The sequence below is a fragment of the Anas acuta genome, chromosome 6 (assembly GCF_963932015.1).
Source record: "Anas acuta chromosome 6, bAnaAcu1.1, whole genome shotgun sequence".
Classification (NCBI taxonomy): domain Eukaryota; kingdom Metazoa; phylum Chordata; class Aves; order Anseriformes; family Anatidae; genus Anas; species Anas acuta.
In genome coordinates this window covers 13,092,383-13,590,700 of record NC_088984.1, presented here as the reverse complement: position 1 = coordinate 13,590,700, position 498,318 = coordinate 13,092,383, and the positions used below count along the sequence as shown (strand labels likewise).

The window sequence follows — 498,318 nt, the reverse complement described above, 5'->3', positions numbered from 1 at the left end:
TGTTTCTACTTATATATAAATTACAATTGCTCAGATCACATGCATAAGGGTTGGCAGGAGAGAAGCCCGAGTCTGCAATAAGTGATAGGAGATATGGAGATAATTAGTTAGCTTCCTTGTGAAAGAACAACTTGGTTCCTCCAGCTTGCTTGAGTGAACAAGGTTTGCTCTCCTTGAGATATCTGCCTTTTTTCAATTGATTCTAATTTGAAGACAAGGTACCACAATTTATTTATTTTACTGTTTGTTTTAATTATGGGAATATTTTAATAAAGGATACAGGGAAAATACAGGGATACAAAGAAGAGGATACAAGCTGATAAAGATGATTAAATCATAGAACGACTGCAGAGTGGGTCATGAAGTGTTATAATCCCCAACTCCCCTCTGCTTTCTGCCTCAATGTGTTAATGCATCACACTTTAGTACAGTGACACTTTCAGCCCTAGGTGGAAATTCACACATGATGAAGAGGTGGAGGAGGATTTCCAGATGGTCAGACCTCAGGGAGTGCGAAAAGGTGGGGGGAGGAAGGGAGAAACTGCTGAAGGAAATCGGACTTTGGTCACATCAGTAATTTCCAGCTGAAAAAGGAATATTAAAAAAAAATCCCATACCAAAGCCAGGTGCATTCAGGTTTGGGTGTTGTGAATGGTAATTCCTCCCCACTGCTGGTCATGAAAGATGCCTTGGAACTATTGGCTTATCTGTGTGTAACAGTAGAAGGGGCGAGCTTCGTTTCCTTGGCCAAATTTCAACATGGGTACTAAAGCATCCCAACATAGATCCGATTAGTTGCTCTATTCTCCACAGCTCCTCTTTACTAGAGGCTATTACAGAGTAGTACTTGCTCCGAACTACGCACAAACTTTCCCTGCAGCAGAGATTGCATTTGACTGCTGCGTGTCCTCTGGGGCCCTCTTCTGCAGGGCCACCTCCAAGTGCAGTGAAGGGCACTGAGAAAGAAAAAATGCAAGGCCTGCAGCTAGTGGGTCCCCATCACACCCCAAAATAGGCCCCGCTTCCCCTTTGGGAGAGTACAAGGCAGCAGCTGCTATCACACAGCTGGACTTCTCTAAGGCTGCCTCATTTACTGTGGCCTTTTGGGGGGAACAGGAAAGTAGTCATGGTCCAGAGTTCAAGGGGTCTGGTCCTTCAGGATGAGAGGTGCTAGGACTGCATATGGAATTTGCAATGGATTGTACTTTGCACAGCCACAGCTCTTTCCAGCTGTCAGTGTCAGGGGACCTTTAGGGTAATCACTTATTTAGGCAATAGAGTACCCCTACACTGGGGAGAGAAAAAAAATAAATCTTCTCCTTAAAATAATATAAAAGGTGATCATTGGATATGACGACTCTGACCACAGTTCTAAAGGCTCTGCTTCACTTCTTAGGTGTTCCTTGGATCAGAGCATTTCCCCTACCGCAAAATAGACACTAAGGATGCCAGTGGTGTGCAGTCATGATGGAAAGTAATGTTTTGTTGAGTATCGCCAGTATGATTGTACACTGTTTACCTGTATTTCCTGGATGGCAACAAAGTAAGTTGACCAGAGGATGATGAACTACTTGGACGAATGTCATGAGAAATGAGGCTGTCGCACACTGTTTACACTTTGGGGAAATGTTTGTTGAACGTCCACTCCCTGACACTCCCAGTACAAACCACATTGTGCACACAGGGTCAGGAAAAAGCTCAAGGAGACAGATGAAACTGCTTTGCTTTGTTCTGCTCCTGCTAGTGCAACTTTAAATCTGTGCTTTTAGCTGATACTGAATACTTCCAGCCATTAAATGACTTAAAATGTTAAAATCACTAATGTCATAGCAAAAGGTGAAGGAACATCAGGCACCTGTTGTGTCAGTGAGTCCCATAAGACGCCTAGGTGCCTGGACCCAGCTTTAGTGGCAGGCCCTCGGCTTCTGGACCTGTAAAGCCTGAAGCATCCATCTTGGGCTTAAGCCCCTTACCATGACTGAATGAACATCTCTGACTTTCTTCCCTAAAGGGCTCAGCGCAGCAGGTGTTTTCAGTCTGCCCACCTTCCAGATCAGGTGTCCAAAACTGCGGCAGTAAATATCATTCTTTTCTTCCCTTTTCCTAAAAGAGCTCAAGGTGGGTGGAGAGGATGGCAGCAAGCTATTTTTATTCATACCTTCATTTAGTCAGTAGTCCAACAGTTCACAATAGAAGAGCTGGGCTCAGTCCCCTTCTCTGCCTTACAGGAGTCCTGGGAAGCACGAAAACAAGTCAGGTTTCCTCAGGAAGATATAGGGTGATGCTGGGAGGGGGGCACCGGGGTGCTCTCCAAGCCTCCAGTTGCACCCGTACAGGCCTAAGGGCACATGCTGCCACTAGGTATGCTGTTCTGAGAGTCATGAGACCAGACCCCCGCTGCAGCCTGCAGCCAAAACATCCCCAAGTACCTCATCCCCATTAGAACAGCTTCCAGAGGACTGAGGCAGTCCCCTCCCTGGCACAGAGCACAACCCGGTGAGCACACTTCTGGGAGAGGAGACGTGCAGACTCCCTGGGGCAGAAGGGAATTGAGCCATGTGAAATTCCCTGTGCTTGGCCCTAGCCTTTTGAGCACAGAGCAGTGTGTATACAAAACATGGCAGCGCTGCCAACCACCCTGCCTTTCCCTGACAAGAACGGACCCACGCTCTGTTCCTGGAGGAAAGCCAGGAGGGAGTCAAAATTGTGATGCCCAAGGGATGCTCAGCCCCTGAGCAAGGTAGACTTCAGAGGCAGCGCTCCCCATCACCTACTTGGGCAGCAAAGCAGCCTTTCGGATTTGGTGGCTGCCATTTTGAGGGTGTGCACAGCCCAGGGAGCTTCGCTACAGAATGCAAAGATATGGGGTTTCCAGTGGCTGCCAAGAATTGAAATCGCAACACTCTCCATGGTGGCACCCGAGCCTTTTTGTAAGGATGCTTTCTTAACAGGGGAAGCATATTCCCTCAAACCATAACATCAGAGCAGTCCACAAAGCAAGAGTAGATGGAGCTCCCCCACAGTTACCATGCAACAGAAACCATGCCATTTTTTCTGCCCTAAGAGCGGGCATTACAGGAGAGCACAGTTCACCAGTTCAAGGACCACACATTGCCAGGTGATGCTCTTCCTCTCTCCAAGGGGCAGGGCACAAACAGACTTGCAGGACTCAATCTGTAGCAGAATTGATCCCACTGTTACCTAGACAAGATAAGTTACAGGGCTCAATTTGTTCACCAGTAGCTGTTAAAGAAAAAAAAGAACACAGATATAAGGCTGGATTTAGACAAGGCAAACACTCAGCTACATATTAAGGACTGAAAGTAAAAAAAAAAAAAAAAAAAGTGATTGATGGCAGCTGATGGAAACCATTCATACAGCAGAAGTGGGAGAGCCAAAGAAAAGTGAGGTAAATGGGTAGAAGCAGAGTATTTGCCTGTAGCAGGACTGGTGCTGTTAACCATTACAGGCATGCAACAAGGAAAGAGTAAGCAGGTGTTTATCCTTTCTGCTCCTTGAAAAGGCAGGAAAGGTTCCCAACACCAGCCATGAACCCAGAGCAAGGCTACCGCCTCCTGCGGACCTCCAGCTCAGGCCTCTGTGGCACCCAAAATAGCTCTGAATTGCCCTAGTGCCGCCAGGCTATTCCATGTGACAGAGGAACAGTGCCTAAGCTTTTTGGGAAAATAACATCACTCAGAAGCTTTAATCCCCATGATCAGCCCAGAAACATGGAGCAGAGGCCTGGTGACCGACTGCTAATCTCATGTCCTGGTTTCTCTACCAGACTCGCGCAGCCCACAGAGATGGCAGGAGGAACAGGCCAGCCTGGAGCACAGCAAAAACAACTTCTTCATCTCACTATGGACTCCTAAACTCAACAGGTTATATTCTGGTTTGGGGCTTCTGACATAAAAGCACAGGGAAAAGGCCTTCTAGCAGGAAACGCCTAGCACCTTTAAACGGGAAGCCAAAACTAAGTCTTGCAGAGATACCCTTCCTGCCCCCAACCCCTCAGGTTAGCTCCCAGAACAAGAAGGACCCCACAGAGGAGGCTGCGACCACCAGAAGACCCTGCTGGCAGCAGCGCTTGCTGCATGCACCCCGCTTGCTGCAGGGGTGATCATGCTGGCTGGCAGGAAAGGGTTACCAGAAGAGGTGGGGCCCTTTGGAAACAGGCCTGGATGCTGCAGAGCTTTTCACCTTTAGCTTCCTTCGCTTTTCCGCAGCTAGGTGCGGGCTGCCAGCCCATTCTAATTTCTGTGCTCAGGATGGATCCTCACTCCTCTGTTTAACAGAGTTCTGCCAGACTTTAAAAAACAGAAAAGTTAGAAATGGACAAAAAGTAAAGCACACATCCCTTTGTCACAAGCCTGCATTTCAAATGCTCCAAACCTATTTAATACCTTGGACTTTGCTAGATTTTTGTCTCATGATGAAGACTACTCCCTGGAACCTCTATCCCCTTTTCTTTCCAAAAAAGAACAAAAGATAAGTTTTAACTTGGTGTTGATGCAATATTCACCCCACCCAGAACAGTGTAACCAACTTTGAAAGCTCATGTAAAAAACATGAAGAGTAATTTTTACTTAGCTCTTGTTATGAACAATTCAGAGATAAGAAACAAGGCAAGACACGTCTCAGCTGCAAGTGTGAACATGATCTCAACACTGCAACATTTTCCTTGCCTGGCTAGAGATGGGTTGGCAGCATGAGGTAAATGAAGGTAGGTTACAGGTGACAAGAATGTAAAAAGCCTGTTATTAAGCTAGGTGTAAGCAGTCTTGAAACTTCATTAGGGCCAGGGAATTCAGCCCTGGACATTGCACCTGCTTGATTGTTCACTGAAAATTAATGTTAAACAAATGCTGTAAAGTTGAAATCAAGTTGGAGAGGATTCAGATGCACCTCTTCCTACCCTCTGACTGGGCAGTGGATGGAAAGAGGATGGTCTCATGGGCACATGTCATGCTGCTTTCCTTCTTTCAGGAGGGAAGCAAAGTCCTTTTCATCACAGCATTCCCAAGGTGTGCAGGGCAGGTTATTTGCTGTCCTCCAACTGTAGCTGTAAGCAGGAAGGAACTGCAGAACTGCAGCACAGTAAAGGTGCATTTGAGCGCTGACCTATTTTTGTTCATCTGCCATGGGAGAGACATGTGGAAACATTGTGGTTTGATGCGTTTGATTAAAAATATGCTAATGAATAAAGAAAATTAAGTGCATCCCTTGGGCTTCTGGCAAGCTGCCAAGACAGACACTGGGACCACCAACAGGGGGTCCTTATGGTTCAGCTTTTGCAAGCCTTCAGCTTCCAACGGCAGAAGACGGTGACCCAGCGGAAACAGGGCTTAAAGTTGAGTGTTTTGTGTGTCCTGCCTCCACTCCTCTCCAAATGCCACAATATTTGAAAATTTATGCCCCAGGTGCTGGAATCAACAAGCATAAGAACATCTTTGTTTGCATTAAAAAAATACTTCTACCATCATTGTTGCAGAAAGCAAGCTTGCAAACATGAAGCAAGTGCACTCAAAAGGCTTGGAAACAAAAAGACTGAAAGAGAACTCCAAGTTCATTTTCTAAAGCATCTCATTATTTCTAAACCAAGCGTAGTTTTGGAGGCCTAACTTATGGTTTTCAAGCTCCTGAGGCAAAGCTGCAAATGTGGCCTTTATTCCCACGCAGGAGCAGCTCTGCCTGCCCTCCTCCCTCCATACTGTTCAGGGAGGGGAAAGGGAAAAAAAAAGCAAATCAAAACAACTCAACCAGGCACGGCGTTACCCTCCGTTCCACAAGTGTTTGCTGCACTGCTGTCATCACTCGAATGGATTTACTCAAGGTACCACATTAGAAAGCTCTAACCTTGCTATGGGAATAGGCAAATCACCTGCTCTGCTACTGCTCCACAGGTAGGAAGCAGCTCTCATGAGCAAAGTCTGAGGTGTCCAGCTCTCCCAGCACTAATAATCCTTCTGCGGGTAGTGGTTCTTCCCATAATCTGATTCACTCTCCATTGTCCTGCAGTCTTCAGAGCTGGATCTGGGCAGCCGACTGTGCCTGAGGAAGCAAGTGCCTGTCAGCTGGTGGCACTGCTCAGCACCTAGTTAGAGAGGAGACGCCAGGAGGGAGAGGAGAGAAGGGCTCATGACTAGTTGAAGCTATCTGAACCTAAGTAGAACCATGAAGATTTGAAACCCTAGAAGCTGGGCTTACACAGACTTTCTATTAAAAAAAATGAAATTTGAGGCCCTAGAGTGGAAGAGGTTCTCCCTCAGCCCTGCCCAGGGTGCTAACTAGAAGAGCTGCTGTATGTAAAACCAAACACCTAATCTACCCCGCAGGCATCTGTTCAGCAACCTAGTAGGTCTTGGTTTTCATAGCTCCACCTCCCAAGCAGGAAACAGTTTTTAACTTCTGAATCCTGCAATTTTGGCCAAGGATCCTTTCGTCAGGGAGATTTGCATCTGGGTTGGACTGTTTCTCTCAGGTTTTCTTCAGCCTTTCTAAAACTGAAGAGCCAGACAAACTTTTCTGAGTAAAACCGTAGGCTATCTTGGGCAACGTTACCATGGTCGTTTTCATTTAGAAGCAAGAATTTGGCTATTTTTAAGATAATTGCTCCTTCCCCCAGTCCACAGTTGTTTTCCTTGTTTACATGTACAGCAGCATAATGCCGTCATTTTGCGGGGAGGGTAATCATGTTACAGAGCACTCTTACAGACCACAGGGTGAGAAACACTCATCTAAACAGCAAGTTCAGTTTGTTGTATGTGTTTTCCTTTTAAATAAAACCCAGTACTATTAAGCAGTAACTTTCCTCGTCTCTTAGTGCTACATGTATGTACAAGTTTGTCCTTGAATTCTGGTATTTGGCCTATGAAGCCAACACGCATAAAGCCTCCGATAGCCTGAACACTAGACTTTAAAAACAAACTCTATAAACTCTGATTATATCGAAAACATGATTCTGCCTCAAAGCCAAGTAAAGCCCATTGGAAGGAACTTACTGTAAACACTGGAAATTAATCAACCTTATCAGGACAGTAACTGCAGAGCATAGGGTCCCAGTCATACCTCTGCATTTCACCTCTAACCCTGCTGGAGTTGCAAGGCTTAGGGGGGAGCTGGCATTTCCCTAGCAGATTCCATTCCCACAGCAGACACTAAGCAGTTTTAGTTGTGGGGGAAACAGACTGGGGAGCAGGAAAAAAAAAAAAAAAAAAAAAGGTTTTTAACAGGATATACCCACCCCCAAACTGAGGCTTTATGCTGCAAAATAAAACCAGCATCTTTAGTTACCCCTAGAAACAAAATGTTTTGTGAAGTAATGCATAGTCCCCCGGAACAATAACTATTCTTTCTGGCATGCAAATCAGTGCTCAGTGAGCAGAACAAACTTACACTTGCAATGCAAACTGGTTTAATGCTATAGAAATTGTAAAGCCACCATCCTCGTGAGAAACTGCTGGTTCTGCTGCACACTAGAATGTTTAGGCAAGAGTTAATTTTGTGTTTGCATGCAAAAGGAAAACTTTAACTTAGAACAAGGTTTCCTACTGCACAAGAAAATCACATGGCAGAGCAAGAACAGAAGAATCTAGTTAGCAGGGATTTCTACATGTAATTCAGGTAGCAGATTAATAGCAGCTACTTGTAATCTCATCTGAGCATGCTGAATAGCCCCTCTCCATGGTAGAGCTTCTAACTTCTGAAGCCACAAGATGGAGCCAAGTTCTCAGGAAGAGGTGCCTGTGCCATCCCAGGAACTGGTAGAGCATTTAGCACACAAAAGAAACCACACTAGTTTCTGGTTCAGGCAGAGCACAAACAAGCACCAAGGCAGAAGTATGGGCAATCACTGCCTGGTTTGATGCTGCTGTAACTTAAGGGAGGCCTACTCCTCACAGCCATCCAGCAGCATCTGAATAGAAGGGCCTCATTCTGGGCTTCAGGTACAGCCATATAGTACTGTCCAGAAGCCTCTCCTACCTCCTGAGTAACTTTTCACACTCATCATGCTGAGTATTTTAAAATAGACTTCACTGGAAAAAAGAGCTACGTAAGCCACCATGTCAATCCAAAAGAGAGGGCAAACATCAGGCAAGCACCACATAAAGGAGATTATTTAAACAGCTGTAATCCTTGGCCAGGAGTCACCAGCAAAGGCACGTGCCACTTCCAACTTGTATGGCAATGACAGTAGAAACTGCACCCAACAGCGAGTTTACTGTGAACCCCATTTCTGTGCCATTCAGAATTCAGTGACATGAACAGTGCAGTGAGTCTGTCTCGAACCAGAGGCATCTCTGCAGAAGTTTGTTCATCACAAACCAACACAGAGTAGTCTCACATTCAAGACTAGGGATCAGTACTTCCACACAACATTGTTTGTTCAGTTATTTGCCCATCAAGATTGACCAAAAAGAGAGGAGAGGAACTCTGTTTACACTGTCAGTGCAAGCTGTCTGTTCTAGTTATGTAGCAGAAAGTCAGCCATGAAGATGAACAATTCAAGGCACTTCAGTGGTGTAATTCTGAAATACACGTAGACAGTTTCACCAGCACTGATTAGAGGATCCTCACTCACTTCTTCCTCCCCTCCTTCCTCACAGCCTGGAATATAATCATATTATAACTTTGATACAAGCAAAAGGTGAGTTCCATAAACTGCAAGTCAATGGCTGCTTGGTTTAAGAATTTAGGAATTATACTTGCTCATAAAATACTGTGAAAATCAATAACAAACAAATATGGTGCCTATTTTTTTTTATTATCAATAGTAATACAAATCAGTTGTATTAGCATGATAATGAAAAGTAACTTTTTATAGACATTAGAAATGTTTGTGCAAGTAAGAGACAAAGCTCTGAAGCTATGTAAGAAAAAAATAAGTTTACATTGTGTAGTATAACATACATGGTTTAGAGGCAATCTTATTAAATCTTGCAGTCACAATCACTTCCTCTATGCTAAACCTCTTTCTTGGTGTTAAGAGATAACACCTTCCCCTCCCAAGAGGAACACCTGCCATTTCCATGAAGTGTGGAGATCATGGTGAAAATCATAGCTTTTTTTGTTCCTCTTCCTTCTCCCAACTACAAAGTCAACAGGAGGTGAACATAGCAACATATGCTTATAGCAATTAAAGAAAGCTTCTGTCTACACACGCTCTGAGTTGAATTGATAAACAGTATCCTCTTTTTGACCAAAAATTGATAGGCCTGTCAGCCCCAAACCCTGGGTTAGCACTTCGGAAAGTTTTAAAAGGAAAAAAATATGACAGTATTTACTCAGATGCATCCACCCTTCCCCCTACATTCCAGATTGCAACTTTGTGCCTTAGACCCAAAGTATTCTTAAGCACTGTATTAGCCAGACAGGATTCTACTGCAACTTCAGATAGGTAATGTAGTGAAGTCTTACTGAAGTTTAACGCCCACATCTTTCTTCATCAAACCTAGGGTTTACCTAGAAATTGCAGTAAAAGGTCATCAGCCTGTACAGAACGCATAGAACAAGTCACTGAAGATGCTCTTCATGCTGCATCTGTACTCTCATCTATAGACACCCTTCTCTAGCCAGGAAAAGTCAGCTCTCACACTCCTGGAATTTAGCCTGCTTTTTAAAATGGAACTTTATATAGTGACTTACGCCCTGTTACAATGGGAATTTGTCTCCTGCATACTTGTTTGCTCAGATCCAAAGGAAGAATACAACACTTGAATACCCACAACCTGGCCAGATACAGAAGATTACATACTGCAGTAAACAGCTCCCTGACTTTACATCAAACTCTTATGCAAGAATAACATCTGACAGTACACTTGCACTTAAGCATTCAAGTCTCGCATGACCTCCAGTCTCAAATATCCAGTTACTTGCCTACAGCCATGCTCTAAGAAGGTCATGAAAAGACTACTAGAATATATCAGCTTCAACACAGCCTTCAACTGCCTCAGCTACACAGCATGGCAATCAGGCAGCCACACACACCCCTTGCCAAAGTCCTCCCAGCTTGATGTACCGGAGCTGTAAGCACTCATTTGGGTAAAAGCCAAAGCTCCCTTTATTCTGCTTACAGGAAAACCCAAATCTAAATGCAGCATTTCTCCACACGACTTTTTATTCATTCCAGTCAACCCACCTGAAACCAATGTGTACTGATGTCCAGTGAAGCACATCTGGAAGTCATTCAAGAACCCTCAAATTGCATTGCCCCCATTTAGGAGAACATACATTCGGACACTTCCACCATATGAGGTGGAAGCAGCAGGATTCCAGTCCAGGAGAGCTGTTTTACTGCCTTTCTGGTGCAAGTCAAAGCTTGTTACCCACTGTTACCAAGTAGTCAAGGTAGCTGCCTTGTTTATCATGTTCTCCGCTGCAACTGGAAAGTTAAATCAGAGTTTATCAGAAGTACAGAAGAGGATACCATAGAGCTGCTGTATTTAGGCTATGCCTAGCATTTCTGGTAAAGGTTACAAGCACAGAAAGCTGAAGAGATGCAGTATCAAGTCATGAAACAGCAAGCACCATTTTCAACCAAGTCCACCTTAGTGGTGGAGCTTTATCTGTTGAAAAAAGTAACCCAAGTGAAAAGAGCACGCAAACCGTATAGACAGCCATGGGAGACAGACTGTTCTGAATAGAAATTCATCTTCCCTATCAAATACTGTCATGTATTTTATGATTAAAGAGATCAAAGGTCAAGGCATGCGAGTCACTTGAGTTACCACAGCTTAGCTGGTTATTGTGAGCTTTGCCAAGTTCATTATTCATATAGCAAGGAAAACTTACTCAGTTTTGTTAGATACTTTTTACAATCCACCTCAGAGGGGCTTGACCTAGTTAAGCTTGCAGCGCAAACTCAACTGTTGTTTATCCTTTAGGTTAATTAACGACTTAACCCTTAGGCCTCAACTAAAACCAAACCTGAGTGGTCTGCTTCCAAAGCAGACGTTGATATGTTGTAGGCACACTGTGCATTCAGAAATGGACTTGATCCATGGAAGTTCAAGAGGAAACTTCATTCCAAGCATTACAGCTCCAAGTGTCCCATTAGGTGTTTAGATTTCAGACAGATACTGGTCAAGTGGTTCTGTAAGCCACCAGGCTCCTACAGGCTCTGCCTCACAATTCTATTGTAAGTTGGCTTTGTGATACCAACCATGGCATTACAAGAAATATTTCCAGAACTGGTAACCATTCTTTCTGTGCACAGAAGGTAACGTTAACAGACAAGGAATTAAACGTGACATGAACGAAGATTACAGCACCTTTTATTTAGTACATTTTCCCCAATCCAATGAGTTGCCTGACATGTTAGACTAATTATGGAAGACGATGAGTTTGTGATAAGTCCCTGTAAAACCTCAGACCAGAAGTTCTGATATCTAACAGTTTTCCTCCACAGTTCAGACACTGAATGCACAAGAGCAATCTAGTACATGTTAAAAATGTTTTCCATCTTCAAATTACAGTATGAAGTACAGAACAGTATTTACCACTCTTTTACCTCAAGAAAAAAATATTTGTTAATTTAGTGCTGCAGTGTGCTTCATTGAACAACCACATAGCATTATCCTTTCACCAAGGGTGTTTTAAGCATCTAGTTAAAAAGCAAGGTACAGTCACTACTTTTCAAGTCTGTCTACTCCTTCAAAATGGAAGATATCCATAATTCATTGAGAGACTCTACAAACAGAAGAGACAGTTACTTTCTACAACAGTGACAGAAGTATTTTTTTTGGCAACTGCACTTGATTTAAACTGCATCAGAAAACACAGTTCAGTCAGCTGACAAGAGAACCTGCTAAGAAATGACTTCTCTTCCATTTTTAGGCCGTTTTTTGTTGACTAAAACATGACCACCATTGCATAACTGACAGCAAAACTCAACATGCATCTCCATGTGCTAGGTTGCTGTGCATCAGAAACAGTACATATAAAATTAAGTGAGTAACAGATGTGGCAACTGCTTAACTCCATTTGCTTTCTGCAACCGTGCAAATAATCACTGAGAGGTAGCATGTATGCCTCACCTACTCCAACTCATGACTGTGTTGTGACCCACCCTTACTCGAGGTCTGTTTTCAATAAGACATGGAATGGATGCAGATGTTCCCACTTTTCCATCATGATCGTGGATTTAATATAAACAAAACACGTGAACACTGATTTTCACTGTTCCAGTACTAAGGGGAATGATGACCAATGTAGAATGAGTGCAATCGTGTCTAGCCACAAAACATGGAAGAAACCCAGGACATTTCTAGGAGACTGTGACAACACTATTCCTTTTGAAGAAAGGCTTGAGTCATTTTCTCACCCCATACCACTAATTTAAGGATGAGAAGACGGACCAGCGGGGAATGCATCTGACCAGTATTTAAATATCATAGTTTTTATTACCTAAATAAGTCTGAAGTGAGTCCATAGGCTTGATTCATGAATGCTGTATTGACTAAACAGAATATGGAAGAAACTTTGTTTTGAGTTGACTCAAGTGTCAGTTGCTATTTAAGTGGAGTGTAGGAAGGAAACAAGCAGATTTCAGCATAAGAAATCAGTGACCACTGACAGAAGATGGAGACTCAAACTCTTACCAGTTGTCATCTGGCTTTTCTGCCGTTTGCAACATCAAGTAGGGCAACAGTGAAAAATTGTTTGAACCTGAACAGCTGCGTTTCTTAAGGCCAGTAGAGGTTCAAGAGAAACATTCTGAGAGACATTAAAGTAAACCAGGAAGTTAATACGAAAAGAACTTTGTATAACCACACAGAATGATTGTAGTTCTGAAATTCAGCATGTTTCTAGTTCTGAAAGACACTAGGAAGACAGAGCCCATTTCAGTCTACATAGGCATAGGTTTTGTTGGATACCAGAAATGGTTTCAAAGTTCTGTTTTCACATTTTGAAGGTATGATATGCAAAGCAAGAGATAAGGGAGTCAATACAGACTTCCTTTCATGAATCCAGCCCTATATCCTTAGTGGTATCTTATCCATGCCACCTGTAGATAGATATTTACAGTTCCCAAGCATCACAGTAAGCAGCATCTTTCTTTAAAGCTTTTCTTGTTCTTGCCACTTTTCTTGCCATTCTTGTCTTTGTTTTCAGACATTTTCTTTGCTCTGATTTCTCGCATTAAATCAAAGAATACCTAAGGGGGGAAAATAAAGAAAGATTAATCAAGTTCTGTCACCTGAAGGCAGAGAGTTGCTACCCAATACAGTAGCCCATAAAAGATGTAGTACAACACAGTATCTAACAGCAGAATTGAATCTAGACATATACCCCAGTGACAGACTCAACAGCAAAATTGTACTATCTGAAGCAGCAGCAAAGAAGCAAGACTGTTCTATAATTCTATCTTAACTGGCTCCCAAATCATTCAGCAGCCCTGTTTTAAGAGCTTTTTATTGAATGTTGTTCTTGCACAAAAGTAGCATTCAGAGCTCATGATATTTGTGTGTGCCCTACAAACATTTCCAGACAAATCACTTGCATTAGCCAAAGTATTTAGTTCAGTTCTTTCCATGTAGTTATACAAGCACATACACCGCTGCATAATATACATAATATAACCTGTGTATCACGTAAGCTACCCAGGAGCTAGGAGAGGTCTGTAACACCATGCTAGTGTGATCTAGACATACAACTATATTTCTGTTAATATCCAGTAGTCTGACTTTCTAGTAACAGCACATGTTAAAGAATGCTTTTTGACCAAGTTTAAGTTATGGTATGTCCTTTATAAGGAAGACATCTGAAGAGTTGTCTCAATCCCTTTGTCTCTTAAAGAGTCTGTCTCTAAATACACCATTTTAATAAACAATGAGATAATAGAAGCTTTTTATTTATGTAAGTTGTGGACCAACAATATTTCTATTAGCAAGCTAACAAACTGTCAACAACACCTTCACCCTTGGAGTTTAGCTAGCTGCCAACATCCTTTGGCCAAGCAGAAAGCTGCTTACAAGTTGTAATCTTGAAACAAACACAGAATACCAAACTATCATCAGAGTCCTTAGGGGCCCAACAGTAAATTTCCAGTTATCTTCTGTGGACTAGTAAAGTCCACAGTGAAGAAAAAGGACACCATCTTCAAGAACCCCCCTAACTACATATCATGAAGAGGTTTGAAACTATTTTTCCTACTAGGTGAACACTCAATAGTCTTAACTCATCTCTCATCCAGAATACCCCAACAATGCTTAATTAAGAAACAAGCTGCAGACACATGTCATGATTATCCTAGACCAGGGTGTACAAGTCAAAAAAGGTCAGGGACGCTGCAGGAAGAGTTCCTGTCAATTCAGAGCAGTCTTGGCAAAACACGAGAATCAAGCTTTACCATTAGCCACACCGCACAGCTTTGTAAGGAAGCGGGGGGGAAGAGTTTATAAGCACCTATAGCTAATAGACCTGGTTGGAAAGCTGGTTCAAGTACCAACACTTAAAACAAGGCAGTAGTATTACCTTGTACTGGCCTCTAGCTAGTCTGAGCTATGTATTTACTTCTACGTACATATTCTAGTAAATTAGTTCATTTCTAATAACCTATGCTTTCAGAGATTCAGCTGTGGATTTGCTTTTGTTCCAGCCAGAATTAAGAATTCATCACTCAGCTATTAAACAACCCATATCAATCTAACTCTAGCAGAAGCAAGTAATTTGTCTTACCTTATCTACATTTGCTCTAGTTTTGGCAGAAGTCTCCACGTACTGCACACCCCATTCCTCTGCCTTACTTCTAGCCTCTTCTACAGGCACTTGTCTGCGCTCTTCCAAATCAGATTTGTTTCCTACTACCAGTAAAGGGATTTTATCCTCTTCGGCCTTCACACGCAGGATCTGTTCCCTAATGCACCAGGTATTCAAAAATAAAAACGTGTTAGTGGCAGCAACAAAAACACCTACCCTTTACACAGTGGATCATGTGGCCTGCACATTATTTGGTGTTTACAACAGTACTTAAGTCATTCCCAACAGTTGAACATGCACTTTATATTATTCCAAGTTTAATATACTAACGCCACAGGCTTTACACTAAACAAATCCTCACATTTTCAGGAAGGCTGTTATTCCTTTTTGCTGGAAATTTTGCTACCCAGGGTCTAAAAGAGAAGTTGTGTGGTAGAAAACAACTCACAACAGGAGTTCACAACCGAACGAGGAAAAAAGTGCAAGTACAATATTTGCCAAATTTCAGTAAGCATTCAGCCACTGCCCTCAGGTTCCAATCTGCATCCCACCTCAATACAGGTCCAGGTAACATCAAAGCTTTGCCAAAACAGTAGGTTGAGAACATCATGAGTAGCTGGCAAGGATATTATTCTTAATGGCTACTTAAGCCTTGCACAAAGGAGAAAGTTGATTAATAATACCGAACTAAAGGGCTAGCATATCTTTCAAACAAAGCCATCTAGAAAAAAGTGAACCATCAGAATTAACCTTGCTATCCTGTTTCATCCAAAAAGGACCTATCAGCATCTGGGAAAGGACACAGAGCAATGCTGCATGTCCATCTCAAAGCCTGTGCTGTTACTGGAATAAAACACACTGAGACCAGACTGATGTGTTGCTGTCCATCTAGGATTCTGGAAGAACTGTACCAGTGTGTACTTATTTTTAGACTATTTTTAGTTTTTAGTTATTTTCTTCCTGAAGAATAGTTTTTCAAGCAGCCAATTCTTACATATCAGCTTAATAAATAATGAAATTAGTTAAATGGAGTATTTAGTTTTCTTCTAAACCATTGAAAAGTAGAGGATTCTCCAGCTCAGACCTTCCAGGTCCTTCTTGTTCACCTTGAGGGCCAGCACTGCCTTTTTATTGTTTTGACATTCTGGAATCTTGAACCAACACATGGTTAACCTAGTTAAAGAAGTCTTACAAAAAACAGACTGCCAAGATAAGCACTCCTTCTCATCCAAAGCCTTAAGCCTTGGGTTTACCCTTACATTTCAGTTAAGCACACAAGCCAAGAGGCAGGCTAGGTACTTCCAGGAAGTTTCTAATTTTCTGTTTTTGAATGGTATCTGACTTTTTCTCTGTCTGTCACTAAGACGAGTCTAGCCTGAACACTCAGTTTCAAATCCTACAACACTTTAACTGCTTTGCGCCTTTAAGTAATCCTAACAGAGTATATCAAGCAGAACAGCTCTAGCGTGTTCCCTATGACCATCACCTTTGTAAAGCCTAGCAAAAGTCAAAGTATGTGATGTATGAACAACATTTTTGTACCTTTTAGGAGATTATGCAGTCCACTATTACTGTTGGAACTGTATAATACATTAAGAACCTGGACTAAAAATCCTAGAGTGCAAGGAGAATTTGCTATAGCTTTAAAAAAAATGTCTACCTTGCTTAGCACCAGCACTTACATTTCCAATTATCTGTTAATCTTGCATCACTAAAACAAAATTAACATAAACCAGACTGATAAAGAGCTTTTCATCTGGCAAAGAATTCCTAACATGTTCCCTGTGTTGTGGCAAGTTTTACTTCAAGTTGCACAGATGTCTTAGGGAATCTCTGGATTATCTCTTGCTAATAGCTGTTGCCTCAATGTAGAAGAGCCAGAACGCTTGCCCTGAAGAACCTAGATACATGAGCTCTGAGACCAGAACACTGGATTAAAACCTGTTTTTCTTTTACACTACACAAGTGGTTTCTGTGCTCAGTCTGGTGCTGATTTTTGCATTAGAACTACTAATCCTGAGAACAAAAATGGAAGCATTTACTACCACTGTGCGTCTTTCTAGGAATACGTCTGCCTACAATAGTTCTGCTTGGCTGCCAACCCTTGTTTGGCATCAATCCATACCTGAGAGTGGAGTCTAATCCTTCCTTTCCTTAGAGCACCTGCTTCTAGCAGTAAGCAACAGAGTCTGAAACCTGGCCAAAAGGCAGACTTAATTCCAGAAGTACTGCTCTAAGATAATTAAACTCCACATCCACAAAGACTGAAAATTGGCTTGAATACATACATTTTTAGGAGTCCAAGAATCTGTTATTTGTCTGAAGTTGCTGCTGGCATAATGTACTCACAAGTTGAAGGTATGAAGACAACTATAGCCAGAGGCTAGGTACAGTGGTTTTAGTTACCAGTTACTGAGAGCACAACGATTGTATTGCCACTTTTATTGACCAAATGATAAAGGGTAAAGGACAAAGGACTGTAGGTTTTAAAAGCAGTTGTCAGAGGAGTATCCCCCCCACCTGGAAGAGGAATTGCTTACCGAAACTCTGCTGTTGCTGTGAAGGATTCATGTTCTGTTATTGAGAAGACAAGAAGAAATCCTTCCCCACTGCGAAAATAGTTGTCTCTGATGGCTGCATAATCCTCCTGTCCTGCTGTATCCAGAATGTCTATCTGAACTTCTTCACCATCCAGAACTACTTTCTTTCTGTAGCTGTCAGCCTTGGTAGGTTCATAGTCTTCTACAAACTGAAGGAGATGAGAAGGATTAGTGTTTAGTATTACTGTCACATGGTCTCAATATTTGTTCGTGACTACTCTGTCATTTTGGTGACACCTGAAGTCCTGAAAGCCTTTTCATAATTCAGTCAGATACAAAGTTCCACTGTCTTTTTTTTTTCTAGTTTTACTATAAAAAGCAATTGATTTAAGTACTTAATACATCTAAGAGCCGGCCCACCTAGTCAAGAGAAATGATCTTGATAAATAAAATTATTGAATTTCAGCACAATTTAAGGGTCAATGATGCAGAATAAGCTATCAGCTTATAAACTGGTTGCATTATCTAGATCTCCTACTTCAAGAATAAAATATTTCTGAGTGCATTTCACTTGACTGTATAGCTAACCAAAGCTTCAGTAGGTGTAGATGACAGCATCCAACTGTTGAACATGAAAAGCTGCTCTATAATTATACAGTCATGTAGTTTAGAATATAATACTGATTGGACCCACAAAGCCACTGAGTTAAATTTGTGGTTCTGTGCTAACAGCACAGGTTCACCATAGGTTCCTTACGTTTCCAATTCCTTTTTCTCAACCTTGAAGCACAACAAAAGGCTGCACCATGACCCTGAGATCAGGCTGACTGGGTTTCTCTAATGACCATGCTAGAAGAGGTACAAGCAGGAAGTTCACACCCTTGAGCTGGCATCACCACAGACTTCTTTATGCCAAACTCAAGCCAGAGACCAGTCTCCAGCAAGCCAGCTGATGCCCTGGGTTATCTCAGTGTAGGTACCACAACAGTGCCTATACCATCTCTCCCCATAGATTAAGCCTGTTCAGATACTCACATTGCTACAGTATGATTGGACAGCCTGCAAATAAATTCTAACTCCTGAATTACAGGGTCAGGCACTCATTCACATACGAATCTGGACTATCTGATCTAGCTTCCTGTATATCACTACTGAAGAACTCATTCTCTAAGCACGCTTACTTCTCCATCTGGCTCAGAGTAAGCCAGAATGCTTATTTTTGACTTCAACCTTAACTGGCCTAAAAGAAACAGCAACAAAATTAGTTTCAAAGGCAATTGCTAGCTACCTCTGCAAACACTCAGACAAGCCAGTTCACATTCTGCATGTCTTCAAAAGACTTTTTTCCCCTCCTTGAAAAGCATCAATTTTGTCACCCTTGGTCCCCAGAGGTTATCCTTTGTCTATTCCTATGTTCTACTTTGGCCACTCAAGTCACTAGGCCTTTTGCTACTTACATTTAGTCTCCCTGACCAACTACAAAAGTTTAGTGAGATGTATTCATTTGTGCTTTAAAGAAGGTGAACTGAAACTACTTACCTCATCATACATGAACTGGAGAGTGAGTGCAGATTTGCCCACACCTCCACTGCCAACCATAATTACTTTATGGAGTGCCAAGGAACTCTGGTTCTTGCTCTTGCTGGCAGCCATTGTCTTGTTTGCCACAGAAGTGCCAGGCAACTAATTAGATCTGCTGACAGAAAAAAGCAACAGTGACCATCCATGACATCAGTGGCACCACAGCAGCACACAGGGGAGGCATCGCATTACTGTGGAAAGACCAGATTAAAACCTTGCCCAGCAAGCCTGAAGAATAGGCTATCAATGCACTGGGAAGCAAGTCAAGTCACTGGTATCTTAACGACAAATAGAAACGCAGTACCAGAACAGTGTCTTCTCTGCAACAAGAAGACCATTAATAGAAGTGCCGAAGGTTTCTCACAGCAGCTACTAGCTGAACAAGCTGCTCTCATTTGTAAACCCATCCTATGCAATTGCCACCTACAGATGTTTCCAAAGAAGGAGACCACGCTTCCACTGACAGGAAATTAAATGTTTTTGTAGTTCTTGTTACAAGGCTTTACACCTTTCCAAAGTATTTCTTTAATGTTGATGCAGCTTAGTTTCAGCCTACTAACAGAGCTATACCTTAGATCTGCTTATGAGAAGAAAAAACTTTTGATCTCTTCTCTACGTAGGCTAATAAAAAAAGCAGAGATTCACAGTAAGTTCTGGCAGGAACAAATTGCAAGAGCTTCCAAAAGAAAGTCTTATGAGATGGCATTAGCATTTATTTCATGCAATTCCTACCTTTTGATGCTGCCGTTTGCTTTTGAGAAAATTCTACTTTCCTGCAAGAAATTCTCCTGTACCTATTCCTCTCAAGATGTTGCAAAACCATAAAGAGTAAGCTTCAATAAATAAGTACTTGTTAAAAAGCCTTTGTTTGTTATGTGCCATGCAAACTAAGTGCTTAGGAGCAGTAATATTTTTTTTTTAAGAGGTCTCTAGCACTTAAGAGTAGCTGGACACAGCAGTTGGGATGGAGAAACACAAGCATCAGCTGCCACACTGATTAGCACAGAGCTGCAGCTCTGTAAGAACAGCCCACTGGGAACAAAAGCAGAAGTAATTGATATTAAAAAATGATGTGTCACCAGTCACGATCCCCACACTGAGGGGAAAAAAAGGGATGTGTACTTCAGACACATGACTGCTATAATGGAAGTGTGAGGATAGCAACACTCGTGTCCTCACAGCAGGACAGCTCAGGGACCCAAATATTCACATAATGGCTGAGTGCTGTAGAAAGAACAGCAAAGCCATTCAGGGAACATTACTATGGAAAGTGACTACACCAGCCTTGATTTGTATGTGTCCATTATTCCAGAAACACAAGACTTACCTATGAACAGGCATACCAGGGGTCTCAAGTTAGTCTAGACTAATAATTCTAGAAGACGCTGCAACCACCGTGCCATGCCGTCAAGTTCTACCGGATGGAAACACGAGGCCTACAGCATCAGTCACATGAAGCACTATATTGCAAAAACCCTCAGGATAACTAGCTGTCCTAAACAAAACCAGCTAGGGACTGAAGGGTTGTTAACCTACAAGCACTGTAGGATTACAGAGGCTGGGAAGGACCTCTGGGCATTGCCAGTTCCCAACAGTTCCCTCAGAACAGCTGGCTCCATTCACACGTGCTGCGTTTGGGGACTGGCAATTCTACCACCCTCCTGGCAACCCATCCTGGTATACACCAATTGTCAAGGCCTCCCCCCCTTGTCACGACTTTGTTCTGAAAAGCAACACCTCAAACCAAGTTTTCATTGTCTAGTGCAGGCCGTGCCAGAGCAAACAACCCAACAATGGAGGAGCACCCTCAGGACAGCACTTTCAAGCAATCGAGTTCCTGCATTTCTCCATGCAGAGTATTTTACTCTATGCGTTTGTCACAGATGACTAACTTGCAGTGCAACAAGCGTTTATTTCAGGGTGAACACCAGCAAGTGAAAACATGCATTTTCCTGCAGTAAACTTTTGTTATACAGCAGCCCCCTCACCCAGGACATTCCTTAATACACAAGCCAAGGGTACAGCAATGGGATCCGACAACTTTTCACAGATTCTTCTTGTTCAGCACACACAGTTTGCATTTAGGACAGCGAATTCAGACATTATCCCAGAGGTTCCAAGCCAAGAGAAGGCTGCATATGTGATTTTAGCTCTTATATCTGAGAGAAAGCAGATGAGGATACAGCTCCCTGGCAGGCAAGCATGGAAAACCCCAAGAAAGCCCAGCATACAGCATCTGACCTCCAGAAGTTACAGCAGTAAAGCTTTTTTCTTCACTTATAGTCCACTTATGCTGTACAGACAATAAAGTCGGATTCAACTTGCCTCAACATAGACACCCAAGGCATAAAAGCTACAGACTGATCACACAGTGAGATTATTTAGGGTAACAGCACAGCATGCTCTTAGAGGAATTTTGTCCCATTTCAAGTGTAGTCTGGCTTTGACAGTGGTGGACAGGCTGCTTTCTGGAAAAGCCAAAAGATCCCCAGCCACTTACCAGTGCAATTGGGACTTTTTAAACCTCTGAGAAGCACACTAAGGTTGCTGCATTAGCTAGTGAGGTTTTCAAGTTCACATTTTTTCTGTTGACACAAACTTAATGGCGCTGCATATGAAGTTGCCACACCAAGCAGTAGAAAGCCACAAGACAATGGGATTCCTAATCTTGCACTGTGATACACAACTATAATAGAAAGATTTACTACCAGCCCAAAGAGAAGAGAGCAAGTTTCCCAATATGCCAATTGGGATACCACATCTTTACCTGGCCACATCACGGGAACAGCTCCCTTCCACCATCCAGTTTCTCTCTCTGCCCAGTTTGCATTTCACACATTCAGAGACTCACTAGAAAGAACATTTTAGATCCTTCCTTTCCCATCCCAACTCAATGGGCATTGGAGAATGCAGGGTCAGCCTTCATTTACAGCATTACCCAACTACTAAGCAAAGTTAGAGCTACAGGCTGGGAGATGAGTGGTTGGAGAGCTGCCAGGCAGAGAAGAACCTGGGAGTGATGGTGGACAGTCGGCTGAATATGAGCCAGCAGTGTGCTCAGGTGGCGAAGAAGGCCAACGGCATCCTGGCTTGTATCAGAAATAGTGTGACCAGCAGGGCTAGGGAGGTGATCGTCCCCCTGTACTCGGCTCTGGTGAGGCCGCACCTCTAGTACTGTGTTCAGTTTTGGGCCCCTCGCTACAAGAAGGACATCGAGGTGCTTGAGCGGGTCCAAAGAAGGGCGACGAAGCTGGTGAGGGGCCTGGAGAACAAGTCCTACGAGGAGCGGCTGAGGGAGCTGGGCTTGTTCAGCCTGGAGAAGAGGAGGCTCAGGGGTGACCTTATTGCTCTGTATAAGTACATTAAAGGAGGCTGTAGAGAGGTGGGGGTTGGCCTGTTCTCCCATGTGCCTGGTGACAGGACGAGGGGGAATGGGATAAAGTTGCGCCAGGGGAGTTTTAGGTTAGATGTTAGGAAGAACTTCTTTACTGAAAGGGTTGTTAGGCACTGGAACGGGCTGCCCAGGGAGGTGGTGGAGTCACCATCCCTGGAAGTCTTCAAAAGACGTTTAGATGTAGAGCTTAGGGATATGGTTTAGTGGGGACTGTTAGTGTTAGGTTAGAGGTTGGACTCAATGATCTTGAGGTCTCTTCCAACCTAGAAATTCTGTGAAATAATATGTATAATACATAAAAGCCAAGCAGCAGCACACAATTTGACTGTTTTTAAATCTATCCCAGCTCTTGGCAGCCAAGGTATTTAACCCTCCCTGCAGAGCTACTACAAGTGCCACTCGAAACTTTCTGAGTGTCAATACTACATGAACCCTCTGACACAGGGGTCGTGAAACATGGGAGTCTACTCAGGACCATCCCTACATCGCATCACCTCAGTGAACTCCCTGAAAGCGCTGGGCAAGCAGCCTGGACCCAGCTGGGCAGGGGAAGCAGAACCGAGCAAAGCGAGGCTGATGGTGCAACATCTAGAAGAATTTGTAATGAATGTAGTTGCCATTAAAACACTGCTTGATTTCCTTCAGCCCTTCACTCCAATCTGTCATTCCACCCTCAGGTGGAACACCATGCTCCACTTGGTGTGGTAAACATCACGAGCTGTAAAAATAAACCTGCTGAAAGGCTTTGGGTTTCTTCAGGATACCATTCATCCTGCTTTGAAATACAGTTCTAGAGTCTAGGCCAGAGCATGAACTTTTCAGGAAGCCTTTCATCTTTAAGAAACTAGAAGTAATTACCTGATTGATTTGCTTTAAAGGAAAAGGACTAAGAAAAGGAGTTGATAACGGGACTTGATAGTAGTTTACACAAAGCCATATACAGAGTAGAAGCTTTGTGGTACTACTGGAAGATGCTCTTTAGACCATAAAAACAAAGCCTTTATCAGACAGACTGGCCACATGAAACAACAAGAGCTACAAGTCAAGCCACAGTGGTTCCTGAAAGATTTTATTTAGACTTCTGAAGATATTACTGGCAGAATGAGGCCTGTGGCCCAGCACATTTTTGCATTCAAACTGTACCACCCCCAAAATCTAGCCTTAAGCTCATCAACCATTTCAGCCCCCTCTCATCTGACTCATAGATTGTGACTTCTCCAGGTTAACTAAGGCCTCCTACCACTGAGTAACCTGCACAATGTTGTGTCTTTCCTGGCTGGCCCCTGGGAACTGAGTACTTTAAGTGTACAAACAGCTTCATGAAGTCCAAGTTTAAACAAATTTGCTTATCTCTCTACCCTCTTCTCAGCCTAAACAGTTAAGCTCTTCCAGAACACTGCCAACACACAGGACTGGCTCACCTCATGCTGAGATTCAGAGATGACTCCTAAATAACCACCTACATTTTGAATCAGACAACACTTTCACATCCCTTATTTCATTGGCATTAAGGCTCCATGGTTGTACAGTCACTTAAAGAAAGGATACGGCACTTGTTGCTTCACAAGAAAGGAAGCACTTTTGCTAGTGCCCACCCAAACATGGAAGAAAAAAACATGAGAAACTTGCAAGTCTACTTGCTTTCCAGCAGACACTCTGCTACTACAGTAAAAAAAATTCTAGACACCTCCAAAGGCTTTAATTGGAATCGCTTCTGGTTTTTCCCATTCAGTTTGAGATATAAAAACTGAAATAGAGCTCTAAGCTCAAAATTACTGAGATCGGCCCTTGTTCTCTTACTGTGCAGCTGATATTCTTGGACATTTCTTTTCATCACTACCCCGCCACTGAAAGCAGCCATTCTTTGGATTTCAAAGTGGGATTCTAGAAACCCTTAGCCCAATAGCTTTGACAGAGCAGCTTTGTTAAACCTTTCAGATACCTACTTTTATAGGAAAATCTGGGTATTCAACCTATTAAAGACTTAAATATGATGTCATCAAAAGCAAGCACAGAAAGGACAAAGTTTTGCAACACTATTTTAGTGATCCTCATTTATCGGAATATGAATTAGGGGCTTTGGGGTGTTTGGTTCTGTGATACGCCTGCAAGAATGCAGTCACAGAAATTCCCTGGATCACAAAACTAATTAGCAATCTCACTGAGCTATGAACTGTAAGAGCTCCTCAGCTGTTCTGAGGCTATCCAGAAAATATTTAAGCACTGAAATTCTATTAGCTTTCAATGGACTGTAAACGCTCCAACTGGTAGTTCAACTATAAAAACAAGTTCACTGGAGATTAACTGGCATATTTAATGCTACTAAGAATTTTGGGATATGCATGCTAAAAATAAAGAATGCTACTCTACCTTTTTTCACAGAGCTAATATTTTCTCTTGGCACATCTCCAGTTATTGGTTCTCACACTAACCATTATGAAGTGCTCAGCACAAATTCTTCCTGTTAGGATATCTCTGTATCCTTCCCCATTTACTGCTGGGCATTTCTACCTTCTTGATCATGGCTATTGATTTTCCTGGGCCATGCTTAACCAGATCAAGGACCTCATTTGGCTTGAGATGTCTTCCAGAGCAGGTAGAGGCAGCAGTTTAACCTGCTGCAGAAAGGGGGAAGTTCCTGCCCCTGTTCACAGCGTGCTCCTTCACCATGTGCTGGTACAGCCAACACCCTGCTGCAGAGCATGGGCTGAGCCTGAGAGCAAAACCTAAGCCTGAGATTTTCTTCTGGTAATTAAGCTTTTTTTTAAACCTGTGCAAACCTATTAAGTCTTGAAGTTGCACAAGTAATAACAGACAAGAAGGTAGCAATGGATTTGGGACACTCAGTACTTTATAACAAAAGGGAAAATAAGAGTTTCTAGGGCACAGAACTAACTTTCTCCATAAACACAAGGAATATACACTGTATAGGCTGGATCCTTGGTGGAAGGAGTGGAAACTACACCTAAATGTTACAGAAAAACTACAGAATGGATACATTTACTTGGTGCACTGAAACCTACAGTTTCAATCAAAATTAAGTTACTAGTTACACCCAACAGACAGAATCTATACACATAGAAAGACATTTGTAATGGCAGCATCACCTTACATGACTCCACACATTTGCATGCAGGAAGAATGACCTTGCTATGCAGAGACTTCCAGTGTTTTTGTGAAATATGCACACCTGAAGTTATGTAGAACTTGAAGAATAGAGACACCCAGCTACGTTGCTGCTTTAATCAATCATGACATTAGCAACCTATGCAGTCTAGCTCCCTATTCTTTGCAAGAAGTTATAGCCAGGCTGAGGCAACCCCTCAGTGAGGACACTGAGGCTGTCCTCTGATCTGGGTGACCAGGTGTTCTGTAATTCAATGAGATCACTTCTTTGTGTATACAAAAAAGCGTGGTTTTGTGTATTTTGTGTATACTTAGCACATTGACCTCACCACCCTTGCAAGCCCAGCCCAGCATTGACTGAGTTTTCTGAAAAACATATTACAGCTTCAACAGCAAATCTGACAGCAGCATTTACTTGCTGATAAAATGATTGAATATGCCCTCTCATATCATTCAGTAGGTGACAATTCTAGATCATTCATTAAGAAGAATGAGTGTCTTGCATGCCAGCAGTAATCTCAAGATAATCTTGCTTACAACAATACTGTTGGCCAAGGAAACCTGGAATTAGATAATCCAAATCCTACCCAATGGTTCTAGTCTGCAGCAATGCTATCTGTTGGAACAACCCAGGCAGTCTGACTGTCAAAGGGGCAGCTGTTTAGAATAACCCTTAATGTCAGATCTATGCTGAAGCAGAACACAAACACACATATACTCCTATATCTAAGGTAATTCAGTGTCACCTTTTTAGAATTCCCCTCAAATGGAAGTAAAATGGCAACAGACTAGAAACAAGTTCTGCAGCTAACTGAAGAAAAAGGAAGGACTGCCCTTAGATAGCACTTACAAGGTGCTACACACCCCAAAACTGCTTATATCTGCATTTGACTAAAGGTTGCAAAGGTCAAAGTTAATGCTCTCATCAGGCTGATAGCAACAGATCAGGAGACCATCAGTGCATGCAGTCATCGCAACAGGACCGTTTTCAATACTGCAGTCACATGCTCACACAGCACTGCAACTCGTTTTATTTGGAGCCTGAATACAGACACTAGAATGCAAGCCTTATTTCTGCTGCTTCATTTTGGTCTTGGATCTCTTTATACAGATCTGTATAAAATCTACTACAATTATTCTATTTTTGTCTCAGACTGTTTAGGTAAGCATCTCCATTTCCCAGCTTAATAAAGCAGTGCCTGTCTTGCCCTTAGTCTTTATAAATACAAAGAGCATTCAGCCAACAAAGGGAGGAATCACAGAAGGCGGCATTAAAAGACGCTATTAGAATAAGAGGACAGTTATACGGAGCCTTTCCAATTTGCTGCCAAGCTTGGACTACGCAATGATACCAAGTTCATTCCTGCTCAAACAAAACATACAGCTCATCCCAAAATCAAGCTCATTAAGCAGAATTACAGCTACTTAGTTGTGCATAGAACTGCCTAGGTGACCAGCAGCTCGCAGCGGTACAAGTGCCACTACACCAAACGTGGTTTTGCTATTTAATTCTTGCACACTGAACGCACACCAAACAGTGGAAGCATCTGCAGGAACAGAAGCTAACGGCTGTCTCCACTGCTGTTCCACTTCATCTACCAAACCACACCATCTGAAGGTGAACTCTTCTGGGATATGATATATGAAAACAGCCTGAGCACGCTGTGGCCCTACAGTCATTAGGTGAGTCATCTCCATCCAGACTTCCTCAGAGGAAGGAGATGAACTGACAGCTTCCCCTACAGGCTTCCCTATAGATCCTGATGGAGGCCAGAAAACAGAGACAATGCAAGGGAGGGAAGACTGCCAGAACTCCAGCATGCACCAACTTCCCAGGGAAAGCACCATAAAAATCTGTTAACGAGTCAACTGTAACGCTGCTCAGTTCCTCTTCAGGCTGCTGCAGAGTCAAAGTGCAACTCATCACCCTACCAAGACACAGAGACCCACATGGCCCTGTGCCTTCAGCAAATCATCGCTATCTGGAAGCTTGAATTTCTGTCCTGATTGCAGCGTGAGTTGCAGTGGCACAAACACAGGAGGAGGAAGCAGACGGCAGAATTGCAGTTTTAGTGTCATACCTGTCCTTTTAGATTCTAGCAGCAGCCTTGTATCTTTCCTGCTTCACACGGTGCAACCTACCAGCTCTGCCACGTTACTGCACCACGCTGTCACACAGGTATGGGCCCAGGTCAGCGATGAAGTAGACAAGCACAAAGCACACCGCTCCCCTTCCCTCACTAGCAGGAGGGGAGACTCTTCTGTCTCCCAGAAGAGACAGAGGCCCACAGGTGTAACCCCCCCCCCCCGTGGGGCACGCAACGCCACCCCACAGTGGCACTCCAGGGGAAGGGTCCCTCTCCATCACAATCCCCCCAGCCTCTCACAAAGCACTCACTATTTAGACAGCTACAGTCAGTTACTAATACTCTGATTGCCTCACTGTTTCACAGATGGCACCACAGAAGCAGTTATTTTTTTTTCCAGAAAACTCTAAGACCAGCATCCCATTTTCTATGTTACTGTGCTAAGTAACCAGCAAATTGTACGTGACACCACGTGAAGTACGCTCTTTGTTCCAAAAAGACAAAGCATTACCTGAAATGGAAATCTTAAGACACCAACACCACTACAGCTAAAAAGTAGTTGTAGGGATGTACCTGGCCAGACTGCTCCTGGTACTTGCAGGAAGCTGGCAGGTCTGGTATTAATGCCTGGAAGACATCTCAGACATGCTACAGACAAGACTGACCTACCACCTACTGCTCTTAGCCTAGCAATAATTTGCTAGGAAACCTGGTAAGTCTTCTACAAGCATGAAGACTGAATTAATAGCATTAATTGGTATTGCTGTGGTAGATTTGTCACTGTGGTGGCAACTGCCTAGTGGCCTAACTACTTGCAGTGAGTTAAGGACAGCATTTCTCACCTTAGTCAATGAGGCTCATTCATACCAGATAAGTGACACTACAGGAGAGTTGTACAACAGCTTCAACTCCTGTAATTGACTTGCAAAACGTATTCCAACCTTGCTTCCTTTGAAAGCTCCTCTGTGCAGGAGCATGCTCTTCTTCAATACACAGCACACACCAGGTCTGCCAAAGCACTGCTGAGAGATAATGACATGTTTCAGATGTTAATCTAATACTGATTTTTAATCAGACCTCTAGGAACGTAACAGATACCTCAGACAAGTCAAATTCTCAACTTATGCAATGCCTTTAGTAGGTTCACTTTGAATTCCAGTGTGCTAACTTCAAATGCTCTATCAGTATGAGGTTACAAAATGGTTTCAGTCATTACTTCAGTGGATTACCTGCAGCTGTACTATCCACAAGGAAGTTGCCGCTACTATTGATCCAATAAATTCCTGCCAACACTAATTCAGCCTTGAGCTTGCACAGAGTTGCAGGGTTTAATTCTTCTGCTCTCGGCAGCATTACTAAGCCAGGTTTCCTTCCCCACCCTGATCCTTAGCTGTTGGAGCTAACCCCCCTGTTCTTGCAAATGCAGCACACGGCAGCAGACAGGCTACCACCGAGGCTGTTACCACCGCTCAGAGGATGGATCTGGCCAGAGCATACCAACTGTCTTCAGATACCCCAGTGAAACAAGCACCCAGGATAAGCCAGAAGCCCAACCACCATTTAGCCTGCCTTCAGTACCACCAGCAGTAGCAACTGTTCCTACCCACACAATTGCCTGTCAAACATTCCTTGCTCCGAAGCTGAAACTGGAGTCCCGTGCTCACAACTCTGTGCCACCACGAGCCGCTCAAATACCTGCTGACATTTGATGGAGGTAGTGAACAATAAGCCCCTAGTCCCCAAGTTTACTATTAACCACAGAGGCACACCTCCCCAAGAGGGCTGGGGAATCATCTCCCTGTAGCCTCTGAAAATACTTGCACTATTTTAAGCACCAAACTGAAGGGCTCGCAGATGCATGCTGTGAGTCATTAAGCTCCCTCAATCAGGCACACTGCACTGGAGTGCCAAGCACCGAACCTTTTCGCCATCTTTCGATCGATACACTTGCTTCACACAAAGCAACAACAGTGACATTCAGTATTTCAGATAATGAGGAATTCTCTCATTCCGCTGCGTTAAGCCTCCTTTAAACAGAATTCTTCCCTCAAGTTGCCCCAGCCAGAACAGCGGCAGTATTTCTATCTTTAAATGCAGTGCTCTGACAGCCCAGTTTCCAACGGCCACATGCAGTCTCAAACCTAAAAACTTACAACAAGTCCTCCATGACAAACACTTAATTAGGAACTTTGATTTTTATTTTCAAGAGTAACTATCTGACAAGTACACCCTCTGTTACACCATTAGACAACAGTGTGAATGCTTATGGAAAGCAGCTGAACAAAATCACTGCTTGATCCCTGTTTTACGAGCTGAATGAGTGAAGTTGGACATAGGAAAAGGCTGGCACTGATACTGTACAATAATATTTTCAATTAAGAGTCTCCTTCCTTGACAGCTTCAGAACAAGATTCAGCCGATAAAGCTGAGTTTGATCTCAGTTTCACTTAAGGACAACCCTAAGCAAATTCTCATTGAGCATGCAGAATTGTTTAAAAATTAAACTGCTTCTTAAATTGTATTTTTAGAATAGAAACAGAATGAGAAGTAGCACCAAATCCAAGCACACATTCCATTTTTTTGAAAGGCCATTTCTTTAAATTGCTTGGCTAGTCTGTTTTATTATATGGTGGATAAAAGCGGAAAGCTGCCATAAAAGTCACTCGGTGAGACTTTGTGGTGACTGCCCTGATGAGAATTCCTTACCTACCCAAAATGGGATCTCAGTAAGCCAAAAACAATAAATAGCTGAGGATTACCATCACGGGGAAGAGTTTCTTATAGCAGCAGCAGTTTAGAGGAAAGGCTGCATCAGAGATTACTACACACTCTAGAATTAGTTTTTTCTAAGCAGGGAGTGGCTTCCTCAGTTACCAAAAGCACCTCTTCTCTGGACAGCTGAGGAAACCAGCATGCAACCTGATCTATAAAAACACTCCACTTGTTAAGCTTCTGCTCAGGATAGTGCTCTCCTGGGTAGAAGAGTGCTAACCTTAAGAAAAACACTATATTTAGCTAATGCTCTGCAACATGGAGTCCGGAGCTCAGGTAACTCCTACAGTTCAGCTTTTTAAAGTGCCCTGACATGTTGTGAGCGTCATCCCATAATGATGACACTACAATAATCTCATCAACGTGTTTCCCCCCCCCCCCCCTTAACCTACCATAAGCCACTAGTTTGCAAAAACTAGTCATCAATTTGTCATCAATTAGGCAAATTTACCATTCCTTCACATGGCCATCTAAATGAACAAAACTTTGCCTAATGTTCGGGCTAAGTCTGGGTCTCCAGCACTCCCCTCAAAGATGCCCTTTTAGTTCAGGTGAAGACATGCACAGAAAAAGCTAGAAATGGAAAGAAGTCACAGCACCTATAGAACTGCATGTTTTCAGCTTTTCACCCTATGCTTTGACTTCAGATTAGTTCTGTCACATTCCAAATTTAAGGATATTAAAAACTCTAGCTTCAATACACTTTGTTGCCTGAAATATTTTTTTTTTTAATCACATCAACTGACAGCACCACTAATTCATGAAGTAACAGCTGACAGGCTTTTTAAGACTGATAATTCCAGAACAGATTTTTTTAGTCTTTGACATACGATCCCGCAAAGCTTTCTAGTGAAGACTGTTCCCATTAAGTCTCACATTCCCACAATCAACCATTATTTGCACCTTTCTGTACCACGTCTGTATCCATGAGAAAAGCCACGGGCTCAAGGTCCATACAAACCAGTTCTGAGTGACTGCTCTAAGTGAGCACCCTGCCACCCTAAGTAGATTCAAGTATCTGCTTGCACAGCAACCTCCGTAACATTCCCGCATGACTTCATGGCTTTCATTTTGACAGGTCTTAAAAATATATTTGCACATCTCAAGCGCAAGAGACAAAACAGATCCTCTAATATCACTATTAAAGCAGCATTCAGAAGAACACGAAGAAACAAAGCACGAGTTATGTAGACTTAACTTGCTTAACTGACAAGACAACTTGATATTTCTGGGGCAGGCGTTGATGAAATTCTCTTAGTCCTGTTTAATGGGCTAAAAGGAGCTACCCACAAAGCAATCACACCCTGGCAGCTATTAACAAGAACTTTTTAACCATCCACTCCACAGCCTCTTGTGAAGAGCCACAATTATATCACCAAACAAAAGGCACTGTTTTATCATTACCACTAGGAACAGCCAAGATTGTTTGCTGACATTCCTGCTCCATCCAACAGCAGATAACAAGCACTGGAACCTTATCACCACCACTTGGTGGTGGCGCAGAAGTTTGCAAAGACAGGGCAGGGGGAGGGAAGGGATATAAAAGAAAGCCTAAAGAACAAGGCTTTTATCAGCAGGACAGTGTTTTCAAGTCGAGATAGAGTTTGAGAATGCAACTGCCACCTAACCTGGCTGACAACTGGGATCAGCACCTCTCGTAAATCAGGCATGCAAGAGCTACTGGAAGCCATGCACACAGGGTGTGGGAGGCAGCAAACGCCAGACCTGTGTTCATCACTTCTATGGCACCCCCGCAGCCACTGGATTTTGCTCAAACTCCCAGAGATAACTGCTTCCATCCTGAAGTTGTTTGCTTTGGGCACAAGACACCTGCTGGCCTTGGGTGCTGCTTTTGTCTTGATACCCACCATGCACTCCCATTGCCTCAACACTCACTGCCTGCACAGCTGCCATGAGAAACTGGCTCCTTTAGTACATCTACTGTGAGAGGCCATTAATTAAGATGAATTCATGGTGTAATAGAAAGCAATTCACTTAATCAGCAGTCAGTCACATGGAGTTTGAATCTAATTACTCTAGTTAATAAGAAGTTATCAATTCAAAGTACAAGTATCCACTGCATAGGAAGGGAACAGAACTTACAGAGCAAGAGGACAAGATCAAACTACAAACCAGTCTCCTGAAACATGATGTTAGGGCTTGTTTTGCTATGCTGCCTGGACCCCAGTGCTTCCCAGAGAAGTAAGCCACTTCCCACAGCATTCAGTCAAATCACAGTCGGTGCTAAATCAGAAAAGTTGCAGCTGAAAGAAACTTAAAACCTCTACGGGGCATTAGATTGCAGAATCTATCATCCAGGATTTCAGCACACATAGGGTAGTCCAGGCAGCATCTCAAAGCGCCTCAACTGCTCTCCTTTCTGTCCAGATATCCAGCACCACTGCGCTGACAATTAGGGACAAGTTTGAGAGTTTTAAAGGGCATTGTCTGGTCAAATTAAGCTTTCAGTTAACAGTTTCTGAAAAGCATTCCAACTACGCCTTTGAACTAGACATTTCTCCGCAGCACATACATAACGCCAGTGAAAGCAGGTCAGCTTCACTCTTCTCCACGCACACCAAGCAGGGGCAAGCCGGCCCCCTCCAAAAGGGGCATACACTCTAACACGAGAAACTTACTCAAAGAACAGAGAAGTCTGCAGACTATTCCCATAAATAAAAACTATTTCATCCAGGAAGTGACTGCACTTTACTGCGGTAAGTCGATACCATCTGATTATAAGCAGAAAAATAAACCTAAGTTCAGCGAGCAGAGGCCAGAAGCATGATGAAAGCGGCAGATATGGCTATTTCGACAAGCCTGCGGCAAGCGAAAGAGCCATAAAGACACTACTGCCAAGCGAAATCGAGCTGTCGCTATTCAGCTTTGTATAATTAATAGTTATTTTTGGCTATCAAGCAAGAGCTGCCACAAGCCCTGTCCCCGGGTGCCTGCCCCCTCACCCGGCTGGGCTCGCTGCTGGACAGGGCAGCACAAAGTTTCTCCGCGCAGAGCCCGCTCCCGGGGAGCCGCAGCTCCGAGGCTGCTCCCGCCCAGACCCCCCGGCAGGCAGGGCAGCCCCGGGGCCGCCCCAGGAGCGCAGAGCCCGGCCCTGCCGAGCCGCGGCCGCCCCGCTGAGGCGCTCCCCCAACGGTCACCGGGCCCCAGGCCCTGCCGCAGGGCCGGGAGGCGCAGCCGGCCCCAGGTGCGGCCGCCTCCTTCCCCCCCCCGTCCCCCAGAGACCCTCAGAGACCCCCGGTGCCCCCACCCGGGCTCAGCCCAGTCCCCGCCGCCTCACCTGGGGGCCCGCTCCCGGCCCGGCCGCAGCGCTGCCCCCCGCCGCGCTCTCATGGGGGCGCCGCCGCCCGCGCGCCCCCGCCGCGCACTTCCGCCCTCGTCGCCGGGGCCGCCCGGCCGCGGGAGCGCGCCCGCCCCGGAGTCACGTGGCGAGCGCGGGCCAATGGGCGGGGAGAGGCCGGAGGGGGGGGGGCGGCCGTTAGGGCGGCCGTTGGGGCTGAGGCGGCGGTTGGCGGGGTGGGGGGGAGGTGGATGGGGGGATGCTGCCGCTGCTGCGCCTTGTCCTGGTGGAAAGGGGCTGCAGGGAGGTGCCGCCTCCCTTAAATGCACTTCCACGGTTTTAGTGCGAGCTCAGCTGACGGCTGGTGCCTGAAAGCAAAGGGAAGCTTCCCCCGTTTGTCCTCATAAATGTTGAGGATCTCTGTCCTGTTAGATGCTCGTCCTGCAACGCTGCCGTGTGTGTGTGAGGACACAGCGCTTAACTCCTCAGGAAAAAAATAATAATAATTAAAAAGCTACTGCTGTATTTACTGCAACCCTTCCTTCAGGTGTGTATCAGTCCACAAATCCAAGTTCTGTCCGTCCGGTTCTAATGTTACCAACCCGTCACGCAACCAGAACAGCAGTCTCGCCAGTCACAAAGAAATGCATGCATTTTCTCTCTGCTTTTCCGTCTTTAATTTGCTTAATTTTTCTAGATTTAAAAGGTAGGAGAGTTTGACCTATTCCACACACTGAAGTTAGAGTGAATATCTCGGGTAAAGTTTTTCCTTCACATAAAACAGCAGTTTTCATGAAAAGGCCCATTTCGGAAATGATAAAAGTCATTATTTCCACCTATCTCTTTGGTTTGAGATCCTCTGGGTCAAATGCAGAAGAACAGGAGACGTGAGGGTTTGAGCAGTCAGCTCCTGCTCTCACACAGGGCTTCCATGGAGCCTCCTATGGCAGGGAAGGAATTGCCTTCCACCTATGTCTATTTTCACCTCTGTGAGTGAAATTGTATTTTGAGATTGGAGAGAATAAAAAAGAGCTCTCACTTATGGCAAATGCCAAAAAAAAAAAAAAAAAAAAAGAAAAAGAAAAAAGAAAGAGCAATAGAAATGCAGCTTTATAAAAGTGATAGGTGAAACAATGGCCTATTTCCAAAATGAAGGAGGAGGAATTGAAAAGAGATTTACTATAATCTGTAATTTCACGGTTGGCAAAAAAATACCAGAAACTGGGAAAAAAAGACTTACAGAGGAAGGGGGGAGGGGGAAAAAAAAAAAAAGAAAAAAAAAAGTAGGTGTATGGCTCTGAGAATCAGCTGAGTATTTCAGCACTGAAAGGAAAAAAAAAAAAAAAAAGTATCTTCTGATTTTCTCATTTCTTGAAGGAAACCAAGTTTTCTACATTGCTCGTAAATAAACAGGATTGACATCATCCTTGCATCATCACTAGCTTCTCCTCTTGACTTAAACAACTGAACAAAGCACCAGATTTTAGTTAATACCTTAGATGGGAATGCGGCTTTTCTCCTTTCAGGTTTGTGCATTGGGAAAGGTCCCAATTCCAGTATTTTTTTCCCTCTGCATTATAGGATGTACTAAATTAAGAACTGCGTCAATATTCATCCTGCATGGGAGCTGGCAGACCAAGAGCCATTTACTGTTTGATGCCATCCATGCAGAGAAAGAATAAGCAAAGAAAGAAATATTTAACAATGTGAAAGAATGCTTTTTTATAGCTACCACTTAAATTTCCCAAATATTGGTATTTCTAGGACTATGCATTGTTTTTTGATACATTTTGTGCATTTGTATGGAGCCCTAAAAATACCCAAGTTTCCATGGCCATCTTTCATGTCACGCTGGCGATAATGGTGGGACCAGTCGCTCTGATGTGACTATTCAAAAGAGAGAAATATTTTCAGCAAATCTTATCTTTGAGTTGGAACTACCAAGAACCAAAGAAGCTGGATCTTTCCAAGCAGACTTGGTATTAGTCTGCTGCCCATATCGCAGAGCTGACACTTCCCCTTACCCTGTTGCAAAAAACAGGGTTGAGAAATAAACCTCCTCTATTCTGCTTCTGCAAATTGTTTAGGGGAAATCTGCTTCTTTATAGTAAGAGAGTCATGACAAAGAACGTTTGTCTGAGGCCACATTTTAAATCATTATGCATGTTGCCTGGTATAATCTCCATGGTTACCATAGGTGTTACAGATATATTTTTGCTTCAGTACTTTAAGAAAATTTCTATAGAACAATTTAGGAGAGAAAATTCCTTTTATCATTTATATTGCATTTATTTTATTCTAAGTGCTTTACAGGCAATAAATGTTCACTTTCTAAGCGAGTAAGATTTCAGTAGAGATGGAGAAAATTATCTCCAGCTGTCACTTCATCATGCCATAATACATGTATGCTTCAGACTGCAAACTCTTTGAGATAGGCACAGTATTTTTGATGCATGTATTTAGTTTCCAGCCCACTAAGGGTGTAACAGGGCAGTCTGTGCCACTGCTAGGGCCACTGTGAACAACGTGAAGAGTGGTGGGATAACTGAGCAGCAAATTATTATTTTTTTTCTTTGCAAAGATTAAGACTCCTACTTCCTTTCTGGGCAATTCTATTTTGTAAGTAGAAATGTATTTTAGAAAGATGGCTATCTGAAGCAAGAATTAGCTGAAATTAGTTCTAGAAACTAGTCAAGAGAAAGATATAAAACCCAGGTAGATAGCTCTATTTTATTTATTCATTTATTGTGGAAATAATTTGCAAACAAAATCAAGAAGTAAAGAAAAAATTAAATGGAAAGGACAGATAGTAGACCCTAAACCTACCCTGTGAGAGGCAGGGATGAGTAGATCTGTGTGATTATAGGATCTAGGGTGAGTTACCATACCCACCACTAATGAGAGAGAGAAGCTAAATGGATAAATTCATGCTGGATGAGGCTGGCAGTTCTCTTGTCTTGGCCCCCATGTTTGTCATTTACACCTGTACAGAGTACGTGTAAAACCACCATCTGCATTCCCATCTCTCCTTTGGCAGTGTTTTATAGAATCTCTGCCCTATTATTTGGTGTTGTTTTTTGTTTGTTTGTTTGTTTTGTTTTGTTTTTTTGCACAAGTGACTATGGGAGGAACAAGATATGGAATCCAGTTCAGGCAAAAATGTATTTGAGGAACTAAAAGACCTAACAGGTTGCAAATGATGAACAGAAGCAGTTCCCTGTTTCTGCTGGGATCGTGTAGGAAAGGTGTTTAAACTGATTTTAAAAGACTTTAAAGGTTAAAGAACTTGAGGAGGATCCTGGAACTGCAAGGGAGTCAGTGCTGCATGGAAAGGCAGTCTTGCAGAATTACTTGTAGTAAGTGATTTGCAGTCCCTGTCAAAAACAGAAGAGGCAGCTTTTCTTCTCTTCTTACATCTGAATGTTGGAGATGGACAGCTGCAGGATAAGTACCTGATTCACAACTTTTGCCACAGCACCAGGCAGGGGACTGTTGTTTAAAACAACAGGACCTGTTGTTTACCTCTACTGCCAGCAATGACCACAAAGTCAGGAATCAGTGGAGAAAGAAGTGGTCCTGCCACGACTCCAGCACTGAGGCTGAGCCAGTAACATAAGAACGGGATAAAGCAGTCCCTCTCTGGTGGAATTCTTCGTTGTATATGGTCAGTGCCCTGTAGCACCTGTGCAGCATGAAACAAAGGCTCACTGAGGGCAACCAGACCTGTAAGGCTTTATTAATTTGTTCAATCCAAAGCCACTGTGTTATTTGTATCCTACTTACTGAACCATTCTGCAATCAAAATGAATGCTAGCATAAAGCTGGGGAGAACAGAAGAAAGCAAACTGGAGAGAATAGGAAAAAATAAAATAAAATAAAAAAAGTACTATTGCATTAGCTAGAATGTTATGATATCCTTTTTGTTCTCGAAATATAACATTTTTTGTATGTGCAGAGTTCAGCTGCCAGAGTTAATCTAGGCTTAGATAGCTTGCCAGAAGAGGTGCATGTACATAGTGTGCATTCAGAGCTTGTTCTAAAAGAAAAATAATATAGTCAAAGATCATTTTCTCTTCAGGGATGGATAGTCCAACAAGAACTACATTATACAGATTATTTGTATACTGACTGAGAATGAAGCTGACCTTGCATTGATTTATGAATTTCAACATTAAAAAACAAAACAAAAAAAAAAACATAAAGCAGTAAAACAAACTGTATCAGAAACAAATTATAGTAAATGAAAGATGATTGTGGTTTTGGCCCTGTAGGAGTTTATGGTGTTTTGATTGTATCGTGCCCTTCATTTTTGTTACAAGTACCAGGAAATCAACTCACTAAAGTTCACTACGGAATCACGTTGCAATTTCAGGTGCAGCTGGAATTCTGTCAGGATCAAACTACAAGGTCATTTTAAGGAGATTCTTACTGAAACGTTGTGAGGTAAGGAACTTCACATACCCGTGTTACAAGTGTTAAGCTTCTTATCATCATGATTATCAACAGCGTGACAGATTTAGGGCCTGATCTTGGAGACTTTACAGAAGGAGATAACTTTATTTTAACTATTTTGATAGCTTAGAATCAAAAGAGAATAAAAGGACTGGAGAGAGTCATAGCAGGTGAGGTGGCCCAAAGGCAAGCTCAGTTATACATGATCTTGGCGTGTATACATTTTTGGCATGTATTTGTTTAATGCAATTAAAATTGTATTAAATGATACATATATCATTTTGGGCATGTATTTGTTTAATGCAATGAAAGTTGCAACATCATCATAACCATTTATTTAAAATATTGGATTACTTTATCATAAGAAAAAAATTAACAGTATTTACTTTAGATTACTTTAAATGTCACTTGCTACAGTTTTAGCCTATTAACTAGTTGCAAAGTGGGCATAGCAATCAGATTTTTCTCTTCCTTTTGCTTCAACCTGTTAAATATGAAAAAAAAGTCATTATTTTTTCACTCTTTTGAATCGCTTTTTTCTTCAAAATAACACCTTTTTTTTTTTTTTTTTTTTTTTTTCTTCTTCAGTTGTTCCCTATAGGCCATGTTTCCTAATTGCCAGTCACTCTCTTTCTTCTTTGGCCTCTCTCCAGCTGGCCCACATTTCCTCAAGTGCACTGCTGAAGCAGATACATTAACTAAGGCTTTACCAGTTATATGGAGGGTAGAAAATGTACATTAGTGTCTTACAGATAAACTTGGATGTATTATCATACTGAAACCAATTATGTGAAAACTAGAATTACTGTGGAACAAGATAAGGCAGGGATTTTTTTTTTTGCCAGAAAAATAAAGCAGATAGCTAACATTATTGAGAATTTTGCTCACTGAGATGAACATTGCTACCTGACTGAATAACTGCTGCTGGGGAGTGATTTGAGCATTCATGAAAAAAAAAAAAAAAAAAAAAAAAAAGAAGAAAATCGTGTTATCAGATCTTTTGTCACTTCTTCTTTAATCATATTTTTTCCAGACGAAATTACTGGCAAATATATTAAATTAATTGTGAAAATTACTGGCTTTGAAAGCAACCAGCATTCTAGCAGGGTGGGATCAGTATTTTAGAAAGATTTGTCAATGAAAAAAATATACAATTTTAAGTATCTGCTTCTGCCTGCAGACTATAATTTACCTACCTTAGAGCAAGCCTAAAATGTCCTTCTGCAAATTAAAGCAGAGCATATATTTATGCAATGACAGCTCTTCATATTTAGACTGCTCTCTTCGTTGTTATTAATGCATTTTTCTCTTTTCAATGTTTAATTGGAACATCTATTGCAAATATTTGGAAGTCTCAATGTCCCCTTACCACTTAAGTGGCAGTAAAATTTTTATTTCCCAAACACCTTACAATTTATGAGAGGGATTTGGGGACTTGAATTTTGTAATAGAATTATTTATCATTATAGTATTTTACCCATGCTTCAGTGGTATACTTTATGGAATTAACTCTGGTACTCTGTGGCTAAAAATCAGACTTTTATTGCACCTTTGTGTTATTATGCTGGCAAATGTCAAATTGAAGAAGGTCTGAATACGAACTTGAATGGGCAAATCTTGTTTGGAAATCCAAGTGCTGTGTGAAGTGGATTTGATGGTAAAACAAATGGCTACAAAGTTTGTCTACCAAAATTGCTCTTTGCTGCACTTGGCTAGAGATTCTTTACTCCCTACACTTACACAATACAACATGGCACTGTTCTCTAAATGCTGTATTTCAGCCCAGATGTAACAGCCTCAAAAATAGTGGGTTAAGTGGTTATTGTAGGAAACCTGCAGGAATTTGTTCAATCAGCAAAGGTTATAAGGAAGTTTGTCTGTCTACAAATATGCTAACGTAAGCATCATATTTTTATACCACCACTCTTAGTTACAGAGCCTGCTTAGAACATAATCTGGTAATGTGATAATACTGCTACACTGAAGAAAATTTTCACTGTTGAGCTGAATGTTGATGTGTTAGTTTACATAGCATTCTTCTCTTCTAGAAAAGCCATGTTCTTGCGGTTGATAACCTAATACAGTCTACAAACAGCCTCTCCTTTTTTTTTCTCATGTTAATTTGATAAGAGTACAATATGCTTTACATTAGGGGATTAAGGAGAGTAATTTCAAAATAAGCATCCGTTGTATCTCATCTAGATAACATCCTGGCTTCTGTATTGTCTTTTAACTTTACAAGCTGTGTTACAGGCTTGTCAGAGCAATAATGGCCAAAGAATGGCTTTTTCGACCATTTTTTGATCATTTACAGTTTATTGAAGAGTGTTGTATTTTAGCTTTCTCAAATCTTGTTTACTTGATTTGACATAATCATAGATGACAGCAGAACCCACATATATCATATATTGCAAATCTGCATCTGTACTTCTGCTGTATGGATCATGAGAATCTGTAATGTAAATCTTGAACAAATTCTTTTAAGATGTTCCATCTACTCAGACTGAAAAAATGAAATTTACAGTAAATAAGGAACAAGCCCCAACAGTGTCTATATTTTCTAAGAAGCTTTGAGAATTATGCTTGCCCTTAATCATACAAAACACCTTTGTATAACTTTGAGATCTTCAACAAAAAGCTTTACACAACCTTTCAGAGAACAATAAATCAAACTTCTGACTTTTCAAAATTGCTTCTCTGCATTCAGGCATGAATTTCATCCTCAAGCTGGATTTCTTGAAGGGCAACAACAGACCTTTAGTTGCATTTTTTTCTGATCACACTTTCAGCAACGGAAAATGAATTACTTTGATCTGAGTCACCTAACTATATTTATTCCCCTTATAACCTTTGTCTCTTTATAAGGCTTTCCTTTTTCTATACAATGGTTCTCTAACATTTAAAATGGAATTACAACCAGGTCATAAGACATACAAGGCCTGCTTTTCTCCTACCTTTTCTTCTTCTGTAGCAATCAATGTCTGTAAAAACATCTGTAAAATGCCAAATGGCAGATGATACAGATATAAATCACTACAGAAATGGTCAGATTGTTGGTCTTAGGACAGTTTCTATTCTGTAAAAAAGAATTTCATATTGGATCATTGTGATCATCATTGTTTGAGTTGAACAGAAAAAGGAAGTTATGTCCCTTCAAGAACTGGTCTCTGCAGATAACAAATGATAGTGTACATACATATTATGGGGGGGGGGGAAATCATGTTTTTTTCTTTTCTGCAGATCAATAGACTTCAATCTGCAAGCCCCAAGCTTAAACTCTCATATGAGTCACTGTAAGTTAACTGGTAAAGTTAAAAACTGGCGTTGTTCATTTACACTGTCCCAGAAGCATATCTGGTTCATGGAAATAGATGCACGATGCCAAGCAGATACTATAATCCTTCCCATGGAAACTAGAACTGTGAAGGCACAGATGCCAGCAGTGCAGGCAGTATAAACTGCGATGTCTTTATGAGAGCAGGGACTGTTCAATGTGTGGTTTAATCATTAGGTAAGATTAAATCACTCTTGCTTGTGCCCTCCCTGGTTTAGTGAGTTTTACAGCATGCAAACTGGATCAGCTTCAACAAGGACTAAATACATCCTTTGCCTTGCACAAGATAGTCTTTGGCTTTCACTGTTTGGAGTATTCTCCCCACAGATAAGGGCTCCAATCACCTCAGTGGAGGAGGCAAGTGGTCTCTGGTTTCCTACATGCTATATAGATCCTGTATTCCCTGAGACATCGGATAAAAGAATGCATCTTCTTTCTGTTAGTTGAAAGAAATGACTGCTATTCTCTACTCCCATCACGCTTTCAATTTATGGAGAAGGGGACAATTTACAAGATACCCCGTTCCTAAATTGTTCCCTTTCAGCTTCCCACTGAACCTGTTGGCTTGCATAGATTACGTTCAGAGAAGGGATCTGAGAATTTTACCAAATCTGGTTGTGAGGGCTTAATGTGCTACTTGCCCCAAAGTCTGTGCAGCTCTTTTGGTAAAGGTTTTTTCTATCAAGAGAGCTGTAGTTGCTAACATTTGTGGTCTTAGTGTTTCCATTTAACAGTTATAAGGCTGGAAACAGGCAAACTAAATGGAAGATCCAAAATGTTTAATGATTTGTCTTTTCTTGACAAATGTTTTAACCAAACTAGTTATTTTCTTGTAAATTTAGAAAAGATCTTTATATAGAGCAAGCCTGAGATATTATAGTGTTGAGGCAGCTGCCACTTCCGTCCAAGAAAGGGCAGCCCTTCATGCTATTTGGAAGGCAAAAATGCTATGGATTTGGCCATTGTGGCTGAAGATATCCATTATGTCAAATGCAAAATGCAATAGTCATGTCACGTCCATGGTAGATTCAGCTTGATGTAGTTCTGCCTTTTCAGTTTCTTTTCACAGAGCTTAAGCAATGTGGCCACCTGCTGAATCCCTCTTTTGATTAGCATGTAAAGAATCCTTTGTTTGGATCAGCTGGACTCCTTTGACTTCTCAGCACTGGAGGCTCAGCAACAGTTTTCTTGAGGCTTTTCTTAAATCTCTCTAAGGGTTTTCTGGGGATAATTTGGGAAGCTTTCAATTTGGGGAGAAAAGGAATGGAATTTTACCATCTCTACTTAGCTGATTTGTATTTTCTTAGTTTTTTATATGACGTTAATGGAGATAGAGCTGCACTTTAGCACCGCAGTCTAAGCTATCATTTCTAAATACAGTCTGGATCATGGCAGAAAGAACTGCAGTGTTAACATATAGGTGCTGCCTGCAGAGTTCAAATTTCCTTAAACTTCAGAGCTCATATTTTAAATTGGTTAGAAATGAGTGTGCCTTTACAATACTTTCTACGATTCTTAGCTCAGAGAGAGCTGTGATTCTTACAAAACTTTCAGTGCTCTAAACCATCGTTGGTTTCTCTGCTATTGAAGTTCTGTGCATCTTCATGGAAGCTTTGGCTCTTAGTTCTTGTCAAGCAAATGTGACAGTTAGAAACTAGAATCTGTAAAGACTTGTGTGAAAGACATTTTTAAAAAATCAAAACCTGTAATGAGGGACTATTCTGGAAATGGAATAAGGTTCAGGTAGGACTCTTACTTCTACTTGAAGAATTGCTTATCTGCCTTAAAATATAGAAGTCATTCTAACATGATTAGGTCCTGCCCACCTATCACTGAGATTTCACTCAGTGAAAAGCTGTAATTAACAGGAACACCAACACGTAAAGATAATCAGCAAAATGGCTGACAGCTTTTTTTCCTACACAGACTCCTAGCTCATGTAGCAAATTTCCAACAATCAAGCTCACTCTCATGCAGGTTTGGATCACGGGGAGGGTCTTGAGCTGCTACTGCTAGAAGAGGTATGAAAATATCTTAGTCCAGATCTAGGAAATGTTGATCAGCTCCAAGAGCCACTATACTTTAGATGGTACCACACTGGTTGCTACTCCCGGTCTTACTTTAGATCCACACCACAGAGCTATTTCCTGGTTATATTTTGATCCATGTGCACTTTTAGTTCCCTGAGAAGCATGTTTTGTGTTCCAGTGAGAACTGGAGTCAATTTTTACTCTTATTGACCAATATTCATTCTAGCTTCATTTTTGTTTGATTCCAAATTTTGGCCATTGATTTGTCAGTACAGTTTGTTGCTCCAGGATATAACTCATTTGTACTCTGAATTCACTGAAGCAATCTTTTTCAGCATGCCAGAGACATGGCTGTAGTTTGTTAGGCAGCTAGAGCCTTTATTCAAACTCCAGCTTTTGAGCTTAAGCTTTTTCTCAAAAGCTACTGATGATTTCCAAATCTAACAAACTAGTTTGCTGGCAACCTTATTTTAATTATATATAAAGCATTTTAGTTCCAGTTCGTATTCTGTTCCATGTACAAACATTTCATTCTAATTCTGCCAAACCTTTGCCACTCTTTTTCTAGTTCCTGTTAATAAAATGCATAGCTTCCTGGTCTGCATCCTGTTAGTGCTGACACAGGCTCCTAATATCAAGTACAGATTCATCCCTCCAAGGACAGGAAATGTTCTGCTTTGCTGATTCAAATCTGAGCAGAAATAACACAGCCTGTGAAAGTCTTAAGAGAGAAAATTTTAGCAAAGAATATGAGAGTTATGAATGTAACAGTCGGAGTTATAAATGAAAAGGAGAGGAAAATCTGACTTGAAACTGGTCTGGAAGTCCTTGATAAATGGTAACAGTGATAGTAATGAAACAGCCCAAGAATTCAGCCTTACATCAGCAAACTTTTTTGTATGTTTTTCCTTCCTATAGTTTTGTTATTTTTGTTTGGTTGGGTTTTTTAAATTTATTCTATGCTGTATGACTTAATATAAATTGGTGTGAGGAAATTTCAATTCAATATTATTTAACAAAGATTTTGCAAGCATTTTTGTAATTTAGTGTTGCTGATAGTAGCTTGTGTGTGAAGTTGCCGCACGAGGATGACAACTTTAAATCTGTTTGCCTTGTTGCTTGTGTCAATTTGTTGAAATGCTGTAAGACAACTGAATCCATTAATAAGCAGTTAAACCAATAGACTGTGGCTAACAATGGTTGGATCTTGAAAATACTGATATTACAGAAACTGCCTGTGGAACTGGCAACTTCTAGACAAGATGCTAAGGACTGAACTCTGATGTTCCTTTCCAGGTCATTGGATTGCTTTGGCTTAGAGGATGTGGTGATTCTGTATGTAAAGACAAGCTATTCTTTAAACTGTGCTATATAGGGTGATCGCCATACTAAATGTAGTTGAATTTCACAAATTAACAAATGGACCATAGCAGTCATTCAGCTGAAAAGAAAAATGATTTCAGATGGGGGGATTTTACTGGGACATAAGTAGAGGCATTGCATAAGGAGATACAAACTGAACAAGTGTGCTTGATAAAGGGAGACAAAACAAAGACAGATAAGTCCTCAGGTTCTTAACTTTACAGTTTCTTTGAGTAGCTTAGCAAATCACAATACAGATGAATGAAATTCAGGGGGTGCTTTGCACACCTATGTACGAAGTCATTGCTTCTCTTTCCTAGACAAAACTGAATATGCTTCTGCTTAAACATGGTAGTGCAATGGATTTACTGTTTTCTTAGGGACTCTAGCCGATTTAGCATGAGTGGGCAGGATGCTTTCCTTCCTCCAAGCTTGCTAATGGGCAACAGGAAGTGTTGCCTTCCTTCCCTGCTCCCAGCCTGCTGCCTCTGCAACATCCCCTGCCTTCAGTGACAGGGCTTCCTTGCCAGATTCCTGCACACATATGCACACACTGCTTAAAAAAAATATTAAAAAAAAAAAAAAGGAGGGGATAGTCCAGATACTTCTGATGGACGTTATAGTCTTATTTCTTTCTTCTAATCTGTTATATATCGTGCATAAATAGCTGTCATATTTTACCTAGTGGTGAGTGCATTTTGGTTGTGGTGGACTGTTCTATAAATAACTTTGTTATGACAATTATTATAGCAACATACTATTTGGGGCATGTAGACTAATTAGAATTTTGAAGTTGCAATTGAAATCTGTGAGAGTGAAGGAGCACTGGAAGAGGTTGCCCAGAAAGGCTGTGGAGTCTCCCTTCCTGGAGATTCTTAAAACCTGCCTGGATGTGATCCTGTGCAACGTGCTCAAGGTGACCCTGCTTGAGCAAGGAGGTTGGGCTAGGCGATTTCACAGAGGTCCCTTCCAACCTCAAGCACTCTGTGATTCTGTGAAAAGCAACAGTGTTGACACCTTTGGGCTTGAAAAATATCAACAGATTTGGTGCAGTCCCAGTTGTGGGGACTTTTTGAGTTCTAGCTGTCATGTTCACATGTTTCACCCCTGTAGTAATGGACTTCTCCCTCTGATGACTCAGAGGAAATAGTCTCCACCCATTCTTTCACAGAATAAAACACAGTAGTCCCCTAATTTTTTCCACAGCAGAAAATCACAGTGACTGTAGAGCAAGAATTTAATGTAGCCCCAGATACTAGCATAAATATGTGATTAGATTGGATCTCATTTAGCTTGTGACCTCATTTGAAACTATTGTGACCTCACTAGTTATAACAGTCTTCTTTGGGAACTACTGCTTTATGTACTTCTAAATAGCAGATCTGCATTTCTGAATTATATTGCCACCCTATAGCACAAAGCAGCATAGATTCAGCATGTCCTGAATCGAAGACTCGGGTTATTTAATGTTTGCATAGCCTAAGATAAGGGAAATGGATCTATTAGAGGCAGCATTACCAACCTCCTCTCACCTTTACTGTCTTCTTTGTATCAAGAGCTATGATTATATTTCATTCCAGTGACTTCACACCAAATCTGGATTTACACTGGGATGACAGCAGAATTTGACTGCTATTCAAAGCAATGCTAATTTGTATTGTAAAATTAGCTTGTTTCCTTCTTGATTTTCACTAATTTACATAAAGTTACAGACATATATGATGCCTTAAAGGTGCATAAAACAAACGCCCCTTTCCTGTAGAGATTACAATCAACAATAAGAAATAAAAACACAGTATAAAGAACTACTGCCAGGAGGAAATGGATTTTTTTTCCATGGATTGTGCTTTTCTATGGGACATGCACTCAGTAATTTTTAATCTACAATCAGTCCAGGTTAAGTACTTTGTTTCTTTTAAAGATGTAAATAGCAACGCCTAGTGGATTAGCATAGAAACACTTTATAGAAGAAATGCCTCTTACAAAGGATTTGAATGAAGATAGCATTGTGATTTCTTCCAAAAATCTTATCAGAAAAGAATTCACAGCAGAGAAGAATAGCTCCTGCCTTTTCATCACAGTTATTTTCAGAAAAACAAGTACTGAAGACAGATAAGGAAACTTTCTGGTAGATTATTCCTATTATCAAATAGCAACTTCACTCCACCCTTCCCTTGTATTTGGCTTCATACAGAGTGCCTGAAGCTACAGTTTTGTTGCAAGACTACCCTCAGAAAAATCCCCTGCCATTGTCAGACATGCTAACAAAAGAAAGAAATGTATACTTCTTACGAAGAGGAAGACTGTAATTAACTGCTATCCATCAAAATTAGGAGAGGTACCTGTTTAGCCTGAATAAAAGCAAATGTACCTTTCCACTGTACCTTAACTGGCTGCATATGCTGAAACCGAGCCATGGGCACATCCAGGAGCACTTTTCCTCAAGCAGAAGTTTCAGCTGAGATCTACATCCCTGTCCAATACTTACAGAATTTCCCTGAAGACAAAGTAATGGTTTCAACTTGTTTTTAAGTCAGAGCTTTCCATTTTTGTAATTCATACGTAGGTCGTGTTAAAATTAAACGGATGTTTTATAATTCTTCCCACTGGCTTTTAGTCTTTGGATTCACTCAGAAAGGGGCCTGTTCCCACTAGTAGGAGAGCTTTGCTATCAACTCCAAGGACGGCAATTTCTCTTCTGTCCCCATCACCACTATGCTTCCTCTGCTGAAGGAAAATAAGACTCAGAATCTGCTGGATAGATTCACTTGAATAAAAAGTCTGCAGGAAAAAAAAACACATGATCTACAATATCTACAGATCCTGTAGCTTGTATGCATACAGAATCCAAAGTTAATGTAATTATTTCCTTAATTACTAGAAACTCATAATTCCTGCAGTTATGCAAGGAAACTTTGAGTACATGCATCACACGTAGATGGCCAAAGAAAAGAAAGACAAATAAAATACAAAGAATACAAATACAAAGAAATGTGTTGTCATATGTACCATCTCAGTGAGTGATACCTACAGCAACATGACGTGTATTAATGGTGTAGTCGAGCCCCAGAGGCTACATATGAGTCAGATCCCAGTGTAAGGATAGGCCACTGAGAAGACAATCAATAGCAGCTCAAGACTGTGATTTCTTACCTCCTATGATCCTATGACACATTTACACTGGCTTCCTCTTGCTATTCCTTTCTTTGGGACAAGGCAGCAGCTTGCTCCTTGTAGTTTCCACAGAAAAGGTGGTTCAGGCCAGACAGCAGATCCCGCAGACCAGATTTGGCCAGTGGGCTGCATGTTGAGCCATGCTGGCGCAGAATTTTTAAAAGCGATCAGTGTTAGCCTGACAGCATCCACTGTCAGTGCTGTGAGTTTGGCTGGTTGTAAGAGCTTTTGGAAACTACTGTCCTTATCTGGCCATGAAGACTCTTGCTCTACCCTTGATCTTTGTGCACACCTTCTCTCTGCAGTAGTACACTCTGCTCACAGCAGGCCTACACAATCCTATCTCTACAATCACAGACACCGGGCAGCATTATAAAGGAAACTGTCATCACCCAAGAATTTAACATGCAGCTTATGGCTTTTGGAGTCATCAATCCTTACTGGAAATGAACAAAGACCAGCATGAGAAAGCTTAAGAATTACATTGAACTCCTGTTTCTGACAATGGTAGCCAGTTTCATTTATCCTCTGTTACCTCATTTGTAGTTATGACTCCTCTCCTTTCTGGAACAGAAACCTAGAGGTCAAAGCACAGGATTAGGAGTTGGGTAACTTAATTGCAGCCTTAATGCTAGTTCCTGTGTACTGTGGCACTGTGGAGGTGGTTGCACAGCATTAGGAAGGAAAGAATTCTGCATTACAGTGCTGAGGTGGGAAAAGTACCGCTCAATTGAAATTCGTGCTATGGTTCAGGTTTAATGAGAAAAATATTATATTCTAAATGTTCCTGTCAATTGGGAATGCACCTTGTTTGTAAGGCTACAAGAGTAGAGGGAATGTCCATCATTCAACTTTAAAGGGCAGTTTTTGAGTAAAAACAGCCAAGGTTTTGACTGGCTGACACTGAAACAACCAGGACTGAAAGAAGCTGGAAATTAGATCACAGTAGCAGCAAAAATAGATGACAGAGCAGAGCTTTGAAAAGTCCCTCAGAGGGAAAGCTTTGGGACAGAAAGGAAGTGTGAGGAATGGAGGGTGCTGCTCATTAAGGGGAGGAGATAGGAAACAATGATGCTATTGTGGCAGTGGAGCTGATGAAGGTCAGAGAAGATAAACTCTGCTTTGCCTGGTTGCAAAACACTCATGCAACGTTGGGAATTTTTAGTGAAACAAAGAGTTAGGCCAAGGGACATTGTGGCCAGGGAGTGTGGTGTATTTGTGTGAATTGTAATCTACAGTGATTTCATTTTTCAAGTGAAAAGCAGTGCCTTCAGCAACTTTATGCAGAGCATATCTGGTTTATATCTACATCATATCTGAAGAATTAGCTATAAACCTGAAGATCTGGAAAAAAAAATCTGTCCTAGCTCTAGTAGCTGGAGAAATCACCGCTGGACATGGAACAGGCAGCAAGGCTATCAGGGCTAGCTCTCAGGAAGAGATACAAAGCTGAATACTTCCACCCTTGAATACAGGCTTCTGTGAGCCCCCAGTTGAAGAACCATGCCCAGTTTTTAACTGGACATTAGAGACAAAAGACTGAAGGGCACAGGACCATAGCTGGGTCTTGTGGAAGTAATGGGGACAAGTCCTAACGGGGCCACCATATTAACTTGCTTATGCAGAAGTTGCTTATAGGAACCTATCTCCTAGGAAACAGTAAGTATTTGTCTGAATTAACATTCTTTACCTAGCACTAGATGTATAGAATGTGCCTGGGTTCGCTGCTGTTTAGACTTCCCTCCTTTAGCATTCCTACAGCTTGCCAGAAAGTCTGCTTCTGCAGAAGCATAGGTTAATTAAACACATCCGCCCATTAGAGCAAGGAGAGAACATTACAGTCTGGCCCAGAGCTACCTTCTTCAGCTGTCAGCACTGAAAGACACTTGGAACCACAAGTTAGTCCTCAAGCAAAACTAGTTTCAGCAGAAACTGCTTGTTTTAATGAACACAGCAGTCCTTCCCCATATGTACAGTTTGAGCTTGTACTTGCCTCGCTGCACCGAGTTCCAGCAAGAAACGTACCAGTGGTATTTTGCAAGTTGCACGATCCAAGATATTTGGATCTTTACAGTGCCATGATTAACACATAATGAGGAATGTTGGAAAAAAAAAAATGTACCTTTTCTGCATTGCTAACTCCACCTTTTCTAATTAATACAATTTAAGGTAACTGATACAGGATTTTTTCCGTCATTTGTGACATTCCTTAGCTTTGTACCTCTCACTGTGCTTGCACAATAGAATTAAACTGGTCGACACCCTCATCCTGCATTTCTTTTCACTTTCAGTACCATTTGCTGGTTGTAATGTGTAAGCAACATACTACCACAAATACTTTCTCAGTTCTCCAAATCACATGTACATAATAATATAATTATTGTATTAACCCTTCAGAGTACCTGTCTGTCTGTACCTCAGTTTCCTTCCTGCTGTCTTATAGGGAATGAAGGAAGACAACACGTACCTTTCACAAACATTTACTGTTGCCATGTGTACAATCCCCACCACTGCAAAGAACTGACATTCCTAAAATGTTTCCTTTCTGTGCTGAATCAACGGCAGAAAGCTGTGATAGGCCTATTAACGAGCAATAACTAGTAATGAGATTACTGAAGTAGGCAGGACACATGGAGGTTTTCACTGAGAGGAGATTCTTAAATAAATGTAACAGTTAAAATATGATGTCCATTTAATCATTTAGACTGACTGCTCTCTTCAACAGTAGAGGAAGCAAGCCCAAAATTCAAGGCCCATCTTTGACAGAGCTCTTCTCAAATGAGATAATATATTATACATCGTCCATTCTCATTCAGATTATCTACAAGCTGATCCATCCTTCACTCCTACTAACTGAACAGTTGCTGCAGAAAATGATTCTCTGCCCATGAACTGTATGTGTATTCATTTAATTTCAACTGTTTTATTTCATTTTGATGAGACACACAGACCACAAAACTTATTTCTATTCCCACCCTGGAAGAAAACACCTAAGCACACTGTAATTTCAAACCTTATTTTTACCAAATATTAACCTACTCTTGATTAAAATTTGCAGCTTCTTGAGCATTATTACCATCACATTTAGCTGGTTAGTCATAATCATAGGAACTGTCAATAAAAGGGGACATGAGCGAATAGCCACGGGAATGTTTTCAATTGTTTGCATTGCTTTCTCGGGTTTGGTTTCAAAGTCTGTGAAGTCTCATCTCCTGTCCAACTTGTCCAATTTGACAATTCAGACAATTGTCCAACTTGACAATTCAGACAATTCATGCCTGGCTTTCAACAACCCCTTGGAAAGGCAGCACCTCTAAGACCTGATAGATAGGTGCTGACACAGTGCTCCTGCAAACTGCTGCTCGCATGGCATCAGGCTGTTTTCTGAAGTCTGTGAGGAAAACACCTTTTTCTCTAACAGAAACTGAAAGCAAAGCCGGAGCAACACTAACGACACCAATGACAGCTGGCCACTGATGACAGAGCCATAGTGACAAGAAAAAAATATGCTTTTTAAAGAGAAGATAAACCCAAAATGAAAACAACATGACCCTGGAGAGGAGATGGGATGGCCTTTTGGAACATGTCCCCAGGACTCGCTACCTGGAACCGTCTGCGTAACCCCCAGTTCAGCAGGCAAGATGTGACTCTCATTTCTTTGCAAGTACAACATGTTACATTACTTTGGGTTGTTTCTATAAATACAGCATGCCAAAGCTTATTTAATGATTTTACCACCTAGGAGTGTTATTTGCAGTCAGTAATGAAGCAGTTGAAATTTTAAGGTATTTTGTTGTTAAATTGCAATGAAGTTGGAAAGGCTGCTTGCCCAGATTCCCCTTTCATTACATATGGTAGAAGTCCTTACAGAAATCTAGGAGCTGGCTACAGCCTTGTGCTGCTTGTCTCACATGTAGCAAAAATATTATATGACACAAAGCATTATATAAGCCTGTGTAACAGACAGCTATGTTAAATCCAGGTTTAATAGGGAACAATGTATGGTAATGCTACTGCTCTGTTTCCTCTCCTGAGCCTCTCTCTATCTTCTGCCTATGTACATATTTTCTGGGCCGTTTATTCTTCCCTGTAATGAATAATATTATTTAACAGGTAAGATAATGAGTACTGGAAAAAAATATTTATGTCCCATGAACCCAAACAAAAACATGGAGTGCACTCAAAAAACTATAAAGCTGTTGGAGCATGACATTAGCCTGAACACAGGAACTATTTGTTTAAACAAGTTTTCAAGGTTTGTACATCTTTATGTACCAGTTTATCCTGAGATGATACAGCATATCGTTCAGAATTGCATGTCTAAGCAGATATTTCTTAAGATGCAATTTCTTTGTGCTTCAGGCTACATTTTCATTTAGTCATGACAGCGTAACAAGCAGTTTACCTCTTGCATTCTGTGGGGCAATAACTTTACTGTGCTCCATTTAGTAAAGCTATGGATATTAAGTGCAACTGCTGTTGACAGTATGAAAAAAGAGTATTGCTACATTGATGTGAAAGAGATTGTCGTGAGTTTTAAATGTGTTCCTTATCCTTATCCTTTTTTTCTTTTTTTTTTCTTTTTCTTCCGGAGATCTGTTTGAGTATATTTTTCAAGTTCAAGATTACTGTAAGCAAAATGTATGCAGATGCTACCTGAAGCTATATCTGAAAAGGAAAAACTAAAAAAAGTCCTAAGCATGAAAAAATTTTGCAAATATTTCAGCTGCTTATGTGAAATAAAACATGATAATCTAACACAGAATTGAGAAGAAGTATTTTAATAATTTAAGGAGTTTTCTCAACTTTAGAGTTGTCTGGTTTGATGATTAAAATACAGAGCAAGGAACCAGAAGACATAACCTCTATTTTCAGTGTTAGCACTGACTCACTGTGTGATATTAAGTCACTTAATTTAACTGTCTCACTCTCCATCTCACCTGCAAAATGAGGGAACCTACCTCACAAGTTCTAAGTGAGATTAATTAATTAAACGTTTGCTGCACGCCTAAAAGTTCTTGGATGTAAGGTGGTGGAAAATTTATTATTAAACATATATAAACAGGATACAAGTGCAGAGCTGGGTGGTTTCTATAAAGGAAGCCCATTTCTCTTTCATCTCTGAATTTTTTACGCATGACAACAAAATAATTAACTACAGGAAAAACTGTGGGTGAAGCCCTTGAAAAGAGTTTATAAATTGAATATAAAAAAACATAGCCACAAACTAGACACTGACTAAACTATAACTAAGAAAAAAAAAATACATGATTCCATCTTCAATAGGGCTCAAAATTAAAGACAAAGGTGACTTCTATGATCCAGAAGTAAATTTACATCTAATGACAGTGAAAGGCAGCAGATTTAAATGTGGAGAAAGGAAATAATGTTTCTTAAAGAAAAGACATTGTTATTAAACTCACTGCCATACGTTGTTGGAATGAAGATCACAGTGAATTCAAGAAACAAACATTTATATGGAAATATGAATATTCATTGTGATATTTTACAAAATGAAAGAGTTAAAAAACACCTGTGTTGTAGAGCACAAGTTAATTGTTGGCTGATAAGCATTAAGAGAATCTGCTGGGAAGCTCTTTGAACAGCTGAACACCCCGGGTTTACCTGCAGCTGTGCCAGAGCACCTAGAACAGGTCACTGGGGAGGTAAACCTCTGGAGCCAGTGGGCCAGTGGCCACATCTCATTCAGCCACAACAGCGCTCTGTCAGCTGGGCCACACAGTTCACCTTCTACTCAACATTGCTACGTTGAGAAAAAGGCAGGTTTGTTCTGTCGCAAAATTAACTATGTCAGCAACAGAAGAGGGTCCAGCAACTTTTAACTAAAGAGGATTTTCTGCCTTCCGTGCTCTCAGTGGCAAGCTCACAATGCAGTTGAGATAACACAAAGCAACAATTTTTACTGACATTGTTCTGTGGCCTTATAAGCTGATCAAAACCACAGGAGGCAAAGGAGAAATGGATAAAGTAGTGGGATCAATGACACATTCAAAGGTTACCTGCTTCCTGGACGATTACTTGCACCCAAGATTGTTTGAGGAAAGGATGCAACTCATCTGCACTTTTCTGAAGCCTGTTATTGTTATCTTGTATATTCATAAGCATCACTGCTGCTTTCTGCTGGTCCCACTCAAACAGAGCTAGGCCTTTACACGAACCATGACTGTGAACTTTTTACAAAGTTTTGGCATGCTGCTGGTGTGTGTTACTCTGGCAGGGGCACATGCACAGGAAAAATCATGTGCTCTGTCCCCTTAAAAGCAGTCTTCTAGGTTAAGAAACAATTTAAATTATACCATTTAGTAAATATAAATGCAAGTGGATTGTTAACCTTCATTGTAACATTTTTTACGCTGTGAATTCCAGAACATGCTAAGCTATTCATCTACTATAAATGTAATTCTAAATATATATTTGATACAGCTGATACATTTCTACCCAGTTAGCATTGCAGAGACATCCGGACAAAACCTTAGGCCCTCCACCAAGAATGGCAAGACCTTTCCATTCAGCCCTTCTTTCCCTTTTCATTAGAGAGCTAAAAGACCAAGATGGAGAAGTACAGAAGTAACAACAGCAAGGGTTATGTAGTTATATTAAAAGGAAACAATGACTCACTGTTAATATGTTTACTTGGCCTGTATGCTTCAGGATGAGTGAATATTAGTATAGAAATCTAGTTCTTTTATTCTCTTTTTATTTAGCTTATTACTAGCTCGTACTACTGCCTTGGTTAAGTCAAACAAGACTAAGAATAAACAAGAGGTGCTTGTCACCCAGCATTACCACAATGCCACGTGCTCACTCCGAGCTGCTTGTGTATACATTTTAGCAGCTGTTTTTTCCTGTCTGTCCACAGCAAATGGGTAGGTTGCCTCACAGAGTACGTGCGCCTTGTCCTTTTCCTGCACCCAGCCCATATCTGTAACCCTCTCTCTGCAGCCTGAGAGCCTTCCCCATTGCTGCTATCCCTCTCCTCACCCCAGCTGGGCCAGGGAGCTCCTTTTTCTTCTCACCTCAGTGACAGAAAATGAAAGCAAGTTCTCCTTTCACATGTATTTCTGTCACTGGCTGCGCACACGTATAAATACATAGGCGATCTTTCTTCAGTGCCACATTACAAGCTAGAGAGATCATCTGGTTTCTTAGCTGATACTCACTGTGCTTAAGGAGGGTGTTCGTCCTAGAGCAGCAGTTTCTCAGGAGCGCGAATCAGGCAGGCAGGCACGGGATGGCAGGGGCAGCTCCACTCCCGTTTCCAGACCAATTCACCCGGTGACTGTGGCTGGACTCCTCCTAGTGCCTCACAGAGCTGCAAGAAAAGGGAAGGGCTCAGGATATGATATCATGCGCTCGTTCTGAAAACAAGGAAACTGTTGTAGATGATTGAAAAAGTAACAGCTTCAAAATTCCTCAATGGCCAATAACAGAGAATTCCTTTCCTGCTTCGCCTTCCCAACCCTCTTCAAAGACCTTTTCACTAAATAAAAGTGACAAATTTAGGAAACAATATTTACCTCATGACTAGGAACAGCTGAAGAGCTGTATTAGAGCTGAGCCATCTCAGAGCATTGTTGTGTTCCCTGTCGCGGCCCGTTTGTCTGTGCGTACACCGTATCTCAAGCTCTGACCTTGCTGCCCAGAAAGATACACTCAGGCAAACACACATTGCCAGCTCCCTGCAGCCACAGCTGGGTTTGCATAAGCAGCAAGGACTCCCAATCATCCACTCCTTGGCAGTACCCAGACCTGTTTATTGCCCTTTCCAGTGAAAGTAATATCGTCTAAAGAACCTAAGTGACTTAGGAATCCAATTAATATTTTCTAAAGCAATGTAAGCAAACAGGCTTGTAAATCTCCTGGAAAGTCAATGTGATTTTGTGCAGATTTGTTAGGTTAAGTTTTACTCCCTAGATTTCTTTCTACTTGCAAGCCTACTTTAGAAATAATAATCCATTTGCAGGCCTATATTATTATAAATTTATTCCACAGACCATCATTTATGGTCTTTAAAAAAGACATTAGTAAACACTTGAAGCAAAGCAGATGTCTGAACTCAACACAATTGTTCCTAACCTGAATTTATCTTTGCAGTATGCTGTTTCTCTTTCAGATGTGAAGAAGCACCTGTGTGCCTAAAAGCTTATCTGTTGTTTTTTTTTTGTTTGTTTGTTTGTTTTGGTTTTGTTTTGATTTTGTTTTGTTTTTGTTTTTTCCAACTTTATCAATTGGACTATTAGAGGAGACACATTTTTCTCTCAAGTAGCCAGGATATTTTTATTTCTGTTGTAATTTCATAAAACACTATCAGAAGAAAATTTGCTACAGCCTTCAAGCACAAAACATTTTTATGTAGTTGGGAATTGCTAAGTACTCTGCAACGGCACTGTGCTTGCCTTTCAGATTTCTTTTTTGTGTTAAGAAGTTCCCATGATTTTTTTCATGTAATTCATCCCAGATTCAGCATTAAGACCACCCATGAGTGATATATTGTAGTTTACTGTCATTTTCAAGCTCCTGTATTGGCCTTTGGCTTAATGGCTTGGGTTTGGGGGAACCTTACCATATTAAAGCAGTTTAATGATTTGGCATTTTGTATTTCAGTATTTGTCAGACAAATCCTTCTACCGTGCTGTGCAACAGGGTGTTGCTCTTTCAGCTCTATTGTTTGAACAGAAATATTTTGCTGCCGGATTTCTTGTTCCATTTGTGTGCTTTGTTAGTGGACTTTCAATTTCAGGAATTTGTTCTGTCTAGGAGCATAGTGGAAGAAGAATACTTTGTAATATTCATAATATTTATTAAACAGATGATAGTATTATCAATGCTTGTTTATCCAGTGGTGATGTGTTGCCTAAATAAACCTTTTAAAAGCAGTAGCAGTGAAATAAACAGGAACACAGAACCATTATCTTCATAAAGACTCCAGGGGCTTTTCTAATTGCTGGTATTTCTGATTAATCGCCTTTAGTCATTCTGTGTAGTGAAGGACATTGGAAATTGCACAGACATAAGAAATTGTGTGGTTGCGGGGTGTGATTTAAAATCACTAATACATTTAATTTTGTAGAGTTTAAGAAGTCCCCTCTCAAAAGCTGGGATACAGTTTACATTACATTTCTACAGGAAACATAACAGGTGGTAGCTTGGAATGTTCCAGCCGAGGATATTCACAAGACAACACACATTAGTAACAAAGCCTTGAGTCCAGGCAGATGAAGCAAGCCTGAAGTAACCACAGGCATGTTGATGCTGATTCTCTTCTTGGTTCTCCACTGATTTTAACATTTATCTGACTTCATCCTGAATTACTTCAGTGCAAGCGAGATGAAAAGCAGACCAGTTCTGCATGGCTCTGGTTTGTTTTGTGGTATTCCTTTTTTTCTCTTGCCAGAAGACCATCTTTCTTAGATTCTTGCTTCCTCTCCCTATTTTCCTTCAATTTAGAATTACTGAATCATTAAATAATTTTGATTAGAAGGAACCTCTGGAGATCATCTGGTCCTTTCCCTACATGAAACAAGGCTAACTTCAAAGTTAGGTCAGGCAGCATAGGACTTTGTCCAGTCTGGGTAGAAATTCCAGTTTCACAGAGCGTTCCCTTTGAGGGTTCAGCCACCCTCACAGTGAAGTCCATATGGAGGGTAGCTCATGTTACTCTGTGCATTTATAAGACTGTGTATGCTCCCCCACATTAGCATAAAGGTACCTGATAGAGAACCTGGATAGAGACGTAGCTTGGGAAGGAGGTGGGGGGAAACTACAATATGTGGAAATGAGGGAGGGGGAAAAAAAAATAAAAAATTAGTTTTACAGAAAGCAGGAGGAGATCAAGTGTTGAGTAGAATGAAAAGGGATCATGGCAGGAAGAAAACAATGGCATGTTTTACAGGGCAGGGAAGGTTGTGTGTGGGAGGATAACTTAGGTGATCAGAAGGCAGCAGGACCATAACTGAACTGGTCACCACCTCCAGATTTGGGTACCTGTCACATCCCTAAATACATTTCCAAAAGTGTTTCATAGCTAAAAATACCTTGACAGTTCTGGCATGAAGTTGATTACAGGTGCTTGCAGATCATTTTGCTTACTTAGGTTGCCTGTGCAATTTCAGTGGGATAGGACGCTTCATGTTTAAGATATTGCGGACATTTTGGTCGTCTACTGAGTTCTGTTCCAGAGAAGTTGCCTTTTGGTAGCAAGTGGTACAGGTCCTGCAGCATACAAGCACAGACACACCTGATATTTGTACTTTGGGTTATGTCTATAGACAACTCCAGTTTAGATCACAATTAATCCTCTGAGAGGTCTCTTGACTGAAAGGTGCTTTACAAACATATGCTAAGATTATTCCTCATGACATACATTGAGATTGTTTCTCATGACAACGCCAAGGAGTCGGAGCAGTCATGAGAAATTTTAGTTGAGTACTATGATGTATAAATCATTTTCCAACACTAATAAAAAGGAAAAACAGAAATTGAAGAAGAATTACTTTTCCTTTGCCGATTACTTCATTGCTCAGGAAAAAATCAGTATGACTGTTAAAATTGCTTTCACGTGTCCAAAAGCAACGCTAGCTGCAACTGCCTTTTGCAGCAGCATTAAGCAAAGAGGAATATGGATACATGAAAAGAGGGAAAAGATCTTTAAGATGGGTGGGATGAGTTTGTCTTCCTAAGAACTAAAGTCTAGGTGATTAAGAATGCAAAATCATTTTTAGTGATGTAAACATGTTAACTGATGAATCCTCACAATACTGTTTTGAAGCAGGGAAGGCTTATGCCTTGTTTTGACAGACAGAGAAACACGGACAGAAAAGGCTAAGTTCTTACCAGGATCCTTGCCAGCATCTTTCAAAGTAATTTCCAAGGAAGATCTTCCCCTGCAGAAATCTGGTAGCTACAGACATCTCTCCAACTTTGCCTCTGGTGCTATGGGAGAACAGAGAGGGTCATAGTTATTAATGCTATTGGCTTGGCCTTTTTTGGAGCTTGGACTGGATTATAACCTGAACAGAGAACAAGCAGAAACAACCTTTTCTATATGATGACTCAACTTGCTAGGGGAGGATTAGTCAAAGGAAATTTGTGTCTGTCTGTACTAGTTAGAAATATGTACCCATCAATGCGTAAGTCAAAGCAACGCAAACTCAAAGCTGTGTAGGGCAACAGGAGTGGAAACCTGAGTTGAACAGTCATAGCTTTTTTGCTGTTGGCACTCCACCATCAACAGAAGTAAAAGGAGAGGAATCCCAGGCTGATTTCCAGCACTGTAAGAGACCCTAGGCCTGAAGGATGTCAGGTATTGAATCTCACCTCTCCCATTTGCCATTTTCACTCAGTCTGTGCAAGGCATACTCCAAACTGTCCCCAACATACACTCTCTTTTTCCTTAATCTTGGGTCAGTACAGGGTTGCTGATTTTTCCTAGAACTTTTCACAAAAGAAATCCAGGCTAAACCTTATGTAACTTTAGATTCATTTTTTACTGCCCTGTTAATTAGTGAAGTGGTCGGGTGGTAACCAGAACCTCACAGTAGCAAAAGTGAGCAAAGATTTAAGAAGTAGTTACCTTCCCATTCAATAAATATTCATTAAAATGCCAGCTGACTTCTTTTTTTTTTCACTCTGGTAATTGACCCCACTTGTGTCAGGTACTTCACATGGTCAGGCCTACTTCAGCTTTGCCATTGCTTCTTAGAAGTGTCTGGAATAGAAAGACTTGATTATTTGTCGGCTAAAATAAATTCAGTTAATTTTTCCCTAATACTGATAAATGTAGCCTGAATGTTGTCAGCAATAGGGTTTGGCTATATCTGTGTTCACACAGCATTTGGAAGAGGCCCAAACAACAAAATCTTTCTGGAAGCTCTCTTCATTGGAACTTCTCTGTACAACAAAGTATTGTTGGGAAAAAAAGTGGAGATAAGTGGGACCTCAGCAGTGTAACTGTTCATTCTGGTGTGCCTAGAACTTCAGGAGTTTAAAACTATGAATTCTATCATGATAATAAAGGTTGCTAACAACTCTGTCTGGAGAAGTGCCTTCATTAATCTTTATAATGCAGGGACTATCATATACTCTGTATGTTCGCAACTTGTTAATCCTAGGTTTATAAAGTCCCTGCTTCCAGTGTGCCTTGATGAACCCATAAACTTTGCAAATTCAACCCCACACAACATCAGCCTAAACCACTGGACCCAATCTCTGGGTACCAAGCTCCTAACACAATCTTAACAGTGTTTAGATAACTATTCCTATATAACTGTAAAGACACATAGGTGGGCTGAGAATCCATCAGCATAGGATGTGGGCCTGGAACTGGTGAATCAGAATGGGAGAACCCCCTGCTTGCTTATTCGTGGTTTTCTCAGTTTTACCAAGGCCTACAAGTTTCTACTTTGGCCCATTCAGAGTGAAAAGGGAAGAAAAAAGCCAATACCAAAACCACTTGTGTAGCAAAGGATTTTCTTTATCACCAACCTTAAAAAAAAACCTCTCAAGTTACACATCTTTGCAAAATAGCAAGTCATTTGTCTTTTCTCAGTCTGATCACACTCCTATGGCTTCCAAGTTTTATCAGTATCTCAGGTGAGATAGAATGCCTCCTGTTGCTCTCTCCAGATTACTTAATATTTGACAATGATTTGCTCTCATTTATGGAGAAGACTCCCTTTTTATATGTAGACTGCTTCCTTTTGTCATCTACTCCAGCCAAAATCCTCCAACTCCTTCTGTGTAAATTAAATTAGTCATTTTGTGGGGCTGGGGTAGGAGTGAGAGATATTTGGAGATAATAGCCTTTGACTGCTAGGTGTTGAAAACGTTAGTTGGTCCAGGAAAGGTCAAGAACTGTCCCTGGACTGTGCCGTATAATAGTTGACATATAGCATAGTATAATAATATAATAGTTGACTGACATGGTTGGGGTCAATCTGGACTTTCAGTACGCAATACAAAATACAGAATGGCAAACCTAATATAAACAGGCTCACAATACAAAAAGAGCTTACAATTTGATGTCGATACTCTTGCTTCTATGATATGTATCTCATCTTTTGCAACAATAGCTATATTTTATACCAAATAGTTATTGGTTAGGATAAGAAGAAAGGACGGAGAGAAAAACATGATTCAGACTGGGTTACTTGCTAAAGAAAATAATTATTTAAATATTAAAATATGGAAAGCATTGTACAGAAGGGGAAGTGCTCCATTTAACTGCTCTTTGCAGTTATTTTTAGTCATTGTAAGTTATCAGGTATCACTTGGTCTAATTAATTGCATCCTGAATTACCATGCATAAAATAAATGTGTTCACTTGGGGAAAAAAGAACAAAGAAGAAAAAATGCATAAAGGCTGTGTTCTGTGATTTGCCTCTGTTTATTATCCATCCCTCCTGTACCCCAGCTTCTCCTAATGAATGAAAATATTCAGTCTTCCTGAAAATAGGTAGTAAATACTTTTTAACCTATGTAAGCTTCAGTCTGATCACTTTTTCACAAGTGGACGGAAACACAAGACTAAAATTCATTACAGATTATCCTAGTCTAAGTTGAAGTAATTTCATATATTCAAACTTCACTTCAACCCCTTGGAAAGCCTTCAATATTCACTGAATTGTCTGCTTTGCACAACAATGCAGCTTTTTGAGTTTATCATCTTCATTTGCTATATTCCATTGAGCCACTAGATGTCCCTCGTTCCTACATAAAGCTGGAGAAATGAGAAAATCATAATTAATCAGAAAGACTAAGTTGGAACTCAAGCTGAGTAGAAGCATTAACAGTAGGTAGGATTTTGCTGTAATTAACACTGGTTCTTAATAAACTCGGAGTGTGCCTGGGAATTCCAAACACTGATGTGCCAAGCACACAACCCTATTCGTGTTTGGACAAAGTGCATGTAGGCTAAATACAAAAATGGGGTGAGGCTGAAGAGAACAGATGAAGATGACTTTGAACAAAATAGGCTACAACCCCCTGGATCACAAATTACACAGGGTCATTCCATTCCCGACTATTCATTGACAACAGCATTTTCCATATCCATGTGTTATTACAGCCTTTTCTTGCTATTTGTAAAATAAAATGACACAGTCTTGGCAGTTAGACTAGATCTTACTTAATCAAAGAATGCATTTGACTGTAGCCTAGTTGGGGTATGGGTGGGCCACACCACTGTGTCCTTGTAGATAATAACAGAGCAGCTGGGGAATGGCCACTTCAGTATCAGACCATGAGCGTTGGGCAGTGCATAATGGACACAATAATGATAATGACATTTGCCACTAGTGTTGTATCAAAGCAAAGTCAATCTCTGCTCTGAAGGAGACAAAATGTTTCACCAAGTAAATAGTATCAGGAAGCTGCCTGTAACTGCCCACAGGCTGTACAACTCCCTTTCCCCTTCCTGCACTCTATCAGCCTTAAGCAAGTTTCCTCTGTGCACACAGGCATGACCCCATGAGTTAATTTGTACCATCAGCACTATGGGAGACCCCGCCACAGAAAGTGCTGCATCTCTAAATCCATTCTGAATACTCTTCCTCCGATTAGGACTCACTTCCTTAGTAGTTTAATTTCATGGACTAGAAGAGAAACATCACACAGACAAAACCTGAAAAAACCCTACCTCCCAACTAGTTTTGCTTTTCAGTCATGTGAGTGGTGGCAAATCACATCTGTAGAAGAAATAGGGCTCTTGTGGCCAAAAGCACTGCCATTTTGCCTCACCAAAATGCTTGTGGCAGAAGGTCACAGCATTTCTTGTCCCAGTTCTCTTTGAGATTGCACCTGAAAAATAAGGCTGCTGCCATTTTTCAGTCAGGATACAGAGGGGCCTGCCATCTCGTGCTACCAGTTTCCTAATGACTGGGTGATACAGATTGTCCCTGGCAATTAAATATCAGATCATGGCACATGCCTTCAGCATTAGTTATGCTTTTAATGTCTGAGGATTTCAGGGTGAGCCTAATCATCTAAGTGCCTTTACAAGTCTTGGTTCAGTTCTTAAAGATGAAGGGGGAAATTGTACAGTTCTCAATGACATGTTTGTCCAAGGCATTGTCAAAGCCCAAAGAGCTGAAAATGTAATAACTAATTCCTACACAAAATACTTATGGCCTTCTCTACTTCAGGTCTTTGAACTTACCTTGTACTTCCCTCAGCTATCCTCAGCCTGACTCCACTGGAGCGAGCAGTTGTTGAAGGCCCAGTGTGTACAACGCACCAGCCACTTCTGACTCTGCAACCACTGCATTGCCTGCAGCTGCTCGGATGAGAGTTCCGACAATCTAGCGATTAATATACTGCATATTGGTGACCAGCTTGCCCTACGCCATCTACCAGTGATATTAGAGCCAAATTCAAAGCCCAGTGACCATCAGTGTGAGATTTTAACACAGTTTTGAATGGGATTTGTATCAGATTGTTATTCCCAATGATAAACCATTACCAGACTGATAATCTTACAGTCCCAAACAATCCTTGATGCTCTTTCTAGTGCTTAATAGCTCTGCTCTTACCAGTTATTTAACTTAGTCTGAAGCTAAATGTTGGTTTTTTTGTTTGTTTGTTTTGGTAGACTGATATGTACATTAACAGAGAATTTTTGCCCCTCTTTACTCTCATTGCTAGCCATCTTTTTAATAAGAAACTGAGAACTCAGAAATTGAGAGAACACACTGACCTATTGAGCTGATTTCACTCTTCGGCATAGCTGACAGGAAAACGGCTGCCTGAGCTCAGGCTTTCAGGAAGGGAAAAACAGATGTTTCTTGGCTGCATTTAACAGATGTTATTCCAGTTTGCAACAACATTTTAAGATGCAGATCCCAAGAGTATATGCATTTCCAAGGTATTGGAAGAATGAAAACGTGGAAATTTCTTGCAAGTCCTAAAAAGTAGTGCCAAGCACCCTTTTTTTTTTTTCCCTCCCAAATGAATTTTTCCAGCTTTAGCATTCCTGTGGTTGATACATACACCAGAACATGCAGTGGTGCTTACATGCATTAAATAACCAAATTGGGTAGATTAGCACTGCCACATACTTAGCATGTTACCTTGGGAAAATCACTTGATCTCTCTGGATCTCAGTCCTTCATTTGTTCTACCTGGAGCTTGTAAGCTCTCTATGTCTCTCTCAACTACCAGAATCTACAATATCTAGTGCAAAGAGACCATAATAAAAACCTAGCCCTGGATTATTACCATAAAACAATTAAAAAAAAAAAAAAAAGTTATCTACCAGCTACTCAATAGATGGAAACAGCATATAAAAGAAAGTGGGTGAGGCATGAGTTCTTTATGGGGGAAATTGCAGATCATCCCATCAACTGTGGATGCTGCAAGTCCCAGAATAAAGTTGAGGGATGGAAGGGCAGAAGTGTGGGAAGACAAGAGTTTCCAGCCTGTTCTCTGAACAGATTCAGGTTGAGTTGTTCAACCAAAAAAGCCAATCTTAATTTAGAGCATCTTCCCAGAGTAACCAGATTATGCTAGGGCCATGATGACCTCTGGAATAAGACAAAACTAGGGAGGATAGGAAAGGTGTCCTTCAACACGCCTGCCCTGAACCTGCCAGGTTTGCCTCTGAGTACATTTAGCACAGGTACAGGAGCTCTCCTACCAAGCACCACAGAATTAGTGTGGTATTATTCCCATGCTACAAATAGAGATTTAAATTGACAGCATATGTGTGATAACCAAAAATATAAGTTAAAGATCCCAAGTCTGTGGAACTGTGCATTTCCCAAGAATAAACCTTAGCCCCTATTTACATGATTGCCTTCTTCCAGTTATGTGAAGTAAATCACAAGAGCTCGCTGTGATAAAACACTCTGAGCACTTCCTTCCCTGGCTGAAACCAGATATATACTTACCAACCCCAAAATAGAAAATGGTTCAACTTATGTTAAACCCTAGCTTTTTCATTGGTTTTAGAGTAGGCGAAGATGGAGAAGGCAACCTCGCTGAAAGAGTTCTTGACTTACCAGATATTGCTGATATTCAGAGTACTGTACAGATTCAGTTTTGGGAGAAGCGAGGCTCATTACAGGACCAACAGAAAAGAAGCAGAACAGATTTCATGAAGATATTTCCCTGATGTTCAAATGTATTTACAGAAATTTCCTGGTATTCTCCCATACCCTTCATTGATACATAACACATGTACAGGAAAAGTTAAGCCAAATATGTTATCTTTATCAAAGAGTTCTTGTGGACATGATTCAATTTCACCAGAGATCTGAGATAATCATGACTTGTAAATTTAGTCCAAAATTGATTTATTTTCAGAAAACTAGATTTTTTTGGGGGGGAAAAAAAAAAACACTTTCATAGAATTATGTAAAAATAATTGAGTCATTTTCCAACTATTTCAAAATAAAAGTCTAATATTTAGCATTCAGACCATTCTTCAAACACTTTGAACATAGAGACTAGGCATTTTAAAACTAAAACTTCAAATGTTGACTTTTGAAATGAAGATAGCTTATTGTTTTGCAACCAGTCATAAAATAATTGTCTTGTATCTTTATAGACTGGTGTGTATGAAATAGCAGGTTTAAGAGTAAAAAACACTGGCAGGTAAAAGCATAAGGGTTGATTATTAGATTTTAGTGTAGTCTGTTAGTCTGTAACAGAAGAACTGAAGCTGGGTGCCCTTGGTCTTTCATGACCACAGCCTCTATGCCTGCTCCTTGCATTTAAGTTTCATAAATTGTTCAAAACTTTATTGATAGAATTAATAGCCAAAATACTGCTTCACAACATCTGTTTCGTATTCTTCTCCCAGTTACACTGGTGCAACTCTAAATTAAACTGAATGCCTTATGTGAAGTCACTCCAAATTTATGATGGCATACAGGAGAGTGAACTCAGTTCTTTGACTTTAAAAGATGTCTGTATTTGCAGCCAAATAAAATCACAAATGCTTATATACTGTATGGCACAAGAGTGCCATCCAGCGGATGTTCCTAAATGTGAATTCTTGGGAGAAATCCCCATAGAGTTGACTAGTAAGTGGCGTGGGTTATATGTACTAATGTGGTAGCTGCACATCCAAACTACCAGCTAGCTATTGCTGGACTGAGGTAAGCACTTCTATTAAAAATTAGTAATTTGAAGTAGATCGTTGCTTGCCTGAATTTAGGAACGTGCTGAAGACAGAGGTTCCTGGACTGGCTACCATCATCTCTACACACACTGCATTGCAGCTAAAAAACTGCCACTTTTCAACCCTTTCTGACAGCATGGCATTACCCAATTCTGATCAGTGCTAATCTGAGTATCCCGGTACTGAGCTTCATCACCGCCTGTAGTATGTCCTGTGCAGGGTCACAATGAGAGTGATCAAGCTTTGCATCTGGGTTCAGGTGAATACTTTTGTACGCAGACATCAATGTGACTGCTGATACCTCTGATCTGCAAATAATGGGCCCTGAACTCAGACCTTCCACCTCCTGGATAAATGCTTCACCCACTGCAGTATAACACAAAAATGTCTTTTTAGAAGGAATGGGCTCAGTTGCATTTGTTAAGACTCAGTCCCACTGGCATACATTAGAGGGGTTTGAAGTTTACCTCTTGAACTGAGCCACTCTGGGGACACGCATGGAGCAACACATAGGTTTTAGCTCCTGTTTGAGATATGAGCGCATGCCAAGCTGCTCAGTCCTGTTGAACTGATCCAGATCTGGGTACTTGCAGAGAGGCTCTCTATAGCCAAGTAGCTTACCTAAAAAAATGTAAGGTGGCTTAGGAATTTAGGCATGATGCAAGGTCATACACAGCTCACTGGGGTTTTTCACCATCTCTGTTTTAGATTTAGGAGCTCAAATTCTGACCTGAGCCCTTGGGTTTTGGACTTGGCCTGTAGCCAATAAAATAAATTCTGGTTAAAAAAAAATAAGAATGTATTTCATGCCAATTTTACTGATCTGCCTTATTCCCTGTCTCACCCACCCCCCATCCATAATGTTTCCCTTTGTAGTTAACTGTATCTCTTGCAATGCAGATGCATATGAAAGATTATGAATGATTCATGGATTTGTTTGGCCTGATTGCCCACAGATTAAATCATTTTGTACAATGCTCCTGTTAGTGCTCTGTATTCATCTAAACAGAAATTAAATTATCTGGGGATCTGAGGTAACCATTGCAGATAATACTTGCAAGACAGAGAGCTCATCCCAACAAGTAGCCATGTCTGCAATGGTCTCCTCAAGAGATGTAGAAATAGAAGGAAAAATACTTTCATTTCTGGGTATAATTCCCCTTTGATGCATCTCTGGCACTAATATTTGAGATCAGATACCAAAGATTCAACTTGCTCCCTTAGGCAATACAGCAATTGAATGTCTCCCTTTAAACTCTGCAAGAGACCAGTGGGCAGCTTATAAAGAACTTGATCATTTACCATGATTTCCATGGTTTTCCACTTGAGGACGTTTTACTCTGTTTAAGAATGATCAGGTATACACTAAAATAGTTAAAAATGAATGATTTTACCTAGAACTGGCTTAGATCAAGTAGTCACATTCAAAATTATCTGAAATATTAAGGAGTGTGCAAAAGAAATTCTGCACAAATATTTTACATAGAAGAACAAACACTTGAATGCTGACAATGAGATTCACTCTTTAGGACTAAAATTAATGTAATTTTACCTGTGATTTTAGCATGGTACAATTGCTTTGAGACTGTGAGATACCAGTAAACCAGCTCTCTGTATGCTTTGTAGTGATCCTCATATTATAGATATGTAGAAAAATGAAACAAACTGCCATTTATGTTTCTTAGTTCCACAATAGTTGGAAGAAGAAGAAGAAAGAAAAAAGAAAAAAAAAAAGCCCACCCACACAACTCAGACATTTTCAAATACATCTCATCCCTTTCTGCTAATTAAACCCATGCCCACAATTCAAACTTTAAGAAAAACATGTCAAGTCCCCCGTTTCAAAACAAAGCAGAACTTAAAGGCTTATGAGCAGAAACAGATACTATTTGGTGTCACTGGGACTATGACCAGTTTCCTTGCATTTGTCCTGTAACAAATGCCCAATTTTCAGGTGAGCTGCCCTCTCCCAGATAAGATTTTATTGCTGGCTCCTTTCCGCTTTATCTGTTCGGAATGCAAGTGCCCTGACATTGCAACAGGCTGCAGTGGGCAGCTGCAGTGACAGGATTAACGCTGACCTGTTTTTCAAATAAAGCACTGGAGCAAAGGTGGAACACACAGAAAATTAGTTTCCATTTTCTGAAGATTTTTTTTAAGGCTTACCATTTAGGAAATAACAACACTGATGGGGGGGAATACTAAATTTAAGGGTGAGGCCAAGCAGAGCCCCGATACTTTCCAGGTCAATCAGACTACTGTAGAAAGAAAAAGGGCAGCTGGCACAACACATCCGGCCAGGGCACTCACAGACCTCAAAGGATGAGCTGAAGCAAAGTAACAGAGCTGCTCGCGTTCTGCAGCAACTGAGCAGACACATAAGGATCTGCCACCTTCTGTTGCTAGTGAGGACGATATAATGACGGAAATAATTAGTTAATCTTTCGTTTAAATAAAGCATTGGGGGAAAATGCTAAAAATAAACACTGATTCATTCCTTGTCAAGGAAGTTTCTCCTGTCAATTATCACATTGTTACTGCTGTTTTTAATCTAGTCAGATGGTGAGATTGGCAAATCCCTTCTGCAGGGGCTTCTGGGTGTTATTTTGTAGAGAATCTTGCTTGAAGGACTGATTACTGCTTTTATGGGAGCCAGTGGGAGTTTGGCCACAGTCCTTCACGCATGTTAATTTGAGGGACTTCCAAATGTTAGCTAATGATCTCAGACTTCTTTTTATGAAAGATGTGTGGGTTTGTTTTGGGGTTTGTTTTTTTGTTTTGTTTTGTTTTTAATCCCTAGCAGGAGGCAATTAAGAGGCTCTGGGGAAAGTTCTGCACTGAAGCTCTGGTCCGGCCTCTCCACAACTCCAGAAGAACTAGCATAAAAAAAAAATAAAAATAAAAATCAGCAGCATACATTACCACCATACTGGCACATACTGTAAATTTTAATTGAAGATGCTCATATTATTCATCTAGCCCAGGCCACGTGCTTTGCATTGCTCTGGGCTGGGTGTATTTATTGGCCTCCACTTATAACTTGAAAAAACAATTACACGTGTAATATTTTTTTTCCAGGCACAATACTAATGAAGAAGCAGTAGCCTCGCCCCAAAGCAGGAAAACACGTCAATGTAGAAAATAGAGGCACATGTGGGCGGGGGAGTTTCAATCCCGATTGTTTTGCGAAGCCTCACGTAGCTGTAAAGGAGAAACAGAGAGCAAAATAAATAAAGGGAAAGAAGAAACCATGGAGGCTGCAGCAGCCACGCAGGACGCCAAGGCCACAAGCCCAAGCAAGCAGCGGGACCGCGGCTCCGCGGCAAGCTCGCAGAGAGGATCTGGGGCTAAAGGCTGACTTAAAAGGGCTTGGAAGCGCATACAAAAACAAACAAAGAACAAAAATAATACAACATAAACCCCAAAACTCCGTCCCCAGCTGTGCTGGGAACAGCCACCAAGTGCCGTGCCCCCCTGCTGACGGGGCCCGGCCCAGCCCTCACCGCCCCCCCTGAGATGGCGGCCGCCGGCCCCCGGCCCGCACCCCCGGGCCGCGCAGGCCTGAGCTGGGCCGCGCCTCCCGCCCGCCCCCCGGCTGCGGCTCCCGGCCCGGCCGGAGGCGAGGGAGAGCCCCGGGGGCTGCGGGCAGAGCCGGGGGCAGGCGGCGGGGAGCCCCTTCCCCTGCCCCTTCCTCGCTGCGCCGAGGCCGCGGTGAGTAGCGCTGCCCCCGGGCCGCGGGCGGTGCGGGAAGGGCGAGGGAAGCAGCGGCGGGGCTGCGGGCAGGCTCCCCCCACAGCCCTTTTCCAAAAAAAAATAAAACCCTAAAGCGGCAAAAACGCCAAGCGCAAGACAAAGAAATGCAAGCATCCGAAGGCCGAGCCAGAGCGGGTCTGGCTTGGGATGAATGCTGGACCACGGTAGCTGGGAGTGAGGGGTTCTCAGAAAGGCAGGCTCCGGTCAAAAATGGGCCCTGTCATTCTGCGGCTGAATATGAAAACAGCTTGCAAAACATTTTTTTCAGGCTTCTAACAAAAGAGTTGGGTCCTTCTTTTACCCTGGTATCTAGGCTACATTGTGCAGGCTCATGCGTATCACTGGTTTTGTTCACATGAGTAATTCCATTTGAATTTGGGCTGTCAACGTGCGTGTGTAAAGTTACTCATATGCTTTCTGTCTTCTTTATATATTGAAATTATGTGGGTTTGTATTTTTTCCATTTGCTGGTGCAGCCCAGTAGCTGTTGGCATCAAGGTTATTGTGAGGCAGCACAGTCATTACCCTTTGCCTGCCTGACACCATTTATTTTTCACTGACAGGCTGAAATCTAACTATTCCTCTGAACGCAACCTATTCCAGCTATGCAATCGTATCATCTGTCTTCATGCAGCCATCTCTCACCTGAGTGTTTAATTTATTTTCCCTATAAAGGATCCTTTTTGCACTGACAGGCTCTCCAGTTGTGCCATCTGATTCTTTTTCACGAAGAAGTCATGAAGTCTTTCATGACTTTTCCCATACTGTATCATCTAAATTCGTTCCGATTCAGACATGATATCTGGATGTTTTAAGATTTGCCAGCTGGAACATTTTATTATTCTCATTGCCAAATGCCCTCTCTTTTCTCTTTTTTTCAGGTTACAGCTTCTGCCATTCTCACAACCTTGTGCATCTTCTCTACCCCTTTCTCCATGCTTGTCTAAGGGCCAAATGTCTTTGGAACAGGAAAAGCACATTGTCTGCCTTCCACGAAGTATGTTATTTAGTTGAGAATGTTGCTGAGTGTTACATTAGGCTTTCTTTTCCTCAGTTAGGGAATATAAACAATAAGCAAATACAATTCAGTGCAGGTATTTTAGTAATAAAGTTGATTGCTTTTCATTGATACAGTCAGCTGTAACATATCTACCACAACACACTAATTCATGCCTGAGGAGTGAAGGCACACTGGGCAGCCACTGTCAACCACATTCTCCCTAACTTCGAAAATTTTGTGTTTTAGTGCAAAGTAGAGTCTCCTGTAGGAAATGCAGTACTTAGAAGCTGCTTCAGTGGCAGTCCGTGAGCTGTCAAAAAGATGCATTTAGTCACACCTAAGTGCATACAGATGTATTACCTGGAATCTCCTGGTCATCTACCTGCTCTGTCTTGAAGAAATCCAACCAGTAAGTTTCATAAAGCTCTTGTGAAATCCCACAATTCCAGCAACATCGAAAACTGCTCTTTCTGAGGGATGGGGGTGATGACCCATGTACTGGAATGACCTATTTCCAGTGGTAAGATTACAGATTGCTTCCAAGGAAAGGGCAGAAGGCCAAACACATATTAGACTGCCCTGTGAACACGGTGGGAGTTTCTCATTTCTGTCAGCTTAAAGTGTGAGAAGCAGGAACTGTATTTTCTCCCTCTGCCATATTTAGAATGAGAAAAATTACCTGTTTTTATCAGCTGACATCCAAAGGACCATCTTGCTGTCATGACATCTATCCCAGTTACCTGGTGAGACCAAGAGAGAACGAGTTCTTGCCATGCCTATGCTTGGATTTGACAACACAACCTTAAATAACATCTGAAAAGCAGATAAGATTTCTGAAATAAATATTCCCTTAAGGTCCAAAACCAAATAAAACCCATATGTAATCACATTCATTATCAGCATAAGCTTTTGATCAGGTGTGACAGGTGCACTGGATTTATCTTTGCTTAATGTGTTGTATTTGTGCTATCTACAGATGCCTATTTCAGGAAGCTCTTTCCCAGAAACTTAACTCAAAATTGTGTTGTGGTTAAATTGTTATTTGCAGTTTTGGGAAATCAGAATAAACAGATTACCTGGGGAGATATACTATATAGTCAAAACTATACATTCTATTTTTTATTTATATAAAAATCAGATTTTAATTTATTTCACAAAATAAACCATGAAAGTGGGGTAGTATAGATGTACTTATTTTTTTGTCTGCACCATAAGATTTATTTCAATAGAGTGAAAAAGGTGATTTCCTGGTTCATATACTATAGGTGTTTAGAAAGATGTAGCAATCCCAGAAACATTTTAGTGTACTGAATTTATTTTTTTCCAGAAACCACCCCCTCATCTATTTCCCAAATATCGTAGAAATATTTACAGTATTACACCAAACCAAGTTGTATTTGTTTACTTAAAAATACAAAATATATCTAGCACATAGAAAATACAGCTGGATATATTTATACTTCTCTATTAATACATTGTTAGATTAATTACGATTTAAGAACTTAGTTCATAATAGGGAGTAGTGCTACACACTAATGAGCATAACAGATTTCTTCTGGAAAAATACAGAAAGATCAATAATGTCAATTTGCAAAAGAAAACAAAATCTGCACTTCTGAAATCAGAGCTTGAACATTAATGTGATCTGAATAAGAAGCATGATACCTTACCTGCAGCGTTCCGGGAGCGGGCAGGCAGCTGTTAACGAGGACAGATGATCAACACCCTCATCTGCTGTACAGTAAAGGTGCCAATGCAGGACTCTACATTCCAGAAGTGGCGGTTACATACATTAAGTTTGCAGTATATAGAAACTGTAATTACACATGACTATTTCAGAATAGTTGCCTCCTTTCAAATACATCTTCACTACAGAAAGCATTCAGAAGCACTGAAAAATAACAATGATAATGCTTAGCTTGTAAACTTAATTGCAAAAATTCAAGTAACAGCTATTTAACATAAAAGTCCTTCAGATTTTTAACATAAAAACCTTTCAGATTTTCTCTAAATTTTCGGTAGGTTCACCTTCAGCTTTATAAAGACAACAGGGGTGTTAGTGCTTTACCTGACAGTACCTGGCACTTCTCTGAACCCTTAGATCAGAGGGGAGCCGTGCATCCTGCTACGATTTTTGTGCTGCTTTCCAAATCCTTTCTGTTTGTCATCTTCCCCCTGTAAGAAGAAACAACAGTTTCCATCTCCTTCCCTTTGTCTTGGCTACTTCAGTCATAAGCTCAGTCATGCAGTAACCGTCTTTACAACATGTAGCAAAGCAAGACCCTTATTTCAATTCTGAATGTAATTAATATGGAAATATTACTGGTATTCTACATTCCCAGAGCCATCCTGGACCTGTGGAAGTTCTGAAACTGGGCAGCTTTGAAAATTAGTTTCTGTATTAATAAACAAATAAGTAATGGAGACAACATGACTTGAAATTAAAGTAACAAAATAGCAAACCTTGAGATATTGAAATTCATCACACCTGTTAAGGCAATAGAATTAAATCTGATATACAGAAAAAAAAAAAAGGCTGCCATCCAAGCTATACAAAACAAAGAAAAGTGTTTCTGTTTTTAAAAGTAGAGTCTCACAACTGCCTTGCAAATTTTTGGTCAAAGATTTCTCCTTATTCATGCTGTCCTGCTGGAACAACTGTTAAATAAAACCACGACAAAAGCAAGGGTTTAGATGATCAGTAGAACCAGGAAATCCTGTAATTATTTTTGAAGAGCGCTAAAATATCAAATTGCCTAAGAAGAAAATAAAAATACTCTCCTCACATAAAGGTTCAGAGAACTGGGTCATTAACAACATCAAAAAAAAATATATTCCCCAAATGAGTGATTTCTTATCTCATTGTATTTCAGAAGTCTTGATCCTCTTAAATCTGAAACTTTTCAGAGTATATTGAAAACAGATGGAAAGGAATCAGGGGACCCAGATAGAAAAAATGCTTTAATGAGCATGTATTTAAGTAATACTTAAAATAAATAAATCATTTGTCTGAGAAACCACATCTAATAGAAATATAAATAATTATATAATGAACATATAAACTACATTTCCTGAAGTAATTTCTGTCTTTCTACATTTCCTGAATTATTTTTATTATGAAACAGTAATGTGGCGCCATTAATTGATAAGTACTCTGTGCTATAGTTACCACGCTAATTGCAGCTCTTTAGGGCCTCGTCTCCCAGCTCCCTAAACTGTTGAACAATTGGGATTGATTGCAGGGGGGTTATTTTTAGTATGAACCAGCAGAAGAGTTTGGAGAGCCGCAGCCATTTCTTGTGCGTTACAGCTGGTTTGGAGAAAGTTTGATAAAAATGTTCTGAGTTGACTTTTGGGTGTTTTTTTTGTTTTGTTTTGTTTTGTTTTAATTCTTCTGAAGTTAGAGAGCTTCCTATTGGATAATTAATTTACCAAATTGAAGCTGAGGACACTGATGCTTTACACAGAGAACATTTTTCAGTGGTATTAAAAGAGCAGCGGTTTTCTTTGGAAACAGGACTGGTAAGGTAGACAGTAAGTGAACAAAGGCAGTGTAGGAGTTGAGTTTATAATTTGAAATACCAGCGATGAAAGGCAAGATTTGGGATTGCTAACTTCTAAGTGCATCATCCAAACTCTGAATTGAAGCAATTTGTTAACTGATCTGTTTTAGTGATTGTAGGTCTGCCTCCAGGAGTGCCTGATGCACAAGGGTCAGCAGATGCTTGGAGGTGTGACCAGGAGACCCCCATTCATTTAACTCCAGCTGAGCTTTCTTTTACCCTGCCTGCCTTATGCAGAGTTCAGCTGGGGTAGACAAACTAGTGGATGGGATTTTGTTGCTAAACTACTGTATGAAATCAGGACTTATCTCCTTCTGTGAATGCTTATATAATAGGAGACAAGGTTTGTGTAGGAAGAATAACAACCAGAAATATGTAGGAAGAGGAATAACTAGTTTCATAGCTGGGAAAAACAAAACCCAAGGGTACAAGCCCATTTTACCATTGTTAAGTAATAATAGAAGAGACCTATAATCTTTTTTCACATTAAATTATATCAATAGCAGTGGTAATACCTTAAAGCTCTTGCACAGCACTGCATCAGCAAATCTGAAGTGTTCTGCTAATGGGATGTCTTTGTCCCTGTATTTCTTTGTAGATGTAGCTGAAAAATAGGTGAATTGGCTAAGGTTACACAGGCAGAGTTAAAGAGAAAATCTGTATTTCATGACTTCAGCCTTTTCCCTTTTCAATGGCATGCTATAAAGTATTGCAAACTTAGACATGTAGAATGCGTCATTGCTTCATAGCTGCTAATTCTCTTGGGGGAAAAAAAAAAAAAAAAGAGAGACATACACCTTTGTAAATGCTGCCAATCTTGTATTCTTTAAGACAAAATATTAAAAAAAACACCCTTCAGTTTTGTACGCTAATTCCTTTCAATGGCAGTTTGCATAAAGTGGATGAATACAATTTGAATAGCTAGTCTTAACAGAACATGCCAGAAGAGATTCTCTCACACGTTTTTGTCACTGAATCTATTCTAGTCTTACAAGTGATAAATCTTAGAGATAAATTGTATGATAAACTAAATGACATTAGATACGTGCATTCCATAATAATATGCTCTAGTTATTTTCAGTAGTTTTTTTTTTTTACTGTAATATTTTTTTCCTGTAATTATGTGCATCTCTGCCTGGACTTCCACGTAAACACCTGAAACTACGAGATGCAGCAGGGATCTGTGCTGTAAACAGCTCCTGGGCTCATGTCCTTTCATTACTGACCATGGGAATAAATAGCAATAAGTACAAATTTCAGATACAGTGAAAATACAGGCATAGCTTTTGCAAGTAGGTATTTACTATCAGAAGCTTCTTACTGTAGCATGCAATCTCATTGTGGCCATTGTGATTTCAGGAATCAAAGCAACAGTTAAGCTGTTCATATTTTATAAAGACTGTGACCTAAACTTCCTGCACCTTCATCTGGGAGAGGTCAGTAATATCAGAGGGGTACTGGGCTGCAGTTCACGTGGTTATTTTAGGACAGTAGCAGTGGTGATATCCCATAAAATGGAAGGACCCTGGATAACAGGCATGCTCCAAAATGCACTTCATACTGCCTGTGGTACTACCTGCAGCCAGCTGGGCTTTCTGTCCAGCTCAGCACAAGCCTGATGGAGTCAATCCTATTTTAAAGAGGGAGCTCAGTAGGTGTCTGCATTTTTCCACCAGCATAGTAGGCTACTGGTGTAAGGGGACCACCTGCAGCCTCCTTATTCACCATGGTAGAGGGAGGGAATAAAAACTGATGAAGGCTCATGAATTTGCCCAGAAGAATTTTCAAAAACATCAAAACAAGCTTTCAAAAGCAAAAATGTTGCTTGAAATGCATTGATGAGACAAGATGTAGGATTTTGTGAGGAAAACAATAATAAAGGCTTATTATAGAAATGCACAGAAAAATGATTATAAGAAGGGCTATGTTGTTGGCCAGTATTACTCAGTATGCTTCTGGACATCTATAACTGATTATAGAAGCCTCTCTTATGATCCCATGTTCAGTTAACTAACATCTTCCACATCTTTGAAACCAAGTGAACGTCAGCCTTTCATAAGATGTCAATTTCTGACAGAGATCTAGGTCCCTTCCAACCCCTACAGTTCTGTGATACTTTGTAGAATCATAGAATCATAGAATATCCTGAGTTGGAAGGGACCCTTAAGGATCATCAAGTCCAACTCTTGACACCGCACAGGTCTACCCAAAAGTTCAGACCATGTGACTAAGTGCACAGTCCAATCTCTTCTTAAATTCAGTCAGGCTCGGTGCAGTGACCACTTCCCTGGGGAGCCTGTTCCAGTGTGCAACCACCCTCTCTGTGAAGAACCCCCTCCTGAGGTCAAGCCTAAACTTCCCCTGCCTCAGCTTAACCCCGTTCCCGCGGGTCCTGTCGCTGGTGTTAATGGAGAAAAGGTCTCCTGCCTCTCGACACCCCCTTACGAGGAAGTTGTAGACTGCGATGAGGTCTCCCCTCAGCCTCCTCTTCTCCAGGCTGAACAGGCCCAGTGCCCTCAGCCGTTCCTCATACGTCTTCCCCTCCAGGCCTTTCACCATCTTCGTAGCCCTCCTCTGGACACTCTCCAACAGTTTCATGTCCTTTTTATACTGTGGTGCCCAGAACTGCACACAGTACTTGAGGTGAGGCCGCACCAGCGCAGAGTAGAGCGGGACAATCACCTCCCTCGACCTACTAGCGATGCTGTGCTTGATGCACCCCAGGACACGGTTGGCCCTCCTGGCTGCCAGGGCACACTGCCGGCTCATATTCAACTTGTTGTCTACCACGACCCCCAGATCCCTCTCTTCTAGGCTGCTCTCCAGCGTCTCATCGCCCAGTCTGTACGTGCAGCCAGGGTTTCCCCGTCCCAGGTGCAGGACCCGGCACTTGCTCTTATTGAACTTCATGCGGTTGGCGATCGCCCAGCTCTCCAACCTATCCAGATCCCTCTGCAAGGCCTTTCCACCCTCAACAGAGTCCACAACTCCTCCAAGTTTGGTGTCATCAGCAAACTTGCTCAAAATACCTTCTATTCCTACATCCAGATCGTTTATAAAAATATTGAAAAGTACCGGCCCTAAAATGGAGCCTTGAGGGACCCCACTGGTGACCGCCCGCCAGCCTGACGCAGCCCCATTCACCATAACCCTTTGGGCCCTGCCCGTTAGCCAATTGCTCACCCATCGTATGATGTTTTTATTTAGCTGTATGGTGGACATTTTGTCCAGTAGTTTCTCATTTTGTAGTTTCTCCCTGTCCCCTTATCCTATAGTCAGACACGTCCAGGGTGAGCAGCGCTAATGTTGACCTCCACTGGCACACAGATGGCCAAGTGCAGCATCACACAAGGAAGGCAGAGTTACACTGACCGAAGTCACACTGTGGCAAGGCACATGGTTAATGTACCCACACACACACAGATATGAGGAAGAGGCCTTCCTGTATCCTAACGTGCCATTGCTGTACTTTCTAAGTAACTTCTGGCTTTAAGAAGTTCAAATGGCCATTTGCAGGAAACAAACCTTAGCTGGGTGTGGTTTCTGATCAGACAAGTGTTGCTGCTTTTATGCACTTTCCTTGTGAATTAACCTGGGAAACTGAAACTGTTAATACACTCTTGGCACTCACACAAGCTGAAGACCCCAATGCACTGAGCTGGACAAATCACCCTGGTGCCTACCTGCACTGCTGCTTGTGACGTGAAATTACCAGGCTTTGTAAAAGCTTTGCTCCTCTCCTCACATTTCTGAAGAGATGGAGGGAAAATTTCCCTTGACGCTTCCTTGTTGAGGAAGACTGTGGGCAGCAGAGGTAATGAAATTTCTCTGTGGATGAAAAACGATCTATTGCAGTATATCTCGGGCAAATTTGGTATTTCTGTCTTTTGTTAACTAGAAATAATCGGGCTAAGCAGTTACAGGTTTATTGCGTTTACCTCTCAAACCAAAAGAATGGATTTGCTAGGCATTCATTACTTTGACCTTAGAATTGATCCAAAGGGATGCTGTGTGCAGGGTGTGCCCATACCGACAGACTGGGATCCATCAATTTCCAATCCTAGATCCTAAACTGGAATTCAGGGTTTCACTGAAATATTCCTAGAATTAGGAGTCCTCGTCACCTCATGTGGTGATGTTTGTCACCTCAGACATATTACCAAAGCAAATCTCGTGATTTGGTTTAACACTGAACATAATCTATTTTAAAACACTGGCCATGATACATGTTGGAGAGGACGAGAGATGAATGTTGTTCCTGGTGCTTGTGTCTTCACAGAACACAGTGACATCTTGTGGCAAACGAAGGGATAGTGTCTCTTTTTTCCAGATGCATCCTACTTTCAGCTGATTCAGGGATGAAAGTCTAAATAAATTCCGGACAAGTGCTAATGAATTACTTTTGTTTATATATTTGGCTTTCCCAATTTTGTTTCAAGCACAGCTTACCTGAAATTCACAGTGAAAAAAAGAGCGAGCCTTGCTTTCTGCCATATTGTAGATGTAGCGTGCCGCACTTCATCCCTTCAACTCGCCAACATTCTTTGGAAAACTTTCAGCTCCAGGAACGTGCCTGTCCCAGTCTTGCTGATACGTGGCTCTGTGAGGCGGTGTTGCAAATGTTTTACTCTGGTTATCACAGGTGGCAAAAAACGTCAGGTTGCTTTTGATGGAAATTAAAGAAAACACTAGAATTTTGTATCGTAAGACATAGACATTTTTTTTTTCTCCATCACCATTTTTTTTCAACACAGTTTTAAATTTTTGTTTGTTTTTGACTTTTTACAGACCAGGCAGGGTTTAAACCCTGTCCCTGATGTTGTGGGACCCTCCCCTGACATGGTCATCCTTTCCAGTTGATGCTCTTAGCTGTCAGCATGAAAGGAAAAACAGCACACTGCGATTGGAAATCTGCACCGCAAGAGAAGCCCTCTCCCTGCGATCGATATAAACATGCTTGCGTTATTTGCAGAGGATTTGTTTATCTTTATGGAGGGAGGAACACCACCAGTCTGAGAGATTTTTGGAGATACAATCTAGGTAAGTTTGTCCCTTCACTTATATGTCAGTATTAAAGAGAGAACGCATCCAGTCAGTGTGAAACTGGGGACGCTCTACAGCTAACAGATTCTCCCAGTTTAGTGTTTCTCCGTCAAAATTATCTTGTATCTCAAGCAACTACCTAAGCTGTATAAATGCTGTTGAAGATCAAAGGGTAAGTGAACTGCGTTGTGTCCGCTGGGCAAATGGTGTGTGTTTTGTTCCTGTTGCAGGTGTCCCAGAAAGCTTAGATTTGAGTTCTCTCTTTTTTTTTCTTTGACCAAAAATACTGATTCATTTACGATAGGGATATAACAGACATGGATTTACTGAATCTTTAACATGGAAATAATTCATTCACGGAAGAACGCAAAAATGGAGCACATGAATATGATACCTTGTAAGACTGAATTAGTGATGCACCATCAAATATGACACTTATTTTCTGAGGCTTAATGTACAGTGTTCCCCGTTCAAATGTTGTTCCTGGATAAAACTCAGAGCTGTTGGGTTTTCGCATAGGTAACAGTATAACAATAAAATACAAAACAAGATAAATTTCCATTCTGTTTAAGGTTGCTAAATAAAAAAAATGCCCATAATTTAATTCTGGGGGAAGTGCCTTAATATTCTGAACTAACAGGGGAAAGATGACAAGAGGCTTTTTTTTCTTTTTTTTTTAAGATTGCCTTCCTCAGAGCAGCAACTCTTCAGTCTTCTTGATAGCAAACAAGGAAAACGAGGGAGCATTTGTTAACCTTCATCCCTCATTGACTCTAAGAGTGCAGCAAAATTCAAAGCTGATCTTTTCCCCTTTTTCTTACTGTCTATATATTGAGTTTACCACTGTCTTAACTTGAGCTGTGGTTTTTAGCGAGGAATGAATGGGAGATGCTGGATTGCTCAAGAGATGGTCCAGAAGAACTGGAAGAACATTCAATGGTGGCTTATAAGGTAGGAAGGCAAAATTTACATTGTCTGTATTTTAACATTTATTTTCCTATTGTACAGTGAAATAAAATGCCATATATTATGTACTGAAATACTATACCCAGAAAGGACTTCTGTGTCAGTGCAGTTCTGGATGTAGCTATGCAGTGTTTTGGAACGTTTCTGAATAAAGTCACGGTATTTCGGCTTTGCAGCAGCGTGCAGCTCCCTGATTTCCTCAGTCGATGCTCAGTACATAATAGTAATACAAAATAAAGACCTTGGCAGCACATTCTTTGACTTAGTTGTACAGTTGTAACAGTTGCTCTGAATTCATTTGCATGATAAGCACCAGCATAAAAACATTCACTTAAGAACTTGCATAGAAAAGAAACGGGGGAGTGAAGACAAATAAGAATTACAGCTTTGCTTGTGAGGGGGAAACAGAATTTAGGATATCAGGAGCTGCAGCACAATGAAACCCTTCTACAAGTAAGAGTAAACCTAGTATTACCTGAGTAATGTCTCTGAGAGCTCTGGATCTGCATCCCTCAAGCTGTCCCAGATGAGGAAGAAGTAAGTGCTTCTGGGATGCTGTCCCTGTCAAAATAGCACAACCTTCTACAGGGTTTCCTACTGGGAGAGGATAAAAATAAGATGAGAAGATGGTGGTGGCTTGTGATTACCTCATGAATTGTTAATAGGTTGCCATTATTGTTAATTATATTTTGATGATATCAGTCTTTTCAGAATTATTTTAAAAATTACTTTATGCTACATGCCTACCTGTACATGACAAACAGTTTTTTTCCATTTTGCAGGGCACCCTGTGTATTTTTGGTGGAATGGTGGATTCTGCTTTCACACAAGCAAAAACCCCCCTCTGGATATATGATACCGGTATGATACACAATAGCCAGTCTCTTCCATGGGACATTCCAAGTCCATAGGTACTAAAAAATAGTAAGACCCAAAATGTTTTCTGCTGCCTGTAACAAGCTGTCCCTAGCTTTACAAGAAGAAATAAGTGTGAAACTGTGGGCATATTTTTCCCTAAAATTGGTCTGTTAAGCTATCAAAAAGTCAGGTCTTCCTTTAATTGGAAGGTATTCTTTAGGATTTTTTAGATATTCTGTCTCTGGGATGATGGTATCCGGTACCTTCAGTCATTCAGATCAGTGATTTTTGACTGTTATCTGAGGACTGTTTTGAGAGATCTGTGAAAAGGAACAAGAAAAATAAGGCTATTGTTACATGGTTTAAATAATAAATAAAAGGAGCCACGCTTCCGCTGGAAAGTTTGGGTGTTTTGCCAGTCCAGCAAATGCTGCAAATCACAGATTATTTTCGTGTAGTGAAATTTAGCCTTAGGAAACAGGAAATTCAGTATGGCATCTCAGTGATTTGATAGCAGATAAGGATAAAGGAAAACTGTGAAACTATGTCTCTGTCAGCTCCCTGGTACTGCTGTATGAAAGGAAGCAGATTTCTTTAGCCTTCTCAGTGGAAAACACCAGGCTGGGATTTACTAGAAAATTAGACTTGTGATTTGAAAAATTGATGTTGGAGGAGTGTCCTCTTGTGGTCTGGGATATAAACTGCGCTTTATTAAAACAATTCCCTAGATTCTGCAAGATGGACAGAGTGCCGTAACGTACCAGCAGAGAATGAGGTAAGGAGCCAGGAAGTGGTGAATGTGTGAATCAAATGCCTGTTGCTTTGTTGATTAAACAGATTGCTTTGAAATATGTTCCCCCAAACAGTTCCAAACTAATCTCTTCAGAGACATGTGGCTGGCTGTACTTTATTTCTTTGCACTTTCAATAACTAAGGCTTTTTCATTCTTTAAAACAGCATTTAAGAATACTGCTCTTAAATTTTAAGTCCTATGTAGAAAAATTAAGTCTTCTCTACTATGTTTTCTGTTGGTTTTTTTTTGTTTGTTTTTTTAATACTTATCAACAAAAAAAATCCTAAATGATGCACTGCAACCATCAAAAAAAAAAAAAGCCTGCTTTTAAAAGTAGGTTTGTAGAAACAGATTGGCAGTCACACTAATAGATTTTGAAATGTGAAGTGCAGCATTTCCCATTTCTTTAGTCTGAACAACTCACCAAGAAACGTCCACTTTTAAATGAAACCTCAGCTTAAGTGTTTAGGTCATGGTCTGACAGCATTGGTTTTATATCACTATGTGTAAAGATTCACTTAATAGTTGCTATTGGAAGTTCATCCTCACACTATGAAGTTTCACAAAAAATGTTAATATTTGACACAGTTGCTAACATGGTTACTTGTGTTTGGCAGAGGAGTTCAGTTTGGTTCTGCAGGTTATTTGTGAGAAAGAAAGGTGTTTGGACCTGTCACCCATATAATTCCGTCCCTTGTAGAGCACAGGGCTGTGCATCCACTTTCAATGGCATTGCTCCTACTTCTAAAAAGGAGCTGATAGATAAAGGGTTTATTGCAATTATCTTAAATGATACGGAGATACTTAGGGAGAGATGGGCATGGCTCCTCCACCTCCCCACAACTGGGCTGTAAATGAACAAAAGCAAACACTTACCTTGTATTTTGTTTCAGCTCCACCTGGGCCTCCTTGGGCTTGGGTCCATGAGTCTCAGCAGCACTGAGGACTGCTGCAGACGCAGTGAGCACCGCCTGGAGTCCTGCTGAGGGCCTGGCCGTGGCATAGGACTTGTGGCAGGGCAAATCCACAGCAAGCAAAATGATGGGAAGGTTGTCCTTGATGGTGGAAAGGGCTGTGTCTCCCTATTACATTCCCAAGAGTTGCCTGGAATATTTGCAATGTGTCCTAAAACTAAACTGTTCCTGTGTGTAGCAGTAGCTGTGAAAGCAGTACTACTGGTGCAGATGCAGAGAGAGGGAGGCTGTAGGCACTTAAAAGGGGTGGACAAAAGGGGAGGCTGCTCCAGTCATTGGTTTACCCTGTATTTTTGAATTAAGAAGTTTAACACAACTCAGAGCAATGGTTTCAATTGCTTGGGAATATTCCTGAGGTGGACACTGCCACTGATAGGACTGTTAACAATTTTGTTTACTTTATTCCTAAACTGTTTCAGAGCTTGGCACCAACGAACAGAAAAGGTCACAGCGCAGTAGTGTACAACTCCAGCATGTATATCTACGGGGGATACCTTGGTATCAGAGGCATTTCACAAGAATTTTGGTCTTTCCATTTTGGTAAGTTTAAAAGTTCAATAATTTTTTGATCCAGTACAGTCACCGTGAAGTGATGACTGTTGTAGGATAACACGGCTTGCTCTGTGAAGAAAATTCCTACCAGCAATAATGTTGTAAGTTAGTTTTGGCTTCTGTGTGGCAGCATTTAATTATGAATTCTGTCAGTTAAACTAATCCCCATCTGAAATTAATTGGACTGTATTATACTGGAAGAAGTTCTGCAGTATTTGCCAGTTCTAGAGCTGAGAATCAGGGAGTGGGCTTTGCTTTCTACTCACTACATTCTTCAAGGATTACTGAAAACTTCCAGTTGCAGTAGAGATTTTCCATGACTTTGGCCTATTAATGCCATCTTTTGAATCTCAAATCTTGAATGGACCCTGGGGAGCTGAACCTGACAGGAGATGGTGTCATATTCATCATGAATCAATATGGTTACAAAACCTTATCGATTCCCAGAGACTTCCTAAATGGGTAGCTTTCGTTATCTGGTGGTCATTCAGTAGCTACTTTGAAATGGATGATGGGTTTATCTCATCCTTCATTCCCTCGCAGGCAGAATGAGCACAAGCATTAATGAAGGAATGGTTTTGCTGGCTGATTTTCCCTCTTATACCTAGGAAATTACCTTTCTGTGACAGAGGTAATGAATTAACTAAGCAGTAGGAAAAAATGTTTTGTAAATAAAATTTCCATGGCATCTGTCATACAGCATCTGACATTTTCATTAAATGTTTATGCACTTCTGCAGTGTCAGAAATTAAGCTGTTAACTTATGCGATAATACATTTAGAGTAGAACCCTAATTTGTTCTTGAAATAAATCCATTTTTATATATTATGGTAAATTTGGTAAAATTATGAATTAATATCTTGTTTTCAGATACAAGAAAATGGTTGTGTGTTTCCACCCCACCTCACAACAGTGGTCCTGGACCTCGTCACGGGCATTCAGCAGTGGTTTATCAAACAGGCATGTATCTCTTTGGAGGACTGATGGGGCTGAGTGAACAGAAGGACTTTTGGAAGTGGGACTTCATAAACAGCAGCTGGTACAACATCAGAACAAGGTGAAGCATACTGTTTGTTAAACTAAATTGACACAGAAAGAGAGAATTAGCCTTACCATATGATACTGCATGCAAGCAGAGGGGGAGGTACTGATTTTTCATCAAAGGTAGGAGTTGTTCAGTTTAAGACAGTACTGCTGCCATCCCTGAGGCTCCAGTTGGCTTTGCTTGGATGAGGTGTTGGCAACACATTGATGCAGCTGTCAGTGACACAATTTTGATGTTCCAGTGCAGCTGTTTAGTTTTAGTGGTCATTCTCTTGAGTGAAAAGAAAACTAGGGGCTAAAATCAGTGTTAGTTTCTTGTTCACCTCCCCATAACTGCTGGTTTCTCTTGTATTTAGCCAAGGACCTCCTCCAGCGGTAGGACACGCTTCAGTGGTCTTCAAAGACTCAATGCTAGTTTTTGGTGGAGGGATTTCAAACTCCAGTCCTAACAACGACCTCTGGAAGTACCATTTCCACACACAGGCATGGAAGAAGCTAAGTGGTATTATAAAGGCAAACTTTTTTCCTAAAATGTATCACTGCATCCTAGGAATTGGTGTTGCTTTTCAAACTACCTCAGGTTCCCCTAATACATCCCCCAGTCACTGGAAGGGCAAGCAGAAGGACCGCCACCCACTGGTGACCATCCCGAAGCACAGCCGCTTGTGCAACTACTTCCATCGTCAGCCTCTCTGCCCAGCGCTCAGCAGGGAGCAAAGCGAAGCGATTGAAATGAAAACCTTCAGCTTGCCTCTGGAGCCAGCGGGCTTCCGTGCATTTCAAACCACTTCGGGGGCAGAGCTAGACCCAAACAGAGCAACCAGCACTTTGTCAAAGGAAAAACCCACCCATCTGTTTGTCTCTGCAGAAAAAGAGACTTTTGCTGCTGCTGTGCTTGTGGAAGAAGAGGAGAGAACTGACTGTCGGGACGCGACTGCAGTGGATGAAGTCAGCAGTGACTCCAACGTGCTGCTGGTCATTGGGGGTAAACCTTTGTCTAGCTTCTCTGAAATCTCGTTCTGGCAAATTGGGTTTGATAGCTTGTCACCACTTTGATTGCAAAGCAGAAGGATGAAATCCCACCAACCTGCTAGGAGGTGTTAAACCAACCACTTGTAACTGTTTTTTTTCCTAGTGGCACACTGGGAAAAAAAACGAAGCCTTCTTGTACTTGCTAGGAACAGACTTTTTACAATGTGAACAAAAACCTCTACATATGTAAGTCACAACTTACATACAAGTTACAGGTTTTGAGAGGAGCCTGTGGGAACACTGCTGCTTTTGTTACTTCTTCTTCTGGTCAGTGAATGTCAAGTTGCAGTGGCCAATGCTGCCTTGACAATCACAGCTCCAATAACCCTACCTCCATACCTGCCATTTGAGGTGCAAAGCTTATTTTGTGCTGGGATAAGTAAAAGAAACACCCATAAAAACACATTGAAATCAAGTTTGTGTATGTTACAGTCATGCCTGGCTATGAGAGATTTGTTGAATTTTAATAGCACCATTTTCTAAGACACTTAGGATTGCATGTACTTCAAAGATTTCTGCTTTTTCAACTCCATCGTTGTTTTGTAAGCATACATATTGAGTATATGTTACATAATTCCCCTCTATATCAAGTAAACGTAAATCCTGAGCTTTTGTATGGTTTTTTTGTTTGTTTAAAAATTTGCTAGCATTTCAATTCACTGAGAAAGGTGTTTTTGTGAAACCCAGTGTTTCAAGTGTTTATTTTTGTATTAGTTACTAAGATACTGGCCTTCTGATTTATTTAGCCTCATGTAAGCAGAAATGATGATGAATGAAATTACTGGAAAGTGTTATTTAATGCTTCTCAATATGAGAACAAGTTTGTTCTCAAACATTTCATAGGAATAATGTATCTTCAGTGGGAATATTTACAGGTTACTTCCTTAATCTCTCAAGTTGCTGTAACATGAAATCAATAGGAAAATTACACGTGTTTGCAAAAACCTAATTAAAAGTTATTTGGACCTTCAGTGACCTTTTTTTAGGACCACAATTGTATGCTGCCATATAAATAAAGCCTGCTGCATTTCATATTAGTGCGTGTGTGTTCTCTGGGTTTTCATAAGTTTAAAATATGTACTTACATTTTCAAAATGAACAAGGAACTTACCTTTCTGAACAAAGACCGTGCTTCCACAAGCACGCATCATCTCATGGCAATCCAGTAGGCCTGAAGAGCTGCCCAGGATTTGAATTTCTCCTTCAAGAACAGTGATTTGCCTTGTTGGCGGAGGTATGTTTGAGAACTTCATACAGCAACTAGGCTGAGCACGTGCAGAGCACCCCAACCTTTAATCAGTAGCAAATTTTTCTTCTGCTGACTGACACATCTGTTCTGGCATTATCCAGAGAGCTGCTGTAACATTCAGACTTTTATCTAGGATTGATGAGGGAATGAAATTTATCTGGAAAGGGTAACAATAAAACAGTGATTTTCCGAGTAATGAGAATGGTTTCTGGCACGTCCACGTATCCTGGGGATGTGCAACAGCCCCAGGAAAATGCCATCCAGCCTCTGCCATTCCTTTCGTCCTCCCCCCGACTCCCTTCTCTTTGGCAGCCCCACAAAAGGTTTAACATTTACTTGGATCCGATGCAGGCAGGACACGAGCCAGCCCTAAGGCGAAGGCTTGGCACAGGGCACAAAAAGCAGCTTGCAGAACATGCCCATCTCCCCCGCATCCTCCCCTTGCCGCTGCTGGCGAGCCAAGTCAGGTGGCTACACCAGCACCTTCGGCTCAGCTCCAGTTTCTTCCAAGAATGGCTGAACCTCTCAAACCACCCCACTGCCTGGCCTGCCAGCCCCCAGCCCCTGTAGGCACACAGGAGCTCAGGGAGGGGCTGAAGCCACTGGAGGCTCTTTTGTCCCCATGGGGGCCCATTCCCAGGGCTTTACCAACAAGGGTGAGCTCTGCCCAGAGAGGAAAGGGTCTGAGACGGAGAGCAATTGCATCCCATAGCCACCCAGCAGCAGGAGCACACACAACCTGTACTTCAGGTCCTGTCCCAAAAACCTGCAAACAGCATCGGAGACCAACACAAGCAATCCTTGCTCATAGCACTGTTATTCCCTGGGATGTCTTGTTTCAGAACTCAGTGCTGGCAGCTACACCCCGTGTCCGCCCAGCACCTCAAGCGGTTTCACTCCCCGTTTGCTGGTGCCCAGTTCCACTTAGGTCTGGCACCGTCACCTTTTTGCAGCGGAGTCTTTGTGGATGTGCCCGTGCCATTTCTCCACGGCTGCAGCAGTTCAGGAGAATTCATCCCAGACCCGAGCCACTGACTAAACACTGCTGCCAACTGAAAGCCCTGTGGTGGCTTGCAGGGAGTAATGAATGGAATCAGTCCAGCTGACAGCACCTACTGAGAAAGGAAACAGCACACATCACTTTTGGCTGGACACAGAGCGGGCTGAAGCTTGCTGTTTTAAAATCTCTCTGAAAAAAGAGAAGCTTGAGTGTGTTTGTTATGGCCACGGCCTAATTTGATCCACAGAATAAAAACAAAAGGATGCAGGCTTATTGTAACCTCATCGAATCATACAAAAATTAAGGTTGGAAAAGACCTTCACCCACTAAATCATGACCCTAAGCACCACGTCCAACCTTTCCTTGAACACCCCCAGGGACGGTGACTCGACCATTTCCCTGGGCAACCTGTTCCAATGCCTGACCACTCTTTCTGAGAAGAAATGTCTCCTAATTGCTTTAATAGTTGAAGAGTAGTGCTTCTGTTTGTGTGCTTGGAGAGCAGAGAGCAGAGACATGCTGCGGGAGTCCCAGGTCTGTTCAGGTGGAGGTGGTCCTGTACCACTGTCGGGTTCATTTTCATGCATGGGCCTGATGCTGCCTTCTGTTTTATGGCCCTGGCTGGGTCCCGCACTGTGCTCCCTGTGATCAGCACGCCTGTGCTCCCCGTGGCTCTCTGGCTGATGTTCCTGCCCTTGCCCCATGCCACCGTTGTGGCTATGGGAGGGCCCAGGCCCCCTGTTGCTGCGTGTTTGAGGGGCCAGCCTGTTCCCCGCATCGCTGCGGTGCCAATGGTACCGCCTGTAGGTGTCTGGGCTTGCTCGATAGGCTCGCCTCTGCTCCGTGCCGCTGCCTGGCCGATGTTCCTGCCTTCGCCCCATGCAATCGGCGTGGCAGTCAGAAGGCCCGTGCCCCAAGTTGCTGTTTGGTTTCAGGGAACGACAACGCACGGCTTGGAGCTGCTGAGGGGTGAGCCCGTCCTTGCTGCGGCCGGGCCGCATGCGATACCTTTAATCAGGAGACCTGTCCCGCCGGGGTGCCGAACCACAACATCGTTCGCTTCCACACACAGGCCCTGTGCCACTCTGTGCTTTGTTTCCATTCGTGGGTCCAACGCTGCCACCTGCTCGATGGCCATGTCTGGGTCCCACACCGCGTTGGGCGCAATGGTCACGCCTGTGCTCCTTGCGGCTGGCTGGCTGATGGCCCTGCCTTTGCCTTGCGCCACCGTTGTGACTAGGAGAAGGCCCAGCTCCCCTCTCGCTGTGTGCTTGAGGGGCCGGCCTGTTTCCCGTGTCACTGCGGTGCCGATCGTACCGCTTATGGGTGTCTGCGGGCTGTGAGCGGGAGCTGCTGTGGGCACTGCTGTCTGCTGTGCCGCCGGCGCTCTGCCTTCACCCATGACGCTTCTTCACATCATCTGTCTTCCTTCTTGGTGCCTCCTGGGACGGCATCGCTGTCCTCTCGCACCGGACAGGAAAATGTCTTAAATGAATTTCAAACATTTTACTGTTATTATATAGGATACATGAACAGAAGGCAGGTATCATCAGTCTTAAAGACTTATTTTGAAGCATTAATTTACGAAGTCTTAAAGAATTTGATCTCCAGAAGTACAAAATATTCTCACCTCCAAAAATGTTAAGAAGGCTAGCTAATTCCTTGCTAGGTAATGCTAGGGCTAGCTTTGTGACTCAAGGTCACACAGAATATGTACGTTCGGAAGCCCTGTGGCATAATAGGAATGTATCTACAGAGCGAAAAAGTTCATTCAGATGATCCACTGTTCACACTACGTGCGTTCTGGAGGACTTTCCTTCAGACGAGGTCAAGTCCCACAGATCCCATGCCCACTAGTGGCTGGAGAAAAACTGATGTAATCTTAAAACGCATCTTTCAGTTCAGATTCATCTCATATGAGATGCGAGAGGTACTGTTTTATCATAAATCATGTATCACATGAAATCAAATCTATCAGCTCCAAATATTTCAAACTCATCGTCTTTAATTAGTATTTGGTTGCTGAACATCAAAATGCATGAACAGCAGAAGGATTTTCTTTTAACATACAGACATTCATACAGACATTCAATAAAGAGTGTGGGTATTGGTTTTTTTAATTTTAAATTAATTTAAAAAAATAGGCCAATTTTTTTTTTCTGCGTTATAAATGGGTTTGAAGTACAATTCAGTCACATATTGGTGGGATTGTAGTTTGACCTACAGAAAAAATGATGCCATGGGGAAATAACTTTCTATGAGCTCAGCTATTGAGGTGGATTTATTTTACTTTCTTGTGATACTTCCCTAAGTGTCTTCATCACTGAGAAATGATGATAACCAGATGGCTTGATTGCCCTTTGCTGCCTTCTTCAGCTTTCCATCAAAGTCAGGCTTTGGAAACAGTTTTCCTTAAACAATCATTAGCACCACTGTACTTCAAAGCATAAAATTTTCCCCTGAACGCTGAAAATAAAAGCAAAGCAAGGTCCCTCAGCTAACTGGCACCCATTTCTGTCCACATGGAGGACACACCTGGTATCATTTTCAAAAATGCTGACCACCTGACAGCCTTCCTGGAAGATCTCAGTTCACCTGAGAATACAGCATGCAAGTCTTTAATGTCTCTAAGCGTAGATGGTGTTTATGTTACCAGTTGACAGCAGGTTAATTTCATGTGGCCTGCAGTTCTGACATCCCAAGTAAGCTGCCAAGTCTCTCTCCAGCCCAGGTGCCCGTCTCTTCCATCAGAAGCCGCCGACTGACCGCAGGGTGCAGACCAACAAACACATTCCTGCAGAGAGCCGCACGCTGCCCCAGCACCCCGTGTGCCCCTGGCTTTGACTTCCCACTGGCCCCCAATGTCCAGCTCCTGTCCCAGGTCTCATGTCCCCAATGCCCCGGGTCTCACATCCCACCTGTCCACCACCAGCATAGCACGGAGCTGCTAAAAGATGACTCTGCAAGACTTTTGCACTGATGTAGTGTATTTCAGACACAACTACAGCATAAACATTTCAAGATTGGGTTCGAGTGGACTACAGATCACAGCTTCTTGTTCCCATGTACAGTTTCAATACAGATCTCAGTGCGGTGCCTAAAGCAGTTCATACATCACTATCCTTGTGACACAGAAGCGAGAGGGTGCACTTTGTTTTATAAAAAAAAATAAATTATACATTGTGACCTACCACCGAGCTTTACATATAAAAAGGTAAAAATACAGTAGTTAGTGTGGCTTTAACAAAAAAATCTAGCTAAAAAAATACTCTTACAGACTTTAAAAATAGGTTTGTCCAGTTATAGGTAAGGGCGTGTGTGTGTTTAGGAAGCAAAGTGCTCAGGCCAAGCAGGACAAAGGAGGAGAATCTGGAAGATCCCTGCTCCCCACAGGCTGTGCCAACTGCCCAGACCTCCCTCCTCAGTGCCATACGACAGCAGACTTCACGAAATCACACAAACTCTACATCCACTGGAGTGCAGCGGAGGGGCTCTGGACTCATTTCTGTGGTGCTAAACTCCGACCAAACACAAGCAGATTAGACCTACACCACTGAAAGGCCATTAGCAAGGATTTTTATTATTTTTTGGTATAAAAGTTATGATTGTCCAGCTGCATTTGAAAGCTGTGACACTACCACGTCTAACAGCTACACAATTTTACTACCGCTTTCTAACTAACAAACTCTCTGTGCCCAGACAGCAGAGCTTTAAATGCTAGCTGGCTGTGAGATAGAGCTGCTAACACTTCACCTGTACAAGACTTGGGCTGTACCAGAACATGTTCACAACATGAAAAACAAATCCAGTGCTGTCTGTGGCAGACCTTAACAGTACAGCTGTGCTTCAAGAAACAAAGTGGCAAAGACAGGGTGCAAAGGGACAACAAGCAAGGGCTGGAAACAGCTTGTGGAAAGAGACCCAAATGTAACTGGACTGGTCACCTGAGCTCCTCATCCAGTGCAGCACATTTTCTTGCCAAGTTGTGGCCAAAAAGCCCAAGACACACCATTTATATGGCTGTCTTTGACAAAGCATACCTGGAAATTCAGTTTAAAATTGAATTCGTTCAAGCTAACCCATTAACCATGGCTGAGTACCAGGTAAAGCATTATTTTATACCATGAGACTTCCCTACCACTGAACTAAAGAAAACTAAAGAAGACATCCCCTTAGTTCCAGTGCTAAGAGGGCCTGAAGTCCCACACCTTAATTCCTGTTTCAAAAGCTTGTAGTTACAGAACCATTACTCACACATGCAGGTCCTCTGGTTGCTTCCTGTTAGACTAGATGGGTGACATTGAAATGCGGTTCTGCTGTCCACATTTCCTTAAGATTAATCACTTTGAAATACAGTGTTGTGTGTTTTTTCCCCTCTTTTTTTTTTTTCTTTTGTTATTTTTAAAATGTTAAAATTTCTGCAAAATCTTTTATGGTGTACAATCACTTTTCAGTTTTTCATGTAAGTTTTCACTCTTTGACTACAGAGTGAAAAAGCATCCATCCCTGATCAGCACTGCATGCACACAGCAAAAGGGTACAAAGACAGTAAGCAGAGGCTGGAATACGCATTAGTAAGTCAGTGGGTGATAACTTTCTTCAGTTAAAAACAAACAAACAAAAAAAAAAACACTTTTTTGTTAAATATATTGTATAAAAAAATCAAGGAGCTGGCTTTTTCTAAATGGCTGCACCACACATGTGGCTGTATCCCTTCATTCTTTTCAACTCTCAAAGCCTCTAAGTGGTTGGCAGACCCGCCAACAGCCAAACGTCAGATTAACACAGAAGTTTTGTTTATAAAACTCTTTAAATAAATACCAAAAAATAACCTTTTAGAGTGCGGCTGGACTTATAGCTAATCAATAGAGTAGCAACGTTCAGATATCTGTTTTTCTCAATAGCATGCTGGCATTAATCAATACTTTATAACATCAGCTGCAGGTACTACTGTATCTATTTGTGTTTGATAATATCTAAGTGATGAGTAAGGCTGCATTACCTGGTAGCCAGTCATGGTACCACACAACACCTACAGTTTTAAAGCAAAACAGTGATGCAAAACTACAGGATGCTCAGACTCCAAACTACGTGCCTATTTAGATCACATTACTGTGGTGCCTAAGTCTCCTCGGGCTCCCTGTATAAACAATTGGAATAGCTAAATAAGCTACGTTGAGTTAAATGGAGTATTTTCCCAGATGTCACTGGGAAGAATTGGGTTTGCAGTCTCAAATCTACTAGAAATTGCAAATCCCCAATGTAACAGTAGATATTATTGAATTTTTAAGTATTAGGCCATTGGAAATTGACGGAAGCCTTGCCTCTTTGAAATTTTCCTGTGTGTGTTTAAATACAACATCCCCCCTCGACCACCACCACCCCAGCCATGCTGACAGTAAACAGTTGGCTACTTGGAACCACTTAGATTTTAGGGGGACGCATTCACCACATGTGTTATTTACTTGTTATTTGCTGTATGTGATTGCTTGGGAGGAATCTAAGGATGGTATTTAGCACACAACGCTGTGAAACTGTAAACTTCTGTTATTTTACTTTTGGGAGAAATTCAAGCTAACAGTTCACAGAGCTCCTGAACCCAATGGGAAGAGTCAAATATCAAACATGCCTTAAAGAGAATGCTACTGCATTCTGTCTATTTACAAAACCAACACATGTAGCTGGCGAATGCCAGCTCAGCTGCTGAGCAAACAGATCAATAGCAAGTGCCAAGTTTCCCCACACAGTCCTGGCTTTGTGCAGGAAGCAGACTGTTGCAGCCATAGCTTCCCTTTTCCTGCAGGAACTTTTCTGGCAACTCTATTAATCCACACTCAGACATTTGATATTTGAATCGGGAATCTTCTACGTTTTAATACACAATAAGGCTCAGACTTAAAATATAAAAGCTAACGCTCAACTGGAAGCAACAATGACAGGTGGACACCGGGGATCAGAAACATGCTGCCCGGTCCCAAACAGTAGCTCTGCTCTGGCTGGCAGCACTGAGTGCAGAGCATGCCTGGAGCACCTGCCATCAATTTCAGCTCAGGGTTCTCCAGGAAGTGGCTGCAAATCATTGTCTGCAGAGTGTCACTCTGCCATGTCAGTCCGAATTGCTCCCAATGGTTTCTGTGTTTCTTTATTAAGGCCTCTGGGGCTTTGAGGAGTGGCAGTTGGCCATGTAAATGCTAAGTGGTTTCTTCCTTAAAACGCTCAGTCAGCATCTTACAAACAAGTACAAAAACAGCAGTAAGAACTTCCAGGACATACCTTAGTCTGAAAGAAGCAGCCTAGTAGGACACCAGCTTACCTGCACAACCCACAGTGGTTTGGTCCAAATCTTTGTCCACACTGAGAGACGTGCACGCAGCAGGTGCGCAGAAAGGAAGTTGTACGTACAAGTTTCAAACTAACTTTCACATTTAAAATTGTTTCTAAGAACCACATGTATATAAATATTTATAAACAGCAGCACTACGCAGAAAACAACCTCCAACCCCAGTCATACGTACAAACCTCTTCCTGAGAAGGAAGGATCCCAGTAGTTTCACCTGTGCTTCCCTGTTTGGAGGTATGGAATTCGTCATTAGGCTTCTACACTTCTCCTTCCTCTAACTCTGCATTGACATTTTCACAGGATACATTTCCAGTGTCCATGTGCTCTCACCTCTACACCTTCATGTGGGGATCCTGCTGCCTGGGACTCAAATGATCTCTTCAAACTGTAAATATTGTATCCTGTACTTCACCTGAGCACTGAAAGGTCTTCACCAGCACTGTGGAGCATGCTCTTGCAAGAACCCTGCTTTCCTTCTAGAGGAAGCAGGTGAACTACTTTTGGGAATGTTTTGACTTTTTCTCCTACTTTCACCGTACTCTTTCTATTCTTTGCTCAAAATATACAACTGGAACAGGACTCAAGGTGGTAAGAACTGACCTGGTTGCGCTGTCATGCCATAACATGCCTGGTAAGCATCTCACAGCATCTGGAAACAACATCTAGGAACAATATGAATACAAATAAGAAAAGTCTTTTCCTTCCTAGTCCTGAATGGCAACAGAACTAACCTCAAAGCAATTCCTGAAGTAAGCTGTACTCATACCTTCACTGCTTCAGCATTTAAAACAACCCCCCATATCTATAGCCTAAATGCATGTACTTGGGTCACACAGAAAATAAAGTAACCAGTGTCAAAAAAATGTGGGACCTCTGCTGTAATCTGCTAATGCTAAAAGTTGTTTGGCAGGTTAATTTTCCTTCTCCTGATTGCAATGAGCAGCTCAAATCCAGTCAAAAGTAGTTGGTCACAGATGGACTAGATTTTCATTCCTTCCAAGTACTGTAACAAGAGGTGCAAAGATTATTAAGGTCTTTAAGGCCAAAAAGGAGCATATGCGTTGTTAAAACAAAGGAAAACCAGTGGGATTAATCACACAGAAGAAAATTACCTTGGCTGTATCAAATAGTCATCACTACCGTGAACTACCATATAAAGTATGGCCACAAGATGGCCCTACAAGTTCTTCTAATCTTCCCAATAATACTCTAAAAAGGTCAGGGATGTGGTGTTCAAACACTATATAGCTAACATCACAGTGATCACTTGCCATTAACACTTCAGAGGCAGCACAGGGTAAGAAAGACTAAATCTAGTGTGAGTGGAACACAAGTAGATTTTGTTCCGCATGTTCAGAACTAGCTCCAGTGTGGTATTCACTTCTCCTAAGGAGAACATCAGATTTTCATGTGGTTTTATATTCCGGTTCAAATTATAATTCCAGTTAGATTTCAATAAATGTGGAAGTCTCTTCCTGGATCCTAGCAAACCAGCTGGCTGCTTCTGTCTCATTCAGCAAGAGTTTGATCCCAAGCAAGTTTTTCAAAACAGCTGCTTGTAGAAGACTGGAGTTTTTACAAGATGGGAAGTGCAGAAACTCCTTCTTCTAGAGTTCAGTGGTGAGTAAACATTTCGTCCTTATTGTAGAATCCTCAGTGACAGGGCTAAAAGAGAAAAATGAGGCTCTGTGGATACATTCCTACAAAAAGATCTTCCATAAGGGATTTAAAAAGCAAAAGATATTGCTGGGAGCAAAACTAAGAGATGAGTATCATTCATAGAGTATTAATACCTGTTCTTTCATAATCTAACAAAACCAATGTGTAAACCTTTCCAATGGACAACCAGAAGGGCAGACCAAACCAAGTTCCAGTAGTGCAGTAAGTAGGATCATTGCCATCCACATCCTGCCCACTGAAGCTTTCCCTTTGTTCAGGGATTCACTGAAAGACCTGGTTGTCACTGCTAACTTTAAGTATTGAAATGGAAGTAGCAAGAGCACACAGTTCCTCTCCACATGCATACTTCTGATGTGAAGGCTGGGAACTTACCTTGCAAGGACTTCAGATGTCTGCTGGGATGGTGGTAGTCCAGCTGATGGCAACAGAGCCTCTGTGCTGCCTTCCATTGCTTTCAGAGCTAAGGCAACATCATTTCCCAAAGGCCCATTGGAAATCAGTCCAGTCTGAATTGGGAAGAAAAACAGGGAACTAAAATAAAAACCTGCTAGCACAAGACATAATACAACAGAAAACTAAGATTCATTAAGTTCTAGGGTGGGCATCACTAAATGCAAGTGCTTCAAGAAACTTCATGACATTTACCTGTAGTAAACAAAGTAAAAGCGGAGTTTAAGTATTAACAGGATATCTGAGTATCAACCTGGATTGGTTTGCTTCAGCTTTGGGCTGCTGCATTACTGCATGGGCTTTCAAATTAACACAAATTACTGTATTTTATTCAAGGTCCCATTTTTTAATCATGACAAAAACTTTCTCTCTCTCTCTTTTTAAATTTGCCTCTTAAATGCTTCATATCAAATTGTTAAGGAATGGTTCAATAACTCACTGGCACTATCCACCTCGGTGTTATCGTGGGCTGGGGAGACACCTACAGAAAACAAACGAAAGCTCATTAGAAAAGGATAGAAGTAACAGAGAACATTCCTGAAATAATAATGCCCACCTAAAACAATATCAGATATTTGTAAATCACCAGTCAGAATCGGCTACCCTATAGAAGAGATCTTTGAACCATGCTAGTGATTAGCTATAGGTGAAGTGACTTCATACAAAAAGGTAATTCACATCCACACAGCATATGGCTAACACCTGCTCACTCACAGAAACTCACTGAAAACAGTTTCAGCATAGAGCTCCCTTCAAAAAGGCAACTGAACCCATTATTATTTTCTGCTTTGAGGACATGGTTAACTGAAAGTACACTTCTGTGAACAGTTTATGGTCCTACTCCTTCCCTTTTGCTTCAGTGCCCACAGTATAGCTCATTTTTCCCCAGTGCATTTTTTAAAATTTATTTCAATATAAAAGCATTTATTTGTATTAAAAACTTTGCATTAAAAAGTTATTTGCATTAAAATATTTTTCAATTTTTTATATATATGCACATCTAAATATATTGTGTGTGTATGTATATAACGTGTGCATATATAGCTGCACAGCCATATACATATAAGGTACTCTATATATCTAGAAGTCTGATAAAGCAGGCTGGCACTTGCATCATACTAAAATAAGACTAAAGGCTGTTGTAACACAGATACAAGGTAATTCTTGAAAACAATTCAGGTTGCTTCACTTCCCTTACAAATTTATACAGCCTTATACCATCCACCCTAAAAGGCAGGTGACACGTGCAGTGACCCAGGTGAACCACCACTTCACTCCACTGCAGCAGGTCCAAGCCTGGTGGACAGATACTAAAGCCAGAACAGAGTTTATGAGTAAAAACCATTGTACGTGGGAGGGAAGAAGTTTGGTTTTGAAATACATTTACCCGAGGTGTGGCTTCTGTAAAGTCAATTAGATTCTCTGTCAGTGATGTTAAGGAAACGTCCTGGTCATCTGGAGTGCTCTATGGAATAAATCAGTTTTGAATTGAATTCCCCATAGTAAATAGATAGGTTTGCTGAATACTCTAGTGGCTTCCTGCATTATGCACCGGTGTCCTTAATGAACACTGCCATTCACCAGGCCTGTTTTCTACAATCTTGTCATGTGATTTTTTATTTTTTTTAAATGATATTTTATTTCACTTTTCCTCCATAATATGCTGAAAGTAATGTCATTGCCATGTAAGCTGTTAAACTGCCCTTTTTTCCTGTGCAAAGATGAAGTATTGCACCATTTGACAAAAAGGTCAGTGAGGTCTGCAAGGTGAGTATCTGAACTCAGAAGATGAAGGTGATTAATTGTTCAGTGGAATAAATTACATAATACTTGTTTAGAGAGATGACAGATAAAGGGTGTGTTGCTTTAGAGTTTTCCAGATTAACCCCTCCGCCTGCTGAACTAATAATAGGCAAGTCCAATTTGGGCTCACCTTTTGTTTTGGAAAGAGACAAATAAAAGTTGATCCCTGAGTGCTGCACAGATTGTTACGTGTGTTTCACAGAGTCCATTTATAGAAAAAAAAAAAAAAAAAAGACTACCTTACCCTTAAGGCAACCAAAATACAGCAACTGAACATTTCAATTTAAACCTTTCCCTCCGTGTTTTTTTTGACAGAAACTGCGTAAGTCAGAATTTCAACCCTGCGCTCTCTTCCCCAGAGCACCAAATTATTGGGATATAAATGGCTCCCCGAAAGAAAAAATGAAAAGTGAGAAACACGTCCAACCAGCTTAGAAAAACAAGTGCCAGGCAAAGAATCTGACAGGAGTCATACATCCTTCAGAGCAATGTATACAGTTTCTGTCTCTGCTCCAGAAAGCAGTCTTTGGTATTCACCAGTGACTGGTATTCACTGTGTTATGACAGGCATGCAGTAAGGTCTGTTGTGGCTGCCTGAGGGCATCAGTAGCTCAGAATGCAACACACAGAAACCTTCCAGGCTGACAGGTGGTGGTGATACCTTTGAAACAGCAGCCTCCTCTTCTGGAGCCAGACTAGTTGGAATCAACAACTCTTCATGGCTAGAGGCAGCACTATCCTCATTTGATGCATTACTGGAAGGAGAAAACAATTCTCATCAGTAGATGTAGCCAGTGTCCTATAGACTGGACAGTATCAGTACCTTCAATCTTCAGCAGCTTTTTCAGTGCTTATTTCTAATTTGTCTACACAGGACTGAAGTCTTCCCTGCTATCCTCTTATCTCCCCACTTGGAGCCAGGGGATGTCAGGTATTTCAGTCATTTCAAAAGATGAGAGACAAGCTTACTGCTTGATAGCATGCTCACCCTGAGGCCTGGCCTACACTGATTGACTGTTGCAACACTACTTAAAGATGCATCTATAAACCTGTTTAGTTAGATATACCCTAACTGCTCAGCGCTTTTCCTCATCTTTTCAAGCCTGTTTCATAATAAATTCTACATGGTTCTCATCCCAGCAAGATTTTTCTCATGAATCACTTACAGAATGAAGGTGTTTGAGGCAGGGGTTATTTTCAGGAGCTCTTTTGGTTCTTGAAATATTGGACTGGTTGCTGGGGAGCTACTTGGTGTTTTGCCTGAGGGGATAATGTTCCTGGTGCAATAAAAAACAAAACCAAACAGAAAGGTACAAACTTTCACTGAAAGCTCTTCACTTGCTACAGCACAGTTTTGAAATTGCTAGATGCACATTTTACTCAATATATTGCCTTGTGTTCTTTGAAGTCTGATACATGCTTATCTTCACAAAAGGTCAAGATATTACATAGTTATGACATGCAACACTTAGTTTTTCATTGCCTGAAATTCAGCTAAAACTAATGATCATATGAGATTCAGTAATTCACAGGAATCAGCTGCGACACATTTCTGTACACAGATTTTTATCTCCATTGAAAAACAGCTACTGTAAACAGATACTTCCCCACTCCTCACACTGAAGTTGTTTATGTCAGAAATAACTGCAGTGGTCAAGGCTGCCAGTGGAACAATGTTTATCAAACTGAAGTATGGGAGAAAAAAGTAAGATTATTTGGTTTACCTTGTACATGTCAAAGCTTTGCAAATATAGTTTTTGCTGGCTTTCATTTTAAAAACACTTCATGCTTACCAGGTTAAACTACACTATGACAAGGTAAAATGCAATGATCACTGAGTTACTGCAAAATCACATTGAACACTGAGACTCCATAACTCCATGTTCTCAGTGCTGTACTTGGATAACTAGATTGCACTTTTCTTCCAAATCTATACAGTACCTGGCAGCAGCATCCTGAATAATGGAATTCTTGGTACCTGCCAGGTTGTCTTCTCTCACAGCCTAAGAGAAAAAAACAACAAAAATACGCATTTCTGATATCTGTTCCCATTTCTGATACCAGTTCAGAGATTCAGAAAAAAGCCAAGAGTCTCCCTCCCAGCATGAAACTGTGATGTTTACTTACTGCTCAAAGACTTAAAACATCAATTCAGTGTGAAAACTTCAGTGTAAATAATTCATTAATGTAGCCAAAAAAAAAAAAAAAGCCATTATTTGCTACGAAATTTACTAGAACATGCTAGAAGCATAGCCTTATTCACTGAACTGTAGAATATTTTTTGATTAGAAGGGATCCTTTGGATGTTATCTGGTTCAAATTAAGGCCAAATGTAAAGGTCGATTAGTTTGTTCAAGGCCTTACCCATCTACATTTTAAGTGTTAACAGGGACTGCAATTCCTCCCTGGGCAAGCCATTCCAACACTGGACTACTGTGAAGAAAGGCTCTCTTACTCTGCCACTCTTTGGTCCTCAGCTCCTGGAGCACCCTTATTTGCAAAGCACCTTCTTCAATACCAGGCAATTGCAGAGTCAAACAGTGAAAAAGGGCATCTTCTGAACATTATTAATGGTACTCCCCTCACAACCAGTTCTAAAAAGAAAAAATATTTGAGAACATTGTAGTCCTTATCTCTAGAGTATTTACCTTGTGACCTGCTTCTGCCTGGGCCTTCAGGATATTGCTTTTCATATCTGCTGGAAGCCATGCTGCTGCTGCTACTGGGCTCTCAATTGCATTGTTAAGACATTTATCTGTCAGCTTTACCACTTCATCCTGGACATAAAAAAACCTTTGTTAGAAGCAGTTCCCACATGAAGATCCTGGACTGGAATTTATTAATAACAACAAGGCTCCAAGTGAGAGGAAAAGCAATGGTTATACCGAAATGAAAAACAATCTCCTCATTTCAAAACTTAGTTGGAAATTCAGAGCAAAACAAAGCAGGAAAAAGCACAATGCTTAAAAGTAGAGATGCCAAAAGCTGTGCTAAAAATACAGTGTGGAAGAACTGAGCAGCAGTGGACCCTCAAAACGTAGCAGCTTACTGATCTGAGATCAATACAGCAGCCATTGTATTATATTGTTATAGCCTAACTGTAAATTGATAATTCATTTTCAAAACCAAGTTGGGAAGATTTTTACCTTAAAATCTGCTTATAAATTAGGACAACGCTTTAATGTGCTATTAGCTCCCTCTCCCATCACTAATTATATCAGAATAAATTGGCAGGCAGATACTTTAGGAGGACAATTAAAAACGAGATACCTTTTCAATAGAGAATATTGCATTATGTGAATTGCATTTCTTAATTATAAAATGTTAATTAAGCATTCAATCTACTAATTGCTATTTGATTAGTGACAGAAGTTAATTAACTGAGTGGAAACTAAACCTTGTGACCTTTCTTCTCAGGGTATGACTCAGCAGGGGGAGACAGAGCCCTGCTCTCCTCACCATATGCCACTCGCTGGCTGAGGCTGCTCCACCAGCAGCTCCTGCAGCATGCACTGCAGCAGGCACCAGCCTGCTACTTGCATGAAATGTAATGTGCCCAGCAGGAATGAGTCCCATTGCATAGAGTGCAGGGCAGAAGTTAAAAATAGAAGGTGAAGGATACCTGTTCCTCACACAGATCTCTATCCACTTTTCACTTTTTTTTTTTTTTCTGATTAAGTGGAAATAGAAAATAGAACGTCTAGATTCCAGTATTTAGGGAGGAGAAAAACATTTCCCCTTCTTGTCTCCCTCTAAACTACCTTTTGGGGCATCCAAATAGGAACTTAGGAGACTTACCTAAAGGAGAACACACTTAAAAACATTGGCTGCACTCAGCAGTGAATACAGAACTTTGCAAAATCTTGAAGAATCACTGTCAATGTAAAAAGGCACAAGGAACAACCACCTGTCTTACTGATGGCTACTGCTTGCAAATATTAAAAGATACACATTCGCATAATTCATGAGGACTAACAAAATTATTTATTGAGCATTTAAAGTGTTGTTCATTTTACAGAAACTGCTGGAATTGCCAGAAGCCTGGAATAATTAAAACTGAATTATTAGGATCCGTACGGTCAAGGTACCCAACTGTGATAAATCCTTACACTGGAAAGAATTTCTAAGGCACTGTTCCAGTACCAATGAAATAGTAAATTTGATTGTTTTAACTGAGAACATCAGCATACGCATGCTTTAAGCACCATTTTGTGGTTCCTCTCACTTTCCTCCATCTGAACAACCAATTTAATTGCGCCATGCTAGTCTATTAGCAATTACATTCCCAACTTTTGAAAAGGTTAGTATTATTAAGAGCTATTTTAATGTACTCAAAAATGTAAGTTCCACATCACCACAGCAATATCTCCATCAATACTAAAGATACATTTTTTTCAGTCATTTCAGTTTTGTGCTTAAAAAAGGCAATGGTGTTTTGCCATTTCACAGAAAGAGCTTGAAGCTAGAAGGAAAAGCATTTGACACATGATAAGATGGCCTCAAGAGGTCTGATTTACAAGACATTGAGTTATCCACATAGAACAGTAAAGCTGCTAGAGCTTGTCAATATCCTAGCTCATTATGAATTTCTATTGTTTCCATGTACTAGGCAAACTATATTTGTACTTTAGCTTCATGTTTTGACTGCAGGATAAGTCCACTTCAGAAACTGATGAAAGCAGAGAGCTCAGTGTATTTAAGGACTTTTTGTTCCCTTTTGTCAGATCTGGTCACTGTACTAGGGAAAGCTTGGAAACAACAAAGTTGTATTCTTCCATCCAGCAGATTTTGGCAGAGAGCAGCTGTGAAGAATGAAGCCATTCATTCCACACTTCCCAGTTCTCATTCTAGAAAGATTTCTCCCTCTCTAAAAGGGCACGGATACAGTATAAATATTTCCTTATCAAATAAATCAGTCAGGAGTGTCTGCAAGTATAGAATTATGTAAAGATGATGCTGGCAAGCCATCTTTGACCCCTGACAAAAAGTTCAAGATTTTTAATGAACAGAGCTGGAGTGAGCAGTTCATTGGCATTTGATTGCGTCACGAAATTCAAGACGCAGCTCTGCTTTCAGAAGCAGAGAACTAACGCTTTCCCTTCGATGCACTTCACCAACCCTTTTGTGCACTGCAACTGTTTCTACATAGGTCGGTATCTTATGCACTAGTAAAACTTAAGGGAGATGAACAATGCTGAAATTTGTAATTATGCACTGCCAGACAGAACACTTAACACTGCATTCATCTGAAGTAACAGCAAACTCCAGGATCTAAGCACACTGCAAGGTTTTAGTTGGCGCATTCCAGCCAACTGTGATGCATTGTCCCATTTTTTCCAGGCAGAAGATGCCATAAACACCTCTTTTTATGAGTAGGTTAACAGTGGAACTAGGTGCAGGACAGCCAATATACACATTATGTAAAAAAAAAAAAAAGAAAGAATAACAATAAAAACACAACAAACAAAACCCATGTATGGAAATTAAAAAATACATGTATAAATTAAGCAGACTTCAAAGTCAGGGAAATAAGGCATTTTCAGTAGTTGTTCTTAGGTCACTCTTTCAGGACACACTTCCAAACCATTAGCCTTTATCTCTAGTCGCAGCTGGGAGATGCTCATTTGGCACTACAATAACCTACTTGCCTTTGCAGTTTGAAGCACACAGAGACAGTCTCTAATCTGCCTACCTTTTTAAACAAACGCTCTCAAGTCACCTCTTGATAAATTACATCATAGGCTGAAAAGCTGTTAAATCTTTTCTACCTGAAGAAAATCACTTATATGCCCTTTTAAATTTTCATAAAACAATTTAAACTTCCTTCCTGAAAGCTGCTAAGTCTTTGTTCTCCAAAGAAAGAATCAAATTGCATACTGTTCATCCATACACCTCCTATTTCTCACAGTTAAGCAGATGTTCTTGCTCTCTCATCAGGGTCTTATCACCCCAGCATCTGTAACCTTTATTATCCAAAGTTATTCGGCACCTCACATGGCAGCTGGATAACTGTGAATGTGCTGGATTGGCATCTGCTTGTTAGATTAGCTTGTTACAGGAATCTTATCTCGCTTACTATATTGCAGCTATGATTTAAAAAGCACTAATACAATTCTGCTCCATTCTCTCCGTTTAACCTCCTAGATGTTTTTGTTTTTTTTTTCTCTCAGTTTGAACTCAAATGGAGCTCAACAGGAGAAAATATTCTGCAATAAGCGGTATTTTCTGCTGTAGTTTATGCAGTGTTTTGGCATAACAGGACCTACGGGCTACTGACTAATCTTCTTAGAGACTCTGTAATCTTTGTAATGCAGTCACCAAGCAGAAAGGTACACAAGGCACCCCTGACATCACTCCTTAAAGGGGACTTGAGCACAACAGCCTGCAGCAAAAAGTACACCAAAACACTAGCCTTTTCTTACATAAGGGGGGCAAGCAAGTGCCTAGGAACAGGCTTACCCCAGCACACACTGCTAGAAAACCCTCTCAGAACCTGTTTTATTTTATCATTGCTGGAATAAGTCATACCAACTTCACCAAAAGGCAGATGAATCCTCAGGCCTCCCCCAAACAGTAGGGTAGTGCAAACAGACTTAGTATTGCAGATTGCTTTACTCTCTCTGCTTGTTCAAAATGCAATAAAGCATCTAAAGTTTTAATGTAGGAGAAGCAGATTAAGTTGTCTTTTTTTTTTTTTCTTCTTTTTAACACATGATTTATTCACAGTCAAGCCTGGAGGGAAAACTAAATCCCAGTTTTTTTAAATCCAGAATCTGATCTGTTCAATTTAAGTACTTTTCAATATGCTAGAGTTTTAGAAACCATAGTTGCATGCCCTGGCTTTACTGCAAAGCATGTCCTGTGTGGGTCCAGTTGTTTGACAACCAGTGAATTTATCAAAATTCTCTGCTGCTGTAAGGGAGGACCCTGTGTTCTCTGACCTTTCTGGTTAACATTACTCATTTTCATTACAGCTCTTGCATTTCTTTGACACCCCCTCCTTCATGAGTCTATTTCATTCACAACTTTAGAAGAAAAAGTGAGGAGAAGGAAAATATTTCAAAAACAAAAAAGGTTAAAAAATAGTTTATACATTGTCACTTCATAGATTACATTGGTTCATTAAAACATCCAACAATTACTGTAGGCGACAGAGGAACGAGGGTAGCCAGGGAAGGAAAATCAAAGAGAAGTAAGGTTAGAAGCCCCTCTCCCTGAGCACTGAACCACTGACGTGGTTCAGATGGTTCAGGGCACTGAACCATCACTCCTCTCTGTGTAAACACACATCACAACCTCCACTAACACCTCCTGAGAGCTGGTAAGAACCAGTTACTTAACAGAAAGGACTGACCAGCAGCAAACTTGCCTCAAAACAAAACATCAAAACAAAGTTCTGGAAAGGTTATGGAATGCAACTGAAAAACATTACAAAAAACGCTCACCCCTTTAAAACAAGATGAATGATACAACATTGTACAGTTAGCAACCTACAAGAAAAGAAAAAAAAAAAAAACAACACAAAACAACAGAGAAACATTTCAAGTGTTCATACTTTTTGCTCACACAGATTTTAAAAAATTCCACCAGGCTGCAGTCTGCATGTGTGTGTTCACTTCTGCCTCATCATCTTTATCTCACTGCCCTATCATGCAGAGGTTTATATACAACAAAACATTTGTATTTGCTTTATTCCCCAATATTACTCATGTTCTTAAAAACCTTGCAAAAAGACCAATTTAAGCACAAGACTTTTCAGAATTATCTGGAAAAAAATAAGTGACTCTGCCAGGAAGGGTGCCCAAGTACCTGCAAGTTTATGTTTATGTTGGGACGGTCAGCTGGCACAGGGCTGCTGCACTCTGCCTCCAGTTGCTTCAGTTTTAGCAATGCATCTTCAAATGCTGAAAAAGACAGAAATGTCAACAACTTACTAATAAGATATCACTGTGTAGTTAACTTGCTTCTTGCGTTATTCCTGAATGCTAATCCTAAAGTTTCTGAAGTTGTAGTGAAAAAAATAATTAAAAAAAAAAAAGCAAACTGCTTGCTCAATCTTCAATTTAATTTTCATTTCTACGGTCTATACGTATTCAACTAGAACACTACCCTCCTGCATGTTCATTTATCCAGCCATCTTTACAGTGAATGAGCAAGCAGCAAGAGGTAATTGCTCAGATGGCAGCACATTACTGTATTTGTGGCTACTCAGACCCCACAGAGAACTGTGACTTTTCCCTTGTACCTCTGTTCTTGGAAATAAGATGCTTCCAATTGAAACGGGCCACAGCTGACCAACTTTGTCATCCCAACCTACGTAACCTAACCTTATGTCTTAAAGATGTCTTACGCAATTCTTGAAAAGTTTGTGGCAAAAAACCTGTAATTTACTAAAATCAAAACAAGGCAGCTCTTGAAAGCAGTGTTAAGGACAGTTCAGCAGATACAATGGCAGCAACATTAGAAAGCTCAGAGGGAAGTCTGATTCTGAAACAGGCTCTCCTTGCAAACAAGTCATTAGCATTTTGTTACAGAACTCCTGCATGCACTGCTTCATACACTAGAGAAGCTGCATTCCACTGGCAAGCAAATTTGTCCCTGTGCATGTATCTAAGGGACCTCTCTAAAACAGTTTTGGATTTTTGTATGGAAACAGCCTCATAACCATATAATCAGGTAACTTTGACCCCACGCACCACAGTAACAGGAAAAAAATCTGTAAGGTTGCTTACGGTCAGAGTCTGTTTTTTCATTAGAAGTTTCCTTTGTCCCAGGATGAGGGCAACTAACAAATTCTTCTGACTCTCTTGTTGCCAAGCCAACAATGGGATGGCCTACAGCATCATCAACACAAGTTTCTGGCAGCTCCGTGCTGTCTAGTAAATCAACAAGAGGTACACTGCAAAGGCAGAAAGATGGGCAGAGATAGGCAGAATTCTGTTACCATTCTTTCTGTAACATGAAAAAGCATTAACCACATGCAATCTCTTTTTTCAAGTTGTTTTCTGATAACCAGAAACATTCTGGAAAAACTCTTCCAGGAAACTGTTCCAAGCTTTTGGTGAGCTTACAAGGAAAAAAAAAAAAGCGAACACTTTACATCTCTAGAAGAATTGACCTCACAGCAGAACAGGTGTACTTTGTCTATTGCTCACATAGCAACGGAAGAAGTGAAGAAAAAGGGAGGGGAGTTTCTGTGGAAACCTTTCCGGGATTTATAAACAGAGCAATTAGATTGTGAGAAAGGGAATCTTCAGGCAGTCTTGGTGAGATCTACCCAGTGTATACTCGAGCTCTTTCTGAAGGCAAAGATGCACTGTGGCACGTTATTGCTAATTCTCATACTGCAAGCTGACTCCAATTGTTTTAAGAAACAGGCAAGTTATCAGCTAGTAAATGTGCTTTTTGGAACAAATACTTTAGGTGTTGTTGTTTTTTGTTTTGTTTTGTTTTTTAGCAGACTCAAGGTACATTTCTGCATTTTTACTTGAGAAAAAAAGGCATGGAGGAGGGAAGTTGATACTCTTCACGAAAAGTTATTAATTTGTGCAGCACTTCATGCAACAGTTGGACAAAGGATAGAAAGGTCCATGGCAGAGGGCTGCATCAATGCCATGTTATGGTTACACATATCTATAACTAGTTTCAGTTTTGCTAACTTGGGCAAAGATGTGAACGAAAACTTAGCAGTCACAGTATTTTGGGTGAACCAAAGCATGTACTCCATACTCTGTTAGGATCACTTGCCTTCACCTCCTTTGCTTTCTAATGGGAATGTCTCCTTTTGTCTTACCATCTGTATTTACAATAAAAATAGCACACCCAAACCAAACCAAAAAAAAAAAGTAAAGAAACAAAAGTTGCATTATGATGCTTTTGTTGTGCAAACAGCCAGGAATCTCATCCATCTCTTGGAAGCTGAGGAAAGCTATGTTAACAGCAAACTATCAAATACAGACACAACAGCTGCAGCAGAATATAATGGTTAACCAGACAACCTGTGTATACAACCACAGTTTGATTGCCACCCCTTTCGACCAAGGATCACGTTTACATACAACGTGGTTGAAATACTGACTTAAGAAGAAAATTGCTCTTGTATTGCTTTTGACAGTTCTGTCCCAGAGATGGGAACAATGAAACCAAGCAAGTACCCACCCCAGCAGAACTTACCCTTATGCACGGACAGAGACACCTCCTACTTTAGTGTTTAGACCAGCTTCTCACTAATGGGTTAATGCCCCTTTTCTCCCTCCAGCCCCTGGAATTTGGAAGCAGTCCAATGTTGTCACTAGAGGCTCCAGGAAGAAAACCTCCCTTCAGCTCAAGCACCCAAAAGAATCCCAGTTAAATCTAACTTTAAATATATACCCCTGCAACAGATCACGCGATGCCACTGTTTAAATGCTAATAATGTGCGAATCGTCTTAAGACAATTAATTGTTTTGAGGTAAACTGAGGTCACTTGCTCAATTCTCTAAGCATTGGAATGAGAAGCTGCTAGCAAAGCAAATAATAGGAGAATTTCAATCTCCTGTATAGCCTCTGTGTGCACTACTAATGGGAAGTAGCAAGCAGCAGCCTTGCAAGGGATACAGGGAATTTCAATTATCAGAATTGAGTAATGGGCAGGAATAGACGCTCTTCCAATTAAGGCAGCAAAGGGAGACTGAATCCTGCATCTTCATATCAGAGAGGGTAACTACTATCCATGGAAGGGAAAATGTTTTCTAACCTTCACAAGGCTAACATTTTTCTTCCCGTTTTCTGACAGATTTCTGTAAATAGTCACCCAAATGTTCAATATGACAACCATCATCACCAGATGTTCCGAGTTTGCCTGCAGCACACTTGCAGGTGCTGAGGCCATGACGTGCTGAAAGAACTATGTACATATAAGCCCCTATAAACTCCATCTAAGGGAGCTGATGTAGCATCAGTATCACTTCTTCATGATGTAATCTTCTCATCCTTTTCTGAGTATTGCAGCACAATGGAGAGAAATTGAGTAAAAAAAATAAATGAATCTTCATTGGAAAATAGCTGGAATAATTACACTATCTTTTTTCCACCATAATGACAACTGCAGTAAAATTTACTAGACAGATGTAAGAACTGATTCAAAAACTTGCCTACTAGAGATACAGGCAGTCTTGAAAACAGATGACATATTCAAATGGAAAGCTCAGTAAGTTCAGAGCTGCTCCAAAAGTAGAATATTTGTATTAAGGCAACAGAAGTTTGTAGAGAAACTTACTGCTATTTGTGCTGTGGGATGGAGGACTGGCTGAGGTAGCAAGGGCAGGACATGGGGGAGCCACTGCAGCTTCATCACTGCATCACAGTGAGGCCTCATGGAAACTGAATGAACTTTAGGCAGACTAGAGAGAAGCCTTCCAAAGCCAAGATTCAAAAAGGAGCCGGTCCTGTTTTACCTGCTGAAATAGCTACTCGGCCACCCTGAGATAGGCAATCACAAAAGGCAAGTCATACTATGGACACCCTCAGCCACTGGAATTTGCAGACACAAAGGATGAGTTCAAAGAGCAATAAACTGTTTGAGGCCCCCCAGATTCTTCATCCTCTTCAGAGGATCAGCAGGAAATGGCCAGACTATGTAAGTAAGCACAAGATACTATTTTTATCACTTCACAGAATTTCTGACTTGTCTTACGGAATACTAATAAAACAGTCATGCCAGTTATGAGGGAAATAGTAAAAGGCTTACCACATAAAGTACAACTTCTACAGTAGTAAGTATGCAGTACTCAAGAGTGAAATATAGCTTTCAACATATCCCTATTTGCTCACACACTAAAGGGTATTTGAACTTTGCATAGTAACAAGTGCCAGGCATGATTGTCTTCAGAATCGATGTCTACCAGGTATTTCAGGAAACATTCAATGAGAAAAACTGATAAAAGATACCAGCAGTTTAAGCCATACAAACAGTTATGAACATAGGAATTTTCTTTCCCTTATCAAAAATGCAGAATATTCAGGGGAAAAAAATAATTTACCTTTTGTAGTGAGGAAAACAGAAGGAAAAATCCTAGGGATGTGTGATTCAGATGTCAGTCAAACAGGGTTATAAAATCTAAGATTTTTATGTTCTCCCATTTGTTTGAAGAATGACAAGATCAGGAATCCTCTTAAATAATAGAAGAAGAGTCCTACCTGTTCGTGTATCATTCTGTGGGATTTTGGAATATATAGATATCATAATATACGTGAGCCAATAACTACAGGAAATAGGAAAAAACACCCTTATAAAAAGTTGCTGGCTGCAGAAGCCTTATAGGTACTAAGCAGAGATCTGTCATCACTACACTGTTTAGAAATACGCCTGTACACTTCCTGAATGCTATTCCTAGTGCACATGACCTGTCCTTTTAAAAAGGCAGCTAAATATTGTAGGCATCAGTATGTGCTAGTTTGGTACAACTTCTCATTTTGCTGCTGAGAGCTGTCACTGTAGTAGAAACCAGGATAGTTCTTCCAAAGGCAATGATGTTACCCTGAAACAAGTCCAGTAAAGAGCAAAATTGATTCTCGTAGTGTATGGAAGATTCAAAGGCAGATGGGAAAAGCATGCAACTTATATCAATAATAAGTTGGATATGAAGGATATATGCCATCTGTGGTAGCTATGCTCTAATTCACCAATTCTTCTCTGATAGCTGAGGAGTCATCCAGGACCTGCAGTGGCCTCACCATTATGTTCACATTAAGAACACCTGAACACAGAACTCTGCAGTAGAACAGCAACCTGATTTTTTGCACATTTGATTACTGCAAATTAAAAGTAGCTAATTTCAGAAGACATATGAAAACACAGTGTTCAATGGTAAAGACAGTCCTTCATGTTATTAAAGGCCTACAAGTGTACTGATGAGCCACCAAGCTGGAGTCTTCACCTTTGACTTAACAATTAACCTCATGAATCATATGGCAGGACTGGTGTGTGTCATGAAATAGATCTGTTTCATTTTGTCTGGAGCACAGCAGCAAGAATAAAAGAAAAATTTCTAGAGAGCAAATAAGACGTTCCCTAGGAGGGGGACCCTCCTCCAAAATATCACTCTTTGTCTTTTCAGGAGTTCTGATAATTTTATTCTTAAAAAAAATTAAAATATTCTATCCCATTCCATTACTAAACAATATTTTTTAGATAAGGACTTGTTTAAAAAATTATTTTTCAGATCAACCACCTACCTTAGATATTTTTAAATAATCATGGTACAAAAGGAGGGGCAGTTACATCCTCTATTCTTTTAAGATTTTTGAAACCACATTAAGATCCACTGGTTGCACATGCAGTTTTGTTACCAACGTGACTTCCTGCATGGCTCCCAGAGATAAAAGCAGCTAAAAACCTTACAATCATTCAGAAAAATCTTAGCACAATTAAAAAGTAATATATACTCTACTTAAAGTAATTGTGACGGGTAACTTGTCTACATGTTATTTTGTCTTTAAAGACTAAATACCAACAGCATAATATGCAGAGCCTTTGTAACACAAGCTTTTTTCCCCCCTAGTCATCTCCGGGTCCGTTGTCCTTATCTTTTGAGACAGCTCAAAATGCAATTTTCCAGCCTCTGCTACAAAGCAGCCTCAAGCTCCCGAGAGGCCCGCGCATCTCACAGGCTGGTCATGGTGGTTTGGACAGCATAGGTGACAGCACCGCTACGAACTCCTGCATTCTTCACATTGCGCTCATGAACAAAAGCAGAGTACTGTCCGTCTGCAGCGGGGGTCCTCGGCGGGGCCCGTGCCTTCCACAGGCTTCCACCACGTTGGCAGAGGTCGGCAGCATCAAGGGGCCTGGATTATTGGGGAGCGGGAGGGGGCACAATTAGTAATTAGGTGGGGATGAGAGGGTGGGGGAACAGCAAAGCAAAAGTAAAGACAGCATGAGCGATGGGAGAAGACAAGGAAAAATGACATTGCTGGCAGGTAAATAACTGAGGACAGAGGCGTGCAAATATATGTGTACAGTAAGGCAGTGTCAAATAAACCCCTTTACTGCTCTGTATCATGCATATTCTTCTGAAATTAGAAGTTAAGCTGTCTCACACTTACACTGTCTACACTTACAGAAATGAAAAGCATTCCGTATTGCAAAGCACTTTGCAAAACTGAGCAAGACCCATGCATTGCAGATGGAAGAAAACAGCGAGGTGGAGGAACAGACCTCCCAGGCATACAGTGCACTGCAGTTTCAGGATGCTGAAAGGGCTTTTAAGCAGCAGCTCTACCTGCATGATTGGAACAAGCATCTATAAGCAACGCTAATTTTTCAAAGTCATTGGAAAACATAGATTTTAATGCGAGTTGTTTTTTGTTTTTTGTTTTTCTAAAGAATGAAATAGAAATTGAGAGAAATGAGTGTTACTGTGCAGGAGCAAACAGTGCAGCGTACATAAGTCATTCACCATTTAGTTTGCTAAGGGACTAACTCTTAGGCACTTAGTTAGGGACTAACTAAGGGACTAAACAAAGTAGTTGACTGCAGTTATGCTTAACTAACAAACTTAGTTGGAAGACCACCATTTTAGAAAAGGTTACAACACAAAGACCTTGCTTTCTAATTTTGCATGTGGTTTGCAAATGCTACATTTCAAATTCATAAAATCAAAATCCTGTGCTATGCACAGGTACGGTTAAATTCTTCAACAGTTGGAACAAAGCTCTTCAAAAGCTAGAAAAAGGAGCAGGAGAGAACACTCATCACTTTAAATAGTGTTTTGAAAAATATTTATAGCTTCCTATTTAATGGTTCCTTGCACAAAAGACATTAGGCACAAGTATCTCCAAAGCAGCAGGGATAAACATTTTACTAAAACTGTTGAATTTTAGAAGGCTTAAAAAAAAAAAGCACAAATATTGGCTAAGTGTTGATTGTGTTATCCTAGGATTCTTCACTGTAATGCTTTGAGACAGGCTGCTGCAAGTTACAGTCAGGTATCAAAAAAGTGCTTGAAAAAAAGGGTGCTCTCAACCTACTCAGAAATTCCTAAAACAAACGTTTTCCTTCAGTTTAATGTAAAATTCTCTATTCAGTGACCCAAATCTAAATAAAGTGGAAACTTTATTGTTGTTCAGAGGGCATCCTGAATAGTCCCCGAGTTCAAATTCCATCTTCCTGTGCTCCAAAAAGCCCAGTTTACCAGTCCCAGCCCTGCCAGCCCAGCCAAGCAGGCAGCGCATAAATTGGAAGATCACATGTGCAGAGGCAGGGAAGCAGAAAAGCATGCAGGATTCACAACAGTGTTAAATGATTAATGTTCTGCGATAGTCCTCCTTTAGAAAAGAGAGGGGATTTATATAAAGCTCACCCATGGGGAAACTCAGAGTTTTGGGTTTTGTGAAACCCTCTGCGGAAATGACCCGTGAATGCTGAAGGCTCCAATCCTCAACTGTTTGTTAAATTATTTTCCAGTTTCTCTAGCTTAAACAGTTAAATGAAAACTATAACCACTACGAAGCAAAACCAATCCCTTCTGTATTTGCAATAAGCAAACAACTATCAATCATTTGTCTCCTGCCGTATCTTAGCACAGACAGCTTCTCGAGAAAAGGCAATTCTAGAAAGACGCCAATTGGGTTTTAGGCTTTCCAGCCTTGCAGTTAATATTCCAGACCATCCAGAGCAGCATCATTTTCCTGTACTAACATTTTATAGGAATGGAGCAAAGAAAGGAAATAAAAACACTAGAACCATTCCTGTCTGGCAAAGTGCTTTCTATGACTTGGCACTGATGCTGTTGGCAGCTGCAGCATTCACATCTTAAATTAAAGGAAACATTGACATTAGGAAGGGATCTGATCTGCAACACAGCCAGTACAGGCATCTGCCAAGAAAAGTACAGAAACGCACAAGGTCGGGACCTTACTTCTAAACCCCTTCAATCTAACCATCAACAAAATCCCCAGTCCAAATATTCTGGTGTTCTTAGCAATCCTTGGCAAGCTCTCTCTAAAAGAAGACTATTTTTCTGACAGGAAGCAAAGATAAATCATGCAGAAACAGGCCAATTAAAGACAGCAGCAGCTGAAAAGAGATCTTGTTAGCAGCACCGAGACCCCAAGGCTTGAAGGCGCAACAGCCCAGCTGCAGCCCCCGCGCTAAGTAGGCATGTTCAGGCCCTGCATTAACCTAACCCCTCTCCCCAGCTATGCAACCAGCATGTGGCTCCTCTGCCGACTCAGCTCCAAACTGCTGCCTTCTTCCTGCAGCTGGATTTGTCCATTATCACAGGCAGGACAACTTCTAGAGAACACATTAAAACCATACTGAAGACAACTGTCTTCGGTAATACTTATATGGCTCTAAGAGACATAGCATTTACACAGTACCACCATTGCTCTTTTGATTAAAACACATTAATTACAAGCAAATACATTTTCTTTATGGCATGCTGGTTTGGGTTACACACAGGTATAAGTTATATTTTTTCCCACTCTTTGATAGAAAGGCTACCAACTGCAGCAGCTGGGACCTAAGCTCAGATCCCCTGACAATGTTAAGAAGGACAGGCTCAGGTTCTAAATCCTAAAAAACAAATACCAAGACCAATATTGAAAGAGATTGGCTACAGAGTCCTCTCTGCTTCTGAACAAAAGCAGTGTGATCTCAAGGAGCAACAGAACCCTTGGGAATACCAGAACAAATGCCCACCTGAATCAGATACCAAGGAAGAGCTGTTTGGAGCAGGAGTCAAACATTTTGACCAAAAGAAATAATGGCTTTAGCACGCATCTTGCAGTTAGACAAAAAAAATCAACCCAACATTTCATGAAGGCTGAAGAATAAAGAAACCACCACCTTTCACCCACCACCATGGAAGGAATCGAGCGATCAACAGGATCTCACCACAGACAACCACAGATTTCAGATACTAGACAAATCAAGGGCAAAAGAAAGAAAAAGAGCATTGATCATGTATTCTGATTGAAACTTCAATATAATGCAACAGATAAAGCAGAATTATTCTCCCTCTTACAATTCAAAATCCATAGTATCAAAAGTTTTTATAATCAATATGATTTACAGAATTTAAGCACATTCGTCATTATACTGTCAGAAGCAGAGATCATGTATTTTTAAGAGATACTGAAGCAAATTAGGTTCATATGCCAGACAATGGGAGAAGGATCTTTTCTCTTGAGGGCTGAAATGGCTTATGATAAGAGCTTTACTGTCCCTCCATTCCACCACGACTGCTCCTCTACAGTCTCATGGAAATCAGAATTGCCCTTCTAGGATTAGCCATACTGCCACTAAGCGAACAAGAAGCTGAAAAAATGTCAGTAGTGTACACAAGCACTGGGCTGATATATGTCAATTTTGGTTCTGAAATATGTTTGCAATATAAAATTACTTTTAAAAAGATGAATGAGATATAAGTTCATCTTCAGATCAGCCTGATTTTGAGATGCATACAATCCATATAAAACAAATCTTCTCTATTACATAAAAGCAAAGCTCTTATCTTCAGCTTGTGTTATTTCCCTCAAGCTACCATTCTCTCCAAGACAACAGAAAGATCAGCTTGCCAATTTCAAAAGATTTTTCACAAGGATACTGATTTACAAGGTTGTGCATTTTGTTAGGGTTTGAGGTAAGTCCTTGGGCTCCACAATACCAAAGGGCCACAAGGAATATTATGGCAAAACAGAAGGACCCAGCTCTCTCCAAGACCTGAAAATGCTGCTATGAATCTAATGTTGGCATCAGTGGAGAAATTTTCTTTTGGTTGACAGTGACTACGCATGTTGTTCTCACCTCCCCAGACTGTATTCACAGCAACAAATCAGCTGCATCACCACTAACTTGTCTTTCAATTTACACTGAAGGTGCGAAGTAGGAAGTTCATTAAAGCATAGGTAAAGAAACAGTCACTTGGATCATGCAAAAGCAAGCAGAATTCATTTCCCAGCAAAGCAGAACATACCACTTCTTGTCTTGCTGGCTGGCTCCTGGGCTCCTTGGGAGGTTTTCTATTTCCACCAGGACCGGGGCAGAAGGAACTGCTGCTGTTAGGACAGGTACATTTGGCTTTGCATTCCAGCTCTTTGGAGACAGAAGAGAAACAAGTAAGTTACTATAAACTCTTCAGTTAAGCAATGACACCTTATACATAAAATATACCACCACTTTTTCTTACACTCAGTGATAAAGCAAGGCTGTTTTCTTCCATTACTTCCACAGCACTGGATACCTATGACCATTTTTTTCCAGTACTATGCACAACACCAGGATTGCAATGAATCCAAACCAGCTCAAACAACTCATTTTGCAGAGAACACAAAAGGCTGAGCAGAGCATCCATGTCTGTTTGCTTCCAGCTGAGATTGAGTGTTTAATGTTAAAATATAATGTTAAAATAAACTGGATTTCCCATTTCCACCAATCTGTGACCCTTTCTGCAGCTGCAATACTACAGAAAGCAAGACAGGGTCTTTCCAAACACCAAGTCCTATTTTTTGATGCTCAGAATGGTATCAAGCCATTACCTTACTGTTTTCAGTGAAACGTGGCATTTTGTGCACAAGTACTGAGAAGACTGGTGTCTCAGATTTCCCTCAAGCTCAGAAAACAATGAATTTTTGCTAACATTTTCTCTAATTTGCAGATGCACACCCCTCTTTCAGAGTACTAGAGAAAAGTACTAGTACTAAAAAGTCTAGAGTACTTTTTTCTCTAGTACTCTTTTAGAGTATGCCCTTTGGTGTTAATTAGCACATACAATTAACGTACTTTGGATACTACTAACTTGCACACAAAGGTACTTTCTGTACCTATGAAAACCTGCATCTATAAATAGTATATTTTTTATTGCATAGAGGTATGGTGTATCTTCCTCGCTCCAGGTAGTCACTCCTTCCCATGCAATTAGGTTAACTGTGCGTAACTTTTCAATATAACTGGCCAGTATGAAGAAAATAATAAAATCCTCAAATCTGTTGAAACATCAAAATTGTCTTTAAAAAGAATGAAAGAGATAGGCCTTACTTGTTGTGATCCATTAGTTTGGGTAATAACAGCGTTGTTTGGAAAACTGAAAGGTAAGAAGAATTTATATCAGAATCAGATCAACAAAATATTTCTGAAGGCTGGCAGAATTAAGGATTTAAGTAAGGATTTTTCAGAAAGAAACAGAAATCTAATAAAGATGTTTTCAAATTATGTAAACATTCTCAAAAGAAAATTTGAAAACATGTTTTAGGTCAGCTGCCTCATTTTAGGTATGTAAGGGTATCCGGTTATTTTTTATTTTCACACTGTAGTTTATCTATCATTCCTGTGTTGTTTTTTTCCTTTCCTAAACTAGTTAAAGTTTAGAAAGACTTTCTGATTCAGCTGTAAGGCAGGTTGTTTTACGAGCAAAAACTGTATGACTTTTTAGTTAAATACTCAACAAAATGTGACGTTGTCAAAACTTTACTTACATAATATAAATAGTTTGCTCTGTAACTTGAACTCTTCAGATTTGAAGTTTCACATCATGAAATCGTGAGTTTCTTCTGTGTAGAAGCTCTAATGGACTGAATTACCGCTTCAGTAATTTCAGTCTTAAAAGCAGCCACTTAAATTTATGTGCACAGCAGTTCAGCATAGCATTAATAATTTTATGAAGATTTTTTATTCTACAAGACACACTTCAAATTTGCTTGTTTTTGAGAGATTTAAAAGTATTAACATCTTGTGCAATACTTATGTATTATAAATCTTACACAAAGTTAGGTATTCAAGAAAAGATTCAAAACAAACATTTTTTCCCCAGACTTCTAATCTTTTTAAAAACAGTTCCAGGATCCTACCATTAATTATTCTTTTGATTTATGGCCTCTGCAATAGCTAACCAACCTGGCAAGCTGACAATTTAAATAGATTTCTGTATCTACTTCAGTCATTCTTTAGAATTATTTTACTTAGATACCATACTACCAAGACCAAACAACTTGTTCTTTGTCTGCTTTCTAACATCACACCTTCTGCATTAAGAGCACGTGGAGGTTACCACAGAACAGCACACATTTAACAGAAACGTTAAAGAATGACTTCTTGGCAGCACATAACCTTGTGCTGAGTTCATACGAAAGAGCAGAACAACATACATCTTTCATGATGCATTTCAATTAGCAATGCTCGAGTGTAGAGTTTCAGAAATGGCATTGATTGCTCTGGAGACTAACAAAACAATGCCACACCTATGTGGAAATCAGAAGACCATCGTCTTATCAGAAGGCAAAACTGCACCTGAAGTTTCTCTTCCCACTCTCAGAATGACCTAAGCAGCATGAAACTCAAACAAGGTCATAACAACACAGCATGACGAGAGTACTAATTAAACAGGCAGTCACAGTTTGCATGCAGAGGATCTTCAAGCACTTTAATGACACCCAGTGTTGAAGACAACTTTCTCATTTTATAAAAAGAAAAGCTAGCACTGAAGATACTTGCCCCTAAGGTTGCAAAGACAAAGAGACCTCCTCCACTAACACGTTGAATTGCTGCATTAGCCTCACCTTTCCTAGACTTATACCCTCCCTTATGCAATTATCAGCCTTGCTTGCTAGTAACAAGATGTATGTCTCTAATAAGCCTGCCGTTTTTAAATGTTATTCTGACGTTCCTTACACAACTCCTGACTGCCAGGATGCTTAGTATCTAACAGTACCTACAGTTTCTTAAACAAACAAACAAAAAAAACACAGCTCAAAACAAAACAGAAAGGAAAAAAAACTGGACTGAAAGCAAAACTGAGTGACTTTGTTCCTCTGCTAATAGATACATTCTTTCTAGACTGCTTCCCTCTGCTTCAGGAACAGTGTGAATATAGTATGATACAGTTTCACAGAAGCATTTTACACTACAATTGTAAGAGTGAATCACCACATCCAGGAAGACTCTATGTACAGAAATCAAAAAGCTTCTCTCTCAATGTCAGTCATGACTAATTCATAATTATTAATATATAAAAACAAATACTTTTAATAAAAATAAATGTAAGTATAATACAGAATACAAAAACATCAAAATATTTAAAATGTTTTACAGTATTTTCCCCTCCTCTGAACTTCACTTAATTATGTATTTCACTTGCATAGCCCAAGTAGGCAGATCTCAGCAACAACCTCATGCTTTTACTTGATCTCCTTACATGGCAGCGTAGGGAACTACAGCTCATAATCAGCAAGAATCATAACTAGTCATAAACAAACATCATTGCTTTCCAGTAAGCTACTCTGGCAAAATCTTCAATGTGACAGCAACACAGCAGCTTTACCTCAAACAGTAGGGTTTATTTAAAGCAAAGAAACACAACAACCACATCAAAACCACAGTTAAGAGGTTAACACTATCTGCATTTAACCAATATTATAACCTCCTGCAGACATGTGCTCAAACATAACTTACAAACATCAAAAGGAAAGGAAGTATTAGAATGCATCTTACCTTGTTTCTTCAAGTTTAGCAACATGTGCTGCAAAAGTATACATAAAGTTTTAATTAAATTTTAATTTTTAATTAGGTTGTCAGTCAAATATTAAAGCATATTAAATAAAAGTAGTAAAGCACTACCTAAAAGTATGCAACTAAAAGACCAAGTGTTGCATGTAACCCCTGTATAATGTGTATAAAATTTAAATTGGAAAAAAAAAATTCTCAAGAACAAACCAAGGAGTTTAATCAAGGATCTGAAAGCATGCCTGGAGGTCACTTTTGACCTATGCAAGAAGGGAAATAAGAGACAAGGTATCACATGCTGTCAGGCTGTGACAACGGACAGAATGCAGCTTCTAAGAACAAGAAAATATCCTTGACAAAAATTTCAAACCTGATTCAGAAATTTCAAATATTACCATTATCACGTTTCTGTTTTTTGTACACAAGTTTTACATCTTCATACAGAAACATACTGCACAATATTCGTAGGTGTTTTTGCTGCCAGGAAATCTAGAATTACATGCTTTGGACACAAGCTTTTTCTGACAAATATAGATTACCCCCCAAGCTAAGTCAAAGGAAACCTAATTTTCAAAATTCAAAAGAAAAGAAAGCAGATATAGGAAAAACTCCTATAAAGAAACTTTAAAGGATGTGATTAATAGATTGTCACAGTGGATTGTACATCTCAAAATGGAAGGTCAATAGCTTACCTTTTGATTGTAGTGTTCGTCTAGAATATCTTTTGCTGGGCCTCCTTTCAAAGGATGCTGATCTCCTGGCTTTGTTGGTCTTGGTGGTTTGATATTCTGTTTTCCCACTAAGGATGTCAAGTACAAAACCGTAAGATTAATTACTTGCTTTTTATGACAGCACAGACTCTGCTCAGGAAAACATCACATTTCTATTATAAATTCATAGATTAATAATCTGATCTCGTTTCTAGTAAAAACATTTGCCTTTTGCATATTTCTTTGTCAAAATACATACAGATTGAGATCACAAATCCTAGGAGAGAATAAAGCTAGTCTGAGAGAAGGGTGAAAAACTTTCCCCAAAGCAGCATCAAAGTTTTCAGTGACAGGAAACATGATGAAATGTTCCCATTTGTCTAGAACTTCCTTCTTTCTGACACTCCTCTTTTTTCCTCATCTTTACTACTTCTTCCAGCTCCTTCAACTCAACCAATGAAGAGGATAATAATAACTTGCAAGTTGCCTGCTGGGCCTAACCAACAAATGATGGTTCTGAAAATACAGCACATCTCCTTTTGGGTGGAGTCTGGCTGGGCTCTGCCTCCAAAGCCACAGCAGACCCATATTCTACCACTGGTACTTCTGGTCTGTCTCCTTGGTACCACTGGTCCTTGGTTCTGACACACATACACACACACACACACATACACGATAGATTGCTAAAGTAACTGGAAATGGAAGCAAGGGCTATATACACTGTATGGGGTCACCCTTCCACCACCTTGTGTATGTTCTTACCAACCCTAGTGGGGCTTTTAACAGCATCTAGTAGACCAGTCTGGGACTAGAGGCTACTGGGAAGTCATACTGGGAAGAACATACATAGGTACTGCCTGATGTGATGATTGGCATTATCTTAGGCTGCTGAAGCACTACTATGATTCAAAACCAGGAGTCAAAAGTCACACACTGTCCCCAGCTGTGCAAATCAACCATACTTCCTCAGCAGTTCATTTAAAAAGGAGTGGCTTTTCAAGATGAAGGGGTCTATAAAGTCAATGTACTACATATGCTATGTAATGAACGTGAACCTCAAAACACCTTTGATTTCCTTGCATGTTTTACGCACTGATGACAATCAACTAAACATAAATCAGACAGTGTATGTGTTCAGAAAACATGATTCAACAAAAACAATAATTCAACTCACTCATCTTGCAAGTTTCGATCACTCTAGCTGAATGAATAGTAAGTTCTCTCCTATTTGCACTCATAATCCAAGAAAAGTAAGAAATGAAAGAGGATATGTGCCAAATAATAGATGACACTGACCTGTATCGAAACCTGGAACCTAGCCGAATGAAGCCTGATCTACTTGAGCTTTTTTGGACAGGACCTCGGAGCCGGAAGAAGGCGTGATGCTCCACTGCACATTTCCATAAATGTTTGCAGGCTTTGGGATGATCCAGTCTAAAGACAAAAGTGTGCTCCTGCTCCTTTCCCTTAAAGCACACAAAGTGCAATAAAGATTTATAAGAGGCATGAACAAGTCAAAGATACAATTAAGTGCAAGCCAAATAAAATGTTTTTATGGATACCTAAATGTATCATAAAAGAGAAATATTTATGGCAGAAAAATGAATCTTTTCAGAAGCTTTAATGGTTTAGTACTCGAATGTCTGAAATTAGAAAGGGCTAGCACCTATATATTTAACAAGTCAATTATTGGAATAACTAGAAATGAGAGACATTATTATTATAGAAAGGTACTTCTCAATGAGGCTAACTTGGTTTCACTTCCTAATCTGATCTCTTCAAATTTCCAACGCTCACATTTTCATCTCAGCTCTGAGCAATTTCTTCCCACGGGAATAACTCTGGCATCTGTGTAAGGAATTCATTCCACTAAATGTGCTACCTGGTCTTTTTTAAAACTGTCTTGCACAATGCACCGAAACAAGCACGTGGTTTCCAAATTATCTAGCCTACATTAGTTTAATGAGGTATTCCCTTTTTAAAAACAGGGTAGGAAAAAAAGCAATTGAACCTATTTATTTTATATTTAACTCCCTTTATTCCCCACTAGAAGTCACAACCAAAAGTCTTGGAAGGCAGCCACATCAATTCTCAAAACTTAAAAAAAGATCAGGAGCATGTAAACTAGCACTGTATAATCAAGACTGAGATGTAACTAAACTGATTGTTATCTACCTGTTCATCATCTTCAACAACAACAAGAGTGAGTTTATTCTTCTTGAAGTCAAGTCTTGTTATCTTTGGCCTGCAAGATGAACAGAAAAAGCAGGTTAGGCTTAGCTCTCTCAGGAACACACTGAGAGCTAGGTTAGACGTGCTGGCTCAAGCCTTTCTTTTTTTCCCCCTATTTTGTGTGTGTTTTTAATTCACGCAGTAGGGCTTGATGATAATGGGGATACCAATGTATCACTTCCGATTTCAACACTTCATTAGAAACTTAAAAGTAAGAAGTCAGCAACTTCCAAACAGCTGAATATATTAGAACTTAGAATAACAATTACTTGAGCAGAAATCAAAGTTCCCCTAAATACCTTTGCTTGCCTAGTCTTCACAAGTACAGAAGACTGAATTCATAAGGGCATAAAGGCAGGCCAAAATAATTCTGTTTTATTAAAGAAGTGCAAAACCCCTGTACAATGTATCACAGATCAAGTCCTATGATGGCTCTGTTTCAGAAAATTCCAGCCACAGAAAATATTAACATGGCGTGACACAGAAATACAGCCACTTTCCTTCCCACCCATCAAAAAAACCCACAACAATTCAGAGTTTACAATGGAGGGACTCCCTATATTCTCGACTTTATAAGACACAAAAAACATTTCTGCCACTACACAAATGTTTCTCTGTGTATTTTATAAAATTGGACCGGACTAAGCCAAAGTAACTACTTATGTCTTCTTATGATGAAAGATTTTTTTGGACACCATGAAGATACTCACAGGCCAAAGAATACTTTTGCAGGTACCTAGTGCTCCCAGTGCTCTCATATTTTAAAAATTAAAAAATGGGGTAGTGCAAAAGAAATGGAGGAGTAAAAATATAAATTGTATCTTAACATACAGAGATCTTACCAGAAAAACAAACCAATCTTTGTGTCTCCTTCAAAGACAAGAACTCCGGTAGGGGTTAATCCCAGGCTGTAATCATTGCCATCTCTTGCCTAAGTGCAGCAAAATAAAGATTATGCTTTTTTTTTTTCAGTGTTTGACCCTCTGTCCAAATTATTCTAGTGATTAATATAGCTTATTTGTCCAGTGTTACAATTCAACACATATATGCTTATTCAGTGCAACAAAGGTGTCCTAAGTGTTTCTGCGTTCAACGACTTATGCAATGGAGTTTCCAGTTTGCAATCCTTCAATAAGACTAAGTGGAAAAATTAAAGTTTCCTCATTTGCCTATGTAATAAGCACCTTGTGCAGTTCACTACACTTCCTTTGCCACAGGAGATCTATTTTTACCTGCAGTTTTTCGTATGATAACTGACTGAACCCCTGCCAATTTTAATTTAATTACTGTAATTTTCACATAGCTCTCAGTCTAAATACAAACAGTAGTGCATACTGTTGTGCACCAATCACACATTTAATATGGAGTGGATATGTTTGGACTTGTACCTTATAGAAACATATAAAATAGAGTGGAATGTTGATGTAAAGTCACATCACTTGTTACATAGTTTAGATGAGCACAATATTCCTATTTTTTCCCCCCTCAAAGCTAAATCTCCGTTGAAATGCTAGACAAAGCTAACATTACCATTTCCAAACGTCACCATGCTGTGTTTTAAACATACCTTGACTATGTGCATGTCTACACCATACATTTCCAGCCACTTAGCTTTGTTTAAGTAGTTAGTTTCAGCCTGTGCTGGTGTTTGCCCCCTGAAATAAATTTTTTGCCATTAGGAAGATGCCTGGAAAAGCACAGAAAGGAAAAACTGGCACATGAGAAAGAAGAAAAGAAATGCCTAAAAGGATGTGAAAAACCTAAATGCTGTTGACTCTCGTTCGCTTTAGTGAACATCAATGTCACTTTTGTAGGTTTTAATCTGAAACCAATGCAGCAAAAAATTGCTGCATTTTGAGATTTTGCAACCTCATTATTTTACTCAGACTTCTGGAAAGCTTCATTTTCACATTATATCCTCTAACAAAATATGACAGAACCATATTAGAATTATGCTCTTCTAGAAGACCACGGGAGAAGCATCAGCAGTATTTTTTTAATACATTCTCTTTATAGAAAAATCAGCACAACACTTGGTTAGCATGCACTGGAAGATCTAATACCTGCACTCCTTCCACTTCTCAAAAATGGCTAGTTCCATCTCCTCTGTCTGAGTAGGCACAAACCTGAACTCAGACACCAGCTCAGGGACATGTTCAGCGGGATCATAGTCTCCAAGTTCCGCTATAAAAGAACAGCATTGTCAAGCAAATTTCACCATGAAGACAGAAAATATTAACAGGAACTTCTGTGTACTTTTCTAGTTAATCTAAAATACTAAATTTCTTTTTTGTTCCCCCCCCCCCTCCTCCCGTTAATTGCAGCATTACCTTTTTTGACAAAGACACCAAAAAAATAATCCTATAGTATACGTAAAACTTTTGCATTAATTTTTTTTACAACATGCTGTTGATAAATCAGTTTAAAAACATCTTATCAACATCAATGAAATTCATTATTTTTCTTGTACAGCTTTCAATATTTTTGTCACTGAAGTCTCTACTGAAACAACAGGTGACTAAAGCTGTAATGGAATTTCACCTTATTAAAATATCTTGAAATTTGTAAAAAAGCAAAACCAGTTCTGATAGTTTTATATAAAGTAACTGTCCACTCAAACAATCAATTTTTGGTTTTATAACCATACAACCCTCCTGCTAAATTTACTCGTGTGAGGATATGATCACACAGCTGTTAGTTTTTTCGTTCCTTTTCATCTAGGAACATAATAAATGCCCTACTGGGTCAGTCAAATGGTTCATCTAGTCCACAGCTGCACGCTCAACAAGGGCAACAAGAGATGCTATTTAGAGAGCATACTGGAACATACTAGTCAATAGGTGTGCCACATCAAAAGCACAATCTTCTTTTTTCCACTGATGCTAACGAGTCCAGCTTTAAAGACCAATGTATGCCTAAAAAGCTGAAACTCAGTTAGAAACCTTTACAAAAAAGGTCCTGATTTTCAGAGTCACTAGCATTTGCTCCTCCCACTGATTTCAAGATGTTTCTTGACATTCACCTTGTATCCAAAAAATCAAAAATAACTCAAAACTTGTGTGTCCAATAAATGCCAATAATAATTATGACTGAAAAAAAAATAGAAACTGCATATGTAATGTAGGGGGAAAAAAAGTAATGTATTTGAAAAGTTCTTGAAAACTCAAATAAATACACGGAGTATTCCACCTGTACAAAAATTACATCCAAAAAGCTGTTTCTTGGTTCTTGGTTTTTGGAATTCAGTGAATATATTAATAGCCTTTTCACCCCTCTACTTTTTTTTTTCTTTTTTTTAAATGCTGACAGAGGAAGTCTGTAGTTCTATAATAATTTACTCCCACTAAAACGCCTGCCTCTGTTGAAAGGAATGCTGTCAAAGCCAGCTTAGGTTCCAGCTGATTTAAATAAAAGTACACAGCTGTCAGACAGTAAGATTAAAGCCCTGCTACAGGCTTCATTGTGCAGAGAGGAAAGAAAAGACTACCACAGAAAGCAATGTATATATGGCCTAATTAGATCACTTTGTTTTTGCAAAAAGTTATCCACGGAACATCTTAAGGCTCTAACAATACCAGTATTTCTAACTACAGAATGTGTTCTAACTGTTTTTCTTCCATGCCAAAGAGCAGGGGTAAAAAACAGGTTTCCTGAGAGTTTAATGCCAACTCTCCATACCTACACTTGATCAAGGCTATTATTAGCTCCTGCCTTAAGAACAAAATGTGTTTTGGAAAACATCTGTAAGAGGAAGAATTTCAGTGACTTAGTCCTGTTACCTAACTCCTGCTAAGTTAGTGCAACAGTACACTGGTTTGTAAGATGAACGTTGTATAGAAAATTTGTGTACCACAAGCACATGGCACATCTTCAGTTTCCCTCTTCTGTAGAACAGCTTTACGGCACAGGTTTTGAGATTTTTTTGTAGACTTGCAAACTGGTTTGAACGAGGCCACACTGCGACAGACTCCAAAAAGGACCCAAAAGCCTACTCTAGCAGATGCATCTAAACACTTCAAGCCTCCCTGTTTTTGTGGGTCCCCCTGCTTGAAACTACAAACTTCGCATTTGTTAAAATATGTTAAAATTTGTTGAAAATAATATACTAGGTCACCTCTCTTGGTTGAAGAAGGATCTGAAATAGCAACAAGTGCAATTCAGCCATAAATACTGATGTACAAGCATGAGACATGGGGTGTTAACATGTTTCTACAAACATACAAAAGTCAAAAGCTGGGTAGTTTTTATACATATGAGTTTTCAATTGAGCTCAGACCCATAAAAAATTGTATCTGATTTGCACAATGAGGAAAACACACAGTAGAAATTGCATCATGGAAAAAAAAAAAAAAAAGTGGATTGTTTTCCTGTATCACAGCAATTTGGAAAGATAGCAAACCTTGTAGCTTGTGTAAAGGTGGACAGGTTTGCACACACACACATGAAAAAACAAATTTAGGACAAAGCTGTTTATGTTCAGAACCCCCTTGTACTGTTTCCTGAGGACTCAATTTTCTGTACACACTATCAGCAAAATTACAAACACAAAGAGCTGTGTTTGACATTGGATTACTGACATTTGGACAGAACCTGTTTTCTGAATACCACAAGAACAGACTAAAAGAAGCAGTAATAGTCTACCCAAAGCTGTTCACACAACTTCTTCCTTCCCCACTCACACCTACTCACCTTGCATATTATAAGCTGCCAACTGGACGGCTGTGTCAAAAGGACATTCCAATCTGCCATAAAAGAAATGCCTTGTTAAAACCTCATCTGAAACTAGCAGGCAACTCATATACCTGACAGTGACAAATGGTCCAAACATTTGGGGTAAGGAAGTGAAAAAGGAGTAGCAGATTTTCACCAAAGTAACAAGAGATAAGTAAGCATTCCTCTGCTGCTACTCATGCACACAGAAGCAGTATTTTAGAGAAAAAGTTACATTACTTAGTAAGTCTTACTAGCTGTCCAAATGTAACAGTTTAATAAATCCTATGGTAAATACACTGTAATTGTCTAGAAGACTATTTAGTGGGAATACTTACTTTCCACTAAGAATATCCAGTTTTAGCTGCAGAACAAATAAATACCTGCAGGGTTAAATGAGAAACAAAAGTCATTGATTAACAGTTCTAATGTATCACTCAGCCAAGAGACAGCAGTTGGAGCCTGAAAAATTAAAGTCACATACTCTTTACATGGGTTTTCATGACTGAAGAAACTACAGTGCTGCATGGAAAAGAAACAGAATACCTAAATAAGTCTCATTTATAACCCCAAGATCCTACATGGGCAGACCTACAGAAAGAGATCTGGGAGTGCTAGTTGATAGCAGGCTCAGCATGAGCCACGGGAGGTTCAGACTGGACACTGGATAAAATTTGTTCACTGTCAGGGTGGTCAGACACTGGAACAGGCTTCTGAGTGAGGTAGTTGATGCCCTGGTCCTTTCAGCGTTCAAGAGATGTTTGGGCAATGCCCTCAATGACATGCTTTTACTTTTGGTTAGCCCTGAAGTGCTCAGGCAGTTGGATGCGATGATCTGTGCAGAATAGTTTAGTTGGAAGGGACCTAAGGTCAATAAGCAAAGAACAAGTCACATTTTCTGCATTTTCTTCACTATCAACAGCCATTGATCTCATTAGAGAATGAATACTTAAAGTCTCTCAAAAATAAATGTTTACAATACAGATTGGCTGGTTAAAAATCGAACCCAGAAAGCTGACTGCAAAGCGACAAAAAAATAACCAGTAGGCAGCAGCCTTCTCAGACAATTGACTCTTCAGAGCCAGATTTCCATCACTGCCTTGTTTATTTGGAATTCCTCTTCTTGCTTAGAAATTTGCAGGCATTAAGCAAAAAGCACGTATCCCCCACTGGTGTGCAGCACCTAGCCTTCTGATCCAGTACCCACAAAGCACATCCCTCCTGCTCTGTTGTGGCACACAGCTTTCCCTTCACAACAGAGGTCGCCTTATCAGCTATAGGGCTGACTTCAGCCATGGCACCTGATTTGAATTGCACTGCAGATGAAGAGGAGCCTCACGCAGAGCCAAAGATCGTTCTCTTTCAACTGTGATGTTCACCAAGACCACATGTGCCTATGTCTCTTTGTAGTAACATACACAGGCATGAAATGCATACAGGCATTTTTCCTACAGGTCCCTTGGAAATCCATGAATGCTTTGTCAAAGCATTCATCACCCAAAGCTGGCCTCTAGATGCAGAATACATTTGTTCAGTTCTGACAATGGATATGAAACGAATGAGCACAGGCTTCCTGTATGGAGTGGGTGTGACCAACCTGTGCTTATCAGCCACACACCACCTGCAAACTGTTCGAGCATACTTCCCATGCTCGGGCTGTGCTGCACGACCTCTGGCTGGTGGCATCTGACGGATGGGAAACTGGCAGAAAACCTGAGTAATCTGCACCTGTGGAAGCTGACAAAGGCCTCCAGCTGGGTGTCCTGCCACACAAAGGAAAGGCAGAACCCTTGGAAAACCACTGTGACACCTATAACTCATAACAGAGCTCCCTTTCCCACCGCTTCTTTGTAAAATAGTCTCAAGACAGAGGAAAGACTTGCTGCACTCCTAGTCTGGAGGATTAGCTAAGCAGACAGACAGGGTTTAGAAGCCCTCAGGTTTCAATTCTGCCATGCTAAAACCTGCACAGCAAGGTCTGACTGGCAGAGCTCAGTCAAGGTGGATGAAAATGTTTCACACTGGTAGGCAGACAGAGGTCTGAACTTTTTCTATTACTATGATTTTCAAAGACAGTCAGCTGTTGATTCAGGAACATATATCGTGGGTAAAATATTCTTCCCAGGTTGCCAAGAAAGAATTAAAACAGTTATAGCACTGTTATCACTTGCAAGCATGAAGCTGCTCAGAGTACATATGGCTGCACTGGGTAATGCTACTATAATCCTCCTGGTAGCACTCCTAGGGATTTGGCTAAAGTGCAGATCGAAGATTCACACAGATAAACCTAAAAAAAACAAAAACAAACAAATGCACTTCACACTCTTACAAATGGCTGAGGGTATGAAGTGCCTACATCTGACAAGAAAACATGAATTTGTTTTCTCTCCAAAATGGATCATCAGCAGTGGTGACAACAATGCAAAAGAAATGTTGTCTTTTACAACAGATTTATACAGCTGACAGATGGTAAATTGTGTTCTCTTTCAAAGCACCCCAAATATGTCTCAGTCCAACATGAAATGCAGCATTATGAATGGTATGTAAAACACTTTTAACAAGAGAAACTGCTGCTTACCTGATAATACAATCCTACGCAAACAGTACTGTCAACCCACATCAAAATATAGTGGTAAAATAGTTTTTCTCTTCACATAACCCTTAGCAAAATATCACAGACATCATGAAACTTAACCAAACTTATTTTGTGCCAAAGAAAAGCCCTAAATTGCAATTCAATGCTTTTCTGCTTAGAAAGACAGGATGACTGCATAGAGCTTAAACTAAATACACTGAAAGCAGAATAAAGAAAGAAAAATTATGGCAGTTCAGTAAAAATTCTGTCCATTGTATACATACAGATCAGTTGCCAGAGCTGCATAATGAAAAACAGTGCCTCAACTAATATAGTAAATATTTGCATCTTTTTAAAATACATCTCATTTATTTCATAATAGCTACACTAGATACATGTATAAACAGTCAGGTAAGCAACCAGCTTTAAGGAATTCTCCAAAATGCTTCAAAACTGTCTAAATAAATGCCACAGAAACATCTTCCTGGCCTTATTTGAGCACATGACTGTCTCTATCACAAATTTCACCTTACCTTGTTAGCTCTTCACGCAGATTGTTGGGCTCTGATGAGTAAAACTTCACACGAAAATGCAGACAATACGGTGGGCCAACTGCAAAGAAGAATTCATTTGAGACAGCAGCAACAGCTACTGGACCAGACTTATTTTATTACACAGAATCACATCACAAACGTTGACTGAAATTGGCCCTATCCTACCACAAGGTCTTAGGCAGGAATCAATTTGTAGCAGGAAAACACATGAAAAACATCAGGATGAGCATACACTTAAACAGATGCACAAAATAGTTTTATATTTATTTTACAAGTCAACCTAACAGATGTATCACATGAAGTTGATCTGTCTTGCCAAGAGCACACAAATCTAGGTTAATCCTCATATTTAAGGACTCCATCCATCACCAAGAAAGCTGTGGATCTTGGCTCTGCAGTCAATCAAATCCCTAGGTACTCTGTTGGTGTCTGTAATGCCTTTCCAGAGCTCTGGGAAAAGCCCACTGTTGACAACTTTGGCCTGCATATTCCACTGAATTTTAGACATATTTTAAGGGTATATAATAGACCCTTTTGGGCAAGAATCTTTTTTTTTTTTTTTCAGAAACCGAAGAGTTAACCCAGCAAAAGGATGGTTTAACAGTTCTTAAAAATGTGCAGCTCTCTCTGTTGATTCTTGCATTTGACAGGAGGAATTTTCTCTGACCGTGCTTCCAAAATTTTTGTTTTGCTAATAAAGCACCACAAATCCCCAAAGACTTCCCACATCAGATAGCAAGGAAGCTGCTGAGCAAAATCAGTTGATGTCACAGATTACCCAAGCATGGACCACTGAACCAAACAAGCCACAATGAATGCTTGCGTAGCAAGTAATGACTTGAGGGACAAACACAAACAGATCAGGGCATTCTGGACCACTTCAAGGGATGGAGGCTCCATGACAACTTTTCCTATAGGCAGAATAAAGATCTGTGATGCTAAAGCATCTTCAGCTGCCTTGTCTCTATTTAAACTATAATTAATTAGCCTCTAAGATGGCTCATTAAGGACATTAGATGAAAGTAATACGAACTGCAGAGGAAAGAGGTCATTAAGCAATCAGCAGCAGCATGCTGGGTTGGGGTTTCAGTGCCTACTTTACCCCTCACAGAGCACACGGTCCCTTCCTCCCCACCACTTCAGCTCTGTGCCTCCTGTACGCTTAATGTGAGATCCAAAGAGAAAATGGAAAAGACACTTACTTTTCACTTGCTTTTTAATGCTTTTTGTGTTGTCCAACCAATGCTGAAAAACAAATTACTCTCATTGAATCATCAGTAACAAAATCTCACAAAAACCCCACAACATATTCATTTGTGAAGAGCATGTTGCAATAGCAAATAGTTCATCAAAACAATATAATCTAATCCAGTCCAGATATTTCACGATTCATAGTTCTTAGGGCTTGTTGAAGATACTGTTTGTAATGTAAAAACTTTGTAATGCAAAAAGTTAGCACCAGAAATATCCTGAAGTACCTTATCTAAAGCCAATCTTCCAGAAAGTATTATCTACTTGGAGGAAAAAAAAAAAGAAAAAAAAAGTATTGACAAACTACTCAAATCACTAAAATTGTCACCCTGTCCAAACGAACAGAAACTGTTGGCACATTAGTAGTCAGCCAGTGACTGTGTGCCAGAGAGGCATAAATTGTAACTCAGCTTTCTGACTCCACAGTTTGTGATCACTCCGGTGTGGCGAGGAGAGACAAAATAAATACTGCTGTCTTTCAGTCATTTCTTTAGGTCACTCAAGCATAGTAAATAACAGCAACGCTGTCTGTGTCTGAACATAGGGTCAGCTCCACCCAACTGTCCAAAACCTATTCACAGCTGACATTTAGCAATTGCTGCACAGGAGGACAGAAGTCAGTGCCTCACCTACTAATACTAATGATAAGCTATACACTAGATGTGGATGCTAACTCTCTGAAGACAAAGTAATGGCTTCACTTACACTGCATATAACAGCATGTGAAAAATAAGCTAGAGGTGGCAGGTTGAGAGAAACACCTACCTGTAGATGCCATACTTCCTAACATCATATATTCTCACTGCTGAGGTGTTTACACCAGGAAATACAGCTGGGAAACTGGCATCCAGCTAGTGGTAGGGACCTGCTTTGCAGTGCTGTGAATACACAAACAGCTCCCTCCTCTGAAGGAGATGACTTGGTTCACAGGGAACACAGCACCCTGGTCAACACCACAGCGCTGGCTGAGCAGCCAGAACAAACCACCTCGCACACCGTGTCCTGGGTGCTTCACACTGCCCAGGTAACACCACCTCATTAGGCCGATCCCAAATGTCACCTTGAAACTAATGCAGATGAATTATACAATTAGCAACACACCTTTCGTTCAACTACGTGCCATGAAGTTTACAGCGGGCCCCAAGTAGGACAGAAAAGCAACAGGGGTATGAGAAAGAACCGGTATTTTCAGGTTGCAATGCCAAGTGCAAACACGTTCCTGCCTTCGGAGCAGCCCTGCCTGCTGCAGGGAGTGCATAAAGCCGACCTGTAACGCAGCCAGGGCACGCAGTGGCTGATACATTAGGTGCAGACCAGAACAACTGAACCATCGAGTGCTGTGGTGCATGCACCTGGAAATGCTCTTAATAGTTACTAAAACAGAGCTGCTACAGACAGCTATTTGAAATGTTATCTAATGTATTTTTTAAATAAAGCAGGAACCTCAGGAGGAATGAAGCAAATATTTGTCTACTTTGCTTACAACGCCAGTGAAATGGAGTTGAACATTTTTTTGTTTCTTTAAGAAAATGATACTACCTCTCTTCCTACTCCACAAACTGACTTGCACCCAGAGACAAGTGACTTGCTCCTTCCTCCACCCTAAAAATATACAATCTCTCCACCTGAGACTTGCAGGTGATTTAGACACAGGAACAGCAGAGAGAGCCTTTTGTAGGCTGCAGGACTGCCTGTGCACGCCTGCCTCATCCCTTCTGTTTTCTCTCATCTCCTCCACATTCCAGCGCAAGGCAGCTGAGAGGCCCGAGACAGGCACTGACAGCGATTTACTCTGCTCAGCTCTTTACCAGCACTGCCTACAGGAGCCTGGTTTGGATGGCATGGGTGTGCTGGAAGAAGGGAGACAACTGCTTTCGAATGGAGGGGAAGGAAGGGAAAAAAACAACACGCACATGGACACACACAGACAACAGGAAACTTAAGAATGATTCCAAGTGATTAAAAAGGAATTCAAGTGGACCTGGCAAAAAGATCCTTTAAGTTTACATTTTGACAAGAGTTTGTTCAACACAGCCTACTCCTGAAATCCAGAGATAAAGTTCACTAAAACAAGAAGCAATACAGACAACACAACCGGACAGAGCACTGGAAGTCATTACTAAAACAGTTGGCTTCTTCAGAAATTAAAAAAAAAAAATAAAAAAAAGGAAGAGTAAACAAGTTTTTGTTGATGTTGCTTTTAATTAAGATGATGAGGCTAAATCTGGTGTCTCATGTTGTAGAATTAATGGCTGCATACTCAGTGGCAATGCTATATGACCATTTCCAGTATTAAGCACTGCAGTATACAAAGCAACTGCTAGAGTAACAAAATTATGCTCTACAACTCCAGTAGGAATAGCAAGTATTTGATGCTTGCAATCTGAACATGTGACTTAGGAATCTGCCACCTGTTAAACGATCCATGTCTCCTTATGAGAAACGTGCAGTATGGCTAAAGGGAAAGCCAAAAGCCCAACAAGTTATCAGCTACCTTCACATTTCCCATCACTGGCCATGCTGTGCTCTTCAACATCAGCCTGAATCAGAGCCACCCAAATTAACAATAGGCTGTTCCCTTGGCTTAACCAGGATTCAGATCATGCCTGGTACACTGTGAACAACCTTGAAAATACCTCGTTCTGCCACCTCTGGCCTCCTAGTTCAGGGAAAAGTAGCTCCTCCTAACCTTCAGACTAGCAATGAACATAGAAATCACATGAAAATGACAATTCTTTCCCTTCACAACTTGTTTCAAAGACATGTTTAAAGAACCCAGTATCCAAATCCTAAGAAGTAAAATGCCTTTTCCTCCTCTGTTCTGTACAAGGTTTAAGACCATTTTCACTACTAGAACTGCAACCCAGCAGCAGCTGGAGTCCTGCTAGTCATGAAGCCTGCGTCAGATTCTGAACAGTTAAATTATTTCCTCAAAAGAGAAACGTGCTCTACAATTACATGCTAAACACTAAACTCGATCCCAGAAATTCTGAAACGAAGCCGTGAGGCTTACAAACATGCATAGATACACAAAGACTTTCTAGTATTCCGCTTGAATACAAAAGAAGAAAAAAACAGGAAGTAAACATGCAGCTAACCTTCTAGGCAGGAATAAGTGCTCAGCCAGAAGCATCACCCACATAAAACTACAACTGCAAGTGAAAGAACTATGGATACTCCTGACAAACACTGCCCTGCTGCTGTTTTCAAAAGTGTTTGTTCTCAAAGCAAACTGTCTGGTACTCACAAACACAACCATATCCCTCTCAAAAACTCCTCATTGCGGAGCTGACTCACAAGCAATTTGAGCAAATCACATAGGTACCCTGCTTGCTAAGACTATTTCCCAAGCAAACGTGAACAAGATGACTTTTGCTCAAAAGAATGTTGAGTTAAACTTGGAGTCACTTTAATAAAACCGAGAGCTTCTGCACAGACCATAAATCAAGAAAAAGACAGCTTTCTTTTAGCATTTTGTCGATATTAAGATTTAACATTTAGACTGACTGCTACTCACCGCCACTTGTGCGGAATCCATGAACCTTAATCCAAAGTAGTCGCTTTCTATAAGGTCCAGATGATACATGATCTGCTCAAACAGGAGCTGGCCTTTGGCTTTTTTCTGAAAATACAAAAGGATTTAATACTTAGCAGGTGGATCTACTGTAGCATCTACCTTCTTTTCTAATCATTGCAATTCCAAAAGTAAGAGGACTCCAAAATTAAGTTTTTGACAATACAACCTGCAAATGATTTTTTCTTGTATTTCTTGTTTTTCTGAATGACAAAGGTACACCCCACAAGGAGCATACAGAATAACCTTTTTTGAAAAACATCCACATTACTTTGCACAAGGCTGTAAGTGTCAGAACATCACTTCGTTATTGTCCCTTTTAGGCTTTCCTTATCCACAAAGTTCAATAGCACTAGAATCATAGCTAGTATAATTGACAGTAACTAATACAGTGGAAAATTTTCAGGGTGAATTGCCCCAGAAATGGCTACTGTTTGCTAACTAGGCAATTCACCAGCGCTGAAGTGGGTAGGAAAGCGCACAGCATCGGGCTGCAGCATTCCATCAGCAGGTGCTTTTAGCGACTGCCAGGAAACTGTCTGGGGCAAGGAACTTTAACAAACAGCCCTTAGATAAGGCATTTACATAAAGCTCAGCTTGTAGGTGCAAAAAGCCACTGCATATGTTCATACATAATTTATGAAAAAAAACTTAGCGCTGGTCCCAAGCAAACATAATTTTTACAGTGGTGATGTAAAAAATTAATCTGATGTTTTCGAAGAGAAAGCATGTAAATAACACCGAGCAGCTTCTATACAACATACATTTTTCATGCTATGAACTCCTTCACAATAATACACTGAAAGAAAAGCTTAACTCTAACACTTGAGATGCCTAAAAGTAACACAAATACATGAATAAATTAAGGACTCAGAGTACAAGCCCCGGTGCAGAAAATAATTATTTTTACATCTAAAGAAATGCAGAGTAAGCATAAATCCTTTCTGCAAGGAGTTAAACAATTTTTGTATTTCCATAGCATCCTTCAATCTTTTATCTAATATTTATACATTCACAACTTCAGAAATGGGCTTTCTAAGCATATTCTATAGTATGCCATTAATGGGCAGATTTCATCCACCCCTCAAGATTCTTGGCCACATGGGAAGAACTTTCGAAGTGAACTGAACAGAATACTTTACCCTAGTATCTGAACACCAACACAGACAATGCCCCAAGATGCCCATAGTTTACAAAAGGATTTTCAAGAATAAGCCAGAATTCTTATTCTCAGAAATAATTGAGTTCAATCACTGAATTATAATGATGTAAGAAAAGAGGAATACATAATTTTGCTTCCTTCCTCTGCTCTGATCTTCAAGCATTTTATATTTAATCTGGTAATCACAGTCACTGGTTTACCCTGTGCTTCACTTAAATCCAGAATGACATTTCATAGCCCTAAGTAAAATCGCAGAAAAGTCTGCAAACCCAATCTGCCTGAACAAGTTCTCTTGCGGTTATTTATTTCCAAGTCTTGGAGAAGGCGAGGGAAGAGGAAAGCAATGAGATCAGCTGCCAACTTCACACGCAGTTTCTTCAAAACACTGTACAACGAGAATGCTGGGATGCAGACCTCACCAGACTCATTCAGGCCAAGTTTTTCTGTTGGCTTCAAGGAAAAAGCACTTTTTAGGCAGCAGCACTTCCATTAGACAGCAGCAAGACTCTCCCAGCAGCAGCCTTAAGGCAAATCACCTACATATAAAATGCATTTCTTCCACTATTTGAGACAGTGACAGATTTCTGCAAAGAGCAAGGCAGTGAGCTGTTGATACTTTCTCTCAGCATGGGATGTTTTCTTCCTGAGCAAATAACATGTAAATAGAAGTGGAATTAATTCAGCATTTGCAAGAGCAAAACTAGGAAAAGGCTTTATTTTGCACCTGATTTAAAGGTAGAAGAAAATCTCCGCCTTGTTACACAAAACACTTCAGATTCTTCCCAATTCTTCAGTAAGTCTTTTCTTAAAACTGTAATTAACCCATTAATTAGCTCAGCCAAATCCCAAGATTTATACGTAACCCTCCCAGGGACAGACAATGAAGCAGTGGGGCTTGGACTGGGATTTCTGCACGTGCCATCTCGGGCTGCCGACACCAAAACACACCCGTGTGCACCCACCCACGGGTGGCTTCCCCTGCCAGAGGAGATCGCCCTTCTGGCAACCTCAGCAAAGGACTCAGGGGCCACCCAAAGCAGACCCAGGATGCCTGATGTAGCACAAAGTCCCTGAAGCACAGCACTGGAGCAGCAGGGGAAAGGTTTCCAGAGCTGCTGGCTGTTCCGTGCCGTAAATCAGCGGGGCTGTCAGCACTGAACTCATTACGTGGTGCTTTGCATACGACCTGGAGCCGCGGTTGCTGTATTCGGTGGAAGTCAGCACAAGTTTCACACGCTCTTTAACGTTAAGTTCAAGTTCTTAAAGGCACACCGAAGTCCTCCTCCTTTATATTTAATCAACCAGCAGACAGGAACGGCACTGCTTTGGTCAGCTTTTACGATTGAAGATTAGCTGATTTGCATGTAATAAACCTGCAATCTCCAATGTTTTCAAAGCTACACTCCTCCTACATCCTCTGGTGAGAAGTTCCCCTAGCTCCCCAGTGGCACCAGTCAATTTAAATTACATTTTTATCCTGCTGCTACCCTCCACTCTTTCCTTTCCCCGCTCTTGCAGCAGGGCTCAGGTTACTCTCCCAGGACAAATATTTTCAAGCTGCTCAGTGCTGACAACGAACTATTAACTACTCGCTCACAGGCAGTCCAGCAGCGGCTGGTTCTGCCTCCAGGGGACAAATTAAGCTCCCCATGGGTTTGTAATGCTCTAAGATCTGACTACTTGATTTATACAGTTTGCTGTACTCCATAGGAAGCAACAGCAAACATCAAACAGCAGGAGAATCGACAACCGAGCTGGGAAACTTAAATAAAACATATCACTTCTGGAGGGCAGAGCGTCTAGGGGTTTAGCTATGGAATGAGATCAAAACATCTCCTGAGCACCTTGGGGTAAACCCTGCCCTCCCTCCCTGAATGGGAAGGATGCTCCCATACATACCCCAGTGACATCTCATCCTGCCCCCTGCCTTCTTCTCGGGTCTGGAAGGTGAAGGTTACCTGATAAAGAAGTGGTCTCAGCGCCAGCCCCAGCCGGTGTAGGCCAGCATGGATGAAGCGACGCTGACTTCCAGCAGCTGTGGGTCTGCCCCTTGTGCTTGCTTCTCAAGGCTTTTATCAGGTTTTTATCACGGCAAAGCACTTCCAACTTGCAATACTTGGGGAAAAACAAAAAAAGAAAGAAGCCCACCTAATGAATTTACTAAAATGTTTAACTGAGAAGGATTTTTTTCCTCTGTTTCTTTCATTAAGGAGACCCCCGTACAGGATGAACTCTGAAAAGGCGACGAATAAATAGACTCCATCGCTGGGGGACTTTGCCCTCACATCTCTGCTGCTGTACTTCCAATCTGTCACAAGATTTCTTGAAATAATTGTGTTAATACTGCTTGTTAACAGCGATTAGGAGTAGCTGTTGCCTTCAGCAGCCACTAAAGGACAAAACCCTTCTTGGCTTTTGCCAACTTATAAAAAGGGTTGCTGTTCATGTTCCTACCAGTTTCCTCTCAAAAACCCTGTTTGCCACCCGGAGAGGCTGGGGGCGCCCACTGAGGACTTTCAGTCACTAGGGATCCTGGATGCCACCCATGCACATGTGCTGGTCATGGCAGTGTGGGAGCTGCAGGTGAGCCTGTCCATTTCTTATGAAGCTACATCCCCTTTCTCCCAAACTACATGCTTCCAAAAATGAGCCAAGAGAAAGCTCTAACAGTGAGCTTTAAGCAAAAAATTAAAAAAAAAATTAAAAAAAAATCACTCCAATCATGAAAACAGCCCCAATAGTTAACACCGTTACCCATCAGGGCTTGCTGGAGAACTGGAAGGTTAAAACCCAAGGGCAGTGTTCGAAGTACGGAGCTGATTCCAACACCCATCATAACTGCAGGGTTATTCGAATACGACACAGAAGGATTTTAATGTACTGTGGCCAGGCTTGCTGAACCTACAGATAAAATGATAAAGATTCACAACACTCCCACCTGTCAGCTTGTTTTGCCAGAACTCTCTTATCTATCCCCTCCCAGAAACCCATTTACATCCTGTGAAGTGGGGTTTGGGCTCTTCTCCCAAGCACCACGTGAGAAGATGAGGGGAAATGGCATCAAGTTGTGCTGGGGAGGTTTAATCTGGATATTACAAGACATTTCCTTCCTGAAAGAGGTGTGTGGCACTGGAACAGGCTGCCCAGGGAGGTGGTTGAGGTACCATCCCTGGAGGTCTTCAAGAAATGTGCAGATCTGGAACTCAGCGGCACGGTTTGTGGTGGATTTCAGTACTAGGCTAAAGGTTGGACTGGATGATCTCAGAGGTCTTTGGAGAATGATTCAATGGTTCTGTGATTTCTGGTCACACGATTGATTGCATAGCACTAAGGCTTAGCAATTAAATCCCTGCCCCAACACACTCTCAAACACCTCAGTTTGGTGTTACACCGTGTATTTCTCAGCTCAGTCAAGGCTCTCATCACTTGGACTAACTCTCCATGGGGGCAGATGAGCAGGAAAGCAGCGCTTTGGATGAAACTCGCTGTTACTTGGCAAGTCAGGAGTGCTGAACCCTCAGGGCAACCCAATCGCCCTCCAGCAGGCCACAGAAATCGCTCACACACCTTGCTTCCAGCTGCTCGCTTCCTCCAGGTCACAGCATCATGCAGCACACACGGCAAGCCCAAAAGGTTGACCAGGGGTTAGCCCACAGCGAGCAGCTTTTGGGCACGTCTCTGCACAGGCGGCGCACAGAAACTATATTTTTCCAACATTTTTATCATTTCTAGATTTTCTTTTAAACCAGTATCTGTCCTGTAGAAAGCACTCCGCATTTTGCATTTACAGTTACAAACATTAAGCAAGCAGCCACGAGTGTTTTACAAACTTAAAAAAAGCCAGGCTGGATATCACAGGGTACAAACTGTCACAGCACACCCCTGATCCTGCAGTCAGACCAACGCAGATCGCCTCCCTCCACACAAAAAGCCATCGGCACTCCTAACAGCTTGCTGGCAACGTTCTTTGGCAGTCCAGAGAGACATAATATTTTTTAAATAATCACCACTAATACACTCCTCTCAGTCTTATTTTGTAAGCATTACTCCAAAATTGTAAACAGCTTAGCTAATTCCTGCTACTCCACAGAGCTCTTCAACCAGTTTATGTAAGACCTTGTTTTAATGACACTTGATTATAACAAGGACAAAACCATCTCATTTTGTAATCTTCATACTAAATTTCATGCATGTATAAGTAAGGTGGATGCTAAGGTGAAAAGCTGCTACGATTCAGACGGCTCCATCCTTGCAATTTGGGTCTTGCACCTTAAAGAGCTTCTGCCAGGTAACTTCTGCCTGAAACTTAGGCTGTGTGTACAGAAACTGGAATATAATTAATATAATTCTATTATCCATTAGAAAATTATGTAAATTATGGGTTATGTGGGGTCAGCTTTGTTGTTTCTATTTTTTTTTTTTAACCCAAACCCCTGGTTCCACAAAATATGGCTTCCCACGCTATCTCTTGCTGTCGTGGGGCTGCCCTTGTTTCTCCCCAGAAATCCATCCACACATTTTTTAGAAGGTGCATGTTTCAAATGTATTCCTTTAATTTAATTTATGAGATTTATTTCACAATTTTATTCCCTTTATCCAGGCTACCTTTTCCCTCTCCCTCCTATTACTTGACTAGCATAAGGATCAACTGTTGCTATAATAAATATTCCAAGTTTTAGACCTTTTGATTGAAAAATCCTCCCTGGCCTTTGAGCTTTGGGAGTTCTGGAAGTACGGTGGGGGAATGACATATTTTAGTATTATTCCATGGCAACAGCACTGCAAGTAAAATAGGGGATGGAGGCAAAACAGAATCCTCACCTCTCTGCAATCACACTGTTAAACGTTACCCATGGGCTTTGAAAACTTAGAAGACAATGCACAACCTGACTTTTTTGCTGTCCAAGTTGAACCCAAGATAATCTAACAGAAAAAGGCATGAATGATGAACAGTGTCAAAAGCAACACAGTTAACAGACACCATATATTTTTAAGAATTTTATGTGGACAAAAATAAGCTTCTCAGTGTTTTGTTACACATGACTGCAAGTCTGGCAAAAATCATTGAATGCGTTTGGACAAACACAGAGCTTCAAAAAAAGTGGTAGTAGACAAGGAAATCTACCAGGACAGAACACAATGTTAGAATCTGAAATGACAGCGGGGGAAAAAAACCTTTTTGATCTGCCCCAAAGGAACACTGATAACTCACATGAAGTTCATGCTTCCCATTTTGAACATACCAAAGTGACAGTAAATAGCACACATAACGCTGATATTCTTTAATCGTTGACATGGCTGAGAAATAAGTAGATTCTCAGAAAGAATTCAGCCTATGTACTGCATAGGACTGCAGCTTTGATGAATGGTTCAAGTTAGGCAATTTTTGTAATTAAAAAGAACAGAAGAAATAGAAACGCAGACAGATTAAGTGGCCTGACAGACACCATAGATAAGATCAGTGGACAAAAAGCAGGGTTACTGCTCGAGCCCTGGCTCTGTGTTTAATACATTCATCTCGACTGCATCATTTACAACATCCCTTCTGTTTCGTTGTCAATATTTGCAAAAACATCAGCCTTAGCTCCTTAAAAAGGCTCTGAAACATGCTTAGTTTACACGGTTTAAAAAAGGGAATCAGGATATGATAGGGATCAAAGGGAACGTTATTTAAGCAGAAATTCAGCAATCCCAAGCCCAGTCAATCACAGGAACGACCGCAATTCCAGAATACTCTCAGTAACAAATTCACTGTAAGGCTTTAGCTCCACAAGCCCTGAACGCCAGCATATATCTTACGCTGCCTCTGAGTGCTTCTGCCCCATGTTCAGGGAGGCACACGGGGAGCCAGATTGGAGAATCACTCCAGCTGGAAACCAACAGAACAAACTCACACTGATTATTTTCAGCCCAGATTTTCCTTGACTTTACTTACTGCCTGGCTGCCAAAAAACGTTTCTCTTGCCAAGGGGGATGAGAAAACAAGGACAAACGCAGTAAGAAAAGCAACATCTTTTTTCCCCTGTAAGAGCAACAAGTTAATGCCAGTGTATTGACACAGCCATGCACTAGGTAAGGTAAGGTCCTTGCTCCTGCCCTCTCCCTTGTGCCAAGGCAGCTCTTTTGCTGGCTGGAAATTAACCTGTTTGCTGAATGATTCAGTCTTAGGAAACACTTTCTGCTATTTACTTTTTTTTTTTTTTTTTTTTTTTTTTTTTACTTAGATGGTTTCAGAGAGCTTAGGTAGACAATAGCACCATACAGCACTGCGCCGGCAGACCTGAGGGAGCCTCTCTGGGAACACAAGAGTTCATTTAAACCAGACCTGCATAGATGCCAGCGTAACAGGACCAGTCCCAGAAAATCTTAGCTCAAAAGGGCCGATTATTCTCAAGGACAGATTTTGTAAAAGAAAAAAAAATAAATAAATCTCTATGTGCAGACAGGTATATTTTAATTTCTAAAATGTAAAGCTGAATTTAATGTTTTTCCAAGATTTTGTACCTTTCGTTTCATCTTCCTTCTACTCCCTGACACTTTTTTGTGTCCCAAATATGATTAATGTCAGACACGCGAACAAACATGCCAGAGAGTTGGAAATGAAACATTTAATTTACTTTTAATTTATTGTATTTTAATCACCAAAGGAACTAGTCCATGTCAGCCCCTGACAACATGCTGTAATTATTGCACTCAACCATGTATATTTAGCTTATTTGTTTGCTGTTACTCATAACTTAGATGTTCACGGACAAGGCTTTCTGCTGGCTTATAAAGAAAAAAGGAGAGTGCAAAAAAGTGACTGTTTCCTGCAGAAATAAAATAGTTTCTGCTACGCCCTGATCCAAGTTTTATAGTCCAGATGGGAGGTCACGACACCTCTTCAGGTTCAATTTATGCTCCTCAAAGCCTCAGAAATGTTGTTACAGGCGCCAGGAATTTGCCTACAGAGCCAACTCCAGCTCCAGCGATTGCTCCTCTGGTTATGTGGAGACACCAATTTACACTCGAGTACTTTTTTGAGTGTAACTCTTGCTACGAAGTGTTTGCGGGCATTCCTGGCCTCAAATCAAACATCCCAGGCACTAAGCAGCACCGGACACGTTCATTACATTGTTTCGGAGACGTACAAATTAGTTTTACTGCCCTCCATAAATGCCTGTTTGGAGGAGAGAGATGCCAAACCGTTCCCTAAAGCCCAGGTCCGTTGTGTTTCTGGATGTCCAGGCACTGCACCCCGCTCACGGTGCGAACGCTGCTCAGCACACTGCCGAGCCGGGCTTTCCTTGGGAAGACACCGAAGAACGGTGTGTAAAGTATCAAGGAGTTAAGAATAAAGTCATTTAAGAGCAGCTGCTCTAGCGCTTGTGCTGGTGTTGGAGCTGCAATTAAAGCCAAAACCCCACAGAAGCGGCCAGGGGACCTCGCAGCGCCACAGCCTCCTGACCGAGCCTCCAACAAGCGCCAGGCGCCTCCGACGCGCGCAGGCAGAAAGGCGAGGCAGGAGGCTCCCGTCGCTACTGTTTGTCCTGCTGCCTCAACACAGGTGTGTAATTAAGCGCAGGCATATAATTAAGCACCGACACGTGCATATTAAGGCAGTTTTGGAAACGCAAAGCAGCGGCTCACATCTCGCTCCCAACAAACCCCCCGTCCCCAAGCACCACATCCAGCCCCTCCTTGAGCCCCCACCTCCCCGGGCAGCCCGTCCGAGCAGCTCAGTTCCCAGCGCTGCTCTCCCATCACCTTTTTGTGCCTTTTTATGCCTTTTTGTGCCTTTTTATGCTTTCTTTTGTCGGCAGCCCGGCTCGCAGGTGCCTCCTTTCCCCCCCCCGTGTCGGGACCCACCGGCAGCTCCACGCTGACGTCGGTGCCGTCGAGCAGCGCCACCCTGCAGGTGAGCACGGCCCTGGCCTCGCCGGCGGCGGGGATGTGCGTGGCTGCGCGCTGCGCCTCCCGCAGCCGCTCCCGCTCGGCGTGCCGCCGGGCCGAGCGCCGGCCCAGGGTCCGCCGGAAGAAGCTCAGCATCGCTGCGGGAGTCCTCACTCCATGGGAAGAAAAAAAAATGGGGGAAAAAAGGGGGAAAATGGGAGCGAGACGCGCCGCCCGGCCGGCGGAGCAGCGCCCCGCGTCCCCTCCCCGCCCCCCGAGCCGGCCCCCGGGGGAGCCGGGGCGGGCCTCAGAAAATGGCGGAGCGCCGCGGGAGGGGCTGGAAGCAGCGAGGAGCCCGCCCCGCTCCGCCGCACGGCCGCGCTCACGGCTCGGCCCCGCTCGGCTCGGGGGTCCCGGAGCTGCCGGAGGAGGCAGGAAGGGAGATGGGGGAGCTGCTGCCGGGAGGAGAAGGGAGGAGAAAGGGGAGGCGCACGCCCCTTTAAGGAGGCGGAGACGGGAGGGCCCCCCCCGCCCCCAGCCAGGTGGTTGCGCCCGGCGGCGGGCGGCGGGGCGCGGCGCGGCCCATGTGGGGCCGGGCGGGGGGCGGCCAAAGGGGGCCAGGGGCGGCCCCCAGGCCTCGGTGCCCACAGCCCACCAGGAAGGGTGTGGGGGAGCTCCCTGAGGAAACCTGCCTCACCCTAGTCTAATTAGTGAGGAAAACGTGCGGTTAGCACGGAGGGTGTCAGATAGGTGTCCTCCCTCTAAAAATTGACCACCCCAACGAAGGACAGGGTGGTGGCTCTCTTCTCAACTCATCCCTCACGAGATGTTTGCCTTGCCCCGTAAATCCTCTCATCTTCTTTTCCTACCCCTGCTTTGAACATTCCCGCACTTTTTTGGCAGCAAATGTTCATCACAATCTTCCATCTGGCATTTTTGTTCACACCGCTAGCCCCCACTTTTGGCACCAGGCTCTAATCCCTACTGAGCACTGCCTGAAATCCTCCCTTAAAAGTTACATACATGGCCCTGCAAAAGATGACGAGAGTTACTCTTCCATTACAGCAAAAATTATGGTATATATTTTCAGGTAAAAACCATGGACTGACACTGTCATGCATTTTCCATAATCAAGCAATTTCACTTCTGTTAATTTCACATCCTCCACTAGTGCTCAGTGCAAACATACAAATCCTCTCTAAAGGAAAGCAAGACTGCATTTATGGAATACAATGTCAAAAAAAATAAAACAAGATGAATGTTATCTGGTATCAGAACTGTATAAAAGCAGCAGAGTAAAACCATGTGTACAGCAGCAAGAAAATCGAAAAAAAATAATTAAACTTTAAATTACTAAAGCACATCTTTATTTTGCAATTAAACAATTAAGATCCACAAGTAAACTATATATATATTTTCAAGTCTGTACCTAGACAACTATTTGTCAACTGAAATTAAATATATCCACAAAATATGCATAACAGCATTTTTTCACATAATAGAATGAAATTTTACTTAAGACTAAAACAAGACTTGTTAAATGTTAATTAGCATATTTATTCTGGGAACTGCTGGTTTTCGGTAGAATGTTAGTGTATCGTTTTAATGGCAAGAAATTTCATTTTATCAAAATGAGGACAAATACATAAGGCCCTTTAAAGCATACAGTAGCTGCAGTGACAAAAGCTGAATTCATTTTCACATTGTCCAGTGTTGACCAATTTCAAGTTTCCATCGTTTTCAATCAGCTACCCTGGCGATTTAAGCCAAGATGTTGTGTTTTAAAGTGTCCCCCCACCCCGCCATGTGCTTTTAAACAAATTTATAGGCAAAAGTCTGCTTACGGGAAGAAGCTTCCCACCCTCCCAACATTAATAAAGATACACAAGAGTTAGTCTAAACAACAAAAGCTATTCAACTCTGAGATGATTTACTTCACACTTGTCAATCATTGAGCAGTACGAAATGGAGATGAAATTTGACAACTGAAAGCCACAGCTGGAAATGCAAATTAATTACCAGAAGTAACTAGCAAAAAATATTGCCACATCCTGATTGTTAATAATGATCTAGATAATATTCTTCCCTTTGTATTTACAGATAGTATAGCACCTGTTACAGAAAATAAAACCCCAAACCTTACACAAACAGCCCTGCCAAATTGACTGGTTAAAATGGGATCACTGGTAAACGAACCAAACCAAATGGAATAAAATCTGAGTACATAGGGTAAAACAAAAACCTTGGTTTCCTTAACTTACTTTTCCTGTAATATTATGATGGGTTGTTACTGTGGTGCCCCAATGTACTGAGATAATTGCACTGGGTAGTTTATAGCCTAGTCTTTGTGGATACATCCTAGTTAAAGAAAACAACAGCTTAATGTAAACTGTTTACCCCTTTCACTCATGTCTTAGGCCCGTGGCCTAGGAGTAAAAGCATGACAACTTCTTCAAGCTCTGTTGTGCATTATCTTTAGTTATCAAAATTCAAATAAGTTAAGTAAAAAAAAAAAATACTGATTTCCAAGTAATTGATCTAATGTTAAAAATAATGCTTAGCAGAACCACTTACAGTAAACTTAGCTAATCTGCAGCTAGCTGAGAGAGATCACAGAGATAAATTTATGAGTACCCTGTAGTTTCCATTCGCTTTTTTTTTTTAAATACAAGCTCTATATTGTTATGAAAGGAAAATTGAGGTGACATATTATTAATATCTGTTTTACGAAAGTCCCTCAAATACATGAGCAATAAACCAGAAATGGTTGGAACAGAAATCATTCGTACCAGGGTGTAATCCAAATCATCTCTGTACAGAAACCCATTAAGCATCTCTCTCCAAACCCAATTTATTTTGTCCAATAGTTCAGTCAGTAGTAAGCATGAGATAAAGTGCTACCATTCAAACATCAAAACACTTTGAAAAAAATCACCCTTTAAAACACGTAAGCTTGCTAAATATGAAATAACACAACCAGCAAACTGTCAGCCAGTCTGCGAAACCAAAGTTCATCTTACAGCATACTAGAACAACCCCAAAAGTACATGCCTTTTACCAAAAATGCCATTTTTTTTTAAAGTAATTTCTCCCAAAGTTTTGCCAAATGAGCTCTCAATGAGCAAAACATGCCAAAGTAAGCAGCTGGAGCTTGCAGCTTGTGCACTAGTTAAACTTGCAGCTGGAGAAGCCCAATTAACTGTGAAGATGCACAACTGTGCTAGCAACTAGGACAGAGGTAAAGTCCAGTGATGACAAACTAGCCTCCTTTGCAGATTGCTAAACTAAAAAAATATCTATATAATTTTTTTTTTTGTCTTATAACTGCTGTGAGTTAAATGAGATTGGACAAAATGGTTGTATTAAAACAAATCAATCCTTTTCCTCTTGTAACAGCTTCCCAATCACCACTAACCAATCTCTGCAATTTCATGCAAGATCCACATTTAATCAATGACTATATAAATATTTACCAGATTTTTGTATTTGATCCCAGCACTAGAAGTGGCAATGGAAAAGAGTTTTTCCAGTCTCAAGACTGGGTATTTAAGAAAATACTCCCAGCCACCTGGGGACATATGTGCTATAAAAAGACTTACCTAAGTGACATTAGAGGGCACCATTCCAGTACTTTGTGCTAATCCAAATACGCAGAATTTGAATATGGACCATATTCCAATTCCTCCCTTTCCCCTCAGGGCTGAGGGTCTTTCAGATTGCCTGAGTAGTGGCTCTACAGTCACAACTACAGTGCGTGTATTGGACAACCTGGTTTCGCTTGGAGATTTGCGGATGGTGGATCTGTAGTTTTTCATGCTCATGCTAATTCCCTGAGCCATCAGTCACCCACACACCTACACAAGCATAAAAATATCACGTAATTCAGCTCCACGACACACCTGGAGCTCCAGTCTCCCTATGCATGACCTCCTCTTCTTCCCATCTCTCTGGGCAGTGCAACTGCAGCAGCAACGCTGCACGCTGGCCCTTCCACGGGTACCACAAAGCTTTTTGGAAGCTCTCTATGGAAAGTTGCCGGGTTCCATATCAAACACCTCATGTTCCTTAGTCTCCCAACTGCCTTCTCACCCTCTCTCTCATAGACGGTGTGCCAGAGTATAATCAGCTATACTAGATGAAGTGCTGTTGTTTTATCTGTAAGCTTCCAAATTGAACAGAAAAAATGCAGGAAAAAAATTTCAGTTAGCATTAAATGTAGTCTGATACAATCAAGCTCTTTTTCATAACTAGGAGAGAACATATCAAAATTAAATGCATAAAAGCAATGGGTTACTGCTTAAGACAAGCACATTATTTAAAATACCAAATGCTTCTAAGTTTAGGACAAATTAAGTCTGCAGCTCTCAGTTGTCTGTTACACCTAATGCAGTACTTCTCAGAATGGATTGGCTGACAATCTGCAGGTGATTTATAAAATGATACCTGCATCTTATTTCATATTTAGCAAAACTAAAAAATGCCCCCAAAGCCACACAAAGCCTTCTCTAGAGCCCCATGTTTTTATACTAAAAAAAAAAACCTTCAAATCCACTTTAAACAAGATGGTAGTGGACGTTTTCAATTTAAACCCAAAAGGAAAACAAAAACCTTGACATTATACATTGGCAGAAAACTGTCATAATATTGCTCTTATTTACAATGAAAACTTCATTTCTTTTTAAAACTGGATTTGTATCATGGAAGTGTTACAAACATACTCTTTCTCCCACCCACCCAGCATTTTTCCTAATCAAATGGTATGAAAATAATTATTCATAAAATCCAACAGTCATAACACCAATCACATATAGGTCATTTTGTCTGAAAGATACATTCATGTTTTGTACAGCATGAAACATACAAAAACTTCTTTAAAAAGTTTGAAGAATGATACAGATCTTCATAACCCAAAGTAAAACCTTTAGCAGTTTAGATTTTTTTTTTTTGGCCATATAAAAATATTTGAAAGGCCATTTATACCACAACCAGTAGAAACATTTGAATGAATGATGTATGGTGCAGGAAGGCTTCAGTGCAACTTCTCTTTCCCAATCGGTTTTTGGTTACCACTCTGCTTTCCAGAAGCCCAAACGCCCCTGATCAGCTGATGAGCAGTTATCAAAGAAGAGTTGCTTTGCTCCAACTTCTTTCCCAGTGCAACCAGTTAATGCACTCCAACCCATCAGCTTAAGTCAATGCAGAGGAAGATTCTGAAGAGACCTGTTATACTTGCCTGTATTTGTAATCAAAACAATAATGACAGACGACCAATAAATATCCCACACAATTGTGGTATAAATGGGTCTTTTGAACTCAAACTGCTTTGGCAACTTCACATTTTAAATATGTGACATCTCAACACTAAGCAATGTTGCTATAAACTTAATTTCTTGTTCCCCTCAGAGAAAAAAGGGCAAATGCTATTTTCATTTACAATTTGACTACGAAGAAAATTTACTTCAGTAGATGAATGGATTATTTTAATTTGTAGACATTATGTGCTGAGTTTAAAATAACCTTCCAGCTAGCTGGCATCTCAGCTAATATCATTGTATGCAAGTTAAAGCTTAAACTTTACTAAAGAAGACTTTTGTTGTTGTTGTTGCAAATGGCTTAAAATAAAACTGAGATTAAAGCTACTTTATCACTCTTTTTCAATTTGTCAGATCCAGAGATTCTTGTAAGATTCATTTTTCACTGAGGAATAATATTGATTTAGGCATCAAATCTAGAAATATAAGTAACAAGGCCACAGGCCATCTAATATTATATTGTTTTCTAAAAATATTTAAAACTATATTTTCCATTTGGCATTGTGGTTCATGTTTATTACTAAGTCGTAAGCCAGGATTTCACTTTGCCTGAATCCCTTTTCACTTAATATTTCATAGCTGATCTCTTTCAATGTCCATAGAACACAGTATATTATATAATATAATTCTTCAATAGTTAAAAACTTATTTAGTGTAGAACTTTCCATTTTAATTCTATGCTCTATATAGCTTATAACAAAATTTACTGGATAAACATTTTCAGGAAACCAATACAATAAATTATTATTATTTTTTTAAATAGAGGGCACAAAGTTATGCTGTTGCAGGGCAGTCAAAGAAGTGACTGATTTTTTTGTTTTTCTTACAGTATATTACAATGGACACCTTGCTTCTGACTTGGTTTCTCCTATACTGGAAAAACATATATATATATATATAAAACGTCCCAATTTTTAATATCCTTAGAGTGAGCTCAGATACTGTATCAGACAGATATTCATTACAAATCTTCTACCTACTTAAATAAGAAGCAACCCATATCAACTGGAACAACTTTGCACAAGCGTAACAGAGGGCGACCGGGGTCATTATGGAATTAAAGTTCTGGGACAGCATTATAGTGTTCTCTTTCCTCACCCCCCACCCCCCAAACAATTAGAAAAATAAAAGGCAGACCTGTACGAACATGGCTTGAAATCAACTATGAGGACTTAAAGAATAACTGGTTAGCAGATAATGGAATTAAATCACATCTGATCGTAAGTTCAACTTAATTATCAGTGCTATTAAAGAGTTATGTTCTAATTGAGCAAGACAGCTATTCTCAATAAAAGGATAAAACAAAGTATCAGCTTCTAATGACCTACTAGCATTTCATAGTAAGCTGCTAGTAAGTTACTAGTTGAAAGGAATGTGTCAGATTTTTCACATAATTACAACACAGCAGCAAACGATGCTCATTCATTAAGTTGGCAGAGGTGCTTTTGCTACTGAGTGTAGCACACAGGTACGTGTATAAGGAAAGAGGGAACGGTATTTCCATGACCCCTTGCAGTAACATATTCCAAGCACCAAGGGCTGTTTTTAAAATCTGAACCCATTAAGATAAATATGACAGGACAAGACCACCCCCCACAGAATCATGAGTGCCTTTCACTGGATGTACGCTGTAAGTCTCAAGGCACTTAAGGGGTTAAGACAATGCATGCACTAGTTCCCATCACGTAATCTTAAGTCACATGAATCAGAATACACCAGTGTATGACACACAAGCTGTGTCAAAGAAATGCTGTTTATTTTTTTTTAATTTTTATTATTATTGTTTTTTTCCTTTTTTTTTTCCTTTTTTTTTTCTTTTTTTTTTTTTTTTTTTTTTACAAGATGCTGGTAAGTGGGCATTATGCAGCTACTGCTGGGTTAACACAGATGCCAGCTTTCCTCTAACAACCAGCTGGTCTCTAATAAGGGTGTAGGACAGTGTGCTGCATCAGTAGGCAGTGTGTATCTATCTAGTATCGGCAATATTGCTAATGTTGTAAAAAAACAAAACAGTGAGAGTCTGTACATAGTAAATAAACCTAGCACTGGAGAAAGACCATGGCTTAGTGTATTTTTTCATTTGTTTTCCATTTTTAAGAGACATGGGTGTAAAACAAAGTGAAATAATTCCAAGCCTTGTTTGTAGCAATTCAACCAGAAGCGCAGTATATGGCACTACAATGAAATATCGTAGATTACCCTGAACACGATTAGTTCTTTCAGTTTGTGGTTTGTTCGGAGCAAAGCACGAAAATAAAGTCTTCAAACAGATGAAGGTTAGAAGAGTTTCAGAGACTGATTTTGTTTCAACATAAAGTGCAACAGTGCTGAAGTTTTCAAAGTCCTTTGTCAATTCTTTGCCGTACTTCACTATCATTTCCTGCAAGCAGTATTATGGCACAAAGAATGCTGCCAGTTCATTATACAGAGGACAGGATTCCTCAATTGATATCCTAGGGTTTTTGCTCTTTATTTATGTGGTGATGCTTGTAAAGGTTTAATAAATCCTTCTTCGTACACCTTCAAAATAGCTTCACATACAAATCTGTATTGACTCTGAAAAGGAAAGCAGATTCAATTAATTGAAAAGAAACAGACTTGAGACATGTCTTTTGGAAGTAGGAAAGGCCTCTAGTATTTCCAACCCTATTTCCTTGATGGTCTGAGAACTGTGCTTCAAAGTTAGTTTAGAAAACACAAAACAATAGAGACAGTGTATTAGAACTTGAGAAACTTCTTTCCCGACAGAAGAGTGGAATGAATAGCACTTTGAAATATGTAACTGAAGTCACACCCACAACACCAGTCCTGTTCTTATAACATCACTTCTTCAGTAATTTTCTTCCCTTCATTTTATTACTGAAGTTTCACTGACCTAGCCTTTCCATGCACTTAGCATTTAGAAGCCATAGCAGCATCTGTAGCTAGCACTATCAACTTCTAAAGCATTTATTCATACTTACATTAATTCTGCCACGTTACTGGTATTTCTCAAAATTTGATGAAAAAAGTGTTTCATGTTGAAAAAAACAAAACCCAATTTCTTAACATTATGTAATGTCTAACTCTACACACATTCAAGTTGAGCACCAGCATACACAGAGGCCACTGATATCTTGTTTTAAACATATAAATAATACAAATAATAGTTTTTTTAAAAAAAACAACAGCAACCAAATTCAAATAGGGTAAAAATAAAAGAAAATAAAAATCACTCTTTTGTAAAGCACCACAACTAGTGGTCAACAAGTAATTGTTGACATCTAGTCTTAAATGGGCACAGTAACAGATTTAGTAATAGAATTACTATATTTTATTGTTGCATATGTATTAATATATTTGAATTCATACTTATTTGTGGAGCATATGCATTCTGCCTCCAGTGCTCCCTAATGGAGCCTTTCCAAATTCTCTTCCTATAGTAAGCATACAGGGGAATCATGCATGGGGCCATCTTGCGGACATTAAGTGAATCTTTCAGGATATACAAAATCGGGAAGAGACATCAAAAGGAGAAATTATGATAGATATTGTTTATTATACCCCCCCCCTCATTCTGAACACATTTGTGTTCCACTGCAGATAGAACATGCTCTTTTTTTTGAGTAGAAAAAGAAAACAAAACAAACAGATATTTAGCACATTTGGGGGGGGGGGAATGTAGTTAGAACCCTGTACCTCCCCCCTTTACTAATAAAAGTCTTTTAGTCTTTTCCTCTCTATGTATGCTATAGAGATGTACAAACTCTTTTTTTTTTTTTATTATTTCCCCCTTACTCAAGTCATTACGGGATGGTGTGAAGTTTTGTTTTCATTATTACTAGGGTAACAAAATCACCAAATTGCACCAATGAAGATTTTTTCTTGCATGTCTTAGGTCTTTCTGTGTTAGACTTTTATATTATTTCCACTTCGAACTTTTGGAATTATGCTCCTGCTTTCTCTATGGAACAATTTGAAAACTACTGAAAATTGGCCCTTTTTGACAGTAACTGACAGATAACCCTGAAAAAGCCACAGCTTTTTCCCAAGTTGTTTTTGTAGAAATTTTAAGAGTTGCTCTTTTCCAATAACTAGAGCAATTTATTTCCAGATAAGCCACAGCTGCAGCTACTCTGGGTAAAGACGCCTTCTTTGAGAAATAATAAACAACAAGTATATTAAAATATGTTTAATGATACAACTAAATAATATGAAGTTATTCTTGTACAACACAGAAAAACAAGTATGATACTCACAGGTGTTTGGATCATCATGGCCCTTTGATCTCTCATAGTTCTTACAATATCTAATGGATAAACAGGCTGATTGCACTCAATGAGACACATTGCTGTCTCCATAGTGATGAGAACTCCTGTCCGTCCAATCCCAGCACTGTAAAAACAACAAAAAATAAAGTATCAGAAAGATGGTTCACATTTAAAGGCCACGTTTTCCTAAATGTTGTATAAACCACCCCACTGAACTTAAGACCTTCCTTCTCAAGGATTCTCATGACTGAGCTTTACAGTAACAGGGGTTAGACAGACTGGGTGTCACTGGAAGCTTCCATCCTGCCTGAAAAGAGCAAAAGGCAGTGCATAACTGTCAATCCTCTTCATAGAATTAACAGTTCTTAACCTAGCCTTTAACTAACAGAATCTACAAATATATTTATTCATTCAAAATAGTGTTTTGCAGTTTTAAAATAGAAGCCTAATGTTCCTTCATACTTGAATATAAAACCAAATCTGTTTTTGCAGACATCACCATTATCTCAACTCATACAATTATTATTTGTCAGTAAATGAAAGTTTGCTTCTAAATTAATTAGTTAATATAAACATTGTCTTTGAAACTTAATTGTTCTGATTTTGAAGCATAATTTCAGATTAAATCCAGCCAAACTACTACTTTAAGTTTTTGTCCAGAAGGTGGCATCAAAGCTACTGCATATTTCAGTGATGTCATGAAAATTTCACAACAAGGTGTAAATGTACTGGTTATATAAAATTACTCCACAACATTTTACACCTCTAGAATTTATACATACAGAATTTGTATGCAGAATGCACCATGAAATGCAAGCAGGAATGGTATTTGTCAAAGAATCTTTAACAATTCATTTTGCAATGTCAGAAGATAAGGGCAACAATAAGGATGGAAAGTATGATACAGTTTCCATATGATAAATATCAGGTGAGCTAAGACTCTTCAGCTTAGGAAAAGAAACCATTGCTTGATGGAGTGGAACACTGAAACTTAACAGAAGACAAGAAAATCATGAATGGCAGGAACAGGGTGGGTGGCCCACCATCTCTTACAGAACAAGAATTAGAAACTGTTCAGCTAAACTGTTAGAAGCCTTGTTAAAGTAAAAACAAAACAAAAATAAAAGCTTAGATGCAACTTTGCAGAACTTGCCAAAGGCCAGGAATGCAGGAATTCAAGAGCTCAGAAACAAGAACACAAATGTCTTTGGAAAAGAAAGGCACTGGAGCTGCTATGCAGAAAAACGTAACAGGTTCAGTAACTTCTTTAACCTGAAACGTGCTGGAATCTGGGCAAGTTACATGGCACAAGCACCATAAAACCTTGTTAGGTTCTTAATTTTCCTGAAGCATCTATTTATGATCAGTGATCCAAACAGAACGGAGTACATTCAGCCTTAGTTTGAACAACGTTTCTTTCTTGAAGTACATTCTGTGCTACACTTGTTTTCCTCTAAAGGCTACTGAGAAAGGTGCCATAGAAACATATTTTTGTTAAAAATATAATGCTTACAGTTAAGATTCACTCACTCCCAAAGTTTCTCATCTCAGTACTCTTCTACAATGGCAAATCCCAAAAAAACACTAATCCAGAAGGAAGTCACCGATTTGTACAGGGAATAAAGATTGTTACACCAGAGCATCCTTTCATCAGCACTGTGTTCGGGCTATATGGATTATAAATTGTTTAACCACTCTCAGTTCAGTCAGAAAACTTGTTGGTAGCACTGAGAACTCAATGTAATCAGAGAAGCAATAGTGATGAACAACTTGAAAATGAGTGTTTTAAAGTATCTCAACATAACAAAAACCTTCAATATTCTTCGGATTTGTGTTGCTTTACAATCATTTTTTTTTTTCCCATTTTAAACTACTCTTGTATGATAGAGGAGTCTTTTCTATTTTTTAGATTTAGATTTTTTTGGATTCCCCATACTACATGTAAAACTGGTGCCTCAGGTCTAAAACCAAACTTGACCATTTTGGTGCTGTAACATCTAGTCCCCTTATACTGAGCAGTACAAGCTAGTAAAAATAGAATGCAAACACCATGCAGAAGAAATCCTGGGCTCCTTCAGCTTGATCTTGCTAGTGAAATTCAGTTATATTTCCCAACAGCCATCAAGCTAGGTCTATTAAGTAAATTATGCCAAACTGTGGTATTCTTTTTTTCCTGAGAGACATGAAATTGTTTTAAATGTTGATACTGAAATTATCACAGTGGAGCCAAGTTGATACCTCACTGAGAGGAATGAAATTGTTCCTAAACTTCAGTGTCTCTGTAGACTTGCACACTTTGTACTGTGTTAATGAAACTATTTGTTCAGAACTGTATCAACCAAAATACAGCAATAATGAAATTGAAGAAAAATATCATTTTGAGACACTGGAATTCTAGCAGTACCAATCGGTTTTCCCTAATTCAGAAGATTTACCCTGACCAACACAAAACAGAAAAGATAGCCAAACCAATTAAAAACAATTTCTGATAGACAAAGTCATAAAACAGTAGTGATCTTAAGCAAGCTTCCTAGGTATCTTTCACCATCTCCTTGAATTACACAAACTACTAGCACAAGCATTTAACTTAAACAAATCAATTCCCACCTAGATTCATGGATGTAGATACCCCAAATTCTGCTTATTTAAAGTGATTACAACTGTAAGAAAAAATAACTGTTTAATTCAAAGGTTGAGTTCTCCTGTAATCTGTGGATACACTTAAATGCTTATTTGAACAACAAAGCACAGAAATAGTGTTTGATAATAATTAAGTTCAATTTTGTGATTTAGCAAAATTGGAGGGAAAAAAAAGGGATACCTGCAATGAACAACAACAGGTTCTTCTCTGCCAGCCCGCTTCTTTCGCACAAGACACACAAAATCTAGGAAATCACTGGAGTCATCAGGAACCCCATGATCAGGCCATGCTATATACTGAATTTGGGTCAGTTGGCGGCTTTCCTCTTTCTAATCAGAAACATAAGATTTATTGAAGGGTAACTCAAGTTCCATGGAGGGGAAAACAAACAAATAACTAAAAAGCAATGATAAATTTACATCAACTTGTGCCTATAATAGATGTAGCTTCTGGAAACTTTCAGTTAATTTTTGCTCATTGTTGATTTTACAGTTACATTTTTTTTGTTAAAAACAAAAACAGCAGGTTAGATACAAACAGTCTATCTAAACACCAGATGTTTGTGTTTAAAAAAAGGTAGCCAAATCTTTAACAAAAGAAATTTAGCAGACAGAGGTACCGTCTCGCTAGATCAAATGGCAGCACAGGAGTAGAGAGAGGACTGGACAAGACTTCCAGGCATGAAAGCCTTCCTTCGGATTTTGTGTGAACACCAGTATTGTGTTGGATTTTTATCTGCACCTCTAATTTTATCCAGCTTACTTCACAAGATGCAGAATGACTTGGTTTTCCACTCCCACCCCCTCGCTCGAATGTCACAAACGTATCACATGCCTCTGGTGAGCGGAGGGGGCAGGCCGTACAATCAGAGTAAAAGCAGCATTTCAAAGAACAGAAGAAGTTACAGTATGTTAAATAACCCTTTGGCATGGAATCGTTTACAGAGTTTCCACTACTGATAATAAATGAGCAATTGTCTCAACAGCACACAGGAAAGGAATTTTAACTGCAAATTGACTAAAAGGAAGTTCTATAAAACTGGCATCTCATCTGGAAATCCATGTAGCAAGAGACAAGTACATGAACTGAACTCCAGATAACCATTTCCAAACATTTCTGAAACTGAAATGCTGACTGGCAAAGCTCCAGAAACTACACATTCCCTCAAACTCCATGCTATGCATGTTCAGTCTGGGAGGTCCTGGTTTACATCTCATTGCTGATCCCAATTCATGCTTCTCTCAGCAGGATTTATCTCCCATCTACTTGCACACAATCTCCAAGATGGAATTATTAAGAACCGTTTGCCACCAAAAAGGAGGTTTTTCAGTAGCAATGCTCAAACACTGCTTCTGTTTGATATTTCATTAAAAGCATTAAGGGAATAACAAGTTTCTCAAATTTTAATTACTCTTTTCCTTTGTCCAGGTCTTGAAAGACAGCAATAAAAGTCTTTAAGACAAATAATACATCTTCTATATGATTCTAAACCAATTAACATTATTATTGAAACCAAATCCTTGTGATTTGGTTACTTTGCTTATAAATGGTTATCATACTAACAGCAGAACATATAAAAAGTAAAAACATTGCAGTAAGGCTGGTTTTCTAAAGGTTTCTAGAAACAAGCAGTTCTATGTCATCAAGATTTAAAAAAGCCTGATTAGGTAGTTTCAGCTGGTCTGTGAGGATCCCACAGATTAATACTTTATATGCATATGTATGTGTAAAATGATTTTACCTCCAGATTAGTCAATGTCATTTCTCGAAACACATAGGCAGGATTTCCTTCTTCTGAATGGCAGGTGATCTGGAAATTTCCATATGATGAGCTTCCTGATGGCTCTGGCCAGTATTGATGGCATTTAACCTGAAGTCAACACATTTTTGAAGACGTTTGTGTTTAAATTCAGAATATTATTTTCAATCTCTCTAGTTGCTTATTCCCTTGTTCAGTAAAGAATATTTTGATCACTTTGTAATTACTATTAGTTTACTTACCAAATAGACTGTGCTACTTAATTAACTGCATATCATAAAATGTGCCACAGAGCACCAACTCAGTGTTAGCGTAAATTGAGGATGGATGCCTTCATCTTTCGCTACAATTTTTTTTTTAAATTGTATTTATAAAATATTTCATCTTTACACTTGAGTGACAAAAATGCTGCTTTATAAATATTTCTGATCTCTAAAAACTTAATGTAATCTTAAAGCACATGTATATGGGAAAAGAACATATGAAAAAGAGAAAGGAGATCAGCAACAAAAAGGCTGCTGAACCAATTAAAAATTAGAAGAATGCAGATGGTGGGCTTCAAAGACTCTTGATAAACGAAAACTCTAAAAACTAAGATTTTTAGATATATTGCTTAACGGCCTAATCATAGAGGTCATTTCAGCTCAAGTGTACTTTTGTTTTTCCAACCCACCTGGCGATTCTTTAAGAGCAGCCAGATTTGCAGACTTCCTGCTCCACTGAGACATCCCGGCATTCAGTGGGATAGTGATGTCGGTAGCCTCATGATCAGCTTTAGAGCAGGGAGTCTGCCTATGGGTATAAGACAGATAAGTCCTTTTACTTAATTATTTAGCAGCTCTCCAAAGAGCTCCACAAATATCATTATTGAGCAGGGTGGGGGAACCTCAGGACTGCTACTGCAAGTCTGTAGCAGATTTGTAAAGAAAATTCAAATTAAAAGGGCACTTGTACTGAAATTCCCTCTAATCATATTTATTTGGGAGCAGGCAGCATCATGCTAATGTTGAGTCACTTAAAAAAGGTTTAAAACACTGTAACTCCCCTTCAATTATTTTAATTACATTTAGAGGCCTGACCTCCCAACAAATACATGGTTATTACTAAGTTACAATATATACAGACAGCTGAAACATAGTCTGAGTTGATCAGAACACCCACAATGTTTCATAAATCCATCTTCAAAAGAAATCCTGAATTATGAGAAATTCCACTAAACTATTATTCTACTATGTCATTTCTGTCCACACACTCAATCATCCGGTGCTACTGTGAATGCTCCAGACCTGGTAACACTGGAATTAAACCATTCATATGACTAGATTTTATTGCGTTGCTTGTTTCAAAAGGACAACAAATGAAGCTAATAAACTACTGTTTGTTTGTTTTTTTTTTTGTTTTTTTTTTTTAAAAAAAAAGCCTTTGATAGCACCATTAACAGTTATTTTCAGCAATTCATAAGTCTCTACTTCTGCAGGTTTTTGTACCAAAAAGGCTGAAAAAGGACAATGATTTTTTCACATATGTTCATAGCCTCAGAAGAACATTTTATGAAGAATTTTAGACTTCAAGTTTATCAATGATTCTCTTAAAGACAGCCACCCAGGCACATTATCTCAACACTACAAAGCTACTTTAGGCTGCCTTAAAAATTCATCTCTACATATCAAAGAACTAATTACAAAAACTGATTCCATTTTTTGGAGTTTCTTCATTTGAAGATTAGAGAAAAGAAGTCTCATGAAAGTAAATTCTAGTTTGACAAGAGTCAAACCAGTAAGCCAAAATATTTTAAGAAAAACATGAGGACTTAAAAGTATTTCAGCACTGAACCAAGTTTTAATATTAGCTACACTAAGAACATCAAAAGGTTTAAAATTTTGTGCTGTTGTAGTGATGAATCTTAAGAATGCACTGCCCTTATGAAAACAGTTGCACTACCTGTCGTAACAGTATCTTCCTCGGATCTTTTAAATGGCAATCATCAACAGATTTTTTTTTAAGTAAGTGGTATTTAAGAGAATCTTGTACTTACTCTACCCCGTTCAACTTGAGTTGTTAACATTACAACCATAGATGAGCCTTGTTCCCAAGTCATCTGCCAAAAATCAGGACAAGTGTTTGGCAATGGACCTTGACAAGCAATGTACTGGTTTATTATAGAGGAAGAAGGGATTTCCATCTAAGAAAAGATAAAAATCATTATTTTAATTCTTGCATTCACCATGAGAATGAATTTCTGTAAGCTACACATCAGACAATGTTTAGTGACTAACAGATAAAAAAGCATCATTACATGAATCCTATTTACTGTAACTTAGTCACTACTGCCACATTAGCAATCCAAGAAGAATAATGTGTTCCTTTGGTAAAGGGCTACTTTCTCCTTTTTTTTTTTCTTTTTTTTTTTTTTTAAATAAAATTACCTGCCACAAACTATTAGCAATTAAGCAAACCTACGGTAAATTTCAAACCATCTGATTACAGGCTTACCCAGCCATTCTAGCCTCGACTAGGTTCACATGAATTTTTTTTTTTTTCACTTGAGTTCTCTGTTGCAAAACTGCAAAAGTACTTAATGTCAGAAAGTATTTTTAAAAACAGTACTCACATTTATGTAATTTGCATTGATGTAATCTTCATTACTTTTTAAAATAACCCGTGTAGCATCATCTGAAAAAATTTTAGAAAGCTGTTACTTATTTACTAACCAGGGTAAAATACTTCTAGAACACAAACACACACACATACTTACAAGGCGAAATGTCTCTGTATCTATTTTTGGAAATGTTTTGAGGTAATCTGGCACAAGACATTGTCATTCCAGGTTTTTTCCTATACAATTGCTAAAGACAAAAAAGATGGTCAAGATATAAAATACCTGTTAGTATATGCATAGAGGTACTTTTTATAACATAAATTACTGAACAAAGATAGTTTCAACAAATATGGAAATACTTTTCATAAGAAAACCCTGTGAAATATTCTATGGGATCATTTAAAATAATTGAGGCATCATCACAATTTGGTTGAAGACAAACTGACTGTTAAATTTCAGACTTCCATAAGAACACTAATGCAGTGAAGTCAGTATTATATAATGTTAAGGGAATTGGCAGATACTGACATTCCACATGGTGGTTTGGGGCAAGCAGATGGTGTTGTGTACAGCTCTCTACCTACTATGAAGTTGTTTCAGAGCTTTTTTTTTTTTTTTTTGTCAGATATCTTCCTGCATTTCATTAGGTATACAGTGAATCCTGTGCTTTTCTTGCACAGTATCTCCTTTGAGAGGTCTCTGTCCTGTCATGCCTTAGTCATTCACTGCCGTAACTATTGTGCTGCAAAGAGTACCAGTGATATCATCCAGCTTCAATAAAAAGCACTTTAAAAACTTCAAGTCTGAATCATTTAAATACTTTGTTTTAAAGTGAACTCCTAAGTGAATTGACAGAAAAGAGGCCTTAAACCTGAGCAAGAGATGTGGCAAGCAGAGCTTTGAAATCACTTTTCAACCAGAGAACACAACCTTTCACTTGCCCTTCCAGATTAAAACATGGTGACTACACACATTCCATGCATAAGTTTGACATCCTACGGTAATGGAACAGCTAAATGAAGACCTGGGAGTTATGTGTCAGTACACCCATACATTTCTTGACCCAAACACACACACCAAAGCCATTTATGTAACACTAGGTGTTACAAAACCGTAACATTCCCTGGAAGAGCTCTCAGTGCAAACCTATGCAGTGTAACATACAAGGTACATATGCTGCAAAATGTGGGTACTATTCTATGTATAAAATAAGTACATTATACCAGAAGTCTCAAATAGCATGTTTTATAAAAATACATTGTGATACATAACCTTAGGTCTCTGGTGAGGAATTCACTTTGCCGTGTTTTACAAATTACTGCTTCTTGCTTTAAGTCACTTGACCTCATGCATTAATGAAGATGGAGTATCATCAGAGCACAGGTTAGCGCTAAAGAAAAACTATAGCTATCAGCAGCTATGGATGCCAAAAGAAATGCACTGTTCTTTTCAAATATGCCAAAAAATTAACTATTTATAAAGTAATTTGTTACACATTTTAACAGGGCTGTATTTTCCATTGGTAATTTTATATTCCCTCATTGAAATTGTCCATAAAATGTCAACAGTTTAGCTGTCATTCAGCTCCTACATTAACTTTGATTAGTAATAAAGGTCTGAGTACAGAACACAAATCTTTGGTATGGATTTTTGTCATCACCACTATAAAAGTTTATTAAAATAGGCCCCTGATAACCATAAAAAGTTGCAAGCAATCAATAAGGCTATTTAAAACAGAAACAACATTTAGAAGTAGTATTTGGATTGGTTATTCTATGCCATAACTTTGGACGTGTATTGTTTCTCTACAGGACCTTTTTTTAAAAAAAAAAAAAAAATTTCTTTTGAGCATTGAGTCAATTGTTTTACTCAAAATTGCTGATGGTACTGAAATTTAAGTGAAGTTTTCTCTGTTTAAAATTCTTACTGTCCCAAAAGACTTGAAACTTGCACACAAATACAGGTGACAGTACTCACATCAAACTGAGCCAGAACAGTTCCAGTGATAAGCCCCTCTGCTAGCTGAATCATGGATTCCCTCAGAGCATTATCATCTTGATGCACACCATCAAGTGGAGATTTCTCAGGGATATACTGGAAGTCAGGCTCACTCTCCAGCTTCTCTTCCACAACATCATAGACAGCTACAAAAAATTATGAGTATGAAGGCTCTAATCAGACATGCTATTTGGCAAGTAAAGTTAACTTTAAGTCACTTATTTAAGTCAACTAAAAAGGCACTTCTCTCCTGTAGAAAAACCCACATTTATTAAAAACATTGATTTTAATCTCCATCATCAAGGAAAAGTAGCATTTACTGATTACTAGCACCCATGACAAAGCTATTTTTGGCTTTAATAGTCATTTTAAACAAAAGCATATCACTGACTGTTCACATTTTGATCAAACCTCACATTAGACCCTACCTTGTCTGGTGTACTCCCTAATCTCAAATTCCCACATCATGCCTCTGAAGATACTACAGGCACATTTACATTTTTACTTTTATTTCATTTTGTACTGATTGGTTCTTTCAGGCTTTGGTGATTAGGGCAAGACATGCAGCCCACCAGACAAATTAGCACTAATATATGCCATTATAACACAATCAATGCTGTATGTGTGCCCTGCCTATAAACAAACTGAAAAATAATATGCATCATCTACTATACATAACAAACATGGTGTTAGAAATCCTCTCTTTAGTTGAAATTGCATGATCATGAAAGAGGAAACTGGCAGCTCCTCGCTTCTACAGCTCAAATGTTTTTATCCAGAACACAAAGATAATCAACACATAAGGGGATACCAATTCAGTAACTTATAAACAAGCAGTTTTATATGAAAAAGAAAGTAAACATAAAAACTGCAAGAAAGCTTGCACACAGAACGTGAACACAAGCAGGAAGCATGAATACAGGAAATATTGTTTATGAGGTGTTTGACATTCTCCTGAAGTAATTTCAATTATTCTGATTGAACATGATTTTTCATTTTCTTTTCCTGTGCAACTGTATTATAACTGGGATGTAGAGCAGAATTAACTCCAGTGACCATCTGCTGGCAATACTTCAACAGTTTACGTCATGAGTATATAGAAAACACTTATTTCAACTGCATTTTTAGCACTTTCTGCATCAAGTAGAAATGTTACCAGTCATTCTGAATTTTTTTTAAAACATATAGGAGGATTTTGCATATATGGAACCCCAAAGGCTTCTAAACACTGGGTTCTTGTTTTGTGTTTTTCTTTTTCTTCAAGAGAATTACAGTAACCTCAGAAACTGCATTCAATATCCAGATAGTTTTCTGGACTTTTTTTCCTTAATCAGTGAGAGTGAGAACAAAATTCACTTCATCTCTCTGTTAGAAATACATGATCTCTGGCTTCGCTATTCATTCCTAATACCTAGTTCTGAACAGTTCCTGAGAGTATGGGATCAGTTAAGATTTATACAATAGGCTGTATTGGTGCAAGTCCTTTTCAAGGAAGGGAGTTACTTCTTAAAAGATAAGCATTCCATCAGAATACAAAAAAATAAGATTAGAAAATAAATCCAAGGTGTTTTTTGATTTATTTATATATATTTTTTTCATTATGTACATATCACTCACCATTGGGTCGAACTAGGAGCACAAGTTCCCCTGAGTGTCTCTCACAGCTAGCTTTAATAAACATAACAACTTGATCGTGGGTATGTTCTGCTATATCCCTGCCGTTGATCAGTACAACCTGGTCTCCTTCATTCAGACGAGGGACACAAAGATCAGCCTGCAACACACAAAAATAAAATCTGTAAAATGAGCCATTTCCAACTTGTCACCTTAAAATAGCAACTGAAAGTAACTACACTCTGGGACTTGAATCCTAACAGCCAAGTTGCTATGGTTGCTGCATTGTATTCAAATGATAAATCTGACTGTTGCTCAATATATGAGACAGTGCCATTCATATGTACAAATCAATTTGTCACTGGGAGGTGACTGTCATTGTCATGTCTTTCAGCAGCTGTTACTCCACTCCTCTGGTTGAAGTAGAAAGCTTGGCTGAGCTTCTCTTTTTCAATCACATTTTACACAGGCAAGAAGAATGTTATCTTTGAAGGGAAGGGAGTAATTGCCTAAATCAATTTCAGAGGCTTAAATACTTCAGGTATGAAACATTACAATTGTAACGACAAGAGTAAGACAATAACCAAAGACAATGCACAAGTCTAAGTAATCCCAAAAAGAAGAATAAAAATTATTATTATACCACAGTTCAACCATGGTTGCAAAAAAGGAAAGAGCACATTCCATCACCAATTATCTTTTCCTTGGAGACCGGCTATTTAAAGCTTTTACCCAAAATTATTTATATTATTAAATATTTTAGAGATAATAATTCACATGGGTAAGAACATTGTTCTTAGCACAGATTTCAACAGGAAAAAAAATGGGGAAAAAATGTTGTATTTCTTAAATAACTGTTAGCAAAGAAATGGTTCACTCTACTGTAAAAGGTGTAAACAGAGCTGACTTCAGTCAGCTGAATACCAGGTCAGTATTTCTGGCAATCAACTGACAAAATATTGTGCCTGGTTTGAAGACACTATTGATAGTCACTACACACCATTAACAACAGACAATCAGACCTAATGAATGATTCATTATGTCTGATTTTAACCTAAGTCTTGGCTTTATTCAGCTACATCTGTCACTAAAGTAAGAGGTGTTTGCCGTTTTAGCTGTTTTTAAGAGAATAGAAGACTCCATATAAATTAGATTGAATTGTATGAATTCCTATATTAAAAAATAATCAAGTAAATGCATTTTTAAGATGATAGCTCAAGAAACAGTGCATACTGAACATCCACAGATCTGTAATTTTCAGGAACTAAATCTTGTTTCATTAGAAGAATATTTTTGAGGATTGAACTTTTCTTCCCCCGTGTTATATAGCCCCACAAAATCCTTTCTGCAAATCACTTGCTTTCTTAGGATAATGTCAGCACAGGCTTGTTTCATAGGCAGCTAAGAAATAGTTACTAGTTTTGAGCACATACTTAAAGCTACACAGATATTTCAAACAGTTTGATTTTTTATAACTTACAGGTGTTCCTGGAGCTACCCTGGACACTATTACGGGCATCTTCTGATCATATCCACCCTTTAAAAATAAATTACAGAAGTCATAAACCACAAACATCAGAAAAACAACTTAATAGACACAAAAGGAATAGTTACTGTACCTTGACATTGAAGCCAAACCTTCCGTTTTCATCTGGTTTCATTCTGATCATAACAAGATTGTCATGGGGGATACCACCATTGGGCTAGTAAAAAGAAAAAATATATATTACTTGTTACTATAGCCTTTGCGGATATTGTATGCAATAATTTTGCATTTTCCTCATTAAGATATTGATACTGGACTCTCACGAAAACATCAATAAGGCAAATGTCTTATCTTATGAGTTTTACATAGAAGGAAAAACAATAATACACTTAAAGTCTTGGATGTAATTATTAAAAGTGTGTTCTGTCAAAGGAAGCTCAGAGTAAGAAACGTCACTAATGGCTTCAAGCAGTCTTAAGAGAAACAAATTACCGAACTGAAACTTTTAAAATTATTTTAGTTTAGACTGCAGCGAAGAGCCCCCAGTAAGAATGTAACATGATAATAAATGAGGTAAATTAATACACACTTTTTCTCCCCTATTAACTGCAGTATGGTAGCAGTAAGCTGAGAGAAGTTTGGCAACCAAACCTTGGTTCCATATTCCATCCTATTTTGTGCTTAATGTAGTATGAGTTCTGTCAAGCTCTGACAATTCAAACATTTTATTTATTTATTATTATTCTGATCAGAACAACATTGTCACAGGAACCACCAACAAACTGGGGAATACTAGATACTTTTGTAATCTGGCAAAATCAACTTATTGCCACTGAAATGAATTTTAGTTTATTCTACATTAATGTCACAGGCTGAATATCACCTAGTACATACATGGTGACGATGTGAAGTACTATTAAAGAGATTTATTTCAATGATGTTTTTATTGTTACCAAATACAGTCCAAAGCATAAGAGTCACATTCAGAAAAGAAGAAAAAAATCCATGTATTAAAGGAAATCAAATGTTCCTATTATGTATGAAAGTTCAAAACCTGCAGGTTCAATTAGGTAAAAAGGTTGCTAAACTTGGCTCATAAGAGCCAACTGGAAAAAAAAAAAAAAAAAAAAAAAACTAAAAAGATAACTCAGCATCACGTGTTTTAAGCTCCTGATTAAAGCCAAACCACCCCCACCCCACCCCAACCGCATTCATAGTAGTGAAAAGATGAAAACTTTGGGGAAGGTGAGAAGAGTAAACATAAGAGTGAGCATAAGATATATTGATGAGAAGGAAGGGAGCATATAATTTTTTGCCAACATTCACTGGCACAGGAGACCAGGCGAATGTTCCTGGGCAGGATGAACAATAAGCACGGGCTCACATGCAGAGTTTGGCAAGTTCTGTGCAATTCCTTTCCCCAGATAAAAAAAGAGGGGTAATTATTTCCTACTCTAACAAGCAATTTTGAATTGCCTGTTTATAATGAAAAACCCGAAGAGAGCACTGTAGATCATTATTAACTTGTCCTGACTGCAGAAATTCCTGGCCACACCTGTTTTCAAATACTTCTGGACATTCTGACTGGATGCTTAAGGAAGGCTGCCATAAAAAGCTGTCATTTCCATACCTGTCCTACTACCATTCTAAATGAACTCTCCATACGTAAACAGACAAAGGAAATTTGACAGCTTAATGAAGGCAAAATGATCGGAGTTTTTCCTGGAAATATTTGAGATGGAGCAACAGAAGAGACTTTAACAATACAGAAACCTGAAGTGCATTGTGATCAGAGAAGCAATCTTGAAAAATTACTTTCAAAATCCTAAATTTCTAATTTCACAAAATGTAGGAGTCATCCTGTGTTTCTTTTCTAGTACCCCAAATAAAAAGCAATCAGCAGACCAAATTACATCTTCAATTACAACAGTGTGCTGCTGTAAGTAGGGCTGAGTAAATGTAATTCATTGGACCAGAGCAAACAATCACACTGACAATGCACACAGGAAAAAGAATCTTATTCTGCAAAAAACAACACAGCTGCGTGAGAACTAAAAGGAGTTTTTAAAAAAACAACTGAAAGTTATTTTTGTCAATTCGGTACAGATAACTGAATGCAGAAAGACTTGATGAGTTGTGTTATTTTTCAGAACAGAACTTCACTATGCCTTGAGTAAGCACCAGCAGAAGACCAAGTTGTTAAAAATACTGTTTCATGATTTAATTAAGGCAAACTTTTTATGACATTCCCAAAATGCTCGTAAATTTAAAAAGTTTCAATTTTGTGTTTTATTAAAACCCCAGCTATGAAATTAAATATGGGTTTTATGGGAATCTTAACTTTATAACAAGGCCTGAGAGAACACCCTAGGCTTAGGGTTCAGAATGAAAATAAAAATAAACCATAGGCATTTCTAAAATATCAATTTTGGGAGCTGACTCATAATTTTGAATGTCTGAGGTTGGTGAAACTGTTTATACAGTATCTGTTACATCTGGATGTTAAGGAGTTTTCCCATTCTGAAAAACATTTATTGTCCCACATCAGTATAAAACCAAAAACCATTTGAAAACTTTTCTAAGAACAAAAATCACAAAAATGGTCAGTGATTTCTCACCTCAGACAGAAAATAATCAACTGATTGTATTACTCATCTAGCACATGCTCAAGAAAGAAAAAACTGGCTTGGATGTTTACGTTCCTTGTCACAAGTCTCTGGGTAGTGGCTCTTTCTTGGAAATTCTAATCAGAAATGTTACCACAGATTCAAAAATCCAGTCCTGACAAAACTACTCCAGATGCTAGTAGGAATTTTTAGGTTCAGCTTTTTGACAAAAGCTAGGTTAAACACAATTTTTCATACCAGCAGTAGTTACCTACAATGTCTTCTTTAAAACCGACAGTGACTTCTGAAGAGGTTAAAAGTTTCTGCAAGTGATGAAAAGCTGAGTATTATAAAAAAGATCTAACATGTTTTGCGTAGTTATCCCAGTGTAGTCATTTGGTGACAGCAGACAAAGGACTACTCCAGCAGGTAGAAAAAGTAGTAGTAGTGAGGAAAGAGAGAGTATGTATAATGGAAATGCTGCAATGTAACATACAAGCGTGGCAATTCCCTGAAATGTATCAGAATTTAGCTAAACAAAAGTAGATCTTTCGGAAAAAAGCAAAATAATTAAACTAGACCTAAAAACTTACTGTGGACTTTTCAGGTGATGCAGGAACATCAAATGTTTCATTAATATGGTTATCCAGTTCCTGCTGTGAGTGTGAATGATGAATTTGGTTCCAACTGTTCTTTTTAAATTGTTTGGGTGGTAATGCAGGAGGCTGCCCATCTATAGGAGTTTCTTGAGATCTAAGTACCAAAATAAAAGTGAAATCATTAGATACTGACAATACTTTAACAATTTCAGGTAAACTAAATAAACTGCTTGAAGAAACTCAGGGTTTAAAACCTGAACATATGCATATATTTTGAGAATCTTAAAGATTTACTGTGGTGGAATACATTGGAAATATATGCTTAGCCATGTTACTGCCTTATTCTTGAAAAGCAATAGTACATAGAACAAGTGAGTTCAAGTTTTATACTTTTTCCTTTTTTCCCCCCCCCCAAAGGTTATAGCACTCTTAACCCATTTTGTGTTTAAAAACTATAAAATTCACTGTATTTACAGTTTACTTTTGCTAAAAATAAATATCTAAAGTACATGTCACTTAAAATGTTTCCTGCAATAAGAAAACCAATTAGATCACAAGTCAATGCCTGAAATTAATCTTAAAAAAAAATAAAAATCTTAAAAACAGACAAAAGCATTCTAATGAAGTGCTCCCACGCTATTTTTTGCCTTTTGATCTAGAAATAGGAGTGCAAACTCAAGTCAATTCAGCTGTCCACCCACATTTATTTGAAAAGCTCAATGGAGGTGACAGAGTTAAAATTTTCAACTTAAAAGTATATATATACACACACACAAAGGCATATTTCAAAAGAACTTTGGTTTTATTCCCCTTTGAAATTTTTTGAAACATTTGTAAAAATGGCATTCAGAGCATGCATTTTTGAGTTGAGTTTTAACATCATTACAGAAGATAGAATAGCAGGAACTTCTATTTCTGTTTTAGATCTTCAAGCACTGTACTGTAGATTAATAAAAATGCTCTCTGTGTTTATGTGCAATATAGATCATTTCCTTTATTAGTCCTTTTGGAATAAAAGCTTAACCATATAGCTTGTATTATATAGATGATTCATCTTTCATTATATGGCTTTATACTTAAGAATTAAGGAGAACATTTTTAGAGGCTCGAAAGGGCAGTTAGCATTAGTTCCTATTAGCTTAGTTTGAATGTCAGTTTCTAAATACCAGCAAGGATACATGCCTTCCTCCTCACAAACCACATTAAAAGGTATTATTAAGTAATTTAACTACTTATGGCAACAGCCCACTGATACTAGCAGCAAATCCCAAACCCATGAAGAATGAAGTTACAGGTTACAGCTAAACCTGAAGAGCACACCACCACCAAAACCGGGTACTGCCATTCTTTCACTCACACCCGTGCCCCTGTCCTTGAATGACACCAGTGCTCCTCCCTTGGCCAGCCCAGCTTACCAAACCAGCCAAATACAGCGACTTTTGGACAAGCCTGGGTAGCTCTCTGCTGGTTCAACAGGACGAATCATCTCATCCCTAGGTCGAGCACTGTGAGGGGAGGGAAGTACACTCCCAGAAGCCAGAAATAGGACAATGTCCCTTTCGTTATCAGCAAGCTGTAGCACTGACTCATACTATAACATCCCTCTAAAAAACACAGGTACTCACGTGGCTAGCTGCTGTAAACTGTTAGCTGGGTAAGACTCTCGTTATGAGACAGAACAGCATTTCAGGTTGCTGCAAGTCTGAAAACCTAAAGGCAGCTGTACATCAAATTCTATCCCGCAGAATTTGGTTCTGTGTAACTAAAGGGGAACAGGGTCCAGGTGCACATTTTCAAAAAAAAAAAAAAAGAAAAAATAAGATCTGTATTGCCGGTGATCTGATGATTTAAAACCAGGGATGAACATCTTTCAAAAACTGCGATAATGGAGTGGAAAATGGAACATTTCTCTAAAAAAAGTGCACATTTTCCACTTCAGTTTTTAAAAATCTAGCCATTTTTCTAGAACACAAATATTGATTATTATTTTTTTTTGGTCAATTTAGGGAAACAGCACATTTGAAAAGATCTTAACAGTATTTTGAGAGATACTTTTGCTTAATGTCAACTTTTAGAAAATAATAGAAATAATATCTTGTGACACTTTTCAGTGCAACTAAAAGTAAAAAGCCTTTTTATTATTATTGATAAGTACCTTTTCAGAATAAAGTTTTGTGGAGAGGGAAAAATATGATGGTTGCCAACATTTGCCGAATGAATTTTCAAGGCAACTCTAAATTATTTAGACATTGACTTACGAAGGTCACACAGAGCTTTTTATGTACCTGTGTATTTATACATTCAGCTCTGGCCAGCACAGGTTATTCATCCTTTCAAGTGAAGGGCAACACGGTTATATATTTTCCTGCAAACAATTACTCCTGAGAATTTTAAACTGAATAAAAAAGGAATGGGAAACCTTCATAAAGACACAAAAGGATTCCGACAGAAGTAAATGTTGGAACTTAGGTTTGACTAGATGTTAGTCCATACATGTCTACAAACACAAATTTCTACAGAACATACAAACGTATAGAAAAAATTGGAAAAGTTACTTAAATGAGCATTTTAGTCGCAGCAAGGCAAGCACTGTAATACATTAGCATAACGAATTGTGAGAACTAACAATCAAGCCTTGGGCAAAAACTTCATTGCTTTATATTTGCCCAGTCAGCTTTGAATTTCCTTATGAATGCTTAGACAATGGCAGTGAAAGCAGCCTGTTTTGCAGGCAAAGCAGCTCTCTGTTTCTGCTTTCAGCAATTTACATCATAATAAAATAACACACAAAACCTCACACTGACTACCTTTGTGTATTTTTGTTACAGATATCCGGTCTGACCTTTCATAATATATTAAGCAAACATTTCATACACATACCCATAAGTTCATTAAACTAAATATATATCATGTGCTTTTGGAATTTAAGGTTATAATTACCTCCATAAACTACAAGCTGTTCTGAATAGCACATGCGGATGAAGACAAAAAAAGCAGATTGAAAGACTGTGCTACCTAACCCATAATGCCCTTCTAAACTGCGCTGAAAATCTAATTTCTTTTGCTATATTGACTCCAAACTTCAAGAGAGCACTATACAGACCATCAGGTTACTCTTACTGTCTTGCACACACAAATTTGATCCGTAACTAGGAATTTCCAATAAATTAGCAGATGGACTACTCTAATCTCCCAACTTGGAATAATCTAAATATTTAACATATAGCTTTGTTTTTTTGTTGTTGTTTTTGTTTGTTTGTTTGTTTGTTTTAAGTGTAAAACAGTACCATTTTTAATTATATGGTCAATATAAACTTTGTGACTCTACTACTTTCATTCATAAATACCAAAGCTTGAATCAATAACATCACCTGAGATTTTCAGAAGACTCTGAAACCCTCACGGTTCACATTTTTGACAGTAATATCCTCACTCTTAAAAGTACCTTATACTAAGTGTCTATAGAGGGAGATTAAATTCCACTTCTGAACTTCCAACAAAGGAAAAAAAAAATTAGTGATGGAAGAGCAATATTTTTCCTATTAGGGCATGAAAAGTGCAAAATCATGAAAAACACCCATAGTTGCATAAGTAACTTGCACAACCACTTCCTCTCTACTTTTAAGGTTCATTTCTATGGTAACTTACACAAATCAGATATTAAATAAACAAATCCAAAGAACCTTCAGGAACATATTTTACAACTTAAATTTAGACTAGAGGCATATGAATAAAAGAGCTTTTTAGAATTTTGCTTACTCCACTGTATCACTCTACCATTCAAGATGAGTTTCTCATAACTGACTTCATTTGTCTTGGAACTGAAGGAACCTGCGTGCCCTCAGTACAGTAAAACTTAAGTATGAAAAACAGATTCCCAAGTGTTCCAGTTTTGAGATTCCCTTGCCACACAAATAGATTAAAAAGACCATCAAAAAAGGGAACTTTCTATTATTAGGCTAAAGCACTGCTTTTTCATTTCTGAAATCTAAACAATTGACTGTAAAATTATAGCTAATAAAGTAACTTGTGTTATTATACAAAAACCTTAACAGTTTTCTATTGTATTTCCCTCCCCAAAGTTATGCAAAGTTAGTGAAATAGAAGGTACAGTCCAAGCGATGTTTTAAAACCTTAAATACATTCCCAGTGTATTTTTTTCCTGAGACATACCAGCTGTTTATAAAAATGTAATTATGCACATGTTGTTTTATAGTTCTCAAATGGTTTTGAAACCATTTGCATAATTTCCTTGCTTATAGAGATTACACAAAACTATGAGGATAAATTTAGAATTATATGTGTATCTACATATAAATGATATTAACACTGCTGCTGTATCTTTTTATATTGTGCACCATTTTTCCCCCAATTTATCCGTAGTCTGGCCACCAGTTTATTCCAAGCATTTCAGATCTTTTAATAACTCAGGTTTTTTGTTTGTTTGAAAATAAATACTTTTCCCGTAGAATTCCTTCAATTCACGTATAGATTCTTTACAAAGAAAACCTTTAGTTTGCAACCTGCTATAATAATTTTGATTACAAATGAATATATAATCTTTTAGATGACAACTATGTCAAGCAAGAAAATCCTTGCATGAAAAAGGAAGATGTTTATAATTCATATCTACAAAGGCTATGTCATCCTTTTGAACTTAATATACAATACTACATTTTCATCACCATTGCATAGTACTCTTACAGCATCAATAATATTCAGATTGCTAGGAAAAACAAAACAGTGCAGTCTTAAACAAAATAAAAATATACTCTACAACAATGTACAAAGTATACTAAGAACCTCGGAATGCTGGGGTACCAACAAGGTATTTTGGCTGAGTAATTTGTATGTCTCACAATTCTGTGTTTTGACAAAAAGCAAAATTTCCAAAGTCATGGGAATTTAAAACTTAAAACAAACTTTACTTTTATAACTTTAAAGCAAAACAATACACTCCAGTTCTACTGAAACCAACTTTTACATTCACATCCAGACACTGATGGTCACACTACAACAAACCCACATTTACATTGGGCAAGGGGAAAGGCATGGCAATCCTGTACTAGGAACACCTCAGATATACATGTAGGTCTTCACTCCTGTATAATTTAATTTTTTACTAAGTCTTACACTAATAGCCCCTGAGCAATGGCTACCTTTTTATTAGATTTTCTGGCTCTCCCTAACCCAAACATTTAAAACTATATTCTCTGTGGCATAGATTTCTGACTTGTTATCCTCAGTAGCCCTGTATGCTCCCACACAGTAACAAATCAACAAAACTTACGGTGATGATTCCAGTATTATGCTGTTAGCCTGGGTGGAAGATGGAGATCGGTGGTTCACAAATACTTCACTTGGCGAAGTGTGAACCACATGGTCCACTAAATGTCCAACTGATGAGGGTCGTAACCGGGCTCCTTCTTGAGTGAAGGCAGAGTTTCGACTAAAAGGGAAAGCATAGCAATGCAATGTGAAAAGAATTTCATTATTAACCTACATGTCTTACACCACTACGAAAGAATGCTAGAAAAACACTTTTTCCTCTCAGTGAAAGCATATGTTCACATACATAGTTCTATGAAATAATTTCAGGTTTCAAAAAAATCACTGAAACAATTGTCAGATAGACGTGCTATATTTCATAACTTTCTTTATGAAAATATTTTTTGCACACTTCCAAAAACACTAAACGGCTATTTTTTGTATTTTTAGAGAAGCCTGGAAGATAATGCTTTCAAGGAAAAGGCTACTAAACTGACAGTCCACTCAATGAGAAGTAAAATGAATCCCTGAGAATAAAAATCCTGTTTGTTCATGGAAGAACCTTAATATCCATTAAGACGAACATTTTATCCCCAACACCTTCTCCTAGAAGAATCATAAGCATTATACTGAGAGTCATTTCCTTTCTGTGACCCAACATTTTCCCATCTGAAAACTAGAATTGTGACATATGCATGTATTCTTAAAATGCCTTGAACCATGAATGATTAAGTTATGTTATACTATAAGCATCTTTATTATATAATTTTAAAAGTAATTTTAAAATTGCTGCAGATATTTGTAACAACCTTCTTTTGAATAATCTACTGCAATGCCAATGAATCTTAAAATCTTGCTTAAGTAATACAAAATTGGATAATGCAGATTCTTAAGCCAGTTTCAGCACACTGAAAGAGAAAGGTGCTTATTTTCCAAAAGAAATCAGAAATTATTTTCCCCTAACTAGTATAACTAACATAAAACACAGCTCTAACATGTGAAAAGCAAGCTTTGAAGGGAATAAATGCAGAAACACTGAGGGAAATAAATCTGCAAGGATTTTTGATCAAGTAATTTTCCTCAAAGTTTTAATAAGCAAAATTATCCAGAACTAATTATTTCTGAAATATCACACAGATATCATTATTTTTTCTTATCCAATTGAATAATTTAATTTTAACCGTGTTTGAGAGAAATCAAGCTCAAATTTAGGGTAGCATGCTACACGTTTGAGTTGAAAAGAGGTTGAGTGAAAAGTATCTATAATTCACCCCTGAACAGGTTCTCACGTGGAGTTAAATGTTCCAGAGACCTAATCAGCACATAATTTTGTCAAGGTATTTGTCTCCATAAAGCATTAGTCCTTTTATTACACAAGTAGGTCCCTGTCATTAGAGGCAGTCACTTATAGGGAGAGATTCAATGCTACTTACTGATTTGGGGTTCCAGGTGGAGACCTTGATGGCAGGCTCTGGGTTTCTAACCTATCATCAGACAGTGAGTTCCTACTCACTACTTCCCAGTCCATCCCACTCATCAATTTCCGTGCTAAGGGTTTACTGGGGGATCTAGAACAAGAAAGTAAAATAATTGACCAGAAAGTATAAGAGGTCAGAACAATATTACATAAAATTAACTACAACAAAACTCTAGATATTCTATCAAAGGAAACCAAATCATATGCAAAACTCTAGATATTCTATCAAAGGAAACCAAATCATATGGAAACAAATGTAATAATGCAAAACTGTAGTGACGTGCTGTGTTGCATCTTCTCAATATATTGTACTCCATTTTCTGTACTTTGTATGAGAACATCAGTGAAATACAGTCATGAAATACTGTTGGCTGGTACAAAGGCAGACATGGTAGAAAAGGAACCTATTAAAACTTCACCAGGCATTTCTAATGCCTCAGAGAGAATCTGACTAAAACAGAATATTCAAGAGGTACAAACTCAAAAAAAAGAAAAAAAATGCTAAGTAACAGAACTGTTCAGCCGTCTCAGGAAAATAAAGCTGTGTGAACATCTGTCCAAAAAAGCTCCCAAAGACTTTGAAGAACTGAAAGCAGGGCAATAAGGAACACGGCAACCAAACTGCTGGGCTTTGTCTGCTCATGAGGGTTTTTCCTTCAAGGTGACACACGCTTTCTTCCAGAACATGTCTTGACACCAATAAATGAGATGCAATCATCTTATTTAATCTTCGTAGTGGCTACTTTTGGGTTCCATTCAGTTTTGTGCCAAAAACATCCTTCAAGTTGAGGTCATTATCCCCATCGTTTCTTGTAAGAAAGGAATCACTTTTTATTTGTTGCCATTTCTTGATATTGAGGAAACTTTTTCTTTTCATCCTCCAGTCATACCAGGATACATACTCACCTCTTCTGCTGTTTCTTTCTCATATTTCTCGAGTACATCCTTTAAATATCTAAGGAACTACTATTTTTCCCTCTAATAATGGACAGTGTCAAATGAATCATCCAAGGCTTGTGGTTGCCTTTCTCTAAGTGGCATCACATGGGCTTGTTCAGCCATCCTGCACCTAAACATATCCAGACTTCAGCTTTCTATTGTTTTTAACTGAAGATTTTTCTGCCAACAATAAAAATTCTAACAACCCTTAAATACACGTCCTTGTATTTTGTATTAATGAGTTTTTACTTCACCTCTACTACCCTGATGATGCTACATAGATCAATTTCTCCCCTATTATTAGCCAACTCCAGTGATATTGGTGTCCCCCATGATACCTCAATTTCAGTCACAATCCTTTAGTTCCCATTTGCCTTTATATTTTATCACTACACTCTTCTTAGTTCTCCAACTTCGGAGAAAAAGGTGACAACATGTTACTGTACCAGCATAATGTTCTCCTCCATTTCCTTCCCCAGCTCCATACAACCACATCACAAAACTTCTGCCTTTGCTGTGCCCTAAACACCTGGTAACTGTTCTTTATTTTCATCTTATCATTATCACCTTACAGATTTACTGAAAGTGCAAACCCAGAAAGAAGGAACTTTGAGAAAATAAGGAACTACTGACACACAAATTACATCCTTCTGAAAATGAGAACTTCAGCTACAAATACATTTTTGCTTCTCACAGAAATTCAGTTAAATACAAGCCACCACCTTAAGTAGACCATCCTCAGTATTACCAAAAAAAAAAGTCTAAAAAACAAAAAGCAAACGTCACGTTGAGTAATCTATCTGCACATACAGGAACGTGCATGTCTTATTGCTTAGTACTAAAGCAGCGGTGATCTAGGTGTAAAGGGTTTTTAACTTTTTTTTTGTTATGTTTATTCCCTCCCTATGTCCTGATGAAGTTCTGAACACGTGTTGCATGCTGTTTTGCTGTTCTAAAGATTTACTAAATAGCAGCTGAAAAAATTCAGAGTTGAGCAAGATGGGTTGTTCTAAATCCTATTCCTTCAGGTCTTAATCCACCTGAAAAAAATCTAGCAGTGTATCGATAACTGAAAGCAGACAATATAGCAGCTGTTTATTTCCTGAGAAATAAGACATCCAGCTTCTTTGAATGGATCACTGTATTTAAGCAGTATTAATTTGATTCAGAAATAATTAGCTTGATATCAAGTCAATTAAACCAATATTCTCATTTACATAATTTGCTTCAAATATGAGCAACTGAGACCTCTTTAGAGATTTTTATTCACATAGCAAATTCAAACAGTTCTGAATGAGTACAATAAAAAGAAACCAGCAGAACTGAAATACATATCTAATGTTACCAGCTCATTATTCTTTTATTAACCAAAGGCAATCATTAGCTAGACTTTGCTGACACTAAGTTTGCAGCCAGCAGATCAGCACCAGAAGCCAGCTCTGCCAAGAGGTAAATTCTACTGACTAGAAAACTAGCTAGGGGGAAAATGCAGATGAACACAGTATAACCAGGGGTAAATTAGGTGAACATGGGAGTGAAGATACAGTACCGACAGACATGTAAAGACACCTACTGAACTATCTTCACGTTCAGTGAAAAATAAATAAATCAACAGGTGGATACAGGAAAGTTTTGGTTCAAATGCACAATAGCAGCAAAAGGGGAATTTTCTTGCCTATATAAACAGAAAATAAATTATGAAGAGAGACACAAGTATGGGCACAGGGAAAAAAAACTTTTTTTCTTCAAAAAATATCACTTATGAGTGCTTCAAAACCAACTCACCCCATCGTATCTTGAATCAGTTTAACTACATTTTGAAAAACTTCCTCAAACTATGCAACAAATTAGTACAACCTTAAAAATAAAAAAGCAGCACCTCCTTCCTTATTGAAATAATCCAATGTTAGGAAAACTCACCTTTTACTGTGGATATGGTCTGATCTTTCAGAAATTATACCACTACCATGATAAACAACTGCAGAGTTTATCAGCAAAGGTTCGTTTCAATTATTTTATTAACAGCTCTAACCTCAGAGTCCCACCCACTCATGTTTGTTGCCTCCATTTCCTGTCTTTGCAGAAATTTCAAAGAAAAAATAACCACACACAGCGCTGAACTTCTCAGTGCTGTGGCTTTTTGATACTGGTTCTCTTTCCAACACTTAGAAATAATAAGTTTTGATGTTTAATTAAAATTGAACATGCATCGTGAAATACTCCTGCACACTTATTCTCTGCTATTAATTTATTACAATACTCAAACTTTCACATGATGTAGTGCAGATGGGAGGAGGAGAGTAAGCACAAAAAACTTTTGAAATGCTTTGAGAAACTTTGAAATTCTGAACTCTGCATTTGTCTGCTTGTTCTGGATACTTCTACTTCACCCCACCACATGGCACTGCTGAGTAACCTGTTTTCAAATTTAATGTTATTTTTGGCTTATCTGCAGAAACATTCCTAAAAAAAGTTGGAAGAAATCACATCTGAGTAGGGCCAGAGACCAAAAACTTTACATGCTCCCAAAAACCAAGAACAGTCTTAGGAGCTGTGATACCATATCAAATATAAAAAACTAGAAGCAGGGATAAAATTATATAACAACCAAAAATAGCGTAACACCAGTGGTATTGACTCAGCTATAGTACACAAAAGGTTTCAAAGCATTTGTTTTGAGGTCCCACAGCTAAAATGCTAAATCCTCACAAGTTGGCAGAGACAAAATTGTTTGGGGATACAGGAGGAAATCTTTTAAATCGTTTCTGTCCCCAAAAGAAATATAACCTGGAGCCACAGCCTTACTTTGTATGTTGACAAGAAGCAAAGGGAATGAATTTCTGAGCAAAACTGGTGACTACTGATTCAGACAAAGAAACTGAAATTATACACAAGTCTGCAGATATACCACAAAATGACATGTACAGTTTAGAGCAGAAGAATTTAAATGACCTGAGTAAATGTATGGTTGAAACAAATAGACTGGATTTCTGGAAACAGAGATTGTAACCTCATGATAGACAGCTTAGAAATACAAACGACTGAAATAACCACACTCTATCACATGATATGTATAAACAACCTTCTCTCAGATTCAGTATATACCATCAGAACTGAACAGAATTAGAATATCTTGCCAGAGAAAGCAATGTTCTTTAAGAAATCTCACAATTCATGACTTGAAAGATAATAGAAGTGAAAAAGTTCAGTCCCTTATTATGCTCCTGGGAATTCTCACAGATTTTTATGGTTTGTAAATATCCTGCAACAAATGAGGCCAAGAGAATAGCTATAATGAAGATGAAAAAAAATCTAAACAACCGCAACAACAGTCTTCTAAATGCTGCAGTTAGTGCTGCATGAAATTACAAAGCAGCATCCACAAAAGGTATTCATCAAATTTATTAGACTATTTCCTTTACAGTAATAGGCCCATTTTTAAAATTAATTTTAAAACATTTTTATGATTTAAAAAAAGTCATGAATACAACTTCAGCTAATTTTATATTAAAATCCTGAGGACAAAGAGCTAAGCCTGACAACTGTGGGTTAAAGCCACCTGCTTCATTAAAATTGATGTTATTTTATTGTATGTTATGTTATTGTAATTTTTTCCATGCCTTGTGCTCTGTATCTATGTTCTATTTGACATGCGAAAGCTGGGTGAACATCACTTGTGGCAGCATCCATTTCCCATACCAGAATAAATTGATAATTCAAATAAGATCTCAATTTAACTAAAAGTATCATTTTCTTACGATGAAAGGATTTAAAAGTTTCCTTATTAGCTCAGTATTAGCTCAAATAGAGCAACTTCTATTTAAATGTGAATGGGAAAATAAAGACTAAATCTGTACAGCTTTAAAAAAAATCCTATTTTTTTTTTCTTTTAAAACTGTCACTGAAAATAAGTATTTTCCTGCAGATCATAACTGATCTTGAATAAATCTTCTGATATGGTACTAATAAAAGCAACAGTAAATATTCAATTTTTTAAGAGGCCACTTCAATCCTGAAAGTCCTGAGTGCAAAGTCAGCATACTTGTACTTTCATAACAAAAAGCAAATGACACCTATAACAACTTTCAAAAGATGAGCCAACTGAAACAAGACTGTCGCTTGAAAGGTTGAAAAGCTGTTCAAGGACATAATTACTTCGTCTAAGAAGAACACACTCAGAAAGAGAAAGGAAGGTTCCAGGAACAAAACCCACGCCATACTTGGAAAACCTTAAAAAGCAAAATTTAGTTTCTGTATGAATACAAGGGCTAATATCTGTTCAGTATTTCATCTTGAAATGCAGATGTTTAATAGACAAGGAATTAAAGACAATGTTTTTAGATTAAGCTCCTTGAAGCACGCGTTGTTTGACAAATGACATCCATTTCGTGGGTTTTTTTCACCCTTTAAAATACAACAAATCTTTAAAATTGAAAATGCATTAATCGCACACTGTGCTGGAGAGGACAAGAGGAGAAGCAGATGATCTATTAAAAGCTTTTCAAGGTGTATTTGTTACAATACACCATTAAATTCAGTCCACTCTGTGACATATGTATGTGTGAATCAGATGTTTATCAGTCATCAACATTACTAAATAACTTGAAAGGTAATTGAAGATGAATGCTGTATTGCTCTGTCTAACAGAAACAGAGGAAAATGCAATTACAGAGGACAGAAGAGTCAAGTATTTTATTAACTAAAAAAAGCAGAAAAGACTTGAGGAAACATCAAAGCAATTCTAGCCACGGGTTTCAGTTTTATCCAGAGTATATATTACAAAAGACAAATGACCCCAGCAATGCTTGCTCTGGTTAGACTCAAAGGGAAGAGTGCCATCTACTGAAATAGAGTTTCTAAAATGAAGCATATGTTCCTCAAAACCAAGTACCGGCCCTCCTCCCTCTCACTTATTTGTGGGAAATTGCCAAGTTCAGAGTGAAACGTGAAATACATAGCGTTTAGCTGATTCATTACCATCTTTTAAACAAATATGAAAAAGCTTAACTGACACCGTGTTGTGCCTTCTGAGTAATAAAGTCACTCCAATTAAAAATCTAACCAGAAACCCTGAGTAAATTAGATTTTTAAAAAAGTCTAGAGCACACAGAACAAATTGGCCTTAGAAAATTGACCTGATGAATGGCCATGTCACAGTACAGCCCAAAAATCCTTCTAATATGGAGCTGGGTATCTGTACTGTGTCCAGCTAAAAACCCAGGATATATTGCAAAGGGAGAAAGGAGTGAGGGAGGGGATGGAGGAAGGAAGAGAGAAGGAGGAAAACAGAAAAAAAAAAAAAAAAAAAAGTAGATTTAAGAAATACCACAAAAAAAGTGGAAAATAAAAAATGCTGGGGGCAGGGCATCAGCAAAAGTATATTAAAGCTAAAGATTCAGTTTTAGTTATCTAATAGCTACTTAATCGTTTCCAAGAACAACCACAAGAAAATAAATTTTACTGATGTTGTTTCATAATTCCTCTGTCATCATGTGGAGAACATCTGAAATTGGGCAGAAATGGTCCCTCAAATGGGGGGGGGGGGGGGAAGTACTCTGATAGAGGAGGGTGATTTGTTGCTTCTTTGGGAGGGATGGGGTAGGGGGTTGAGGCAGAATCTATCAATGCTGTGAAAAAACTGCTGAGCTTGATACTTAAAGTCTGTGAGCATAAACTTGAGTTCCTTAAAGGGTAACTATGTTAAAAGACATTCCCCTGCTCAGTAAAAGTGTAAGCAGATAAAAAGCACACACAGAGGATGCTCCCTGCTCATAAGGATTCTTTATATTAATGATCAGAGTCTATTGCCAAATAGATGCAGCAACACTTCTGTCTTTGAACACTGCATCCTCATTTTTGAATGAATAACTAAATCTATGCCTCAACTGCTTTCTCCTGATCACTAATCCCCTCTGGAACCTGAAACACACAAACAGCTTCTGTGGTTAGCCAGCTACTCTGTGACAGCTTCAGAAGCAGTGCACTCAGTCTCAATTTTCATCCTAAAGTACCTTATTGAGAACAGTTTTATCACTGTAGTCCCATCGAGACAGACATCCACCACAACTTCTTCTAAAGAAAGTATGCATTCACTGTGTTAGAGGTTGAAATATCAGGGATGAAACATATCCACTAACTCAATGTTTTAATAGAACAGCTAGAAATCATTCTTTGCAATAAAGACAGCACAAAAAGGGCTAATAGATATAACTACAAACTACTCAGATGGAAGGCCATTCTCATTTTCTCTGGAAATACATAAAATGAGGAAATATTAAAGAATACTCTTACTGATTGTCTTGACACGAGATTCCCTTCCACTTCTGGCTATCCCAAAGACATCCTCCCACATCAACGTTAACCTCTTTGATAGTTAAGTCATACCACCAGCAACAGTGAATAAAGGTTACTCTATTTTATGTGTTTAAAACCAGCAAACAATGACACCGTAACATCTTAGAAGGTATAAACAGAAGATTTACTGATCCAGTACTGATCCAATGTTAATTGCTTACCTTGCAAATACTCTGTCTTTGTTTGCTCTTTCTTTACCATACTGTACAGACTGGACCTCTGTTCTCCCACTAGAAAACAAAACAAGAAATATTAAACGCCACCAAGTTAGGATATCAATTTCCTGCTTAAAACTGAACCATCTCAACAAAAAGTCCTAAATCCTACTTCCAGTCATGCTCAAGCAATCGCACTAGCATTAATACAGTCCCAGTTTAGACAGCAGTTGGTTAAGTATAAGTCTTCTTTCATATTAGAGTGTAGCTGTAACAAAGACCAATTAACATTAGGCATAACAAAAGCCTTCTCTTTTCATCCTTCTTCTATCCAAAGCAACAAGCAAGTTCTGCTTGTATCTTTTGGATAACACTCCAGACTATAATCTTTCCTGTTGTAGCCACAATGAAAAGTAATGGCATCTCCTCTGTACTTCTCCTAGACTATTCCCTGAATTGTCAAAAACTTAGTTGCTACTTAGTTTAGCAAAATATCATTAAGAAATTAAATAAGCACATCAGGATTCTATTCTGCTACACAATTTATCAAATACAAACTAAGAACTTGGAACTTGCTGACTCTTCATTTAAGACCAGATGTTCTGTGTCAAATCCCTCATATTTCGTAATTTGTTCTGGAAAACAATGCAGTGTTCGTGTCTATCAGAAGTTAAGCATTGGTGTCTAGGGTCCAGCAAAAACTCTCCTTGTAACCACTTTCTCCTTTATTACTTCATATCATGGCACAGCCAGAGAATGCATATACACGACCTAAAAGGATAGCAAAATTACATTGATGCTCTTCTCTGTCCGTTATAGGGACATTTACATTGATATGACATCAAAGAATAATTAGTCTTTTTCATATCCACATTACAGACCTAATACAGCGTTAAATACAATATAATTAGGAAATAAGATGGTAAGCACTTTAGGTTTGAATCTTGTACACCAGATATAAAAGCCAGAATTAGAAACTGGAGCTAGATGGAAACATCCCTCTACCCCAGGCAATGCCCAGTAGCAGCTGCTTTTAGGGAAAGAGTATAAAGAACGAGTCAAACAAAAGATTTCTCTCCCCATATATACTCCAGCTTCATATATCTCCCCATATATACTCCAGTCCAGACAGTGGACCTTCCAAGTCTGATACTGGTCTGTGTTGTGATTGGGAGCAAGACTTTCCATCTGTTTTCTATGTGCTTTTTGGAATTCATTTAGATTTCTAGGCTCCACAACATCCTTTGGAAAGAATTTCAGAATCCACCTAATGAATGCGTAAAGGATGGAGAAATGGGCCAACAGGAACCTCATGAAATTCAGTAGAGAGAAATGCAATGACCTGCACCTGGCAAGGAACAACCCTTGCAACAGACCAGGGGCCAACTGGCTGGAAAGCGGGTTTACTCAACACTGGTGAGACCACATCTGGAGAGATGTGTCCACTTCTGGGCTCCACGGGACAAGAGATGCACGGACATACTGGAGTGAGTCAAGCAAAGGGGTCACGAAGGCAATTAAAGGTCTGGAGCATCTGATGCATGGTGAGGCTAAGAGAACAGGCTGTTCAACCTCAAGAAGAGAAGGCTCAGAAGAATCAAATCAACTTGTATAAATAAATGAGTACTGGGGGAGTAAAGACAACAAACACACTCTTCTCAGGACAAGAGGTAGTGGGAACAATTGAAACATGGGAAATTCTACTTAAACAGAATTACAAAACAAAATACAACAACAGTAACAAAACACAAACCTTTTTTACTGTAGCTTTTTTTTTTTTTTCCAAGAAATCTAACACTGTATTTGCACTGCCTCCTACTAATAATTCATTCAATGTTTTCAGAGAACTACACACAAAGCTTCAAGACAGGAATAGCTTATTTATATAATTGACGTTCCTCCTCTCTCTTCCTATATACATTATTTTGCATTTTTTGGACGTTCAACTTTAGCTGCCGTTTTATTGCCTACTCATTCTTCACTGTGACATACCAAATAATCTTTCTCTAGTCATCTTAGCTTTTTACTACAAAACCGCATATGACTGGGAACTTCCCTTCGTTATGAAAATTGGACCTAATTGTTGTTTCCCACCTCGTTAAATCAGTTGCTAATATACAAGAAAGCTCTGTGCTCTGTTTGGCAGCTTAACTTCATCAACTAGGCGTTGGTAAGGAACACAGTGAGTGCCACTTTGACAATAAAAGGACAGTGTACAGAAGTCAGATTTTCTCATCAGTAGTCTTTTTGATCCCTCCTGGAAGTTTGTTGGGTTTTTGTTGTTTTTTAAAACTTTAAAATTTGCTGCATTAGAACCTTTTAGTCCAATAACTAATTGCATAAAATATTTAATAGTTCAACAATTTCATACCCCTGATTTCTTTCAGAAGTGGAGATAACTCTGTCTAGCCCTGGCAGTTCAGAATTTTATTAGTTCATTTTAATTACAGAAATGCTGGCTAGGAGGCTCTAGTCTAACCTCCTGCTAACACTAAATCTTGTCTGGCCATGGTTTTTGTCTAGCCAAGTTTTGAAAGTTTCCAAAAACAGAGATTCCACAACCTCTCTGGGTAACTTGTTCCAGTAATGAATTACTCAACCAGCAAAAATAAAAAAAATAAAACAAACAAATGAACGCGTCCAATTTGAATCTTCAAGGCAAATGTGTAACGTCCTTGTTGTATCACCAGCACAGGTTTGGTTCCATCATTTCTGAAACTGACCTTGAATTAGCTCTAGGCTTATTACCAAAGCCTCCCTTAGCTTCCTCTTTAACAGATTAAACAAGCCCAGTGCCCTTAACCTCTCCTTGTGTGCAATGTTACTACTATTATGCTGTCTCTAAACAAGCTCTCAAACTACGTGCAGAAATTCTAGCCTTTTGGCTGCTTCATTAACTTTAATGACCTTCCTCATTTTTATACAGTTTCCCTTTTCATCTTACATTAACATAAGTTGAATGTCATCATCAAAGAGCTATTCTGCTACAGCAACCATGATGATTCAAATTCAGAATCTTTACAGAAATGAAAAAGCTCCCCCAGATTCATGACAGTAACACTGAAACCAGTCTCAAATACAGTTCAGGATCGCAGAATGCTGTTTCTCAAATGGATGCTGTGAACGCTGGTCAAAGAAACAGATGGTATAAAATTTAGCCTCTCAATTACTTTCCTTTTTATACATTTATGCAATTCACAAATGTAACAGAAATAGCCCATTATTGTGCTTCCTAGCTTTTCATCATCTCCCTTTGTACGTCACAGACACTGTTGCCATTCTAGACAGCTGATTAGTAGTAGCTCCATTACTCCCTAGTTTAGGCACAATTTAAACCATAGGCATTCTGCCTCACTTGCAGAGACAGTTAACACAGTTACTTTACTTAGCTTGTTGTTTTTTTTTTTCTTTTAAAACATAAAACACTTTGAAAAACCATACCATTCACTGGCATTACAATACAAATCATATTTGGGAATTATAGTTATGCCTCTGTCATTCTTCGTGCTTTTTGCCTATTATATCAATTTCATCCTTAAAAATTATGGATTTCATTCCACCCTTATTTTCTAAACTTCTGCTTCTGGTGCCGAGCATACATGTCTTTTGTCTTCATCTAGTTGCTTATTTGTATGCATCTTGCTTAAGTGGGCTTTACTTGTACAAGCTTCACTTCACTGATTTTTATTTGATCTTTATTTAGGTCTGTTTTGTTGCTGTTGCTGCATGCAGGATCTGAGATCCATCAGCTTTCAAAAACACCAGGCCAAACACTTTGAAGTTCTGAAACAACATTTTTTAGAAAGAAAAAAAAAAGATAAACATAACCCAGCAGGTAGGCAGGCAAAGAAATGCAGCCTGAGAGACAGCTACAAAGTATTAGCTTGATAACAACTGCTAATATAACAATTGCGTTTTCAAATTATTTCAGAAAATTACTGACTCATGCCAAGAAGTGAGAGGAACAGTTGCAGGATTCAAAAGCCATTTGAACGATGACACTGTTTAACCTAAATTCTAGGTAATTCCCTGTGTTTATTTATGAGTTACCTGTTCTTTTATGTTTTCCCATATATTTCAAACAAACCAGCACTTACCAGTACCGGAACTTTGAACCCAAAGTGAAATAATGTGCAAAAAAGTTCTTTTGAGGGGGGAGCGGTCTGTCCAAACGGAAGAACGTGTGATGTTCAACACAAGCTTTCCATAAATTCTTACACGCTCGGTAGTTCACCATATTGAAACCCAGTAATGTTTCTCTAGATTCATGCTAGAAGTGGGGAAAAAAAAAGGGTTTCAGATAATTATTCACAGTTACATTTGAAATAAAGATAAACACAATTTGCATTTTAAAAATATATTATTTTTGAAGAGGTTCTCTAATTTTACATTAACTTTATATATTATAAGCCCTTTTTTTTTTTTTAAAAAAAAAAAAAAGAAGGGGGGTGGGAAGGCTCTTAAAAATGCCTTTAAAGAAAACTCTTAAGTCTGTAGCCATTTTATTTATTTTTTTATTTATTTTTAAATGAGCCTGTCCGAAGGTTAACATACTGTTCAGTGTTGAAACAAGTCTAGATGGGATGAAACGGTTTCAAAAGGCAGGACCCAAACTGCATCAATAAACTCCTGTGACCAGAGAACTCAAAGGCAACATTTCAAGATTTCTACAGTTGAGATTAAGAATTTAATTCTCAAGAACAATTAATAAATTAGTAAATTGGGTTCCTACTAAAGGAAAGACAAGCAAAGTTGCAAAGCAAGCTCAGCTATTCTGCCTGTTGAGGGAGCTTGATTACAAACTTTATAGGCCAGAAAACATCAGCACACTGCTTTCTTTTCACATTACTAAATCTTCTGCAATATTTAGCATACTTTCATTGCTTTTAGTTTGCAGTAAACCCCTTTTCTAACTCTAATTTTGCTGGACTACTCACTTTCAGATTTGCTGAGATACTGGGGCACAGACCCAGCACTGTTCAAGCAGTGTTGTATCTGGGAAGTCAGTAGGACTAATGGCTAAGAAAGACACTGTGCTTTCTGTCACACGATGAATTTAGAGTAAAGAATAAACCGGATTATAAAAGTAAACAGCAAATTATAAATATCTACTGATGAAATTCAATAAATTATAGGCAATAAACTAAAAACTGATCATGTACATCATGATCTGTACAGTTAAAAAAGGCTTTCCCCAAAATCAAAATATATAACAACATTATAAGCAAAATACATTTCTATCCTACAAGACAGTATCTTTATATAAATTATGGCTTGCATCGTCAAGATCCAAAGGATGAACCAGCTAAGATTTTAGATCCCAACAGAAAGTTCTTATGACGTAGCAAATTCTAGTGCTCTGTCAGCTTTTTACATTCTTGGAAAAGAGAGTTTGACAAGTTATGTGAACTGATGACCGTGCATTTTTCATGTCACTCTTAAAGCACTATAATTATGGGTTGGGGAAAAAAAATCCTGCTGTTCTCCCTAGTTTATATTCCAGAGAATGAGCTGATCTGGTTCTCATGTCACCATCTGATCACCACATCAGACATGAAGCATGAAGGAGGAGCTGGTAAGCATGATGAGAAGGAGCTGCAGCTAGATCAGCTTAATTGTAATGCGAAACAGCACTTTCACAGGAACTTGGCGTGTTAGAGCTTTAAAGGTACCTTAACAATAGTTCTATTCATAGCTTCTAAAGCTTTCATTGCAGCGCAGAGAGAAAGGATTCTCAGACCCTGCCCTTCATTTCAGCTACAGCCAGGAATCAATCTTTAGGGTAAAGAAGAATATAAGATACGGGTCCCTAAGCGCACCAATGCTGTTCCTATCTGCCCTCACAGGTTCTCTATAAGTTGGGCACTTGAAACTTATCTTTGCTGATGCTGCTAGGGTGCAGGCCCCAGTTCTGCTGCTGACTGGTAGCAGGACTTAGAGCAGATTACCCTGGTTTTCCCTGAAGAACAATAGGCCTGGATCAATTTGGGCTCAGAACAAGGTCCCAGGACCACATTTGTTAATGTTGGTAATTCAGCCAAAAGCATTAAAATAACACAAGGGTTATAAAAACATTCTTAGGGGCTGCATTATAGTGTGAGGCTCAGGGAAGATGCCGAATGCTCTGTGAGATGTCAGAGATATTTCAGGGTTGTAGGTCTGTTGAGACAGTGTTAGAAGACTACCTCAGGGAGTCACAGTTGGGTTCTCATCTGAAATAACTACCTCACTAATTGTGCCCGTGGTTCCTATTAGAGAGAGGAAACCAGTTAGCTTGCTCAGGGGGGGAACAGGGAAGCAGTTGGGATGCAATACAGGTGATCAGAGGCTCAGGGCCTGCGGGTGAAACCATAGGGGAGGCAAATACCATGTAAATTCATTTAAATCATAACCTTTAAAATGCACACTGTGTGTCAGGTTAGCTGACTATCTAAGTTACCTATACTATCTAAGAAGAAACACTGGAAAGAAAAGCGCAAAGTGAAGTCTAAACCATGTTTGTGAAGCCTTTTATTAGAAGACAAAAAATAAATAAAAAAAAAAAAGCAGCATGGATATTGCTGTGCCTCTTGCATACAGCAGCTTAGTCCCTGAACATTTGCCTTGGGTAGCCACATTCATTCAAACCCACCTTTGCTTGATTTGACGTATGGACTTAAAAGCAGATCTCTTACTGCTCAGGAGAGAAAGTGAATTAGAAAAAAATAAATTCTCCAGTGGGTCTCCTTCCCTTTTCCTAAACAAAGAAATACCCCAGGACAAAGCAGTAACTCCCCACCCCCATCTCCAAGAGAACAAAGACTAGCACTTTATAAGCAGATGCCCCATAGAGTTGAGATATTCCTTCTTCCACAAACAGTAGACAAAAGTCCTGTGAAAGCTTAAAATGTAACACAGATTGTGCCAGTAGTATCAGCTATTCATTCAACCCAATGGCAAAAACTTAGATAGGATTAGGAAACAATCGGCTCGGCATCTAACAAAAGCTGGTGTTACTTCAGTTCAAATATGTCTTTTGGCAGATAAACCCATAGATCGCTTTGTGAATCTCGCCCAAGTTCTTTCTAAAAGTCAGGTGGGGCACAAATTTCAGAAACATGATGTATAATAAGGAAATTTTTGTTCATACACTGAAGCCAGGTCTCTGTCAGGGACAAAATCCATGATGCTGTTTTGTTACAAACTCGAGTAATTTATCAGTGGATATCTGGGCTCTAAAAGAACAAAGGAACACACTGAACTGCTTATTTGGCTGTCAAGAATAAAGACTACTAAAGTATGCTGGACAGCATCAGAAATTTGATGCTGACTGTTGCCATTACTGCAGCTAAGGGTGCAATCACCTAACACCGAAAAAACTACAGGAAACATCTAAAGAAATTAATATATACTGAATAGTTCTTGAACAGCTTCAAAGTGTGCAAGAGAAGCAGCTTAAGGAACAGGCTGAATAAGCAAAAATACAGTGATGCAAAGTCCAGGGTAGAAAACAGCAACTGCAGTTACAGCTTAGAGGGCTTCCACTGTTGGGTGAAGAAATTGTACGTGTAACACTTCCCACCCCCCCCATCCTGCCCCAATCCTAAACAAAATGGAAAAGAAAATCTACTCCAGTGTGTGTGTGCTTCAGTTATATACTTGACAGACTACACAACCAACTTTAATTCAAGAATGTATTATACTACCACTGGAAAATCACTTTGACATTAAACTGCTTCATCTCACTTCCTGTAAATGATTTATTTAGAACACAGATATAATCTACTAAGAAGCAGTCAAATAATTCTTTACTTATGTTGATGCCTGTAAGCAATGCCAAGTCAGGGAATAAATGTAATAAGTGATTAAAAGATAAGGCGCTTGCACTTTCAAGGACAATTGCAATTAAAAGCTCTGAACACTCATTAGCAGTATTTGAAAAATACCTATTTCAGACTACTCAAAACCCATACAGTCTAGAAAAAACACTGGAATTTTTTTTCTCCCAAGTTCACCATTTTAATATCCTATATAGCATCTCAGCTTTTCATTAGAATAAATATGGTTGCTTAGCTGTAAAATCTCATACTTACACACAACTTTGAAATATACCATCAACATGACACAAATGTGTTTTCACTGCTATACTGAAAACCCGTGCTTTTAAATAAACACTCTAAGTACTAGACCAGAGATATCTTACTTACAAAATGCGTAATCGGACTTATTTCACCTTGTTTCTGCTACCAGAAAGGAGCCATTTAGCCTCCCTTTATTGTTAAAAAAGAAGGGAAAGGGAAAAAAACTATACACCACCAGAGAACAACTTGACCCATCCTAAAACATGCTTCCAATTCATGCAACAAGTTTCACCCTTTGCCTGTATCCTGGTTACTACAGAGGAAGTTTAATGATTAGTTTTGGTACGCTAAATATTATGAAAGTATGTTCCTTTTAACCTAACTGAAGCTGAATGTAGGTGAGATGAATCTTATCCTCAGAGTCTACTCAGGGAAACTAACTCTGGAAATAACAATTTTAATATTAGATGTGATTAAGAAGTTTAAGTATGCCTTCTTTGGAAGCCAAATTTGAGCTTTGATCTTAAGATATTCATGACTTGGAATGAATGAAAATGAAGTTCTTGCCATCAATTTTCATCTGATACATAAAGAAGAACAGTATGAGACTTTTTAATTTGTTGCCTTAGATAAGATATCTCAGAAGAGAAATGACATTAGTTGCATATACCAACCCCATTCTGGTGCAAGTAGCAATATGCAGGGTATTAAAAAGCAACAGAAAGTACAAGATACGGAAGTTATCTTTATATTGCTTCCAATTATATGCAGAATTTTTTACATATTAAAGTTATATATCAAAACATAATTTGATCATTGGGCTGCCAGAAATCAGTTTGCCTTTGGGAACTTGCCTGTAGCTCCTCCCTGGTATTAAAAAAAATCCTGTGTCACCATGATGAAATACTCCCCTTCCCCTTTCTGCATCATTACCATTTTTCTGCCTATATCAAGAGATACTTCCATTTATTTCATGTAATAGCCAAAGTTCACTTCTTTCCACACAATTTCTCCAAAACGCTTGTTTAACTCCCTCTAACTCCTGTTCCCATACTTCTGGGCTGATAGCTACTCCTGCTGCTCCAAGCACAAGTGTCAAACTTCTCCTGGCAGCTAATGTACGGCGTGTCTGTATTTAGGCAGTTCCATCTGTGAAGAACTTCAAACTCCCAGGACTCCTTCTAAAGGATCTCTTTTACACAGTTCAACTCCTGGTTTCAATGCTCTTGCTGGTCACAAGCCATTGGCCTGTTCTGATGTAACAGCTGTTTCTTCCTTCCCTTTTTGTTGTTTAACCATATTGCCTCTGAATCTGGAACAGTCCTATAACACTGAGGGATGCATTTCTCCCCAGAACCTCTTTTTTTATCCAGTTAGCAACTCTGCACTTTAGGTCTTCAAATCTTTTCAGCTGTAAGTAAGAACTGTACAAAACCTCCTAACTAATCTGATGAGTTAATCACATAGCCATATTTTTAATTAATTTTTCCCCCAGTGATATGTCTGTAAGGGTTTAGATTCTTATCTCTTGGAGGCATGCACCAATCCATTTCTTGCCAAATTAAATGCTCAATGGTCCTGTGGTGTTTCATATGGTAGCAAACTCCACAAGTAGAAAAACATACATATTTTTCACATAAAGCTTCAATTTTCTTCTAACAAATAGAGAATTATGCATAAAACAATTACCATATGTAATTTTAAACTGCAAAGACATTCTTCTCTTCCATTTAAATATAAGTAATAAAGCCGACTTGTATTACTGAATCAGAATAATACAAATCAGCATGTTTTAATCAAACACTTACAAGCAGATATACAAGTGAAGCAGCATTAAGTACTGCCTTTAATTCTAACTCGCTTTCTTCTGAAATTTAAATATAGTATTGATTTACTTTCAACCTTTGCATTATATAAGCAATCATTATTCCCTGCATACAAATGTAAAACTAAGTATTTAGGCAAACCAAATGAAAGAAGTCTTATAAAACATTGTGATGGCCCATTTGACAATGAAAATAACCAGGAATTGGATGAAAATGGAGTTCTAATTGTAGTTAAAGGCAAGAACCAACATAGTATCAAATACAGACATGCAGTATTGAGAAATTTCATTGCTCATTTTTGAGACCAAATTTAAAACAGTACTCACCAATTCCTTCCTAAGTTGAATAAAAAACTGCTTGCACTTGAAAGAAATTTTTACAATCTTCAACCTAAATGAAAAATAAAACCAGAATATTTAAACACTTAATGTACTGCATCATGGTTAAAGGCTTAAATATACCTACTGAAAATATACTTTCTAGAGGACAGATTTCATTTCATTACCATGAAATTTCTATATACAGAAATAAGAGATTAAAGATTATATAAAATAACTTGCATTATTTGAAATTAGTAAGCCATATATCTAAATTACCTATCGAATTTACTTATTTCTATCCTAAATGCAAGGCAGTTGCTCAATTTTGTATTTTCCCAGCTCCTAAACCCAAAGAGCTATTCTATCTTCAAGTCATCCCAATCTGAAATCCTCTTTTTTGAGACCTCTTTTGTTATACTTTAGAATTAAAAACAAAAATCATACACACAACCTATCAACTCCATCTGATTCCTGAAAGACATTATTTCTCTATGTTCTTCCTCATCTCAAGATAAAACCAGAAATTGTTAAATAGTAAAATATCTGGGACAAGGTATAAGCATGAAGATAAGGAAAAAAGGCAAACAAAAAGGGAAACAAAAACAGCAAAAAGCCCACCACACCGTAAGCAGGAATAGTCATTTGAAATATTGCATCACAGGAAAAATCAGCCTACAGATATTTTCATCTTGTAGATTGTCTATAAACATGTGAGATGCTGACAATAATTCCAGACAATTTTGGATGGCCAGTTTAAAGCTAATTATGCTAAATGGTAAAAGGTAAGTCGTATTTCCACCATAACCTAATTATATACTTAAAAAAAAATAATAATACTTGGATTGTGCATATCCTTTGTTTAATTTACAGGAATATTATTTTGGTCAAGAATAAAAGCAATGTTACAATTGTAACAAGAAAAAGCAGCAACTTTTTTTTGTGGTGAATCTGAAAAGGAATATTCAGTGTGATACTGCAAACTGTAAGATGCTCAATTCCAACATTGTCTCACTCAAACCTGATTTCACTGACAATTTTAATGAAACTCAGAGCAAAAGAGAATCTGGATAAGAGTTAGATTTTGGTAAATTGTATAGCAAACTCTTCAGAGGTTACAGTTAACCTGTTACACTGCACATTTATACAGAGCACTGTTACTAATCTGAACTGATAGTCTCTCCACTTCAAGTTATTATATTAGCTTAGTAAAGCTACCAAGGAAAAAAAAAAATATGACAGTGAAGATGGTCCTACAATTTGTTAGATGAACTTATTCCTTAAGAACACAGAGGAAACCTCAGAAACTGCTGGAATTACTACTTGCATATTGAATAAAAAAACTCTATATTGGAAAAGATGAGGAGCCAAATATTAACAGACACCTAAAATAGAGACAATTATATATAATATATAGAAAATATAAATTTTCTTAACATAGCCAAATGAAGACTTTTCTCCAGCAAGTTATTCACAGCAGGAACCAAATGCGGATGTCCTAATCTGTAGAGAGAAACTCTCTCAACAATAATATAGAGGAGGTATATGGTTATTAGCCTTTAAATTATGCTTGCATCTGTTTTTTTCTTTCCTAATTGTGCTATTAGGAAAAAAAGTTATAACTTTGTCCTGTGATTTTTTTTTTCTTGGTGGAGCGGTTGTTGCTGTTTTTTAATTATTAATAGAACATTGCAATTGGAACTTGTCATGATCTGTAAAAGGGGCTACCACTTATCTATTGAAATCAAACAATTTCATTGGCAATGCAGCAATTTTCTTAGCAACTATGACAAACAAGGTCCTAAATTTGGTACAGGTCCTAAATTTGCTGAATGGGATAGCCACTAGTCATAGATAGTCATAGCATTCCAACTGTGGAAATAGATAAAGACATTAACTACTACCTAAATAGTCTAATATAACCAAAAGCATGTTACAATCAATTTTCTAAAATTTTGGGGTACAGTACAATTTCAGGAACATTTTAATACACATCTTTTTCAAAAACTGAACTGTGCATGCTTTACAGCAGATCAGATTTGCTTAGCATGCTAACAGACTGAAAAGAAATGCAAATTATTCTACCATCATTTACTCTTTTTTCCTCTTCTGCTAAGAAAATGACTTCCTCTGATCACTCACAGAAAATGAAAAGGTGAAAGCTACACTCCTCCCCCTCTCCCCCCCAACCTTTTTTTTTTTTTTTTTTTTTAACCCTACTCCATAATTCAAACAGAGTGAGCTCAGCTGGCTGTTAAGCCTGAAACCACTAGGAAGAGACTCAGGATTGTAACATTTACCAATAAGGTCTAACTCAATCCCTAAGAGACACCTGAACTCAGAACTCCAGTAGGCAAAATCCCTTGGAGGTTTTCTTGCAGCGAATGGGAACTGAGGAAGGAGGCCACCCTTCAAGGACAATCTCAATGCAGAACAACCCCGATGTGCTAGAGCACAAGCAGGCATGGGAGGAGGCCAGCTTGGCTGGATGCGGAACTTCAAACACAAAAGGGAAGTATACAGAAGGTGGCAGCAGGATCAGACTACCAAGGAAGAATACAGAAGTGTTCCCTAGGCATTCAGGGATATAACAAGGAAGGCCAAAGCTCAACTGGAGTTGAAAGTGGCAATGTTCAAAAGGGAAAGCTTTCCAGGGAAGCATTCAGTAAGAGAGAGACAAAGGGAAGTGCATCTCCACTGTACAGCAGGTATCTAGTAACAAATTACAGGCTAAGGCAGGTACTGAACACTTTCCTCCTTTGGTCTTCAAGGAGATCTGCTCCCTGGATTCCCAGCTCTCTGTATCTGGTAGCATGGTTTGGGAAAAAGAGGAACTACCCACAATACAAGAAAATCAGTTTAGGATAGACTAGATAAAAGGCAGTCTCCTTGATTTTGTCTTATACTTGCCTAGTCTCCCTCCTCTCTTCTCCCCACGATCCCTGCTTATAAAGATTGCATTATGTAATTTAGACACAGTATTAAATTGAGTGGACCTTTGGAAAGGTGAGAGGCATATTACTGAGCCATACTGTAAGAACTGACATTGCAGACCTTTACTCATAGCAAAAGAAAGCCTATGGTAGGATGAAACTGTGTATGTGCACACAAGTGGGGGGCAGGGTGTATTTTTTTTTCCCCAATTTATTTTTCTTTTGTAAAGACCAATTATGTTGGTACTACAGCCTTCCCAGGAAGAAATTAATAACCCTGATGTCAGCTGATATGGCTGAATACAAAGAAGAACTGTTTAGGTAATTACACACACACAAACCACACTAAGAATTTAGATCAGCATCCCCGGCATGCAAACGATATGAAACAGTTCACAGAAACCTCTAGCTTCCAGTAGGGACTTGCAGCTTAATTATGATTTACATTGTACATACTCAGTAATTTACTAGCATGCTGTATAGAACCTATTTCTACTATTACTGTTTCCCTCCCCAAAAAACAGCAGTAAAAGCAGCCTGGATTAAAAACATCCTGATTATTACAGCACTGCATTTATAAAGCAGCCTTAACCCAGAAATACCCCTAGCACTTCAGAACTCTTGGAAATGAAAGGTTTCTTTCTTAGAACAAGTTGCTATTATAAAGGTAGGTCTGACTATCACAGTAGTCCCAGACTTAACATTTCAAGATCCAGTTTTCATTTACCAGACTAATCATGGAGATTGAAAATGTAAACGCTGTGTTTGCCTCAGGCTTACTTTTCTTTAAATGCTTAGAGGCAATATGTTTACTGTGTTCAATTATATCTGTTTGTGGAGAATGCTTTTGTCCATAGCTCGTTGTGTTTATCTGCTAAAATTTGATCATTCACACTGCTTCTCAACACAGTAAACCCCAAATTAAATAACATCCTACAACAAAACTTGAGATTAAGCTAAACACTGAAAACCCAAGTGTCTCAGAAGTTCAGTGGGTTGAAGAAAAGATGTCATTATCATTTTGAATGTCTGCAAGAAAGCTTACTAAGTGAAAATAAGTCACTGACTACAGGTAATGGATCTTACCATACACTAAGAGGAAACAACAATCAAACAAGAATTTCAGGTGCCCATATCTGGAATTCAGAGAAAAGCTTTTCCAGTTTCAGCTGGGGTAATCAATTTAATCTGTTTATATGAAGATGAACTTAGAAAATTCCAATGCTATATTGCCTAAGATCACAGATCATCAGCAAATGAAAACGTGAAATGTTTTCTAATACGAAAAGCTCTTGTGCCTGGTAAACTCATGTCTATTACAATGATTTTATATGGCTGACAGCCCACTCAGATCTTGATTATAGTATGTACAGGGAAGTATGTAGTGAGAAGGACTGTAAGAGCAAATTCAAAGCAGGCAAAGGAATCTAAGGGGAAGTTACTTCTTAGGGATGCAAAAAAAGGCTTTGGGGAAGGTGACAAACTTGGGTAAAGCACTAGTGTGATGTAACGAAATAGGATTTCTCTTCGATCTTTCCCCTTCTGACATGAGTAAGTAAAAACAAGATCCCAATTTAAGAGACTGATGATCTCATCATGTTAACTTGTTTACTGAGGGTAACTCCATGCTTACATAACAGAACAGCTTTACAATCTATTTTACTTCAGAGAAGTGACAGCCTTTTCTTCGATAAATGCACTTTTTGAACTTTATTGTGAAAATGGCTATCTGTGGATGAAGGGAAAACAGTATCTCTGAATGCTACTCTTCAGTTATCCTCAAATAATATATCTAAGCTAAATTTAACACAGGAAGCACAATTAAATTATATGTGATGAAACGGATCACAGCAAACACTTTTCAGGTTAAGATTTGTAAGTTTAGTGGTCCCTTGAAAGAATAACCTAGAATAAAGTTGACATTACCGTAACACTGGCTATACAGTTGATTAAACAAAGTACGCTTACAAACTCATAAAGAAGTATTAAAATTAATTATATTTTGCACCACAATCACTTAACAGCACAGCATGCAGAACAGGACAAAAACCCATCATAAATTACCCATTGCACAGCATGAGGTAAATCATTTCACCTTGAGATATTATAATTAAGTTTCAGTCTTCTTTAGAGCATGTGACACTGACAGTGGTAAAAATATGTTTTGAAATACCAAACAAAAGCACTACTTTAAACAGTTATCCTTACCATGGAAAGGTGTTAATTCGTACTCTGTTCTTAAAAATTAGTATTCCACCTGACATCACTCCAATCATTATTTCATTGTTACTCTGATCCTTCAAAAGAGAAAAGAGACAATGGTTTGAAAAACAATATAAACATCTTTGAAATCTCATATATATTCATTCTCATCTCTCTCTCTAAACACAAAAAACACAATAGCAAAATAGAACTTGATTTACATGGAAGGAAACCTGTTTTAGTAAGATGAGTAGGAATTACATTATTCCCTCCTAATTCGAACAAGCCCGTATGTTTGCTCTAAGCCCTTTATAAACTACCACAGAATTTTAATTTTCTAAGTTAGATCTTCCATCTTCCTCCAACATTGAAGAAACAAAAATAGAGAGTATTTTAGCAGCTTATTATGAATAACAGCACTAATAGATTGGCTTGGCGTTTGCTATACTAAAAGCAACCAGCGACTTAAATTCCTACCTGAAAGGAAATTGCAATCTCAGAACACAGAGAGGAGAGATTCTAAAACAAATAATATTGTAAGCATATTTAAACAGCACATTTTCCCTCAAATATTTATGCACTCTAATCAAATGCCTGCTACAGGTCTCTCAACACAGGTGCAAAAATAGGAAGATAGAGACAGTAGTGAAGTGCAGTACTTATCACATTATGCTGCATACTTCTCTAACATTAGGGAGTTAGACAAGAATATTTAAAAAAGAGCTGTCTTATTTACTAAAAACGATTACATTCAGTCTTTGGAGAAATAGTAGCACTGTCATGGCAAGTTGTTTCAAGATCTCAAGCTACCTGCTTTACCAGATAAAACTATTTCACTGTACTTATTACGAAGAAGTAAGCTACTAGGTTTCCACACACACTCAATTATTCTTCATGATCAGACTTTTCATTTAAAAGCCCTGGTTTCAGATGTATATCCTTCATAATTTTAACCTCTATTTCATTTTTGAATTTACAGCGGAAGGATAGGTAGTGATTTGTTTTCACATTACACTTCACGTTATATACGTTACGCGCTACATATCACATCAAATTATAGTACATTCACCTTACATGGTAGATCACATTATATACAGATAATGATCTGTAGCTCAGTTCTAATCTGAACCAAATAAAATATACTTAAAAGATGACAGATCCTTAAGTATCAGAAGCACGTTTCAACAAGTACATTTTTCTTTTTCACCAGTAACCAACCAAACTGGCATTCAGGTTGAACCTCAATAACGCACACAAACTAAGCCCAAATTAAAGCAAACAAGTAATCACTGAATTGTTTAGGTTGGAAAACACCTTTAAGAGCATAGCAACTGCTGAAATTGCTAAGTTGCATTTAAGCAGATTATAATATAATTTCATTTTTTTCTCCTGAAAACAGCAGCCAGGGAAGACTCACTAAAATATATATATTACCACATAAATATCCAAGGAATCCACTTTTACATTACAATGCTAGCTGATCCAAACTTACCCTTGCATAGTGCAATTCAACTCCATAAAGTTCTAAGGTACGTGCTGTATTGAGATAATTGAACTCTGCTTCTGCAGGAGACAGCCCTCTGAAAGAAAGAAGCTAAATAAGAAACATTCAAATATACCCCCCACATCAGGCTCTTTATTGAGCTCAAATACAAAATATGCATCAGCTTTACTAGTTCTTCCCCCACCCGGAATTCTGAATTTCCTTTCTCACCATAAGCAGACTGCAATCCAAAAATTTTAACTGGTGCTTCCAGTGTCTTGAAAAGAGACTGCAACACACTGTTTGCAAATGCACTTATTTATTTATTTATTTATTTCTAATGCATTGTATTGTTTAAATGTCTGTGAAGCTCTGGAATCTGGAAATTACTTTTGCAATTCCGTATTTTGCATTGATAATAGCAATCTCTCCATAACACTCACCTTCAAACTTTAAATTATCATCAACCCACTTGAATTTTATTTACTCTACTTAACTGGATTTGCTAAGCCATTAACTGAAATGTAAAACAACATTCAGTAGTTTTTAAACTATAGCTTATCTTTTGTTAAATTTTACTGTAAGAACAAAGTGCCTCAGTTCAAAAATGCCAAGGAGCTATCAATGAAAGAAATACTGTTGAACATTACACATTGAGAAAAATGTATTTTCCATTGCTTCATTGCCTTTTCCTCTTTAGGAAAAAGTCAAGGAATTGCGAACAGGAAAGACCAGACATTGGAGAAAAGGACTTGTTTTTTACTTCTGAAGTGACTCTAATGTACTGGTAAGAGCACCATGAAAACAAGGCCTTTATGCATTCTCAAGAACTGAGTAACACTTTTAAAGTAACTGTATCCTGCTAAGTTAATATCTTATGTAATACACACACAATTTCAGTGCACCTTTACCATGTTCATTTACTCACTAATATTCCTTCTTATTCTAACAGATGCGTTCCATCTCTGCAGAGCATCAATGGTACTTATTATACAGACATTCTACAAAAAATATCACATTCACATAGAGAATTTTTTAACAGAAACCTTTAAGACAAAATACTCAGTTTTTATGTAATAGCACAGCACCAGCAGTCAGGATTTGACCAAGTCAGTCAATATCTTCTGCTGTAAATCCTTACATGTGCTGCTGATGTAATTTTGCTATTTCTTTTTCAAAGTCTTGAGGCTGGCTAGGGATGAAAGAATAGTCTGAGAGGTAGCCTGGCAAGTTTTCTGAATGGTTGTAGTCTCCCAGCTCGGCTAAAATATTAAAAAGAGAGGTTATTGTTTATCAGTGATGTACTTGGCATTGTGCAATGCCCCCAAATTCACACAAGTCTGCTCCCACATACTTTATGTTCTACAGCAAATTAAAATATATTAGACATTTTAGCTCCCCTTTTCCCTTTGAATAGCGTCACATTCTCATTGAGTGCTGTGGAAATCATTCAAAAAGACCTCTGAGTGGGTGTTTACGCAGGAAGTTTATGAAGTGTTTAATTTCTAATGCACAAATTAAATTCATAAATGCTCTTATAATGATGAGTATTAAATAATACACTTCAAGGTATCGCAGGTACTAGCTTTTTTCTTTCTTTTTTTTTTTTTAAACCTTTGCTTATTTTGATATGATTGTGTTTTGTTTTGTTTTTTAAACTTTGCAACTGCTATTTCTTCACTTTGGAAGCTCTGCTAAAACAACTACACCAAGATATATTCAGAAGCATTAGAAAAAAATTTTTTTGTACAATTGTATGCATACATACACCTACAATGTTTATTTGAAACTACTAAAAAGCGTATTTACATAATTTCTAACACTTCCTTAAAAGCCTAAGTAAATCAAAATCACATTTACTGTCAGAATAAATTAAAAAAAAAAACACACAACTTGCTGAAACTACAGACTTAGAGTTTTTGTTGTTTTGTTTTGTTTTTAACTGTAATCCAAAAATAAATCCAGCTGTAAGTGTCTGCAATCCATCTAACAGATTTACAGTAATAAGTAACATAACATGTGAAAATTGGAAAGTTCACAGCAACCTAGCATGGTGTGGGGTCCTGAGAAGGCCTACTGATGATTTGTGGGGTATGGAAAAACTGACAATGGGAGGGATGAAGGAGAGGAGCGAGAAGATAAGCAAGGGAAGCAAAGGCAGGAAAGTAGTCTGGGGCATTTGCATTACCAGAGACTGATCCTATTAAAAATGATTTCAAAACTGGAAAATGTGACCAGGCTTTGTAAACAAGTGCAATTCTTACTAAAATACGCTACAAGTGTATTTTATATAATAATATATATTTTGCAAGGGTGGCTAAGGTCTATGGCTGCTGTTTACAAATAAAGAATTCTAAGACCTAAACCCAAAGAGAGTTTAGTAACAGGCATGCACAGAAAACCATTAGACAGATCTGAACACTGCAAAACTTAAGGACAGCAAGATCTTGCATGTAAATGTTAACTACAATGCACAATGCATACCCGCTACTACTACATTATTTTAAAAAGAAACATTTTTTTCTTAGAAGATTAAAACATTATAAACTTTTCATAGTGTCTGCTTCATTATCAAACTTTTCTAAGGCAAAATGCTAAGGTATGACTTTTGTTTTTCTGATAGCATTTACACTACGTATTTTCTCTAGCAGCTGCAGTTTGGTGTTTTCTGAAAGAGAAATTGCTCTGCTGATTGATCTGGAAAAAGGCAAGCAACTTTTCACCACTTATCAAAACTGCACATAATATTTTACATTAACATTACCATGTATTTTTTTCCCTGAAAAAATCATCATGGACTATTTCTCTGATATGTAAGAAGTACAAAATGTAAATATAACACAGGAATACAGGAATACACATGGATATATGAGGCCTGCATATAAAACAGATTCTGACAATCACAATTTCCAAGAGCTAAGGGTTGAATATCTTAGATTCCTTCCATTGAACAGTTTAGGTTTTATGGAAGGAAAACAGGAAGAAAGGAAGATGACAATCTCAGTCTTCTAGACATAATTACCCACTGATGGGTAGTTAAAACTGGTAACACAGGTGTTGAACTATTTGGTCAGATATGAGCAGAACTTACTTCACACTCATTTGGAGGTTCACTTTACAGCATAAAACATGCAAGTGTCTAAATACTGCTTTAGTATGACTCAAAAACATATACATGTATATCAAATCACACTTCAGAATGCAGAGAAATGCAATGGATTTGTTTGTTTGTTTTTTAACTGCATGGGTTTAAAGAAGGAAAACTGAGAGCTATTAGTATTTCTCTCTAATGCAGCAGAATCTTCTGGGGGAGAAAAAACAACCAGCCAGATTTCTTTAATAACGAGAAACATCATGTTATGTCCACAAATATGATGATATACAAACTACATTCTTTAGAAACTAAACTATCCAGTGCTACATTTTTTACGTATCTCAGGACTTACATATATACGAATACTTCATTATACTTACATTGAACAGCATAGGAAGCCAGAAGAGCAGCAGTATTATATGGACAGGGCAATCTGTTTTGTTTTTAGAAGAAAACCAAATGAAATTACGTACTTCATATGAAACAGTTATTTTGAAAAGCCTAATCTTTCATAATCTATCAATGCACAAGCTGGACGGGTAACTATTATAAATGCTTCTATTTGCATAAATGTTATTTTTAAACATTTTTTATTTTTGTCTATATAATTTATGATTAACTTAACAATGTTTTGTCAAAGTTTCATGCTATATTTAACATAACAAAAATATCTTACCTTCCAGTAAGAATGTCCTGTTTAATTTGCAAAAAATACTGGTACCTTATTAAAAAACAGAACAGAAATTAAAAATCATTTAGTTTTTCATTAGTTTAGTGCATTTTGTTTCGTTAGCACAAGGCTAAACCTTTACACTTTGCATGCTATTTCTTAAACTCTTACAGGAAAGAAATTAAACTGTGATTAGTAATATAGTACAACTTTGTAAATTAAACTATTTACAGGCTAGTAGTTACTGTATAATGATATTATATGTATTTCACCAGTATATTGACAAATTCACATTTTACCCATTTTATTTTATGGTACTTCGGTTCAGTTTAAAATAAATAAAAAAAAAAAAAGAGCCTTCATGATGACTAAGTGTAACAATAGAACAATTCAGCACGCAAGCCAAAAGTCAAAGATGGCATCTATATACACTGCTAACTTAATAAGTATGCTTTATACTCCAGGTAGATAAAAAGCGTTAGTTTATTCTCATCAAATATTTGACATTACTTGGTTTTCATTTAGACTAAACTAATTAGTCTCAGTATTTTGGCATCACATTCTTAAATAACAGTTGTGGATTTTATTATGTTAAAAGCCTTCTAGAAGTCTTTTGACTTCCCTTGAACTTCTGTTCTGAAGATTTTTTTTTTTTTAATTATGATGTGAGAAAAGCTTGTTTTAGAAGTTCTTCTACTCTTCACATGCACACTCTTTCAAGTAAGGAAGGAGATGGGAACAGCAAAAGGAGCAGACTAACACTTTAAACTAAGGACTACTTTCAACCAAATGTTAGCAGCAGAAACTCTGTAACTTAAAAACAAAACAAAAAAAAAAAAGAAACCTGAACCTTCCCAGTGAGTGGAAAATTTTAACATCGTTCCTGTCTTCTTATAAATTTATTAAGTTTTGGAACATCCTACATCATTATTACAAAAACTAGCCATTTTCCTTCTGTAGTACTGCTTTGGAAGTACTGTTAGCCACACTTGTTCATCATAAACATTCAACAATTACGTATCAAAAATACTCACTTTAAGTCTGACTAAAACCAAACATTAAATATTTTCCAATATTAACTTGCACTAAGAAGTTCAAAACAATATATATCACTATTATATATCATGATTTCTCATAATTGTTTAGACTAAGATTCAGCGTAGTCTTCAGAAACTGGATACACTTTGAAGACTTTCACAAACATTTACAAATACATACAGAAATCAAGTCATTTACAAGCTAAATTTAGTGAAAGGTAAAACATTTCACATTTGAAATAGTATCAGGAAAATACTTGCAAACTGATAAGCAAAGATGTTAGCTCCTGTATGCTCAACTCCTACAAAACCTTCTAAAGGATCCTGGACCTCTAGGAATGGCAACAAGCTTTGTTTCTGGTATTAACCCTAAGAAGTTAAAACTGAGACACTAGACAGGCTTTAGAGAACTCAAAATACTTTCTCATTTTGCATCTTAGAATGCACATTGATGCAAAAAAAAAAAAAAAAAAAAAAAAAGAAACAGACGAAGCAAATTTATTCACCTATTAAAGAAACGTAAATCAATACTTCCCACTGTTAACATTCATGGCTGTACAAACATGGAAAAATTCTGCATGTGCAGATGCATTTTTTATTTTTTACTTTTTGTGAAAGGCATTATTAGAAATATGCCATGGTACTTAATGGACCTGATGATTAACGAATGCCAATCAGAGTTCATTTTCTGTCCACTGTTTTCAGTGAACAGTGAAGTTAATTGCTTGTTAGCTAACCACCCCAGTTCAAACACTGGTGTCTTGCATATTATTAAGCAAAATGGGAAATCAATAGAAGCTGTATTAATGTAGACCTGAAAATCTGTACAACAAATTCAGCTAAACCAATTAAGAAGGCTTTGATTGCATTACAATGTTTTCATCTTCCTTAAATATAGGGAAAAGGATAAGACAGAATTATTGTTAACTGGAGTCATTGTTAATAAAGAGGTTGTCCTGCGATGAGCAGAACTAATGAAGCTTCATCTCCTATCAATGTAAGTTCTTAAAGCTAAACCCTCCAACACAAGCTGAGCTCCCACTGACCCTTTTCTGACCTGAGGCATTCATAACCTGCCTCCCCCTCACAAATTCTCAGAGGCCTAATTTGAAGATATGAGCCTGCACTGAACCTTTCCAATCTATTCGTATTGCCTCATGTTAGCTCATTCTTCTTTTTTTCCATGAAATTTATAAAAACTGAGTACTTTTTGAGAAGTCTCATCGTGAATGAAAACTCAAAAGCACGGGCTTTGTTTCTTCCCTTTTCTGGTGGCTTTTTTTCCATTTGTTTTGTTTTTGTTGGTTGGTTTTGTTTTAAGAGGGGAAATGCTGATTACATGAAAGGACCACATGTCAGTGACAAGGCATCCTAATTTCACTACAAAAACCCCATGGATAATGGCATTCTCTTTATAATAATTCCAAATATAAATGAGTTTTCTCAGGGGCAATTAGGCCTATTAGCTAAAAAGGCAAAGCTGACCCAGATATGGCAATCCTACATTACTTCTTACCTAAATGGCTGCTGTATTTATAGCAGCACTGTATTTACAGCATAACATTTATGTAAACAGTTGTCTTTTTTCTTTACTGTTTGCTTGATATAGATAAGCATTTGCTGTTTTTTAATTTCCTTAGTAATATTTTATATTGCCCTTCAATCCAAATTACATATTTTTCATTCCTCTAATATAGTATATTGCAAAATTCTCTGAGTAAATATTTCAATAAAACAAAGACTAATCCGGGGCTCATTTTTGTAAATTCTGACTACATAAATGTGTACAAATTTTTGTTAAAAATTTGACAAAACCAATGTTATAAACAAATATGGAGCCAAATTTTCACAGTTTCAGTGCTTAGGTTTCTAAAGCTATCTTTAATAATTTAGATATTGAACAGGGCTGACCTGTTTTCAGAATGGCTGACATCCAAAAATTGCAATCTGTCAAATCACACCACTTATGTAGAAGAGTAGAACTAATACTGAAAACATGAGGCATTTCTTCAGGAGCTATCTGCAACTCAAAAACCTCCTAACTGGATTCACACTGAGCATTTTCTTCAGCAAACTTCAACACATTGCTAGCAAAATGAGCTCACATCATTCAAGCTAAGACTACAAATATATGAACAGAGATGAACTTATTAGTGCCAGGCAGAAAACTGGAAAAAAAAAAATGCAGAAAGCTCAGGATTTTTTTAATCATAAAGGAGAACACAATTAAGGATAAAATTAAATTTTGCTCACTGATAAATTGCAGGATTAAGTTTTTCCCTTCTTTTATTTTCTCTTTCCTGTTCCTACTTTATAGTATTTTCTTTATGCAGTTACTTAATTTTGCATATATATTTGTAAATTTATTCATAGAGGTTTTTTTGTTATGTTGATTTGGTGCAACTGCATAGTTCCTGCCTGTAATTATCAGACAAAAATTAGAAGCCTGCATATACTACACATAAAAATGCTACAAGAAAATTTACGTGTTATACCTTTAAAAAAAAAAAAAAAAGTTTTCCCCTTAGACATAAACCTTCTAGAAAAATATGTCATTGATGAATTAACTAGACCTACCTTGTATATTCTTCTTGGAGCTTGTTTGGATCACTTACAAAAAACTTAACTCTCAAGTTCAAACTGTGAGGAGATCCTCCTATGGTCAAGGAAAGTATTTCTAATTAATCAAGGCACCTTGGAAAAACATCATTATAATGATGTATGAATTGTCCAAATACATATACGTACTCACTTTTTAATTGTTTCCTGATAGGTTTGTTTGGATCCAACCACCTCTGGAAAGAGATAAATTATAACACTAATTTTAGAGAAACAAAAAAAGCACTAATTATAGCCATATGTATCAGGAACCGTTGTAATTTTGTTACTTTTTATTTGGTCTTTTACCAAAACATCCTATTGGCATACAGAGTATTACCATAGACTCTGGAAAAACACCAACATTATCATGAGCAGTTGCTAGTCTTCTCTACCTGAGATTAATCTCTGCTCTCCAGGTATCTGTCTGTTATAGTATTAGGAAAACTACAACATGGTCATTGTCACCTGTACCTGACAGAGGTTAGAACTCAGTTAGGGTGTGTTTAACCATCTTTAGCAATTCTTTAAACTGATTATCTCAGGCAAACTAAATGTGGCAGTGAAAAGCAAAGGTTAATTTACTGTCCTCGGAAGTTAATTTGCTTAAACCAGTTCAGGTTCCTTCTAACTCTGCAGTTTGCAGGTCTGACACATCCAGAGTGATCTCACTGGCTCACAGATTCTCCTCCAATTGTCAGAGTCAACTCTGCAACATCCTTAACTATGATCTTGTAAATCAATCTTGTACGCAGCCTACTGAACTACTGGATTAAGGACTACAGAACATTTTTACCAACCTTGATCGTCTCTATGGGAGAATACTGCTTTGGTATATTCACCCATCGTATATGCAGATCTTTATAAAGTCAATGCTGCAACTTTCAGAGAGAAGTGTGGTTCTTAGGAAAGCCCTACAAGATATTTGAACAGCTCCCTCTACCACCCCAGCAGACCCTGTACCAACGTACTTTAGCTAACTTATACCTTCACTTCTGATAAATACCATTTCGTTCCTCATCCTGCCTTGGAACGCAAGCCCACAAGCCCCAGGAACCAGCTGCATGGCCACAGATCCCTCATGTGAACCACAGAGTCCAAGTCGTGTATGGCACACAACTACCTCAAACTTACCACCCCCCTTTGGAGGAAGCAAACAGACTTGAAATATTTGATACACACTACAGATCTGAAGTTAGTTCGGTCATTTCATTTGTTGGGAATACAAAATAATGCTGACCAGATCCAAATGTGGTATCCTTCTAGCAGATGGCTTGAGAAGAACATGATTAAAAACACTTGAGTATCTTTAAACAGGGGTTTTGATTCAATATATCTGATAAATACATAGATCTGACTGATAATCCTCTGACTTTTTTTTCTCCAAGAAATACTGCTTGAGATTATAGTTAATCCAGAAAACCTGGAATTTAAATGCTTAGCAGAAAAGCTTGCGTTCACTTCCTTCTGGTTGCAAAAAATCAATTTGGAATGTACTAATATAGCTTAAACCACAGAAGAGTAACTTTTTTTTTTTAAAACTGTATTTAACAAGCAATATCCATGCTTCACATGATATAACTGGATCCAAACATAAAACGTGAGAGACTGCAAAGCATTAAATCACTTAACAGGATAAGAAGCTGAAGCTGATACGGTTCAGGCAAAACTAACAGAAGTTTATGGGTCAAGGTGCTGGTAGCAAGAAGCGTTATCCGACGTGGTTCAGACTTGCTAGCAGGTCTGAGGGGTAGGAATATGTGGGATCCCCTCTTCCCCAGGCTGCTCCAGGCCCCCACAACCAGCCACAGCACTCCGCTGTAGAAAGCATCAATGCTTCCTGTGTTGATTTGTGCTAGGAAATGAGCTTTATACAAATACATAAAGCTTAGGCAGTTTATGCAATTCGCATTTAGACACAGTGATAGAGGTTTCACACTCAATTGGCAGAATTCTCTTTTTTCCCCCCGCCAGTTTTGTGTCCTGCAGCATTTCAGTATCCTAGTAATATTCCAGTGTGTTATTACACATTTAACCGCAGTATTTGACAATCCAATCTGTTTCCTTTGCACAAATGAGCAAAGTGTAAAAGTAAGCTGATATCAAAACCCAGAATTAATCAAACCCATAAATCTTCAGCTTAGACTACTAATAGTTGTAAAAATTTTATTTAGCTCTGACATATTTTGATGGCAAGTAGATAGTTGCTGAAAAGCCAAATATTTTAGAAGGAATATTAAGCTGTTAAAGCATGTGCTTGTATCAACTATCTGTGAAGTCCCTCTTCTTTTGGAATAACTATTAGTATTTATTAGCGTTGTGTTCAACTACTTCCAGACAGACAAACTAAAAAAAATGTTTAGAGTTCTAAGCCTTGTAATGCCAGGTAAGTGTGAAGAAGAAACACTAAGTTTCTTAATGTTGAATAAAATATTCAATGGTGTTAAATTAAAGGCATTTTAATCAAAGCTGAAAAATAATTTAGGTTTTTCTACAGTGTGACTTTGGCTTTTTAGCCTTGGAACAAAGTTTAGATTGATAAAATTTAATTATGGCCATCCTGCCAATGTCGTAATAGAACCATATATGAAGTTACAAAAGAAAACTCCATTAAATATCTACAGTGTGTTACGTTGCTGATTTATAAAGTTTCAATGCTATGGAATTTCCTTTCAATTAAAGCGCATCAACTATTACCAAAACTTAGTTTCAGAAGAGTCCCTTTCTTTATCTGTTATGGTGATGAGCCGACAGCTGCTGTTACATCGTGAACAACACAAAATGTGATTTAAAGCCCTGCAAGTGCCTTGGCTAGAAAAGAAATCACCTTACAGGATAATGAAAACACACCCAAATGTTACTTGTTATCCCAGCTGATGATGATCATGATGATTATCAATAACTAGATAAAACAGAACAGACAATGTCCCTTTAACGTATGATTTCATGAGCACAAGTCTCATTTCACTTGTAACTACAAGGTGATACTGACTCTTTACAGTGTCCCAGATCACAGTGATGCTCATCTAAACTCCATCACTTCTGGAGTCCCCTATTTCCACTTCAAGAGAGAACATTCATTAGAATCCCCCATTTGGGGGAGGGAATACAATGCTACTGATATCTGGGATCAGTTGTACTTATTTATTTAAGTTTTGCAGCCATGCATAATACTGGTTATAGGGCATGGAAATGTAATAGCCAATTCAAATTTAACTGAAATAATGCTAGCTGAAGCAGAGCTGTACTTCAAGAGCTACATTTCCATTTCAATCATGCAATCACTTTGATCAAAGTAAACTCTTCGAATCCTATTTAATACCTTACTAAATCTACACAAGCAATACATCATAAGCTACAGAAATGCCTCTTGAATTCAGAATAACAGGTATGTTTACATAGTACAAAGAAAGGATTCTAACAGCAGAAGACTGATGTTTAAAACAGAAGACCCTGTGGTTTGGATGAGTGCAGGGGGCTGAATGCAAATCTCTGGAAGGTTTAACCACTTAAAAACAGACTTAATTCCAAATATTCCTTTCTCACAAATAAATCTAAGTAGTACATTTTGTACTTCTACTTGTTTAAAAACAGCTAGTAACTCTTCATGGAGTGATGCTCAAAAGGTCTACAAGCAGCATTTCCCATGGATGCATAGGTTAAATTTGTTTTTCTCATGGCAGAGATTAAAATAGATCAGTTTAAAAAACAAAAACATCTCCCACTGTAGCAATGACAAAAATTCACGGTTGAGTTAGACTCAGGTGACTTCATCTAACCCTGCAAAAAGATGCAATACTCGAAGAGCACCACCAAATGCACTACTTTTGCTTAAACACTGATTAAGCTCTCCATTTCTCACGAACCAAACATCACCCATCTTTCTTCCCGTTTCAACCTTCATCTACTTTAACATGCTGCTTGAATGCTGATTATTACCATATAATTAACTTGGATAGTTTTCACAACTGCCATTTAATTAATTCACTTGATCTGATTTGTTCATTATGCCAGCCTCCAGTGTTTCTACCACACATATATTACTATTTCCCTACTTCTGTCACTGTTCTCCCCCCCCACCAGTGTTTCTCCCTAATTCTGTTTCTTAATTCTGCTCCACCTTCTAGTAGAAATACTATTCTAATTCTATGCTTCTCATCTACCAAATTAATCAATGAAAATACCATTCTCAAGTACATCAAATAACCACGTATTCAAATTGGTGCATTAAAAAAAATGGCTTAAGGAGCAAATAAAATATTCATGTGTTCTTTATTCATGAAATCACTCTTTTGAGAACATTCTGAAAACAAGCCCAACCAACAAGATTGAAGAGCATCTCCCATGTGAGAAGACAGCACACTTCATTGTATCATTTGTGTTCTTGTACAGGTAAATTCAGCAGTAGAAAAAAAGTGAAACTATTAAAATGTTATAATGTTTAAATAAATATTAATGTTAAATATTTTGCTATCATTATTGCAATGTTGTAAAAGAAGAACTTCAATTCATGGTTCAAGCAGGTGAGAAATAATATATATATATATATAATCCTTTCTCCACTCTCAAGATTTTAATTTTGTTCCACGTATTAGAATACAGTTGTCCAGGTGAGCAAATCAAAACTATTTCAAAAAGCTAAGAAACACCTTTTTCTTTTTCTTTTTTTTTTTTTTTTTTTTAAATCCGGGAAAGAAAAAATATGTAGTACTTTTCAATGCACTGCAATCTATCAAAATAAACAAATTAAAATTTTAACAATTAAGTATCCTCTAAACAATAAAACATGATCCTTATATATATATTGAATGAATTAAAACTATGATTTATAAAACAGATCCAACTTACAGGGTTATCAGTGGATTCATCAGCCAACTGTAAACCAAAGTAATCTCTCTCTGTCAAATCGAGATGCTTGAAGACTATATCCAATAGAACTTGTCCCTGATCATGTTTCTGCAGAGAATAAATATACGTATACACTGTTTAATGAACAAATATATAATTGGACACAAAAAGTTCATGCAGGTGAAGCACATACTTTCAGATGTGATCTAGCAGTCTAAATCATAAACGTCACAAAGACCATCCCAGCAGCACTATTTTTAAACAAGCTCTATCTCTCTTCTGAAACATATGTAAGGAATTATTTTTCCTCTGTCATGTTCTGACAGTAAGAACTTCTCACTTCTCAGCTAGCTACATGATTATTTCTGAAAGCTGTTCATTAACCAAATTTGATATTTAAAAGGATTACTGGAAAGCAAAAAGAAAGGAGAAAAGAGGGGTAGGATTTGACAAAGGACTTTCTAGTGTCATTTGGGTCACTGAATATAGAAAGTTTTTCAGGCCCGCACAGTTTATTCTTACTTCTTGATCTGAAAATCTTCTCCTGAATCTAAATGAAACAGCATATTGAAAATGCTTCCACAGTTAAATGGCACAGACAGCTGAAGCAGACAAATACACAGCTGAGAAGCAGTGTCATTTAAGTATGTTCTCTTAAAGATACTTTAACTAATTCAAATAATCTGAACAGTAGCATTTCTTTCTATAGACAAGTGGACAAACTTGATTTTTACTGCAGAGACAACTCTTACCCACAACACGATATAAAAAGAATCTGTGTGGTTGTGGGTACCTAGCAATTTTTTGCCTAACCTGAAAACATTGCCAACACATAATTTAAAGGCTAAGTGTGACATTCTGACTAGACTCCATAAATACACTTGGTGAAATCTGAAGGATTTTCCCAAATAAGTTATGAGGTATCAGTAGCTTCTTGAAGCACAAAAGATGACGAAAAATTCTGCAAGCAAAGCTGTCAAACGAGAAACATGCTGAAAGATATGATTAATACATTTTCCACACAGATTTTCTACTTCTTTGGCACCAAGCAAGCTTCTAATGATGTTCTAGGTGCCAAGTATTATTGATGCTGCAGTGGATTTCAGATACATCTTGCCTTGTTTACTGTAGGCGATATTTTGAAAGAATAACAGAAATAGAAGACTCCTGCTCACAAATGACCTTGCTCTTCATAAGATATTATAAAATAGGTTACTTTCACAGCAGCTGTATCTGAAATATATAGCTAAAAGGTCAGAAGGTTTTACTTAATATCTATAAACAAGAGAAACTCTACAAATCATATTCTGACAATTTGTTTACATCAAACAGCATACTAGCAATTATTTTTTGTTGTTGTTCAGCTGAAGTTACGCTGAAGCTGAGTAAAATCAGTCTAAACCTTTTATTTGGGGGCTAAAAGTTCCAAGAAATTTGATAATTTATTTCAGAATAATTATAAAAAACAGAGAATAGTTATCGAGCAATTATGTCTGAAATTTTGCCAGCAGGATAATCGTAACTGTAGCTCTGCCTATTTAAATTGAAGTTACATAAGATATGTATTTCATATATATTCATGTATAAGGCACATATATTCATTTATCTGGCTAAGTAAAAGTTACCTGTGAGTTGCTATATTTACAATAAGAAATGATCTTATTTTAAAACACAATCAGGGAAAAAAGATTTCTTAATGTTTAAGAAAATCTAACAGTGAATAGGTTTCAACGTTATTAAAAGGTTCACTAGTAAAGAAAATTCATCTCCAATAAACAAGAACAAGCTAAAACCCACAGATGTTAACATAATAAGTACATGACAGCATAAGTGTATAAGGCATTTTTAATGTACAATTCCAAAAATAGTTACTTCCATTTTACTAAATTAGGAGTTTCTGATATATTTTGAAATAAACCAGTAATCAGTATAATTTTTTCAACAAATTAAACTAATTTTAAAATTACATAGCAACACTAATTGCTTCTTGGCATTTTTCCCTATGTAGATTTAAATCAGAACTCAAACTAAGTTATGAGAGTAATGATCAAAACAAGGGAGAGGTTTGGAACCCCAGTTCAGACTTACATTTAGTACAGCTAGCATGCAGGTTATCAGTTCTGTACTTTTTTTTTATTTAACATTTAAAACCAAGAATTTATAGTTTCTTAAATATATAAATAAATGAATGTACAAAAAGTACTGAAAGCTTAGAACGTGCTGATCAATTTTAATTTACAAGTATGAAATGTCATTTCATGACAGCAAGGAAGCTGGACCATTACTGGAGGTCCTGCTAGAAGGCAGAATGAATGAAAGGTATTTCTCCTGAAACAGAGCAGCAAGTTCGGTAAGAGGAGACGAGTTTCAACATGAAGCATTTGTTTTGATCACAATGTTTTACTCTCAGTGCAAAATAAAGATAAGCATCTAGTAAAACCAGACCTCAGTTTAACCCATCTTCGATATTTATATAATGATGTTGCAGCCTGCCAGAGCAGGTGAAGGTCACAATCCTGTTTGTTGTGTAAGGTCCAAAATACTTGTAATACTACCACAGTCACTGAATAGCTGCTATAAATTTAAAAAAAAATAAAAAAAAGGCATGACAAGTATCTATTTTTGTCTTTTTTTAATAAAAAAAATCAAAACCGATGCATGTGGTCTAGCATAAAAAGAAATGTGGTTTATTCCTAAAGGTAAACATTATTATTTCTTCTTAAAAGAGAGAATAATGGAAAAATAAGTGGACAATAAAAACCATCTAATATAAAACTACCCACTGCAATTAGCTATTTCTCAACTGAGTGGTGAAGTCAGCTAGAAAGAACTTCATTACTTCATAGATGGATACAAAACATAGCAACATTTTTGCTAAGAATATTAGAATTTTATGCATACACATTATTAATAATCATATTAATAATCATTAAAGTCAAATGTCTTATATTTTGGCATTTCAGAAAAAATCAACACTAGACATCAGTGTATAAACTGCAATCTACCACCCAGTGGCTAACATCCAGTACACGATACCGACATGGCAATTTTGATCACAAAAGGATTGTTACCTGGTTACAAACACCCTTCTTTGAAAAATTATCAAAACATCTACACTTACCTAGCTTTAATGCCTCCTTACCAATTATAATCACCACCTTCCCAATTTATGTAACTGACATTCTGGTTTTGTAGCTGGCCAACACACCAGGATGCATTTACAACAAACGCCAGGAGATATTATCGCTGCCATGACAGATTTGGACTTCTCGTGGCAGAGGCTTGAATGGCAGGTACTTGGCCTTCCCAGGACTGCAGCAGAACCATGAGGGGGTCTGACAAATCCTGCTGCACACAGATTGAGAGTGCTCGTGCTCTTACTTTGCTAAGGACAGCACTGAAACCCTTCCTCTCAGCTCACTGGTGTAATTCTGTTCCAACAAGCAAGCCCATTCCACAAAGAGGCAGAACTGCACTGCTGCCTCCTTTTATTCTATAGCTTAAATGAACTTTTAAAGCACTTTAAAAAAAATGTTTCCCAATGGGAGATTTACTTTTTCCTTTTTCTTTCTTTCAAAAGAAAACAACTGCAAATATTAACTTATTTGAGTACGTCACCTCTTCAATAGGCTATTGGAGTTTTTACTTGCATGAGAAGGACTCTGAGATGAAGCAAAGCATTTATTGGTGACAGCTAACCCACTAGCCTTGCTCACAGAACAATTCATTCCATCTATGTTGCCTTAGTTTTCTAAGGTGATCTCTTTGTACTGGCTTTTAGGAAATACTGCAAAGTCAGCTTGCACAGAAAAGAGACAACAAGGTATTTAAACAATTATATAAGTCAAAATAATTTGATCTTGAAGCAGGTTTATGCAAATCATTAACTCAAGTCATTCTCACTTCTTCCAGCTCTGCCTTTTACACCACATGCTTTCCAATGTGGAAGCAGAACTTCTGCACTTGGTAAGCAGAGCATTTTACAAAGAAAATTTCTGCTCCTCAAATATATGTACAGGTTAGTTCCAACTGATTATTTTGCCTGCAACCAAAATAACCTATGGCTAGCTACAGGCCGCAGGGATTATTTTATTTGATTTGTTACGCTCTATACAACGTAATGTTGAGCAAAAAGAAATTTTGCAGATCAATGGAAGAGGTTGGTTGAAATGTGAACATAAAACATGTCGTATAAATTATCAGGAGACATTGCCTGTGATCAGTATTTTGCTGTTGGAGGAGAAATATCATTTGAATACATTTTTATTAATACAACACTGCTCACTTCAGATGATTAAGCTTTACAACCATTAGCATACAGAATACCTATGGTAATCCCCAGGAGAAAGAAACCTTGCTAATTTACTTGATGTTATCTTTGTTCTTCCTAGTCTGAAAATAATTCCATTAATATTTATTGCCAAGTATTGTGTCAACCACAATAAAGTAAAACACAGCTATAAACCCTGAAAACCTGTATACCATGTTGGTTTGCATACATTTCCTATAATAGGTTACTTAAGAATTGTCGTAACTCCTCATATTTGAAAAACAGGGGAAAAAAAACCAACAGATTAAGGCTAAAACATTGGGTCAAAAGGGTGAGCACCAAGGAACTTTTTATTCCCTAATCTCAGTTTTAATAGACAAAACTTTCAGGCTGTTCTGTATAAGCAATAAATAGTGATCTGGGCAACTAAAATATTTAGTACACTAGGGTGGTAGGAAGAATCTATTACACACTTCTCAGCAGAGCCAGAATAGATATTTGGGGATTCGTGACTGCTTGTTCTCCTCTACAAAGGCAATAGCATTCTCTTAAGAGACAAAGTTCTTGTATATCTGCATTAAAATGAATCATCGCTGCCCATAACTGTTGTACAATAACTATTCCTTATTTTAACTAACTTTTATTAAAAAAAAAAAAAAAACAAAAAAAAAAACACCAACAAACTTCCATTCAAACACCTGTCTTGCAAACTTAAGCACCCAAAAGCAGAGAACATATTTACAATTTCTCATGCACCTTTATTGCTTTGTCTTCAACCACATTCTGAGCATGCTATTTTTCAGCAGGCAGTATAGACCAGGAAACCGTTAGCAAGAATAAGAAGATGAGAGATACAGAAGAGCAATGAAATATTGTAGGAAAAAAGGATATAGGAGAGGTTACCCCAGAAAGGAGATGAGGCTTGAGGATGATACATTAAAACCTTCATCGGTCATACCTCTGCCTACCCCATCATGTAAGATTCCCACCTTTAACTTTTCAGGAGTTCAGAATAATGAAATAGCTCTTCTGAAAATGAAATGAAATGAAGTAACTGTTCTGAAATAGCTCCCAAATCAACTATAAAAATATCTTAAGAGAACATCCCAAAACCTTTTATTCCAATTGAACAATTTACTATTATAGTTGGAAGGATCCTCTACACTACTATGCAAAATAACCACCAAGTCTACATTCTAAATCTTAATCCACTAGGCACTGGATCCTTGGACATTTCTGCTAGGTAACAGATTCTGTTACTCAGAGACCTGGAGGCTGCACAAGCTCAAATAACCTGATTACAAAGGAACGCAATCACTCTCACAAATCTTCCCCAAAACATGCAAATTTATCATCCTACCTGAAGAGTGGACATCAAAATTCAATAGAATTATTGAGCATTGGAACTTTTTCAGATGGTCCAAATTAAACTTGCTCACATAGATTTGAAAACTGCTTCAGTTTCTCCCTCACCTTGTTGATGAAGTCCCACAGCCTTATCTGATATCATGCTACTCCGTCACTTCATTCACTGAATCATGCCACCTGTAACTTTTACCACAGTGTTGTTTACCATTTTTCTCCACACAAGTTATCAGTTCTACAGCTATAAAGTAAAAGCTGGGTTCTGCTTTTACCCCCAGGAGACCCCACTGCTTCTTTCCTGTTGAGTTCTGATTCTTCTCAGAAAATGATCATTTTAAATGCTCTAATGTTTTCCTGTGAAATTCCAGGCTCATTTATAGAAGTAACTTTTCCTAGTAATATCCCTCAACATGAATTTCCCTATCTTCCTTCCTGCCATTAGGAGGTAGTGTGTTTAAATAAGGGAAATCACAGAACAAGAGAGAACACAATGCCAGAAAAGCAAAAAGCAAAGGGATACTTTAACATGGTAACTGTAACCCAATAATAACCATCCACATGATTGAACATATTTAGTTACATAGTCAAAACAAGAGTTACTTTTATACTCATGCCCAAAATGAAAAAACAGAACTGGCTAAAAGGAAAGCTTGCTTCTCATTCAACTGATTGGCAAAGTTACCCTCCATTTTCACTACACAGCTCTCGGTCTGTGAAGAAAATTACTAGAAATAAACTATTCTTTGTATATTGAATTTTGAAATTAAGATGTTAGTATCACAGAGGATACCAGAATGACTAAGTCTACAGTGACTCAGTATGTACAAGTACAAGCATGCCCATCTGAACATAGCTTCCACTTCTATTCCACGCTTAACACTGCTTTGGAAGTCAAACTCTAGCAACACAAGTGGAGCAAAGGAAAGCCAGCTCAGTGACATTGCAATAATCAAATTACTTACATTAACTCTGAAAGCTTGTACAGTGTTATCCAGGAGAAGAATGTTGCAGACCACCTCCGTATGCTGCCTGTCTCGTGCCAGCTCAGATGCTCGTACATTGTAGGTTCTGCCAGCAGGCAATCGGAAACGTGCGGTCATTACTGTCCACACAGAGTCTTTAGGCAAAAAAAAAAAAACACAATTAAAAAAAAATCAAAAAAATCAAAGGCAAGAACAGTACTCTGAAGAAAGTCAACACACAATGAATTCATTGTTAACATTTCCGTTACATAGAAAAAAAAAGGCACTAAATTCATGGAATCCAATACTGCCTTACAAATTACAATACAACCTTATCCCAAGAAAGTCAGTCCTTTACTGATTGTCTGTTGTCCACTCCCTCCCTAAGTTGTCTCTTTTTTATTGTTTTTCTATTTTAAAAAGAGACTCCCAATATCAGAGGTAATTACGTAATTAATTTCAGTGCAAAACAGCAAAAAAAAACCTTACACCAAAAATGTAGACAAACACGAAAACAGCAAACACACAAAGACTTTGAAGCATTATTCTGCAAGGCATGTGCGTTCAGTGTATAAGTATTAGACAAGAGAATGCAGTGATAAAAATACTAGCATTGCTTTGTATTACAGTATGAATAGGTAAAGGTTTGTCGAAATACTGAACCTTCCATCTAGGTCCGTTTGATTTTATTTATGTATTTAGTTTGAAGAGACAAACAGTTCTTATTTTCCAAGTAAAGAATTGGGATCAACGCAAGTCTGTATCTTGGACTAAGTGCTGATAAACGAAATGCGCGAGTTGAGATGTTACTGTCACTTTTCAAAACCGAGATTCTAATTGCTGCCCTGCTACCGTTGTCCAGCAAAGAGCTTATGTGCGTGCTTTCAGTATGCTGTTAGTCTTCTCCAACGGTAGCAGTTATATTCTTAAAACTTTGCAGAATCACTGCCTGCAATTTACTTAATTACACACACAGACAACTATTTCTACATCCTTTGATAAGAGTGTAAGCAAAGTTTCATAACTGAAGTAGAAAATATAAAGAAACAATAAATTATAATACCTTAAAAGTTAGTAAAATATTCTCAAAACTGATTACTAAAATAACTTCAAAAATGTTCACGGGTTTGCTTCCTAATTTTGGTGACACATGTAGGTGTTTACCAATGAATAAAGGAGAATTTAGGAGAGGACAACAATTATCCCAGCTGCAAATAGAGTAGAGAACTTGCCTGGGTCACAACAGAATCTGTGGCCCAGTATACACAAATGAAAAGGTGTCACAAATAAATGATAAATCCCTTCCTAAAGTTAACAGCTTAGTTACTTAGGCTCTTGTGGGAAAGTGGAAGACCAAGATTCAAGCCAGTGAATTGGGAAGGTCTGGGATTTTGCAGTTCAGCCTTCTTCCCACTGCCTGCAGTCAACAATCCTGAGTGACTGCCCTGAAACTTACTGGGATATTTTGCTTTTCTAGAGTAGGTCTACAGCTCTTTCAAAAAGGCCACATATCTCAGACAAAAATATTTTTTTTTTTTTTGATGAAATCCGTCCTTGCAAAAAGTATCCATTTTGACTTAATTCCAGTTACTATGACTTCACAACTGCAACAATGTCATTCTCATGCTTAATTACGGTAAACTTCTCTTAGTGTTGATAAACCAATTCAACAAACCAAGGATGGATAGAGACACCAGGTAAACACACCAGCTACAAGCTGAACTCATGACTTGCAATGATAAAATCATGAAAAATGGTGTTGCAAGCATTCAAACTCCAAAGCAAAAAGCCCAGCAAGAACATACATGTCTGACAACTCATGAAGAAGCTGCTTCCACTCTAACTTCTAACTTCTAACTTCTCAAATCTAAAAGGCAGAAGAAACCCTGAACAGATGCGACCAGGTAACTGAGCCTCTGTATCAGTGATCTGAACCAACAACATAATATTTCATGAATAATATGTTATGCCCTGTTGACACCATCTAAAAGTCCATCACCTTAGTAGCTGCAACAATGTAAAAATCAGCATCTAAGAAATCTTTAACAGTGCAGCTACAAAACCAGTAACTCCAGCTGAGACTTTACAGTGGTTATTCACTTGTGAGCTGAATTATTATTTTTTTTTAAACGGTTTATCTACACCACAGACATAACACTTTGACACACTTACTTTTACCAGGATTTCAACAAATCATAGATCAAACAAGACACAGTGAAGGTTAGCAGACTCCTTTCCTAAGGATACCAACACCAGTGCACAAAATAAGACTGTTCAGCTTACAAATATGTATTCCAGTCCACAAGAAACAATTTAATAGTGTGTTAGGAGACTCTGAACTCAACAACCCACAGTTTAGCACCAGAAACCACCATGATTTACAGGAACAAAGAGCTGTTCCTATAAAGCCTGCTGTTCTCTCCCTCTTTTTGTTCTCTTTGCTGATCAACACCAACAGTTCCTTCCTTCCTCATTACTGCCTTAAACCAGACAGAAAGCAGCAATTCACCACAACGAACAAGCAGAAAATCTGCCCTCAAAACCCTTTAAGACCAAGCAAACATTGTATCCTTCGATGGACACAACCCACCCACCCAGCACAGATGTTGCTGTAACAATGATGATTTTCACTCCAACCAACCAAAACCATCGACCAGTTGCAGACAGTGACTCAAGCCTTCCTCCAATGTACAGAAATGAAATGGTCGAAGAACTCAAATGAGTTCTCTAGGGAAACAGAAACCGGATCAGGAAAGCTCACCTGGCTTGAAGACCTAGATGGCAGGGCCTCCTCACTCTCTCTAAGGAAGGAAGAAAAGTACAGGACACACGTATTGCTCCTCAACAACCTGGAGTTTATCATCTTCCTGGTGTGGAGCTCATGCTCACACCATAGCGGACACTAATTATTTGCAAACATTTTCATCTTGGTATTGAGCTTTCAAAGTCAGGCAGTGAAGCAAGTCCAACACACAACACATAGCAGCCTGAAGAGCCACCCATCTTGCATTACAGATTTCTGCCATCAAACTCAGAGACTTCTACAGCTACAGGACACAGTTTTAAGGCTAAGTATAAGAACAGAAATCCTGAAATACTTTGACAAAAGGGAAATATAACAGCCATGAAAGTAATAGAGAGGAAGGTGACAAAATACAGACTATTTTCTGCAAATGACATTCAAATGTACTCTATCTCCACATGTCAGCAAAGAAACTATGCAAATGTGCAGGAATTACTTTAAAATGCCTTCACTATCACATGCACTTGGAAATATTCTTCCTTCTAATTTCTGTCAGGGCTACCACGCAACTGCTTTGTGGCCTATCATGTGAACACAAACCTTGTTTAAACCTCTGCCAGCATATGTACATACAAAAATGATGCAGCTGCTAAGCACGGGCAGACCTTGCACCTACCAGTCTTACTGTGACACTTGTTTTACAATATAGCTTGCTCCTAACCTTTTCCATATCATCTTTACTTCTCTTTTCTTCCAGAAATATACACCAGAAACACTAGTATTTTTCCTGAGCATCATTCTTGCTACACATTTTGAAAACACACTAGAAAAACAGTAAGATGACTGGCAATTACTCAATCACTTATGAGGCTATACATCATAACTATCTGATTTCCCAGCAAAAAATGATATATAAAATGAGAAAACCAGTTAAAAGCTCAACTGCACTGGTTGTAGCCTTCTGAAGCAAAGACACATTACAGCTGAAGTTAGCATGCAACAGGTAAAGAAGCTGCAAAGTGAAATCCACAGACCTAAGAGAAGAGTTCAAGCAAAAGGTCAGAGTCAACCCGGAAAAGTCTCAGAATGTCTGGTTCACACAGCAGCCTAACCTGAGCAAGGTACTACTGTGTATGCACGTGCGCGTCATGGACACAATCATGGCCTCTCACACTAAGTAAAATCTTTTTTTATATATATGCAAGTGGATTCATTAAATTGGATTTCAATTGGGTTAATCTTTGCATATGAAAAAGGTTTCTGGTTATAGTTTCTCAGCCTTCTGCTAAGCACATAGCATTTAGACACTTGAATTAATAATCCAAAGCATGTGCTGCTACAGCAACTGGAGAAGGACAGAACTTGTGCAATGAAACTCCTCTTACCTCTCAGGTCTATGGAGGGAGTAAGTTGCACATTTCCTGCCTGAGCTCAGGTTTCAAGCGATGAAGCAATTCTAGGGAGTGTTCCCTATCAAAGGGCAGAACATTCCTGTGATACTTGCTTGGTTAGGGCATTAAAGAACATACAGAAGCTTCAAAAGTGAATTTTCAGCATCCTCTATTCTTTTATATAAAATATATAATAATGTAAAATTACTATTTGCTTGGGCTTACAATAAACTAACCAATTCTAAGCAGCTTAACAATTAAACAGTTGGTTAAGAAGATAATTAACTGAAATTCAGTTTACCCAAAAGTGCAACTATTTGCTGACTCAAAGTAAAAAGTTCTTTTAATGAGACTTAACATCATGTACTGTACACAAAGAGCTACCCTAGTAAGGTACAGTAGGCATGTGAGCTTGCAAGGACATGAGAAATTTTCATGGCTAATCTAAAGAACCTATTACATTGACAGATTAAGAACACAGCTTTTTGAATGGTTTCCAGTTCGTTTAGAAGCTGGTGTTTTAGCAACCCAGAAGACACCTATTTCCACTCTATAGCCCACCTGTTGATTTGGGTCCAACACATTACATGAATTGGCTACAATAGTTGGAAGAATAGGCCCATACCTTCATAATATGATGTAGTTTGATTGTATTAAATAGACTGCAGACCCTGTGGCTACTAGCATCACCCAGATAATCCAATTAACAGAAAAAAAAATATTAAAAGCACAAAGAAAATCTTGAAGGTTTCTAAACCATATCACAACACATGGCATTTCAAACACCAGGCTGTAACTCTTTTGTACTCACTTTCGTATATGTTTACCAAGAATATGGTTAGTGAACTATATTAAATGTTTTAGACAAAAATGGTTAGAAAATACAAAACATTAGTTGATAGCCCATTATTTTGAGGGAAATCCACATTAGCCCTAGGAGTAAAAGTTCAAATTTATCTTTCAAAAATTTACTTTGAAAGCTATCAACAATTCTGATATAGCACACAGCTACAGGGCATTCCTTGTAAGCAAAATCAGAGCAGAAATAAATTTTCAATTCAAATGAACCAAGCCATATACTACAGCCCTGAACTCTTCCTAACTTTTTAATATTTTATTCATTTATTCCTGCATTCTGCTGACCAAACAATGGAAAGTATTCCAGATTTTGAAAGCTGATACTTAATCTTTGGGTTATTTCACTTTGGTGTCACAAGGTCCAAGCTAGACTTCTGGTCTGTCACCAGCATCAATAATGACTCTAGGCTCTATACAATTTTTCTGTTTATTTTGTAAGTTTATTAATTATCTGTAAAACAGATATATCAATCAAACACATTCTGCTTAAGGATAATGGTAGCTTTTCATGAGTATATCATATGGCCACGGATAAAAAAATCCTAAAACATCCACTGGAAAAGAGAGGTCATTTTCCAATGAACTGTGACAGTTGCAGTGACTAGGTAAATGAAGCCCAAGCATGCTTCATTCAGTGTTACAGCATTCCCAAAGAGCTGCAAGTCTTCCACTGAGAGCAATAAAGAACAACTGACCTACATGGCCCCAAAATGTCCATAGCCCCACCTGCATCTCAACAAGATAGATCCTCTTATATTTTGCTCTTCCACATCCTTAAGCCTCACACACACACAGACAGATCTAACACAGAAAGCATTAATCCTTAAAATTCATCTAACAGTTTCTGACAGCTTTGGACCCAAAGTTTAACACCTGAGAGAAAATTGAATTTAGCTGCTCTCCTCCACCATCAGCTTCCAAGAGAGCTCACATATATGTGAGCTAACAGACAATTTGTATTTTACCACCCATTTATTCAGGTAAATTTCTAAAACTGTTAGTTCACCTTTTTATGAGCATGTGGCTTTCAGGGGGTTGGCTGTGGATTTTGGTACAGACTGGACACCTAATTTAATAGGTACTCAGTTTAAAAATTATTTGAGGACAACTTTCTTAAGTGAACACCTCCTTGGATAATGATTTAGTCTCCTTTGGACAGAGGTTTCAAATCTTGAGCAACTGCTGTGAGATATCAAGCAGCATTTTCACAGTTGTAATCATGTAATTACTAATACTGACAAAAGATTAAATGCACAGCATCTTGCTCCATTACTACACAAACTGTATTCCTTCCAATATATATACTTATTTAGGTATTTATACATATATGTCAATTTTATATAAACTAGTATTTGGTCACCCTATACATTCAACCTGTTAGATAAAGCTGGAGGACACTTACCAGAACACAAATCAGTTCAGTAGTACTGCAGCCATCTACTATTTCATCTGAAAAATAAACCATTTCTCCAATCTGACCATTCCCTCCCTTCCTCCTCCTTTCCCCGAAGAACAAGAGCGCAGCTAACAGAAAAGCCTATTATAAATGATGCTTCTGACTAATTAAATGTCAATACTCATTATGCTGGAACTGCTGTATGCCCAATGAAAAAGCCCTCTCAAGTTCAATTGCTCACTTTCTCTGCTTTGGGTCTGAAATACGACAGTAGGAGAAGTCTGGAAGCTGCTTTATCTTCACTCCTACAAGTAACATTTCAGGAAACACAAAGACAGGAAGATAAACTTCATTAAGCTGAGCTTACAATACTTATTGGCACAGTGTATAAGTAATACTAATAAAACAGTACTTCTTAGAAACTGTGCCATCAACCCTGTCAATTACTTTGGAACTAAAACATTATGTCCTCACATTCTATGCCATTTATTCACATGAAGAAAGCGACTCTTCCACCCTTGCTATCCAGGGCTCAAGATCAGTCTTGGCCTGAGGAGACATTATAAGTCAGTGTAGAAAAAAAATACAAATCGATGTACAAATAGAATACTATTTGTAAGTAAATAGAATACTATTACTTACACTGAATAGCTCAACGTGGTTCATTTTAAACCCATTTTGACTTTTAAATTTATTTTGTCCACACTATATTACAACTGACAACCTGCTAAACACAATATACCCATAGGTACCCTAACAAACCAGAAAAGACCACTTATCCCTGTATTAAGGCATTTTGCATTCACAACTTTCTGTAAACAACCAGCACCTATAATTATCTCCGGGAGTCACTTGGATCACAGTGCAACAGCTTTACAGAACAGTTTTGGAAAGACATAACATGGTGAGAGGAAAGAGAGCATGCTGCTGAAGCTAGAACCACCTTTAAGCATATTGGTGTAGTTTAAAGCCTGTAATATGAAAACAGCTGCTGTGAATTTGCAGAAAGTCAGGGGAGGGAATACAAAAGGTCAGAATAAGTAACAGATCATTACCAGATGTTATTGGATGGGCCCCCTGTGGACATTAGAGACATCAGGGAGGCCAGAATACTAAAATGACCATATTTCACAGCTGACAAAAGCCAATTTCAGAGCAGGGAGAGGCCCTGCCCACCCCACCTTTCCATACCATGTTCCTGCTGTAAGCTCACGGCAAGCACCAGCTACAGCTATGCCCAGCCTGGGAGCCAGCTGGAGCCACACGGAGGGGGCAGCGCTTGGCTGCAGTCACTGCACAGCTCCACGGCCACTTAAACCAACAAAGAAGCACACGTGGAGTGAGCAGCAGCCCACACTTCTGCTGGAAAAAGCAATTTAGGATGGAAAATGGCAAATCTAGTAGGGAAAAAGAAATGAAACTACCTATGTAAAAAAACAAAACACGAAACCCCATAGCAGACCAAACCTTGTGTAAGGGCAGAAGAGGATAAAGCTGCATGCACAGAGAACTAGGAAGAGGAGTATTGTATTTAACTACCCCTCCGTTGTAAAAATATTACAAAATAAATACACAAATGCATTGATCATTGATTGGAACTTGTTTCCTACTACGCGTCTGTCAGCTCATGATACTTGAAGGCTTTTATCATTTGCATAATTTAATCAGGAATGAACAGAAAAACTTTCAAAAGTGACTTCCTTCTCCAATGATTTAAAGTAGATTAGATCAGAACCTGTCCTTATTTGAAAATAGCCTTAAAAATGGAAATCCATGATCCTAACACAGAGGATTACTAATGCAACTCTTCCCATTCCTGGAGCTGGACCTCTTATTTTGGTTTCATGACTCAATCCTATAATAAGATTTAATACATGGAGATTATAACGAAACATTACCAAAATACCTTCCGATAGAAACTTCTCAAAATAAACTTGCAGTAATTTTTAAAATGTGTTCCCTAAACTAGGTTAAATAGTTTTAAATAGTTTTTGTCATTAAAAAGAAGTTTTGGTTCCCATGCAACTCTAAAATCAGGAAGCCTAAACTCTTTACTAACCAAAAGAGAGAGGGCTGAAATCAGTGGAAGTTCAGATAGACTAAAACAAGAAGCTGCATTTTTAACATTAAGAAGCCAAGAGAAATAAATTAAAATAAAAACTGCTCATTTTCAACAGCAGAATACATCTAAGTAAATAAAACAGAGGAAAAACACCGAATACGGTACAGTTGCATGTTATAATTTGTATGTGTTATACATGTGACCATAAAGCAACACAAGTCACACATTCCATATAACCTACAAGCCTCACTCACAATTATTTGAAGGCAACATTAACAGAAAACAAACGAATGGGAATAAACTGTGGGCTGGTTATTAACCATCCACGGATCAATACTGCTGCATGCAGTAGGATCTGCAAGTCCGGAGCAGCTCTCGTTCTAGCCATGGCATGTGTCTTGTGAAGTCTTTGAAGCCTAAGGCAGTCTGAATTGAAAACAAACTGGCAAAATTGAGAAAAAGCTTTTATTCTACTCATAGCCAACTTCAAGTTGAATTTTGGCTGGCACTGGAACTGAAGTATTAGACAGAGGGAGGAAAGTTGTCTGTGTATATTCTGTTCAGAGTAACTAAACCTAAGCCAAATTATCTTCAATAGACTTAAACATAGCAGATGCTAATTCTAAGGCTGAATATAACTAATTGGACACTCTCCATCAAAATTAGTTTTTAATCAGAAATGCCGCTTCCACAAAATAGAAATTTTCACATGGAAAATTTCAGTTTTGCCAAAAAACACCGATTTTCCGCTGGGAACATTAAAATAATGGCTGTCTGGCTACCTGCCTGGAAAACTCTTGTCAACTTCACTTCTTCCTCCAACAAGCAACACGCCAAGGAAAGTCTTCGAGCAGCGCTGCCCAGAGAAGTGACCTCACTCCATCCGTGCCCCTGGCTCTCAGCTCCGTCTCGCGCTCCTGCCCGGAGCACCGGACACTCAGCCGCTCCCCAGCTGTGGCCCCGGGGTGCAAGACTGCAGCAGTTCCCCCTTTGGCTGCTCTTGGCAGAGCCCGAGCTCTGAACCAGAGCTAAAAACCTCCCTGCCCAGGGGGAGAGCAGGTTTGCTGACAGACCTGCCCAGCAGCAAAAGAATCATACTATTCATAGCATCCCAAATCTGAAGTTTTCCTTTTACTCCCTCCCGCCCCTTTCACATTTTTGCTACTTCAACTTCAACCCAGTCTTAGATAAGTATTTTTCTGACTCACCTCTGCCTCCTCTCAAAGATTTTCTTTATAGGAAACAATTTCCATTTTCAAGCCAGCTCAAAAGGACTAGAAGTTCACAATGACTTGAGTGAATCTGGCAAAGAAAATATCACTCAAGTTCAAGTGACCAAGCAGCTAAATCTGAAAATCATTCACCTGAAATGAAATGGGGAAAAAAAAAATCACAATTTGGGGTGGCTTTGTTTCATAAGCAAAGTATCTCAAAGAGGTCTACGTTCCCCAGATTTGTAAGGTTTACAAGCCTACTCTGTAAAAGGATAATTTTATAGATCTCATCCAAAAAAAGACAGCACAATTGCATCTGTATTTCTTATGAAGTATAACCAACAATTGCAGTTATGAATTACAAACCAACAATGTCCCAAAGCTGTGGCATACAGACCTCAGCCACAGCGTGCTGTCAGGGATTCTGACATTACTAAAAGCTAGACTCAGACTGTGGGCTCCATATACTCTTCCTCCTACAGTTGAAGTTTCATAAATTATTTATGTACAAAATTAATTGTGATTTAATGAGCATTAAGAAAAACTACACTCACAAGCATTTCTAACAGTTAGCTAAAAATGCTTTTACATTAGCTTCAAAAGATGGAAACCCACCCCAAACAGCCAAATTTACAGAAGCATGAAAAGCTGCTGTTAGGAAAAAAAAAAAAAAAAAAAGTACTAGAAAAAAGGTACTAGAAGAAAAGATAACACAAGAGGATGGCAGAGACCCACATTTATATAAAACTTAAATAATTCTTGCTAGGCTGTATGGCTTTATCAAAGAGTAGACTTTTGGAAAAAAATCAAGTTGGTTTTGTTTGTTTCTGAATATCACTGTTTTGTACCTTATAGCTTCGTTCTTTATAGAATTGCATAGTATTAGTTTGAAGTTTCCACAAAATTAACAGAAACTACAGTAATTACTAATGGAGTGGAAAGCAACAGCACACTGTCAAGGCTAACTCTGAAGACACTGAAAACAACAAAACAAAACAAAAAAAAAAAAAAAAAAAAAAACACACGAGAATCCCACATCCTAAAAGTAAAGGCCAAAGTTGCATGCATACAACAAACAGCCACAAAACCTAGAAAGAATTTTTAATACAAACCCACCAAATGAAGTCACGCCATGTTACCCAAGTGAAAATAAAATTCAGTGATAAAATCTGTACTTACATACTATTCATCTCAGCCCAGACAATTAAATCTCGGACATTAATAAAAAGGATCTGACCTCCAACTAAATATAACAGTGAATTAGTTCCCAGATGAGGGGCATATGTTTTCTATCTAGAAATATTTATTACCATTGCATTTCATAAAACATCTGATTGAGAAAAATTATCTGAACATTCTGCTTGGAATGGAAAAGTTCTAAAATCAGCACAAAACCAATGAGCAAGATACTGTTGGTTTGAGATGAAATAATTCAGCTATTCTATGATTTACAGAATTTCCAGTAGGAAAACAGCTGCTCCTCAGAAGCACATTCAGCAACACAACAGACTTTAATGCTTGTCACATTGGCTCTGTTCAATATGAAGTTTCATGCCCGCTGAAAAGAAGCAGGAACAGAACAAAGTTACAAGCCAGTTAACCTTAAAATTAAGCAATAAAAGAAACTGATCACAGCTCCAACTGGAATAAAACAGTCGAGAAGGGCAAGTGAACACACATGCAGAGTGAGCATGTGATGAAGCTAAAAAGCAATAGGCTATTAAAAGGAGAAAGTTCTACAAAATTATAAAAGGCTATTATAAGCCTTATGCCCCACTACTATTTATCACACCACTATTTATGGTTTCTCTCATGTATTTACTGCTTTTAATCGAGAACACCACCCTGAACGCAGTTTAATCGCCTGTATAACACAGGGTCTTCAATTTCATTTACTTACTTCTACACTGCGCCTGGGAAGTTTCATCTGGCCAAATCGATTTCCTGATAAAAGGTAGCAGACACCTCCTGCAACAAACCAGCAAGGGAAGAGCTCATCACCTCTGACGATACCTTGACTGTAATTAAATTACCTCTTAACCTTCTTCATAAAACAGCCATCAGTCTGCAACTGCCCTGCTAAAACCTATCCTCTGCCTCTAAAACCATACGGTGGTTCAAACCCCAACCCGAGTCCCTTCACCGAGTCCCTTCACCGTGCTGCTCAGCCCTGAGGCAGGGGCGAGGTTTTCTGTCATTTCCCTGACCAGCACCAGCAATGCCAGCCGGATCGTGGCCACAGCCCAGGAGGTAAGCCCACACATCAAGACAGCAAACTTGTTCAAACTCGTGGTAGGAAAGAACAGACCAAATTTTTGTTGTTGTTTTTATTTTTTAAACAAAGTCTAACTCTAAGAAAGCCACGTTGACAGAGGTGGTTAGATACCTAGTCACTACATTTCCATTAAATGAAACACAGATAATAAAATAACCTAACCATAAAAGTTTACCTCAGAAGAAGTCTTAATCAAGTGATTAATTTAGCTTTATGTGCCGCAGTGAAGTTCACCCTACTCACGTCCAAAAGTTTGCTGTTAAAGAATGAATATATGCTATTTTAATGTTCAACTGAGTATGTGACATCGCAGCCTTTCCTTATTTTTTTCCACTGCTTTAAAGAATAAGGATATAGCATTGCATTCCTCTTTGAAGCCAAAGGACTGAAGCAGCAGCCTGGTTTAGTAGCCTTCAGTCCCCAGTAGTTCGCCTTCCAACATACAGAAGCCTCACAAAACACTCAGCAATAAAACCATTTGGACGGCCCCTTCCAGCACACCACAGCCAACAGATGCTGTGCAGTGCCTGGGCTGCTGGAGAGCAGGCACTTGGAGGGCTGCTGCAGCTCTGCTGTGGCCAGATCTCCTTTACAAAGCACAGCCCTGCCCTTAGGCAGGCTCCCCAAATGCCTACCTGTTCCAAGCCCATAGCAGAAGTGCCAAGCACGTGAAGCGCGTGGCAGGCTATGAAAAACTGAGAGCAGAGCCCCAGCGCCAGCCTCAGTGAGCGTGCTTACAGCAAGGTGGCTGTGCTACTAATACCAGAAAGGGAATTCATAGTCAAAATTAAAAGGGTAACACAGATCTGCAAGGGAATAAATAAATCAATACTTATTCATAACACTAACTATTTCCAAATACTTATAAGGAACTCACGTTTCACCCTGCTGAACTGTAACACAGCCTGTGTAAAACCTCCCTGCCACTGGACTCACTGCTCATGCACAAGTGGAGAAATTCCACCTCCGAAGCCATCTGATGAGCTTCTCCACAGAACAAATATGATCCCAAACCTTTAATATATGGAAATTCAGTACAAAGCAGTACGTAGAGAGCTGACATTTAGCTAAAGCCCCAATCAAAGGCAAGGAGATAACTGCACCACACAAACGAAGGAAGAAAACGATGTTGCTGTGTTTATACCCAGGAGGTAACTACACCCTCAGGCACACCTGTGGTCCTTGCCAAATCAGTAAAGGACAGCAGGCTTTCTGACTGGCAGTTCAGATTATTTTAGAGAGGAGAACAGTTAACTTCTTAGTTGCATATGTACTTGCATTGGTACAAGAATTGACAAACATTTTTAAATAAAAAAAAATCCTCCTCAGCACCGTGGACAAACGTAACGCTCTCTTTTCAGAGTAGGATGCCAGTGTTAGTAGGACTACAGTAAATGTTTTAGGTGTTGATGACTAAATTTACTAAATGACCATACTTCCAGCATGCACTGGTATGGGGAGATGTGAATCTCTGACAAACTGAAATTTCTCCAACACTGTGGAGCCAAAATAATTTGAGTCTTTTGACAGAAACAATAAATGCAAGTGTCCCTAATGAAGAAAAGATGGGCAGAATGAACCCAAGTTTCTCGGCATCTTGTCCCTTTTGCAAAGGTGAGAATGAAAGTCTTCGCAGTTTTCTACAGAAGTAGTAGAAGGGAAGCTGCCAGCAAGTGAAGTCATCACTTCCTTAAATACCTTTCCTTTGAGGCTACCAGCAAGTATTTTCTTTCTGCTCAAGGGCCAAGCAGTCAACATTTTGGGACAGATTCATTTCCTTTTTCTAAAAGGGAACAGAAGCTACTGTGAAAAAACAAACTCTCAAAATGCAGAGCACAAATTAGAGTTCGTGTCTCTGAATAACACCATGTGCAAGAGACTGTTGATGGTAGGGGAACGGTGCATCCAGAACTTGTCCTGGTGTTGGCCATCCCAAAATCACAAGCAGTCCTTAGAGAAAAGTTCACGACCAGATCAGGTGTGATTCAATTAGATCCAGCACTATTAACTTACACAGCAATTACACAGAAAAAAAAAAAACACATTAAGTTGCACTTTCTCAGTAATTAATGCCTTCTCTAATGTGTGGGGTGTTCTAAGAAATTCTCTGAGCACGTTGATAGTCACTGGCAGAAGTCCTCCTCCCGTATGAAGTTTCCATAGCATGACATGGAGGTGACCAACTGTGTCAACCAAAAACTACAGTACATAAAATGATTAACAAAATAAACAAACAAGGAAGTCAATCAACTACTACAACAGGTAAAAGACCAATAGAAGAAAGCTTTGACACAAGTAACACCCTAATGAACAACAAACTCTACCTGTGAGATCAACTCAATAAGCAAAACTCAAAAGCAATGAAAATGAAGCAAATTTTGTTAAGAACCTTGCTTAGTTTTACAAATGCCTAGAGTAAGCTCTTTTAGATATTTTGTTTTATTTTAAGGAAAACACAGTTCTAAAATTTCGCACTAAAATTCTGTTTTATAAAGTCACCAGAAAAAGGCTATGGCTTTTATAGTCAAACATATCAGAACAGGCTTGCAGAGAACGAAGATAAATTACAACAACAAATATTTAAATTACTTTATGAATGCTATTGCAGATGACAAAAATCCTGTCAGGTTGATAATATAACGGATTATTTCTCGATATACCTCTCATTCTATAAGTACAGATATGGTGTCTCCTGAGAGTACTGTTCTGTGAATATTTGACAGCAAGTGCAAAATTTTTGTCTGGACAAACGCACGTTAACATATGAGAGAAATAATAAACAACACTGGACCGCACACATAAGTTTATATATTCTGGTTTTCAGATATTTAAATGTGGCTACTAATCACACTTTAAAAGTTGTTATGGCATCATTAGGTAATTTAAATAATATACTAATTAAGTAATCCTAAAGTACCCTGTCTATTGCTCAGTGTTGCTTACCCAGAAAGGCAGGTACAAATATGGGTCCTATAGGTTACAGATTCACAAGCTGATGCAGCAGTCATGCTAGAACGACAAGGATAATTATTATTGAAACCATCAGCTCTGTACCATTTCTTTTCTTCCTTCAAGTATTCCAGATCTCCTCCGTGTCCTTCCTTTACTTCTCAAGGCTGTAACGAACCCCTTTTAGATTGTTATATTCCCTTCACAACTCAAATCCTTCTCTACCTCATACCCATTTCTCTAATCACCTCTCAACTTTTCTTCTCTGGCCTACTCCATCTTTGTCTTTACCACTCCCTACTCCTTTGGGGTGGGCACGGAAGATGGAACAGACACAGAAATTATCAGAACATCCCCCAGGACCACAGAAAACCAAGCATACCACCTGGAGGCAAGAAGGGAAACTGTAGCCAGACAAAAACCATGCCCAAATCTGCTCCAAACATCCAAGGGTAATGCCACATTCACCTAGATTTAGAGTAACACTGCCTTATGGACACTACTGAAACGCTTTCCACGTGATCACAAATGGAAAGGATGGATACAACACCTTTGCCTACACAGCATAATAAAATCTTTAAATGGCTTTTGTTTCACAGAATTTAAGCTGAGGTACGGAGAGATTCCAGTAGCTTTCCAGCAGCTACAATTTTCTGATACCTAAAAAAAAAGAAACTTACAGCCTGTACCAGCATCAAGAACATACTAGTACAGTATCAACTCGGAAGATAAAAGATTATATTCTTTTTTATTTTAAAGTGGACCTACTGCACAAAGCACATTGAGAAGGACCAGCGTAACCACGTACAGATGCATCTAGGAATATGGCACCAAGAGGAGACGAGCTCTGAGCCGGCACCCCGCCACCGCTCCGGTCGGGCACTACGTTTAAAAATGCTCTTCATTCATGTGCCTCTACAGTCAGGTCCAATTTGTCTTACACCCCCTTCTCTAGGCACTCTTATAATTAAACTAACGATCCTCTCAGCTTCCCCAATCTATTTGCCACCTTCTGCATTACGTGACAGAAAGTGAAACTTCTGTTTCTTACAGAGAACCACTATTTTTTGCCCTTAAAGGCAAAAACACAACATGAAAAAAAAAATGCTATTGTGTGACTTTTTATTTTAACGCATCAGTAATCATCTCAGGCTGCTTATTACAAAGTTTTTTTCATTATCTGGAATTCATATCCTTAAAAAAAAAAAATAGGGTAAACTAAAAGCTTTTTCACTAATAGCTAAGCTGTATTATCTCAGAAGCACAGTTTGTTTATACTGCCTATGGAAAATATTATTTCTCCCAGCTGCTGTAAAAATAGGTTCTCAGGCTTTAAATAAAACTGGATTTTTCTTATCTAATACCGCCATAGGGTATAAAACCAAAATGTCTTATTGATTTTGGTCAATTTTAATTAAATTTTCCATGCTGAATTAATACCAACATTAACCCAAAATATATTTCTGAATTTTGAACATAGGAGTTATTTGAATTTCTTAAGTTGTGCCTTCCTATGTACATCCTGTACCAGTACCTCAGCTCTACAAATTTGGTCTTTGCTATAATTGAGTATTACAACATGCATGCAGTCTAACACTACTGAAGCACTCTTGAAGGCATCAACTCTATCATCCCAGAATTAAAAGGCTAAAAAAGGGCCATATGGCAGGATATAGAATGCGCATATTGAGAAAGGAATCAAGTAACTGGGTTCTTCTGCTCCCCCGTCTCTATTCACATGCACATTGTGCTGCAGATGTTCAGAAGCAGCATTTTCTCAAAACAGAGACACAAGCATCACACAAGCAATGACCAGCTTTGCTGACAAGATGCAATTACTCTCCTTCTAAATAGCAAGAGTATCACCGATCAGACTCAGCTCTACTGGGGCATCAGTTCTCTCACTACAAGAAGTGCTTTAAGTAAGACCCTTTGAAACGTCAGTATTTCCAAAAATACACTGGTAACCTGAGTCAGCACCACGTTCCACCTTACCAAAGATGTAGGAGGCAGCCCAGAATTCAGGTCACAAAGATTCAAAGAGAGCTAAGCCAAAACCAAACCACTAGCCCTCAGTTCTGTTAGCCCAGTGAAGTCCTTCCTGACACAATTAGAGGATCCCTGGCAGGGATGAACAAGCTTGGTGTATCACAAAGAGGCAAGTAACTTCAACCCACGAGCTAGGGAGGATCCTTTTCCCATTACAGAGGAGTAAACCTGTAAGCAGATACAGAAATAAGATTAATAGCACACAATGGAGAGCTGAATACAAACTATTTGTGCTAAGATTCTGGGGAGCACTTGAGCTGACGATGTTCAGATTGTACCTTGTGAAATGCAGCACTGTCCTGGCACCAGCAGCACTGACCACAGGGCCAGTACACTCCGGCAAGTCTCTCTGGCTGTGGTGTGCTGAACACTGACTAGTCATCTAGACAAGACTACACAGAAAGGTGGTTGGAATGGGCTGCCAACATCACAGAGCTCTCCCACAGCCTCCGAACTGTCAAGAAACTGAGTAAATACTGATAACGTCCTGGCCTGCTGTGAAATTGTTGATGTTTTTTGTGGAAATGTGTGACAACAGCATGTAGTTGATTCCCTGTACCACAACAGGGAAGGCATCCCATTACTAGAAGGGGTTTTGTGGCTCCAGAAACAACGAGAAGAGCAAAACCACACAGATCCATGGGTCCTCTCACAGCCCAGGAAACATTTGAGAAGTCCCAAATTTGTCTGGGGCCAGAAAGGATCCTCTGCAGGTCCATAAACTGGAGTCTGGGAAGGCAGAGAACAGAAGAGATGCGATTCCAGACAGATCTCTCAGCCTCTGAGCACAGCAAAGGGGCTGCCATGGGCACTATCCACCCACCCCAAGTGACACAGGGTCAGGCAGTGCCATGCAGCATGCTGCTCCTTTGATAGCAGTGGGGCAGCCCAGAAGGGAGGAGAGGAATCTTTGACTGTTCTTCAATTTTGGTAACTGAGAGGAAAGAAATGAAAAAGCATGTCCTTTCCAAATTCAGTCGATGATGTCAGGAAGCTCTGGCAATTTCTTAATAACAAGCATGTTGTTAAGTGTCTCAGTCAGAGACAACGGTAATGGTAAGAAGTTTAACACCACCACCGCCTTATTCCTTTGAAAAGTAGCTCCCACTCTTCAAGGGCCAGCACAGGACATTTATTTACCAGAAGCTCAGAGAAAGAATTTCTCACCAGCCAGGAGTATGAGGAATTGGCAATACCCATCCAAAAAAGCGCTGTTCTCAAACTCTGGAAGCTGGAACCCAGAGAGCAAAAATCCCTGTTATTTAGTGCAAGACCAGCAAGAAGCTCGTGTCTGCTAGTGACAGGCAGGCAGACTGCTAGAAGCTATTCTGGTTCTTTAAGAAGAAAGTAACATTAACATTATTAAATAACAGACATGTCCATCTGTCCTATGAAAGTATATAAAGAGAAGCACAAATTAGAATTTCTTCACAGTGTTAGATCATCTGCCTTTCCCTAAGAAAATCTGCTGAAAAAACAGAGAGAAATGAAGAGGTGCCAACTAGACTGAACAAGTGCTGACAGAGCTCATGGAAGTGCAGAAAAATCTCATCTAGCTCTCAAGAAACCCAAAATAAGTAACTGAAGAGCACAGACATCCAAGCCCACAGTTTACACATTCTTTGTGGTAGGCTTTGTTTTTTAACAAATATGTAGGTTATGCTCCACGCACATCTCTGGCACACGGTGGTCACTCCAGCAAAGTAACTGGCATCTGTGAACAGGCAGAAATGATTTTGCCACTTTACACCACATAAGCCATTTTGTAAGCTTGCTGTAACTCTCCTCTGAAACATGGTATGGGAAGATGGAGTAGGAGTAGCCATGCCATCCTTACATTGCAAGTTTCAATAATATCACAAATCTGTTTTTTTACATCTCATTTTGAAATTCCACAGCATGTTGAATTTTTAATCTGAGCCACAAGTGATGAGAAAGGTCTTAAAATTATACTTGTTTGAACATTTATCTGAAATTCACTTTTGTACTCAGCTTGTTTTTCATTTTTTTTGGCTTCTCTAAGAAGTTTCTTTCAGTTTGCTATTGAATATGGTCAGGAAATTTAAGAGAATACAAAAATGCTCTCCGATATACCTATATCAGGTTTAGGGATCGGATTTAAGGGGGATAGAGAGCCTTCACTTAAATGCCAATCTTCAGAATAGCTGCAGATAAAAACGTGACATCTGTGGAAAGTACACAAAATCTAGACAGAGCAGCAGGGAAGAACCATACAACTGTTTGACAGTAATGTTTACGTGAAGAAAACACAATGACCATCTCTAATCAAGAAAAATATTACCTCAGGAACCAGCAGAGAGCAGCTCATGAATGAAGACCATGGCTTCTTTTCAGCAGGGGAAAGACAACAGTGTTCAGGGGCTCATGGAAAAGAACTCACAGTAGGATCCACATTATCGGGAGGTACCAGCAGCACAGCAGAAGGTGTAAAGAAGGTGTGGAGAAATCTTTTGGGAGAAGGTGTAGAGATGATAGGACATAAAGCCACAAAAGAAGTCATCTTTATTTATATTTTACCTCCCACAGAAGAGTTTTCCATTTCTGTTTTGGGGATATACTTAAAGAGATCAGTACTCAGTAATTCATTTTCATCAAGGTAGTGCATCAAATGCTGGTATTAAAGTTTGGAAAATGACCTATTTACTGAAAAAAAATAATACTGAAGCCTATGGTCTGAGTGAGCATTCTGTGTTAAGCTTAGATTTTTGTTTTACTTCAGCGTTTGATCTTTGAAAGAAGCAGATTGATGCTTCTGTCCTAGAACAAAGGGAAATTCTGAAGGTCAATAAACAGGATTATGATTGCCAGAAAGAAGGCAAGGACACCATGATAAACTATAGCTCGTATGATTGACCAGAGGGTAATTAATATCATCTCTTCCTGAAAGAGTGTACACAGCTGAATACCAAAGCCAAGCTGCAGAAATTGCGTATTACTGGAGCATATCACACTGTTCAAGACTGACTTTCCTGGTTTGTTTTGCCAGGTTAAAAGTAAATAAAGACACAGAAGAAATGCAATTTATGAATTTTGAAGAACAAAAGATATTTTTATTTTAGCTGAAACATTTTAATACTTAAACACATGCAGATGCACTATTACATGTGGTCTTAGATCCAGCCAGAACATTTACCTGACACTGCCCGTGCAGAGTTAGACCTAGATGTAATTTCATGTTGTTTGTGGGCCTCAACCTAGGCTCAGATTTGAAAATATCCAGCTTTGTAATTAATTTAAATTCAAATGTGTATTTCAACATTTCAGAATCATTTTTTGTAGAGCACACCCCAACCCCACAAAAAGAAACACTTTTATGCTGCTATGAATAACTTAGTTATTAATAACTGTAGACGAATGTAAAAGCAACTCTGCAGACCAAGGAAAGGGGTGGAATTTTAGTGCACTTGTTTACAGACATCTTGTGATTTCAGGGACATGAAAAACAAAATTATTGCTTGGGAAGGTACCTGGTCCCTGCTGGAAAGGCACTATGAAAGCAGATGAGGTTATAGGATATCTTTTGTTGCCAATCAAAATGGCTTAGGTCTTTAAAATTTCATACTAAATGAGCATCACACTGTGCTGCTTTGGAAAACTACTGATTTAAATATTCTTTTGCAACTTAACTGTATCCATTCCCAACAGCTTATCAGTCTAAACCTTATCTTAATTATTTAACAAGTATTTCCAAATGATGGTACAGGTTTGACTTACGATGCGCACCCAAAAGGTTTAACCGTGTTTGTTTCAACCCTGCCCTGAGGATGCTCCACCTGTGCATGCTGAGAAATACAGGCTTCTGCTGATGTCCTTATTGATCACTTTTAATGAGAAGAGATGAACAAGCAACTGTGGAAAATGCACTAAACAATGTGAGGGAGAGGGAAGAAGGTTAAGGAAAAAGGCAACAGAGATCAGGATTTCAAGAAGACGTGATCATGACAGCAACTGTTAGGCTTTACTCTGATGAACTCGTTATTTTGCCATAGCCCAGCACTGCTAAAGCAGCATTCCTGACCTACTCCTGTGTCTGGCCTCTTGTTTCCAGCCTTGCATCATCCTCTCCCCGCTGCTGACATAGCCATTTGTACAGCCATATGGTAAACCAGAGTGGAGAATTAAGTAACAACAACATTTTGGCAAAATTATTCCTCGCTCACACCACTTTGCAACATGGTTCTCTCTGGGGCTGCATAAGCACTATGGCAGCAACAGGAAGGCAGGAGGAGGCCACAAAGGGAGGGTGGAGCTGCTTCGGGCAGAGCCACAGTCAGAAAAGTAAAACAGAGCAAAGAAGGTATTGCACACAGCCGAGTGGGGATCAGTCCTGTTGGTAAAAGCAATTTCAAAAGAAAAATAAAAGAGCAGACAACAGTGACAAGCTGAGGAAAAATGTAAAAGGACAAAAATCTACAATAGAAATTTTAGATTGTGCATTTACTGAATTTGGGACAGAACACAGCTGGATAAAATAGGGTTATAACCAGAGTAATTGATGGGATTATCTCTATTTATTTATTTTTAATTATGAAGTAAGAGAAATGCTTCTTGCAAAGGAAGTCTAAGAATGTCAGCAAATTTAAATGGGATGAAGAATGATGATAAATTGAATTGGAGGAGATAAAGATGCAGAAACAGAGGGTCAATCATCTACAGAGAGAGAGAACAGCATATTCTTCCCTGCAGCACCAGAGACCAGACATTTCATGTATCCTCCACCACTTCCACAGCTATTTATGGACTATCACAAAATAAGTCTGAATTCATTAAAAGCCAAACCATACATCAAAGCCAAAATTAACATCCGCTTGTCAGTGCTGAAATAACGGTGTTCTTTTTATGCTTAACTAAACCTTCTTCTGTATATACCTGAAACAGTTGCATCATTTCTTTACTCATCTGCTACCAACCCCCTTAAAACCCCCTACATCATTTAGGTCCCTTTCACCACAGAATACACAAGGACATGCATACAATACAGCAAACAATGACAATGAAGAATAGTTGGGAAGAAACAAGTGGCATGTGATTTGCTTTGTGGTGTCTGAATCATTAATTTGTATTTTGTTTCAGGAGGTGCCAGGGGAAAGATTAAGACTATAGTGCTAATGTAGATCATTCTGGAAAGGTCAAGTTTCCCAAAATATCATCTAAATTTAGTGATAAAACACAGCCAAAGACAACGTGAAAGAGATGATGGAGACTGTCAGAAAACTTCTCTAATTTAATTCCCTGCACCATTTCATCTGAAGGTGGCACAGTGCCTGACATCTCAAAGAAAACTGGACAGTAGATACCAATGCACACATCACAGGTTTTAGCGAAGCTGTTCCTAGCTATGCAGATAATAAAAAGGCTTGAGCAGAACACCAACTCAAGTAATAAGCTGGACCTGAACACCTCTCTGCTTGTGCTCTACACCAAGGTTTCTTAAGCATGAGGTGCTTTAGTACAATCCATTACAAACAACAAGACTCCACTGTTTTGTGTCTGTACTGGTAAGAGACTTCTTGCACAGAACCTGGTATTTGCTGCACTTTCTCACTTCAAATTTATATCCTCAGTAGGCGTACAAAAAGAAAATCTTTTATCCAACGATCTCAAAGAGTTTTACTGGGAAACAATATTTCTCATTTATAAAGGAGGAGAATGAGATGCTGAAAACTGAGTAATTTGCCTGTCATTACACAGTGAGTCAGTGGCAGCAGCCCACACTGGTCATACATCTCGCTGTTCTTATCAGGTACTGCCATTAGAATAAGGGCTTTTAGAATAGTTACATGCCATATGTATTAACAACAGAATCCTCACACAATTTCAAATTTATGCTCGTTCTTACTTTTGCTGTGATAATGACTACTGGAGTTTATACAACGCGCTATTTAACATACTGGCTGCCTCCTTTTTCAGTCCAGCACGTCACTGTTTCAAACACAGAGATAATGCATCAGGTTTCCCATGAATGTTGAGAAACAACTATGTACTATACAAAATAAAAGTTACTGGCAACAGTAGCTACAATGTCAAAACCAAACCAAACCAGGAAACTGATTTATAACTGGTTATTATGTAGCTACATCAGGGAAGGCTCACATCATCCAGGGCCTGCTTCTTATACTTTCCGTGCTGTTAACCACTGTCAGCATCACTGAGCTCTGAACCTTTAACCTGATCCAACACGACATTGGACTTCTTTATCTGCAGGGCATGTTGTGCCAGTCGCTCTGATGCAGAATTTTTTTTCTCCATGGTATGAAAACGGACTAGTACATGAGAGGAAAAAGAAAAAAACGATGATGACAGTACAAATGAACAAGGAACAGTAATATATAAACAAAAGATAAATTGTTAGAAGAAAGGTTAATTTATGCAACTCAAAAAAAATTTCCTTTAGTTAACAAGCCCTCCTTAAATCCCACAGAACTTGGCATAATGATCCCTTTAGCATATCATCTTTGGCACACAATCACACAACACACCCTGGGAAAGACTGGATTTTATCTTCATCAATGACTTTGGCAGACCTTCCCACAAAGACCCTCCTGCTGTAACCAGAGCCTGTAAGTGTGCCTGCAGTTAGCCTCTAGCAGAAACCTTCTCATCGCTTTCTTACAGTATGTTCAGCTTTACTATTTGTGAGAGTATTGCTGAAGTCTACAATTTTAGTTCAAAAGTACTCTTCTTTTCTTCCAGATGCCCAAGTCCTAATAAATCAATGCGTATTGAAAATGATCAACAGCACTTTTGCTAAGAAAAGACAAAACATGGCATTCTGCTCTATGATGATACAGGAAAGATGAAAGATGTTCCACTGAGAAGTTTCACATCAGCGCATGGAATATGATTGCAACAAAACTTTCAACTCAAGCAGCAGAGGGCTGAGGTAGGCAAGGCCAAGCTGCCTCATCAAGAAGCTATAAAAACATCTTCACCTACCTGAAAATCCCACATGGGCAAATAGGGATGGACTCTAAAGACGTGCACCAAAGCCCAGTTGCAAGAGAAAAGAGGAAACAGCAGAAAAAAAGCGGGATCTGCTCCTTCCCCTCCAAACTTCTGTTATACAAGGAGCAGCTGCTGCTTACAACTACCTGAATGTAACACCCCAGATCTCGACCCCTCCACGCAGCCCCTTCTCTTGCACCACGCTACTCAGCGAGTTGCATCCCGACACCAACACTGCCCGCCCACCGCGAGATCACTGCGCTGCCAAGCCAAGATGGGGGCACTGCAATCAGAAGGGGAAAGGCAATTCAATGGCATGAAAACCTGCTTCTAGAAACTATGGCAGGCTCTGTGCAGGTTTGGGGAGCTGCATCAGCCATAAGCATCTCAACAGTAAGGGTCAGACTTTTGTAAGTGAAAGCCTTCACATGATATTTTTGTTGAGAAAAGAGTTCTGCTAATCCATCAGAACCTACGATGCCCACGAATCCATACGCTCCTCTGGAAAGGCTGCATGTTAATACAGTTTAGACCAATTCCTTTATAATTCATGTTTAGAAATCTGTATAACCACAAAGAAATGTGCTACAGAGGGTTTCCTGTGCTCAAGGGAGGGATGTATTACTGCTACGCTCAAGGCAAGTGTGGAGGGGACAGAGGCTTAATTCCCTCTGGCTGTTAAAACATTTGGGAAAACGTCTACACAAGGCATCGGTATAGGTACTGGAACAATAAATGCTACAGCACAAAAACATGTACGTCACAGCCAGAGTGTAACTGAGGATACTATTAAGACAAGTATTTTTTAGATTCATCCTAAATCTACTTGAATCTTTGAATTCAGAGATTACATAATGTTTTGGGGCTTACTTTCCCAAGCTGCTGTAAGTGCTTTGGAGCTCATCAAGAAAAAATTTTGAACAATCGCATGAAATATGAACTTCATGTCCATTCTAATTTAATGGTCAAAATATATTTTGATCATTAAAATGTTTAATATCCAGGAAACAGTCCACAAAACCTTTTTCCTGGGGGAATTACAAATAAAAGGAGCCTTCCCCAAAAGCTCAAGCTTCAGATGCTCAGATTTCAGTCCAGTTCACTGAAAATCCAGCACGTCTTTCTCTTTTTTTCTCTCTTTGCATCTCTCCCTAACATAACCCATTTATTGAACAGTAAGGCTGCCTTTATTACTCTACAGGAAAGGATTCAACCAAAGGTCAATTGGACACTCAATACTGAATGAGAAAGCCCATGAGTAAAATAAGTTTGAAATAATGATTTTGCTTGTTAGCAGAATTTTGTTTTACAACTATTTTCTATGTAGACAAATCCTGTACTGTTTATTCTTAGCTTTTTTTTTTTTTGACCCAAGCAAGCTCTGATGAGATGAAAAACAAGCAGGAACAGAGATTGTACAGAAAAGGCAGTTCAGCATTGAACTAAAACGTGCAGTATCTGTGAGAGATCCTGTTGGTGTACACAACGTACAGAAGACATATAAAGCATGAAAAGCATTCGGCACTTCCTTAGGGTTTGAAACACATGGCCAGCCCACCTTGCTGCACTGTCAGCATTGAAAAAAGTGTTTCAGAACAGCCAGACCAGTCCACAGAGTAGATGCATTAAGTCTTTAAAGGACATTACTTGTCTCACAATCACTAAAATCACATCAATTGCTCAAAAGTAAGAAAGATTTTTCCTTTTTTAAACAAACATTAAAAAAAAAAAAGCCTATCAGTCTGATAATGCTATTGCAAGCACTGCAAACGTGAATTAGGACATAAAGGTTAAGAGCAAGCTGCAATTAGCTGTGTTACTACACTGGGCCATTTGACAGCGAGATCCAGATGTTCCCGCTGATCAGCCTTTTGTCTGACCCGCTGCGGCGCTGACTAGCAGCATTCTTTCTGCGAGAAACGGGGACAGAACCAGAATTTCTCTTATGACCTCAGCTGATTTCAGCACAAATCTCCTGAAGTAAGAGGCCATTATTTCAGCTCGTTGGCATAATCTCAGTAAACCAGTCGATCTGCTTATAGTGCATGCATTGCTGCTAATGGAAGTTTCTAATATTCATATTTAACTTGTAAACGTGTCTAATGAATTGGAATCCCATTTATATAATTCCCCATAAAAACTAGTATTTCAGAACTCTCAAAGAATGATATTTGTTTTCAGGTGTGTCCCCATACAAAACTAAAGAAAGTCTGGAAAACAACCATTTGAGAGAACCTCTCTAAACTTTTAAAAAAGAAATAGTGCATTTTTTAGAAGATAATTTTCTGAGTGCATTAAAAAATACCCTAATTCTATCTTCTGCAAGTGCTAACGAATTCCACCCTAACTTATCTTGACAAGTTTGAAAAACAACACGTACAAATTCTATGTCGAAACGGTCCCCAACATACTTGCAGTTATCCCAACTCGATGCTGCTGGTGAAACTTTGGATGCGTGTCCCCAGTTCTCTTCTGTCACCACGTCACCACCAAAACTACTGGGCAGCCCAGTCAGGGCACAAAAGTACCAGGCATGCTCTGCCCTGACATCGAGCCACTGATACCTGGTGCCAGGTTAGCCTTGCTCGTTCTTCATATTGAGAACAGTTACTGAAATTGCCACCAGTGCTTTTCCTAAAAGCAAAGAAAAGCTCTGATGCCTTAAAGACTTGATTTTGTATTATTAAATCATATTAGTTTTTTAGTGCTCAGATCTATGAGTTCCTTATTTTCCTTACAGAATAATCCCGTTGTCTGAAATACTCAATTTTCTGAACTTTGTTATCTACAGCTTTTAATAAGAAGAGACATAATTCCTGCACCAAGGTTATTAACGAATGTAATGAGACAGAATTAATTTCAAGACTGATTTTTGAAGAGCATGACTAATAATCTCCCTCCATCCTGTTAGTTGTTCTTACAGTATAGCCATTTGCAGTCACCTATATGGTCAGCTGCTGATCCAATTTGTTTTCTCTACTAATCCCAATAGCTTTCACTTTTAAATAACCCCTCATAGGCACCCAATTCAGTGATTTACTGAAATTTAGAGTAAATTCGGACAACATCTGTACTTTGCCAAGCAGGCATAACCAACTACAAAAACACTGACCAGCACACAAACTGGTCAGACACCATTTCTGCTGAGGAGGATTGTAGAAGGTAAGTGGGAAGGAAAGAAAATATTTTTAGCAGGCCATAAGATGCAAACAAGCCAGCTATATCATGCTGTTGTAAGAGGGAATTCCTTGTATGAGGATGCTTAGTCGGGCATAGATGAAGGTCCCCTCTGATGCTGCTCAGTATTGCAAAAGCTCAAATGGATTAGCTGTTGGAGCCTCAAAAAATACACAGATGTGTTCCGGCACCAAGCATTATCAAAATGAAAAAAGCCCAATAATGATGAAATACAGAGAGAAAAAAAAAAAAAAAAAACAGGCTGCTTTATCTGACATTGTAAAATTGGGAGTGAAGGTGTAATAGCCTGTAATTATTTTGAAACATTATTTATTTTTTTCTCCACATTTAGCTGGTGGAATGTTTATTAAGAAGCTCAAAACATAACGCCAAATTTTATAAACGATACAGGGGACAGCAGCACTCAGACAAACTGCGCAGGCAGAAGAAAGCACTTCTGGAATAGGAATGGTAAGTACAAAATAGAGTAAATGAAGTGGTCAGGGAAGAATTTAGTCTAAATTTAGGACTATATTTTTGTCTCTGAAGTAAATTTCTAACCACCTGTTCTATAAACAGGCTGGTTAAGGAACCTCAGTCAGTTTGAAACGATGTTCAATAAAATGGATTACATGATAGAGTGGAGCTATGGAGCGGTGTCTGGCATCAAGCAATAAAGTCTTTGTTGCTTCATACAAATAACAACATTTTAATAACTCCGCTTCAGGTTTTCTGGGAATTACCTACAAGGGCTGGGAATACTGCTTCTTTCCCAGTGTTCCCCATGTTTTATCTGTTTCTTTTTCTCTTCTGTTTCTCTTGCATTCAAAACAAATTCCAGCTGTTTTTTTTGCCTTTCCCCCATACATTTGGGACTGGCTAGAGAAGAGAAGCAATGCAAGAGGGGATGGGTAACACTCAGAATTGCTTCAAGAACAGCATGAATTGTATGGTTTGTGTCTTGCTTACTGTCATAAAATGGGGTTTCACAAAGAAGCAGATCCACACAAACATTAAAAAAAAGGAATGCTTGATTTCAGATAAATCTAAAGAGCCTCTTTTGCCCCTTAACAGAACCAGGCTCACCTAAATATAAAAATACAAAAATATTATATATTTTTTGTTATATTTTTAGTACCCCATTTTTATTTTCTCTACCCCAGCTCAGATACCAGTTAAACACCACCTATCTATGAGAACCCAGGAAGGGTCAGAGAATGTTTCAGTAATTAAACCCTGCTTAGCAGATCTCAGACATTAGGCTAACAAATTAGTGAGCGAATTAGGCCAGCGACATTCTAGTATCTTGTTTCTGTAAATGCTGAATGGCCAGGTGAATTAAAAGAAGCTTCGTGTTGCAGTGACAGAAGTAAGGTAGGTTTTCGTGTACCTGTCAGTCAGCAGAAACGCAGACATTAGCATATACTAACTTTGCGGATGCCTAAGTGACCTAAGTGTCAAGCTGAAAGCAGCTGACTCAAATACAACCAGAATTAGACAGAAGTGGTCAAAGGAAATGGGGAAGAACTTTGAAGAACCAAAAGAAGGTCTGACTTCACTTCCTTTGTTATTTAAGATAACACCATGACAACACTTAATCTTAACACTTAATCTTAAATTCACGTAACTCCAAGGGATAGCGGAACCACTGAACATTAATGTAGCTGCAGTTACCACACTGTGTTAGGAGTCTTGCTCTTCATCATGCTCCACTCTCGCCTCTCTTCCCCCTGATCACAATCAAAACCTTTCTCAAGTTGCAGTAGAAGTTTCACCTGGGTATCCTTTCCACTCCAACAACTGTTAGGAGAGAGGACTAGAGACAGGCTTTGCTTCCTCTCCTCTCCACCCCGCTGACAGAAATGCTCCCGAGCACCAAAACAGGCATGTAGCGCTGCACCACCTGCTCACGCAGCGAGGTGTGGGAGGATGGCACAGCCGGTCTGCATCTGGAGGGAACTCGGGGGCCATGCAGGGAAGTCTCAGCACCAGGTCTCTCCCAAAACAAAATGCCAGGAGGCAGTTCCTCAGAGCAGCAGCATCAGACTGCCTAGTGAGCAGGAATTAGGAGGCTGGGGGAAGGCTATTGGCACCTAGAAGCCCCTGCCAGTAACTTGCAGATAGTTTGGAAAATAAATTGAACTGTGAAAAGCAAAACATAAACACAAAAAAATGGACAAGCATTTAAATGCTCTCCTGTCAAACCTCTGTTTCCTCCTGGGTGTGCTTTCCACCCTATGTGGTAAGACTACACTAAAAGCTACCCGAAAGTGCACACAAGAGCTGCCCCAAAGCCTCCAGCAGCTCATTACTAAGGCAGTCAGGGTGCTGGATTTCAGGTCATACCATCCTGTTATCAAGCTCTGGTTCTTTCTACCAAAATAAGCACCGACTTGCCAAGGCTCGTAGAGTGCTGAAGCTACTTCCTTGGAGACCAGCTCCCTCCCTCCAGCTCGGCCAAGAGCTTGGGGACCAGAAGGATTCCTAGCGGAGACGTGGCCAGGGGGCAGTGAGACCACTGCACACTGCAGGGACATGCAGGACAGCCCTGGGCTATAGCAGCTCACCTCTGCAGCCAGAAGGACACCTCAGAAACATTTCCAAGGGACGGGAGATGCTTTACTTTGAGTTTTGTATATATGAAAATTAATCCAATAACCCTACACATCAAAAGATTTTTTATATTTTCATTACAATACGGGAACGGGAGACTGGGCTTAGCATTCGGTTGACCTTTGAGGAAAAATTTCTGAGTGAGTATTTCACCGAACCTTTGCCCAGCGCTGAACATGCAAATTGCCATGGATGTGGTTTCACAGAATTGATAAAAATTAAACTGTTGTGGAACGCAGGATGTAAATACATCATTTTCAAATGAAACTGTCAAACATCTTGTTGTGGTGGTAAAAACCAAATCACTATGCAAAATGATAATACAAGAAAAGTCAATTGTATGTTTCTAATAATAAATGCTCTTGTGGCTTTTGAAGTCACAAAAAACTCTTGGCTGAATTGGAGCATTGATTTCTGTAGTTATTTATGTGCGGTTCCTATTAGAATTCTATTGAATTCCTTGAATGGTGAATGGAAGTGCTTTTGAAAACACACACAAAAAACTGTTAAACAAGGGACAAAATAAATGGAGAGCCTAACATTGCCAAAAAAAGTTTCAAAAAGTCAACAGAACATTTCAACTTTTTTTTTTTGAAGTGCATGTAAGACGCTTTGGCGGAAATGATTAAGTCTAACACAAAAACAATATACGAAATATATTTCCGTCACTCCTGAAGGGGAAGCATGAATGTCAGGATTTGCTTCTCAACTATTATTTCAAAAATTCTCGGCATACTCTTGAAATATGTTCTGCAGTAAAATGTGTATTTGGTATTAAGGAATTTTCAAGCGTTATCACTCCAGCCTGCTGTCCACTATGCACCAACGTGAAGGTATTTTATTTAGCACATGCACAGATGTATCTGAAGTATGCAATATACATTAGTTAGATCATAGACCCTGAACCAATACACTTCTTAACTATAATCCCCTACTGATTTTAGGACACATTAGTTCACGTTTTATAATATGTGTTCATAACAATGATATTATCTGCAAGTACTGGAAATGCACCAAAGGCTTGGGGGCCTGGGGTCCCTAATGCCTTCATTCATAAGCACTCATTACTTCTATGTCATTCTTAAGACACCTTGAAGCATTTTCAGGGCAGCTGGGTATGCCAGCAACTGGAAGGACATGGGTCTGTTATTTGAAAAGAAACCCCATCTACAGAAACGTTAGGCCTTCAACGCATGATTTGTTTTCTATTAATTGTACACAGCAAAGTGGGCTTCAAACCCACTTCCATACTTTGGGAGCTACAATAAAAATAAAGCTGATTCGTTTCAGGAATAGTTTGTCAACACTTTTTTCATTTTAACTTAGACACACAATCATTATTAATAGAATAAACAGCCACGCTCTTCCTTTTTAACATTCTGCATTAAAGTCTGACAATGGATTATGTGTTTTATGTAAAATGTTATAAAAATGAATATATTTATGCATTGCCAAAAGAAAAAGGTTGACTGTTGCTTCTTCGGAACACTAATTATAGTCATTTAAGTTTGGAAAGCAGATTTTTAGAATGTGGTTTTCTGTTTACAACTGAAAAATACAATAGCGCTAAGAAGGTCATCTTCAGAAACTTCTGTACTAATCCATCGTTATTTTCACTGAAGATCACATCTGTTTGCTCATGAACTGCCAGCAGAAAGTAGTAAGGACTTCTGAAGAAATCTCATCACAGAAAACTCTAACAACTTACACAGCCAGGAACTTAATTTGGAGCAACTTAGTATAATAGCACTACTTGGCATACAAGAGATGCAGTTTTTCTATCTTTCCTATTTTCCTTGTGGCATCGTAACTCTGCTGAACTATGGCAACTACTTCAATTTTCCAGAAACCATTGGCAACTTACAGTTAGGCATTTTCTCCCTCCCGTGATGATGCGATTTGCTATCACACAGTGCCCTCAGACGAGGGATGGATCTGTGGTGATACAGCACAGCCCCGACCTGCAGTTTGTTACAGACAACTGCTGGAGCACACGCAGTTGTCAGGGCACACCAGGTGCAGCAGAATGCAGAATGTATTCTGAGCGAATATGAAAGGCTGAAGTGGAAAATGACTTCTGCAGATACTAGGGGAACTACAATTATTTTCCAGAACAGTTAGAAATAATCAGTTTGTCTGGAAGACATAGGAAAAAATATTGTAAAGAGGCAGACTGAAAAATACTTGAATTGTTATAATTTAGAAATGGAAGAAACCAGAGGTTTGAGAAAGCAGGAGCAGTTTTACTGGCAGTGGAAGTGCTACCAAGAGGTGGCTAAATGTTAGCTGAAGTTTCAGATGTTAATCAAGTTTCTCTTTCAAGCTAGTCTCACATACATTTCATTAGTATAATTCCTACAAAGCACTTTTATTTCTGTTTTCTCAAGGCTGCGTGTGTGTTCTCAAAGCCAAAGAAGTTATTATCTACATCACCTTTTTTTTTTCCTACATCATGTTTTGTGTTTTTTCTTAATGAAAATCCTTCTGCAGAAAATGTCTAGCATTAATGAGCTGCACATATAGCTTTCCTGTAAAAGGCAGAACATATGCAATGGGGGGACAGCGACACAACACCAGGATCATAAAAAGGAGCAATGCCTCTGCTGGTAACTAAAACTGAGTATTTTAATTGCTTGCTTCAGTTTTATTAAATAGCTTACAGCCATCTAGAGAATTTCTAATCTTTCATTTAATTAATCTCAAGAATGAAGTTCTCCTGTAGGAATTTCCTCTTAGAGGGTTTTTTGTCAGATGTTAATTTTCAGCCTATTTTTTTTAGTCTTCTCCAGAGGAACCCTGTTCCAAGTGTAACTGTATATTGTGGTTACCCAGTCCTCGTTTTCTTATTGTATCTATTTTAGCCTTTAGTGTGGCATGGTTTTGAAAAGCAGAGATATTTTAATTAATGTATTTAATGCATCTATTATTCAATCCAGTAAATTTTACGTAGCTGTTGAGAAATTAGAAGAGAATCCAGCCCCTGCAAGCACAGGGACTGCGAGAAGCCAGAAACTGTTTTAAAAACAACCACAGCAAGCATCTGCAGCCTCCTGCCTCTCGCACAGTCACCAAACGTGCTCCCCCCAGCTGATCTAAGAGCTGGCGAACAAATGACTCAAATCCATAGTAGGTGCCGGGGGAACAGATGACAGTATCACCAGTGCCTTACATCTCTAAGGTAAGAGTAGATCTGTTAAGGGCAAGTGCCAGAAGCATTGTAAGCAGGTCAGGACACACAGAAAAGCACAGCAAAAGCCAGGTAAGTTTTTCTGAGAAAATCACCAAAATTAAATTATTTCTTCATAGGAAGACAGGAAGTTTAAAAAGTTCAAGCTACTTCCAAAGTGGATGGTTTGTATAGCTAGTACAGTATATTTCAATTCATATAATCAAAAATAGGAGTAAAAGATTAATAGTGAAAGGTTATTTTTACTCTTACCACCATTAATGCTCTATCCCTCCTTACCCAGTTGCACATTGCGAACTTGAGAAGAAACTCTAGCAGCACAACCAGAAGTCATTGTATTTGCCATACACAGAAACACCCAAATCACTGACGTCTAACCAAGATCACAGGAACAAAAGAAGCAACGAAATGCTCAAAAAAATTTTGGAAGTAGGAGCCAATCATGCAGCAGATCGATCTGTTCCACTGTAATACCACTTCTGGGTTTCAGTTTCCACCTCCTGTGGTTGTGCAAACCGCAGTTACTTCAGCAGAAGCCTCCCATGAGGTAATGAGATTTGTTGATATTAAACAAAAAAATATATTCCCTTTTCCTTTTTAATTTTGTTTTCCTAAACCTTATAGCTTCCATAAGCGCTGCAGGAAAGCCGTCCTTCCCAGTTTCCCCTCTCCCCTGTTCTTCATCCAGGCTCAGACAAGGTGATACCTCTCTTCAGCTTTAAGGACGTAGCCACAGTTTCAGCTTCCAAGCACCTCTTCTTAACACACATTACATCTGGAAGGTCCTTCGAAACATTAGATTAGAAGAGATGCACTCCACCTAAAGTACGTGCATCCAGACGAGCTAGCAGGATGCCTGCAATATCTTCCTGCAGAGCCAACCCACAAACCTAAATCGTACTAAGTGGGGAATTATTTGCAGATTAGGATTCCCGAGACTAACCTACACTCTCATTTGCACACAAGTAGTAAAACAGACTGCTGCATCAATCATAACAGCAACCTGCCTCCCCCAAAAAGCTGAAAACCTCTTCCAAGGAAAGCTTTAATAGAAGCTCACAGCTTGGAAGTTACAGGCCACAGTGATTTGAAATTCATATGCCAAGTGTTAAAACTTAATTTTTGAGAAGTCAAACTAAATAATACACTTCCCTTTTCCTGAAGAACATCTTCTCTAAATAAGAGCACCACACAAACTCAATAACACATATCAGGAACAGCACTGAGGCTGCACGTGGCTTATGGACATGACACAGAAGTGGCCAATGCACAACCTGCATGGGAGAAAATGACCTCGAAGGCAAGGCTGTGGGCCACCAGCAGCACTGGTCATCTGCCCCCACTCCTGCTTTGGAAGATGAAAAATGTCATGGTACTGTTTCAGATGGCACTAAGAGCTTGTTGTAAGCATCACTGCAGACATGCACAAAGTGACAGATGTTCACTTTAACTCTCTTCAAAGCCAAGCTGTCACGGAAAAACTGCAGGTCCCCCTCTACCCACCCCTCAACCCTCCCCACCCCCCACCCACCCACAAAAAAAATGATGAATTCACTACAAGGTTAGTGAAAAAATCAGTTTTGCTATGGGGATTTTCCTCACAAGTGACATCATTCTGTTTCTTAAAGCAAAAGCATCAAGTCACTGGTGTGAGATCTGGGAAGCATCTTTTCCTGACCCTAGAGAAGGGAATCCCATTTTGGTTTATCACTTTTCCTTGGAGTGACTTTTAAAGGTCTTGTTTTTTTTCTAGAAGTAACTTTTCACCTTACAACAAACACATTTCTCAGACTTGTAATAATATACTGACAAACCACCACCAGGAAACTGCCTTTTAGCACATCCAGACAAAAAACGTTAACCTGGGAGTCCAAAGAACATTATTAGTGACTGCTGCATGTCTGTGTGCCCTTCCTGAAAAGGTTCCCAACCTGAGGAGACAGAGGCAGGAACCAAACCTCTAGTACGTTTCAGTCAAGTTAGTTCGGCGCTGGCTCTCTACTGGCACAGACAAGAGGGGGCACAAGCTTCTGGTATGGCACACTTGAATTTATTCCTAAAAATAAATAAATAAATAAATACCAGCAGCTTTCCAGTGCATCAAATCCTGGCTATTGACTTTGCTTAACTGTTTTGCAAATACCACCTTCTGCTGCAAAAAGAAAACAGAGGAATCTTGCTTGTTAACCTTCTTCCAAGACCAAGTATGTTAGCACATCTCTCCCAGACAAAGGAGCCCCAGCAGGCCCTTATCTTTTACCAGCTGCTGCTTTGGTTTACATGGAGAGCTATCTGCTGCAGATACAGTTTCAATTTCTGGTTTTAATGACTGATGCCATTTTAAAAATAATAACAGCAACACAACTACAAACTGAAAAAAAAAAAAAAAAAAGACTTATCTGAGAATATTTTTCTGATCTGAGAAAAAAGTTTGAAATATAACTTTCATTACTCAGTTTCAGGGCTGCACTGACAGAGGCCTTTTTCCATGCCTGTCCTTTGCAAGAGAAACACAACATTGTTTGGGGGATTAGTTACTGTTTTTCTTGTAGGGCAAGGAGATGGTGGTACACAAGTGCAATGAAATGGCCAAAGCACTCAGAAAGTGCTTAAATGCCATTCAGCTTCCTTAAAAGTTAATATTCCTTTAGAGCCAAGTAAGTAAGGAACATATGTTTAACCCATACACAGTTAATGGACATAAACCCAAATCAATTGACATTGTTACTCCTAATAAATTTTACTCCACAAAAGTAATGCTAAGAGCTTACTCTTAAATTTTAAAACAGTTGATGAAAACTACCACAAAATAGCAAAATTATAGCAAAATTACATGTAAGTAAGGCCTCCAGACTGGAGCAACATCCCAAAAGCAGCACATTAGAAGAAAGTTTTCTGCATTAAATTCAAAATAACTAAGTATTTGGTATCCAAAAAAATAAAAAAGTTGACAAGATACTGAAGGTACTGGAATATCCTCCTTCATTCTAATAAACACAATTCTAAATTTAAAAACTATATGTATGAAAACATGAATCCCTGCTAGCAACACATTTGGTTTTCATGTGAAGGTCTGGGCTTTGGTCACGCAGAATAATTCAGTCGTTCTCTCGGGCAGTTAACCCCAGGGAAGTTAAAGGAAGCCTGAAAGGAAATGTGAGAACACACATGCTCTAAGGGTGTTATCAATTTTATTTATCTCTTATCTCTCACGGATGGCCTGAGAACTCTTAACCAGCAACTGCATTTCAATCTCCAATTGGTGAAAATATTTCCTAAAGCACTCTTCATTAAAGAGCATAAGTACTTATAATTAAAAGACAGTTTATTTATAAATGGGTATTAGCTATTTCTCCCTTCCTCGTGGAACTGCAGAGATGGCTGTATCTCATAAACCACTCACAGAGACTTGCATTTATCATTCAACAGTCGCCTTTAACTTGTCCAAAAAGTAATTGCAGTGCAAGACAAAGGAGCGTGCAAACAGAGGTCTAATTGCATCACCTATTTCTTCTTCCAAGGTGCAAAAGCTGAGAAAAATAAAAGCTGGTTGAACTCCCACATTTCAAACAAAAATCCATTTAGTTATGCCTGTCTGATTTACCTGAGTAACTATTTGCCTACAAGCTGTAATGCTCTGTAGGACACGCTGGGCCACAGCACACACGATCAGCACAGACTTGAGCTGAGTAACGCAGACCACTGCAAAACAGCCACGTTCCTGTAAGCTGCATCTGGGCATCTCAGCCTTGTATGGTGACATGTCAGTGAGACTTCTGTGAGCACAGTAACTACTGTATGCCTGAAGAAATCATGGTATAAGTGATAAGCAGCAAGAGTTTCCTAATAATTGTGAAATTCTCCAAACTGGGAAAGGAGATTCTGCTATGTAATTCTGTGACGAAACATAGCAGAGATTACTTCCAGAAAATTTTAAAATCTTGGAAATTCAAAAGGCTTTCAGAAGCCTACACAGAACTATTTTGTGCTATTTCAATGGATTACAAGTCCTCGAGGAAAAACAGCTTCTGTTCCCAAATGAGCATATATGAACAGCTGGCCCAGACAGCAAGAGCTGCTGTTACGTTACCACGCCGCTCTCCTCCTGGGTCTGCCTTCTGCCCAAACTATCCTCCCCTTCCCTTTTTCTTCTACCTTCACCGTTCCTTCTTCCGACTACAAACAGGCCCGCATTATACACACACACAAACCATTTTTACAGCTGTTTAGGCTGGATCACAATGAAACTCACGAGAATTTTGCCTGGCCATTTTATGAAAAGTGACAGCACCAGAGTGAAAGCGAGGTATTAAAAAAAAAAAAAAAAAAAAGATACACAGTCAACCATCTGCTGAAAGATTCTCTTGTTTGACCATTTTTATAATTGGTGAGAATGGAAGTGAGGTGACACAAAAACAGGATGTGAAGGCATGGGATTCATGTGATCTTGTACCAAATTTAAACCCAGACTGGCCGGGGGGGGGGGGGGGGGGGGGGAGCAGAGGAGGGACGAGGCAGAATCCCAATGTACCAGAGGATGTAGCTAATAGCAGCGTGAAGACCTAGGAAAACAGGCCACAGAAACTCACTGTTTAGCAGTTTCAGAAAAATAATCTAATGGTGACTTCAGTGCCAAATGAAACGTGGCATGTGACTATTTGTTTTGATTGCTTAGATAAACTAAAGAGTTAGCACAGAATTTTTAGTCCATCATAATTGTCAAAAGACCCTTAACGCAATCCCTTTACCTCATCCAACCGTCTGAAATGCCACCAGCAAGCCATTCTAGCTTTCTTTCCTATGCACAGGTTAGCTTTCAGGACCAAGCACACCATCCTGGTATCTTCCCTTCCACTATTTTCAAAGTTGCAACCTCCACTCAGTTTTCCAGAACACGCTTGTACAACAGACAGTCCACTTTTTACACGTAAGCACAAAACAACGCACAAAATTTCCACGTACATTCAGCAAAACTTTCATAAAACAACCCACCAAGGATAACAAGGCCCCAGAGGGACACAGCCCCCAAATACTGATCAGGATCCCTGATCAGATAAAACAGGCAAGCAAGTTCAAGGAAAATATTTCATTTTCACAAAATCACCCTGCCACACACTCACATTCAGCTGTTATTCGGGGTGCCAACCATGTAGCTCTTTGCAAGCACTGAAGCCTGTACGACGTGCCACACAAACACGGAGGTTAACAACAAAACACGCAAAACATTCACACGCAGCAAATGTTCTCGATAAACATCGGCCTCGTGCCTCCAGAGCCAGTGGTTAAGCTTCAGTTCCTGCCGTGAGCTGGGGGTAGGTGGATCCTTCTGGCCAAACAGGGGGCACTGCAGGAACAGAGCCAAAATGATGTGCCCTGGGTATTGGCTTACCATATATTCAAAATATGCTAATGGCACCGACATGTAAATAGCCCTTAATGAACTCTGTCCGCTAATAGAGAGTACGGCCACTCAATGGAGCAACCAGCATTACTCCTAAGATCACAGGATTTTGATTTTTATTCGGGGCTTTGACAAACGTAGCTGCTAATAATCAGCCACTCGTTCTGCTCACAGAAAAACAGGGCAGACTTAACTTTCCTGCAACGACACTGTAAGCACACCCAACCCCGACAGTATTTTTAGCAAGGGTGTTCAATCAATACTGCTATGTACAACCTCAACAGGGCTTCAGCAGGACAACAGAATTATAAAGCATGGCAGCAAATAAGACATTTCATGGAAAACTGTAATTAACAAGAAAAAAAAAAACACCACCAAACTAAACCCTAAGGATGTGAATCTGATTTCAAACAAACTTAACAGCAGACACAAAGAAAACACACTAAAAGGTAAAATATTACAACATTTTTGCTTTTGATGGAAACGTATTTATATTTCAATGTTTGCTTTAGTTTAAAAAAAAAGGAACAAAAATCTAAAAATACATAGAGGCTGTAATGACAACAAAGTTATCTTCAAAAAATCAGACCCACAGTTACATTTCTGAGCTTATAAAGCAAAAACGTGCCTGGGAAATGTGTAGAAACACACGTACGTATTTGTAAGCTTATCACTGGGAATAATATTTTATCAACATGGTGCAAACCTGAGTTATATGCCAATACGTAAAAATAACTTTTTAGGTCAGCGAAGCAAGAAATCCATTGTCAAGAAAATGGCATCCATAAGATTACGATACTGAATATTTTATATTTAGGCAACGAACTGGAAAGCTTTCCCTCGATATAGACGTCTATTAAGATGACGTTTTTACCGGTTTTAATCTCCCCGGTGTGCTCCTGCAGCCCATATTTATAAGGTAACGAGCTCATAAATGCCTGCATGTGTGCGAGCACCCCCGGGGGGCTCCCAGCGATGCCGGCAGCAGCCACAAGACCCCGGTGCCATGCAGCCGAGTTGAGCTCTGGGCGAGCGATACCCGCAGCTGGGAAAATGCATGTGCAGGCTACCGGCTAACAACGACGGTTCAGCCGCAAGCCATTAGCACTTCTGTAATACACCAGCGAGACGAATATTTCCCGTGTCACGGTTTAAATAAAAATTAAATAAATAAATAAAAGGCTGGAATCGGGGAGGCTCAGCACAAAGTTCACCCGCGTGTGCTTTCCCCATCCCATCGGCTCGCTCTCGGCGCCGGTGGGCGCGCTTCACCCACGCCGCCAGAGCGAGCTGAGCTCCGGGAGGCTTTTTTTTTTTTTTTTTTTTTGGGGGAGGGGAAGGGGCCGGCTCTCCCTCCCCAAACCTCGCACGGCAGCAGCCGAGGCGAGGCACCAGCCCCAGGTGCGCGGTGGCCGGGGAGCCCCAGGCGGTTACACCAGCGGGCAGGCGGGCACCGAGAGCCCCCCGGGGGGGGGGGGGGGGGGACGGACGGACCCGCCGCCTGCCCAGCGCCGCTCCAGCCCCTTCTCCCCGGCCACAGCCAGGGCAACGTGCGTGTGCCTGGGCAGCCCTGGGAAGCGCACGGCCGCCAACTTTCCCCTCCGACCTGCCGCAAACCAACCCTACACACCCCCGGGACCCCCCCACAGCCGGGTTTCGCCCCAAAATCCCCCCCTCCGAGAGGGGTCACGGCCCCCCCAAGCCCTCCCCGCCCCCTTACCTTCATATAACAGCCACGTCCTTGCCGATGGAGCGGGGGAGACGCGGTGGTTGTGGGGGGGGGGGGGGGGGCGGCCGCGGGAGCGCGGAGGGGAGAGGCGCGGGGGCTGCGCTCGCCGCTGCCGCCCCGCGACCCCCCGCGCGCGCGCGCGCCCGTGCCCGTGCGCGCAGCAGGCGGGGGCGCGCCCGGGGCCGCGCTCGGGGCCGGCCCCGCCCCTCCTCGCCTCGCCTCTCCTCGCCGCGCCCGCCCCCCCCCCCCCCCCTTTTTTTCCCTCAACACCGCCCCTCAGTCCCCCCGCAGCGCCCGGCCCGGCCGCGGCCTCGGCGGCAGCGGGGCCCGCATCGTACTGCGGCGGCTGGGCCGAGGGGAAAAGGGCTGGAGGAGGAGGAGGAGGAGGGGGGAGGAAGGCGGCGGAGCCCCCTCCGGCTCCTCTCCCGCCCCTCCCTCCCCGCTCTCCTCACAGCTGAGCAGCCGGCGGGGCCGCGGCTGCCCCCTCGCAGCCCTCACACGGGGCACGGCGCCGCCTGACGCCCGGCGGCCCGGGGGGGAGCAGGGGGAGGAACGGCGCCGCCTCCCCTCCCCTCCCCGCCCCGCCTGCTCCCGCCTCACGCGGGCCGCAGCAGCCTAGCAACCAACATGGCGGCCGCGCCGGCACCCGGCGGCGGGCTGGAGGGGGGGGGAGCGGGAAAACGTCGCGAGAGGGGCGCTTGGCACCGCCCCCCCGCTGAGGTGGGAGGCAGGGCGGAGTGCGGCTCGTAGCCTGATTGGGTGGGTGTGCCGTCAATCAAAGGATGGGGGCGGTGGATTGGCTGCCTGAGCTGTCAGTCACGCCGAGCGGAGCGGGTCGGGCCGCAGCGCTCAGCGGGCGCGGGGCGGCTGTGGCAGGGGCTGTGAGGGGAGGGGTGGCTGCGCGGCGGCGGGTGACAGCCGCTGCCCTTACATAATCCCGAGTTATTATTCCGAATCCCGAATTATTAAAGTACAGCCGTTCGTAATCAGCCCTCGACACGCGGAATAACGCGGCTGGGAAGGAGTTCTGGGCTTCCACAACCCCCCACGCAGCAAGATGCAGGATGACGCTGAGGCAGCTCGCACAGCTCCTTGCTCGGAGGCTTCCCGAAGTGTCACTCCTCTGATGTTCGGAAACCTGCTTCCAGCCTAAATTTGTTCACGGCCATATTACAGCCATTTGTGCCAGCCTTGTTCCTCTGCTTAAATAGCCTCTGGGTGGTGGTTACCCCCGGTTTGCTTTCACAGGCCGTACAGCTTCATTTTGCTAGGTTAAATTACCCACACAGCCTCTTGGCCTCCTCCTCCATCTGGTCTGCGTGAGGGTCGGGGCGCACAGCATCGCCTCACAGCATCGCCTCGCTGAGCTCTCCTCTCTCAGGACCACGTTGAATGAATCAGGGTGGAAGAGAGTTTGGGGAAGGCAGTCAAGCAGGAATGCTAGACAATGCGCAATCTGCGAAGCACGTTTACCTAATAGACTTTTCAAAGATTGTTACTGGAAAGCACTTAGAAATTGCTCCTGTTTAAACTTTGTTAATGAAAGTCCATAAATAAAATTACCAAGTTTGAAGTGTAAACAGTTGTCCTGGACTGAACGAATTCCCAGGCGGACGTCATAAAGGCCGTGGAATGACACACACAGCATCAGTAATGCCATTCCTTATTGTGTCTTGCTCCAGCTCCGCTTGAACATTTCCGTAGTTATATTGACAAACTCATTGTGCTTGTATCCAGAGACATCCAATAACCGAGTTCTGCATTTCTGAAATGCTGCCAGCCTCTCCAGCAGTGGATGAAATACGTTCTTCTGTGCATTACAGAAAGCCATAGCTGCAGAGTTGCCTTGGTTTCCTGATAATTCACTTTCAGATCATGATGAATTTATTCACAAGTTGCATAGATACATTTTAATCCGTTTGCACATAAGCTTCAAAGTGTGCCTCTCACGTTTTCGCATAATTTTCTTTACTTGTGCCTGTATTATGTCAAACATACTGTTACCTTCAGTTTGAGAGTAACAACAATTAATATTTTATACAGTGTAATAAAGAAACACTCAAACCACTCAATGTGACTATAGAACCTCACAACGTTTATTTAGCAACTGTAACCGTAAGCTGTTATGAAAGGATATGTTTTCCTAATCTGACACAAAATTGGTGAGACATACAGATATTAAAGGCTAGACACTTCAAAGCAGTTTCCTCACAATACCTTATTAGCCCCATAATTCATTGTTTACAGAAGGCTTGATTCAAAGCCCTAAATACCACACAGTGGAAGATTCCCACTGTGTGTTCAGGTCAGGCCTACATTGCAAGAGTTCTGAATGCTTTAAAAATAGATATTGAGACAAAGTTCTCCAGCTCGTGATCTTACAACACAAATGGAGCAAAATTGCACTGCAGGATACTTGTGTACAGACATTGCTCTGGCCTTATAACGTGGACTTCAGCATAAGCAGCAGAGAACTTAACTTTGCAGAGTTGTGATTTGTTGTGGGTTAAACACAGAGTGACCACCTCTCAGAATTATGAATGAAAGAGAGAAAGCAAACAGAAATGTGACTCTGTCATTATTTACCAGAAAGGGAATACGTTCCTTTCATATGTAAAAACTGCATTCAGCTCACTTCTCTTTCAGTAGCGGCTCTTTTATGTAAGAGCAAGTTTTCGGCTACAGTCTGCCTGCCTGCAGAAGCCATGAAAGCTGCCTTTTGCATAGCTAGGTCACATAGCATGAGCTTAATATTCACACTTGTGCATGGGGATTTATCTCTATTGTTGCTGATACCTTTCGGAGGGGATATGTTATCTTCATGAGTAGTAACATACTGCTAGGAAAACACAAGTATCTGTGTTTTAAACTAGTATCTAAACTGTTTTGTAGAAGTTAAATCTCACAGCTCTGGTATAAGTGTAGGAACAAACAAAAGATTCTATTTTCCTAATAGATCTGTGATATGTGTTTGTGCCAACAACCTTATTACTCATGCAGGACCTGCCAACCAAGCTGGGATAATTTATGTGAGAGAAACATATATTAAAAATGTGAATGGGATTTTAAACCTCTCACTGAAATACCATGCAAACTGCTTTGTTGCCAAGCTGACATACTTAAACACTGCATTAAAGCAATTCAAGATGAATGGCTCTCACCACAGGTGGAGGTTAGCTGGGAAAGGGGCAGGACACGAGGCACTTAACACTAAGAGCAAGCATAATGTATGTTTAATAGCAGATACATTTTCTACAAAGAGGGATCCTGATTCAGCAAAACACTTAGATGCCTTGCTTACTGGAATTTAAGGGGCGCGGGCACAGCCCTAAATCCAGATTGGCCAAATCGCACGTGGAGCGTGCCATTGACGTGTGAACAGCAGGCAAGCTGGTGCTTGAACATGGCCTTGGGATCACTCTTAAAATGTGGTAGGGTCATAAATACTGAGAGTGCTTGTTCAGCAATGTGCTATGTAAGCTATGGGGACAGAACCCGTTCGTTGTTTGGGGCAGGGACCAACTTTCACTTCACATTTGTGCAATACCTGGCGCAATACGGCTCCACAACGTGAGCTGCTACAATACTGCGTAATAATAATTTGTGCTAATAAGCTTGCTACAGCTGTTGTGCAGTTTGGGAGCTGTCTGAATTTCTCTTTAAAATATATTTAAAAGATAAATATGCAGACTGAGAATGAAAGCTGAAGGAAATGTAAATAGATACAGTCCCTGGGCCACATTTTGCCAAGTTGTTTTTCCTCCTTCCAGCCCTCACCAAACTCCCCTGCCTTCACCATGCATTGAAGTACCCCAAGACTGCATTTTTAGATACCCACTGCAAATACCTGAGCCTTTTGTGAACGTCGTCTGTGCACTCGCTTGTGGAATACTGTTATTTTCTGCTTCTGTCCAAAAGACGAATAGCATACACTCTGGCGAGTTAAATATAAAGCAGGCCAAAAAATATTTTGCAGCATAAAAACTTTTCCAAATACATCAAGAACAGGAGAACTGCCAGGGAACATGAGGAACCAGCAAGCATCAGGTATAACAGGAGCATTCAAGAAACCCACAGGATAAAATCAAAGTAGGATTTTTCTGCCATTGTTCATTATGGTGGAGTCTGAGGTAATTGCTACAACAAAACCTTTGAAAGGGTGAAGTCAGAAAAAAAGTTCCCAAACTCTGGTATCCTCGTAAGAGATTTCAGAGCCACCCCCAGCACACTGTATTATTAGTTGTGTTTTGTAATTGGCAGTTCGGAGTGAAGTCTGTGCTGGAGGAAAGGAGCACTGACATACCCATACCAGCTTTTGGGAAAGGCTTTAGGGAAAAGCTGGAAATGACAGACCAGTCAGGCTAACACATGGTTCATTACCATATAATGGGAAGAGCTGGAAACTGCGGCTTTGTTAGAGTGCTTTGAAAACGTCAGCAAACTTTGATAAAGGGGACTGGTTTATACAGGCTTTGTATAAACATTGGGACCTCGGAGTCCTTCTCAGCCACAGTCCAACTCCCGGTTGGAAGAGGACCAAGTACATATCATCCTCTGTCGTCTCCTGCCTCCGCTCCTTCTCTTCCCAGATTGCCTTTGCCCTCAGTCTGATTTCCACAGAAAGGAAATCCAAATGTATGGGACAGAGGGGAGGCACAGTGTGTTCCAGGGATCTTCCCTGCCCGAGCAATAAGGGGACTCTACACATGACATGAAGAACATTTAACATGCAGCCCAGATTAAGCAATAATGTATATAGGTTGCCCAAAGCATTTTTATAAAGCGTAAGAGAGGAACTCCTTTTGTGATTAGTAACTGCATTGAAAGGAAGAGAAGGGTAAATGATCGCAAAGGGGAGCAACCAGTGTGATTCCCAGCGGATCCACGCTTTAAAACATGTTCACAAAGGGTAAATGTAATAGGATTGAACAGTGAGATAATATTTTCTGGTGATTCACGATTATTCAGGATAACTAAAACCAAGACTGCAACATGGCAGTCTCTAAATTAGTTTGCATCAGTTAGCAAGGTATTTTGGAGTCACTGTGGTTAGTTTTCTGAAAACGTTATCTCAGTGGTGGTCAAAGAGGCAGTTCAGACTGATAGAGAAAGAAGAGAATTAAAAAGCAAACATAAAACATAATGCTACTCCATAAACCCTCAGGAAGTACACTCTTCCCTTACATACTACTCAAAGTTCTGCACCTCAACATGCAGGAGCCTCTTAAGCAGTAGAAAAACATACGAAAAGACAGATAAAAGAGTGACCGGGTTATCGGAAAGACTGAGCACCTCCTGAGTAAGGCAGATCAGGTACCACAGGATTACCCAGAAAATAGATGACAACTGGGAGATATAACACAGATATCGGAAATCATGACTGACACAGGAGAGGTGAACAGGGAACAATTACTCCTTTCTTACAAGAATTCAGATTAATCTCATGCTTTTTTCAGATGGAGGTGTAAAACAAACAGAACGAAGTACTATTTAAACAACATCCGCTTAATTTTGCTAACGCATTGAGATGAGATATTTAAGGTGCCAAAAATATTAAGGGCTGCAAGAAGTAACTAGACAAATTAATGGAAGAAAAGGCTGCTTTGCAGAGAGGTAGACTTAGCCTTCAATACTGTTCTTAGATCACCAGAAACTGAGATGATAAATAAGACGAAAAATGAAGCTGTAACTGCTGTGTCCTTATATTTCTGCTGCAAGGTGTATGCTCGTGCTCTTTACCAAATACAGGGTGCCAGGTCATCTGGTTCTTTGGAGTGACTCAGTTCAGCCTTTCTCATATTACTGCTGGGACAGAACGACATCTGTCTCAGACCTTTTGCTTCCTAGCATATCCCTGAATGTGGGTATTGAACATGAGAAAGCCTGGTAAAACATTGTAGTGAAAGAAACGTCTAATGAACACTTTTAGAACCTTCAAAGGCATTTGATCAAAGTTTTGAGATGAGATCCATAACAGTCTTATTTTAGGCAAACTACGTTCATAGAGTTAAAGCCAAAATGACCATTTTGTTAGACCACCAGTTTGATTTAGCCCAAAGAACCTCACCCAGTAATTTCAGCAGCAAGCCTATAACTTTGGTTTGAGCTATGCTGTGTTTTAAAATAGCTTTTGCCTTTTCTAGGTCCATCAGTAAACCATCGAGCTGCGGATTGCCACCAAAGCCTCCCGGCTTTGCAACTTGTCAGAAAATTTCTGGAATATTGGAGAGGAGAGAAAGAAACATTCAGAAAGCAGAGGATTATGGGCTCAATTTGTAACGAATTAGCTCAATTCTGCTATTGATTTCTTTCCATAATGACAAAAAAAAAAAAAAAAAAAAAAAAAAAAAAAAGAGTATTCTGAAATGAGCAACTCAGACATGCTGATTCCAGGTCCACAGGTTTTATTTTTTTCCTTTTTCTTTCTCTAAGTATCTTTATTGAGAAATTCCAGACCTGGATCTGGCTGAACTCTAGGTAACTTTCAGGAATTTGAGATGGGTTTCTTTCAGAGCTAAACATTACAGGGCAGCGACTCCCATGAGGATGGCGTGCGAGCCCAGGGTGCTGCACTGGGTGCTCGATGCTATTTGCGTTTCTGTTGCTAAGATTTCCACTTCCGAGCAAAGGCCACAGGATTTTACCCTGTAAGTTGATGCAGCCCGGGTAGATAAGGAATACACATTGCACCTTTGTAAAGAAGCTGCTTTTGTTGGTTTTATGTCCTTACTCTGAAAGGAAAGCACTGGAATGAGCTCAGGCTTCCAGATGGGCAGTTTTCACATTTCAGCTCAGTCGCAAGTAAGACATCAGGAAATCTCTCGAAAAACAGAAATACATCTAAAAGAGGGGCAGGGAAAATGGCTGCTGGGTCATCCCTTCACGTTTTATTGTTAGAAAAAACACTGCAGTGTTCGGTTTCTTTGGCCTTTTGCAGGCGCCTTTATGAAAGTTTGCACAGAAGTACTCACTCATCTGAAGCACAGAGGAGACCATATGTCACCTCTCGCTGCTCGGCAGTTTCACAGTTGAGGTTTTGAGGTCTACATTGTCTGCCAACAGCGAGCACCAGTGAAAGGCTGATGGTAAACCATAGCCAGAAATGCAACTCCAGTCCTAAAAGCGTTTTTCTTTGCTGCAGTATAACGTGACATATTTCAAAAGTAAATGTTTTCTACAAGTTAATGTCTCTAAAGAGAAAAATAAAAGAGTGTTTATTGACAGTTGTGGTTTGCTTTTACCTTGCATTAATGATCTACTTCCATGTACAGTACAGAAAACAGCCAAATTTGACCTTTCCTAAGACACAAAAGACAGCACAGCAGCAATTCAGCTAAACAAAGCGTATGTGCAAACTGCTTCCTGGTACACCCACATTCTGGCCCCACTACAAAGTAATTAAAATTGTCAAGAGAGATTTTGACCGGTTAAGTTCTTCCAGGAACTGTACAGCTCGTTCTGAATTCTCAATTCATAGAACGTTCACTTTCTGGCTTACTGAAGTAGTCCCAAAGTTCACATTATAAATAGCAAAAATTATTAGAAGGCTTGGACTGATGGTATAGGAATTAGCCAGGCTAATTATAATAAAAAGCATCATCACACAAAATTCAGCTCTCTGCATTTTCTAATTGAGTGAAAAAAATTATTTTCAGATCAAGACTGCAAAAAGGTTGCGTGTGTTCCTTTTGTATTTAAAAATACATGTAAACTAAAAATAGCACAGATGACATCGCCCCTCAGAAACAGCCAGCAAAGACAACGGGACCAGAGAGCCGATGGAAATTTTCAAACAATTTGACTGCTGTTAACCTGGGTAAAGCCACGAAAAGATGCTTCAGCACAGGCACAGTGACGGCTTCTGGGTTAGTTGGGAAACAGAGGAGCCAGCAGTGACATGTCAGCCCTGTTGACTATAGCCAAATTAAAAATGATAACAGCACTGCAGTGCATTTACACTGCTATTCTACCTGCACCTACCTCGCTCAACCACAAAGGGACCACACACTGAGGACACAGTGGCTCGTTCCTTCATCTCTCCGGTGACACCAGCATTGAGGCTTCCAATTAGTTCCAATTTTAATGTGGCTTTTATCTGATCTGAACTCTCCATTCTTACAGCAGCTCTCTAATGTTGCCCACAGCTCATGAGATTTGCTTATTATCTACGAATCTTAGCTTTCATGTATTATTGTTTTGAGCAGTCATAGTAGAGATGATAAGAATAATTATGACATTTCTAGTCATAATAGTAGTGAGGTCTTGGAAATAAGAAAGTTGAAAAACTCAGAAAAAAAAACAAAAAAAACAGAATGCAGATTAAAATGCAAATATATTTTGTACTTGAAAATTTGGGAACAAACTCCTCTTTGAATGCTTGGCTTTGGCTGGTCCTCCCAAGCCACCTTTAGGATAGCTGAAAGCACACAAGAAATTTGTCTCCATACACAAAGTAAAAATCTGGGGCTTGTTTCTCCAGATCCAGCCACTGTCGCTGGCTGGACTGTGGATAAATTTTGCGTGCTGGTGTCTGCTGCTCTTTCCTATGCTCTCAGAAAACAGGAACAGGGGTACCATCAGCAGTTCAGAGAAAGCAGAAAACATCAAGTAAATAGGGGCTGATCTGTGACTGAGATCAAGCTGAAAGGCACTTTGAGAGATGAGCCTGGCAGCCTCCCTGCTCAAGGGCAGCAGCAGCAGCCACACTCCTTGCACCAAGACAGGTCAATGACCATCATCTTCACCATCTTGCATAGAACATTTAGCAAGGGAAATACAGAATAGGTAACCCACAAACCTCCTGCTACATATAGGTTGGTGCCACCAGGCTGGTACAGATGCTTCTGTGACTCAGTGGCAGCATACTGAGTCCTTGTGAACTGCAAGGAAATTGCATCTCTGATCATTTTGGATTAATCACAGCATACTCTGGAGCTACCCTTAATGAGGCACATATTTACCATCCACTTTGTATTTCTGCCCAAGGCAGCATATTTCCATGCCATATCATAAGGAACTGGCTCCGCAACCCCGTCATTAATTTCAGAGCCGTATCCCTTCTGCAGCAGTGGTGCTTCTGGAGGACTCTCCACCATCATCTGTGCCTAGAGGCAGATCCTGGTGTATGGATTTGTGCTCCCTTTGTTCACCTCCCCATGCAACAGCACAGACATTATGCACATGAAAAAGTCCCAATAAAATCTGAAGAAAATAATTTAAAACAAGCTTCCTCTTATTTACTCTAAGTTCCCAGCTATTGAAAATGAGTCTTTCTTCTTTTCTTTGCCACAAACCTTCTACTCTTAATTTGTTTGTAAACAGGATACAATCATGATATTATTAATAATAATAATAATAAAGTAAAATGTTAAAAGAATATCTCTGAGCTATAAACTTTGTGTGAATAATTACATGTAGGACCCCATTTTTCAGCACCTGATGAGATTTGGTATGTCTCAAAAGCCTATTGGGAAAAAAATCCAACCCTACGGAAAGGCAGCAAGAGCAAGCAAGCCCTGCTTCATTCATACACAGAGACACTCTCATGCTGAATCCCCGCCAGGGGTACCATCCTGCTCTGCTGGAGTACAAGCCCCTCATTTTACCCCATGAACTGCAGCCACTTCAGAGTAACCCTTGAGGTGTTTTTCTGGGTGATTTCGGGCAGTGACTGTTTGCTCCTTGCTCAGCAGTGGTTCTCATTTTCCTCCCTGCACTGCGCAAGGGTTAACAGCACGTGTCTGCTTTCGTTTTTTCTGTTATTTACCCTTTCTCCACTAGATGCTACACTGAGACCATCAAACATTTATTGAGTCAAATAACATAAATTTGACGACTCGGCACAGAATAAAGTGTTTAAAACAAAGCAGTGATAGCATTGCTCTGTCTGTGTATCTGCATGGTGTGAAGATGAGACTAATGTGTCTCCCACTGGAGTAACTGCACTGGCTTCATCCCGCATCTTACTTGGAGCTGTGTGGCAGAGGGATAAGGCAAGTCTGCTCCAACTGATGTTATTACTCGTGCACCTGTACCAGGGAATTACCTAAGGTATGAAATGGTATACCAAGAGCATGCCACAAAATCTCAAATTTAGTGAACAATGTATGCCAGTGCAATTAGTTAGTCTTTTTTTTCCACCCCTTTATGCTTTATCTTAGGAATCAAAAACTGTATACTTAACTGGAAAAAAATCACAGTACATGATATTTTTAATGACATTTACAGTTCAAATAATATCGCAGATAAACATTGTTTTTCCTGCCGTTATGCAAGTCTTTGACCCAGCCAGCTGGGGAAGTACTGAGCAGCGTGGCTCCCACAGAGCCTGCCAGCCTGTTTCCTAACCTGTGTTGTGAGTTGTGCAATACCTGCTAGTAAACAAACTGCCATCCTCTTACCTTTCAGCACAGGTGGGACAGACCAGGCACTTCTGCACAGCCCTTCTTGTGTGACAAGTTTATCGGACAAATGCGTTAGAGCCTGTCTTGGAGGAGTTACTTAGACGAAGCAAACTGAGGTTCAGACACTGCTTTAGTGACATAAGGTATCAGGACTGTGTTTCTATCAGGTCCTGGTTTGCCCCACATTCCTCAAGGTCTGCTTACTATGTAAGACTTGCCATGAGCTGCAGTTTTTGGAAACACAATGTGTGCTACAGCACAATTACTAGCACTATTATTATTGTAGGAAGAGTAAAATCTGGGGAAACTTCAATATGATCTGGTTAAGGTACAACATCAGTGCTATGTTTCCTTTCCAAAAACAAACAAACAGCAAAATATGGCTTCAAAACACTGCTCTGTCTGCCTGTCTTGCTGTAACATGTTTAAATTTGCCTCTCTGGGCTTACTCTGGGACAAGAGCTGGAACAGAAAATGATGCTTTGTTAACACTACACAGGGCCTTATTGAAGTAAATATTTACTGTTTGGGAACCCAACCTGCTGCTGCTGTGATGAGCTTCAAAATATATGTGATATACATCAGCTGGGGATCTAGACCAGATGCTCAGCAGACTGTCACTGAGCCCTGGCCTTCTTATTGATCTGAAGCTCATCTTCAGATTAGTACAGAGAAAGGTGGATTAAGGAGGCAGGGGAGAGGATCTCTTTTTTTTTTTTTTTCTTTTCTCCCTGGTAGATATGGTAAAGCTTAAATCAGTTTAGCCAGTGAGAAGACACAATGTTATTCTAAGCAATGGACTCTTTACTGTGTTTCAGGCCAGATATTTCATTCTGGCAGCAGTTCACTTAAAACTTTACAGTGAAATATAGAGACTTCATCAGGATCGGGAGAAAAAGACGAAGATTCAGAATTAATAACAGTTAAACTTGTAAAAAAGAACCCTAAATATTTTATGGTTGGTTAAGCTGGGAGGCTAGCATGAAAAGTAAACATTTGTCCTCTGGTACTCACTTAGCTTACTTACTGGTTTCTCCATCCAAAGAGCTAAAAACAAACAAAAAGCCCAGTCATGAAGTAGGTCACAATTCTCCAAGCAATCAAACAAGGGGTTGTGACCTGCATGAAATGGAGCTTGCTTCATACCGATCCTCGGAAATCAGGGATCTGTCACTGGTAGGGATCCTGCACACCAAAGGGAACCGCACACAGGAGCTCTGCCGAGCTCCTCATCTCTGCCCGACTGCTCCTCATCTCCAGTGCAGCTCAGTATTGACTGAAAACTGCTCTTGTGTGACTGGAGCTGGGGATCGAATCACGTTCCCAGATGACAAGCAGCTGCATCTCATGAAAACACCATTACACCTCAAATTAATTTTTGCCGGCAGACTTCCAACAGAGAGGTCAGGCCAGGAAGTAACCATAAGGACCAGGACACATCCAGGCCAAGCCGGGGGCTTACTGTGGGCACAGAACGCAGGGAAAGGAGAACGTGGCAGCACGGCAGGTGGTTTGCATTACTGCTTTTCAAAATACACATGCTCTGTGGTCAGACAGAGGGCTTCAGCCCTCTGGATGCTGGTGGAGCAGTGATGTTTGCAAGTATGGAAACTGCTCTGGGGTCTCCCTGTGAGACATGAGTCCCGGCAAGTGGGCAGCCCCAGCAGAGCTCTCCACAGCGAGGTGGCCAGCAGCAGACCTGTGCTGCTGAAACTTTTTTGTGGCACGCTCCTACCAGTGGTGGAGGTGGGAGGAGTAAGGGTTGGATGGAGCACTGCAAACATTAAAAGAAGTTTGAGGGTGCAGAGAGGTACTGCTCTTTGTCTGCATGTACAGGGAAACAAAACAATATTTCCATGTTACCTTTCCTCTACTGACAACTTCTTTCTTTGGACAGCATCTGAGCATTTGTGGGTGGAGAAATTTTGCTCGCTAAGGAAAAGCGGGGAGGAAGCAGTTAGCTTTCCCAGGTCTCTGGGTTGGAGCTCATTCCTGTCACTTGTCAGGAGAAACGCCAAACGTTATCACCACTTAACCGGCAGGTAGAAGTGCTAAACAAGAAACTGCAACAAAAACGTGTCACATTTTCCAGTGAAGCACATTAAAAAATGTGCTTCACTGGAAAAAATATCAGTAGGAATTACTGAAAGCAAGGAAATCATCTTTTGGGGGCTCATCCCTTTAGCACATTCTAGAATCCTATGAAATCAGTTACTGTTCCTGCAGGACATTCTTGCAGGCAATGGGTCGTGCTGCCCTCGGTCACACAGCAGTATCCTGCTGACACTGAAGAAATCTCACTAACCCTCAAATCCCAACCGCAGAATGCCTGCCTGTCATCTTAGGTAAAACTAATCCCAGGGAAGTCTGGATAAGGGATATCACTTTCAGGTAACAAGCAAAGGGAAAATGCATGCTCTCATAAAGCCTGACCCCATGATACAAAAACTCAACAGGCTTTCACTATCTTTCCTTTACTATATAGCACATTAAAGAAACACTGCACTGCCTTTGTTACAACTTACCTCGTTATCTTCTCTAGCTCCCGCAATCCTTCTTGGGAGCAGGACGTGCTCTCCCCGCTCTGGGCCGAGCTCTACCACGGCAGCCCAGGGTCTGCCCTGACAGACAAAGTTTTGGCCAAATGTCTCAAAAAATCTATTAACTAATTAGACAACTGAAGGTCAGTTTGAATAACACTTAAAATGCACTATGCTGTATCTGTTAAAAGTAATGAAGTCTTGGCTAACAAATCATTCAATACTGTTTTTGCTGAAACTGCCAGCCTCTTTTTGTTTTTAACAGCCTGAATATTGTGGGTTTGCTTTAGTGAAAGAAAGAATTAGATCCTGCTAGAATAAAGTTTAAACATATTTTCTGAAGATGAAAAAGGGCACTAAGTTAGGTCTTTCCAGCACTAACTGATCCAGGTAATTTTTGCAGGAATATCACCTCAAAAGAAAATATAAATGGAACTTATATATAAAATACAGCCACTCAGACATTCGGCAAAATAGATGCATTTGTGGATTTACATCATGCAGCCTACAGCTGCTACATCTGAAGTTACTAACTTCTGACTAAGCCAACTAAACCATCACTTACTGAAGTGTTAATTGTAAAACCACATGCAGAAACGTGACTTGGCCCAGGTAACCCCACAATCCCACGTCAGAATTCAACCTGCTCAGACCCACAGTGTGAGCTACCACAAACCTTGGCCTAAAGGCACTCTGTCCCCCTGCCTCCACACGAAAGCTGCAGCTATTTATTCCTGAGAGCTGCCAATTGCACCTCATTTTTTCCTAGAGTGAGAGGAAAGGCAAAGCGCTGCCGTTCCTGAGAGGAAGCCATGTACTGCTGAAGTAAAGCTTTCCAGAATGAAGTGTGTTGAGGAAAGGGAGGCAGCACAGGGAGCCAAAACACATTAGCCTGAGGCCACATAGCAAGGATATCAAAGAAAACAGGAAAGCGGAGAGGATTCTGTCTGCTTGAAACTCTTGGCCCTTAAGTGAGATGCTAGGATTTGATACAGCAACAATCAACGGCTTTCCAAAAATGCAGAGCGCTTGTGGACAACACCAGGCATAACATAGGAAAAGAACAACCTGAGAGGTCCTCTCTTCGTGAGTGTACAAGGGTACTTCTTTCTCCTGTAGCATAGGAACTGTAACACTAATTCTCCAAACTGCAGAAAAAAAAAAGAAAGAAAAGAAAAAAAAAAATAAAAGCAGGTCAAATCTGGAAAAGCAGTAGGAAAGTTTGAAAAGGAAAGAGTAATGCCTCTAGCAGAGAGGTGTGAATATGAGATTAAGAATGAAGTTATGAGGTTTCGCCAGGTTGAAATTTCTGTCCCTGAGGAAGAGGAGGTGGAGGAGAGCAGATTTATCATAATCTCTAGAGCTCTGCATGACCTCAGAGGTGGCTGGCTTCCTGTGACCCCCGGGATGTCATATGCTATCTGCGTATGGTGGATGAGGATGCCACTCACATTCCTTCCTACTCAAACCCTCAAATCCAAAAGCTGCCATACCAGCCCTGTACCAAATGTCTGTGGTAAGGAAACTTTTCACAGGTACTGTTTTTCAGAATTATCTGCATTAAAAAAAAAAATACCTGTGCCCAAAGGCTATTCTTACAGTATATCCACTAAGTGATATTCGTGGCTGATGATTGACATTTACTACTGTTTTCTGTAGGGATGCTGTTTAACAAACTCGCAGGATCATACAGCTAATTCAGCTTTGTCACTTACAGCATACAGCCTCTTTTTGCGTGCCAGGAACATCTTTGATTTACATAATGTATGTTGCCAATCTGTTCAGGTGTGACCATGTTATAAAACCTACATGATTCTAGTACAGCTCTGTGTAAACATAATTTATTTATTTGCTCTACCAGCCTACGGCAGCACAAAACAATAGCAGACCTATATGGCAAATCAGTTTTCTTTAACTTCAAGATCATAATCTTCTTTCTGCAAAGACAGTATAGGCTCTAAGCCCATATTTTCTATCTAAATGGATCTGCTACTTGAATTCTTTTCCAGACATACAATGCCAGATCATGCTAGAATTGAACACACAGAATGGCATCATACGGCATGATGAAGGTCCACAAGCTTTGTATTAGAGTTAAATAATAGCGTTTTAAGAAACGCAGCAGTTGGTGTTGATGTTTCTCTTACAAGAAAACCAAAAGTCCTTTTCTTCATGTTGCATCCAAATTGCAACCAAAGCCTCAAACCAAGCACAAGCTATACAGTATAGAGCAAATACGATGATGACATAGTATTTATATTATGTATCAATACAGGATATCAGAATGATCAATTCACGTACCCAATTCTGAAATAAGGTTCCTGTGCAACTAGTCGGTTTTGTTGCAATCTTGCGTACAATCTAAAGGTGTCTCCACCTGTGCTGCCAGTTGGCTATTGCAAGTGGTTACACAACACATGTCCCAGTTAGGCCCTAAAACTGGTTCTACCCAGCTCTCAAGACTGCATTTCTCCTCTGATCAGTAATTTACTACTTGCAATTTGTGCTTGAGGCTTCCAATAATGTCCTTTGCCTGTCCCTTCAAGGCCTCTGCTGTCATCTTCTGCTTGTACTCTTGGTGCCTTTGCTACATCCCCTGCTTTTCTTCAGCAGACTTCAGGATGTGGTTAACATTTTATTGGCACAATCTAGCCATGCATACATCCCTGTCCTAGGGCCATTGGCCAGTCTGCTGTACAGAAATAATGGTCTAGTAGGATGTATACACAGATAAAACAGAGACAGAGGGAGCGATATAAATAGATATAATGCTCTGGTAATACCTGTTATTAATATCTGTTGTTTATGGCAATATTGCTGCTGTGTTATCAAAATTGCTTTACAACATATGCGAAGTTTTAAGCAGACATATGGGCTGATACAGTCTAGAGAGCTTTTTGAAGTCAAAGGGTGAATAATTGAACCAGCTTAGCTTTAAATCCTCTCAGAAACCACACATTTTATGGTATCAAACAGCTCCAGTTTGCTTTAGAATGACGAGCTTTTTGGATCAGTGCAAAAAGTTAAATCTAAAGAAAATGTTATTACTGGTTCATACTCTGTTTTTCTCTCTTCCTCTTGCACACGCCTCATACACATCTCTGTGGCTTGGAGCATGGTTTTTTTCAATGCCTGTCCAGAGCTTAACAACGGGATGCCAGATTCATAGCTATTTACATTAGTTGACTCCCACTGCCTGCCTAAATGTCAATTATAATGAGACAGAAGTAGAAACATGGCAGAGAGATCTTTATGTAGTGAGCTTTCTAGATTGCCACGTCTTGTTTTTTTCCATGGGTTTGTCATCTTTCATCACAGTGTCCTGCAATCAGTCTTAATCCATCTTTTGCTATTTCCATCAGCAATCTGTTCTGTTTCTAATCAGCTTCTAAACACTTAGTTGTATCCATTTTAAATATGTATTTTGTATGGAGGAAGAAAGAGTTTTTAGGGTGAATTTTGTACCCACAGACCTACAGAATATGTTCCAAGTTCAGCTCACTACCTTATCCCTTCATGCCAGCTCCAAATAGGCTCCCTGTTACCAGCACTTCTGTGGCCTGATTTCCAGACACACTTAGTCTCTGCAACTCATTACCATATTTAAACTTCTGGGTGGCTCAGCTCCTCTGAAAAATTGTACCTGGTAGCATTCTACACAGAAAAGGATTTAAGTATGTATTAACCTGTAGCAATTTACCATAACATCTATAAAGATATGTATAATGTGCGCAGTCATGCCCATGATACTAATGCAGACTGAATTATTCATTGCAAAGCTGGGAAATATTTTTGTATTAAACACTTATTACAGATAAATATTCTCCTTATGCAGTACCTCAAAAGCTTTTTGAGTAATACTCTGAAAATAATATTTCATGCAAATATTGCACTGAAATGTTGGTACTTTCCTCCACTGAATAATTATTTCCACATCAATTTCTCTAGGATAAGCCATTGGTGTTTATTTACTGAGCTAGATTCTGTCTAGGCTAATAAAAAGATACAGTGTTAGCCCCCAGATTTCCATAATCTTAGCTTCAGACATGTAAGCTCTTGCATGCAAGTGGATTTCTATGCTACCACAGTACTTCTGGGATTAAAATGGAGACAACATAGGAAAAAGGAATAAACAAAATGAGTCAAGAATAACAAACATGAAATAGTGTTATACATTAGCTAGTATGCCCTTATTCCATTGACTGCCATTCTTTACATGTTTTTTGATCTTTCTGTGCCCTTTTCTTCTTTTAATTCCTGAAAGCATTCACCCTCACTATTTTCCCAGTCTATTTGTTAAACATTGAATAACTTGTATTTGCTTGCAATTAGTCTTCAATTTCTGAACAAATGTTATGCTTGCAGGACTCTAAATGCACAAGTAATTCTACAGCCATGCAAATATTCTTCAAGACCCAAACTTAAAGGCTGCACATGTTGCTTTTGTCTTATTTCCTTTAATTTTCAAGTATCAACACACAGTCACTCTGAACAAAATTCACCTTTTCACCCACAGTCCAAACAAGACCATCACGGTATTTTGTAGTGCCTGACCTTATGGATAGCTTACAATTTATAAATTTCAAAGAAAGTATATCCTCTTCCAAATTACAGAATAGGTGCATATGTTGTGAAATAAAATGTAGCCAGAAAGTGCTTCCCAGCTCTTGGAGGCACAGGCTGGCTTGTGCTCCTAATGATCAGGCTAGCTTCTTCTTAGACAGGTCTACACTGCATGATGACTTCTGTTGTGGTGAGATACTATTATATATAATGGTAATAATAACAACATATTAAGAACCTTTTTTTGTTTGTTTTTTGTTTTTCCAATTCATTGTGTGAAATGACAGGATGGCTGTGCTGCAGCTCCCCAGAGCAGCTTTACACCATGAATTTGCTGCTGGGCTGGCGCGTGGTGTGTGGGAACGTGGGGACTCTGTGGGTGGCATGGGACAAGCAGGTAACAGGAGCCAAACCTGCCTCTCACAGCACATCCTTCAGGAAAGCAACTGGTGTGGTCGGAGACCTCACTGCAATGCATCCTAAAATGGGGGAAGGTGGCAGAGTTGGGAGATTCATTCCAAAAGTGCACTCCTAAACTGAACCAAACCAAAATGCTGGTGCAGAGGCACCCTCAGCGTTACTCTCCTGCAGCATATCCAGCTCCCTCCTGCTAGAATGAAATGCTGTTTGTAAAAGTGGTTCTAGCTGAAAACTGGCATTGTAGCTCGATCCAAGTGATGAGGCTTCAGCAAACCCTTTACTAATGTTACAACATACCTGTCTCTACAGATTTTCAATTCGCTTTGCACTTGTGTTTGCTGGTTACTGATGCTGAAGTAAAACAAAATAAACACATAAACACATGCACACATTGCTTAAAAAGTAATGCAGATTATAACCTGTTGCATACCTCTCCTTTGTCCTGAAATTAAAAAAACAAGAAACCAAAGTCATAAAACGGGATCTGTCTACTCTGCCAGCTACATAAAGTGTCTCTGTCTTGGTCTCTGATCAGATACAAAGTCAGATATTTATAACTTTGCCATTTTTGTACATATAAAAATCTAATTTGTAAATACTTTTAAGAGAAAATTTTAGTACATTGAGAAGGAAAAGATAATGGCAGCAGAGCTCCTGGCCTGGTCTGTTCCCCATGGCTGTTGTCACAGAGAGAGTGGATTCAGGATGATACTATGGCCCAGTGACGCCCAAGGCAGATGGTGCTCATCCACTTCTAGTTTGAGCAATTTTGCATTCACCTACTTGCCTTCTAGCCTAGGGTAATAACCATAAGAATGCGCTCACATTTTTATTTACTGCCATTCTTCTGCTATTTGCCTTACTCATGTGAAGTCTGCAACAGTTATCATCATGCAGTGGGACTGCATGGCTTCATAATCAGAAACAAATTTTCTAAGCCCTGGCTTTATTATTTTAATTCTTATCTTGATAATGAAATACCAAATGAGAACAGAATTGAGCCTACGAGATAAGATGTCAGAATAATTTTATTTCTTGTCACTAGGTAATGAGTCAAATGGTATCTCTTACTTAGCCGCCTTCATTAATGACTTGATGGTGAGCATGTTTCAGCAATCGTGGACGTGTGGAACATTCTGTGTTCTGGGGAAAGAGATTAGCTTAATGAGGAGAAAGCCAATTTCTTGAAGAAGTGCCTTACATAGTTCCTGCTTTTAAAGGAAGGACTGTGACATGGACAATTTGTCATTACAAGGTATAAAAAACATTTAACTTCACAGTTTGCTGCGTTTATAGCTCTCCTGCAGAGGAAAGAGAGACTAATAGATTTTTCTCACCTAGTAAAATAGAAGGGGAAATCTGTCCCTCCGAGTCCTTTCGCTCAACAGAGAAGTGCTCATTACTGTGAGATTGTGTTCAAGGAGCAGCCTATCATGTAGCTTCTCAGACACTGCACAAGTTTCACTAGGTGTTCATTACACCCTTAGATACCTCTGAAAATCTGGCCAACAGGCACTAAAACCCTGTGACAGAGCTTTGATAGCCACTGAATCATGCCTTGTATCCTTCAAATACAACATACATGGTTATGGGCATATATACTGAGCTTTAGTAATCAAGTAAGAGCAACGACAGGATTTCAGTAAGTCAAAACTAGAGTGCCACAATGCTGCAATCTTTGGTAGAACCAGCAAAGCTGTAGAAAGGAACAACTAGCTGCATTAGGTCATCTAGACCATCTTGCCAACAAAGGATGTTTCTCTACAGCCTTGGCAAGCGAACCTGGTAATCAGGCTTGCCAAAATAAAAACTGGCAGTGGCCTCGATACCTGATGTGCAAAGAAAAGAACAGAGCACAGCCCTGATATTTACTTTGTCTACATCTTTTTCAGAATTTCAGCAAAAAGGCTAGAATGTCCTTGAATGTTCATCCACGGGAAAAACCTGCACTGCATTAGCTGTGTGTTGGCACTTGACACTTTATGCCATCTTGGATTTTTCCAGCAAATTTAAGTACCATACTGGAAAAATTCTACAGGGAAGGTTTAATTTATTTTTTTTTCCTATTTACTAACATAAGATGCACTATTTACCAGCCTACATCAGCAAGTTATGACAACCTTACCATAATATAAAAAGACTGTGCATTTAGGGAACAGAGATTTAGCACATTAAAAGATTATAGTTTTAGACAGTCTCAAGCTCTCTCACTGTTCTGCAGCAAAAACCTTCTGTAAGCAAGCTCTCGAGCTAACCCTTTCCCAGCACAACCATTCTGCTTTTTTTTAAAGTGACTCAGAAAAACAGATTTACATAAAGAAAGTGGACTCTGTCCATCTACAAAACTACACCTTGTTAATAGTCCTCTGTGAAATTATAAAGATGAAAGAAGCTGGGCAGCCATTAGAGACACATCCCCACACAGAAGACATCCTCATCTTCACATAGGAGTGAAGTTACACATTGAAACTGGTGGCAGCCTGCTCGGTGACAAACACTTCTCTTAACTAGGCAAAATGCTTTTCCTGTAAGATTTATTTTTGTTAACACAGAAATAAAGCAAACAAAACGGATCAAATACACTATTTTTAGACTGATGATAAACAAAAAACACCATGCCCTGAGGTCAGGGGCAATACTGGTGACTGTCATTCTGCCCATCCCATGCGAGGCAGCCATGTACAGCACTCCAAAATTCCTCAGGCAGCAGCCAAGATCAGGATGTGGTTACTGCTCCCTGTGCTATCCTGCAGTGACAGCCACCGCCTCTGTTCTGCTGCTTTGGAAAGAAAAAAAGGACATCTACTGGAAGTGTTATTGTATTGAATATAAACCTGTCAGCCACCTTGTGTAATGACTTGAACATGCCCAAGAAACAGTGATATATGCATAAAATATTCATTATTTGTTCCTTGTCAGTTTGTAAACCATTCTGTTTAGATTACCTTTGATTTCAGGACAGTCAAACTGACTACCACTTTGTGATCTGTTAAAATACACGTGTCCAAAACGTGGGATGGTATAAATTCATTGAACTTTGCTGATTTCACAGATATCAATAGAGTTTCTAGTCCATGTTTAAAATCCATGACTTGTTTCTAACACACACAAAAGTGAAAACATGGTTGTAATTTCTGTATTTTAATAGAAAATAAAAGTTACAGATAATCCTATATCCCAATAAATGTGCAAAACATAAAAGGATGAATATTGTGTTCTTCTTGAATAAATATTTTTTCTCCTCATGCCTGTGTTTACATGAGTTGTGTTACCGCATATTGTGACTTTTCTTCATTCCTATCACTTTTACTTAAGAAATCTCAAAGTTCTCAAATACTGAATAATTAATTGGCTGTGGGAAGCCATGAGCACAACATTTTATTTTCCTAGTGCAAAGATGGTGTTCTCAGAACATCAATAAGAAACAGAACATGTTAGAACAAGAAAAACTTTCAGAAAAAGTACATGCGTCTTTTCTTTAAGTGGCACAAAACAGGACAAAAATTAGATACTTGATCCACTTGTCCTTTCTGATGCCCGTCTCACCTCTTAGATTCCTTCCACCCATTTATGGTCATTGCCAATAAAAAATCAGATTCTCACTGGACACAAGTCAGCATTATCCCACCAAAAATAGGGCAGTTATGCTAGTTTTCAGTACCTAAAGATATGAAAAAGATTAAGTTTATGGCTGGGATTACATGACAAGAAGGTGACGTTTGTGTACTCTTCCATGATTCCTTAAGTTGCAACAACGAAACAGTGAACAGAAAATGAACAACATGATTGTAATGGAAATTGATATTCTCCTGGCAAAAAGCTGCTTTTGAGGTGTAAGTGGTCAGGGAATACCAATCAATGAGAAGCTGGCTCAGAGACAGAAAACAACAAATAGAAATATTCGGTCATTTTTCAACTTCACCTGATGTTGATTGTGTAACACCCCTATATATCATACTGAGACCAATCTGCTTTGCTAAATTAATTCATGAATGAGTAATCAGAGAGAAGTGAAAGGCAAAGTTCTGTAGCTGGGATGGTCAGTGTAACAGAAAAAACACCTTAGAGGAGTTCAACAAAACTAGAGGGCAGGTCTGCTGATGAGAATCACCATAAAGAAATATATGAAAATACACGGCAGAATTGAAAGGTGGAATTCATCCACGATAATAGATTTAGAAATTACTATAGGATTGCTTTTATGTCATCCAATTTTGATTATGAACAGTATCATTTGACAATTATTCTGGGTCTGACATTATTGTCCTAAGTGGGATCCAACCCCAAATCTTTAACTGGAGCCAGCTCCTGCTGGACCCTTCCAAGTTCTCATCATCCCTCTTGACAGAGAGGTCCCAAATCACATGCACATTTTTGGGTATTCTCTGTTGATGGACAACCTCCCAAAACGCATGGGAAGCTGTCATGTAACTACCTCCAATCTCCATCCAACAGCAGAAAGAAAGTGAAAAATTACAGAACTTTACATCAATGAATAATGACAGATTTTAAACTTCATCCCTCTGAGTATTAGGATGGGCTGAGGGAGGAAATACCCAATACATGGAAAAAAAAAATCATCCTAAATATAATGAGGATTCTGTGGTAAACACATGGCTCAAAAGGAGTTCTGGCAAAATATATGTCATCTCTTGTGTAACTTCAGTAGCAGTTACACTTGACAAAACCAGTCAGTCTGGTCCCTTTCGTTTGCTAACCTCTCATTATTCTATCAGTGACAAGGACAGGAGCCTACGCCCTGCAAAGGACAGAAGTCACTTTGTTATCCTTAAAAATGAGATACCTCTATAGCAACATCAGGCAATTCCTAATGGCCTCTTCATAACAGGCGAGCCCAAGAAGTGACAAATAGCATCTCCAGCTGAGAATATCAGGAGAGACCTTGCCTATTTAGATTAGAAAGAGGAGTCCAGACAAGAATCACCCAAAGTGATGCTGAAAGGGCAAAGAAGTTACAAACACTTTTAACTTCTGCAGACAACACCTTCAGCAATGACATAACAGATCTGTTTCAACAGTAGTTGAAAACTTTTCAGATCATGCCTTATTTTCTCTAATGATTTAAGCCTCTTCCTAGCACCTCTAACAAAATATAAAAAGCTATCACAGAGCTTTTATTAAGCACTGAAATCAGTGAGGCATGTTGTGCCTGCGAGGTCCCCAGGGCCACATCCATGCAAGTTACAATCATGGCGTTTATTCTGTCCCTGTATGTAGAAGGCTGAAGGGGAATAAGGAAGACCTAAGGTGAAGGAGACTCTGGAGTTCAAGGGACTGAATTTTATATTGTAGCATTGGGTCAGCCCCCTGAGCTGAGCAGGGCCCTGTGCTGGGGAAGCCATTGGAGCAGGCACCAGCCCAGGCCGCAGTCCTGCTCTCCAGGGCCTGCAGTCACACCCATGGCCTGGCCCATGCGACTGGGTTAGCCCAAAAATGACCACGCTGGCCGAGATGTCAGGTTGCTCCTGTGCTCCCATCTGTTCCTTATATCGTCCTCATCAAAGCCATGCCACCGAAATTTCCTGTGTTACGTGGAGGTCATTCCTATGACAAGTGATAAAACCGTATTTTTCCAAAATAATACAAAGTAAACGCAAACTGAGAGCTACCTGAAAATAATACAATCATCAAGCCTACAATACCATTGTTTGGCCAACAGATACCGCAAAGCAACAGCAATATGAGGCTGATCAGTTACTTTCATTATTGACCAAATACAAATTTTAGACTTGGTTCAAAGGGTATTTCTCATCCCAGCCTCTCCTTTATAAGCTCCTGCTGCACCAACAGGATCCTAGCCCTATGCCTCCAATGGTGCAAAGCTGTCGCAGCTGGCTCCTTGTACCCTGGTCGGCCTCAGCCCCTGGTTGGAGCCTTGCAGAAGGATGAAGGGATGCTGTGAAGGGGCTGTACTTAGCTCAGAGAGGATTCTGTAGGAATGGATGCCACTTGGCACAAATCACAGCATTTTTCATGATTTTCGTCTCAGCCAGGGACAGACCATGGTAGAAACCTTGGATCTATGGTCAGCTCTCTGCCACTATTTCCTTGAGTGGCAAACTTGGCACAAATAAAAATCTTTCTTACTACCAAAGTGTCATTCAATTCTTTCCAGAATTGAAATGCTGCTCAAGGGCCAAAGCTCACTGGGCAAAAGAAAACATCTCAGTTGGTAAGACACCTGCTGCATATGCCTTACACCAGGCTGTAAGCAAAGCCAGGTCTCTGATCTGGCCAAATCCCATTGACTCAAATGGTATGCTGTCCATCTGTGGTAACTAAATAATTCATAGTTGCTGCAGCGTGGAGACTCATTCTGGTCTTATTAAGAGCTGACAGCAATCTTGGGCCAGTCTCCCCTTTCCTCAGTTGGTTAGGCTCCCATTAATCAAGCCCTTTGGCTAGCCACTGGTTTTCCTTCCAGCACGGTCTTGGCACTCAAAAAGCCAGAAAGGATTACGAACGGCAATGTAACATCAGCTGAACCAAAGAATCTCACACTGCAACTCAACACAGCCCACTAATTCCACAAAAAGCAGTCATGCCATCCAAATCTATGTGCTTTGCTGAATTCCTGAAAAAAAAAAAAAAAAAGTTATCTTTCAGAGAGAATGTCAAGTGGTATCCCCACTGGGCAGGAGTTTCTCAAGCACATATGCTCACTGACTTGCTGCCAATGCTCGTGTGAGTGACTGCCTGCCAAGAGGCACACCAAGTTCACATCTGATGCTCACTCTTATCTAGGATGTTCTCTGCCTGACAGATCGCTGCTCTTTGACCCGTAAAATCATTTATTAGCAGCAGAAAAGGGGCAAGGAGAAACCTCAGCATGTGTGATTTTCCTTAAATTACTTACAGGGACATTGAACAGAATAGGCTGGGTTTTAAACTGGGGAATCTCCACTTTATAGCCAACAGCCTGTGAACCCAGCCACCAGCTGTAGGGAAGGAGACCTTTTAACAGCTGAGTTAGAAAGCTCAGATGAGTTTATGATGGCATGATGGATGCACGCATTAAATGACAGCAGATAAAACAGCTACAACACAATCTTTATTTTACACATGAGTTTTCAAGAAACCTACTTTTGCAGTAGGAAATTTGTACTGCATGCTCTTTGGTAGCCTGGATAGAGCCTAACTTAAAGGAAGTTACAGAGTGCTAATAAATCAACTTGTAAAGATGGAAAATTGTAAAAGACAGATGAGGTGATAATACGTCTTTGCTATAGTCCTTGGAAAGTTTTTTTTGGATCGTAATGAAAAGTTCAGCAGTCTCTTTGCTCTCCTTAACCTCTTGTAGTGTTAAACTCTTCCAGGAATAAAAGTGTCTTTTTTCCTTTCCTTGGAAACCAATATTAAAATAATAATAAGATGAAATAAGACTTGAGAAGTAGGCAGAGGACGCAATTCCACACTGAAAAAACAATCCATCCAAAGAGAAGGCAGTTACTGCTTTGTGGTTGTCATCCACTTTGGGGGATTACTTGGCTTCAGTCTCTTACTTCCCAAGGACTTAAATATTTTCCACATTAGCTATAATGAGAATATGATGTAAATGCTCCTTGGATTGTGTGACATAGCCAGCTGAGGCTCCCTCCTGTTTATTAACTCACCGGTGTAGTCCTTGCATCTTCCCTTCTGGCCCCACAATTCCTGCATTTCCTTTGACACCATGACACAACTCCGCAAATGTGGGGATTCCCCTCATGCATCCTTGCCTACAACACCATCCTTACACTAATCTCAAAGAGATTGTGGCTTAAACCTACAAATCGGAAACCTGAAGAGATGATTTAACATAGGTCTTCAGCCTCCTCAACACACAAGCACGTTATGCAGCACAGTGAGCATGGCGTGGCCTCCTCCAGCCGTGTGTTAGAAGGACATCACAGCTGCCCTGTGGGGTGGCTTTGACCCTAGCTGTGCAGCTTTGGGCTGCTCAGAGCAGACCGACTGATCGATCCCCTCCTGGGATCCATCAGCAGGGTCACAGCCACCCAGACCCTTCCTGAGGTCTGACCAGCAGCTAACAGAGGTGCTCGGGTTTGGGCGATGTGTACTGATTTGTAGTTACAAACTTGTATTACTCATAGTTATGCCTGCTGCTGGTTTTAGGCAAGCACCTTTGTTGGATTTGGCCATCAATATTGGCTCTATTTATGCCATCTGAGGCAAAGCTCTGCAAGATTAGAACCAGAGTGACACCATGAAACAAAACCAGAGTGCTGTAGGTCTGGTTTTTCCTCAGAGGCTTTTCTCTCCCCCAGTTTTAACTGAAGCCAACCTACATCTGATACCCATGATGAAAGGCCAGGTAAGAGCCAATTCTTTCATACCAGATGTCAGCTTTGAAAATTCAGGATGAAAACGCTGAGTGAAAGGGGAAAGATCTTTGACACATCTATTCCCGCAACACACACACGCATAGAGCATCCTGCAGAGTTCAAAACTGCATCGGCCCCATTTCCAGTCTCAGAATAAAAGAGACTTCAGAGACAGCCATGATGTAACTTGGGAAATTCACGCTTCAGGAAAACTTAGGTCTGTGTTCACCATGTACCACTTCTACAGCACAAGCACTTTTGTATCTGGGTCAAGAAAGCAGTAAGTACGCGTGCCACTGAAGTGCTTTTCCAAATGTGGCACCACATTTGTGCTTCTGTTTCCCACTCACTGCATAAGCAGAAAAAAAGCCCTGGTCATCCCATGACTCTAGAAGAAAATTTTGCCTTTCCTGATCCATCTCTTCTGAAGTTTTAGCCCAGATTTTTTCCTTTAATACTCACTTAAGGAAATCCCAGATCCACAGAAAATCCCATAAAATATTACTCTCATTTTTATTGAGTTCTATTCTTGTACAGAAGTTCTTGCATTTTTATGGCTCTACATATCCAGTTCAGCTGCTGGAAATTTAGGAAAAAATCCATAACAATGCTTTTATACTTCAACTTGCTATTGTGAAAGCATGACTTTAATTTTCAACACAAATGATGTTCTGTACAGGAAGGCAAGAAAGAAAAAAAAAAAACAACTTTTACCTTTTCACCTGCTTCAAAGGTTTAAAGTCCACATGCAAACACTGTGTGTTCAACGAGCCACCTGCAACTATGCCACAGCCATCTTCACATACGATGCAAGTGTGTTCACTATTAGGATCAACAAATTGATATTGCAAAAAATTATCTGGATTTATAGCCTCCATAAAATGATGGCTTCAGCATTTCCTAGTATAAGGTGTTGGCATGCTCACTGAAAACTTTATTGATAAAAAGTTTTTCTCATTCCTTCTTTGATTTTTTTCAACATTTGCTACTGTATCTTTAAATTAAGTGGAAAAATATGGAACTGGAGGGTAAAGAAGTGTTAGGGGATTTAGCAGTTTTCCAAATTGCTAAAAAGAATATATATATATATATATATATGTAAACTTTGGGGAACACTGGCTTTTATTTTCCTATGGTGACTTCTAACCATCACAGGCATATAATGAATGTCTGAACATTAAGAATTTATGTGTGCTGCCTTAGATGAGCATAATTCTCAACTATTATTAATGAGGAACTATAAAACACATTTCAAGTTTTATGCCTAAATTACATGAAGTTTCCTAAAACCATAAATACATCTGCCTATTGGTATCTACAGAGAATTATATAACGTGCTTTTATAACACAGTCACTGAGGCAGTGCAACTCATCCCATCTGAGAAAAGATCTTACAAGGATAACTTTCTGCAGAGTAACTCTTCCACTGCTCTGTTTTCTAAAATATTTATAGGTGCTTCTGGTCTAGTCAGAAAACGGAAGAAAAAAAAAGTTTCAAAACTGGCATCAGTATTTACAACATAGCTTGATCTTAATTTTCAATATTCCCTGAAAAACAAAACCAGTGTTTCATTGTAATTTACTCATTATTTAAGAATGAATACAGCTTTACAATAGTAAAATGGATTATAGCTTTATCTTTAGTTCCATATTCATTAAATTTCTTTAGAAGTGGAGTCATTTACTAGTTTTCACTTCTGGGAATATCATCCAGTTCTACTTTTTATATAACAAATTATGGCTTCAGTCTCAGATGATATACAGTGTGATACTGAAAATTTTATTTGTGGCAAAAGAACCTGGCAAAACTCCATTTTTCTCAGGCTGAAGTACGTAGCAGCATGGGTTTTTAGATCGGCAGACCTAGTAAAGACAGCATGGTATTGAACTGTCACATGTTGTTTAGTGGAAGTCTAGTGGAAGAGGGAACCATCAGGTTGAATTCTTCATTCCTCTAAATCAGAGGCTCCTCCACAGCTGTCTCTGGTGGCTATGCAACGTCTGTCTCCAGCCTGACAGAGCGTGGACAAGGGGTCAGTGAGGGCAGGAGAACTAAAGCTGGAGGTGCATGCCTGTTACCTAGAGCACCCAAAAAGCTGCTGCAAACACAGAACTGGGAAATGATGGAAAAGGTGGGCTACCTGAAGGTATACTGAACAGAGGGAGCGTTACTGTATTTCATGGTCATGAAGAAACTGCTCAGGAGCAGCTAAGTATCTGTGCTTGCTGCCAAGGCTGCAAAGACAACTTACTAAAGGGAAATCAGGTGCAGATGGCAACAGAAGTCTACTGCAATTCTTACCAGGAAATTTAAGGAACATGGGATTATTTTCCTTGTTTTTGCCTTGGCATATCTTCTGCATTCTAAACAACTTGCCACTGCAAATGTCATTCAAAGTCACTTGTTATTTATTTATTTATTTATTTTGTCAAAAGCAAGTAAGCATTCTTTTTCTTTAGACTAAAATCAATAGATCCCTCTGCTTCTGCTCAGTGGCAGGTAATTAAAACATTTGTAAACCCAACACCTGCACTCAAGTGCAACACGGACACACCTGAGCAAGATCAACATCAGTATGAGCACCTAATGGTACAACACTAGTTATTATTTCTCAAGTCACAATACATCACCCAACCACGAAAGGTACACGAAGTTTCCTGCAGTTCTTGGGAACAGGAAGCATTTTCTAAGGGCTCCGAGGGGATAGCAGCAACTTAAAATTGGCAGAGGCAAATGGCATTAAGATCAAAAGTCTAGTAGGTGCCAGAAACTGCAAACAAGAAATGCATATTTCAAAAAGTAATGCTAAATGGAAAATTCAAAAGCAATATATCTTTTTTCGTGGCCAAAACATGTTTTCTAATCACAGTGCTTATTTTTCAGTTAGTCGAAGGCTTTTTTCATTGCAAAAACCATGTAGTCTAAACCCAATAAAACAAAAGATAAGTTCAAGCTGCTGTGGTCTTTAGCTAGTAAGCACTGTAGGAGCAAGTAGGTAGCGCACTTCAAAATGCAAGTAGCAAGTGAGCTTAAAATGTTCCCAAATTTCCTTTGAATGAGCTTCAGCAGCTTTCAAGATGAGTCAGCAGGCAGAAGAGGTAATTAGAGTAGCAGAGCAAGGGGAAATGCAAAAGAACGGGGAATAAAGAAACAACATTCCCACCGGAAAATTATTTCGGCAAATGACAGAAGCAAACCTACCAGAAGACAGCCGGTCTGCCCCATGCCACCAGATAGTTACTAGGGCAAAGCTGATTGCCTGCTGCAGGGCCTCTTCTAATGCTCCCTCTGTAACACCTGCTGCAGCTGTGAACCTGGGACTGGGCTCCTGCAGGGCTGCCCTGAGCAGGGTGCCCAGCACCACGGCCAGGCACCTTCTGGAGATCTCCAAGGAGGAGACTCCACCACCTCTCTGGGCAGCCTGTGCCAGTGCTCAGCCACCCACACAGCACTGAAGTGCCTCCTGGTGTTCAGATGGAGCCTCCTGTGTGCCAGTTTGTGCCCCTTTCCTCTTGTCCTGGCACTGGGCACCACTGAAAAGAGCCCGGCTCTGTTCTCTGTGCACCCTCCCTTCAGGTGTTTGGAGACATTGACCAGATAGCTCTGAGCCTCCCCTTTTCCATGCTGAAAATCCCGGCTCTCCCAGCCTCTCCTCACAGGAGAGGTGCTCTCCTTGGTCATCTCAGTGGCCCTTCGTTGGACTCTGGTGTGCCCATGTCCCTCTTGCACTGGACACAGCACTCCAGGTGTGGCCTCACCAAGGCTGAGCTGAGGGGAAGGATCACACCGCTTGTCCTGCTGGTGAGACTTGGCCTAAAGCAGCCAAGAACAGAACTAGCTGATACCTGAGGTTTTGCAGGACACCTACCCAGGTGAAGCAGCTTGGCCACACATGGGGGAGGACACGATTTCACCTGATTACATTCAAAGACTTTGTTAACACCTTGACACTGCGAACACAGTGATGTTCCTGAAGGCCAAAGCAGCTGGTGACTGAGCAACCAGGTCTGGCCTGGAGAGGGGCCCAGCTTCCAGAAGATGCACTGGCCTTGTTCACTAGAAGCATGATTTGGGGAATAATTCTCTTTTCAAAACTTATGCCCCCCCATGTATTTATTGTGGTATGTAGAAAGCACGTCGCTATTCTGTTAGGCCTTAGCAGAGGCAAGTCCTGCACCAGCACATGGCATCATAAACACATCATAAACAGTGCCTGCAGGAAGAAGCATGCAGACTAAAGCAGAGGGAAAGAAAGATACAGCTGAGATGGGTGTTTTTTAAAGAGCATTTTTGGACACAAAATGAGTTTTAAAGAGCGTTCTTTCTCCCAATATTGGAGATCAGGATACATCACAGCAAACTATCTGACTAGGGGAATTGAGCGCGCCCAGCTGCAGGGATGGGTAAAGTGTTGGACTATTTTGATTTCTGGCTATGAAACTTAGATTCTACCTTGTCCAAAAAATTAGTTTTTTTATTTTTTTTATTTTTTTATTTTTCTTCCCAGATGGGAAACAGAGACTAATTTCTAGCCAAACTTTAATCATTTTCCAATTTTCAGATCTGGCAGACTGAGCAGCTTGAACATATTCACTTTAGCTAAACAAGCTGATATATTCTCAACGAAAAAGAAGTCCAGCAAAACATCCATAAACATCCATTTTTCATGTTCTTCAGATTTAATTTGTCTAACACGTCAGTTCCTAGAGAATTAGTGCATTGTTTTTCTGTTCTTAAATATAATTTTGATTACAACCAAATTCAGCTTCTCCTTCTCCCTGTGTTATCTTTCTTCCGAAAGCTTAATTATGTCTTCCTACATTAGCATTCCTCTACTTTCCAGTGCATTCTGCCTTTCTCAGATACATTTCCAGCTGAGATGAATGAAATCACGGAGGAGCTGGTGCATGCAGGGATGGCAGGTTGTCTGCAATCATTTTTATATTAATGCAATCACACCTGCTACATGAAGCTTTTAATGAACAAGAGCAGAAAACAGTTGCAGGATATGGCCTACATACTTGTCTCAGTGTCTGCTGCTTGCTAGGAATTGCATTTCCACATAGTAGAGATGCCTGCAGTTGTTTTCGTGATGCCTACAACTGGTGTGTGCAGCAGTACTCACTCCGGGATGGACTCTCTGCATTTGTTGCTTTACTGAAAGCAGCCTGTGATTCAGCAAGGGTGATGATTTGATTCATAATTCACTCCCACCCAAGCCACACTGTGCCACTGTGAATGCTTCACAACTGCTACGGCTAAGGGCAAAAGAAAAGCAGCCTCATTTCCCAGCACCACTTTCCCAACACCACCAGCTTACCCTGTAGGGCGGCAGGCTCCACAGCTTAGCAGTCAGCTCTCCTATCTGTCATGTTCAGGAAACCACTTTAATGTGAAAAGGGGGTGATAATAGCACTCTGCTGCAATAAAAGGTGCTGTTTTCTAAATTGGCATTGCACTTCAACATTGTGGCAACACAATGGAGGACATTCTTTATTTGCATGCGACCTACGTGGAGATTTCCCTCATGGAAGACACTTCTGAAGCGGCTTCTTCCTGTAAACTACCAGAGGAGGTGAGATACCACAGCAGCTCATTCAGAAATGACGTTAAATCAGATGATTTCTACAATTTGTCCGTCCTTCAGAAAACCAAATAGCTCTCAGTCTTGCCCTACTTTCGACAGCTTTACATTCTTGAACATTAAATGAGCTGAAGGCATCTCCACGACAGGGAACCACAATTCTAAGGACATTTCTTGCATGCCAGTGGGAATTCTGAGCAAAGGTGGCTCTTGTCTCTTGCAGCACTATCCACTAAAGCTTTCTGTAGCAGCAAGCATTACATTTATATAAAAATTAAGTTACAAGAATTCTTTTCTCTTCAGTTATCTAGAAATTCAGGATAATATCCTAAATAAATCAGCCAAGGAAATCTTTCTTTAATGAAGATTGTGTATAAATTTAAACTAGAAACTCAATTTGGTCATTTTCTCCTCATACTTCATCCTTTATTCAATTAAGAGGCACACAGATTTTTTAAATTGAATTTTGTTGAAACTGCTACTGCTGTAAATCTCAAAGAAGAACTCTATTTCCTGCACTCTTTATGTACTAGCAGCTCCTTAAACCATATAAAACAAGTGGGCCAAGCTCTCTCCCATAGCATTTAATGAAGTTCCCACGTGTCTGAAGGAGTAGCATGAGGATGAATCAAACTCACAGACTATATAAAGCAGGAATTATATTCCAGCCTTGATCCACTATATCACTAAACCAGCAAACCTCTGCCTTGACCTTTTATATTGGATTTACCTGGAAGAGAAGACAAATAAAATTTAGACTGAAGCTTTGAAAGCCTGCAGCCTAGAAGTAGTCTTTTTATTCCACAGACCAGATTTTGCCAAACTCTTTCACAAAGGTCACAAGAACATTAAACTTATGTCCCATAGCCAGAAAGCATCTAAAAGGCATCTCATGACTTGATGCTTCAAGGGCAAATGCAAGTGATTGGTGGTGGTGCAGAAAAATACCCATCACACCGATTACTGCAGCAGAAACCCAAACAACTTAAATATATGGCTTCAGCAATGCAAAGCAACGCCCGTGCCTTGGCAGCCAGTATATCTACTTTATGTCAATACGTGATTCAAAGGGAAAACAGAACCCAGTGATGCTTTGAGTAAACACTGACATGACAGTTACTGTTGTGACAGATAAAGAAGGGACTAGATCAGAGCAGAGAGGATGCTCAGTACATCTGCGACTGGGAAGATATAAAACAATAAAAGTTTCCTGTAGGAATGACAGTGGAGATCAGAAAGAAAACTTGTGAAGTCAGCAGGGAGGGCTGCTGGAATGGCTCTTACAGAAAAGCAGAAAAGGGGGAACTACAAAGCTTGAGAGCTATTATCTTGGAGCTCATGTAAAAGATCCAAGGTGAGGCTGTAGAGAAACCCATGCTACCCATGCATCAAAGACCTCTCCAGAAGATTTGTATCCTTGGGCAAAGATCACCTCTGTCAGACAAAACCGACTTGGGACTAGTCTGGAACAGGAGTCTAATTTCCTTTGGCAACTCCTGATCACAGACCTCACCAGTTCCTGCACCGCATGCCAGACTTACTTGACATAAGAGCTGATATACATGAACCTGTATTTTTAAATGAAGCAAAAAACATTCCAAAGCAAATAGAAAACCCTCTCCTGAAGATGCTTATCCCACTTGTGAGAAAACCATCAACCAACCCATGACTGATCTTGGTCGTTACATACTGTCACTGCTGGGAACACTGAAGATACACCCACTGCAATCACAGTGATGTGTAGAAAACAGAACTAGATTTAACCAAAATCACTCAGGTTCTGGTAATAAACTAGCTGTATTATTATAAATAGCAGCATAACTAGTTTTCCCTACAAAAGAATGGTGATTGCAGCATATGCAGTGTAAGAACTTACACAGAACAAAAGCACTGAGTTTTGGTATTTACTTAACAGTACTGACCAGTCTTCTAAACATCTTTGGGTTGTACCACAGGAAGAATGACAAAAATGCATTGAAAGAAACCTGTTTAAATGGTAATGCTCCCCAGACTCTCTGTTGGACTTTACCCTTTCCATTTTCCAGCCTGGAACTGGCAGCAAGTCAGAGCAGAGCAGAGCAGAGCAGCAGAACTTCCAGATCAGCATCTGAGAAGTTCCCTTTCTCAGTGGTCTTGTGATTTAAGATGCACACAGAACAGAGCACTTTTGAAGCAAGTCTTTAATATTTTAAGAGAGAATTCTTTATTCACAGAATGTGCAATAACTCTTTCCGAACTATATGCAAAAATAAACCCCAAAATTCTAATGAAGATACAGAAGAAAAAAAAAAAAAGTTAGCACAGCAGTGTTCCAAGAGAATACATAATTCACAAGTTTAAAATTCAAGCACTCCCTTCCTATGCCTGAAGCTCTCTTAAAATATTAACAATCAAATCTCTTCGGTAAGTGTACGGGGTATACTTTATTCTGAACCAGTACCTTGGGAAAAGGTTACCACTTGGGGCATACATTTTCATCCCTTCTTTGCCCATCAGAGCACGAAGAATTCTGTTGCGGGACAAGATTTTATCATAAAATTCCACCCCTCCTCTGGCATAGTCTTTGGAAACAGTAGCTGCATTTCTGTCGGCCTTGCAGTCTAGGTAATAGGTCACAGCATCGTAACAAACGTAGTAGAAGATCAGTCCAGCGGCGGCAACTGTGAGGTTACAGATGCCACGAAATATCGTGGGGCCAGTAGATAAACCCAGCGCTATCTTTATACCTACCCCACAAAGACATGTACCAGCTAAACAAACTGGAGCCACAACTGCCCTTGCTAAAGGGCTGCTGTTCTGCAAATACACAACTTCTCTGGCAATTGCAAACTTCTGTGCTTCAGGTGAAAATGTCAGAGCTTCCTTCAAAGCAACACCTTCATTGCTCTCCCAGTCTACCTCTTTGCCATTGATCACAACAACGTGGTCGACTATTCCTTTTTTGTCCTCAACTGTGCTATCAAAATTAGGAGGTATGCCCACCAAAGAACCCGCAGGCAGCCAGGGGATTCCAGCACTGACTGGGTGGAAGCCAGAAGCTGCAAAAGCTCGATAGGAGTCAGTGGACTTCACAGCAGTATCTTGAAGGACATCCTGAAAGACACCACTGAGCCTCTGTGAAAGCTCAGCTGGCTGCCCATCTGACCAGCACTCATGCAACAGTTTGAACGTCTGCTCAGGAAACACATGATACGAAAGGTTAGCGCCAAGCAGTCCCACGCAAGAAGTAGCCAACAAAGTGATCTTGCGCTTCTTTACCCACACCGATGCCTTCCGCAGGAATTGCACTCCCATAGTCAACTCCTAACCTGTTTGTAACACAAAACCAGGAATTAAAGCATGCATAAATGTGTTCCTCATCTATGCAGCATTTTAAAAACAAAACAACATGAGAAACAGCAGAGTACAATAACCAATGGAACATTAGTTTACATTAACAAAACACAAAATACTTCTACAGAGAAAGTGATACTCACTAATTTTGGGGCCTTTGAACAACACAGGATAATTGATACAAAGAATTAACTTCTCCCTCTCCTCCAGTAAATCAATTTATTGCCGTAAAACCAATAATAAAGCCACCATTAGAACTCCTTCCCCCAGCAATCAATACACATTCTCTATTTACCCAACACACATATCTACTCCTTGCCATCACAGTCCTCTCATTGCAGTCCACTACAGCAACAGACTGTAGATATTAAGGCCAGAAAGAGCCAATAATTAAATTAACCTCTAACCTCCTCGATAGTACATCGTAATTTTACTTAGTTGCCTCAACACTAACCTTGGTAACTTGAGCTTGGCTACAACATCCACAATGGGATCATATCTTCATCTGAAAATTTTGGGAGACAGAATATGTCTTTGGAGTTCTTTCTAATGGATAATCCACTTCAATGTGAAAAGAAAAATAAAGAACAGTATGAGTTTCCTCTAGTTTTTTTTCAGATTTCAACTACCTGGCTATGGTTCTAGCTTACTCAGCAAACAGCTATTTCCAAAAAAAACCATGCTTTTAATGGCAACATTTTTTTTCTCTAAAATAATTTGTCTGACAAATAATTCATGCAATTCAGAGCATAAACTAGAACAGAACCTGTTTCAGGGTAGATGACTATGCTATAACTCTTTAAATAAGCAGATAAATACAGAAACTTTCAAACCTGCTAAATCCTCCAGTTCAAGAGTCCTGCTTCCCTGGGTGAGTATCAGTTCCTTTGATGGACCGAGCCATATGATGTGTTCTGCCCAGGAAAGCTCCAGTCTCTTAAAAATTCCCAGAGGCTACAGAATTCTCTCCTAAAATGATGCTATGATAAAGATATAAAAGCTAATTAGGCACCTAAGTCCCATAGACATCAGTGATAATTGGGTGCCCTTGCTTCCATTTGCATCTCGCAATGCCTCTTCTCTCAGAGCTTTACCACGTGAGCTGCGGAGAATCCTGCTGCAGCTGTTTAAGACATGACTATTACCAGCTGTCCTTACAGGAAGCCAAGGTGGCAGAAGAAAACTGTGCTTTGATACAACCACCAAGGTCTTAGCGTAGAGCACCATCAAAGGTGAGCTTCAGCTATGCTGCTGGGCTTTGTATTGCAGCAGCTGAAACACAGACATTTGCTCTTTTCTTCCACTCGGGCTGAACAATAACCTCCCACAGAGGGTGGGGTGGACAACTGGGGGCTGTAACATCATAAACCAGCACTGCGTGATATGCCAGGATACACCAGCCAGGATCAACAGCAAATGAATATTAACCACAGGGAAACAAAAAGGGATTAAATTAAAGGCGGTGTTTTAATGATATGTTATTACTACTCCTTCCTATGAAGCTCTTTCAAACTGTTAAGTTCACTGGGGAAGAATAACCTTGTTTAATGTTTATACTGCAGTGAACACATACCAAGTGCTTACTAAAAACAATGGTTCATGTAAGTATACAATAATTTAATTTGTATTCCTTAGTATAATAACTAGTGGTATTCCAACACTGCTGAAGACGGGTGGCGGTGATTTGTTTGACAAAGTTATTTAAGAAAAACATGCTAAAGCAACAAACGCTTGGGTGAAACACTATTTCAGGAGTTAACATCCTTGATAGTGGAGCTATAAAACAGAAAATGTTAATATTAAACCCAAACAACCTCTTGGGAGTTAATGACCTCTTGGCAAATCTAGACTGGTAGTCTAGATCTGATTGAAAAGGTCATGCCATTTACAACGAGGGGGGCAGCACTTCAAAGGATGTGATTATATGAAGACTCGCACTTGACCCACATATGAAGCTGAGCCAAGAACTTCCCAAGTTTCTCCCACTCACATGAGAGAGCAAGCTCTCTTTCAGGCTGCCTAACAGACCTTTGTAAGATCAGAAACAGAGCAAGGAAAAAATTACTCCCTCAGTTCATGTATAGTGTGGGGAAGGCCAGACCCACTGAAAAATAGCGGTGTCCATTCTTGTATGATTAAATGGTGCTTGCCAAGCACAAGGCCTGCTCAATACCACACGGTCAGTGACTCGCATGCTTTGAGGAACACCTGGACAGCTGGGTGAACCACAGGAAAGTGGGCCAGGAAGCACTGTGTTTATCTGCACACTTCTCCTGAACAGCCACAACAAGGGGATGGATGCACTTCCACGGCACAAGGCATGAACACCTGCTTCCCTGCACAACTAGGTTTCTTCCTGCTTTGACTGGAAAAATTCTAGCAGTTCTTAAGCCTTTTTTAATTACACTTTGTGCAGGTATGGTTTCAAATCTTTGTGAACAGCCCCCTTGCAGCCCATGCTGTAAATTTGACTGGATTAAACCCTATGGTCCTGCCAGCAACCTAAAGCAGGAATAAGATGGAAATGCCATCAGCCTATTCATTTCTCGTGATGGTCAATTCTCGTGAAAATAAAAGAAAAAATGTCCTCAAAAGCTGTTAGCACTTGTGCTTTCAAATCTTCCCCTGGGTTCATTGCAGTTTTCTGTTCATGCAAATAAAACACCCTGCAGCCCCAGCTGCAGATGGCATTTTTACCCATAAACTCTGCTCAACTTACTTGTAAGGAAGGCAACCAGACACGACAAAGCAATTTATACGGCCCATAGCCTGTAAATTCCTATTAATTTAGTTAGCTCTGGTAAAGTCACATCAGAATTTGTATGCTGGCTTCCCCCAAGGGCTCAAACACTACTTAGCACACTGTGGTTTTACGGGCACTCATTCAAGCCAATTCACTGGACTCTGTGAGACTTTTAGTTGCTAAAGTTCAAAACGTGGGCTAGCCACGCAGCTTTTGTCCTGGCGTTTGAATGGAGCTATTATTATTTATTTATTTATTTATTGTAGTTTTATGGAGAAGCGGGGTAAGCCCAATTTAAAACACGGTCAGGAAATAGAGTGAAACCTCGACCTGCCTCGAGGGCTCAGGATTTCCAGGCTCCCTTACAGAAAATAATTTTTAAAAAGGGGGGAGGGTGCTAAATAAAAAAAGACTTTACGAAATAGCATTGAGGGGGGGCCGATGCCTTGCATCCCAGCCCAAAGCCAGGCCCTGAAGTGCCCCCGGCCCCGGGCCATGGCGCCCCTGGGGCCGGGATTGGGATCGGGGCCGTCCTGCCCCCCGTAGAGCCCCGGGGCGATCCCCCCCACCCCAAAAAGGGCAGCGAGGGGGCAGCCTCGCCTCGCCTCCCCCCGCCCGCCGCCCGCACCTACCGGGGCTCCGCGCCGCGGCCGAGGCGGAGCTCCCCGGGTAGCGGCCGCCCCGTTACCGTCAAGAGGGCGGAAGGGGAAGGGAAGGGGCGGGCCGCGCCGCTATGGCGGCTGGGGAGCCGTTCGTGGGCTCGGGTGGGGAATTTCGTGCTTTTGGCGGAGCTTTTTGGGGGAGATCTGGCCGGCCACCGCTCCCTGCCTGCCGCATGGAGGCAAAGAGCAAGGGCTCAGGCACCCCAGGCACCTGGTGCCCTGGGCACGCAGCCTGCTGGCCCCACCAGCCCTGTAGGCACACAGGACCCTGTGCTGCTGTCCCCTGGGGCTCAGAAACCCGCAGCAGCTGCTGAAGCGGCCGGTGGTGCCAGCTGGAAGAGCCACGGGTCTGGCACGCTGGGGACAGCTGTGCAAACCCCGTCCAGCACAGCAGCAAGCAGCAATCGTGCAACCCCCCAGCCTTGTGTTAGCACAGAGCCATCCCCATGGTGTCACATAAGGGAAATTTGTGTTTTTCCTGCTTAAACATCTCTTTTATATATGTTATCAATAGATCCCTTCCACTGTAGAGGAAACAAAGGGCAACAAAGATGGTGAAGGGTCTAGAGGGAAGATGTATGAGGGTCAGCTGAGGCCCCTTGGTCTGTTCAGCCACGAGCAGAGCAGGCTGAGGGGAGGCCTCATGGCGGCCTGCAGCTCCCTCAGGAGGGGAGCGGAGGGGCAGGCTCTGAGCTCTGCTCTCGGGGAACAGCGACAGGACCCGAGGGAACGGCATGGAGCTGGGACAGGGGAGGGTCAGGCTGGTTATCAAGAAAAGGTTCTTCACTGAAAGGGTAGTTGGGTGCCGGGACAGGTCCCCCAGGGCAGTGGTCACAGCACCGAGCCTGCCAGAGTTCAAGAAGCGTTAGGACAATGCTCTGATACATGGTCTGAATTTTAGTTAGATCTGTGTGGAGCCAGGGGTTGGACTCCATGATCCTTGTGTGTCCTTTCCAACTCAGGATATTCTGTGATTCAGTGATAGTACAGGAACACATAGTAAGAACATAGTGGCATAACTAACATCTGCCGCATATGATTTTTTTTCCTGTCATGCCTAACAGGAACACATGCAGTGTTTTCTTATTTGTTGTATGATTTATGATTTGCTCAAAGCAGATGGCAGCCAGTAGTTTCTCAATATTCCTTCATGAGTTCGTTTTACAACCTGGAAACTCTAAGAAAGTCCAGAGCACATCTGCCTTTTCCTTGAAAGCTCAGTTTTGCTGGCGTGTCAGGGGTGGTGGGTCAGAGAGTAGCACATTAAGGCCCGTTAAGATGTGGCTTCTGAGCACATGGCTCCATTAAGGCCAGCCTTGCCCTTCAGTTGTACGGTCCTTGCAAAACAAGAACACAGAGGATGTGTTCTGTCGAATTTCATTGGGGTGGTGTACACTGGAAAAGTGGTTTTGCCTCATCTACAAGAAAGATATACATTGGTGCTTTACAGTCATTTAAAAATGTCCCTTTACCTAGTTGACTGCTCAGTGTGGTCAGTTTTAACAAATCAAGTGGACATAATGCTTTTCAGTGAGTTGAGACACAGCAGAATAAAAATAAAAGCAACCCACTGTTATCTACTTGGATTAATTTTGAGAGTTCTTTGTAGCAGCACCTGATAAAGGCATCTCTTATCAGAAAAGATTCAGCTCTCTGAACTTCTGGCCTGAGATTTGCTTTCACATAAAAAGATTAATATCATGAACTAAATACCTAGGAGTTTTCATTCAAATTGAGATCTTCTGCCACAACTTCAATGAAAGTATCTTAATAAAGATGTCAGTTTGATCTTTTCTCTACTTGATGATTTGCGTGTCCCCAGCACTACAGAAATGCTAGTGCTAAATAGACACAGCCAGGCCTAGCCAGCATCTCTCCCTGCTGTGAACAGAGGCTGTTAGGCACAACCTTGGTTTTAACTTCCAATGAACAAGTTGCTAATTGCTAAGAAAACACATTCCTTTGTGAGAGGACATATTTCTAGCCTTAGGTTATGGTTTTATGCAGTATGGCAGATTAACAATTTGCTGCCACCCAAAGGGAGAAGTCAGGGAAAAGATCTTACCTTCCCCACCTCTCTGTCTCCCTTTGAACCGCTTATGTTTCCTAGATCTGGCATTCATTAGACCCTCTTATGAGCTACTTTTAACTCATTATCAGCAGAAAACATCCAAATAGGAGAACAGACAAAAGCAAAAACAAACAAAAAAACACAAGCCCACACCTACAATCATTTTCCTCTAGGTTATTGAGTTGAATGGGATCATAGAAAAGTTTGAAGAGTGCCAGGGCTGTAAAAAGGCAGGAGGCAGCCAGAAAAAAAAAGGGAAGGAGAGCTTCATCTCCCCCTTTATCAGAGGAGAACTTGAATAGCCATGGGTCTGCAGCCTCAGTGTGTAGCTTCATCATCTGCCAAAATTTACCATTTGTAAGTAGGTATTGACATTCATCCTCCATACAGAAGCACAAAGAAATAATGCATGCAGATGAGGGACTTCTTGAGACTAGACTATACACTAACCAAAACACATGGAGTGATGATGGATTTTGAAAGCCTGAGAGTTAAGACTTACCCTAGGGGTGAATTTGGATCAAGTTTCGATAAGCTCATTCTTTCTGAAAGGTGCTTCTGCCTTCTGTACCAGCTAGAGATGTCTGGAGACCAATGGTTTCTTATGCAAAACTCTAGAGGCTGGTTTGGTATTACGTTCAAACTATACTTTCTCTTAAATGCTTTATAATAATTACGACTGTGAAAAGTAGAGACCCCAAATTCACTAAGCAGCACGTTGGCATGATTCTGGTTTCAAGCAGGAGCTGCTACAAAATGGAGAAGGAAGGCTGGAGTGCACCCTATTTCTGTTGTATAAGCACATCATTAGTCAGGAAACAAGGGATACAGACCACTTTTAAATTAGCCTGCTAGGTGGTGCTGTAGGACATGCTCTAAGTTACTCATCCAAAATTACAGTTCTGTCTGATGATTTACCAGAAGAAAGACGCCTACCATTACCTGGCTCTCTAGTTTACAATTTTGTGTGTAAAGCCTTGTTGCTACATTATGTAAAATGTTGATTTTTAAGTACAGAACCGAGTCTCATTGACTCCTTAATGCTTGTATGTTCACATTCTGTTCTGTGAATGTGATCTCTAAAGAAAATATGGTCAGTTAACAAATGTCCACCAGTCTGAGAGCAACATTTCTTCAGTGCATAACAATGAGTAGTGTTTTGTAAGATTAACAACACACAAAAAAAAAAAAAAAAAAAAAAAAACATTTTGCAGAAACTGTTAACAATTTTAATAAAATTATAGTGATGAGGTAATCTTCACGTGCATACTGTCCAGCTGTGTGGGATACAACTGCGCTCCCATACTCTAGGATTTCACTATGGGCTCAGACAGCACAGATTAGAATCCACCTTTTCCCTTTCATTAAGGTTTGGCTGGAATACCAGAAGCCCTGCCAGTCTTATGCTGATAATCAAAGACATATGTAAAAAGTAGTAGGATGAAAAGTTCCTGTCTCCTTGTTAAGTGCTTCATGTAGAAAAGGATGATCTGTGCCCAACTCTTTATCTTATTCCTGGGATGTACGTATGTTCTTCAAGATAAATACATAGCTTGTACTGCCTCTCAGGATGGGTGATATATAGCAAATAGTGCGCATTCAGAAACTCAACTGTGGGAATAGAATGGGGAATTACACTTCTGGTCTCAGATGAAACCTTCAAACCCTGGTATTCAAGAATGAAAAGATTGTGCCATTGGAGTTGGCAGGTATATCGATCAAAGTAATTAAAGTACTACAAAGAGGCTACAGAGAGCCTGGGAAGAGATTCTCTTCCCCACGTACAACAGTTTGGAATCAGTCAGGGATCAAAAGCTAACAGTGTTTTAGAAGGTAGCAAAGAGGCTGTGAGGCATTTTGCCAGCAACAAAACTGTGCGACTGACTTTGTTTCCACTCAAACACCCTTGGCATTATACTTTACAGTATTCCTCTGCTGGTCTGGATCTACCTAAAACTCAAGAGGGTTCTTTGTGAGAAAGGAAAAACATGCATGTTTTTATTGCTTAGCTTTTACATTTTCAGATGCTGGGACCAATTGTACAAGCTCCTAGTATATCTGGTTAGAAATAAAGAAGTTGGAAGGTTCATGATATTCTCTGTAATCAGACATTTTAACTGTATTTGTTAAAAAAATCCTGATCTGAACATACACTGCAATTTCTCCTGAAGCTAACAGACATGTAACATGGATTCTGGTGGAAACTTCGGATACTGGAAGCAGAGCGCTGAGAGAGAAAACCACCTACAGATTCTGGGCAAATCAATTCATGCTGAACTCCGTGGTCTTTCAAGTAGCCTGCTGCTATTTAAAACTGATTTGGGTCTATCCACGTTGTGCAGACAGATGCTATACCAGACTGCATTTTAAGTGGTATTAGATTCTAGTCATGTTACAGACATCACCGTGATACCATTTGGCAAAATCAGAACAAAACTCACAAACAAAAGCTGATCATCTAGCCTGGGATTTCCAGCCAGTCCATACAAGCCAGACTTGCTGTACCCAGGACAGTTGCACATTGTCTATAGCAGATATAGGATCTGTCTTTAAGAGTTTTGGTCCTGCAATCAGCTAGCTATAGTGAAAGGAAGGTAGCTATAGCAAAAATAAGTGTCACATATCTTCATAATACAGCTAATTAGCACTATTTCCCTTCAGAATTAGAAGCAGCCTGTCTTGGAAAGGAAAGGATGTCATTTCTTAGAGGCAACGCTATAATAATTAACATATTTAATCATAATTATCTAGCCTCCATAATACTTACCTTTCCTGACAGTCTTACTCCAAAATTAATGATATTTGACAGGAAGCAGAAACTGGGGTTCTTTCACTAAGACGATCAGCCTAGTTCCTCACTAAGCACTGCTCCATGGTGAAAAGATTTTGCCAACACTATGACCATCCATGTCTGAAAATCAGGTGGTCATCTTCTTGATTTGCTGAAGTTTTCATTCACTCAGACTCATTTCTCAATAATTTTGCCAGATTTCAGCAAAAACTCCAAGAAGGGGAGCACTATTATCTTCTAAGGCCACATTTCACAAACAAACCACTGTTATTAAACTTAGAATTTGTTAGCACCTACAGGGTAAAGCAGAAAGTAAAGTCCCTGAAAGAAGTTGTCTTCATAACCTCAGTAAAGCACACATGCAAGCGTGGAGTCTTTTAGCAATGCATACTGTGTAAATGTGCAAGGAGGTGTCTCTTACTTCCAGTATTTAAACTCTAAAGATCAGATTATACCAGGAGAGGTTGGATGAAGGATTCAGGTCAGAGATGCCATAGCTTCAGTGAAAATTCTTGATTTCAAACGTTTGAAGCCTACAAAGGGCTCTGTGTACTCCTGGCACAAGCACAGCCCACGTACTCCACCCTGAATCAAGTCAGCTGAAAAGACATCCCAAATCTGGGACAAGTTTATCAATAGAAACATGGATTAAATGCAGAGGAAATGCAAACTTGTATATTGAAGTGAGAACTCCTTAGAACAGGAATACTTTTCTGTTTCCACTGAAAATCCAACATTCTCTTTTTGTTTCCCTACAGATGGCCAGCTTGCTCAGTACTACCTGGAAAGCTGGACACCCCCAGTCCCAACCTGTGGAATCTGTAATTTAAAAATAAGTTGTATCTTGGTACCTATTTTCACCCATCTCCTCCCTCCCCCTGCCCAAAGTTGCATCTATTTTTCTATTTTTTTCCTTAGTCAGAAAATCTTAGCTAAAACACTTTAAGAAGTCATTGTGAGAAGATGGGATTGTTCATAGCTGTGACCCACATTTTTTCTTGGAGAGCGCATTTAACTGAAGAAAAGGGACAGCTTCTGTGTGGGAGCAGATTCAAGTCTGATACAGGGTGTATAAAGCAGAGAGCAGCCACAGTACGCCAAGGCTGTTCTCTATAAACCAATTGCTCTGCCTAACCAGGTGCAATCTATCTGCTTTGACAACATGGTATGTGTCTGTGTGTAGGAGGGGAGGGGTCTGGTCCCACACTGACTCTGTTCTTGGGGAAAAGCAGGGCATTTGGCCACCAAGCAGTCTGTGTTTCTATCACATCAGTCACTTCAGGATCCTACAGTACTTTACTAACCATGTCTGAGCTGTTTATCGGACTACATGGATCCTTAAGGCTAGATGTCCTGTAGCTCTAAATGCAACTGGATGAACCCCTATGTTCTGCATTCCTGAATTAAGCTTTGTAGGGATCCTCTCTCAGAAGTCTAAATAAAGTGATTAAATCCAAAATTGCTCATGCCCACTTAAGCAGTAAGTTTGATCAGAAATAGACAGGTTTGTTTACATTTTTAAATCAGCATTTAAATGCTAGATTATTACTTCATTTAAATACTAGCTTCCCAGATAAATTGCTTTTTCAGGATAATTTTAGGCCAAAATGAGATCTGGATACCACAATATCAGGTTCATTTTCACATCTTCTCCTACTCAATCGCATGATGCTGGTGATGTCTGATGAAGTTTATGCTATGCACTGTTCTCTAGAGCTAGTTCAAAGCATAAGCACTCATCAACAAACGGAAGCTCAAAATAAAAAGGCAGTGGGCACATTTCAAAATAAACGCTGAAGACCTGCACAGCTGATCCAGTATCTAAGAACCCGATTACCATCTATTGTCACTCAGGAACAAATTCATATGCCATCCTCTAAGGGCTGCCTAAAACCGCAGTCACGTTCCAGGTCTGAATACCAGAAAGCTGGAAAGTGAAATACCACAGGTTCAGCATTACTGGAAATGATACAGTGTGATCATAGTATAAACAATAACTTTTGGATTCTTTGATATCCACCAAATAGTGCTGCCTGAGGAGAAACTTTTCTGAAATCTGTGAGGCAAGCTTCAAGCCAGACTACAGGCTCTGAAGAGGAATGTATGTTGGTTTGCAGGAAACAGTTTTGTTTTAGAGAGGCTATTGTTTATACCACATTCTCCTCAAGAGGGTGTTACACCCTCTTCAAATGTCCTGAGACGTTAATCAAACCCCAAATAGATTGTTTATCCCCCAATTAAAGATACTCTCCAAGGAAAGAATAAAAACAAGGGCCTGAGAAGGTCCATGGAGTGAGGTCAGGCTCACACACTATGTGCAGATGCACGGGTGCGCAATACTGTGACAAATAATATGCAAGGCAGGAACCTTGCTATTGTTAGAGCATGCCTGCAAAAGCCTGTTATCACAGTAGTTAGCGTTTGTATATCACAAATCACACTTCAGAAAATTGTGAAATGTGTAGTCTGCACTCTGAAATAGAAAACGTTAAATACCAGGAATGGTTTGCATTCATCAGAAATAATCTCCTTACTAATCTGGGGTTGACAACAGCGACTGATCTCACCTGTCATATGAGAATCACACGGGAGCTAACAAGTTGGAGAGTCAGTCAAAAAGCTAGAACCTGCATTTGGAGGAGCAGCCCATGTTATCCACAAAAAAAAAAAAAAAAAAAAAAAAACAACAGAGGATAAGTTATCACGTGTTAGATAACTACCTTATTTGCTAGCTTGCCATTGATAGTTTAGTGCTAAAAGCAAGGCTGAGAGCAGCCATGTCAAGCAGAACCAATATCTAAGTTGTTTTCACAGAATGGCTTCACAGATGTGTGATGACATCTAAAAGTCAGGTGAGAATGACTCATGGTGGCCTTAGCCCAAAAATGGAACAAAGGTTTAATAAATATATCTACTTCTGTCACATGGCTTCTTCATATAAAGTTAACAGAAGAACGATTTAAGCTAATCAGCCAGAACAGATACGCTTCTTCATTCAAGATAACTTGCATGGTCACACATACACATGACGCTACTGCTGTGAAGCTGTCAATGGGCAAACACCGAGCTTATTTGGATAACAATTTCTGTGTCCTAAAGAATAACTGAAGTGACTGATAAAGCCCTTTGTCTCCAGGAATGGCCATAAAAGAAAGCAGTATAACCTCCAAAAACATTTGCTGTCATGCATATGATGTTTTAGCTTGGGATGATGCTGATGGATTTGGGGAGGTGGTACATAGAGCAGGAGCCACATCATGAGCCAGGGGTTGCTGTTTAGTCATCCTTGGCCTACAACCAGGTAGCCATCAGTTAAGATTAAATAGGTAGCAGGCTTTGCTGGCCCCACAACAGGCAGAGCACTGTTTAGTCTGTGTGCCTTCATGAGGTATGGCAGCCCCGGAAGGTTTACAGGGAACAGAAAGCCAGAGCCCTAAGCAACCTTCAAAGCTGCAAAGTTATCAACAGACCTTTTCCAAGCTCGCATGAACATAGTAGTTTTTATAATCTCTATTACTAAACAAGCTAATGTAATATAAACACACTTAGGTGAAGAGCATTTTAACCAGTAAGAGCTGATGTTAGTTTACAAGCCACTTGGATATTCCAGTTTGCTGCACTTACATACCAGTATTTCACCCACCGAAGAGTTAAAGGGCACAGCCAGGATGGCTATTTCTAAATACATTTGCTAACCTTACACGCTTATTTTTGCTTCATGCAAAGGAGCAGCTAGAATGAACAGCTTGTATAGGAACATACAGACAGAAGCTGTAGCCAAGAAAGAAGAAAAAAAATAAATAAATACCCCACCTCCTTGTGTTCTAGCCCTATCCATCGTAATGGAGTAAGCCAATAACAGTGAGAAAATCTTCATTTGCAGAAAAAACAGCAAAAGAGAAGAAAACAAAACATGTAATTTCTTATTTGCATTTTTCCCTTTCTTTTAAAACAGACACTCAGCTTACCAGTAACCCCCCCCTCTCTCTTAAATCTCCCCCCAAAAGTAATTATATGAGTCTCCTCAAGATCCAGGTCACCTGAGTGTTGTTTCCTTTCAATATGCATACTTGATAAGCATTAAGACCCAGTTCTAAGGATTTGGTCAGTGACTAATTAGTCATTTTGCACAAGAATCAAAGGTTCACTTGTATGCTTAATATTGTTTGTATAGGGGGAAAATGTCTAATAAAAACTCTGAACCTGAAAACCCTGATAACAGCAACCACAGGGACAAAGGAGTCCTGACCTACCTCCTGCTCTCCCAAAAAGCCAATGCCCAAAACGTTCATCCTAATCCTTCTGCCTTTTCTTTGTCTCTACTATTAGCTGCTATATTTCTTTTTTTTTTTTTTTCTTTTCTACAAAGCTGTCTGTGGTGCAAAATGTAGGCAATGTGCAATCTGAAATAAAGCTGCTTATTGCACAGAGGATGCCAAAATTAATAGCTCTGAATTTTAATGAAGAGAGACTTGATTTCTGTTCCAGTGGGATTGCAGGGAGTAAGTTGATATACATTAAAATAGAGGAAAAATAATAGAGCAACCAACTTCGTAGAGTTCATCTGTTTAAATGGCTGTAAAAACCTGGTTAAAAACAAACAAACAAACAAACAAAAAAGAAACCCTTCCTAATTTTCAGAGACTACATGCCTCTGCTCCAACAAGCTGTATTCCCAGGTTATTGCAGGTCCAGGCAAGGAATATCAGAATGGGTTTATTAGGGGAAAGTTTGCTGTTTTCGGGTCATTTTAGAATCAGTCTGTCCAAGCAAATCATGCCTGACCAGCACCACTAGCTAAGCAGTCATGCCACTGTCTTTACCCTGCCAGCGGACCTCAGGAGTGACCTAGAGAGCTTTTCTCTAGCATGAAAGTCTGCGCTGAGCCCCTGCTGCCCACAAATACTATTTAGCATCCACATGCAAGGCTTGTTTTGATTACATTATGCTAGCAGTCAGCCTGTTGGCAAAGGTATTGAACCAAAGCCTAAAAGAATTGGAAACTTTTTTTTTTTGGAATCTAGTGGGATTTCAATCAAGTATAAGAAGAATATAAGCTCTGAAATAATAAGGCAAAATTTCAGGCAAAAATTTTCAAGGCAAAATCTGATTAATTGCAGTTAAAGACTTTAGCGTGGTCCATTAATCAGTTTCCACCTGATAGTTCTTAAGAGAAAGGCTTCAGCTCTAGTACGAGAGGATTCCCCTGTGGGCAAGACAGCTGGCAGTACTCTGACCCTGGCCATTTTCACCCCAGGGCTGAGTCTGGTCAGGCTCCCTGTGAAGAGCTGTGGGACAGACTCTTCTTCACTCATTTCCACTTGCCCTTTCCCCAGTGCCCATTCTACTTCTAAGGATGACAAGGAAATCTTTGCTTCAGCAGCTTTGTTCAGAATGTGTTACTTTTCCAACTTTTAATTTCTCTCTATTCAAATAAATTGCCTTTCATTTGAATTTATCTTTACACTTAGCTATATGACTGGAAAGAGCTTCTTTGCAGTGCACAATAAGCAGTGTATCTTATACCTCCTTTGTGCTTTAATATCTGCATAACAGCAAGACCTGGAAAGCAGAAACTGAACTGTTTTTGTCCAGGAATATCACTTGCTTCTCTAAGAGCAGGCTTTGCTGTCACATACGAAGTGACCCCATTCTTGAATGCTCAAAACTCAACTCATAGTCCTGACAAAGGAGCAGAAGCACACACAGCATTTCTTTACCAGCCTATCTCCAGTTCCAAACGAATCCTACCTGGACATCCCAACAGCTAATCGAGTTTAACAACTCAGCTTTAACAAAACCTCAGGTAGATGAGGCATTGAAGATCCACTTCATTAATCCTCTGCATGATCCACCAGTGCACAGCCCTCATAAATGAGAAAGGGCAGGCACACTCCAAAGACATTCAGCTACAAGTTGCTTGCAGACAGATTTTATCACTTGGTTTGTTCAGCCCTGAGCAGAGCAGGCTGAGGGGAGGCCTCATGGCGGCCTGCAGCTCCCTCAGGAGGGGAGTGGAGGGGCAGGCGCTGAGCTCTGCTCTCTGGGGACAGTGACAGGACCCGAGGGAATGGCATGGAGCTGGGACAGGGGAGGGTCAGGCTAGGGGTTAGGGAAAGGTTCTGCACCCAGAGGGTGGTTGGGCACTGGGACAGGCCCCCCAGGGCAGTGGTCACAGCACAAAGTTCAAGCAGCCAAGTTTAGACACTCTCTCAGACATACGGTCTGATTTTTAGGTGGTCCTGCACAGAACCATGAGTCGGACTCAGTGATCCTTGTGAGGGCCTTCCAACTCAGGATATTCTGTGATTCTATGGTTTTATGATCAGGAGAGGGAAACAAGATCTCTCCCCCACCAGCAGCTCCTAGGGTTAGGTCCCAGTATGGGGCAAGAGTGGTTTAGGGCAACAGGTAACAGCTGGTACCCTTTGGTCTGTGGCTCCAGACTGAAGGCTGCAGTACTGATTTATTACAGCATTAGCCAAGTCTTGATTAGAAAATACTTTCTGCAACACATTGCTTATAGCTCAGCTACAATTCAGGACGGTTTTTGCCTGTAACTCTTGGGCTTTACACGTCAATCTGCATCCTTCCGGTCCCAGAGTTTCAGAGGAGATGTCCTATGAAGATGTTGCCATGAAATGAGATCACCTCCCCTCATCGCATCTCCACTGAAATATTCAAGCTTGTGAACCTCAACCAGTTTAACTCACCAGGAACTTTCTGAATGCTGAGTCTGGAGAAATGTTTGCTTAAGCTTAAATGAAAAAAAAGATATAACCCTATGCCAAGGAAACTGAGAAGAAAACAAACAACTAGAACATGCAGGGCTTGACTTTTTCCCTACAGTGAAACAACACAGACATTTTAATAATTAAGCAGTTTCATAATGTTTGTAGAGGGAAATGAAAGTTTATTGCTTCTGCTGTTTCTATAAAGCACAAGGCAAAACATGGGGGCTTGCAGAGTGCAAGACTTAGTGAAGGGAAGGAAGGAGAAAGGTGATGGTGCTATAGGGGCAAAAGAACAAATCCTTAACTCCCTGGATAATATTTACAGTACTGCAGTGGAAGTTTGGTTAAGGAAGGAATGAGTCAGGGCTTGAGGCCTAATCTTGTAAACCAATATTTTTGCACACAGGGAGCTTGGGTGAGTATGTACTGGACTGTGGTTAAAGAAAGACCCTTCAAGCTTGCCCCAGTGGAAGCTGGATTGTGCAATTCTGACTCATATTTTAGGATCACTCATGCTCCAATTTAAATGAATGGGAATTTTTTACTGACATGAATGGGAACAAGATTAAGCCTTTGCTCCATTGTGATTCCCTTGGAGAATGTGAGACTGGAGTAAAGTTAGCTGGTGCTTATTAAAAGGATCAAAATTTGGCCTCCAAAAGCAAGCAGTCACATCTTTCCCCTCCCTTAGAAGTATGCAAATATGGAGCAACATATTTATTTAATTTCTTTAGACAGATGCACACTGGAATTAAACTCCCTCAAAGTAAGGATGATTATTCTGCATTTGTATCTACACAAAAGAAAGGCAAATTTGATTGAAGACATCCAGAGCGAAGAGATTTCAACTCTGCCAGTTCCTACAAAGTGTTGAAATTGATACAATATGTCTGGAATTGATTTTTCCTTGGATGCTGCAGACAGATCTGAGAGATGTGTTGGTGCCTGCTTTGTAAATGAAGGAGTGACTGTAAGGTTACAGAAAACTGGTTTATACTTGCAGCATTTAGGAACAAAGAGGGAAAAAGAAATCCAAAGCATGAGCTGCAGATAATATGACAGGCAAGTAAAACACAGAGCCAATACTGACAGCTTTGCAGCAAATGTAAGAGCCTGGTCCCACCCCTTTCTTCGTGGGAGTACCACACTGCTCAATATTCAATGGACTGAAATAAGACATTGTGTGGGTGGGAAAGGGAAAGGACTTAAAATTAGCCAGATCCCAAGAAATACTGATAATGGAGGAAATTTAAAATTTCTCTCTAGCTTCGATTTTCTGATACCATAATTTCAAGGGTTTTTGTTTGTTTGTTTGTTTTTGTTTATTTGATAGTCTAATAGATCAGCTATTGCCAAAGTACAAAAGTGTAACTATTTAATTTGCAGTAAAAGTGAAGGCAGATCCCAACAAGTCTGAAGTGTAACTTTTACAAGCTGCCTCCTTCTCCCACTGAATTTTTGGTCTTGTCCTGCTGCGAAGGGCTTGCCTGCCTGGGGGCATTGGACAGGATTAGCTCCCGGGCAGGGTTGGTGGTGCTTGTGCAGGGGACAAAGCCAGACATCAGCTGCCTCTCATGGCTTAGTGCCTCTGAACTAACAGGCACAGTGAGAAGGGTTGAGCTAGGTCCTTGTTAGATCCTCCCCTGTTCCTCTCTGCTTGGCAAATCTGAGCTTGGCAGAGTGAACTCCTGTGTAGGCATTCTGGTCTGGAAAGAAAGACACTTTGTTATACAGTAAGAAGCATTGGAATGAACCCTAATTTAGCCAGAAGCTGGATCAGCCCCTCTTCTATCCATGTGGTTTTTTTTGTTTTGTTTTGTTTTGTTTTTGTAATTATGCTTAAAGCCCAGATTCCACTCCATCCATTAATATTTCATAGCATTCAGTAAAAGGTACATCTACATGTTTGGCAAGAGCAGTTGGATCTGTGTGACATGCTACAGTAAGACTTCTCCAGCAGCAAATCCAGAAGTTTGGGGTCATAACAACAGAAATAGTGAAGTTAGTGCACCTGAAAGGGCTGAAGCATCCCTAGGTGGGGGCGTGAGCTCAGACAAACCTCTTCCACTGGCTTTTCTGCTGGAGAAATCCCAACACGCAACTATACCCTCAGCAGCAGAAGAGCCCTGCCACAGGGGGTACCGTGAACTTTCTGCTGTGAAACAGGATGAGGTGACAAAGCTGTAAGGAAACACAGATTAGCTTGCCTTGCAGCCTCAGTAAGTGAGATTCTGGTTTGATTGTACTGCCAGATGTCAAAGCAATGGTGAATTACCAACGAGAAATAAGTAATGCACGGGAGGGGGGCAGGGAGGAAGTGTGAAGTGCTGACATGTATAAGCATTACATAAAATGCACTTGCTCAGTAAAGGATAGGTCCCAAAAGGCCCATAGCATATGCACGTACCTGCTTGGAGGACTTGGTTTGTGCAGGTACGTGCATACTACTCCAGGCACTGTTAGACAATTTGCCTCTTAAAATGAGGCTTCTGTTGAAAGAGTATTTGGGCACTTCTGCTCTAAATGTGTTCAGGATCGAAGGTGAGAAAGGTGGTGGATAAAGACTGCTCACCATGTTCATTGTGGTTTTGCTCTCAGCACTTGTGAGGTAGGAAGGGAGGAAAGGGCTGTCATCACTGCTGTCAAAGGCGAGGATAGCTGGGGAACCCAGAGAAAGGGACTCACTTGGACATGGTCCCATTGGTGACCTGCAGAAAAACTGGAGATTACGGCCCACATACAAGGATGCCTCCTCAACAACTGAAGCTAAGCAGGATGGAAAGAAAGTCTTGCCCAGAGATCTTGATGTGTCACTTGTTATCACATCATTCACATCAACAAGTGACACTCACATCAACATAAAGCTTGAGTGATAAAACCACAGACATGGGTTCATGTCTCCAGGCAGAGCTCCAGCATGGGCTCAGCCAGGCTTAGGAAGGGTCACCTCCACCCTTGCCTCCACCCTCTGCAGCAGCCCGAGGTCCTTAATAGCTCCTTCTCACTCATTTCATAAAATCTATGGACACTTCATACCTTTCGGGTCTCTAATTCCTTCCTCTGGTCAACGGGTTGAAGTTTGGGTGATGGGTCTGACAGTGATGGGACTGGGAGGAGGAGGGGATAGTTAACAGACGGTACTGTTGCATAAGCCTGCTTTCAAAAGGAAGTGTGGCTAAAAATTGAGCAGTCTGTTTCCTCCACACACGCTTTTTTTTTAATCAGAAAAATGCTAATTATCAGAAGACATCATCAAACCTCTGACGATAAGTACCACAAAAACATGTTGAAGCAGACCATGTTTTTATCAGCACTAATATCAGCATGTAACAAAGCACCAAATCTGAGAGTGACTTTAGGTTGTTTCATTTGGGTACCAACAAAGCTTTTATGTAGAGAGGGATCATGGCTGTAGTTATTGAGCAGGATCACCTTTGTGGAGTGAGAAAAATATTGGAGAGACATTTTGAAGCCTCATGACCATGCTATTTTTCATGCCCTAATTACCTGGCCAAAATCTGACTCTCCACTGAGTCAGTCTTTGCTGAGATTAGTGGAAGTGCTCTTGATTTACAGTGAGACGAATTTGCCAGAATGTACCCCCTGAGGACAGAGAAAGAATGCTATTTAATATCATTAGAAAATGAGAAAGAGAAGCTAAAGTAGCTTTTCTCTGTGGCGCAATGCTGTTCCCAGGGAATTGTGACATCTCTGGATATCCCAGGGTTAGAAAGGAATAATGTTTTGATATTTGCACCTTAAAAGAAGAAGAAAAAAAAAAAGAAACCCACACCAACAACAAAAACAAACTAAATACCATCTCTACTAACACACTAACATCCTTTTCTCTGGGCTATGATAGCTCCAAATTGCTTGAGACGTACTGGCAGGCAAACCATTCCATACAGACCTGGAGTCTTTAAAGCACCTCCTTCATCTCAGGTGAGATGAAGGTCCTGGCACTGCAGGGGTTATCAGGAGGCCAGGGCTGCCTTAGGGACAGTGCTGGGGAGGTCAGCATGGGGGGAGCTGAGTGGAAGGGATTCACTGTGAGCTTTAGCATGCATCCAGCATAATTATGCCCTGGAAACGAAAGGGGAGGAATGAGTAGGAACAGTGAAAATGAAGAGCATGGAGGAGAGGTTGAAAACAGCATCAGGGTGGACACGATATGGGATGCTTGCCACAAAGCAGCCATACCAGCCCTAATTCACAGCATCCACACAATCGCTACTGCAGCAGGCCCAGATGTTGCATACACGAGTGAGTTCCCAGCTAGACTGTCCTGTGCCCTCTGCAGCCATGTGCTACAGCAAAGCACGCGTTCCTGGAGGAGCCCATGGCCACTAGGGCTGGCCTGGTACAGGGAATACACACACACCAGGGAGTGCAAGTGCTACCTATAGAGGAAGCAGACCTATCTCTGGCTGGTGCTTCTGGCCCCTTTGGTAGTTTTATTACCTCAGTTCACCTCCACTCTCTGACTTCCATTTTATGTGACAGGCCGGGGCAAGGCAGGAAGGCCCCAGTTCCATGGCCTGTCCTGCTTGCCGCAGAGCACAGGCTGTGTTTCTTACATGTGGGTTCATAAAAGCTGCTGGTGATGCTGGTGACACCTCTTTGAGTCCCTGTCACCTTTCTGTGTCACACCTGAGGCATCCAACAGCAGCACCGGAGCTCAGGTGGTCACACAGCAAGCACAGAAACGGGGCCTTCCCCATTTCCTGTGCCGGCTGCTGGGGTACACCACCATGTTTCCAGCAGGCAGTGAACAAAGAAATAAGAAACCCAAATAATGTGGCTGAAAGAGAAACAGCAGTTCTGAGGAAAATTCCCAAGGCTTTCCTGCTTTGTATTTACTTGGATCTGCTCCCCTCACAAAATGGGCAACAGCTGAACACCCAGGGAAGGGAAAGGAAACTTAGATTACACACAAGTCTGCATCGAGGGCTCTGACTTGAGACCTCGGTGCCTGAACCCAACTCTTCTCTTTGCCTCATTTGCTCCCCCTTTTCCCTCAAGCACGTTGCCATACCCATGCAGCTGTACCAGGGGGCTCACAGCGGGTTGGGAGGCTCTTGTTTTCTCCTCTTTTGGAAACATTTCAGGCCAGCCATCTGCCAGTTCCCAGCAGCAGGAGCTGCTCTGACAGCGCCTACACCCAGCACTTCCCCGCTCAGCACCCGCGCTGCGACAGGAGGGGACGAGGACGGGGTGACACACGCAAAATCGCTCATTTTCTGCAGTCAGCCAAAGGAAAGGATTTTGTTTCTTGCTTTCTTTGAAGAAGGGAAGGCTGCACAAAAGCCGTCTGTCCAGATTTTGTGAGATGCCCAGGGTTAAGAGCAAAATTGGTTGGAGAGCCTCCAAAGAGAGCAGCAGGCTGTTGGAAAGGGGCCGCCAGTGGCTGACACAGTGGGGAACTGACCAGAGATGAGAATCACCACTTAGTAATTTTGTGCATCTGGGCTATTTCTAGGTGAGAGTTTACCATAGCAATGGATAAACAACATAACACAATAGAAATCGATACTGAAACCAATATGCACCAAAATGATGTGAGTTTCTGCTCTGTGTACAGTTCATGTGAACAGTGACTGTTTTGCAGGAACAAATGCCTGTTGCACATGAAATGTCAGAAATCCAATCTTATTCAAATACAAGTAATACCAATACATACGTATTTGTTCTGGAGAAACTGGTGCAGTTATTCACTCAAGAAATGGAAAACCACCTTACATTTTCTGACCACTCAATACAACATGAAACTGCCTTTGAAGAGCTTGCAATTCATATTCTGATGTAACATAATACTTGCTAATAGCTAGCTACCAACTTACCACACTGTACAACAGCTTTACCTGACACCAACATTAGGCTGGCCATCAGAAAATCTCATACTGTTCTATATTTCACAGTTCCCTCCTCACCCACAAAGCTTCAGCCAAACTCCAGACCCCAGTGGCTAAACCATACCTTGCACTTTTCCCTGCTGCCTGGTAGGTGATCCTCATTTCTCCCCTTTACCTGTTATGCCTTTTTACAGCTGCAACAAAGCTGTGTGAACAAATCAGGCTACAGCTGACTGTGCAACATAGTCTAAGACCTGCATTCAGAGTTACAAAACCATCCTAATGCATCCAATGCACAGAGTTTTCCTGTAGGAACTGATACAGCCACCAGGCAGCCACTCATTGCTGGTGCTTTGGGTCTGATGCTAGCACACGCAGGTGGAGCCAGAGGTTTTGCAGAACTTGGGTGCTATACATGCCAAAACTACAACACAGCTAGCTTTAGCTCCAATAGGTGCTGAGAACATGTGTGCTTTGAACGTGGCAATACGGTCAGAGGCTCTAGGTAAATGCAATTTTCAAATCATTTTCTTTTTAATGAAACTTTAATGCTGTTGAAATCCATGGAGGAAATAGAAGAAAAGATCTTACTAGGCACGAGAAAAGCTCATTCCTGTTTGATCTGTCTCTTGTACCCTTTGGAAGCAGATATATTTATTTACAGCACAATCTCAGCTCCACTGAAGTCAGCGGGAAGTCTGCCACCAGCTTCACAGGCAGCAGGCTGATGCCTCGGAGGGGTGTCCTCTGAGCATGCTCTCTCCCTTTGCTGCAGAACGAACCGCTAATGCGTGCCCTTTGGCTGCTTGCTGTGCTAAACCCGTTTATCTGAACCATGACAGCATAAGAAGCAGTTTTCACGATTAACCCACTTTTGCTGCCATAAAACTAATCAAGCTGCTCTCCTCTACCAGAGGAGCCTGTTTTAACTTTCCAGATGCTCACTCGTAGGGGGTGGGAGGGGGGGAAAGAGTGAGTTTTACACACTTGAAATGGAGAATTGTATTCATTTAAGGAGCAGGAGGTAAAGAGTGAAGAATCCTTCCTCTGGCTGAAGTCTGACAGCCTGGCAGACTCTGAAACAAAAATATCTTTGTTTGCTCCACCATGGCCGTGGTGCCCCAGCTGCCAGGTCCCTCGCTCCCCAGCTGGCCGGCTCCGATAGCGGGAGGAACCACCGTATCCAGGGCACCAGGGGAGAGCTGAACAGATTCACCAAAGCAGGGTGCAGGAACCAAGCCAGAGGGTCCCAGGCAGCTGACATCTGAAGGTCGGGTGACCCTGGAGGTCCTGCAGGGTTTAGATACGCAGCATATCTATAAGGCTGTGGCACTAGTCATCAGGGAAAGCAGCAGCATCAGAAAGCTATCAGATGGTATGGAGGAGGGTGGTTGGAAGGTACAGCTTCTGTTGGAAGCGAGCTAGCAGTGTTAAATGTGCTCTTTGAAGATCAGTTATAATCTGAAACTGTAATGCGTCCCAGCTCCAACCGGCTTTTCCTGGCTGGGGGTGTGAACACCGCCCCCTGCCAGCAAACTGTGTGGGGACAGATGGATGGAGAGGGCAGTGGGTGAAGAAGTCCTGAAGCAGACCATTTCCGATGAGTGCCAATGGGAGCACAGGTGATGCCCACCAGTGGAGTTAAAGGTTAAAGAATGGGACCTCCAGAGGTTCCTTCCACCCTCAGCCATTCTGTGATTCTGCAAACACAGCCCTTAGCTGCTGTTATTCATGGTAGTTGGTCTCCCCCTTCCACAGGGCCAGGCTTCCAAATCCACAGGACACATCTCCTACCTCCTCTAGCTCTTAGGAGCCATGACAAGTGCTTACTATAAATATTTCCTCACCAAAGAGCAACCCCACTTCAATTGCTGGCCATTTCACTATGCTGCTTGCACCAGCCCTGATAAGTTTACCCTGTATTCAGCTGGATAAAATGAGTAAAATTCAATCATGAAATGTTGTCTTGAAAGCATCACAGCTATTGGGACCTTCCAGGGACACTGCAGCAAGCAAACTGAGGCTGACTGTTATGTTGGGCAAGGACTGTGACAAGCAACAGCTCAGGCAGTAAGGCAAGCCTCAGCCACATGACTGGCCCTCAGTAAACACCTGGTAGTACTTGCAAATAAGAGAAAATAAAAGGAGATGATAGTCTGAGTGGAACAATGGAGCAGCTAATAGCCCTCCTAGATTTGAAACTCTGGAAATAAGGAAGACAACTGGTTTAAACTCTGTTTTATTTTGTTCCTGTTAGCAGCAAGTGCCAGCAAAACTAATTAAGAAGACAGTCAGAAAGCAGCTTTACTTGTAACAGTAACTGGTTCTGAATTGCTTGACGATTTTAATAGCTTTCAGCTGACTCAGGCAAAGGGGCTAGCTATGAACTACACCATGGAAATGCTGAAATGAGGTAGAGAGTGTGAAAAAGAGTCAAATGCATCATAAACCTTCTAAATGCAAAAGAAAAAAAAAGTAGTTTTTTTTTTTTTTTCCCCCAGTTTTTCTGAAAAAATCTGGGTGCTCCCAGCAGGTAGGAGGTGACAGAAGCAGCTGGGGTGTTCCCAGCTTTTGGGCTTTCAACCAAGGTGCAAAGGCTGATGAGGAGTGGTGCAGCATCCCAGGCAGCAGGAAGGAAACAGGTGCCACCTGGCATTTTGTGGCAGTCAGCTAATTGTCAGAAAGGGGTATAGAAAATGAGAAGCTCAACGTAGCCTCTAAGCTAGCTTCCCAGGTTCCTCCCTCATCTTTTTTTGCCTTTTGGCAGTCCAAAAGCCAGCCTGGTACAAGTGCTAGCCGACTGCCAGCTGCCACTGAGCAGAAGGGGTAGCCCTTGTTCTTCCCTCACTAGCAGCATTAAAATTTTTCTCTTCTCTCCAGTCATGGATTTTTGCATTGAGCTTATGGAAACTTTTTTTTCTCTTGGAGGCCTCTATCCATCTGCCTCATGTGTTTCTATGGCCAAGAAATTCAGATTACCACAGGCAGGCAGAGAGACTGCGCAGATGCAATTGTCTTAGGGACCTGTGTTACAGAACTGGAATACTGTATTTATGTATACCTGAAAAAAAAAAATATCTGTATTTTTTATTTTTTTTTTACTAGCCTCAAAAGAAAGATTTCTGGGGAGATGACAGATAGAAAATAGTTTTATATGCATCATCAGATGTCTGGCAGGTGCCCTTAAAGAAACAATGTACATATTTCCACAAACTCCATTCACCCTTTGGGAGACACTTCTTCCTCAGGCTGACATTTCAGTTATGCTCATTCCCTGAGGCGTTTTGGAGGAAAACACAGCACCATGTTTGATTGCTTAGGAGGTACTGAACTTTACATAGATGACATTTGGAAACACAGAGAGATCACGCCTGGGAGCTCCATGCTGCTCTGAAAAAGGCAAAGCTGCTGGACTCAATTATATAGAAATGTAAATTTGCTGTTGCAGAAATACCATAACAGGAAGAGAAGTTAGCACTGTCAGGCTGCTCTAACCTCAGCTGCAAAGCGTGCTGGAAGTTTGCAGTAAAGTTACATAAAAGGAAGGGGTGAGAAGAGTTTTTGCAGTGAAAGCCCGTGCAGGGAGTGCCCCATCACTAGCTGCCTAAACCAGCAGTCTGGGTGTGTCACATCTTAATGGACACCAAATGTAAAGGTATTAGGAAGTTCAGGATGTTCCAAAGGTCCTCCAAACATGGAGGGAGATGAGCCTGTCCTGAGGACTATGCACCCTCCAAAGCCCATAGGAGACAACAGCTGACTTGGCCATCTTTGTCCAGCAGATGGACCATAACCCAGGTAGTGTTGGTGCTGGAGCATCCAGCTCCCAGCCCTGCACTTGCTTAAATGAACACTTGGTTTTTGAACTACCCCAGCAGAAGAAGATGGCATGCAAAGCTACAGCCAGATCTCCTGACCAACATGAAAGGTTTTATTTGCATCTAGTGTGCTCCAGCAACCAGCCAAAGCTCTTATCTATTGGCTCTATCAGCTGCATTTACCCGTCAGGCCTAGGAGCAAAAGGGAAGGCACAACTGAGTACTATGGCTGTAAGGGAACCAGAGCCAGATGAGAGCGGCTCAAGTGTAAAGTCAAGATATGACAAGTGTGTGTAAAACATCAGTTTCTCACTTGCACACACGGTCCCTCTCATTTCTGAGTATATCTTGAAATATATCTGCCTCCCTTGGAAAATCTCGACTCCTTTCTTCTTCCCAGCCAGAGAGTGCAAATGGGTTTGTGAACCTTGGTACATCATTTACAGCAGCTGTAAATCTGGAGCAGTGCACACTATCAGATGTGCAGGTCTCATTTATAAAGCAGGATTTATGATTTCACCCCTTAGATCTGCAGATGGGTCTTATTGTGATTTATGCCTGTGTCGTGAAGGACCATATATAAGAATTACCTGATGTTATCGAGGGACCTATTCTTTTTGGCCCTTATCTTTCTTCTGAAAGCAGACTACTTAATCACTGTTAGCTATATACTGAGTGTAGCGTCCCCTGTGATTTACCCATCTCCCTGCTCTCAGTATTATTAGCTTGTGATGTTAGGACTAACCCTATAAAATACTCACAACACATGCTGGATTGCAACTATATATACAAGTTATGAATGGCTCTTTGGTGACTGTGTTGGTAAATATAATTACAATCTTTTTAAAGGAACTATTACATTAATATTAACTGAATGACAGCATCAAACTGAGGTACAAAATAGGCTGTTTGGGTACTCTGGATGAAATATTTAGGCTTCTGGTATTATTGGTGGAGGCTAAACCTCAGTAGCATGAGTTGCAGGGAAAAGTTCCCATTTCTTAGGAAGGTGGAGATCAAATTTCTGAAAGCATTCAGCCATCTAAATGCCACTGAGGCATCAACACTTCAGATGATCTTGCCTGGGGAAGCAGAAGGGCACCTGGTAGAGCTTCACAATATCCTGTGCATCAGGCTAACACATTTTTCACTAGATTCAGGTTCCTAAGAGCTTGTCACAAAACCATTACTTTGCCTGGCATCTCTTTCGGTGCTGATGTGCCCTCAGAAATCAGGTGGATAGCTTGTTTGTTCTTGAAAGGTACTGATCTGTAGGCTCCTGGAGTTGTTTCAGTAACTTACGGTCACTGGAATCACCTTTGAGGACTTGGGTCTAACAGCATAAGGAAAGACAACCTGCGGCTGCTGGTGGGCTGGAGACAACTGCAGCCACTTGCTGGGAGGTGTTGCAGTAACTGATCAGTCCTATGGACTCCTGGCTACACTAACAGCCAGGTGAAGGCCCAAAACATGAAACTCCAGTATTGTGTCCTCTTCTGCAAGTGCATGTAGGCCTGGCAGTCCTTTTCTCCACTTTTAGTCTCTGAGAGATGGGGAATTCCTCCACTCAACAGCTCACACATGCCTGTGTGAGGCACTGTCTCCACAGGGAGAGCTCTTTCAATCCCTTTCAGCCAAAAAGCAATTTAACACTTGGCTTCCTGCTTCTTGCTGATCCCAGCATGAGGGAGCTCTACGAGACGTGGCATTGCTGTGTCCCTTCCAGCAGCTGTGACGGCCGGCTGCCAGAGAAGAGCCCAGCCCTGTTCGTGGCCCTGTCTGTACAAACAGGCCTCCACAGAGACCCGGCCTGGTCTCAAGCACTGCAGGCCTAAACTGACATCTAGTCCCACATTCACCTAGAGGAGATGATCGTTGTAACATCAGCCCTCTTCCCCTTGGCTGTCAGAAGTGCTCCCTGGCGAAAGGCCATGGCAGGCAGCGTACTTTTAAGATACCAAGCCCACAGAAAGCATAGGGCATACGGTGGTGTGGCAGAACCTCTTCCTGACAGGGGGGATGATGTGCCGACTGCCACCCCTTCCCTGCTGCCAGCCCAGAGCAGGGAAGCTTTGCAAAGAAAAAAAAACAAAACACAGCATTACATTGCAGGGAAATTCTGCAGCTTTCTGGCCAGTTGCAGGTAGGGAGGTAAAGGGCTTTCAAGGAACATTTTCCTCTCAGTGTCCCTCAGGACATTTCTGTGAACAATGACATAGCGATTGTGGAGCCTTAATGCAGCGCCCATAAAGCTTTGTGTCTTGAAGGAAAGGAGTTCACCAGGCACACATCACCACTCTTGCCTTGCCTGCTGTGATGATAACTTCTTGTATGGAAAAAAAACAGCAGATTTCTGGAAACAAAATTGGCAATTTGGGTCATCTAAAAAGATTACATATAGTATGTCAGGGCTTGGTGGAGTGGTTTGTTTAAAAGCATTTGGCTTCAGGAAATGACTCTTCTGATTTGAGTCCAGGCTATTTTTCACATCCACATGAAAGCATGGGATGCACCAGGACTTTGATCCCAAGCACTGAGGGCAAGACATCAGGCACTGGGCTTAACTTTCAGTGAACCACGTGTGGATGCAAGCTGGTAGGAGCCCTCTTAGGAGCTTGAGAGTGCCCTGATTTGTCTGCATAGGCACAGCCACTTTGTCTGGGGTATTCTTAGTGCATGCCTGCCAGGCTGAGCCACTATGGGGATTTAGGGAAAGGAATGCTAACTTTCTGGATCCTAAAGAACTGTGGATGCCTGTTACATGCTGAGGATGGGAACAAGAAGTTACAATGATGGTGAACATTTTGGGGAAACAGAGAGGTCCCTTTAGGTTTCACACATCCTGAGAGCCTGCCAAAAGCTAAAGCAAGGCTTTTCAGCATCATAGTATTGGATTTAGACACCTTTATCCTGCACTAGGTTTTTAAGTCCTTAAGTAGGTCTTGTTCATACTATTGTAACTCCAAGAATTTTCTTATTCTACATCCAGATTTCACTGAATGTTCTACGTGCTTTCAGCTTGACAGCTGAAAGTACCCCAATTTAGATCTTTAAATGTTAATATATATTTTTCATCAAAGTATGTAGAAAACTTAAAAAAGGTATACGTTCTTACCAAAATTTTAGTTTCCAGCAGATCTTGTTACATCCATTTTAAAAGGTAGACAGAAGTGGTGTTTTTTTGCTTTGTTTTTTAAGAAGCATTGAAATTAATTTCTTCTTCAGGTTCCTATAATTCAAACAGCTATTTAAAGAATACAAAGACCCATCCCCAATGCTTTCTATTACATCTTCCCATTTTCTCTCATGCAGAAATTTGAGAACAAACCTCTCAGCCCCAGAGGAGCATCCAAGATTGCACAAGTGTGTGAAAATGAGAGCTGTGAGGCTCAGTGTTTTGTAGCTTTCTAAGTGAAACATTTACAGCCTTAGCTAATCACATTACATTTGCTTAATTAATGGGAAGAGCCTATGTTCTCAAGCTGACAGGCTTTGATAGATGAGTACAGCTGCCCTGGCTTCCAGCAGCATGTGTAAGTGCTTAATGTAAGTGGGGTGGGGGCTACAGGGGATGCAAAACAGTGAAATAAATGTCTTATATGTGTAATAAATGTTCTATATGTGAACTGAGCTCCTATTTGTGCTTTCTCTGCACCTGAGTCGGAAAGGTAGCTCCAAGCCACCTTGGATTTTATTGTGCCTGCAGCTGAACAGGGCCATGGCCCATCATTGCTGGTCCATCGCTGTGCCTCGGGTTACCAGCCCATGGGGTGCTCTCACCCGCTTAACATTGCTTACTGTAACAAAGAGTTAGGTGTAAAATGAGAGATGCAGGAAAGGGAGAGCAGCAGTGGTTTCCTAGGCAGAGAAAGAGAAAACCTTCATCAAAAATCACATTTCACAGAGCTTCTTCTGTACCTAGATCAGAAAATCAGTCTTGTCTCTTGAATAATCTGCTCCATTCCTGTCCAAACAATTTCTCATGTGCTTGTGTTACAGCGCATGAGCCTGAAACACATGATAGAAGCAGCTGCCAGGCCAACTGGTCTGATGATAATGGAGCCAGCCGTACATACTTTCATACATCTCATACCCCACCACATCCGACTCTTACTCACCCTGCTACCAACTGCTTAGTGTCTGTTTTCTCCAGGAAATGGACTTTATCATTGCAATTTGCAAGAAAGCTTCCAGATTCCAGCTGTGGAAGCCCCAAACCCCCTGCCCGCCCCACCGTGCTCCTCGAGGCGGTCAGTGGTGAGGCCGGGTCAATTAGGAATTCAAACCAGGTAGAAAGGCGATGTACAGTAGCAATGAGAGCCAGTGGCATGATTGATGATGCTTATACAAAGCCGCTGGCTTGAAAAGCAGCATCTGGGTAGATTCCAGAAGCTGTGTCTAATTTCAAAAGGATCTTCTTAAGAAACCACAGGGTTAGCAACGCATGCTACAGAAAGTAACTTCCACAGATTATTCCATCCCCGAAATATCAACCAATTACTAACAGCAAAGCGTGAGAGAACTAATAAGAGCTTTTACTCATCCCGGTTCTCCCGCATGTTTTCTGAGATAGGGGATAGGGACAAGATAGATTTTTTTGTTTGTTTGTTTTCTTCTGTGAACTTCCCAACAGTCAGAGTTGCGTTGGTTCTAAGTACATTTTTACCCTTAGATTGCTACATGTATTAACAATAATGTATTAAAATTATGAAAAACTGAGAAGCTATTAACCACAGTAGAAAAGCAAACATTGAGTTTCCCACTGACTCAAATGGATCTGTGCAGTACATTGAGAATATATTCATACATGTGTATCAGGCTCTGATTTTTACTGAAATTTGCCTGCTCATGCTCTGTGTGTCCGTGCACTTGTGCACAGATCCTACATAGTTAAACCAAAACCTGCCATTCCCTGTCTGTCCTTCCTCACCACTCAATGGCCCTTCAGTGCTGTCTTGGCACATCCCCTTCTGCCAGCAAAGACAGGAAAGGAAGAGAAATACTGCGGAAAGACGCTGACCCAGATCTACCCTGGCTGCCAGCAAGCCCAGAAGCAACAGGAGACAGGCATGGGGCTGGCAGCAAGGAATCGTGCCGGGCTGCCAGCTCTGAGCTCACGGACAGCTGAGTATCGGCCAGCCTGGGCTGCTGGGCACCCGGAGCCCTGTGTGAGGGGACACTGGTCAGCCTCACGGGCATATACCCAACAGGAACTGCTTCCCCTGGGTTGTATGGCAGAACTGCTGCTCCTGGCCTCACACCAGCTCCTGCCAGCAGTGTGAACCATGATTTCCCTTTGTCCAGGTGTCTGAATAATCCTGGGGTCAGGGTGGCACCTGCTGCTCTCAGCCCGCTTCCTGGGCTGTGGTGCAACTGGTGCGTGGCTCAGGGCGTGGGGCAGCCACCGAAGTCCCACTTCTTTGAAAGCTATTGCACCTTTGGTGACTACGATATCATTGCCTTTAAAGCTGGGGGTACCTTTAGCACCAGCAGATCAGCAGAGCTCTTCAAGCAGGTTTGCATTGCACAGGGTGCTGGCCCTGATTTCATTTCACAAATACCTCGCAGCGAGCCACAGTCAGATGGGTACATGGCTAATCACTGATGCTTCAGTTAAGGCATTGCTACATGTGGCAATTCATTAAAAAGCCCCAGGGAACAAGAATGAGGGTTTTATTTTAAAAGCTATAATCTCTAGGACACACACAATGTTCTCTGGCAGCCCAAATTTGTCACAGCCGGCTGCTATAAAGCGCCATTCTCCACTGCAAGCCATCCTCAGTGCATTGTCATTATAATCGACAACAGATTTTTTCAAGTGACACTAGAGAAGGATTGGAGGATGACAGCACATGACTGAGTAAAATTATAGTTAGGGAAACATAGGAAGAGCCGACTCTTCACAGAGAGCTTGTGGCTGTCAGGCAGGGTTTTCTTTCTTGTGTCAGAGATGGGATTAAGCCAAAAGGCTCATGGATTTATTGCCATTTGTGCTTTGCTCCTTTATAACAAGAAGAAAACCATCCCCTATTGTGAACGCACCGGCTGCAGCTCTGCCTTCGTGTGCTGCAGGCTACGGGTCTGCGGCTGGGAGCTGCCTGCACCAGGGTCCTGACTGAGCCCCGTGGGGCTGAGATGGAAGGCCAGTGATGGAGGAGCAAAGGCTAAAAGGATGAGGGGCAGAAAAGAAGAAAAATGTGAAAGGAAACATGATCTGGGCACACATTCGTGCAGTGCTGGTTTACTCGTGTGCTGCAAAGTACAAGCACTCTGCTCGGCAGTATCCTGCACCAGCACTGCAAAGTAATTTTATCCGTAATGCATGCATTTGGTGAGCACTTGGAATTATATTGTAATGGCTTACCATAAGTCTCTTCAGCATAAGTGAGAGTACATTTAACTGCAATGATTTTATGAGGTCAGGTGGACGGCAGGCCCTCTGCAAGGCAAGCAGCTCACTGTACTGGCTTAGCAGACATCACTCACACTAGTTCTTAGACATTTGTATGGCAAAAATGCAGAAAACACTTATTAATCAGATATCTCTGCACGCCACCACTGCATGTCACTGTCACTGTTGGCTGGCCTTTTATTGCTGACCCCAGTGAACACAAAATCCTCAACTGAGCAGGGCAGAGCCAGCAGAAGGACAATTCCCAAAGCACAAGCGCAGTGGGGCTGGGAGTGCAGGTGAAAAGAAATAACGCACCTGCGTGAACTGGCATGTGATCAGTTTACCTGCATAAACATTGTTCTGCCTTGTAGAGGTGTTACCAAGGCAGGGAGGAACAAATTACATAGCAGAATTGAATGTTTTCAAGTGAGGTCATCTCCTAATTGAAATTGTGCTGTGAATTAAGGCGTCATTGCAGGGCTGCATGCCTTTTGTATGAATAAAGAAGCAGATCACAGCTTTTCTGCCGAAACAATTCCCGAGTTGAGGATCATCAGCAAAGCTGGCACTCCGTGGCATGTACCTCCTTTCCCAGAAGCACACTCCCGTCCTGCTGCTGGAAGCATTGCAGCCGCTTTTCCCTCACAGTTTCTAACTGAATAAGATATGATTTATATTCTGGCTTTTTTGATGAAAAATCAACAGTTGTCTGCATTTCCCTCATTTCCTTCATTTCCCTCCCCTTTCCACTGGCTTGAGAAGCAAGAAGCAGGGAAATAAAGCAAGAGCAGAGCGCAGCCTGCCAGCACCTCTGGGTGGACGTGTGGTTCAGCAGTGGCTGAGGGCTCTCATGAAACCAGCAGTAAAAGCATCTTTGCTGTCGAGGAGCACAAGGCTCACAGGGACACGAGGCTTTAATGACACCATTATCTTGCAGGCAATTAGGATGTGCTGGCACAGTCCCGCCTTGCTGCAGCCATGCAGCATACACTGAAGCGTACGGACATTATATGGAGCTTTTAATCTTATAAACCACAGGCACGGATAAAAATGTACTAATGCAGGCATAAGCAGAATTCACAGGCATGTTTTCTCTTTTAAAAGCATATGCCAGGAACAGAGGGCTCCCTTCTGCCTGCTCTCTCCCCCCATGCCCGAGCTATGCAGAGCTTACTCTCCTAACACGCTTGCAGAAACGGGTTTGAGCCTGCCAGCTGTGCCTTTGTTGTGCATCGTGGATTATATTTTAATGACACAGACTAAGCCTCGTCCATGCAAATGAAAGCACGTTTAACTGTTTGTACGGCAGAGGGTCAGACCGCTGGCTCGCCGAGAATGGCCAGGAAGAGCTCAAAAGCCGCCTGTTACGCCTGGAAAGCCGTCCTGTCTCGGCCAGGGCCCTGCTGCTGCTGTGGGGTGCTGCCTGCACAGGGCCCCAGGCTGGCCTGGTGCCGCAGGGCATCACTCAGCCCCCGGCATGATGCCCAGCACCCTCCTGCTGCAGCCGGGGACACATTTTGTGAAGCTGCTTTGAAGCAAAGGGAGGTTATGTAGGTCACTACTTCATCCCCGGTCTGCCTCGCAAGAAGAATTCATTACGAAATTTCACTTTAATTAATGCAATGCACCGGCTCTTAATAGTATTTCATCAGGACATCTGGTAAAAGCGCATTAGCTACAGTTTTATGTTAGGGCGTAATTGAACGGAGCTCCTGTTGGAGCTCGGTTCTGCTATGAGCTTTGCTCCTGCGCCTCCTGCAAGCTGCTGATGAAAAGAGCTGGGGACTGCCCGCTCAGGTGATGGAGCCCAACTCAAAGCTTAAACTCAACAGAAAGGCTCCAGTTACCAGCCACAGGGGCCTCTGAGGGATAAAACAAATGCTCGCCCTATATTTACATACCAGGTACCACCAGCACAGCTGCCAATCTGTAATCCTGAATATAAAGTAACCCTGGTGTTCTGTTCTAATTTTGTTTGAAAGGCCATTGTCAAATGGTCTCTCTAAACCATTTTCTTTTGGCTTAACTTAGAGCTTTTTCTGTGCTAATTTTATCTTTGCATAATTGTGTGCTTTAATACTTATTTGATTATCTGCCCAAATTAATGCCAGAGCAGCAGCTTTCCAAACAGCCGTATTAAAGATTCACATCCAAATGGGATTTTTCAGCCCTTTGTTTTACGGTGATCTCCTGGAGAATAAAATGTGAACTCTCAAAAGGTTTTAGTTACTCAGTAAGCACTGTGTCATGATGGTTTAAGTCTAACTAACAGGCTTTGGAAGATCAATACAATTTGAAAAAGTCTGTGAGCTGCTTGAAATTGTCTGGTTTGAAGCTGTCTTCTCCGCTTTTTCTTTCCTTTTTTTTTTGGGGGGGGGGGGGGGGGGGCAGTAAGTGTTTGACTAGCCAACAGTAATAGTAAAAAGCATCTTCCAAAAATGCAAGTGGAGACTGCTTGGGTTGTCTTTTATATTCTCCCCCTTCAACAACTTTTTCAGCAGCATTTGCAGGGCAGTTTTACTCCCAACCTCCACAGAGAATGGACTAATGCATTAGGGAAGCTTTTTCTGCTGTTTGGCTCTCCAGGGATTTTTCAATGCTACAAGCCCCATACCGGTCACGGTAAAAGGAAACCCAACTGAGACTTTTGCTAGGGCTGAATAAGCCTGCAAGTTGGCATTAGTTGGCAATAAAATATAGGAAACACACAGACAGCCTTCCTCCCTGTAGCACTGGTCAGGCTGATAAACAGGAGGCACTTTATCCAGCGCGGGCACTAATGACATTACTTATACGGCCAGCTCTGAAAGTCTGGATGCTGAGAGGAGCAATGGTAGCAGCACTTGTTTGTTGGTGCCTTAGGACAACACTGCCAAAGGACCTGCTCCATTAAAAGCAAGAATTAGCCTCTGCCCCTTGGAAAGGAAACCTCGGCTCAGCTGTGGGCTCCTGGCTTGTGCTGCAGCTTGGTGCTTGCTTGCTTGTCCTGCAGCACTGCTGCAGTCACGGGTACTGGGGGCTGCGTGGGACAAGCAGGATGCAAGCTTTTGTTCTATAACAAAAACCAAAGCAGTCATGTAAATAAACCCAAAAGGTGCTTTACAAAGAGTAAACATTTTTTTTCCTATATGAAATAGAACTTGTGACCTTTTCTGTTCTTGTTTTACCTCCGCAATGTGATAATCTGAATCCCAAATTAGGAAGGAGAGATTGTTTAGGAAAGAGAAATCAATTACAATACTGGCAAATACACCATTTTTAGAAGTATTTATCTAGTAGGTATTTACCATTTGTGTCAGGGACTGAATCTCTCAGGATAGATGGCCTTAGACCCCTTCTTTCAGCATTCAGTATTTATCTTCAGCTAAGTATATACTAGTTGCAGTTTCTCAGTTTGAGGTGAACCGAGCATGAGTCCCAGTAGTGTGCGGTGCTCCGGCACCTCACCAGCTGCACCTTGCTCCTTCTCCATACTTCAGATCTCTGTGCTCCCATTTCTGCAACCTATGGAACAAGATCTGCTGCCTCCGAGTGTCCCAGCTGCAAAGTGGTCTGGACTGATTCATGAATGGCTGAAAAACGCTTTGAGGTCCTGAATTGCAAAATCACTAGTGCCAATTTCTCTGTTCAGACAGCAGCAGTTATTGGGTGAATATTCCTACAATAATTGTTCCATTCTAGAGTAAAACTGCCCAAGCCCTAGCAGAGCATCATCCACACTGCCCAAACACCAGCAGAGCATCAATCACGAATACTTGCTATCCCCACCACCTGCTGCATGTCTCCTCCATGAAACACCTCCTGCCAAGGCTGTCCCCTGCCAGAGGACCTCACCCTTCTGGCCAGAGGGTGCCAGAGGAGACCTCAAGAACGTGGGAAGAAAGCCCTGTGACCAGCTCTGTGGGAAATTCAATGCCAGAAAACAGCTTAAGCTCTTGGAAAGTTTGGGAAAGCAGGATGAGGGAAAGGCAGGAAGCTCCTGCGGGAGGGCCGGCCAGCACCCTGTCCCCAGCTCACACCATTGTGCTTTGTTCGGCCGCCACAATTGTGTGAGCAGAGCTGGGCGCATCAGCCTTCACTTCAAATTTCCTGCTTTTTGTCACTTCGCGTCCCAGGGCCTGCAGCTGAAAGCACAGCTCTCATTGCCGAGCTCCTGCTGAATGCCCTGCCCTGCCGGCCTGTGCCCAGGCCGCTCAGCAGGTTCCCAGCGCCAAGGCTCCCACTCTAAGGGGACAGGGGGGCTACTGAGATGCAAAGAGGCATGCCGAATCCTGCCTTGGCCCTGGGGGGCTGGTTAGGCATGACTATTGCAGGTAGAGATGCTGTTGTTTGAGGAGCTGCCCCATAATCTCCTCAGCCTGTGGCAGGCAAAGGGCCGGCTTGTAACACATTCAGCCAGGCTCATTTCTGGGCAGAGCTTGTCCTGACCATGGCATGGTGTCTCCTACCCAGACCCACAGAGGCTTTGGCTCTGTAGGACGGAGCCCCAGTTCCCCAAGTGCCTTCCTCCTCCTCCTGCTCTCTCATTAAGCAAATCCAGGACAGTGTCCGGGTCCTTCCTTGTTGGCTCCAGCACCTGATCAGGTGCCCAGGCCGAGGCTGGCACTGCTCTGTGCAGGCCCTGGGCTGCAGGACAGCCCCAGGGGGAGGGCTGGAAATCAGAGCAAGATGAGGTGATTTTGTCTGTCCCTACCAGTTCTGGACATGCACAGCACTCTCACAAATGCTAGCCCCAGCGCTCAGTGACCAAATGGGCCTCACACACCGATGGTGAGACTCTCTGGTGCATCTCAAAGTCCCAGGCAAATGCCTTGGATGCCCTGCAGCACCTCCTATCCATGCTCAGGGAGCTACATCCCAGTACTGCAACACTCCCCGTGTTCATCTTTTTTCTGCAGTGTTGGATGTGTAGATGTGTTGCAGCACTTCACACATGTGCTGAAGGTCTGCCTTTCTGCCCAGCCTACAGTAGACTGTCCATTCAACCCCAGCTAAAAGGACTTGGGTTTGCCGACAGATCTCTTCTGCCCAATCCCAGGCATACCAGTTGATGTGACATTTGTCACAGGGGTTGAGGGGGTCCTACAATGCCAAACTTCTTTCTATCCCTCTTTCAGCACCATGAATAAATACGTTTCTGAACTCTGGTAACCAGCATAGCCCACAGGTTATGCCTCTTTAAAAATACATTTATATTTTTATTTATACAATATAGTCTCTATTCTGCTTGTATAGCTCTGGGGCATTTGCCTCGTTCCCAAGCACTTCAGCAGCAGAAGTCTGAGCCAGTATTTCAGTGCTGACTTCTCCATGCCTAACAATGCCGTCTGCTCATTTCCTCTTGAGACTAGACACATAATGTATGTCTAAAACCCTCAGCCTAGCCCAATTTACAAATTCTAGTACAGCTGTAGGTTTAAAGAGCCAGCCAAAATTAATTATGACAGATTAAGGAACAGAGCAACGTACTGCAATAGCCTCTTCTTAAACTGAACCATCTGATCCAAACCCAGCAAGCTCAGCCTCCCAGTAAGCTCTTGCTGTTCTCTTGTCCTCCATCGCTGCTGCTCTCCTGCACAGCACCATCATCTGACCATGGTTTGTTCAGATGTACCCAGGCTGTTATTCAGCATCTTTGCCTTGCCTGAGATGGCCAAGAGAGGTCTGTGACAGCTAAGAGAAGTTCATTGTTAGCCGACCACCTGTAGGCTTTTTATTTTTTATTTTTATTTTTTGTGACATTGGGTCATTTGAACCACCAGACCTTCACAAAATGGCCCCCAAGCATACCCTTACAGGATCCTTCTCCCGACTGTCTCTGACCCCAGCAAAGTCCCTTTCCAGTGGACGTGCCATACAAAAAATAAACTACCCACCAGCAGGGTGGGTGCCTTCTGTGGTGGGAGTGCCATCAGCCAGTGTCTTGCAACCCAGGTCCCAGGTGCTGCACACGGAAGAACAGTACTCTTGGTTTGATAACAGCCCTGAATACAAAAGGGTGAGTTAGATGGCAAAAGGCTTCATATCCCTTCCCTATCATGTGCACCCTAGACTCATTAGAGATGCAGTCCCTGCTGGAAAACACTCCTTGCTCTAACAGTTTAATTAACATAAAAAAACGAAGCATGCTCTCCTCCTTTTATCATTATGCATATTTAGTTGTTAATCTGTTCCTTTCCCCTCCTCCCCACGTTATTCTGCAGTAGCTGTTAGTTGCTAAAGAAGCTGAAGAAACAATTAAGATGCTTTCAGAAAAAGCAGATAATTTCTTGCATGCAGTGCTGAGTACCCAGCAGATGTGACTCAAGATGCACACATGCTGTTTTCAGGCAAGCATTCCCAAGGGGTTAGATAAAAATAATAAGGATGAGGGGTTTCTGCAGAAATCAGGTTATTTTTAAGTGGAAGCGCTCTGGGGGGTATTAGCAGAGCTCCCTGAAAATGCCATCATCTTCTTGTGTGTGGGATCCCATGGCATTACTTGTTTGTAATTAAAAAAAAAAAAAAAGCCTGTAGTCAGACTAGACAGGGATTCAGGCAGGAATGCAACAATGGGTTTACAGCAAATTGTTTTGGTTGTAAGCATCAGACACCGTGTGAAGGTGGAACAAGTGAGAGAGATGCCTACAGGGAGATCTTCACCCCCCCCAAAGATAATGGCAAGTCTCAAGAGCCAGAATTTGGCCCAGAAGGTTTCAGCCACCACAATTCAGGCAATGAGGAAACTACAGCAGGAGAAACACTGTGATGGTCTGAAGCCAGGTCTTAGTTGACACAGGGTGTTGCAACTTTACCAGGAAAAACATTTCCTTCCAATATCCCCCTCGCTAATCCATCCCCAGCATCTGTCATCACAGAGAAAAGGGCAGAGGCAGGTGAGCCAGCACGATGCTAAGCAGCTTGCTGAGATAGCTGCAGACATTTGCTGTATTTTGGCCGTGATGAAGACTGGACAAATGAGGAAAATGTTTTCATTAGCTGCACTCACCTGAAACATAATCAGCAGCCAACTCCCACTTTACAAGGTGACCTGGCAAAGAGGCAAGAAACGAAGTCCAGCAGCAAACAGATTGCAAAGACAAACACACACAATTAAGTTTGTGATGATCCACCATCTTGTATGGCTCCTCAATAGCCAGTGCTATGATTTTCTGTGCTCAGACACACAACTCTCAAGTATTTATACTCTGCCAATATTTTAAGTCATGCCCATAAAGCATATTTGAACAGGATTCAAGTTGATGAAAAGCAAGTCGTTACTTTCAAAGGAGGTTGGTGACCCCGTGAATGGAACTGATGGCTTCAGTCCAGCAGATGACAATCCATTAAATTAAAGAAAAAAATTGCCATTACAATTCTTGGTGCCAGTAAAGGTGTGAAAAAAGATGTGCTCCCTCCAGGATGCGCACAATCATATTTCTGGCAGCTTGAATTGCTGCAGATTTTTTTTTTTATTGCCTTTCCTCTTCACAAAGCATAAAGATATTTAGTCTCTGCTGTTTTCAGTGAAAAGTTTTAGATACACGAAGCTTATGAAGAGACACATCCCACTTGAGCCATATTAAAAACACCTCTTCCTTTCAAGTCATCAACTCTCAAGGAAGGGGAGAAGAAATGAAGAAACATTGAGCCAAAGCCCATAAACAGATTTTTTTTTTTTGTCTCTGCACGAGATGAGCCTGGGAAAAGCAAAACAATCCATCTACCCAAGAGTGGCTTTGCAGGGAAAGGTTAAGGAATATTAACGAGGGATTTAGATCGCACCACTTTACACACATTTATGAGGGAGAAATTCAACACCCAGAAAACAAATTCAGTTCAATTTTTGTTTTTCCCCCTCCCCCAAAGATGACATACCCTTCCATTTGTAAATTACTTTAATTTAAATACTTCCAGGTTAACAAAACATCTTAACTTTGACATGCCCCAAGTTACAAAACAGAAACAAAACCTCTTGACAAAGGGTAAGAAAAAAAAATATCCAAGCCCAAACCTCCTTTCCTAAGCTGGAGTTTATGGTCTGTGAGCTGGCTGCCCTCCAGAGTCTGACACAATGTCTGGAGCACCCAGAGCAGCTGGAATTCATTTTCTTCCTTCAAATCTATGCACTTTCATATGAAGTCGTGTTTTGGCACTGCCGCATAGGAGAGAGTTCAGTGCAAAAAATCTAACCCCAGCCATGTTTCTCTGCAACCCAATGCTTGCTGAGCAAACAACGAAAAAGGAGAAGAGGACAACGGGAAAAAAAAAAAGAGAAAAGCCCTTTCCCTTCCCCCACACATACACTCACGACTGTACCAAACAGGGGGCTATTCATGGCTGTTCATAAACGGGTCACAAGGAGAAATGTTTGCAGATAAAACCAACACTTTTTTTTCTTTTTTTTTCTTTTTTTCTTTTTTAAACAAACACCATGGAGGCCTCTGGAAGGAGCTGGGGATGTTCGAGCGTCGAGGTCCTGCTGCTCCCTTCCGCCTCCTGTTAGCGCAGCTCCTGCGGCGCCCCAGGCGCAGCCCCCTCCGGCCGATCACCCCGGGGTCCGGACCCCTCAAGCTGCCTCCTCCGAGCCAGAGCTGCTGCTGGGAGCCCAGCGGGGCCTCACGCTGCACCTCGCCGTGGGTCGGGGGGAGGAGGGAGACGTCCAAGGCGCTCCTGGGCGCTCCTGTCACAAAATGGCACACTGGAGTTTGTGGGAGCCTGTGGCTCGGTCCCCTCGCCATTTGGTCTTTTTCTTCTTCTTCTGGCTTTTCTCCGGGATTTGTTGCCTGTTTTGGGAGGGAGGGAGGAAAGAAAATAAGGTGAGACACAAGCAGCCAGCAGGCTGGCTCAGGTGTTGCCATCCAGAACCCTGGGCAGCCAGCAGAAAGGCACCTTAGGGTGCATATATACATAGCTGTGGTTCTTCACTGAGAGGGTTGTCATGCACTGGGACAGGCTCCCCAGGGACGTAGTCACAGCACCAAGCCTGTCGGAGTTTAAGAAGTGCTTGGACTGTGCACTTAGTCATATGGTCTGAATTTTTGGGTAGACCTGTGTGGAGCCAGGGGTTGGACTTGATGATCCTTAGGGGTCCCTTCCAACTCAGGACATTCTATGACTCTCTATATCGGCATGTATACTCATCTCCATACACCCTTCCGCCACCACCTGGTTTCTCAAACCACACAGGTAGCAGCAACCACCGCCCTTTGTGAGGAAAGAAGCCATAACCAAACATCAAGGCTAATGGCAGGGACGTATGTCCTGAGAGGGGACTATGAGTCCAGCTGTCCTGGGAGAACTGCTGCCTCTCCTCCCCTGCCAGAGTGCTGCTCAGTTCACCTGGGAGGTACGGATGCTCACCTGGGAAACAGAGCTCATCCACCAAACTGCTGCTAGTGCTCGTTACGGTAAGGTGGCAAAATTGATACAGGGTGTACAAAGAAACAGACCTTCCTGGAAAGATTTGCTTTCACACAGAATTGCCCCCAGCCAACTGCACTGATGTTGACTTCATAATTTTTTTTTCCCCTTCTCCAAAAAATAGTGTATGCTGCCAAAAAGGTTTTGGCCTTCTCTTGGAAGTCGTGATGAGCACCAGTGCACCAGGAGCAGGATGCAAGCCCTAAGCCTTTGTCTGGGGCTGGCCCCAGGAAGATGCTCCTGGCTGCCTGAAATCAGCCATCAGCAACACACAGCTGCCAGCCCTCCTGCACTGTGCTGCAGCAGCCCCCATCAGTCAGGTGGGTTGTAAGCAACCTCTAAAATACTATTTCCATCTCATCTGATGTTCTGCTGATGGCTTCTCCCTTTTCATTAAAGATGAGATATTGCTCAGTCATATTGTTTAAAAGAGGCTTGATGGTTAAATGATGACTCAGATCCTCACCTGGTGCTATACAGACACTTCTGCGCCATCAGCTATACCCAGTCTTGTCACACTGCAATAGTGACAAAAAGTGCACTGGCTTCAGGGGAGCTGTACCTGTTCGCACCAGCCACTCAAGTCAGCCCAGCATTGCAAATTCAACAGAAGAAGGCTTTGTAGTTCAAACACCTGACAGGCAGGCTGTAGACTTGGATTTCATAGCAAGATAAACCATATGAACATAGGCAGCTTCCACAGACTCTGAGTCTAAATAATAAACCTAAGAGCTTGAATAGCTCAACACCAGCCTCTTTTGCTGTGTAATATGTCAGGCACTAAGCTGAGTGTTTAGACCACATTATCTGGAGCAGAATGAGACAAAGTTTGGAGACAAATCATTGTTGCTTTATTTGATGTTTTTCTTACAGCTTCAACTCTCAAATGTTTGCAACAATCTGAAAAAAATCAACTCAGCTTTGACTAGCAAGACTTGTTTTCAGCAAGTATGAAGGCTGCTGGCACGAAAAACATGAAACTTAAAAGCTCAGAGTAAGAAAGCAGAAATAAGAAAATACTTCAATTTGAATAAACACTGAGCAGCCACAAGCATTCTTGAATGGTTTTAGAGATCCAGAAAACCACGTACTGCACCCATTCAAGATTTCTGCTGTGATGGTGCTTGTGTATACTCTGGTGCAGCACGAAAGGTTTATTAGGAATTTTTAAAGATCTGTTGGGCAAGCTCTGTCACCCAATCCTTTCTGGATTACTTTCAGACAATAGTTTATTGCAAAAAAAAAAAAAAAAAAAATTACATGAAGTGGGTATCAGCCAAGTGCAAGGAGCACAAAGCGTGCTAACCCTGAATGAGTCCTCACCCTGCAAACTAACATAGGTTCTCAGGAGCTTGTGAATTCTTAAAGCACTCCAGGAATAGCATATTTATTAGGGAGTTGTACATTTACATTTTATTTGGTAAAGCTCACTTAGGAAAAGTGGTGCTTCGTGGGCGATAACAACGTATGGCTGCAGACAGTTTGCAATGTCCAAAGACCAGGAAAAGTTGTATTGTGGCAAATAACCAGATCACACAATGTCTCTCTGTTCTCCATCTTAGAACCATAGAATCAAGGAATAGCTTGAGCTGGAAGGGACCAACCAGGATCATTGAGTCCAACTCCTGGCTCTGCACAGCACCACCCAAAAATCAAACCATATTTCTGAGAGCGTTGTCCCAACCCTTCCGGAACTCCAGTAGGGTTGGCGTCATGAACGTAGCCTTGTGGGGCCTGTGACTGTGCCCGACCACCCTCTGGGTGCAGAACCTTTCCCTAACCCCTAGCCTGACCCTCCCCTGTCCCAGCTCCATGCCGTCCCCTCGGGTCCTGTCGCTGTTCCCCGAGAGCAGAGCTCAGAGCCTGCCCCTCCGCTCCCCTCCTGAGGGAGCTGCAGGCTGCCATGAGGCCTCCCCTCAGCCTGCTCTGCTCTGAACACACCAAGGGGCCTCAGCTGCTCCTTGTAAGTCTCAACCACAGTTCAAGCTCTTGTGAACATACATGTTCAGAAGGGGTCTCATATGGCTGGCAACAACTCTTTGCAACTACTCAGGAACTGAGGAATAGATCACCTATTTGTGATATTATGGAGTGCATTTTCAGGGCTAAAAATCAGTGTTGGATCATTAAAATGCTCCATCCAGCCTGTGCCTGTCTGAAGCCACATTATATAGAGAAAGCAAACAGCCTTACCATCTTATTTTTGCTGTGTTTCTTTCTTTCCTTTTTTTTTTTTTTTTTCTTTTCAGAATAGAATAGATTGTGGTAAGAGCTCACTGTAACAAAAAGGAGTATCTGGCCAACTAATGCTGAGTTCCAGAACAGTTGGGAAACAGCTTGGGACATTTCCAACTCAGCTCTGCAGCTCTCCAAAGATTTTCTGCCCCCTGCTTTTCAGATATGTGGGAAGAGTGGGCAGTACCATCTGCTTTTGATGGAGGCTGACTCGAGGCTGTGCTAAGATGTTCACAAGTACAGAGACGTTGTGAATAAATGCCTCATGGTTTAATTGCCGAGCAAGGCACTTTGACTGCATGGCAGGGAGGAGCATTATCTCAGCTCAGCACCCTCCCAAAACATGAGAAACGAAGGCCCCAAAAAATCTGGCAGACAACCCATGTCAGAAAAAAACAAATCTTCTCAGAGATGTGAGGTTATCAGCTGAGATGCTGAGATGTGCATGCAGCTCTTTTCCTGCGGGGCAGCCAGGATTTTGGACGGCAGCACCTTGCCGACAGCAGCAGGAGCCGGGTTCGCCCGGAGAGCAGGCATTCGCCAAAGCGAACAAAAGCAGCTCGTGCCAAAATTGGGAATAAACCTCTGCTGTCTGAGGAGGAAACCTGTGGCTTCGCCATTAGGTCATGCTGTTTCTCATATAAAATGGCTTAATTTTTTCCATTTAATGAGCAAAAAGTTACCTACAAAATTAGAGCCAGTCCCTTTAACTTAGAGCAACATGAGACCCTGAGATGACAATGCTACGAAAACCCACATTACTAGCCCAAAGCTTTTAATGCTGGCCTTTTAAAGCCAATTATTACAGCAAGTTTTGCATTGCTGAGTGACTAACATATTTTTGTCATGGCCACAACTAGTTGTCAAACCGCCTAATACTGATATTTTGCAAAGGCAAACTACTGGTTAGTAACATCTATATGCACATACAAAACAAGGAAGCTTAATAAAACCCAGAAATCTCCCACCTCCAACCAAACCACCACACTCTAGCCCCCAAAAGTCATCTCCTGGCTTCCAAGACCAGGACTCCTGCGTGTCCCATCTACAGGCACTAACTAAGCCAAGTGTTTGCAGCTTACCTTATTACCCTAACGAGATCGTGGAAGGCCTTGTCAACATTTAGAGGTGGGTCCTTGGCACTAGTTTCTATATACGGAATCTGAAGGAGAGAAGTACATGACAAAAGAGATTTGTAACAGCTAATATGTTGGGAGCAAACTAGTTTCAAAATGAAAAACCCTACAGGCTAGAGAAATTGGGTGCCTAAGAGACTGGAGAAATACCAGTAAACAAACTGCTGTCATGACACTGCTATCAACACATTCATGCTCACAGAAAGCTCAGATTTGGGGAAGAGTAATCATAGACTTCATGTAGTCAGATGTTCTCTCCCCCTAAGTTGTGCTTGCAGACATGAAAATAGACAAGGGTTGTTGAAAGATGAGCATTTGCCAGGAAGTCTTGGTTGCCACGTTTTATTAGGACTACTGCATGAATATTTCATGACTACAATTCCCCTTCAGTTTAAAATGATCTTCAAAGTCTGACAGACAGATGGGGCCTCCTAGAGCGCTTGTCCAGCACTCTGGCAGATTTATAAAATTGCCTTCTGATAAAGTTTTTGCATACACTTCCTTTTCCAAAGCGTGTACCTACAGATGAGTACATTGTGTTGTGTCGTAAGGCCAAGGTGTACTTGTTCCTATAAAAGTGAGCTTCCTTGGGGAGGGGGCATGGAATGGACCTGCCCTGACAAACTCCCATTGTGCCTTGTTTAGAAACACAGCACAGTTTGCCATCTAGGCACAGCAAGCTGCCAAAAGGTCTCAGGCTTGTTTGCCTCTACCTTTCCATTAAGTTCCTCCTATGGGAGTTGCTGCTTCCCCCTGGGTATGTTCTGGCATTTAGAGGTGATTAGTGGAGTACCACGTGATCTACACCAATCCAAGACCAATTTCCCAGGCTAAACTACAGTATGAATAATGCAGATCTAAGATGGTAGGCCAGATTTATATAGGCTTTACAGCCCTGTAACTTCATTATCTTTAACAAGTCTACTTCTTATGGACACCTGGGTATAATTCCTAATTCCTGACTGCTTTTCCACCCCAAGAGGATGTGCTTTCTTCCCTCATTTTGAACATTCATGTTTCTCATCACTTGCAGACAGCTTGTGCACATGGTTTCATGATGGCCCCAGATCTGCTATAGCCTGGTGTGCTGCAGAGCTTCTAGTTTCCATGATGAACTGACTCCACCCAAAGGGAACTCTATAGCTACTGCTTTGTGGTAGTTGGAAGTGCAATTGTAAATGTTCGATTGTAAGAAAAATACTTTAATTCAGCTCCAAATGAGCAGAGAATTCCATTTTGAATGCCTGTAATGGGACTTACAATGAGCAATTACACAATCCTGCAAACTTACATTATGTTTTGTTGCCATTTCTCTTCCCTGTTCTCTTGTAATTTTCCGTAAATGCATTAGATCAACTTTGTTCGCCACCAAAATCATTGGAAAGGACTCTCTGGGGAAAAACAAACAAACAACAAGAACAATTAATAGCAGACTACAACACAAAACACTGAATATGAGTTTCTCTTTCTAATACTGATATCATCGAGCATTTTTGGCTACGATATACCACATAACATATAAAGAAAGATCATCCAGGCATCAACCACCAGACTGAGCTACGCATACTATGCACGTTTGTATCATAAAAATTTATCTTGACATTTTGCACACATCCACCCTTATTTGCAGGCACTTCAGGGACTTAAGTGCCATCATTTCTGCAATACTTGATAATAGACTGAAGATCCAACTAGCTAAAGAACTACAAAATTAGTCTGCTGCTATAGAAGGAAATTAACTAAGGCATGGAAGCAGATCTTGAACAGGAAAATAGGACTCTTTTATAACAGTTAAGGCATCTCATAACTGCATATCTTAGCAGCTACTAGTCATTGCCAGGTAAAGAGGTTGGAGGAACTAGTTCATGTCCTGGTAGTGGACAGAACAATGCTCATTCACTGAAAGCACCTATGAAGAAGAAAAGACAGACTTGTGAAGGTGGCACTTAGGGACACATCATATTGGGAAGAAAATGACTGAGGCCAAATGACTCTTGTTACCCCAACACCAACTGAAAGACTGGCAGGGGTAGCTGGGAGTAGGCTGAAATGAAACAAAGAGCTTCGCTGTGTTTCCAGATGCTGTTACCTACCATCTCCTGCTTCTAATCCCAGAGCAAAAGCCTGGTGAACAACCGTCCTTTTGTACCAAGGACATCTCACTCTGCAATACTGCTTGTTATTTCTTGAACTTTGCCAGGTGCGTAAGTGACTGTCTTCAGACATCACAAGTGAAGAGACCCATTCATCCACAGCATGCCCCGTGTGAGGGCTTCCTGACGAGGCGTGTGGGTCATCCTCTACCCTGGCAGAGTCCTCGTAGCTCTGGTGACTGAACTGAGCCAGTTCATGCTTTGAGTGGTGCTGGCAGTGCAGTTCCATCCCACTCCACCTTCCACACAAGAGCCTCTCCCCCAGCTGCATTACAGAGAGCAAAGCTGTGCTGCGTGGCTTCTACCCACTGCTAGGAAGGAGGAGGTAACTTCTGATCACTGATGTTTATTGCAGCATTATTTAGCTTTAAACACTCTTAAAATAGTTCCAATGTTCTCTGCTGTAACAGAGCTGTTTTTACTGGGGTAAGGAGCAGCTGGCCGCACTCACTGCTGCATAAAAGACTTTCCTGGATTTTCAAACAGAGTTTCTGTGTCATTTTTCATTGAGACGATAAGGGCTCCATCTTCTCCCTGGCACACTGCCCCGTTGCTCTGGCTGGAAATACACTGTACTGCACTCTGCATTTTAAATGGTTCTTACCGTTACTCATTCTGATAATGTGGATTTGATTTAACATTAATACCTGAGCACTGATACATCTTCACTCTGATTATTCTGGAGCAAAACGCTTGCTCGTCTGAATTATTTGATTCCTTTTAGCTTGTGGCACATTGATAAGAGAGGGATTACGTTTGGACAGCATCTCATTTGCCTTGTTTACATCAGGCATAAAACTCTGTGGGGACTTTGTTCCCTGTTGTGAGCTGGACGATTACTAGTTCGACAAAGCTACTATAGTTGGAAGTTTTACTGTAATTAAGGTTATGGAAAGAAAGGGGACAGAGGCTTTGAACAGCTCTGCTAAAGCAGCAGCCTGCAATTCCTTTGGATTTTGAACCCTCAAAACTGGCGGCTGGTTTGAAAATTGGGTGATGTCCTGCTCCTAGCTAAGCACAGGCCTGGAAGGACAGTTTCTTTTTTTGTGCTGTTTAGCAAATCACAGCAATATGAACAATCTCAGGCTCTGGATGAAGTGTTACTCCTGGTGTTATGCACTCCAGCGCGGGGAAACAAAAGCAGTTTCACTTCCTGGTTCTCACACGCCGCCGCTGTGTTTGTATGGCACAAGAAGGGGTAGAAGTTTCAGTCCAGAGCAAAACAATGAACGCCACATCTTATTTTCATGAAGCTAAATTAAATAAAAACAACGTCTGTTTGTAGCAGGTTAGAGGAAACACTGTCCTGTCTTCCTCAGCTCTCCGAAACAGGCTGAATTTGCCCTAAGCTAAGTTGGCAGTGAAGGAAACACCATTGTTATCCGAGAGGCAGGCTGAGTGACTGACATTTTTGTTCATTTAGATGAAATCAAAGGGTGGATTTTCCTTTACTTTTCACTCTCGTGGGCTCTGCTTTGGATGCTTTACTGGAAGAGCTGTCAGCTGTGAACCTCACATGATATGCGTCCACCCTTCCTGTGGGGAAGTTATTCAGAACTGCAAAAGGAAGCCAGCAACGAGGCCTGAACCCTCTGGTGGCTTTTCTTGATGACTTCCATAATTAAAAGCCATTATGAGTGGAAAAAACTAAGTGTTTCAAAGCTGCAGACATATAAGAGCTTAATTCACACTCCACCCAGTGCGAAAGGACTCATCATCTCTCAAAGCGGGACGGGAAGAGGGAGTTATCTGCAAGATAAAGCCCTGGCAGCTTCCTTTAAGTCTGCCAGGATGCAATCGCTCACCACGACTAAGCCCGCAGCGCTACCTTCTCCCACGCGTGCATAAGGAGAGGAGCAGGCAACCTGTCTTGCTTTTACCCACTCACACAGAGATGTTTTATTCATCGCTGCATAGTAAGATGAGTTAACTGCATTAAAGCCTTTTTAAGGAATCTCTCTTCCCAACCTGAGGTGTTTTCCTCTTCAAGACACTTTCTTCCAGGCCCTTATCACGTAAGACCTTTTAGGGTTTGTTAGCTCCATTCCGGCTGGAGCTTCTCCCTTCCAAAACCATTTTCACTTCATCATAGGACTCACTGAGCTTTTCCACATTGAAAATACCAACTACGTGCTTATCAGAAGAGGTAAATTATTTCTCATTCCCCTCATGCAGATCTACAAACCTACACGGAGCACACAAGGAATGACTCTGGGACATGCAGGAGGTCACAAGTGGGGAGGACATGCAGCCACCCCTGGCACAGCCTGCAGCGGGGTTGGGGAGCGCCAGCACCCACCTGTCTTTGACTCTGAGGATCAGCTGGTGGAAGCGGTCCACGTGCTCGAAGCTGGCCTTGTCTGTCACAGAGTAGACTATAAGGAAGCCATCTCCAGTCCTCATGTACTGCTCCCGCATCGCACTGAACTCCTCTTGGCCTGCAGTATCCAGAACTAGGACAAAAGAGATTAAAGTTTTTAGTTACTGTGTGAAACTGCAGCTATCACTGCTGTGTGCCCAGCCCTTCCGCCTCTGCTGGGCTTGGTCCTCTCAAAGGCTGTGAGATTTCATGAAAGCAAGTTGGAGGGACAAGGGGATGGAGAAGACTATAGGGATCTTATTTTCCTTCAAAATATCAAATGTTATTGAACCTAGCGAGATTCTCCTCTGCCAAGACATGGCTCAACACATTTTGAAGAGCTCCATCTCCTCCTCCTCTTCCAGATCTCTCAGATCCCTGCATGGAAAAATCCAAGACTGGAAGAGCAAGTAAATGGCAATTTAAATGTCAGGGACAATTTGCAGACTGTGGTGCAGCAGAGCTAGGAGATAATCCAGAGTGATAGCTGTGAGTATCTTCCCTCTCTCAGTGCCTGGATATTATTTGTACACAATTATGCGCTTTCAGAGCAAGATGGTACAGCCTTGAACTCCCCTACAGACATCGTCGCAAGTCATGTTTTGATATTCAGAAGAGTTATAACAGGCAGAAAAGCTTTAAGTGACTTGTGTATCATACTCAGCAGTCATGTTGCCGTGTGTGGGCTTGCATTCCTGGGCAGCCAATAACAATGCTTAGATCCATGCTCAAATCCCCTAAAACATCTCTGGCTGTGGCAGCAATCCAGCTGCTGCTCCCCAAGAGTAATCTCCTCTCCCGTGCGGCCAGAACCTACTGGCTCTCTGGCACTTCACCTCCCAGGCTGTCCCATCAGCTACTTCTTGAACCACATCTAGAAGCCCTACACCTGCCTTCTGGGTAAACACCCCACAGTGATGCACATTAGCACTGCCAGTTCTCAGGCTCCAGCTCAGTACGCTGCCACGATTTTGGCCGGCAGGAGGAAGGTATGAAAGGGGTTCAGCAGTTTAGGCTACCAACACAAATTAGGGGTGAGTTCAAAACGCATTGGCTGCTCTGAAGTCATTGTCCACGTGCATCGCTGTACCTTAGAGGCAAACGCAAGACCTCTGTGAAGATTAGGAATGTTTTCACATCCCAGCCAACTGTGCAGGGTGGGAAATCTGTTTCCACCTCCGCTGTACAGCCACAGTGTTAGCATCTGCTGCCCACAAGTGACAGGGAAAGCCCTGGGCACTGCTGGATGGAGACAGTGGCAGGTTCATATTGCTGACAGAGCAGCAGGGCTCGATACGGGTTTTTCTAGTCCAAGCAGGCCCACGGTCCTAGCGAGATGCTCCCTGCAGGGTAAGTACTCCAGCTGTCCTGATTTCCAGATGAAGCTAGGATAAAGCCCACTTCACTGCCAGCATTACTTGCTGAATCAGCAGGGCTGGCCACACAGGGACACGCTCAACACGCTGCACATCACAGCATGCCCCAAGACCTGCCTGCACCTTTCTTCTGTGGCTGGAGGAAAGGCAGCTGTGCTGGAGGAGATATTTGTTGATAGTAGACCCTTTAAAGATCCTCAGCCATATTCATTTGCCTCCCCTCCCTGGTCTTGACTGGCTGTTTCCAGAAACCTGTATGATGAAAAGAGCTTCTAAGCTCTTGCAAAGACTCCGAGATTTAGGCTTGCTTGCTGAGAAGCTGGAACTTGCTAGAAAGTCACGGGTGTCCTTTCATAGCCTTTTATCCGACCTCCCTCCCCTGAGTCTAGGAAACAAGGGTCTCAGCTCAAAGGCGGCCAGGCTATTTGTAAGGACCATACAAAAAAAAAAGGAAAAACAAGAAAGGAGGAAAATAAAGATAAAAGGAAAAAAAGAAAAACAACCCAATGACACTCCATGCACTGGTGAATTTCTATGCCCTGGGCAGAAGAGCTTCCATGGAATAAGGCCAGGGCTGTGTGGCTGAGACGGAAAAGGAAATTAATCCTTCCTATCCACCCGACCTGTAAGGAGAGGTTGGGCTGCCCTCAGCTGACTTCTGCACCAGCTGGAAGCGATGTCAGGGCAAGGCTGAGAGCTGACAGCCCGTGTACGTATGCACAAACACACACACACTCCCTTCCCCTCTTGCACACCCAACCTGTGGGGTGCAGCGGGCTGGGCTCTCCTGCCCGTCCTCCCCCTGGCACAGGGCAGGTGCCCAAGCAGAAGCCGAGGGCAAGAAGGTGGAGAGGGATGTGCCGCATCCTGCATGGCAATTTGCTTAGAGACTTCCCCTCGCCCTGACACATTTGCAAACCTCCTGGGAGGAGCATCCAGCCCCCCTCTTGCTGTTGTACCCACCAATCCATGCCCAGCCGCTGTCCCCTCCAAAGCCCTGCTTATCCCCCGGGAGAGGGCAGGGATGGAGACTTGGTGGCTGTGGGGATCCCCAGTGAGCTGCCAGGGGTTAGGCTCCTGCTACTCCTACCTCTCCTGGATCTTGGCCATGGCATCACACTAAACATAGGCAGGGCTGCTGTGTCAGCAGCTACTATTTACAGGGAATTCACTTGCAGCATTCATAGAAAGAAGAGCAAGTCCAGGCAGCATTTAAAATGGCACTTCGGAAATCCAAGCAAGAAGACACAGTGGTGAAAATTATGTCCAATGGATTATTCATACAAAGTCAAGGGTCACGTGGTTGGCCAGAAGTCCTTGTTTTAACTTGAAATGTGCTCTTCTTAGAGACAGCCACCCTATCCTAATGGGTCTGTGCTGCACAAATTGTGAAAAAACAGAGTGAAAGGCTGATTGGTATCCTTTTGTAGGCAGAACTGGGACACATCCTGGAAAGCACCAGCTCCAAATAAGGGCCAGATGCAAGCAGCTTTGCCTCTAGTGCAATGTCTCGGCACAAAAGCTTCAGCAGGACCACTGCATACAGAAATCTGCATAAAGAAATGAGGAAACAAGCCGAAGTCTTGGAAAGGTGAAACTGGGGAGGTGATTTGCTTCCCAGCCGAGTGAGGAACATTCACATCCTTATAATCCCAGTTTCTACAAACAGGATGCCCAAAAGACCCAGAAATAATCGTGAACAGAGGAGAACTGTGAGCTCTCGTCCCCTGGTACTCTTTAAAATCAGCAGTTGCCTCTTACTGGCAGTTGCCACCCTGGCAGCACATAAAAGCCCATGTGGAAATAAGGCTGGAAGAAAGCTCAGCGGGTTTCCCCTACCTCATTCTTCCAAGAACTGAAGTCAAATTCATAGATTGCTGTCGGAAGTCCCTCTCCCAGTGCTGCACAAACTTGGTGTAGTTCCCACAAACTTGACCAAAGAGGAAGCAAGGAGGAGCACTAACGAAAGCCTCGGGGTGAGCAGTGAGGAGAAGCCAACGACTGTGTCGGAAGTAGGAAGGGACATCCAAAGGCGGCTGTGCAAAAGGCATTTCACAGACCTACCATGCAAATCAACTAGAGAATAAACTAGGAGCAATGAGGCTGTGAGAGCCCAGCATGAGGTCTCCTTGCTTTGAGGATGAGAGGTTGCTAAGCAAAGAGATGGCCTTTTCTGCCTTCCAGTGTATGCGACCACAACTGTTAGGATGAGCTCTGCGTTAATGGGGTCCTTAGAGCTTTACACACCACTTTCCTGTGAGTCCTGATGGATTAGGCAAGAGGGTGGCTGCTCAGAGAAAGCACTTCTGAGCAGACTTGGGAGCCTGAGAGGCTCTATGTCCCAAAATAAAAGCATTCAGTGTGTCCAGGTGCCTTCTGTGTGGCAGCACCTCTATAACCAGGTGTGCTCCGAGTGCCCATCCAGAGACACAGGCATGTACACCTAAGCCAAGGGCAGAGACATACGGACTATGTGAAATCCAAGATATGGCACTGCTTTTGCTAGAGCCTAGGCTGGATTCACTGCAGACTCAAAAACAGCATTCCCAGCCTTGAGGGAGCTCAGACCTGGTTGTGTGAGAGAGCTCTTCTTTTTCCATGCCTAGGCAGATCTGCCTCCTATGCCTTTACCTGCATATTACCAGGCAGTTAGGTAGACAGATCAACACAAGAATTTCTCCACTCCGTGGCATCTCAGGGACCAGAAGATGACCAGACAAGCAGCTTAAAGCCATTTTCTGTCCTTCATCCCAAATCAGACACCAATGGCATCTGCACATTGCTGCAGCTGGACCTGAGAGCAGCTCTCACAGCACCTTGCCTTCCAGAAGAAGGCACCACAAAGCTCATCTCTGTTTGTGCTCACGTTCATTTCTTGCTCAGAAAGGCAAGCACAATGTGTATGACCTGATTTTTGCAAGCAGTGCAGTGACATCCCTTTGGCTACCTACATGCAGCATGTGTGCAAGCCCTGAAGAGGCTGGACGGGTCTGCAGGCAGACAGGAACCTGGGTTCACAGTGCCAGGAAGAGAAGCAGCAACAAGAAGGCTGACTCCAGGCATTTTGTGCCTCTTCAACTTCTTAATGCAAAATACAGAAAGTCCCTGGAGCAGAGAGCAGAGCTAGGAATGTGGCACTGTCAGGGGAGCGCTGTCATCATGGGCTACGGAGCCAGACTCCTCTTGGCACTTCTGAGTCTTGCTTTTTTCTCTGCACAGCAGCTCTGCTTCAAAGGTGGGGCCAGAGAGCCTCCATTCCCAGCTACCCCACGGCTTCATAGTTAAGGTCAAGGGAAAGCCTAACTTGAATTGACAAGGCAAACGAAACAGTCTCAGGCTGAGGAAAACCACGTCCAGTCTTCATTCTCCCTCCATCAGCAGGATATGGGCAGCCCCCATTTACTTCAGCTGAGGAACTGGTATTTTGGGTGTTGAGCAGATGGAGCACAGGGACCAGCTTGCATTTTGTATTCCTACACCCCAAATCACCCTGCAGAGATATGGAAGAGGTGCCCACGCTGTGAGCAAGAAGAGGCAAGTGATTTGCTTGGTCACTCTGTCACTGGCCTGCCCAGATATGGCCACGCTGCCCCTGGCATGAAAGCTTTTCACAGGGAAAAACACGTGATGGGAAAACAATGGGGCTTTACAAGCCCTTCTGTGCCCTAACTAAATACACAGATGTTATAACACGGAAAACCCGAGTACTTGAATTCTTGCCCTTTCTTTAAGGAAAAAGAAGAGCCTTCAGACGACAGGCTTCCACATCAATACACAAAATAAAGATGTGAACTCTTAAAGGAGCTCATTTTCTAACAAAGGGCAATTATTCAAAGCTTTCTGTTTTCTGTGTTGCAACATCAAAATTTTCCTGGCAGGAAAAAAATCCCCACAACCCAAGACAAAAAAAAAAAAAAAACGCTTTCAAGGTTGCAAAATCCAAGCTATTAAGGGAGGGAAAATACTGTACACACGAAGAATTAAAAAGAATGAAAGTATAAACGATTTATTTCAATGACACTACCCAAAGTTAAAAAAAAAAAAAAAAAAAAGAAAGAAGAGCTGCAAAGCAACCATTCTGCCTTCAAGTCTCAAGTGACCTTTGATCTCCCTTTGGTCTCCTGGCTGAATTGTTCCCAAGCTTCCTGAAGAGAAAAGCAGACGGCCTGTCTTGAGATGAGTAGCAGCAAAAACCCTCTGCAGAAAGAAATGCATGGGAGACGTGGCTCTTGCCACTCTGGGCAGGGAGTGAGAGCCCAGCAGGAGCCCACTTGCTGCTATTCCACAGTGATGCACCAGGACCGGGCAAGTCCAGCCTGATTCAAGAGCATCCAGGGGTTGAGATGGAGAACTGTGGGAAGGAGGGGAAATAAAACCGAGAAGTAAGAAGTAAAACAAACACTCAGCAGTAGGAATACAACTTACGGGCAGTGGGAGTTTTGTCTCAGTGATGCTGGTGGAAGGACAGAAGAGACCACAACCTCATTTTGCCCAGTACATGAGCACAATTCCTTCCTTCACTGGTATCAACAGGCTACTGACAGCTAAGGGGTTAGCCCAATTCATCACCATGCCTAAGCCATGTGTTTGTGGTCATCTCTTCCTCTTCTCTTCATCACCATTTTTTAAATCTGTGTTTGGTTTATGAGCTATAAGGAATTTTGAACCATTGGGAAGTTTTGCCGTACTGAGACACCGCTTTTGGTTTCACACCCAGATTAATAATTCCAGACTGGCACTTTACAGCCACGTCAAAAAACAATCCTCTGCTAATTGCCACGTTAGCCTGCATGCAGAAAGAAGCATGCAAAATTAATGATAGCAACTCGATTGGAGCAACAGTTAATCAAAGCATATTAACCCTGGTCCCCACTTAATTTTGACCTGATGTGCCTACACAGCACCTGCGTGTGAATGCATTTAACCAAGCACATCACTGTGCTGATTTCAGTATGAACAGCAGGGAGTAAATGAAGATAACACATGCAGAGAAAATCGGAGGCTGATCTGAAAGCCTCATTGGGGAGGCAGCAACCTAAAAACAGGGGCTAGCCACAAATGGTGCATCCCTTATCCAAGTTAACTGCCCTCTTCTACTCTATGACACTTGTCCTCCAAACACTGGATCTCAGAAAACTGGCATAAGGCCACCAATAAAGTATTCTGGCACTCAGCACCCAGGGTACTGTTGGACTTGAACACATCAAGTATACATCTCACAATCATTGACTCTTTAATAAGAACATAGATAGAGACCTGCCCATGCCAGAGAGCAAATACATAAAAGAAGAGTTTGGACTCAGGCTTGTCTCCAATGTCTAAGATCTGAAAAAAAAGCAATTACATCTACTTTCAGTGAGAGTTTTCAGCAAAGGGAAAACAAAAAAAACAGTCAAGCACTACATCACACTGCCAGTTAGTGCTATCAAATAAATGTGGGTGGAGGTCTTCATGGAGGGAAGCCAAATGCTTTATGCAAGCTGGCTAGCACAAGTTTTTTTTTTTTCTAAACATAATGCTGGTGCAGATATTACATGCTAGAGATGCTTTGTACAGAACTGCTCAGGCAACAGCCTGGAAGAGGGTGGGCTATATTTTTATTAAGTTGTTGGGTGCCAACATATATTTTATTTTTAAACAATTTCTGCGCACTTAAACTTATGAAGCCCCTCACACAGTTGGTAGTCTCAACTTCTAGAACTAGTTCTTATTTTGGAGGTAGGCAGGGTGAGGCAAACAGGCTTTTGTTTATTCCCTTCCTCCCCCTACCAACAAGCACTGAGAAAAAAAAAAAAGCTGCCCCACACATCAGCTTGTAAAGAATTTAGCCATAAAAGACAACTAGAAGTCCAGAATTTATCATGATGCATCTTTACCCTTCCTATCACGACTGTCCCTAATTTCATGCCTTAAGTGATTCATGCAACCATGTGTTACCACAAGAACAGCTGTTCAAGTATATGGCAATCTCTGAGAATGTCCTAGATCCAAAAAGCCCATGACACAAAGCTGTGGCATAAGACATGTGACAGTCAGTCTTTATGCCCCATTTCTACTGTGAAGATGGTAAAGGCTTACGTGTGTCCATACAAGAATATTGCTGTTATTCTAAAATTCTGATTGTTCAAAAAATTTCAAGAGGCACGAAAGAGAGAGAAGCTGCAGCTTCACCTCTGTGGGTGCAAGAACTCTGAAATTCAGGGATTCCCTGCATGCCATCAAAAGGCACAGATGAATTTGGTTGAGCCCAAGTACAGCCACTGAACCTCATTTGAGCAAATATAAAAAGGCTTTTACATGAAAACGTATGGTTAAGTTCCTACTTGTTGGAAAACCACCTCTTTCCCCAGGTCAGATTTTGATTTTCCTTCTGAATAAACAACGATATCAAGTGTTTAGTGAAGGATGCTTTGTCTTCTAAATAATTTACAAAAAAACAGACTGTTTCAGACATCAATGTGCACAACAGCTGATGCTATTATATCAGACCATGGCAAATACCAGCAAAGATAAAGGCTGCTCATTTTAGAGGGTTGGACTATGGACTAACAAGCAATACATGGGAGAGAATGAATTTCATTTACAACAGAATCTTTAACTTTTTTAATGTAACACTGGTATTTAAAACACAAATTTACACAGGTACGTTATGGGACAGATAACTGAAAGCAAGGATCTCAAGTATCTCTGATATAAGTGACACCATGACAAAAGTTGGCAAGATTAAAGTATGTTTAGAAATACTGAGGTAAAGCTTTTTTTTTTTTTTTTTTTAAGACCCTGGGGGCCATCTGTACTTACTAAATTGCATCTGATATTTCCTTAAAACTAAGACCTCAGTCAGACCAAACTTACAGCCTTCATGGTAAAGCCTGAAACCCTCCATGTTCCATCACTGATGCCAACTTCCAGTTTTTGACCCTGCACACCAATTTTGTGAATGCTGAGACACCAAAGATCTTGAATGCAACAAGAGGCCAGAGGTAGAAGCTTACTGCAAGTCAGACTGAATTTGGTTCAGTTCTGTCAGTGGCCATATACATGTGCTTAGGAAACTAATGTACAAAATATTTGTTTGCTTTATGTACAACCTAATCATCATATAAAGCCAAACAAAACTTGTAGCATTAAGATTGCCCTTAGAGCTCTGGTCAGTCTGTCTCTTGCATGACAGACTGAAGAGTTGCAGTTTTAGGTAATAGAAGGCTTCTTTCTCACATGCAAAAATCAAGTGTTTTGTTTTTTCTTTCTTGTCCCCCTCCCCCTTTTCTTCAGAGAACTAAAAAAATCTTGGTTACATCAGCTCTCCTATCTTCTACCCAACATGTATTTAAATAAAACAGGTAACTAGATATGAGAACGTCATGCCTGAATGATGGGAATTGAGAGGTGCTACAATTCTTCACTGTCAACAGATGACAGTTTTGATTAAGTGATCCTTCTGGTTATAACCCTCATTCAGATACCCTCTTACTGGTATTTCCCAGGGGATAAGCCTAACCACAACGAAACATCAATATCCCTGTGGTATAATTCTGCCACCAGGGATGCCTACCCCAAATGCCATTTGCAGCATGGTGTAACCATGCCCAGACACCTTAGAACTCCATGTTGTGAAGTTCACAGTCGGCAGAGCTGTGGGGAGCTTGTCTTTGAGTGGCATAGCCAGCTACAGCACATCTTCATGCAAACAGCGTAGACACTATGTTAACAGGAAAGGGGGGAGTTTCTCAGCACACAGGTGCAGCAGTTCATCATTACTCAAGAGGAAACAGATTTAACTAGAAGTGATACGCTACTTTTCTTCTTCCTAGTGCTGTTGAAGCATAGCATCCTCCTTAAAGACTGTGTAGGCCACCTATGCTAGGAGGTTGCCACAGTGGCTCACAGCCTGTCCATGCAACCCTATTAAACACTCCTTGCTAAATGCAGAGGACTGAAATAGGCACCCCTTTGTCATTTTGAAGGCTGCCAATACACCACAAATCCAAGTAGCCTGAAAGCCACCATACAAAATGATCTACACACATGTAAGAAACCCACAAGGTTTTCATGCTCTTCAAAAAGCATTTCTGCACAGAACTGGAACCAGAAGCTTTGCTGAAGGTCAGTTACTGCTGCTCACAGGAGAGCTGGCAATAAGATTCCTGGCAGCCCACAGCATGGGAGGGACACAAAAGTGCAATATGCTGTGGAAGACATTGAGGTCTACCTGTGCCCATATTCAGCTAGAATGGAAAAGGAGCCATGAGAGTAGCTTGCTCACCATCAAGGATTGCCCACTGGCCATCTATTTCTGTGTGCTTCAGGTAGGAGTCTTCAATAGTTGGGTCGTAGTCTGGCACAAAAATCTTCTGGAAAAATTGAATGGTGAGAGCACTCTTCCCCACGCCACCATCTCCAACCACCACCAGCTTGTACGTGGGGAGGTTTTCGCTGGGAACGGCACTTGTAGCCATGCTTCCAGGGTGCTAAACCTGCTGGAGAAAGAGACCACCTCTGATCACTCATTAGCAACAAAGAGGGAAACATGCACAAGGCAACTTTTACCTGGTACCTGAGAAGTGAGGATGAACTCCACAACAGGGCACCAGGGGATCTTCTCAGCATTATCTCCTCCATACCCAAATCCGAATTCAAGGTCCTTTTGGCCCTGAGCAGGGCACCTGCCCTCCCCAACAGCTTTGTCATACCCCAGACATGCAGACAGCCCCACTGCTGTGGCTCGTTTACTCCTTCTCCTGTCTAAAGGGATGACTAATTGCCACCAAATGCCTGTGTGCAAGTTTTATCATCTGAGTACCTTTCCTATAGGGCCCAGGCCCACACACCTGTGCCAAAATCACCCTGGGTCAACACAGATGTTGAGTTTCAGATAATTTCCAGTTGCCAGTGACCAAATTCCACTGAGAAACTAGGGCTGTGCTCTTCTTCACTGCTTAAGCCATGGCACAGCAACCACCAGCCAGAGCTCACAGAGCTGTGGTGGTGAAGGAAGCGAGGGTTAGAGGCCTGGCCCCGCTGACAGAAAAATGCCCTTAGCTGCTCTCTTCTCTCTCAGCCTCAAGTCTGAGAAATAAAAACAAGAAACACACAGAGGGCAGCAGGCCAGGAACTACAGGTGTTTTTTGTTTTGCTCTTTTTAAAAAACTGCCCTGGCAGGAAGGCTGGTTTTGTGGCTATGACACAGCCATGGGAGTCAGGAGATCAGCTTCCCCTGCTGTGTGGCCGCACTGCTCCTGTCCCCTGGGGCGACCGCAGAGGAACTGATTCTTCAAGACAGAAGGCAAATTCACTGGGTGCAACTGGACAACAGCACACTCATGTGTGCACAACTGTGCAGAGAAAGGAGAAGAGGCAGCCACCTGCTGCACCGCCTGCTGTAACACTCACACAGCACGGCAGCCACTTTGGATGAGGCGTCTGCAAGACGAAGCCAACCACCGGCACCTGCTCCGATCCATTTGGCCTTGCTTTGTCACCCTTGGCTTTGCACTGCCGGCTCTCACATGGGTCAGGGATGACTGGGGGGGTTGACAAGGACTATTTCAGACACCCAGCCCTTGTGACAGGGCATGCCTGAACAGAGCAGGGCCCAGCTGCGAAACTCAGCCTCCCTGGGTGAGCTGCAAAAGCAAGTGCTTGCTTAGACAGAGCTGCCTGGTCCCTGGCCCTCACTGCTCTTTGAAGGAGTGCGCAACTCATTAACATATTAAATGGGATAATGGGGAAAAAATAATAACAGTCAGAATTGACTGTGCTGGACAGAGTGCTTCACAGCCCCATAAACTGTCAGTGGGGATACAGATCTGGATGCTAAGCCTCCAAAAGCTTGTGTCTCAATAACTGCAGGGCGGGGGGGTTCTAAATTAAGAAGAGTACTGCCCAGCTTTTTCATTCTGAGATCACAGAGAGGTGCTGATGCACTCGTTGCTGCAGGCTGGCCTGGCTCATGCTCAGGAGCTGAGACTGCACGGCACAAGCTGAGCCACCGACCAGTAATGTTTTATTTCAACCTATAGTATAGGAAAAGAAACTTCTGGAAGTCCTTTCAATTTGATATTTTTTTTCAAACAAAACACTGATTCTTCATTTGCAAATAGGGTCATAAACCAACTTGGACTATTTTTCAAACAGTTAAGAACATAATCCCCAAATGGTTTGATATCACACTGAAGAAGGTATCTAACCTCCAAGTTTAGTTCCTTGTTTCTCTAGTCCTCTTCCGCCAAAGCATTATTTCAGTTTAATCCAAATTATTGAACAGTAAAGGCACTTTTCACCCAGAGTGCTTGGGGATCCCCATATTCCTTATCGTATAGTGGAGACCCTACCCTTTAACTAAGGGCTTTTCACAGTCACTTCATAGCTCTGTTAGCAAGCTTTTCCCTCCATTACATATCCAACTTCACATGCACTCAGGCAATCACAGGAAAGGAGGCAAAATAAAAACAGTTGTGAACATTCAAGTTTGAGTTTGTTTTTACTTATGGGAAAGAGATTCTCAGGCCAAAGAAGCTTGTGAAATTCAAGCTGTAATCTAAAATATATCCCTGAAAACATAACAGCATCAGCAGGCAACCCTGAAGCATGCAGTGATACCACTGTTCAAATCATAGCAGAGTCCAAACACAATGAAACATCAATGATTCACTGTGCTGTACACGTATGCATTTTTTGTCCGCAAAGTAGACATGAGAACAAGGTTTCTTTGCTATTTCTTGCCTCTGATTACCACACTATAATCCAACTATTGCCAGCAGGACACAGTTCTGGGAGTTGCATTACCAGCTACAGTCACGGCTCAATGCCAAAAGAGAACCTCCCCCCATTTTTTAATGGAGGGAAAATTCCCTTCTCCTTTCTCCCCAACACCCTGTTATGTATGATAGGAACCCCTTATGCCAGGGTGGCTTCTGCAAATATAAGAATAACTTGTCATACGCATAAACTGTATGTTGTGTAAGTATAATGCCTTGGCCTCTAATTAAGGTCACGTACTGGACATTTCTCCTTGAATCAAATGTGTAGGAACCATTTTAGTTTCTCCTCTAAAAAGAAACCCTGCCAGAGGGACAAAGTGGGTTATCACAGAGGTGAGATTGCTGAGGCTACAAGGAAGTACAAAGACCTCTTGTCCAAGTTGAGACAAGCCAACGTTTTCAGAGCAAGAAGAAACATGACCAAGTCAGCTTGTTTCTGAACTATCTTTGGAGAAATTCTTGAGAATAGCATTTCTGCCACAAGCAACAGCAGCTGGACGGGGAGAAGGACACCAAGCACCAGCTGAGCTCTCACCCACTCTAATTTCAGCTCCTCACCATAATCTTAAGTGAAAGGTTCTTACCCTTGTTTTAGAAAGAGCAAGTGATTTTTCTCATGTTTACAAGATCACACCATCAACAAGCAGTATGCTTGGCTGCATGTTTGCAGGAATCTATGAATTTTCAACTAGGTGTCTCATTTTGGCTTGGAAGACCAAGCTTTCTTTTAGCATCATCCTGCCAGGGTCAGATGATCCTTAGGACTGAGACCTTGTCTAAAAAACTGTCCATCCCCTTCCCCCTCACATTTTACAACAATGTTTTTGCTTTGCCTGTGGCCACGACTTCACCCCTTCTTTATTTACACTGGAGTGCCTAGGAGTCAGTCACCCTGTGCGTCTCCGGATGGGCCGTATGAAAGACCAATTGTTACTCACATGGCAGAGGACAGGCCACAGATGTGAAAACCATACTCGGTTTGTGCACAATTTTGACCTCATCACAAAACCACAAGCTACTGCTCAGCAGACAAGCATTACTTTTCCACTGACATTCAGTACCAGCCCCTTTAACTCCCTCCTAAGAAGCCTTGAGCTTATCTTGAATGAAACCCTTCCCAAAGTACCATGATAATATTTAGTCCACTGTAGCCCCAGTGTTGGACTTTGTCCAACACTCAAAAGGGTCAAATCAGGGCATTTGCTTCCAGAAGTTTTGTTATACTGCATGTCTAAGTTACCTGAGTAGAAGGCAGCCTGTGGAGAACAAGAATGGAACTAGAAAAATAAAACCCAAAAAGTATCAGGCACTGCAATCTAGTTTGTTGACCACAAAAGGCGTATTTTAGGTGATGTCAGCATAAACAGACAAAAACTTCTACCGTAATGACAAAAGGCAGCAAGAGTGAATGTTTCCACATAGCTGTTTCTACTGCATCAGCATCCAGTAGCACAGCAGGGCCCCATCACATGCTACCCAGACATGCCATCCTCAGCGCACTGAGGAAGGTCCCCCGAGGTGATGACAGCCAAACTGCCCTAATCCCTCGAGTATTTGCTATGGAGTGTCCTTGTGCACTCTGAACCCAAAAGACACTCATGTCTGAAGCCAGATAGTCACATCTCACCAGACACCAGCAATGCTCACAGAAATACTCTTCTTTCTACTGAGATAGCATGTACCATGCTCCTAAGTACATAATGCAATAAGGACATAGAAGTCCCATGCTCATAAGTACATACAAGTACGTAACACAAAACCTTCAAAATCCAAGTACTTCCACCCCTCTGTACCTCCATCTGCCCTGAAAAATCAAAGCAAGAAGACAGCTCATGCCTTGACGAGATTATAATCTCAGCCATCCAATAAATCAAACCTTGAAAACAACATATGTCATGTTAATGCTCCTGGAAAGCATTAAACACTCACAAAGGTGCACAGAGCTTCATGCTGGCTGGTTACATGGCTACAGGCAAGTGTACAAGGCTTGGGCTGATTTTCATGCATTTTTGGCAAGAGTACTGACACAGTCCTCCTCAGAAGGGAGCAAGGATAAACGCGTTTGCTATATATCTGATTGAGAAAAATGAAGCGCAGACATTTTTATCTATTGTCTGAATACAAAGCAGCATGTGGTAATACACTAATAAGCTCTGATGATAATCATCTTACAATTTCTACGGTTGTTTATTTTGAAGGAGCCAAGAGAACGATCCATACCCTACGCAGACAAACACTGGCAGGGCTCTGTGCAAGTCACTGGAAGGAGGCCGATTTACATGGCTGCCCTCACACACACCAGCAAGAACCGTGTCCTGCCAGCATAAGCCCATAATGCTGAGGGAGTTGGAAACATGGCCACTGTTGGGTTGGATGGCAAGGAGGAAAAGAAATGGTGACCCCACAGTGCCACCGAAGTTGATGGTGCTCTCTTTTGCAAGAAGGATTTTTTGTCAGGTACAGAGGCAGAGTGAATGGTGTAAAACCCCATTTACCTGTCTGGATGTCTTGGAGCAGCCAAGGGATACGCGAATACTGGTAAGAGAAATTCAGCTTCACTTGTGCAGTTGGGCCACCCAGCCCCACTGGGTCACCACCCCATGGATGCAGTACACCTAACCCCCATCCCCATGGGGAGACTTGCCCTGAATGTAAGAAGGGCAGATCTCAGCTTGTGTAGATCATCATAATTTCCTGCTCATTGGAGCAGAGGTGTGGCCACGTACCACAACAGTGAAATCTACCCCAGATGTTTGACAGTCAATGTGCAAGTGCTCCTGTCCCTGGCTCCAGCTCTGCTCTCCCGGAGGCAGAGCTCCTGGGGCAAAGCCACGACACCAAGTCAACGAGCTCAGAATCAAGCCCTGGCTTCGCAGCAGAGCTTGGTGCAATTAAAGACATCAGCTCCCTGACAGAGAAGCCCAGCATGACAGTGATTTACGGTCTCCATGGCAACACACGACAAATTACTTAATTCTGTTATGAAATCTCAAGAAAGCTGCAGCAGGGTCTGTGTGGGAACGGCCAGCTCCCTCCTCCTCGCTGCAGCTCCCCCAGAACAACTTCAGGGAGCTTGCGGCTGCTATAGGCTGAGATTTCACTTCTGTGTATATATTTGTTGACCAATGAGACCAGCCCATTGCCAAAGGAATCTGTCACTGGTTTGCTTTGGTCCACGGGTAACTTTTCACATAGGCCCTGCCAGAGCTCTGCGTACCTGAAGACACCAACCTCACCTGGGGCCAAGGAAGGCTATCAGCCGCTGATGCAGCCAGCTACTCCTACGGTTGCAATTAATAACTCTTCCTCTAGCCACAACTTACTCGCTTACACCCTTTTACCCAGTCACTTTGCAAGCAGTAGCAGCTCCATGGAATGCCTCCAGGGCTGAAACTCTGCAAGATCTGAACACTTCCCTCTCTGTTCCTCTCGCAGGCTGCAGCCGCACAACCACCATGACACACCCAGAGACGCTAGCCAGGTACCAAAATAGTTCAGCTTTGCATGTTGGATGCAATCCCCCAGACTGGAAGCTACTGAGAACTCTTGAAACATGGGACGTGCCCTTTTCGGAGGTAGCTGTCTCCCTAGAGTCATGCTGATCAGGACTGGGTGAGTTTTAGGAAATTCTCCCTCAAATTGGCTTGAACCCAAACCTTTAAAAGCCAGAGGACTTTCAGGTGTATGAACAATCACCACCAATCGTTATTAAATAAAGATGCTTAACTCCTAGCTAGGTTTCCTCCAGCCTTACAGATTTCCTGCCCAGTCAATGCCTCCAAAAAGATAAGTCTTCAGTGGGAAGTTACTACAGAACAGACCAACTGTGTGGGAAGCCAAAGCTTGACACCCTTTAGCATCAAGTTGCTCAAAGCCCAAGTTATATTTCAACTCTTGGAGGTTTTCTAAGAAGGATCATGCCAGGTAAGAGCGCTCTCAACTCCTACCAGCTTCCAGGAGATCGGATGGAGCCCAGCACCTGGCAAGACCTGCACAGGAAATTACAGGCATTTCGTTTTGGATCAGTGATCAAAGCGTTATCAGATTGCTATTAAAGAAGAGGGTGAAAAAAAAAGTCATAAACCAACTGTTGTTTAAAAATAAAATCCTCAACCCACCCAATCACATCACGTGTTGAATTTTGATTTGGGGGATGTAGCTGCAGCCCTGCAATGGCCTCCCAGATTCTCCTCCAGTATGAAAATGATGTTGTACCCTGAGGGCTGCACTCCCTGAACTCCTCACTGGCTTTCCCTGCCAACTAGACCTTTCTCTTTTTCAACCCAAGATCACATCACCTCCCCCACTGCACAGATGCTGCTCAGATTTACTGTAAGAGAAAGAAAACTCACCGGGGGAGTAATGAACCACTTGAGATTCACACAAAAGGCAGCTAAAGGCAGTAGCTGTCTGATGAATACTTGGTAGTTATTTCAGGAAACGTGGAATTATAGCCTGAACAAATAATAATAATAAAAAGCCACGTCACTGGAAATTGCTTGGGTCGTAGGCGGCCCCCTCTGTTCCCCCCCTCCAGAAATTCTTGAGCAATAAGAAGGAGCCCTTGCAGTAACGCTGAGCTCTGACAAATGGCAGCAGCTTTCCCTTGGCCAGGCTGGGCTTGGGGCTCACTTGTATTTACCTTTAAGCATGTGCTTGCTGCTGTTCTGTATGCAAATGCCGCACAGCACATGTCAGTCACATTGATGAATGTCATCCCAAACAGCTCCACTTCCCTCCCCCAGCTCCTCCTCCACCTCCCACAACAACTCCATTAACCTTCAGCGTGTTCCTCTTGGTGATTTAGTGCCCTTTTCAAAGCATGTTAGATTCCTGTCACTCTGACAAGTCAGCAGTCAGACGAAGAGGCCAGATTCATATTCCATATAAATAAATAAGACCACGAGTTGGATTTGGGTCATCTCTACAGTTGCAGCACTGCCGCCAGCAGTTCTGTAGGAGAACCCAGATACGTGAGGTGTGAGCCATTCCCTCTTCTCTCAGACCAGGATTAACACTACAGTTTCCAGTCTAGAGGTGTCCACCTGAGGCTGTTCCAACCCTTCAGCTAAGATGTGAGATGAGTGCATCCCTGCCCATCAGGCTGGGGCCTGACAAAGCAGATGGCTCAGCTGCTTTTACTTCCATCGCTTCTTGGGTATTTAAGTCCAGCATCCCTTTCCTTACTCTTATTTCCAAAGCTCTCGGGAGACATCGGGGGATGACAGATTCCTGTACTACTCTTGCAAATTCTTTGCTAGTGAGGCCAGGAATGCCTCTCCTATGTTATCATGGAAACGATGAAGCTGACCTAAACATACTGTAGCAAAAAGAATCAGATAGCCAAGATGTTACCCTGCCCTGCCCAGCTAGAGATAACACAAAAGAACAAATTTGCAGTGGAGGAAGCGGCTTCAAATTCCAATAGCTGCCCTTCCTGCTAGCACAATCCCTGGAAATGGGCAGCTTCCCTCTTACACATCCCAGCCTGCTGACACACCAATAAAAAGACCCCAAATCCACTGCCCTGGATGGTTTCACTGCTCGGCGAGGTTTCCCAAGCAGTAGCCCATGCAGCACGGCAGCTCTCGGTTTCTCTGCTGCCCACACATGGCTTGCAGCGAACCAGGTGATGCAGCCAGAGGTGCACGACCCGGGCTGGAGGAAACAGCTCTGGTGCCAAAAGTTCATATATCAGAACTGTGTAGGAACCCTGAGCAGTGCCAGAAACTGCCCAGCATGGACAGTCTTTGCTGCTCCACCCTGCATTCCTCACCACGGTCCTGCAGCCCTCTGCCAAAACAAGGGGTGCTTGACAGATGGCCTTGGCCTGTCCTCCCTCTGCTCCTCAGAACTAGCGGTGAGCTACAGAGCAGTGCAGATTTGGTTGCACCACTTCTATACCACAGGGCAGGCTGTGTAGGGAGGGCTCCATCCATTGTCTCAAGCTCCTGGATTGTGGACGGCCCTCCTGGTTCCCCACAGCTCATTTAACACTCATTTATAGGTAGAGAAGAGCATGGCATGCGTTAGTCTGTGATGAGGAAGGTTGAGAATGGCTTTGTCAACACAGACTTCAGAAGATGAAGGAGCAGCCACCTCCTATCACCTCCCAGGTTTATACAAATAGGCAGTTGGCAGATTTCAGACAGATTTTAATGACTATAGACCCCAGAACCACATGTGAGGCTATTTGCTAGGCATTTCCCAGGTCTGTGTCATTACTCTGCCACTAATACAAACTTATGGTCCAGAGATGAGATCCCAAATCCATTATAATATTTTTCCAGTCCCATTATAATGTGTACCCAGAGCAGGTGCCTCTTATTTATGTACAATATGCTTAGGAGGCAACTCCGTACTTCACAAATCCAGTGGGCTTGTTTGGAGGGGTTTGGGCAGACCTTGGGACTGGCCTCCAATGCTGTGGGTGCAAATGTGGGGACGCAGGGCAGCAGCACCATCAGCCCTTTGGAAGGGAAATGCCATGGTCCCAGCCTGTGCTGCTTGGTGGCTATGCTTCCCTGTTGGGCATTCAAGTTTCTTTTCAAGTATCCACCATTGAGTGGACAATTCCACATATTGGAGAGCAGTAGCCAAAAACCAACATAGCTTTGATAACACCCTATGGGGGCAGCTGACCCAACTTCAGACTCCTATGGCCACCCCCAGTTCCAGCGAAGACTTGCATCAGGGCACTTTAAGCCTGTTCCTTCTATGCTCAGCCTGAAGTCTCTGCCTCGAGTTTTAAGTTATTCAATTTGCTGCAGTGTGGGAGGGTTTATATGTACATTCATTAACACTTCCATTATGCCCCGTGGTTTGGCAGGTGGTGCTGCATTATGGATTTAAACTGTGCCAGCAAGCGAGTCTACAGCACTTCACTGGATTAACACGCTATGGAAAATTGTACCTCAAATGTGTTCTGTACTGTCTTGAAGCACCTCAGATGAGCAAGGCAACAGCAGGACTCCACCACCACCTCTGTGCAATCACATCAGAAACTCACTTGCAATCTAAGGAAAAGATAACTCGGCTCAAAAATCAATTGCCGTTTGGATGTAAAAAAAAAGATAAAACCATAAAGCAAGAGCAGAATCTCTCCCCAGCTAAAGGAAAAGGGAGAGACACACCCTCTGCTGCCATCGCCACAAAGCATCTTTCACACAAACAATAACATTTGCTTCTGCACTACAAACAGGTTCAGGTTCTAACATTTGCATCAAGGAAACATAGCACACGTGGTCAGGCCCATTTCAGAAGTCAGCCTCCAGGGTACTCAGCCCTGCCCCACACCAAAGATGATGTCTTCTGTCTAGTCAGAAATAGCAGATTTCCAGAAACTTCAGACAGACCCCCAATGGGACCGCTGTCCTGGAGGGATGAGATGTGCAGGGCTACACTCCCTCCCCACAGGGACCCAGAGCGCAAACACAGCATTCAGTGTTGGCAAAGGGGAGGATAAGGACCTGTGATGGGACAAGAGGATAAAACTGATACCATCACATTTCACATCATTTACTGGGGCTGGACACACTCATTTTTCTTTAAATGCAAGTGGCACTATGTGCAGCTATAGGTGCAACATACAGAGCACTAACTCCCATATGCATAGAGGATTTCTGCTTTACCCATGCAATGAGAAGAGTCACTTCATGAGCAAAACCATGAACAAACCAAAGTAACTGGACAAAGTTTGAGCCTAAACACAAGGTAGTCTCATGTGCCATTCCTGTGCCTGCACAGTGCCACTATTTGTGAACACCATGACAAGAGATTGACAGCCTTAGTCTTGACAACTCAAGCACAGCTCTTGTGCACCATATTTTAAATATCAAGCTCAAAGAAAGAACAAGAAATTGGGATTTGACACTTTCTTGAAGGGTTGGATTCTCCCTACAGGAGATTTGTTCCACAACGGGGTCGTTTTCATATGCTCCAGTACATTCAAGGACACTGGAGAAGAAAAAAACTTGATCAGAAAGATAACCGTAGATATCCTTATGTCTTATCTTGACCTCGTGAGCTATAACGTAACACGAGATGGGTTACCCTGACGGTGCCTTGACATGTTCCTGCATATAAAATTATCTCTACACAGAAGCATAGATAGAGACAGCATGGATCACAGCCACTTGGAGGGGAAAAAAAACAGCCCCAAAGCATTAAGGGCTGGTAAGGGACAAGATTACTTTCATCCTGCCACAGCATGTTTCAATTTAACCACTGCATCTCTCAGCACTTTTGGTTCGTATCCTTTTACCACACAGAGACACAAGCTTGGTACACACCCAGCTTTAGGAAGGGGAAACGATATTTTGGGTCATCAGCTCCACCCGCCCCAATCGACAGAGCTTTCGAAGAGCATGGGTCTGACACAGGACCGACAGCACAGCAGTCTGGGGTCAGGACAGCCTGCAGGGCATAAGGTCAGGGGCATTTAGGGAGCTTACTGGTGACATGAGGTTTTGTCAGCGAGGGCCCCCCTGCTACTGCAAGCAGGGGCACCCTGTGTGGGGACAGCGGCAGGCGGCCCTGCACCACCTCAGCCATTTCCACACCTGCCAGCCCAGCTCCCTCCCACCTCTCAGCTAGATCTGTCCCTCTCTTTACAAGCCTTCCCGAGCCCACACGAACTGTAACTATTGTTATTTTCCCTCCTTCTTTCCCCCACCACCGGAAATGGATGAGGCAATCTGACCTCCACACCAGAGAATTGCTCCCAGCGCTTCATGCAGTGAAAGGATTTCTTCTGACACAGCACAAAAGTAAACAGATGCTTCAATGCAGCGTACACCCGAAAACACAGCTTTTCTCCGTCGCTTTGCCAGCCTAGCATTGATTCCCATATTCTTGCGAGGCTGGTATGTAAACAACAGGGAGTGACTTGCTGTGCTCTGGAGGCCTTGGAAAAAGAGTTGTATTTCTCTGCCTGCCTGGACCCAGTAAGTCACCCTCCTGAGGTTCAGACAGTTTGAGGTCCCTCATTTAAAAATCCAAGGAATGAAAGTGTCTTGCTGGAGATCTTTACTAACACAGAAGTGGATTGAAACTTCTGTTATTTAATTATTCAAATCCCAGGTGCTTAATTAGACAGACTTGCTATACTGCAAAAAGAATAAGAAATTACGTATTCCCTTACAAAGTCTTTCATGTTCATCAGTGAAGTTTGCTATGTCCCACATATATTCAGTGCAAGTCAGACTTCTGAAAATGGTCTTAATACTCCATAGGTAAATCTTGTAACAAAATACTCACAGAAGAGAGGCGATACAGCATCCTATGAGCATCTCGGTGCCACACTAAGCCATTTTGCAGAGGAAATGATGCTCAGAAGAACATTTTACCACAGTGTTACAGATCTTTTCAGACTGGATCAAAATCCAGAAAAGCAAATGGTCCATTCTGCTCCTTATGCTTGCATCTGTGTCTGCTTGCAGATCGAATTTGAAAACATTCACAGCTTTTGAGCACGTGGAGAAGACAGAAGTCCTTCCCAGTATTCTGCCCTTGAGCTACGAAGCATTTTCTGAGGGAAGATCTGCAAGCACTCATCTGAGTCCATCTCATCACTATGGCTCATCATAATCTTCAGACCTTTCACCTAGAGCTACAATCCTTCACCAATTACCAGCAAGGTCTCTTCAGGTAGAAAAGAAGCACGGTGTGCAAAGGATGGGCTGAGGTGATACCTGACTTTTTTCCAAGGATGATTACATCTGATACAAATTCTGGTTACAGAAGTACCTGTGAGATCATATGCTACTCTGAGAGCTAGGATGCCAATTGTTGATGTTGCATTGCTGTTTCACGAGAACAATTTTCAACAGTTTGGGGTTTTCCAGAGCACTGGGGCATGTCTCCTCCTCCTCTGAGGTTCACCGTAGATTCTTGCTCTCACCAGAAGCCAGCAGACATCAAACCAACCTCCAGTCTGCATATCAGCAGTGACCAGTCCTGAACCAAAGGAATTCCTTCAGCAATTTGCCCCTTCCTGGTTTATCACTGGCTCTGAGTACCCTCAAGGACTCCTTCTGGGATTGAGCACTGGGTACTGGGTAGCTTTTCCTTTAAGTCCCACTTCACAGTAGATGTCCCCCACCCCTCCAGTCTTGCACTTGCACTGGGGACACTAATACCAAGTATTACACAAGACATCAGTTGCATCCTTTCTGAAGATCACAATCTCTACCTAGTTACCAGCTGCCTATGCAGACTACTCATGAGTTATCCGGATACATTAAGTGCAGATGACAGATCTGATAACACAGTGCCTGGATGTGCCTAAAAGATTAAATTCTGTGTGCTTTTTAAATTTTATGTACTTTTTCTCATTCCATACCTTTTTTTTTTTTTGAATCTGTGTCACAACAACCAACGGTTAAAGGAGCTTTTATCCCAGGTTCACAACTTGCTGAAGAAAATTCTCTAAATGCTCGTTTGGTGTGACTGGGTGCCTTGAGACGCGCTACAACGGATGCTTTAGTAGCCCTTGGAGTGGGGAGGTCAGTTCAAGAAAAAATGAATGGGGTTCCCACTATGCCAGTGTCCATCATCATCCTTTTAAATTGTGTTAGGTGGGTCTGTGTTCCAGACACCATATATCACATTTGCTATTGCTACCAACCATGCAAATGACAGATCCCTACTCAAAAGCTTTTCAACCTTTCTTTCCATTGCAGGATGAGCAAGGATTTTTCCACAAACCAAAACCAGCCTTATGGCATTACAGCCTTCTCTCTTTTCCAGCATAACCCTCAAAAACGTACTGAAGGAAGCTTAAACATTTTGACACTGATATGACAGATTTTAAAAAAGCAAAACAAAAAGCCCAGTAAATCCAAAAAGATTCCACTTCAATTGTTGTTTTCTGCTCAGTTCTGCAACTCTTCCTCTCAAATAAGAGAGTAAACCAGAGGAGCTGCAGAGCACCTTGTTGTTACCAAATCTGCATTTTCTAGGCACACCGTGCTGCCTGGATTTGTTCACACAGTTTGGTGCAGTGAGTAACCCTATTTTCTGTTCTGGGTAGGCCAAGAAAAGAAGTCTCAGTCCCTGAGTCTCCTCTACCTGCAGCTGGAGCTGAGCCACACTGGCAGGCACACTCTTGGAAAGCTGAATTTAGTGGCACTCTCCAACAGACCAGTATTTCATTAAGATTAAGAGGCTTTTTTTGTTGTTGTTAAAAAAGAAAGAACTCATGCACTTCATAATTAAATGTAAGCTAACTGAATTAGTGTCATGACAGGCATGCATAAAAGAAAGCATCTGAGCCCTGGCACCCCTGTGCCCCCAGCAGGCTCTGAGAGGAGAGCAGCCTGTGCTGCAGCAGAACCCAGCCTTATTGCTTTGGCATTCCAGCTCTTGTACAGGTGCAGGCAGTGGCCAAGACGTGCCCAGGCTCTGCCTGCTCCCACTCAGGGTCCAGGTTCCAGCTTGTGCCATAGGCATCGCCTGAGGCACACAGGGACATCCCACTGCTGACCACCCACAACCATGACTTCCCAGCAGAGCAGCAGCAACCTCTGCTCAGCTGCTCCAGGCACAGCCCTGCAACTCACACCCAAGTGCAGGGAAGCTGACAGCACCGAGCGGTTCCAGAGTTTTCAAGGAGAGTACTTCACTGTAAGCAGCACCGGGTATGTGATAGGGCCCCAGAGCAAGGCACTGCATGACTTAAGGCTGACTTCATCAGGCTTCAGCTTGATGCTTAAATCCTCTAGGTACTTCACAAGACTGTTACTCAACTCCTGCTGCCTTCAGCCTCACAACTAGACGACAAATACTGAGCATCAGCACAGCTCTCCATGACTCATTCTTTTCTCCTTTTTAAATATAGCATCCTATAAATGTGAATGCATTCAGAGAATTAAAACTCATATTGTTACTGTTCACCATGCAACCAAAACAGAAGATTCCAGCTTTACATCAGCTTCCTTCCCCCCGCACAAAACACTTTGGAGCTCCTTGCAAGGCTAAGATGGAGTGAAGGCAGACGTCCTCTGCCTAGGAGCCCAGGCAGCCCAGCGACACAGCACTGTGGCAGCAGCTGGGCAAACGGCTTCAAAGCCAGCCCAGCCGCTTACATCAACTCTATCCAAAAGGGGACACCAGCAGAATTGGCCCTGAGCACAGGAAAAATTGATTTGTCCAGAGGAACAAAGTTTTGATAGCTGTGAGGCAGCTTGTGCCAGAATCAGAGAAGCTGGGCTCACTGAAGCAGCAGGTGACAGCTCCAGCTAGGGGATGTTCCCTGCTCCCCACCTCGCCCCAGACACACATCTTCTCCCTCCCTGCCTGCCAGGCTTGACCTTTCCTCCTTAGGAGATAAACCCCACCTTGTCCAGCTGAGGAAATGTCCCAGACTGCCTCAGAAGCATCAAGGAAGAATCAAATGGGTAGAGTATGGACCAAAGCTTGGTGGTTTTCAGTGGAATTGAGATCCAGTCTCAGCACCCTCCTGCAGACTTCTGTGTACAATCCCGTGCGCTGTGTTTAGCTTCAGCAAATGCTCCAGTTCCCCAGCTGCAGAAGTGAGATAAATAGCAGGTCTCTATCTCACAGGTATGTTGCAAAAATAAATAGATTTTGTTACTAGTGTTCCAGGAATGCTTTAAAAAACTGCACCACAAGTACCAAGAGTAATCCATCACTGCTGAAAAAGAAACCTAAGACTGAAAGCAAATTAAGTCTTAACAACGCAAACATAAATACTAGAGTACGGAAGACTTTTCTCAGTTTATCTGTTGCTCTGATAACTGTGTTTATCCTGGTGACTTGAACTGTTTCCATCGCATGCTGTTTGAATTCGGTGCACCAAGTAGCATCTGAAGAAATGCATGCTTTACTGTCTACAGCGATTGCCAAGATATCTGCCATCCTTTAGCTGTCCTAAAGATGCATTAGAAAATATGTATCTTTATCCATCCTGCTGTCAGGTGACAGAACATACAAGAGAAGTCCAATTTGCAAAAATGTAAGATTACCCATGAGAATTTATTTTCCTCAGTAATCTAATCCTTACTTCAAGCTCCTTAGTTAATATCTGAAATAAGTAGAGTGGCAGAGCTGCCACACTTGTACCAGAAACTGACGTTTTCAAAGACATGATAACAGAAGCCCTTTCTTAAACTTTCAGGAGTATGTGTGGCTTAGAAAGCTGATTCCTATTTAAAATAATGACTAAGACTCTCAGGAATCCAACTCCCAAAGTCACACAGGTAGTTTTGAATATGTTACCCTTTTAGAGTAATTATGCTATCAAAGTTCCAGTCAAAAGCTGATGAGCGTTACTAATATATGCCGATGAGTGAGCTTGTACGTGAAAGACCTTCTTGCTTTATTTACACTCCAGTAAATCAGAAAGCAAACCAAGACTTACTTTAACATACAAGAGCAGCAGACTTGACTCCAGGACACAGCAAGGTTAACCCACACCCAGGGAGCAGGTTTATGGCAAACTTGTTCTGAGCTGATGCAGTTTTTACTCATTTTTTGCTGTAGATGATGGAAGCTTGCAGTAGTTGCCTAGCCTTCAGTGGCCAGACATCAGTCACTACATCAACCAGCAAGCTGGTCCAGCATGTCTGATCACTACTAGTTACCATTCAGATGTGAAACAGTCCCCAGCAACACTCATCTCTGGACCCTGAGCTAGGCAGATGCATTCAGGAGCTGGCTGGGAGACAGAGCAATAACCAAACATGGAGAACACTGCTCAGCAAGCCAGTTGGGGGTATTCCCCCCATATTTGGGAAAACACAACTGTTTTCCCCTCCACAAAATAAGATGCCCACATTTTTTTTTTTTTTTTTACAACTTTAAGCTTAGCAAGTTAATATAGGAACTGTTGTACATTCAAAAGATTAGCTTTTTATGAAATTACGTGGAATTTGGAGCCACAAAGAAGGGGTAGACAGTGGAGGAGGGTGAAGGGTGAGATGGTGAAGAAAGATAAAACCATTTCTACCACACCACACAAAGTTATGTCTTTGGTACAACATTCTTTCCAGAAGCAGACCTTCAGAAAAAGAACAGGCATGGCAAGACAAGCAGTATGTTATCTGGGAGAAGGTGAAGGGGAGTCAGCATACTTTTCAAGTTGCTCTACACTAGTTGTAAAAAAAAAAAAAAAAAGTAAAAAAGTAGTTTGAGATTTCAATCTCGAGCCCATCAACAGCAAATTCTCAGAGACAAACACAAACAAAAAAGGTCAGTATTTAGCCAAAAATTAATAAGCAGCTTTATTTGTAGAAGCAATTCTGCTGACCATTTCTGGCCAGAATATAAGCAGCAGAATGGAGATTTCAGTCCCAGAGTATCTCAGATACAGAGATGCCTTCTTTAGTATCTCAGCATTTGCTACATTTATGCTCCCAAAACACCCCACAAAGAACAAAACTACTGCATTAGAAAGAAGAAAAGTGGGTCCAATGAGAGGCAGATTCACAGTTCCAGATATCCATGTATAAGGGTACGAGATCTCAGCCTACCTGCCCCCAAAGGCAGTCTGTGACAGAGAAGGCATCTGGAGGCAGGTTTCCCACCTCCCCACCTAGCCCTGAACCAAGGGACTGCTCTCTCTGATGAAACCTGTACAGCATTAGCCACCACTTACTGCAGAAGCAGTGTCTGAAGCAGTAAAGCTGGTTGGAGGGTCAGCAGTAAGTACTACAAACTGCTTAAAAAAAAAAAAGTTCCCCAAACCTACCCCCACCTCTTCCCTCAATGATGACTTCAGTAGATATATTTTTGTATAATTATTTCATCATCTAGGAGCAGGTGGCCAGTTTGCCATCTCTGTGCAAGATTTCCATATGCATTACTCCTCCGCTGACATTTTCTCATACATACATGCATGGATCAGCAATTGCTCCGCTACATTTTCAAACAGAAAATAAGAGTCATAAATCTCAAAAAAAAAAAAAAATCCAAGCCAAGAAATCCAGCCTCCTAAGATACAGCTGCTCATTTCTTCCCTCTGTTCAGAAAGAGCCAGTCGTGGCTTACTGCAGATGTCACTGAAGTTGATGGACTTGCTCTGGATTTACATTAGGAACACTCAGGATATGACCCACTGCACTGTTGGACTTTCACTTCCCTATGCAAAAAAATACATCCAGTGACATTCAAATAGAGTAAACAGCCAGTACACTTCTCCCCACTAACTTCTATCAAGTCCCTTCTGTAGGCAACAGGAAGATGCAACAACTCCACCAAGGAGCAGGCTAATGTTCCTCCCATCTGCCAGTCCCACGCTTGTTCTGTTTTTACTTGGACCAAATCCTCCCAACCCCTTCTGCTTTACATTTTATTAAATTTGGATGTCTCGCACACCAAGAATAATATCATTGATTTTTGAAAGGTCACTTTCAAGGCACATTTCCATATCTGTTAAGACCACTTCTCTTCCTCAACCCTGTCTACGGCAGTATCTTGAAAGCCTGAAAATGAATTCCGTATTTTCCATATTCAGTCTGTCCCCTCAGCCCTGATCTACTTATTTGTGGCAGTGAGGCTTATGCAAATACCAGTCTCTTGTGCCTCTTCGTTCTTGTGGACCAATGTTACTAGCCAGAGCTCGAGTCCCCTCTGCGCTCAGGGCTGCACATTGCCACACTAAGGTGCAATCCTCCCTCCTCCAGCCTACACAGGTAAGGGATGTAAAGGGAGGTGCAGTTGCACACAAGTTACAACACTGAGGCAAGGACAAGAGCAGCTCCCACACACAGTGGCAGCACACCACACCACAGCCCCAGCACAGACACAGGGACTGAGCAAGACAGGAGTGACAGCATTGCAGAGCAAATAAACCAGCCAAATCCAAATAAAGACTGGTCCAGTTGAAGTCTAGATCCTAAAGCTTTCATAGAGCAGACTAACTCATCCTAACGAATTGCCTGACCTGCACGCAACAGGTCAGCAGGGGAACGTGGCTTTGCAAGCAGGAGAGGTGCGTAGAGACTCCTGGCTTGAATCCAGCCATACAGAGGAATTTCACACCCAAAGAGGGAAGACAAAAAAAAAAAAAAGGCAGAAACAAAGCCAAACAGCTTTCCTTAAGAAGCCCTGCAAACTTAAGAGCAGAACAGAGCAGAGCTTGTGCTGTGCTGGTCCCAACAGTGAAACACCCCCAGGCAGCCAGCAACAGCACATGATGCAAGCTGAAGGGCCACACAGGTCTCGGTACAGGACACGATGCCAGTACCGGCTAAAGAAGAGCACTAAGGAACCACAGCACGATGGCAGCAATGGTAATGGCTCATCATCATTTGTCCTATACTCACTTATCCTCACAGTGCCCTCATGTACTGCTTTGCCAATGACAACACGAGCTCAGGTATAGGGCTGCTCCTCCTCCTGCTGCTGCTGCTTCCAGTCCTGAAATACCAGCAGGTCTCTATCATGTGCCAAAGGTGGTGTGGGAGAAGGAAAGAAGTGCTCTCTACTGTCAGAATATGCAGTTTTATTCCTTCTTCTTGTTAGCCTCAGTTCAAGAAAAAAAAAAAAAAGCAACCAACAAAGGACAAAAAAAGAAAAGCCACCACCCAACCCAACACACAAACACACACAAACCTCAAAGAACTCTCCCCATGAAAAATGCAAGCTTTGTTTCTGTAATTCTTAGTTCCTCTACAAAGAATCTTGAGCTGGTAAAAACACCCACCAAAAACTTCAGTAAACAGTAACCGCCTTTCGCATCAATTCTGAAAACAAATGCTGGGCCAGCTCCGATCCTGCTGCAGCTGCTCTGATTTGGGAGTCATGCTAGTGGGGTGCTTGGCCCTCTGCAACCCGGGCTACACTCTGCACTGTATGAGGTATCTCTTAGGATGGAGGAACAACATAAAAGCAAATCAAACAAACTGATGCAGACCTATGATATGAAGCACACCCATTCTTTAGCTACACAATTATTTTTAAAGAGATGCTGTCACCTTTGTGTTTCCAGGCTGCAGTATACAGAATGAATTCCCATCTCTGTTAGGCAGTCCAAAGCCATGCCACTGAGAGGTCTGTTTTTTTTTTTTAAAAAAAAAAAAAAAAGCTATTACTCCATCATCTCCTTGACACACCTTTGTCATTTCTTTTACCTTCCCATAGCTTTTCTTAAACTAATGGGACCCCATTTTTACAACGGCCCTAACAGATTCTGAGCAACAGAGAAGCACCTTCGTATAGGAAAATAACATGACAGCTTACCCAAGCAAACTGAGGCCTTTGAAATTTATCTCTCTTCTGCAGAAAGGGCCTGAGCTAAACAAACACAAAGCACATCTATACCCAGGTATGACTACAAAGTTGATGCATCAGTGCCAACTACTGCATGAACAACAGTTTCCAGATGAGGTGTACATACTTCTAGTCAGTAGCATCCCTTTAAGCCTGCCACCAAAATCCTAACTTTAGATGACTCACCCAATAACTAAGGAGCTGATACCTTAGCCTTTTACACTTCCATAACATCAAGCAATCGATGCAGAAAAGTGCCAGCTGATGCGTGCAGAAGCACTGCAGTTACCTGTGCTGGGACAGCCTCGCTCGGGGGTCAGCTCCTCACTGCTTTGCTCTTCTGACAAAACCCCAGCCTCCACCCCGAGCCGCCACGGGGTAAGGTCCCGATGCGTTGTGTAAAGTCATCAGATCCGCAGAGAGGGGTTCCAGGGAGCCGAGGTGCAGGATGCTGAGCCTGGTCCGCCCAGAGCCTAACTCTAGCTTGCTCCTCAACTTTCGGCCAGCCTGGCTTTTAGTTTCTCTGCCTGGGCACCAGGGTTTCCAAACACCGCTTCCAGATCTTGAGCCGCTGGATTGAAAAAGAAAAAAAAAAAAAAAAAGTTGCAAGCTTTCTTTCTAATCCCCTGCAATCCCAAACACATGAGCTGAAAACGCCTAGTCTCTCAGCTGTGTTTCAGCTGGTTTTCTTAAAGCAAAGAAATATTAAAAAAAAAGAAAAAAAGAAGAAAGAAAGAAAGAGAAAACACCTCCTCCTCTCCTTCTTTCTTTGTAAGGGGAGATAGCATCTACATCTCTCTCCAAGAAGCCTAGCAAACGCTCGAACAAATGAATCTGGAAGCTTTCACAAAGTACTTAGTGGTCCAAAAGCAGTTTTAATGCAAGATAAGCGATCTCGCAATCCCCAGATTAGAGCATGCGAAGGGGAGGAAAGTAAAAGATAAGCTTGCAGCTGAAACCGCTGGGGGAGGGAGGGGGAGCGGAGGGGGGGGGAGAGAGAAAAGAAACCCAACGAAACGCACCAAACCCTCAACCGACAGCGAGGTTTCACTGCACAGAGCCCCCTCCTTCCCCGCCACACGCTCGGGAGGAGGAGAAGCACCAACCCCAGCACCAACCCCACGGGCACCACTCCCCAAACCTCACCCTCCCGGGGCACACAGCCCCCCGGGGCACGCAGCGGCCCCGCGACCCCCGCCCCTTTCCCCCCCCCACCGGGCAAGGAAAGGGCCCCGGCGGGGAGCGACACCCCCCCGGACACCCGTCCTACCGCCCAGGCTGCCCGTCCCGTTCCCCAAAAACCCCCCAAACCCCCTCCCCGCTGCTCACCGGGGCCTCGCCGCGCCCTCAGAGCCCGCCCATGCCCGCCGGGAGGCGGCCGGGCAGCGCCGCCCGCTCCCGCCCCGGCTGCCGCGGCGGGGGAGCCCTTGGCCGGCCATGGCTTATATCGCCGCGGAGCCTGCTATAAATAGAGCGGCCCCGCCGCCGGGGGCCGGGCCGAGCCGAGCCGGGCCGCCAGGCACCGGAGGGAGGGCTCCGGGGTAGCGGCGGGGCCCCGGCATCCCCTGGCAGCGGCTCCCGGGGAGTGGATTTTGGGGTTGGTTTGGGGCGGCTGCTCCGGCTTAGGGATCGGGGGCAGCGGGCGGCAGTGCCCAGACCCCCCGGCCCCGCTGTGGGCCCGCCCGCCTTAAGGTGGATCGCGGCGGAGGGACCTTAAAGAGGCTGGGAAGAGGCAGGAAGGGGGTTCTGGGGTAAATTAAGGAGGTTTTGGGGAGGACTGACCTTGCCCCGGCGCCGCCGGGTGGGCGTGGGGTCGCCGTGCTCGCTGGTGCTGGAGGCAGGAGGCCTCGCAGCGTCCTGTGGCAGGTCATGGAATTTGTCTGGGATGAGGCTTGAAGGCAATGCAGGGCTGCTGTTTGCCTTCCTGACCTCCTCTTCGTGCCCTCGACTCCGGGAGGCAAAAGTTTTGCACCCCCGCCTCACCTGCAGGTCCCTTCACCACCTCGCACCTTCCCGGTGGTGGCCGAAGGGAGCTGAAGTCCTGCACAAGCACACCTGGGATGTGGGCAACAGCGGTGTGAAAGCGATTTGTGTGAGTCCAACAGCTCTGCCCCTGTGTCAGAGCAGCTTGGGCACCATCCTCAGGCACCCCTGGAGCATCTCGGGGGGCTGCGGTCCAGTGCCTGGCAGCTCTGGCCCCTGCCCTCCGCGGATGGGAGATGGCGAGGGCTTGGGGTAGCCTCAGTGTTGTGCCCTGGCCTTGCTGGAGCTCCCCGAGGAACAAAGCCTCAGCTCTTCAAGTCCATCAGTGCTAGGTGAGCTGGGTGAGCCCCACTCATTTAAAGAGGGCCTGAACTGGTTGGCTTTTGTTACGAAGCGGAGCAGCCACAAACACATACTGCAGCGAGCTGCCTCCTTCGCCTGTAAATTCTTCACTAATCTCGCTCCATCTCAAGGCATGGAAAATGAGTCCATAAGAACCCCCTGTAGGCTTTTCTGACTGAACCGCAGGACTGAGGCATTTTGTTCACATGAATCAACAGCTTGGATTGCAAGGCAGGGGTTTGTCAACAGCACTCTCAGGTTTGCATGTGAATTTGGTGCAAAATTCAGCTCCGCTTTTTGGCCACAGATTTTCCTTCCTGGACAAAATGTCTCAGTTTCCTCAGGGCAGACTTTTGTCAGACCTTTTACGCGTGCAGTACAATGATGGAGGTGGCCAGCTTTGAGCAAGCATTTTTTTTTTTTTTTGTCGTTGTTGCCATCAGCACATCTTGCCAGGAATGAGGGCAGCACTGGCAAACCTGCCTGTGAGCGGTGCCCTCCACAGGTGAGCAGTGCCTGTTGGTGAGTCACAAAAGTCACTAAATGCTGGGGACACTGCAGTCCTGGGACCAGTGGGCCAGAGGTTTCCAACTTAGATCTTTAAATCTGAGCATCCAGCTTTGTACTTAGGCATCTTAAACAGATTTCAGTTCAGAGCAGGCAAATTTCTGCTGATGTGGAGGTACCTTTATTTCCAAATCAAGAGTAGCACAATATTCAGACACCCAAATCTGAAAATCTTGACTGTGTTTCATACCAACTTCAGCAGCATTTGAGAAAAAAAGCCCCGTGGCCAGGTTCCTGCATTTAGGTCTCCTGGGTATCCCTCAGTTCTTAGTAGTCTTCCTGCCCATGTGAAATGCTGAAATTATGTAAGGAGGAAAGCCAAAAACTCCTATTTCATCTTTCTTTCAATTCCTGCCAGTATCTGGAGCGGCATTAAATGTCTTGTAGCGCGTATTAGTTAACAATTTTGCTACAGGGGAATTGCTGCTGTGGTTGGGTGCTTACACAATACAGCTCCTATTTAAGTGCATTTTCGCATCCTGCTGAGTCACCCCAAGGAGCCCTCAAACAAAGGGTTGCCTTCGGTTTGACAGCAGACGCGCTGTCACGAAGAGCCCTCCTGCACCAGCCCTCCCCGGCAGGACGTGAGTGCAGAATGGGCAAAACTTCAAACTTGGGAACTTTATGCAAAGCTAAAAGAAAAAAGCTCCTTCATATTTCAGCCAGCGTTTTACCCCATACAGCTTTAAGCACATGACATTTCCAGTCTGGTTCAACATCCCTTAATAGATTAAAGTGATCGTACAGTCTCTGAACTGCTCGGGTCAGCCTGTACCTCAGGCGAACCGTTTCTAAGAGGACGTATTATCTGTACAGCATAACATTCACTCTTAGGGCTAGATGGCGTGGCTCTTTACTGCCCTACGTTACAACTGAGCGGGATAATGCTGTGTGAACCACACATGGCCTCTCGGCTCCCTTCTTCTGCTGGTGGCTGCCCTTCAGGCTGCTGGGGGACACTTCCCTTGCCCACCCCTGGCACGCTGTATGTTGAGCAGAAATCTACAGTGGGTGGCATTCACAGCACAGCAGGGCTGTTTGCACAAAATAAGCAGTGTTTTCTCTGCAGGGATAAAATTTTGTCTGTAAAAGTTCCTGCCAGTGTAGTGCTGCCCTTACTGTCACACAGCCAGGGATAATGCCCCATCCCTGGAGGTGTTCAAGGCCAGGTTGGATGGGGCTTTGAGCAACCTGGTCTGGTGGGAAGTGTCCCTGCCTGTGGTGGGGGGGTTGGAATTAGATGGTCTTTAAGGTCCCTTCCAACCCAAACCATTCTATGATATTATGATAAGCGATCACTGCAGAGAAGGCAGAGGATGGAGATGGGGTCCAGGGGCTAGCAGTGGTACTCTCATGAGCTAACCCAGGGCATTGCTGCCTGGAGGCCAACTGGGTTGCACCAGAGCAGGGGGCTGTACCCGACTACACTCTGCAGAGACTCCTGTGCCATCCTACAGTGAATCAGATGGCGCTAGAACAGAGCTCCATGGGCCTGGCCTTGGGCATTAAATGTGGAGATGGGCACAAAGAGGCCAAAGCCTGAGCCTTGCCTGATAGTCCAGTCTCAAATGAGGAGCAAAGGATAAAGTTGAGGTTCTCCTATGACATGTCAGATGGCTCCAAATCTGCATGAAACCAAAACAATACCTTTGCTCTCACTGTAAGTCCGGTGGGTAAGAGGTATTGGAGCACTCCTTCAGGCTATGGACAAGGAATATCACTGTACATCTATGGACTTGGAACAACTGAACAATAAAAAACATAGCTTAAACAGCTGAGATTCGTTTCACTAAACTTCTCTGTGGCTGTTGGCATGGACTGAGGTAAAGCTACTTAGCAGTAGAGGACATCTAGTGATATTCAGATGTAACTACATAAACCCGGTAAAAGTTCATGTGTGACTGCTTGAAAGACGCCTTGGCTAAAGATAGGATACAGTACGGCTGTAACAGCTGCAAGAGGGCTGTGACAAGCTGACCATGCAGCGCCCAATATAAACGGGTCATGAGGGGAAAGCCCCAGAAAGGTTTTATATATATATGTTTATAATATACCATGTAAATGTATATATATATGTGCACATATGCCATACAGGGAGCAGAAAGCTCTGGAAAGCTGGTGATCCTGCACCTTTTAACAAGACATCACAAGGAAACACAGCTCTTTAATTTCTGCAGCAAAGACCCTGCAAGCTGGGATACAGAGATTAGAATCAGTAGTTTTCTTTCAGGACTCTGCTCTTATCTCAATTTGCCTTTCATGTGACTCACCCTGAACACACACTGCAAACATCAGCCTCCCGATCAAGATTTTTTTTTCTCTCCTAGTACAAGAGGTGAAATCTTTCTCCATACCCTTTTTCAGGCTCTTGCTTTTTTTTTTTTTTTTTTAAGGAAGGATCTGCAGAGTCCTTTCCCCCACCCAGTTTATTTATAACAAGGGATTCTCTGGAATTACTTCTCCATACTTATTCCAGACCTGGGATGAGGAATTTGGCTGCAAAACAAAGAGACTGACAATTTGGTTTCTAGAGAGACAAGGATCAGCAGAGCTTTATAGAAGAACACACTTCCCTAAGGAAATAGACTCATTTCATGTGACACTTCCTGTGAATGGAATTATTCACATTAGGATTACCATTAATTTAGGAGTAAGGGATTCACATTTGAGGCTTTACTATCTTGCACTTACTTCCATGTCAGATGCACCCAGTTTACAAGTGTTGGGGACAGGTGGAACCTTGTTACTCCTAATAAAACTCAAGAAAAGTTTCTGCAGGCCAGATTAGATCCTTGGGAATAGCTGTGCAAACCTACAATAAGCAAAAGTTTGCAGTTTAGCTGCCTTGGTTTGCTTCAGCTCAGCAAATAGGTCTGATACAGGAGCTGGGTGGTACCTGGCTATCAATTGATGGCAGCAGACCAGGACTGGGAATAAGCTCTGCCCAGTGCAAGCACAGAGCAACCACAGCCTCAGTGAGTAGTAAGACAAGAGTTTTTTTCTCTTACAGAATCGTTTTTCAGGGTTGAACTGCAAAATGTAAACCTAATCCTGGAAACCCTTTCAATGAGAGCAGGTTATTAATTGGGAGTGCAGATCTGCACTCAAATTGCAAAGGAAAGGCCACAAAGAGAACAGAAGAAAAGTCTGTATTAGCTAAAACAACACTGTAACAACTGCTGGTTCTCGCACCCTTCATGGATTTGTTTTATTTATCAATGGACTCTATATTTAGCAATCATAAGAGCAGAGTGTGGAGCAGCCCCAGCTCCTTGCTGGCTCAGGGGCGCTCCTGAGGGGAGCTGGTGGCTAGCAGAGGCTGGCACAGCTCTGTGCACTGCGATAGCTGCTCGCACAAGGCAGGAGTCATTTCTCCAGCACACTGAGTCATTGTAGGAAGGAGACCGAATCTTACCCAATTTCCGAGAGCAGAACAGCTCTAAGCTCTCTTGTGATGAAATAAAAGCTGGCAGAGCACATGCTGTTATGTAGCAGGCAGGGAGGCCACTTGAGACACATTCAGGAGGTCTTCAGATGAGCAGCAGTAAAGGACACTTCAGAGGCTGAAAACTGCTGGTGTTGAGCAGGGAAGGCGCAGTGCAGCTGCTTCAGCACTGGAGAGTTGCAAATTAATGTATGATGTGAGTTTTAAGGCAGAGGAGATGAGGAAATCAATGACCCAGACAGAAAGGGAGATAGTGCCAGATGAAGCCCGATGACGACATTTCCAGGCAATTTGTTCACACTGCTGGGTGAGCTGCTTGTGGAGAGATGGAACAGATTAGAGATGACTGCATACACTTTGCCCAAGAGCAAGACCGAGATATTCACAGTTGCAAGGGCCTCCGTGGCTGTGCTGTCTTCACACAGAAACATTAATAACCAATTCCTTTAGCTATCAAAGAATTAGCTCCAGCTGACTTTACCATTTCAGCATGTAAAAAGGCAATTACTTTCCCTTTTAGTAATTTCAAGCAATATGCAATGTTACAGTCAGTTGGGTGTTCACTCACAAACACAGTCTCATGAAAAACGCAGGCTCTCAGGGGAATTTGAACCTGAACGAGCACATGTCAACCAGAACACTAACAAAACTTAGCTATTAAAAACTTATTTTAAGAAACACTGCAGTTGCCATTTAGCTGGAAAGAGAATGACAAGGGAGGCTTCTTACATTTTGCTGGTAGCGCAACAGCAGTTGCAGAGATCTAACATAAAACAGGAAGCAAAAGTGGCTAATCTGTGTAGTTAATTTGTCTAGTTAGTGCTCAAGTTTCTGGCCAGACACTCACCGCATGTCAAGAGCCAAGGCAACAGAATTAGGCATAGGAGAAAGACAACTGGCCTGGGCACAGGCTGTGTGTTGAACACTGAACATGGCACATGGGAAGTGGGGTTATCTATTAATATTACTTCAGTTTTAGTGATCTCAATTGCATACATACAAGAGAGCTTATTTTCTTGGAGTGCTTGAGCCTTAGAAAGGGCAGTTCAAGCATCACATCTGAGGTGCAGCACCATGGCAGGCACTGGGGAACACACCGTGTCTTTGCCTCCAGCTCCAAGTACCAAGCAGGGAACACTCACTGAGCAGTGGTCTGCTGGGGGAGTTGTAGCAGCTGCATGCAGTTGGTGGTGACTCTGTCCTGCTCTTCTCAGGCACCTCCCTACAAGTTATTTATTATTTCCCTGTCTCATTTCAACCATCTCATTTGATGACCTTTTTTGATGCATCTTTTTGCCTGCCACAGTACGGTTTGAACATAGGAGAGATGATCCCCCAAGAGATGTGAGACAGGCTCAGCATGGAGCCCAAGAAACACTAACGCACAAAGCCAGGGTTTCCCAGATAGCTGTCCTTGCACCTGGAGCTTATTTCTGCTCCTGCTGCAAACAGGCCACAGATGTATGTGCAGCAAGCCCTGTGCATAGGCAACCCTCTGCCCATGCACTCAGGAATTGGCAGGGCCAGTCTGACCTGCCACTTACTGAGGGCAATACCTTAATAAAGCAGTTGAGCTTGTAATGGCTGTCAGACCTACAGCGGGGCAGGGATCTTGCTCTTTATTTGGCTTTATTGGCTTGTATACAGAGCCCAATGCTCTAAACAGAGCTATAAATACTCCTGTGCCCATTGCATACTCGAGGTCAGAGCAGATGAGCATAGTAATTCCTTCTGGCTTTAAAAATAAGCTATGAATCAATGCATTCATTGCAGGCTGAGTATCCCTGGAATGAGCCTGATGGTGCTGCTCCAAAACATTGGCGCTGCCGGTGAAAGCATTGTTGAGAACACGGTACATGGTGGTGAAAGGCACAGAAAGGGGAATGAAGCAGCCTGATCCCTAAAACCCAATTCTGGTAGGAAGCAATTCAGCAGAACACCTGGATGCCAAACCTGGAAATACCTGTTGGCTTGAAGAAATATTTATAACCCTCTGAACGGCACTGACCTGTCAGGTCACATCCCAGATCTTTCTGCTGCATCTCAGCCTCCATGTGAAACTCACCTTATCAGCACATAGCTGAGGAAGCAGGACAGGTGAGAGGAATGGGAGCTGATCCGGAGATGGAAAGCCAAACCTCAGCCCTAGGCAGGGCAGCATGTCCTCACTGCCAGCATGTCAGAGAACCCGAGCCCAGAGAAAGCAATCAAGGGGGCAGGATACATCCTACTGAACACTGCCAAGAGCAAAAGCCAGTGCTCTTCAAACTCCTTCAAGCCCAAACTTCCTATATAGGGAAAAGTGTCATGGATTCAAACGTCTGCAGAATTATATTATGGCCTTAGCCAAGCCCATCCTCCCTGCATTTTTTTATGGGGAAGCCGTATAGTTACCTAGAAGTGATGCACCCTCTGATTTCACTTTGGATGTCCCTTGCAGGGAGACGCTTCCTGGGTTTCTGAAAGGCAGATTTACGTGCAAAGAACAACAGTCTCCAGTAAGTCTCTCGATGCAACTGGGACAAACACTACAGTAGCAAATATTTTTGTAGAAAAGCATTTCAAAGAGATTCTCCCCTGGATTTTCATTCTGATTCATATTGCTCTTCTCCCCCTGCTTTCTAACTTTACAAACATTTCTCTGGCTGAATAACATTTTTGGTCCACTGCCTGTTGCAATCAAGGAAAACCTTTCTATTGACTTCTGGGACAGTCAGGCCCAGCTATTAGTGAAACATAAAAGCATTCAGACCCCACACTACTGGGACTGTGTGTGTAAATGGCATTACTTCCCTCCTCCTGTGGTTGCTCATGAGATCAGGACACAAAGGCAGCCTGTCTTTTGGGAGCCCTCTTTCCTTTAGAAGCCTGTTTGCCTTTCTATCTCATAATGACAGTGAGAAATCCTTAAGGGTTTTCTATCTCCCATTCCCCAGCGGAGAGCCCCAGCAGGCAATGGCTTTGTCAGGCAGCATATTAATGAAACAGAAAACATGACCTGAATTTTTATAGCTTGTACTTAGCAGGTCATTTACTTGTCATGAAAAGGGACATTTTGTATTGGTTGCCAATAATAGCTTCAGAAAAGCAAGCACTTAGCTCTCATGTTTAATTCCCATGAGGAGGAAGGGAGAGAAGAGACCCAGAGCTGCCTCCTTTCCCCCACTTCACACTGGGATATTCCAGCTTTGCAGAGGTCTCTCCTAAAATTCACTTGCAGGAATGGGGGTGCATGGCTCACCCCCTTACGAGGCTCACAAGTATGGCCAAACTGAGCCCAGGATCCCAACCCAGAGCAGAAGGAAGAGAAAGAGGAGTGTTTCTCCCATATGTGAGCTATGAGACTATCGGTCAATGGCAACAAAAATGAGTCATAATATTATTCCATTAATTCCTTCTGTTCTTACAGTGTACTTTTATCCAAGTCTTGTTGCCACCTATACAATTAATGAATTCAGGGATCACAGAATCACAGAATAACCTGAGCTGGAAGGGGCCCACAAGAATCATCAAGTCCAACTCCTGGCTCCACACAGGACCACCCAAAAATCAAACCATATTTCTGAGAGCATTGTCCAAATGCTTCTTGCACTTTGGCAGGCTTGGTGCCATGACCTCCTCCCTAGGGAGCCTGTCCCAGTGCCCGACCATGGTCTGGGTGCAGAACCTTTCCCTAACCCCCAGCCTGACCCTCCCCTGTCCCAGCTCCATGCCGTTCCCTCGGGTCCTGTCGATGTCCCCAGAGAGCAGAGCTCAGCACCTGCCCCTTCGCTCCCCTCCTGAGGGAGCTGCAGGCCACCATAAGGCCTCCCCTCGGCTTCCTTTTCTCTAAGCTGAATCCTAATTAAGATCACATGCTCCTTTTTATGGAAGACATATAAAACTTAAGGCTGGTGCTTTCATGCCCTCACAAGTCAGTAGTACCTTAGTCCATCACTAATCAACAGTGCTGTTGTTGGATAGTCCTTCACTCCAAAAGAGCCAGGTGTCAGAAGACTGTCCTAAGACTGTCCTAAGAGATTGCCCCTGGGCTCAGGAAGTGAAGCAGACCAAACGTAGCAGAGGAGGAGTGAGGGAACAAGGTGGGAGCCAGGGCTGCTGACATGGTGCTGCCCTAACTTGTGCCATTCCACACACTTCATCACATGTCTGTGTCTTTGAGGTACATATCCATGCATCTGTCAGGCTGCTCTGACTGATGCCTTTCATATGCAAACCATCAAACTGACAGACTTGCCTCCATGCAAGGTCTTTAAGACCTTGGTATCTAACTGTATTCACCAGGGCAGGATCATTGAATTACTGAGTGCACTCAGTACAGGATATTTAATAAGTGCATGAAAAAGCTACCGAGAAACAGAGATCATGACCCTGCTTCTACTTAACCAGTTTAATTTTAAAATAAAAAACTCTAAAGAAAAATTTGAAGGGACCTGTAAACATGGATAGCATGTCTCATCAGATTAATTACAGGACAGAGTGCATTTCAGATATTGATCTGGGTCTGGAAAGGTTTTAATAAGATTAGTTAGGAGTTACTAGCACAAGATGGAGATATTCATCTAGTTCATAGCTTTGCTGAACTCAGGGTACTTACACTAAACAGAACTTTAGCCCTTTGAAATCCCCAAGCTGAAACTACCATGAGCTTTACTAACATCAGTAAATGATGCCTCGCAGGAATTATTACCTCATTTCACGTATGGCAAATAGGAAAACAAAGGCGCTCTGCCCTGCAGTTTTGAAGGTGGTTGATAGGAAACCTTCACACACAGCAAATTTTAGAAGGAGCCAACCTGCTCAGTGCATCTGCTCGGCATTAGGGTCAGGTCACAAAAAAATGTAGACTCTTTATTCAAAGAGGGACTGCCTTGAAATGGAAAGTCACTAAAATTGCATTGTGGTTGGTATGAGTTAGCTCCTTTTTTTTTTTTTTTTTGGTGCTTCCCGAAGGGGAGTCAAATTTGGAATAGTTTCAAAGACAGACTAATCATTTCAGCCTGAGGAGTCACTGCTCACATCCAGAAACCACGTGGAGATCTTATGGGGATGCTGCTTGGATTTTGCCACTCCTCATGTTTCTTCTTCTTGCTGCCAAGTTCTGATAAAAGTAAATTATTCTTTTCAGAGGAAAATCAATGATATGTTGCCTGAGTGAACAAGGACTCAATCCTTCTCCCCCGCATGCCTCACTCACCAGGCTGGGTGGCGGTTATGGAAGGCTGTTTATTTTTGCAAATCTCTTTGCAAGAAATAATGCTGAGGGTCATGCGACTTTCGTGGTAGTCTCCTGATGAAGGCTCCCAATGCTCTAGGAATCTCTGCTTGTATATAGCTGCACAGATGCGTGAAAAGTTGCTTGTAGCATCAAGGTTCCAACTTCAGCATACTGCTACTCTGAAATCCACTTGGATAAAGCATGTTGCTTGCATGGGTCTTGATATCCGAGAACATAATCTTTTGAATTGTGTGACAGTCTGGGTTCCAAGGAACAACCTAAAGGGTGTCTTGAATGAACCCATGGAGGCTGTTTGCCCTGATAAGAAGTTTATTTGATCTGAACGGATGCTTTAGCATGATCCTGTAAATAAGGTTGCATGCTAATTGAGTCCCTGGACTCTTTTCTACTGATGTGTCACCAAAAATTTCCAGTACTCCATATCATCTATGCACCTTTAGAAAACAAATTGTGTTCTGTCAAACAATTATGTTTTTTTTTTTTTTTTCTCTTTCAGAACCCAGCCAAGATCCAAACCAGGAAGATCAGAAATAAAAGGCTCTGAAGTGGGCTATTAACCAGGACGTATGCAGTCACCATCAGTTATGCAAAGATCATGAGGAATTACATAATTTGTGAGCCTAAGCAGCATTCTTCGAGCAGGTAAGCTACAGAAAAATTAAGTGCAAGTGACATTTGGGGACATATCATAACAAAGCATGAGAAAAAAATCAGTCATTTGCAGGAAGAAAATAAATGCTGAGTCACACGGGCAGGGGGTCCTAGTTCACTCACGGAAGTACAGATCCACTAACAGGAGTGGGAAATCTAAGCTCAGAGAAGATGGTCTGGACATGATAATATGCAGGTGTCAAGTTTTAAAATGTTGTAATTAAAAGAACCTCTGAGGAAAGCAGAAAGTGACAGCGACTGAAAATAAAATGCTTGGAAGTATACAGACTCAGACACAGAATAAAGGGATTTAAGGAGCTGACACATCCCATGCACTTGATCAGAAAAAATCTACAAGAAAAAGTAAGCATTCTTTTGTGACCACTATTTTTTCTTCAGGAGTTAAAAAGAAATAAAAGAAGAAAAAAGACTGACTCTCAATTATGTTCAGGGGAGAAAGATCTGATTGTGTTTTTCTCCTAAGAAATTAAGCTAACAAGGGATTTTGATTTGAAAGGAAGAAAGGCGATCCTCTTTGCTTTCAGATTAAATACCTAACAATGGCACTTCTGCCTGGAGTGCTTAAAATCTGTGGAAGTGCTCACATGTACACTAAATCCACAGGATTTATCTCTCATAGGCTGAGACTGCACAGGCTGGGTGAAGGCTAGCAGTTGGGCACCCCCCCCTACCCCAAAAGCTCCTCTTTCCTCCTCCCACTGTCTTTTTCATCTTTGATATGAAATCACTGTTTCCAGGATGTGTTCTTGGAAGCTCAAAATCTGATTTTGGGGGAAATCCTCCATCCAGGATAAGCTGTTTCCATGGGGATTAAATATTTCTGTTTCATTTTTGTGCTAGGAGCTTCCACAGAAGATTTACTTGCCTGTGTTTATGCTACTAAAATGATAAAGAATATATGACGATGACAGAGGTAAATTTATCCTCCCTCCATATAGAATGCAAGGGGAATGGGAAAGCATGGCATATCAAAGTGGCTTGACTTTATGTAACAAATCCAAATGTTTTCTGATTATGGAATGATCTGAATATACAAATGTATGAGAAATTGCCAGGGATCAGTCTGAATAGGGTCAAGTCTCCATCTCCCTACAAGCATTCCTTGGTGCTTGCTGCAATATTAAAAACAAAACAAAACAAAAAAAACAAGCACCACCACCCAACCAAACAAAACACATCAGAAAAACAACCCCTGATGCCCTATATATCTGAAGAGTAAGGTGGGAAAACAGGTAGTAATGGCATACCTAAATAAGGTTTTCCCTTCTGATTCTTCTTGCACTAACAGAATCTCGCTCCAACCCAAATTCTTCAGAGAATTCTGGGGCAGGAAGGTGGGAAAAATCTCAGTTGTACCTTTGGATATCTGGAGTCACTCCACTTGTGCCTAGAAAGGACAAAAATGTCTTGCCCGTGCCCTTTTATATTTGAAGAAAAAGCTCCTAAACTGTACATAACTTAATTGTGCCACTTCACTGTTAAAAATAGATCTTTGATGCAGTTCTTCCCTCTGCTAATTAGATTAAAGAATCCCTTATAAAGGCAAAGCACCCAATTTCAGCATAGACTACTTAATCATCTCCTGAGTGTCAGATAGTTATTTGCATACCTTGGCAGGGCTTTGGTCCTATTCCATACCTGCCTATTTGCAGTAGTCTGAATAAGACCAGATTCTTGCAGGTTGGGTATTTCCTTCACATGTTCCCAAACTTGGTAAGTGAAACCAGTTGTGAAGTTCATGTGATAAACTCTCATTTGCTCTTGTGTCTCCTCAGATGGGCTGCATGATTAGAAATATAACTAGCATACTACTCTCAGAATGGTGTCTCCATGTCCCCATGAGGAAGCATGGACCCAATCTGGTCCATGTCAGAACAAGATTAGGCATGATCAGGCAACTAAGCCATGCGACAATCCAAGGTTGAACACTCAGTTGGCACTGCTGACTCCCATATGGGTTCTTCTTCAAGACAATTCTGCAACGCAAGTACTGTTGCTTGTGTCATTCATACCAGGATGAACCCTGCTTAAAAATGATGATGGAAAACACTCTCAGACTTTAAACAGGACTTGAAGGTCTTGTTGTAGTCCTGGAGCTGGTCAAAGAGTGATCAGAAAAGCTGGTTTTCTTTCACACAGAAGTACTATTTTCCTGATTAAAAAAAAAAAACACACACACACACACACACAAAACAAACATGCAATAGGTTTCACCAAGAATTCTCATGCTTTTACTAGACACCTTCAATACTTTTTCCCTCCAACATTTTAACAACAGCTAAGGAGATCCACCTGGCTGCCTTTCTCCCACCTTTCACATTAGGAGTTGGAAAATAATGAAAGTTGCTTCCCAGACAGCTGTGATAGCAAGTAACTTGCAAAGGAAACAGGATTTTGAAAATACAGAAAAGACTTATCTGATCCCCTCCCTGTATCGACCTGTCTGGGAATCCAGCTGCAGCATCCATCCACCTTTTCTGTTGGCATGTCAGCCTTTAAGGTACTCAGTAAGATGCTGGGTTTGGGCACTGAAGAGAAATCAAGCACTAAATGAGCTAATTTGGGCAGCGAGGAGAATGAACGGGGAGATCCTTGCTTCCAGCTGTTTTGCCGTGTGCTGGCTCATTCACTTAGTGATTTATCATTTGTTGCTAGTGGAAGCAAACCAGAGCTCCAGTCCATTGCTGCCACATGAAGAGCAATGGGAAAAGCCACCTCTGTAGACTGACTGTGCCACAGACCTTCCCACTGCTGCTTCTAGGATCAGAGCACACTTGAAGCTCACTGCTGGTGTCAAGACTGAACTTGACACCATCATTCTTTTCAAGATGCTTTAAAGCTACTTCATTCTCTTTATCAAGTATTGTTACTTTGAAGAAATTCAGTTCTCAAATTCAGCTTGTAAAATTAATCTCACCATTTCCCCCAACCCATTACCAGCTGGAATAAAATATCCATGCTGTTTTCTTGATTAAAAGATTGTTGCAATCAGCAATGAATGAACAACTGCTCATGAGGGTAAAATTGAAATGATTCCTGATGTGAGCACATGAGCTGTTACCAATTTTTCCATGCTGAGCTTTCAAAATAATTATAGAAACCTTGCATAATTCAGCTTGGGCTTTATTGTATTCCACATCAAATCAAAACCAATAATGGTTATTTCTAAAATAGCAGTATTGCTTCAGTACAACTCACCTAAATAGAATTGGTTCTCTCAGTGGGCTTTCTCTTCCACAAGGAAATGCAGTGTGATTTACAGTTACAGTGAAAATTGGGCCATTGATGCAGTCCTATTGCTGGTACCATCAATAACAGGCTCTGCTGTCAGAGATTCACCTAGTTAAAGATAGCAGTCATCCAACACTTAATACACAAGTGACACACCAAACCTTCCAGCTGCTCTCAGATGCTCTCAGAGTACATGCTGGAGATGCTTTTTTTTTTCTTAATTTTTTTTCTTTCTTTCTTTTTTTTTTTTTCCTCTCTCTTTTTTTTCTGAAGAAGACAGATCTTCTCCTGTCCTTCCACACAAAAACAGCTCTGCCAACTGTATCCCAATAGCCACAATGGCCTGCTGGATCCTGGGTATTCATAAGAAAAATGACTAAATTAGAGGTTCCCATCCTGAGATTTGGCTGGACAAAAGAAAGAAATCAAGAATTTTATAGTAAAGGAGCAAGATCAAATTAAGCTGGATTTAAATAGGTTTAAATTGTTGTAACATATAAGTGGACAAGCCAATGATCAATTGAATAAAGATTGGAAGCCCTAGAAAATAATTAGAAGAATTTTTATTGATGGGTATTGAGTTAAGGAAGTAGAAATGGGAACGAAGGAGGCGATCATCTTATCAAACTACTAAACTGTTGGTAGAATTATTGGGTGAAAGTCTGACTCATGAATTGGCATGTCCAAATATTCGCCATTAACAGGAAATTTTATCTCTCTGGGGTTTATCCTGGCAGGGAATGGCAGTGCTTGAGTGACTTGCTGCAAACTGAAGCTAGATAAGTTTCAAAGAAGAAATAAGGCAAAGTATTCTAAACCAAAGTCAGTGTTTATCATTGGAACAAATCCCTGATGGAAAGGCTGGATTTTCTCCCATTTGTGCTTTTGTATGGAGACAAGATGCCTTTGTATAAGATCTCAAAAAACCCCCACAGTTTTTGACCTTAAAATAGGGGAACTTGGTAAAATTAGGATCATCTGTAATACAATGTTGTTCCTTCATGAAAGGCTTCAGCTTTGAAACAGGTTTTTGTTTCATCCCAGATACAGAAGTAAAGCTTTCAGGACTCCACAGTTCCAAAGACAGAAAAGAAAAATTCCTCACAACAATTAGTAGGCCGAAGCCTGGGGCTGATCTGCAACATGGGGTCCTGGTTCAATCCCTTCTCTGTCCAAGCTGGTGAAAACATTTGGATCAGGCCCTGTTGTTCGGTGCCCTCCTTGTTTGCATAATATAAACGCTACAAAGAAGTTTCTTTAAGGCAATAGTTATCATACTGAAGTTATTAAATAGTAACAAATTAATTTATTGGGTTTATTAAAATAATGTCCATTACAAAGAGACCCATTTCAGTTTTGAGGAGTTGGCTGAGGGTGGAGTGTGAGGAGTTTCCTCTGCAGTTCTACTAGGTGTCAAGAGGCCTGTGATGTGCCTCCATTACACGGCCTAGTGGCCACAGACCTTACTCTTTCCAGCTTTAGGCATCTAGGAAATAAGATCTTATTCATGTGTTATATGAAGCTTAAAGGTAGGTACTGTATTATTAGCTTAACAAGGACAGCCAAGAAAAAAAAAAAAAAAAAAAAAAAAAAAGACAAATAGCTCTCATTTATTTCAGCTTGAAATGAAAACAGAACTACCTGAGGTTTCCTAATTGGCCATTTAGTTACAGGAAATGTGGAAGGAGGAATTGCATTTAGTGTGACGTGCACACATATTTTAGAGAACCAGGGCCCAAAATGAGACTATTACAGTCTGTTCAGTAAGTCATTAGCAGATATGGTGTGGAAATCCACAATGGGTCAGCTGTGCTCAGGGTCACCAGGGCTGGTGGATCAGGAGGGATTCCCAACTCTCTATTAGGTCCTGCCAATTAGTTTGCAGCAGTCCGCAGGCTTCAGAGGAGCTAGGCCAAGCCCTAGAATGTGCATTACACTGCCTGCTAAGTGCGGCTTGCATCCTGAAGCCAAACTTGACAGATTTTGGGCATCAAGGCAGATGCTGCCAACTCCAAGGTTTTTTAAGGCTGAAATCGTTATTCAACGCCTGTGGATATTTAGGCTTCTAGTACTTAGGCCTGTCCTTCCTGAAGCGAGATCGCTTGCGTTCCCTAGCTGGTGCAAAAACAAAGCAAGCGAGGACACTAAGTGGAGAGTTGTATAATAACACCCTCCGGCCCGAGGCAGCTTCCAGGTGGCTCTGGGTGAAAGGCAGCTCCCCTTAGCAGTAGGAAGCCAGGAACAAATACCTTGACTTTAGCAGTCATTGGAGCTGCCAAGAACGAGACCAAATAGCGAAACAGTTGCACAAGTATTCACAAGTGCAGCAGTAACACCGCTGACCTCCAGACAAGCACACTGAGATCCTGCTCAAGCTTTGTACAGAAGAAATAACAAAATTTGATCCCCCAGCCATATGGTAAAAACAATGTCCTTCCAAGCTTTAAGCCTGGTTTCTTCATTGTAACTCAGTGCTCTGACCAGCTTAATATTTCAGCTTATTCACTGAGTCACCCCAATGTGACATTAAAATCGTTGACTTGTACATCCTAGAAGTAGTGATGATCACTATGCTGTTGTCAGTAAAAGGATCTTTTAGCACCTTCTGGTGGTGGGAAAAGACCCATTCATCAGCATCAGCTGGAGGAGATGATGCCTCATCTTTCACTGCTGAAGTGAAGAAAAGTGGTTTTCTGGGAGAAGAACACGGAGTAATTGACTTTTTTTTTTTTTTTTTTTAACTCTAAAAATGTATTTAGATAAAAAGACATCCATATTAGATACCAGGAAGCTGAAACAATACCCTGGTGGTCCAATAGTTTTAAATACTTGCCAAAGTATCCTACAGAATTATAGCTTTTTTTTTTTTTTTTTTTTTTTTTTTATGTTCCCGTCCTCTTTTTTTCCCCTCTCCCATTCCTTCACCACACCAAGCTGTTTTCACTACAATGTGTGATAACAACTTTTCTCTCACCTGTGTTTCTTCAACATATCTGAGATGGCATAAAAGGTAGAATAGTAAGTTTGATAAAAGCAAAGAATTTTCTCCTCTCACCCACACAGGTTTTTCCCAATGCTATTACTGTGCTTTCAATGACAGGACCACTTGTCCTGCATGAGCAAAAAGTTGTTCTCCATCTTTTTTATAACCCCCCTTTAAGTATTGAAAAGCTGCAATAAGATCACTCTAGAGCTTTCTCTTCAGGTTGAACAGCCCAGCTCTCTCAACCTTTCTTCACAGGAGAAATATCTGTCAATACATTGTCTGCCAGATGCACTCCACCTTTCTGCTATGAAGAGGCCACAGTTTTATTTATCAAATATCTATGGAAGTTCAATGGAAAAACAAAAATAAAAAAATAGGACATGTGCCAGCTACATTCATGGCACGTTCCTGCAGGCACCGGGGCTGTCACTGCCATGCCAACCCCTTCTCAGGGATGTGTCCATTAGAAGGCCAACTCATGAAACATTTACTCTGCATTAATGTCACATACTGTACACTTTTCTTTCCCAGACCATAAAAAATGCAGTGTGCCTCCCTGCCTTCAGTTAAGTGAATTGTTTTGCAGTCAGCTGGTTAACCTTTTCTTCCTCACCCTCCACTTGAAGATGAATTCCTGCTGCTTTACCCAGTTGAGAGGGAACGTGAGTATTTAAGGCACCTCACAGTAACATAGCACTTCTGTTGGATGAACTTCTTTCACAAATGTTGATATTAGATTTCCGTGAACAATGAAGCAATGTCAGGGACACTAAGGGTCTTCTATTGAAGCTTGGAGAATACCTGGGTCATTTGGTGTACATTTGGGAGAGGCTGATGAAAGGTGGAGATGTCTTCTCTTAGGCCTTTCTGAAGTGCAGTTCATCCTGGGTGCATTTTACTTACCATAAGTAGGATAAGGCACGAAGGCTCGTCTTTCTTCCTTTCCTCTTTAAAAGGGAGACTAGTTGAAGTACCCAAGATCTCTACAGGGAATTGCCAGGTGGAATGTGGCTGGGTCTCCCAGGCCCCACTAAATTAGCATACAAACCATTGCAGATAGAAAGCAGACCCTGGTGGGTTGAAGGTTGAATGATTCTGCAGCAAGATGCAAGAAGTTATAGACTACCCAGTGTTAGCAAGATAATTTTTTTTGGATAAGAAAGCTTACCTAAATTGTGCTCCACCAATTTCTACTCTAACTAGAAGCTTAATGTCTCATGCGCTCATCTTTGAATGGGATAAAATATGAATTACTGACTATATGAAAGAGCCTCACCATGAATTAAACAGCCAGTGACTGCGAACATGCTGAGGACAGAAGATATCCCTGTCTTGACTTCTTGGAGCAAGAGCTGCCCTGGTAAGGGACAATCTCATATTCTGTAACTCTACACTAGTAAAGACCCATATCTCTGGTAATATCTCTTAATGACAGCAAAGAAGGAAAAAAGTTGCCCTTTGTAAATCAAAATATAATCCATCATAGATAGCCATAAACTAGTTATTTCACCGATGCTATGCCACTGAACAGTTCTGAAATTGCTGAAGAGAAACTGCACCATAAAGTAGCGGGCAAACTTCCCCTTGCTACCAGATGCAAAGTGGTACTTTCACCCAGGTACAAGCTATAAAGCCTAAAGAGATCCATCCCTATCCTGTTATATAGTTAAAAAGCTAAATATAAGACTGGTATGGTTCCCAGCATCCAGACTTCTTCATATTTAAGAATCATGCTTTTTCTACCCCTAGCAGTTTCTAACTGATAACTCATTTTCTGTGTGAAGCTATCAAGCTATAATTTACATGTGGCTTTACATTTACTTTACCACTAATGATTATAATGCTATTGCGCCTTTCTTGATGCTTGACAAAAACTAAAAGCAAAGATCTAAAAGCTGAAGAGCTTTATCTACTCCTCCCTTCCCCTCTGCCCTGATAAAATATAAAGATTTTAAAATGGCCACAGCAAATCTTTGTGAGAGCTAGGTCAGTGAAACAGATACAACTCCTATTTGAAAAGCAATGTCTGCAATATAGACTACAACTGATTGAACTTGCTCAATGGAATGGCACTCTGAAGGGTTGGGCAGTAGGGTGGGATGGGAGCTTAGATGCATCAGTTGGATTTGGTGAGAGGGAAGTGAATCAGCCGTGTTTTGTGCTAAGGAATCTGCAATTCAAACAGGAAGAAAAATTCTCTTTCATCACAAACTTCAAAGTGGTTTCCAGTAGTCTCATTGACTGGCTTATTGATTCTGCCTTTTGTTCTCAGAGGAAGAAAAAAGTCCAAGAGGTAGCTTGCCTGATAAACAAAAGGCTGTACTATGGGACTCATTTAAATTCTCTGTGATTATTCATTATTTGGCAGCTTGTTTCAAAGTGTCTCTTCAGCTATTATATATGCCTTCATTTCTAATGCTCTCTACGATTATCCTGTAAGGTCTTGATCTCCTAACTCAAAGCATGCAACAGAACTCAAAGGAGTCTTTCTGTGATTCTTCTATCTGAAACAAACTCTGATAGAGTTTGCTGGTAAAACAGTGGTGGCTGCAAGTACAGTGTGTTCCATGCCAGCCATCACTGTATCCCACTACCTGTCATGCACTCATGATCTTGTTCAGGTTTTCATGAAGCATGAAAAAATGGTGCTCGATGTGGGGAGACTCATGGATATCTTCCCCTCTTCAGGCTCTGCAGAATGGTCTCTATCTCTACCAGGTCTCCACCTGGCAGTTTACTGTTATCTCACCTAAGAGAATTAAAGCATATATCCTTTAGTCATGTAAACATGACAGCATATACAACCTCTTCCAAAAGTCTTCCTCATCTAGCACAGATATTAGAATAGATCTTTTATGAGTGCCATGCTTGAGCCAAACAAGAGACATTGTCTTTGGACTTTTTCTTGCTACTTTCAGAGCCAGACAGAACATCCACTTTGCTTATGTGTGGGAAGTAGAAAACTTACCCTTAGACTCTGTTACATGTGGAATGGTGGTTTATTCAAATAATATCTAGGGAAGTTTAAAGTAAGAAGACACAGGATTTTGCTACTCAAGGGACATGACAGATTTGCTTTCAGGTCCCATTCAATGCCTATGAGAGAAGTAGTGGAGAAATGACTTAAAAGTGCAAGGTAGTTTCTGAGAGTTGCCAGCTCCCATTGCAGTTCTAAGTCATCTCTGATAGCTAAGTAGATTGTTTGAAACTGTCAATATAGTTTTGTGGATGAAAGTTGCAAATTTTGCTCAGTAGCAGCTTTTTGAACTAGGATTCCCTGTGACCAACAGCTCAACAATGTTCATATTCCTATTTATTAAATAGGGTTTCACACCCCACCACCCTTATCCATTCCAAACTTTCAATTAGGAACCAAGTCTGCTTTTTCAACCTTGTAATGACTTAAATAGGCACAAGAAGGTTGTAATTACGTTCTACTTCGGAAATTATAGAAGCCATCTCTAAGACTAACCCCTCAATCCTGTATCTGGGTTAGGAAAACATTGCCTGGCTGGGGCTTAATTTCAAGATCAATTCTAGTTACAACTGGTGACAGTTTAGTAAGTGAAGCAGCCAAAAGGACCACCTTTTCTAGGAAGGGAGAAGAGCACTGTCAGGCTCTGACAAATTGAAGATGACATCCTGTACCCCATATAACTAACTATTCCCAACCCTGTGAGCAGCCCTGAGAGTAGGCATGTTCCAAAACATGAAAATCAGTTTTCTAATTTTGGTAATATTGGCTGTAATTTTAGAAGAATACCTAGACAGGAAGCTTTTTAAATCAAGCAGTATTTGATGTCAAGCTCAACTCCAAACTGGCAATCCTCTGAACTGGCTATTAGTGCATCAGAAAAGTACAAGCAGCGTGAAGAGGAGCGCAGGGTCTTGCCATGTACACCAGGTAAGATGGGAAGAGATCACTTTAATAATAATCACTTAGCATGCATTTATTAGAGTTTAGCACCACCTAATGTGCAAGTGCTTCAACTTCAAGCACTTCCCACTGCAGGCAAGGAGGAAACAGCCTAGCTGGAGCTAGAGAAAACATCTGGCATTAGTAAGCAATAAAATTTAAACTCTCATCTAGCTGGCTTCTGATTCTGTCCTTATGAGGGAAGAACAACTCAGGAAGAGGAGAAAACTGCTCTGACTCCAGTATCAACTCTGACTCTCCGAAAGCTGCAGGAATTGCCATAGAGGCAGCTTTGCAGGGCTTGAGAGATGAGAAGTACTTATACTAGTAAATTAAGGCCATAGTGTGATGATTCACAACACCTTGCAAGAGCATTGGGCTAATTTCCAGAGTCCACTCAGAAAAGTTCAGTTTTAACACAAGCAATTCAGTTGAGCTCTGGTGATACAGCTATATTTCTAACTTTTCCCTAGCCTTGTAATTGCTATGCTTGAAAAATTAATGCCTCTGCTGACAATGTGAGGAAATCAGAGTAAGTGAGCCAATATATAAACTGACTCCCCTTTCCGATTTTTTTTAAATAAATTTAAATTACTATTATAATTAGGAGACACAGATTACAAGAATAAATTCAGCAAAATAAACCAAGAAAATTAGAAAAGATTTGTTTTTCTGACACATTTAGAGATAAATATGTAGAAGAAGATAGGGACTGAAGTGCTGTCCAGGTTTGCCAATGCTCCCTGCAGAATACTTGGTGAGAAGAAAACACCTTGAAGACACCCACAAAAGCCAGCTCTCTACCTCTCACTCATAGCTCCTGCCTACAGTGGAACATCTCACCAAACCTTTCTCACAAAGCACAAACAAGCTCTTTCTGTGTCTGTACTTTGAGCTGCTGGTCATTTCTTAAAGGTTAGGACTTGGGCTACATGCAGTGCAAACAGAGGTTTAGGCTTCTGGCCTGGCCAGAAGCCACTCTTGGCCACAGAAGCCATCAGTTTCTTCATGTACGGTATTTAAAAAGAAAATAAACTCTGAACTTCCACTTGCCTGTCCCCTGTGACAGGAAAAAGTAGCCCAAGGTGGCAGCTGCTTCTCAAAAGATCCCACGAGGAATTATGTTGAGATCAGGAAAGAAGGCCTTAAGGTAGAGATGTCAGCAGGATGTCAGGAGAAAGATGAGACCACAACTTGTCTGGCCAGTGTTGATTTTTTCAGAACAATCCCTTTGGAAACCAAGCCCAGCAATATCCACCCATGCTCTCAGTTTTACCCTGAGTAGGCATTCCTCAGAATACCAGCATACTGTTTCCAACAGCAAAAGCTATGTTTATGAAAACACACAAAGCTCAGTTTTCTCCTGCCTCAACCATTTGACTTCATTTGCTGCCACTTTACATAGCCAGAAGCCTGGGCAGCCCACTACAGCCCAATGCATCTCTGGAGCTGCTGGAGGTGTTCCAACCCATGACTCTTGTAGTACACAGAGCTTCCCCAGCTCCCATTTAAATAATAATCTCTTTTGGGTCCCCCAAAGTGACACAAGCAAGCCTTTTTCTGTTTGTGAAGTAGGCTTTGTGTTTAGCTGGGAGTTGAGCAAGGATAAAGAATGGGGTTTCAAGTAAATATAGAAAATCTTAGCCAGGGTCATTCTAAGTCAGCTTAACAAATGGACCCTGGATAACCCCTTAGAAAGTACTATCCTCCCTCAACCAAGTGCACTTGCTAACAAGGTGACTCAGACATAAGAAAGGGACTTCAAAAGATTTGCAAACTAAGGGCTTACTGGGCCGTGACTTCTTGTGTCTGCATTACTTGGTAAGATTCAGTGACCCAAACCTGAGAGACTCTTTCCCAAGAATCTTAATGTTTGGAGGCACTAGATGTTTTAAAATTAGATAACCTCTTAGAGTATAAAAACATAAAACATACCTACTATACTAGTGTTAACGCTGCAGAACATATACCCTTGTGACAAATGAAAGGGAAGTTTCATCCTTGTTAAGTTCAAAGTCAAGTGATTTTTAGCAGGCAGAAATTAATTAACATCTCTAGAGATAATTAGCTCTGTGTAAAGTTATAATCATAACTATATTCCTACATCTTTAAAAAGCTTCATCCAACCTGGAAGTAGGATAAATTCAGGAGTCCTTCAAACATTTAGATGCTTGCTAGCTCATGATTTTCAACTAGATTCTTATAGTTATCCATGTACTTAGAAGGGCAAACCAGTTGCGATTTACAGCAAGATTTTAAGCAACTTCTCACATAACACACAGGGAACAGGCCAAATAAGATGCAATGCATTTGCACCTTTTAAGTCATCGATTTTTGATCATTTGATCAGATTCCATTGCCAAATTTTCAGAAGAGCCTTTCCATAGTGAAATAATTGGAACATGTGGATGGTGGTGAGTGTAAGCACTGAGAAATTGCCTTGAAGAAGAGAATTTCTCCAAAATCACCTTGATTTTTAAAATAAGTATTTGTTGCATGAATTAAAACTCATGGGGTATTTACTTTCTATAACTACCCTCATTAAAGAGAATTTGCTATATTTTTTTCTTTTTGTTTAATAACTCATTTTCCCACATCTTTTGCACAGGCCATGACAATTACATCCCACAGAACTGCATTAAGGGATATAACCAGGGTTCTGGTTTTGAAGACTGCTCAGAAGAAAAGTTAACAGCACTTGTATTCTTGTGATATTAATGTATAATGAGCGATGAAGTCATGCTGTGGTAACCATTTCCAGGACAAAACCCAAGTGGCTCCATTCACAAGTCAGAGCTTTCATGTACTGCAACTTTGACAGAGTTACCGTTGTTCTTGTACCAGCCTGAATTAGAGTTATTGACCCAGACAGCATTGTGAAGAGTCAGACTTTTAGTGCCTATACAAAGCTTGTCATAAACATAAATAATTTTAAGGGACTAGTAGTAATGCACTGGGAGAAAGCTTCAATGTTTCTTGTCTATATCACAGAGAAAGCCTTATGAAGTTTCAACAGGGGACAATTATTTTTTCCCCTCTCATAAAACAAAAGAGCAAACTACAAGTAGTTCCACTTCATGGAAGAAAACTTTTAGACTGAATTATTTTTGAAATCTCGTTGCCCATAAACAAACCAATTATGCTAGTATTTTCAATCAACTCTTCAGCTACCATCCTTAAAAACTAGGACTGCGGAACACCACTCATTGAGTCAATATTACAGCCAGAACCAAATCAGTTGGTGGAGTTATAGTATTAGAAAAGCAGTTAATAAGACTACTAGACAGAAAAACACTGGAAGGATTCAAGCAGAACAGAAACAGTCCCTACAAACATGCTAGACCAACTGAGAGCACATCCTGCTCACCAGCCTGAGATAGTAGGCAAATCTTTTCATGCTTACTGAAGATTCACCTTATCAAAGCTTTTAGTAGAATATTAAACAAGCTCTCAAGAAGTACATTAAAGCTGAAGCGTGACAGGGTACACAGTCTAGCACAAGATCTGGATTCTAACTCTGCCTGCATTTCCCAGCTGTCAGGCCCTGAACCAGCCCTGGTTCAAAGTCCTGCAAGATATTTCAACGCATTATTCTTTGTATTTTTCCCAAGCACCACAACACAAAAAGCACCACCATATTGATTGATACTTCTTGATGACATCCTTCCGACACCATCTCCCAACATAACTAAAACAAAACCAAAAATAATAATCAAAAAGGCAAAATCCACATACTAAGGACTACGATCATCCAAGTATATCCAAGTTCTCTAATGCAACTGTCCCTAGCAGAAGTAAAGGACCATTTTCCTCTGAGAGCTTGTTTTCCCTCATCAAGCTTCTTCCTCTAAGTCTTCCCTGGGTGTGACACACCCTCCAAGAGTAACACAAGGTGAAGCTAATGGAGATGTGATGGTCTATTAAGCCCTCCTTAATTAGTGTGGAATTACACAAGCCATCAAAAATAATTTAATAAAATGGTGCAAATGAGAGGAACGTTATAGAAAAACATAGGATCCCACTGTATTTCTGCTTTGAAAAAAGCAAGAGGGAGGGAGATAGTATAAGAACTGGATTAATAACCCCTTCCCCCAGAGCATGTTAACAGTTTTCTTCAGCGCAGGGGTACCTGGTAGAAGGAAGAAGAATGAAGCAGTCCTAGTGTGAAGGGAAACCTCACTCCAGATGTACAACACTGGTACAAGAGCAGGACAATAACTCTGTATCTCCTCTTGCAATTTAAATATGTTCCAGACCAACTCCCCAAAAGCAAGTGCCCAAAACAAGTTTGAAATTGAAGCTTCTTCCAAGATACAGAAATCCATGTATTTGCCTTAAAAGAACTTGAGTGATTTTTTTGTGTAGGGCTTTTATTCTTGCATTGCATCAAAGAGAGCCTGTAATGGAGACAAATCAAAGAGATATTTCTCATTTATGATATAACAGTAGATGCAATTGCAGATGAAATTATGCAGGCACAAAATTGTGCTCATCTTAGTCTCTGTACAAGAAAATGGAATATAAAATTAGGATAACAGCCTTTAAGAACAGCCACAGTGAATGCAGTTCAGCCCAGCTGATCTTTGAGAGAGAAAAGTTTTTTCTTCAGAAACCAGGACTTGGAACATCAGGATAACCCTAAGGAAACTGCAGTGGCATGTTGCAGAACACCAATGCCTTCAATAACATCTTGGTGGGTTTGCTTATTGCTGGCAATGGCTGATGGGGCTGCAGACAAGAAATCTCATTACTTCTCTGGGTTGCCACTGCCTCTTGTAGGAAGAGAAGTGGTTACCCCATTGGCTACCCCATTTTTCTGATCAGGTGGAAGGCTGATGGCTTTGGCACTCTTCTCCTTGGTGTTATAGCTAAACATTACCAGTAACTGTTATAATAAATCTGTTGGGCACATGGTGCTGGAGAGGTACCACTTGAATGGTACTGGAATAAGCAGAGCCTAATACTGCCTTCAGCCATACCTTGTGTAACTTTGACTTTGGCCAGGTTTAACTGAAGATAGAAACTGGCTTTGCCTCTGTCTAAATTAACTTATTCAAGGCTGTATTTCCCCTCCCTCCATTTTTTTATTTTTATTTTTTTTTCCCCTGGGTTATCTTTAAAGGCTCCTGTTAATAGAAAAAAAAAATCCCCTGTTAATTTTCTATTCTAAACTCAACATTTCAGTAAAAAATAAACTTTCTCAGCTCAAGAAAATCAAGGACTGAAATCCTATATAAACACAAGAAAATTAAAGTAGATGATATCTGCTTTTTCTCTCTCTCTCTTTTTTTTTTTTTTTTAAATGTACTTTGTGCACTATGCACATTTCTCTTGTATTCTGATTTAATAACTTCATTGCTGCATCTCCAGTAATGTGGTGGAACCACATTGTGCCAGGTACTGTACAAAGGGAAAATAGTTTCTAGTCTAAATAGTATAAAGTGCAGTTTAGGTAAAATACTGCATCTGCCCTTCCCTGATCATTGTCATAGGACCATGGGAATTGGCAGCAGAGCCCAGAGCATCCCCTCAATCCATCGCTCCCTCTCTGCCAACTGCTGCAGCAAATGCTCCTGTCTCCTGAACGTGTTATTGTCTTTCAGGACTGTTGTTAGCTCACTGTTCAACAGCGCTGCCATTGGTGCATTTCAGAGCATAAACCAAAGGACTGTTCTGTGCTAAATATTAGCATATGGCTTTTGACATCTGGTCCTCTAAGAGCGATAAACTGCCAATCAGGAGGCATACAGGGTACAAGCATATTTTTATCACTACCCTTACTAATCACCAAGATTAGTCCCTGCTTGGCAATTGTGACTGAGGAACACACGGAACCTATTCAAATATCCTCATCCATATTCATTTCCATTTAAACAAATTAAATTCTCGTGTAAAATAATCCTCAAATTCTCAAAAAAGCTGTTTGTTTTTCTACTTAGGTGGCATGAGTTCAAAGACATCCTGTTAAATATGCATAATTTCTTAAGAGCAAAAATTGCAGCTTTTAATAGTGTTTGCCTTCCACTTCATGAAAATCTCTTTTAATGTCACTGGAGATCTTTAGAATCTGGACAGGAGTTTCCTTTTCCAGTCCAGGAGGGTAGAAATGCCATCATTTTCAAAGCACAGCTGCTTTGTCATGACACATTGGCATGCACAGTTTGAATAACAAACACTGAACTCCAGCAAGCATTTCTAAGTCTCTATTGATTAAAAACAAAACAAAAAACAAAACAACAACAACAAAAAAAAACCACCTCAAACATGAATCAACGAACTATAAATGAAGAGGAATGGATAATCCATTCAACCTGAATCTTTTGACTTCTGTGGAAGGAAATGGGTTTTTCAGAAAGTGACCTTCAGCAGCTAGCAAATACACATCAGAGTGTCTCCTTGTCAGTGGTTGTCTCTGAGAGGTGAGAGAGAAGGACATGAATTTTAAACAGAGATTAATTTAATGAGCCATTGCATTAATAGTAAGAAAAAAGATCTTCAAGTTAAGCTGGGTTGTTTCAGGTAATCAAAAGCAGATGAAATTGGGAAGAGAAAGAAAACCAAAAGCGAAAAAGAAGTTAGATGGATTTGACTGAATTGCTAATTGATATGGAAACCCTGGACACTTATTACTTGAAAAAAATGCCAAAGAACAGAGACTTAAAGAAAGACTTGATAAAGACAATCAGTGTAGGGAGAAGAAGTGAAATGAGCTAAGAAGAACATGAATGGCTATAGAGAAATAACCTATTTTGGCTTGCATATAGTGTGGGCATGTTCATCCTGTTATTTCATGACTCACAAACCTATGATTGAAAAGATCTGAATACTAATAAAAATGAATCAAAACTAAGAATGATTTGATACAGGTGGCCCCTTTTCCAGTCTTCTGGTAGCCTATCACATCTATTTCTTGTACATGGCTTTGCTCATGCTCTTTGTTTGGATACATTTTTTTCTGAATTGATTTTAAGATTTCTCTATTACTTATAGGTAAGAGGCAATTTTGTTCCAAAATTATTTAGCTGGCTTGACTGTAACCACTCACTAGGTAGGCTATTTTTCATTAGGAACATTATTTGGCCTTACATGAACAATTTAATTATCCTGAAGAGTTCTTTCTGTGGATATTTATAACAATATAAATACAGAATCACAGGTATTCAGTGTCTGTAATTTCTCATTACAATGAACTGTAAAACAGAAATGATAACAGAATCATCTAGATCTAAAAAGCAGCACAGGTTCTTCCAAGATTCCATCCTAACAATTTGAGGGTATTGCCATGACCCTCAATGACTCAAAAATGACTCAAGTTAGGAAATTACACCAGTGTGAGAACCACCTGTGATGTTCACTTTCTGTCCCTTTGTCTTTGCATTTATAGGGAAGAATAACATGTCATTTTGTGAGTAGCACATCAAAAGGAGATGGTGATTCTGTGGACTTATGTCTTCCAGCTGCCCTCCCAAGTACATGCTTTGATGTGTAATCAAGGATGAGTTTATGCTCCACTCTTTATTCTGGGTCAAAGCACTAATAGAGTCTCTCTGATCTTTTCTTATTTTTGCAAAATGTATGGGAATTTGAGGTCTTTGAAACTTCTACTGTGTCAAAGAAATTCAAACAGAAGAAAGAATGGTAGAGATACACTCCTGCAAACTTTTATTCTTCAGGATACCAGGATAAACTGTACAGGTTCAAGCCTGAGAGACAGATTATTCCCTGGTAGAGCCTCCTGAAAACATAATGCAATTTAGAAAATACGTTTGAATGCCATTAGGTGTATGCCTCCTCATTAACCTCACTAATGTTACCATAATTTACATAGTGAGAAGAGTTAGATAAAGTTTTCCAGAAATTAGTATAAGCCAAGAGCCAGACTGCAAGTGCCAACTGTGCAGAACATCACCCAAATCCTTGAAATTGCCAGTGGAATAAAGACTGGTTATTAACAATGGTAACATACATTAAAATAAAATAAAATAAAATAAAATACTGTTTCCTTGCATCTCTCTTGCAGATCCAAGTGAAAACATCAGTTCTGTAGAGCAAAAACAGATCTCCCCATTTTGGGTTTTTGCTACTTGTGGTCATGGGGACAGGCACGGACTCTCCTTTCTGCAGACCCCATCGCCTTCCTCCTTGGCCACTTCTCATCAAGAGTTTTTAACACCCGGGTACGTGAGAAGCTTGGCAGGCAGCGGCAGCTGGCAGGGCAGGTTTGAAGGCTGCATTTCTGTTTTTTTGCTGTTTGGCAGGGCCAGGCCCAGCCAAGGGCAAGCCCCGGGGTCGGTGGCAGTGCGGCAGCAGTACCACGCGATGGCACAAGACACCCGCGAGTGTGCCTGCAGCCTTCTGCAGAGCAGCAAAGGCAGGAAAAAGCACCTGCTTCCTTCCCCTGCTTCAGCTGCGGAGTTTGTTAGGTTGCTGTAGGGATAAAGCTAATGAAAAACAGAAAGAAATGCAATCTTCCTAACTGGGAAAAGAAAGATGCTACCTAGCCTGTTGGAGGTTGGGAGCATCAAATGCTGCATTTGTGCACATCACAGGTGACACCAACAGGGGTGTTCTGGGTTTAAAAGTAGGACTGAAATCAGAAGTGTGAATTTTGTTCCCTGTTCAGTATGGAAATATCCTAGGAACCTGAAGTCACCCCACCCTCTCTCAGACTTTCTAAGTGGGAGAGAATTTGCTGCCCAAACGAGTGTTATGGTGATTAGGGCTGGGAGGTTTGACTGACAGCTGGCATTCAATCAACCACTATGCTAATCCTATCAAGCTATTGACAGGCAGACTCAGAAAGAGTGAATTCACCTGCCTCCCCATTAATGCTGAGATGACAATCACATTCAGTTATCCTGACTTCTTACAGACAAGGTCTGCACAAAGATGGCCTTGCTGGCTAATTGTTAGTAAGCTGAGTATTTAAAGATGATCAGGATGAAATATTTAATATTAATTATAATGCAGGATTGTCTTTTTTTTTTTTTTTTTTCCCCACTGTAACAATCCATTTCTGAAGCTTCTTGACATTTAATCTCTCTTCTTCCTCCTCATATTTTGATTTTTGTGAAGTACGTGGCTTCCGGTGGGGAGAGGAAAAAGGAGAGTCAAAAACACCATTTTCTTGAGTGTTTTACCAATGGTTTCTTGACTATTTCAATGTAATTAAGCAGGTACAAGAGGTTGGGATTAGTTTTGAAGAAAGTGCTGATGACCCTGCCTACATAACACCTTGTGCCTTCAGAACCTTTCCTAGCCCCCGAGAGAAGCCAGTGGTGTTTTTGATACTGATGCAGCTTCCAAGCACCATGAAACCCAGTGGACATTCTTAGCGACAACACAAGCACTCCTGTTTGTAGGGTGCCTCATTTCCCCAAGAGCATCACCTTCCTTCCACATCCCCACACATTTACTGACAGACTAGAGGGGAACAACACACGATTTCTGCAAGTGGCACTGAGGTGGCATGGAAGCTGTCTCCATTGCTGCCATTAATCCCAAAGCCCCTGTGCGTATCCAGCTTGCTACTCCACTCCTGCTTTCTATATGTGAAGAGCTGTGTTGCTGCATGCTCTCTCCCTACGAAATTAGACTCGTTACTAGCAGTAACCTTTATCTCTGTGTGACATCTGAGCTGCCAGGAGAGGATGGCAACCCTTTCATCCCTGTGCTTGTTCCTTTCCTTGGCAAAGTGTCGATCAAATCTGTCATGCGCTTCTTTTGCTGCTGTTCTGGTGTACTTCACAGGAGGCACAGAATTACAAGGTTTACAGGATGCTTTATCACTGCAGACAATATTTTCCTACACTACCTCCTGTACTCCTCTCCACTTAGTATGAAAGAGAGCAAAAGCTCTTATCTGCTTCTGCTGGGCATCTGACTGAGCCTCTCACCTTGCTCCCCTTAAATTCATTGCTGACCTTGATTTCATACAGATCACTAAGGCCATTACATTTCCTGTTTCAAGGCTTATCTGCCTAGCTGAAAAGCTTCTTTCAATTCTGTCTTTTCTTTTTTACTAAGCTCCAATACATTTTTTTTTGTAAATATATATATATATTTTAAACTGAATGAGATTATATAATTCAGGTATGACTAAACTTTGTGATCCAGTAATTCTTTTTTTCACTCTTACATTTCTAGGTAGATGGGAAATCCTCATCAAGCTGTGTTGTAATTGGTCCTTTATCTTAAATTTGAAATTTGCTTCATACAAAGCACAATGAGCTTGTTTTAAATTTGAGCCCCTCACTTCAGGTGTTCCACTTCTGTTCCAGGAAGTCTTGTGTGAGCTGTCAGATATATGAGTTTTGGGATATAATTTTTTTTTGATAAGCACTCCTATAAAGATTTTGTATTTTTGTTTTCCAGACAGCCCTGAGAATAGTGTTTCAATAGACCTGATAAAAATACACATGTTCTGTTTTGTTCTGACACATTCTGCCTTGGAGACCTGTCCTTGGAAATTATGCTTCATTGAGAGATTCACACTTTCTTGAAGCTAAAACTCAAATGCAACTGGCTGATGCTATGAATGTTCCTGAGCAAGTCCACAATGAGAGAAAGAGCACTAGAGATCCATCTTAGCTTCTAATACTCACATGCTTGATTTTATTGACTCTTAAAATATTTTAAAACCCCCACTCTTGCATCAAAAAAAGCTTTACCTTTCATTTATTTTTGAAGTTGATTTTTCACAGCTGTAAAGAGAAGTTGGAAGACTATGACCTTAAAATTTACAAGGTAAAGCAAATCCCAAAAGGAGTTTGTCTTCAGGAACAACAACTGTGATTTTTGTACGCCTGGAACTAACAACACAACTTCAAAGACAGAAAATTCTTTTCTGTCTCCTCAGTCTACACTGGCCATCACTTCTGGAAGGCCTTGGTGGGACAGTGCCACATACCTCTGTGTGTACAAATTAGGGAATAATTAGGTGGGTAAGAAGGTGCTGTGGTGAAGGAAAACTCAACAAGCGTAATAAAACTCATCCAGTGCAGAAATCACAAAGACAACCCATGAAGGGAGAAAAATCTGGTGATGTCTTCGGGAAAAAGATCACATTTACTGTCCAAGATCACCTTCTTTTTGGGCTAGAAAGGAACACCCTATTTTTGGCACCACAGACTGATTTTCTGTTAGCTCAACAGGAGGTCTGTCAGGAGAACTGCTGAGACAGAAAATAAAAATACCCAAACTTATTTTAAAATCTCATGAGTTTCAGGAGCTGATTCGTGATATGCATTTGCATGTAGTTGGTCACGCTTTATTTAGGTGCCATCTACTTTTTCTTACTCTGAAAGTTGGGTCTCTGCTTTCTGTCTGCAGGCTGGCTCAGATGCCTTCAGGTCCCATCTTTATACTTCCTCTCCATGCCATGAAATCGCCCACCCTAGGGGATCTCCCTAGTGGATCTGGGGACGGTGAGATGTGACAAAGGTCTGCAATATCAGAGATGTTATAGTTTAAATAAGGAGATGTCATCACTGCAGCACATGGCAAATTGGCACTTATGCAGAACAGGACTGAGATATACAAATAAGGTTGAAAATAACCCCCGGTCACCTTGTGCACATCAAAACTGAGGCATCACACCTGGAAATCTTCCAGGGCACTGCTGTAACAACCTGCCTCCTTCCCACCTGCTCCAGTGTGAAGTACCTAAGCAGAGCTTTACTGGCAGTGAACATTGCTTTGGGCCTCAGGCCTGTGCAGTAAAGGTTAATGTAAATAGCTCCTTAGTTACCCCTTAAAGACTTTAATAAAGCACTGCAATACTGAAGTTGCTCTCACTTGTAATCTTTCCTCTTAGAAATTCGGGAGTACCAGACTGCTGTAGAATAGAAATGTCACTGATGCCATGCAAAACTGATGAAATTTTGTTTTACAGCAAATCCAGGTTCTCCTACAGGGACGCTCCCTCAGCCTTGGGTTTCCAAAAGAAAAAAAAAAGAATGGCGTGAAACTTTATTACATCTGGGTTTGGGTGGGAAAAACCCTTATCCTTTCAACAAAAAGAAAGTGCAGCATGATCAGAAAAGGCTGACACTATAAGGGAAGGCCAAGAGATACATCTATTTTGTATTGCTGTGCTGAGTTTTACTCTTCTGAATAGTTGTTTTAAGTTTCAGTGGTGGGATTTCTGTATTTATGACCCAATCGGTGAGTATGACCCATTAAACTAATACTCAGCATAAGTCACTGGAAGAACCTGCAAAGTTAGCCACAGAGCAGTTTAAAGAGAACTGATATAAAGGTTCAGACAAGACACTTACTCAGAGCCCTAAGGTGTCTTTTTATTTTTATTTATTTTTATTTATCTTTTTTCCCCCTGAACCTTACTACCAGCTAATTATGCAAGAACAACAACAACCTTATTTTGCAAATCATGAGGACTGGGGAAAGGCTTTAAGGCTTCCTGACTGATGGAGTGCCACATTGGAGATGCTTCAGTTTTCTATTCTTAAAAGATTCAAACAAATTGACCTCAACCCCAACGTGGATATTTAACACAGAACTTTTTATAACTGAGGCTGAAATATAGGAACTACATTTATCTAGGATCAGCTCTTTTGAAATGAGCAACTGATCTGTTTTTATGCTGTGGGAGTAGAAAAAACTCAAAGGAGAAGCTGTCATTCTTTGGGAAGATTTGGGTGCCTCATACAGAAGGCTGGTGTATATTAACGTGAATAGATAAGTATCAAGCCTAGCTGTAAAACTGGCTCTTTTATATCACTGGTTATTCCTGCTTTTAGCTGCAAAGATTTGTTGGAAGACATATCTTTTTTCAAGGTATTTCAGATACTGACGATTCTAATCCATGCCAGAAAACAGAATGGCTGATGCATATAAAATAAAAAAATAGCATCTAAAGCAGAAAATGGTGTTAGTGTAACATTAAAGGTGTTGCTTTAAATTTTAAATGCTCAGAAAATGTGATAAATGTGCAAGTATGGCAGTTAGAAATGTTACACAGTTAAATTTTGTTGTCAACATTTGGACAAAAAAGGAAGAAAAATTTGATGAAAATAAACTTTCTTCATCTTTCCATAGCTTCACACAGAATTAACTCTACCATGTCAGGCCATTTCTGGTAAATTTAAGTTTCAAAAATTCATGGAAAAAGGTTGACCTCATAACATTTAATAGTATTGGAGGATAAATTTGCAGAGGACTGTAACTCTACAAAAGTTAATCATGAAAAGAATTATTCCTCACTCTGACAGTGATGCTAAAGTAGGCTTCATTAATGTTGTTGACTGTGATTAATGGAGTTAACAAAGCTAATGAGGTTTATTTACTTCAATGTGTATAATACTGGTTGTAGGCTTCCCAAGAAGCAGAATGATGGTAATATCTAATAACATTTCATATGTGCAAAGTGATTAAAAAAACATTTGAAATATCTTTTAAGGAAGCAAGAGAAGATGAATGATATAGTTTAAGCAAAAAGGAAGTAAATGAGAACAAATAAGTGGAGCTGGGTAAATAACTTGGAATGAATAATTTATTTCATATATTTAGCCTTACTTCTTTTTTGCACTCATGGGATCCACAGAACTGAAGAGATTTACTCAAACCTATTTATCAAAGGAACTTGATAGCTTAAAGAAAGACTACACAACAGTGAAGCCAAGAGTACTTGGAACTCAGGCTTCATTGTGAAGGTGTGAATGAATAGCTAGGGAAGTCATATCACATTGCTTCTGTTCTCTCATTAGCTAAACAGAAAAATTCCAGCACCAGTAATCCTGAACTTGGCAGATAAATGCTCAGTATTATCAGCATTTGACAACCCTAAAAAAATTCTGGCTGTGACTGGAGCTTACTGCTCCAGAGTATTTGCTGATATATAAAAGAACATCAGCAAGGCTGTCTACACTTATAAGGTCAATCCTAGGATGCCATCAAATCCTACTTCCTGGTCAGCTGAAATATATCCAATAAATCCCATTTCTCTCTAGCTCAATTCCTCTTTGGAAGTTGCAGTTCTGCTGAGTTGCTGCCTGACATATGTTGCAGCATATCTAGAGCTTTCACCCATTCTTCAAGCCTCCAGCTCAGCCAGGCCACTGCCAGCAATATCACTAGTCCCTGTTCTGATTTGTTTTGTACCTCATTTTCTAAATCCGCTACAACTAAATTAAAGTAATCTGGAAAAAAAAAGGCGAATAAATATGCAGACCAATCCTTTGAAGAGCTCTTCAAGCCAACCTGAGATACACTAATGCAGCGCTTAAGGGGGGAAAAAAGTCCTAAAACCCCATAGAGAACCTTTAAATCAACCCTAAATATTGATATAAGCATTAACCTTCCCGTTCAAGGTGACACTGGTGATAGGCCTTGCAGTTACTGCAGTTTTCTTGGATGAAATAAGCTACAAGAGCAAAACTTTGGAATAAAAAGTGACTGGGGCCTACATGAAGCTGAGCATTTTTCTTTGACAGTGATGTTAGTAAATGTTGTTCACAGTATCTTGGATACCAGGCTTAATAAATGTACAAACAGTAAGGGTAAATACAAAAAGCTCCTGTGAATAGTCACCTACACAAACCTTGGAAATTAATTTGTTCAAAGTGCACGTAGGCATAAAACTGGAACCCACATGGCAGGAGGATTTAGAAGGTACATAGAGAGAATGAAAGTGGGTAACAGAAAAGGTATACCACATTTGCAGGTGCAAATCAGCATGACTACCAATAAAAGATGAAGTAGTATATTTGGTGAAAAGGAACTGGAACAAATGCAAAGTAACAACAAACAACCAAGTCATAACTACATCAAAATTTTTCTTGCTACACTCTATTCTGGCCCATACATTCTAAACTAGTGCCTTCCAAACAAGTTTTTAAAGCAGTCTGACATGTTTTGCTTTGGTTTGAATGAAGCAACTGTACTTAGCTACTTGAGATGGGTAGTTTTCTTATAATATAAATCAGAACCCATTGAAATCAATGACAGATTTCCCTTGGCTTCAAAAACGACTAGGCTGATTGCCTGTTATTAGAGAAACTGCTTCACTTGCTCTGCACATCTAAGTCTACCCCATCTCTGCATCGTGGAAGCACTGGCAAACTGACCTCAGATGCCAGGCTACTTCTTTCTTTGTACATAACATATCATTGAAGGAACAGCTCAAATCAATCATTTCTTCAGGTCACGTCACAGACTTCTGAAATTATCCTGGTAGCTATCTTTTCACCTTAATCCTTAGCTCTTTCCTGGTGCATAATTAGCCTGAATAATAAGGGAGAAGTGAAAAACCTATGCCAAATCCAACCCCTCTCCAACCCCCCCCCCCCCCAAAAAAAAAACCAACCAAACAAAAAAAAGTTCTGAAGAAAATTCAGTCTTAGTAAAAATTTTTTATGAAAAACTAAAAGTATCCTATAAGGAAACTTCTGAATTTGTATTTTGAAATAAGTTTTAATAGTAAACTGAAATTAAAAATATCAAAAGTTTCTTCCCAGGTTTCAATGGGATACTTTTTCCTTGATCTTTTTCATAGATTACCCAGGAACACTAATGGTTCCCAGGAACTCTGCAAGATACACAGTGAAGGCACAGCAAGGATTGATCAGATGTACTGTTGAGGAGGACCTTGCATGGAGAATGAGAGATGCAGCCTCAGATTGAGGCACCTACATCAGGTTTCTAGATGTGCAACTAGGTGTCTGAGCTTTCATTGCAGTCAGTGGGAATGGGACTGAAGTGCCAAAACATATCTGAAGCATCATTGGAGGTGACCTGGTCTTAACATGCCACTTCTGAATGACCTGGGTCCCCATACACCTAGGGCTACATAGATGTCTTGGGTACCCATGGCCTTGTAAACTTAGTCTACAAGCATCCAGAGAGAATATCCTAATAAACATCTTATATTGTATATATTTGTTCAGTTCCTAAGACTGGTTAAAATAGTCTAACAACATTAAATGCAACACACATCTCAGTCCCTGGCTTGAGACCATGACCCTCATACCTACACAGGGTCATGGAAGGAAAGCGTTTGGGCAGATTGGATGAAGAATCAGCATTTCTGGAACCTGCTGTAAGTTTTCTATAATAAATCAGGATTATACTTGCCCAGTCGGTGATAAACCAATTACACTAAGGTGGTACAAAGAAAAGAAGGCAAAAACAAAACAGTGAAGCTCAGCTGCAGTTTCCCTCCACTTTTGGCCCCTTTTGGACACACTCATTGCTAATCCACCCAAAACACGATTAGATTTCCAACAGGTGTTTCTGACAGACCCAGGCCCCTGTCTGGCACCCTGCCTTGCTCTACAGCTTGTTCTCCTGCAACATGAATTTTCCTCATGGCATTGTCCCTTTGCCCATTCCCCTTTATAGCTTCTCCATCAAAAAACTGTTTGAGGTCATTGTGAAAGGAGCTGGTCAGAACAGAGCATGTTTAATAACTGACTTCATGAAAACAGGACAGCTTTTGGAAAGCAATTCAAGATCTGACTGATTTACCAGGGTCTGTTAGCAAGCTTCTGCCATCCATGAATCTCTGCTAAGACAGGCCTCGCATGATTTAAGGGAAAGTGGCTGTACACAACTCCTGAGTGAGATTAATAATGAAAAATTCCTCAGTCAGTACACACATGCTTTTGTTTATTTTAAGTAGGCTGAAGTGGAACAAATTCCCACGTTCCTGATGATGGCAAAGGCCTACAGCACAATCACTTGGCCTGTCCTTGCAGAGCAGCACCCAGGCTGCCCACAGTAAGGCTTTTGCCTCAGCACCCCAGTAGGAAGCCTGGTGTTTCTGGTGCTGCAGGCCCTGTCATTTTAATGACTACTTGAACAAGATTTAACAGCATTTCAAATGGTGGAACATGCAGCAGAACTGTGTTGTGGGTTGTGCAGATGCTTCAAGAAATTTACAGGAACTTAATCTCACTAAATTCTTACAAGATCCTACAAACTGCACCATGGGAGACTTCTCTGCTGGCAGCCTTTTATGTTGAAAATGCATCTTTACAGAAAAATCTTGAATCTTTAATCACACGGATGGACTGACTTTTTTAAAGCAATGTCAGTGTAATGGCATTTTGTATATCCTTGGGGACAATGCAGCTCAGAGGCAGATTGTGCAGTAGGACCCCAAACTGCAGCCTGTGAGTTTGTGTTGTCCTTGGAGAATAGGTTTTGTGGCAATGACAGTTTGTTGTAAGTAGTCAAAGGGACAGCACTGATTCCAGGACAAAGGAAAGTGCTAACAAGAGCTGTTGAAACTCCCAGAAACTTGGACAAAAGTCTCATCCACATTATTGTCCTTCTGGCACTTGTCTAAGCCTCTGTGCCTTTTATAGTTGAACAGAAAGGAAAAAGCTGTCTTCGTATCAGTAGTAAAAATGGTTTTATAATTGAATAGAAAAAAGCGCTCTATTATGTTAAGTGAATCTCTTCTGATTAGCTACAAAATTTTGCTCATTTCACACAATTAGAAATGAATCCTCCTTGTGCATCTCAGGGTACAGCAGAGCTTTAAAGGTCTGGGACATCCTCCTGCATGCAGATTTCCAAAGGGTCTCCATGATAAGCATCTCTTGTGATGCTTTTAGACAAATACTTAGAGCACAGCCCACTGGACTGCATCCAAGCCTTATTAATTTGGCACTATGCTGATGCATTTTGAGCTGACTCTGATGGTCAATGCTCAGCTCTTGAAAATTCACTGTCATTGACTTGCCCAAGGTCGCAGTGGAGGTCAGTGGCAGACTTACATCCTGAAAAATTTGAGCTTGGCTATTAACCAAAAAACACATTCTCTTTTGTTAGGTACATAGTGCTGAGGCGACAAAGAGGCACATAAGGTAAAACCTGAGGCAGGGGATCCCTGTTTGGATCTGATCATCACTAACAGAACATGAAATAGGCACATATATACAGAATCTTCTGCTTCATCTTCAGGTTTCTGCTGATTAAATGAAAGCAACATGGAGAAACCTGCCGTAGGCCACACTGTCTTTTAGGTCTGTGGAAGGAAATAACCCTTATAGCTTTTAATGAGCTCATGAGATTTTACCCTCTGTTACCACTAAATCCATCACTTTGCAACAATGAAGATAATTTATGACTGCCTCAATTGTTTCTTTTATTTATGGGACATTTTTAGTATGGAATTTAATCAAAGAGATTAAATGTCATACTACCTATTACCTTGCTGTTAAGATATTAATCCTATAGAAAGACACATCAAACTCCAGATTAATCTAAAAGGAAAGAAATATGATGGCAATGTAATTGCTTTAGGATTCATGATTTTTTAACTTATTTAATCAGGGCAGAAGTTGAGATGTCACTGCCTTTTGCAACATACATGTTTTTCAGCATTAGAAATGGATATGAAAATAGGTATAGAGTTAGGCCTCAATATAACAAAATGCTTAGCATACACTTACCTTTAATGTGCTTGCCTTGACTTCAGTGAGACTTATGCCTGTGTTTAAGAACTGAATAAGTTAGAATTAAATCACCTGCTTAAAATTAAGCATCTACTTAAGTGTTTTTTGGTAGGATGGGCTTCAGTAAGCTAAGTTACACATTTGACATGTTTGCCACTTAATAGTATAATTTTAAAGCTAAGAACAGGAAATACATATACTGCCTGTATTTATATCTCAGATTCTATACAAAATACTTTCCCAAAGCCCTTTATGAGCCATAAAACAAACCACATTTCAACAATTGATTTCAAAGCCCTTTCTACTGCAAGAGCCTAGAACTGAGAAGAAACATGGTGAGAGAACATGCAAAGGCAAGTGCAACATATACCTGCAGGAACTATTGTAAATTTGAGGGGGAATCTGAGACCATAGGAACATAGCATTAAATTGTAGTTTTAATCTACTGATGCACTTTTCAAAAGACATGGGTCAAGTCAGCCCATTGTTCCTATAGAATCTGTTTATGATCACTGAGAATAATTGCATTATTAGGAATAAAAATGACCTTATCTTACAAGCACTAACCCTACGAGTACCAGATTCTTTTCACTGAGTGGTGAACCCTACATTGTCCAAGCTGGACATCAGTAAGCCCTGTTCATAGGCATTTAATGCTTATTACACCACTGATGTCCTTTCCAGATGAGTCTAGTTTTCTAACACTCAAATCAGCCAACTCACTGAGGTTTCCCATAGCTGCTTTTCAGAAGTTGCTGAATAGGTTGCAGTTTTCATCAGGCCCTGGCTCAGTTCTGCCCTTTGCTTCTCCCTAGGAAAGCCATTTTCATCTGTGCTAATCTACACCAAGGCAAGTGAACCTCCCAGACACTACACATAAAAAACTGTCAGCAATACCTTCAGAAAACAAGTCATCTGGAAGCTACCTGAAGTATAATCACAGAACAGATTAAAACTTTTTTTAAAAGAACAGGTACCCAAAGTAAGCTCAATTTATATACATAGTGCTGAATACCTTATGGGTTTTATAAGTCAGTTTGATAACACCAGCCATGAACTATTCTACTAGTAAACCCAGCAGGCCCTCTTCACCCAGTACCACATGGGTAGATTGACCTTGGGCTGAGACCTAGTAGTTAAAGAGGTCAGGGTGTATTTTTAAGTGAAGGCCAAGAGGAATTATCAATATTGGACAGTATTAAGCATTGCTCTAACCACTACTAACATCAGCTAGGTTGAATCTAACTGAACTAGTCAAACAAGCAGCAGACAAATTTGTAGTTCTCCTTCCCTCCTTGCATTGACCACAGAAATGTTTTCTAGGACACAGCACAAGCTACTGCCTGGCTTTACTTTGGTTTTCCAGCCTCATTAGGGCAGGGAGCACAGGGACTATCTTGCCATGTCATTCAGGAAATGCACAAAAAGCCTCAACAAAAAGCATCATCTGGCAACAATGAAATATTCAAACAAGTTTGCAGATGACAGTGCCTGCTTCTGACGGGAGAAGATTGTTTGGGAGAAGTTATTTGCACAAGCCAGTGAATGATTGATGTAAGGCCAATGAAAGATTGATGTGTGAAAATGTAGAGCACATCTGCCCTAATTGAGACTCCTGGGTTCCCCAGGATTACAGGAGGGAAAATAAAAATTCCTATCCATGAGATTCATCCTGTCATCCTGTCCTCCAGAAAATTTCTAATCACTCATCTTACTTATTTCCATGCTGATAGCCCCTTGATGCCTCCATCAAGCTTATCACGTGTTACCCTACATACAGAGGGCTCAGTGATGAGGCAGGCTGGAATCAGAGTAGGAAAAGGAAAGCCGCAAAGCGAGGGGAGCTGATAAGTCCCCACTGAGAAGTCCAGGGCTTCTGGTTTGTCTGTTCACATGCAGGTCACAGAAGTGTGGCAGATGTATAGCCCCTTTCTGGGGTTTTTATGACAGATAGTTAAGCGCAGCTCACAGAAATTTACTACATATTCTTATGGTTCTTGACTTCCCCTGCACTCACTGTTAGGAAGTTCAGAAAATTTTAAATACTTTGAAAATCATGTCTAAGCACTGTTTGTGCAATTCAGGCATGCTGAAACAGCATCAGATAGGTTGTAACTATGAAATTATTTGCAAGGCCAGTAAGACAGGATTCACGGACCTATTAAATATCAGAAAGCCAATCTGGGCTTTCTTTTGCAAGTCATGAAGCTCCAATATTTTAGAGGCTTATTTGCACAGAGCTTGCAAGCTTCACAATGAAATTTCATTGACAATATATGACATTGCCAATTGAACTTCTCTAAATATCTGCCTTGCCTTCTGCACACAGCCAAGTCATGCCCAGTAGCTGCCCCGGTCCCAATATGCTCAGGCACATAACAACACAATGGTGTACTCACAGTCTCCCATTTTTGCTGCAGTCTGAATTTTTCCTTTTGGTGTTTCCAGTGACCTCCTCTCTCCAACAAATTGGCCAGCATCAACACCCTTTCCAGTGGATGGATTATCCATCATCTTCAAGGCCAGGAGCACCATTAGGAAACACCAGTGAACCCACCCAAAAGCATGAAATTACAAGCATTAACTCTCAGCCAGGGTTCACTAGTACTTTAAAATGTTCCTTGCAGCCAGGAGCTAATTAAAGTGCGGAGCATTTAAAACATTTTTAATCTCATTGTTTTCTTGCTAACTGACTGATACAGCAATTAAGCACCAGCAAACAAGCAGTTAACGCTGCTGAAACAATAGGCATGAGCTGTGTCACTAGCAAGCTTCAGTCTCACCCTGGAATAGATTTGTTTGCTAATATTAACCATGATGTCCTTTCCTTGAAGAAAGGATGGTAGATGACAAGACACATGACTCTGAAGCCTTGAAGGCATCTGTCCATCCACAAGGAGATTTTCAGAAACACGTAGGATCTCTGTATGAACCCTGTCCTCCTGGAGCAGACACCGCACAAGCACAGAAAAATAGCTTTTTTTCTGGTCCCAGTGATCTTACATTGGAGAGACTGTCAGACTGGATTCTAACTTTGAAGTAACCCAGTTCCCCCTAAATTAGCCCATACATAAAATGGTTTTATAATTATGAAATACTTTAAGGCAAGGATTTCTATTCTGCCATCAGAAAAAAACAAAGGGTGATAGAGTGACATGAGGGGACAGAAGGCTTAATTTTCTTTGATCTCCTACATGCATCATACTTTGATCTATAGAAAAAGTTTCTATTTAGATGATATTAGGGTGATAACTGAGGTGTTGCTATTGGTTATGCTTGTAAAACTACTGTTGGAAAATGTGAACTACCCCTGCTCCCCCATTAAGAAGACATCATTTCTATGTTAGGACTATTATGCGCTATTTTTACACAGCAGCAAACAAGGAAGGACTGTGATTGTATCATTTGCTCCTTGTACTAGATTGCAATAGAGTATAAATCCAGGCTGAGTAGGCTATAGGCTGTATTATACCATTGCTCCTCCTGACCCTATAAGTCAGCCAGGTTCCCTATTACAAACACCCTGTATATTCAAAAGTTTATCATGGCTATAAAAGTTCAGTCTAAGCTCAAAGTTAGTATAAAAGACCATAACTCGAATCAATCTCATTTTTAAAGACTGATAATAGCTTGCAATGTAGTTCAATAGCATTTTTCAAAAGCTGGAGTGTTCAACAATCACTTCACCGTACTGGAAGCAGTTACCAGTGGAATCACCTTCCTAATAGGCACAGAGTGAAACATTGCTTCCAGTTTAATTTGCAGAGGAAAGGTCAAGTTTTGGTGCCTGTTCTTGTAAACCATTGGGAGGAAAGAATGATTGATTCCTTTTAATTTTTGCAAAAAAGGCTATCAGTCATAATCTACTTCTAAATATTTTAAAATTTGAAACAGTTCTGAAGTGTACACTGTTAATAACTCAAAAAACAGAAGCTGGAAATTAATATCAATTTGTATTTTTAAAACATGCTGGCTAAGAAAGAGAGGTTTTTATTTAAAAACTTTCACCCATTTTTCCATCATCTGTAAGCTTCCAGCCTTTAAATGTTATCTCAGTTCAACCATTTAAGTCAGATGTTTCCTCCCCCTTTCCAATTTCAGTTCAGCTTATCTGATCACCCAAATCTTGTACTACTGGCTGTCCTCTGCATGAATGAATGTCACTTGAAACACCACAGTACAGTTAACAGCTATTAACTCACAAAGAGCAGACACCACCCACTTTTTCTGACAAAAAAAAAAAAATGTTTCTCAGAAGCATTTGTTAAAAAAAAAAAAAAAAATGAAGTTACTAAAGAAATGAGGGATGGTGAATCACAGCTTGTTGCTCTGGATGTGAATGCCCAGGCCCTAACAGTTTCAGAGTAAATAACTCCAGATACAAAGCAGTCTCAAATGGAAGTAAATGGAGGTCAGTCTGGGAGATTTGCATTGGAGTGAGACATTATTTCAGAATAAATCAACTCAGCTTTAACTACTTCATTCTGAAATTCCCACCCTACGACTCCTGTGTTGGAAATACTCCTTGAAGAAACAGTCCAAGACAGAGCCACAGTTTAACTTGTATTTAGACCACTCACATGAGAGAGATGCCCAGGAGCACCATTTTTCCCTGTCTCTTACTCACACATGGAGCTCCCATGGAAAGAAGCAAGAGCCATATGCACAGCTGACAATATAGCCCCCCTATAAAAGCCTCCTAATGTTGTGAATACCCTCCTCTCCCAGGAGGATGCGTTGTTTCTTTACTGTTTTGGACTAATGAATGTTGATTGTGATACAGATCTTAACATGAACTAGTCACCAGCCAGGTGAAGCTCTTGTCAATTTTTCATGTACACACAGAGAAAGCAGAATTAAAACCTTCCTGAGACCTAATGATCCGAAAGGTAAGTGGGAGGAGGAGGAGTGATTAATTTCCCACTGTTTAGCATCACCTCATTCTTTACAGAGAAACACCTCTTAACATGAGAGCTTTATAGATTATATTGTCATCCAGCATCTCAGTATGTACATCCCTGGTCCCTGTGGGGAAATCTAAGGTTTCCTGCTTAGTAAAAATCTCTTAAAGTTTTACTCACTGCAGCATGCAGAGCTGTTTCACACAGTATTTCCACCCAGGCTCACACAGCTCTGTGCAGGCTCCAGGCTGGCAGCACTGCAAGAGTAGGAGAAATCCCCCACGAGGGATTTGAATTCCCTCCTCCAAGCTTTGTCACAAGGGCACAAGTTTGGCTTCCTCCAACCTGCCATTCCTGCTGGGGGAAGGAGATGGCTCAGCAGCACTGAAGAAAGGCTCTGCCTTATGGGGCAGCCCAGCTGGCTCTCCTTATGCCTGAAACACACAGTCTGCTGCAGTCTCTGATAGTCTGCAAGGCTGACAAGGACTGATAGCCATTTGACATATAAAATATGCAAAGGGAGGTGATCTCACTGCTTCCTGACTTTTTCAGTGCCTAAAGATACTTCTTTTACTGAGTACTTCTGTCTTCAGTCCCTTCACAAGATAAAAAAAAATAAAGGAACAAGGTCTGCAGCAAATGGCATCATCTTTCTGCAGTGTAAGCTTTAAAACAAGCAGGGAAGAAACTGCCTCCAAAGATTAGAGCCCTTTGTTATTTACTTAAAAGGAACTTCTTTTCTGGTATTTTTCCTCTTCCTTTAATCAGAGTTATTTCTGAATGTCATCACACACTTAAGGGCATACCAGTACTGCTCAATAGAACACAGTGCAGCTTTACACCAGGTAGCTATGACAGTGTGAAAACCAGGAACATGTACTTTGCCTCAGGTCAGGCAAAATCTGAGGTGAACTCATCTAAGCTGCTACTGGTGCTTCAGCAACTCCAAGGGTGGCTCTGAGTACCTCCAGATTAGACCCCTACGTCAAGTACTTCTAGGACTCTTACTTGGGACACCCTGTGACAGTGTTTGTAGCCGTCTTCTCAGATCAAGCCCAGAAGGCAGATGTGATGCAGTGAAAAGGTCATTAGGTAAGAATTAAAAATTGGTGCACAGTAAGTGCAACCCATTGCAGTCCCTGGATCCAAGCCCTAACTGCATCCTGACTGCTAGAAAAAAGAAGTGGGTGCACACAGCCTTTTTTCCCCTTGGAGTCTTACCTGACAGATGAGATAACCACACATAGCCCCACCATTTCCTTCTGTCCATCCTGGGGAATGAGGGCTGCATCTCTTCCCCACTACAGACAGATCAGAGGGTCTGCTAACAGTCCCAGACAAAGCAAGCCAATACATGTAGATGGGGTCCAGGAACCATCCAAGGAATCCATGAAGGAACAAAAGTAGGAAGGGCTAGAAATAAGGCAACAGCATAGGTCTGAAGCCCATCCAGGAGACCAACCTGGAAACAAGTTACCTACAGGACAGAACCACATGTAAGACAAGATCTGCAGCAGAGCTGAGAGCAGATGCACCCACAGCAAGAGCTTTGGAAGGGCTAAGGCTCCTAAGCTGAAGCTTAAATAGATCTCTTGGGCCCAGGGATGTGGGTCCCAGGTGAGGCTGCTCAGGGTGACTAAGCTTTATTAGTGCCCTCAGGGCCCTAACATATTTTTCACAGACTGCCTCTTCCAGTTCTGTGTATTTGGCTCCTAGCACTAGCTAGGACCTTATGGCATTACTGCAGTGCAAATAACAAAGCACTTAATTGGTAATGCTAATTAAATTCAGTTCAGGTGCTACCTGATGGGTGCCCACACAACCTGCTAGCAGGAGTGTAGCTGCTAATTAGCACCCATGTTGGCTGCCATGGTAAGGACACCAATGTGTGAATGGAATACAGAGAATAAACTACCCATGCTAGGAAACAGTAGGCTGCCACAATATTTCTGTGCCAGGTTTCTGTGGAGGAATAACCTACCATCAAAAGAGATGGGAACTCAAAGGACTGTAATATCCCCTCATACAGGGGACTGTAAACCAAGATTTTTTTTTTAAAAAAAAACAAAAAGGTAATACAAGCAAAAATATGAAAACTAATCAGTTTTGGTCATTTACATTGAGCTCTCCATGGTTCTGCAGCCTGACTCTGCTGGTAATGTCAGTAGCTTCTGAGCTTCTAGCTGTATTGATTTTCTTAGCAGAAAAAGCCTAAGGTTATCTAAACAGTTTAGTTTCTTGCTACTCTGCACTGAATTCATTACTTTCTTTCTGCCTGAATATAATGCTCTATGTTGCACATGCAGCGTCGATCCATAACCAGAGCAGAAATTGTCCGCAGAATCAGCTAACAATTGGGGCCGGAGTGTGCTCCAGTGATTAACAGATCAACACTTCCACGACAGGCAAAGATTTCCATTAGAGCTCCAGCGTGCTAGTCAGAGGGGAAAAGGGCCAATTACAGGTGGTGTCAATGGGTGCAGGTCCTGAATACAGCTAAATTTCTTTATTTCCTGGGCTGCGTTCAACCTTGTAGCACTGGTGAAAGCGACCCTTTGAAGGTATTTCCCACTGGGGTGGCTGATACTGACTTTGCTGAAATGCTTTTAGTGCTTTCATCATGAAAGCAGAACAAAGGAGAAACAAGAAGAGTTTCCAGGTCAGGAGCATAATCATTTGCATTCTAGGTCATCCCATCAGTGTTTAATCCCTCTTGTACCTGAGATTTCAGAGGGGTAAAGTCTCCTATCAGGGCTGGTACATACAGAAAACCTGGCTGACTGCATGCAGCATGCCAGTGAGATGTGATTCCCTTGCAGCTCAGACCCCATAAATCACTGGCCAGACTACTGCCTCAGAGAAGTCACTGAGGGCAGAGTAAATCCGTTTCTCTGGGGAGGAGGTGTACTGGTGAGCGGAGGACAGGGATGCTCTTGCAGGCAGGAAGGTTTTAGATGCCCATCTCCATGTGACAGCTCTGTCTATGCATCTGCCTTTTGTTTAGGCCAGTTGGGAAAGCAGCTTTTGGAGCTGAAGGCCTCATGGTACAGCGTACAGGAGGGATTTGTCTGCTGAGCTAAGCACATCACCCTGAGCAGCTCTTCTTCTTTGCCCAGGAGAAGGCTGAAACCTTTTGAAGTCAGCTCTCCACAGTGTGCCCAGCTTTGCTACACACTGCAAACACCTCTCTTCCTCCCAGTGACCAGCCAGGCTGCTGCATGCTCCATGCCAAACACATAGAAGGAGATGATTGGTCACGCTCAGGCATTGCTCATCACCCAACTTCACCTCCTTTGACTTGTGCCTGTTTAAATGCAACAGAAGAGCTGCCCCATCTCAATGTGCCCTGCTGAAATTGCCACGGAAAGCCCAGCTTGTGAAACACCTCTCCTCCCTGCCAAGGCCCTCAAAGGAGCGTTTTATAGACCAATAAGCAGATTTTAGATTAATGACCAGAGTCCTGCAAGGCTGGGGTGAAATCATCACAGTCTGCGCAGGGCAAGCCGAGGCAGGCTGTACTCTGTCTGCCAGAGGGGAGAGTTATTCTGCCTTATGCGTGCATTATATTCAGTCAGATATTAAACTAGCTCTCTTCTAGCATTGTCACGGATGCTGCTCTGATCTGCTGCATTAAGTAATTTGTGCTTCTCCCCCAGAAAATAATTTATTTCCTCTCTGTGCTGGTGTCAAAGCTAATATTAGCGAGTGTTACTGAACCATTTTACATCTGCTCTAGCAGCAGCTGCTCCACAGGAGGGTGACTTGACAAGAGGACAGGGCAGAGGAGAAAACTCACATTAGGCACTTACCAGAAGGGGTGGGAGGGAAGGGCAAGATGCTGAGGGGCAGCATGAAGGGGATTCATGGTGTTCAGAAACACAAATTTGCAAAGAAGAACATAAATACAATACAAACAGTGCTTTTCCTATATGCATGCCTGAGTGGCATGAAATGCCCCATGTGGGAGCAGTTCTGGTTGCGTAATTGTCACTGGAGAGGCCCACGGGGATGAGCCAGATTAGCTTTGCTCAGAACCTGCCTGTGAAGCACTTTGGCAGAGAGAAGAACAATTTGTGGATTTTCTTTTCCCTTGCGCTTGAAAAAAGCAAGCTCAGACCATCCTCATTGAGATAAATACATAAAAAGTTCATGTTTGCACTTCAGCAAAATCAGCTGGCAGCTCTGCAGCCTGATTGCCCTGGTACCTCCTGCAGTGGGACAAACCAAACAGGGGAGCATTTGTGTGCTGGATATCAGGGCGAGACAGAGCCTGGCTGGCACGAAGCGCTACAGCTCTGCGTGGTGCTCAGCTGGGAGCTGGGCTCCCCACAGGTACTGCTTTTCTCACTCCCTAGGGATGCAACCAGGAAACAAAAGGGAACTGGCAGAATTAAAGCCTGCATGCAAGCGTATTTCACTTCAAGTGTGTAAGTGTATAGGTTTATTTATTTTAGCAGAAGAAATATTAAGAGCCAAAGCTAGATCTGGGCCCCTCACCTCGCAAAGCGCTCGGAGCCTGTCTTTTGGCGAGGATGCTGCAGGGGGTGCTGGAGATTGCAGTTTCCCTCCCCACTGAGCTGCCAGCAGCCCCACCACCAACTCCAGCAGTATGTGCTGGAGACTTGTTTACATCTGAAAAGATTTATTTATGTTGTAAAACTATCTGCTGGTGAATAGATGAAAAGAAATATGTGAGGGAAACCATAATCATTTAATACTTATTCCGTTTATTTTCTATTCATTTAGCAATGTTGGCATTCTCATCATAATTAAAGGGAGCTGGGTGGCTTTCTAATGCTTTTCCACATGTGTTTCTTCCTTCCCTTTGAAGGTGCTTGGCAGATTTAGGTCATACATTTTCTTCCTACTGCACAGCAAGGGGAAGAGGGAAAAAAATTCCCAGCACCAATCTTTTCTAATACTTCTACATTAGTTCAATCCAGCAGAGGTTTGCTCTGCCTCAAGCTAAAGAAAATCTATTAGGCTCTTTAAAGAAGTAAGTCAAAGGGGATGCATCTAGGATAAGGTCAGACAAAGATGTGTACAGCAGAGAATGATAGTGCTCAATATCGTTGCTTTGGCTGTCAGGAAATGTTCACCCCATGGGATGCCAAACTCCCCTTAAATTTGCTTCCTGTCTTCAAATGACTCGGTGAGCTGGAGGTGAGCACTTTTCACTTTTTCCTGGCATTTGCTGAGGTAGGTGGGAAATGAAAAGTCAGAGCCAAGGACCAAATGCCCTGCTCTAGCAAAGCGGATTGTGCAAGGGTTGATACTAGAGCCATCCAAAAGTCATGTTGCTGTTGTTTTTCTGGGCATTTAAGAGCATGCTCTACAATATATTTAACAACTAACACTTGTTCAAATTATTACAGGTAGCTTTTTACTTAAAAAGCAGCATATGCAGATCACTGGTATACATGTTCAATTTTTGGCAGACAATTTATGGTTAAGATGAGTAGTGTCTTTGCACCCACTCTCAGGGACCTTTTGTTCAGTCTAAGATAGCTGTAGAGTCACCCGAGGTTTCTGCTATTCTCAGAGACAGATACACCCAGAGCAGCTTCAGAAACTAGGATCCTTCAGAGCATGAAGCAGCCCACACAAGATGCTGCTGCTCTCTGGAAGGTCCTGTCTGTGCCCACCGGTGGTGGCAGGGCATGAAGGCGACAGCTCACTTAGATGCCTCATGTCAGATGGAACAAATCCAGAAAGTGCTGCTGAACTGCATTCCAAGTGCTTTTTTTTGTAGCCTGGCAGTTGATGCAATTGTGAGTTCAGCATCATTCTTAGCATGTTTCTTTGATGCTGTCACAGTCAAGTACCAGCAGCCACTTCTGCCTCGGTTTTGGTAGACCCCCAAGAAAAGGAACAGTCCTTTTGGCCATCTGGCAAATGAAGACAAGGAATAGGGAGGAGGTGGAAATGCCTTTCTGCCTTGCTGGATGTTTAATCTCGTCTGTACTTCAGGAGTTGCTCATGTGCTTTGGACACACTGCAGCCAGAGAAGAAGGGGAAAAGCTGGTGCCCTTTTGAAATCCTGGCCTGTGAGAGCCTATTATACATGTATAGCAGCATGCCAGCAGGGGAAATATAACTCCAAAGAGACCGGATATATTTTAGGAGTGATTTCAGTTTCCCCAGCTCAGCATCTCTGGTGGGCTGAAGGAAGAAGATGCAGCAGGTGGGGAGGATAACTCTGGGTGGAGTGGTGCCATCTGGTTTTTATCATCAGTATCAGTTTGGATATGAACTTAGAATATATTGCAAATCCTGTATGGCCACTATGGACTGATGCATTAAAGGTGGTGGCCAAGAACAATATAAGCAGTGGTGGCTGAGGGGTCTGGCATGAGTAATTTAAAATATCACAAAATGGGATTTCCGAAGCCTGAACCCTTGAAGTACTCAGGTCACCAAAAAGGATTTGCAGTGGTTATTGAGTGGGCAGCTCTGACGGCCACCTCCAAACACCCTGCCAGACTCCTGCCACCACTGCAGTCACCAGCTGTAGCTCAGAGAGATGTGGAGAGCTGCTGTGGTGTATGCAGGGTTTGCTTCTCGTACAGGCTGGCTGCAGCCACACCACCACTGCCCTGCTATCGTTACTTCAGCTGCTGAGCTCCACTAATTGCTCTCCAGAGGAGTCCAATGGCAATGGGGTGTGCTTTGCTAAGATAATGGCAGTTATACTTGCTGGGAGCAAATGACAAGGCCTATCAATCCTCATGCTTCAGGGCACAAACTGAATGCCATTTCAGGCTGGGAATAACCCTATGCAAACTGTTCTCAATAAAAACAAAAGCATCTAAAATTCACCTGTTTCCTTATGTGTTCTCAAACTCAGTTTGAACCTGATAAAATTTTCACAGTTTTTGGGTACAAAAAAGAATTTGATTTGAATCCCATCATAGTAGAGTCACACAAGTTCCTGGTTTGCCTGTGCTCCAGTGCCATGGCTTCAGGGATGGCTGCAGAGTGGAAAGAGTTTTAATCTGTAAAACTGGCCTGGGAGTAAAACCGGGGTGTCAGGGAGGAACTCTGTGTGGGTAGACATGGGGTGTTGACGTGTCAACTGGAAACACTTAGCACTTCCAGTGGCACAAGCCCCTCTTACTTTTCCAGCTTGGTTGGCTCATAAAATCAAAAATTTCCACTGAAGCATATCAACAGCGGTGAGCATCCTAATTGCCTCCACTTCTATCCAGCAGTCCTTATTCCAGGCCAGCCTCTCCCAGCAGCTAATTCCAGTGTTGCTAAATCTATTAAACTATAGAAGAATCCCACCACCTTTTAAAGAGCCTTTCTTTGGAGATAGCTGTATCTGATTCTGTAATAAGGATTCTATTAAGGGAAGCCTCTGCTGTGCTTTGTTAAGGAATTGATGCAATTTGATTTTTATTACATGAACAGGGTAACATGGTAGTTACAGATAGTAGCTGTCTCTGATACAAAGTCAGTGCAAAAAGTACTGTGCTCCCTCATGCAAACTAAGATAAAGCAATTAACTTTATATTTAAAAAAAAAAAACAACGAAAACCCACATCTCTGTTGAGATCTATTCTGCATAATTCAACACCTTGTGCCAATTAAAGAGAACTTCTTCAGAAAATGGTTTAGTTTGTAATTTTATCCTTCCTCAGATTTGTGTGTGAATATATGTGGCTTTATGAATGTTTTGATGGGTGTGATTTTTCTTCTGGAGTTTATACATTTAGTTGCTTTTTTTTCACAAAGTGGTTCTTTGTAGATGGGCTCCTGGATTAGTCCCCATCAGGGCCAGAAATATTCCTACCCAGGATAAAAAAAAACTCAAGCCAGGATGTCCCTCTCTGCCCTTCTCCTATCCCAAGTTTCTCTTCCCAGCCTCTCCACACTGACCTGCTTTGAATGTCAGGTCAGGACCAGGGTGAATGTCGGCACAGGGACTCTGGAGATTCCTCAGGATGTTCCCTGGCACCTTTCTCAGCTGCAGTGAGAAATGTGAAATGTCAAGCTGAGCTGAGGACCGGTTGGAAACCAGCTGAGGACCAGTGAGGAGACCACGGCCCCCTCCTCTGCTGGTCCCACAGCCCTGTTGCATTGTTGCCTCTGGGAGGACAGTTCCTCCAGGCCAGGGCTGCTGGCAGCAGGGTGAAGCCTGCACTGTGTGTGCGTGGTGACTTGCTGTCCACTCCCTGAGGAACAGTGCCTGGGTGGGTGAGAAGCGTCCCAAGAGACTCTTTCAGGGCTGGAAGTTCCCCACCATCAGTGATATACAGTCAGAACAAGGCGTTTCTTGTTACCTTAGGATGTGCTGTGTTTTCCTCAGAAGACATAGTGAGGATGGTTGTGATAAATAAACAGTCCAGTATTGGCAACAGTAAACAAATATCCATGGTGCGGATGGATTTGGCCAACACCAAGAGATCAGTGTTGTCAGTTTATGCAATCAACTATTAAGTAGGATAGATACCGTAAACAGTAGGTCTAAGTTTTTAAAGGAGAAATGGATAAATAAAGATTAAAATGAGGAATAAATTCTTTTTCTTCCAACTGGCTGTCTACTTACCTGTGCTGATAAGCTGCACATGAGGGCAACTCAGTTAAGAGGATAATAATTATCAGTCCTCCTAAGCAGACAGACTCAGCCACTGAGCCAGTCAAGAAGCATTGCCCCTTTCGTATCTTCAGCTATGCAAGTGCTATAGTCACTTATGCCAATGTGAGAACAGCAGCCACTGTGTTTTAGCTGAAATTCTTTGAAGCAGTTTGAACTGATGTGATTAAAATCCAGGAGCTCCATCACAGTGTCTCCCTTCATCACAAATGGGGACTCTGAGACTTAGCTTTCTATTCCAGAATTTGGGCTTCCAGAACTTATAATTTTTTCCCCTCTTTTCTGTCTCTGTCTCTCTCTCAACTATTTACATATCCATATCCAATATCCATATCTATATCTCTTAGCACCTATATCGTCCTACATATAGCTAGACTATGGTTAAGATGTTTCCTAGTATTCATTCTTCTATTTCCGTAATATTACTAAGCCCCTATTACACAAGATCCAGTTCATACTCTAGTTTCCATTTGTGTTGGGTCTGTCTGAGCTGGAGTCACCTTTTCCCTGCAGCAGCCCACACAGTGCTGTGCTCTGCACTCATAGCTGGAACAGCGCTGGTATGACTCCAGTGTTGTGTCTATTGCCGCATAGTGCTGGCACAGCATCAGGACTCCTTTCAAGCCCCCAAGAGCCAGCAGGCTGGGGGTGGGCAAGTGACGGGGAGTGGACATTGCCAGGGCAGCCGACCTAAACCAACCAAAGGGATATTCCATAACACCTGATGTCACACTCAGCAATAAAAAGGGGGGCTCTCATGGGGGAGGGGGCTGTTCCTCCTGAACAACCACTACGTGTTTTGAGGCCCTGCTTCTCAGGATGTGGCCGAACATTGCTCGTTGATGGGAAGTAGAGAATAATTTTTCCCCTTCTCTCTGTGCTTCCGTGTGGACTTATTGTTTCTGTTGTTTCTTTTTCTTCCCATTCCCTTTCCCTTTAACTAAACCTTTCTCATCTCAAACCTCGAGTTCTCTGTGTTGTATTTTCTACCCCTTCCTCTTTGAGGAGAGGGGGAGTGAGAGAGAGATTGTGGTGGAACTCGGCTGCCCACCTGAGTAAAACCACCACACCATTGCAGATATCTACAATTTGTTTGGATGTTTCTCAGACTTTCAAATTTTGCCACTTATTAAACCAGTCTGCATCTTCTCTGTTTACCTCCAAATTGCTTTAAAGATGTTAAATGGGGCAGAGGCCAGTACATCCCTTCAGCAACTTTTCCCTAGCAGTTTTCAGTACCCAGGATGTGCAGCACAGAGTATAAGTATATACACACATGCTCACTTTAAATGAAAGACTCTGAAATAAAGAAATTATATATTTAGACAAGTAAGACATGCAGTGAGAGGAACAAAATTAGAGTCATCTCCACTCTAAGCAGGAGGAAAGAGGGAAAGATTTGAAACACAAATATTAAATAACATAAGAAGAGCTTTTTTATATCACAAAAATGAAGTTGCTTTCAAAATTTTTCTGTAATAAAGATGGTACAGCACCATTAGTATAGATTCATGTATATTTGTATTAGGGTACCTGTAGTAATAGATTTTACGTCTATCCAGAAAAGGCAATAAATACCCAGCTACAAACAACTTTTACACTGATACAATTTATAAAATTGTATTGATTTACACTTACAGTAGAAAATCATGTCCCTGCAAGTGAAAAAAAAAATGGTAAAAATATTCTGGGTAGACCAAAGAATGATCTGTAGGAGAGCTTGAAACTACATTTAGCTCTTCTAGAGATTCAAACAAGTGATTATTTTGGCACTTGCATTTCTTTTTCTCCTAGATGCTTATATTTAGGAAGGAATCTGCAGAGAAACCAACCCACCAGTGAGTTTATTTGGGAAACAATGAGGATTTTTTAAACTAATATCCCCCATTCTTTTAAGCCATCTATATGATCCAAAGACAACTGGAAAGCTCACTCACTAAGAGCTCTTAGCACAATTTCAATATTTTCTCTTCCTCCTTTTAATAAGTTCAGTAATCCTAAAAAACAGCATGTCTCAGTTAGGCCAGAGTCAATAAAGAAAACATCATGACATAAAACAGATGCAACTTCTCTATGCACCACCTGATTGTCTCATACTTTTAATCTAATATTTGCCTTTTAAATCAGGCTCAAGAGTTTTGTTAAATCTTGGCTTTTTCCTACAGTTTTCCAAACCTGCTTGTCCGTCCTTATTAAGCAAGAGTTGTAACTTCTGGTTACAGCAAGTCAGTAGGACTAAGTGTTGCCTCTGGCTCTGCAGCCTGTTATTTGCACCTAGGAGTTGCATTATGTTGGTTATTTATTTACTTATTTTTTAGAATAATCATTGTGCCTCTAATAAGAGCTTCTAACAAGAATTAAGAGAAAGGTACGATCACTCCAAAGTCACTTTATTATTAGGGTTAGTTGCACATATTTCTCCATGTCTGTGTTGGGATTTGGGTAGCTTTATGTGTTCCAGTGTAATGACCTGGTCCATGAACATTCCAGCTAATGAAGACAGTCTGTTGTGGATTTGTGTCTTACATCCCTAGAGCTCTACCACAGTAATAGATTGAGTGCTCAGACATTCAATCTTTTTTCCATAAAATTCATTGGACCATCTGTGAAGTCCCTTTTGCTATGTCAAAATTACTTACAATTCTTCATAGATTCAGAGTTGCTGAAGGGGAAGGACAAACCATGGGATGCATAGACTGCATGATCACATTGCTTTTTCCTCCTCTAAGAACCAGAACATTTGCATGCAACTGGGAACTAAAAGGATAAGTCCATATTCATAGGATCAGGGGCTTGAAGATTCACTGGACACAATTCTTCACTGTTGTGAAGGTCAGACAGCATGCCCATGAAAGTTCCTTCAGCTACAGCAATATGTAAATTGATCAAAAATCCCTTCACGTGAGTCTGACCACTGAATAGGTTGCCTTTGGATGCCAGCTTTGTTATCTCTTTTTCCAAGAAGGTGTAGTAAAGCGGTCTCTGCTGCAGAGGGGTGTTTGCAGGGTTATGTATTAAAGTTATGCTAATTATCCAAAGCACCTGGAGATCCTAGGAGGGAAAGTGTTGAAGAAATGTAAAGCACCATTTTTATACAGAGCATTAGGAAACTGCCAAGATTTTCTTGTCAAACGGGAATAGCAAGGTTTTGATTCTGAACTTTCTAAAGTATCCTTTAACAAGCAAATACTTTAAAATGCGAAAGCTATTGACTTACGAACATTTGTAATCCGCTCTCTGTCTGGGGAGAGCTGTAAGCTTCTTCATGCAAACGATGTGAAGAATAGTCTAAAGCCATAGATGAAATGCACCAGGGTAAGCTATTTAACACGAGAAGCACCAACGAGCTTTTGAAACACATTTTCAATTTTTTTTTTTTTTTTTTTTTTTTGAAAATGGATTACTTGTCTTTTGTTAGTTTTAAGCCTTTCCTGGAGATCAGCTGGTGGCTCTGATAAATTATCCATGGAGCCAGTCAATCTCTGCTAATTCCAAGCACCCTTTTCCATCAGGAAGACTGGTCTGAATGGAATATGTTACTTCCCATTGACATGATTTTATGAAAGATTTCCTCATGGTAATGTGCTTGCTTCACTTACAATGCATCATTTTAAGACAGCATGCATAGTGATGGAAAAGAGTTTACACAGGAATGTTATACCAGGGAGTAACGTGATGAAAATAAATACACATAATCTCTTACCTCCCATGTTGTGGTCCCCCCATGCTCATTTGTATGAGAACTGGTCTAATTTGAATGCTAATCCTGAGACAGATGTGTACTTAGGTGTAACTTCTGTCATGTTACAGAAATCTGCTGGATTGCCTCAGGTGTTGCACCTCAGCAAGCAGATTTCGCACACAGTATTAAGAGTTATCAAACCATCACGATTATTTTTAGCATATTAGAATTGTTTTTGATAACCCAATTAAAACTTATCTCTTCTTTTATAAAGAGTGCTAAATTCTACTGTAAAATAAGCATTGTCAGAGCAGACTGTAATGCCAAATTATTCATATATTCTGTCTCCAGCAATGGGTAGAGACAGACCAACCTGCAAACACAGTGCAAAAAAAAACACACAGTAGGTAATTATAGAGGAGGCTGCCAATAAAAGTTGCTTTAACTTCTGCTAGTTAGAGGCAGAGTTATAGACTGAGGCATGAGAGTTTATTTCACTTTCAAGACTTCTGTGGATTTCTAAATTCTTCTCAGAAGATTTTCTAGTAACTAGGGTTTTTCTTATCCCCCAAATATCCATTCTTTCCCCAATATGTTATCGACTTTTGGGAATAAGATTCCCAGGATACCTATGCATCAATAACTAAACGTCTTTTGGCAAACAGTTAACAAAATTGTTTTTCTTCCAGAGAAACAATATATGAATATATACAGGTTATATATATATGGAACTCAGTAAAGAGTTATTTTTAAGTTGCCAGAATATTAAAGATAACTTGCCTTCATTTAATTGCTTCAGAAAATGTCATGTCATATATCATATGGCGGATCAATGAAATAATTTTTTTAGATGGTAAAAGGTCATAGATTATTTCGGCTGATAGTGTTATTATTTGATATCCTCCTCAGGGAAAGTCTGGAGCTCTGAATAACCTCATATATATATATATATATATATATATATATATATATATATATATATATATATAATCTTTTAAGGAGTTCAGCTGAGCTGAAGCAGTAAAGATGAGTATTGACTCAAGAAGCAATTTTGCAATACTGTACAGCAGAGAGGGTAAATCATATTTTCAAAGGTTGTATTCAGATAACTCAGATTTGGCTTTGAAAGCTCTTCAGCCTGTTCACAGCCCAGTTATATCTTGGTTTAATTAGCTCAGTCATCACAGTTACATAGTAGCGTTTTTGTCATTATAACCAAGCTGTCAAATCCAGACATCCTACCACACAAAAGGGGATGATCTATGACAAGCTGAGGGGAGCAGCTCTGTCTCTTAGCTTTCAATACAGTAGAGAAAGGTATAAAATAATAATAATAATAAAAAAGACACCACAACAAAGCAAAAGCTAGGTAACAGTGCAAATATATCCCTATTAACATGCAGTGATCCTTGTGCCTATGGGCTTAAAGTAAGTAGTGTCATTTTAAGAATAGAAAATGAATCACAGCTAGCCCAATTCCAGCTACCTCTGCCTTGATCTCTCATCCCACTTTTTTCGTACTTGACATTTCCCGTAACTCCTAAAACCAAGCAAATAAGCGCATAGGTACTGTAAATTATCTCATGGCAACTTGAAATCACAAGAATGCAGGAAATCCAGCAAGTAGGTGAAACAACTAACCCTGCAAGGATGTGATATTAGAGCAAAACTGTAGTAGCACATTGCACCTGGATATTCTTCCATTATTTGGAACCCTTTAACCTGAAGGGCTCCAATCCACCAGTCTGATACAGCACAACCCATGTGACTTCACTGTTACGCTCTTATCTATGAAGTACATTGCCAATGTAAAACAAGGTATGAGCACTAATTACTTCTGTTAAGGTTTATATTTTCACAGGGACTTAATACAGCTAATATCCAGGGTAATACACCGTGTTACAAAAACGTAGGGCCAGATTTGACATTTTTCTTTATAATGTTAAAGCTACTGGAATTATGTAAGGCCAAATAATACCCACTGTGGCATTTAGACTCTGCCTCAAATGACTCGCACAGTATCTCTTTGAAGTCCGTAATACAAACAGCATCTGAGAGAGCTGCAAGTTTCACTCCCTGGCGCGCACAGCTCTCTATTTGCTGTCACAATATTCACTCTTTCTGTTCTTCCCTGACTTTTTTTTTTACATTTATGAGGATCAGAAAATGGTATTTTTCCTCCTATTTGTGTTAGGATTTTTGATGTTTCAGAGGACAATGGAGCAACATCTCCCAGGCCATGAAATGGCAACATTTTGTACTAGGACATTGCTAAAGGGACAAAATTTCATATGGTAGAAACAAGTAAGGGAGGTTAAATAGTGCATTACTGAGGTCTCTTTAGAGCAGATTGGTTGAATATAGGCTGCTTCATAGCAAAAATATACTGAAACTGCTTTAGAATAGGTGAATAGACTTCTTGGGGTCCATTACCTCCTTGATGTTATGATCTTTGACCACAGGAGATAAAATGCAAGCATGGACTCTGGTGTACCATGGAGTAAAGGAAACAATGAGTTCCCTGTTGGTTTAATTTATTTATTTATTTATTTATTTATTTTTTTAAGAAATAGAAACATTTTTGCACTTTTTATTTTTTATTTTTTAGGAGAAAAAATAATCTTTTCTTCAATTTTGTACAAGTGTAAAAGCAGTGTTCACTTTAACACTACCTATCTTCCCTATCCTTTGCTCTTAATCACTGAATGTAAAACCAAAACTTCCGAAGAAAGTTTGTCTGAAATATTTCAATATTGTTGGCTACTCATTTGTGAATTTTTGAATTTCTTCACAGACAATTTGAAGTCCAAGTAGACAAAATTAGTCCCACAAAGGATTCCTTTCAAAGGAACTTAGACCCTTATTCAGCCCAGCAAAGTGCCTAATGTACTTAACAAATTAATTCTTATGGTGACTTTGCTGTATTATAAGCACTGTTGAAGATTTAGTACCACACAGAGGTGCTCTGATGTACACAGCATCAGACTTTAGTGTATTCAAGCCTTACTTGACCCTGGTTATTGCACTAGTCTTGAAAGAATGTGTGAATTTTTAATGAGAAAAACACTAACATTGTGATATGCATTAGCTTTCCATTTGAAATAGATTTGCAGACAAAAGAATCATTTAAATCCTCTGGATTAGAAATAAGTATTGCTTTCTTCAGTATGCATTGAGCATAAATACCTTGTTAAAGTCTTTATTTCCAGCCCAAGAAGTTGCAGTATCGTATGGAGTTTGAGTGCCTCTGAAAGGAAAGAGATCAAACAGGTATGCTTGCGCTCTGATCCAGTAAATTCAGCAGTTTTATTAACCCATTTTCAGTAGGCACATTTAGTGGTTTCAAAGCAAGTTCATATTGGATTACACTGTTTTAGCAAATAGGGTAAAAAAGAGAGGAGGAGACGATCAGGACAGCGATGAGTTGAGGAAAGGGAATAAAATGAGTTCAAAATAAGCATTTGTTGCATTTCATCTCACCACACAAGCATATAGGTAACTTAGAAATGCCTGTGACCAACAAACAAAGGAGAGGAGAAGAGGAGAGGAGAGGAGAGGAGAGGAGAGGAGAGGAGAGGAGAGGAGAGGAGAGGAGAGGAGAGGAGAGGAGAGGAGAGGAGAGGAGAGGAGAGGAGAGGAGAGGAGAGGAGAGGAGAGGAGAGGAGAGGAGAGGAGAGGAGAGGAGAGGAGAGGAGAGGAGAGGAGAGGAGAGGAGGAGAAGCTGCTGACTGTCCTGTTTGTGTGGCAGATGCAGTCCCATTATGCAGCCCACCTGAGCAGACCTCTTCACGAAATGTATGTACATTTGTAACACTTTATATTTGGTTTAATAATTTATCAATGGTTAATATTTCAAAAGAGTAAAGTAGAAAATCAGATAAATTTTTTATACCTGCTATTAGAATTCAAATGGAGCATTGAGAGACAATCCAAGCAATCATCCCTGCAAATCTATTTACTGAATCAGCCCGGCTTCGAGTAAAAAGGAAACCTTACACTTTGTTTTGTGCTCTGTGTGTATATGATGGTCTCACAGTAACAATGGCCTACTTTCAGCTGGCCACCAGTTTCTATAAGGTCACTATTAAAAAAAAAAAAAGAAAGTTATAAAATCAAAACCAAAACCCTGTCACCTAATCATCTTTGCTTAATTAGAGTGGTACCTGATATATCCAGTGTGTGACCTTTCAGCTAGTGTAATGTTGAATCATGTCATTTAAACCCTTACTGCTACTAATATCAATAGCACTGGATTGATTTGTATATAACGTTTTGCTGCTTTGATGGGTCATGGGGTAATTGAGTGAAAAAACTAACCTATTTGGCCATCACTGTATGTGAAAATTGTTGCTCCTGATATAAAAACTAATAACACACACACACAAACAAATGAAATAGATAGAAACTCTTAAGCTACTTAAAATGTTAACTCAGGCAATATTTAAAACAGACTTCAAGATGTTCCAGAGCCTTTCATTTGAGGTATATTTTGCTGATTTCTCAATAAAATTGCATGAGTAATATAATAACCAAAATGGTATTTTATAACAGGTTTAATGCAATATGTTCCATTAGGGGATTTTCCCCTTGCTTTCAGTTTTGTTATTCAAAAGAAACAGTCCAGTTTAATGCACTGAGTCAAGCACAAGGTAGAGAGCATCTTGCTTAGGAAGTCAACAGGTTCTTACCACAATGAACCAAAGAAAACTTGTTGATTTTGGTCAGAGGAGAAGCTAGGTAAAGACAAGAATATTGCTGCATGTACCCATGGCTGAGGAGAAGCACAGGCCAGTGACACAACCCACAGCCATGGTCAAATATTTTAGATTAGGATGCAACAAAGAGTAGAGAAACCAAAGAAGAGGGACAGAGTGATGCCATTTATTTTCCCCAGAAACCTTAATGCGTGATGAGCCCTGCTTTTCTGGAAGTGGCTGAACATCTACCTGCTAATGGGAAGTAGTGAATGAATTTCTTGTTTTGTTTTACTCGCACGTGCAGCTTTTGCTTTACCTAGTAAACTATCTTTATTTCAACCCTTGAGTTTTCACACTTTTACCTTCCCAATTCCTTCCCTTATCCCACCTAAGAAGAGTGAGTGAATGGTTGCATGGTGTGAGTGAATGGTTGCATGGTGCTGAGTTGCTTACCACGGTTAAACCACAGTATGTACTTAAAAAAATCAGATTTCATAAACTTTAGAAAAGTGGTCAAAACTTTTATCTATCAGAAAGAAAACAGAAATTATATGTACACTAGATTGTTATTGATTTCATGTTAGTCACTATTTTGCATTGTTCACCTCTCCAAAATTATTTAAAAAGGTAAAATTACTTTATTAACTGTTAATGCCAACTACTCCATTAAAAAAAATCTGACTTGTGTGATTTTTTTTAGTGAAGCTTGAAAAATACCTTCCAACCTGCTTACTTAAAATATTTATGTCTTATAGAGCATTGGAGAAAAAGAAGTTCTCCTATTCTATTAGGATTAAGTTTTTTTTTTTTTTTTTTTTTTTTTTTTTTTTTTTTAAATCAAAGGACAATAAGAAAGGCTTAATTTTCTTCTAAACTTAGCTAAGAAAAATGTAAAAATGTTACAGTAGCAAATCCCCGAATGATAAAGTAACATGAGGTTACATCAGTGTCATTAAGAAATGGAATTAGTGCCTAGGATATTGTTCAGTTTATAGATAGAGTAAGATAGAGTAAGATAGAGTAGCTTTTTCTATTTGCCAGAAAGGAAAAAGGCACATGTGTGGGTGTGGGTGTACATGTGTACTGCTCACAGACAGCCGGTGCCTATTGACTTAATTGGACTCAATATCATGCCCTGGGGTAGGAAACTCACAGCAGAAGACCCTTACACCCTCTTTCTCAAGATACTTTGGTCCAAGACATCTCTGAAGTGACACTGGGGAGGAGTCATGGCAGCATGATCACCCCCAGGGTAGAGAGCATGGGGCTGCAGGAGGTGTTGCCCTGACAGCTCCTGTCACACAGTGCAGCTGTCTCGGGCTTGGCCTTGCCTGGAGGCTTTTCAGCCACAAGTGAAATGCATAATCACCCTCTGCAGCTCTGCCCGAGGGTGTAACAGAGTCAATGTAGCCGGTGACGTTTGGGGTCAACGTGACATCCTCTCCTTCCCCCTCCCTCACGTGTGTCAAGAGCCATCTCAGTGAGGACTGATCAACCTTGTCACAGAGATCAGGCAAGACAAATCTAGGCCCACTGAAGAGTCCCACTCAGGTATTTCTGGAGTTCAAAGCACTGCCTATTGGATACATTCAACTTCTTGACACAAGTAGTTTAACTTATTTGTAGTTAAAGATTTTTTTTTCCTCTTGATAAGACTCCCATTTCAATTCTCTATTTAGACATTTTGTATAATTAATGTTTCTGCTGTTAGGCTTTATTTTATATTTTTTAATAAGCTCTGTAACTGTTGACATAATTTAGCAATGTACAAATTGCGTGTAACAAATTGTCTTAGGACAGATGTATGACAGAAGACCTCTTTTGAAGGAATGACCTTTCTGCAGTGAATAAGAGTGTTTTCTTTCTTTAGTGCTAATTTACTGTTCACGTAGCAACAAGTTGCAATTATAAACCATAAATGTCTAAACTTTTTAGGAAGCAGCTCTGGAATGATGAAAAGTCAGACTGTCAACCATTGTTGTATATATTGATCTCTATTCCTTGAGGTGTAGAGCACCCTCATTTAATCACGTTAGTTGCAGTGATGCCAAGGGGTAAGACTATTTAATGTGTATATGTGTAAAAATCAACAGTGCACAGTGTTCAGAGGACATCAAATCCCACAGTTTTGGAGGGCAGAAATCTATCCCCTTCCTAGTGTTTTATTCTCACCTTCCTTTTGCTTCCACCCATTTCTCCCTAGCAAGACAAAGCCATGGCTAGAAAGATTCTCCTGCAATACTGGTTTTCAGGCAGGTGCTTGAAAAAACGGACTCAATTCTCATTTATATATTAAAGCTCTGTTGCTTTGCCAGAAGCACATAAATCACAGCAAGACTCATCCTTGACTGCTAGTTTTGATGTAAATTGCTGCACAATAAGCAAGAAATGAATTAAAGGCTACAAGACAACCTTTAAAGAATGTCCTCTAAGAGACATTTTCAATTTTATGTCGTTCAGAAAGCACATGGCCCTTTTACCTAATCCCCATCTGTGACAACCTATATGGTATTCTGGGAAAGAAGGCAGACAGTTTCTATGCTATTGGTGTCCCTAGGTATTTATAAATTGACAAAGTAATTTGTGCATGGGGCTCTACTTTGGCACTGTATGAGCATCATCTACAATTCAAACTGCATGAATATCTGTGAACTTTTGATTTTACCACTCCCAACAAGGGGGTAACAATGAAGTGGATCATGCTCAAACCACAAGACTTGAGTTTCTTCTCCTTTCAATCACTTGTTTGTGGGTAGAGGGTGGGTCTCCCCATGATGGTCTCCCCAGAGCTCTGGAAACACTGATGCATCCTTTCTAAACTATGCTGGTAGTTCTTCTGCTGCAGTTTCATTCAAAGTTGCCAGTGGAAAAACCTGACAGGCTTTCCACTAACCTGAGGAAGATATTAGCAGATATATATTAGATATATATTAGAAGATATATATATTAGATAATATATATTAGATAATATATATTATCTAAATAATATAATATTATTTAGAGAAGAGTGCTGGGACACACTGCTCAGAGATAAATTTGGTCCTCGGCTATGTTCATAGCACTGACAGTGAAGAATGAGAAAAATGTGCATAGACAAGAAGAGGATATAAAGTGTTAGCTGTAACCAAAAGGATAAAAAGGCAAAGATCTTCTTCCAAACAATGAAAGAAGGTAGAGCAGCAAAAGGAGAACCATGTCTGCTGGCTACTCTACAACAGTTATAGGAGGCAAAGCTGAGATGTCTTCAGTTTCTCTACCACACACAGAGAAACTTCAATGCTGCACACAGAGAAACTTCACGTGGCAAAGTGCATTGAGCTAGTTCCAAGTTTTCCATACAGTAAAAAAAAAACTCTCTCTCTCTGCCCTAGGTTCATGAATATAGCATCCCTCTTCCCAGTTTCTAGCTGTGCTGCTTCTCCCTGGGTCTCTTTGCACAGGCACCAAGTGCTACCTACCTCAGGCTTTATAATAGTGATTTCTTGCTGCTGGCCTCATATCAGCTGGCTTTCCTTCTGACTTTTCATGGCCCTCTGCACTTTATAGGATGGAATCATTAACACTATGTATTATTAGAAGCTAATAGCAATGTTCTTAGCCCATGTTACCATTAAATATAAAGAAGACTAAACCCCAAAGACTACTGTCCGGCTAATAGAGCATACAGTGTCTGCATTGTGAGTGAAATAAATTGTGAACAGTGATAAGAATGCCAGGCATAAGTGCTCTGACATTGTGCAAGCCCCACTTGGCAAGCACAGGAAGGATGGGAAGAGGTGAGGGCAAGTGACAAGACCAGCTATAAGTGAACATCTTCTGTGTGCATCAGCTTTCCAGTTTCATTACTTCCACTGTCTGAATGCAGAATGCTGTAGCATGGTGCTGGTGAACTTCAAACTGCCCAGCTGCAAAATCATTACCATAGCGATTTCTCCCCAATATTTTTCTGCTTCTGCAGCAGCCAAGAACTTCACTGATTGAACCCTGTCAATGATTAGATAGTAATGCTGGGAACCACCCACGTCCTGCCAGGATACTGGTCCCAGTTAGAGAGGTGTTATTATTGCCCTTCAAGAGGTTAATGTAGCACTTTGGTTTACTAGTTTAAGCCTTGAAAATGTTTTGCCATTCCTTAATCTTTGGTAGATGTCACCCGTTGTCTGGGTGAAATTTCTTAGTTGTACATCTATAAGAGGGCAAATACTGATGTGACTCCACACCTGATGGAGTCCCTCTCTATCTCTGCTGGCACCTTCTTACACACTGCATGGCTCCCAGGAGAAGGAGTCACAAAGTCAGAGTGCTGAAGAAGGGAGGGCTCTCTGTAACCCAGATTGCCCTAAACTGCAGCCAGAGCGCTTCTGTAGGGCTCGTTCAGACTCTTCTGGTGACACTGTTCCATTTCTCGTGGAAAAATAAAATGTTCATAAAATGGCCTGAGAGAGAGACTGAGGATGAATCCTTACCTCAGAGATCAGGGGACTGGCCAGGATTTGGGAATGAGTATCTTTTGAGGTTTGAACTTTTGGCAGTTTTATCATAACCCTGTCGGGTCTCTCAGCTTGAATTTATTTTGTGTTGGTTCGCTTGGAGGTCTCATGTGGGTATTCATTAAGCCCTTGCTTGGCAAACTCTGGTTTGCCAAGGTCCTAAACTGGGTTATACTACCACCTTCCCCCCTTCCCCCCTCCCCAGCCCACCGCCAACCCCCCTCTTTTTGCAGTGTGGAGATGGTGCAGCTATTTGATATTAAACTTAAAGGCAAACAATTTGTATTCATCTCTCAAAGGAGAAGGAAGAATAAGCGAATGCTCTATTACGATTGCGTGCATTTATATTTGATAAAAATGGTTGCAATTTATATGCAAATTAGGTGTGACTCAGCCTCCTGACAATTTGTCAGCACGACCCTCAGCATCACAAACCATTTATGCCCATACCTAAGCAGCCCTGGGCTCATCTGGAGGCCTTATAGTGATGGTAGGCCAAATTGTATTTCAAGGGGCTGTAAGCTCCTTCAAGAAAGGTTCAAGCTTTGCTTTCCAGGCCCACCCCTGCCCAACTCACTGGATCATTCTTGTTCATTCCTAAAGATGCTTTCTTTTACAATACTGCTTTTCTTAACCTCTGCTTCCAGTATAGGCCTAGTAGTGAGCATTTTGTATAACTAAGTCACAGTAACATGGGATTGAAAAACTTTTCTTGGCCTATGTAGGAGTTGCCTAGGATTTCTACATCCCCTAACCCTCTGTAGCCCTGAAAGCTGGCACCAAAAGCACAAGTACTACTTCCCTGATTAACTGATTTATCAGTGCTTTGGAGAAATACATTTAGGGGTATAAAGACAGGACACCACATCACATACTTCCAGTCATCAGCCAGGTGCTGGTATACATCACCACGCATGCACCATGATGAGAAGCAGACTAGCTAACACTGTATTTGCAGAACAGAGAGTTGTGCTGGATACACATGGGCTCAGGAAGGGCTTGTGAGGTGTTGCAGAGAAAAGAGCAGTAATGGCAGCCAGAAAAAAAAAAGAGGTAAAGAAAGACAGACAAGGCCTTCTCCAGGGAAGCCCTAAAGTGAGAGTCAGTAATGCAATACTGTCAGAAACAAATAACCCATCCAGACAATCCAAGAAGCAGATGTACAAGGTGTAGTAATAACAGAGTTATTTTCTAGACTAGATTTAATTTGAGTTAAAGGATGGCTGGAATTAACTCCAGTTAGATAATGCATTTGTAAATGCTAGCATAGACAGTCTGCAAACATTTATTCCAGGAGATGAATGTTTGTGGCTTCCTGAATGGGCTGGCTAACACAAGTTAACTGGTAATCAATTATAGCAGTGACAGACTGCAGCGGGGGGACCTAACCCACCCATGGCTTGGTTTGCTATTCGTGATCATCAATGGTTTAAAAAGCAAGCATTTCAACAGAAGATGAAAAAGTATGTTTGTGTTTTAGAGCAGTTATTTGGTGGCCTTTGTATTCCCAGTAGGTTGCAAGTGCAGGTGGAAGAAGTCTTTTCTGTGTGCAGATGAAGAAATTAGAGGAGGAAATTAGTTTTTATTATTGGCTTTGTCACACCAAAAAAAAAAAGGGTCGCTGAAAAAGCCAGTGGGCATTCTTCAGATCACTTTATCTTTCCTAGGAAGAAAAAGTCTATTAATGAAAGAGAAATTAAAAAATAAATCAACACATATAGGGAATCTCATAAAATATATAATTATAGCATGTCATTTATGATGGGAATGAAAGTTTGCAGCTGTAGGATTCAGTAGCACTGGTGCGAACATTTCAAAGTCAGCTGCAAGGTATTATTTATTGGGTTGTTTCATTTGAATTAAACTCACTTTAAAGTTCCAGAAAGAGTACTCACACCTACATTTTTCATCCAAGGTTTTGCAGTTCTGTGTGACATTCTCCTTCTCCTCTCCCCTTCTTTACACCCTCCCAGAGATGAGAGACTAATCCTACATAGAGCTGCCATAGACATAATTGAACCCCAGGGTGCCAGAGCACTACTGCTTTGACATGAATTCCATATAAAAGAGTTTCTGTTTTTCTACATTTATGCTGTCTGTAGAATTTAGTGGCGATTTACAATATTGATTGATTACCATCTATCTTCCTTGCTATTCTGCTTTGCATTCCACTTCAGAGAGAGTGAATTAATCTCTGACAAGGCTTGCAGTCTTAAGGGTATATCCTGAAGCCACGTTGTTTTATTAAGCACAAATTCTGGTAACATTTTTTTTTTTAAGAAGAGAATTTTTCCTAGGATCCAAGCAGTCAAACTCTTGAAGATCCAGACAAATAAAAAAAATAATCCACACAAAAATTGAGTTAATCTGAACCATTTTTTTTCCTCATAAATTAAAAAAGAAAAAAAAAATCTTTCAGTTGTTCCTTTAATGCAGCTATTTATAATCTGAAATTCTTGTCTGTAATTTTAGAAATTGGAATGATTTGCCTAAAATTCCTGTAAAATAAACCTTAAGAAATACATTTATTTATTTATTTATTTATTTTCCCAGCTAAAAATTGTCATCACATCTTACGATTAGCTTTAGAATTGGAGGTACATTTTTGACATATTTTGAAGATCCAGTCAAATACAACTCAAGTTATTAAAAATAATTTTACAATTTCTTGCAGATGACATGCTGGTTCTTTGAAAAGGCATATGTGTTTGCTCCATTCTCATGAAATCACCTTGGTTAAATAGCAGCACCTGCTTATGCTACAAAAAATGTATAAACTAAAAAAATGAACATGCTGGTAGCAACATATCACATGGACTTGACCCAAAACCCATTAAAGCCAAAAGCTTCCATGAAGCTTAATAGGATTCATATCAGGCTAATAATTGCTCACACTGGCATAGCGGTGTCAGAGGTCAAATGAAGAAAGGAGTGACACTGATTAATGACACTGATTGGTGTCACTAATAGTATAGTCCCTCAGTGTCCTAGACTTCATCTTTCTCTTGCATTTCATCCTACATGTTTGTTTCTCTTTCCACTTCCTGGAGCAGTTGGTGATAAAAATGTAGGCTGCTTTTCAATGTGAGGAAACTCCCTTTCCTAATTTAGCCTATTACATTTCTCTGTGCTTTTAATCTGTACAGATTGAATTGAGGTTGATAGCAAATCTGCCTTGGATTTTGACAGGGGTCAGGTTGTATCATTCAGTGCTGAAACAGATCTTTTTCTCTTCTTTCCTCCTAAGTATAGTCCTGAAAAGTAGTGCACTGTAAAGATAGGGCATAACTTGCAGTTCTGTCAGTGCCAGGAGAAGAATTGCATGGTACGCTTTATTCCTGAAAAAGCAGATAAATATCTTTGAAGTGTACATTTTTCACCAATGAGTGGTTAAGAGGAAACGACTGGCATAATTACAATACGTGCTCTACACTATTAAGCCAGACAGCCCGTTGACTGTGTGCCCCAGGGCCATTTTCTAAGCTGTCTCCACCAAAGTGGAAACCAAACTCCAGTTTAATTTTATTTGACTTGTAGGATCTGGTGTGCACATAATTTGGCAAGAGCTAATTTGCTGGTGAGCAGCTTTTAACATTTCACATTAGATTAGAACGGGATATGCTCTAGAGGTTTTGGATGATTATTCACTAAACAAACAAGCAAGCAAACAAAAATATGCAGCATCTAGAGCTGAATTGCTGCAGAGAGATTGAAGTTTAAGAGAAAAGAAAGAGAATTAGAGATAGAAAATGCTGCTGATGGAGTGAAACAAAATTCAAGATATTTTGCTAATTTACTATAGCATCTGAAGTTATCACAAGTGTCACATGCTCCAAAGTCAAATGTACATCAGCCACTTTTCATCCTGTTCCCACTATATTCAGCATTTCCTCTGATGTATTCCTCAGTCCCTCTTATGACACTTTATCATCTCATTTTAGGAATTGTTTTACTTAATGGCTGTTCTCCTCAAAGCCCCTCATCAATCTCACCATCATACTGCCTCCAGCTCCTGATCTCTGCCTCTGCTATTTCTATCTAAGTGGTTTATTTTTGTAAATTCAATCCTTCCTTTTTTATTGTGTTGAAATGGCTATTCCCAAAGTCTCAAATGTCTTTTTGACCACATTTCAGGCCTTCTGGTCATCTTAATTCTCTTTATCTTCTCAATTGTTTTTGACAATGCTTCCATAAAGACATATTTTCAAGACTTTTGAGATTCTCCAATCTCTTGGAGTGTTCCCCCATAGTATCAGAGTTCTCCCATTCACTAAAATATGTTCAACTGGCATTTTCATTGAAATGATTCCAATCTCTTACCTCTTCTAGCCTGTTTGTAACCATACCCTTTCCTTCACATTGCAGGTTGGCCCCTGTCAAAGACCTCAGTACCAAATGAAATGACCAAGTCCCCAGTCTTTCCTGCAAACCTTCTTACACTGTCTCTGACCTCAAGGAATTAACATTTTCACTCACTTTCTACTTCAGTTTTCCCAGAATTTCTACATCATGACCAAACCTTGGTCAAAGAACATGTGGGTATACAAGCATGTGGGTATACATTCATGTGTATGCTTTAGCTGTCCCCCACATGAGAGAGAACTAGTCAACGATATCTGTGAAACAACTAATATACTACTTTTCTGCAGCTATTTTCAAATACCGATTTGCCAACTGGAAAATACAAGATTAAAATTCAAAGAGGAGAGAAAGATCAACAACTCAGGGGAATATAACTGATTACACAAACAATTTAGACTTTTCTCTTCCTTTTGATTTTTGCAAGCTTATTTTTACCTGTGTTTTATTACAAAAGCCTTTCTCATTACCTGACTATTTGTAAAGCTTAGATTCAATATATGAAATCTGCAGCCTCTCTTCATAGATAACATCATTGACAGCTCAATATATTTTTCCCCTTTGGTGAAAAAATGAAATGAGGAAAACTTGGGAGTTAATGAAGAAAACACAATGGATATTGAACAATGAACAACTTTTATAAATTAAAAGTTTTTCTTGCAGGAAGGAGAATGGTGTACACACTGTTCTTCACTCATTTTAAATGGTCATAGGACTTTCTTGAAGACTCCCATAAGCTGTTATTCAGAGCTTTAGTAGCAATGATTTAATGTGCTTTTATGAAGTCAGGCTGCTTGTGCTGAGGCAGTGAAGCCTGATCAGATCACTATAGTTTACTTTAACAGTACGTAAAATGCTTTTATATATATACGTGATTTTCCAGCCATGGAATAACACCAGGTTATCTGTGCTCGAGGAATTACAGTGACCTTTGTGTCAATAGGATCTGTAGTAAGTCACAATGGCAAGATCATTACATTATCCCTAAATTGTTTCTCATAGACGAATCATTTGGCTGCATGTCTGTTAGGAAAGACGAACCCACAAAGCTGCCAGCAAGTCTCTCAGTTATTGCTGGTGTGGAAAATAGTGGGGTTAGGCATGCTGAGCAATTTTTAAGACCTGGCTTTTCTCCCAACATGAGTTATCTGTGCTCCATTGCATATCTCCAGTTGAAGTTCAATTCTGTTTTATTTTCATTTTTCCCTTTCAATTCATGCTATGTTGCTGCTCAACCCTCATGACCTGTGGCAGGCAGAGCACTACAAGTTTCAGTGCAGTATCTGTGACAGCTTTTGGAAGACACTCTAAGGAAATGTGAACTGAGATACCGAGGATGTCCTTTTCCAATGTTGTTAATACAGCCTTCCTGGCTTTTGACAAAATGGACTAGCTTGAGTACAGTAGCACAGTTGTGTTCCACCCCCCCTTTTTTTAAAAAAAATTTTTTTATTTTTTCCAGAGGTTTTCTGGTCTTTGGAAAAAATTCTCAGAGAACAGTAATTATCTCATGGAAATACTGGAGTGATTGTTTGAGTATAAGAAGAAGTAGCAGAAAAATAAAATCAAGAAACTATAATGCTAATTGAGCTTACATGCTGTCACCTTATCTATTAACACATGTCCAGATATACAACAAGGTGCAACATTAACTGGCAGTTCACTGACACATTTGGTGTCCTGTATAGTATTTAAGATTATGGCCCAGGTGATAAACCTTTTGTTGAATATTTATTCAGTCCTGTACCATCCTTAGATGCAACATACCTTCACAAGCATTAACTGAGGGAAATGAAATGGGTGCCCAAGCCTTTGGGATTCTCTTTGGACTCTCCCATTCCAAAGCAGAAGTCCCTTAGAAAACCATGGCACTGTCTCCTGCTGTTGGGCTCACTGGAAAGAAGATCTTATTAACTATTTCTTCTTGTGCCCCTGCATGGACCTGAAAAATAAATGCATAGACATTTTTGCTAGTGAACCTGATACCAAAAAGTACTGAGACCATACAGTCCGCATGGAATAGACAGTCCAGTTTAATCACACATTGGGCTGATTATATTTTCTAGAATAGGTACAGGCAGAAGCATGTGGTTAGTTTGCATATGAAGTGACTGAAATTGTTCACTGTTTTCACTCCTGCTTCTAGGACACATCAGTTTAGAAAAAGAATACTTAAGCTGAAAACCTTAAGAGTGTAAAGAGCCTGAGGCTTTGTGCCTGCATTTTAGCATTGCTATAGGCAGAATTTTAAAGGAAATTGCTAAGGGCTATTGGCTATATAAGTATTTGGAGAGAGAGAGAAAGCAAGAAAGTGAGAAGTGCTGTCAACCATGGATTCTTTCCCAACAGAAAAACTTTCGGGGTCAATTTCTGAAACAAAAACTAAATTCTGAAAGTTTTGTCATTGTTCTTAAGTGATCCAGTGCAGTAATTGTTCCTCCCAGAAGCATCTATCTTTGATAACTCAGTCAAAATCTGCACAGAAAGGAGTTTTTATATTGAGTGGTACTTAAGGTACTTAAAAAAAAAAAAAAAAAAAAAAAAAGAAAAAGAAAAAAAAAGATTTTCAGCCATTTTTGTCCTTACATTTTTTTTTTCCCCAAAAATTATTTTCTGTTTGTCATTTTAATCTGAAAGATCTGTCCTGTGAGAGGCTGCCTAATCGAGAACAGTAGTGAGATAATGATAAAGGCCATTTGTCACATCTCTTGTCACATGGCTGCTGCTTCCCTTGTCGTGCTTTGCTAGGGAGGATACAGGCTGCCCTTCTTTCATGCTCTTCCAGCTCTGCTGGAGCTGCAAGTGACAGGCGCGTTTTACATTGCTGAGTTGCAGAACAACTGCTTGCTGTTGCTGCTTGAAGTCATGCCCAAATGCGAGCAGTGCATCATGCTGTGCCTTCCCTGTGCGTGGGGGTTTGCAGCAGTAACGCTGTCACAGCTGGCAACTGGTTTGTGGGCTGAGTTATTAAAACCTAGGCAACTCTAGCTGTGATATTCCCCCTGATATTCTGTTTCCTCCCCCAAACTGTAGGCTGTCCTGGCTGTGCAGTCTAAATGCAGTTGCTTTTCACAACACCAGACTGAGGAGTGTTATTGGGTGGCAAAGTAAGTACAGGATGAAGGAAGGTCAAAGACGAGCTTTGCATTGCATTATTTACATCACTACTGGGAAAAAAAGCCTTGTGGGCTGAAGAGGGGTAAGTGAAGATTAAAGGTCTGCTTTAAAGCTTCTTGAAATCAATGAGTAGGATTCCACTGACTCCTGTGATCAGACTTGAACAACCATCACATAGTTACTTTGCTGGTGTGGGTTCTTTTTTTTTTAAAAAAAAAAAAAAAACACAAACCAAAACAATCCACCACAGTATCTAATGTGGCACTTCTGTAAGAAATATGAGATATTGCTTACAGATTTCTGTTTCTCAATATGGGAAAAAGAACATGTATTTCATGAGGTTTTATCAGCTGGAAAAATAACATGCACCCAAAAGGGGAAAGATTTGTTTTGTGAAGTATAGTCTTCTAATTATGTGTGTAGTGGAACAGAAATGCACACAGTTTTCTTGGGAAGATATCATTAAGTATACTGAAGACTTGAGTGTGGGTATCTTAATTTCCCTATAGGTTCTCACAGCTTACCTGTGCTCTGTCTGGTACCAGTGCTACTTAGCTACAAACCGTCTCTTAGCTGGAAGGGTTTATACTAGAATTAGGAATGTATACAGCAGTAGGGTACCAATAGGAAATCTGCTTGCTGGAGATGCTGAATTTTTGGCCATAACCTAAATCAGATTATCTTTCTGCACACATAGGGTTGCAGAAACAAATAACAGTAAGACCAACCCCTTGCTGTTAGACAGAACTTTTCATAACAAAATTTTGAAGTGTTTTAAAAAGAAAACCTATTTATCCACTGTGAAGCCAACACAGAGAACAATGATATGACTGGGCCTGAGTCCAGTCAATGATCTGACTCAGTGGGTCTGAGATTGTAACTCAGAGCTCCTCAGTTGCAGGGCAGAAGCCCTGAAGCCTTTAGGCCACACTGCAGTGAAAATGAAACAATAGACAGTGGTCATGTGGAGCTAGGGAATTTGTTTCCTGGTATCTCAGGATATATATTGCTATTATGTAGGAGTAAGGATGAAAAAATAATCTTTGAGGTGTGTTTTCCATTATCACAATTTCTGGACTTAAGTGTCCAGATGAAGTGTATCACCATTACATGAGCTTCTCTGCTGTGCTCATGAAAGGTCCTGGGCCACATTTCCCTGTAGTCAATGAGATTTCTGGAACTGGCTATGCTGGTGCCAGCCTGATGAATTTAATTGAACATATGATGTACAGTCTGAAAAATCATAGGGAAACTAAGTTCCATTTTCCCTTTACAACCAGAGACTTGAAATCAGTTTGCTGTCTCCAATACAGACAATGCAAAGCGAAAGCAGTGTATGTAAATGTGCATAGGGCATCTTTCTTTTTCCTGAATAACTGAATGTGGAAAAAGTAGAAGTAGTCAATGGGTTAATGAATCATAAACTAATTCTTGACACCGCCACTGACAGAACAAATGAAGATTAAGTTCCTTTGGAGAATCATGATTTTCATTAGATTTATGAACTTCAGGACCGATAAATTCTAATCTCTAATGTCTCTACATTATTCCAAAGCTTCTTGATGGGATAGAGCTCTTATAAGCAGGCAATGAAGTGATTACATTAAATAAATTGGGAATAGGACAATGATCTCCTGCACACCAACTATAGCAGGGCTCTTGTGGACTGGATTATCCTCTGGCTGCACAAAAGGGGTCAGTAGCAGGTAAATTAAATGATGGGCTGCCAGAGAATTTAATAACTATAACTCCCAGCTCAGATGCACAGTCGTCTAAAGGAGCAGACTGGTGCATTTATTAGTTACTTGACTTCCTTCCAAAATCCTCAGTAGAGACAGTGTCACTACATGGTCAAAAGAAGGGCAAAAGGGTGAGATGGGAGATTAGTGTAGCGCACTTCAGCAGTTACATTTCTCTGATGTGACAAAAAATCCTGAAAAATAATATTCAATTGGAAGCCTTTTCAAAGTGAATCCAAGCATTTCTGTCAGCAGCAGTTTAGGAAAAAAACACCTAGCCCCTCCAAAAAAACAAAGGTGTGGGCACCTCTCCCATGCAGAGCCTGTCTGTCTCAGGGGAAGGCAGAGGGGGAGAGGCTGGAGGGAGAGGGCAAAGGCAGGCAAAGAAACTTCCCTGGAAACTGAGGGCAAAGGATGTGTGAAGGAAGAGAAACAATCCATCACTTTGTGGATCTGGATGAAATGTGAGCTAATTACTTGTGTCAACCCTCTCATTCTCTACAATCAGTTTCTATAAAAAATTACTCCTGACACACTGGCTTTTTTTTTTTTTTTCTTTTCTCATTTTTACATTGCTTTCACTAAAAAAAAAAAAAAAAGAAGAAAAAAAAGATCATTTTACTTGCTTTTAGCGTGTGTCTATTTATGCACTTTAATAGCTTGATCTAGCCTCCACTGAAGTCACTAAGAGACTCTATTTATAAGCAAAAACTCTTGGACTGATAGCTCTAAATTTTAATCATTTATTGTGTCCTTTCCTTGGACACTGTTGTGTTTGCACAGCTTTGCTACAGAAAAGCTATGCTTTTAGGGATCCCACTCAAAACCCTTGGGACTAGTTGAGCACAGAGACATACACAAAGCTGAGCTAAGCCCTGAGCAGAAGTAGTGACCATAGGCACTGGAGACAAGATAGAGCTGCATAAAAAAATGTTGCAAATACAAAGGGAAACATCTCTGCAACCATGTTATGTGAGAGACTTAGGGGTGGAGAGACACTTTCTACTCCAGAGCATTAGAGATGTGTCCTTTAGAGAGAGAATGAAAAAAAAAGTCCTTATATGATTCAAGGTGATGAAAAGGTTTCCATTAAAAAGCAGCTGGGAAAATAACATATAACTCAGGGAGAAAGGGTGATAGCAATAAAGGTTGCATCATACTATGCGTCAACGCAGCAGATTTTGAGCTTTAAGCTCCAAACACGCTGTAAAGCCTTATCTTGGACACTGCAATACACTAAAGTAGCATGTCTGTTATTGGCAGGCATATGAGAGCCTTTCTGTTCCTTTTATACTTACATTTCTTTTGAAGCTGCAAACTAATATGAATTTGCTTGGGTATGGCTGATTCAGAAAGAAAACCATTCTGTATTAAACATGTCTTCCTGCAACACCCTGGCTTTTCTCTAACAGTGTCTCATTTAATTACTGCCCAAAGCCAACTTCAATTGGTTTGAGGGGGAATTGCCTGCTGGATCAAAGCCATGGTCCACATAATCCTGTGTCCTATCTCCAGCCGCGACTGCCTGCTTCAGAGAAAGTAGGGGGAAACTCTTCAATAGGCAGTTACAGGAATACTATCCCCAGGGAGCTGATAAGATCACAGTCAGAGGTTACATGACTGCTGGCAAGGTGAAAACAAATATAATTAAAAAGACATCAGGATTATCAAGGTAAATGGAAGAACCTTAGCTTAGACATAGTGCAACAGAGAAGATGTAGGAGGAAAGACCAGTACTGGGGAAAAACAAAGGGAGAGATGTGCTACTAGGGGGCATTTGAACAGTGTGAATACTCCCCTTAGCATTGCTATCAGGACAACAGGTGGCAAACCATCAGCAGAACATGAAGAAATCCAATAACCTTCACATCTTACTTAAGGCTGTGTCTATAGTTGGCATTTACCAAACAGTGGAAGTTAACAGTGCCAGAGTGTACAGGTGTATATTTTCCTTCTCCCCTTTCTTCTTTATGTAGATGGTTATTACAGGTAAATTAATTTCACTGAGGGAGTGTCACCGTCTCCAGATGGAGGGATCAAGGCACTGCATTATGCTGGAATTACTGGAGAGGACAAGCCAATAAGTGAGCATATGAGTTTATCCTTTTAGATAAACATATCCATTTAGATAAGACCTGTAAAATCTTGCATTTGTTTTTGAATTGCTCCTGAGCCTGTCATCTGTGACTAGCACAGGCTGAAGCCTGGGCAAAGCTTTGGATGTCTATCAGAATTTCATGGGTCAGTGCAAAACCTGGATCAGGTTTTCAGTACATATATGGCAGATATCCCATGCATCTTGTGCTATCTAGGCAGTTTCCCTATATTTCTACCACATTGTTGTATGGTTGAACCGTACTCTTGAAAAAAAATCATTTTTCGTTTTGTGATCTCTGCATAAACAGCAGTTGAATTTTGTTGTCTCTTACTTTGTAATATGAATGTCTATGAATGTCTTTTCTGTAAGAAACACTAAATAATTAGGCATAACATTTTAAGTCTATTATCTTTTTATAATAGGAACACAAAATCTACACATATTTTAAATTGGACTTGACAGGACTCATGTTTACAGCTGAACTTAATTTTGTCTGCTTTGCGAGGCACCCTGAAGCAAAACAGGCAGAAAACACCATGACCATATAATGACAAGTTCATATGTCTGGAAGGGATCTCAGAGGTCATCTGGTTCCTCCCTCTCCTCAGGCCTGGATCTATACCTATCATGTATGTACAAGACATTTAAAATCCTTCAATAAAGAGTTCTCTCTTCCCTTCCTTGGGAAATCCACTCCAGGGCAGCACCTCTCCCATATTTATAAACATTTCCCTAACATCTGAAATCCCATCAGAATCCCTGTCTAATGGTTCCTCTTGGCTAGACACCACTGAAGAAACAGGGACATAGATGGAATTAGGCTGTCTGGAGATGGCTCTGTACAGCCCAAATTATATAGTAAAATAGCTGAAATTTTCAAATAGATTGATGGACTTCTAAATGGTAATTTACATTTGTAGAGACTGTACTGTCTGGATACAGGAGCCATAAGTCCAGATTCAATATCTTCTTGTGAACTCTGGGAGCAGTTCCAATTACATCTTGTATGACCACACAGCAATATTTGTAGAATTCAAGAGAGGCAAGGCTATATGTAACACATGATGAAAAACAGGGAGAAGTACATGGTTCAGTTGTGTCCACCAGCCTTCAGAAACAAGTCTTCGTATATTCATTTCAGCCCAGCCCCATTTCTTCTCTACTGAGACAGAATAGTTCACATGTATTTCAGGCTTATGCAACAAATTGAACTGGAGAAAGGTTTTTCAAACCCAATAACCTCTACATTGCAAAAGTTTAAAGAACAGCATAGGCGTAAGTGACTCTGAGCAATCTAAGGTTGTCACGCTGTTTAAGTCAGTGATACTCAACCATACCATTAAATAAATGAAGGTCCCATCACATCCCCTTCTATTTTGTAAGACCTGAATATAACTGCCTCATTTCCGAATCTGACTGGGAGCCTTTCAAATGCACCTACAGCAGTCTCTGCATCATTTGTTGGCATTATTAAAAGAATCTTCTCAAAATAGAAAAGCAAGCAATGGGGCATCGTGTTTCATAGAACTGATCTTTATCTCAGAGATTTTACAATCCAATTTCCTTCATGCATTCTCTGCTCCACTGGGGCCTTTTATGTGAGGCATTCACTAGAATAACAGTGCATTTCCATTTGTATCTCTTTTGTTGCACATAAAAGCTCAATTAGTATTCCAATTCACTGTCAGCCTGTACCTATTTAATGAACTTTTATCCACTTCCATGTTCCTTAAGTTTAATTAACTAAAACGGAGCTAGTAGCTTAACATTTATTAAATGCTTTTGGAATGAAAATATTCTTTCCTTGAAAGTTTTTATCAAAAGTCAGAAAGAAAAAATCTTTGAGTCCAGCCAGAATATTCTAGTACTTTATTGTTGCTTTGCAGTTTAGCATAGGACCCAGTAAAGCATTGTGCCATGGTTTTAAGTTGTTCTGAAATTGGATTTTAATCCATATAATGATTCCCTCCAAGTTGAATTCCAAGGAGGATTCCTTTCAAAGTTCTCAACAATTTAACATGAACGGTAACAGAAAAATTGATTCAGATAAATCAGTGGGGGTTTTATAGGAACCTCCTCTGAATAAAATGACTGAATCTTACTTCATGATTCTGCTGTTGCACTCGGGAGATGAGATGAATATTCAGATATGTATTTCTTACTCTCAGTCAATGTACAACTTTATGTTCAACAAAGAAGTTTGCAATTTTTTTTCTGTAAACACCTTGTCAGATGGCTTTCAGTGGGATGATGTTTTACCAAACATTTTGCTGAAGGCTCAAGATTTATATGCTGCTTCGACCTACCATGATCTTTTGCAAAGTTCAAGCTGATATGTGGAGACCTCAGGTGAGACTATTTCTCTGAAAGTTTATCCTTCTGTCTGTTACAGTGCAGTATTTTGACTGGAACCAGTCTCTACTTTCTAGATGAATGAAATTTTACTTTTTTTTTTTTTTTCTTAAGGAGTTCTTAAGAATGAACAGTGTGCCCACTGCTGTGCGTTTGCATCATTTGCCCTTAAGTACACTAGATAGTTTAAGTGCCAAGTCCAAGAGGCTGATTTCCTTTAGCTCCCTGCACAGTCAACACATATGTGTACAAAGATTACTTCAGAGACTAATTGAGAGGAGCAGCCCACTTTAGACACTGTGACTTTCCTTCAGGAGGAGGGAGTGTTCACAAGCGGTGTGTGAAGTCTTGGATGCCTAAGTACAGAGACAGAAACTCTCTAGGTAGGTAGCTTGGAGAGCTGCATAAGAAGCATTGGAACTCATAAATAACAGCACAGGAATAACAGGCTGGCTGTTGCAATTCTCTTGTGAGGCACTGATAGAGAAGTTTGACCAACAGCTAATGATGAGAGAGCAGAAGTGATGGGAGAGGAGGAGAAGTGGTGCTATGTTGACACATAGCAATAATTTTCCACTTTGCTTAGTGTTACCTCTTTAGTTTACTAGATTTTCAACATAAGCTGTACCACGGCTTTCTGTTCTCTCCCCTTTAGATCCATCCCTTACAGTATAATGCTGTAAATAAATGTAAAACAGGATTGGAACCACATACATAGAGCCACTACATTTGTGAGGAAAGGAAATGGAAATACGTCTATTGGATTCATTGTCTGGAACCTGTGGGAAGTGCAACAGAAACACTGCTGACTCCTGAGTACTTGGTCCCTTCACCCAGTGGTAGCTGCAGTTAATTGGTGGTTTTGTTCTGTAGATGGGTTGAGATTTTCAAAGCTGCTCAATAGGAATAAGGTACCTAAAATTTCCAGCAGTTTCAAATTCTGTAAGTAAATATTCAAGTTATTTTTAATTTATTTGTGTTAAAACATATGACACTGCTTGTGTTCTTTTCCCCTGAAGAACCTCTGCAGCCAGCATATTACAGCAAAATTTGAGAAAAAAGAAGGAAGATATTTACACCTCTGGCAGTGAAAGAGAAGATGCTTTTTGCTGTGATTTATAGAAACTGACATTAATCTCTATTGCTTTATACTATATTCACAATAAACAGCTTTGGAGATTGATTAAAGGCTCTGGCTGAGGCTTTCAGTCAATTTCAACAGCTCTTTTTGCTTCATAAACTCAAAAGCAATAGAGATTACGTCTTAAACAAAGCCTATGATATTCATCTCTCGGAGCGTTTACTATTTTCAGTGCTTTGCATTAAAAGTTATACATGTGTATGCATACATGTGTAATTTCAAGCTTATATTACAGATCCTCTTCCACACCAAATTGAATGATAGAATGAGATAACTACACAGTTCTGGATCTCTCTCTTTAATTCTTTCCTATTTCTTTGCACCATGCTTGATTGTTGATAAAAAAGAGGTTAGCCATTGCAGATATTGTTTGGAACCCCACATGAAAGAAAGCTTTTTCTAGCCTCAGCAACCTTTCCTTCACCTCCAAAGGCAAGAGAGAAGGGATCTATTACTTGGTATTTCTTATAACAACATCACTAGTCTGATGACCAACTTCCTTCTTAGAAGGAAGGGACTGGTGGGCTGATGAACCTGAGCAACTGCACCAACTGCTTCAATGATGTAATATAAAACTATAAACAGTTGTATCACCATTACTGGCATTACCCATGGTGTTTTGATACCTTTTTCTGTACAATGTATGCCGATATAAACTATATCAGAAAAACTATTTTGGTTTAGGGACTCTCCTCTCTGAATCTTTAGAAAAGTCACCAAATAGAAGGGGCAACACTGTAACAGTGGGAGTAATGTTGCAAAAGTCTAATAAATGTTGTCAGGCCTTGTCACTGAATGGAAAGTTTTGAATGACTAATACAGTTAACTTTATCTTGTGAGAGGATTGCTTGGTAAATCAGAACAAAATATGGATAGATACTTCAGCTATCAGGATGGGCTGAACCAAAGACTTTCAGAAGCCCATCCTGACAGTAACCAAGCTTGAAGGTGTTTATCAACCTCAGTTCTCTGTAGAGTTCCTGGAGCTTGATATAATTAAAAGCATGGCCATGCCTGTGAAACTGCTGTATTGCATAATCAAGGAGTAGGATATTCCTATCTATTTAATATTAAAAAGAAAAATATCTGTTAAAGAGAAAAAAAAACAAAACAAAGAACAAACAAACAAACAAAGAAAAAAACCGTTCCCATCAGGCAGCCGTAAGATATGAGGATGTGCTATAGTTAGAACAAGAGGGAGGGGGCATTCCCAACACTCTGCTGTGTGGGCAAGTATTGGAAAAAAAGCTTTTATCCATTGCACCTTTCAGAGTAATCTATTTTATTTGATGCTATCAGTGTTCTTGGATGTGAGCAAGAGTATAACATTCTGCAGAATGAAAATATGTGATTAAAAATAAAGTGGGTATGAACCACCTCCTTCCCAGAGCAAAACCTGACAAAGGAAGCCAAAGGCAGTTTGCATATGAGCTTTCCAGGGACCTGAGCGACAGCTTGTGTGGATGAGCACAGTGACTGTATCCTGCACATACTTGCAAAAGGACATTTGTTAATTAAATAAGCCCCCATTGCACACAACTCTGTTTGATTATTATCAATGTGCTAATTTTGTCATTAGGAAAAATAAACAGCACATCTTTGCCACCTGCCAGATTTTGCACATTCAGAGTGGCCCTTTCTAACCGCATTGGCTGCCTGGCAGGTGGGCTCCTGCTTGGCTCTTCCTCCCGCAGCTTGCTCTGCTCCAAAAGCGAATCAGGGTCACACAGCTGCAGCAAATTGAGTTACAGTTATCCAATAAAGCCCTAGTTAAAGGGTAACCATCTAGAAAGATGCTGGCGAGGTTGATGAATTTGGATGAACCTGTGTGTGTGGGGAAGAGCATGGAAGAGGTCCAGGTTTTGCAGTTTATTTATAACGAAAGAGTATGAACCCGATTCCTCAATTGGGATAAATCTGTCTGGCTTTATTACTTCAGCAGTGCTCTGGAGGAGACACCCCTCAGAGATTTTGGCCCTCCCACAAAATGAAGTGTTGCTTAGTAGATAAAACTAGAGCTGAGATCTCCAGAGGTCTGGGGTTTGTTCCTGGATCTAGCACCAACCTCTTGTGTGGTCCCAGCCAGGGCAGTTCTTGTTTATTATTTGTGCTGAGACAGTGCATACGGAGACTCCAAGCCCATTTGGCTAGGCACCATACAAGCATCTGATGAAACAATTCCCCTGCCCAAATGTGTAGAGGGGAAAATGAAATAGCAGTGATCTCTGTGCCATTTTTTTTTTTTTTTTTAAGGCTCTTTGAATTGGACTTTGTGTGGTGCACACAGGCTGGCCGTGCTATTTTTGGTGTGGAACATCCTGTCCTACACCTGATCTGCATTATTTTCAGGAACTAAACACTTGGTTTTTGCAGCAGCCGCATCTCTTCCCATTGAGTGTACTACTTGGAGTCACATGAAGGGCTCAAGTAGCGTATTCCAAGTAGGCACCTGAAGTAATATGCTTCTCTCCCTGGTGAATCCAAATAATTAACATTAATTAGAGCTACGCACATGCATTAAGAGCAGACTCCAGCACTCTGGGGAAATTTTATTTTCAATTAAGTGACAAAAATACTTTGTGGCTGATAGCTCTGAAAACAAAGGACACTTCTGTGCCTAGATACATTACTTTGTTTTAACCAAGTCTGCTTAGAAATTAAAGACAAGAACATCATATCCAGAGAGGGTTGCCTAATGAGCCAGGCCTTTCAACAGCATTAACTAGCTGTGGTGCAGCTTACAGACAGGCTGTATTTTTAGACATCTGGTAGTGTTTCTGCATAGCACTGTCCTGCACAATGAAGATGTCCTGTCTCACCCACTGAAGAGTTTGGGAATCCCTCAATACCTGTCAGTACCAAGAAGGTATGGCCAAGGACATTGGTGGTTTCAGCTGACTGGCAGACAAAATACAGGGAGCTGGACTCTTCCAGGTGCAGAAAATAAATGGTATTAGATACGTATTCCCAAATGCTCTTCACCAGCAGGACAGTATAAACTTACTATATGACTTGAAAACCTTAAACCTACATTATTATTATTATTTTTTCAGTTACAAAGTCCTTCATTTAGAAGTTAGGAAATGCCAGAAAAGGGCAGCCTTGTAACTTTAACTCTGCTGTTTGGTGCTTTTGCATTTTGATAGGCTCTTCTTGTACATAGTCACGATCTCTTATTTCTCAGCACCCACCTGATTGGCAAGCAGGATGGATGAGGCTCAGAGGATGTGCAGATGTTTGGTATTTCTTATTAGCTTTGTCATTCAGCATGCGGCCCCATTCATTATTTACTATGGCTTCACTGAAGCTCTTAAGGCAAAATATTCCTTTCCCTCATGGACTCTTTCACGATGCTCTTGCTGTGCAAATCTCCTCCCAGACAGTCTGGTCTTCCTAAGACTCTGGTGATGTACTTAGTTTCTGTCTTCATAATGTATTTTGAATGTCATTTATCTTCTTCATAAGGTGCTTTGAGATTGCATTGCTCAACTGCGTGACTTGGCTGGAACCCCATTTCAGCAGAGCCATGGTCATCCCACAGCCTGTTCCCAGGGCCAATTAACAGGGTTATATTGTTTGGCAGAGTGTCAGAAGCAGTTGCCTAGTAAAACTATGAAAAGCCTGCTGGTCAGAACTAAAATGGACCTTTTCCCAGGGACACAGGTCAGCCTTTGGGAATGGGGAGAGCTTTACAGCAAATTAAACAGGAAGAATGTAATCTGTTGACAGCTTCATTTTACATTAAGACAATGGCAGGAGAGGGGTTTTACAGATGCCTGGGCTAGTTTCTGTGGTGGTGCCCTTGTTTTGTTTGTCTCTCTCTGCTCTTGCAGAAATTTGCAGCACTGAATCATGGTACAAATTGATACTCAGCAGAAAGAGGCACTAGCTAATGCCAGGATGGATTTTAAGCAAGACTGGCTAACTCAGAAGGGGAGTGCCTCACATGGAGCATCTCTGCCCTGACAAAGGGAAGAATTAGGTATTTTCTGCTTTCAATTACTCCAGGCTGGAAGAAATGTGTAATGTCAGAGTGCCCACCCCAAGCGTGGCTGGCATGGTTGCAACTGCCACAGCCACTGTGCCAGGGAGGTAGGTTCTCCTGCCTCCCCAGGCAGCAGTGGCTGTGTGCTGTCTGCTCTCATGGAGCCATCCCACGTACCTTCAGCAAACTCTGCAGAAGCTGGCGTGCCACCGTGCGAGCCGGCAGCTAGCCACCATCACAGATGGGCACGTATGGTGCTGGGCCAAGGGGTGCACGTGCACATCGAATTGCTGCCCTCGTGCTGCGGTGCAAAGCCTGACAAGCGCTGCTGTCGGTAATGAAAGCTGTCACTAATAAAGACTTTCTTTTGTTATTTGCAGTTCACGGTGTTGGTAAGGTTATTTTCAAGTCAAGCAGTTTTTCAACAATGTATGTTTATGCAGATCATTTAAAACAGTAGTTTGTCACATGCTTTATATTCATGGAAACTTCAGAGAGCACTTTCTAAAGCCCATGCAATCTGGATTTAATTTGCATTTTAATTAATATTTCAAATGAATTCCCTGGCCTCGTTTATTTATTTATTTGAGCCTTCAAGTGCAAAGACCTTATCGAAGTCCAGAAATTAGGAGGACTGGGATTTCTTTGAACATGGCTTTTATTTGGCCATACTGTCCAATATACCTTCAGTTACTTTTTAATATTGGCCTGAATTAGATGCTCTGTGGCTTGGAGTTAAGCTTGTCATTTACTTTAGAAGGGAGGCTGCACAAACTTACTTTGCAAGAAGGGGATAGAAATATTTGAATTCCCTGTTAAGAGGGATACAGTTTAAAATAGAATTAGATACACAAAATTAAAAAAGTAAGAAAAGAAAAAATCAATCTTTTAAAAATAGATCTTATGGAAATGGTGAAGGCTACATTTCAGGAAAGCATTTAAATATATGCTCAGCATTTTATTGGGTAAAGTGCTTAGGCACATAATTCAGATTAGACATCTGCTTAAGTTCAGAAGATAACAAAAAATAAAAAGCTAAAAATGAAATGAAATTCTGTTCAACCAATCAAAATTTTAAATATGTTTGAAATTTCTTGCAGAAATATATATATATTTTTTTTCATCTCTTTTAAATTGAAATATTGCTATTGTTTTCAACATCTAATAATAAATATTCGGGGTCAAATCTGAGTTCATTATATGGGAAACATCAAAACTATATTTGCTGGCTATATACAGCTGGTGAAACTGAATAAAAAGATGCACAGCAAAGGTCTGCCCCCACGTGTATTCTATGGAGAAATAGTAGCACCAAACTATAACATTGCTTAGTGCCTGGAGATTTCAAGGCAAATAAGCAGGAAATTAGCAATTAGGGAGATCAACAATATTATCCTTATATTAGAGTCAGGAAACTGGGGAAGGAGATGAAGCATTGAGTGTTTAAAAATCAGTAGCCATCTAGCTGCAAAGCAGGGAAGAAGATGTCCATCAGTTCAGCATCCCTGAGCACAGTTGTGGCAGAAAGCCTGTCTGTCGCCTTGATCACTGAGCTCACACAAAAGCAGTGTGGAAAAGGCTACTGAAAGTAATAAAATATGAAACCCTGCTAAGATCTGGCCAGGGAGAGCTGCAGGGTGATGAGGAAAGAGCTGAAACCCTGCTGGTGTCAGGCAGCTCTGGGGTGCAGGGGGGTGGCTTGTCATACAGATGGATGTCTCCAGCATTTGTGGCTGCTGTCAAACACACTGAGTGCCCTGAAACCTTTCCCTGTGGTATTTGGGATGAGGACTTTAGTGAATGTATTTCACATTGTTATGCTCTTTGACATCCTTTGTTTTCCAAACTTGCATTTATTTATAAGGGACATTATTTGAACTTTTGTCCATTTTCAAATGAGTTCATAATCCTGTGCTCTAATTTTTTAATTTCTACATTTCTAAAACTACAACATTGCAAAAATCTAGCTGTTAGAATAATTCACCATAAATTAGATGATACCAAATATATTCAAGATCCATTGACTTTATGTTTGCACAGCCAATAAAACTCAACTCAGTTAAACCATTTTCCCCTGACCAAAACAAACCAACCAAACAAGTGTACCACCCCACCAAATGTTGATTTCATGTAATCCAAATTATTTTCTAGAAGATCTTTATTTTCTTATCTATTTTTCAATAGGTGATGAACACTGCTTGCCATTCAGTATTCAGTTTTCTTTGCTAAAATCTGCTAAGAATCTCTGCAGGTAGCTGACTCTGGCAAGCACGTCCTATAAATGCTCTCTAAGTGTGAATGCTCTCAGGGCCAGTGAGGAAAACCAGAAGTCTGAGTCCTCCAGAATTAAAGTTACCAAACAGCACAAAAATCAAACTTCTGTAATTGTAAGAGACACTGATTTGTGAGGTAACTTAGCATGAGATTATGGCATCAGGAGATTTTCTTCTGAAATAAATTCAGTATTGTTGTATGCATGCATGGTTTCTTCTCCCTTCCCTTGCCTTCCCTTGCCTTCCCTTGCCTTCCCTTGCCTTCCCTTGCCTTCCCAGTGTAACTAATTCTAGCTAATACCCACTGGAATCTTAAGGCAATCCACATTGACAAAAAGTGGAATTAAGCAAAATGAAAAAAACTGCTGCTTTGAACAGCAGGCTAAATTATTTCTGTAGCTGCCAACACCAAACCACAGGACAGGGCAGCGTCAGGGTGGCAATCAGCTCGTGGTGGTTCTCAGAGACATATCTGGCACAAAGTGGTTCTCTTCAATCCCATACCGAATAGTGAGATTTATAAGGCAATGTATTAACATTCAGTGTCTAGATGGGGGAGGATTAACTTTTCCAACAACTTCCCCTTTGATCCTGAAGCTTTCAGATTCTTTCTTTTTTTCACTTCTGCATCTGCAAAGTGCGGATTTGACAGAACAGTCATTGTCTTTCTTGCTACTTTATAGTCAACCCTTTAGCATGTTTTGTGTTACCAATAGCTCCTAGCATCTTCATCTTCCAGTCTTGTGTATTTTCCAAACCAGAGTATCCTGCAGCTCTGCTCTGTGATTCCTTATTCCAGGGCCTCTAGGAATAAGTCCTGATTCCATGCTTCCCTTCCCTTCCCTTCCTCAGACTTTTCCTCATTGTTTTCTGTTTGATAGTATTCTCTGTAGATAGAGAAGTGCTAAGATGATTTTAGTTTCCATCTATTTTTGCCCATGTGATCATAAGTGAACAAGTTCAAGTCACTGGATGAAACTAGCCAAAGGCTAAATATTTCTGCTGGGACAGACTGACAGATATGCAGACTCTATGACAGGTTAATTCTTTTTTTTCTTTGGAGGGAAAGTGAAAAATCATGCACCTTTAGGACTCCAGCTGTATAAATTTAAAGACATTTCCAAATTAGGCCACATGTGAAAACCATAAGCATTTTAAAGAACATAATGGATTTATTTATTTATTTATTTATTTTTTGTGATTTGGTTACATGAAACAGAATGGAACAGGCACTATGTCAGTCTGTTTTCTGAAAATAATCAGAATATTATCTGATGCTGAAATTGCACTAATAGATTCATGGCAAGCAGTTATATTTTTCCATAGAGATTATTTTCATGTTTCTCCAACATGTCACTCATTTTTCATATTCATTTATACTTAGATGTAAACAAAGTGCCATAAATTAATTCCATGTGCCATTAATTTTTCTTGTAAAATATGGATGAATTAATACATCATCTTTGTGCATTTTAATTAAGAGCCTTCAGTTAGTTTTAAGACCCATGGCACTTCTCAATTGCTGCACTATTTCCATTCATCAGTGAAGAAAGTGCAGCCAACTGTAGGCCTGAGGCTGTTAAACCAGGAGCCTAACAGACCCTGCTCATTCATGTAATCCCAGTGAGAGTTCAGAGGACCATTTGGAGGCTCACAGCTGAAGCTGATGAGGATAGATAAAGTTCAGGCAAAACCAGCATGGGATAGAAGAGTGAGATTTTATTGTATAAATGTATGTAGTTTTCTAAATGATCCCTTATGAATGTTGTACAAATCCCAGAAGAGCTTTGTATAGAAGGAGCTAGGGGAGACATGCAGCAGCAAGAACTTTGGTGTTGGCAAAAGAGTGACACAGACAGTGCAAGGTGTGATTTCTATTTTAAAGGACAGTGAAGCTCAGTATTTAGAGAAAGAAGGTAAGGAGGTAATAGAATCACAGAATCATAGAATACCCCTAGTTGGAGGGGACCCATAATGATCATCGAGTCCAATTCCTGGCACCACACAGGTCTACCCAAAAGTTTAGACCATGTGACTAAGCGTACAGTCCAAAGGCTTCTTAAACTCTGACAGGCGTGGTGCAATGACTACTTCCCTGGGTAGCCTGTTCCAGTGTTATACAGCCTGCATTTCAGAGGCTAAAACAATGAAATTAAAGTAGTAGTCTTCCACTAACAAAGGAAGAAGAGAAAATACTTTTAAAGCTAGAGTTGGACAACCAAACAAGAGAAGGACAGGAATATGGTTGACTAAGTTACATTTCTGACCGTGACTTTAAAAGTGATACAGTGTCACTAGGTATGGCATAATTATTTAGTCCTGGCTTTTCAAGATACTTGGTGTAGTTTTTTGGCTGACTGTTGCATTGAAATTTCTGGATGATGTCTTTATTTTTTTTCATCTCTAAACTAGGGAAAAATGTTCATTTCATGTTTCCATTTTCTCACTTTTACTAATATGCTCTGTAGTGCCTTGCTATTTATGGGTGCAGTGTCATACAACTGAATTTTCACAACTGCAGAAATATCTGTAAAACAGTAAAACTGTGAAAATTAGAAGGTGTATTTAAAAATGTCAGAATGTTCACCCAGGCTGAGACAATTTCCATCTCATAAGGAATAGTAATCATAATCAACTTGATAACATTGAGACAAGTAACATTAGTCGTTATGAAAGAAAATGGAGAAAAGTTTTTTTTTTTTTCTTTTTTCAGCTAACAGGCTGTAAAAGACAAGATGAATGTAGAAGAAAATTGTCCAGCTTTTCTTTCTCCTGCTTTGGCCCTATTCAACCTATTCAACTGATGGATGCTTACTGGCACAAACAGATATGATGAGGCACCCTGTGCAAATGTTGCCCATAAGAATCATTAAAGGAAATTAAAATAATAAAATAACTAATTAATGCAATTTACAAAGTGCTTAAGCAGTGTGCCTATGCAAATCAAACATCTTCTCAGCAAATGGCTTCTGCAATTGCAAACTTTTCTCCCAGTCTTTCATCAATTAATTCTTAGCTGTAATAGGTCCCCTTGGGTACATGGGATTTCTAGCACAGAGGGATTCAAATGTTCTTCCATTTTGTGCTGCACCAGTTTTGAAGGATTACTGTGCTGGTTTTGATTCCTTTTAAATGCTCAAATTCTCCCCATGATGACTCTCCATATGACATGGATGATACAATGCTTCTGAAAGGCTATATATATATACTTTTTTTTTTTTTTTTTTTGTGAGCAAGTTGACTTCCAAAATATCAAATGCCTAATCTCTTCCAAATTAAACTAAATGTGTTTTTCAGCAGATGCCACTAATAACTTTGACCATGTGCACTGACATGTTTGTTGTGTGGTGGCATCTAAAAGACATATTTAAGGGCTTTTTTTTTTTCCACAAAAAGAAAAGAGTGGAAAAAGTGTCCAAGGCACTTTTCTTTCAGGGCTAAAAACTGCACCTCCCAAGAGGAGAGGGAAAGATTGAAGATATAATGAGCTGAGAGGTAATCATCTCTCATGTTTTTTTACTACTCTCTCTGTGTTGTGTCTTGGAGAAAGGTACCTAGACTACAATCCCAACAGTGATTTCATGTCATTTATTCAGTCTAGTATGTCACAGGTTCAGTCTAATACACAGGGTTATTTTTTTAGTAGTACTGTTTCTATCATTGTTATTTTTAATTTAAGATATGGCTATTTAGAAAAGAGGATCTGTTCCAGGTTTGTTTACCATGTGATGAAAGCACAGCAATATTTCTTCATAAAGCAGTCTGCTCAAAGGTTTGTTACTTTAATTTCACTGGTTTTGCCTCTGAAATGCAGGCTCCTAATTATTATCCTTAAAGGGAATGCTTCCAGAAAGGATTCACTTTGGAGATGGCTTTCATTATTGGCAAGGCAACTAAACTTGACAGTTAAGGCTGTCAAGAGGAGAGTGATGTCTTTTTACTGAGTAGGAGAGAATGACAGGGGGAGTCCACCGTGCAGAATGTTGGCTGAGAAAGGCCACAAGGGAAAGATACTCATGTAGCAGAGAGGATTTACAGTGGAAAGAGAGAGGAGATCAGCAAGTAGACGAAGGGCAGGAAATGGGGTTGAGGATGGGGATAGCAGCACAACAAGGGCAGTTGTGACAGAGAGGAGGTCATTTTGAGTATGCAATAATACTCTAGCACATTTCTACAAAAGTCTTAAACAGCTTAATTTGTTTGCAGAAATCGTTCCTACTATTCTGGTCCAAAATTCCTTATTAGCATATCGAGGACAGGAACTGACAAAGAAAAAGAGTTAGGGTGGTGGAAGAAGGAATCACAGAATCACAGAATTTCTAGGTTGGAAGGGACCTCAAAATCATTGAGTCCAACCTCTGACCTAACACTAACAGTCCCCACTAAACCATATCCCTAAGCTCTACATCTAAACATCTTTTAAAGACTTCCAGGGATGGTGACTCCACCACTTCCCTGGGCAGCCCGTTCCAATGCCTAACAACCCTTTCTGTAAAGACGTTCTTCCTAAGATCCAACCTAAAACTCCCCTGGCGCAACTTTAGCCCATTCCCCCTCGTCCTGTCACCAGGCACGTGGGAGAACAGACCAACCCCCACCTCGCTACAGCCTCCTTTAAGGTACCTGTAGAGAGCAATAAGGTCGCCCCTGAGTCTCCTTTTCTCCAGGCTGAACAATCCCAGCTCCCTCAGCCGCTCCTCGTAGGACTTGTTCTCCAGGCCCCCCACCAGCTTTGTCGCCCTTCTCTGGACTCCCTCGAGCACCTCGATGTCCTTCTTGTAGCGAGGGGCCCAAAACTGAACACAGTACTCGAGGTGCAGCCTCACCAGAGCCGAGTACAGGGGGGCAATCACTTCCCTAGCCCTGCTGGCCACACTGCTTCTTATACAAGCCAGGATGCCGTTAGCCTTCTTGGCCACCTGAGCACACTGCTGGCTATCAACCATCACTCCCAGGTCCTTCTCTGCCTGGCAGCTTTTCAACCACTTATCTCCCAGCCTGTAGCTCTGCTTGGGGTTATTGCACCCCAGGTGCAGGAACCGGCACTTGGCCTTATTGAGCTTCATTAAACAGTTGACCTCAGCCCATTGGTGCAGCCTATCCAGATCCTCCTGCAGAGCCTTCCTACCCTTGAGCAGATCAACACACACACCTATCTTGGTGTCATCTGTGAACTTACTGAGGGTGCACTCAATGCCCTCATCCAGATCATCGATGAAGATATTAAAGAGGACCGGCCCCAGCACCGAGCCCTGGGGAACGCCACTAATGACTGGCCTCCAACTGGATTTGACTCCATTTAACACGACTCTTTGGGCCCAGCTATCCAGCCAGTTTCTAACCCAACGAAGCATGCGCCAGTCCAAGCCAAGAGCAGTCAGTTTCTTGAGGAGAATGCTGTGGGAAATGGTGTCAAAAGCCTTGCTGAAGTCAAGGTAGACCACATCCACAGCCTTTCTCTGGAGGGGAGGCAAAGATAGAACATGCTACAGATATAACAAGCATGAGAAAGAAAAGGATGATGAGGGAGTGAAAAGACAAAGATGGTGGAAAAAGAATAGTGAAGCCCAAGAGGAAGATTGGCCATTGCCACTGAACTCTGACAGGTAATATTTCCAGGTAAAGGGTTTCAAGTAACAGCTGATCTTATACATTTATCTTTTTACAGATGAAGAGAGAAATGAATGATTTGGTGAAAAAACTATTGCATTTTGCTGTTCTTACCTAAACTTCATGGAAAGGCAAAAACCAAAATGATAGAAAAATCACATTATAGGAAATCATCAAAGTCTTAAGTTGTTCTGCCAAATATTAAACTCTTAATGTTTATGTATGAAGGTTTATGATTGAACTTCAGTAATCTGAGAGCAGAATTTGTGTGTGATGTATATTAGCTCTCATCACTGAAATACCTGAGCAGAAAGGGCTGCAACTCTTCCCTTTCACAGTGGGGCAACTGAGGCATGGAGAGACAATATCTCAGGTCTTTCAGATCTTCACTTCCCCTGAAACCAGCAGGCTTTAAATTCTGTAACACCTCAAAGCACCTGGTGTTAAATGATTCATTGAAGATCACACAGCAGAAACTCATGAGGAAATAAAGACTTGAAGCTGGAAATCTCAAGTCATAGGTTACTACCTTAAACCCCAGAGCATTCAACTCTTCTACTCAAGCTGAACTGAAGTTTAAAGTATTATGCCTGCTCTCATTTTAGATTTTTCAACAAACATAATTTTTTTGACTGTAATTACAGGGGAGGAACCTCACTCTGTAGCATCAATGGAATTCAATATTCTCTGATAGGATTGCTCATCTGTAACTGATGTCAAAATGAGGGTCTCAGACATATTTTGCTTTGGCTTAATTAAAATGTACCTTCCATTAACGTCAAAGAAGTTGTTTAATACACAAACCAATGAGTATATTTATTCATCTTACCGAAAAATTGATCAAGCATTATGTTTTTCTCTGTGGAACCAGAAGTCAGCACTGATGATTAAATCTGTAGTAATTTTTCAGAACTATGCCATATTTTGAGAAGTTTTACTGAGAACTTAATATTTTTCTTATAAGAAAAGACATAAATGACAATTACCAGCACTTTCTATTAAATCAAAAGATGAAAGAACAGAAACTGTTTGGAAGAAAAGTAGATATTCAGCAGGCAGTTAAAGCATGTAGGTATTTGTCCATTTTCATATACAATATAAGATACCCAGGCCCCAGAAACGCATTCAAAATTCAGAAATTTCGGAACTGTCAGACAAGGTTCAGTAGTTTCAGTAAGACGGAAATTAAAAAGTTGTATAGAAAGAACCACACTATAATTAACTCTTCTGAATATGTGAGCAGGGAGGACAATATTAGCAGAGTAATATATTGCAGAGGAGTTAGAGCTGATAATATGTTGACATTTAGTGGTTTGAATTGGTGGTACTGTATTACCAGTTTTCATTCTGACCAATTTTCAGAACTGACCTATTCATTTTTTATTTTTATTTTTTTATAACAATAATACTGCATCTGGAAAGGCTTTTAAAAATTTCCTTTTAATCTTAAAATGAAGAGTTTCTTTTGAATGTTCACAATGGATGCAGGATGATAAGAGGCAACACCTTTGATGCAGACCCTGGAAAAATTTAGCAGTTTATATAAGCATTAGCTCATGGTTCTTGGCATATAGCTCCTGAAGGACAGGCTTTGTGCCAATGAGCTTAAATATTAGCATATATTTCCGTTTGAGAAATAGAATCCAATAATAAATATGCCAGAGGGTAGTGGCCTCTTTCATATGTCTCAGCTGGATTAGAAACTTTTTGAATTTCTATAAGGCTTGCAGTCCTTTCGCTTCTTACATTCCCTAGTAGAATACCCCCAGTAACCTTCAGAGATGTTATTTCTCCTCCTCTCCAGGTATTGCCTTGAAAGCATGACTAAGCAAGAAAACTAGAATTAGCATTAGATATAGAATTAGAATAGTTAATTGAAAAAGACCTATGGAGATCAAATCCAACTGTGTGACCATTTCAGGGCTAACTAAAAATTAAAGCATATTATTAAGGGCATTATCTAAATGCCTTTTTAAAACTGACATCAACCATTTCTCTAAGAAGCCTGTTCCAATGTTTGACCACCCTCACGGTAAATAATTTTTTCCTAGTATCAAGTCTGAACCTCCTCTAGTGCAGCTTTGTGCCATTCCCACACATCCTATCTTTGGTTACACAGGAGAACAGATTGGTACCTCCTTCTTCACTTCCCCTCCTCAAGAAATCAGGTAGGAAAAAGCATTTTTCCTTTCTGGGTATTTAGAAAAATCAAATCACTACTTAGGACTTCTGTAGCAGTTGTAGATAGCTTGCTAGTTCTCACCAGCAAAGTCTTCAGCAACTTTGGAGGTACATTTCATTTCATATGACATTGCAAAATGATGAAAACATCTCTGGCAGTTGCCCTCAGACTGGGTCTGCTGTCTCAAGGGAGCAGGAACAGGTGGGCATGCAACATTGCTCTGGGGAAGGAGATGGAGTCTCAGCTACTGGAAAGTAAGCAGTGTGCAACTGAGGGGAACACAAAGGCCATTTCCTCAATGGATCATGGGATCTCATCTCTGGAACAGGAGAAAACTGATTTCCCACATGTCCTTCTGTCCCCAGCTTCACAGAGTTTTAGGAGCCTTAAAGCACAATAAATACAGATGATACAAGTCTGTATGGGCTTGCTGCCATCCTGGTTCATGTTTGTTTAAAAAATCCTGCTTCATTGGCCTTTGTCAGCAAGGTTTAACATCCAGGTGCCAGCAGCATCTCGCGGTTCAGTCATGAGTGCTGCCTCCTCACAGCCCCTCCAAGGTGGGCTGGAGTCCCCACCAGCATGGCAGATGTACCTTCCCCTGGGGTTCTGGGAACAGGCAGGTGCCAGGGTGGGTTTCAGCAGGGAGAGAGCCTCCTTGCTAGTTGCTCTCTCTTTCTTCTTTTCTACTCCCTTAGCCTTGTATGTGGGGTTGAGCTGAAGATGAATCAGGGCTCTGCACTAGAAATATGTGAGGTGCCAGCACCAGAAAGAGATCAAAAGAAGCTAAGCCTTCAGGGGAGCTTAAACTAACCACTTAAAGAAAGGAGTTGCTAAGCCCACAGCCTTCTCTAGCTTCCTCTATAACACCAAGCAAAATAAATACTAATAATTGCAACAGTAAGCCCTCCATGCTGAGAGCATTTCCTGGTTTACAGTCTTCCCAAGCAGAAATGCCCTCAAAGCCTCTTGGTTGAGATTTATATAATCTCGGATTCTCATGTAAATTTGCACTTGGTGACCTGGCAGCAATCAAGGAAAAGAGACGCTAACTGGGAAAAGATCCTGCTTCGCTTTGTTTAAATGTTCGGCTTGTGCTGTGAAATTGCATTTGTAAGAGAGGAATAAACTCTGAAGAAGAAATGGATTTCACATATTTAGTGGATGCCTCTAGGCAATTTCTTTTCTTAATGGGGATCTGAGCACTGCTTTAATTTTTCACATTTTATAAGGCTTTTCCTTGAAATTACTTTTCATGTGGTTCCTCTGTTAATGGATCCTCCACACTCAGGCAAAAGAAAGATAAAAAAATCTTAAGAGCAGGAAAAAGTAGAATCATACTGGGAAAAAGTCACATAATATATTGGAGATTACAGGCAATAAAACTGTCTTCCATATTTTTCTTTGATAAATGTTGGTACCATCTCTTCTAGATTTTGAAGACATTAAAGTATTGAGCCAAACATTTGCCTTATTTTTTTTTTTTTTTTATTTGTGTGTGTGTGTTTCTTTTCTTTTCTTTTTGTGTGTGAAGAGTCATGGGAACTATTTAGTCACAATATTTAAACATCCCTGGGAACTACAGCAGTTCTGTTATGATATAATGTTGTGCTCCCAGACAGGAACAGTGACCTTACTTGACAAAAAAGCAATGTGAGCAGACAGTCCTTTGCTTAGAAGAAGAAACAAGTTGCTGAACTAGTCTTTCAGAGTGTTTTAAGTTGTCCACTTTCTAACAAAAGAGTAATTATGATGGAGAGCAAAGGCAGAGCATGATATTATTATTATTATTTTTTAAAGATTGTGCAAAATGGCTGAATTCAACATAACTCCCAGAAAAAAAAACAGTCCCTAGTTATTACTGAAGTCATTAAATATTTTCTGGATTTGCCAATGACATTTTATACCACTGTGACATTTTATACCATTGATCTTAGAAAGCTTGTTTCTTCTAATGCAGTTGAGACATGATTTTACAAAGAATGAGAATGTATATAGCTCAGTTATAATAATGAGGGATTTTTCTGAGATGCCTAATATGAGAAAGATACCTTTTATTTTTCTTAGATCCTAATTTTCCCTTAAAAAAAGTGTGCAAGAGTTCCATTATTGATCTGGAAACCAAAAGAGTTAGTTTCTAGTCACTATAATTGACAAAAGCTTTTACAGCTCATTAACTGCAAGATTATGTGGCACAATTCATTAAAATTCTGTTTCACTGAATGCATTTGTAAACACCTTCTGAGAAGTTTATCACTTTTTGCATAATGCTGAGCTTTCGTTCAGCAGATACATTTCTCTGCTGCTCTTTACTGATATAAGGGTCCTGAAATAAGTTATGGTAGGAAAGTGTTATCTTCTTACAGCAAAGAAAAAAAAAAAAAGGAATTGGGTTGACTCTGAAGCGTAACAGATATTAATTGGATGTTGCTATACTATTTTCTTTAGACCACTACAGTTATTAAACTTCTCATTCCATTAATTTGGTGAATTTGGTGCACTTTTTTGCAAGAAGAGTTTGTCTCTTAGTACAAGCCTGAAACAAAATTTACAGGAAAAGACATATTCATTTTTCCCTATCCCTGCAGCAGAGGAAGAGATCACTGCAGTCCAGCTAGCAGCACCACAAATAATCTTTCCTCCCCTCTTGCCGACTAAATTTCAACCCTCTTTCACCTAGAAACATTTATCCAGGAGAATATCTATCCTGTCCCTTGCAACTCTATGAGCAAATAAGTCTTGTGCTCACCATACAAGTTGGGCAAGTGCTTACAAAATGGATGAGAGATATAATGCACTGTGAGAGTACAGTATGTTGAAGAGTAGACAGGTCCCCCACTCTCATTCTCGTTTTAGCTTCAGGGGACTGCAATCATTGCTGCTGCATACATACCACATTTAATCATAATTACTCCTTAAATCTTTCAGGTATGAGCAGAGCAGATGCTTATATGCCTGCTATGTTTTGTGAAACTGAATGGATATGGCCTGTCAAAGCATGGAGTAGATGAACTTCCAGCAGAAAGAGATGAAAAGGAGTATTTTAGGCATTTTATAACATCAACAAAACAAATACTACAGGTGGGCTTCATCTGACCAAGAGTGCATGCCTGTAAATTTTACTCTGCTTCTGTGAGAGACCTGATGCACCATGTTATTGCTCTGTTCTTACAACAGAACTTCACTGAGTTATGGACATAAAATGGACTAAACAGTAAGGGAAAGGTCTAATGTGGTGAATGTAAGACAATTGACTTGTGCCATTTAACCAGTTATGGATGTAACTGTGATAACACACCAGAAACCAAGGCAGTACCTCTTATCTGTGTGTATTCCCACTGAGGGTGGCTGAGGCTTTATGAAGCTTTTACATTGACAGTTTTATTATTGACAGCCGTAGTGCTGACAAGGCCAATTTAGCTAACTGATATCAAAATTATGCTTTTTCTCATACACCCGGAGGATTTCTTCGAGTCAATACATGGAAACATACTAGTTGCGCTGTTTCCTCCACTCAGCATTGTACCAAGACAGATACTGAGATACAAATGTCTTTTTGGTGTGGATAGCATTACCACAAGTATAAATTGCTTGGTTTGTTTTGGTACATTTTATTTTATTTTATTTTATTTTATTTTATTTTATTTTATTTTATTTTATTTTATTTTATTTTATTTTATTTTATTTATTTTATTTTATTTTATTTTATTTTATTTTATTTTATTTTATTTTATTTTATTTATTTTTATTTCAGAATAGATAGTGACACAGACCCTTACAAACAAATTGATTGTGCTTTCTTTTAATGGCACAAGAATCTTTTATTTTTCCTAAGAAAAGGTATATCCTTTTCTCTGTACTCTGGGCAAGGATCATCCTTGCTTTTATAGATTCACTGTCTTTGAGGGAATTAAACATACATATTTATGTGTGTGTGTGCACATGCATGCACATGTGCATTTAAGTACATGTATGCAGGCTACAAAAATATGATTGTGAGTTCACATCTGTTACACACTTAAAGAACAATCCATAAGAAATCTGAATCTTTTTAAAAGAAGCTGTGGGTGGGCATATCTATTTAATGTGGTGACCAAATTTTCAAATAGACACCACTAACTTGGCAGAATTAACAGGACTGTCAGAATGTGTGAGCACGCTGCCTTAAAAAAAATAAAATGCCTGAGAAGGATGGCAAATCAAAGCATATGAGTGACAAACTGAAGACAAGTTCATCTCCTGGTCCCTTTTTTAATCTTGGCTGCATGTTCTTCTCTTTCATGTTTGTTTGCCTCTCTCCACAGGTTGATGCAACTGTTATAATTAATTTGACTGAGCATTTATACTACCCAGAGATTAAAATACTCTTTCTTCCTGTAAACTCCTCTCCTTTTCATGTCTCATTTCTCTAAGGAAAAGGTAAATGATTTAGGAAAACAAGAATCACTCAAGGAATACAATGCTTCTAAACTGTAGGAATGAGCTGGACTCTGCCCTTAGAGTCTATGAATACAGCTTGGACTTTGAAAACAAACACTTCTATGACTCTTCCTGCCCTATCACTAATTGCAAGAGATCAAGCAGGAGGAAGGGGGTCTTCTCTGTTAGTGGTTGGAATTATAGGGCAATAAGAAGAGGGTGAACATGACAACATTTGAAGGTGATACAGGCTGGCATTGAAAACTAGGTCTGGAAAATGGTTTAGATACCTAATCCCTTTGACATTCAAGATCTGGATCTGAAGTTACTATTTACATCAGTAAAGTGAAGCTGAAGGAAAACACGCTTTGAAGTTTCTACATTGATCTTGTCTGATAACTATGTGAAGATAGGATCTGGTACAGTCAGAGTAACACTATTCCCTTGTCATTCAGTGTAACAGCAGACCTCTACAGTCAGACTGTAAGGAGCCATAATCAAGATTATGTGGGTACCGTCACCAGAAAATTTCCTAGAGGAATTCCGCTTCTCTTCTACACAGAAAAATAACAATATTTAAAGTATCCCACAAGCTAACAGTTACAGCTATAAAAGTTACAAATCCAAGGTTGAAGCCCCAAGCCTGGACCATGCAGAGGAGTAATTTGAATTAAGACCCTTTATAAGCCAATACAATATCTGGCCTATCCTGCAATTCTGGTTGGGCTTTCTGTGTGGAGAACATTGGAAAGATTTTATTAGGTGCTGGGGCAGAAGAAATACTCTAAAGATAAAAACAATAATGTATCAGAAAAATATTTTCCGACATGAATATAAAGGCTTTGCTTCAAATATTGGAAGAGCCAGAATCTAGCTGATAAAGCAGAACAAGAGCATGAACTCTGAGCTTTGTCTCCTATGAGCATGGAAACAGAGATTTAGAATTAACTTGAGAAAATATTTTTGGGTTTATTTCCTTTTTTTCAAAGTTGACATGTTAAAGCATCTGAAGGATTCTAATATTGAAATGTCTCATTTCTATTGGTATTTTCTTTTGCTTAGAAAGAGCGTGCTATTGAAACAGCTCAGGCAGGCATGATACCTTTTGGAAAAGGACTTAGGAGGCAGTAAAAAGCTGCACACTACAAAACACCAACATGACATTTCTAAGTTAAATTGTTTTATTTTAAGTGTAAATGTTTCAAGCTTCAAGGACTTCTTTGTTTTCATTTTGATGAAAGTGAAAATGACAGAAAAAGATCGATTTGTGGATAGCTTCACATATACAGATTCTTAAGGCTTCCTTACCACCTTAGCACTGATAAAACGGAGGAAGCCAAGAGTTATCATTATGAAAGTAAAAATGCTGTTAATGAAATATTTATTTTCTCAGATTTCTTGTTTACTGAGAGCTGAAGAGTGAGTTGATAGAGCAGATTTAAATCTAGCTAGTTGGCCATTCACCTGAGATTTCATGGCTTCCACTTCAGTTATGTGTCAATGCTTGGTTGAACCTTAAAAAATATCACGCTTTGCAAAAACACATCTCAGAGGCAGCACCCTTGACGCCTGTAATTTTCAACTTGTCAAAGTAAATATGGTTTCTATTGTATTTATTTCCCAAAATCTGAGCAGACAATATTCATTCCTCTGCAAGGGGATATAAAGCAATTGGTCAATTGTTTCAGAGATGTGTCTTTTGAGGGTAAACTTTATTTGTAGAGTTCCTCTGCTGATACTCTTTTGTCCCTTCTGTGCCTAAATTGTAGGGACTGATTCTGCTCTCCAGCAGCACTGTTTTTACTCCTGTATGTTTTCACTGCTGTAAATGAGGTGCTGCTAACAACATCACCATATGCTAAATGAGCCCAGAGGATGTTCCCACTTCATTGGTAAAAGCAGGTTTAAACTACATTGCCTTTCTTTGATTGAATTTTCTTGCTTTCAACAGCAAGCTTTGCTTTTGTAACTTGTCTTCATTTAATATTAAAACTGTCTGGGAATATATTTATTTTGATTACAGCACATTGGAAACTTCAGCAAAAAAGTAATTGGCTAGCTGAATGAGTGTGGAGCTTTGCGAACTTCTCTGCCACCTTCTTAAGTTTCCCTAAGTCAGCTTCCTGCACACTGGGATCCAAAGTAGTGGTGCCATTTTCCATCTCCTTTCTTTCTCTTCACATATCTGGTCATGGTCTTTAGCTGTAGGGCTTTGTAAAATAAATGACAATAAGAATTTGGGTTCAGTCAGTACCACACTTGTCTATTCTTAACAGAGTGATTCTCTTCTGGGCAAATACTACATTCATAGCAACGAGTATGCCATTTCTTTTCACTTTGACAGTGCCAAGGGAGCAAGACACTCACTTTGCCAATTTAAATGAAAGCTGTGCATTTCCTATTATTATACTTAGGCAAGAGAATTAACTTGGATGGACACTTAGTCTCACCTATTCAGAGTTCTTCTGCTTTATCTAAAATAATTAAAGATTTACAGAGTCGAGATTTCCTGCTGAAGTCTTCCTTCCTCCCAGGAGAGAAAACCAGCTATTCCACTGTAGTGTCTCTTTCCCTTAGTGAATATTAAATCATTAGAAATTGTTCCACTTGCTATAAAATACTTAAATAACTCTTAGATCAAAAAAAGATGAGAAAAAGAATCAATATCCCAGTGCTGAACACTTTTCTGCAAGACAGCAAACTCAATTTCAAATTCTACTCTACTAGGAAACCTGTGGAAGAATTGGGAGCTGAACCTGGGTGTCTGAGGTCCCAAAGTAGTAGCCACAACAAAATTTGTTCCACTATTTTCCAGTCACTTTGTAGATCAGCTTATACCAGTGTGGCTTCCTGCTAGCAATTAGTGAAGACACTTAATGTTGAAAGAAAAATGTATGGAGTTTTTTTGAATCTTCTAGAGTAATTTTTCTGTCCCATAACTTCTTGGTGGGTTAAATCACAAGAGGTACAAAGAAGTAAAATAGTGGAGAAGAAGGCATTCGGGTAGGAAAAGTGTTTTCTTATCATAGTGATTATACTCTGTTTCGTTTACAGAATGGAAAACAGGCATTGAGTGTATTATTTGTTTATTTTAGCTGATCAGCAGAGATCTTTATAAATCAAGTGTTTTTATAGTCAAGCTGACATTATCATGAGCACGAACTGGTTGTGTCTGTTAGTTTAAGATTCTTGCTTCAAAGTCAACCGTGCATTTAACACTTATCAACAAAATTAATGAGCACACACTGGTCACCTCTGAGGGACCAAGTAGTACAGGTGGTAGTACTTTCAGAGACGAAACTCATAAAAAAATATATAAAATGACCTTCTAACTGAAGTAAGAGTAGGATATAAAACCTTGAAAAGGAAAATCGTTTCAGCTTTAAGGTTTAAAACTGTAAAATCTTTCATATTGATGTCTGGGCCCATACAAACGAGACTGCCTGGATGAAATATTATTCTCTGAATAAAAAATTTCAAATCCAGGTTGAAGAATAAAAATTGGGCTTAGTCTGGCACCAAACCAGTTGGGAGAATAAGTCTCTCCTTTCTTGAACAGACATATTCCCTCCAGCTCCATCATCTAGAAAAAAAGAGATGCAGCCTGAGTGTGTTCCCCAGGCATGATATAAAGAAGCTGTGCTTTCACTGTTTTACAAGTAGAGGCAACAAACAGTGCCTGCTAGTGAACACATCTGCTCTGTTTTCCAAAGGCAAGGCAATGCTCTTTATCTAGTTACCCAATTCAAGGTGTTCCAGTCAAATATTATGGAGATAAATATGGTGTTGTATACTCTTGATCTCAGCAAATACCTTGATGTAAGTCCTGGGCTGATACTATTTCTACCACTGTACTCCTGCTCTGCTGGGAAGATAGGATACTGTCACCAAGTAGTTACTGTAAATAGCTATCCCTGGAAAACAGTGTAATTTTTTTTTTTTTTTTTGTGGTTGAGGTATATCAAATCTCATCTGTGTTTTTGTGTTTTGCCTTATAGACAAAGGTTAAAAAATGTTATCCTTTCCTCGTTTTCTCCAAGACTGCAGACACTTTCAGGAGAAGACATATGGCCAGTTGGCGACAACACTTACTCTTGTTCTTTGTCTTATGGCTGAGGGTACAATGTGGGTCTTTTGCGAGGAGTTTACCATGGAAACAGAGATCCTTGTGAATCTTGAAACCATGGTGTAAGAACTTACTGCCCTAGCCCATGCTGGAGGTTACTATTAATGCAGCAGAACCAGCAGAAGTGAATTTGTGCCTGCGCTTCAGCTGTTGCTGAATTTGTGCCTGCGCTTCAGTTTGCAGTCTAGTGTCTTAACACAAACTCTCACATTCATCAGTAGGTTAAACTGAGATGCCAGGTTGAAAACTGGAGCAGCTGAAATGCAAACACACAGTCTCTTCCTGAAAATCTCCTTTCTATTCTCAGCCCTGCCAAATATTTAATCAGTCTTTTCCAATTCCCACAATTTCTCACTTGCTTCCTAATATAAAGGAAGTAGAACTGTACGCAGCACTTGACAACTGAACCCTTATTTTACAGAGATATATATATTTTTTTCCAAAGGCCTGAAAAAATTCCTTTCTCCCTTGGTAACTGAGTTTCATTCTATACAAATCTGTTCAAGGTGGGGCTTACCTACTAAGTGATTAAATAAAAGGAATATCTTTCTAAGCAATAGGCTTGGATTTCTATCTCCACAGCCATTATTTTAATGAGATGCAGTTTCAAGAGAACCAAAACTCTTTGCAGGACAGGAGTCCAGTATGTCAGACTGTAAAACTTCAATAAACCACATTGGTGAGTGGTATTTCTGATGCCTGTTACCAATGAAGTACTGAAAGAAAACAGCTGATTTCCAGGCTGCCTTGGCCCTGACCAGAATTTCAAGGTAAGCAAGACAGAAATGTTCCAACAAGGCTGTTAACTGAACCTGCAGAACACTACTGACCTGGAAAGAACCCAGCTTGATTTTCAGGTGTGGTTGTCAAGCCTAATTTCCCTTCTCCTGCTCAATATATAGTCCTCTCAACAATACTCTTGTGGAATACTGGTGAGGAAAAGGAGGAGAAAACTGCAAAGAATGAAAGTTATATTATTTCTTACAGTATTCTCATGTGGTCATTTTCCACGGCTTTTTTTATTTTTTTATTATTACTGTAGGATAATCTGATGAAGAGACCAAGCTTTTCCCATCCATCCCTAGAGTACTCAAATTCCACTATAAATTTGTTATGTTATAAACCTTTAGCAAACTCTCTCTGAAGTATACAATGAAACATATAATGAGAATGAAATGGACAGTAGCCAGCAAGTACAAAAGCAATCTGTCACTGTAAGTCATTTCTATACAATCCTAAAATGTTACACACAAAAGGCGCACTATCAGTCAAAAGCAGAGGAGCTTGAATGTAAAGCAGCCCTAAGCTTCTTTGTAGCATAGGTCTTTAATTAGATCTAACAAATGAATATGAATCTGGAGGAGGAGAATTGGCAGGAGACCATTGCTGACGACACTCATCACAATGAGCAGTGGTGTTTTGGCTCTATAGCATAGATAAAAGCAAACGTGTATCCTTTGTTTCTATAACAGGAAGCAACACACATTATAAAGTCTGAAAAAAAAAATAATAATCAATGCATCTGGGACTAACAAAGGCTCAATTTCTAGAGGGTACTTGGTACAAGTGAAAAAGTTCTTGGGATCTTGGGAGACAATGACCCAACACTCAGCTCCAAGATTTTTTTATTTTTATTTTTTTTTAGAATTAGTAAATGCCATTTCAAAAACAGTACTGAAGAACACATACACAAAAATGCAGGAGATTCATGAAGATATAGGAGACTAGGAAGGGTTAATAGTAATTTGGTTCCTGTTTTACATTCATGCTGACCTTTTGTCCTGAAGATCTCATTCCCTGAAGGAAAGCTGACTTGAACTCAGTGACAGGCTTTTCCTACATTAAGAAAAGGATTAGATTGTGTTTCAAAATGTGTGAGATGATCACATTATGATAATTTTCTCAAGGGCCAAGGCAGATGGCAGTTTGAGCTCCTGGTACAACAGTCCCTAGGGAACAGGGGACCCCTGGGTAGCTGGAGCTGGGATACAACTTGGAGTAGGGAAGCAGCATCACTGCTGCATATGCCATCAACAACAGCTTGAGTTTCTGCTCTCCCAGCATGCAAGACTCGCTGTAAAAAAGCGTCACAGAGGGAACATGAGTTGTGCAGGGAGAAGGCCCTGTAGCACTGCAAGGCAGCCAAAAAAAGCACTTTGTAGCAGCCTGTCTTGGCACTTACCTCATAGCATAACAAACCATGAGCATCTGACCAGCACTGCTGCCTACTTCTGCACCTTTTCACACTGGGAGCCACCAACCCCTGCCTCACAGAATAGAGTTGCTGACAGCATCAGGAAGCACGAGCTCATGGAAGGACAAGGGGGTTTGTATGCTCTGAGCTGCTAGAGATTCTGGTGTGGCTGGTAGATTATGCTTCCCTTCCCCACTTGCTCCAGTTTCACACAAAGGGAAAGAATTGATACTGCTTAGTGAGCCTGTTGCCGAAACAGCATCTGCATTGCTGCTGTGTGTACATTAAAGGGCATAGTGATGGCTGAGGAAGCTGTTCATGGAAAATAAAGCAAAATGAAACAAGACAGTATTGAAGTAACAGAGGTTTAGAAAAATCTACCTCACAGTGAATGAATATGAAATACATTTTCATATATGTAGAAGAAAAGGAACCTGAACCACAGCCTCTATTAGAGAAGAAAAAGAGAACATTTGAGAGGGGAGAGAGGGAGGCAGAGAGGGAATTTTTGAGAACAGCTGGCTCTAATTTAACAAGAGATAGCAACTCAAAGCCAAGGCTTGATGAATTTGCTAGAAACTCGTAGTTTCTTGAACCAAGAAATGAGGCAACAATACCATTTATCTATTGAATTCTTCATTCCTGCAAGTTTTAGAATAAAAAAGTTTGTGTTCTTCCATAGAACTTTTAATCTGGTTGGGGAACTGTGATTTAAATGATGGCCCTTTGTCATCTAGAAGGTGCAGGCTTAATATAAAGTAATCACAACATGAATTTATACAACTTCCAAATTTATACAACTTCTTTTGGACTTTGGAATATATTGGTCAGACTACTAAACTCTGATATCTTCTTTAGTTCATCTGATTTGCTCCAGATCAGCAAGGTGTTTTAGCAACAAGATTCTTTATGACCAGAATTTCAAATATTGAAACAAATTCTTAATTACAAGATTTTTGAAATGAAACACTTTCTTACCAGTTCTGAAGATTATGTATTTCAAAGTTGTAGGAAAAACATTTATTTAAATAAAGGAAATCCTCCTTCCCCCAGTAAAAAAAAAAAAAAAAAGTTTTGTCCTGTTGTTTGGTTTATTTTATTTTTATTTTTTGTTGGGATAGGTGTAGTCTGATTTTATCTTTTCTGACTTCACAAATGGATTTGGAAGGTGCTATAGAAATGAAAGAACTTTATGGTTAGATGTGGGTAGAAAATTTATTTATATTTTCCAGGTTTTCTTAGTTCACCTCACTCCAACCTCACTGACTGAAGTTACATCTCTTACTCAGCTCTTCAAAACTTTTGGACCACTTTTTAGACATGGACCAAAAGACAGACTTGACTTTAATGATTTTTAGAACAAATCAGTGCTCTGGGAAGTATGATGAGTATGTGAAGATGAAAAAAAAAAAAAAAAAAACAGTAAAAATGAGTATTGCTTTTGTGCATCTTCAAAGTGATTCAGTCCCAGAAAGAGGAAGACTTGAGTTATTACTTTTTTCTTTTTACTTACACCAGCTCAGTTCTCCTGCTGATCATCTTACAGAGCTTGATGCCTACTGTGAGATGTTAAAAGGAGAGGGGCAGGGGGCACCAAGCATTTTAAAAATCAGAAGTTATGGACCACTGAAGAAACTGGTTTGCAGCTCCAAGTGCAGGAGCCATGGGCTCAGTGAAAGTCAGCAGCACTCAGTAAGGAGCCAGCATGTGAAGGCCTGTGATTGACAATTTCTCTTTCATGAGAGGGATGTGATGAAAAGACAAAGAGAGAGAGCAAGAGCATGAGAGAGAGAAATGGAAGCAGAAGCTGAAGTCTGGAAAGCCCTGAAGGCAAAGCAGGTCAGTGAGGGCAGCTCTCTCTGGAGTTATCTGACTGGAGACAGGAATGAGTGTGTTATAGGAAAAGTCCCTTGAGGAAATATTTGTGGAGGGAGAATGCAAGAATGAAGTTTTTAGGTATTTTTCTTCCCTGTGTCTATGAATAGTTTTTAGAGAAGTGCTGACAAAGCTATAAACTGTGAGGAAAAACTGAACTTAAAGATTTTTTATATGATAACTGGAAGAAAAAATCCAAAGCTCTAAATATTCCATGATCTAAGATACATTTGGTAGTGCATCTTTACTGTGTCCTCTGTGTTAATGGAACCTGTTTGTTGCCTCTGGATACTACACCACAGAGTTCTGTGGGTCTTGGTTGAAGAAATTTGTTTGTATCCATGTAACCTTGAGTTTCTGAGTGTTTGGCTCTTCAAGCGTGCTTTGTGTGTCTTCACAAGCATCTTCCTTCTGTCATTTAAACAACAGCTGGTTAGAGAAGAGTGCTACCCTTTTGTGTTAATCTGTGACAGAAGTGAAGAAAACTATGATTAAAACCCATCTAAAATGTTTAATCTTTTTCACCACATTTTAATGAAAAAAAATCTATAGAAAAGCATCTTCTCAAAACTGAAAAGCTGGATAGAAATTCCTTTAAATAGCTGATAAAGACAGGGCTTGTAAAAGGACAACGATACAGAAAAAAATGCTTGGGTAGACAGAAACCTCTCACTTCTGTAAGTGAGTTCGTTTGAGCAGACATTGATCAAATCATAAAAACTAGTTTCAGATCTCATTTTAGACACAGTCTTCTTCATGTATTCCTAAATACATTAAATATTAGCTCATTTCTGGCTGCAGTGTCATTGTCTTCTGCACCCTAATTCAGAGCCAAGATTGCAGAATTGCACCAAGGTTTCAGAGCATGCTAGAAAAGGTGGTGCCACCCCTCAAGATGAAAGCAGAGTGGAAAATGGGCTGGTGAGAGGCAGCATCAAATCTGTACTGCCCAGCAGCCACACTAAAGCAGGGCAAATGATGCCGCTGACTCTTCCACACAGCAAAAGGCAAGGCAAGTTGGGATGTACGTTTTGTCTATATTAGGTGTGTTTCTGAAGGAGAAAAGGCTTGAAGATTATGAGGGAACTATGGTATTCCAAAACCACTATGTCATTTTCAGGGGAAAAAAAAAGAAAAAAGAAAAAAAAAAAAAAAAAAAAAAGCAAATGCATGTGATTTACAGTCCTGTCCTCCCCTTTCTCTTGCTGCCCAGCAATGGAGCTCAGTGAGGAAATAGGATCTTTCTGTATCATTTGCTACTTCAAAATGAAAAGGTAGCTCAGAGTGCCTCAAATATTGACGCTGCCTTGCAGCAGCAAGAAGCATTCCTATGTACATTTTCATATTCCTATGTACACTTTCATGGGAGGAAGAAAAGAGATATGAAAAAAGCTCTAATATCTTATTACCCTTTCCAATCTGATTAATCCAGTTTAGTCTGAGGAATGCTAAGAAAGAAAATAACAATTCTTTGTACTCCATTCTCACTTTTCATTACAAGTGCCTAATGAATGTTAATGAATTAATATTCAGACACCTCTCTGAAGCAAAGTATTTTTGCACCTGACCTGCCCACGCTGAGAAAGGGAGAGCTAAAATGACTAAATACTCTAGGTCTTTTACATTATTCATTTATATACATCTATTATTCATTTTGCAAGCAGCTAAAAAGATTCAGCAATTAAGTCTTTGTCAGAAATCATGGAAACTGAAATCATAGAAAGTAAAAGAGAGCTGTCTCCAAGTCCTTTAAACACAACAAGAAATCTCATCTAACCGTGGATTATACTTTCTTCATTCCACTTTCAGAAAGTAAAAATTGAGGGATTTTTCTTTTAAATGTGACATTTTCTAATTAGTACTGTGTTCTATATAGTAGGGACAATTATAAACTAATGTGGGCTAGAAATATTAGTATTTTAAATATAAGCCTACACTGGAAAATTGCTAGATTTAGTGTAGCAAATCTGTGACATAAAATGTTAATTTGTTCTTATGCTTTTTGGGTACTGATAATATATATATATATACTTGCAGTGTTGGAACATGGAGTGACATCTGACTGAACGCATCTCCTCCCTCTTATATTTTGTTCATCCCTCAGTTAAGATAGGAATACATAAATACCACACATCTCTGGCTTGAATTAATAACAGAAATAGTACAGAGAGTTAAAGAATTTTAAACTAACAAAAATAATTAATAATTTCAAAAACCCACAGTAAACATATTCCATTAATTAACAGAATATGCCAAGAGTTCTTATATAACTACAAAGCTCTGGAGATATAATGTAATTTCATGCTAGCTCTTCTTGCACTGCTTATTGCTTTAAAGTAACTGTATCAGTGAAAGTATTTAAGAGAGCGATTGCTCTTGGGGATGTAAAAATCCTTAGATGTTTGCATCTAAATAAACTGGCAGCCCCATTAAAAGAAAGATAAAGGCACATTATCAAACAAGTGGTAATTAGAGTACTGATTCTTTCTGCATGAACAACCCCCCCAAAAAAAGTATTAATCAGTGATTAGTATCACCTGAGATTCTGCTGAGCTGATATTAAATTTAAGTGCTCAAGTTCATGTTTTATAATATATATTTTGCCAATTAAACAGCTTAGACTAGTACAAAAATTTATAGACAAGTAATATAATGATTTTGCACCAGTGAAATGTAGTTTTATATATTTTAAACCTTTGTACTACATTTTACTGCTTTTCTCATTAGAGAATTGGAATAAAACAGTTCTAGGCTCCAGAAAGATTATTAAGCTTCATTTAGCCCTTGTTTAGGTGCAGACACAGAAAACAAAGCAAGTTCATGAGGACTCAGTGAGGTACAGGAGCTTCACCATCTCCCTTCTCCACAATGACATAGGCTAGCTAACGGTGAGCAACACTCTGGCCGTGGGGGTGTAAATGTATTTTGAAAGGCTGGAAGCTATTTGTAAAATCACAATCTTCTTGTTTGTTTTCTATTACTTGTTAAAATAGTTTGCTTTGGATTTTTTTGTCTTTTCTTGGCAAAAACACTAGATGCAGAAGTGCTCCCTTTTGGAAAATGAAAATGATTTTATTTGCATGAGTCACACAGCTCTGGGTTCTCCAAACTCATAAAACAATTGCTGAAGATCGGGGGTGGCACGAGAAAATTATCTGAGCTGGCAGTGATGTCTCATGCTGACTGTCACATTTTCATGGGGCTGGTTATTGTTAACAGTAGATGAACTATGAACATTTCATCAGTTTGAGCATCCCAGTGTTTTGATCAGGGAAACCAATCACACTAAGCATCTGCAGTGATCTCTGCCGATTTCCACAAGGATCCTCATCCTTCCTTCATCCAGCCTGGACAGTTTGACTGGCTGCTCCCCTCACAGCTTTTGGGCATTCTCATTTTGGCTTTGCCTGGAGCCAGTGGGAAGAAGGAACATGAAAACAAACACCAGTCAGGCCAGAAACACCCAACTGGTTCACACTGGCATTGCTGCTAGCTGGAGTCAGCTCTGGATTAAGGACTGCAGAGAAAGCAACTATTTGGCTCCATGTCTGGGTTTATTTCATGTTTCCCCTTAGCTCTACCACTACCTACTACTAGTGACAATGGCCGCTGGCTGCCTTATCTCCAGGCACTGATCCAGGGATCATATTTGCCGTTTGAGGCACAGGCTGCCTGTAAAGCTTGAGGGCTGCATCAACCTTAAGACCATGGTATAATCCAACAGATAATGTAAAATGGAAATCCACACCATGCCTGTGTGGATTATTTTATTGTGCTGATGGGCCTGAAACAACCCTGCACGATACATCTGCACTTAGTGCATTTAATTTTGTCTGACAATTCATGAAGTCTGCTCAGTCAAAGGAGCTATGAGGTGGCTCAGCTGATCTCCTAATCTCTCCCATTTAGGCTGCAGTTGCTGTTCATAGGCTGCACTGTAACAACACAATTGAACAGGCTGTCCTGGCTCCATGCTAGAATGGAAATGAGACCAGATAAATTGTGAAAAGGATAAAGTGGACCCTGACAGTGCAGATTTTGTGATTAAAAAATGAGTCTTTGCATACTACTCCCAATTCATAGAGAAGACACTAACCTGTGAGTAAATTTCTTTTTTGAGAAACTGTCACTCACATTACTGAAAGGTAGCCCACCATGGCCAACATGGTGCGGAAAGGCTGTGTCACGTTGCACAGTGATCTCCTTGAAGGAAAAGCGCTGCTGGCTTCGCACACACACCTCTTCCTCCTGTTGGCACTTCTGAGCTACTAAAGCAGACACAGGATGCTTCAAGAGGGCACTGGGCCATGCAGACAGATGGGCAGGAGGATCAGTATGCCAGAGAAATGGGATGTGTTTCAGGGTTTGAGTAACTGGGCCTGAATACTCACCTAGGGACATCAGTACAGCCGCTTGGGCTGGATGCCCACACATGAGATTAAAGGGATGCCCTATCACCTCACCACAGCATCATGGAGTGATATGAATTAGGCACTTAACATTTATGTGGTGTTTATATGGTAAAAGCACTGTCCTGACATTACCTAATTAAACAGTACAACACCCTTCAGAGGGGAGTACTGCCTCCACTTCACTGATGGAGAAACAGATGGGAAAAACCATGTATTTTGGCCGCCAGTGGTAGAATCACGATTATGCCAGGATCTCCCTGCCCTCTGCTTATTTTTTTACACTCATCTACGTGGAAGGCAGCACGTGCCAGTCTGTAGTTGACGAAGGGGAAATTTTTATTTCTAGGGACTTGTTTCTTTGCAATATGATTTCCAATGCCTGTAAGAAACATTTATTGACCTCAGCTATTTTCCCTGATTCCTCTGACCACACCCTTGTCTGTGCTGTTCTGGTTTGCAGCAGATCACTACATAAGAGAGGCACTGACTTTCATCCATGCTTTGTGTACAGAAAAGGCTAAGATATGTTCCTAAATATTTCCCCCTCTCTGCCACTGTGGTGCCAGTACAACTCAGTAGACTTTGATGTTGTTTGGTTACAGCACCTACAGATAAACACGGAAGCAGTTTTTAATGGAAAGATTTCCCTTTACCTGTGAATTTTAAAGCCTCAAGCATGGCCTACACATTGGGCCCTGTCTTGTGGAGGTGGATGGTTGAGCTGACAGATCCCTATCACACTTCAAAACTGGAGGCCACAGGGAGGGAGTCCCTGGTGCCGCAAACCACAAAGTTTCTCACTTGCCAATGCCACATGAACAGCTCTGACTGTACCATAGCTGAGGGCTTGGAGCACACCGGGAAGGAGCTAGGAGGAGCTGGGTTGGGCTGGGGAGCGGAGGCATTCCTGTCATCAGTGTGATGCTGCCCAGGGCTCCTACACCTGAGGAGTCTATTTTTCCAAGATGCCCAAAACTCCAGCTCAGAGGCCATACAAGCTTCTTCTACAACCCACATAGAAGGTGGTAAGTATTACCCCACCTTGGAAAAGTGTTATAAGCCAGAAGTCCTTAAGAAGCAGTCATATGAGGGGAATTTGTGTCCTTCTGGTATTTCAGTCTGTCAGCACAAGGAGACAGCTGTGGGAGAGAAAGCACTCAAACTTTTTAGAAACTACTCCTTCCACCCACAGACTCCTTCCTGTGGAGCAAATGAGTACAGAGTGGTCCTTAATGAGGGAGATAATGATCAATATTTAGTTAGGAGGTTTGATGAGTATTGTGTTTGCTATATAAGTTTGTAAAGGCACTTCAGCCCCAGTATTTAACTTATCACTTTTAATACAGTAGGAATAAAAAAGCCTCCTCAGACTCTGTTCTTTTCTATAACAGGCAAACTATAATGTTCTTTGCTCTCATGCTGCTTCATTTTCCAACACAGCACATGTAAACAAATTTAGTAATAAATTATGTATAAGTGTAATAGCAACAAATATTTCAGGGAACTAACTGAGAAGTTTATTCCAAGAATATGAATGACAAATAATTGCTTTATTTGCTTAAACTAGCTTGAATGTATATTAAAAATGCTTAGCATTCCACACCTTTTCAAGTCAATAACAAAAATCTCTGCACTGTCAATAAGGCTAAGACTTTATCCTTGGACAGATTAAATTAGCCATTACCTTAATTTTGTGTCTGAATGAATTAATAGTAATTGATCTTCCCTAATATATATATATATATTTGTCACTGATTTACATTACCTGTGATATACATCTTATGCTGACAAGAAATCATTCAGGATCTTCTTCCACAAGGTCTAGCAGAAGACTGCTGAATCCAGGGTTTGACCTGTATCTTCTCAGCATTATGTAATGCAAGTCCCTATGCTACAGAATTCCTTAAGGTTTAATTACCCACAGTGCAGCCAATTCAATAAAAATATAGTTTCTTTCCCATGAGAAACATGTTGTGCCTTTTCTCATCCACCACAGACACCTATAGAGGTATCCCCAAGTGTTGCTGCTGCAGAATGGGCCTATAATAAGGATTTCTGTGCTGTGTCCCATCCTGAGACTTGCACCTTGCTCAGTGGGAACAGGCAGGCTGCCATTCACATGCCCTAGGGCAGAGAACAGCCTGTGGTCTTTCTTTTGCTGCTAGCATAGTCTACAGGCAATAAACTCCCCATTGCACTAAAGGTCAGCAGCCACAAATTAGCAGACCTGATCAGACTCCCAGTCTGGGGACCAGATTTCATTCCACCTTTCAAACACACATTAAATATGACACTATCAAAACACTGTGGCCCATTCAAAACCTTTTTCTTCCTTACAACAGAACTTTCCTGTCAGTGAAGTGCTGCTGCTGGTATGCAGTGACTGACCCACAGTTTCTGGTGAGTGACAGCAATGTAAATTCCTGGCTTATGAGTTGATACCTAATCAGGCAGCTTAAAGGGTCTGTTTCATCTCACTGAATAATCATAATTTATTGGTTGTGAGTGAATTGACATCAACATCTTTCACAGAAAATGAAGGACTGAATACATGGATGAGAAAAAAAAAATAAAAAATTGTGCTTCTTCAGTACATGATTCTGGGAAGTACTTTTTCTTTTCAAGACCACAATTTTCTTAGTGTGTCCCTGAAACAGTTAATAGTGAAATGTATAGGAGCTGTCATTGCAAACTCCCTTTGTGGTACACTGAAAATAAGCAGGGCACGATGACTGTCTACCACAGGAGGCAAAGTCTGGTGCTTCAGCATGAATGATGACCACAAAAATATGTTGTCCATTTGAAGCATGGAGGTACTGTATGGATTAGAATAGGATTTGAAGAGAAGTGGTTTCAGCAGTGACTGAACAAGTGTTAGGTGTATATACAGGGGTGGTATTTTCTAAAAGCTACAGGATAGCAGATAAAAGACATCTTCCAAAATTTTGATGAGATAAACCATCACAAATAGTCAAATATAAAATTTTTCAAGTGTTATCTGGTGAAATTAAAAGTTTCCAATCAGTTATATCTTTGCTTTCATCCTGGTGAAGCCCAGATAACAATCCAGCATGGCAGTTCTTCCACAAGTGATGTGGCAGTATATGATGCTGTCTGGATGCAGATCACACAGAATCACAGAATTTCTAGGTTGGAAGAGACCTCAAGATCATTGAGTCCAACCTCTAACCTAACGCTAACAGTCCCCACTAAACCATATCCCTAAGCTCTACATCTAAATGTCTGTTAAAGACCTCCAGGGATGGTGACCACCATTCCCTAGGCATCCCATTCAAATGTCTACCAACCCTTTCGGTAAAGAAGTTCTTCCTAACATCCAACCTAAAACTCCCCTGGCGCAACTTTAGCCCATTCCCCCTCGTCCTGTCACCAGGCACGTGGGAGAACAGGCCAACCCCCACCTCGCTACAGCCTCCTTTAAGGTACCTGTAAAGAGCAATAAGGTCGCCCCTGAGCCTCCTTTTCTCCAGGCTGAACAAGCTCAGCTCCTTCAGCCGCTCCTTGTAGGACTTGTTCTCCAGGCCCCTCACCAGCTTCGTTGCCCTTCTCTGGACCCGCTCAAGCATCTCGATGTCCTTCTTGTAGCGAGGGGCCCAATCTTCCCTCTCTCTGTTTTATGTCCTTCACAGCTGAGACAAAAATGAACTAAAACAAAATAAAATAACAGAAAAATCTTTTTCTACAACAGCACAATCTTCTTCTATCACCTCTCTGCTTCTGAAGGCTTTGGTTTCATCCCAACACTGACTAGAGCAGTGTTTAACTGCTCTAGTAAAAGTGAACTTCCTGTACTAAAAATGGAGATTTGCTATTGTGTGTTATATGTGTGTGTTGCCTCAAGGACAAAAATAAGGGGATGGGTTAATAGCAAAGTAACTCAGATTATCCAGGCCAAAGCAAACCACAAACTAAACGGCATTTTTGCTATGCAAACATTTGATATCTCCAGATGATCTTAGAGGTCTTTTCCAACCTGAATGATTCTATGATTCTGTGATTTATATGTTTGTTTTTGCTGCTTGCTTCTGGGATTTGATGACTACACTCAACCTAAGTCAAATAGTTATTGTATGATTGTTTTGCAAATGATTCTCCACTGATAAAAATTATCAAAGACAACAGAATTAATTTGCAGTTTGATATTGCAGCTATATATCAAAAGAAGATCTATGTATTGATAACTGTAGAGCTGCACCTACAATTTAGAACTGAAAAAAGCAGCAGGATACTCAAGGTCATGGACAATCCAGTTTTTACATCTTTGGGCTTTCAAATTGCCTTCTCTTAAATAGCCATAAGTAGATAGACATTAAGATTAGAGGGGAATATCATAATTCTCTCTCTCTTTTTTTTTTTTTTTTTTTTTTTTTTATAAACCAGAGGTTCAACAGAGACTTTTGAACTTTAGAACCTGTAACATATTTGAATCACAGAACGTGCTTTAAAAAGATACTGGATTCTGATTTGGAGACTCGCAGGAGTGGAAAATGTCTCCCATCTGTAGTAACACTATAATTATTGAAACTTAAGCTAGCACACAGAAAAGAAAGTGCAAAATTCATAGATCATTTCTTTTTTATGACATCAGAAGTCAAAGGGACATTGAACATCTGAAATAATCTGCAGTGATTTCAGAAAAATAAGAACAGGGTGCATGCCTGTGCACTCTTGTACAGTTCCTAATTCTGACAGCTCATCACTGAGATGTCACAAAGGCCTCAGGTTGTTAGCTTGCCCTATGAAGCAAAATGCAGTTATCTGTCGTGAAATGACTTTGAAATTTGGGATAATAATATCTCTGATCCTTAACATAACATGGAATTTCTACAGATGTCCAGGGCTGATTTTTTACATCTTTGCATGTACAGCATTGCCCTAAAAATTTATTTCTAGCTCATCAGAAGGGAATTTGAACCTGTAGCTCAGCATCTTTTACAAGGCAATATAATATTACATTGGAATCAGACAGACAAGGTGGAATTAAATCTATCCACACAATCCTACTTCTTCCCTTAGGATTTTGACAGGTATGAGAGGTCACTCATTTACCTCCAGACCAGATTGCCTCAGGCAACAGTACAGTTGCAGACAATGCTTTATTTAGGGACTTGCTAGGGAAGAACACTTCACATGAAAGCACATGAACGTGTGTTTCTCTTGTTGCATGCTGCAGGAAAAACTTTCTTTAAAAGTGTTTTACAGCTGTTTTGACACAGGAGGTAAGGAAGAGAGAGTATCTGAATAAAAAATACACCTGAGAGGCCATAAATAAAAAACCTCCTATTGGACATGGTCTTCTCAAGTTCAAGTTCCTGAACTTTATTGCCCAAAACCTCTCTCTATCATGCTCAGCTTGGGGCTGGGGGGAAGGGGAAAGGCTACAGCCTCCCATTTATCCTGGGATCAGACCCCAAATTCTTATTTCCAGTTCTTCTGCTGAACTGAACAAACATTCCCAAAGTGGAAATGCTGTTTAGATTAGTAGATTTCCTTGAAAATATTGCTTTTGAACAGGTACTGTACTGCAACAAAAGCGTTTGCTAGAGCATATCCAGTGAGCACCACTGATTAGCTGGCAAAACACCAACTTTGCTTTTTAAGAGAGGAATATATTGATTAACATACAATTTTACTGTTAAAAAATAAAATTCTTCTTTCTTTCCTCAAAGGAGTTACATGCTGAATTTCAGTTCTTACTATGCTGAAGTTGTAAACGGGGTACTCAAGTGACAGCACACTAATCGCTATCATACTGTTTCACTTCTTCCTGAAGGATAACAGTAAAGCTGAGGCTTTCAGATAACGTTTCAATTAGCTGTAACTGAGACAAGGAAGCTGTGGCAATGGTTGGCAAAGAAAGGAGATCATTTGCTTCAGGGCTTGCTGGTAGCCAAGCTATCCAAGCGCCTTATTCTTCAGAGAAATAGAAGATATTTCCTCCTACTGCAGAACACTTTCATGACCATTTACTTAATGATTTTTTTTTTTTTTTCCCCTCTCCCCTCTTTAAAATCAACTCCAAGACATGCAGGAACCATTGGGTCAGTCTTGGGGCCTAACTTGCTAAATGTAAAGTTACTTATGACAGTTTTTAAGTTGAGAGATGTTCCACTCAGGCTATCAGTGCTTGAAAGTTCCATAGAAGCTATTCAAAAGAACCTAATTTTTCCTCTTATTTCTTAAAATGAAAAGAGACCATGACTATTTCCAAGGTGAAAAGGAAAATCAAGGCAGGCAGAACTTGTTCAAGGAGGGCCCAAGAAGTGTTTTCCCTGCATAAACCAAGAGGAAAATGGTTGTGAAACCTAAACCATCCATCAGAAAGCTCCATTTGAATTTAGAATGCTTATGTGCGGCCAGGGCACAATACAACTTACCATTTTCTACAACGACATAAAATCATAATAGAGACAGCAAAATAAATTAACATTTAATTCCAAATTCAGAACTGCCTGCCTCACATAGGCCCTCTCTCCACTGCTCCTTACTCCCTTCCTTTTTGTAAACCAAGATCTGAATTCTTACCCTGAAATCTGGCACAGGTTTGAAAGCTGGCACTCACAAGTTTCCCCATCTGCTTCTACTCCTGTCCACCCTTCTTCCCGCCTGTCACACACTCCCCACAGCTGTCCGTTCTCTACACCTAACACCCCTCTCATTGCTTCTGCTGCAGCCTTTAATGGCAGTGGCTTTGTGCCAGCAGCTGGCTTCACACCTGGGGGCAGTAATGAACTGTTTCTGGCTACAGGTGGGCTGATACAATCCCACATTGTTCTGCTGAAGCGGGAAGATATTATTATCTCATTTTATAGGTGAAGAATAGCTTCAGGGGTTTAAACCCAGGTGCCCCAAAGTACACAAGCATTCTGTAAGTAGCACAGGGAGGCAGCTTGCACTTTTAAGGATCTGAGCTAAGTAGTTTATGAAAAATCACAATCTGTTAAGTAACAAAAGCAAAGATGCGTCTCTTCTCCCTGCCCAGGAGGCTTCTTTAAATAACTTCAATCCTTCATTCCAGTCTTGTGCTCTCCTGTTGACTATAAGATAGAGGAATGCAGAAAAGGTGCACACATTCATTGTATTTACAAGAATAACATTTCCTAATATAAATGAAAAGAGATTGGTTTTAAATGAGAGTAGCCTTGCAAGTTATGAGTAGCCTTAGAGATTCAGCTGTTTCTGGAGGAACCAAGGTTATGTAAGGTCAGAACAAATATGAGAATCCCAATCCTGAATGTTTTTTCTAACTATAACTTCTTAAACACTGTTGCAAGAGAAATGCCTCACAAAGAGGTGAGGGAGGCAGAGAACTATGTGTTTCATCCATAGAGAGAAACTAAGCAACCATTTGAAGGTCACTGCTTATTAGACTAACTAACTGAATCAGCACTCTTCATATCCAGGGATTTTGGCTGCAGTCCTATGAAGTCCTTATGCCAATTTCAGGTAGGCTTTCTGTGCTTGAAGCTTGCTTTTTCATCCCTGCTATTTATTTGGAAAAGACCTTAAAAGTGTGGAGGACTTCTCTGAGAAGTATGATTTCTATGACTTCTATGAGAATATGATTTCTTTCCGAAATATCATTTTTATGGAAGTTTATATTGAAGACACTTTCTAGGGTGCTTTCTTCAAAACGGTCATCAGCTCCTTCATAGATGATACTTAATCCCATCTTGAAGTTCAGCTCTATGAAGAGGCTATCAAACATAATGTCTTCAGTCTGAGGTCAATTCTCTACAGATTTTTCTCCTCAATAAAACAAAACAAAGAAACGCTGTGATATCAGCTGGAAGTAATACATACCACCTGACTTAAGGGCTGGCTCTTCCTGTATGTGGGAGAAAAAAAAGGTGCATCCTTTGCTTTTGTGTGCTATTCACCAGGCAGGGTTTTTTTTTTGGGTGGGGTGGGGAAGACTTCAGCCATTCAGCCCCTGATGCTTAATGTTCTGTGTCCAAGAAGCTGAGACACAGTGAAATGCCAAGGCTTGTGGAAGGTGACATGTGAGAGAAGCAAGAGCAGACCTCAGACACTTGGCTGTTGATCTGATGTGTCTGGAAGCACTTGTTGCATTTCCCCTAATCCAGTTTGTCAGCAACCTGCACATGTGGCCAGGCACAATACAACTGTTTATCGGGTAAGCATTTCCACTACAAAAACTAACTGGTCTATCTTCTCCTAACAGCTTCCCTACCAAGGAGTTTTCCAGTTCCAAGAGAATTGCTCTTAGAAGAAGGCTGGCCTTCACCTCATCCACCTTGGCTCTCAAAAAGGTGCTGTCAGAAACTGTAGCTGTAATCATGGCTTTGTTACCATTACTACTTCCCTTGTGGGGGAAGTAGTAATGGTAACATTACTACTCCCACCACTCCCTCTCATGTCTTCTGCCTTGGACTCAGAGAACTTGTGTTCTACATGTAGATGAGACAGGCTAGGGGTAGAAAATGCACTTTAATTAGGCAGAAGACACTTGCAATAAAGTCAGCATTTAAAGGAGTTCAGTGCTTTACCAAATCATCCAAAGAATTTAGCTTCTAGGAAATAAAACCGAGCAGGATTCTTCAAAGGCTCCTCTTGAGCTCACGAAATCACAGCCACCTATAAAGTTTAAACAAAATTTTGTAAGAACTGGACAAAGAGCTGTCAACAGAAATTAGTTATGTTTCCTAAGTCTTGGCCTCCTTTGCTTCCTTTGTTTTGATGGTAAATAGTAACAGCAACAACAAATTTACTCAATAAAAAGAAAATATTTCCAGTTCATCTCTGATGGTTTTCATTCACAATATTTTTAGAAAAAAAAAAAAAAAAAGACAGTGACAAGATGATCTCATGAAGGGTACAGTATTTGCCATGAGAAATTTTGTAAACTTTCTCCCATGTCATCCCAGTATTTAATTAAACTTTGGTACTCAGGCTTTCACTTTGGCTCAGCTTCAGACTTGAATTGTAGTTCAGGCATAGTATAGTTTCCAGGAGTTCCAGATTATTGGAACTCCAGTAAAGAAAAAAAAAGATTTTTTAAGTGTTATTTTTAGGCATCTGCTTGCCTCTAAAATTGCTGTTGGTGACAACTATTCAAGGACATGGCTGGCCAGGTGTATGCAACCATTTTACCGACTGTCAGGCTAAGTTGGCTTTACCATCTCAGGAGAACTGCTTGAATCCTAATGAAGAATAATAGGGACACAGTGAAAATGCTTGTAGAACAGAGGATAAAGTTTCTACAGGTAAACAAGTTAGCTTTTATCGTTGGTAGACATAATTAACTAGATTAAAACAAAAATTAAAACAAATAAGTAAGTAAATAAATAGACTAACCCTCCAAAAGCTAGTAGCATATTGCTACATTAACATGAATATTCAATGTCTGAGCTGAGGAAGCCCACACAGTTTTATTTTGTTCTGGGGTTTGCTGCTTCTCTTAAGTAGAAAGATAAAACAGAGAAATTCTGCAGTGTCTTGGCTACACGTCTCTGCTCTTCATGCAGTGACTGGTACCTCTTGCACATTTTGACCAGCTGTGTGCAATGTAGAGTGGAAAAAACAACTGGAGAGAAAAAATTCCATTTCCATTTGGACAGAAAGGCTAAAAAAGATCAAGCAAAGCTCAGCCCTGTCAAGCGTTATCAATAAAAAGAGGACCTGACAGCATTTGGCTTAAACTTGTCCATTTTGGGCAATGATAGTTTGTTGTTTCAACAGTTCTGAAAGGGAGAAAATGGCATGCGCAATCCTCAAAGGGCTGCACCACAACTCTTGTGCCCATCATATGTCAACATACATTAGGTTTCCTTTTCTGCTGGGAAACTGCTGTCAGTCTGATCGCTCAGTGTACTAGTATTTACAATGTTAATAGTGTTTCCAGAGGGGCTAGGAGGCTGAAGTTCTTTGTTGCCAGAGATGATTTGGGGGACGGAGAGGAGGTACTGATCAGAGGGATTTGGATTGGGTGGTTTGGTGGTGGCACCTTGGATCTCAGGCTCCTTTCACCCTGCTGGCCCTTGCTGCTCAGCTAGAGGCAAGTAAAGTTCATTCACCTTCAGCTGTGCTGTTGTTACTGGACCATTGTATCATGCAAAAGTGACAGCAGCAGGGAAATTAAAGCAGGTGAAAGGCTGTGATCATCATGACTGTGGCATTTGATTTCCATCTGCCTCTTTGGTTGAATGGCAGCCTCAATAGCCTTGTACTGAGCACACATTATCTGTGTGAAGCCACAGGCATCTCAGCCAGGAAATCATTCCTGCCCTTTAACAAGCATATTTGCCAGTTGGAACAGGAATAGTAATAGATACTTTGAGAAGACTTGCCTCCTTCAGAGTGTGTATGTATGTGTTTTAATCTAAATTCCTCCTTTTCACACAGCCTCCACGAGCACATTTTACTTTCATCCACCCACGGACTACTATGAGGCTGGATCTTCTACAGCAATGCTGTTATTAAATAACAGGGTTGAATAGGGTTGCAGAAGTCCTTTGAGGCTTGGGTGTTGATGAAGCTTTAGTGTTTTGTTAGGTTTACTACAAATATGTGAAGGTCATATTTTTCAAGTGGAGCTTAGATGCTCAATACAAACCACATGCAGGTCAGAGAGTTTGGTCATCACTTTCTCATCATCAAGATAGTTTCAAATAAAAAAACATGACTGAGAAAATGTCACACATTTTTACATTAATTAACGACATAGCCAACACTTTTGAAGAAGAAAAAATTATATCCTTTGTATTTTGGAAGAAGAAAGCCTGCCTATTTTGGCTGCAGAATTGTAATGTATGCTTAGGATGCAAAAAATAAAATGATGAACTTTAATTACACAGGTCCTGCATTCAACACACTCTAAAAGTGCAATCAGACTAGACCTTTCAATGCTTCGAGGCCTTGGAGGGCTGAGGAAGCATATCAAGAAACATGAGTAAGAGGCAGGTACCGAGCTTCCCCTAGTTTTCAGTGCTACTTTGGCACTTAGCTCTGCTTTCTGACTTGGGAGATGCCCTATCAAGAGACTTAATGGTGGAGGGAGAATCTTTGGAGTACAAGATCTGTTATTAACTTGATCACAGTTTCTTGCAAACAACTAGCATATAGTAAAACAAAGAAAAAAAAGATTTAGAGAAGAAGTAAAGAACAAAATGAGCATAAATAAATCAGCCAGGCATTCTTTATGGTGAATAAGAGAACACACAGAGAGGTTCTTTGACAAAATATTCCCCCTCCTCCTCAAAAAAGATATAAAATTGTAATAAATTATAGTAGCAAAAAGATATACCAGGAGAGGAAAGGCTCAACAAATCTGATGACTGCTCCGAAGAATAAAGGAGACAAATCTCATTACAGATTTCCTGTGATGTTATCTACTATATCACAGATAGTGGGAGCAGGAACACAGAATAACTTTCACCAACTGTATTTGTATATTATTATATTTGACAAAGTACAGTATTAGGCAGCTACAGCCTGAACTGGTGAAATAATATGAGACTTTGTTCACCCATTCAGGCTGTATTAATTTTAAAAAGTTAATAGCAAAGTTATAAATCAAAAAAATGCAGAATAATTTAGCTTGGAAAGGACCTCCTGTAGGTCAGCTAGTTCCACTCCCCCACTTTCACAATGCAAAACAGAAATAACTTCAAATGAAAGGATGAAAAGAAGAAGATAATTCTGCATTATTCTAGAGAATGCCTAGACATAGTTTTCTTGTGAATGTTTCAATGACCTCTATTTGTAACTCCTTTTCTAAGGTCTCCTTGCTTGCACACCCTTGCACTTCAGATGCAAATCAGGTGGTGTAGAAGACTGTAGTTGAATGTTAAATATTTAACATAGACTTATGGGAAAGGCAGTGACTAAAATTGACATCAACATTTTACCATATGTGAAGACTGTTAAACGACACTAAGAACTGTTTTTCCTTCTCTTGGTCTTAACTAGCAATTTGCTCAGCAGGTTTTTAAGGTCTATAAAATTATGATATCTCTAGAATAGAAGGATAGACCTTGAAGCAAGAAGCAGACCAGACTGATTCCTGGAACTCTTCATTTGGCTGTTGCGAGGGCAGAGGTAGGCAGTTGAGTCAGGAAACATTTACATTGCAGGTATGTATAGGTCAAGCAGTGCTTGAGTTTACCCCATTTCTTTCTTAGTGTGAGTTATCTGCCTGACTGTAAATTTCACCTGAGTGTTTGTCCAGAGTGTTCTTGCAAACCAGTCTGGATAGCAAGTGACTTAGACATTGAGCAGATGCAGAACCAGTATCCAGCTGACTCTGTCACTAATTCATTTTGTCCTCATGTGATGCCTTTATGCTTAAAGTATATTTTCCAGACAGAGTTTTCCATGCAGAGAAATGAGGCAAAGCATAGGTTAAGTGACTGAAAGTCACAGAGAGAAAATGTAACCGAGCAAAGTATTGAATTTTCATCTGCAGATTTCTATTTCCGTACTTTACAATTAGATCATCTTTTAAATTCAGTTTCAAATTGGAAAAGAAAAGAGCTGAGGAGTTTCAAATGTTTTCTTATTATCAATCATTCACGTATTTCTAACCTGAGTAAATAACATGTGGAAGACAATTCAGATTGGCAGGTATATTTTCAGAAACGGATACATGATGTCTAAATTCTGACTAGAATGAGAAATACATCCTTGCTACAAAAATCCAATACAGACTTTTACCTTTCAGAGTCAGGTTTTGATTTCAGGCCATTCTGAAGGAGGGGTGACATGATCTGTCTGTCAGCTTCAAGGTTGCTGAACATCTACAGTTTTCTAGGCCTGGAAAACCAAATCATTGGTCTATGGGTAAGTCCAAAGATTAACAGACAGAAATATAGCACAGCATATAGTAAATGATGTTGACCATTAATTCTGAGATATGCTTGATTTACTGCAAAGATGATGAGTTCAATCTTATGAGTGATTTTGAGGATGGATTTGAATAATAGATTTTTACTGTAGAGGATAATAAATGGGAACAAAGAGTAGGTGATAATAACCAGAGCAAAAAAGTTCAGAAGGATTTGGATAATTCATTAGGCTAGGCCTGAGAACAACAAACGTGTTATCATTGAAGACAATTATAACAGAATCCATAAACTTCAGGGATGACCCAAGAGATACCTTACCAGTGAGGAAAAAATTCTCTATTCAAACCTCACTGCAAATTATCCCTGCATTTGTTATTTCATCCATGAACCAAATGGATAATGTGACATCTGCTGAGCTCCTTGAAGCCTCCACATGATGATCAGGCTTTTCAGAAGTATACAACACCACCAGCAATGATGTATTTTGAAAGACAGTTTGCTCTCTTTTCACTGTGTGAAAAACAAACATTGGGCTACACACAACATCAGGTTGGAGAAGTCACTGAGTTTCTTTGCATGTTT

The 498,318-nt window shown here is 40.7% G+C and overlaps 6 protein-coding genes and 1 long non-coding RNA gene across 36 annotated transcripts; 1 reads left to right on the top strand and 6 right to left on the bottom strand.

Annotated features, from left to right (window-relative positions):
- Positions 1 to 11,259: 11,259 nt before the first annotated feature.
- On the bottom strand, positions 11,260 to 55,186 carry RALB (RAS like proto-oncogene B). 6 transcript variants are annotated; one of them, XM_068687456.1, is made up of 5 exons: positions 55,035 to 55,186; positions 18,783 to 18,939; positions 17,244 to 17,452; positions 14,683 to 14,860; positions 11,260 to 13,159 (listed from the first exon to the last, which is right to left on the bottom strand). In XM_068687456.1, exons 2-5 carry the CDS (start codon positions 18,894 to 18,896, stop codon positions 13,040 to 13,042), a joined length of 621 nt encoding a protein of 206 aa, XP_068543557.1. In that variant the 5' UTR covers positions 18,897 to 18,939; positions 55,035 to 55,186; the 3' UTR covers positions 11,260 to 13,039. The 6 variants fall into 6 exon arrangements, with proteins under 6 accessions (XP_068543557.1, XP_068543555.1, XP_068543553.1 ...); XM_068687454.1 differs by having other exon boundaries at positions 18,783 to 18,936; XM_068687452.1 differs by lacking the exon at positions 55,035 to 55,186 and adding an exon at positions 33,502 to 33,658 and having other exon boundaries at positions 18,783 to 18,936.
- On the top strand, positions 51,300 to 86,602 carry LOC137858956 (rab9 effector protein with kelch motifs-like). Of its 5 annotated transcripts, XM_068687446.1 has the most exons (9): positions 69,207 to 69,703; positions 70,627 to 70,742; positions 79,097 to 79,348; positions 80,223 to 80,302; positions 81,100 to 81,178; positions 81,904 to 81,950; positions 83,362 to 83,482; positions 84,365 to 84,551; positions 84,895 to 86,602. In XM_068687446.1, exons 3-9 carry the CDS (start codon positions 79,168 to 79,170, stop codon positions 85,592 to 85,594), a joined length of 1,395 nt encoding a protein of 464 aa, XP_068543547.1. In that variant the 5' UTR covers positions 69,207 to 69,703; positions 70,627 to 70,742; positions 79,097 to 79,167; the 3' UTR covers positions 85,595 to 86,602. The 5 variants fall into 5 exon arrangements, with proteins under 5 accessions (XP_068543549.1, XP_068543550.1, XP_068543547.1 ...); XM_068687448.1 differs by lacking the exons at positions 69,207 to 69,703; positions 70,627 to 70,742 and adding an exon at positions 51,300 to 51,489; XM_068687449.1 differs by lacking the exons at positions 69,207 to 69,703; positions 70,627 to 70,742 and adding an exon at positions 51,498 to 51,517.
- A 4,186-nt stretch (positions 86,603 to 90,788) lies between these two features.
- On the bottom strand, positions 90,789 to 144,702 carry EPB41L5 (erythrocyte membrane protein band 4.1 like 5). 2 transcript variants are annotated; one of them, XM_068687445.1, is made up of 25 exons: positions 144,190 to 144,702; positions 135,123 to 135,227; positions 131,557 to 131,599; positions 130,334 to 130,412; positions 127,564 to 127,608; positions 127,205 to 127,257; positions 124,579 to 124,699; positions 124,083 to 124,170; positions 123,358 to 123,446; positions 122,459 to 122,528; positions 121,580 to 121,749; positions 120,266 to 120,372; positions 119,562 to 119,589; positions 117,114 to 117,159; positions 116,053 to 116,171; positions 106,825 to 106,991; positions 105,902 to 105,996; positions 100,741 to 100,869; positions 100,034 to 100,095; positions 99,259 to 99,369; positions 98,754 to 98,847; positions 97,677 to 97,754; positions 96,729 to 96,770; positions 96,212 to 96,345; positions 90,789 to 95,824 (listed from the first exon to the last, which is right to left on the bottom strand). In XM_068687445.1, exons 1-25 carry the CDS (start codon positions 144,367 to 144,369, stop codon positions 95,767 to 95,769), a joined length of 2,313 nt encoding a protein of 770 aa, XP_068543546.1. In that variant the 5' UTR covers positions 144,370 to 144,702; the 3' UTR covers positions 90,789 to 95,766. The 2 variants fall into 2 exon arrangements, with proteins under 2 accessions (XP_068543546.1, XP_068543545.1); XM_068687444.1 differs by lacking the exon at positions 97,677 to 97,754 and having other exon boundaries at positions 144,190 to 144,512.
- Positions 144,703 to 151,278: 6,576 nt separating this feature from the next.
- Positions 151,279 to 259,499, bottom strand: PTPN4 (protein tyrosine phosphatase non-receptor type 4). Of its 6 annotated transcripts, XM_068687443.1 has the most exons (29): positions 258,937 to 259,499; positions 230,500 to 230,567; positions 218,936 to 219,090; positions 212,339 to 212,446; positions 207,645 to 207,687; positions 207,470 to 207,569; positions 203,862 to 203,906; positions 203,566 to 203,618; positions 201,233 to 201,353; positions 200,101 to 200,188; positions 199,086 to 199,127; positions 198,615 to 198,703; positions 193,483 to 193,546; positions 187,368 to 187,540; positions 183,277 to 183,345; positions 175,779 to 175,913; positions 174,368 to 174,526; positions 169,072 to 169,231; positions 166,006 to 166,089; positions 165,867 to 165,923; positions 164,390 to 164,546; positions 162,752 to 162,918; positions 160,931 to 161,021; positions 160,787 to 160,848; positions 160,211 to 160,357; positions 158,158 to 158,286; positions 156,597 to 156,745; positions 153,764 to 153,899; positions 151,279 to 152,081 (listed from the first exon to the last, which is right to left on the bottom strand). In XM_068687443.1, the coding sequence occupies exons 3-29, from the start codon at positions 219,071 to 219,073 to the stop codon at positions 151,995 to 151,997; spliced, it is 2,853 nt and encodes a 950-aa protein (XP_068543544.1). In that variant the 5' UTR covers positions 219,074 to 219,090; positions 230,500 to 230,567; positions 258,937 to 259,499; the 3' UTR covers positions 151,279 to 151,994. The 6 variants fall into 6 exon arrangements, 5 of the variants coding, with proteins under 5 accessions (XP_068543544.1, XP_068543543.1, XP_068543540.1 ...); XM_068687442.1 differs by lacking the exon at positions 230,500 to 230,567; XM_068687439.1 differs by lacking the exons at positions 230,500 to 230,567; positions 258,937 to 259,499 and having other exon boundaries at positions 207,470 to 207,548.
- Positions 259,500 to 292,963: 33,464 nt separating this feature from the next.
- TMEM177 (transmembrane protein 177) lies at positions 292,964 to 297,731 on the bottom strand. 7 transcript variants are annotated; one of them, XM_068687434.1, is made up of 4 exons: positions 297,510 to 297,730; positions 294,968 to 295,114; positions 294,585 to 294,695; positions 292,964 to 294,109 (listed from the first exon to the last, which is right to left on the bottom strand). In XM_068687434.1, exon 4 carries the CDS (start codon positions 294,093 to 294,095, stop codon positions 293,160 to 293,162), a length of 936 nt encoding a protein of 311 aa, XP_068543535.1. In that variant the 5' UTR covers positions 294,096 to 294,109; positions 294,585 to 294,695; positions 294,968 to 295,114; positions 297,510 to 297,730; the 3' UTR covers positions 292,964 to 293,159. The 7 variants fall into 7 exon arrangements, with proteins under 7 accessions (XP_068543535.1, XP_068543533.1, XP_068543536.1 ...); XM_068687432.1 differs by having other exon boundaries at positions 294,589 to 294,695; positions 297,510 to 297,728; XM_068687435.1 differs by lacking the exon at positions 294,585 to 294,695.
- A 22,228-nt stretch (positions 297,732 to 319,959) lies between these two features.
- On the bottom strand, positions 319,960 to 322,127 carry LOC137858950 (uncharacterized). Its single transcript, XR_011098092.1, has 2 exons — positions 321,921 to 322,127; positions 319,960 to 321,158 (listed from the first exon to the last, which is right to left on the bottom strand). It is a non-coding gene; the product is annotated as an uncharacterized lncRNA (long non-coding RNA).
- A 10,931-nt stretch (positions 322,128 to 333,058) lies between these two features.
- On the bottom strand, positions 333,059 to 373,794 carry MRAS (muscle RAS oncogene homolog). 9 transcript variants are annotated; one of them, XM_068687428.1, is made up of 8 exons: positions 373,185 to 373,340; positions 372,145 to 372,417; positions 358,976 to 359,078; positions 352,127 to 352,340; positions 342,425 to 342,578; positions 339,264 to 339,363; positions 337,919 to 337,998; positions 333,059 to 333,964 (listed from the first exon to the last, which is right to left on the bottom strand). In XM_068687428.1, exons 4-8 carry the CDS (start codon positions 352,317 to 352,319, stop codon positions 333,865 to 333,867), a joined length of 627 nt encoding a protein of 208 aa, XP_068543529.1. In that variant the 5' UTR covers positions 352,320 to 352,340; positions 358,976 to 359,078; positions 372,145 to 372,417; positions 373,185 to 373,340; the 3' UTR covers positions 333,059 to 333,864. The 9 variants fall into 9 exon arrangements, with proteins under 9 accessions (XP_068543529.1, XP_068543530.1, XP_068543525.1 ...); XM_068687429.1 differs by having other exon boundaries at positions 352,127 to 352,337; XM_068687424.1 differs by lacking the exons at positions 358,976 to 359,078; positions 373,185 to 373,340 and adding an exon at positions 373,638 to 373,794.
- Positions 373,795 to 498,318: the final 124,524 nt, after the last annotated feature.

Coding starts and splice junctions, on each gene's coding strand:
- RALB (XM_068687456.1), bottom strand. CDS start 18,896: ATGGCTGCCAGCAAGAGCAAGAACCAGAGTTCCTTGGCACTCCATAAA. Junction 14,861..17,243: donor ACAGCAACAGCAGAGTTTCG/GTAAGCAATTCC, acceptor CTGGTGCATTAG/GGAACAGATCCTGCGTGTGA. Junction 13,160..14,682: donor CTAGAGCAAATGTAGATAAG/GTAAGACAAATT, acceptor TTCCCCCCTTAG/GTATTCTTTGATTTAATGCG.
- LOC137858956 (XM_068687448.1), top strand. CDS start 79,168: ATGCTCTTAGCTGTCAGCATGAAAGGAAAAACAGCACACTGCGATTGG. Junction 81,951..83,361: donor ACGTACCAGCAGAGAATGAG/GTAAGGAGCCAG, acceptor AAACTGTTTCAG/AGCTTGGCACCAACGAACAG. Junction 84,552..84,894: donor TGGTACAACATCAGAACAAG/GTGAAGCATACT, acceptor TCTTGTATTTAG/CCAAGGACCTCCTCCAGCGG.
- EPB41L5 (XM_068687445.1), bottom strand. CDS start 144,369: ATGCTGAGCTTCTTCCGGCGGACCCTGGGCCGGCGCTCGGCCCGGCGG. Junction 124,171..124,578: donor GAGAAGTGGAAGGAGTGCAG/GTATTAGATCTT, acceptor AATTTATTTCAG/GGGGCAAACACCAGCACAGG. Junction 95,825..96,211: donor ACATCTGAAGTCCTTGCAAG/GTAAGTTCCCAG, acceptor TTTCTCTTTTAG/CCCTGTCACTGAGGATTCTA.
- PTPN4 (XM_068687443.1), bottom strand. CDS start 219,073: ATGACCGCACGTTTCCGATTGCCTGCTGGCAGAACCTACAATGTACGA. Junction 203,619..203,861: donor CAGGACATTCTTACTGGAAG/GTAAGATATTTT, acceptor AAAACAAAACAG/ATTGCCCTGTCCATATAATA. Junction 193,547..198,614: donor CGAATTAACACCTTTCCATG/GTAAGGATAACT, acceptor TTTTTCATTTAG/GTTGAAGATTGTAAAAATTT.
- TMEM177 (XM_068687437.1), bottom strand. CDS start 294,095: ATGGGAGTGCAATTCCTGCGGAAGGCATCGGTGTGGGTAAAGAAGCGC.
- MRAS (XM_068687424.1), bottom strand. CDS start 352,319: ATGGCTACAAGTGCCGTTCCCAGCGAAAACCTCCCCACGTACAAGCTG. Junction 342,579..352,126: donor CCAGTGGGCAATCCTTGATG/GTGAGCAAGCTA, acceptor CTTTTGTCCTAG/TTCTGGATACTGCAGGCCAA. Junction 333,965..337,918: donor GATCTCGTTAGGGTAATAAG/GTAAGCTGCAAA, acceptor CTCCCAAAACAG/GCAACAAATCCCGGAGAAAA.